Source organism: Aulonocara sp. 'chitande type north' Nkhata Bay, linkage group LG7 (assembly GCF_057382095.1).
Source record: "Aulonocara sp. 'chitande type north' Nkhata Bay isolate Kocher_YH1m ecotype deep benthic linkage group LG7, A_spYH_male_GT1.1, whole genome shotgun sequence".
NCBI classification, from domain to species: domain Eukaryota; kingdom Metazoa; phylum Chordata; class Actinopteri; order Cichliformes; family Cichlidae; genus Aulonocara; species Aulonocara sp. 'chitande type north' Nkhata Bay.
Genome location: NC_141350.1, coordinates 49,386,366 through 49,937,710, shown reverse-complemented (window position 1 = coordinate 49,937,710; position 551,345 = coordinate 49,386,366). Strand labels below are relative to the sequence as shown.

The following is a 551,345-nucleotide window of genomic DNA, read 5'->3' as shown; positions in this document are numbered from 1 at the left end:
ATCACTTTGGGTAATTAGTATTGTTAATGTATTTAGGTTTTGCTGTTTTTTGTTTCGCATCATAATACACACGGTACACCAATCATTCATCCTTAATTTTGATCTAACTGTCTATCGATCTATCCTGTTGAATACTTTTTGTTTTGTTTTTGTTTTATTTTAAAAAGAAAGAATAAAACTCTTCTGGGAATTCTGATATGTTAAGCCTTGAACCAGATGGGCTACAGTACCAGAAGACCACACCAGGTATGGTATCAGCTAAATCAGCTAAACATAAAGATTGAGGCTATAAGTCACACAGGTTCACCAAAATTGGATAATCGAAGACTAGAAAATTGCCTGATAAGTCTCAAATTCACTAAATACCATGAAAGCCTGGATCCATCCTGCCTCATGTCAAAGGTTCAAGACAGGCTTGTTGTGGTGGCGATCGTGGTTCAGGGGGTTGGGAAGCTCATCTTGTAACCGGAAGGTTCCCAGTTCGATCCCCAGCTCTGTCTGTCTTGGTCGTTGTTTCCTTGGGCAAGCCCCAGGGTAGCTGTGGCTACAACTGTAGGTCGCTTCCACCATTGTGTGAATGAATAGTGGAATTTTAATGTAAAGCACTTTGAGGGTCTCAAAAAGTGCTATATAAATGCAATCCATTATGGTGTAATGATCTGGGGAGTATTTTCAACCAACTGAGCTATCATTTAAACACCAGAGCCTAGCTGTATATTGGTGCCCACCATGTTAATCATCCTTTTATAACCACAGTTTACCCATTTTCTGACAGCTGTATGTGTAGCATAACATGTTAATATGGACTAAAATCCCTGAGAAATGTTTCCGGATCTGTTGAATCTGTTCCACGAAGAGTTAAAGCAATTCTAAAGGCAAAAGTAAGCCTACCCTAGCACTACCAAGCTTTACCTAATTAGTGAGTGTACTTCATTTGTGGTCAGCTGTTGGCAGCAGTAAGGTAATAACCGGTCATCTTTTGAGTTGGTGTGCAAACATGCAAACATTTATTTGAATAAAGTAATTTTTCAAACTGTTGCTTATGGATTGATTATAGCATGATTGGTCATTTTTCAGCTCTCATCTTCAACATGAGCATTTTTGTGAGTAATTTTGTCATTTTCTATATAGTACAAAGTACAGCTTAGGTTTAAAGGCATTTTGACAAACAAGAAGAGTAAGCTAACAGCAATGCAAACAAACCACATGATGAGCTCAAACTTTAATTCAGAGTGAAAATAATAAAGGCCCTGTGTTAGAAGAAGTGATGGTGTGGTTTTCTTCCACTGCTCCTCTAGTATGACCCACTACCAGTAGTTAACAGTGAGGAAGGCCACACACACACCAGAGCAATTTTCTGAGCTCACATATAGTCTGTGCTGGCGAAATCCAGACATTACTTTCATTCTTTTTGTTGTCTCACTCCTTATTTTCCAATGGCATACTTAATCTACAGCATTTAAATTCAACACAAGAAAAAAGAAATCATAAAAGAAAAGTGCACCAGAGCAGCAAATAGTAGCTGAAAACCCTGTGAAATTATTTTGCATTTATTGTGTTTTGGAAAGGCCTTCATGGGAAATGGTTTGACTCAATTTAGCCACTTTTAATCAATTATTGGTCTGATATTTCACCACCTGCAGTTAATATCAGATGCATCAAACAACAAATGTGCTACTTTTGTTTATTAACCTGTTAAATTACATTCCCCAGAAGCCAGCACTTAAGTTATTCACTATTTCTCGTTCAATGAAAGAGAAGAAGTCATAATTTCTTTCAAATTATCTCTCAGACATACACCATACACCTTCAGGATGCACTTTGAGATGATGTTAAACATCCTGGTTTCAATGTCACTGACAGTGAGGTCATTAGTTTTTTTCTTTGATTCTTTTCCCATGTGTTTTCTGCTTTTATTGGTATATTCTGTTCATCTGTACTTTGTTTTTTCCCATTTTTTAAAATCTAAAACCTTTATATATCTTCAGCACATGTGCACCCCATACCATCAGTGATGAAGGCTTTTGACAGTTCATGGACAGTTCACTTAACCACAGAACAGTTTTACTTCTCAGTCTATTTAAAATTAGCTCTGGCTCAGAGAAGTCAGCTGTGTTTCTGGTTCACATATGGCTTCTTCCTTGCATCTCATTTCAGTCTTTTCCCTCGGACACAGAGATTTCTCCAAATTCTCTGACTCTTTTGAAATAATTTTGTGTTGAGGAAGATTATTCAGAAATTGTTCCACAATTTGTATACAGTTTTTGAAGATCAGTGGTGAAACTCAGCCCATTTTGGCTTCTGACAAACTGTTGCCTACCTAAGATGCTCTTTTTGTACCCGGTCATGTTACTGACATGTTGGCAGCTGACCTAGTTAGTTACAAATTGTTCATATATCCGTCAATTTTTAATGTCACCTACTTTTCCAGCCTTTTGTTGCCACAGTCTCAGTGTTTTTAAGAGGTTGGTGCCATCAAATTCAAAATCAGCAAGTATTTTCCATCAAATACTGAAATTTCTCACTTTAAACATTTCATATGTTTTCCACGTTCCAGTTTGTGTTGTTTAAAGTTTCAGCAAAGCCTTTCGTTCCTCGTTTGGCTCTTGACAAAGGTGGTCACACTTTTCTCCCTCTCCCTTTCCCTTATCTTTCCTGCTTGGCTTCTCATGTCCTTGTCTATGTATCACAGATTTTTACTGCCCCTAATAATAGTTGTAGTTAACACAATATAACACACCTTTTAGCTATTATTATATTATTATATTTTCAAAATGTTTTTTCAGTACCTGTAATTTAAATGTGTCTGTCTTTAAACCATGAGTCAAATTCTGTTTTAAACATGTTATATAAATAAAACAGACTTCACAGCCAACAAAAAAGTATTCAGAGATTTTTCACAAATGAACTGGAATTATTTCCAATTAATTTCCAAGAAATAAATCAACAAAAATAGATAGCAAAGGAGTATGGAGTATCAGTGTTGGTGTCGATACTATCATATTTTGATCTATTCACCCGCTTTTACCCAACACATTTTACCAGCCAAGGAACAGACATGGAGAGAAATAGGAATGGAGACAAGAGGAGGTCAGGTAACATGAAGTAAGAGTGAAAAAAAGGTTGAGCACCAAGTTACCAACGCACAGCTGACTGGTGAATAGTGAAGAGTTCAGCTGGCTTTTTATCCACAGAAGATAATAACCTAATGAGTACACCTCCTCAGCACCTCGTGGGTGAGGTGTTCCGGACATGTCCCACCGGGAGGAGGTCCTGGGGCAGGCCCAGGACATGCTGGAGAGATTATATCTCTCAGCTGGCCTGGAAATGCCTTGGTTTTCCGCCTGACAAGCTGAAAGGGGGAGGTGGCTGGGGAGAGGGAGGTCTGGGCTTCTCTGCTTAGGCTGCTGCCCCGCGACCCGGCCCCAGATAAGCGGAAGAAGATGGATGATGTCTTATTTAATTCCTTCTGTAATTTAGATCCAACCACTTAAGTGCTGAAACTGTACATTTCATTCCATTTTCCATTGCAGCCAGCAGTTCCAAATTCACAGTGGTCTGTTACTTCAGATTACCAGTATAAACTGCTCTTGCAAACCTAGACTCTGGTCCTAGCTATGTATCTACAATGTCTTCATGTTTCTGGTTTGTTTTTTTAAGACTATGTTCAATTGTTCTTTCATCTATTTAATTTTTTAATCCAAATGTGAATAAAATCTGTGCTTTTCACCAGTCTAAATAATGCATTTCTTTATTGGATGAGTCAAACCAGCAGATCACGACAGATACTATAAAATATATAAATTTTATATATTTATATTTATATATAAATGCCACTTGTTCTGCACATATTCAACTCTGTATATTTTATATATTTTATTATTATTATTATTATTATTTTTTTTTTTTTTTTTTTTTTTTTTTTACTATTTAATTTGTAAAAATGTGTATACACACACACACACACACACACACACACACACACACACACACACACACACACACACGTAGGAAAATATTTAGTATACACATCCAGAAATGCATACACTATTATATATTGTACATATATTTATTAGTTTCAGGTTGGCCATTCTTGTATTTTGCTCGTTTGTGTTGTTGTGTTTGCACATCTCTGTTGCTTGTGGGGCTCGCACACAAGAATTTCACTCGCATGTGCTGTGCCAGTGTGCCTGCACATGTGATGTGACAATAAAAGTGATTTGATTTGATTTGATTTGATTTGAAAATGTAAAACGTAAATATGCCGCCCCACCAACACACACAGCTATTACCCGTTTGCTGCTTTTATTCATAAGATGAATTATTCTTGAATGAAGAGACATTGATTTGACACGAGTAAAAATATGGTTGATTGTGTTTATTGTTAGTCAAGAATAAGTTAAGTGAGGGTGAAAAAAGAAAAGAAAAATGATGAAGAAGGGAGGGGAGAAAGAAAAAATGAAGAGTGATGGAGAGGATGAGGAGAGATGGTAGGAGAGAAGAGGGGAGGTGAAAAGAAAGGGATATAAGGAAGGAAAGAGAAAGGAGGAGAGAAAACCCCAACAATCCCCTCTGAGCAAGCACTCGGCGATGGTGGATAGGAAAAACTCCCTTTAAAGGAAGAAACCTATTGCAGAACCAGGCTCAGGGAGGGTCACCTGCCTTGACTAGTTGGGGGGGTGAGGGGGAAAAAAGAAAAGAAAAAGGATGAAGAAGGGAGGGGAGAAAGAAAAAATGGAGAATGATGGAGAGGCGGAAGGAGAGAAAGGGCAAGAGGGGAGGTATAGGGGTGAGGAGATGAGAAAAGCGGTGGAGGAAGACCAGGCTATGCCGCCTTATGATCCAGTGTCTTTCCCTGCATTTTTTACAGTTGCTCTTTTTCCTGAAGAAGCTCTTGGTTTTTGTTGAAGCTGGTAGCTGTTCTGCTTCTTTTCTATAATCAGTCTTACAATGCGCTGCTTAGCTTGATTAAACATTATTCCCCAGCCCTCATTTATGTTGGGCTGCTTCTGTTGGTTCACCAGCATTTAGTGTCCAGTTGTTTCTTCTCATGAAGCACTTGTGCATTTCTGTGCAGTGCTTCATTAATCTTTATGTTACACCCCGGCCTAGGCAACCGGAGTGCAACACGAAAAAAGTAAAAATAAAGAAAAAAAAAAACCCCACAGAAAAAAACCCACTAAGGCTCTCCACCAAAATCCCAAAACGAAAGTATCGACAAATCTATTTACAACAAACTATTTATTTACAACAAAACACCGAACTATTTACAACACGGGGGAGATCGCAACCATGACACACTGAAACACAGGGTTTAAATACCTAGAGGGAGCAATCAGGAAAATGGACAACAAGAGGGAAACACAGCTGGGGCAACTCAGAACTGACGAGACAGGGAAACGTAAACTGAAAACACTAAGATAACACAGACTTTCAAAGTAAAACAGGAAACACATAACAGTCACGCCAAAAACAACACACTGACAACACCGAAACGTAACATTTATTTGCAAGACATTTTGTTTCTTCATGTTGTGAAGTTTGCATTCCATGTCTTTCTCCTTTATGTCCTGCTGTTTCTTCTCTTGAAGAAGCTCTTGGTTTTTCTCCTGGGCTTCATCAAGCTGTACTTGCATCTCCTGCTTCTTTTTCTCAGCGTCTTGGAGATTCCCATGGAGCTCCTGATTAACAGCTTGTGCTTGTTGAAGCTGGCAGGACATTGTTCTTAACTTATGGCTGTTCTGCTTCTTTTCTGTCATCAGGCTTGCAATGCGCTGCTGAGCTTGATTAAACATTATTTCCCAGCCCTCATTTATGATGTCCACGTTGGGCTGCTTCTGTTGGTTCATGAGACTTTCCTTGTGCCTTTCTTCCAAGTCTTTATTTCGGCCTTCCAGTTCTCTGTATTTAGTGTCCAATTGTTTATTCTCATGAACCATTTCTGCATTTCTGTGCAGTGCTTCATTAAGCTTTACTTGAAAGACATGTTGAATGAATTAGGCTAACTATTCACTTTAGCTAAAGTTATTAAGTTAGCTAAAGAGTTGGGATGCTGTGTAAGACATAAATAAAGCTAAAATACAAAGGTTTGGACACCGTTTTGCATGTTTCCCTACTGTAGGGGTCTCTGCAAGCATACAGAGGGGGTACTCTGAGAGGGTACAAGATGACAACTTTGGAATTCTACTAGAAACAGTCGATCATATTAGGGCTGGGCCATATTATACCGTTCACGGTAATACCGGTATAATGTTAGGCAACGATAGGAAAATGAAATATCGCGATAGAATGGGAGTAAAACGCGCATGCGCAGTGCCTTTGTTTTCATACGCACATGGCCGATTGTTGAGTGAAACAGATGAACCAGAATTGGTTTGTAAAAATGGTGCAACTTCCGTGATGTGGAACTGGTTTGGTGTTTGTCCGTCAGATACACAACAAAGCACATTTTTTTGCAGAACATGCAAGCAGCCGTTGTTATTGTCATATTTGTCGGACTAAGATGCTCTTAAATCTGGGAGTAATCTGGGTCCTAAACTCCGTATGTTTCAGGTCAAACAACACTGCAGCATCACTTAGAGTTAAAAACTGTCTAAATTCTTTCATCTTTAATAAAACGATCAGCATTGCTGCTTTACCAGGTGTAACTATAAAGTTTAACTTCCAGGCATCCATGAAAACAAAAGTTATTACATTTAACGGAGTTAGAAGTTAGCAGGAAGCTAGCGGAAGTTAGCTCGCTAGTTTCGCTAGTTACCTAAGCATGATATTGCATGTTCTGACTGAGAGATTTCTGAAAAAAATCAAACGTACAGCTCTGCTATCACTTCCAACATAAATGAAGACAGGAAACTAAACAGCAGTGACGTTTGTAGGGTTACTGAAGTTGGGCTAGCTGGTATATAATGATGTGCTACGTGATCGCTAGCGACACAGCTATGTTAGCATAACATAAACAGTGAAGCTGGAGGACGAACACTAACACTTTTCCACTTATAAAAGTTAACGTGAAGGTTCTTCATGGTTAGAGACAAATGCAATCGCATGGCAGGATGCTGTAAACGGACCAAACTTCAGTCAGGAGAACAACTGAGATAATCCATCCACAATACGAGGTTAGTCATTAATATACTGCAACAACATGGGAATAGAGCAGCTGCCAGAGAATTCAACATTAATGAATCAATGGTACAGAAGTGGAGGAAGCAAGAAGAATGAGTTTAATAAAGTTTGATTTATCTGACTGCTTTGTTTCGCTTAATGTGCCTTATAATCCCGTGCACCTTATGGTCCGAAAAATGCGTACTGCACACTGCAGTTTAATGTTGCAAAGCACCTCTTTTTAACTTCAGTGGATATTATACATGGTTATGCTCAGGATATGTCAGCCCATTTCTACTGGAAATGCCTTTTGGTTAAACTTTCAGCAAGGAATTTGCATTTGCACTGTTACATTTTTATAAAGCTTTAATGTACATAAAAACCAGCTTCTTGTTTAAGTGAAAATAAATGGAAGGTTGTCTTTTTGCGCTAGTAATGTTGTGGAGTTGTATTTTGTCTCGCATCAATTATATCGTCGGTTATATCGTTATCGCAAATTTTCAAATATATATCGTGATAAATATTTTTGGCCATATCGCCCTGCTCTAGATCATATTTGTTTGTCAAAGCTGAATTCAGGGCAAACTACGCTAAATTAGCGATTTTAGCTAACAGCTACAATAAGCATAAAAGTTACCTTACGGCTATCATTTGTTAACATGACGCTTGGTCTTATACATGTAATACATTTATTACCAACCTGAGAGTTCATCCGCTGGTCATTCGACATGACAAATGACTTCTGAAGTCTTAATTCAGCTCAAGACGCTGTAGATTCCCGTCAGTAACACTTTCGGTCCGCTAGTAAAACGTAGTTCTATTAATCTGCGCTTGAACTGGAACCGGATGTAAGTTCCAAAAAACTGAATTTTGGAACTGAAATTGAATTGTAGAACTGAAACTGAATGGTGAGAAGTGAAACTGAAATTATTCGAGAGCTGAATTTTTAAAGGATAAAATGCAGTTTCAAAGCAAATCAATTCATTTTCAAAATATAAAATTCAATTTCAATTTAGTGATGATCATTTTCAAACCATAAATTCAATTTCAAATTAGACTAATTCAAATTCAGTTTTCAAAAGCATTTATTCAAGTTACAATTCAGATTCAGTCTGAGCAATTCAAATTCAAATTTAACTTATTCAAATTCAGTTTCTGATGGCACAGATTTCTGCCCATACAAAACATCACTAGCACCAGTTGATATTTAGACTAATACTTGATAACTTAGCGCTAGCATGCTAGTTCAGCTGAAAAGCACGGGCAAACTTTTTAAATACTAAAAATGGTCACCTGCGTGTTTTGTAAAAGGATATTGGTCACATTAAGAGGGTGTGTACAGTGTTCTCTCGTTTATCGCGGGAGTTACGTTCTAAAAAATAACCCGCCATAGGTGAAACATAGCCAGCTTTATTTTTTACAATTATTATAGATGTTTTAAGGCTGTAAAACCATTCACTACACACTTTATACACTTTTCTCAGACAAGCATGGACATTTTCACACTTTTCTCTCTTGTTTAAACACCCTCAAAGTTCAAACCTTAGTAGAAAAATAAGTCCAGTATTATAGAATGGTTGTATGCATGTGTTTACAAAAAAGTAAGGAAAAAGTGTAGGAAGCATAAAGCATGTTCCCCAGATGGTATTGATGACATGTATAATCTCACCCTCAGCCCCCAAATGACAGTACAGATTATTAAGAAAACACACATAAAACCATGTTATCTGCTAGTTCAGCCAGTGATATGCCAGAGAATGATGGTCAGTCTTATCTCAGAAACATGTGTCTCTTTTACCTTAAACTGCAAGGACAGCTGCTAATTCCTGCCTCTATTATATAGACTACTTGGATTTGAAGGGGAAAAGGTCTTTCTGGACTACATGACTACAGTTGGTGTCAGCAAAACCAAGACGTTCCTTCAGACTGATGCAAGGCTTAAGAGGATACGGGGACCGCAGAGTGGCTGCTCAGATGAGGTGAAAGAGGTGGTCCTGCTTCTGTTCAGCTACTTTGAAGAGAAGGAGGAGTTTTCCATGTAGAAGATACATGTCTGGCAGATGAGGTGCAACTGGAGCAAGTGTCTCTGATATCCACTATTATTGTCCTTAGTAAGTCTTTTTCATAGCTCTCTCTCTTTTTTTAATTGCACTGTTTATAGAATGTCATGTACTGCAGTGCTTATTAATATAACCTGTTAAATAATTGGTTCACAGGACAGTCCTGCTATTCCTTAAGAAGATACATGCTGAGTCTTGATCGGAACCTCGTCAGCACAAACATATCCTCATTCATTTCTGCATTGTGCATCATGTTCGAGAGCTACTACAATTTTGACATCCATTATCTGAGCTGGCTTTCACTCTGGAGGTTCTTCAAAGGTGGGCAAATATGTCTTTCTTATTTCTCAGACCTGAGAATCTCGCGTTACAACAATTGTGATTGAGACTCTGGGATCTGGAGTCTGGCTCTGAGGTGGCTGGAATCCAGGTCTGGCTCTGACTCTTGGCTGGGTTTGGACCCGGATTAAGACTGTTTTTATAAAATAACAGTCTGAATCTGGGTCCAAGCCTGGCTAAGACTCGGGGCCAGACGAAGACTCAGCTGACGTCTGACTATCTATAACCTTTGCGCTGGATTTTTAAAATGCAAAAGTGTGATTTATCACTGCAAAAAACACTTGTTGTGAAGGGTGCCAATACTTTTGACCATGCAGTGTTCACTTCCCAAAGCATTTTCGTTATATTTTGTCTTGAATTTGGGGAAACCAATTGTTGTTGCAGTTTGGCCATGACTGTGTATGTGTACAGGGAGTGCAGAATTATTAGGCAAATGAGTATTTTGTCCACATCATCCTCTTCATGCATGTTGTCTTACTCCAAGCTGTATAGGCTCGAAAGCCTACTACCAATTAAGCATATTAGGTGATGTGCATCTCTCTAATGAGAAGGGGTGTGGTCTAATGACATCAACACCCTATATCAGGTGTGCATAATTATTAGGCAACGTCCTTTCCTTTGGCAAAATGGGTCAAAAGAAGGACTTGACAGGCTCAGAAAAGTCAAAAATTGTGAGATATCTTGCAGAGGGATGCAGCAGTCTCAAAATTGCAAAGCTTCTGAAGCGTGATCATCGAACAATCAAGCGTTTCATTCAAAATAGTCAACAGGGTCGCAAGAAGCGTGTTGTCACGGTTCTGGGTCAGTTTCGACCCAGTATTTTGAGTTTTGATTGATTAGTTTATTTTTGAATGTTTGTTGTGGTTTTGGGCACTATGAGTATTATTATTATAATGTTTATTACTATTAGAATTCTATGTTTCTGTTTATTCATGTTTAAGGATTTGTTCTCGGTTGTATCTCACGTTTAGTTTAGTTCAGGTTCCATGTGTCATTCTGTCTGTCTCTCAGTGTCAGGTCTGCGTCTTGGTGTAGTGTTCTCATTTCCTGTTTTATTGTGAAGGTCTGCGTCTCATGTGAGTGTGTTCAGTTTTACTTCTGTCTCGTCTTGTTGATTAAGTTTTCTCCTGTTTTTCATGTAGAAAGTTAGGTAAGTGAATTGTCTTTTGTTTGGTTTTCATTTTGTGTAGGACAGCATAGGGACCATTAGGGAGTTTTGTTTGTTATTTTTGGCACTGCTCACTGCTGAAGCAAATAAATGGCTGCTTAGCATTTTAGAAGATACTATTGTTTGGGTTCTTGTTTTGGTGGAGCGGGAGTGGGCCAATTTTTTGTCGCGTTCAAGACACGTCTAGAAAAAGAAAGTAACAGTGTGGAAAAACCAAGGCGCAAAATAACTGCCCATGAACTGAGAAAAGTCAAGCGTGCAGCTGCCAAGATGCCACTTGCCACCAGTTTGGCCATATTTCAGAGCTGCAACATCACTGGAGTGCCCAAAAGCACAAGGTGTGCAATACTCAGAGACATGGCCAAGGTAAGAAAGGCTGAAAGACGACCACCACTGAACAAGACACACAAGCTGAAACGTCAAGACTGGGCCAAGAAATATCTCAAGACTGGTTTTTCTAAGGTTTTATGGACTGATGAAATGAGAGTGAGTCTTGGTGGGCCAGATGGATGGGCCCGTGGCTGGATTGGTAAAGGGCAGAGAGCTCCAGTCCGACTCAGACGCCAGCAAGGTGGAGGTGGAGTACTGGTTTGGGCTGGTATCATCAAAGATGAGCTTGTGGGGCCTTTTCGGGTTGAGGATGGAGTCAAGCTCAACTCCCAGTCCTACTGCCAGTTTCTGGAAGACACCTTCTTCAAGCAGTGGTACAGGAAGAAGTCTGCATCCTTCAAGAAAAACATGATTTTCATGCAGGACAATGCTCCATCACACGCGTATATATTTGTTTTTTGTTAAGTTGCCTAATAATTATGCACAGTAATAGTCACCTGCACACACAGATATCCCCCTAAAATAGCTAAAACTAAAAACAAACTAAAAACTACTTCCAAAAACATTCAGCTTTGATATTAATGAGTTTTTTGAGTTCATTGAGAACATGGTTGTTGTTCAATAATAAAATTATTCCTCAAAAACACAACTTGCCTAATAATTCTGCACTCCCTGTATGTATATGCTTGTACTTATTTTTTAACTGATCAATTAAAATGCTTAATATGCTTTTATATGATTTTATTCTACAGGTGTTTCTTCTCCATAAACCCAGAAAAAGGAACCAAAAAAGAAAACAAAAACTTGAAGCATCTTTCCAACAAGAACCCTCGAGTCCTCACCCTGTTTCAGGATCTCTCCGACCACGAGTGGCGTTAAGCTTGAATATTGACTCTTTGTGGACTGGTAGCTTTTACTTTGTTAAATCCACAATGTGTACTTGAAACTTTTTCTGGTCAAGAGTCCGCCACCTGCTTGTTTCATGAAAATGTTCTTGCTTTGAAGGAATGTTCCACAGTTTTGTTTGTTTGTTTGTTTTTCTATAGTGCTGTTACTGCAGTGTTTATAGGTTTGTTTCCCCACAGGTGGTTTCCTGATGTTTTGCTATGGTAACTACACATGTGTTTTCTATGACCAGGGCCATGGTTGTGACAGCAGAGTGCGTGTTGCGCGGGATGATGATTATGGTAATTTTCGCACTGTGGCCCTTTCTCAATATGCGTACTTGTGCGTACTTGCGTTCTCGTGTACTCGTGATACGTCATCAGTCGGAGACCAAGTACTGTTCCAATCCGAAGTACGCATCAAGCTGAGAACGCAAAAAATTCCCGGATGTGTTCTCACTCCGCCCGTTTTATTGAGCATGCATCGGTGGTGACTTGTGTGGACTTGGTACAGCTAAATATCCCAGAATGCATTTCGCAAGACCTCTGTGAAAATGGCAGAGGAGAAGACGCATAATTGTAAGTTAAATACTACTATTGTTGTAATATGCAGTGCATTTTCAATGCATTTTTATGTGAGAATATAGTTATTTAAATTTCAAATATTTAGTAAATTTAACAGCACAGACCCTAATTAAAAATTTCCTATGCTGTTTTCGAAAGGGGCCTTGCCCGCCAAATAGCGAGCACAACATTTTGTTTTGAAATTTCCGCTTTCTCTAAAGGCTCTGATTTAAATCACTTTGGCAATTTTAATAGCCAGTCGTTCACACAAATCTTGTACTATCCTGTATAATGTTTAAAAACCTTAAGTTATTTTTACGTTTGTATCAACAGTAAGTTTTAATAAAGCACCTGATTGTTTTGCTGTCATTTTTCCCTACTTTTATTTGCTTGGATTGTTAATATATTAATGCAATATTTGATATTTTAATCAAGGGACAAGCGAGGAAACACAGGTTCTCATTGAGTGGCGGAAGGAAAATGACAGTCTTACAGGAAAGAGAAATTCCTGCAAGACTGGATGGGAGTAAGTACTGACTGCTTTTGCTGCTCCCTGTTTTCTAGGGAAGGATTAGAGGAGCAAATCTTATGATAACCAGCTATCGAAGTGACAGTGCAACATTCTTTTCCCTCAGGGACTTTGTTAGCTCTTCAGGCCTGGCCATAACAGTTAAGCAAGCACAAAAGAAATGGAACAATCTGACTTTGCCATTTGATAATAGAGTAATTGTATCTGTGATAATATAGACATTAATACATATTTTCAGGAGCTTAGGGACCCACCCACAGGCAAGGGAGTAGAGGAAGGTAGCCCAACTGCCGCCACCTGGCAGTGGTACAAAATGATGGATGCTGTGCTCCAGGGGCAGCACTCAATAAGTCCACCCCTGGTAGTTGCAGCAAACCTCACATCCACTGCAGGTGGTGCAGTCAGCACTCCAGCCTCGGCCCCTTCTACCGAAGTGTCGAGGAAGAGCCAGAGGAAGAGGCCCAGGGACAGCCAGGCTGTACTTCAGTTTCTAAAAGACCAGGCGGAAAGAACGGAAGAGAGAGAGAGACAGGCGCTGGCTAGGGAGGAAGAGAGAGAGAGGGCAGCTACTGAAAGGGCAGACCGATCACTGCTGTTTGAAAAACTTGTCGAAAAATTTTAAATAAAGCAATTTAAATCTCAATAATGAAGTGAGGTTTTTGCTGCATGTGTAACAGAGAATCTCTTTAGTCAAAGTAAAACAGTTACAATAACTTTTAACATTGAATTCAACCTATACAACCGTGAGCACACAAGCAAATATACAAAAAAGAACACTAACTATTTACAAGCTGAACAAATAAAGATGTATTTTAACTAATTAACTTAACTAACTAACACTAATTTGAAAAAAAAAATATGATTTGAATTTACTTTTTTTTTAACCAACAGGAGGCTTTTTCTTTTGGCCTTAGCTGCCTACATATCTGTTTGAGCATGACTACATCTTACAAATGAAACCTTTACCTAGATGTAGTCATGTTCAAACAGATATGCAGGCAGCTGTTCAGGAGCAGACAGCCGTGCAGCAAGCCTGGCTCGGATACAAGCTCCAGAAAGCTCCCTGTCCACGCCTGTGCATTCTGTTTCAGCTTCTGGTCCTGCTTGTGCCGCCTCCTCCTCGTCTCCTTCTTCTTGGCAGACGTAATCTGTTGCCACACAGATGTTGTGGAGGATGCAGCAAGCTCCCACAACTTTGGGAGCAAACAGAGGCCGGATCTCAAGGGCTCGCAAGAAAATGGATCGCCAGCGTGTTTTGAGGATGCCAAAGGTACGCTCTATGATGTTTCTGGCCTTGGCGTGGTGCCGATTGAACCTTTCTTCAACTTGAGCTTTAAAAGAAAGACAGTACACACTTTTATTCAGTGCTTAGTAGACTTTCAATTAGTGTAGGACATGGGTGTCAAACTCTGGCCCGCGGGCCAAATTTGATATTATGATATTATGATATTATACACAGCAAATGCGACCTTTTCTCTAGATTTAGGAGTACATGCATAGAAACACCAGGATATTGATTGTTTTTTTAAAATGTACCGAGTCGAGAAGGCACGCCATCAAGGCACGTCTCCTCTCCCTCATCTTCATCCTGGCTCTTCTCTCCCAGATCCATCTTCTTAGTTGCGCTGCTTCGGTTTCAGCCTGAAGGTACAGAATGCCGGCAACAACTGCGACAACCACCCGATCCATTTTTCCTTTTTTCTCTTTTCCTTTCCTTATCTTTTTGCTGACCAGATCAACCACTGATACCACAAACTATTCCCGCGATTATTTCCCGCCGGTGGCTCTTTATATAGGCGCACATCTTGCTATAGTGCAGGTAAAGTAGTTAATAAAAATATTTTTCATGTATTATTTTTTCAATGAAAACACAGAGTAACGTTTATATGTAATTTTATTTCATTCTTTATTGGTAGTGGAGCAGCCGATCCAGCCTGGTGATGTTAGCCTGACCTGTGACATCATCAACTACGCTGGTGTTCCAATTGTACAAATCACGAGTCCGTACTCCCGTGCGTTCTCGGCGAGTACCCAAGAACGCGAGTACATACTCGCGTACTTGAGAATTGAGAAAGGGCCAATATGTCATTTTTGTTTTAACAGGTTACTATGTAACTTTTTTTGGTAGAGGGTCTGCCACATGCTTGTTTCATGAAGATGGTTCTTGCTTTGCGGGAATGTTCCACAGTTTTATAGCATTTCGATTGAATTGTGTGACTGTTGTGTAAGTTGGTTTTATTGATGATGGCTGCAAAATAAATTTCCCAAAAGTGATATTTTCCTCACTAGTCTTTTCTGAAGATGTATTTTTGCATGTTAGGTGTAGGCATAGCAGTAAGAAGTTTGCAGGTTTATGATTTAAACTTACACATTGAAACATGAAAATACAGCATAGTAATAGATTTTATGTATCATATGCAGAGCAGCTCCATTTAAAATGCACATTTCACAGTTGTTTTACCAGTTCAAATTAGTTTTTTGTTTGATATTTCCCTGTTAATTTTACAAATTATGGATCCCCAATAAGCAATTATTACATGTAAAAATACAGGAAATATTCTATGAATATACAACAATTGTTGTGTGAATTTATTTATTTATTTATTTTTGTAGATTTAACAGTTGTGAGTTTCCCAGCTGTGTGGTAACCCCAGCTGCCAGCTTTTTCCTGTAAAAACAGCACTTTAAAGAAGAAAAATAATGTTTTATTTCATGTATTTTGCGTTCATTTCATGCTAACTTGTAGCAACTTGTTTTTTGTTTTGTTTTTTAAAGAGGTGATATAGTATAATCTCCACAACAGTAACTTCCATTATTTTCTTTATTGTGATGGTAATATCAGGGTTAGAAAAGCTTTTCAGTAGGCTTATATCACTGGAAATATTGTGTATTAAATGAAACTATTACTGTTAATTTTAATGAAACACTTTTTTCCGGTAATTCACATGTTGCATGTTGCAGTTTGGCTAGAAATGTTCTTTGTTCTTAACTATGAAGGATAAAGACCCGCTTTATCCATAATGTGAAAGCTTGTTGACTCTGCCTAAATATAGCAGAACATACTGTGATTTCTCACGCTCAGAGCAAATACACAGAGAATGAAAGGTCCTTTATACAATGCAGATGGATGCAGCTGGACATGAGGTTTAGACAAGATTTATGGGGATCATTTGAAAAATGCCAATTTTTATTAAAATCCAGGGAACTGCTTTATTGCAATATCATCTGCAATATTTCTTAAAGAGAAAGCAGAGCGGGGAAGAGGAATATTCCTCAAAGGAAAATGATTTATTTGCATTCAGCAGCCATTTAATATATGATTATAGTTTGTTGCTAATTTACTACTCAAGAGTGAACATATTTATACAGTGCAAAACCTTTCACCCAATTGTGTAATATCGCATCCGCTCTTGTATTATTGCCTGGGGATGAAAAATACGACTTTCTCCAAGAAGGTGCGTCAGCAGTTAACAGAGAACAGCAATCTGCACAGTTTCTGAATAGTGTTTTCTTCTTATTCATGCAGGTGCTGTGCTGCAGCCTAAACATCTGTGATTAAAGAGAAGCAGGTCGGAACTCTTTGCAGTCGGTACTTCAGAGTGGATATGCTGCCACTGGAGAGACAGAGTGGGAGAAAAAAACATGTTTTGTTTAATAAATGTCTCCCTCTGGGGTTATCTAACCTTGTCATTGAACACCACACCTACATTCACAATCCAACCACCTGTGTACTAATTAACAACATGCATACACAGCATTGAACCTGAATTCTGTTGTTTTCATGTCAAATAATTGAAACTTAACCTTAGAGCAGCTACACGTCTATTTACCGTACTTGTAATATTGTTATCATGTTACCTTCATTTACCACCTACATTTATTCACATTCACACAGATAAAAATCACTAATCCAAATTTATCAGCTGCATTAGTAGCTAATTACAAATTGCACTTAAGTGATCTCTTGTTGTTATGCAAAATCTCAAACTCAAGCAGGGTTATCTGCGGCACAAAAGTAAAGCTTCAAATAAGGAAAGCCAAAGAGAAATAATGTGAATAAGATCTCTGATTGAGAGTTTGTGCTGCAATCAATGAAAACAAGTCAAAATAAAGAACTTCAAGTTGATGTTGCACTGTACATTCAGGCTATTGCTGCTCCTGGAGAAAGAAACCATGTTTTGTGCAATCTGTACTTTTTGGATTATAATACTCTTTTGCATCCATAACTGAGCTGCTCATCAATGCCATTACAAACCCTAACGAGGCTTTGCAGATTTCCATTTCAGAAAGCATGAAGCACGTGAGCCTGCAGCTGCTGCGGCCATGGATACAGTAATGGAAAGAGGAACCGGCACTTCCAAATTTTGACAGGTGACTCCAACAATAAGAATAAATTATCACCATAGTGCAGTAACCACTGTAACCAATGATTCATGTCTTAATGAAACTGGGTCTGAAAAAGACTTTTGCTTTTTCGTATGCTATGAAGGGGCCACAAACATGATTTTAATAAACAGCCTAATCTGCATTACAGGTCAGGCCAGCAGCGAGCAGAGACATGAATTCTGTTCAGTCACCGGGAGGCTTAAATTTTCAAATGTGTGTTATTTCATCCTTCACTGGGTGGAATACTTACAATGAGCTGCCTCAAGGATTTTCTGTGAATTATGGAGATATCTTGGGATATCTGCGGGGTGTTTCCACATATCATGGTTTAATTACCTCAAAAGAAACATTAAGATTGTTGAATTTGTTTGTGAGACAAATTATTGTAAGGTTCAGTAACACAAATCATCAATTTATCTAATTTTTCTGTTGATTTAAATGGAAATATTTATCGGGGAAAAATACAATCCTGAATGCTGAAGTGCCTTATTTTTGTTTTTAATGATCATGTAATAGACACACCTGGGTGCACTGTTGCCAATAGGGCCATTCTGCTAACAGCAGCTCTTTCGATTTGAAAGACTGAATAGTCTGGCTGCACTTTCTTGAGGAATGTTCATCCAATTATCGCCACAGACCCACACACCTCACACAAAGAGGTAAATAACACTCCCACAGAGCAAAATGTTGTAGATTTGAACTACAGCTCAACAGCAGCTCGGGCATCATCATTTTGTCTTTGTTGTGAACAGACGCAGCATAATAGTGACTTTTGTTCAGGGGCTGGCAAAAATTCTGTGAAAACCGGAGCAGATTTTGCAAAGAACGCCTCCCTGTCAGCCACCCTGCAAGTCAAGACGCTGGAGTTTAGATTCAGCTGATGTGATTATGTGACAGAAGAGTAAGTGATGCTGCAGAGCTCTGCCTCCCTCTGTTGGCTAGCCATTTAAAACAAGTTGTGTTGACAATGTGTTGGATTAACTGTGGAGCAAAACTGCTAATGATTTAGTGCTTTGTCCAGGGAGAAAAACTATAAGAGAATGAACTGTTTCTTGTGTGTGTGTGTGTGTGTGTGTGTGTGTGTCCCTTTACATGTGTTCATGCAGAAAATGATCTCTGCAACACCTCTAGGTGTGCAGGCGAGTTTCAAAGCTCTCTGTCAAGCAGCATGCAGGAGATTTCGAATGTTCGGATTTAATTTTGATGAAACGTTTTTTTTCCTAGAAGCATTTCTGCTAATTCAGAATTTTGATTAAAGATTAGGGAAAAATGTAACCGATATATTGTGTTTGTATCCATTGATAGTCACCAGACTTCCAATTAAGCTATAAAACCCTCCTCGGCCGTGCATTCACTTGAGGATGCTAAGAAAGTCACGTTTCACATTCAACAGCTGGCAACCATTTTTATTCAATACATATAGGAAATTGTCTTCTTTTCTTAGCATTCAAGCACAATTACTTACAGATAAGTGTCAGTAATCCAGTTAATATCTAACTAGACTAAATGGAATTACATTTGCACAATGCAGTTTCTTATTGACATGGATCACTAGAGGTGGAGGCTTGACAGCATACCCTGTTGTTTGGCTGTGTTCAGATGGATTTTAACAGTTTATAGCCAATCTACATGCCTAAAAACACCTTAAAAGCACAGTAGGTTTGAATTGCACAACTATGAAATGTACTGTAATTGATTTTTTAAATTTACAAATAATCCACAAACGATGGTTTCTGGTTCACATAGATAGACAGATAGTTCCAACATTAACATGCAGCGATGTGGCTTTTCAGTATTTGTGTTTCAGGTGTTTTTTTGAAGTACTCCTGTGTGCACAGAGCAAAAATTATCCCACTGTCATTCTGCGGAGATGAAGGGATGACAGCATTTCTGAAAGCGCTGACACCTGCTGACAGATAGATGAGACAACAAGGAAGCGCATCAATCTGAAACAAGAAATGCAGAGAAGGAAGTTCTAATCTGTGCATGTATTTCTTTTCTTTTTTCTTTATTTAGCAGGTTTCAGTTGAGCTTCTTGTTGTTGTTGTTTAGTTATCTCTGATTTGATTATATCCCCACACGCCAATACGTGCATGGGCATAAGCATTTGGACACATGCAGAGAGAGAGGGCAGCGCAGGCCCCTTTAAAGATAGAGTATGCTCAGAGGGCTAAATGTTTTTCACGACCACGTTTGAAGACGAATGATAAGACAAACAGGATACAATGTGCCAAAGTGAAGATTAGGACCTAATCTTCAGATGGTTGAATGTGAGAGTAGTGGGGGGAAAAAGCACATCAAAAAAATATATACTTGATTTATTCAGTGTGTCTATTTTTTGGAGACAGTTTGAGGAATTCCTTTTCCTGTTTCATCAAGCCAGCGCCTCAGCGCTCCAGAAACAGGGTCTGTAAAGAAAAGGCTAAGCTTTGATCTCAAAGCTTGATCTTTTTTCAAACCAATACGATACCGAGACTTGGATCTGAGTACTTGCCGATACAGAGTACAAAAACCGATACTTCTACCACAAACACACAAGTGCATTGAATTGGAAGACAGATCTTATTTTATTCTCTGCCGATAAAAAATAAAATCTTAATAAAAATGACCACAAACAAACAAACAAACTCCTCGTCAGTCCACTGCGCCGTTAAACTGAGGACTGACATCGCGCACACACTGCTTGTCTTTACCTCTTCAGAAAGTTTTAGCACCATTATCTCCCTGATGTATGGCCGGCTGGGAACTTTATATCGCGGCTCGAGTATGCTGAGAAGACGGTGCAATCCTATGTTTTCCACGACCGACAGTGGCTGTCATCCAGAGCAATAAAATGAGTCAGAGCCTCTGTTATTTTAACTGCCCGTGGATTTTTTGTTGCTTTTCCAAAGCCTGAGTTTAAGTTGGCTGTTCTGGTCCACACTGCTGACATTTTGTTTAGCCTAGCTACAGCAGCCTCCAGTTTCTCTTTTTTATCTGGAGCCGCCAGCCTCACTCGCCTAAGTCTGTGCGGTATGTCCCCCTAGTGGCCAATCTAAAAAATTACAACAGAAATGACCAGCCACCCTCTGATAAATGAAATAAGTTGGTATCGGTTCATGGTATCGGTTAACTTTTACGAGTATGAGTACACACACATTTTACAGTATCGACCCCGAAACCAGTATCGGTATCGGTGCATACGTGTCAAGTATGTAATTTATTGGTTCTGCTGTTCCTAAAAAGTACCTGTTGTTTAAAAAAAATAGCATTAGTCTATATTTATTAATACTAGTAATAGCTTATAATATATGCATAAGTAATATATATTAAAATTGAACAAAGAACATTTTTGTTTTCCTTGTTACTTTTATATTAGCTCTTCAAATCTATACTTGCAATTAGTTATATTTCCTGTTTAGCTCTAAAAAAAACAAAAAACAAGTCTATTTCACTGGATTTGAAGTTCCTGTTTGATGTTGCTTCAAACTTAAAACCTATTCTTAGTCTATATTTTAGCTCAACAGTAGAAATCAGGGATCTGTGAGTTTGAGCATGGTGCATGACAAAAGTCGATAAAGGCAAGGATCTTTATTCGTTGCACAAACACACAAATGCAATTACTGCCGCGTGATGGTTACTGTCAACACGGACATTGCACCGAGGAAGACTGAAGGGAGAGGGAGAGCATGTGCAATAAATCTAATAATAGCCAGCAGATGAGTCTATAGGAATGCATTTATCTTATATGTTTAAAATGCTACGTACTTAGTCATTTTCAAGTAAGACCTCCTTATAAATGATAAGGCCTGGATTATGAAAACTTTGGTCACTTAGTGTCAATTTAAGCGGCCAGCACATAAACAAGGGTTGGAGAACAAAACGAAAGCCAAAAAAAAGCAAAAACTACTATTTTAGTGTTTGCGTGTCCGATGAGAGTTGGAATTTTGTGCTAATTTACTGTAACATGATGTCAGAAGTACTGGAAACTGGAGGTTAGAGTTAGAAATGTATTGTTTACCTGCTCTGTCTGTGGCCTGAATTAATGGTATGAAGGGCCATCGATGGACGTTTGCAATGATTTATGATCCCATTAGTTTTGTTTTACAAAATGATCATATGTGCACAAAACAATAGGTTCAGAGTTGGCTTACCTGCATGTTAAGACAGTAATATATTTTTTCCTTGCTGCCGTAAAAGAGATCGGATGCCAAGACAATTCCAGGATGTCGGTGAGTCTGGTTTTCTCTCTGTTTAGATTTCTGTTTGAGAGAGAGGGAGACACATCAACAAATACTAGCACGAGAGAAGGAAACCAAGGATGGACTAGTCGCGGCTCTACGTGACTTCCAGATAATTCCTCCAAAGGTCACTCTGGTTATTTGATCAGAGCTATAAACAACTTATTTATCAGTAAAGTTGTGGCCCAGTATTAACTATGTGCATTATTTGCTAATTATGTTATCTCTTTTTTAGCACTTTATGGCTGTAGTTTGTAAAATCTTTGGGGGAAATCTTGAAGAGACATACACAAGAAGCATTTACAAAATTTAATGCTCAGAGCACAAACTCAACTGTCATTCAGCGTTTTCTGTTTAACGGATACAGATGTGCACATAGCGATAAAAAGGTCCTGAAAGCACAGTGAGCAGCAAAGAAAGCTAATGATTAACATGTATAAATAAAGGGTCACTGTACTGAAATAACACCTGTACTTACTTAAAAAAAAATAAGACAGAACCTGACTTTTTGCAGGCACATCTAGTTTCAGCCATCCACAGCGAAAAACATGAACCCTAATTTAAATGTAAAATTTGTCATAAACATAGGAAATGCACTGTAACTGACAGAAGAAAAGTCACTTTTGGCTACAGCTGTGTATTAAGAAATACAGCTCACACACTGAGTCAGTTGTGTCCTGCTGTGTAAATATGAATTCACAGTGTGTTGGCATTTTAAAAAAGTGAAATAACACACATTTTTATTAATACTGCTAATATTCCTCTAGCAGAGGAGCTTCTGTCTGTGTACAGTCTGTAGACCTTCTAACCTGCATCTATGACTTGAGGCTGAATCAGTAATGTCTTTATCAAATGATGAATTTTTACTTTATCTTAAGAAACTGTTCCTGATGCCAATTCATAGAGTTGCCCGCTGTACCATAATCATTTACTTTAACTTAGTATTTAAAAAAAAAAAAAAATTAAAAGCTGATAAAATGTATAACATTGCTATTCACAAGAAACTGCAGTGCACATTTTTGCCTTTTAGAGAAGAAACAAATACATATACTTTTACGTGAATATTACATATTTTGCACAGAGCTCTGTTCCTGTTAAGTAAATGCGCCTATCTATTGTTTTCATTTGTTTCATCATCTTTGAAGAAATCCCCTGTCTACGACCTTGGCGAAGAGCACAGGATAGGTGTCCCCATCAGTCATGCAACCATATGTTTGTAAGCACTGTCTGGACAACAACTCTCTAAAATAGACTTTTCCATTGAGACATTGTGTTCACTCATTTGGCCTTATTTGGCGGCTTCCACATATAGGCACGTATCAACATCCACAGATTTGTGATAGTTTTATTGCACTGCATTTAATGACATTTGTGTTTGTGTTGTTTTTGTGTTGTTCTTTATGATGTTATTAAAAAAAAACACTCATACTGTGTGTGCTTCCTGAACTAGTACCTGGCAGGCAAGCACAACTCAATAAAAATTTGTTTTTATAATAACAAACTTGCTGTTTAAGATGTGTGTGTGTGTGTGCGTGCGTGCGTGCGTGTGTGCGTGCGTGTGTGTGTGGGTGTGTGTGTGTGTTAGACAACCTGCCCTTCACAGAGAACATGCTAACTTTATTGTTCCTATGATTGCTATTATGTAAGCCGATGGCAGTTCAGATAAAAATCTTTTAGCTTTTAAGCTGTGAAAAAAAACAATTGGTAATAAATCATACAAAGAACATGCTGTAACACACGTTTAATTGGAAATGCAGACAGAATGTAACAATGGTTCCAGCTATTTTGGGGTTCCTCTGTATCATCTCAGCCAAATTGAGGGAAAGGTCATCTGGAGAAATTATCAGTAACTAAATGCAAAGTGATAAATTCAGAAACAAAATACAACATGTGTCAGTGAATGTCATTATTTTTAAAGGGAAACCCCCTCCAACCTTAAATCTCATTTAAAAATGTAACAGGGTATTGCATCAACCTGTTACTCCTTTGTTTGTGTTGGGTGGGGTGTTCTATAGTCCTTCAATACTTCCTACTCTGTATCCTCAAACTGCGCAGAAAAACATTGGGAAATGAGATAAACATGCATGCTATGTCCAAGGACACGATACATCCTGTGCAGTGGATGGTAAGGATCTCAAAGTTGAACGGAGGTGATGCTTGGAAAATTCCTTCGGTTCACTGGAAAAAAAAGGAAAAAATTCAAATTATAAAAGGTGTGAGGCACACATGAAGGGCCACGAGTGAATTTTTCCAAAAAATATGAGGCTCATAAAGTTACCTTTCATATATTACTTTTTTTTTTTTTTTAATCGAAATGGTTCACTGTTAATTTTTTTGGTCAGTACATCTTGACAGGTTCTTGGATAGTAAACTCAAACTACTTGTATGCCAAGATAAATAATGTTAAAATAAACTCTGGATCATTTCACTGACAAAACCTTATTCAGAAAGTGTTGCCTTGAATATATTTTCCTTGAGAAAGTGTCACTGTGTTGGAGTTCTGCCTTAATCAGTACAGGAAGAGCAAGGCCACCAAGTTTTTCTTTCCCCCCAAGACAGACAAAAAATTGATTTCAGATGTTTTGACTGTCCTGTTTGAGATCTTTTCCCAAAGTCGGAACACAATGAGAAGTGACAGCGATGATGTGTGAAAGAGAGAAGGCGCCTTCAGCGGAAAAGGAATTGGAAGAATGAGCATGTTTTATTCATTGTAACCGTGCCACCAAACATACAGGCTTAATCATCCAGAGTACACGGATTGTTTTTCAAACCAATGCAATTTAGATTTTACTCTGGCCTGTTTGATGAGGCTGACTTGTAGTCATAAGAAAATTAAATAACAGCAGGGAGTTTGTGGCAATGTTGTTTCCTGTAATCGTGCCATAGCCAAGATGCATATGATATGCTTTTGGCAGGCTTACATGGCAGCAAGACCTGCAATTACGCATTTGTGATGACCAGTGTTGGTCAAGTTACTTGAAAAAAGTAATCAGTAACTAATTACTGATTACTTCCCCAAAAAAGTAATCCCGCTACTTTACTGATTACTTATTTTAAAAAGTAATTAATTACTTAGTTACTTTTTAAAAACACGATTTACAACCTGAAAAGGTGATAAAGCGATAGATCTTTCAGCCCAATTCTACTCTTTCTACATAATCCATCATAAAATATGTAATCAAATGGAAAAGTCCCATTTTAAAACTTGTTTTATCAGTTTTAATCTTTTAACTTTATGCATCAAGCAAAAATGTAATTATATGCAACATTCTCTGACTGGAAGAAATTTGTTTAATATTTAAATCTATTTTCTGCACATTCCAGCACATAACTTTTTTGTGTGTGTGTTTACACTCACTCTTTCAAATAGATGCAAGTAAAACACAGCAGAAAATAAATAAAATCAAATACTAGCGGTTTGTAAAGACTAGCGTTACAAGTAACGCGTTACTGCCCATCTCTGGTGATGACTGGCGAAGACTCTTTCACATCTTTGTGGAAGAATTTTGGCCCATTCCTCTTTGCAGAAACATTTTAATACAGCCACGCCGGAGGGTTTCAGAGGTTGAACGGCCTGTTTAAGGTCCTGCCAAAGCATCTCAATCAGATTTAAGCCTGGACTTTGGCTAGATCACTCCAAAACCCTAACTTTTATTATTTTAGCCATTCAGAGGTGGACTTAGTGGTGTGTTTCAGATCAGTTATTTTCCACACAGATCGAGGTAGGTTTGGCTAGGCTAAAGCAATATTTTAAAAAAACAGCTACTGCCAGTGCTACTCTTCAGCCCAGCAAACGCACCTACTGTATTCATTTGTAAATCCAACGTCACTCGTTCTAAAGTTATTGAGAAGTAAAATTTGAACTTTGCAGAAACATAAGCAGTAAAAGAATGCTGTGTTAACATCTAAGCTAAAGCACAGCCTGCAATATAACAGTTGTTAGTAATAAAGTCATCAGCAACAAGAAACTCATTACCTCCCCTGACTCACCTTAACATGTAATTGTAATGACTGTATTTTCTGAGAACACGATGGATGCATCGGCATAGCACCTTGATGTTCAGCAGTTCTGTGGGTTTAAATGAACAGGTTTGGGTGCTGTGAGAACGTCAACAAATCTGAGCACACAGCTGGACCTTGAAGTGAAACAATACAAATTCTGGATCAAAGGGGGGGGGGGAGCCATGGCAACTATTTACTGTTGCCTACATTGTAGCTGGGTGACTTTACCAGGTTGCAGTGGTGCAGCGCGGGAAAGGAACATTTAGACAAAGATTTTTTTCACAGTCACAAAACTAACACTGTGCCTTTTTTTGGCTTTTTCATGCCAAAAGAGGCTTTCAGTCCAGCAACCCTATATGTCATGATGAGAGAACCAATCATTTTATCTTTGTTAATTTCTTGCATAAAATACTCTTGGAGTGACAACTGAGCTCAAATTGGTTAGGCTGAGCATGAGTAATTTATGTCCTTTCTTGGAAAGTCATCAGACCAGAGGACCTGGGGGGCCTCAAGGGTATAAGATGACATCTGTCTATTCAAAGCCCTCAGTCATAAATCATAGCTGCTTTTTTGAGATCGTACAATATAATAAGGTGTACTCCTACTTCTCTTAGTAAGAAGGCCTGATATAATTATCAAAACATTATCACAGAGTCTCTGATCCCCCTCACTAACGAGAGCTCTTTAGAGTTGGATATCTCTAAGATCAAAGAGCTGTGCAATGGGAGAGCTGACATCTGGTGCTGCTACCCACCCACTTTTTCAGCTGCTGGGAAAAGGGGGAAAGGTCAGGTTGAGAAGCAGGTGGGAGGAACCGCAGATATCTGGGCACCGGAGTAGAAAGAAATACAGATGTTTGAGCTCTTCTGAGCACACAGACTGTTTGTAGCTAAAGTGGCTTTTGTTCATAAGAGCATGTTAATACAAGAACTAAAAGTCAAACACAATTGAGATTGCTTAACAACTAAATGTTACTCAAGGCCACATTTCCTGCCTTCCAGAAATCCCATTCCTATAAAACTAAATTGCCTTTGCTAATTATACTGCGCTACCATTGTGATCAGAGGCAGCACTTTATTTTGAATGAAGCAGGGTTTACATTTCAAAACAAAATATCAAGAAAACTGCATGACTACAGGCCATCACAAGCTACAGTACACCTAGTAGTGGTTCCAAGGCTGGGTAAAGGGTTGGGCTGCATCAAGAAGGGCATGCGGTGTAAAATCTGTACCAAGTCTGAACACAGATGGATCCATCTGTTATGGCAACCCCATGGGAATTAAGGGAGAAGTTATGCATGTCAGAGGAGGTGGACGGTGTGCCTACAGAGCACTCAATTTTCATATGAACTTTTTAAAAAAATGTTAGCTTCTACAACAAAAAAAGGGGGGTCGCAATCAGTGATGGGAATAACGGCAATAACGACGGCATGTTCTACAAAAAAAATGTGCTTTGGTGGGTATCTGACGGACAAACACCAAACCAGTTCCACATCACTGAAGTGGCACCATTTTTACAAACCTATTCTGGTTCATCCGTTTCACTCAACGATCTGCTTTCTCCCTTCTCATTCTCCGTTACCGCCATGCTTTTTCGGCCATGTGCGTATGAAAACAAAGGCACTGTGCATGCGCCTTTTACCCATATTCTATCACGATATTTCATTTTCTTATCGTTGCCTAACATTGTACCGGTATTACCGTGAACGGCATGATATGGTCCTGCCCTAGTGTTGTGACTAGTTTCGTGTTGTGTGTCAGAACAATGAGGTAACTGCTGTCTCCAGGTAGAAAACATGAGTGATACACCTGCTGCTGTCAGACCTGCAGGCTGTGATGTTCTCCTTTATAGTGGACAGAAATTTTTGGAGTGGCACAAATATTTTGTGCGGAATCTTATTGATGCAGAACAGCTGACTGTTCTGTAAATAGTTTGAAATGGTTATTTAAAAAAGGGGTAAAAGGTAAATGGCTGCAAATAACTTTGTTGTTTGCAAAGCTTGTGCATATGATTTTAAAATTGACAATTTATATTTGCATTTAAAGTTATAAAATATGATTCATTAAACATGTTTGTGGCTGTTACAGTAAAAAAATATAACTTTTTCTACTCGGATTATATGTTTTTTGTCTGATTTAAGATCAATTGTGTTAATACAGTATGTCAAAATGAAAACATAAATGTAAATTCAGACATGTGAGGTTGTGCTGAAAAGAATGATACCAAACAAGGCAAAGTAAATAGTTTTTAAAGGTGAAATATAGAGGTTTAATCAAAAGTAGTTAAAAATGGCCAATTATACCCTGGACCCCAGAGGGTTAAACTTTTTTTTTTAAAGTAATACAATAGTTACTTTTCAAGTAATTAATTACTTTTAGAATCTTGTAACTCAGTTACTAACTCATTTGTTTTTTGAAGAAGTAACTAGTAACTATAATTAATTACTTTTTCAAAGTAACTTGCCCAACACTGGTCGTGATTGAAAATGTAAATGAAAGTGATATGCAATTAATTTGAATTTATAAAAAATGTATTAATTTAATACGTTCATTTATTAAAATCATATATATTCATTCAAACTAGTAAAGAGATTCTCATTTCCTTTAATTGATATGTGAGCTTTTTTAAACCCTTAAAAGTATAAATCTTTTTCAAAAGTTTTGAATTCCTTTCGTAAAAGTAAATAACTTCTCGCAGGGTTTTAGCTAGGAGGCTGAGCACACAATGGACAGCTTCTGTATAGCTTCATGATTAGCGAGCTATGATTGCATTAGTACCCACACGTCCAGCTGCGGCTGTTTCAGAGAGAAAGAATCTGCTTCTTGCATCAGATGATAACAGCTAATTAAATGAATGACTAACACAGAAATTTGCTTGTTTGAGTGGGAGGGATGTTTCTACATTTCTCCAGCCTCTCGCTGTATACATATAGGAAACATGCTGCTTTTTTCATACATTTCTGGGGGGGTTTTTCAACGTCTCCCAGAAGAGAAAAGTAAAGAAAGTCTCAAGCAAAAGTAATTGTTTTCACACTTCCTAAATGCCAATGTGACTAATAAACCGTTAAGTTTCTTCAAACATTGACATGTTTATGTAACTACTGTCTAATAAACTTGACATTGTCTTCCTGTTGTTGTTAAACTGTAAATCTATATATCCTGTTATGTCTGTCAATGTTTCTATGTACAGTGGCATTTCAAAAGGGGGAGCATGCTATTACAGCTGAGGGTTCTGCTGATGCGTTTTCCTGTTATGTGTAACATGCTTGATGTTTAAACATAGCTGGTTCTAAGACTTTCATCACGTTGTAGCCTATACAATGAAAACCACAGGAGGCCAATATAAGACAATGGATATATTTCCTAATGCCTATTTATAAAATTAGGCCAACACATGAAAAGGGCTCTGGATTTGTATTCTTCAATAGGGTTCTCCTTTGAAGTTGTATGTATATTATGACTGTGTTTGCATTTGGACCTGTTTTCCAGGCATGTTATTTGCATTCTCAAAGCGCTTATTCCTGAATGACAACACACCCTGTGGATTTACAAAGTTGCAGACGAATAATGGATAATGGCAAAGGCATGTGCCTTTCAAGGCTAAGCAAAGTGTCTCAGCACAAAAGCAAGATAGTAAGACTGCAGATTTACTTCTGTGAGAGAGAAAACCAGAGCGATGGAAAGGTCTGCAAGAGTCTGTGATAATGAGTTTTCACATTAAAGACATGCAAAGAAGAAGCCACCAGTCAATGTGATCCAGACCAATTCGGTCACCTTCTTTGGTCAAAGCCCATTTAAAATGCAGTGAGGCTAAGTGGAAAATTGTTCTGTGGGCAGACAAATCAGTTTGAATTCTTTGTGGAAAGCACAGATGTTGCAATTTCCAGTATCCTCAGCAGAGAAATCCAGACATCCCTCTTCACAGCCACCTCTTCTAGCTTATTCAGGGGAACACCGAGGTGTTCACAGGCTAGCCAAAAAATATAATCTCTCCAGCTGGTCCTGGATCTACCACAAAGCCTCCTCCTGTGTGGACATGCTCAGAACACCCCACCCAGGAGGTGCCCAGAAAGCATCCTAGACAGATCCACCTCAACTTGCTCCTTTTGATATGGAGGAGCAGCAGCTGTACTCTGAGCCCTTCTCAAACACTATTGAATGGTACAAGCACTTTATTATAACAATGCATCAAGTGATAATATGAAAATAGTTCACAAGGGCAAAAGCAAATTTCAGCTTATAGATGAGCTAAATGCAACTTTATTGTTTAAACTGCCAGGCACAATTTTCAGTATAAAAAAACTATTTCTCATTTCATAATGTGGGAGATCCAGTAAAAGAACAATTGCACAGCAACAAAACTTTTAACATTTACGTTACACCATACTAAATTACACTTACTAAGATGTCTGCAACTTTAATTTCTAGTTATTACAAATTCAAGAAACTGCTTTTATGAATCAATAAACACACAATAAACACAGCCTAAAGACTTCAGCTTAACCGCCCCACCACACACAAAAAAACCTCAAGATGATTCGCCCAGAGAGAGCCTAAAAAGGCAGAATATACATTAAGACTGTAATACTGAGAAGGCTGACTGCACTTCCTAATATAACTTGATTACAGAAGCTTCCTCTGGCACAAAAAATGCATCACATATAAAGTGGTAGGTTAGATCAGTGGAAGTATTTCCATTTTCCTCAAAAGAGCAACTTCAAAGGCTTTTATTGTTATCTACATCCTCTATATGATGTATTTGAACTTCTACACTCAGGGAGGAGATTTGGTATAGTTCCATTTTCCATTTTAAAGGTCTCAGCATGTGGCCCAGGTGAAGTCATTCAGTGAAGTGGAAGCCTCCTTCCAATATCATCAGAATGGGCACAGCATCTTTTCATGGGTTTTATCATTAATAAACCAAATGTGGATGTTCTCATGAAACTGTTATTTACACTCTGATTTACAGTTGATGGAAGTTTTCAAATCTCACAGAGAAACAGAGAGATATACAGTAATCACTGTGTTTCCTCCAGTATCTCTCACCCATGGAGCAACTAAAACAAACATCTGACTTCACATCCAAAATCCATAATCCGAGATCCCCAGAGAAGAGCTGTTGCTGAGAAAAAGTCGTATTTATATGAATTAATGATAATTTTAGGGTGCTTCAACACATCTACTCTGTCCTGTACTTTAGTATATTTGGGGCTAAAGTCTACTGCATTTTTATGAGTATGAACTTGGAGCACTGTTGCAAAGCAGAGTATAACAATGCAGACCTGCATAAAAGCTAATATCTGGTGTAGTTAATGTTAAATGTGAAATGTACTCTAGTTCTCCAAATGCTGACTGGTTGGACAAAAACTTTCAAAATCACCAAGAAATGGGGAAAGAAATATGCAAGTGTGTTGAGTGTCACACCGTGAGGAAATAACTATGCTGCAAAAAGCTTTAGCAATCAGATTAATGTGTCTTAAAAAGTGTGTCTAATGCAGTGGTGCTGCTGTGGCCCACATCAGAAGCAAAAAGAAAAGCTATTGCCCCACATACTACAATTATTATGGAGTATAGGAGTATTATGACTCAGCAACAACCATGAAAATATCTGAATGCATCAGCATGTCACAGCACCAACCATATTACTGATATATAATGGGGATAGGAAGGCTCTAACCTTCCTTGCTATTAAGATCATGATGATCTAACAGGAAACAAGTATGTGTTAGTGTTAGTGTTAGTGGGTGAAATAGCATTTCACCCACTAACAAGTCACTCTATGTGACAAAACATTTTTAGGTTATTACATATTTTGGTATTTAGTATATTACACAGTTTGAAACCATGTCATATTATTTTTGGTTATTTTTGGGTCCTACAGAAACACTAGACACTAGAAACACTACTTCTTGTATCAAAGCGAATGAAGAAGAGAAGTCAAACGTCATCTATCTCTGGTTAACAGGTTAGCACAAGAGCGTTTGCAGGAGAGGCTGTACACGAGAAATACCTGAAGCATTTTAACCAATTTAATGAAAGTAACAGGGATCAAAGCAATACATGTATTGCCTGGAGGTCTGATTTTTTCCAAACACGCTCTGGAATACGATCTGGAAGGAAGCAAGTTACGACAAATACAGGCTTACAGGGTAATTACACCAATGAATTACAGATTAGGCCAAAAAAAACAACAACATATATATATATATGTCTAAGCAACCATTAGATGTATCAGACTGAGAGGGTTACTGATTGACCTTAATATATGCACATGATCAAATCACAAAAACCAGGGAGTGATGAAAAATGACCACTCTTTATCAATATGTAAAGTTACAAGACAGCTCTCAGGACTACTTGACCTTACAATTCATAAGGGGCTGTATCATGTAAACAGACTGCAATAAAGAGCAGTTTGTATTTCAAAGCTGGTTTAATTCAGTATTTGGAAAACATTGTAATTGTGGGGCAGGACACAGAGATCCTATAACCTTAAAGAAGTGCTTAAAAGCCTAAAACTAATGCTTACAGAGGGAATATACTTTCACCCAATAACACAGTGTGTCATGCTTGAGAAATGTCACTGGCGCAAAGGGAATTCACATGATCTCAAAGCGGCAGCACCCACTGCCACCACTAATAGCTGTTACTAGTAAACTACATTCAGTTCTCCATTTGATCAGTCACTATAGTGAGTCCATGTCTAATTTTGCCACTCCAATAACCCCATGACAGGATTACTGCAGAGACTGGGAGTCGTTATGCGTCATGTGATAAATGCTCCTGATTTTAGCTGGATTTATTGTGCCTGTGAGATTTAGTATAAAACAAGTGAACAGCACGGAAATCCTGATGCGTTATCCTGACTTCCATTAGCAGATCACAGATTTCCTAAACCAAACTCAGCGCTCTTGGTGTCTTGCATTCCTACCGCTGCATATGAAAAGCAGAAGAAACCCAAAAAGATTTTGCACAGCATATGTTGTCTGAAAAATCAAAGTATACACAGCAGAGGATGCTTGCATTTGTGAAACTTCGATTTGACCTCACATGAAAACTGTGTTCTCAGGAGTTTCAGGGTCATCCTATAAAAAAACACCTGGCAGGTTTTTTTCACAGATAGATTTCAGCCACTGTGGGAGTGAATGAATACGCTCTCCAAAGGCCTTCTACGGCGGTGTACACATACGGTAATTGAAAAGCAGCAGAATCTGTGTAATATGCAGCAACGTATAGAAAACGCATTTCACATACTGTGATTTCTGCATCTGGGAGAGGACACACCTTCAATTTTCAAGGGATGTTAAACAGATGCCTGTTATGGATGGATATGCACGCTGGCCTGATGTTATTCATAAGGCAGAGCACCGCAGCCAGCAAAACAAATGCCCAAAGGGATAGTGACAGATGATGGACCTCAATTTATATCAGGTGAATTTGAGCTATTGCTAAAGTTGAAAGCAGTCAGACATCAATAATTCATTCCACTGCCCAGCCTCAAATGTGTTGGCAGGAAAACTGCAGTAGCAAAAAAACATCTCTAAAAAGCAAATAGACCAGCTGGTGGTTTGTGTTATTACAGCACTGTGTTTCTAATTTGTTGTTATGTACACAAACATATAGAGCACAACTACCAAGAAAAGAATAGCCGTTTCTGATAAAAGAGGCCTATGCTAGACCGTCTCTAGTAAAAGCAGAGGTATCTCAAACTGATCTCATCACTGCCGGTAAAGGAAACGGGAACATGTGATGATATGTAAAATGGGCTTTGTATACAAAAAGAAAAATCTGGGTTCATGAACACACTGGAACAAATGCTGGAACAGACTCAGATAACCATGAGATTATCATTGAGGAGCATACACCAGAGGACTGTCAGAACTCTGTGAAAGCTTTCAGGGGGAATGTGTGCCTTCTTCAGTAATCGGAATTATTGGATTAAAGTCTCACCATATGGACACAAGGCTGATAAATGGAATAACCTGAGTGTCTGAGCCAGCCTCGAGCCATTCATTGGTTTCCTTGTAATTTTTTTTCCAATATGGCATGGTGTCACTGAGTTTGCATCACTCGTCTGACTGTGAACATCACCTTTACAGAGAATTGGATGAATGATGTGTGGCCCAAAAGACAAAAACTACTCATCCTGATTCATTGTTTCCTCATTATGCTAACTCCATAAGGTTTTTTTCATAAAATTTTAGTTTACTTTTTTTAAATAATGTATATGTATATTTATGTATATATAAATATATATTTACTGCTCAAAAAAAAAAAAAGGAGGCACTTTTTAATTCGAGTGAAGCATAAGTCAGTTAGACATCAGGGATGTTGATGTAGCAGAGTGGGCTGTTAATCACTTTCAGCTGCTTCACCAAATTAGACTGAAGGAACAGTTGGAGCAGATATGGAAGGAAATTTCAATGTGATCCCAGTGGTACAAGGAGCATTAGGACCTTTAACCCCAAAACTGGAAAAGTGGTTTCAGGAAATTCAAAGCACAACATGGTAAATGGTCTGTATTTGTATAGCGCTTTAGTCCCTAAGGACCCCAAAGCGCTTTACACATCCAGTCATCCACCCATTCACACACACACATTCACACACTGTTGATGGCAAGCTACATCACCAACATCAGAGGTCTCAGTCAAGAACAGTGCAGTGCTAATAATGGCTAAGATACTGCGCAGGACCCTCAAACTCCCAGAGCTCGAGGATCATATATATGAAGCTAAATTCCATCTTATTTTTTAACAATTATATTTTTTTGTCAATTTTAGGTTATTCACTAGAATTTGGAATCACAAATGTGTCTTTTTCTAATTTTGACGTTTCATTTGACCTTTGTCTTTTATTAGGTGTTTCTAGGAAGCACTTTGGAACACTGGCTTTGAAAAGTAACGGTTTTTTAAATGGTTTAAACCAGGAAATGTGTCTGATATCACACATATTTCCTGGTTTAAACCATTTAAAAAACATATGCAAGCATATGCATATGCAAGCTTTTATTCTTAACAACTTTTAAGAGCAACCTACTTTGCTCTGTAGGCCAGACAAGTGGAATTCCCCTTTTTGTCAGTGTAAAAAAGTTCAATTACTCATTTAATCCTTGAGATATCGTAACATAAGAAAAAGAAGTCCAAGCAAGCATTGGTTTAAAAAGTCACCTAGATAATGGAAAAAAAAAGCTATCCATTTTAGTTTAATTTTTGCCTCAGCCTGTAGTTAGGCTGTCTTCCCACAACTGTAGTGGAAAGTAAGGCATGTTTATGGAAAGTAGTCCAGCAGCCTTTAGCTCACGGTTTAATTAAATAGAAACAAATTTCTTTGGGTTAACCACTTCCAGCTCACTGCGGAAACTACTATCTTATCTGCCCTTGAGCAAGGTGAAGGGCTTTTGACATAAAGCAGTAGCCGGAAGTGTTGCGCGTGTATATGAGTGAAATGATATCCATCTGGCTCTGAGCTTTTTGAATCAGCACGAGAAAGTGGACGACTTATTGACTCGCCACGTTTTCTGGTGTCACAGATAGCGCTCAGATTACACATAACCACCTTCAGTCACATAGAGTGAAACCGCGTTTCAGTTTTGGAGCAGTTGCGCTAACAGTGATACGTTTAGGGTTGCTCAGCATGTGGTGGTGCGTTCACGGGGCGTACGCCCGCGCACACACCCTTGCTGGCTCGTAAACCGTATCAACCAATCGGCGCTCCCTCGTGAGGAGGGAGGGAGTTTTTACAGCCTGCTACAAATACTCGTGGCACATGTTTTATTTTAAGGTCGCCGCTTCAGACCGACTGAGAGGAATGGGGACCTCGTGGTAGTCAATAAATAAAACTTTCACTATCACCAGCAAGTCACAAAAAACTTCCTCGCAGCTCTCTGTAATTTTGGAAAACTAAACGCTCAGCACCTTTGAGATATAGCCGTGAAGAAACTTTTCTGCAACTTTTTTCAGTAAGCCAAAGAGGGGAAAAAATTCTGTGTCTGCAGTGGGGAAACGTGGGGACATTAAAGTGTCCATCCATCCATCCATCCATTCATCCTTCAAGAGTCCCGCTCGCATCTCTCTCTTCCTGCCACTTGCCAACATGACACGGAGATCGTGTACCATTTACGTGGTTGGGATCACCTGCGCCGTCCTGCTCGCGGTTGGGATTGGCTTGTTTGCAGGGCAAGTTTTCCGCACATTAATGAACAACCGCCTGAAAAAGGTAAAGGGAAAACACACACACCGTTATATTCTTCTACCTTTTAAAGCTCACGTGCATGCATGGCTGCTTGAATGAGTGATGACGTGCATTTCCCCCCCTGTGAATGGGCTAATTGTTTACAAGGAGAGTGTTGAGAATGATGAACACTGAAATGATGCCATTGTCTGTGTGCCTGTGTGTGAGACCCTTACTCATTTGCATACCCTCCAATTCTCTTCACACTTTCCAACATGAGCTGTTTTTTCCTGTTGGTTTTATTGCATTCATTGTTTTATTGGTCATTAAAATAAAGTAATGTTTTATTTATCCACATCAGAAACCTAAGTGGATTGCGCTGAATAGAAACAAGAGTAAAATAGTTGTTCAGCGACTGTTCAAACAGACAGTGATGGGCTATGTGTCTCAGAAGGAGTGGCCGCGTGAGGTGGAGGGGGATGGGCCAAAAATGGGCTGTTATGGGTTAAGTAGCCTGTACTATGCAATCAGCACTTTCTCTTCTCTACAGTTACATAGCCTCAGTCCCAGTTCCATGAGCACACACATGACTATAAATACTTCTTCCTAGGAAATGACTGATCTAAAGAAATTCCTATTGATCTCTTATATTGTGATATGTATATCTTGTCCCAACAAGTCACTCCTCTTGTGCAAACAAGTTACTTTCTTGTCCACACAAGATAAGAAGTCAACTTAAACGTAACAACATAACTTTTCATTGACTTTAAATTAAGTGTAACAAGTTAAGATGCCGCAGCCACTCTAAACTAAAATATTAGCTGTGTAAACTCTGTTTCAACATCCCACACCAGTGCAATGGGTAAGATAGAGCAAGTTTGGATAACTTGCAATTAATATGCTAATATGGAACTGCCATGCAAAGCTAATGGACGTCATGGCGCTAATTCTTCAGAATTAGTTATGTGCTGTGGACTGGCCTACAAAGTTTTACTATCCGCCTTTGTGTGTTTGCCGAGTAAAATCAGTCCCACCTTTGGCCATCAACGACTGTTGCCAGTGATGATTAATGCCCTTAGTGGGGATATTAAAGATTAAATTAGTAATATGTGGAAAAATAATAATGAATACCTTTTGTAGTTCCCGGTATCATTTTTAGCGTTCTGTTTTTAATGTTAAATCTTCCTACTTTGTTTGTCATGGCAGTGACAAATGTGGAATTCATGGAGTTGGTTCTGATATTAGCTAATCTAACTATGCTAACTACAGTTTACGCTGGTCAAAAAAGTTAAAGGAAAATGTTTAAGTCAGAGTATAGCAATCAGTTAAGTAGCAAAGGGGGTTGTTAATCAGTTTCAGCTGCTTTGGTGTTCATGAAATTAACAACAGATGCACTAGAGGGGTAACAATGAGACAACCTCCAAAACAGGAATGGTTTCACACGTGGAGGAAACAGACATTTACCTCCTCATCTTTTCTGACAGTTTTTTCACTACTTTGGCATTTGGCTAGAGTCAGTGTCACTACTGGTAGCTTGAGGTGATATGATGACCCTACAGATGTTGCACAGCTAGTCAAACTCCTCCAGGATGGCACATCAATACGTACCATTGCCAGAAGGTTTGCTGTGTCTCCCAGCACACTCTCAAGAGCATTAGGAGTAGGAGATTCCAGGAGACAGGCTGTTACTGTAGGAGAGAGAGCTTGAATCTAGATAAGCTGGAAGGTCCTTAACCCATCAGCAGGACCAGTATCTGCTCCTTCGTGCAAGGAGGGACAGTTTCAGCACTGCCAGATTACCTACAATATGACCACCAGCAGGCCACTGGTGTGACTGTCTCTGACAAAACAATCAGCAACAGACTTTATGAAGGTGGGTCCTTTTAGTGGGTCCTGTGCTCACCACCTGGCACTGTGGTGCCTGATCATTACCAGAATTGGCAGGTCCATCACTGGTACTGTCTGATTTCCACAGTTGAGAGCAGGTTCACCTTCAGTACATGTGAGAAGGAGGAGAAGCTGCACAGAACATTCAGCATCTCTAGTTTGGTGGTGGGATAGTTATGGTCTGGGGAGACATATCCATGGGGGGAAGTGTTACATAATTAATTTACTTATTTATAGAACTTTCTATAAATCCAGTGTATGTGTTGTCAGTGCTGAGAGGACGTTTTCCACCTGTGTTTGTGGGTTCCTGTGAAGTTTAATAAACTCCTTGCTATCTAAAATATAACGGGACACTGGAGTATATTCTCGAGCATCTCACACTTCTGATAATCAGCTGTCTGCTTGACGTTTATCTGAAAACGTCAGAGCACTTTTGAAAATATGTGGTGTCTTGATAAACTGAGCAGATATTTGAGGCTTACACAGCTACATTCTCGCCTAAAAATATGTTAAAAGTTTATTTTGTGACCCAGAAAGAATAATAAGAGTATTATTAAAACTAACTAGCTGCCGCCATTGGCTGTATCCCAATTCAGGGTCTGCAGCCTTAAAGTACGCATTTCAAGGCCGATTACGTCACAGCAGCGCGCCGAAGGCTATCCCAATTCAAAGGCTGCTCGAAATGCGGCCCTGAAATGCGTCCTTCATTTCCCCGAATTTTAAGGCTGTGGCAGTGTAGACTTCATGGCCCAGAATGCATAGCGCGGCGGTGGGTGTGGATAATTTTGCCGAAAAAAAACGGCGGATGAGGGGCGCCCGAAGAGTAAACTTTAAGTAAGTACTGAATATTATGTCACTTATTTATGTGCAAATGTTTAATAACGACGAACATTAAAACATTACTGTTGGCCACATGTCGGCAAAGTTATGTGACATTAGTGACGTTTGTACTAACTTGGTTTTATAGCCTTTACTTTAAAATATACAGCGTTCAATAGCTGAGCTTAATCTTACAGAGAATGATCAAAGCTCATGTAGAAACAAACAAACAAATGAACAAAAGATTTTCTCCTTCATTTCTGTCAAACAAAGCTGTATGACATGTTTCCAGTTGTTAGTATCATGGTTGCTAGGCAACCTGGACAGCGCAACAGAGGCTAGACCGTCCCATTTCACAAGCCTCGCACTTCCGGCCTTAGCGGTCTTTGAGTACGCGGCCCTTGAGGATCGTTGAGGCTGCATACTTTAAGGCTGCAGACCCTGAATTGGGATACAGCCATTGTTGGAAACTGAGCTGGGCTGCGCTATGAATTCTGGGACAGAGCTACTTCTTCTTCTTCGGGGTTTAAGGGCAGCTGGCATCCTTGTACATGCAGTGCTGCCATCTTCTGTTTCAGTTTGTTATTACACTCTTAAATCCTACTACTCATTCCTGCGTCTTTTGGGATCTTACAAAGCTTCAAACGACGCGTCGACGATTTTGATAGTCGACGTAATCGTGACTAGTCGACTAATCATGGTAGCCCTAATGCTTTTTTACTGTTGCTTATGGGAAACTCATACTTAGAGCAATGTTAACATCAAAATTGTCACCCACACAGACCCCAGTCAAGTCATCCCGTTTCAAGAGTTTTGTGGGTTTAGAGGATTCTCAGATGGATTATCTTGAGAACCAAAGGTGAAAAGGTCAGAGGGACACAACTACAAATAAACACACTGTCAGGGCGTCGTGCATTCAGTGAATTTATGCTTATTCAGTGAATTTATGCTTATTCAGTTGCCAGTCATAGTTCCTAGAAAAGAAAATCAGAATTAGCAGGTCATGCTTTTAAAAATAATCTGTATTGGCCAAGAACAGTGCCATCTGTGCATCTTCAAAAGAAAGTTTGCATTCTCAACATGTAGAATAGCTACTGTTTTCACTTCCTTTAACTCTTGTTTTTTAGCCATTGTGTTTCGTAGTACATTGAACAATGGTCTTTGATTTCTAAATGTTTTAATTAATTAAAGCTAACTGAAGCGCTTAGTCTTGCTGCATAAACTTAAAAATGGGTCAGAAACTTATCAAATTGGACGGGTGCATTGAATGCAACAGTTTTGCGATCAATGTTTGATCCAGCATCTGCCCAACATTGAAAACATTTGTAGTAATGTTCATCATATCTTTAGTCACTGAGGTCCAGACATTTCGATGATTTCCAACATTTCAGATGGTAGAAAGTAGTGGAGCTTTCCCAAAAGGTTCACTTTTCCTTAATAATAGTGCGGACATGAAAGACCCATTGGCCCACAGTCAGTATTCTCATATGGCACACCTTCATGCTTGTTTTCATATCAAGACTTCATAACAGGTATCAGATTATTCTTCGCAGACTTTAGAGGTCGACAACCATATGCAAGACTTTCTATTGATGATGTGAAAATTTTCATTTTCTTTGACCGTTAGGCTTGGTGTGGAAACAGTATGTTTGCACTGAAGCACCGCAGCAATTTCCTAATTTTGTAAACCCGCTCAACATTTGGCAATAAAACCCTTTCTGATTCTGATTCTGAAAATGGAGAAAAAAACAAAAAGGTAATGAGCTGAAGATGAGCTTCTGCAGTTAGTATATTTTGATCACAGATGTCACAGAACTGATTAATGTCATTAAATTATTTTCACACTTGAACAAGAAAGTTGTCAGAATTTTTAGTCGTCTGTAACAGAATAGTCTTTAGTCGCTAAATAACACAATTATGTGACATTTATATTAATCAGTAGCACGTCACTTACAGTGATAAATATACTTTTGACTCAAAGTCTGGAGCCTTAAGAAAATCTCTATGTAAGTGGATTGCACAGTAGCTCTTTCTAAAAGAGGTTTAGGTACTTTAATGCCCATTAGTAAAACTCAAGTACAGTCAGTTTCTAGTCCAGAACAAAACAAGAACATACAGGCCATTAAGTTATTGAGGTCAAGAGACAAGGTGGAGGGTTGGTGGTTACCGTTATTCTGAAGAGGGGGGTCTGGGGGTCCTACTACATGCCTTGTAGTTAGGGCTGCCACAAACGATTATTTTGATAGTCGACTAGTCACCGATTATTTTTGCGATTAGTCGACTAATCAGATCATGCATCCATTGGACTTACAGCATACAGCTTATTGCACCAGCAGCATCTGCTCTTATATAACTATCATTAGCTTACAGCTTTAAGTGTTTAAGGTATGTGGTAACTAAAAATAAAGACAAGATGATAGTTTATTAAATTTTAATGGAATTTGCAGATTGTTTCAGTGAAGTTTAATAAACTCCTTGCTATCTAAAATATAACGGGACACCGGAGTAAATTCTCGAGCATCTCACACTTCTGATAATCAGCTGTCTGCTTGACGTTTATTCAGCTGTGCAAAAACTATAACTTTAATCTCAGCCAAACCAATTTACTCAGGAATAAATAAAATACTAAAAAAAGCCAAACAATAACATTTTTAAGTTATCTAAGTGACTTATATATGTTTAACCTGAGTAGCGAAAGACGGCGGTGGGTTTGAAAACGATTTGCACCGAGTCCGGTGTTCTCACGGCTCTAGTGAGCCTTGCCCCCGGCTCGCTAACGAGCTAGTGGGGTAACAGGCGTCGGAGCGATTTTGATAATATGTGGTGTCCTGATAAACTGAGCAGATATTTGAGGTTTACACAGCTACATTCTCGCCTGAAAATATGTTAAAAGTTTATTTTGTGACCCAGAAAGAATAATAAGAGTATTATTAAAACTAACTAGCTGCTGCCATTGTTGGAAACTGAGCAGGGCTGCGCTATGAATTCTGGGACACAGCTTCTTCTTCTTCTTCGGGGTTTAACGGCAGCTGGCATCCTTGTACATGCAGTGCTGCCATCTTCTGTTTCAGTCCGTTATTACACTCTTAAATCCTACTACTCATTCCTGCGTCTTTTGTGATCTTACAAAGCTTCAAACGACGCATCGACTATTAAATCAGTCGTCGACGATTTTGATAGTCGACGTAATCGTGACTAGTCGACTAATCGTGGCAGCCCTACTTGTAGTGTGTACTATAGTTTAAATATTCTTGTTTTATTGTCAGAGTACAATTTGGGTTACTCCTTTACACAGTGCACAACTCTGCTTGGATCAGCTGAGTTTTGTGATTGTGCTCTATCAAGCATGTTTTCCAAACAGAGAAGTTGCAGAGTATGCTGGTTAACAAGGTACAAGGTCAACACACATAACATAATGTTGCTACTCAGATATTAATTGATACTAAAAACAATTACTGATGCACCAGTCATTTCCAGCAATATTGATGCCAACAGTGTCATCATCACCTCCTTTATCTGACACATAACTTGACAACCACACCCAGACAAGCAGGGGCACAGCCCTCGCTTTCGCTAGCAGATAAATACATGAAGAGCAGCAAAAAAAACTTGGTGAAGCATCATAAACATTAGCTATTATTTATCATTAATATAGCAGCGAGCAGAAATGATGAAAAATAAAACCACTCTATTAAACTGGGAGAGAAGTAGGCAGCAAATGTTAATGGTCCTGTCCGTATATAATATAAATAGTTATTTGTCTTAAATGTGATATCGTTGTCTTAAAGTTCCTGATTAAAGTTAAGAAAACTCTACCAGCAGCCAGATAGAAAGGGTAGAAGTCTACCTTAAAAATATTTAATCTGCAACAAAAATGTGATGCAAATTAACCAGAAGCACATGAGGTAACAGAGGTTATTCCTACAAACATTTGCACAGATCAGTATTCGTTATCAATATCAATACTAAGCTTGAGATGATAGCATTTTGACAACCCTAGTCTTTGGTTACAATCTTTAGAGTTCAGATTAGTTTCCATTTGAAAGACCCGTTTACAACAAGCTTCATCTCTCTGGTTCATGGTTTGTAGCTTCCACTTATATACCCATATTTTAGCCTGCATAAGAAAAAAAGTATTTAGTGAAGTGTGAAGTATTTTTTTCTGTAAAGTAATGTGATATTTTTCTTGTAAACTTGTAAACTTCGCTTGGGTTGGGGTTGTGCATGACCAAACAGTTTCGTCATACCCAAGGACATTTCTCAAGAACAGGAAATCTTTATCGGGGGTATTTTTGGCAGTTTTGGAGCAGTGGCTTCTTCTTTTGGATTAGCCTTTTTGCTTATGTCTGCAATATCTGTTTGTTTGTTTGTTTGACTGTATGCTTTTCATACAAGTTTCACACAAGACAGATACAAACTTAAAGCAAGATTTATATATATATATATAAAAGATGTATCGAGGTGACATAACTCAAGTGAGCTTCTTACCCTCTGGCATTACTGGACTGAAAGTGAAGTAATCTGTCTGTAAAAAGTAGTTGAAAAAATGTCTTTGTGTCTTGCATAAAGTAGATGTCCAAATCAACTATGGTTTGCTAAGATGAAATATGTGTAGAGGTTGGAGCAGTAATTTTTATAACTTATCCGGTTGTTCAGTCTGACGTCACTAGCCGTGTCTGGGCCTGAACTCCGCTGCAGGTCCATATATCAAACGATCACTGTGGCATTACTGAGAGTTGAAAAACAGTCTAAAGTCTTTCATCTTTAATAAAATGATCAGCGTTCTGCTCTACCAGGTGTAACAATTGAGTTTAACATCCAGGCATCCATGAAAACGGAATTTATGACATTTAACGGAGTTATAAGTTAACAGGAAGTTAGCTCGCTAGCTTCTATCTAAATACAATATAGCATGTCCTGACTGCGGGGTTTTGGAAACAAATTAAACAAATTAAAATTAATTAATCCGGTTTTGGACCGGATTGTTTATGTAAACACATGTTCATATGTAAGTGTTCAAGCTCAAAATGAAAATGTTTGCATTTTCCCAGATGAACACTCTGGAATTTACCCAGGAGTTGCTATATATGATCATTGTTGTGGCTTTAATGGTCACATTAATTCATATCAAGTCCTGTTAAAACAAGAAATGAAAGTTTTGCAAAGTACACCATGTTTCATAAAAGAATTCTTCTTCACTTATTCAAGCAAGTAGATAGATGTTTGTTAATAAAATGGCTGGAGAAGATATCAAGTTTCATTTTTAAGTGGAAACTGGAAAGAAGAATGTATCTGTGGGAGTGACACAAGCATTTAACTCACATGGAGACATACTCAGTTATCTGCTAGTTTGGCAATATGATATATTTCAGCTGTGTCAAGTTACTGCCTTTTCCACATTGCACCAGCATGAAGGGTCTCTTCCCATGGATACCCTCCCAGCAGTAGACTCTCTTTGTGTGCTAAGCCTCTTTCAGGTTGAAAGATTTATTGGGAAACTGGCTGGCAGTCTCTCAGCTCATATGTGAGTCAACCAGGGTCAGTATAAGTGACCCACTGGTGAAGTGATAATGAAAAATGACTGATTCCTGAAAGGAAATTTCACCATCATTACCATCTTCACTATAGTTTCTGACTACTGTCTCGTCTCTGGACTTTCTTTTGCTTAGTGGTTTTATTTTGAAAATGTTAACCTGCTTAATAAAGCTGGTGAAGGTGCACAACTTGCAAGTAAAATAAGCTTATTTGTATATTAACTTAGGGAAATGTTGTGGCCAACTTGTTAGTCATGCTCATGTAAACCTCGTCAACCTCTTTGCAGTGTGAGGGGAAAATCTTTCACTTAAGAATTTAAACATAAATATTTAATTCTGCACCACCACGATGCTTCCTTCCACAAGTTTTACATAAAATTTAGAGGTACGTGTTGCACGGTCATCAAAAATGTCTTCAGCTTTACTGGAATGAATTGTCGCCCTTTAAGCTTTACGCCTGTGATCACTGCTTTATTTTGAATTCTTAATTCGATATATTTAGTGTTGAGCCAAACAAAATTCTGTCCCGGATAGAAATATTTGTGAGTATAAAGCTATGTACGTGACACGTGAAACGAATGTAAACGGTGAATGTAACATTGAATTCGCAGTGGGATGATGAAATTAATTAATATATACAAAAATATGATTTAAATTTAATTTATGAATATAAATTTAAAATGCATGGATGTTAGTAATTGCTGTATGTGTGATGATGTCTGTGCAATAGTGATGGGTCGGTAGCGAATGAAATGGCTGTTAGAGCAGCCGGCTCCTTATCACGAGCCGTTTGGTTTTTTTTGTTTTGTTTTTTTTTCTCTCACCCGCTCGCACTTTTTTCCGCTTCACTCTGCACGCGAGCCTTGTGCTTTACGCTGGGAAGAGGGGGGAGGGGCGGTAGTTACACTCAGTAGCACAGGAGCAGGAGCAGTGTTGCCAACTTAGCGACTTTGTCGCTATATTTAGCGAGTTTTCAGACACCTTAGCGACTTTTTAGGTCATACTCATACTTTTTTTTAAAAAAAAGTCGCTAAAAAAAGACGTGAAAACGTGTATCGCTTTTACTCTCAACAAGCAGCGGGTGCTGTAACACAGTCAGTTCTTCTTTTACTCTTTTACTCATATGCTGTTTTGTGGATCACAAGGTTTAAAACTACTTATAAACACACACACACACAAAGTAACTTCACCAGAGTGCTTATTTCGGGTCACTTTTGCCAGTCCAGGCCCGGGTAAAGGAGCAGGGTTGGAATTGTGACATTAAAAAAACAATAATTGCTAAAAGAAATTTAATTTGTAGTTCTAAATAAACTCTAAATGCATTTAGGACGTTTTTTACTCACTTTATGTCTCTTCCACGATGTTATTTCTCTCTCCAACAACATAGGTTACAATTAGATTAGCATGACCAATTATGCAAATTAGGCGATGACGTCATTTAGCGACTTCTAGCGACTTTTAGGACAACCAATAGCGATTTTCCTTACTGAGGAGTTGGCAACACTGAGCAGGAGGGAGCCAGGGATAACAACAGCACATTAGAAAGGTATAGTACTCATCCACAACTATTTTCAGTTGCGGATGATAAAGGATACAGAAAGTTTATTCATGCAAGCCTATATGACAGAGAATGTGCATGTTCTTTTTGTTTTCATATTTTAATTTATATTTAATTGTGTTGTGGTTTGCAGTGTTTTGTGTTGTTTCACTTTAAATTTGTAAAAGGAAAAAGCTGAAAATTTAAATAGTTAAAAGTTGAAATGTGAATAGTTGATTTTTGTATTATATGATTTATTTATTACATTTTATGTGGAGTGAATAAATAAAAGTATATTTACGGTGGCCCCTACAGACAAATCACGTACAAACCCTGAAGCACGTACAAACTCCAAAACACGTAAAAACACGTAAAAACTCCAAAACACGTTGTAGTGGCAATTCCTTTACTTTTGTATGATCAAACGTCCCACAACTTAAAGTCCACAAGCCACTGCTGCACTGAGGTAATATTTCGTACGCAGGCAAAAGAAGTCCATTGTCCAAACCTTTTAGTTGAGAGTTTTGGTTTTGGTTTATTTATCCATTTGGCAAGCAATAACAAGATCCTTCCTACTGCTTCTCCTGCTCTGGTAAAAAACCATAGGCCCACCCCAATGCATGCTGGTCCTATACCAGTCTCTTTATTTATAGAAACAAAATGGCCCTACAGCTCTTACTGACTAATTTAACAAAATAACAACAAACAAAACAAATCAAAATATTAACCGACAAATAAACCCCAAAATATAAGTAAACTAACAACAAACTTTAACTAATTTCAAAAATAAGAACAAAAACAAAAATAAAGAACAAATAGCTCCAACACTCCGGCCCCTAATTGTGCATACAATCACAATTACTTTAAAGTCCCAAAAGGAGGAGCTATTCCCTTAAACAAATCCTTAATTTTCATTGAGGATTTTCTTCACGATGAGGCTTCCAGTAGCAAAATAAGTTTTGTCACTGGCCTTTCCAAAACACTGGTCCTTGTTTGTAGTCTCACAGAACGCACCAAGCCTTTTGCATCCTGGTTTACATTTAAGACTTTCGCCATCATCCATGATCCTCTTGGAGCTGTAGCGTCTGCAATTAAAACAACATCTCCAGGTATAAGACATCTTTTAGTCCTCATCCATTTTTGTCTTTCTTGCATCAAAGGTAGGTACTCAGAAAGCCATCTCTTCCAGAACAACTCTGCCATGTACTGTACCTGTTTCCACCTTTTCCTGACATGCAAATCACTTGGATGAAACAGTCCTGGTGGAAAAACTGGTTTATTTTTCAGCAACAACAAGTGATTGGGTGTCAGTGCTTCAAGATCATTTGAGTCATCTGAAACTTTAGTAATGGGTCTGTCGTTCATTATAGCTTCAACCTCACAGAAGACTGTGTGGAGTCCTTCATCATCCAGAACTTGCTCCTTAAGAACTGAGGCTAAAATATTCTTTACTGAACGAATGAGACGCTCCCACACACCGCCTTGGTGAGAAGCTGCTGGGATGTTGAAGTTCCATTTCATGCCATCCTGAACAAAAGCCTTTTGAATTTTGGCATGGTCCAGCTCAGTCAAACTTTCTTTCAACTCTCGATTCGCCCCAACAAAATTTGTAGCATTATCAGATCTGATGGTCGAAACTGGGCCTCGTCTACAGATGAACCTCCTCACAGCATTTATACAAGAGTCTGTATCAAGTGTACATGCAATCTCCAGATGTACTGCACGACTGGTGAAACAAGTAAAAAGAACTCCATACCTTTTAAGGAGACTTCGTCCTCTTTTAACACTTATAGGTCCAAAATAGTCCACTCCAACATTTGTGAATGGAGCTATGTCTGGCAGGACTCTCTCTTCAGGCAGATCCGCCATCTTTTGTTCAACAAACTTTCCTCTGTTGCGTCTACACGTGACACAACGAGAGATGATTTTCCTGGCAGCAGAATTTGCATTTAGTATCCAGTAATTTTGTCTTAGTTTTGACAGCATGTGTGCTCTTCCTGCATGTCCCAACCTTTGATGGATATGGCGTAAAATCAGTGTTGACACATGCATATCTTTTGTCAAAATTACAGGATGCTTTAATTCCATAGGCATGGCTGCTTTATTCAATCGGCCACCCACTCTGAGGATTCCTGCATCCAACACTGGATCAAGTTTATAGAGACAATTTCCCTTAGAGACTCCTTTGAGGCCATTGCGGATTAAAGCCATTTCAGTCGTAAATTTCTGTTGTTGTGCATATTGAAGAATAGCTTGTTCTGCCTTTGCCAAGTCTTCTGGAGTGAGATTTCCTTTCTTCAAAGTGGTCTTAAATCTTTCCATTCTTATCTCCACTTCTTTCTGACCTTCCGGATCATTCTTATTCAAACCTGCAGCAAGCAACTCTTTCCTCTTCTGTGCCAACAACACCAAGACCTCTTTCATCTTTAAAAGCCAGGCTACAGAGATTTTAAGTTTTGCCCAAGACGAGAAGTAGAGGATAAAATAGCTGGTAGGATTTTGTAATTCTCTCACAATGGCATTCATTGTCAGGTCCCTTTTGACCTCTGGGTCATCTGCAGAAATTACACTGTACTCCACATCCAGTTTAGGCCATTCCTTTTCTGACTCATAGAGAAATTCTGGCCCTTTTATCCATCTCCTACATTTGAGGAGATCCCCAGCTCTCATACCTCTGGATGCGTCATCTGCAGGATTCTCCTTAGAAGAAACGTATCTCCACTGATTCACATCTGTTGCTTCCCGAATAACAGCAATTCTGTTTGCAACAAAAGTATTGAATCTTCTGGTTTCATTGGAGATGTATTTCAGTACTGTTGTGCTATCAGTCCAAAAAACTGATTTTTCCAACCTGACTTGCAGCTCCTTTTGCAGAAGCCTGTCCACCCGAACTGCAAGAACTGCAGCCGTCAATTCCAACCTGGGAATTGTAGTTTGCTTGAGAGGAGCAACTCTAGCCTTTCCCAGGATAAAAGCAACATGCGTGACGTTATTCTTTTCCAACTTTAAATATGACACCGTTCCATACCCATCTTGACTTGCATCAGAAAAATGATGAAGTTGTGCCCTATCTGGTCTTCCAAAGCAATTTGGTTTAATGCAACGTTCCACTTTAAACTTTGAAATCAGCTGGAGATCCTCCAGCCAATCACGCCACCGCTGGGAAAGAGAGTGGGGAATAACTTCATCCCACTTCAAATTTTGTTGGCAAAGCTCTTGTAGCAACAGTTTAGCTGGCATACTGAAGGGAGACAAGATTCCCAAAGGATCATACAGTGAGCTGACCACCGACAAAATTCCCCTTCTGGTTGTTGGATGGTCCTGCAGGGAGGTTCTGAACTGGAACTTGTCTGTTGCTATGCACCACTGTAAACCCAGTGCTCTCTCAACTGGAAGTTGATCTGTGTCCAAATCCAGATCCTTAATTTCCTTTGCTCTTCTTTCCTCTGGGATTGACATGAGCACTGTGCGACTGTTGCTGATCCATTTTGAAAGCTTAAATCCTCCTTTAGCGCAGATATCTGTCAGCCTCTTCACCATGTGCACTGCCTCCTCTTCTGAAGCAACAGATTTCAAACAATCATCCACATAAAAGTTTCTTTTGACTGTATCAACCACTTCAGCTGGAAACTGTTGTGCATTATCATCTGCAGTTCTCTGTAGAGCATAATTTGCACAACTTGGCGAAGATACAGCTCCAAACAAATGCACTTTCATCCTGCATTCCTGTGCAGACCTTGAAGTGTTGCCATGTTGCCACCACAGGAAACGGAGAAAGTTGACATGTTTTTCTGAGACGTGAACTTGGTGAAACATGGAATCAATGTCCGCCATTAATGCAACAGGCTCTTGTCTAAATCTGATCAGAACCCCAACCAGCGAGTTTGTGAGATCAGGTCCCTGTAGAAGCTGACTGTTCAATGATGCTCCTTTATAAGTTGTTCCACAGTCAAATACAACTCTTAATTTGCCCTTTGTGGGATGATACACTCCATGATGAGGGATGTACCACACCTTTCCATCATCTTTGTGCAACTCATCTACAGGCACAAACTCGGCATATCCTCGTTCAAGCATGTTGTTTACACATTTAGTGTATTCATCCTTATAATGAGTATCCTTTTCGAATCTCCGTCTGAGACTCTGGAGACGCTGCTCCGCGACACAGAGGTTATTTGGCAAACTGGAACCTTCTCTCCTGAAAGTCAAATCAATGTGATAATGATTTCCAATAAGCTTTATTGAACTACTAACAATATCCATGAAACACAGATCCTCTCTAGACATTTCAGTCTGCTCCTCTGATGATCTTTCATTAAAATCATGATTGTACTGTTTAATCAACATGTCTTCAAGACGCTCAACAGAAATCCTATTGGCTGTTACAGCAGTGCAGTTGGTTTTATTTCCACTGTTACTTCCAGTGCGCAGGGGACCATTTATGACCCAGCCAACTTTTGTTTTTACAGCATAAGGTCCACCCCCCACACTGTTTATCACCTTCCATGGCTCCAAAACATTGGAAGCATCAGTGCCTATCAGTAGCTCCACATCTGCATTAACGTTGTACAGTTTAACAGGTTTAAGATGAGGCCACTGATCGATGTCGCTTTGCTGGGGAATATTAACTGTAGAAACTGGCATAGTCTTTTGAGTCAAAACATCTGGCAATGGCATGAAATCATTTGCTTCCAAACCAGACACTTCCAAACCAGACAGAACTTGTGTACTAACAATCTTATCTTGACTCATTGTTCTCAAAAAGATATTGGTCTTTTTACCTTTTACATTCAGCCTTTTTGCCAAAGTTTCTGTACAGAATGTACCTGAACTTCCAGGATCCAAAAACGCATAAGTTTGCACAATTTTATTACTCTTTTGGCTCTTAACTTGAACTGGAACTATAGAAAAAATTGCATCAACTTCATGACCAGCCCCAATATACCCACATGTCTGAGTGATTGCAGTCGAAAAGTTGACATTAGAGTTTGTCCTCTGTTGAGTTTGTTCCGAAGACGCACCTGGATCCTTTCGCTCTATATGAAGAACCCCTGGGTGCCTTTGGTGACACACGTCGCAATCCAAACGACTCCTACAGTCTTTGCTTGTGTGACCAACTTTTAAACAACCAAAACAAATTCCCCTTTCCTTGATAAAAGTCAACTTATCCTGATGCGTTTTAGCTTTAAACTGCTTACAATTCTCTAGTAAATGGTTGCTGTGTGAACAAAACAAACAACTATGCAGAACGGCGGAAGTTGTTCTGCTTCCAGTTGATTGAGTTTTGATTCCTGGCACTGTACTGACATTAGTGGCAAAACTACTTCCCTTTTTTCTTTGCTTGGTAGAACTTGAAGCTTTAAAGCTGCTTCCAGATTGTGAGTCTTGTATGTTGCCAAACACTGGATCTGATGCTACTTTTACCTGTTTTATTATAAAGGTAACCAGATCAGTGAATACTGCTCTGTAACCATTTTGTTCCTGCAGTTCATAGGCAACAACTCTCCATTTTTCCCTCAATTTGTATGGAAGTTTCATAACAACCATTCTCATATTTGAGGGCAAATCCAACTCCTTCATATAAACAACTTGCTGCATTAGATTCGAACATCCTTGAAGAAAAAGAGAGAATGACTGTAGACCTTTCACATCCTCACTTTTAATAGGTACCCAACTCACAATCCTCTCCATATATGCAGAGGCAATTTTATTTTCGTTCCCAAAATGTTCTTCAAGAAGATCTTTGGCTGTGGAATAGCCCTGCTCAGGTGGTAAATGCTGACAACTATGCACCAAATCTCTAGGCTGCCCCCTAGTGAACTGCTCTAAAAAATGCAAACAGTCGCTCCAGTTATCAGTTTTAGCTTCCACTCCATTTTCAAAGGCATTCATAAATGATCTGTACTGTAAAGGGTCTCCATCAAACACAGGGATGTTTCTGGCGGGGAGGACAGAAGATAAGTTTTGTTTTACAAGCAAAGTAGTGATGTCATTTTGTTTTTGCATAATATTTACAATCTCCTTCGTGCAGTTCCCAGTCAAAGTAGGAGACTGAGGCTGTGTTTGCTGCGTCACTTGAGCTGAATCATCAACCTGATGTTGGGTTTGACTTTGTCTAGGTACGATTACTTGTGATTCAGATGCAGAATTTATACCAGAGTAATCTCTTGATGTTGGAACAAATGTATCGGCACAAGGATTTAAACTAGGCGCTTCTTGTACGTGCCCTCTTTCAAAATAAGAGTTAATTCCATCAGAATGCTTAGAGCTACAAACTGAATTTATTTTTAAGACACGAAGCTTTGCATTAGTGGCTGCCAGCTCTGTTTCCAAGGATAATGTCTCCTTTTCTTTTCTCAGTTTCTCCTTTTCTTTTCTCAGTTTTTCCTCTTGCGCTTCGATAGAATGTTTTTTCTTTAATGCAGCCAGTCGCTCCATGAGCGCTGCCTTGTCAGCCGCAGCTTTAATGCATGCGGAAGATGTTGATGAAATTCGACTTTGCTGTGACAAGGTTTTTGAAGGTGGTTTTACACTTGAGATATTAGAGACACTGTCTTCAGGTTTTATTTCATCCAAACTTTCAACAGCTTTATCATTGCGAACAGTATTGTTTTGTTCAGTATACGGCTCGCCCGCCTCCTGCAACCAAACCGGTTAGTTATGTCTATAACTTCTGTTCCCTGAAGGAGAGGAACGAGGTACAACACATAAGTATGGGATATCACGCCCTCGCGTGTCCTGGCTGAAGAAACCTTTATTCACGCCTTTACGGCAGATGACGTGTGATGACACGCGCAAGGCCCCGCCCGCACATATAGCCGCTGCCATCACCGTCATCCCTCAGTTCGATAGCCGCTCTTCACCGAGCCAACTGCTCAGTGGGGCCACCCTGTGTTGTACCTCGTTCCTCTCCTTCAGGGAACAGAAGTTATAGACATAACTAACCGTTCCCTTTCAGTCGATTCACTCGGTACAACACATAAGTATGGGACCTATATACACGCCCCGCAGAGCAGCCACCGAACCGGAACGGGACCACCACATCCTTAGTGAGTGGTAGACCCAGCAGAAAGGACAGCATGAGCCACCGAAGGGGCTGTAACGTCCAACCGATAAAACCGCACAAAAGTGTGCGGCGACGCCCAATTAGCCGCTGCACAAATATCAGCCACAGGCACCCCTCTAAAAAGAGCCCATGAGGTCGCCATCCCCCTGGTGGAATGAGCTCCCACCCCGTGGGGCAACGCAAAACCTCCGGTGCTGTATGCCAGCGAGATAGCTTCTACAATCCAGTGGGACAGCCTCTGTCTGGACAGAGCTCTACCTCTATTCGGATTAGCGAAGCAGACAAACAACTGGTCACACAAACGCACATCCCGAGTGCGCTCAATGTAGGTGCGTAGCGCACGCACCGGACAAAGAGAATGCACCCTCCTCTGCTCCTCAGATTCAAAAGGAGGGGAGCAAAAGCTCAGCAACTCAAACTCCATTGAACTATAAGATGCAGGCATGACCTTGGGAAGATAGGCGGCATTCGGACGCAATACGACCTTGCGGCCATCAGGAGAAAACTGTGTGCAGGCAGGATGCACAGACAGCGCATGAAGGTCCCCCACTCGCTTCGCCGAGGCCAAAGCGAGAAGTAATGCGGTCTTATACGAAAGAAGTTTCATATCTACCGACTCAACGGGTTCAAACGGAGGGCCACAAAGGGCCTCCAGCACCAAAGACAAGTCCCAAGCCGGGACACTGGACTTAAGCACGGGCCTCAGCCGGCGAACCCCTTTCAGAAAACGCACGGCGAGGGGATGCGCACCTGGTGTCACCCCGTCAAAACCGATATGACAAGCAGATATAGCCGCTAAATAAACCTTGATCGTCGAAAACGAAAGGCCTTTATCCAACAGCTCCTGCAGGAATGTCAAAACATCCACAATAGAGCACTGAAATGGGAGAGTGTGGCGGTCCTGGCACCATCGCTCGAAGGCTCGCCATTTGTAAGCGTACAAGCCTCTAGTAGACGAGGCCCTGGCGCTCTGAATCGTCGCTACCACACTAGGTGGCAGACCCTTAGCAACCAAGTTTAACCTCTCAGCAGGTAAGCATGAAGGTGCCACAGATCCGGGCGCGGATGAAACACTTCCCCCCCCGCCTGAGAGAGGAGATCCCTGCGGAGAGGAAGCTGCCAAGGACTTGCTGCAAGCAGGCTGATTATTTCTGCATACCACGACTTCGCGGGCCACCAAGGGGCCACCAGGATCAGAGAGAGGGAATGCCGACGCACCCTCTCCAGAATTGGAGATATCATTTCCACTGGGGGAAATGCATACAGGAGCACGTCTGGCCATTGGTGCGCTAGCGCGTCCAAGCCCAAGGGTGCATCGTGGTCGATTATGGAGAAGTACAGGGGGCAGTGAGCATTCACCCTGGAAGCAAAAAGATCTATTTGCGCCTCGCCAAATAGATCCCAAATCTGAGCCACTATTGAAGGGTGTAACCTCCATTCTCTCACCAGAGGACCCCCCCTGGAGAGAAGGTCCGGCCCCAGGTTCAGGTGGCCCGGGACATGGGTGGCTCTTAGAGTCAGAAAATGAACACTGCACCATAACAGCAGAGAGTGAGACAGCTGCAACAGGGGAAGAGAGCGTGTTCCTCCCTGCCTGTTTATATAAGACACCACTGTTGAATTGTCCGTCCTGACTAAGACATGCTGGCCCTGCAGGACTGGACGGAAACGCTTTAGAGCTAAGAACACTGCTAACAGCTCTAAGTGGTTGATGTGCAGCTGGCGCTGAGCCGCGGACCAGATCCCTCTCACTGACGCACCCTCGCACAGCGCTCCCCACCCACTTAGGGAAGCATCTGTGGACACCACCTTGCGAAACAACACCCTCCCAATCCGAGAGCCCTGGTGCAGTAGCCCGGGCTCCCTCCAAGGACGGAGAGCTAGCATGCAAGACGCAGTTACCGGCAGCCTCCTCCGGAGGTGACGCGAAGCACACAAACGGTGAGAGAGAGTCCAGCGTTGAAACGCTCTCATTTTCAACAGCCCAAGCGGCACTACGGCGATCATAGATGCCATCATGCCCAACAAGCGCAATATCGTCTGGAAACGCAGTCTGCGTCCCAGCTGAAATTGAGCGAGGCAGCGATGAAACGCGGCCACTCTGTGCTCTGACAACCGTGCGCGGCTGGAAAGAGAGCATATTTCCAGACCGAGAAAAGCGATCTGTTGACCTGGGATTAGCGAGCTCTTCTGAAAGTTCACAGAGAACCCCAGTGTCTGAATGTGTGACAGAACCCGCGACAGCTGCGTCTCCGCCTGTTCTCTGGAGCAAGCCACGAGAGCCCAGTCGTCCAGGTAGGCCAAGATGCGGATGCCCCTCTTCCTGAGGGGCGCTAGCGCTGCCTCGGCACATTTCGTAAAGGTGCGGGGAGCGAGCGACAGCCCGAACGGCAGCACTAGGTATTCGTAGGCTACGCCCTCGAATGCAAACCTCAGAAACTGCCTGTGTTTCGGGTGTATAGCGACATGAAAATAAGCATCTGTTAGATCGATTGTCTCAAACCAATCTCTCGGGCCGACTGCACTCAGGAGCTGTCTGAGTGTTAGCATCTTGAACCTGTACGTTCGCAGGTACGTGTTCAAGACTCGCAGGTCGAGGATGGGACGAAGCCCTCCCCCTTTCTTCGGAATGACAAAATAACGGCTGTACCAACCTTTGTCCGTCTCCGAAGCGGGGACCACCCGTATTGCTCTCTTCTGTAATAGCGCCTGTATTTCCTCTCTGAGTACCAAGGCTGCCTCGGGGTTGACAATCGTGTTCACGACTCTTTGGAAACGAGGCGGCTTGACCCGGAACTGCAACCGGTAACCCATGGCAACGGTTTGCAGCACCCACGGAGAGGGGGCGCAAGCGCGCCACTGAGGGAAGTGAGCAGCCAGCCGGCTGGCCTGCAGCACTGACGGCGGGGCGCCGTCGCCCCCCAGTGTGTCTGCAGGGGACTGCATCCCCTGCCTGACCTGGCTCATTTCGCCTGCAGGTTGAGCATTTGAGATTGTTTGAGAGTAAACAACACTCTTTATTGATTGCAACATGGGAACATGTACATTTATACATTTTGTTGGGTGCACCTTTTCCGGGGCATAACAATGAAAAACAGCGGGAACACTCGATGTGGTCGCTTGAACATTCAACACATCTGAACCGTGTGCAGGGGTTATGTGCTTGGGAGACCGCGATAGGGAAGTGCAGCGCCTTCTGGGGCTGACAACCTGAACAGAACTTAAGCGGCACCTCTTGTGCGGCAACAGAGGGGTAAGAGCAGCGTCTCCCTGCTGCCGGATCCCTTCCCCACTCGCAATCACAGCTAGGAGGGCTGAGGCTTCTTCCTCCTGGGCGTCGGGTCCCGTCGGGGGCCCGGGGGAGGGCCTTTGCCCCAGGCCGACTGGCGTGGAGCTCGGGCCGGAGTACGTGCTCTCGCCGGCGGCCCTCCCACTCCAGCAGTGGGCGCCGGTCTCTTGCCAGCTGTCAGAGGAGCGGCGGGCCTGTGAGAGCTAGCAGTGGGCTTGGGCTGGGGCTGGCGTCTGGGGATGATGTCGCGCAGAGCTTCCGTCTGCTTCTTCCTCAGATCGAATCTAGCCTGAATGGCTTCAAGTGAATGTCCGAATAACCCAGCCGCAGACACTGGTGCGTCCAGATACACAGCTCTGTCTCTATCAGGGACGTCGGAGAGGGTCAGCCACAGGTGCCTCTGCGCCACCACTGTCGAAGCCATCCCTCTGCCCAGGGAGAGCGCTGCACAGCGAGACGCACGGAGGATGTAATCCGTGGTGACTCTAACCTCGTTAAGAAGAGGTGACAGCGGGCTGTCCTCCGGAACCAGCGATCCAAGCTCCGCCAGGCACATTGCTTGGTACGTCTGGAGCATGGTGACGGAGCTCATGGCTCGAGCGGTGCCGGCCTGAGCCCGATAAATCTTCTCCAGCTGCGAGGCCGAGAATCTGCAGTGCTTGGACGGCAGAGTTGCGGGGCCACCGACACCATGGTTATGGGACGGGGCCAGATAAGCAGCCAGAGACGGCTCCATAGGGGGTGGGTTAGCTAAACCAGCTCCCTCGGCGCCGTCCAATTCCATGTACTGTCCATAGCCGGGCACAGTGACGCGGGTAGACAGAGGTTTGTCCCATGACGCTGTTAGCTCGCAGAGAAAGTCTGGGAACATGGGGAGGCAGTTTTTGGCCGTTGCGGGCTCCGGTGGAAGGAAAAAACCCGCAAACCGCGACGGCTTCCGAGCTGGTGGAGGAGAGGGCCAGTCCACCTGCAGCTTCTCAGCGGCACGGCGAAACAGGGAGAAAAGAGAGGTGTCATCGTGGCCGACCGGCGCAGCAGCGGCGGCATATTGGGTCGACAATGAGCTCTCCTGCTCATCTTCCGACAAACCATGGATGTCCAGGCCGATGTCCAGCACGTCATCGTCTTCCTGGGGAGCGCTGGCGGGCTTCAACCCAGGCTGAAGCCCGTCAGCGCTCCTGCATGGTTCCGGTCCGTCATCGGCTAACCTGTCAACGTATTCCATGTGGTCAGCCCAGCTAATCGCGGGGACATCGACCTGAAAATTTTCGTCTTCGGACTCGGACGAAGCCGGGGCTCCAGACTCGGAAAGAAGAGGGTCATGCCGTGCGACAGCCGAGCGTCCCAGCACTCTTTCCACAAACGTCACCCGTCTTTCCAGGGTCGAGCGTCGGAGCTGGCGACAAAACGCACAAGCTTCGGGCTCCGTCAACGCTCTCCTAGCGTGGACGATCCCCAGGCAGACAGGGCAGGCATCGTGCTGGTCGCTGTCGTGCAAAGAGAAACCACATCCCTGAGGACAGGGGCGAACAGAAGATTTCTGCTTTGCTCGCTTCGGTTTGGAGTCCATTCCCAAAACGCAAAGCGAAACGCTGCACAAGAAAAACTTGAAAATAGCGCTCCGCGGGCAGCCTACGCACCAGCTGGGCGGTGGAGGCTAACACCAACAGGGGCAGTTAAGCTAGGTTCAAGTTGGCAGACAACGGAGCTAACTAGCAGTAGCTAGCTAGCCCAACTCAGCAGAGGTGTTCTCAGCGAGGTGAAGAGCGTAAGAACTGAGGGATGACGGTGATGGCAGCGGCTATATGTGCGGGCGGGGCCTTGCGCGTGTCATCACACGTCATCTGCCGTAAAGGCGTGAATAAAGGTTTCTTCAGCCAGGACACGCGAGGGCGTGATATCCCATACTTATGTGTTGTACCGAGTGAATCGACTGAAAGGGAACTTTACTTTGTCCATAAAAACAGAGAATGCTGTCACCTTCGACTGAAAATGTGCAACTTGCCTTTTCACTTCATCTTCTGGCAGTGGCAAACTTAAAAAGGATTCTTGCAAAGCGTTTGCATCTTGATAGCATTTAATAAACTTCCCAAATTCAGAAGACACTTCCTTAACGTTTTCATGTGAGGTCATTAAAGCGGAAATTTTCCCCATGTACTTAGATGCTTGCTTACACATTGAACTGCGCTTTTCTTGGCATGTCTTTATATACAAATCCAAACCTTTTGGCGTAAATTTAACGCTTCTTTTCTCTGCTTGCATCTCAGTGTCATCCTCTCGTTTACTCTTAATATCCGACATTTTTATTGTCCTCTTGGATTATTTCAAACTTTATAAAGATGCACAGCACACTGAGAGTCCATAGCCTAAAGTAAAAACATGACATCCATTTACCTGCCTTTTGCAGCGGACAAACATTTCCACAGAGGGCGTTGGCATGTTTCAATTAGCGATCCAATTATGCACCAATTTAGTACGTCAAAACTCAGTTCATCAGTCTTTGTAGTGAAATTATGTCTTTAAACTCCAATAGTTTCACCGTTTTCCTTTACGGCTTAAACAATATTATCACTCACCAGCTTTGACGAACGAGTGACATGTTGATCCAGGCTTCAACATCAAATCCGTCTGGATTACTCACCAGACGATCCAATAACTTTTATTCGAGTTCGACGGTGATCCTTGAAATCCTTATATCCATTAATGAAGGATTATTCCTTTGTCCATGGGAAGGTTTTTTACTTTGTGTAGTGGCAATTCCTTTACTTTTGTATGATCAAACGTCCCACAACTTAAAGTCCACAAGCCACTGCTGCACTGAGGTAATATTTCGTACGCAGGCAAAAGAAGTCCATTGTCCAAACCTTTTAGTTGAGAGTTTTGGTTTTGGTTTATTTATCCATTTGGCAAGCAATAACAAGATCCTTCCTACTGCTTCTCCTGCTCTGGTAAAAAACCATAGGCCCACCCCAATGCATGCTGGTCCTATACCAGTCTCTTTATTTATAGAAACAAAATGGCCCTACAGCTCTTACTGACTAATTTAACAAAATAACAACAAACAAAACAAATCATTTAAAACAAAATATTAACCGACAAATAAACCCCAAAATATAAGTAAACTAACAACAAACTTTAACTAATTTCAAAAATAAGAACAAAAACAAAAATAAAGAACAAATAGCTCCAACACACGTAAAAACTCAGAAGCACATAAAAACTAAAACACGTACAAAAGACAACAGAAGTGCTCCAGGATGCTAGGGCACAGTGTTGAGCGTTTGTTACCTAGTGGCTACACAAGCCAGCAAGTACCAACGACCGGATTTGGTGTGTGGTAATAACAGGTAAATGAACTTTTTTTTATTTTTATTATTTGACTATATATGAATGCTTGTGTATAAATACACAAACAATACACATATGCTTTCATGCTTTTAATTGTGTAATTTAAGTGATCTAGGTAGCTCTGTTTTGGAAGTTCAGTTCATGCTAGAAATGTGTTTTGGAGTTTGTATGTGCTTTTTGGAGTTTGTACATGCTTTGTCTCTAGGGGCCACCGCATATATTTATATATAAACATATATAAATAAAACCACTTTCTTTTTTTACATTAGTAATTCCTTTTGTGCATAATTTTATATTATTGTTACTAATAAATTAATTAAAGCAACAAAATAACCTGAAGAGCCGGTTCAGAGCCGAAAGAGCCGGCTCTTTTTAGTGAGCCAAGCCGAAAGAGCCGGTTCTCTAAAAAGAGCTGGAAATCCCATCACTACTGTGCAAAGTTTTGCTCAGATTGGCCCACCCATTCAGAAGAAAATATATAGATATGTATACACACATATACTGAAATCATTATACTAAGATTTAAGTTGCAGGATTGTCCCAAAGTCAAACTTCCATCCTTTGGTTGTGTTTGTGCCAAACCATAATTCTTCACTTCTGCAGTTTGATTGCAAGTGGGTTTTATGGACAATAGAAAACTAAATGGACCTTGATATAGTCTCGATGGTTTAAATAATATCAGGGCTGGTCTACAGTTCTTTGTTTGGCTTTGTTGAATCTTTTAACCACTACTGAGGCAAACCCATTTAGAGCCTACAAAGCCTGTGCACCATGACTGGAGGACTTAATGAATACTGTGGCCTCTTGCTGTGCCCAGTGTTGTTCACATCTATGTATGTGAATGTCTGCACATCAAAGCACTAGCTTTAAGTGTATTTATGTAATCACCTGCTGCATGTGTTTTCATATGGGGAGTGGTGTAAGGAAAGCAGTGGTAGATACTGAGATAAGAGGGTTTTTTCTGTTCCTGTTTTCCATGTATTTTAAGTGCCATGCTGGGAGGTTTACCCTATTGATTGTTCAAAGCATGAAATAAGATCACAGAAAGACCACGCTCTCCCTTCCTCAATCTAAGGTGACAGCTTTATTGTCCTTGGCCACTCAGCTAAACCTTTGTCTCTGATCAAGTAGAGGGGACCGCAGAGGAAGAGGGGGGAGGAGTAAGAGGGGGTGAGTATTCCCCTAAAGCATCGAGCAGTTCTGGACCTATTTCTCCAGCTATTAACTTTAAGATAAATCTGACACAATTAGGCCAGAGTGAGATTTTCTCTTAATGTTCTCTTGAAAGAAATGCTAATCCTCTCAGAGCCTTCAGTTTTTTGCCTCTTTCTTTGCCAGTATCTCAAAATGTATCAAAATGTATCTCAAAATGTTCCTGTCCGCAGGCAATGACGTTTGCTGTGAGAATGAAGCAGGATAGTTGCCTGTGTTCCACCTCCAGGGCCTCATAAGGGCTCAGTACTGAGGAATGTGGCTCAGTTCATTAAGGCTGGAGTTCTGCATAAACAGTGTGCATCCAGCTTTCTGCATCACATGATCGGTTAGCGGCTCTCCCCCAACTGCCTGTTGCCACAGGCAACCGCTAACAATTGGAGCAGTGGAAGGGCCTCCCCTCATACCATTCATGTGTGCAGTCAGTGTTCTTGTTTTTGCCGCTCAGACAGCATCTCCCCTCCACGACCCCCTACGGATGATTTGTTGTTACTATTTGTTTTTACTAGGAGCACATTGTGGAAACTTCATGTTCAAAATGTGTTGGCTGTTGCAAAAGTTTCCACTTTGTGCAGGAAATCACCTGAAAACCACATAAAAAAAAATGATGTCAAACTCCATATTGAATAGAAAAATGTTTTAATGCAGTATGTAAAATGTGCAGTCAGCGTTTTTATATTAATTACTCCCAAAAGATTTGCTTTTCACAACCATATTTGTGAGTTTGAATTATATATGATGATGAGTTTTCAACTAAAAAGTGTTTCTTATGTCTCAACAGGAGATTGTGTTGGTAGAGGGCAGCCGCGTGTTTGACTCATGGAAAAAACCTCCCCCTCCTGTCTACATGCAGTTTTACTTCTTCAATATGACCAATCCAAAAGAGTTTCTTGCAGGGACAAAGCCAGAAGTTAAACAGATTGGACCCTACACGTACAGGTAAGAAGCAGGAGCAGAACTTGTCAACTTCTTGTTGACATGAATGTTAGCAAACAGATGTTTATGGTGAGTGTAAAAAAAAAAAGTCTTCTAAGAAATCACTGAAATCACACAATCTGGTAAATGTGCTCTGGGTAGAGACTGTAAATAAAAGATGGATGTAGCCACGGGGACATGACAAGTACCTTTTTGACTCAGGCTACGTCCACACGTACACGGGTATTTTTGAAAACTGAGATTTTTCGTTAACGGAGATTTTCCGTGTTGTGGCGTTAACGTCATTTCAGATTAACGCTGACAGCACTAGTGGAAACATAATGAATATGACTGCACATTTACGCCGACATCATTCTAGTGCAAAGACAAGTGGAAGCAGACAAAAACAACAAGCACGCATGCTACAAACTTTACCCGAGTTAGACAGCTGTTAGCACGTGATTCTCCTTATGGGGACCTGATATGTTTAATATGCTGCTGAGAGTATACCCCAGAAGAAGCGTATAGTATAGCTTTTAATTTGGAAAGAGCCATTTCTCTGTAATAAACTCTCTTTTCCAAAGATGAGTGATTTCTTGATCAGATAGATTAATTTTTTTTATTACTTTGTTGTTTCAGCAACATTAAATTTAAAAACTGTACTTTTGAGTTAAAATATATATTTATAATTTTAATAAATGACAAATTAAAAAGGCGTAAACATTTTTTTTCTATATCGAAAAAATATCGAACCGTGACACCAAAGTACCTAACCTAACCGTGAATTTTGTGTATCGTTGCACCCCTAGTATTCTGTATTATTCAAAATGATTGTGTGAGTCCGTAACCTTACCATGAAAGTGTTTATAGAGGTTTGTCTTATCTGGGACTGTAAATCTTTTTGCAATTACAGCTATCGCCATCTGGAGGGCTACAGTTTGAATTCAGATTTTTAGGCACTTCTATAAAGGCTTATTTTTTCTGGCTATAAACATGGTTTATTAATGCTGTAAAATTTGGCAATTGTGATAGTATAAAACATATTAAATATATATAATACCACTACTACTGTGTTGCCATATACTGTGCATGTTGAATTTTTGCTTAGGTTTTCTAGGCTGGGCCACAGGTCATAACCCTCAGGCTGTGTCATGTGGCCTTCTGCTTTTCTGCTTCCTCTTTGCGATATATTACTTTCGTCTTGTCTTTTCCTCAGGAGGCCTTTTTAATTTTTTTGTGTGGGTTGCTAGTTTTTAATCACTAGTCATCAAAATCCTGCACTCAATTAAGCCCTAAATGATGATAACTGCTAAAGCACCGGAAACGTTGCAACAGCCAACATTGCGTATCAAGATAATCTATTCCTAGAATGTCATTTTAACAGTTTTGGGTTGGTTAATTTCAATACGATGAATGATAAAACTGTTGCTTCACAGCAAGAAGGTCCTGAGTTTGACTCCCCAAACTGTCTGGAGCCTTTCTATGTGGAGTTTGCATGTTCTCCCTGTATCTGTGTGGGTTCTCTCTGGGTCTCTCTCTCTCTCCCACTGTCTAAAGACATGCACTTAATGTACTTAGGTTAACTGGGGATTCTAAATTGCCCATAGGTGTGAATATAAGTGTTAGTCCTGCGTCGCACTGGCAACCTGTCCAGGGTGTTCCCCGCTTCTCGCCCTATGATAGCTACAATAGGCTCCAGTACCCTCCACGACCCTGATAAGTGGAAGAGAATGGATGCAGGGATGGATGAATGGTTGCAATGTTGTGCTAAAATACAAATGCAGTGCTACGTTTATGTGGTCTGCGTTTGGGGATTTTAAATGACACTCTTTTCCTGCGTTTGCACAGGGAGTACAGGTACAAGGACAACGTAAGTATGGTGGCAAATGGCAAAATGGTCTCCGCGTATAACACGAAAAGCTTTGTGTTCCTGAGGGAGAAATCTGTGGGTGATCCAGCTGAGGATAACATCACCACTGTCAACATCCCTGCCTGGGTGAGTCATGAACTGAAAAAGTAGAGGAAAGTGGAAATCCAAGTGGGTTAAAGAGGACTTTATGTTCTCTTTGTTACTGAACATTGTTTATTGTGTCCTCATTTCCATCTCATTGTCCACCTTATCCCGTATTATTAGTTCAAATTTTTTTTCCTCACAACTGCTTCCGTTCCTGTCTCCAGGCTGTCATGAACAATGTGAAAGATAGTTTCTGGAAGGCCTCCATGGTTTCAATCTGGATGAACTCTCTCAAGAGTGATCTGTTCACTACACGCACTGTGGATGAACTGCTTTGGGGCTACAAAGATCCTCTGCTGGTTCGCGTTGCTGGCACCAAACCTGAGGTGGAGACGGTGTTTGGACTCATGTACAAGGCATGTAACAGCTCTTTACAAGTAATATAAAGCTATGAAAAGAAAGTTGTCAGAGCAGATCCTCCATGAAGTCTTGAAGATTTTTTGTTTCTCCAGAAATAACATTTGAAAAACACGTTTTGAATGTTTGTTTGTTTTTTTATTTAGAAAAATGGAAGCAACGACGGTGAATTTATCTACCACACTGGAGAGCAGAACTACATGGATTATGGCCGGATCGAAACATGGAAAGGCCAAAGGTAGTGCTGATACAGTCTCACGCAAACACACTCTCCCTCTCTGTCTTCATCCAGAGTGATGAAATTTTATTGGGTAACCTTTGTATTAACAAGCCTGTGAAATCCTTTTTTTTCTACTTTTTTTGGCAGTAATAGAGATACTGTCTGCCTGCCTTCATCCTGATCTTTGCCCTTAACACAGAGCACAGAGCAGGATATCCTGATGCCTTAAAAATGGCCTTTACTGAACCTTCTTATCCAGTTTTATTGTCTTAGGTCCCCTGGAGCCTCTAATTACGCTTGTGCTCCTGGGTGTTTTTTTTTTAACTGTGACTTTCAGATAAAAACACATTTGATCATCAAAACGTACCACTGCAATTTATGGTTATTAAGATGAAAACGATAAATTTGTTTTCACTGGACGGGATTATTTTGAAAATGAGATTTGTTTTCTTTTTTCTTTTCTTTTTTTCGATTTTAAATACAAGCCTGCACATTCCAAAAGCCTTTTTTGGTTGTTTTGTAGGGAGTTGACTTTCTGGAGATCTAACTATAGCAACAGCATCGTTGGATCAGATGGAAGTGCTTTCCACCCCCTGCTTGACAAGGATGAGCGCATTCACATCTTTACTCCAGACCTGTGCAGGTACGGTTCATCACCACAGTGCACTCCAGCCCTTTTGGTGGTATGCCAACCACATTTTATCCACTGTGGTGAAGTTTTGTGCACCAGTTTTTATTTTTTCTGTACTAATGTTTAGTTTAGTTTTTAGCTACTATATACATAGCAAAACCCAGACCTTTTTAAAAAAAAATTCCATTCTGTGACCATGTTTTTTTTCCTGTAAAGTTGGTCTTTTTTTATCACAAGTCTGTGGGGAAAAGCTAATTTTTGGAGAGAACCTCAAGTGGCCATTAGAGGAACTGCAGTTTTGACTTTATTTTCCTGCTCTTGGAGCTTGGCTATAGCTAAAAATTACTGTAGCTGGCAAAGGAGGGAAAGGGCATCAGCTTTGACGTTAATTTTATTAGTCATGTGGTAAAAATAAAGTGTTATTTCAATTAAAGAGTTTTTCAGTAAAACACATGTAATGTGGTTACCATGGGGACCTGTGTGCCCCTATCTGTTTACACTTGGTGTCCCATTTAGGACATTTTACATGGGGATTGCATGTTCTATTTCTGGTACATGACAAGCAGACCAGTGTGGAGGCTTTCACATCTAGTATGGAAATAATGTCCACAGCCTGTGGATCACATGGTATGTTATTTTAACATCCTGATCACTTACTAACAGCTCAGTGGGTGACCTCTCTTTGCTGTTGACTTTTCTGCTTAAAGCACGAGGACCGTTTGAAACACTTAAGTGGCATTTTCCAGAAAACACCATGAAAAGGCTTCCTTATTAGGAGAGTTTCCGTCTGGAACATCAGGGACAGGGTGAGAGAGGGAATGCAAGGACAATTGTGGAATAACAGAAAATAAGGAGAGAGAGAGAGAGAGAGAAAGAAAATGCTTTTAATGCTTGATGATTGATGGTAAGTGTTACTTTGTGCTAAGCACAGGACAAGTATTTCCTCTTGGAAGTGTTTGTGAGAAATGTTCTCAACTAATGCTTTTGGGGAAATTTATTATGGTTCCTCCAGGATTTCCAGAATGTCTTTAGAGACAGTTTGACGACTGCTGAGAATTGCAACGAGTACCAAATTTAATCCCAAACCTTGTTTGTTGCAAAACAGACGTGCTGCTTCCCTAGTCTTCATAGCAAGAGTTTGTCCTTTAGAGAGCACAAGCTGTTTCGGACGTCTTCCTCATGTTGTTGAGCGTGGAAACAATCTGGAAAGTCAGAGTGGAATGGTTGCACCTTTGACTTTGATTGGACGTGTGTCAAAAACCCCTGCACCAAATATTTACAAAGCACTTTCACCTACTTGTTCTTGGCCTGGTTGTGTCATTATGGCGTCTGTGTAACTGTGACTAAAGGGAATACGCCCCCTCCCCCCTTTATTGTACTTACTACAATCATTTGAAGTGGAAGTGCTCCATTAATACATGACGACCTTTCACACAGATCCTCAGCCCTATGTATAAGTCACTCGCTTAACATAACTTTGTGTTTAAAACGCATGTTTAGTTAAAAGAGAACACCTGGGACTGCATAGCAGCAGAATTCCCATCTGTGAGCTAAACGGGTGGTGGCCTCTCGGTCCAGAAACTGGCAGCTGAGCTACAAAGAAAAAGAATTGGTAACATGTGTCATTGTTCGAATACCAGCTTCACCATCCTTTTGCTCATCATCATTACTGACTTCATTAGAGGGTTTTATTTCATTTAAAAAATGTTGAAAAAAGAAAGTCAAAAATACACGAATATTAAATGACAGAAATAATAGACTCTCTCATATCATTTTAATTTAACCAGCCCTGTGACACTTTTTCAAAGCCTTCATTCTGTATTTAGTGGTCACTCAAACAAAATTGCATCGCAAATACATTTTGGTGAAGTTACGTACGAGCAAGAACCCTACAGAGCGCTGAGTTTAAAGACACCCTAAAAATGAAAGCAAAGAAATTATGTACAGCTTATGTACAACTACGCAGCAACTCAGAGGTTTACTTAGTAGTAGCCTGACAACATCGGGGCGTGCTCCTAATGAGATGACAGATGGTGCCCTGGGGGATGTCCTCCTAGATCTGAACCTGGGTGTCACTGACCTCCTGTGCAATCTGAGGTGCGTAGGATGGAAACATAATCTCACAGAAGTTTTCTGTGGGATTTAGATCAGGTGAGCTTGGGGTCCAGTCAGTGGTAACAAATTCTTCAACCTTCAAGACCTGCCTCCATAGTCTCTGCACATGAGATCGGACATTGTCTTTCACAAGGAAGAACCCAGGAACCACTGCACCAGAGTGGTGGCTCCAAGGATTCATCCCGACACCTAATGGCATTGCCTGGTCAGTAGATGTTTGTATGTACCTCCATGGATATGCCTCCACCTGCTGTGATCTGTGAAAAGCACAGATCTCCTGTGATAGACCTGCCAATTCTGGTATGCTATGGCAAATGCTAATCAGGCTCCACAATGCTGGGCAATGAACGCAGGGCCTACTAGAGGATTTCAGGCCCTTAGACTGCCCTCATGAAGTCTGTTTCTGATGTTTGGTCAAAGACATTCAAAATCTAGGTCATTTTGTAGCAACCCGTTCCTCTGTGCACAAAGGAGCAGATACTGGTCCTGCTGATGGGTTAAGGACCTTCTACTGCCCTGTCGAGCTCTTCTATGGTAACACTGTAATAGTTCTCATTCCTAGCAGTATAAGGCCAAGGATTTTCACTTGGCTTTTCCCAGGAAGGTCAAGGGAAAGGTCTGTACAGTATTGTTGCACGATTGGTGGGCTGCACCCTCCCAACCAGCTGGCAGACACTGTATAGAGTGCTTTGTTCTCACTAAGACTGGTTGGGATTCCCTCGACAAGACAAAGCTGCAGATATGCAGGGCAAGGATGAACTGCTCTCAGTTCTCTTGGATGTTGGGAAAAAAACCACACACACATTTAAAGATTTCACAGTGTCTTTGCTCCCAGTACTAACAGAAGGTTAACACCACAATATATTATTTGTCTTCCCTGCTCCCCTTACAAGTCTAGATTTACTGATGAAGGAGCCCCAGCAGGATTTTAGCATATTGTTGAAATCAATGTCAGTCATCTGGTTTCCTCTTTGTGTCTCTGCTGAAAGTCAGTCTGCAGTGTTTTTTTTCTTTTACTTAGTTCAAACAGTCTTTCTTAAATAACATAACAGAACATTTCTCATGATCGCATTGCTTGTTATGAAGTTCCTCACCAAAGGTACAGTCCTTAAAAATATTAGTTTGAAGTATTCAGCATTCACACTCGATCATGCTGAGAATTTCCAGCAAAGTTCCAGCAGTCATGTGTCACTATGAAATGCTGTGCTCTGAGTGAAGTTAATTGTTTTTGTGCAATGTGACTGTTCGCTTTATTCTCCAGGACCATCTACATGGAGTTTGAGAAAGACGTCGAGGTGAAAGGGATCCCAGCCTACCGCTTCACACCTCCACCCTCTGTCCTGGCCAGCAAAGAGGAGAACCCGGACAATGAGGGTTTCTGCGTCACCCCAAAGGAGTGCCTGGGAACTGGCGTCCTTAAAGTCAGCCCCTGTCGGAAAGGTAATCGACGCAGCACAGTTTCTCTCAGAAACTTTCCATGCATCGGTCATGATTCAGCACCAACATAACCCATTTTATTCTTTTCTCCAATTTCTTTAATAATGACACAAAAGCTTTGCTTAGACTCAATGTCCAATGTAGTAGCCATTAAATACTAATGGCTACTACACTGATATCAATAAAGTCCTTCTTTTGTTTGTAATGCTAATACCCCCCTAAAATACCCATGTGACACAGCTCTCCCCACACCTCAGGCGTCATCTGACATGACTGACCCAGTAGCAGAGTGGGCGGTAAGCCCTGTCACCTGATTCTGCCCTTGAATATGACCGGGCATTACCTCAGTGTTCATAGCTCAGCTGTGCCTCATCTCTCCATCCTGTAAAATCACAGTACTTGTGGTTTCAACATTTCTTTTACATATTTAAAGTAAAAAATATGGAATTTTTTACATGGTCAATGCAGTTGATGGCCCGTACTGCACCTTTCTGTCACAGCATGCAGCCATTTCTAACTAGTTTCACAGAGTTATTCCAGCAAGTGAACGTCGAGCCCTGTTTTTTCTCACGTCAAGGTTTTATTGTTGTGAAGCGATACATTTGAAAAACTCTGTGCTTTGCTTCAGAATAATGTAACTGTGCCAAAGATTAAAACAGACGTCACAGATTGGCGTTCTCAAAAGGATTTTCGTTGTCCACTAAAACAAATGGAACAACTGCAGTTCACTTCAAAGGTAAAAGTATTTTTGAATGTTGTTTAGCCATAAAGAGAAATTTGATTGCGTGTTTATGGCCCGGAGTTAAAGAACAAGCGCAGTAAATAAAGGCCTCTATAAGTATACCAGTATGTGTGTGTGTTAGCACGCCCGCATTGACCTTGCCAGTTGTCATGTGAACAGCCTCTCAGGTGACTGCGTGTGTCCAATGTTTTTGTCAAACGTCTGTTGCTAAACAGGAGAGCAGGAAAACTCTCACCTCTGCCCCACTTTATCAGCACCTCTAACTGCCCCCCTCCTCTCATAACTGTCTGGCTTTGTCGCGCTGCTGCGGGGACACATGGTTTTTCCACCGTTGGACCATTTGTGTTTGCTTGGGCCACCCACCAAAAATGTATCACTTGACTTTAAGATTGCGAGTTTGACCGAGGTGATGTTGTAGGAACGTGAAGTCCTCCATTGACAATATAAGGAAGGAACTCAGAAAGACTAACAAGAAATTTTATCTGGATATCAGCTGCCGCCTTTAATTGCTCACACAACAGGGGTTATTGTCCATTTGTGATGATTTATTGTTTGTTTTTGTTTTTCTTGGACCCCAAGTAACATGTTGCGTCCCTGTCAGATCGTATCTCACCACCTTCTTCGCCTTTTGATCTGTTTTGTTATTGTTGTCATGCCTTGATTAGATCAGACTTCAAACATGAAGGAAATGGGGCATTAAAATGTTTTCTGTGCTGCCGCTTTAATGGCAACAGTTATGTCATCTTTGTGGCGCTTTGCTTAACGTGTGTAGATTCGCCATAGTCGTGTGAAAGAGGTTCGAAGGTTTTACATAGGAGACATAAAACATGATCTGAACAACAGCACGTGACTTTTCTACTCTGCTCTACAAGCCTCGTATCTATATACCATTGAGACAGTCACGCTCAATTCAGGGTTCAAAATTTTGCCCGAGGATGTCTTGGCATGCAGATGGGAGCTGCCAGGGCTCGAGCCACTAACCTTCCAAGCAGTGGACAACATGATCTAGATCCTGATCTCTCTTCTTTTGAAGAGAAGAGGCTTTCTCCTTTTCTAGATTGGGTCAGTTTAGTGTGAAATGATGGCCTTGCAGCAGAGGCGTGCGGGAGCTCGAGTCTTATTAAACATTTTTCATTTCTTCTCTCAGGTGCGCCAGTGGTTGCCTCCTTTCCTCATTTCTACCTGGCAGATAACAAATATGTGGCTGCCATTGAAGGACTGTCACCTGAAAGGACGCATCACCAAACTTTTCTAGACCTAAACCCGGTAAGTCTTCAGGCTTAGGGTCAAACATTAAGATGTACTGCTACGCCACCTAGTGGTGGAGTTCTGAAGTGTATCTATGTTTATATACATTATTTTCTGACAGACCACTGGAGTGATTGTACGCGCTCACAAAAGAGCGCAGGTGAACATCTTGATGCAGCGAATCCCTGGATTCCCGTGAGTAACACACACTTCTGTTGTTGTTTTAAACGGATGCGTGTAGGTGCTGTTTTTGATTACCAACCATATTTTTTGCTGCACTTTTAACAGGACCACTAGATCCCTGAATGAAACAGTATTTCCTGTAATGTTCCTCAATGAGGTAAGTGATATTACACATGCTGAAACACAGGAAACTCCTAGATCCTTATTATGAGGTGCAATAAAGAAATTAAACAGTATGTCAACATTTTGAAAAAGACACGTGTTACTGAGAGTTAGATGATTATGTCGGTCCAGCTTAGCTTTACTGAGCTGAGTGTGACTTGGAGCAAAGATAGAAAACAGCTGGAAACAAGCGACCTGGCTCTGAACTAATGTAACTGGCACAAGGGTGCGATGAGCAGAGAGTCCAAGTAGTAACTGTCTCCCAGCCAGGAAATAGTCCTGCCCCATAACCTCCCTAAAGACACAGCTTTGTGTTTTTTCACATGGGCCTCACAGCAAGAATGTCCTGTTTTAGAATCCACCAGCCTGCTGGGGCTCTTCTGTGTGGAGTTTGCATGTTTGCTTGCCTGCATGGGTTCCTCCCTCGGGACTCCTCCCCTCACACTGATTGAGCAGTTAGAAAAAGACAGACAGATGGGTTTTGCATTGATTAAGCACTAAACACAGTGCTTAGTAACACAATTAAGTTGTGTTTTTCTGGTGATATTACAGCAACTAGTGCAGATTTCCAGTTAAGATAAGAAGAAGCCCAGCTGATTCAAATTAGGCATTGCCAAGCAAATTTGGTGTTTTCCACTAAACATGTATCTCTCAGCTGTGTATCCAGTCTCAAAAGGATTTCTTTTCAAGAGATTTAGACAAGGCCAACATAATCAAAAGTAGATTTGGTTCCCAAAAGTCAAAGCCTGGCTAGATTTTCCCACATTTTCAGCCTTGATGCATTAGTACTGATTGGTTTCTTCATCTTCTGTATGCTCAGCTGAATTCCCCTCTTCCTCTGATGGATCTTTTACTCTCTCTCTCTCTGAATAAACAGAGCGTGGAAATTGACGATGCGTCTTCAGAGAGATTAAAGAAGCTTCTGCTGATTAGCAATTTGGTGTCCAACTTCCCTCTCGTCATTGTGGGACTGGGTGTTATTCTGCTCATGGTCTTTGTCATCCTCCTGTGCCGGGCTCGCAAACAGAAGGTATGAGACTGCTTCTTGCTGAGTCCTAACAACTTACAATTTGCCTGCTCCTAATAAGTCATAATTTTTGCACAATTCATTGAGTTGCTTAATTGCACACTAATAACACCGAGCTTGTGTTTCTCACTGTGTGTTCCTGGGAAGAATGAAGTTAAGCGCATTGTGTTTACCAAGCCTCTTTATGCTGTAAGTGTTGCTGCTTTATTTTATCTGCTTTATTTATTCATTTGTCTTACTTTGGTTATTATTTATCACCTAAGTGCCTTTTTTCATTTAATCTTTCATTGCACAGCTAGACCAGTTTCACCTGACTTAAAATAACTCTGCTAATGTACACTTAATGCATTGCATATTAATACTGCCTTTTTAATTGTTGTGAGATGGCATGATTAAGGGGAAGCAACCACTTTCCATTACAGGTATAACTTTACAAATTGTAATAAGACCTGATTAGTTTGTAATGCTGCTTTATGTCCTTAATGTCCCTCTACAGTCGTCCGCTGAAGACGACACCGCTTACTCTCCAGTTAATGATAAAGAGAAGGAGGATCCCCAGAATGGAACCTACATTGGTCTGACACCTAAGGCTAACGTGGAAGCTTGAGGATGTGCAAGGGGTCTGTCATAGAGGGCTCAGGTGAAGAGGATATGTTTTTAGTCTCAGATGTCTTGTATTATATGCTCTTAGGTTTCCTTAGAGAGCGCTAAACTCTATTCCCAGACAAACAGTGTTTAGAACACAACAGTGGCTTCTTCTAGCTGCTGCTAATTATGTAAAAATAGTTGTAAACAGTCATCCAGTAAGCAGAGATGACGAGTGTGCTCTGTGGTGGTTCTAAAACAGGGGTCCCCAATCCCAGTCCGCGAGGGCCGGTGTCCCTGCTTTTAGATGTGTCCTTGATTGATCACAGCTGATTTAAATGGATAAATTACCTTCTCAACATGTCCTGAAGTTCTCCAGAGGCCTGGTAATGAACTAATCATGTGATTCAGGTGTGTTGACCCTGGGTGAGATCTAAAACCTGCAGGGACACCGGCCCTCGTGGACTGGGATTGGGGACCCCTGTTCTAAAACAATCACACCCTTTAAATGACGGAGGATCAAAACTGCCAAAATTAAGAAGACATGGAAAAAAATGAGTAAATTAAGGTTAATGGAATTTATTACATTATTTACAATGCATTTGTAAATGATTGTGTTTGCTTTTGTATTATTTACCTTTGTACTATGGCTCCATAGTAGAGTTGTTGTGATTGACACCTCAGTCACACTCGGGCCAGAAACTGGTCAGCGACCCCCTGCCGACCTCCCATATTATTTACATTTGTCATAATTATTCTGTTTATCTACAATCAGATTTAATTTCATCTCTCTGTTGGCATTTTTGTGTTTTTTGAGTGGGTTGGGGTTACATGTAGATTTCCTGTTTTGGTCCCAACTAGCCAAACAACAAAGAACCACTCACTGCTTAAGGAATGGAGAGTGAAAGTGGACATTATATTCTGGTTGTTTTTGTTTTTTAACGAAACATTCATTGTTGCAGCCAAAGAGACTGCTTTTCCCAGACTGTCTTTATTAGACTGTTTTAAGTGTCCTTGTTGTCCGCTGAGTTACTGAGTGTCACTAGTTAGCTAACATAAGCTAATGTAAGTCTATTAGCAGCAACCAGTCCAGTAATGTCATATTCTGTACTGGCGCAATATAGCACTAAGCATGTTATAAAAACACATATTTTTTTAAATCCAGCTTCACACACAGTTTATAGAGGTTCATTTGGAAAAGCAAATATGTTTGGCACAAAAGTGCATTTAAATCATAATTATGATATTTTTTTTTCTTAATTTGGCAGTCTTGGTCCTCCATACATAGTTAACTTCCTTTCATTATGGCTAAACTCATTTGTCTTGCTTTAGACTTCAGATTTTTGGAATGATTACTTGTACAAGCGCACCGAAGTCATTTGGGGAGCAATGTGATGAAATCCTTAAACTAATGATTTTTTGGGGTGTTATATTTCACTCTCAGGGGGTCTCATCTTAGAAGCTGTAAAGCAGTTATTAAAGCAGGAGAAAGCACAATATACCGGATGATAAATCAGTGTTACTATGTCTCATTTGCATTTCATGTTACAAAAAAATGTCACATAATATTTTCTGCTCATCCATGGCGCATAGAGGGTTATCTAACAAAACCAGCATACCTGAGAATCTTCAGAGTATGGCATTTGTTTGTAAATACATACAGTGTAAGAAGTGACGAACTGCTTACATTCCTCTCAGCGTGTGATGGGGATGAGTATCGGACAAAACACTGTATATTTTGGAAATTTTAATTTGTAAAGTAAGACCAACCTTGCTTTATGGTTTTTTGTGTTGTTGTTTTTTAAATGTGTCATTGTAGAAATGTTTGAATTAAAGACATTTCATGTAAGAACTTTATAAATATTTATAAAGCTCTAAAGCCTTAACCACGGCAGATTTCTTTGGTTGAAACCATTGTTACGTCCCTCTGCAGCCTCGAATCTGCTCAGTGTGTTCAGCTGGTGCTAATTGGCCACACCTAATCAGGTGTGGATAAAAGCATACCTGAGGCAAGCTTCCCAGGGAGCTCACTAGTCTTTGCCTTGGTGGCACCAGCAATTTTAGCCAACCTGATAGTCCATTTTAAGATAAACCTCTTTTTACATACACTCTGGTATTCGTCTCCTTTTTTATGTTGCGGCTTTTGAGCCGGGTCGTAACACCATGATTCAGACAGTACAGAATTTATGTGTTGACAGTATTTTGCCCTGTGTAACTGTTTATGACTAAGTGATATACTTAAATGTCTTTTAGATGCTGTAGTAGTGTCTTTAAAGTTACTGGATTTCTTGTTCCTTTTAAAGATTTTTGTTGCGTGAACATAACACTGTGCCATATCAACAAATCTACTCGTGACTTTTTTTCCTTCTTCTTCTTTCAGCTACCAAAAAATAATTAAATAAATAACAAAACCTTTTGATATTTCTAATATCAAACAGTAGGGTCAAACTGCACTTTGAAAACTCTCTGCCTGACTAGCAGGTTGTTGTGCAGGGTCACAGTTTTCTCACTCGATGCTGGTGATGAAAATGTGCCGTCATAATGTGATCTGGAAAATGCTGCAGAATTCCGGCTTTTATTACTGCTCATGTAACATTTTAATTAAAGGCTTATATGCACTGTGATAATCGTAATGACTATATCAGATATTAGTGGATTCATTTGATTTTAGTAAAGTGTTTAACACGTACACTATAATAAGGAAAAAATGATTGCATTTTAGAAACTTTGTGCACAGTGTTTTATATAAGAGTTACAAACTCACAAGGAGATGAAAGACAGGATTCATCTGAATCCCTTTGAAAAATACACAATAAACAGTATAAAAACACAGTTGTGGCTAAAGAGAATAAATTATTTTGCTGTGTCGATAAAACCAAAACACATAAAGCAATGCGTGGACTGTTCGCTGAGCTACGCAGTGCCATACTTTGATTGTAGATGTTTCCTGAAAGTATTGTTACTGCCATAAAACACATACTTGTTTTGAAAATGTTGAATGTTTTTATTCTGTATACAAAAAATAAAAAGTAGTTTCAGTACAGGTCTTGTTGACTGGTGTTTGTCTCTTTTTATTTCCTTTCTTTTTTTGTGAAGAAGTCCGATTCTGCGCCAAGCGACGGGGAGATAGTTGGCAATAAAATATTATCACAATAAGTACATCGCTGACATTCTTTGTTTAAATTACTGGATCTAGTTTTTGGCTTTTGTACAGTGAGCTGTGCCCAGATAGTGATTGAAGGAAATTGCCTTCCCGGGTTTCCTCCGTGGCGTGAGCGATAAGCAGAGTTCTGTCCTTTCCTTCTAAGATTCCTAATTATTTAAAGTAACACTCAGGTATGCCATTCAGCTGGGTTAGTTACGACGTCGGGAGCAGCTTGGGAGAACAAGAAAACAGAGACTGCTTTAGGTTGTCTTCCCAAATCGACTCAAAGGTTTATTTGATACACAGCAGTTTATATAGATGAAAAAAAGGTTCGTGTGTCAGCTTTCCCAGTTCAAACCGGTACAGACCAAATAAGGAAACGTCTTCCTGCCTTGTGAGCCAAGAAGTATCCTGTGTGTAGTTTATCAGTTCAGCTACAATTTATGATCATCCCAGCAAAATACACTCCTAGACATAGAATACAGAGTTCTTTCATCAGTGAATTCTGAAACAAACCACCTAGCCTTTAACGAGCCTTTTCCAGGAGATAAAGAAAAAAGGGAGGATGGGAGTAAGGAAGTGGTCTCATCTCTGTGGTGTTTTCGACCTTGAGGTACCAGCCTGTAAGTCTTACACATTAATTCTTGGGTCACAGAGAAAGAGAAAAACAACTAGTATATGGGCCTTATTGAGTAACAGTTTTCCTGTATGAAACAATATCCTGTAAATGCTTACCGTGGTATCAAAATATCATAACAGTTCTCCCCTTTTATCATGTAATGATAACATAGTATAAAGACAGAATGTAATAACATAATATAAAGATAAATCATAAATGTGAAACAAATCATAAATGTAACTAGTCCTTTGAGGAAGCTTAATATCAAAAATTCCGAGAGCGTATACATGGTATCACACAACAGACAATAATCATCAAAAACATGCTGCAACGGTTACAAAGGCTACAATTAGTTCCTTCCATCTTCCAAACGTGTCCTGTAGCCACTTATGTAGCCACTGACCGTGACCTGTATTGGCAATTAGTTCTATCTGCAATGCTTCAAGTTTATTCCTAGCTTGTGTGAATGAACCGTTAGGAGCGGTATTATTGGGAATGAAAGTACAGCATACATCAACGGTTACTAGACCACAGGTACCGGTCCAATTAACAGGTAAAGCTAATCTAAGGGTATTATTGCACAACCAATAAGCATGTGGGATTGGTCTGGTCAGGCGCGTGACCATGTGTGATTTAACTAACTCCCCCCAGTCAGTGTCATTTAATACACCGTCTGGGGGAACAATGATCGATTCTCTGCTCGAACTTGAACTGTGTGTGTGTTCCTCCAGATATGATACAACTTCAGCCATAGAGACAGCTAGCCATGTCTCATTACAGCGTGCACCTGGGGAGTCAGAGAAGGATGTATAGTTATCCTTTGTATAATCTATGTGTGTGTCTGGGCCAGTTAACTTTAGTCTGCGCAGGCATATCATACTAGTATTAAAATGGAGAGGGATCTGTCCTAAGGGCAGTGAGGGCTTTAACCTATTCTTAGGGCGTTTCATTGGGGCGCAGGTCCCTGCGGTGTCATTAGATAACTTCAATAATTCGCCTAATGGAGTCTCAGGGTTAGTTGGTGTGTGTGTGTGTCTAAGTAAGCAGTCGAGAGGGCTCAGAGTCAACTGTAAAGCGTCTTTAAGGAGAGCATTATCTCCGCCGATTTTCTCTAGTCCCTCAGTGAGGGGGAAACCGGATATGGGGTATCCTACTATTACCTGTTCTGGATTAGCCTTTGAACAGACATAACAGTTACTGTTTCCTAAATCACGAGCGGCTGTTCTGGCATTTTCAAACCAGGCGTTAGCTCCTGTTCTAGAGGGCGCATAAGATGGTTTATTAGTGGCGTCTATGTTGCTATTTACTGATTTTAGGGAACGTGAGGAGTGCATTAAGTAGGTGTCTTGCAAAATGGAGCATGAGGTATAGTCAGCAAAATATGACCTGGAGAAATGTGAACATGGTTGCAGTTTACAATACAAAATAGCAAAGAGAAATCCTAAAGTTAATGCGATAGATATAATAAATAACCTAAATATATAAAAAGGTATATAAGAAAAACAGTTCTTCAGTTGTCTCCTGGCCTGGTCCCAGGTTCGAGAGACATTGAATAAGCGTCGTATGATGACAATGGGCATTTCATTTTCTCCATTATCAGGATGAAATGAGTCTAGCTTTATCAGGTTAGACATCATGTGGTACTTTTGGCTTTCTGTTCCTGCTGGATGTTTGAGTACCTTGTTGTTGTTCTTTCAGGCGTTGTGTGTTAATCAGTGATTGTGTGTGTGTGTAAATTGGATCCTGGCGCTGGCTCGCCGGAGATGTCGTCTGCTTGATCCGACGCCTGGGATGGTCCGATTGGGCTGGTCTTAACCCTGCTGGCATGAATCCACTGAGGTTGTCCGTCTGTGAGGATGCTGGTTCTTCGTCACTGCCAGTAAAGCCTGGGGGCTGGAAAACGCGGCCTCCCAGAGTGTCCTTGGTTTTAGTGGCTTCTCCAACATGCGTCTCCTTGTCTCCACTGGTGGAACTGTGGAGGGGAAAAGCTGAGAGAGACAAACTTTCTGATAGTTATTATTCAGTTTTTCTACCAGGTTGTGAACATCAGTGGACAATGCAATATACATCACCTTCTACTAGCGGTGCCCCTCTGGAAGCTGACCATGGTCTTGGAAATAGTCTTATTTCAAATGGAAATAATTTGGTTACTGCAGATTGAGTCATTCTAATCTCACACAGGACTTGAGTAAGTAATTTGACCCAGGTCATTAAAGTTTTAGCACACTTTTGAATTACTTCTAATGTGAATGAAGATCCTCTATCACTGTTAATCTGGTGAGGTATTCCGAATCTGGGTATTATTTCATTGCTCAACTTTTGATAGACTACTTCTGCAGTTTCTTTTGAGGTTGGATAAGCTTCTACTCATTTACTAAATTGATCCACTATTACCAGTAAGTACTTGATGCTTCCTTGTGCTGGCATATGTGTAAAATCAATTTGTAATGTATGAAATGGAAAATCTGGTTGTGGTAAATGCTGATGTTTTGCTTTTGAGCTACCTACATTAGTTCGCGCACATGTTAGACAGGTTGCTAATATGCTTTTTACTGCGTGTGATGTTTTCTCAATTACAAATCTTGATTTTATTGCCCCTATTACCCCTCCTTGTCCGACATGACTCACACAGTGAAAATGTCGGGCAAGGACTGGCATCAGGGAATATGGGAGGGCAATCAAACGCTTAAGATTTCGTATAAGCCATCTCTGTCATCTAAGGTACAGTCATTATTCTCCCAATAGGTGTAATCAGATGCAGAGGCTTGCTCATGTATGAATTTTAAATCAACATTTGTTCCTAAATAGTCTGGGAGTTTAAGTGGCAGCTGTAGGGGCACAGATAATACTTCCTGCGAAGGTGGGAGCTGTGATGCAGCTGCAGCCTTGGCTGTCACGTCTGCTAAAGCATTACCTGTTGCTTCGTCTGTGTCAGCTGTACTGTGTCCTTTCGTTTTTACAACTGCAACGGCCGATGGCAGCTGTATAGCCTGAAAAAGTCTTTGAACAAAATCAGAATTCAGCAATTTATTTTCCATCAGCAGATCTAAATCCTCTCTGTCTCCACAATGTGCCAAAGTCATGCACAACGCCAAATGCATAGCGGCTGTGTGCGTAAATTGTCACATGCTTATCCAAATGTAGCTCACAGGCGCGTATTAAAGCCATGAGCTCTGCTTTTTGTGCTGAGTGAAATGGTAATGAGTGAGCCTCTAGTATGATGTCAGGCAATGTCACCACTGAATAGCCACAAAGAAATGAGTTGTCATTCGGCCTTGAACAGGACCCGTCCACATAAACCGTGGCTGAGTCTGAGATAGGTGTTTGCTCTAAATCTGGACGTGGTGCTGTGGATTCCTGTATACGTGTCATGCAGTCATGAACGTCAAGCCTGTCTGAGCCATCCTGTCGGTCAGAAGAACACAGCATAGGATCAATAAATGTGCTGGCGAATCAGGTGTGCTGCTCGCTTTTATAGTGAGATTTGCATATGTTGTTTAGTTATGTTTGCTACAATGGTCGTGACCTGGTGATTGGTGTGTAGAATAGTGTCATGTGAGAGTGTGAGCTTCTCGCAGTCCCTTATCATGATAGAGCAAGCTACTACTGCCCTCAGGCAGGCCGGCATTCCTGAACAATTCAGGCAGCACCTTTGAGTGGCGGAGGTCAGCACTCCCTGTAATGCATTGAAAGAGACAGTCATTTCTGTGGATCACAGTATTCGAGGAGGCTTGTCTTTTTTGCAGCATTCACGCAGAATGCGGTCATGAAAAGAACAGTCTGGTATCCACTGTCTGCAATAGTTCACCATGCCTAAGAAGGACAACATGTCCTTCTGTGTAGTGGGACGAGGGACGGAGGTCACAGCTTTGACCCTGTCTGCAGTCATGGAACGTTTTCCGTGAGACAGTGTGAATCCCAAATATTGAACAGAAGTCTGACAGTACTGCATTTTCTTTGCTGATGCTTTGTGGCCAGTCTTTTGGAGGTGCTGGAGAAGCATGTGTGTAGCAGTTTGACATAGTTTTTCACTTTCAGGACAGAGGAGGAGGTCATCCACATGTGGATCGGGGTGCAGCCCTGGAGGAGTGAAGCAGCATAGAGAAAGCAGCAGAGCTGTCTATCATGCCTTGGGGCAAACGAGTCCAAGTGTACTGCTTATTTCTATGTGTGAATGCAAATAACGGCTGTGTGTCACAGGTACTGAGAAAAAGGAGCGGAGCATAAATCCACCACGGTAAAATGTGTATGCAATGCATGTCAATATGCTGTGAACATCTGAAACGAGAGGTGGCAGAGGAATGTTGACTGCATTAATTTGCCTTAAGTCTTGTATGAAACGCCATACGCCAGGTTTGTTAGGCTTTGGCACAGGATTGACAGGAGTGTGGGCTTTATTACTCCTGTAGTCAATAAATCTCCTATCATGACATCTAGGACTGCGGCTTTTTCCATGGAAATGGGATGCTGCGTGACATATACTGCTTGTTGTGTTTTAATAGGTGTACGTGATAAAGTGTACAGTCAATAAATCCTATATCATTCTCACTTTTTGACCACAAGGTCATATTCTGGTATTCAGCTGGCAACGTAAGTGCAGAAATAGTACAGTGGATAGGGTAGGTTAGATCTATGTGACGACATGGTGTAGTTATGTCATAAACTATGTCTGAGTTATGTGACAAAATCACTGTTTGACCTTCACTTGTGTGAGCAGTTATCATGTTGTTGAACAGTGTGAGAGAAACAAAAGTGTGGCTCCCAGTCATGGGATTACCTGTTAGTGGCGTCTGTACACGTTTTTTTTTTTTTTTTTTTTTTTTTTTTTTTGGCACAGTGTGTGACATAGAGTACCGGACAAAAAGGATGTTGAGTTCATTCTCTGCTGAGGGTCCAGCTGACACAGAGGATGTTCCTTCTCCATCATGTCGGTACATAGGGCAGAGAAAACATAAGCTGTTATCAGTGTCAGCAAACATTTCACCCTTTATGTTAAATGAAATACACAAATTCATTTTTGCTTTGGGTGTCTGCGGCTGCTGGCTAAATTTGCACCTCTAGCTTGTCCAACAGTGCATAAAGCGTTTTATGAATACTAGGATAGATTCATCAGGCTTCTGTTTACACATAGTTACTGCATTTAAGTCACTTTTGTCTCTGGACATTATTAGCAGGAATTTCTTTAGATTCTTAAAGAAATCGGCGACTTTGTCATTATTTACCCTCCTTTTGTCCATAGCGGTAACATTTGATGCATCACGTCGCGGCATTCTATCATATATTTTCTACAGGACTTTTTAAGCAGACTACTTTTCTTATCACAAATGATATTCAACATTTCTACTGACCTGTTTTCTGGCGATAATCGTTCGGGATAAGGCTCCGAAAATAAATTAGAATGCATTGAACTTCTTAAGTTGTAAACAAAGTCAGTCACATAAGCACTCCCGCATGTTCTGGATACGTGATCATGGACGTCTTCACCGATTCGCGGACGTAGGTTACACGTAACCGGAAATGGGAGTTATACTGAGCCGTTATTTGAGACTTTATTTTGTATTTTATTAATTTTTGGTTTTACAGGTACTTTAGATTTTTTTATCGGACCTGTCTGTGGTCTTTGAATAATTCTGACCCATGTTCAGTGATTTCCAGAGGGGTTTACACGCTAGGAGGATTTATGTTAGTATTTTCGCTGCGGCACAGCTGAGGTCACTTTAAATTTATTGCTAGCAATTTTTTGTTTGTGTGAGCAACTCTCACTTAGCGAGCAACTTCTCGCTTAACGAGCAACTTCTCGTAAAACAACAGGCAACTTCCTGTGTTCTTTCTGCTTTTAATTTACTGCTTTTAACCCTTGTATGGTAATCGGGTCTGTGAGACCCGTTTTCAGTTTTCTTTCGTTTTTTTTTTTTTTTTTTTTAACAAAATTAAATTTAATTATTTACTAGCTTTCTGTGAGTGAGCAACTTCTCACTTCTTAACGTACGTTTCAAGATAACAGGCAACTCCCTGTGTCACTCTTTGGTGAGCAACTTCTCACTTAACGAGAAGTATTTAAGACAACAGGCAACTTTCTGTGTCACTTTTTCTGAGTGAGCAACTTCTCACTTTTTAACGTACGTTTAATTAAACAATTAATTATTATTATTATTATTATTTTTTAAACAAAATTAAAATATTCAAGACAACAGGCAACTTCCTGTGTCCACCAACACCACACAAGGGTTAATTTACTTTATTCGGGGACTGAGGAAGTCAGTCAGTGTATCTCTCTGGATCACTAAGTGAAACTTCGTCAGCATATCCCGTTTCTTTATTCGGGGACTGAGGAAGTCAGTCAGTGTATCTCTCTGGATCACTAAGTGAAACTTCGTCAGCATATCCCGTTTTTTTATGGTCGATCACTGAGAGAGGTATAATAGGTCTTTATATAAATATGAAAGACACATATTTACCTTCTGTCAGGATCCCACTTCTGACACCAAAATTGAAGGAAATTGCCTTCCCGGGTTTCCTCCGTGGCGTGAGCGATAAGCAGAGTTCTGTCCTTTCCTTCTAAGATTCCTAATTATTTAAAGTAACACTCAGGTATGCCATTCAGCTGGGTTAGTTACGACGTCGGGAGCAGCTTGGGAGAACAAGAAAACAGAGACTGCTTTAGGTTGTCTTCCCAAATCGACTCAAAGGTTTATTTGATACACAGCAGTTTATATAGATGAAAAAAAGGTTCGTGTGTCAGCTTTCCCAGTTCAAACCGGTACAGACCAAATAAGGAAACGTCTTCCTGCCTTGTGAGCCAAGAAGTATCCTGTGTGTAGTTTATCAGTTCAGCTACAATTTATGATCATCCCAGCAAAATACACTCCTAGACATAGAATACAGAGTTCTTTCATCAGTGAATTCTGAAACAAACCACCTAGCCTTTAACGAGCCTTTTCCAGGAGATAAAGAAAAAAGGGAGGATGGGAGTAAGGAAGTGGTCTCATCTCTGTGGTGTTTTCGACCTTGAGGTACCAGCCTGTAAGTCTTACACATTAATTCTTGGGTCACAGAGAAAGAGAAAAACAACTAGTATATGGGCCTTATTGAGTAACAGTTTTCCTGTATGAAACAATATCCTGTAAATGCTTACCGTGGTATCAAAATATCATAACAGTGATGATATAACTCGGTCCCCAGAAAAGCCAGAAAATTGTGCTGCTTCGAATTATGTTTAATTTCACCTTTTCAAATATCAGTTAGCAGATGTTTCAGCTGGCATCCCTGAAGGTAGACATGAAACATGCAGCTTAAAGTTGCAGCTATGCTAAACATATATAGATGAGTTATTGGACTGTAATTGGACGTTTTCCACAAAGAAAAGGTTTGTTTGTTTTTTATGTAAAACCCAAATTGCAGAAAGTTGGGATGTTCTTTAAATTTGAACAAAATGAAAACTAAAAGACTTTCAGATCACATGAGCCAACATTGTATTCACATCAGAGCATAAATAAATGAGCTCGTTTCAAATTTGATGTTTCCTACAGGTCTCAAAATATTTGGGACAGCAACGTGTTCACCCTGATGTAGCATCTCCTTTCCTTTTCAAAACAGTTTGAAGCACGTCTGGGCCTCGAGGTTATGAGATTCTTGAGTTTTGTTGTTGGAATTTGGTCCCATTCTTACCCGATATAGGTTTCCAGCCACTGAAGAGTTTGTGGTCATTTTTCGTTTAATGATGTGCCAAATGTTCTCTATAGGTGAAAGATCTATACTCCAGGCAGGACAATTCAGCACCCAGGCTCTTCTCCAACTAAGCCATGCTTTTGTAATCGCTGCAGTATGTGGTTTTGCATTGTCCTGCAGAAATACACAAGGCCTTCCCTGAAATAGATGTCATCTGGAGGGGAGCACACGTCGCTCTAAAACCTTTATATACAATATTGGCTCTCGTGATTTGAACGTTTTTAAAAAGGCATGTAGAGATGGTCAAGATGACTTGGGAAGAAAGATGATTTAAGTGAATTTGAATGAGGCAGGATTGTTTGTGCCATGTGGGCTGGTCTAAATTTTTCAGAAACTGTTGATCTACTGGGATTTTTCCAACACAAGTATTTTTAGGGTTTACAGAAAAAGGTCTAAAAAATATCCAGTGAGCTGTAAAGGTCAGAGGAGAATGCCCAGACAGCTTTTAGGAGAAGATTATCTCTGAACCCATAACACATCAAACCTTAATGCAGATCTGCAGCAGAAGACCACACCGATGCCACCCCTTCACACAGGCTCACCAAAATTGGACAATAGAAGGTTGGAAAATGTTTGCCAGTCTCAGTTTCTGCTGAAACATTTGAATGGTGCTGTTGTAAACATCCTGACTTGTATCAGCTGGGCAGGCTGTTGGTGGTGCTGGTGTAGTGTTGCAGGGCATATCTTCTTGGTACATTTCGGCACCTCTTAATACCGATTGAGCATTGTTTAAACATGACAGGCTACCTGAGTATTGCTGCTGACCATGTCCATCCCTTCTAACAGTGTACCTATTTTATGATGGTTCCAGCAGAACAATGCATCATCTCACAAATCTCAAATTATTTCAAGCTATTTTTTTTAACATAAAGAGTTTATTGTATTCAAATGGCCTCTACAGTCTCCAGATCTCAATAAATAGAGATGCAATGCGCTAATTTCCATCATGCATGTGTAGAAAATAAATCTGCAGTGTGCCCAAAACTTGATTCCCAGGATTTAAACAGCTGTAAATGACACACTGGTTTAAAATCTGTTGAGAATTTGCCAAACGTATCTGTTCTGGTCATTCTGAGCCAGAAGGAAGATTCCTATTACAATGCAAAAAGCTAAAATAAATTTTTTTTAAAAAAAACCCGATATAATTATATAACATATATTTTATAATGTTGGTACAGTATTGCACAGTAATAATCATACTTGCAAAGCAGGTCATTTCTTTATTTACATATATGGTCATGCAACACAGAGCACCTGTATAAAAAAGCCCAAAGCCGACTGTACTTCCTCAGGAGGCTGAGGTCTTTTAACATCTGCAGGAAGCTCCTGAGGATGTTTTACCAGTCGGTGGTTGCTGGAGTACTTTTCTATGCTGTGGTGTGCTGGGGGAGCAGCACAGCAAAGAAGGACTCATGCAGGCTAGAGAAACTGATCAGGAAGGCTGGCTCTGTGGTCGGCATGAAGCTGGACACTCTGGTGACAGTGGCAGAGAAAAGGACACTAAAGAAACTGCTGGACATTATGAACAATGCTGGGCATCCTCTGCACACGGCCATTAACAACCAGAAGAGTCTGTTCAGTGACAGGTTGCTTCTCCCCAAGACAAGAACTAACAGACTTAAAAACTCCTTTGTCCCACACGCCATCAAACTGTTTAACTCCTCTCTGGAGGGGAGAGGGAGGGGAGACAGGAGGACAAAGGAGGGGGGAACAACTAAGCTGTAGTGCCTCTTCACCTCACTGTACAATACCTTGTGCAATACTTTTTGTAAATAGTCAACAGTGCAATAGACCTCAATACTTGAAATGTGCAATTCACTTGTATTTTTATTTTTATTCCTATTTATTCTATTTATCCCCTTCGTATATTTTATTTATATTTGTCTCTGTATTTATATATGTGTGTGTGTGTGTGTATATATATATATATAATATTCTGTAACTGTAACTTCTGTCAGTGATGTGCTTTTTGGAAATCGAATTTCCCAGAGGAACCCACCTGAGGGATTAATAAAGTTCTATCTTATCTTAAAACCCCTTCATACCCCCCTCTTGATTGCAATCTATTTACCAATATAATCAAATATATTGCACATAGAAAACACACGGAAACATCTCACTTTTTGGCACAACACCGGTCATGTTCCTTTCCACAAATATTTTTCATAAAAGTAACCTACTGTTTTTGTACCGGCGGCTGTTCAATTATTATTTTGGGACAGCAGGTGGCGGTAGTGCACCACCCAGTTGGACCAGAATCAGACGAAGAAGCAGCAGCAGCAGAAGACGAAGAAGAAGGTGTCCGTGGTGACAGCACTCAACATGGCGTTCAATTTTGGCGGTGCCACGAGCAACCCAGCAGCAAGTATGGACATTTTTAGTTAATTATGAAATACTTGTAAGAGCTGGTGATGTGTCACATATTTCGTGTCGAAGCTAAAGCTGTGTTAATGCTTGTACATGAGTAATACATAGAAATGGTCGGCTAATGGTTCACCCTCAGTTGTTACGGTGGGTTCGTCTACCGGCTAACGACAGACATCACGTGAAAACAGAGAGCGCTTTTACACTTGAGTCAGTGCAACTAATGAATTGCAGTCGGATTTGTGTTCGCGTGTTTCGGTGCTAAACTGGGCTCCAGTGAGACCTAGCTCTTGTGGCTAACTGTTTTGGATGCCCGTGTGGAAGCTAATACAAGCTTACCCAGTACTTACAGCGCTCTCTCGTTGTTTGTTTGTTTCTAAAAGGCACGTCCGGGTTTTCATTCGGTTCATTTGGAGCCAAAACTACGCCATCGACAACATTTGGCTTCGGCACCCCAGCCACCACAACCACAGCCTCATCCGGATTCGGTAGTAAGTCCAAAGCTTAGACCCAGATTCACTCCTTACGGGGTTTATCCTGTACATGGGGCATTATCATCACGTAACCGCCACCAATGTGATCAAACCCTTCTTCTCGGAGCATAACTGAGCCCACTAGGTTCCCTCAGTCTAGGGCTCAAAGCTTCTGGGTGTTTTTGTTTTGTTTTGTTAGTAAGTTTGTTTTAAATTGAGCATTTCTTCACCTCTTGATGCACTTTCAACATATCTACCAGTTGGTTTCTTGGGTTTAAATCCTTAACATGGGCAATTTGGATGACGGGGCTCAACCAACTAACTAAGCACTCACTATATGGTGCACCTCACAGATACAGATAGCTGCTAATCAGTCCTAAATAACAAACTAATTAAATACTCAAATGTCACTCATAAACCTGAACTGCTTGGATGGGTAGTATCACACAACAAGCCATATTGTTTGTCAAAAAGTGCTCTAATAGGGTGATATGGTACTATAAGGTCATTAAGATAAGATGGGGCCTGATTATTTAAGACCTTGTATGTGAGGAGCAGGATTTTGAATTCAATTCCGGATTTACCAGGAAGCCAATACAGGAGAAATCTGCTCTCTCTTTCTAGTCCCTGTCAGCACTCTTGCTGCAGCATTTTGGATTAGCTGAAGGCTTTTCAGCAAGTTTTACGGACATCCTGATAATAATGAATTGCAGTACTCCAGCCTGGAAGTAATAAATGCATGAACTAGTTTTTCAGCTTCACTCTGAGACAGGATACTTCTAAATGCTCAAAAAGGCACCAACGCTATAAACATTGTCAGGGTGTCCAGTTCGTGATGAGCTTGATAAAGACCACCACCTGAAAGGTATTGGTCGTTAAGCAAGCATTCCTGGAGCTTCCCCAAGAGGTCTGGTTATTTGGATGGTCTTTAGTCATATAGGCCTAGAGACCGGTTGGCAACCATTCAGCAACCAAATGTGCATTTTCTCACTGTTTAGCGAGTAGTTGTTGGCTGTTGTTGCTGTGAAATTGGTGTCAAAAAAAAAGAATGCAGTGCTGCATTGAAGAGCCTCCTCGTGATTGCTAGCAGATTAGTGGTTGCCTAGTTTGCATGGAAGATACACCAGCTGCTCTCCATGCACTAGTAAAACTGTGAAAAGTGTGACACAAACTGTAAACTGAGAGTGTTCACCTTCAGAGTAAAAGTTGTATGTTTTGAAATATATTGGTTGGAATACTGAAGCATAATTTGTAATTTGATGGCTACAGAACTCCGTTTCTGGTTTGTCGCACTTTTTCCAAATTTCACTACGACTCCGCAAGTAGTTGGTGTTTGCAGACAAGTCATCATCTTCCATAAGATGCAATCATAAAGGAGGCTTTTGATGCAGCATTTTCAACCGATTTCACTCAGTGACAGCCAGCTGTCTTTTGTAACCAATCGCCAACCAGGGAATGTGTTTTTTTTTTTTGTTTTTTTTCCCTTGCAACCAGTGGTTGCCACTTAGTTGCCAGCTAGGCTCAAAGCCTGTGTGACTGCTGTATAACTAGGACCTTACTAGTATTCAGCACAGATAGTTGCATACAGTCCAAAACTGTCTGTACTAGGCTGTTAATGTGGTTTTCATAGCTAAAGTTGAGCATTTTATCATGGGAATGTGGGATTCACTCACATCTGGGAACTGCAATTGTGGGGACTTAAGTAAACGGTCCCTTTGTAAAAGAAAATTCCTTCAGGGGTTGCTACATAGAAGATAAAGACCTTCTTCTTGTGCTTGCTGTTAACGTTTTGTTTTACTAACTAATGCAAAATAAAGCCAATAATGTATTATTTTTGTGTGCTTTGCCTCCATTAGCTCTAACAGCCCCTGGTTTTGGGGCAGCCACCACCACCACTGCTGCACCAGCCACAGGCTTTAGCTTTGGCTCCACCAACACTGGTAAGACGCTCATTGTTCAGACTTTTCTTTTAAGACACTTGAAGACTGTTTTTACAATAAATGAGCCTGTGCTAAATCTGGCGTTGTGTCATTTAATTCCATGTCATTCTCTCTTTCTCGCTGCCTGCCTGCTTTGGCTGCAGGATTTGGGGGGCTGGGAGCTGGAAACACCACGGCTGGTGGGTTTAGTTTTGGGGGGTTCGGTTTAAATGCAAACCCGGCAGCAGTCAGCTTTAATGTGGGGTGCTTTGGTACAGCAACCACCACTGGCACAATTTTCAATTTTGGTAATAGCCTGGCTAGCACAGGTAGATGACCTTTGTGAATCAGTACACTCTGTCTGTAAACTTACATTTCTATCCATTGTTTGATATCTGTGTGGATCAAGGATCGTTTTCTCCTCACCTGGTGATTCATTTCATGAACACAATGCATCGCTGTGATTGCATGAAGAGATAAAATGTTGAATTTTTAGTCATTTCATTTGATTGCTGTCAAGAGTCACTACACTTTCACCTTTGTGTAGAGGTAAATCGCTATATTGTAGTGAAATTCTCATTCTCCTCTTATTAATCGTAGCAGTTGTGATTTCATTCTGTCATTCTCTCACCTGTTTTGTTTTTTGTTTTGCTTTTGGGGGGGTTTGTCACCTCATTGAGCACATTTCTTTTCTCTTCTTCTTAGGCGCGTTCGGTGGCTTCGGAACAACGACGACAACTGTTGCTGCACCAGGGGCAACATTTAGCTTTGCTCCCCCCGCAACAGGTTAGTTATAGAGCTGGTTTGAACCCCCACTCTGCTTTATTACAGTTAACATTTCTGTGCAAGCCAGGAAAGGTACATGAAGATAATGCTAGGTTTTTGAAGAACATCTTGCATTTCTGGCCAAATTGCAATGCACTGGAAGAGAAAAAAATGGGCTTTAATTCATTTCACATTTATTGATATAATGCAACTAAAGACCCTACCATAATAGAGATAAAACCCCAATAATCTAAGAGCAAGCACTTGGCGACAGTGAGAAGGAAAAAAAATTAACAGCACAAAATCTCAGGCAAAAGCAGGGCCAGCCATCTGAGCCTAGGTGGTAAACATCACCTAGGCTACTTTTGTGCTTATTTTTGACTCGTGCTGTGTCGCTCTACGTAATGCTTGTTTCAGTGGATTCAAACTTCAAAGTAGGAAGTGTGTCATGAGTGGCAGTAGCTCACTGGAAAAGGATAGAAAATTTCATTCATTTACTTACACCTAAAAACGCTGCCACACTGCAGATAACAATGAAATGTTCACAATTTTATTTATTTAGATTGTTACCACAAATTTATTTGGAACTATTGTATCACTTTTAAGGCTTCCGTTGTAAAATAACAAATGCTAAAACTGCCAAAAGTCCTTTTATTTTCTGCGGTGTCTCTCCAGCAAAGCTGGAAGCATATTTCCCAAACATTGTTTTCTAAACTGGTTTTTCATGAGCACTCGTACTTCCTCAATCATACTTCCTCCCTGTGTTTGCACGTTGTTTTGTTTTAGGAAGCCTGTTTGGTAACATGCAGAACAAAGGGTTTGGATTCCCGACTGGGCTTAGCACAGGGACTGCTGCAGGAACATCGGGATTTGGAACTGGAACTGGACTAGGAGCAACTAGCCTGGGTGGCTTTGGAGGCTTTAATATCCAGCAGACTCAGCAGCAGCAAGGTAAGAACCTCAATTTCCCTGCAAATAGGGGAAAAATACAAATAAAATGGATATCTGTTGAACAGAGTTAAAGCCAACCACAGCTATTCAGACTGATATTCTGTTAGAAACAAATCTTTTACAAAGTTCAAAACTGGTGCCAATACCTTGTTGTTATAATTATGCAACTTTGGGTATCATGAAATTGGAGACATTTCACTAAATTCCACATGATTTTCTGGCATCTTTCTTTTCTAGTAAAATGTTTTTTGAATACATTTGAAGAATAAGATAAAATGAGCTGTGAAATGTTTTACCTCTGGTTCCCGTGGCCAGGAGGCTTGTTCGGTCAGCAGGCGGGTCAGAATCAGTCCACCCAGCTTTACCAGCAGGTCACCGCTCTGTCAGCTCCCACCTTGTTAGGAGATGAGCGTGACTCCATACTTGCCAAATGGAACCAGCTGCAGGCATACTGGGGCACAGGGAAGGGCTACTACAGCAACAACAACCCACCTGTGGAGTTCAATCAGGAGAACCCATTCTGCAGGTTCAAGGTAAAGACAGAAAGCTCAGCACAGTGTGTTTGGTTTGTTTTGCTTTGAATTTTACATTGTAGTCATGTGTATCTTGTGGTTCCTAGGCGGTGGGGTACAGCTGCATCCCGATGAGTAAGGATGAAGATGGTTTAGTAGTCTTGATTCTTAATAAAAAAGAAGCTGATGTGAGAGCTCAGCAGCAGCAACTGGTCGAGTCCCTCCACAAGATCCTAGGAAGCAACCAGACCCTCACTGTCAATGTAGAGGGTGTCAAAGCCCTGTCGAATGACCAGTAAGTCATAAATATGTGATTATTTTTCTTTTTTTGTTTTTGTTGTAGTAGTAGTAGTAGATCATGTAGAAACACTCTTGTATCTCCTGTCCTTTTTAGAACAGAGGTGATCATTTATTTGGTTGAGCGCTCTCCCAACGGCACCTCCAAGCGAATCCCAGCGAGTACCCTCTTCAACTACCTGGAGCAGGCTAACATAAAGGTCCAGCTCACTCAGATTGGAGTGGTCATGTCAGTGACGCGCACAGAGCTGTCCCCAGCACAGCTCAAACAGCTGCTGCAAAATGCTCCTGCAGGTAAATGTGCTTTGGTGTGTTCTTTTCTTGTGTACAGTGGTCCCTCGTTTATCGCGGGAGTTACGTTCCAAAAATAACCTGCAATAGGTGAAATCCGTGAAGTAGCCAACTTTATTTTTCACAATTATTATAGATGTTTTAAGGCTGTAAAAAGTTTAAACCTTCGTAGAAGAATACGTCCAGTATTATAGAATGAAACCAAAGGCACCCGCGGTTGCCTTTGACGGTGCAAAACGTTTCGTCGACGTTGTTGTTTGTTGGGGAGGAAACTTACAAACATACAGCACAGCACTTCAGAGTCACACTGCTAGCAATCGAAGATTTATGTAAATATGAAAAGCTGAATGCGCTCTGTACTGTACAGGGGAGATGGCACGATATTGATTGACAATGCTCTGCAGCCAATCAGGACGCAGAATATAAAGTGCTGTTTAAAAAAAAAAACAAAAAAACATGCAAAATTGCACACACAAAAAATCCGCAAAACAGCGAGGCCATGAAAGGTGAAACACGTTATAGCGAGAGACCACTGTAATAGAAGAAAGTGTCATTCAAGTTGGTTGTTTTGAATAGTTGCCAATAATGTTTCTTCCTGAACAGGAGTGGATCCTATTATCTGGGAACAGGCCAAGGTGGACAACCCCGATCCAGAGAAGTGAGTTGGTTGTGTTGTTATAAGTTTTTATTATAATTAACGCAAAGTTACCCGAGTTTATAAAAAGCAAGACATCTGGCTAAATAATACAATTTTATTTAACTTAGTTGAACCAATATGGAAAATGACAGATAAACATGAATCGACTCCAAGTGTTCATCAGTCTATAACAAACAGTCTGAATTATTTATCTGTTATGATAAATAATTCAAAACCTAGTCTACTACATGACCCATAGAGGGCGCTAAAGCATAAGCATAAAGTCTGGGCTGACGATAAGATAACTGTTCTATATTGCAAACCATTGAGGGACCAGCAAACACTAATAAACAGCAAGTAAGCAAGCAACATACAAGAATAGAAATAGCACACTAGCATAAACATCCATGACCCCTTTTCACACATTTTTAATAAATTAGTTCATATTAGGAGAAATGTTTTTCTGAAAGCCTGAGTAGGAAAAGCCGAGGCACCAATTCCCCAGATTTGATCTAGTTCCGATAATAAATAGTTTCTAAAGGTTTTTTTGTGAGTTGTTACCGTTAACTACAAGTTCAACAAAAATTCAATAAAAGCTGCTGCTTCATTTTGTGTCCAGGTTGATCCCAGTGCCCATGGTAGGATTTAAGGAGCTGCTCCGCAGGCTGCAGATCCAGGAGCAGATGACTAAACAGCACCAGACCAGAGTGGATGTGAGTGTAGTAGTCACTGTTCCTGCTGTTTGTGGTTTTAATTTTCCAGATTTTTTTTCTTCTTTTTCTTAAAGGATTCAACATGGGTGCAGTGCATGTAAGCACAGGTGTTAGTAATGACATGAAGGTTCAGCTTTAATGTGATTAGAAACACCCGTGTTTACCTGCTATTTCAGGTAGAAATGTTCTGTTAACAACAAAATCAGTTTGGAAGCAAGTATATTTATATTGTAACACTTTGTTACGCTGATCCCAGCACGAGACGCACACAGTTCTCAGTTGCACTTTCAGGGGACGTTTATTTAAACACTGTCCAGATCGCTCAGTTCTGCTTTGGATCTCTCTCCTGCTCAGCCCAGCTCTGCTCCACTGTGCACTCTGTCTGCACTGCTATCCCCAGGCCCCAGCAGCTACTGCAATGGGAGAAAGTGTGATTAGTATGGTGAAAATCAGCTGTGTCGGCCAGCCTCCCTTGGCACGGTCTGCTGATCATTGCTCCACCCCTCCCTGCAGCTGAGCCACAAACCACACCCCACCACACACATATGTATATCATAGGACATTTCAAACTAAACTAGAACATGAGACCTGGTAGCTGTGTGGGTTCTCATCTGCTTTTTTCTACTTTTTAATATTGTCACTTGAGTCCAGTTCTAAGGCTGTTGGTCTTGAACTGTGTGTGTTTCAGCATAATGTTATAAATGTCAAAGTTCTCGTCACTCTGTTAAACGCTGCTTCAAAATGAGTCACAGTATCTGTTGTAGCGAGTGGACCTTTAAGTTGTATAGAGGTATTAGCCACACTGCTTTAATCAGGAAGAGGAAAGAGCAACAGAAACACCTGGATCTTTTTAACCTAAATTTCCTGGCAAAGGCGGTTAGTCAAAGTCACGGCCAAGCACAGGAGAGACGGCTACATAACTCTAAAGAAGTATTACATTTAAGCTACCTTGTGATTTACAGTCAGCTCTAATATCTGTGCAGATTGAGCATCCTTGCCAGATCAGGTTTGGCATTTTTCTCTGTTGTCCATGGCCCCTGCATTCAAATAATAAATAAATTTTGCTCCAGGTGAAACTTTTTCCAAGTCTTTTTGCATTCGGGCATGAAATTTTGGATGTGTGAAGACCTCTAATATCAAACATATGCTTGTTATCAGTTTTAAAAAAGCATAAAGTACTTGCAATCAAAGGAATTCTGGAAATGTCACAAAGGTTCATCCTCACTGTTTTCAACCATGCATGTGTGGACTTGCAGATTATCTCCAATGACATCAGTGAACTGCAAAAGAACCAAGCAACCACAGTGGCAAAGATCGCCCAGTACAAGAGGAAGTTGATGGATCTATCTCACCGAGTGCTGCAGGTTGCTGTCTCACTTTTTTTTTTTTTTTAAATAAGCCATTCAGACATCCCTACATCTCTGTTAAACTTAGAGTAACTGTAGGAGCTCAAAATTCACTGTTTACATAAATAAAAATAATGTGTGGGAATTGAAAAGTAGAACTGTGTTTTGCATGAAATAAACTGTCATATCTGAATGACATCAGTCTAGAGCTTTCCCTTCACTACTTTATAAGTTTTCTTTTTCCCTTCCATATTTATCTCTCCTCCTTTGTTTCCCTTGGAAGGTGTTGATCAAACAGGAGATCCAGCGAAAAAGTGGCTACGCTATCCAAGTGGACGAGGAGCACCTCAGAGTGCAGCTGGATACCATTCAGTCTGAACTCAATGCCCCCACACAGTTCAAGGCAAGTGTGTTGAAACTGTGGCTGCACAGTGCTATGTTCTTTCAAACAATTAGAGTCGCTATGAAATATTTTTGTAATCAGGTATTCTATCAATTCTCCATTGACTAATTGAGTAATCGCATAAATACGTTTGCCTTAATGAGGAAATAGAAATTATTCAAAAAGGGGGGGGAGAGATGGGCACCATCAGCAGGGAAATAACCTGGTGCCTGTCCATGAAGAGCTCTCAAAGAATCTTAAATTGCACTCTGAAATAAACTGGAAGCCAGTGTAGCTGCATCAAGATTGGAGTCGCATGTGAAAACTTGGAGGATTTCGTCAGAAGCCTGGCAACAGCATTTTGAACAATTTGCAACCGTTCTAGGGAGGTTTTGCTAAGACGTGTGTGTGTATAGTGCATTGCTGTATTCCAATCGTGACGAAACAGAAGCATGAATAATCATTTCGAGTTTGGGACATGACACAATGGAGCTTCGTTTGTTAGCTTAGTTTCTCTTAGCTGAGTGCTACAAAGAAACAATGCGAAGACTTTTCATTGAGGATATTTTTGTAATAGTTTTTCGAGTTACTTGATGAATCATTGCAGCCCTAAAATGAATGAACAGTTCGTACAGTTCTTAGCAGCTATTAGACGTCAAACGTGTGTTTGTTTTTTACAGTATTTGTTCTGTCTTTGTCTTACAGGGTCGGTTAAATGAATTAATGTCCCAAATCCGGATGCAGAACCACTTTGGAGCTGTGAGATCAGAAGAGCGCTACAGTGTGGACGCAGACCTCCTCAGAGAAATCAGACAGGTGAGTCGGAACTTTAGCACCTCTGACCTGCAGTTGTTGTGCAGGCATTCACAACATGTGTTCAGTGATTTCTGAAAGTCGGCCCAGGACTTAAAAAACACTAAGAAGGAGAACATTAAAGTAACATTTGAGTCTTCCGATACTAAGTTGCAAAAAGCTGAAAGATTATCATGATGTTAACATCCAGTCAGGGTTCTCACCCAGCTTCCTTCACGCGGGTAATCTCTGAGGTGCTGACAGTGAACGATAGAAGTAATCACTCTTGCACAGGTGCATTTTCCTTATTGCAAATAAGTGTAACATTGTAAAAACATTAGCTTCAAGGTCGGTCTCAGAGCTTCTGTGTTGTTTACTGGTGGCTCTAATCTGAGGAAGACTGCTCTAAACTTGTGGATGAAGGCGGAGACAGCTGAATGTTTAAGTTGTCTTCTCCCGGTAACTGAAACACTGTCTCCTTTTCTCTCTCTTTCAGCACTTAAAACAACAGCAGGAAGGTTTAAGTCATTTGATCAGTGTCATCAAAGATGACTTGGAAGACATCAAACTTATAGAGCACGGGCTGAGCGACAGCGGACACATGAGAGGAGGCATCCTCAGCTGAGTCTGCCCCACCAACCCGCACATGCTCAGACACACAATCCTCCCAAAAAAATGGTGCATCAGCCATTTAATTTAGAGGTAATCTGCACTGTAGTTCCCTGATAACCCCAGTGATATCTGAACCTGTCTGCTCAGATGATCATTTTGACTAGAATGTGCCTTTAAGTCCCCACATGGACAGGTTTATCATTTGCCCCACTTTCTGTACCAGGTAAACACTGACTGGTTAATCTGTGCTTTCTCAACTGACATAGCCCTAATGGAAAAGACTCAACAAAGTCTAATAATAGCTGGGATCCCTTATGTCAAATCAGATTATAATTATAAGACTACAAATGTGACTGGCATGTAAACAAGTTGTGTATGTCACCAGTGAAGACATTGTAAATACATGTTTGTTTTTCTTTTTTATCCTCCTAGAATGTTAATAAATTTCATTTGTTGAAAAAAGCACAGTGACCTTGCATCTCTTGCACACATACTTTAAACAATGGCTAATTTCCCCAATAATCTATTCCTGTGTGGGAAAATGTATTCCTGTAAGTCCACCTATTTTGTGATCTGAGCATTTTCATTGTTTTGGTGCAAATATAGAAACACCCGACGGTCCTTCTTTAGCTCTTCAGGCCAGCCCTTTCCAACATCTCATCAAAGCAGGGCTTGAGTTGATAGGATTTATGTCTCGGATTCACATCCCGGTGGAGATGAAAGACTGATTGGCAGTTGAACTTATTAGGCAGCTTTCATGCAGATTACATCCCCTCATCTAACTTCTACTTCAGTACCTGGCAAAGAGCTAAACATCTGAATTCTCCAGACCCGGCAGCCTTTGCCTCCTTACTTTCGTCTTATTGTAAATATTTAATACCCATTATTTGTTATTATCTGTTCATCTGCCTGTAAATATTTGGGGGAAAAGTCCACATAGACTACGTTGCCAAAACTATGTGAGCTACCTACACATTACACATAACAGCCACAGGAGCTTTTTATGATATCCCATTCTAAATGGAGTTCCCCACCATTGCAGCTATGAAAACCATTCCCATTCTTCTGGGAATTCTTTTTGCAAGATTTTCACCCAGAAGAACATTTGAGGCCGGACACTGAGGGCTTGGATTGCAGTCTCCATTCTACTTTCTCCCAAAGGTGTTCAGTGGGGTTGAAGTCAAAGATCTATGTGGACAAGTCAAATTCTTTCATATCTAATTTTTTTTTTTTTTTTTTTTTTTTTTTTTTTTTTTGTGTGTCCTGTTTGGATCTTTAGCCATCAGAATTGTTGTCTTAAGGCCAAGAAAGATGCCAAGCGGATTTATTTTACCAAGTGGATCATCATGGCCTTGCCATATTGGTCCATTTAATTGACCTTTATTATAATTGTGAATTTATTTTATTTTCAGTTGCTACAAACGGGACAGACATGACTGGGGGATAGGACAGGGAGAAAGAATGAAAGAAAGAGAGGGAGAGAAAGAAAACCAAAGGGGAGAAGAGACGGTGAGAAGGGGGGGAAGAAAAAAAAAAAAAACAAAACACCTGGGTCACCTGTATGGAGAAAAAAAACAGAAGAGAAAGCAAACAACAAAGAGCAACATATTAAAAAAAAAAACAGCACCATCACAATAAACTAGCTAGCAGTAGATATCAGTAGATACTAAATAATAAACGATATTGTGCAGCACGCAAGATAGACAGCGCACAATGTGCTTTGAGGCAGCAGCCAAGAAAGCTGTAGTCCGCGTCTGTGAATACCCGTGTGTACACCTGTGTGCATACCTGTGTGGATCAGCATGCTTGCATTCCAAAGGTTCCTTCATGTAATGATCTGTTAGAGGGTGTGGGGGGGCCACAGCCCCGTCCTCCAGGGCATGAAGCAGGTATGGAGGAGATCAAGACTCCAGACATCCAGAGGCCCCCAGAACACAAGAGACCAAGGAAGACCAACAGAGGGGCAGCCGCGCCACTGTCCCAGTAAGAGCTGAGGAGAGTCCCAGATGAGGGGTCACTCAGCAGCCGCGGAGCAGAAGCCAGGGGGGGTTGCAGTGACGCGCCCGTGAGCTCCGCCGGCAGCCAGCTGTGCCAGAGAGACCGAGCCCCAGGCCGAGAGGCCGGGGGCACCCCACCTCCGAAGTGGCCCGAGCGAGCCCCAGGCTCCAGGCCCCGATAAGCGGCCGCCAAGGAGTGAGCCGGTGTGTACCCGGACGCCCACCCCCAGACACAAAGAACCACCAACACACCGATACCTGAGGGAGTCTGCCACTGGCAGGGGAAGTGGTGGTAGGTGGAGATAGGCCTCCAAACCTTGGAGAGCCTGAGATGTCCCCAGAGAGGTGGCGTCTGATACCCAACCTGACATATAGACACAGACATACAGGCACACACAGACACAAACATCCATTCCCCCCCTCATGCCCTCATATGCACTTACTCCACACTCAACCAACGTGGAGACAGACATAAAGAGACGCTGTACACACGATCACACTCCCCAAGCGTACTCTACAAACCGGATCTAGGTACCCTTGCCCCTGGAGGGGGGAACTGCACCCAGACCCAGGTGGTGTTACCCTTTTCCCTGCGGTGGGGGGAGGCAGACCGCCCCGACTCCGTAGCAGCAGGGAGGCCCCACACTCCAGACCGCAGTCGGACGGCCAACTCCTCCTAGCCCCCCCACACCAGCAGGCCGCAGAGAATTTCATATCTAATTTATCAAACCAGGCCTTTATGGACCTTATTTTGTGCACTGAAGCATAGTCATACCCAAGTCATTCCATGGCTAAGCAGCTGCGAGCTAGTCTTACACTCCAAGAAGTAGCATACAGCTTTTATACTGATGTTAATCCAAGAGGAGATTTGAAATTGTGCAGTTATTGAGTCCATAGAGTGATGGTAGCATTTACACTTGTAGCAATGAGACTGAATTCAGGTGTTTGTTTGTTTTTAAAGATTAAGAGGTGCAATTAAGCAGCTTTCATGCAGGTTACATCCCCACATCTAACTTCTACTTTAGTAACCTGGCAAAGAGCCTGCGTCTGTATGGTGTATCACAGCTATTATCACTAACAGAAACTGAGGTCAAGAAAATCATGACACAAGCTGTGAGCTGCATCTGCAGTATGCCCTCCTACATCCACTCATGCAGCTCACTATGGAACCACGAAAGACATCATACTGTATCTATTTTCCATTAACACTTTATAATACAGACTAAAGGCACAATTCCCCAATGATTAAATGGTGTTTCAGTGTATTTTATTTGAAATTGCAATTAAAATGTATTTACCTACAAATACTTAAATGTATGTACACTAGAAAAAGGGAGTAATAACTAATGTTTTTATTAGTAACAAACAATTATATTGTACAGTACATTGTGAAGTACATTTAATTATGGGGAAATTGTTTTTTTTAATCAGTTGGTAGTAAAATACATTAAAATTAAACTTAACTACAGGGGAGTCACGCCCTTATTCACCAGCTGTATTAAAAAGTGTTACCATTTTCCCCTCTCCTGTAGTCTTGAGGAACTGTGAATAAACTACGATGTGTATCTGTAACAGTATCTGCTCCAAAGATGTTAATAGTGCACTGAGTACAAATAGACAAGCCAGTATTGCACCTGTTTGATGTTTTTATTCACCAACTAAACAGGTGAACTTTCAGTTAGATAAAAACTTTAAAAATACATAGAAAGTTTTTTAAAAAGTGGTGAAAAAGATCTACGTTGCAATGGAAAAATAATCTTTTTAGTTCATGATGTAAAATACTACTAGTACCCCCAACTATTAAACTTTTCATGATTGTGCATCAAGGTAAAACGTAAACACAGCCCTTCCAGCATTTCAGCTGGTGCAGCTCCAGCTCCCGGTCCATCCTCTCAGGAATGTGCAGAGAGGTCCACCAGACGGAAAGCCTCCATGAACTCATTAATATCGATGCTTCCGTCCTTGTTAAAATCGATGCTCTGGGCCAGGTTTGCAATGACATCATCACTGATCTCTGTCTTGAGATGAGAGCTCAGGAGTTTCCAGGTTTGGCGAAATTCCTCGTAAGAGATCAAACCTTTAGGAGGGAGAGGAAAATTCACAAACCTGTGCTATATTGTGTTGGTGACCTTGGAGGTGATCTCAGAAGGTCTTTCACCCATTCACAGAAATAACAGAGCATATAAAAAAAAAAACAGTCAAGCTGAGTAGTAGGACATGGGTCCAACACTGCTTATAAACACTAAAACTGAGAGTTTGGTTGTTAACTAACCTGAGTGATCTGTGTCTATGATCCGAAAGATAGTTTCCAGGTTGGAGTGGTTTTTGTACATCGTCTCCAGTAGGCTGGTATCTGATATCTGTCAGGACAAGATGCATGTTTTGTATTTTGGGGTGCCATACATTTTTCATGGTTTTACAGCTCTGAGCAGAAGGGAAGTAAGTTAAGAACAAATGAGTCACCTCTAGTTTGGGCTCAGTGATGGAGAGCTCCTTCATCCACTCCTGGTAGTCCACCATACCATTCTTGGTGCTGCTTACAAGCTGTGGGCGCAGCACTCTCCAAGGCAAACCCAGCTTCAGCACGCTCTCTGTGGCACTTGCCCAGTGACTTGGAGAGATTATCCCTACGAAAAGATGGGAAGAATGACGAGCCCTCACACTCTCATATGCTGCCGTTATGATGTGTTTTATGTTCTGAAAATTCTGAATGCTATTTAGTGTAAAGCAGTTACAGCTAACCTGTGTTGTTAGGATCAAACTCTCGGAAGGCACTGATGAGATCTGACTTGTGTACGAACAGCTGTCGCCTCAGAGCTTGTAGAGCTGATCTCTCCGTCCAGCCAACACTGCCGAAAAGCCAAGAAGGAAAAGAAAATCCTCAGGGATTTCATATTTATTAAAACAATGTGTACAGCCATCTTCAGCAAAGGTTTTCACTTGATTTTCCACTTTTCTTCCAACTCAAAAGAACTTTTTGTCAGAAAATCTCATGAAAAACTCTTTGAATTGTTAATGTTAAAATAATGCTTGACTATTTCTCTGTGCTCCTTTACCTTTGTCTCAGTGTGAGCTCTCTGCAAGTCCTGCTGGCCTGATACTGAACAAAGTGAGGGACCAGATCAGCTCCCATTCTTATATAGGCTCCTCTATTGCTGCCCACCTCGTAGTAATTTGAAGCCGAAAAAATTGTTAGTACCTGGATACAAGAGAAGAGATGATGGGAAAAATAAAGGTTTCTTCTGTCACTCAGAAACCTGTGCTTTATGTGCTCACCCTGCGGTTGTGGCAGAACTCATAGCCATCCTGTTTGCATTCATGGGAGCGGATGAGGAGCTGCAGGTTGTGTCTTCCGAGAACCTCCTCCGTGACATCTGGGCCCCAGTAGCAGCCTCCCCCTCTCACTTCATTGGGAATGCAGCCATTTTGGGGCATAGGATCACTCCACAACAGGTCTACCATCTGGACAGAGGGTATCAATGAACTGTATGAGCACTCTGAAGAATTGGTCTATGTTTGACGATCCTCACTACCACTTACTTGTTCCCACTCGTGCTCGTAGGTCTCTGTTCCTTCTTCGCACTCTGGGTCTGAGTCAGAGTCTGGCTTCTTCCTTTCTCCATACGACTGGTCAAACCCAGCCAACCTACGTCTTTTCTTCAGCTCGTCATCCACGGACCAGTTCATGTGCTGATGGCTGGTGTGGAGGTTATGCAGTGAACGTCGTGGGAGGCCTTGAGGTGGGGTTGAGCTGTGGTGAGTCAGAGATCGCACCCGACGTCGAAAGTCCACTGGAACGCCGGCGTCTCCGTTCCTTCTGTTCGTTGTCTGGCTGTTGCTGCCGTTCACGGCTAGCTTAGTCATCTTTGGAGGTCTGAGGGTTGACGCATACTGTGCATGTTGAAAAAACAAAACACAGATGAAGTATGCAGACATTTCTGTTTTCTTAGAACAAAATTCAGCTTAAAACACAACGAACTGAAAGTGAAAGGTCGTTCTTACTTTGTGTCTGTCCACTCTGGCTATTACGTTCAGGTCTGTTGTGTCAGAGATCCCTCCATGCGCAATCAGCACCTTGTGATCAATCACAGTAGCCAGAGGTAGCCAGCTGAAGATCTTTTGGAGAAGCTTAAGGATCTTCTTGCCGTGCACCTGCAGATCAAGTCATCTTTATCATACCTTGTATATAGTCACGGTCATTATTATCATAATCCATCCTCTTCTGCAGGGCTAACACAAACATAGATATAGACAAATATTCACTCCTAAGGTAATTTTTTTCTGGCAGTAACTTTTTTTACAGATGTAAAAACAGTAAAATTCAATGCATGTTTAAAAAATACTTGAAAATTCTTTCTTTTTAATATTGTACATTCTAATGTATTTTTATGCATTTAGGTTTTTTTAATATTATTTGTTTATTTGTTTACTGTTTGGGTGTCAAACTGAATGCTAATATTAAAGTAAGTTTAAGCCTTACCCTATATTTTCCCAAAACTTCTTTAGTAAAGCCATATCTGGGAAAACACACAATGAATGACAAAATTAGTAAACACATCACATGTTGGATCGATATAAAAATGATTTCTTTAAGCTAGACTATGACTGCATTCTGACTGAAGATGTAAAACAAAACAACAGAAAGAAAAAATGAGAGCGAGATTGAGAGAAGGAAGAGTTCTGAAGACTGGCTTACCTTAGGTTAACAATGTGGTCCTCATGGTTCCCTCTGTTTAAATGAACATCATTGGGGTAGACTAGCAGGAACCCAAACAGGATGAGCAGAATCTCCAAGGAGTTTTTGCCACGATCCACAAAGTCCCCATTGAACACATACGGTTTCTCAGTAGATGGCAAACCATTCTGGACAGTTTTAAGAGGAAAGTTTGATCAAATTGACCATCTAGGAGTGGCAAGCCTGTTTGAAATGTGTGGATTGTGTAGCCTAGCCTACTTTATAGAATATCAATAGCAGATCTTCTAGCTGCCCATGGAGGTCTCCTGGAAAAGAAAACAGAAAACCTGTTTATTTCATCATATGACTGCTGTGACTACAGTAGACTGAAACTGACAAAAATGATCAAATAAATCATGTGGTAATGATCATATCAACAAAAACAATACAAACTATAAATATGAGGTTTAATTATTTATAAAGCGTTACATAAATCAATATATCTGTAGGTGTTTGCCACCATAATAATTTATCCATCAAATAATTTCACAATTTGTCTTACTTTCCCATTTTATTTTATTTTGTTACACATTTTCTTATATTTCTTCCCAGGGCATATTTATTTGTTTAATTTGTTGCAGAAAGTCACGTCACATTTATTTTTTGTTTCATTGTGCAAAAAAAGACAATACCGGTAACAACAAAGCAAATAGGTAAGTAATTAATTAAATAAAAAATAAAATAACATGGAAAAATAAATGGAACTGAAAAGTAAAACCAATAATAACAAATAATACTTAGTATGTATTATTCTTGATTTTGATTTTGACGGTTTCAGTCCTCCATAGCTGGGTGCATGCTCAAATAGTAGGAAATAAAAAAGGCACAGTTTGGGGATCAAATCTAGGAAAGGCCTGTTGTGTACCACATATTGTAATCTCCTTGGTGTGACAGGAGGAAAGATGACTGATGTTTGGAAGAATTCTTAGAAGTCTCCAAGTCTCCCCAAGAATCTGCAGAACATATCGTGCATGGAGCTGCTACTGGGGGAAAGAAATCATGTATGAATAATCCGAGTGTGGAAGAATAAGGCAAAAAAAGACTATATCTGCCTCCACTGTACCTACTTGCTTGTGCTTAAAAGCCTCGACAAGCTTTGACACTCCGCAGAACGTCATGGGGAAGGTCAAGTGGGGCCCCGTGTAGCTGTCTGGTACATCTATGCTCTTGTAGCAAAAATATCTTTCCCATTCTACATCACGGCAGATTTCGTTCTCACGAAAGATGTGAGAAATTAGATTTCCTTCATTAGAGACAGAGGAGAAAAGAAACGGACGTGGATCAGTGCAGTGAGGAAAAGCTACTTTCGTGCTTCTCAGCAGGGAGCAGGCTGGGTGAGCTCGGATTAGCTCACTGCCTGTAATCTAATGAAACCTATAATACCGCGAATGAAACTGTGTGTGATAAGAGTCACTGTCTTACTTTCACTGCTGGCTGGGGTGAAGTGGTCCATCAAGAAGCCAAAAAAACTGTACAGCTGCAGGAAGTGAAAAAAGTAACCATAAAAATGACAGTTTGTGAAATCATACAACTAGTCCGGTAAAACTGTGCTTAAGCAGAGTGGACACCGGACCCCTTGTCAGTGCAGGTATCATAGTTAGCTGATACTGATGTCATGTTTTCAGATGTCTGTTATTCATATATCAAAGTATAGGACACATTAAAATTATGACCTATGGCTAAAAGAAAAGTGAAAATAAAAATAGCATGGCAGACAATTAGTGTCTGTATTAAATTCAATAGTAGAAAGCGATGTGATGACCTGTCTTATAGTTAAAGCAAATATGTCAGCTTCATAGTGATGCTATCCAAAACGGGCAATACATCCACTAGCTGTGCAGGTATTCCAGTCTCTACCAGAAAATTGCATGACCAACATTATAAAACACCGGAAGATGGCTAAAAATTACTTTCATAATGCATATATGACACCGACTTACATTAATTGCGTGAGCTCACCTTGATCTGATCTTGCTGTCCTGCATATTCAATAGACTGGAAGATGTTCCACGTGCACCTGCGTCTGATCTCCAGCCGGGCAACATACTGCCGATACCAGCGCTGAATCAACAGAGCCGCTCTGATTGCTGAAGATTTGGAGAGAAACAACAAAGCACTCATCTTCCATTACCAGTACTTTTACACTCTTAGTCAGATCCAGGTTGAAACACTTACCAGTGGCAGCTTTACCGCATGCATAAAAGTGGGGTTACATTTACAAAAGTTAAACTTACTGAGAATTTTTCCAGAGAATAGTTTGAACTATACACTATGAAAGGTACAGCTGATGAAGTAAATAAACTTACCTGGGACTGAGAGGCTCACTAAAATGGGAGAAGACACTGAGTTGTAGTTTTACAATTTCAAAAAAGCATTTCTTTAAAGAAGAAAAAAATTGGAAAGTAGCTGCACCTCTGTCACATTTCTTCTGCTGTACTTCTGATTTTCTCAGGCCACAGCCCATGACCTCTTTGCTGTTGTCACTGTCAGAAACAAAGACAAAGATACTTTCACGCAGAAGTCTGAAATTTCTGAGCTTGTGTTTTGCAACCTGGGAATAGTGCAATAATAGATCTCTAGATACAAAATAACATGCTATACTTATTTTTACAGTTTAACTGACACTTGATTTATGAAATGTTCCCAATAAATCCAAAATAGCATTCACAACACAAGTAACGTAAATGTAAATAACTTGGAAAAACAAATTATTCCTTAAAATGACTGAATTCATGATGTTAACCATTAACAGAATAAGAACCTTGGCATTTAATATTAATATAAAAATGAAGAATATACAGCAAAATCCAAACAAAAGCCCACACTGAACATTAATAACTTACCTGGCCACGTCCCCTTCCGTTCATTACCTCCTCTCTTACACCTTGTAAAAAGTAAAAGGAAAAAAGTATAGGTTATAACTTTATGACTATTTTGTTTCCCTTGTGTAGCAGCATGGGAAACCGCACGTCCTCTCTCCACAGCTACAGCACCCCAGTCATCACAACAACACACCAGCAAGTGTCTCAGACAGGCTCCTGCGATTGCTTAAACAAAACAAGATGCAAGTGGATTAGGATTAAACCTTACTACAGCTGGCATCTGCGCTGAATAAACAGATGACAGCTCTAATAAAGGGCAGCAAGTGTTTTGAAAGGAGGCTTAGCTGCAGTAAATACAGATTTATTCATGAATGAAGTTACAAGTACAGCACAGCATGTACTCTAATTTGCTCTCTTTCTGTTCCTTCAGTAAGTTTTTGCTCACACCTCAGTGTTTCCAGGCCTCTCACCCTGAAAGAAAACGTTTTTTAATCTTTAGTTTTGTAACACTATTAATGTCTCTCAGGTGCTTCATAGTATGACTGGCAGCAAGACTATTGGATTGCATAACATTGTTGCACCTTTATTAAGTGCCACCTGCAATGCACTTCACATGTTGTTGCGTTTTGATACAGTTTACTGTACTAATATTTGTCTTTATTAAAATGCTACCACTGAAGTTTCCCCGTCTTGCTGTGTTAAATGCTGCCACACCTCCCGTGCCCTGTTAAGCACCAATGAAAATTGTTCATTGAACTCAGCTTGTTTTCAGCGTCCTCAAGAAAGTCGTCTGTGATGTCTGCTTCTAAACGTTTGTCCGTGTATAAAGTCTCTGTGTGATCCCAGCCAGCAGCACCTGTTGGTGCTGTGACTTTCTACGACGAGGAAGTGGTGGGAGACGTCTGCTACTCAAGGACTCTCATTCATACATAGCTGCAAGCTGTCTAAAGCTGGAGAATCCCACAGTGACACACACACGCCCACCATCAGTGCGCTGGACTTATTACTCACACTTTGGGGAAATGGTTGACTAAATGGTTGAAGGCTAAAACAAGGGCAACTACAGAGCACACTAGTCCGCGAAGACACGGAAAAATCCATTACTGAGAGATGTTACAAAGAAGAACAAAAAGGGGGTGACACACCAGGCACGAGACTGGATGCGCCGCCATGTGGCAATACACTGCGTTACAACAGCAACTGTTACAACACCCACACACAGAGCAACAAGCACACAAAAGAGAGAAAGCAAAGGGGGAGAGAGAGAAATGGCAGAGACCCACAGGAGGACTGGAGCTCCATGACTATTCACCACCCAAAAACCAAAAATGGCTATGTCCATCTTTTATATACAGTCTTCTACACCCCAAAAAACTGCGCGTGTCGTGCAAAATCACTTTTCTCTGTCTTTTGGCTTCCTTCTCATTAATTCGCCTCTTGATGTCTCAAAAGTGTCCTGTGACCATTTGATGAGTCTGATCTCCATGCCAGATACCACTGGATTAAAATCATTCAAGTAAGCTGAATGTAAAAACTAGCATACAAAAATGCTTCTCGTGTATTTTCAGTCTGAAGTTGTTCATATTACAGATTTTCTTTAAAAAAAAAAAAAAAAGCACTACATCAGACTTCATCTGCACAGAAAGTACTTGTTTGCACATGTTTATATTTAATTACTGGTTTGGGGTTTCCAAAGGGTTGGATGACGTTAACAGATTTATATAGAATAGCATTACATAACTATGTTTTGTGTGTGTGCATGCGTGTGTGTGTGTTTGTGTGTGTGTGTGTTTTTGCATGTGGTAACAATATACAAATTAAAGCATTCCAGCCCTGAGAGGCTGATTCATGGAAAATTTAAGACCTGAGGTTAAGATCTTTGCAGTGTTGTTGAGACCCATACAGCATCTTACGCAAGACTATTTTCCATATGTGAATTATGTGGGTTTAAAAGGCTATAAAATATTATTGTAATAATATGAAGCAGTTACATTCTGACAGAAGTATTTGTACTTTTACATAAGCAAAGTAGACCTACAATGTTCATAATTAAACCTTTTCAAAAAATAAGTGTTTAAATAAATTATGTTCACAGACCTTTGGTAACATTGTGTCAATTTGCCCCAACAAATTAAAATACTATATTCTGTAAGCTTATCACATTATTTTGATCACAATATGACTTTCTATTTTGAAATTAAATTTAAGAAAAAAATAGTACAAGATACTGAAGAATAGAGAAGGGGTATCTTTCTGGTAGTACAACCCTGAGTGAATGTATAATATTTTACAAAACTGTGAACTGAGGTAAAAACACATATTTCTTTTCCATATAATACATAGATATTTACATGCATACATACATGTAAATATATTGAACAGACAGCCATTTAACTTTGTGCAGGTCTTTATCTAAGGTGAAAGACAGACTTGTTATATCACCTCCAAAGGAAAGTATTGCAAGCAACAGCTTGCAGCATGAATTCCTTTGGCAGCGTGGAAGAATTCTTGTTTGGTATCCGCAGGCTGCAGATAAGGGAACCAATTTGGCCTCATGAGAAAGTTTGGCTGCTGCAAATTTAGTTGTTAGTTGAGGAATCTGAAGAGACGGAGGTCAGCTAAGGACGCAGAACTTGTAGCTGCCATTCCATACAAGTCTGTGGCCTCGCATGACCCACAGAACTGTGAAAGGTTTTTTTTTTTTTCAGATATTAACATCACCTGCAGCAATCATTGTTGCTTTGTATTACATTTCTTCCCTCAGGATCCTGTCCTTGAAAAACAGCTGCAGAGAAATAATATAGTTTTTTTGTTTATCTGGGGAGATTTCCACCTTTCATGTGATGCCCAAAAATGTGAGGTGTGATACAAACTGATAATCACCCATATGCAGAAATAAATGCTAGTTTGTTGCAGTTTGTTGAAACCAACTGTATTTTTCCCATGATTATAAACTGGGGTCTGTCAATGGGTCATCCGTTGCCGTCTTTCACTGTTCAAACCCAAATGTGTAGTGCAAAAAACCCAAAACACATATATGATATAAATGGTTTATTCAAAGAGTTTTAGTCAGGTTTTGAACCTCATCACAGTACAGAAACAGTGTCAGGAAAGGTTACAAGTGATCTTATGGCCTCGGGCATTACTTATTTCTGGTACTGTCCTACTAGACTTCAGTGCAGCAGTTGATACTGATGACCAAACTATTTTATTACAGACATAAGAGCATGCCTTGGGAATTAAAGTTACTGCAGAGTAGTGGTTTGAAGCATATCTATCAAATAGACTCCCGTTTGTTTATGTAAATGAGGCATCTTCTTCACACACAAATGTTAGTTATGGAGTTCCAGATAAACACACACAACAGTTAAACTGCAGGAATGTCTTAAAGACATAAAGATTGGGATGACGTCTATTTTTAGTTTCTAAATTCAAATGAAAGGTTATTGTACCCACCCCTGAAATTCTTAGAAAAATGACATCCAACCAGAGACTTACTCTGGATGTCATTATCTTGGCCTCCAATCACACTGTGAATAATCATGGAGTAATTTTTGACCAGGATGTCGTTCAGTGAACATATTAAACAAACATGTAGGACCGCTTTCTTGCATTTGTGCAATATCTCTAAAATTGGAAACATCCTGAATGGTGCTTAAAAATGACTTCATGCATTTATTACTTTTATTATCTGCTTTTGTAATATATTATTTTCAGGCTGTCCTCAAAACTCCCCGAAAAGCCATCATTTGATCCAAAATGATGCAGTAACTGTATTATTGTACTGGAAATGGAGAGCATATTTCTCCCATATTGGCTTCTCTTCATCGGTTCCCTGTTAAATTCAGAATTCAATTTAAAATGCTTCTCCTCACATACAAGGTCTTAAATCATCAGCCCCCATCTTATCTGAATAATAATGATCATACACGTCACCCTAAAGGAGCACTTCACTCAGACTGCAGGCTTACCTGTGTTTCCTAGGATATTTAAAAGCAGAATGGGAAGCAGAGCCTTTAGCTTTCAAGCTTTGGGACTAGTTCTCAGTTTGTATTCGGAAGACAGACACCTCTACTTTTATAATTAGGCTTAAACCTTTCCTTTTTTATAAATGTAGAGCTGGAGTTGGGGTGATCCTGAATCCTCCCTGAGTGATGCTGCAATAGCCTAGCCTGCTGGGGGCTTCCCATCATGCACTGAGTGTTTCTTCTTTACTCACCCTTTTCACTAACTTGGTGCTTACGCACCATTCTGCATTTAATGAGTAGTCACTATTTATCTCTGACTCTCTTCCACATACTTTTGTCCTGTCTGTCTTCCCTCACCCCGACTGTTGCCGTTACCCCTCTATGAGTCTGGTTGTTACAGAGATTTCTTCCTGTTAAAAGGGAGGTTTTCCTACCCACTGTTTCCAAGTGCTTGCTCAAAGAGGATCATTTGATTGTTGGGGGTTTCTCACTATTATTGTAGGTTCTTTACCTTACAATATAAAATGCCTTTTGAATGAATTGTGATAAAACATTATAGGGGTGCAGACTGGGGCCTGATTAACTATTAATTAAAATCTGACTTACAGCCATCCCGATCTTCAAGGTAAAAAATTTACTAAACCTTTATAACCTAATATATTGTGTAGAAAGTATTAAAATTTAAAAGATCATGTCACATTTTAAAAGTTATATTAATGGAATATAGAGCTATTTAAAACTGTTTTCTACTTCAATTTGTTTGTACTGACAACATATAGGAAATGATATATGGATATTCCAAGTATGACGCCACTTTGGACCTCTGATCTCTTCTTCAAGGTCAAAAAACTTTCATAAAATTGTGCTTAAAATTCTGCTGCCTTTGTTTTTTTTTTTGCAACATTCAGGATATGACATCACATTATAGTTTGCATCTAAATATCATGATGCCTGATCTCAAATTTTCCTTTTTTAATTTTACTTACTTTCTTTCAAGTTGACTGCAAAGTGCATTAAGACTTTAATGAAAGTATTGTACAGAGAAAGATAAATAACTTCCTAGTTAGTTAGAAATATAGTAGTTTTTATATAATAAGCTCAAGTTATTCTTTTCCAGTTTTTTAAAAATCAGTGCCTATTATTCATTACCTATTGTGATATAATGTTTGTATAATCAAATGAAACATCTGTCACGCAACCCTTACAGGAGTTTCAGTGCACTACAAACTGCTTAAAGTATGTTTTAACAAACAAAGAAAACTAAGTAATTATATAAATGCAATACTGCCCTCAGAGTGAGCTGCCTTGGTGAAGGACAGTCTCAGAGTTCCTCTTGTTACATTAGGTATTTCACTGATAAGGTCATTTAGTCAGGATGTTTAATGGACTGCATTACATCGAGACGTGTTCATAATTTTCCTTCACCTATGGAAATAGCAAAAATACATAAGTAATAATAATAGAAACAACAACTTTAAATATAAATTCAAACTTTTTGTCAAAGTGTTGTGCCCAGGCAGGCATACTATAACATGAGTACATGTTTTTTACAACATATGTGTACCTCTTGTTCCTAAGTTTTTTTTTTGCCTGCATTTGTGACCTCTCTTTCTCCACCCATTAATCTTCGTTCATTTATTCTTTCACACAGAACAGGGGAAAAGTCTACAGTGTTAACTATCTCAAGGCCACGTTGGGGTACAAGCAGATAAAAACCGTGGTTCCCAGACCCTGACAAACAATACCCAGCGCAGCATCCCAGTTTTGTCGCTCCTATCTCCTCCTCCGACCAGACGTTCGAAACCAACCGCAGCCTTTGTCTGCAGCCAGTCTTACGTGTTCATCCACGATGGCCTTTGCATTCATTGTCATGACAATGCTTTTGGGCTCTTCCATGATGATGGCATTTGTCTTGGATCCATCCAGGAAAGAACCTGAAGCTGCTGTCTTAGGTCACAGGTCAGTATCAATACCAAATCAGAACCTCTGCAATAACCACACCACAATTTTGCGTGCCTATGTAGTTTTTGTTAGTACAGCCATCTATTTGTATGATGTTTTAATTATGTTTTGGGAATGTTTCAAGGAAATCTTTCTCTATTGTTCAGAAATCAGAGTGAGCTGTGTGCTGATGCACGTGCGGTGAGGTCACATGGGTTAAATAGTAAATTCAGTGTGTGATTCAGGGTCATGTTGCCCAAATGGTTTTCAGGGAGAGCTGCACAGAGACATAACAGACTGTTCTGTTCAAGCTGCAGTAATGAAATCAGTCACACTTGTCTCACTTCAGCCAAACATCTGCAAACCACTAGTCCACGAGGGTATTTGAGGGTATCTAGAAACCAACTACTTTTTCTTTTAATGCTGTAAAAACAACAAAGATTACTTTCTTTTATTTTTTTCCAACACAACATTGTACGTGATGTTCAGGTGCCGAGGTGAGTCATGGCAGTCCATCAAAAAGAACCTCCTTGGGGTTCTGAACTTGCAGACTGAGCCGCAGCTACCTGCCGGTGCACTGGACAGTGTCAGAGAGCAGTGGAACCGAACCTTCAGCATCATTTCTCACACAGCCAAGCATACTGCAAGTATGTGAAATCAAAAGATACACAGAAAAATGTACCACCCTCAACCTAGCGCTTAGTGGCAGTCAACTCTAAAGTCTTACAGTGCCTCTGTATCTCCTTCCAGCCCCAGCAGTCCCAGGCTACTCTGCATCAGCTGATAATCAAAACAGAGCGAGCCTGAACTGTTGCTCCATTGCCTCAGAGATCTTTATGAAAGGTGTGTAACAATACATTGTTATTTATGTGTAACAATAATACTGGTATGCAGCATTTTTCAGTACAGTAATCAAGTGTTTAATTTCCCAGATCTGGGCTGGGACAGCTGGGTGATCCAGCCCTTGAGTCTTACCTATGTTCAATGCGCAACCTGCAACTCTGCCATGACCACTGTGCAATGCCCACCATCCCAAGTAAATATCCAGGATGCCAACACACAGTTAGTTAACAAAGACATTATTACAAGAGAATAATTCACTGATTTATATGTTTTTGACTCACATTTACATCCATAGATATTTATATGTTGTGCTTTAGTCCCCCAAAAAACAAAACCTGGCATAGGAAATTCTCAGAGGTGTGTGGGAACAGCACGATGCTTAGATTTATGATGTACTTTGTTATTTTCTACTATGCTGCCTAAGAACAGCACGTATCTTACCTTGGTGTGCTCTGGAGGCGAAACAGCTGCATGTAGATAAGCATGTGTACTTCTTCTTCCTGCCAACATAAATGAACTTGACCAAAAACAAGCCAAGGCATTCCACAAAGTTCATCGACCAGAAAAACCGTGACAGCAGGAGAGTATTGTGGAAACAGAACAGTAAATAAAAATCAAAACTAGAAGCTGAAGTGTTTGTTATTTTGTTTAAATCATTTCTATTTAAACAAAATAAAAATGTAAATCATTTCTTGACACCTTGCTTTATTTGGTGTGGAGCAGAGCAAGTCCTGCACACTCTAAATGTTTATGGGGGTTTTTTTTTTCACTGAAATATGACAACAATACAATTTTTAAAATGCTTAAGCGTCAGCTCTATAATCATGAAAATATGCACCGTGTCTGATTCCTGCTCTCTTTATCTTTTCCCAGGACCAGGTGCCATGCTGTCAGCCCATCTCCCATGAAGTGGTGCCCATTGTCTATATGGATGAATCCAGCACCATTGTCATTTCCTCCATGCAGCTGACCCGCAGCTGTGGCTGTGGGCTGGGCAACTCTGAGGATCCTGGCAAGGAGTAGGCTGTCTTGAGTGTGTGGTATGAACCGTTTGGCTTTTATACACACATAAAAAGAACAAAAAATCATATCCACAATTCTGTTCTCATACAAACGCTGCTTTTGTAGGTTGTCTTTCCCTTTTAAAATAGAAAGTGCATTCAGCACTGGCTCCAGAAACCAAAGCAAGTCTGGGCTTTCCATTAAAACAGGAGTTTTGGAAAGCTGGACAATTATTGTTCAACTGATTTAACAGTAATTACACAATCTTTATGTCTTTGTCTGTAAACGTTGAACCAAAGAAAGCTCCAGCCAACACATGTATGGTAAATCCTCACAGTCTGTCTTTAAATAAATCTCATGTGGACAGGCTACTATTAATAGCTGTTAACTATTACTGAGAGGAAATGTTCCCTGAAGAAATGTAAGACTTGAGCCAGACCCTCTCACAAGAGGATCAGGCTCTACTCTTAAAGCAGATCGTCTCTGATATGTCATCTTCACAGATTATGTTTCATGCTCACAAGATAAATTTAGCAATCTATTAATTTCTCTGGGACATGGGCATGACTTTCCATTGGTTATACTCTATATTTTCATGTTTCAACTGAGGAAAAAGAAAAACAATTTTGGCCCACAAACCCAAAAACTGCAACTTTAAAAGTTCATAATTAAACTATTTACTGGTGATATGACTGACATGCTTTAACAGAGGAGAACAAACAATCTTCTGTTCACATTTAATTTTCATTCTGATTTGTCATATGTATATAAATTCTGCCAGTTGCAACAGTTCAAAATTCAGATTCTTATTTTTGAGATTGGCTGCTTCAGTTTTATGTTTTTGTGGCGTAATTTACATTACATTATCTGACTGCTTTTATATACATTTACACGGAAGAATTCTTGTTTTTTTGTTTGTTTGTTTTCAAATGTATGCTTTTTTAATTAAGACTGGTGACAGCTCTTGGTTGTAATTTTATTTTGTTGTATACGGCTTATTTTACAAAATTACCACCATGTTTTAAGTAATGTTTCACAAGTGTAATACTGCTTACAGTGCTATACAATAAAGCAATTTAACATATTTAGATAAACCTTTTTTTTTTACTGTGCTCAAGACATTGTTTTCCCATCTTAATCACTTGTACCATTCAATAAATTCTTGCTTATTCCAATAAAAGATTATAAATGATTGAAATCAGCTAATTTTTTAAATACTTCTCAGTTGCTATTGTGTAAGTATAATTCACAAATTAAACAAAATGCTTCACAATAAAACACAAGAAATACAAGTATAACATATCACAACAATGCATTGTAACAGTCACAATTGTGTGGTGTCTCTTTAAGACCACCCAAGTTAATGTTTAGTGATGTCACAAGTATGCGCCACTGCCCCCTGTAGAGTGTGTGAGAAGCGTGCTGGCACATGAACACATGGACTCAGATGGACCTCATATCTTTACCTCCTTAACTCAAAGTAACGTTACGAGTTGTATGAACACTGCTTGCTTCATGATAAGACAGCAGCCGTTCAACAGGGCCTTGTAAGGTTAGTGAATAGTGTGTTTATTAAAGGACAAGCTCTGTGGAATTCCCAGTACCAGTGTTGTTGTGGGCTGAGTGGTCCTCTCAACCACTGAATACAACCCACGTTACAGTATTCTTTATGTTATTCTCTGAACTGACATTTTTAAATAAAACTTTCCTTATACCAGCCCCTCGTGGCTTACTGCCAGCCACAGACTTGCTGTTAATTCAAGTGGGAGGGAAAAAGTAGATGATGAGGAAAAGTTGGCACAGTACTGTATAAAACTAGGTGTTGGTGTGAGGGAGAGCAACATGTTGCGTACTTCTGAGGAGCCTCTAATGTTTTTTTAGCTGCTGTACATGTAATCCTTTCCTGGCTGCAGTGAAATCCTTACATATAGTTCTAAGTTTAAAGTCTGTGAAGTTTCAGGTCTAGCTCAACATTGGCAGCTGCCTCGGTTTTTGATTAATGCTGGACAGAATGCCAGGACATATCGGCATATGGTTGTCTTTTGGCATACTGTGGCCACTTCTGCTGGCTGTCGGCGCAATTGAATGTTCAGAAAAAGAAACACTGATCAACCCGCTTCCCAGGAGGGTGATACAACCAAGTGACTGTTTAATGGAGTGTACTGGGATGACATACATCAAAAAATTGCAGCTTCAGGACAATCATAATATTCGGCTGTCAGACTCAACTGAAGGTAAGGAGACACAACATGACACCATCAACTCTGGGTTGGAGGCGTGCGGGGTGTTTGTTGCAAAATCAAATCTCAGGCTGTGTTCTGAAAATAATTCCTGAGAGACATCATCGCTAATTAAAGGGGTTCTGCTGCATCTATCTCCACCTGACTGACCTGTTTTATATTGCGCATGTGTATAGGCCTTCACAAACTAGTTTACTTTCCTAGGAGACCTCGGGGAATACTGTTGGCCTACTGACCTCAAGTGCAACATTGGTGAGAGCTTTTTGCATGCCTACGCGGTATTGCCTGTGGATATATCTGCTGTGGGACATGAGCAACTGGAGGTCAAAGCCACTGCTCCAGCTGCCACTACACTACACGCACATAACAGCCCTACAACAATCGCAGAGAGCTGCGGCCTTCGTTACGACGTCACACAGCATTTCAGCACACAGAACGCTGGGACATCGCTCTGCATCCAGGTTTCTACCCAGGAAGATGCTCTGGGGGACACGGTTCTTAAATGTCCTCCATATCTGGTCACCTTCTGGCAAAGAAGTCCAAATCAGCGCCAACAACAAAGTGCTGGATAAAATATCAGAGGTAGAGGTATCCAGATCTTTTAAGTAAAACCACCAATTAGGATATTAAATAATATGAAAGGTCCTGCATTTTTAGACATTTTAATGGAAGTATTAGATGCAAATGTACAGAATGAATAAAAAAAAAGAACAGTCCCTTTGTCAGAAAGGAGATGGAGCTCTCTCTATAACTTATGGTGATTTTCTTTAAAAATTGGCATCGTTTGCTTTTCATTAATTTAAAGCTGCCACATACCCACAGGGGTTAGTATAAAATTGTCACACAGCTTGTTTTTTTTTATCTAGCTAATTTGATCATACCTGGAAGCTGGAAGTGTTACATTCTTATTGCTTATATAAACGCTTTAGACATTTTACTTTATTTGTTCTTTTCATACTTTGTATGTTAAAAGCTTACTTTCTAAGGTATCTAGTAAGTAAACCTTTCAGACTCATAGAATAGAATACAATGTTCACTATTTCCTTGTGAGCTATTTTGAAGCAACAAGTAACAAGTGTGTTTGGAAGTGGTTGTAATTTATACTTAAGTGGCCAACAGCAATAAGGAAAATCTATTGTGGGTCTCCAAGGTCCAATAATAAAATAGGGTATCAGAGATGCTAGTAATGGATGGTTATGCTTGGATTGTAATTCAGGGGTAAGGCTGGGGCAGAAAAGATTAATAACTGTAATTTCTCTATATTCTTAAGCAAGTTTAGATTTATTCTCTAGTGCTCTCAGTGTGCTTTTAAATCCCTTACCTGAGTGAACAGAAAATGACAGTGAGGTCCACAAGTTCACTAAACTTGGAAAGCCATGTGAGTGATAGTAACGATATTATTTACTATTCTGACAAAATGCATTTAATGCACTTGCTATGATCAGTGAAGCTGTATACTACATTCTTTCAGAAATATGTGTTAAGATGATGATCAAGCATATGAGCATGATGACGTGGGTATTATGAACATTATATGGCACATATACTTGTATTATCCACAATAATATTCTTTTGATATATTTTTGGTTTATGTGACTTCAGTTGTAAGGGTGTTTCGTGGCACTTTGGCTAAAAGGAGCAGATGGGGAATGATTTTAGATGTGTCAAGCACTCTGAAACTTTCAGGGCAAACTTGTTGCTCTGCTGACTTACTGAAAGGCAAAAAGCTATGTAAATGTTCTCTCTAAATGAAGAATGCAATGATGTTAATGTTGTGTTATAAGGGTTGATAGTTTAATATTAAACCATTTCATTTTCCTTTCACTCTCACATCTTTATTGAGTTTAACTATTTAAGAAAGCTATGATAAGATGTGATTGTAAACATATTTTTGCTCTTTTTCCCACTTCCATTTTGTCTGTTTGTTTATTTTATTCAGTTGTTATGCATAAAATCCTCACAAACAAATATCTTATTGCATTTCATTACTACACAAGGACATAATATACTGCCACCTCCTGGGTATGGTGTAAACTAATGGAAGTACTGGAATTAAGTCCCGTTTACTGTGCATCCACTGGATGGCAGACTTCTTACAGGGTAGTACTGCACCAGAATTACAATCAGTATAAATAAATAATTTACTGCCATAAAAAAACTACAAGTAGGGTGAAACACCAGTTTCTCTGTGAAATGTTGAGCATTATTCCTGTCTTTTAACAAACACCATATTTCACATATTCCTCCAAAATGTGGACAAGAAAATCCACAAAGGTGCTTCAAGTAGGCTCCTGTTCCATTGCAGTTTTTGTGATCTGTCTCAAAATAATAATCAGTTGTTTAAAATAATTAGTGGAATTATTCCTAATGATCAAAATATATACTAAAAGATCCATTCCAACTGCATGTTTAAATGATAAGCCTAGTATAAAAGAAAATCTGTTTGAATTGACTAATCAATCACAGCGTTAGTTTGGTCATGACAAAAAGTCATCCTAAGCAAACCTTGGCAAATCTCAGTGCCAGAATACATCAGCTGATGGCTGAGCTGATACTCTTTAATACACAAAATTGGAAAATTTCATGTAGTCTGTCTACATTTAATGAACATCTGCAAGTGGTTTTGCAAACCACCCCATCCCAGCTCTCTTCTCTGCATAACATAATCAATGCCATATCTGTTGTTATTGATGTACTGTTTTGTATGGATTGAAGGGGTTTGGGTGGGCAGTGGGGGGAAACCTTTTTTCTGTTACAGTGTAGACACACTATTAAGCCTAAGCACTATTAAGGCTTAAATGAAGGAGGGTTTTTGTTGGTGTGCTCTGCTGGCAGGCGACCAGGGGCAGCATAACATAACCCTCCTATTGGGCCTCCAGACAGACCTTTCTCCGAAATGTCATGAAAGGTGTGACAAAGGTGAAGAGTGAGTCAGGACATTCTGCCTGTCTTAATCACCACCAACAAACAAATCACAAGAAAGTGTGAAAAGAAAAGAAAAAAAGGTATCTTGTGTGTTTAAAAGCCAGTCATACTTGCCTTTAAGCTGTCTGCTTTCTTACTGAGTCATTTTTTAAGTTCAATGGATACATATTGCCAAGAACAATTTATTCACGTGTCCCCTCAAATGATCTTATTTATGAATGGATATTAGTCAAATATATCAAACAGGACCACACAGGACAAAGGGGATGATTTCCCTAAATCAGATTTTTTAAATCTCTCTTTTTCCATTACATATAATCATGAGATCAAATGATTATTTGCTGTAGGGTTTTCAATACTAAAATTATGGCAAGAGCTCACTGTAAATAATAAATATTATAAAATAAAGCATTGTTTTTGTTTATGTACATTTTACATGTTTTGTTATATCATATTATAATAAAATTACTTACTTATTCTCTATCTTTTCTTGTTTTACGTAATCATTCTATTCATTCTATTCTTCAGGTACCGTCAACCAAGTTAAATCACGATGGAGCACGTAACGTAAATATAAACACAGGTGGCTGTACCATGTGTCTCAGGCAGGGGTAATTGTGAAAAGTTTGCGCAAACCCCTCTAAAGGAGAAAAAACGATTAATAATGTTGCCCCTATTGGACTCTTTCGACACATTTATTTTCGATATATACTTAGAAAAGCAAATCGACAGCTTTAGCAATCTTTTTTAACAAATTTGAGTGTATAAAACTGAGGTTGGTCCCCGGATGGCTAAGAAGAGTAGAACAATCCACTAGGCAGACAGAGTGGAAAGCCCAAACACGTAGTGGCAGCAGACAACTATTAAACAACGTCGTCCTGACAGTTTTCAAACTAACAACCCACCTTCACCGGTAAACAATGTGACCAAGTGAGAAGAAGACCTCGGCGAGGACTGTGAGAGACGCATGACAACCAACTTTGGTTGTTGTGAGACGCACCATGACATCTCAGCCGAGGTAGGCAGACACAGCCGACGCTAGCAGCTACTAGCTGAACGCTAGCTTCCCAGTCCGACCCGTCGGAGTAAGTTAATTAGTTGGATAAGGTCAGCCTGCTCGGTGGCAGCGCTCCGAAGGGTTTATCTGAGGCCAGGTTTAGCTTGAAACTTTGTTGAAATGTTAGAGTTAATTGTTATTTTGTTTACAGGTTAAACTAAAAGCCGTGCAGGGTTTTAGCTCTGTAAGCATTTCGAGGAAGAGGTGGAATCAGCTGGAAACTGCAGGGTCGTGTGAGTTTTAGCAGCTGGGTTAACGGGGCTTGTGTGTTTATAGCAGCTGTTTTGTGTTTTCAGACTGCACATTTTACGTTCATGTTTGGAGAAAACGTACCGCTTAATAACTCACGGATTATCAAACCTCAGCCGTCGTTTCTTAAAAACTTGGATTTAGTTGGAAAACAGCTGGAGTCGGAAGTATGTGGGCGTCCAAAGCTCTTAAAAAAACGCCGTGTATATGTGTGTGTGTGTGAGTGTGACTATCTGCCGCGACCAGTTGTGGGTGAGGGGAGGGAGACGAGATAAAAGACACACTATTAAGGAAGAGCTTAATAATAACTGATGGAGTGCAAAATGCAGTGAGAGAATGAAAAGGGGTGAGTCTAGAAGAAATGCTCAGTGAATCATGGTAAGCCCCCAGCAGCCTAGGCCTATTGCAGCAAATCTAAGGGAGGGTCCAGGGTCACCCGATTTGCTCAAACTATAAACTTTATCAAAATGTTAAGTTTTAAACCTAATCTTAAAAGTATTGAGAGACAGGGAGTCTGTCTCCCAAACTCAGAGCTGGTTCCACAGAAGAGGGTCCTGAAAGCTGAAGGATTTGCATCCCATTTTACTTTTAAATATCCTGGGAACTACAAGCAAGTAGTCTATGAAAATGTTTGCTATGCCTTCTAAGGATACTTCCCTAGTGAAGCTTTTATAATGTATGAAAGCACTGGTCCCAGCACAGAACCCTGTGGAACGCCTTTTATATGATTCATTTATATGAACAAACTGTTTGATAGATTTGCTTCGAACCACTGCAGCACAGTACCTTTAATACCTGTGTCATGTTCTTATCTGTATAGTAAAATATTGTGGTCTATGGCAGTGAATGCTGCACTGAGGTCTAGCAGGGCAATCATAGAGAGGAGTCCACTGTTGCCACAAGATGATGAAGTGTAAATCCTGACTGCAACTCTTCAAATAAACCATTCCTCTGCAGATGACCATTTAGCTGGGGTTTTTTCCCCTTTCAATAATTTCTGAAATAAGAGGAATATTGTTGAATAGTCTGTAAATTGGCTGAGACAGCTGGGTTAAGTGAGTATTCAGTATCAGGTTGATGGGTTTTGAAATATATCTGCCCTGCTTGGCAGCTCAAGTTCTCTATATGTCCCAAGTCTCTTTATAGAGGTCATTAATCATTTCAAAACGGCAAGAGAAAGTTGTTCACTAATGTCGCAAGTACTGCCTATTTTGTAGAATAATTGATTTATCTAGAAAATAAAAGCCATGGGTTCATTCTTAAAGACAAAAGTGAAAAGCTAGACTTCTGCAGTGAAGGAATCCTTTGGTTCTGCTGGGGGCACTTCTGTTGGCAACCCCCGTGCCAATAGAAGTGATGTGAATGGCTTTTAAATTCACAAATCTCAAACCACTTATAATGACTTTGACGAAGGAATGATTTTAAAATGGGGAGACCTGTCGGTGACATCTTCCAATTACTTGATTTGTCTCACCAAAATTAAAAAGTGAATATAAAATCAATCTAAGAAATATATAACCATGAGTAGTAATCCTCTTCCCACATTTTTAGACAATACAGTAAGAAATAAGTAATCATTTTTTACCCTTTATTTATTTACCCTTTTTTTTTTTCCAACCCCTCAGTTGTAAAAGGCTGATAAGGTATTGTTAACACACTGCTGGATGGGAGGGCAGGGGGCGGGGACCCTAAGTTTCTAAATGCAATAGGACCATACAGGAGCTCCAAATTCATACCATAGGTCTATCTACTAAAAATCTCAGGCAAGTTTGAGTCTCGGTGATCTTGACATCTAAACTTGAGGTCAAGATGACTTTTTCTGAGAACCTTGTGAATGCTATAAATCTAGAATTAGGCAAAAGTGCTTCAAAGGCAAAGCAGTGTGGTCAGTCATGGCACTGACTGTCAGCCATTTTCAACAAAGTTTCAAGATGTAATTTTACCTCATACTATCTTTGGAAACTTGAGTATCTTTGCCATAGAGGTGGCTCTGCATTCTCTTAAATTTGAGACAGATTAGAAGTATGTGTAACATTTGACAGGATAACTTGATAAAACTGAGTCGCTTTCTAGGTTGGATTGTTGTCTTTCTATATTTATCTGATTTGAGCCCTCAGATTTTGTGACCGCTGTCTCAAATTGATTTGAATTTGTGTTACCACTGACACTGCAAGATCTTTCATCGAACTGTGCATGTGTGCGTGTGCATGCATGTGTGCGTGTGCATGCATGTGTGCGTGTGCATGCATGTGTGCGTGTGCATGCATGTGTGTGTACTGTAGGTGGAATTTGCGTCCTTTTGCCGTTTCAGTATCGGTACTGCTTTCTTGTGGGTAATTATGCAAGGTTGTTATTTTGCTGTTTTGTCCTGCAGTCACCTAGTTTGTGGTATTTTGTCTTCTGTGACTGGCATTTGTATGCTAGAGCTTTCTCATTCTTCTGTCTCCCAAATTCAAAGGAGTCAGCCAGACTCATAGTTGACATGATCCCACAGAGGGTTATCTGTATTTTATTTATTTATTTATTTATTTTCTTTGACCCCCTCCACCCCCCTTGCTGTCAGTATGCTAAGGGACACGTCAAGTTCAGTCACTGCTAAACAGCCCTGGTCCCTCACATCTCTTATTTTCTGCCAGCTGGCTCCCTAGTTAGGTCTTTGTTGTTGTGGCCTTCGGCATCATTCAGCTGCCTGAGTGTCTACTCCCACAGTCTGACAGACTCCAAAACCCCTGTCTTGGACTGAAGACACTGGACATATAAACCTGGACACCGCAGTGTGGAGGGTGGACAGTGGTGCTGTCCTTGCTCCTGTCGCCTCATAACGAGGAGGTTTAGGGTTCAAACCTGCTTGCTGGCTGCAGTCTTTCTGTGTGGAGTCTGCATTCCCCCACCATGTTAGTTGAACTTGTGATTCTAAATCAGCTATAGGCTTGGAATATGCCAATTTATCTCTTCTGTGTTAGCACTGTGACCTGTCTCAGGTGTAACCCACCTGTCACCTTTTGACTGATGGAATATTCTAACTACATTCTCAAATCTAAGCTGGATTAGCAGAAAAGAAAGTGTATAAAAAGACAGTTAATAGAATCTTTTTAATGGTAATTTTTATTGTAGATGTGCTATCAATAAAAATTAAATTCAAGTCTGTGGAAAACAGGCTCTGTTGTCTTTGATTATTCGGTATTTAACATTTCTGTATGCCTTTTACTTTCTATAAGATACTTGGGTTGTTTCACTTGTGCATCATTGTTATCACCATATACAATCTTCAGAACAAAAGCTTTCATGACTGTTTTGAAAGACTAGCCTGTAATTTTAATATAATCAGCTGTATTGTTTACCCCTTACTGTTTCTGAGGAAGAGCCTGTTACTGGTTTGAGCTTTCAGAGGTGTTTGGCCTTATGCATTTGGCTTAGTCCCAAATTTTTGCTGCTCCACTTGTTGCCATGGAGGCATTCCACTGGGGCAGCTCTCAGCGAGGACGATAACACTGTTTTGGGAAGAAAACAGAAATTTCAAAAGGTACATTAAATGCTTAGTTTGCGTGAGTATATCCAAAGTATGTAGCATGTATTGATTTTCCTCGGAAATGCTTCCATTACACTGTTTTTCTACAGTATAATTTATTATTGTAAACAAGCTTTCTGCCAGTGACAGAATATCCAGACTATTAGTTATAATCATCTATTTTATGTCTGAAGAGCTGCATGTTATCTTTGGGGACTAGAAAGAACAGATGTGAATGTTTTTGGTGAATCCTCAGGGCACCTGTGAGTCTAATTACAAATGTCTGTTGATATGACGGATGGCACCTTCTCCCATTAGACCTTGTTGCTCTGCCTCTGGGGTAAATAAGAGTATGATATGATGCCCTAAAATTGCAGTCACTAAATTTTAGGATCTCTTAAGCCAAACCCAGTTTCAGCAATAATGTCAGAAAACAAATAAGGGCTGCATTACAGTCTTAAACCATTTAGTTAACCATGTCTCCATAGTTTGATGGTAAGCTTTCCATTTTATTGTCAATCTCTGTGTCTGGCTATTTTGTTAAGCTAGTATACTTGTAAAAGCAGTTCAGTTAACATCTGTCTTTCTTTGTAATCCTCTGCAGTGCACACGATGGAGAGAGGCACCTCCTTCGCCTCCGAGCATGGCAACAGAGGGTCCAAGAAGCCAGCCAAACCCAAGAACCTAAGCCTGAGAATGTACCCCTTTTTGGGGAGCCATACAAGGTAAAGCATGCACCTGCAAGTTTTAATTCTTGTGGTTATGTATAGCAACGTTTTCTTTTTTTTCTTTTTTCTTTTTTTTTTTTATGTTAATGACTGCAACAGAGTGACATTGTGACAGTATGTGCAGAACAGGTTTAGGCAGTTTTTACATCGTGAATACAATATCTGGAGTATTTGATACGCATTTAAAGAGTCCTGCCAGATATTCCTTCTTTAGTCTTTGCATCCCAGTCTTTACCACTCTGTGGTCTCCTGGAAAGTGAACATTACTGATCATGCTAACTCACTATAAAGAGGATTTAAAAGAGTTTTTTCCATTGCCTTATTTTTAATTGATGGCTAATTGTAGCAACTTTTAGAAAACTATTGAATAAGAATAAAGTTTTGTTTTGTTTTTTTGGTTGTTGTTTTTTTTTTCCGAATGTGAAAAGAGAAGGACTGTATGTAGCCTGATAAAAGCCAAGGCCTTGTGGTCAGCTTTTTATTTATTTATTTTCATTCAAAATACTCCCTCTCCTGTGTGGCTGAAGACTTTTTTTTTTTTGAATATCTATTTGTTAATTTCCCTTTATTGGTTTGTATGTATTTGGGTGTGAGCACCTATGCAGCTTTTCTTAGTCCATTTTAGAGGATATCATATGCCAGGACTTTGGTGCCTGAGGGGTTTTGTGTTTGCTAGAACACAAAACCCCTCACTCTTTCACACTCAGCTGTGTATGGATTATGTTTGTGAACTAGACGCAACCAGACAGACTTTGAGTTTGGGGCAGTTATGTTTGGAAAAATGCTTTATAGGCTGAATATAGGCCTTCTATTAACATGTTGATCCTTTTTGTAGACAAACAAAGGAGATGAACTTTCCAATCGAATCCAGAGGATGCTGGGCAATTATGAAGATGTGGATACTCCCTCACCACTTTCCATTGAGATGATACCCACTCCCGCTTATGCAAACCTCTCACAGTCGGATCAGGGTCAGTTAAACACAGATAAATCAACCAAACCTCCAATTCAGAACCAGGTCCTTTCCATGTCCACACAAAGCCAGAAGGAGCCTTCTAGTAACTCCTTGCACCCCATGAGAGGAGTTACTACCACTTCCCCGACTCACCATGGACATTCATCCACTTTCTCAAAGCCACCTTTAAACCACAGTCAGGGCAGTCAGCTTAACCACTCAGCACATCATCAACAACAACAAAAGAAGAACGAAGTCTTCTCAGACCTCAGGGACCGTGCCAGTCTTTACCACGAAATGTCTGATCAGTCTGACGATGTTAAGCCACTACCCTTCCTACATTCCAGTGACCATAATCACATGGACACGGACACTAAGGACACTGTTGATGAATATCAAGGGTCCACAGACCATGCCTCTGAGTCTTCCAGCAATGTAGATGTTTCCATATTGAAAATTAAACAATCCCCTAAGGATGTATCACTGCCTGAAGCTAACAAAACTAACGCACTACCCTCCCAGACGTTTCCTCTCCTGTTGTCATCTAAGCAGCCCAGTGTGGTCATGACCCAGAAGCCAACAGCATACGTGCGGCCCATGGATGGGCAGGACCAGTTGGTCACAGAGTCACCTGAGCTAAAGCCTTCACCAGAACCATATGCACCACTGCCAGAGTTGATAGGCAAGTCTGACCTGGGTAAAACAAAGAAAGCGCCACAATTTTTGGAGGTGAGTTAATTGTCTTAGATATTACAGCTTAGCAACTGTGAAATGTGCAGGGTTTTTTTGAGTAAAATAACAATGACAAAGTACTTTATTTGAAAAAACACAAATGGAATGCATTTATAGCACTTTATCCAATTTTGCCTCCTATACTCTTGTTACTAACTGCTAGCAGTGGGCTACCATGTTGCTAGCCCAACTGTCAAAACTTTGTTGGGGTTAAGGGTTAACAACACTTCCAGAACAACAATGCCTAAACAAGTTGATGATGGTGCTATGATAAATGCACTTTTCGGGATGCATTATAAATAATAAATAGGTTTGAGTGTATCGAGCCAGGAGAAGGTTAACTTGGCATAGATGCCACACAGCCAGTAAAAGTTAAGCTGCTTTTTTTTTTTGCCTTATCACTTGTACCTGTGTAAAGCAAACAAGATGAAACCTACCAGTTAGCGATAGAAAGAACAAGGTTATTTGTTTTTCACTCTCAATGCCAAGCTAAGATTTCTAGTTCATTCATTCATCATCAAGTGGTAATGTTGCCAGAAAACAAATGTCAAAGTATTAATTTAAAAGAAAAGTCAGAAATGGTAGTAAAAGATGAAAGAAAAAAAAAAAGTCTTACCATTTCAAGGTTAGCTACTGCCACTTAAAGCTATTCATTCTGTCAAGCTTGTGATATTAAGCCCACAACAGTCCAGAGCTGGAGGGAATTTGGTTTTGTTAATAATGTGCATTATTACAAATACAGTTGTATTACTGGCAAATTATCTTTAATGTCTCCACAATTTGCGGTGATTCTACTTGATTGTTCACTACGTTGAAAACATCTTGTTCGTTTTTTTGTTTTTTGAGAATTTGGCAGAACTCCAGCTGAACTCTATTCATCTGTTCTCTATCACACGCACAAACATACACCCAACCCTTGCACCTGCACTGCTCCGCACCTCCCCCTTACCCTCCTGCAGCAGCAAATCTGTGTGAATAAGCTGCTGTATTTGCTGCTGGGACAAATCCAGTGCAAGATAACTTCGCAGTGACTCACTTGGATTTCTTACTAACGCCTCATCTGTATACGGCTATAGATGTCTTATGAACTGTTCTGTTGTTAGAAACACAATGTAATCACTGTTTCATTTTACAATCGGATGAGTTCTACATTATTTATCACAAGAGTATGGAAACTCCTGAAAACGATGCGTCTTGAAAGTTTACTGTGTAAATATTACATAATGTCTTTTGAGCACGTGCTCATGTCTTTCTCAGGTGGACAGTATGATGTTGCAAGCAGTCTGTGTTTTGTGACCTGTGATAAATTCACCCCTAGGCTCAGCAGAACAATAAATGAGCTTTGTCACCAACTTGCATAACTGCTCTGGGGCCCATTCAGTCTGACCTTATCTCAAACACTATCCATTCAGAAGGAAAAACTGGGAGAGACTCCTGAAAACAAACAGAAATGTACCATGTGGACTTATGTGTTTGTAGTATTTATCTAATGTAGCCTGATATAGAGTATTGACAGTTGTTGCTTATTTTAAATGTTTAATCAGAAACACACACCTCAACCTACTGTTTAGTCAAATGTCATACATACAAAATACGATTTTCCACCCTCTTATGCAGAAGTCTTTCTGTATCTAGCACAGAGATGAAATTCTTTTTTTTCTTATTATCTTATAACAATATTAATTACTATTACTTTTGAAAACTATACAATTTTCAGTGCTGATGAGGGACAGCTATTGCATTATCGCTGTCTCTTGGCTATAAATTTTGGAGTTAATGATGTGAGATGTTGAAGACAGATTTGCTGATCTTTATTTTGTTTAAAGATCTTTGGGTACTTTCAGAAATGAATACGTTTTGTTTTTCTCCGTAGACAAAGACAGATGAAGCTCAATGTGTGGAGGACATCTTAAGGGTAAAAATACCTGCTTGCGTTCTTATTTTCAATTCAAAGGCAAAGGATGAAATTAACAAATGTGTTGGGACTCCAGTGAGAGTGTATGCAGCATGCACTACACTACAATAAATATCCCTTTGTTTTTTCTCTCTATAGGAAATGGCTCATGCTTGGCCACCTCTCCTAAAAACTATATGCACACCAAGCACAGATGAGCCCCCCAAGTCCCCTTTCCTAGCCAAGGTAAAAAATCTGATTTTATGTTTCACGTGTCTATATAAGTGCAGGGGTCTTGGTAGCTTCATTATTTCCTTCTGTCAAACTTGAAATTATTGAGCAGAGGTCAGTCACTGTAGGAGACAGAATAAATCTTAATTCTTCTAAGGTGCTATAAAGTATTTTGTATCTTATAGTCTTCAATGAAGTCCAGATTGGCCAAGTTATTTTCTTTTAAACTATAGTCGTGCAAAAGCTCCCTCAAATTTTGACAAATTCACATCAAGTACTGTGGTGTGACTGAGTCACACGCTGGCAATAAGTCCATGCAGCTGTGCAGTGGCCTTAGACATTAGGAGATAATTTACACATCACTTTTATGCTTCCCCAAGGATGGATATTTTTGTCTTTCACTAGTGTCAGCCATAGGTCAACTTCTCAGTTACACAAGTCAAGTTAGATTACATCTGTGATTAAATTAGCTTTGCTTTTGTGTTTCTCAGACTAATCTTTTCATGACCGCTAAAATCAGCACAAGAAAGCTTTAAAAGCTGTAACATAGGTCTTGTTGCTAAAGCGTTTATCAGTTGAGCCTAAACGTGGGCATAAATGTGCAGATATAGATCAAGTACAAGTATGACCTTGATTAACACTAGCATGTTTCTTTATCTGTCTTTACAGGAAGCAAAGCATGCCTCTTCATGTCCAGGACAGAGTGAGTGAAGCGAAGAAGTATTCAGTCATAGATCAAGCAACCTTAGTATAGAATACAGCATTTCTAACTATCTTGAAAAATCGGCAGTGAATGCAAAGCAGGTGCTAGTCTGTTATGTTTGTGGTTGATGGTGGTAGCAGGCGAGTCTGTCATGTGATCTATTAAACAGGCTCTGTTCTGTGGCCACAGATCTGAGAAACCACCCACAGTTTTATTTCATCTTATCTAAATGAGAGAAGTAGTGAATGGTGTTTTACTTCTTAGTTTCCACTTAGTATTGTTTTCACTATGATGCCTTTCATTTAAGCAACAGCTCTGACCTATCAAGGCATGGATGGAGGACCTGTGAGGGTCTACTATTGTGTCTGGCACTTGAACATTGGCATCAAGTCCCTTGGGGTCCGGTGGTTTGAGGTTGCTCAGTTAGAGTGGGATCTGGAGAGCTTGATGACTGCATCATTGCCTTGCACCCTTTGTAATGTTCCTAAAGCGGTTTCTGAGCTGTTTTACAGTGTAGTCTGGCATATGGTAATGCAGGAGTAGGCTCCTGCCTGGAGAGTGCCATGCGCATGTACACCCTGCTTTGAGTAGTTTGTAGATGTCAGTGTATAAATGCTTAAATGGTAGGAATCCCAGGACAACAGGGCATGATCAGTATCATTTATGTAACATTTCTGGATATCAGTGGATTTTTCCATCAACTTTTTTACATGAAATGAATTAAGTACAACTCTGGTGCTCTCTCAAAGATGGAAAAATGTTCTATAGGGAAAGTGAGTGGAGGCAGTGTATTAAGTCTTCCTTTAGCTAGACATATTGGTTAAATGTCACCAACTTTCAGGTCCTACTGGCAAAGGCGGATGTGCAGTTACTCAGTAACTCCCAGTGACTCCCAGCTGTTGAAGTACCTGCCATCAAATATGGGGGGGGGGGGGGGGGGTGCCGTGTTTTACCAACACAAGTTAAAAGTACACACATCCCAACGATCCATATAGTGCATGAATTCCATGATATGAGACATAACCTTTAAAATCCAAACTCTGCCAGTAGATTTCAGTGCAAAGGCTTAAAACCACTTTAAACTTCTGTTGTTTATTTTGTTGTACTAATTCTTGTTTACTTTTTCCAGGAAACCATGACTCCTCACCTCCTGAGTCATCTCATCCCAGCCAACAGATGTCCTCATCGTAAGTGCCGTGGCAGTTAGCTGAAATGTAAATTGCCAGCCAAAGAACCATGCTAAACTCAACAGGAAATCACTGGTTTTCTCCTATTTATTGAATTATTTTTCTAAACAGACTTCACTTGCATCACTCCATATTTAAGTAGTCCTATTTAATTTAAATATTATTATTACTACTACTACAAAGGGGAAAAAGCAGCAAACAAAAATTGTTAATTGCTGAAGTGGTTTATTATCAAAAAAGTAGCAGATTAATTTAAACAACTAATGATTTAATTCAGTCTTTGTGGCTTTAAATTTATTTTAAAATGGTGCACTTATCGAATTGTTTATCTCATCAATTATTTTTCTGGTACATATTTGCCGAATGTATTAACTAGCGAAAAACTGAATATTGATCCGGTGTTTGTGTGTTTTTGATGAAGTTCATTTGAAGGGGCACATTCCAGCGGGGTAGAGTCTATGAGCTCCAGTGAATCGGAGAGTAGCTCGGGATCAGATTCGGAGAGTGAAAACTCTACTGTGGAGCCACCTCAGCCCCCAGCTGGCACCTCAATTAAAACTGTGGTAACCGTTCACTTTTATATGTACATGTACAGAATCTTTATGTTCGTCCTTTTCTGAAATCAACTTGTGTTTGCAGGCTGACGCCCCAGCAGTGAGCCATGAGGACTGGCAGTTGGGAAACTGGATCAGGTCCAGCCAACCAAATTCTGGCAGTGAAAGTCAAAGCGCGGTACTTGTTCCTGAGAACACATCTCATAAAGAACAACAGTTCACTCAAGACTTCAAACACTCCAGCGTTCAAGTGGTTGACTCTACTGGGGAGTCTCAGCCTCAGCTTTCTTCTCACCACACAGACAGCACCGCAGTTTCTCAGCAAAGCAGTGAAAGCTCTCAGGACAACTGTTGTCTGCAAAGTCGCCAAAAATCTCTCTCTGCTAATGTGAACAGCTCAAAGAAATTCTCAAAATCGGTGAAAGGAGGTTGTCCAGACCGCACTGATGCAGCAACCCCTGTGAAATGTGAGGAAGCGGTAACAGCTCAAACAAAATACCCGTGTTTCACAGATAGACCCAAGGTAAAGACGAAAGTAGGACACTGCAAAAAAAGTAAGGAAGGCAGTAATGGTAAAAGAGACATTAAAAGGACTAAACTCAGTTCACAGCATTTTCCTAACTCCTGCCCCGCCCAAAGCCCTGTTCAGCCTGCCCCACCAGTCAGCATCAGTTGTAGCAAATCCAACACAGAGACCATCTCCCAGACGGGCACCAAGATGCCTCACAAAACGACCCACAAGCACTTAAAGAAGCCTGGGCGTATTGCCAAGGCTTCTCTGGACCTCGAGAGGACTCCCAGATCCCTAATGGTGAAGATAGAGCTAAGTCTGCTCTCAAGAGTGCCCCAGACCTCTGGCATTCACCAAGGAATTCCCAGCACTGCAAAACAATCTGCACCGGTCACGGATCCAGATAAAGTAGGCGGTGGTACTTCTGCAACACACAGCCACACTAAAACCAGCAGGAAGAGTAAACCACAAAATGTGAGAAGCACGAGGTCTGGTGCTCTTCTAGTAAACATACATGTGCACGGAAAGTTTTTATTTTATTGCCTGGTTTGTCCTCTTCTCTAGGCTGAGGTAGACAACAAAGGTCTTCCCAGGAAGAAACAGAAGCTGGAAAACAAGAACGCTTCATTGACAAAAGTTTCTGTGAAACTGAAGTAGGTCCCCTAAATTGGTCAGATCTTTATCATTTAACCATCTTACACTGTACCTTGAACCGTCCTCAATGATCTTGTCACCTGTAGGTGTTCAAGCAGTCTAGCAGAGGCCCAGCAGCGGAAGAAGGCCAAGAAAGATTGTCAGCACCCTGAACCATCTGAAGATGCTGCTAAAAAGTCAAAGCTTCACAAGAGCCAGGTGAAAACACAAGAATCGAGTAAGAAAACAGAAAAGAAAAAGGTGTCTCATAAACACAAGAAGAGCAATGGAAAATCCACAGAGCACCCAAAGTCTGAAACGGTAATTATCCTTCTTTTCCTTTAACCAGTAATTTGATTAAGTGATTTCTAATTTAATCAGAAAACTTGGCTCTTAATAAGCAGAATTCAAATTTTAACCAAGATGTGCCCTGCAATCCTAGAATAAGTCCCCAAAGGTCAGCTTTGCTGTAACATCATCATCACAGCCCCTCAGCGAAGCTGTGGCTAACAGATCCTTGCTCAAATTTGAAGAGAAGTAAGATTCATTGCTTGTAATGTCAGCTAATATCCTGCTTATGCATTTTTGGTGCTCCTCTCACACTAGTACATTATCTCACAGACAACATCCAGTGAAACATTACATAAAAGAGGCCAAAAGACTAAAGCATAAAGCAGATGCAGAGGTAGGTTTTCTTTAACTTGATTTTATAAAGTTTTATCCAGTTCAGAGTCATACAACTAACTAATGACCAATATGTACATGTTTCTCTCTCCGTAGTCGGATAAGCTCAGTAAAGCTTTCAACTACCTTGATGCTGCCATGTTCTTTGTTGAGAGTGGCATTGCCATGGAAAAAGATCCACAGACGTTGTTGTCTTCCTACACAATGTTTGCAGAGACTGTGGAACTCCTCAAGTACGAAACTGCATGTATCAGAGCTTGTTTGCACTATTATAACTTTTGTTGTTGTAATGGCAAAGCTACAGAGTAAAAGTGCTCCAGGTTTTGGATACATTTAACAGTTCTGATAAGTTTATTCTGAAATGTTAACATTTTAAATGGAGCCTGTCTGATATAGGAATTTTATCTGATATAGGGTTTGAACAAAGCTGCAACACACGGTCCTGTTGTGGGCAAACTATGTAACAATGTAACTCTTTTTAAAAATTAGATTTATCCACTGTTATAATCAGCTACATAAAACATAGATAAATGACTGATATCAGCCAGTAATGTATGATCACAAGTAAGTTGGACTCTAAATACTTTCAAAGTAAATAATTTTTAATGTGATGCAGAAGCGGTCTATCATAGTGTGATATAAAATTGTAATGTTCCAATGAGAGCCTTATAGAAAAACAAAAGCATCTTATAACGCTGTTTTAGTTAGCACAGTAAAAATTGCCTGTAATAAGCCTGACACCAGGATAGATTCATGAGTGAATTAATAGTGGAAGCAGACGCATGCCTGTAAATCATGTTGCCAAGTACAGAGCAGGGAAAATGTGCCTTTTAACTTTCAAGACACTCAAGCAAGTAATTTATATTTCTCTAGAAGAAGACAAACATTTGTCACAGTGTATCTATGGTATTTGTATTTTGGTTCTGAGTTTGATCCATGACTTGATCTGATTTTCTAATTTCACAGGTTTGTGCTGAAACTTAAAAACTCAGTGGACCTTTCTGCTCCACCCCCAGAGAAAGACTTTCTAGTTTTATGGTAAGGTTTGAATCATGATTAATGTGCTGTTTTCTCCATTTATTACAATGTCTGAGACCCTATTAACCTGTGAAGGTTTGTCTTGATGCCTCCTCATGTAACGTTAGTTCAGGAAGTTAGGCTGTATCACTGGAAACTGACTGATATGTAGCAGCATAAAGTTCTTATTAAACAATTCCTCACATGTCTAAATATGTTGTCAAAGAAAGCGTAAGCAAATAGAAATAAGAAATTAGGAGTTGTAGAATAGATGGATGATAATATTCACTATTATTCTGTTTGTTTGTAGTCATGTGACCTATAAGTAACAGTCATGTGTGTCCTGTAGTTTGAAGTGCCAGTCTCTCCTGCAAATGGCCATGTTTCGACACAAACACAAAGCTGCACTAAAGTATTCAAAGACCCTCACTGAACACTTCAGTGTAAGTATTTAAAGGAGATGGCTTGTAATGGCAGATTGCCTTATTACTTGTAGAAAATGGCATTGATGTATGAGCACAGGAGCTGGTCAATATTTGTTTTGCTGATTAAATTTCTCTTACAGAGCTCTGCTCAGGCAACACACAATCCTCAAACATCTAGGTAAGTCATTTTCTTTCTATATTACAGTAACGAGTACATTGCTCTCAACTGTGTAAAGACATTCTGTATTTTTTTTTTTTTTTTAACAATTCTCCTTTAGAGTGGGAGACAACCTGTCCACCTGCCTGCCATCTCCAGCCACCACCTCAGGTCCTAGCTCTAACCACAGTGCCAGTGGGTTGGTTGTGGGCAGTACTGTGGCAGTTCCTCAAGCCATTGAACAAATGACTTTCACCTATGTCAACATCACATCATTGTTTTTGAGTGCTCATGACATCTGGGAGCAGGCAGAAGAGTTGGCACGTAAAGGCAGCGGTAAGAACAAAGGAAAAGAGACCAAAGGTTAAAGAAGGTTAAAACGACCTGGAAAGCTTAGTGAATGTTTGTAGTGTGGAGGGACTTAAAGACATTGGTTGTGCTTTTCTAACCACATAGGACACTTTAATTATTGTGCTTTAATAATGATGCAAATAGTCACTTGTCGGATGTTCATAAGCAATTAATCTGTTGATTTTATAAACTCCACTAGGTTTACAAGAAACATTTTATCAATCATAATGCGCCATCACCAAAGGCAAAGGATGCAAAGTTGGTCAGCCAGTAAAATTTAGTTGTGTGCAGCTGCAGTGAGAAGGGTTTTCCCCTCATAGCTGGCATCTGCTTGACAAGGATTTAGGACATAACAAAAAATTGTATTTTTTATTTGCAGTTTATGCATAGGAAATTGTGTGCGAAACTAAGGTAATATTGAGAGAAACTGCAAAGTAAAGATGACAAACTAAGGAAATATTGAAAGATCCAGTTGTTTTGCTTGCCCTGTTGCTTTGCTGTTCCTGTGGGCAGCTGACATTCTCAGTATGCATCACTGACTAACTTGTACCGTGCTACATCACATTTATCTTAAAAAAACAAACAAACAAACAAAAAAACGAATTAACAAATTAAAATTGTTTGACTGATTTGTTTTTGGCAGCACGGTGGTTAGCACTGTTGCCGCACAGCAAGAAGGTCCTGAGTTCAATTCCACCATCAGGCCGGGGTCTTTCTGTGTGGAGTTTGCATGTTCTCCCCGTGTTTGCGTGGGTTCCCTCCGGGTACTCCGGCTTCCTCCCACCGTCCAAAGACATGCAGCTTGTGGGGATAGGTTAATTGGATAATCCAAATTGCCACTAGGTGTGAATGTTGGTGCGACTGGTTGTCTGTCCCTGTGTGCTGGCCCTGCGACAGACTGGTGACCTGTCCAGGGTGTACCCCGCCTCTTGCCCTATGACAGCTGGGATAGGCTCCAGCGCCCCCCCGCGACCCTGAAAAGGATGAGCGGAAGCGAATGGATGGATGGACTTGTTTTTGTTTGTGGAGCTTTACCGTGCTTTTGTTTCCATGTGTTTCAGGTATGTTGGCAGAGCTGGACACTGTTATGGGGCCCTTAAACCTGTCTTCAGATATGACCTCCATGGTCCGCTACACAAGACAAGGTGTTTACTGGCTGAGGCTGGACAGCCAAAAGGTATGACACCGAAGGCCTGTGAACCTTCAAGCTGCCTCTCACTGCCTTAAAATCACGTTGGTATGTTTACCCTGATCACAACCTCAGCTTACCCTCAGGCTTGTGCCATTTTTGGCATGGACATTGACTAATCTCGTCAACAGTATCGATGCGGATGCATGCTCTAAAGGCTAGATTTTGGATTCCCCATCAAGAAGACGACACACACTGATGCTCTTGTTCTTCCTGTCGCCTTGTTTTCCTGACACTTTAAAAAACATGGACGTATGCTGAAAACCACACCTTCAGATGATGTCAGAAAATACTTACAAATCGGGGCTTAGTGGCATTTGAATGGAAGCACATCGGATATTTTTGAAAATGGACTTTGGTCCTACTTGGCTGATAAACACAGTTGTGGTGGAAGTACTCACAAAGGTGTTACTTTTTTATGCTGATTATGCCAACTTTTGTTATTGATGTCAGGAAACGCAGCACTTAAATGATATTTAGTCTCAACTTTTCCTGGTTGATTTTATTTCATATCTGTTTCATTCTGAAAGTTAAACTTAGGCTTTTGTATTTTGATTTTTTTTTTCTGCTAAAGACCATGAAGTATGTTGCAGAAGTGCCAGATGGTTACATTAAATTGGCATTTAATTTATTCATTTTAAATCCTCTATATTGGAATCTGTTTTCTGTTGTTTCAAATTGGCTTTGTCAGATTGACAACACAGTGCAGGTGCAATAAGAAGGCTAAATGATGAGCACATGCATTAATCACAATCAGATGAATGAAGGTATGTTGGGGTACAACTAACATATGAACAAAGCTGAGAGGCAGAGTTGGAAAAACCTTTATTTCAGAGGGGCTGTATCTGCACAGGCATTTTCAGAAGCCATTGTGTATCAGGTGCAAGTGTAGTCTTGTTGATTTCAAGCTATAAACATTTCATTTTGTGTCTTACCTTTCTGCTCCTGTGAGGAATGCTGTTTTTGTGTGAATGATGATTGGGAAGTACCTGACTCACTGGTGAATCGTGTTTAATGGTTTTTGGAATAATGGTGAAGTTGTGGTATGAGGTGATCTGGCTGCAGGACCGTTTAATTGTAGTGCCTAATTTGTTAGACCAAAGCAGACTTCATTTTATTCCTGTCATCAAGTCAAAGAAGATTGCACTTTTGGCCTCCTCGTGGAAACTATAGCGTTCAAGTGTCAAATAAAAGCAACGCACACATTGAGTTTCTGGTCCCTGTGATCATTCCTGCTGTCCATGCTGGCTGTGAAAAGGTACACAATTCACAGTGCTCTTCTTGTGTAACCAAATTCTTGCTTGTGACTCTACAGACGTACTGTAGTTGCACATGGTTGGCACAGACAACCAGGTATGAAAATATCTTGCAACCTGATCTCATCTCAATTTGTGCAGTTATGAGGTGCAGCTGGCCAAACATGGTACATCCTCAGGACAAAGGAAGCACAGTGCTACTGTTATACCACTGCTAATGCCTAAAGCTTTTGTTGAGCTTGCTTAAAAGAACAGGAAGGTAGAGTCAGGTGACCTGGCTGAAATCGGTCATTACAAGCCAATACGGTCAGATTCAGTGGACACGTCACTGCTTTTAACTTGTATTTTTCCTTATATGCTCTTGATGCAGATCAAATGTAAACACAGGTCACTGGATCTGCTTCCAGAGATGCAGCTGAACAGAAAAAGGGAATTTTGAATAAAAAGATCAGATTGAGTTTGGCTTGCAAAAGCATTTTTATGCAAAATGAGGACTGTGGATTTTGTCCCCTAACACTTTCATTTTTATTGCTTCATGAACAGAAAGAAACATTTCAATATCCAGTGATCATTTCCATGCATGCAAAATGTGAACCTGGCCTTTAACCAAAGGCGTGTCTTCAAGTCCTTGTGTAAACAAAAGAAAAAGGTCTTTCTTTGGCTGTGATGGTGGATGTAGTGGTTCACTTTGAGCCTGTTTGTCAGTCTGTGTTGCCTTTAAACTAGATTGTTGTAGTCATTAACAAAGGTGATGCTATTTAATGTTTCCTTCAGTTTTTGCACCAGTAAGCTTGATCTGTGTTCCCACACTTTGGTTGGCAAACTTTAACTTAATCAGTGGGAAACTATGGCTTACTAATGAGAGTTTTGAGTATTTTGTACTTAATTTCAGAGCATTATTGTGCAGAAGGGCTGTTTCCAAGACCAACGTGACTGTGTTAGTCGTTATTGTTTACTCCAAGTTTGGCTCTCAGCAATACAGTTTGGGTTGGTAACATTGGTTACACAAGTTTTATTTGGGGGGGGTTTCCTACACAGGGAGGGGGATACAGAAATGATCAGTGAGTAATTATTGAAGCAGAAAAAGAAACTTTGGTTTAGACTAGTGCCATATGTGCCACTGGGTTTTGGAAGTTTCACTTTTTAAATTGGTCGTTTCGGTGTAGTTACAAGATTTAAATAAGGGCTGAAAAACGATCAAAGTATTCTGAATTTTATTTTCTCATAAATAAAATTATTATTCTTTGTACGTAAGGACCACTGGTGCCATGGAATGTGGGATTACATTTTATGTACAGATCCTCAGCAGTTTCTTACCTTGGATGCCTCCATGAATGGAAACTGCAAAATTTGTCATTCAGGATTTATAAATTGTGCAACTTTATCGGTTTTCTGAATTCCTGGGTTCTTGTACTTTCTCATCTGTGGCTTTATTCTCATTATCTTTGGTTGTTGGTGCTTCATTTATGAGTTGCTCCGCAACAGATTTGTCCAAATGATTATTTACTGGAAACATGTCTAAAAAGGGTTTTTGAAGGATGTTTGTTTTTCATTTTGTAAAATATGTTTAAAAATAAAATAAAATTTTTGTGTTGCAGTGTACAGACATGAATAAACACTGGAAATAAAAACACGGTTGTTTGTTTTATTTAAAAAAAAAAAAAAAAAAAGAGAGAATAATTTGGCACTTTGCTATAAAATCTGCAAAACAGCAACTGGCTATATATCAACATCATTACTGCTGCATGTGGAAAAATGGGGAAATGTTATCTCACTATATTTTAATGGTATTAGCGTATCACAACATGTTGACTGGCAGCACTGATGTTTCTGGGTTCAAATCCACCAGCCAACTGAGGCTTTTCTGTGTGGAGTTTGCATGTTCTGTCTTGCCCTTTGAGAGCAGGGATAGTCTGCATTGTATAAAAATAACAAACTATGTTATTGATTTGCAAAAAATATCAGTGTTAATGTGAAAAGCTCGACGATTTATGTGTCCGATTCTCCTACGAAGTTGGGGTTGGTAAAGGCAGGCTGCAACACAAGAATGACATGAGTTTTTAGCACTGACATCAATACATTTGTTTATCCAACCATGACAGGCTAATTAAAAACTTACCACATCAATTCTACTGGTGCTTTTTGCTGGCAAGCTCAAGGTGCTCAGTTTATATCCACGCACACTGAAGACGTAGAACAGTCCAACTATTATGGCGACGACCACAATGACTGCAACGACGATGCCGGCTATCAGCCCTACGTCTGAGACAAACCAGCTCAGGTGAGATATTAACCTGCTAGAATCACTCCAATGTCTTACTTTGCTTATACCTATGCGATTGTATTTCAGTGACGCTTTACACTAAACCCTATTATTAGTATTCTAACATGTTCAATACTTGTGTAATAGTTGTGTCTGGATGTTAAATTGGCAACAAAGACAACATAAGGTTAAGGCAGATGGGGAAATTTTAGAGGAAATAAAACTTTAGTCTGTGTGTGGTACTAAATAAAATAAGTGGATCAGTACACTTGTTAATGATTGTGGCAGGGGACATTATTAACGGTTGCCATGAACAATGACCAACTTAGTAACTGAAATCCACACTTAAACCTGTAAGGCTGCAACAGGTGAAAAGTTGGGGAATTTCCAAAGTAGTTTTTTTTTTTTGTCATCTGGGGACCACAAATGTCCCCAAAGTCTCAGAAATCCAAATGGGCGATTTTGCTCTACAAGGACTAGCTGATTTAGATCTGTTATTGTTGGGGGTTTTTTTGTTTTGTTTTGTTTATTATTAAATGCATGGCTTAATTATTATTTGCTGACATGAAAACCAAGTTATATTGTAAAGCAACCATATTTGTCACTTACTGTTAGCTGGAGCTTCAGTGGGATAAATTGGATTTTTGTTCTCATCTGTTTGATAAACTGAAAGACAGATTTACAAAGAGCCTGTTATTCCACTGCTTATCATTACCAAATTCAATAAGCGTTATTAAAGCTGCAGAAATTGCCTTACATCTGTGCTGCATTAAAATATCTAAAAAGGGAAATGGGAAAAATGCTTACACTGAGGGTGGCGGCAAGCAAAACTTTTCTTCTCCATGCAGTTGTTGTCATTCCAGCGTCCGTCTTTGTACATCTCCACACAGTTCTCGGCCATGTCCCCTGGGTGAAACGCTGAATTGGGCTCATTGGGAGCCCAGTTGAGGAAGCTTACAGAGGTCTCATCTGTCCAGGCCCAGCCAACTGCAGGTTTAAAAGAAAAGTTGATTCATTTTACTGAATTAAGCCCTGGTACAATAGCCCTGTGAAAGCAACGAGTCTCTCTCTTTTTCTTTCCATTTGTAAACTCACAGTTGTTATCCCTGGTAAGGCCAATCCAGAGGTTCATATTTTTGCTGTAGTTGAAGCTCTTGAGGAATTCTACCTCTGCTCTGCTGTGAATGGAGACCAGCTCCATCCTGCCTGCCTGGCAGTAGTGTTCAGAGTCCGGCCAAGAGAAGCCGACATCACCACTGTACACATAGTAACAGTACTTGCCATAGGGTATCGCAAAGCGCTGACACATCCCATCACCAGGGGCGGGAGTGGTTGGAGGTTTCTCTGAGACACAAGTGTTATTATTAAAGGTTATATAAATGAAAGCATATATAATTAGTCAGAAACTGACTAAAAGCAATTAAAAAGAAAGAAAAAAAGTTCAATTCTGATTGAGTTTGTACCTGAGGTTTTCTTGCAGATGTATGGTTTCTCTAGGTCACACTTGGTGTCATTCCAGGTCCCGTGGAACATCCTCGAAGCATGCATACTCACACAGCCCTCATCCTTAATGTTAGTGGGCTCTCCTGGTCCCCACTGAGTGAAAAAAACTGGCCAACCATCTGTCCACATGTAGGAGCCATCATCCTGCATCACAAGGCAACAACATATGATTAAATGTTTAGATTGTCATGGATCACACAGTGCCGTTAGACAAGCATCAAGGAAGTGACTCCAAGAGTGCAGAAAAAAACAAATACCAGTGAGAGAAGACAGAAGGTTTAAATCCACAACTGATTACTCAGTTGTTGTTTTTTTTAGTAGCTCTGGTAGTTTTTATATTAGAGATGTCTGCCTTTGATTCCTAGTTTAATTGAAATGCGTCTACTTTTTTAAAAGTAAATCTTCCTAGTAAAATTTTCTCAATACTTTTTATTAATGTAGGATCTTTACTTGCAATAAGGTGTTTTCACCTTCTATAATTAGTGCCTTTCCTGGAGTATTTTTCTTCTATTTGTAGCATATTTAATGCGAATTCTTCTGAATTCTACTTGGAACTAAACTTTTCTGTTTCTCTCTAAACAGCACCTTGCGCTTCAGTCCAATCCAGGCATCAGCTTTTCCCTGCAGGACCGCTCCAGCCACAAAGGCCTGGTCGTAGCTCATGTCGATGCTGGCCAGATTGCCTCCCTGATCCTTGCAGGCTGCCTGAGCTGCATCCCAGGTCGCTGGCTCCTCCACCAGTTTGTAACAGTTCAGGTACCATGAGATGTAGCCTGCTGGGCAGGGGCTCTTTGTGGGTGGAGGCGGCTGGATACTGCTTGCTAATATTTAGGGAGATTGACAAATACTTAATAAGAAGGTTTAAGCTAGCATGCATTTAAAATGTTTTTTGTAGTCTGTGAAATGCAATTGCATCTGAGCAGGAAGAATTATCTCTGGAGTGTTTACTAACATTTCTTTCTGGAGCAGACGAAGCTGTGATTGTTGTCGCAGTTGTCATCGTTCCATTTGCCAGTTAATAGGGGGCTATGAGTAATCGTCACACAGTTTTCCTGTTGAGCAAACCAAGAATAGTCAAGGCTAAATGTGTCCTTTCCCTGTTTATGAGCCCACAACTTTACAGTACTTTCCCATCTGCTTCACTCGATTAGTGATAATCTGAAGCAAAGTGTCCTCACCACTCCGTTCGCATTGTTGGGCTCTTTGTCATTCCAGTTGGTGTACAGAACTGGACTGACCCCATCACTCCAGGCGTACTGATTCTCCACCAAGAGATCTGACAGACCGATCCATGTGGGGAGCTCCAGGTCCCTCAGGTAACTAGCAACAAAGTCTGTAGGAGAGAACGGAAATGTAAAGAGCCGTCTCTGTGGAGGAAACCTCTGTTCTAATAATGTTTTGTTTAATGGTTATATGCTGAGCTTACCATTCTCATACTGGTCATCAATGACTGCCAAGTCTCCTCCTTGCTCCCTGCACCAACTTCGAGCATATGACCAGTTTCCTTTAATATCATTCTTTTTTCCTTTGAACATGAAGCACTTATTGTTGAAACGCAGCCAACCTACAGGGGAGGAGGAAAATCGTAATGAGTAATAAACAGAGAAAAAATACTCCAGCTGATGTGAAAGAACCAGCAGCATTAGTCAGCCTGTGTGATTTAACCAAATTTGTATTTAAACTGTGTATGTTACCTGCAGGACAGTTGCCCTCCCAGGGCTGTGTTGGTGGAGGCGGAGTGTGAATATCTCCGGGGAACTTCTTACATACGTAACCTGCTGAAGCCCGACCACAGTTGGCATCGTTCCATCCACCTTAGCAAGTCAGAGTATATTGCACGCATCATTATAGTTAAGTCATAAAGACACATTAGTTAAAAAATAGCGTATTTGATCTAAATTGTCAGTTGACAGAAGGTGCAGTACCTTGATGTCTGTTCATCTGCACGCACTGCTCCTCCCCGTTAGCATTGTTGGGCTCACCAGGAGCCCAGTGAGTGTATGTCATAGGGGAGTGGTCGACCCACCTGAGCACATAAAACAGAAATTTTACAGTTTTACATTAAAAGAAAAGATTTTCCTCATCTTCAAATCTGTTAAAGTATGTTGAATGTTTTTAACCAGTAGTAAATTAGTGAATTTGGTCTAAATTTACTAACCAGAGCAATGATAACAATGGTCACATATATGAACTCATAATCATCAGTGCGATATACCGACAGCAAAGCAAATTAGGTCAAACATAAGGGTACTAACAAAAATAACACAGCACAGATTGAATGCAAGTTTTTCTCTTTGTAATCAGTATGGCATTGTAGATAAGTGAGATAAAGATGAATCAACATGTTCCGGTATGAGGGCAAACCTTTCCTTCATAATTTGATTCAAACTGTGGGATCTTTGAGGTTAGGGCAGCTGTTCTCTAAATAAATCAGGCGTTTCACGTGGTGTTCATCTAAGTTCATCTAATCAACGTCAATTGATGTTGATGAAGTTACTCCTGCTGTCCCACACGTGTAAATATGTGCATCATTCTCATTTTTTTTCTGCATACTGTGTGAGGTTGCAAATATTTATTGAAGTCAGATGATATAATCTGACTTATAGTCAGCTGTGGGCAATTTATAGTTTTTCCAATTTTATAGTACATAAAAGGAGAAAAAGTAAAATATATGAAAATCAATTTGTGAATTTGTAGGGCTCTGTGAGTGCCCAGCGCTGAATAAAGACACAAAGATGTTTTCTGTGGCAATTCTCATTGTGGGCTGATTTTTGTGTATAAATGTGACCAAAAAAACTAAAACATAGCAAACCAAAGACGGTAAAACTTTGCTATTTGTAATACAGCCCTGGCTTATGCAAATTTTGTTCTGACATTTTCTCTCCCCCTCCCCTGGACCCTCAGCATGAAGTCCTGATCTGTTACATTAAATATCAGTTTTAAGGACATGAAATATCCCTAAATATTGTGAAATGGAAACTCTGCTGATCAGAACTATGAAAAAAGAAAATGACACAAAAAAGATTTGTTTAACATTTCTTTGCTTTGGTGCAATTGCTTAGAAACATACTTACACGTATTGTCCATCTACTGTGCCAAACATCCTCATGCCAATCCAGGCTGCAGTAACCTTTCCTGTCCCCACCTGAAACAGCAGCAAGACTTATCACTCATTTTTCCACAGTAAATAATCTCTAATGAAGTTAAAGATGAAAAAGCATACCATGCTGTTAACATATGCTTGTTCTTCTCTGTTTAGGATGGACACAAGTCTGGCTTTCTCTGCATAGCACCGTGTGAAAGCTGTGTGGAAGTCCACTATGTCAGTGTCATTGTAGTAATAGCAGATGTTTTTGTTCTTCCTCCAGCCGGGGTTCGAGCCACAATCGGGAGCTGAAGTTTGAAACGTTAGGAAAAAACAAACACTCAGACATTGTGAGGGTTTGTGAGGGTCTGAATTCATATAAAAATTGCTCTATCCTTAAGGGAAGCAAATTCATGACTTGATCCCTCTGTAGAGAAACGACAGGTGCCTTAGTTACCTGGTTCAGGTGATGGGGGCCTAGGGGGAAGGATGGGATCCTTTCCTTTAGTAATCTTGCATATCCAATCCTGATGAGCGTCACAGTTGAGGTCATTCCACAACGAGTAGGTGCCATTCGCGTTGCTCACCATCTCTACACAGTCCTCCCGACCCTCGTGATTGTTTGGCTCCCCGTCACCCCAGTTGGTGTGGGACAGAGGCGTGCCATCGCTCCAAGAATATCCTGCAATAAGGGAGGAGTTGTTTTTAGGTTTATTCTTTATTTGGCTTCCATTTAACCGGGTCCAGTCTGCAATACATATATTTTGCTCACCTCCTTCTATTGGGTTGCTCCTGAGACCAATCCACTTGGTAGTGCCTTTGCTGTACAGAGCAAGAAACTCTTCTTCCTCCTGAGTGTGGATGCTGGCCAGATTACCACCTCTGGCGATACAGTCCTCAAGCGCTGCTTCCCAGCTCTTCTTCAAGGACCAGTCCACGTTGTGGAAGAGCTGCAATAAATCGCCCCTGGAAAATGAATAACTGACCTTCTCTTGCAGATAATCACACTTTTAGATGTTTAACTTTGAGCTGTTATTACCTTATAACAGTGCCTGAAATGGGGTTTGGCTGTCCAGCCAGCAGCACAGCCCTGTGCAGGAGGAACAGTCGGGGCCTTGGTGGGCGGGCTGATGTCAGGTCTGTATTTTTCACATACGAAGGCATATTTGTCCAAGCACTGCTTGTCATCCCAGAAACCACCAACCTGACCCGTTGTCATAGCCACACAAGTACCACCACCGTTATCTAAAAACAGAAAGAGATTTTGGTTTCTTGTGTTTATTATTAATAATAATAACAATAAGAAAAAACTAAACTACACAATTCTGGAGAAATTGGGGTGGGATTGTTGTTACTGGCGGACTCGTTTTGTAGTTTGCCTCTGGTGCAGCAAAAAAGTTGGAGGTAAAAGAGGTTGGCTAACAAAGCTGAAGTGAGATGGCTTATAAACCCATGGCTAGCTTTTTTAATAGGCAAACTGTACTGTACCTCAGATAGCAGCTACTCTGTACCTAATGGAATTGCTCAGTGTTTGGAAGAATTTCAGTCCTACAAGTTTGTTTGTTTGTTTTTCAAAGTGTAGTCACCTTCACCTCAGAGACATTTTATTTTTTTAAAATATTTTTTTGGCTTTATTCAGTAAAAGGACTAGATGTTACAATCCCTGACAATGCATTGCTTTTGATGGAGAAAATCTTGGGGGATGGCTGCTATGAGGAAAAGCAGCCCAGAAACTTTACCAGCGGCACATATTGTTGTGTGCCTCAAGTTTCGTTCTTTTTACCCAAGCTAATTTGCCATTTTTCCTTGGTTAGGTTTAGGGATTAGAGATCTGATCTAAATTATTAAAATTTGGGACACATCATCAGTAGTGGACCTTGGATTCATCGGGCGTTTTGGCCATTATCACTGGACACCCTCATCCAAGGAGGCCCTGCCAGGGCTGATCAGGCCCCAGAGTGTGTCACTGGTTTATGTTAAAATTGTTATTTCGCTTCTTCTTTTACCTGTTTAGTTTTCTACAGTTTATTCTATTTCTTCAAAGGGACAGAAAAGGTGATAGAGAGGAGTAAGAGAAGTAAGTAAGATAAGATTGGAGAGAGCAGAGAGGAGGGCCGGAAGGGGGGCGCCCGATCTGGCTTCCCACACTTCCCCACCAGATTGGGCTGTACTATCTATCAGCCTAACTATCAGCCGTGCAGCATATGGTCGCCTGCTCATCCAACTGAGCTAAACCAGCCCACCTCAGCGACATTTACCTTGTTGTTGTAAAGTTGTCCCTCTGAAATAATTTTGTAAACAGGAAAATGTTTACAGTTTTCTGTCTAAGATGAGGAGAAAAAAATCTGAAATATGTGTTGATGTGTATTACACAATATATACCAAAACAAATCATCGTGAAAAATGTCCCATGCTGTTCTCAAAGCCACAACCTTCAACATACAAAGCAGAGGTGAGAGAAAGCTGGTTCTGCATTCAAAGTCAATGGGACCAAAAAAAGTGAAATATTTCAGAAATGCAGCAGCTAGCCAGCTTTATGTAGGTCAGTGTTAGGTCAGTACCTGGCTGGTTCCTGTCCCAGTGAGTAAAGCTGAGAGATGAACCATCATCCCAAATGTAGTCCACCCCTCCACCTGCCCCCCCATGAGCACGCAGGCCAATCCACCAAAAACCAGTCTTTCCTGACAGCGCCGCTGTAAAATGTGACTGCTCATAGCTGCAGGAAAACGGAACAAAGAGATGATAATGACAAACAGACAATAATGTACAAAAAAGACTATTGGAGTGCACAACCTCAGCTGGAAAAATTGCCCCTATACAAGTGGAGCAATTTAAAAAAAAATCTAAAATTTTGAAATTATTTGGATTCCAGGGGGGGGGGGAATTATGAAATATTCTGTGAATCACAGGGGAGGAAAATTCTTCTTCATGAGTTTTTCAGAGATAAGAGTGTTGTTGAGTGACACTGGATTATAGCACCATAAGTATAGGCTAAGATTTTATGTATCATCCAGATACATAAAATCCAGAATCTGTAGTTTTGCAATAATAAGCATCCTTATATCACCCTCAGACAGACATGTGACTCACATGTCTCCAATATGCAGCAAGACGGCATCCTGCTCCTCACAGAAGGCCTTAGCATCAGACCAGCTCCTAGTCGTCTCCTCCATCCAGTAGCAGGAGTAGCGATATGCTTCCCAGCCCTGACACACACATTAAACACCTTATTACACATCTGGCATTGTCACTTCTGCAGTGTGAGGTTAAACTTGAAAAGGCAGAGAAATGTGACAAGTCGATGTTTGTCGCACCTGAGGACATCCGTACACAGTGGGCTGTACAGAAGGCAGTGGGTAATGTGCTTTGGGCATTTTGCAGATGTATGTATTGAGTTCTGTGCAGGTCACGTCGTTCCATCGGCCAGACTGAAGGAAAATTAGTATGATCAATCAATCAATCAATTAAGATTGATGTCAAAAAGACCACAACTGACTACAAAGATCACTTTATTTGCTTTCACCAGTGAGGGTTTTCAGGTTTCTCACCTGGTGCAACATCTCGACACAGTCCTCACTGAACCCATCATGGTTGTTGGGTTCCCCTGGAGCCCAGTAGGTGAATGTTGTTATGTGTTGATCAGACCATGAGAACAAGCCAGCATAAAACAGGTCATTTAGACCAATCCAGACGTCACTGGTGGCTGTGAAGGACAAATAAATATCAAGTTTAAATCAAGTGTGACTTAAGAATGTAAAAGGCTTTTCTAAACCTTTAACATCTACTTTAGTTTAAACACAGAGAAAATAAGTGTAAATCCATACCCATGTACAGGTAGCCTTCCAGCCAGCTCTGCTCTGTCATGGAGAGGATGGAGACAAGTTCAGCACCCAGAGCCCTGCAGCTGCTCTGAGCATCATGCCACGTCTTTTTGTCTCCAAAAGGTTTGTAGCAGAAGTCCCCAAACTCAAACCAGTCAGGTCCGGAGCATCTCAGCTCTGTGGGAGAGAGTGGAAAGAGAAACGGCAGAATAACAACACAGAACAGATTAACTCATAAAATCATCATTACTTCTTCAAAAAGTGGAAGCTGAAAGAAATTAAGAGGTTCTAACTGCATGTCAACTTACCTCCATCTGCAAAAAAGTAAGACACAGCATAGTTTCCATCATATCTGTTGAAAGTAAAGGCATTGAATCAGCCTCTCGGGACTGCCCCGCTACTAAAAAACAAAACAAGAACTAAGAAACTCATCTACTCACTGCCGTGAGGTAATGCCATTCCTCGTGGATCCAGGGTAGAAGTTCTGTCCGTCAGCTTTTAGCAAAGTGCAGTCTCCTCCAATCTCATTCAGCACCACTCCAGCATGGATAGCTGCTGCACAGATGTTTGAGTCCTGTTTAAGAAAGAAGAGAGAGGTAATGCATGCACAGACACAAACATTCTGGCAATGGTACGTACTGATGTGCCGGCCTGCAGGAGTCGGACTAGTTGTGCAACCTCTGTTGGGTCTAGGTATCAATGGTGATACCGACACTAATTAACAACCTCTGTTACTTAACTGACCATATCAATATCCCAGAAGTTTAAGTGACGTGATGCTATACTCTAATTAAAAAGTGTTCTTTTATTTATTTATTTTTTACGTACCCCTCGATACAATGTAGTGCCATACACTGTGTAACCAGCTTTGGCACAGTCTGCTGGACAGTGGACACTGAAAGACATGAAAATTAGTGTAGAAATGTGTGACTAATAATCCAAAGAACAATGACACAAAGAGCTACAAATTCAACTTTATTACAGTATATTTGTTAAAAAAAAGATGAAAAATATATTTTTACTTACGTCATTTTATCATTAGCAAAGTTGAAGTTGGGCTTGCTGGCACATGTAACTGCATCTGTTGAACAACCGATATTTTATAATGACAAACCATATAAATTTAGATTTGTATTTGAAAAAAGGTTTAATCTGGAGTTAAGTCAGTTTCCTTACAGTCTGGCGTGCATCCTAACACCTCAAACCGAAGGCCTGCCTGACTGCTGAACTCCACTGGAAGGATGCGGATGAACTGAGCTGACACAGGCTTCCCCAGCAGCTGAGTCTCAGCAGTGTTTCTGTCTGTTGCTCCTGGTAAAATCTGGAACTGAATGAGAGAAATAGAAAATTGTTATCATGGATATTTAAACAGATAAACCTGTCCAAGAGCTCCCAAGTGTGGCTTTGAACAGTCTTGATGTCTGGCAGGTGGTAGACCACAAAGTCGCTATGCAGTTTCGTGAAATTCTTACTCACATCCCCATCAGCTGGGTAGTCAGTCCAGGTCAATCCATTCATACTGTGCTGAATCTTAAATTTGGTCACCCAGTGGTCATTCTGTGGGCAACCCTGAATCACAATCCCCGTCACTTTTCTGGTCTCACCAAGGTTTACCTGAATCCAGCTTGAAGCAGCTGTAAGAGGACAGAGACAGGGTAGAAGATAGGACCTTTGTTGTGCCAAAACCCAGAACCCCAACCTCAAGTTTTAACTAACAATTCAAATATTATTACACATGTGTGATCCCTGGGTTGGTGCATACCATTTCCTGATGGCATCCAGCAGGAATTTCCATTCAGACGAGCTTTGTTTGGAGTGAAGGAGCCAATGGAGGAGGAAGCAGAGAGCATGGCATCTGAGATGTTGCCATGTTCAAGACCCAAGCCATGCAGGCACACTGAGCATTCAAAGCACAAAAGCATGAAGCCGGAATTGCACTAACTCAAGATAAATATGTAATACTACAGTAAACATTAGCACTGATTATAAAATGTTTAGAGAAACCGATGGAGAAGTTACCTTTTTGTTCACAGCTGTAGATGAGCTTAAGATATTTGGAAACAGTGGGGCAGGGGTCTGGGTCCACATTGGCATACACAAAGCAGAACGGAAGGTTGTCACACATTTTTCTGTACTTAGGAAGGATGCCGCCTACTGTGCAGTTGCCTAGAATATAGTAATATCAATATTTACTTAATTAATTTGATTTACATTGATACATACCTGCAGATAAAGTTTTCAAAAAATCACTGAATCAAATACACATCATCAATATATGTTGTAACAAATGTGCAGCACCACTTTCTGAGCCATCAAAGTGTGGACAGATGTCGGCATTCTGTCGTCCGTAGAAAGCAGACTGGATGTTAATCACACTTTCCTGTGGACAATGAAGGACAGCACCGGAGCCCTGGCATACCAGTGCAGTCAGAAAGCCTACAATAAAAAGTTGATGCGTTATTCCAGTGCAAAAATAATATATATTATAGATGAGGGTAGAATAATTAGCCTAAACATGAAAATTTCCCAAGTACCTTTAAACAGAGCAAGGAATTTTTAACACAGCTTTTCCAAATATTCTAGTATTAATTTGGAGACTTACAATTTTTTTACTTTGCACATAGAAAAAAAAATTTTCACCAAAGCCAAAAAATTATTAGCCTCCCTTATGCCAATAGTCAGTTTTGCTTTTTTTTTTTTCATTGGATAACAGCCTGCAGTCATTTGTTGTAGTTTTCAGCAGGTCTCACACGTCTCCTGAGTGATTCCAGTCCATTCTCTCAACCTCCCGCAGATTCGATGGTCTTCTTTCATGGCTCTTCAGTTCACCCCACAAATTTCCAAGATGTTCCAAGTCAGGGCTTTGTGAAGGGCAGTCAGTAACGTCCACTTTGGTCTTCTGGAGGTTGTTCTTCACCAGGAGTGATGTACGTTTTGAGTCATTGTCAGTGTTCTTAAGGTTGTAAACCTCTCCCTTCTTTCTCTAAATACAATCAGTGTCTCTGTGGGCAAAGAGCTCTAGTTTCATGTCATCTGACCAAAGGGTATGCGTCCAGTGTGCATAACCTTTCTCCAGGTTGTCTATAGTATACTTCAGTCCAGCTTAAACTTATCTTTTCTGCAGAAGAGGAGTTTTTCTTGGTCTGTAACCTCACAGTCCCTTCCTGTGTAGAGTTCTAGTGATTGTCCTTTTCAAGATTATAATTCCTGACTTGGCTGAGTTATTCATTAGTGTCTTTGCAGTTATTCTGGGGTAGACATATTTCTCATTCTTTGAAATCTTTCACTTTCTACATCTGCCAGGTGTGGCTCTCTTTGATTTTCTTTATACTAGTTCTCACTCCAGTTCTTGAAACTTTAGAAATGCTGTGATAACTATATCCATCTCCTGCTTTGTGAGCAGTGACAATTCTTTTTCTCAAGTCTGAACTGATTTCTTTTTTTTTTCCAGGTGACAACTGAGACAGCAGTTTTTTATATTGTGTGTAAATTGGAAGATAAACCTCAGTTTTTACTTGATTTTACAAACTTTAAGCATTGAAAATTTACAGCACATCATTGCACGGCAGTGGTTTGTGCTATTAGTCAGTAAAGGGGTTAGTTTTTCCACTGCGGTCATTTTTGGTTTTTCTGTAATAATTCTGTTATTATGTGCAAACTGAAATTATTTATGCTTTTTAAAGAAAACTAGTATGTTTAGATCTCAATCTCTTGCTCTGTTAACCAACTGTATCTTTTTATTGTTTCAAATTAACACTGAGGTATCACTGTTACCATCATGAGGTGGAGGTGGCTCAGGTGTTCTTCCTGGAAAAAGTAAACATCTATCAGAAATCTGAAAATTGTCAAATTCTTATTTTCCAAGCATCATCTGGAGCATCATTTCTCACCTCTCCGCTTGCAGATATATCCTCTCTTGTACTCACAGTTGTCATCATTCCAGTAGCCATTGTTTATGAGCATACTCAGACAGTCTTCGCCATAATAGTCATCTGGGTTCCCTGTGAGAAAAGACGAGCATATTTTTCACTTTAGTTTTTGTTTTTAGTCTTTAGTTTTAAGTCTGTAAGTATTTATAAAGCATCAGATTTGGCCTTTAACCTGCATTCCAGTGGATGAATCTGAACGGAGAGCCGTCTGTCCATTCCCAACCACCTTCAGTCATGGAGTCATGACCCCCCATCCACATAGAGATCCCAGTGGGACTCTGCTGGATTAAAGCTGAGAGGATATTTTAAAAAAGCAGCAAATTATAGCAGGTTGAGATTATTAATAGATCTAAAGAAATAAGAAACAGTCAAATGTGAAGATAAAGATAAAACACCAGACTAATGAGCAAAGTTCTAGGCCCTTTTCACTCCTTGGTTGCAGTTATGTGTGCTTTGTTGCACCGGCCACACCCAAAAGTGGGAGTGTACCTGTATACCTAGTCAGTCTTTGAAGATGATTTACAGTATTTAGGGGAGAAAAAGTCTCCAGTGCCCACTAGTGGTAGCATTGAAAAAGACATCACTAGTTACACCGCTCCAAAATTCTACAATACATGAAAGCGACACAATCTCCAAACTGCAAAATTTTTCAAGCATAAATTTCAAGCAAAGATCTGCACATATCAGCTCTGAAACACCTACAAACTGAAAAGTGAGAAGTTGACTGAGAAATTGAGAAAAGCAGTTAAAATATGTCGTCTAAAATAAATAAAAAAAAAATCACATTTAGCATATTATTACACTGAAATATGATTAAAAATGTCATATTTTCATATTTAGGAGCAACAGCACGATTCAATAGAATCCTTTAGCCCTCAAGGTATCAACCTATTTTAGCAACTTATATGAAAGAATGGGATCATTCACAGCCCCTTTTTATTTCATACAGTTACAGTTCATTCAGTTTTTTATCTGTAACATGCGTTCTGTAATCTTCCTATGTAATGTATTGTAATGTATGTAATGTTTTTTAATCGTTTTAAAGCAGTTATGATATGTTAATGATGTATTATAGTATGATATGATTCTAATACCCAAATATTAATGAAGCAGGGCCTCTGTAACACTGTTTAACAACAAATGACCATCTTTTTCATCTGAACAGTGAAATAAAGATGTAAGGATCATACCCTGTATGAAGGTCTGTTCAAAGGGCTCAGTGATACTGAGTAGATCTCCTCCCTGATTGACGCAGTCAGCTCGAGCCTCTGCCCATGTCCTCATCGACAGGTAGTTAAACAGGTAGCAGTAGTCATTGAAAGGATCAGCGGTCCAAGAACCGCATTTATCGTTCCAGCCTGTAACAAACACAGCTGCTCACACATTTGCATATTGAGATAAATGTATTTAATCATCATTTGTCAGTGTAGCTTAAAGCCTGACCTGGTCCAGATGTTGGAGGCTGGGGAGGAGGCCCTTGTCCCTTGGCTACAGAAATACGAAACAAGGAATAACTCTAAATATAAACTCAGTATATAAAATTAATTCAGGAAGAGGCAAAAATGAATGCATTTATCACACCTTTTTTGCAGATATAATCCCTTGTGGCTGTGCAGAAGTCATCATTGAGTTTTCCAGGATCATTGTGAGTCGTTCCTGTGATGTGCATACAGTCTTCATTCATCCAGTTGTCAGGCTGGTCTGCCGCCCATGGGAGAAAATCCTGAGATCAGAAGAAACCGTGAGTATTTTCATGTGTAATATTTTGACACCGTAAAATATTATGAAGGATAGAGGATAGTCTCAAGTTTTTTAGGTTTGTGATGAATGTTTTCACACTTTTACACAGTATAAGAAAATAGGTTAGAAATACAAGTTTTGGTGCCATATAGGTTGCTCTGGCTTTGCCACTTACTGCAGGTGTTCCATCGGTGTATACGAACTGGTTTTCAACATTAATGTCATTCAAACCCACCCAGGCTGCCCCTGGCATGTGAGCTATCAAAATGTCAAGACAAAAGCACATCAGCATTGATAGAGTGTGTTAATGAAATACTTCACTTTAGTCATAGTTTGATTTGTACTCTTAGTAACTCACCAATCAGGAAACTCAGCTCTTCCTCTGTGTGGAAGCTGGCCAAGTGACCCTGCTCTCTGGTACAGTGTGCTTCAGCATCTTGCCAGTTTTTCACCATCTTGGTCTCAAAGTAATAGCAGAAGTCCCCATACAACAAGTATCCAGTGTCACAGTGGGAATCTAAAGCAAATCAACAGTTATCAGTAAAGGTGTGGTCTGACCGCAAGGAAAGAGAGAATGTGAAGTTTGACTGACCAGGAGCTGAAGTTGGTTTCGGGTTCTGTCCCCCGGTCATCTCACAGATGTATCCCAGGCTCTTAAAGCAGTTGGTTGTTTCCCATTTGCCGTCATAATTTCCTGGATAAGAATGTTGAGAACGTTAATCGGTCTTGTAATAGCAGCCTCAATCTAATGACACGCGAAACGATTAGCTTAGGAACAGAGCAACAGAGCACCGATCCTTACCCGTAAAGATCTGTCCACAGTCCCAGAAGTTCTCAGTGTTTCTGGGCCAACCGGCACCATAGTTTGAGAAGGTTATTTCGGTTTTATCCACCCATTTGAAGTGGCCATCCTGGTCCTTATCTGGTAATGTTACATACATAAATAACTTTAGATTTTAGACAGCTTTCTCATTAATCGTGTATAAAATGGCAATGTCTTTTTCACATTTTCACGAGCACGAAATCATAGAGGACCTGATAAACCAATCCACATGTCAGGTATGTCCACTTGATGAAAGTCTGGGAGCTTCCCATTAATGAAATACTGTTCCTCTTGACTACACATGAAGAATGGAACAAACATGGCAAATGAGAATCACTGTGTGTAATCAAATACCTGAACTCACGAAGGCTAAATTCTTAACACAAGACTATGCACCTTATTATTATTTAGGAAGTTGGTAACACTATCATTGGTCAGAATAGTCTCACTTTGATTGGGAAATTTTCTTTTTCTTTACCTGTTTATAATCAGGAGGTGAGCCCCTATATCAGAACACTTTGTAAAAGCCTCGTGCCAGGTGGTCAAGAGATTGATATTACTGACCATCCAGTAACAACTGCCACCAAAGCTCTGCCAGCCAGCAGGGCAGATGGCTGCAGGTGAGAAGGGAAAACAAGAGTCGGAAATAGTGAGAGAAAAAAACAGAAACCAAATAAAATGCTTTCACAATGGTAAACCTTGTGTTTCCAAAACAATCAGTCTTACTATTCAGTGGACGTTTGCACATGTAAGGACGCTCGTGTCTGCAGACGTGGGACCTCCAGTCTCCAAATGAACTGGTTTCATCCTTGATCATTGCAATACAGCTGCCAACCTGAGTGTCACTGTTGGAAAATGCAAGATTTAGTCAATTAATATTGACTTTGAGAGTCTGTTTCAACAGTATGAAACCTTACATTGTGGGTTGACCTTCAGCCCAATTTGTGTAGCCCACTTGTGTAGCATCAGACCAGGCAAGCTGACTGTTCCCCACTTCCACTTGACATGAAATCTTGTTGCATTTCTGGAGAAAAAAAGGTCAAATTATCCATTTAGAAAGAAGTAAGTCTGTTTACTAATCCTACACTATGCCTCTCTTACCAATGTAGAAAGCCCAATCCAGAGGTCAAGATGTGTTTCACCCATGTTTGACGTGACAAACTGGTTTTCTCCTGCTGAAGTAATGGACACCAGGTCTGCTCCATCCGCCACGCAGTCATGCCTAGCTGATGTCCAGCTCTTTCTTGTGTCTGATTTAAACTTGTAGCAGTTGGAGCCGTACGTCATCCACCCGTTAGCTAAGTCACACTGTGGGCTAGGGTTTGCTGAGGAGGAAGGAAGAAAATATGTTTAAGCTGCTATAGCGAAGAATGATTTACGACGTGTCCTTAGGCACAGACCAAGCTCTGGCCACATCACACAGCCAGTGGTATGACATGTTTGGGGTGTTGCGCTCATACTCATAGAATCAGGGTTACATTTAGTAACTACTGTTTTTTCAAGCCAATGGATGTTCAACACTCAGATTTTATTATGGTTACAACATACATGGTGACTAGGGAGATGTGAAGCAATTTTTTATATTGTATCGTTGGCCTGGTGTATAAACAACAATGTTAATACATCACGTAAATTTTGCACCACAATCCATTATATCAAATGATCACTGCATGCGATGTGTGCAAACCTTGTATAAATAAAACTGGATTGAACTGCGTGGCTAAAGAGGTGATCAAACCAATTCCCCCACTGTACTCTTTTCACTTACAGTTGATGTGTTTGCAGATGTATTTCCTCGTGTTATTGCAGTTTTCATCATTCCACTCTCCAAAGTTATAGCCTACCACCTGACCACAATCCTCATTATCATTCCAGTCATCAGGCTGGCCTGACATCCAGTGTCTGAAATAGGAGCGTAATGGATAATTATTATGGATAAAATTAAGAAAGATACCTTACATATCTTTCATTTATTTCTTAATGATCAGGTATTATGCTAATGACTTTCACGGCTTTCTGATATGCCCAACCATGGCGTTGACCCTCAAGTCCGATAAGGAAAAGCTCACCCACAAAGATGAGCACACGTGCAATGGAAGTTGTGTGAAAAAGAACCATGGTTACTAAATAAAATAAATAAGTTGGGCTTCACTAGAGTAGTAAACGCATTACATACGACAGATATTGTATAAAAGGACTCCCATCACTCCACTCCCAGACACCTTCCACGGTGCGGTCATTCAGGCCGAACCAGTAGATCTCTGAGCTGATTTGTGTCCTCACCCATAACTAGAAACAGGACATGAAAATATAAAACCAGAGAGTGAGAAATGATACAACATTATTTATGTAATCTCTGTAATGTCCCCCGTTTTTTGTTTCTCACCCGCTCATGAATGTCCTGAATGCTCATCAGGTTGCTGTTATGCTCCAGACAAAATTGATTTGCCTCCAACCATGACTTTGTATCAGTTGAAAAGAAGTAACATTTGTTCTCATACTCCCTCCAGCCTGACTGGCACTGGCTATGAGCTGAAAATATTGAAAGTTAGCATGTGAGGCAGCACATTTCCAGCCACATAGATATAATATGCTCCTTTTCGGTTTTGATGTAATACTACTTATGGGAGAAAATGATCTCTTCACTATGATCTCTCTCTGCATAGTCTGATGTTTAGATATTTACATTACTTCTCCACTTCAGGTGAATTTCTATAACGGCTTTTATTATAGAGACTGTGACTACTTTGCTGGGTTGATAAGTACACAACTTCCCCAGCTGATGAGCTGAACGCTGAATGCTCATCAATCATAAAAGTCGCATGACAGAGCTACAGTCTAGCCATGTCAGTCAGTTTGCACAAATCTTTGGGTAAATGTTTCACTTTAACAACTTTGCGCGTGATTTCCACGAATCCTTAATTAGTCAAGCAATCATAAAAAAGCACCGAATTCTAACCTAAACCTAACCATCAATTAATAAAGACTAAAAATTAAAAAAATAAATCAAGCTTCTGTGATATCTGCAGTTAAATATACTGCGCTAATGGAAGTAATTATTACATTTAGATTCGTAAGTGTCTTCCTGAGACTTCGGGTCACATGATCTTCTGCGCATCATGTTCTTCCAAAAGCTTTTTTTTAAACCAATGTTGCAAAACGTAATTATTATTCCTGCAGCCAGGTTACATCAGAAAACAGCAGTCCATATTTCTGATGTTTTGCTTTTTAAGATTATTTTAAAAAATCTCTGTTTTTCAAAATAAAAAACTGAATCATTACTTTCTGTGATTGGCTCATTTTTGGGGGTGAAAAGAGGAAAAATAAAAATAAGATTGTCAAACATACAATTTAAAAATGTAATTATAAGAGCCTGACTTACCTCCAGTAAGAACAGCAGCAAAGCTCAACAGCTTCAGAAGCATTCTTTGTCTGTTTGCTTTTTTAATTAATATTTTTGGTGTCTTAAGGAGTGCTTATGCACATCCTACTATTGCAAAGTCGTTTCTCTAACGTCCCCTGAGCCTGGCAGTGTATGTGTGAGTGAGTGATGTGAGTGATGTGCTCTAGCTCCAAGTATTGGCCCCTCTGAGAAGCTTTTCGTTGGTTTTCCTCTTTTCAGCAGTCTTCCAGGGTCCAAAGACTGAAAGTAGTAAAACAGATGTGACGGTCATTTAAAAACTGCAGCAGTCTGCTACTGTGTGTCAATAAAACCCAAGCCAATAAAAATGAATAAAAAATAAAGATGGGATTGATTTCACCATGTGGTATTAACCCCAACAACAACTATCAGTAATAAAAAATGTTTTTCAATTGAAAAACGAGGATTTTTTTTCTAAGCCTATTTTTACATTATTTCATTTCAGACTGTTGTTAACTAAACTTTTTTTCTTGAATATTTTTAAAACATAAAACCCTGATTGCTCTTGTATGAGTAAAATGTCCTTGCTACTCAAATATCAAAAGTTTATCAGCAATTAATTTGATGTAACGGATTTGTGACATTGTCACAAAATAATTGGTCCAAACAGCATGTCAGGTAGGTTTCTCATAGTATATAAAAATGCAAACACATCAGTTTTGAGGTGTTTTTTTGTTTTGTTTTTTTACACAGAAAATCCAAAGTTTAGTGTGTAACCAGTACATTTGGGGAAAGAGTGCATGCTCACATTCCTCTCCAGAATACACAGGTTATAAACAACCACATGTCGACTGTCAATAAACGTATATGTACTGCCAAACCTCTGCCTTGAACTGTTACTTTTTAACATGGTTTATAAGGATGTTACAAAACAATAAACTCAAATTTGCAGTTAAATTCTCATTTATTCTTTCATTGCTACAATTATGTATCATATTTTTAAAAAGTGTTATGAAATGCTAAAAAATAAAAAAGCTGTAACAAAATTTTCTAAGAAGCTGAATTTCCACACTAAACACAATAAATAGAAATGCAATCAGGAATAAAATGGAAACAACATTTGATTTAAAAAAGAAAAAAAGGACACATGTATTTAAAACAAATTCCACAATTATGAAAAAAATAAGTCACACAAAAGTGGGTGAAAATGTCAGGCCACTAAATTAAGAATATTCATTAGTGATCTGCTAGAGAATCTCAAGCAGTGGTGAGGTTCACATAAAGTTAGGGGACCGCAGATACTAGAACTAGACCTTTTATTTAATGAAAGAAAAGGAGTAAATCTTAAAATCAGTTTAGCACAATTTAACAGGTAGCCCGTGAATCTGAACAATTCTGTTGTCCCTAGCCTGCAGCAGCATTACTCATCTGCAGTCTCTAGATGTTTCACATGCTAGAAACTAGAGGGGACATAGATCATAGGAAACAGATTTCTTTTTACATTTTAAATTTTAAATGACCTTTTAAGGAAAAATACAGGGTCATTTTGAGTCTGTAAATATCTGGCAACTGAGGACACCAGTTACTCTGACAGGATTATACATAGTAATTAAAGGAGACCCAAGATAGATCCTTGGGCAATACCACAGATTAAAGAGAGGACACACCAGGTATCAAGCTATATAGCATCACTTCTTCTTGCTACTTGCTGCTAAATATCAACAAGCAAGGCCTATAAACAGCTTCTCCATTTTACCAAAGTCACTGTGTCAGGACTTCTGATAGTGGTGCTCATAAAATGAATGAGTAAAGAGAACAGAACAACCTCATAGGAGGATAGTGGCTGACAGCGGGGGTAAAACAGACAGCTGGTTAACTCAAGTTAACATATCATTAAAATGAATAATAATGATGAACAACACAGTGAATACATTCCAGTTTTTTTATTATTTTTGCTTCTTCAGAAAACCAGATATTGCATCTATTAGAGTGTATCTTGCAGAAGTCTTGTACTGTCTATGAGGTAAATGTACCAACTTTGTAATAGCCACTGTTGTTTCCATGATTGTTGTTTTTGTTTTAACATTTTAAGCCAGAAGACAAACATCAGATTATCCAGAAATAAAGAGGAATCTCACCAAGTAACATTTACATATATCTTTATTGTGCCAACTGATACCATGTAAATAAACCACCAAATGGAAGCAGTGAAAAGGAGGAAGAACACCAAGCTTACACAGCAAAGTTTACAAAAGACTCATTTACTAATAAAGTTGGCTTTAATTTTAGTGTAAAAATGATATCAATAATACCAGAGAGAAATCTGCAATAATATGTATTTTACTCATACAAACATTATCAGAAATAATATTTTCTTTCTTCATATGGCAGAAATAAGCATGTATTGATGAACAACTTGAAACTTTAAATTCTCCATTTCTGACAAAAATATACTCAAGACTTCACATCTAGTCTAGGAAAATAGTGCACAGCAATGGATTAGTCAGTAAAGAATAATGCCAAAGAGACGGCTATATTGGTATACAAAAGTGTTCATATATTAAAATATAACAGAACAACCATCCACAGACACAATCTTTTAAAAATCTGAAAGCACTGACAGTGTTTTCAAAGTCAGCTTCTGTCAGTTCTGACCAGATCTCGATGCAATAATGGAAAAGAACCAAAGAGGTGCACCATATTGCTTTAATGATTTAGTGATGACTATAACAGAGATGAGCAGTGACCTCATCTCTCAGTTATAGTCATCACACTTTTCTCAGCTCTAAAGTCGACGTAAATGAGTCGACTTTCAGCAGATTGTTACACCGGACTGGCATTTACAGTTTTTGTGTGTTTGGCACTTGCAGCAGCGTAATTCACCAGTCAGTCGCTAATCAACGATTTAGATCAGTGAGCTCTAAATGATTATCAAAACACAATAATGGAGAAAAAAATACCTATAAATATTCAAGTAAGCTCTGCCTTACTTCAGCTGTTCTAAACCTTTAAACGTTTGTTTTCACTAATCTGGAAATGCGAGGGCAACAGTCTTGGACATTTCGTGGCGTTTTCACATCACATTTCAGATTCATGGGAATAATTTAAATGAACTGGTGCACAGGCAAGTGTTGAAGCCAGTATGAATACCTTCAAACTACTAATGTGTCACATCTCTCTGAAAGATTACGATGGAGGACAGAGAGACCGATTAGGACTGATGGTTAGAATGCTTTCATACTGGCCAACTAAAACATTCTTGTTCACGATATGAATCAAAGCACCCCTCTCATTCTCATGTGGTCTGTATATGTACATGGCTCAGCTACTATTTTCCCTTAAACAGTCAAAACTCAGTCAAAGCAGGGAAACAAGGAAAAGTACAGTACAAAATACAACATCAATGATTGTACAGAACACCTGCAGGAGTCACAAATGTCTTCAAAGTGTCTTTTTGTCACAGAAGACTTCAGATTTGTCAAATGTGCACTTCAAGTCATTAAAATCTCACTGAAAAAAACTGAACATCGGGTGAAATTTCTCCGATTTTGTGCAGTTATCGGATGTGACGGTGGCCTGGCAGTCAGTCGCCTGATAGTGCGTGGAGTGGAGCTCACATGCAGTTGACCACGTTGCTGGAGCCTTGTCCGACGTCTCTGATCTGGCTGACGTGAGACGAACAGACAGCGACTCCAGCTCCAGCACGGCAGTGAGACACTGAGCCCACCAGCTCCCACCTGAACAGCAAAGATACACAAATCAATAGACAATTAACAACAAGAACACTTTGGACTTTTAGAGGTCATTTTAAAATTCCATTATTTAGAAAACTACTCAAGTCCTTCAAATGTTTTAGGCTAAATATATGGTACATATATAATGTACAAATAATCTATAATTATGGACTTATGAGTGTCTAATGAGTGTAGCTCAAAAAAACCAATCAAATTACAATGATAGATGGTTCAAGTCCCTATATTTTAATATTAATTTTAATTTTCAAATCAAGTGAATGGTTTATCGGTATCCAAGCTAGGAATGATACCAGGAGCCAAATCAGCAGTTGACATAATGTATTCTTGTAAAAAGATGATTAATGATGTTGGATCAATTTGCCCACTGCCAGTAACCCTACTTTCATCAGACTCTTATTAAGAATCATCTAATAAATACCTTGCTTTTTTATGTATATACATATTCTTGAAGAATAATAGTGGGGAAAAAACATTTGAAACAGGAATGCATCCAGAACATTTGCTGCTCAGTTTTACGCCTACTGAAAAAAGTTATTCTCTCACACCTCTGTACATGTAGAAACACAACCCTCATGCTTCTCCTACTGACCTGTTCATTCGTGGCTCAAAAGCCTCCACTGTGTTCAGGTAAATGTTCCCATTGTGTCCCCCGACTGCAAACACTCTTCCCATTACAGTGGCGACCCCGACCCCTCCACGTGGGGTGGTGAGCTCTGACACGTACTCCCAGCGGTGCATTCGTGGGTCAAAGCGCTCTACGGAGCTCAGTGGCGAGTTGTCATCAAAACCACCTTTGGAAAATTATAAGATAAGACAGTCATAAAAATTTTATTTTGGGGGGATTTTTAGGATGTTGTTATAAATGTGAAACTCCCATGCGAAATAAAAAAATGCGTGAAATGCTGAGAATATTAGTAAAACCTCACACTCAGGTTTAACACCTGTTTTTAACACTGTCTCCCATAAAGACGGCATTTAACGACCTCCCCTGTACACTTCATGATGAGGTTTGACACCTCAGTATAGATATCAACACTAGGACGACTATTCGAATACTTTCTTTGGGGATTTCAAGGGTAGCTGCAAATCCTCACTAATTACTCAAACAAATGTAGTTATTTTGTTCTATAAGCAGCTCTACAAGTAGCTATACAACAGCATTACATGTTTTTACCTGAAGCTGGTGAACCTCAAACAACTCTTTAAATTGAGGTGATGCAATAAAATCCTCTTTCTGTGAATCAGTTACCAAATAGCTTTACAAACAATGAACTTTCAGCTTTCTGGATTGAGCATTTGTTTGGTTCACCAAAGAAGCATGCATGAAAGAGGAAGCAAACATTGACAAACTGCATCATATAAATTCCGTGCAGTAAATTCCAACATTATTGGACTATCCAACGAATCAGCCTGTAGAGAAGAATATGACAAGTGTTCTCCTACAATTCCTCTTACCCACTACATAGAGGCAGCCATTGAGTTTGCTGACTCCATTTCCAGCCCGACGCTGTCCCATCTCGCAGACCTCTGTCCACTTGTTGAGATGAGGATTAAACCGTTCCACACTGGACAGTGACGCCACGCCGTCGTTGCCTCCCACAGCATACACAAAATTCTGAAAATGAGAGAGCATAAAGTAGTTAAGTGCTGAGTACATATCGCAGATCAGATAGATGTTTTTGACCTTTCTCTTCAGTTTTACCCCCAGTGCCACGGATCCAACTCCTCCCCTGGGGGTGTTCATCGGCGCCACGGCACTCCAGCAGTCACTTTCAATGTCATAACGCTCCACGTCGTTGAAACAGGAGTTGTCGTCCAGACCTCCAATAGCATATATAGGACCACCAAGGGCTGCCAGGGCTATCCCCCTCCTGAAATACATATGTTCATGAAACTAGCCATACAGTTAATGCTTCACAGAAAGAAACGTACATTCCTTACTATGGAACAGGATCAAAACTTGTAATTTTTTTCTTTCTGTGTGATCATTAAATATTTTTAAATCACTCCAACTTTTCTTCAGGAGTTGCACTGGAGCAAATTTTCGATTGATACCTTTTGGTATTCATCGACGCTTTCATCATCCACTTGTTAGTGAAGGGGTCAAACATCTCCATGTTTCCCAAGTGTTCATTACCATCATGGCCCCCAACAGCATAAACTTTGCCTGAAGAAAACAAATTGTAATTCCCTGTTTGTTTACCATCACATGACCAGAATATGAACTGATACCATTAATATTGACATACTGCACACTAATCAGAAAATCACTGATTGGCCACAATCCTATTAGTATCAAGCATTAGCAGCAGATCCTTAATGTCCAGTTAATTGGAAGGTGCAGCTCTCCTGGATCAGACTCATCTGTTCATTTCTTTCATGGTTATGCTTTCTTTCTCCTCAAGAACACTTGCACCAGTGAACAGCAGCATCCGACTGAGAACCATATTGGTATGAGACAATTTAACTGTGTGATCAGGAGGATCTGGCTCATCTGTGCCCACTTTTGACTTTACTGAGTATGTTGTACTCTACTCCCTCAGCTTCCATAGCTCAACATTTCATCGTTCAGGTGAAAATGTTCTTGTTTACATTCTGTAACGCAATCATACGACATCTTTCTTACCTCCTACAGATATTACGCCCACGTGACGCCGTCTGCTGTTCATTTCAGGGCCAAAAAACCAGCTGTTCTTAGTGATGGAGTAACACTCAATGCTGCGAAACGGGTCACCAGAACCGCCCCGGCCACCCACGCAGAACAAAACTCCTGAAGAAACAATTGGACAGAACAAATGCCTGGCACTCTGAGGTCTTCAGAAAGAAGATGAAAAACACTTTAGCCAACATGGAAAAGTTAATATAAATTACAAGTTATTAAAAGTTTTGAAAGATCTATTTGAGCATGAGATTCAGGGCCCTTATTTTTCATGGCATGGCAGCAACTTTTAAACTCAGTGCAGTGTTTTTGTTACAATCCCAGAGAACAATCCACAGGTGGACAGAGCAACCCACACATATTAAAATTACTCGCCAGAAGCAGGAGAAAGCTATTTGTTAGCATCCGAGTGAAAATTAGGTCTTGAATTTCTTTATTAAGAGAAGTCTGGAAAAATCAAGCAGAGCATTGCTTTCATTTATACACTGTCCTACATTTCTTTTAATAAAAACCAATGCAGTGTGACATCAGTGCATCTTCTAGAAGCAAAATATAAAGTCTTTCACTCCATTCATTGTATCTGACATGACACAAACTTGTAGCAAAATACTTGGAACCCCTGAGACACCCCCGCCTTTTCCCCTGTCATGGTGTGACAGTGTAGGTTTTTTGTCACTTTTGCAAAATAACTGCAGAAAGGCATAACTGATCAGTGGTCTTTGATCAGTGGTCATGAGTATTTGCATAATTATGATTAAGGAACTGACCTCCCAGCCCATTGTTCCTTCACTGGGCTGGTTTCAGTCATTATGCAAATGTACTGTTTATAAGATTTGGGGAAACCTGCAGTCAGCTGAGACTGAAGAAGTCACTTGGATGAGTGACAAAACGTTTCTCCCACAAAACGCTACGTCCAGATGAACAGAATCAACTTTTGGAGAAAGGCATAATATGTTTACCATTTTCCCAAAGCCTTTGTCCATTAAACACTGTGTTACTCACAGTGTTTAATGGACACTCAGCTTTGGCCAAATGGAATAGGACTGCAATTGTGATTTTAGTGTATTTTGGTGAGCTGACACACTCTACAGGCTCACTTTATGGACATTTGAGATTAGCAAACATTGCACTGTTTCTCTTGACCTTCGTGCATGAATTACATTTTAGGTTGAGGTGTTTTCAGGTGGCTGAAGTATAGCCCATTAAATGTCCAGTACCTTCTGTTGTAGCAGATGTCATCTGATTTTTGTTGTACATCTTCCTTTTAACATTAATCCAGGAAACCTCAAGCTGCATGGTACAAGGAACAGCTGTGATTGGCTCATGTAGTCAGGCACTGATTCAAATCTTTCCCTCCTAAACGCCTACTAGGGGTAACCCGAGTTTCTCTTTTCTGAACAGAGTATTTTCTGTCCTATTTCAGGCCTGCTTCAAAAGTTATTGGTGATGGTTTCTGTCTATATAGCTTACTATGGCTACCCTCAGAACAACCTGGAACCTATTCTAAATTGTCATCAAACCTCGTCTTTGTTGATATTTACTGAGGAGTAAAACCTGGTCATTAAGGGTACAGGAGAGGTCATTAAATGTCCTTTTTATATGGGAAGGATTCAAGGAGCCCTTGATTTGCTTTTGTGTGGAGTTCAATTAACAGAGCACGCATTTTCGATATTGCTCAATCATGTGTACATTTAATGAATTCAATTAATTGCGCAACCATACTTTAGACTGCTATAATATGCCTCTGCAGCTCAGCAACGATGTCTCACTGCCACCTTTTCAATTTTATTATGTTTAATTCTTAAAATGCAAGCACAGTTACACGTTACAGTGACTATTTGAAGTGAGGAGCATTAGGAATGAAGAGATAGTTTGGGTTGTTTCAGTGATATTCATCAGCACTGTGCTACTTATCTCTAGCTTGACTATAATTAAAACCCCCAAACCATCTGCCTATAACAGCAGATTTAAGGTACTAATGTAATGTGATGTAAATAGGTCCGTAACTGCACATGAACTTGCAAAAAGCCACTTGGTTTTATGTCTGCAAGTGTGCTTTTATAAAGATAAGAAAATGTGCTGTAATGACTTTCTAAATGCCATAAAACAAAAGACTTGTTACATGCTCACAGCAGAGCACCACCATATAAAGGTACCTGCAGTGTGCTTCCTGGGTATGGTACGGACTGAATACTCAAAGTCTGGAACCACCTTGTTGTTGAGGTGCAGGTGGTAGTTTCTGGCTTCATCCATCAAGTCACGACAGCTCAGGTTACCTTTGATCATCTCGTCTTTTGCCACGGTTCCAGTCAGAAACTCTACTGGTAGTAGGGGCAGGCGCACCTAAAGGAGAGACAAACATACATGCGGGTGTCATGCGGATGCTAAAGTGATTATATAACACTCCTTTTACTCACAGTTATTCCCCTAAACATTCAGGTAATCAGCAAACCAGGTGATAAACTCTGACTTCTGACACACATTCAAGAATACAACACTAATATAAAAAAGAAAAGAAAAAAAAACCTTTCCAGGCCATTCTCAAACCTGAGACATGATCTGGTCCAGCCAGGCCTCGTGATGCTGTGGGTTTGCGTTTAGCCATTTCACTGCTGCATTGTACACCTGTGTCTCCGAGTGAATATTGAGGTCGCTGGAGGACAGTAATGTACGCAAGTGCTGGGGAGACACACATGTGAAGTCCTCACACTCCACTACCTCTGTGAAGTGCTCGCAGGCGTAGCGGTCAGCCATGTCCATCAGGTCCACCCGATTGTGGCTCTCGGCAAAGGTTCGAACTGCCAGGCAGTTGGTGGGGTGAAAGTGTGCCTTCATGTATTCACAGCAGGCTCTCGCCACCAACTCAACCTATTTGAAAGAGGCAATAAATCAACTTCAAAAATTATGAGTTGGATTATATAGTTCAGTGTTTTTCTAGATTAAAACTGTCATTATGCATTAATGTGGTAAATCAAAACTATACTTGAAACGCAGGACACCTCTGTTCATGTTATAATCTGATGCTAGTGCTTGTTGTGCTTGTCTACCTGAAGGATGCAGGCAGCATAAAGCAGTGGCTGGACATTATCCACAGTTAAGGTGAGCTTGGAGGAATAAGCAAAATGCACCAGGTCCTGAATGGCATCACCATCAAAGTCTTTAATTTCTATCAGTTCCTGCTTGGCTTCAGACATCTCTGACAGGAACATGGCCCTGAGGAAATGAAAAAGTCACTTGAACACAAAGATTCAAAACAAGGCACCAACTAATGTTTAAAAATGCAACCATGGTTCACATTACAAGTTGCCAAAAATCGATACTTTGACAGCAGTAACCTTTTAGTCTATGAAAACTGATTTTAGCTGAAAATAAACTTTAAACACTAATAAGAGTTTGGATTTTTAAATAAATTATTGTAATGTAAATATTAAAAAATTTTCAAATACTGTTCATCTGCAGTACAGTGGTCCCTCATTTATTGCGGGTGTTACGTTCCAAAAATAATCCGCAATAGGTGAAATCCGCGAAGTTTATTTCTTACAATTATTATAGATGTTTTAAGGCTGTAAAACCCTTCACTACACACTTTATACATTTTTCTCAGACGGGCATGAACATTTTGACACGTTTCTCTCTTGTTTAAACTCTCTCAAAGTTCAAACCTTCGTAGAAAAACAAGTCCAGTATTATAGAATGAAACCAAAGTCAAACCATGTTTTCAGGTCCAGAACATGGGAATAGAGCAGATGTGAGAGAATTCAACATTAATGAATTAATGGTACGGAAGTGGAGGAAGCAAGAAGAATGAGTTGAGTAAAGTTTGATTGGTTTCACTTAATGCGCCTTATAATCCTTTGACGTCGACACTGTTGTGTTTGTTGTCTTCTGCTAGTGATGATTAATGTAAATTTGACAAGCTGAACGCATTCTGTACTGTACAGGAGACACGGCACGAGATTTATTGAAAATTGTCTACAGCCGATCAGGATGCAGAACACAATGCGCTGTAAAAAAACAAAAAGCCAAACATGCAAAAATTGCACACAAAAAAATCCGCGAAACAGCGAGGCCACGAAAAGTGAACCGCGATATAACGAGGGACCACTGTATGTTTTTTGTTTTTGGGCTTGCCGCTTCTTTTGTCTTTTTTTTGTGAAAACACACTGCACACCATGCTGTTGCAGGTTTTGAGCTGATAGATCTTCGGGAATCATCTTGTTGTTGCAAAAATACCAATTTATGCATTTCTCTGAAAACTGTCAGCTACAAGGACTGAAAATGATTGAAAAAGCAGCCAACATCGTAAATAAAAACTAAAGAAAAAGTAAAACTTAACAAATAAAAGGTGGAAAAGTCACTGGTTTGCCACTTTTGACCATTGTTATCTTATTTATTTGCAAACTGGATATGATGAGGGAGTTGTGGACCGTTCTTAGAACACAATATACAAAATCAAACCATACTGTGTTAGATAAGGCTTAAAACTAACAACTGAGACAATAAACCCGTTAGTAAAACTTTGTGTCCTTAGGTCGTACATTTTTCTGTACATACAGATATCTTTTTTTTTTTTAATCCAAGAAGTCTCCCCCCTATGGCTGTTAGAAAAAAACCCAGGGTTAAGACACCGATACAGGCAAAACATACCTGAAGTAAGGGATAACACAGGCCAGCACCAACTTGTGACAGTGTATCAACCTGCTGCCAACCTAGAAAAAGAAAAACAGAAAATACATGATACAAGCACACTTTGACATCATTAAATTAGGGCTACACGATTAATCAAATTTTAATCTCAATCAAAACTAGTTTCCTTCAGTGATACTGAAAAATTCATGGAGCTTACAAACACTGACTGAAATCACAGACACAACTGTATTCTTTTTGGCTAAAGTGCGTCCACTAAACATGATGAGTAAATGGATGTTTCAGGAAAATAATCAACTTTACTACAAAACATATTTTATCCCCTCATAGTTATGTGTGGCGATAGCTGCACTATATACAAAATGAGGGACCTCACTGCTGTCAAATGCTTTGCTACAAGTTTTATTCACATCATGAAAATCCAATAAATAGAGTGAAACGTTAGCTCCTAGGGGATGCACTTGAGCCAGGTGAATAAACATCTTTCACAATGTAAAAGAGAAAGCAGTGCCTTGTGGATTTATCTTTGTCTTTTCTTTGCATTACAGTTTTCCTGTAAGGGCTGCACCCAAATCAGGTGGATAAGGGGGACCAATTTTATTTCGATACACAGATTTGTGTATTATTAAGAATGTAATATGGATTATATATTATAGTATTATACTTCCATGAAAGAGCAATAAAAATGTCTATTGCCATGGAAATCAATAAATTATCCTGACAAATAATCACGATCTCAATATTGATCAAAAATAACTGTATAGCCCTAATGTACAGGGTGGGCCATTTATATGGATACACCGTAATAACATGGGAATGGTTGGTGATATTAAAGTCCTGTTTGTGGCATATTAGTATATGTGAGGGGGCAAACTCCTCAAGATGGGTGGTGACCATGCTGGCCATTTAGAAGTCGGCCATCTTGGATACAACTTTTGTTTTTCAATAGGAAGAGGGCCATGTGACACATCAAACTTATTGGTAATGTCACAAGAAAAACAATGGTGTGCTTGGTTTCAGCGTAACTTTATTCTTTCATGAGTTATTTACAAGTTTCTCTTTGTTCACAGCCATTGACATGTCGAAGAGGTAAACACGTGAAGAGCGGATTGAAATTGTGTTGATATCTGGTGAACGCAGTAACCGGGTCATTGCAGCAGATTTCAATGCACGACACCCTACAAGACCACCCATCTCCCACGCTACAGTTAGCAAACTGCTTGGTAAGTTTCGTGAAACTGGTTCAGTGTTGGATTTGCCAAAATGTGGACGCAAGAACACTGTCACTAATGAAGAAACATCAGTGGCTGTCCTAGCTTCATTCAGCCAGAGCCCACAGTGTAGCACTCGCCACATATCACTGGAGAGTGGCATTAGTTAGTGGCATTATTATCCCCTTCGGCGGATATTAGCTACTCACAAACGGCACCCTTACAAACTCCAGCGACTGCAGCATCTCAACGAGGATGACCCAGATCGGCGCACAGAATTTGCAGAATGGGCAAAACAAAAATTGGAACAGGACCCTCAGTTCACACAGAAGATTTTGTTCAGTGATGAGGCAAACTTTTATGTGAATGGTGACGTTAAACAAAACCACCGCTATAGGTCTGACACTAACCCACATTGGATGGATCCCTCCAAGACTCTTGGCACAACAAAAGTGATGGTTTGGTGTGGTATATGGGGTACAATGATAGTGGGTCCATTCTTCATCAATGGAAACCTCAAGGCCACTGGATATTTAAAATTGCTACATGATGATGTGTTTCCCTCTTCATGCACTGAAGCTGGCACGTTCCCTGAGTTTTTCCAGCAAGATGGTGCACCACCACATTATGGGTGCCCGGTCCGAGCATTCCTAGATGAACAGTTTCCTGGAAAGTGGATTGGTCGTCGTGGGCCAGTTGAATCGCCCCCAAGGTCTCCCGATCTGACCCCCTTAGACTTTTATCTTTGGGGTCATCTGAAGGCAATTGTCTATGGTGTGAAGATATGAGATGTGCAGCACCTGAAACTACGGATACTGGATGCCTGTGCTGGCATTTCTCCTGCGGTGTTGCTATCAGTGTGTGAAGAGTGGGAGAAGAGGGTTGCATTGACAATCCAACACAATGGGCAGCACATTGAATACATTTTATAAGTGGTCAGAAACTTATAAATAACTCATGAAAGAATAAAGTTACGTTGAAACCAAGCACACCATTGTTTTTCTTGTGACATTACCAATAAGTTTGATGTGTCACATGGCCCTCTTCCTATTGAAAAAACAAAAGTTGTATCCAAGATGGCCGACTTCTAAATGGCCACCATGGTTACCACCCATCTTGAGGAGTTTGCCCTCTCACATATACTAATGCGCCACAAACAGGACTTTAATATCACCAACCATTCCCATGTTATTACGGTGTATCCATATAAATGGCCCACCCTGTATATAAGTTACTCCTTAATGTTCACCATGTGATGTGATTTTGGCATTAGTTCTGAAATTGTGAATAGGCCAATCTAAAAACCAAAAATCAAAAAGTAAAAAGGAACAAATTTTTCTCGAGTCCAGGTGCATAGGCCCACCTTCAGCGTGACGTCACAGAGTTCACCCACTTCATAGAAATGCCGGAGGGAGTTATGGAAGTCCTTCCAGGCTTCATGAGCCTCAAAGACAAAGGACCCGTCAGGTTCACATTCTGATTTCAATGCCCTGCTTGCAGGTCGCTTCTCCTTGGACTTCAGCTGTTTGGCATGGTCTGGCACCACATCCCCCGGTGCCATAGTGGGCTACAGGAAACAACACCTAGATGGTAAAAATAGAAGCCAGTAAATACATAAAATCATATTCTTTCCACTTAGGTATTTTTTGTTTTGCAGTGTTTTAACAATACAGATGCTTTAATTCTATTTAAATCAGGTTATTTTATGTTAAAATAACTGCAAATGTTCACACATAAGTGTCTGCTACAAGGAAAGCAGTGGAATAGCGAATCTCTTCTCCCGTCTCTATATTCATGGCTCATTCATAAGGCTCTATCGCTGTTCATCTTTTCTCAGTTTTATAGTGTAAGACTGTAAAACAACAAAAAACCCAACCCAACAATACTAACAGTCTAATCACAGCCTGTAATCAATAATAAGTGCAATTTTTAAATTCCACTGAATTCAACTGCATCCAACAACTGCAACCGCACAAATAACAGCAACCTTCAAGAGAGGCAACGAAGAGGAAGTGAGGGGTGGGGGACACGACCTGTCAGCTGAGCAAGTTAAGTCAGTATTCCTCCCCGTTTTAGTGTCACTTCTTCACTACTTTAGCAAAACACAGGAAAAGCAGTTCCCTCAAACACACAAATCACACTTTAAAAATGAAAAAACTCAACAATCTAATCCATTAAAAAAACCTACCGATCGATGAATCTGATGAACAATTTCCAAAATTGATACGTCTTTATTTAAGAACAGGAAGTGAGAGTAACAGCTGAAGCTTTAAGCTCCACCTATGCTTTACAGATGATGTACTGTCTCGCTTTTTTTAAGCTATGCCCCTGATACTGAATAGCCTCAGTGTATCGCCCCCTCATCACTAGTCCTCTCAGCTAAAAGAGCAGAAAACATCAAGTCCCATCATATGCACTTATGATCAAAGCCAATCGCCACTTCTCTTCTACTTTGTAGGCTTGTGGATAGGCTTCAACATATGTAGGGATGCAGCAATATCCATTTTATTTAAAAGGCAAAAGCTGGGTTGGCCTAAGCAACCGTTGGAGGTGGTTTTAAGATGCTAAGATGATATACTGTGTTATTTTATTTATAAAGAGGAAGTGGAGTGAGAGAGTCAATAATTTAACGACAGATGCAGTGCACAACTACTGCTCAAAGTGCACACAGAAGGATGATAACAATCACATTTTCTCATGTGACACAAAAATCAAGACTCCCACTGATGAACTAACGGGATCAATGTGAGGCACTTTAGCATACAAAGAGAGTCACGCTCTTCCAAAGACCTACAGTTGTCATGTCAAATTACTTCACCTACTTCCAAGGGAGCACTGCAAGTGCCCTTAATGAGGTCAAATGTTGTTCTTTGTCATTAACTGACTAATAAAACTGACAAGTGAATGCACACTGAGTTAAGGGTCAGGCAGCTCTTGAAAGTGTCTGATAAATGTCAAAGGGCCAATCTGCAATACAGTTATCTGCACAGAGTTTGCATTTACATCATCTTCTCTGCCATGGATAGCATTTAGCACACTTCATCTACACCTATAGATTATTGTCGCATTTATCAGATATTATATCTTGTACAGGTCTCATGCTTTAAGTAGCCCTCAGTGCACTAAATAATCTGCACCAACTTAAATATTGCATCTAGCTGTTCTGCGTAAAGAACATTAAGGACAGGTTTCATCCAAGATTGTTTTACTGCATGTAGGTAGGTTGTTAAACTCGGTCAAAACGGTCAACAAAACAACTGAACTAAAATCTCTGTCGACATACATTCATCCAAAGGTCAACAATTTGTGAATCGAGACGCAATTATGGTTTAGTCTCCACAGTATAGCACCACTAGTTAGTTACACATAGTATGCTCGTTTGTGTCTTAAAAACCAGGGAAATGAAATTACTGCTCTGCATTATAAATCTAGACAGCCATGCTAGCAGCAGATTATTGGCTAGCTTGTTTGCTAAAAGCAGCTACTAGGCAGATTAGCATTCGCATGACAGCTAACGTTGTCTGACAGGAAACGGACAAGATGAGGACACAAATTTAGCCCCCCAAAAAGTTACAGCAGAACTGCGATAAATAAAAAAGTTAATTTTCATAAGCGTTCAAATGAATTATAAAGAAATACCTCATGTCGCAGCGAGAATTAAGATGCCGGCTTCATTGAGAGGAATGCTTTGCTGCTTGGCAGTGGCACGTTTGTTGTGATTCCAGGTGCTTCACGGGTAATGTAGTTTCAAAGTACAGAAAAAGAAGCCGAAGTAACAAAATGTAAGCTAAATAAAGCGGTCTCTGTGACACCCTGAAATATCCCCCACACACCTGCCTCTCGGTTCTGAGATACTGACACTTTAACGTTGATGTCTGACATCTAAGACATTAAATTTGATACCGATAAAAATACCAATATCAAATCTGTTACAGTGTAATGGTGCCAGCTTAAAAGTTAAAGCATCTAAAAAGCAGTACAACAGTACTATGGTGTGTGTGTGTGTATAAATAAAACATAAGAAGCTAAAGAAGTGGGTACAGTAGATAACACTTGGGACAAATAAAGCCCTAAAGTGGGGAGAAATGTGCAAAGTAAGGACATTTAAGATTGTAATTACAATTACACAACTCTATTCTCCAATAAAATCTTACATAAGATCGCACATTAACACCTTTGTACCCTGAGGAGTTCTCTTTACTGAACAGTAGTGTATGGCTGGCATTTCTATAGCACCCTGCAAACAACACTGAAAACAAGTCGTGGAAGTTCATACACAAGCAAACATGGAGAGGCATGGCTTAAAAATATGCAACAGTGTTCCAGCAGATAGTATCAAAACTAAGAGCGCTGTGTTTAATGTAGTTAAATAGAACAGTACAAAAACAGAGAACACTCAGTCAGCGCTTGTATTCTGACATACCAGATATTTACATTTAACTTAATATTAAAAGTATATAGTGAATAAAAATGACAACCAACTCAAGTAAAACACATCACACAATTATCAAAGATCATTTATTTCGGAAAATGAGTAAATTATGCTGTTTATCCACAGAAAAAAAATACATGTTAAAGTGTGTTTTACAGTCCAATTAAAGGATCTACGTTTTTTATTTAGATTTTTTTTAAACACAAAGTTTAGCAAGCAACTACAACACAATGTCCTTTTCTGCTACTTGTACTGCTTCTTCTTCTTCAGGAGAGCCTCTCGTAAAGCAATCTAGATTAAAAGACACATAAAAAACATTTCCAGGTGAAATGCCAAAGTAGTTTCTTGTTTATATACACATTTGTAAAAAGGCATGTGTGACTTACCTGTTTCTCTCTGAAGGAGCGTTTGCCTTTAGTCCTGACGTTCTGACTGTGCCTCATCATCATGAAGTTCTTATTTCTCCTCTTCTCCTTGTTGCTGCTGCTAGCGTGTGGGTTTAGCTTGGTCCGCTTCTTGACAAACTCCTTCCTGTCCGTCCGTCCCGCCTAGAAAATCAAACACATCATTAGGCCAGAATGCTAACAATAAATCAGGCTTACACTTCTGAAATGCACTGAGAGTTTCTTAAACTCCCCAGAGTCAGTGTTTCATATGCATGAACTGATTTTTCATTTAAACAAATGTGCACATTTCCATCACAATTTATTCACCATTGCTGTTGCCAGTCGTGTTTCCTTGTCCGCTTTTGGTTTCTTGTGCAGTCTCTCAATATCTCTCAACGTCAGCAGCTCTCCTCTGGGAAAAAAATAAATAAGATGACCGTCATTCTCAACAAGCTAATCAGCACAAAGGCCCACATGCTAAATTCAAGAGACCGTGAACCTGAGAGTAAAACTGTTTTGCACAAACTATTAAGATTTCAATAAAATACATTTCATTTTATGAATGTTTAAGGTTCATTTCATGCCCTTACTTGTCTCGCTCGTCATCACTGTCCACATTTTTCCTCTTCTTGCCTGGTGCAGCATTGACCTCTTTGGCCATCTGGACCAGACTGATCTTCTTGAAGTCATCTTGGGTGAGGAGCCTGCTGGCGCTGACCGCCGCTGCCTTGGCTTTTCTTTCCTCAGCTGTCATGCTTTGAAGCTTCTCTGCCTGATTAACAACAAAAAACAAACATGAAAAACCAGAACAGTTTTATAAATATATACCTTTTTTTCCTACCATGAAATAGTATGAATAATGAGGTTTTAGCAATCTGTCAAGCTATGTTTGTTCATTTTTTTAAACTCACCACTTCTCCTGTATCTTCATCAGATGAGTGGTGAACGTCCACCCACTCCCCATCTTCATCATCATCACTAATACTGGCACTCTCCCAGCCGTCTGTTATATAAAACAATACAAATATATTATTCACACATTCTGTACGTACGCAGAGAGCGCGCAGGCGGATGTTACAACAGTGGCCGACCTTCATCGTCCTCTCCCTCTTTGTTCTCCTCCTCCACCTCCAGGACCTCGGCTCCGGGGATATAGTCTTTAGCCTCCAGCTGTCCGTAGTCTTTGATCTTGGCCTCTGCCGATGCCTCAGTGGGTCTCCCCTGAATGACGAGTAGGGTTTATACTTACAGACGTGTAGCTTCAACTATTCTAGGAACTGGAAAACATTTATATTGACCCAGGTAACAAGAATGGGCTGATCTCCATCTTTTATCTCCTTTGTACTTCTTGAACGTTCAGAACAATTTTATGGTTTATTAACATTCATTTTACATTAGATTTTCAAATGTGCTGCCACTACTTGACTACTTAAGAAAACATAGCACCCCACAATTCACTCAAATGTTCATAAAATAGATTTTTTTCCTCATTTTACTGCAAATCGGAAGGCAAATCATCATTTTTGAAAATGTTTTGAAGTTCATATAGAGTTCTATGAAGCTCACCCTATCCTTTCTGTGCAGCATCTGTGGATTAAGACTCCTGAACAACTGGATAAGTCCTCTGGCAGACATCATTACATCTGAAAATGAAGGCAGTGTACATCATGTGAACATGAATACAGACTTCAACACAATCACAAAAACCTGAAATAGACCAATTACTTACTCTTGTCTTTGTGGGTCTTGTATTGGGACAGGTCCTGCAGAAGGTCCTCGTTGATGGCGAGCGGACAGCGTGCTGCCACCTCCCTGATGGCATTGAGACTGAAACATAAACGAAAAAGTCAGTTTTATTATAAAAGTATAGAGTAAAACTAAAGAGGTAGCTACAAAAACCCTGTATGAACACTTGCTGGGCACCTAACAGACTTCTCATTGATGAAAATATCTAATCAACCGATCACATGTCTGCAACTCAACTCATTTAAGCACATCGTCATGACAATGAGTTCACTGTATTGAAATGGCACCAGATCTCATTCCAACAGAGCACCTTTGGAGTGTGGCGGAACAGGAGATTTGCTTAACTGATGTGCAGCTGATAAATCTGCAGCAACCATTTGACGCTGTCGTGTCAGGTAGGAAAATCTAGAGCTCCTTCCTGAATCTGTGCCACGATTACACAGAGGTGTACCTAATAAAATGGCTGGTCGGTGTATGTTATAGGTTTAGCTTGACTCATTTTTCAATTCACCACATCTTTTGAGTATCGTATAAAGACCTACTTACCCCACAGTCATGACCTCTCCAGAGTTTCTCTCTGTCACAAAGTTGTTGGCGATTGTCATGATCACAGGTTCAATGATCTGCAGCAGAACAGTGTTAAACAGGAAGAGCAGTGTGAAACTACTGTGTTAAACCAGCTTAAAACGACTGAGTAAATAGGAGTAAATGTACCTCAGGGGGAACGAGCTGGTGGGAGGCCTGAGCAGCACAGAGAAGAATCTTTGTCACATCTGCAAAGATGCTGGTTAGAAAAGTCTCATGGACAAATGATTTCTCATGAAAATTCTAATTTAAATGTAAATAATAATAATAGCTTAGTTAGTACTGCTATGTATCAATTTAGATTGTTTTGAGGTGGGTTGCTGAGTTTTGGAGATATCAGGAATGTTTTTTTTTAAAACTAAACTACACCACCACACCAGAAGGACCCAGTTAAGAAAGTTCCACTAAGAAAGGACACTGATGTTTATATCCCATCTAGCTGGTGGACACTGGGAGATGAACTTTTTGCTCTCAGGTAACACAGTACAAAGAGACACTGCTGATGAGGTATCACTCACTAAAACAAGAGCCAATTATTTCCATTTTATTCAAGAGAAGGCAGCAGACATCCCCAAAACTGGGTCTAGATGAATAAACAGCAGTACAGGACAGAAAAGAGCATCTGTTTCTTTAGCTGTGAGTTCTTTTTACCTCTCTGGTGAGGCTGAAGAAACCTCTGGATGAAAGGGTAGAAATTAAAGAGGAAGAGCTGTAAAAGAAAAAGAACACCAAGTGTTTACTCGCCAGAAGAAGAAGAAAGAAGAAAAAACAATGCATACGTCACTCATGCCTCAACAGCTGCGATTTAAATGTGGAGTTCAATAAAAGCCAGTACATGTTTTACCAGACCCGACACACAGGACTGAAGGGTGCATTTAAAACTGCGTTAATCTGACTTGAATAAACTCATTTACGAAAGAACAAAAAAACCCCCAAAAAACAGATGAGTCACCGACCTCGTGGATTCCAACCAGTTGGGATATGAGCTCCATCATCATGATCTTAACCTCGAAGCGCTCCTTTGAGTCTTCCAGCTGCTTTAAGAGCTTCTCTGAGAAATCTAAAGAAAAAAAATAGATTTTATACAGTTCTATGAACGGAAGCCTAAATGACCTCGAGGCAAATTCTGTGTGTTCCATTTGCTGCAGTGATGCTGAACAATTAGATACCTTGAGGGTCGTGAATAAGGTGAACTGCAGAGAAATTAAAAACTTCTGCTTTCTTCTTCTTTTTATGTTTCTAAGAGAAAATGCGAGGATAAAGAGTTAAAACAATTCATCCTAGCACAGCAGTAAATCATCTCTCAGTACTGTCCTGTTAACCATCTTAAAGTTACACAATTGGAATTAGAAACAGTCCCTTCAGGTAAAACAGTGGCACCTTGAGGACTTTCATAGCCTTTTCCAGCTTCTTCTTGTTCTTGGAGGTTTTCTTGCCAGTGGAGAATTTCGCCATCAAGTCTCTCGCTGATGGCCCTTCATTCTTCACACACACACACACACACACACACACACACACACACACACACACACACACACACACACACTTACTGAATACTGCACAACAAATCTAAACCATATTTGTCTGTTTCAAATGCATTCTACCTTAGCATGAAAGAAAAAAAATTTCTATATTGTATCATAACATATCATACATCAAACTGTCCATCTTTGATGCTTACCTCTGATTCTGAGTCACTCTCATTTTTCTCATTTTCATCTGTTCCCAGGAAGAATTTAAGGCCTGCAACAAGGATCTAAACAAGAAGATTGCCTGGTCATAAGCACTAATGTTTCCACTTAATCAATATCATAAGCAACGTATGAAACCCCACAATGACAATAAAAGCTCTAGGTCTAAGTCTTAATACCCCCAAAATATACCTTTGTCACTTTGGAGAAGCACGTAGTTGTGATAACATTAACTGTTTTGGGATCATTCCTGCAACAAAACAAAAAAAGAAAAGATGTTCAAACAAAATAATTATACATTGGCTGTAAAATAGCCGCTTTAACGTTTCCATTTCACTTTGAACCCACCATATGTTCCTTTTGTACAGCTCCACCATCACATCTAATGAGATCTTTGCTGCTATCGGATTACTGTCTCTCAGCATGGTGTACATGAAGTTCTGTAACATCTGTAACAAATGACAGCACAACGCTGTGAGTGCACACCATTTTACAAAGACTATCAAACAATATCAGGGTGCACAACAGCTGTGTACTTACTGTGTTGACCTTGTTGTTTTTATGTTTTGCGTTGATGTTTTTGATGTCTGCTACAATGTGTGTGTACAAAGTCTGAAGAGAGAAAAACATTGTTTACATGAAAGCAAAACAAACAAACAAAAATAAACAGAAGCAATCAGAAGACTGTCCCATTGGTAGGTCTGCAGAAGCTCTAACAGCAGAAAACCAGGTCCACAGATCAAAGTTATTAACTCATCACTACATAAGGCATTCACCAGTTAGCAAAATTAAACTCACTGGCCACTTCGTTAGGTACACCGAGTGAATAGCAAGACTGCTTTAGGCAACAGGAGCTCAAATAACCACTCAGTACAACCAAGGTCTGCAGAAGAGCATCACTGACTGCAGAGTACATCAAATCTTAGTACCAAATGAGTATCACAGCAGGATAACACACCATTTCACAAAACTAAAATCATCGCAAACTGGTTCCTCAAACATGACAAGTTCAGTTCACTGTACTCAAATATCATGTACAGCCACCAAATCTCAATCCAACAGAATGCAGGCTTTTTTACATTTTAAATTCCTAAGTTTTAAAAGCTTAAAACCAACTAAAGCTATCAACAGAACATGAACAAGCAGCTTTATGACTAAAACAGCTGTACTGGATTGAGTCAACCAGCCAAGTCATTCAAAATCACACTCATGTTTACAACAGCAACCTGTGGAAAATTATGAGGTCGATATTTTATTTTTATTATTGCTCTAGCATATTGTACGAATATATATGTGTATATATAGAATAACGAATCTTGGCCAACAAATGGATAAGATGCCCCAGATGGCATGTTGGCTCTCGAAATTCTTAATGTCAAGAGTTTCACTTCCTGCTTAAATCTTAAGAAAAAAAACCCCCAGCAACATAAAATAATTTCTATTATCCATATATCACGAATGGTCCTCATGCTCGGTATTGATCTAGTTTTTGGGCAAACTGTCTACATGTTTACACAGACAAAACTTTTGTTTATCTTTATAAATATCTAAACAACAGCTTCCCAGATTGCTCTCTCAAAATACTGGGAAAAAACTGTAATGTCCCTTAATTACGCTGCTGTTTGGGGAAAGAGCTTAGTCTTACCTTCCTAAGCAGCTTGTCATGACATCGCAGCAGCTCAAAGAAGAGCTCTAGGAGGCCTGAGGCATCAATCAAGTCTTTATTCCTCAGAAGGATCAGAGCTTTGCAGAAGGTCTGACAAAGACAGCAGAAATGCATATAAACCATTCAAGTCTTTAGCAAAACTAAAGTGACGGGTTCACATGAATCCTGGTGTATGAACCCAACCTCACCATTCGTAGGTCCGGCTCCAGGACTGTGTGGTAACTAAGTAATAACTCAGACAACTCTTTAGGAAACGTGGAGAGCTGCTGGGGGAAGCAGTGACCAACCTGAAGGGCAAAGAATAATTGTATTGAGACAACTTCTAAGATTCAGGACTATTCACTACACCAAAAACACACCGGGTTACCTGAGCGAGAAACATAACGAGGTCTGCAAGCTCCTTGCTCGGTTTGTCAGGCTGCAGCTTAAAGATCTGCACATTGGACTGATAGTGTCGGTACTGTTGCAGAAACTGCGGACGAAAACGAGAGGATTACATGAGCAAAAGAAGGCTCACACTTCCAAAACAACTCTACCAGCTAATGCGTTTAGCAGTCTTAGCTAACAACACTCACCTCCTCGACGTACGACTGCGGATCTCTTTTTATGAGATTCTGAAGTTGAGGCAGATTGTTTGGTAGTTTGTTGTTCTGTCGACCGGACATGGTTTAAGATTATATTATGTATGTGTTACAGAATAATGAAAAGCAGCACTTCTTACAGGGCAAGCATGGCCAATGTGTACGCTGCCATTTAATTTGAGGGGATCCAAACGTCACATCCGGCCACACTGTCGTCACTTCTGTTTTCGTCTTCGAAGAAACGCTCGTGTACAAAAGTTAAAGGGGAGAAAAATCGTTGAATTCAAAGAATGTAAAACAATGCAGAGTTTTTGTGTGATAATATTTTGATTTTATATTCATAAGCGCTCTTTATATTTTGCACCAACTTTTCTTGCATTTAAAAATCATGTAAAAAATGTTTGTATACTTGAAGACAGTTCAATAATAATAAATAAATAAATAAATAAATAACGGTATGATGAAGAGAAATGTGTCCAGTAAAGTCAGAAAGCTTTCCAACGAGTTTTATATGGTGGCCCTGAGAGGCCAAACGGACTGCAACTTAAGCAAACACCAGCAATAAGAAAAATGCTGCAAAAGCACACAAAATACAACGGAAATGGGAAAAAAGAAAACAGAAATAAGAAAAACGAAAACAGAAATAGGTAAAAACAGATTTCCATAGCACAAGGGAAGTGCTTCTGGGGAGACAAGAACCAGATGGACCAGTTGCGGGAACCAAAATATGCTAAGAATTGCGGTGGGAGACACTTAAAAGAAGTGGAGGATCTATCCGTTTTGTGAAGGAAAAAAAGATGAGAGGTAAGTGTTAGCCTAACTATTAGCCTAAAAATCCATCATCAGTATTATATGAATCATGATAAAACACACCTACCATGTTTTGGGTTCCTGCAACTGGTCCTCCAGGTTTATGATGTACTTTCATTTATCTTTACTTAGTTGATTATTTCTTACCAGAATATGAATTCTAACAGTTGTCAAATGGGGCTGTAGGCTGTGGACCAAACTTCTTTTCTTTTCTTTTCTTTTTTTGCCTGTCCCGATCAGAATTGGCAGTCTGAAGGCCAAGAAAGATGCCAAATGGATTTATTTTTCCAAGTGGGTCATTATGGCTTTGTCATATTGGTCCACTTGATTGATCTTTATTATCATTATTATTATTATTTATTTTATTTTAAGTTATTACAGACTGGACAGCCATGAGTGGGGGATAGGAAAGAAAGAAAGAAAGAAAGAAAGAAAGTAAGAAAGGGAAAGAAAAACAAAGGGGAAGAGGGACAGGAAGATATAGTGTGTGTCTGTGAACACACTTGTAATCATGTAACTATCTGCTAGAAGGTGTGGGGAGCCATAGCCCTGCCCCTCAGGGCCTGAAGCAGGTATGGAGGAGATTCAGGCCCCAGACATCCAACAGTGGCTTGTGTGTTCTTAACGGGGTCCGACCAATGACTTAATTTTAATATTTTTAAATAGCTGCCACATAAGTATGAATCTAAAATATACATGTGTATTATAGAAAAAAAGCAAAAACGGTTGTGCTGTTTGTTCATAATAAATGGGTAGGGGTGCATAGTCAGTAAAAGTCACCAAGGCTCTGCAGAGCTCCAAACCTCCTCTGCCACAGACAGAAGCATAACAAATGTGCACTGGGAGCTTCATGGCATGGAGTTCTACAGCCAGTAAATCTATATGTATGTGGCCAAGAACCTTAGTCCATGTAATGTATCTTAGCACAGTTTACTTGTGGCAGTTAGGTCAGCTAGTGGGATGGCAGAGAGGGTAACCTTTACATTATTTTATTGTAGAGTGACAGGAACTGCCTATGAGCTTCTAATCAAGCATAAATATTGACAGAAAATGTATCAAAGGAAATACATTGATGAAAATCAAAGAAGAGAAATATTTATGTGACGTTCCATTTTCCTGAGAACTGACTGGCTGTGATGCCTTCTTCAAGTACTACATGCTACTTCGTCCTGCTAGTTAAACCTGCTGTCTGTTGTCAGGTCTCCTCCTGTTTCACTGGCATGTATCCATCACCAGAGGGCTCCACTGACCTGCCTGTAGACATCAGAGCAAATCGTAGTGGCTGGAGTTGCAAAGCTGGACTCAGACCTGGCCAGGCCAGGCAAGTTCAAAGGCAGTTGTGGTAAGAGAGAGCAGGGAGTATAGTAAAGCACTGCTGCTCCTCTTCTCCACCGCTGGATCCACCTGAATCCAAGCTGGGAGGCTCCAGGCGGTTAGCCTGCTGCTTCATAATCAGAACAAACCTGAATAAACTTCCCAAACACACCTCTGCTCCTTCCAAACAGCCTCTGAAAAACTGCCTTTTGTTTATTTTCTCCCTCATTCTCGTCCTTGCCCTCAGGCTTTTCATCATGCCTATCAGTCATGTTGATGCTGTCTCCATGCTCTCTTTACTGGCCTCTTCACAACTGCACATGCCTGAATCTAGATTCGGGAGCCTAAATTGATCAGTGTTGAGCTTCTCAGATTTCACACTACCCTGGCTCACTGTAGCTGCTGCCTTTGAGAAGAAACTTTAACATCACTTTTTCTTTCTCCCTCGCTTCAGTCCCATCTTTACTTATTTACCCTTCATTTAATTATTAACGTCTGAATTCAAATCTTTTGCATATGACTGTCTGAGGTCTGGACCCCACTAAATGTCTTTCCTTTGCTCCAGCCTCTGCCCTGGCAAATAAATTAAATCACTTCTGAAAACTTCTCCTGTAGCTGTGATTTATTTGAATATTTAGGATAGGATTTAGAATTCAACTTTATTGTCATTACACATGTATACATACAGGGTAACGAAATAAAGTTTGCATCTAATCAGAAGTGCAAGAGCAGTAAGTGCAAAACAAGAGAAGACTGTATACAAGTAAGTTAAGTAGAGAGCAAATATACAGATGTACTGATATATACAGATACATGTAGTATAAATGGTGGAATAGTTATGAACAGATTATGTACAGAGAGACCAACAATACAGCTGAACTACAGACAAATGTACAGCATACAGATGTTCTATATTGCTATACAGACGGGGCAGATATAGAGGTTTACTATGAACAAATATACAGATGTGCTACATATATACAGATGTAGCGTGTGGATAAACAGATCTACAGAGCACTATGAATATATCTACAGTAGTGGAAGCGTAGCTCTCTGAACAGACTATAATAGTGAACAGTGTACGTACGCAGTATAAAGGAGACTATACTATGTCAGTGTCCTAAAACTATAGCATTAACCAATGTGAGCATACAGTGAATGTTGAGAATGAAATGATCATGGTCCCTGGGAGGAGGAGTGTAGAAGGGTTAAGTGAGTGTGGATGGAAAGGTTCAGCAGGAGACTGAGCTCAGTAGGGTGACAGCTGTGGGGAAGAAGCTGTTTCTAAACCTGCTGGTTTTAGTCTGAAGGGTCCTGTAGCACCTTCTGGAGGGGAGAAGCTGGAAGCGTTTATTGACAGGATGAGAGGAGTCCCTGAGAATGACATATCTTCTTATGGACCTCCGCAATGGCAGGAAGTGGAGTCCCTATGATGCATTGGGCGGTTTTCACCACCCACTGCAGTGCCTTGTGGTCAGCAACAGAGCAATTCCCATACCAGACTGTGACACAGTTGGTCAGGATGCTCTCTATTGCACAGCGGTAGAAGTTACTCAGTATGTCAGTATGTGGTTCTTCTTCAGTGCTCTCAAGAAAAAGAGGTGCTGATGGACCCTCTTGACTAGGCTGGAGATGTTAGTTGACCAGGTCAGATTCTCAGAGATGTGGGTCCCCAAGAACTTGAAGCTGGAGACCCGTCAACAGCTGTGCCATTTATGTAGATTTAGATGCCATTTATCTTCTCTCTCGTGAAGTCCTCAATGAGCTCTTTGGTTTTGCTGGTACTCAGAAGCAGGTTAATGTCAGCACCAAGCAGCTAGGTGCTTTACCTCTTCCCTCTAGCCCTGTGGAGTGCCAGTGTTGAGTGTGATGGTGGTAAAGCAGTTATGGCCTGACCTAACATGCTGGGGTCTGTTGGTCAGAAAGTCCATGATCCAGTTACAGATGGAGGTGCTGATTCCAAGATCCACAAGTTTGGTGATCGGCTTGGAGGGAATAGCTGTACTGAATGCTGAGCTGAAGTCAACAAACAGCATTCTTGCGTAAGTATTGTATAAATATTCTCAGATCACATCCAGTGGGTGATGGAAAATTTGCAACGATTCTACAAAAAGGTTCTACATGGTTAGTTTTTTTTTTCTCTCTTCCTACTGGTGATAATCCAGTGGGGCTCCAGTCACTCCAGGCTCCCTGGTAGTTCCACAAAACGGACTGCAAACAAACTGGTGCATCCATGACTGATCCTGCTGCTTCCACTGCACTTCACTTCTGTATGAATTGATCTTTTCACGACTGTTCACTTTGGACAAAAAGGAAACAGAGGTGACACTGACTTCTGGCTTCGCAGGATGATTCCTCTTAACAACAAGAGCACGCACACAGTTTGTTTTAGGCCACCATGAATAGCTCACATTGTAAATCACAGAGCCAGTATTTTATGCTGAAGCTTACACTCACTGTGACAGGATGGCTCATAGGAGGTCATTACACTCTGCTTCATTTGGGTCCAGTTCAGATTAAGGGACAACACATGGAAAGACAGAAACTGGAAACAAATGTTTGAAAAATATTTACTGGTAGAAAACATTCAGTGAAAATAATATTCATTTTTCTGTTTGGCAAACTTCAAATCTGAGTCACCAAAAGCCAATCAGACAAGAGAGTTGGTATAAACAGAGAGAGGAGATGAAGCTTCTTTTAGACAGAGGAATGAAAATATTTAGATTCACTTTAAAGGACAATTCTCTATTTTTAGCACATTCCAGTTTCACTTTCTTGCCATTAGTAGGAAACTGTACAGAAGGTACAATTAGCTTAAAATACATTAACACAGAAAAGTAAGAGTGTGATTCTGGTAAAAGATAAAACCGAAAATTTAGCATTTTTAAAGGTCCCTGCTCACAGACCTCTCTGCCTCTTTTCTTAACTGCAGTATATATGCTTGATTATTTGCACTACATTGCAGTGTACAGTTAGACTATGATTGTATCCATGGGGCTTGAGAACAATTACATTTGTTCACACACTCACAGTGTATTCATTTTCAAAGATCAGTGAGCACTTCTTTAAGGCTGGTCTGGAGACATTAAACTGCTCTAGGTGACAGAAAGTGTTGTAACGACTAAGAAGACAGTATTAATCCCTAATTTTGGTACACATTATGACAGCTGTGATTTATGTATTGTGTATATTATATGTTGAGGTTTTCTCTTTGTGACCGAGGTCCTTACTGGCAGTGAGATTTGTATTGAGCATGCACATATGTGCTGTTCCAGAAACGTGATGTTTTTATTGTAGTCACTGTAGCAAGTGAGATCAGGGAGAAATAAAACAGGAGAGATGGAGTGAAAAGATCAAACAACTGATCTTAAAGTCAATTATATCATATAAATTAAGAGAACAAAAGGCTAACTCTGTGGAAGGCTGAGATACTCATCACTTCTGCAGATGAGCAGCAGAGACAGCAGAATAAACAGAGAAAGTGTTTTCTTGTTGTCAAAGGAGCTTGCAAAGAAAAGCGTCTGGACTTCTTTAAGTTGCTTGAAGACGTTTCACCTCTCATCCGAGAAGCTTCTTCAGTTCTAAGGTCAAATGGTGGAGAGTCCCAGATATAAACCTAGTGGGAGAGACGCCCCACAGAGGGACAAAAGGACCCCCTGATGATCCTCTAATCGCCTGAGCCAAGGTGTGAAACTGGGCGTGGGTCCCAATCAGCCAGAGTTTCGGGTGAGCTCATTGTGAAACCTGGCCCCACCTTATCATGCGAATTCCTGAGGTCAGATGGCCCAGGATGTGAGTTCAATAGATACAACAGCAGTAATGCTAAACATATAGCACCATTAGTAAAGACTAGGTCAACCTATTCGACTACAAAAACAATGACCCTAATAAAGGACCAAGGTAATTGTAAAAACAAAATAACAAAAAAAACAGAGAACTCCTCATTAAGACCAGGATAACTGGTGGGCTTAAGGGTACAAATCCAATATGCCTCTGTTCGTGTTACGCATGTGATTCCCCCACGTCTGGTATCAACATAGTACTCTCAATACCAGACACTCTTTCAGTCACTCCCATGATGTGCTGCCATGTAGTATTTGGCTATATAATCGCCAGTGTGAATGGCTTACCTACATTTATTAAGCCTGTCCTTGATTCATTTCATCAGATCTACAGAGAAACAAAAACACCTCTAGTGCATCTGAGATGGTATATGGGGTGAGTTATGACAAATGGGCAACTTCTGGTAAACGCCTGTGTACAACAACGACATACAATGAAACTACAGAAAATAAAATGTTGAAAACAAGTTAAATGTTTTGTTCTTGAAATATACAAAAGGGCAAAAAAGTAAAAGAATTTAACGCCTAAGTATTATTGTAATGCTTATAATCCCGCTCCCAAAGCAGCTGGTTAGTGTGCTCATGCGCAGGCTGGCTCTGATTTGCATAATTCACAATTGAGTAACCTTATCTTTCTTACACTGGGTATTGGTGGAGTTCCCTCAGTTCATACTCTGAAACAAGCCACTCTAGGTCATCTTCCTGGCTGGCTGCTCCTTGCAAACATAAGGTTTGAATACCAGGTGGGTGAGGGTTGTGTGCTCACACCCAGAGGACTCTAACAACATTATACTCTGCAGCTAGATGTGACACACTGGTCTGTCAGAGTTTACAAAATGAGCAGCAGAAGTAAAGTCGAAAGCTCTGGAACTCAACTTTGGTGATAGAGGATGAAGCTGTGTCTGAAGATGAAGGCCATAATGATATTAATTCTGAATCTGATGATTATATACCAAATGAGGGAACTGGAATTTCTCCATTAAACATAATAAAGACAGCGTCAGGGCCCACTAGAATGTCAGTGACTCGTTTGCTAAATATCAAGTCAGGTTTTGACTAATTTAGAATTAGATCGTCATTGAACCATGATCTGTGAGAGGTAAATAACACCACTGCACTTAATATTGACTGAAATAGTAACGGCATTAACAATGAGATATAAACAATATTTATTGGACACTTTTGGATAATTGCCCTGGGTCAACAACACAATGGGAAGCCTCTCTTTTACAGAATTACATGTGCCAATGAAACATTTTAACAGTATGCCTATAAGAAAAACCAGCCTTGAGGCAACCATAAAAATGCTGTCCAGTATGTATTGGGCAATATAAGCTTTATTTTGCATATCTGGGTAACTAAACAGCCATTTAAAACAATCATGAATATGTTTGAACACATAGCAATATTTCCAGAATTGTTTTACAATTATAAAACACTGAATTTTGGCACCACACGGTGGTTAAAAACTGGTAAAAGACAAGCCATCTCTGCTCCAATACCTCCTGCTTGAGCTGGATGTAGGCAAGTAGATTAAATCAGGGCATTTTAGATGAATCACTACATAAAGAGTATGGGCATACATTACATGAGAACCTGTAAGACAAACATTGCAATGGAGTCATCAGACAGTTAACACAATGTAAGGGCTCGAATGTGTAATCTCTGTTGAAGACCACTGAACTGTTGACTTATACGGTTGATTTTGGAATCACAGTTTAAAGAGGTCTGCTCTCTGATCTCAAACTACAGCTTTAATTATCTCTTGAAAAGTCAATAGCCTCCATAGAGATTCAACATCAAGATCCTTATTATTCCGTAATTGTGCAGGAACTGTGTGGAGCGCAGATGTAGTCGTTCTAGTAACCCACAGTTATACAAGCTGTAATCTCTCCCTCCAGTGGTGTTTATTAATAAGCAAATAAGGAAAAGTCACGTTAGGTTAATGCTTCTACGGGTGATGTTTAGTATGTGATGGCATCTTTTTATAGACAGAACAAAATGCACACATTTAGGCTGACAAATATTCTCAAAAGTATGCTAAAATGATTTATGTACTTTAAAAAAAAAAAAAAAAAAAAAAGACAAAGTAAAATATTTCATTTTTTTACCCCCAAAAAAGAAATATTCCTCTACATGTTATTTAAAACGTATCCAGTTTAATTTTTCAGGAGATGAATATGTACACTTTTAATTTCATCATTTGCCTCAGGAAGTGAGCAGTTTACTGTATAATAGATTTACATAGCAAATACTGACATAGTATTCTGTCAAGGCATGTTCCAGCATCAAAATAGGCTTCAAAGTACATAATATTGTTCCACATAAAATAGAAAATCGCTGATCATATTATAATTATTTTAGGGTATCCAAAAATCTGAACACCCCCCCGCCCACATCAATGTACTCTCGTGCGTGATAATTACAATGACAATCAGCAGTTCTTATAGATGCACTAAAAGGAAATAGCAGCCAGAGGGGGAGGGGAGGGCGGACAGGTAAAAAATATACTTCTTCTAAAGGATTTACTCTTGAGCTATCAAATAGATTAAGGCAATAAAAAACAAAAGAAAAACAAAACTTGTAGTGTAATTTGGCAATTCTCATTTTTTATTTTGCTTTCATCAAAGAGTCATCCAGCCTCCACATGACAGCGATTCAGGGTTTCTACTATCCTGAGATGTTTTCTTCTGCTTGAAGGCATCGGAGGACATAGAGGATCACTTGATAGCAGAAAATATACTGCTCCTGAAAAAGGAAAAGAAAAAAAAAAAAGAGAGGGAAATGTAAGGGAAAGCTTGGGAGCTACTAAGATGTGTAAATGCTACTAAGCTTAAAACCAAGTCACCTCTGTTTGAACCATTCCTTGTCTCTGAAGCCTCATGTTCCTGACAACGTCTGAAATATCAAACTACCAAAAGAAAAAGAAAAAAGGAGATTAGAAGTGATACTGAAAAAAGTTATTATTAAATTTATAAGATGAAAAATACTGACATCTGCATCTTTACTGATGAGACCCAGAACCACATCAATGCAGATGAGGGTCCCTGAACGACCAATGCCTGCACTGCAGTGTGTGATTATAGGCCCCGACTGATGAACGTGCCGCATGTAGGATATGAACGTGAGCAGCTGCTCAGGTTGTGAAGGTGTCCCATGGTCGGGCCATCCAGTGTAGTTTAGATGAGTAACAATCTGGTTTTCATTAGTCTGGAAAGAAGGAAACTCATATGTCAATGTGGACAATTCAAGTAGAAACATCTTAAATTAGGGATGTCAAACATAAGGCCAGAGGGTGAGAAACAGTCCAGCAAAGAGTCCAATCCGGCCCACTGGTCTGCTTTGGAAAATTAAGAGTGTGTAGATTTTGGACTTTATCAATAGCGAAAGCTGTAAAACATAAGACCCATCACCCCTAATTAGCATTCATATTACACCACAGTAATAGTCTGATATTAATAAAACTAAAAAATTAAACTTGATGTGAAAAAACAGTTTAACTAAAATAAACCTACAAACTAAACTGCGATGTAAAGTTTGACATCCCCGTCTTAAATTATCTGCACAATCGATCTATACACCGATATACATGATACATATTTACCTGGACATCTTTGACCTCGATGACACGGATGACGAAGTTGTCCAGGTGCTGGTCTTTGATAAGTGTTATCTGTAATCTGTCATCCACCATCTCTGCCGTCCTCGGCGTGTCTGGCCAGTACCGCTGACATTTGACTTTCCCCCCCTCAACCTCCTGGGTCATCATTGCAATCACATTGGACTTCTGCTCCCACACCATCTGCCAGAAGTCCCCCAGAGTAGTGGGTAAGGGTCCTTGACAGGCAATGTACATGAAGTTCTCGTCCTTCACCGACATATTAATGAAGTTGGCGTTGATGTAGCCTCCGTCTTTGCCGAGGACAACACGAGTTGTGTCAACTAGAAGAGACGTCATGAAAAGTTTCAGGATTAAAATTTGAATTCAGAGAAAAAAGTACTAAAAAAAGCCATTAAAGTACAGTAGATGTACTGTAATAAAAGAGGATGTAGCCTCAGACCATGAGAAGAGACACAAGTGCTGTGGTTGGAGCATGAGGGGACAGTAAACATTTTATGGACAACTTTGTGGTTTCAGTTGTCAGTCTTATTTAATAGAGAAAGTTTATTTTAAGATGGGACTACTTTGCATATGACAAGTCTCTACATCTTAAAAGTGTGGAGTGTCTAGGTGTGGGGAAGAGGGAACTGATAAAGCATAGTATCATAATAATATATTTTCTTCCGCTTATCTGGGGCTGGGTCGCAGGGGCAGCAGCCCAAGCAGAGAAGCCCAGACCTCCCTCTCCCCAGCCACCTCCTCCAGTTTATCTGGGGGAACACCAAGACGTTCCTAAACCAGCCGAGAGATATAATCTCTCTAGTGTGTCCTGGGTCTGCCCGGGCCATCCTCCCGGTGGGACATGCCCGAAAATCTCGCCCAGGGGGCATCGTTGTCAGATGCCCAAACCACCTCAACTGGCTCCTTTCGATGTGGAGGAGCAGCGGCTCAGAGTAGAGCAATCCGTCTGTCGATCTCCTGCTTCCTTCTCCCATCGCTCTGAACAAGACCCCGAGATACTTAAACTCCTCCACTTGTATCGATATAGGGACACCAAATATTAGGATCTTATTATATAAAATGTCAATAAAATTATAACTCTTTAGTACTAGTATAATAAATCAATTACTTTTTCAATCCAAAATAGCATTCAGCATGCGGGACGAAGTTGGTAAAACTATAATGGAGGTATCAAAGAAAGAAATCAGGAAAGTGCTGTCTATATCTGAATATGGACCTATTTTGGAATTTCCTAAAAAAAGAACCAAAACAAAAAAAACAAAAAGGTTGGAATATTTAAAATGAGGTCCAGATCAAAGTAAAATACTCTTGAGATAATACGAGTATAAGGGCTCATGTCACAAACTGCCAAAGCCTGCTGAGAATAGCGAGGTAATCAGCTCAACCGAAAAACCAACCAACACTGGGCACACTTAGTTTGACAAATCTAGGTTCCAATTTAGAGGAAGTCAAGAAATCACCTATTTTATGTGAAAATATCTGCATCCACACAACACTGAGAAAAAAAATGAATAGGGAACTGCATGTTAAAAAAAAATAGGAAGCCAAGTGTGCGACACTTCTCTACAGTGAAGTCAAGGGTGACGTTGAAGAAGGTTTGTGAAAGGGTTGCAATATTGCAATATATGCTATTGTAATGTGACAATATATTTGAAATTCAATACTATATGTTGGGTTAGTATCATTATCTGATTCCAATTACTCTGACAGGGACTTTGCTTTCAGATCCACACTTCGTTTGTCACACATGGACCAAGACAGGAACCGCTAAAATGCTCAAGCTGACATTTCACAACAGTAGTCTACAAACCAGTGGGTGATGTCACAGTGGCTACAACCATCGTTCATATACAGTTCATAGTCCATGTTATTAATAGTAATCACATAGGGAACTGCTAGTTTTTCTTACAGGGGACAATATTCTTATAGCGATTCTTCTTCTTGTTCTCCTTCGTCTGACCGATCAAACAGTCGTCCAGCGGCTGGAGATTCTGAAGATTCTGCCAGAACGGAAAATGGATATTCAGAAAAATCTAATGAAAACTATTGTGATTTATTCTTTGGCAATGAAATTCAAAGAGTCATACTTCAAACTCCTGTAGAGGCACTTTCTGTTCCAAAAGTCCCCTCATCATGCGAACCACACTGTTGAGCTTTTGTCCCGTGTACTGGCCTTCAGGGACCACTCTGACAAGGGGCAAAGAGGTCAGCTCGTCCTCTGTGATGATTGGCCCGTCTGTGCGAAGACATAAACGAGGGAATTAAAAGTTTTGTAAGTAACTTATGACAATTATTTACATGTATTGTCTGAGACACTGACTCCTACCATCTTTTGACTTTGAGTTCATGTTTTCAATTGGCAGTTCATCGCTTCCCCACGTGATTTCATCATCGTCTGGCTGCCCAGCACTCATCTGCAGGTAGCTGTTGGTTCAACACAAACAGCCAAGAGGTCTTAATATAAATGATGTACAACCTTAAATCTGATGAGTGCACATCTAAAAAGTAAAATCGTACTTTTCATTGTGTGGATTGTCAACACTTTCCTCATTCCATCTCACCTTTCGGGAGTTCTGCAGTAAAAAAAACAAACAAACAAACAAAAATCAAATGACACAAACAAAACAACATCAGAAAAAGCAGACGGTTGTTTCTGTGGTTTCTCAAATGGCGAGTTTGATTTGTACCTCAGGAGAATCTTCTGGTAAAGAAGAGCCATCGCCGTCCGTGTCCTCCGAAAGCTCTGTGCCCTGCTCTGTCTCTCTCCTCTCTCCTAGTTCATCATCATAGTCTGTGAAATATGGGAATGTAGTTTATGTTGTTTTGTTGTTTTTTTTTACACATTTATAACTTTCCAGTTCATTCTGCAGCCTGTGTGTGCTATACCTATAGGTGGTATGACAGGACACAGCTTAGTCTTCATGCTACTGTCGCCACTCAGACCTGAAATAAACACGAGCAGGTTGCTTTAGAAAATATTCAGAAAGAAAAATACACTCATGAGACAAAAGTTTAAAAAAATACAAGTGCATGATTTTACCAGTATTTCCATTGCACTTGTCGGAGTTGATGGGTAGAGAGGCCAGGTATGTGTTTGGGTTCTGGTCTGGTGGTCTGGATACAATAAGATGCACCAGGCCTTTAGTTTTACGGATGGTGGTGACAGCTTTGGTATGGGACACACCTGTCATTAGCTCTTCATTCACCTACAAGACAGAGAGCCAGTCAGTCAGGGCTGTATACAGTCTCAGAAAATCCACAGAAAATACTTTCTTTACTTTGTAGCCAATTATTTACAAAATATTCACAAAAAGAAAATGCTTTTTTAAATTATTTTAAATTCTGTGTTATTACAACACAGAATTTAAGAGATTCATGTTAAAAACAACAACAAAAAAAATAAATCTACAAGTAAATCACAATGTAATGTGTTTTGTTTAACAAAGCACATTCCAAGTCCAAAAACACTCACTTTAAGCAGCCTGTCTCCTACTTGCAGCTTGCCTGAGGACTCTGCTACTCCTCCTGGTGTGATGGATTTAACAAAGATCCCTCTCTCCCCTCCAATTACGGAAAACCCCAGACCTCCTGACGGCGGCTTCTCCAGATCTACCTTTATGATCTCTTCCTGCGTTTTCAGCAAACAAATGTGGAGTCACCTTTGATTTGTCATTCAACACTTCAGCAAGTTACTTTTTTTGTTGGTTGGGTAACTGTCTGCGTTCCATTAACAATAACACCTGATGAACTCCACCGACATATTTCATAGCTGTTTGCTTGGCAAAACATAACCAACACAAGAACATGTTTTCACCCCCAGGCACCAACATAATTAAAAAAACAAACAAAAAAAACTCACCTCTAAAGGACAAAGTGCTGCGAGACCTTCTGTATCTCTTAATTCTTCCCCTTTAAGGAACCCTTAAACAGAAAACAAAAGTTGCAGTTACGCTTATCCCATTATTACTTTGGTTTATCGAGTTTTTATTATCATCCCCTTTTTAAAATAAAGTTTTCACACCATCTTTAAATATTTGGCAAGTAAGAAACTTGATATGAGTAAATCTATTCTTATTTAGATCGATTTATCAGAGCACCTGTAAGTCACATTTCTTTAGATTATAAAGCATACCATTCATGGTGGATGAAACCGTCGTGCTAACATTGTTGTTGAGAAAAGAAAGCCTTTTCTGCATAGGACAAACTGGCTTTCCATCCCTGTTAGAGTAAATAAAAGAAAATAAAAGTTACCGAGATTATTGTTAAGATCTTGTATTTTCTGTAATGTGCAATGCTATTAAGACAAAAAACATAAAAACAAGCACCAAAAAAAAAATTCACAAAGGATAGATGTTATTCTTTTTTAGTGTAGACTACCTTGTGGCTTTTAGCGTGAGTTCACTGGGGGAGTGCTCCAATAGCCTAGTGCTCTCACTGAGAGTCAGGTCCTGGGTAGGGGCCCCATTGATGTAGTGGATTAGGTCAAGTGGCATTAAGCTTCCTTCTTTAGAGGCTAATGAACCCGGAAGAATATCTTTCACATATAAGATCCCGTACAAACTGTCACTACCACCATCCAGTACCAAACCTGGGGAATGAATAAAGAATAAAAATATTAAGATTTGATTCTTAAGAACTAATTTCTGATGCAACCTTTGGGAAGATTTTCAAGACTTTAGTGGCTTAATGTGAGACACACCAGTGATATTTTCTTTTCTTAATCAAGGTCGTTTCTTACCCAGTGGTTCTTGGTTCATCTTGAAGTAAATGTCAGGCAGCAGATGAGCTTCTATGGTGGGTTTAGGAACCTCCAAGACCCTTCCTACCACCAAGTCAACCACCCGAGGGGCAGCACGCACAAGATTGACCACCTCGGTGTGGCCCATATCGCTCACATCAGTGTTATTCACCTGTAGACAAAAAACATTCATTCAATGTATAATGGTTTGGGAAACACAAAGGAACAGAGAGCCAGACTGTTTCCAGTTTGTACTTGATAACCGCCTCTATATGTCTGTGTAGGTTCTCAGTCATCCAGGTCATAATAATCGAAGGAGCTTGGAAAGAAAAGCAACTGGACTTCTTTAAGTTTCCATAGTGTCCATTGATGTAGTTTCACTCTTTAGTTGCATACCTACAACTGAGGCAGTGGAGACTGTCAGAAAATCAACTACAGCAAGACAGCTTCTTAGAAAACAGAACTAGTTTTACCCCGATCAGATTTGCACACTATTAGACCTCTGCCTTAGCACCACATAATTTAAATACATTTAAATACAACAAGGGTTTCTGCAGACAAAAACATGGATGTGCCATGGCCTACCCAGTGTCTTCCAATGTAGCCAATCTTTACATGGAGCTAGTAGAAAGTAAAGTTCTTGGCTCTTTCAAAGGGACAGCACCTAGCCACTGGTACTGATACATGGTGCAGGCTGTTCACATCAACTCAGTGGAAACAAAGTCACCAGGGGAGACAAAGGATAACAGTTTGCCATTTCTGGGCCATGCTGTGCACATTGAGGAGAATGGAAACCTCAACATTAAAGTTTAGCCCCCACACAGAGACAAGTACCTGCTTTTTGACTCCCACAACCCTCTGGAACACAAACTTGGAGTAAACAGGACTCTGCAACACCGGGCAGAATACATTCCTTCTAAGCCAGATGGAAAAGAAAGGAACGCACACATGTAGAGAAAACTCTTAAAACATGCGGTTATCCCAACTGGGCTTTCATCAAATCAGCAAAGATGCACAGTAAAGAAGGTCACCAACTAGGGAGAAACAGGACAAACGGACAATCCCTTATGTAGCAGGTTTGTCAGAGAAGCTCAGGAAAATTATCTTCGAGCACGAAAACCCAGCCACACACTCAGACAAAAACTGGCTCATGCCAAGGACAAAACTCCCAAACACATACTAAACAACAGGAAAACCAAACAGCCACCTCATAAACACATGGCACAAGATAGAAGAGCCACCTCAACAGGACAAGACTCTGCATCTAAAAGAAAAAAGGTCAATCTTTCAATGATGCTAATGTACACATTTTAGACAGAAAAGGCAGATAGATGGCTTTTTTCACTCCTCTTGCAAACTATGTCCATGTGAATGACCATCCTTGAACAGAGGGGGTGGCCTGCGACACCAGCTGTCTGCCATCTATAATCCAGTTTTGAAATCCCTTCCCAGGTGTGTTAATGCCCTCTTACATCTTGCGTCAGCTGATCTCAATACGTCACACAATAGGGTGAGGCAAGGTCTCACAATGATTTCACCTGAAACCTCTGCTGATAATGATAATCCACACGCTTTTCACACCTTGGCACATAGTGAATAATGGGAATTTATACCGTGATCATTCGGTCCCCGGGCCTGAGCCTTCCATCTCCTTTGGCTGGATCCTGGATGATGTCATGGATGTAACATCCATGATCATTGCCTTCAGTGAGGGTGAAGCCAAGGCTGCCCTTTTCTGACTTCACCAAAGAGACCTGTAGCTCTACTTCCTAGCAACAACAAAAACACATAACCTCAGTAACAGGAATAACATCTTGATCCACATTTTAGTGGAAACCCTAAAATGATTAGATTATGATTCCCTTCCTCAGTTCTTACTGGGACGAATTCATCTCCATCCTGTCCATTGCCAGGTGCAGTGAGGTTCAAGGGCAGAGGTAGTGGAGGAGGCAGGGGATCTGGGCTTGGGGAAGACAGGGAGGACACCTTCGGAAAAGTGGATGACTCCAGATCAGTTCCCACTGGGGATGAAAGTCCCCTGACCAAACATCCACAGAGCCAAAATTTAGCAAAAACACTAATAATCACATTTATAACTGATAATGCTAATCGAGTATTTAACATTAGATGAATTACCGGTTGCTGAGGTCTGATCTTGTCATTGATAGATTTGAGGAATAAAAAGCTGAGTGCATGTCATCCAGATGACCACTGCTGTCGTAGCGTCCCAGTCCCGGGTTGCTACCGGAGGTCTGGTAAACACTCCGCTCCCAGTTCTGCCTGCTGTTCTCCACAGAGCCTGCGCTGAAAGCTTCTTCCACCTCCTCATCCCCATCGGTGCTGTCGCTGTAGCTGTTGCGTCGGCCAGGGGTTCTGTGTAGCAGCCTCTCCAGGGCGTCTTCCACAGGGCCCTGTTTCTTACTCCCTGGAGCAGACGTGAGCCTTTCTAAGTTCAAGCTGGGCTCTCCAAATGTCCCTGGTGTCTTTCTAGGCGATGGCTTAGGTGTCTAGGAAGAAATTTGGTTCAATTTAAGTTTTCAACTAATGCTTGAAAGACTCTCAGTGATGAGGAAAATATTAAGTGACTCACCAAAGCTGCAGTGTCCATCTCAGGAAGAATGCCATGCTCAGGTCTACAGAGAAGCAAAGTCACCTCTTGACCAGTTCCTCTCAGAGCGGATATCACCTCCTACACAAAATGTAAAGGAACCACAATTTCAAACACATTATGACATCAAATAACTTTGATGTGATTCTTGAATGGGAACTGAGACAAAGTGTATTACATACATGTTGCGAGAGTCCTTTGAGTGGGGTTTGATTGACACGCAAGATGACATCACCAACTTTGATACGACCGCTTTCTGCGGCTGGCTGGCCAGGAAACAGTTTTTTAACCCTCACCATGCTGGAGCCAGGGGGTTCGTTGGGGATGTTCTCCTCTCGGCTAAAACTGAAACCCAGCCCTGATGTGTTTTTCAGCAGGCACACCTCAAACATATTATCTGTGAAACAGAACACATGAATTTGCAGTTATTGCCATAGATGGTCGATGAATGGTCACACAGAATAAGATAAAATATAAAACCAGAATGAATTATAGCTTATTATAATAACAGCCATATAATACACTAACAACCTGTAGACTGTGTACCCAACCTCTTAAAATTACATGCAAATAAATATAAGGAAAGGATGTTCTTTTGGGGGTGTGGGGGGCTCAAAACTGGATTTTATAGTCTGATTTGGTAAAACATTTAGTATATTGTATATTAGGAACCTGACTAAAAACATACAACTTCAGGACACGCCTGATACACAAAACAAAAAGTGCATTCCCAACTTGTATTTATAACCAGTTAGGGAGAGCACAAAACTAAAGGATAGTCCAGCTCTTGTTGCAGAAGAGCAATTTATGTAGATTCTGCCCATCTACTCAGCTCTAATACAACAGCAGTGTGCAAACGATGGGTTGTACACACATGCTCATTTGATCTTGATGTAAGTCTTGGTGTAACACTGCGAAAAAAAAAAAATACATTGTATGACCAAATTTGATTGTTTACAGGTGGACACAAGTATCAAAAAGAAATGGTGCATATATCTTAAAAAGTCTGTTAGCCTTTTTAAAACTCAAGATGGCTGTTGGCAAAAGAAGACAATATAATTTGTTATTCAGAGTAACTATAAAGTAAATGTCAAATCACATATGTTCAATAATGTAGAAATTTACTTTAGAAGTCTGAAACTACTCTTTTTTTTCTTTTTAAATCATTTGCAAACAGTCTCCAGTAGTACAGGAATTACTATTCATTTCCATTACATCTGCTGGATGGACCCTTACATTCTCACCTGCAGAAAAGCAAACTCGTATTGCTTATGGTTGCAAAAGAGTTAGAGGAGGTTGTCTACTATTCCTAAGATCAGTGGCTTGATCTACTGCGTCCGTATGTGGAAGCATCCTTGGACAAAATACTGTAAAACGCCTCTTAAGCATCTATCTGGGCTTTAAAAAGTGGCTGCAGGTTGCAGTATAAAAGTAATTCGTGTGCTAGGTGAGGGTAAAAAAAAACAACAGAAAAACCGCATTATAGAAACTACAGTCGTTTTACAATGACTAAACTAGGAGAGGGTGGAACATTAACCTACTAACCTAACTTACTTGATGGTGCAGTTAGATTAGTTATGCAGGTAAGTTAATACATCAAAGAGCTGGGCAGCGGAGTGGGGCATGTGTTGCCTTGGAGCAAGAAGGTATGAACCTGCGAAAAGACCTGCCTGTCAGGTTATTCTAAAGTCCCTTTTTGGTGCCATAGTAAGTGGTTATCTGTCTCTCTGCAACTGCCTGTTGAAAAGATAAGTGGCTATTTAAAAAAAAAAAAAAAAAAAAACCTTAAAATTAAAATAATAGCATGGTGTGCCCTGAGAGCCTGGGTAAAAGAGTCTTTATGCATTTAACACGTGAAATTCACTGAATTGCACAGGAAAAAAAAAAAAGGCACCTAATGAATATTAAATGTCTGAACCTAGCTTTGTTGCAGTGCTACGAAAGAGGTCAAAGGATAATCCCTCAACCTGCACTTTGCTGTGCATTTTCAATGATAATTAGACCACTGAAATTAGACCACAGAAAACAGGAAAACGCATTACAGGGTGCGTTAAAATGGATCTCCAATCCCAAAATAAACCACACCACATCCTTTACCTTGTGTGATGAAGCTGTACTCTGGTTTTTCTTTGGCTTCGAGTGTCTGCTCCTTGTTCTTGGTCGGACTTCTGTCGTAGCCAGTGCTGGCAGATGGTGGAGTGTTCTTAGGTGTGAGGGGAGCGTGGATGCTGTTTGCAGGTACGTGACCCCTCTCCAGCAACAAGTGCACTGTCTGAGCCACGCAGGAAGTAAAACTAAGTGTTAAGATGCCAGCTAGGCAGCAACATAATTTAAAGATACTGCTCACATGGTGGCTCATGGGAACTGTCATCCCCTCACCTGTCCGGTGTCTCTGAGAGCCTCTACCGCTTGCTGATGAGTGGCCCCCTCCAGGCTCTTTCCATTGACAGCCACCACACGATCACCTAAGCCGCAGACAGACAGGTATTGCCCAAAGACGAAAGAGTCTAAATTTCATCCAATTTCATTTTTTCCTTTGTGCTACATATTTGTTACACTAGTGTCTACCTTTCTGTATCCTTCCATCAAGCTCTGCAGCACCTTTTGGTATAAGACCTTTCACATAGATGCCTCCATGTCGGACAGCAGTGCCAGCTCCTCCCTAAGATAATGACAGAACTCTTAGTGAAATGAGCCAAAGAGAAAATGCATAATTCTTTATTTGTCTGTGGGGGTTGATGGCAGGGTTGGATGTGTTTTATATGATAACTGCTTTATCTTTATTGTGGCTTCAGAACTGTGAAGAGAATATCAAACTGTACAAGAGAAGTATTTTAAAGTAATTTTAACAGAAAATTCAAGACCAGAAGTTTATATTTCAGTTTTTTTGGACCGGGGGTTGAATGAAGCTTATACTTTGGTGCATAAGAACTGTCACAGGTGGAGTAGATGATGATTTTGAAGTTTAGCAAGTTTTGTCAAAGACCAAGTTAAAACTTGGTTTTAGACACTATGAATCATGACCATATGACACAAGCTCCTTTTCCTCTTGTTCAAATGACCTTTTAGGTGGATTTTGTGATTCTGGAGTTTGCTTAGGTATTAAACAAAGCTCTTATTATTTTTAAATCTTCTAAAAATTTAAAAAGACCAACAACACAAGTTCATGTGTGACAGCAGTCTGAAGACATAATAAAGTGATTTGTTAAAATGGTTTAGTGGTTTAATTAACCCAAGTCAATCATATTCAAAATTCCAGAGAGACTAATTAGAGCAGTGATTACTCACATCATTTAAAGTCCCTACTGTAAGAGATACTGTGACATTTCTTTCTTTCAAATCCTTCTTGATTAAAAAAATAAAGTTGACATGCATGAGGGTTAGTATTACCACAAGAACGTCCAACACACGGCAATAAGAAATGAAACCAAACCAAACAACATGTGAACTGGATGAGTCGGGGGGGGGGAAAAAAGGTGCAAAACAAAGAAAAGGGTGAAAACCTTGCCGAACAGTACCGTGACACTTAAGCCCAGGCTGCTGTCTTTTTTGGACAGCTCAATGTCATATAGTTCTCCTGGATGGAGACTATTGACCCCTGAGGCATTACCATTTAAATTTTCCATGATGTTTTCCTGCAAACAGAGAATAGGGCATTACAGTGAATTATCACAAGCCTGAACATGCAGAAAGAAATCAAGGTGAGTGAGTAGACTGACTAAACAAGCCGATACAGTGAAAAAACACAAGGAATATCATGCAGCATACAGTTGCAATGCAGCCTTTCATTGACAGTGTAAATGCAATGACAGGCAAATGTTATAAAGAACAGGCAGTTAGTTGTGCCAAGCATCAGGTTATATGTAATGCTTGTGTATAGAAAACAAACAATCATATTCTGTTCCATTAACGTAAGAAAATTTCTACTAGAAGACACAATTCTGTGTATTATACTTAACGGAGCTCCTAATTGAGAGCCTAGGGCAATGTATAAAAGCAGGGAATCCATTAAAATGAGTCCATTTAAAAATAAACAAACCTTTTTGACCTTTTGTTTCTCTTGACTACTTGAATAAGTTTCCTCGTCCATGTCTGAATCTCCACGGTCAGAATGCTCAGAGACTTTGGGAGCTTCCAGCACTTTAGATTTTCTAGTTTTGGGAGGTAGAGCTGGTGGTGTAGGATCAGGACCTACATTTGGATGTTGGGCAGTGGGTGCAGCACTCCTTTCTAGGTATTGCTGAACTCCACCAGGGGCTTGGTTGGTTTTAGCCACAATGCTCGTCTTAGAGTCTTGAGAACTGAGGGCAGTGTCCTGTTGAGCTGGTGATGAGTTAGATGACTGTATGCCAGCACTTTGCTGTAGAGGGCTGGGGCTTCTTGTTCCTGCATGCTCTTCTGAGGAGGTATCAAAGTCCAGTTCTTGTTTCTGAGCAGAGTTAAGGGACTTAAATGAAGACCCGTGCTGGTAGGGTGAATATCCTCCAGGAGATTCTGTTGGAACAAAAAAGGTTTTGGATAAAAGTCAGGATCAATCCTGACAAGGTGCACATGAAAACAAAAATTATACCTGTAACCCTGATTTTACCTTTGTAGAGCCTCTCTTTGGGCTGTGATACGACGAGAGTAACGTCATCAGGAGAATTCTGAAGTATATCAACCACGGTCGTGTGAGAAAGTCCTTCTAGGCTTTTCTCATTTACAGAGATCAGCCGGTCACCTGAATCAACAAGACCACCGTTGCTCACACAGACAACAACTACTCATATTCACAGCAAGAATGAAACAACCTTAAGAGCTAACCATCAGCACAAGCAGACAACAAGAACACCATCATCTGAATACGGAAGGTAGAAAGTGGCAACAAAAAAGTAGCATACCGGGTTTGAGGCAGCCATTGATATCAGCGGGACCACCGGGAGTGACGGAGCTAATGATGGTGCCAAGGTCTGCACGGCCAGAGTTCTCTCCTGCTACAACTTGAAACCCTACAGGACAAACACACACTGCAAATGTATGAACCCAAAACTATAAACTGTTGCATGCAAATGTAGAGGCAGCCTCTGGCAAACACCATTTTTGTTTATTCAGCTGAAAGATTTGCATACAGCAAAATTACTGGTTATCCAAGTCCTTAAAATAGAAAAGCAACAGGTTGCCTAAGGGGGAGTTATTCACTTCTTTTAACTCAGAAATCTGTCAAGTATACAGCATGTCCAGGGTCCCCCCAGCATTTCAAGCAGTTTAAAGCAGTTGTCAAAACAGCAGAGACTGTGTAAAATAAAACTAATTTTATGAATATATTCATTCACTCTTACCGAGTCCGTATTTCACATCTTTCTTCAAGTTTACAGTTGTGATCTCTCTCTCTGGAGATGGTAACGCATTAACCTTTTTCTTTAGGGAATCTGTCCAAAGAAAAAACATATTAAATACATGACATCTTCTGTAACACAGTTACGTCCTTTTTGAGTTTGGTAAGCAGGGAAGAAAACGCAGCCCACTCTGAAAGCACTACACTGTAACTACTAATCAGTTCAAGAGGACATACAGTGTAGCTGAAGGGCTCCCTCTTTAGTAGAATTGAATAACAAGCCTGAAAAGCTTGGCTAAGCTGGGATGAAAGTTGAGTTCAGTGCCAAGAATTAAGCTATTAAATGGTGGGAGCGGGGCCAAAGCCAAGGTCCACAGGCATCGAGCACTGAGAGAAAAGAGACTGGACTATTTTTTTGTATATATTCATGGTTTGCTAAATCTCAGAGAGATATTGGTGAACAGACTAGAGTTGTAGAGACAGAATGCTAAAAATGAGTAATAATTGGTATCTGTGGGAACAAGAATCACATTTCCTTACGTACCATTCACAGATGCTGGGGTTGAAGGTGGTCCAGAGGAATTGTGCATGCTAACACCTGTGAAAGAATGCAACGCATTAATAAGAGCATTCTTTCAGTATTTCAGGCATGACCTCTACACCTCTGATGCTCCGCTCTTCACAGGTCAGCATTCTTACCTACTACATATGCTTGGCCGGTATCCTCTATGGAAGAGGAGTCAGATTCTTTTTTGGACATGCTGGTGCTCCAGGCTGCGCTGCTGAGGGGTGGTATGCCAAATGATCTGAGAAAGCAAAACACAGATGAGAAAAATTAGGTGTCTTCTACAACGCTGAAGACACTCTCTTAATAACATTAGGCCCCTGAAATTTCTAAGCTAAAAATCACAGGTCATCTGTGAAGCTGACACAAGGGGGAGCAGCTGACACAAAACAGACTTGTTGCTTACTAAAAAAGGCACAATGACACAAACACACACTAAGGCGCATGTACACCCACACACAGACCCCCGGGGGTCAATTACAGGCTGGAGGTAGAGTTTTATATGTCTCTGTAGTGCAGAGTAGTCTCAGCAACAGATCCTCAGTAACTTTAGTCTGCCCTGAAGAGACTGACAGTGAAACCTAAACACATGTACAGGACCCCATACTGGAGGAAAAAGGCATTGAATAAAAAGATGAGAAACACAGTTTTCTTATTTATTTTTCTTATTTCTTATTATAAAGTTAAATTCAGCATTTGCTCATAATTTCCTTTCATTACGTTTCATTAAGCTTATGGGAAATAATCCGGGTCTTGCTTTTGACATGTTTTGCTTTTCTCAACTCACTTGTCCTGTTGGTGTAGGATGGAGTCTGTGTCTGAGCTGGCTCGCTGATGTTGCTGGAAGTGAGAGGCCAGTTGGTTGGCTTGTGGCTGACTAAGTCCGCTGTGCGACTGACCACGATACAACTCTGCCAGCCTGTCCTCCGGAGACTCTGGCATTTGCCCGAGGTTGTGGTGGGAACGACTCATTGCTCGGGGATTGGAAAGGACCGTGGAGGCCGCTGGATTGAACCCTGGAAAGTGAAGCTCATCTTGGACTAATACTGAGCCAGACAGTGCCTTATTGAGGGCTGCCTCTGAGTATGAGATTCTCTTCAGTTGGTCTGGGTTGGAGCGTGTCGATAAACTTGGGGCCAGGCTGCCCGAACTCGCTCTCATACCAACGGCATCTCCACTCCGAGAGTCGAGGGAGTACTGCAAACTGTTTTCTGGTGAGCGGGAACATGAAAGACATAAAAGTCTGTCATTCTATAGTAATAATAATCATTAGTGCTTATTAACATGAGGCAGGTAATTCCAAAGAGCTGATTCGTTGATTTATTCCAATTAGTGTTGCCTGTGACAGATGCATCAAGTTAACCCTCATCTCTATAAAAAAAAAACAAACAAACCTAGGTCTTGCTGCTCCTGGTTGTTTTGGCGAGCCTTCATCTGCAGGTGGAACTTATGCTGATCTGAACACAGCTGTAGCAAATACTGACATGTCTTGTTGCTGTCTGTCTGAAACAGGTGCTTAATGCCATCTGATGTGTTCTGAAGGCAAATCTTCTTTTTCTGGAGGATTACAGACAAAAAAGAAACAAAAAAATGATAATATTAATAAACAAAGTTAAAATGGCCATCAATTGGATTACACTATAGTGGAAAACAAATACTGGTATACTGTAATACAGGTTTATTTCGAATAATAAGAGTCAAGCGCATACCGCAAAGGAAATCTTCTTTGTCTCCCTCCAGGGGAACCTTAGCACTGGGGTACGATTTCCATTAAGGACTTCAAAAATGAGCACCCCCTTGGAGTAAACACCCAGCATGATCCCTGTCTGAGATCTCTTCTCAGGAAGCACTCGATGGAAGTGGACTCCATATTCTGTCAGCTTCTGGCTCATCTTTAAAGACAAGAGAGATGGTACTAAGATACTCAAATAATAATCAAATTAACATAGAAAACAGGAACTTTCCAAATGAGAACCAGGGGTTAGTTTTTTGGGGTTTTTTTTCAAATTAAGGTTGATGAGGAAGCAAACATCCGTTTTTGTAGTCTCCAATGAGACAAAAAATACAACAAAATGAAATTTAAACAGACATTTTGCTCTTGTTACGGTACTTATTTTTTGTCAAACATACACTGCATGTCAGTCCTTCTGCCGAAGTAAACTGTTTGGTATAAAATAATCATTTACATCACAAAATAAAAACCTTGAGTTGCAATTTATTACTGAAAAAAATAACTTCAGCCATAACTGAATATATTTTTGATATCGACATGAAAACTGAATTTAAACGCAGTCTACTTTATTATTGCCAACCTTAAGGAACTCAAACTCCGCCTCAGATTCTGTTGCTCCGTAGTAGTTGCTGTGAAGCTTTGGCAGATCCTCCCTGATGGTGGTCTGGCCCACTTTGTCCAAGACAGACATCGAGAGATAGTGCTCCATTCGGAAATAAGTCTTCCCATGGAGCTGCAGGATCGGGATTAATGAGATTATTTTTAAGATACTTTTATTGTTTTATATATACAAGAGTCAAATGAAATACTTTTTTTTAAAAGTCATAGGAGAAAAGAAACTTTTAGTTGACTGATAACAAACAGATAAACAGCTGAGTGGGTACCTCAGGTTGATAGTCACCAAATTCAGCCTGCAATGCCAGAGAAGCCAGCAGCATGGCATCTTCTGTGCCGCAGCGCACTCTTTCCTCCAAGATGTCCTTCCTCAGCTGTAGGTAGTACTGATGTTTGGTCAATGCGTGCCTATAATCCACAGAAAATCACTTTAAGTGGTTAATATGCCAACATGAACACACTGTTATTTTTTTATGTAACGACAGCACACATTTGGCTTTTCCAGCTAATTGTGTGCAAAATGTGCACTTACTGTATTAAGTTGATATCTTCAAGGAAGAATTTGATGCGGAAAAAAAGGTTAAAAAGCATGTCAGATCTCCTTTTCTTGGACTCCTCCTTCCATCCCTCTGGGGCCACTTTGGATAATTTGGCATCAAGATCAACGAAGAAAAACTCATTTTCTGTGTGTGATTTTCAGGATGAAAGGGTTAGAAAGTCAAGTTAGGCTGTCTTAAGCTTTGCATCTTTACAGGAAATTGATCAAAATGAACAACTAAAACCAACCAAACCGATATTTGTTTATGTGCATTTATACACTTTTAAACTTTCCACTTCAAAAATGAAAACATTTATTTCGAATACAATTTGAGTTAATTTTAAAGAACTTTTAAAATGCTTTTTTCTTATGTGAGAATTAAGACCTCTGGGGGCAACTACTAAAGACTAAACAAACAAAGAACAACTGTGAAACACTTATCAAAATAACACAAGATCACATCCATTCTCTCACACACACACACACACCTCAAACCACAAACACACAATACCTTTGAGGTATGCGAGGCCGAAGAGATGATGCTCCACAAGTCCAGTGTGAGCAACCACCATGTCAAAAACGTCTTTACACACTGCCTTGATGTCACAGCTCAGCTCCAGCTTTTGGCCATTGAGCAGTACCACACCCACCTTCCTCTGCACTTCTTCCACCTTCCCACGTTTCTTGAGTTAAAGAATACAAAGCATGGAGTAATGGTTTACAAACAGATATAAAAATATGAATTCTTTGGCTTCAAGATGGCATAACTTTACATTCTCACCATTATTGACGAGGGAACAGATAAGGGCACGCAGGGCTCGCTGGCCATCTTCACAAACTCGGGTCCGTGAAAGTTCTACCACATAATAAAAAAGTCACTGTTAGACTTAAGTTTTATTTTACCAGCACACTAAAGGGTCTTTTGAAAATTACAACTGCCCTCTCACCCATGATATAAAATATGCATAACACAAATACTTCACACTAAGCTGCCACTTTATTAGGTATACCTACTCAGTTGCTTGTTAATGCAAATATCTAATCAGCCAGTAATTTGGCAACAACCCAGTGCATTTAGGCATGGAGACATGGTGTAAACGACCTGCTTAAGTTCAAGCTGAAAATCAGAATGGGGAAAGAAAGGAGGATTAATGTCACTCTGAATGTGGCACGGTTGTTGGTGCCAGATGTGCTGGACTGAATATTTCAGAACAGGAAACGAAGGCCAAAATTCACACAGGCTCACTATAAAAATTGAACAACAGAAGATTGGAAAACATTCCCTGGTTCAGTGATTCTTGATTTCTTCTGAGAGACTCAGATGGAAGGGTCAGAATTTGGCCTTAACAACATGAAAGGATGCATCCATCCCACCTTGTATCAAGGCAACTGGTAATGTTGTAATAATGTGGGAGATATTTTTTCTGGAAAACCTTGGGCCTCTTAGTACCAAACAACATAACCACCTTCAGTATTGCTGCTAATTACGTTTATCCCTTTATGACCACAGTATGCCCATCTTGTGACGGTTACTTCCAGCAGGATAGCATGCCACAAAGCTCAGATCATCTCAAACTGGTTTCCTGAACATGACAATGAGCTCACTGTACTCAAATGGTCTGCACAGTGACCAGATCACAATCTAATGGAGCCCCTTTGGGATGTGGTGGAATGGCAGATAGGCATCATGGATGTGCAGTTGAGCAATCTGAAGCAACTCTCTGATGCCATCGTGTTAATATCCACCAAAATCTCTGAATAATGTTTCCAGCACCTTGTTGAATCTGTGACACAAAGAATTAAGATACTCTGAAAGCAGAACGGGTACAACCAGGTTCTAAAAAAGGTATAACTCAAAGTGACCAAAGTGACGTAGTTTAAAAGCTCTCAGCAGAGCATTATGCACTCATTTGCAGGTCAGAGAGAGATATGAATATATGCTTTATAGTGTTGTACACATTTCCTTGTTGATTTTTTTGTTTTGTGTTTTTGCTATAATTGAATCTCACATGAGTCAGAAGAGCAGGACTCCTCTTCCTTAACTCACATGCTGTAGGTTTTTCCAACTGGAAACCTTTATTTCCTAAATTCCACCAATTATAATCAACCACAAACACACTAAAAAGTCTAGTCCTAGCAAGGGTGCTTAATTTATTGGCAATATAATATTCTATAGTATTTAGGGTATACTGGGAACAGCAACACAATTGTTACCATGCTTACCAACTGTGTTGATAAGCATGGTAACTACTATTTGGTATTTGGTAAATACTGCCAAATTAGACCATCCCACAAGGGGAAAAAAAGGGAGGGGAAAAAATCCACACGTCCCACAATCCTACATACTTTTAATTACTATAAGGAGGCTGAAATGAATTATGTACTCCAGTCAGCAGTTCATCTTTAGAGCATCAACAAGTTTGCTGCCAATGAGCTCATGTGAGTCTAAATTATACATCCATCATCAAATATTGCAATGCAAACACGCTTCAAGGCCACAAATGCTCAGAACTTGGATGCCGTTCTAGAGTTAGTGTGCTCCATAGTGATTAAAGAGCCTTTCTATTTAAATAAGAATGTCTTTGTAAAGAAAAAAAAAAGGCCAAAACTGCAAGAAAGATCATAATTAACAGAACATCAGTAATACTGCTACATGTGCAAACCTTGAGTTTGCGTGGAGGTACAGAAGAGGTATAGAGAGACTCTTGAAGGGCCAAGGGGTCATCTGTGGGGTAGAGGTTGGCCCTGGACAGCCTGTGGGCCATGTGGGCCTGAAGCCGCTGTACTTCCTCCTCCTGCCTCTGCAGCAGCAACTCTGCTCCAACCAGAGTGTCTTCAGCTCCCCCCTCATTGTGCCTGCAGGGAAGAGAAGAGGATGGGTGTCAGAAGAGTCTGGTGCTGTCTATAAGCAGAAAGGAAGCTATTCTCTCTGTGTGAGTGTGTGGTGGGGTTTATGTGAAGATACGTCTTCTATTTGGACACTTTGTTTCATTTTTTATGTAATGGACAAGTTTAAAGCTAGCAGCAAAATGGCTTTTTGTGTACAGCTGATGTTTTCGCTTTAGCATTCTGGGGAAAAAGGGAAGAAAAAGGGGCTCTGCTGTGGGACAAATTGTTGAGCAGGCTGAACAACAGCAGGCAGTTCTGATCTATAATGCCAGAGATTAGAGAGAGACAGAGAATGTTGAATGTGGATGTCACATTAGATGACCTCACTAGTGAAGCATGGAGCTGACCCTGCCAAGCCACACCAGCTGTATGTTTGTGGCTTAGAGTACCAAACAGGATAGCTTCCACATTCACTAGGATATTTGTGATGTGGGGGTGGGATGGGTGAGGGGCACGTGAGGGGGGTGGGAGAGACTGGGCATTACCTGTGTCTGTTTGCATTGTGGCTTGCCAGCGCCAACGCGTCATGTTCGGTTAGAAGTGCCAGCTGGGAGCCATACCTGCCAATTTCACCAGGTTTCTTAGCTAGAAAAGACAGCAGAATGTCAGTACAATAAACAAAAACAAAGGAAAATACACATCAATTAACATGAATACTTAGGTCCATCATGTAAGTATGCCAAAATTAGCTATACAGGCTAATTTTCCTCTGCAGTCACCAGTAGGCTAGTGGCATTTTTTTTTTTTTTTTTTTTTTTTAAAACATAAAGAGAACCCCCCCCCAAAAAAAAGATGCAAAAGCATCCAAGCATAGAGGTGCACAAAAAAGCCAAAGGGCTAAATGCTGTTTTTACATTTTTATAGTAAAACAGACACGCACACATGGTGCTGCAAATACCTGTCAAAGGTGCAATTATAGAAGAGTAAAATCAGCACAACAAATGGCATCTCTGTTGCCTTGCAATAAAGTGTGCTGCATTACAGCAACGGTAGGTGTAATAAAGTAATGACATACAGCTTTTCTGTCTTATAAGTTATTACTGAATGCATGTTTAAAAACAGGTTTGGATTTAGTAACACAAACTATGTTAGAGATGCTTTAGAATTCCACTACATTCTAGTGAATAATATAGATCCACAAGTTTCTTTTTCAGTGTTAAACTTTGGTGCAGGGTTACATTAGAATGGGCTTCAAGTCTTTTTGGCCTTTAACTAAATTTTGCAGCAGGGATTTGTTTTTAGTGATATGGATGGAAAAAGTTAGCCAGTTAATGTCTTAACCTTTAGGCTGATCTTAACTGAACTCCTCATTGACTAGCTCAGCCTTCTGTTGTGTTGACAATTTTAAGTGAATTAATCTTGAGTAGTCCTAGTGTGGAAATGGTAAATGGTCTGTATTTATATAGCGCTTTACTAGTCCCCAAGGACCCCAAAGCGCTTTACATATCCAGTCATCCACCCATTCACACACACATTCACACACTGGTGATGGCAGCTACATTGTAGCCACAGCCACCCTGGGGCGCACTGACAGAGGCGAGGCTGCTGGACACTGGCGCCACCGGGCCCTCTGACCACCACCAGTAGGCAACGGGTGAAGTGTCTTGCCCAAGGACACAACGACCGAGACTGTCCAAGCCGGAGCTCGAACCGGCAACCTTCGATTACAAGGCGAACTCCCAGCTCTTGAGCCACGATCGCCCTTACATTATGCACACTACTACTACAATAACAATAAGCTGCATTGCACAATTTCATTTTTCACTGACAGTGGAAAGGAATTCTTACCTTATGCAATCTTACATAGTGAAAGGCAACATGCAATTTGTTTAGCGGCATCAGACAATCAAATAACAGCAGTTGATTGGAAGTTACCTCAACATGGGAAACTGCCAGGTCTGCTGCTGTGCTTCTAAATCAAGCAAAAGCAGCGGCACTTCGCTTTAAGCCTAAAAAGTGCACTATGAAGTCACCGTAAGCCACTGCGGAAACTGAGTATTAGCAGAACAGCCACAGCTCAGTATGGCTCTCTCATGTTATTATTAAGTGACTGATTTATTCTCTTGCATGCACATAGCCAAGATGAGTTACATGTGTGCGGCACCTATCACCTGTTAGTTACATTTCATAGTATGCTATGTGTGGGTGGGATCGCCATTAAAAGTGTAATAGCAGTAAAGGATTTGTCAGTGGCGTCTTTTACCTTGCCTGTAATCTGGATCAGAGGAGGCGAGTGAGGGGCTTTCACTGGATGAACTGTAATCACTGTGGTACCTGTGGTGGGTGTGGACTGGATCTGGCAACAGAGAAATTCATTTGAAAATTATGTATTATACAAACCACACAGTAGTATAGTAATAACAATAATAACATCAATAACAACAAAAGGGATAACTTCATGCACTTAATACAAATTAAGGTGTTAAGGTGAAGCCGTGTATTTGTCAATGTTACATAAAACAGAGGTTTACAATAAGTTGTATGAGACTTTATGGGGCTAGGACAACATATGAATTGATGGGCGCATGTTTTCATTTACTCCACAATCTACTGAAACCAAACGGTGACACTAAGCCTGTAAAATAATACACACAAAGCAGGATTTAGTCATGCTGTGGGTAAACACTCCTAATGAAAGGCATATGTACCTACAAGGAAAAGCAGATTTAGCAAGTGTATGCAGGCATGCCTCCAGTCAGGTTAGAATGCTTTTTTTTTTTTTTAATTTAAGGCGTAAACTTTTGTCTTGCTAGACTGGGTGAACCACAGCAAGTACAGACCAGTTCCCCACACTTAAATGTTTCTCAAAGCAAAGCCCAATTAACTTAATAATAACCTAAAAATCTGTGGTAACTGAGAAAAAACAAACAAACAATATGATTCAATCTGAAACCTACCCTAATGTATCATGTGCTCTTTGCATTGTACACAGAACTTGAAAATCCTGCTCCTCAGTACCAACTACATAGCTTGAATGAATGGGATTCCCAAGTCACTGCTAAGGCATTTTATTTTACAGTTTCACAAAACAACAGAGTTCAACTTGTACTGATCTCTGTCTTTCGTAAACATGTTAAGCAAAAAAGCATTGTGGCCCGACAGCCACTATAATGTTACTTAGAGGAAGGAGGACTGGTTGGACTATCACCCAAAATAGTTTTCCATCTTCCAGTGGACGGTGACTCATTTCCTTTAACACAAAAAGGTGCACAGAGGAGCAGTCTTGTGTAATTTACAGTAAGTTACCCATGCAGTCACAATGACTTACATTTCTGCTTCAAAGCCCTCACTGAGACATACATACGTGCAGTCACCTGCCTTTATACTTAGGTGAGTTTTAGAAACACTGAGGTGAAGAATACAATGCAGAGAAAAATTATCATCATGAAAAAGCTTTTTCAAAGAAGAGGAGCTTACAACAGCTAATAAAAAAAAAAACATATTTATCAATATGGATTACTTAACAACACTTTACTGAGCTTCACAGAAAGGAGGAAACATGATAAAAAGCAATAAAGCATTTGATTTTAAAGGAATCTACTTCTACTATTTCAACTACGATGTTTTGCTATAAGTCAGAATGATACTGGAGGTTATTTCAGTTTTATCAACCTTGTCAAGGAAGGAAAAAAAAATAAAAAAAGAATTGTAACCCCACTGTTAAAAAAAACAACAAAAAAACAACAACAAAACAACCCCTACCCTGACTCCCTAAGTCTGGTGAGGTCCTGGAGGTGCTAAAAATAACAGAAAAAAAGCTTGGAGCCTATCCCAGATAAATTTCATCCAGGGCGGGGCACCCATTTTGACAGGTCGTTGGTCAATCCCGACAACCACACTTACGAGTTTCCTCCTCATCTAACCCGATTGTCTTTGGACTATGGAAGCAACCGAAGCACCTGGAAAAACCCATGCAGAAAAGTTTGAGCCCAGCTGTGAGATTACCACACTGTGCTGACCCACGCAAAATATAAATATATTTTTATGAATGTGGCAACCTGAATCTGGATACAGATTTAAGATGATTCATGTGCCACACACTCTTTTTGGTCATGGAAACAGCACTAAATGAGTTAGTTGTAACAAAGACAAGAAAAAACAAATCACCCCCAAAAAAACCCAAAAAACAAATAATCCCTAGGACCAGTGTGTCAGTCGGTGCTTTTAGGTAATTTCAAAAAGTAACAGAGATGATAACAGCTGAGTGGAGAGTGAGATTTCCCTCATAATGTAAATGTTTATAAGTAAGCAAGGGAACAGAAGGGTTAGAAAAATGCAGAGTTCAAAAAAGATGTAGTGCAAAGCTCATTCTCAGTGCCACCAATTATACCAGCTTCATTCACAGGAAAATATAAAGGAAACCGTAAAGGTAAATAAATAATGCAATAAAATCCTTCTTTTTCTTAAAGATTGTAATGACAGAAAAAAAGATGAGTACTTCTGTTGTTCGTATGTTTTGTTTTCTGGAAATACTTTGCAGGAGAGAGAGCACTCCACACAAACTTGCTGGAAAAGCAGCCTCTACATAACAGTCTCTACATACTTTAAGGCAAAGAGCATCAATTCTAGGAAAGAATTATCAAAGCATGCATTCACCACCAAGCTTTCTCCAGGCTGCACTTCATCTTTCATTTGTCCTCACATACATGTTTATCTCCATGATCTGACTTTATGTAGGTGACACCTCTGCATGTACTACAAGTGTCTACAGTCCTTCAGTCTTTAAGTATTTTACACTGAGAAAAAGACCCTACTCTGACTGTGCTCTGAGGTTATTTAGTCCCTCGGAGCACTAAATAATTGGACATTGGACATTATTCATAATGTGAAGAGGAAATAAGTTAGGTAGCTCAAATGGTTTAGAAATAACAAACAGTCAACAGCTTTCCACAAAAAAAAACAAACACTCAGCAATCTCATCTCCTGCTGACTCAAATAGAATAATTAAGACAATTTCAAAAGGCTGTGATTTACAGACACACCTCCCCTTCCTCTGGAGCAGCAGCGTTCTGTACCGCTGTCCAACATGGACCCACCCCGGCAGAAACCCACATAATCTGCTGCCAAGTGCCGGAAAAGTCCAATAATGTTAGGAATTCCCTCATCTGCTACGCATGACTCCTATTACAGCCTCCAGTTCGACAAGGAAAGCTTTGACTTATTTAAGACTGACACCAAAAATGGTGTGTGGGGGTTGTTTGAGACAGAAGAGCCCAGGTACAGACATGCCCATGCACACAAAGGCATGCACACAAGCACACAAACGTGAGCGTTGCAATACATTTAGACAAGACTTGTAAATGCACGCACACACAGAAGGGCAGTCAAGGGCTGTTTAACCCTGTAAAACCTGAGACCACTGACCACTGCTGTGCCATCACTTTCCTGCAGAAAAGAACAGAAAGAAGTGAGAGAGAGGAAAAAAAAAAGAAAAGGAAAAGAGGTCTCTGCCAAGAAACACATCCAACAAGGCCCCCTCCAAATGGTTTGTACTCAATTAGGCCCATTCATGGTGTAGCCAAAGAACAGTTGGCTCACCCTTTGCAGACACCCTCAGTCACTTCTGACGGCAGTAAACAAAGCTTCTCTCCAGGATGCTTTGTAATATCCATCATTTAATATTAATGAATAGTTCAACCCACTCAGTCTTCGTTGCACATTCACAAGCAATCACAAACACAACAGTAATGCCATTTTTCCCCACAATTCCTTGCTAAAAATCTCATTTTTAAAAAAATATTTACCACAGTGTTAAAGCCTGCAGCGTGTGGCAGTCATCCCAAAGCTTTAGTTTAAGTTTCTTTCAGTTTGTGGATCTTAAATTGGAAATATCTGCTGGACTTTTTTTAGTGACTCTTTAAATCTGGACCTTGTTTTTGTGTCATCTTAGCAGTTATATGAAGGTGTTGCTCATGCTACCCATAAGGTGTGAAGTGACAAAGTCTTGCACTTTCATGAGATGAAGAAATAAAAAAAAAAACCAAACAAACCCTTAAATCCTCTAAATTACAATCGATACAAAGCAAAGGGGAGTGAAAGAAAAGAAGGCAAGAAGGTACTTGCTGGGGGATGAAAAGCCACAGTCGAGGAAAAGAATGCTTGGTTGGTGGTTCAGTCAGCATCAAAAATAGCTGCGAGAAAAGCAGGGAGGCTGAAGGCTGGACGGAGCACAGAGTGGGGATGTTGCAAGAACAGCAAGAGAGCAAGAGGTAGAAGACAGTGGTTTATTGTATGAAATCGTTCAAGCCTCATGCGCCTTAAACGGCTCTCAGCTGGCCAAGAGACATGTGACTCACTGCATAAACTTACTTTACTAAGAATTTCATAATCTCCAACAGGAAACTTAAAGCTCTTATAACAGATGACTGACGTGTTAAACAGTTCTGCTTGATGTCCTTGATTTAAGCATTGTGCTATTATTTTAAGACTATTTTCCTTTCAGTCTGTACACACTGAAAGTATGTAACTAGTTCGCATCTATCCTTTATATGCATGTTTATAGCCATGATAATTTTTTTTTTTTTTTAAAGGGATTTTGTATATAACATCTCTGACAGTCAGCAGCAGGCTAGAATTAAGCCAACCTATAATTACTGGTCACTGTAGCAATGAGTCATTCTGTCTAAACCTTGCTGCCCAGCCACCACCAAGCCAGCACCCGGTTCCCCATACTTCACAACACTTAGGTGGTAGTTACTACAGATGGATACGCAACTTGTAACTAGTCCAACTGTCTTGGTTGCTCACTTGATCCCGTTGCTTTCACTTTATTTTTGTCTTTCAGATCAGGTCAGCTGATGACTCCATGCTGTGCCTGATAAATCCATGCACTACAGAGTCTGACACTTAACTTACATCAAGTGACCCTGAACTGGTCTGTTTTACTTAAGACTTCCTTCCTTGCCACAGTTGCAGACTAAACCCAAGAAATTTGTTGTGGCCAACCACACACATAACAGCAATCTTACATTTTTACACACTATAGGCGACATGTTGTATGCTCCGACAAAGGACTCCTAAGCACACATGACCAAAAGCAACCAGGTGCTTGTTGTTTGTGATGTGTTGAAATAAGGAAAGGCTTACATTGAAAAAACATCCCATGGAATGAAAACAACAGCTTGTTAGTCATTCTGTTTATATTAAATCAGCGCCAGCTTCCAAGAAAAGGCCAAAATTGCCATGATGGTTTTTTTTCCTAAAAGTGAAAATCATTCACAACACGTTGTCCACAGTAGGCGTCACAACCACAACGTGATACCACTTTGAATTACATGATTCTGGTTCGTATTTTGTTTTGAAAATTTGTCAAGGAATTTAACAAACACACAACAACACAAACTTAACCCTGAAAACATTCATTTGTACAAATTCTCTATTAAATTAAACCCCTAGCTTCAGCATACTCACCATCCACTGCTTGTCTTAGCGCCTGAAGTTTCCTCTGTTTTTCCTTGATCTTGTCATAGGCACCGGTGATGCCCGAGCCTACAGACAAGGCTGAGTGGTGATGAGGCTTCCGACTGTTCAGCCCACCAAACTCAAGGTATTGAGAATCCCTTTCTCTTAAAGCTTGCAAAGGTGATTTGCGCCTGCCACTGGAGTGTGTACTTAAGGCACTACTGCCTCTTCTTGCATCCTCCAAAGCCCCAAAGCGAAGAGCCTCTGGGTCAATGCAAGCCAAGTCCACAGAGGAAGCCCAGGTCTTCCTGGGCTGACTTAGCTTCAGTTCCCCACTGGAGAAAGGCAGAGATCTACGGTCCAGTTCCACAGGCCGGCCTTTTTGCTGGGGGTGAAAGGGGTGCAGATAGGGATAAGAACGCTGGGAATGGAGCGAGGGGGGCTTTGGGTAGAGTTCACTGGGTAAGTCAGAATTGGTGTGATAATCAGACAGGGAATACTGTAAAGCTGCCCCGTCATCCCCCTTCAAAAGATCCTGGATTGGCAGTGAGCCCATGGAACGACTAAGGCCTCGGTTTAGAGAGGTTTGTTCCTGAGTCTTCGCTCTGTAGCGCTCCAGAACCCGAGGGGCAGCACTCCTCCCTAAGAGCAGGGGAGAACCAAAATTTTAAACACCAAGCAGATACAGAGGCTGACAAGTGTTAAAATAGCTGCTTTGTGTCCAATAGTATATGACTGTTACACTTTTGCATGTAAAACAAACAACAGCAGCCCAAGGAATAAAAAGCTAATATTACTACAGTTCCTCAGTTTGTTGAGAAACTATTTTTCCATTGTTTTAAAAGGAAACCAAATTGTGGCCCAATAACTAACAATTTCTGCCACAAGCATCTTACAATCTAGCACTGCCTTTCCCCGAATAAGAACTTTTGCTTTCACCATCCATAAATTTTAAGTTTGCCTTTCCAGGCATATAAACAATACTAGTAAAGTCTATTTTTTTAGTGAGAAATAAACCAGTGAAGTATGCAGGAACAAAACAAAGGGAAGAAATACAGAAACAAGAGGGTAAACGGGCAGATGTTGAGGCCTGTAAAAAAATAAAAATCCTGCATGTGGGTTGGTTTTAATCTAGAAAGCATATGTTTGGAAATGCATTAAAGATAGCCAGATTCCAGTCTTCCAGGAACTCAGGAGGAAACTTGAAAAAACTTGACTGAGTAAAACTGGAATAAAAAAAAAAATTTATGCTGCATGTCTTTGATTTGTCAAAGAGGTGAGTTACACTCCCAGACACGCTGCCAGTCGATCACAATGATGACATGCACAGCATGTGTAAAAGGAACAAAGACAATATCTAAATTCCCTAAGCAGCAATAAGAACTTGGAGCCACTGGGTTAAGGGTGACACAGAGAGAGAGAGCTGGTCCTTTCAGAGGAAAGATGCTTAAGAACTGAGTAATACTCTTTGCATGTACTTTCCCTAGGGCTGGCTGGGGATCAACCAGGGAAACAAAGCACTGATACAAACAGGAGACCAGCAGCTACACTGATGACTCCAAAATATGCATCTGTAATCAATGCCATGCCGTGCTTACATAATGGAGATGGAAGCCATGTTTGTGCTCTGCTCTCCTCTTCATGGCCTGGAAAAATGCCCGAGTTCTCTCAGAAACCACTGGGAAGATTTGTTCATATTTTCCTGAATTAAATCAGTCTCGAGGTTGTAACTTGGTGTTCCTCTCTCTGACTACTTTCACTTCTTTCCCACAGACTGCAGACTGAGTATGTCACTGATAAATGGTTAGAAAACAAGGTGAGCAATTTACATTTGATACTTTCTTCATTAAAATATATTTTTAATAAACATGTGGGCAACCAGCATAAACTGTTAAGCCCTCACAGCTTAAAGATTAGGGGTGAGTAAAACCACCAGGCCAGCATATTACGATGACCCCATGAGCTGCCGTTCTTTCGTGTTTTGCCAAACATTTTAACCGACTTATGGACCTCTGAAGGTGTCCCGTGGTTTCTGGCACCACAGAAGGAGCTCAGTAAGTTGTGAGAACCCCTAACACCCTTTCGCAATTTGATTGTTTTTCTTTCCATGAATAACTTTATACCGACAACAACAAGCACCCTGCATAGTTGGCTGTTTCAGAGATGAAGACTTGGCTACTGTCAATATAATCTTCAACACAATGGCAATTCACTATTCATCCAACATATACCAGATTGTTATTTAATCTTCCATGTCACAATGTTATTCTCTGTATCTATCAGTGGACACATGTTTTGGGTCATCTCTGGACTCGCTTGACAAATTGAATTTCAAAGTGTTCCCAAACGTTCTAAACAAAGCCTGCTTATCTAAGATCTGGTGATTTGTTTTAGAGAGAGGCTGAACTTGTGACCCTCATATGAAGATTACACAGAATGTAGGTAAACAAAACATTTAAGTGCAACGGACTAATATTTGCTGAGTTCGACACTAAAAATAAATAAAAACCTTATCGCGTTGGCAGCCTTTTATCCGCCTGCAGCCAATAGATACGACTCAGTGTGGAAATTAATGATTTTGAGCACACCACTGCAACGTTACTGTGTGTCACTTAGGTGCAGCTCATCTTACCTGAGGGCAACCCTTTGCCCCTCAGCCTCTCCCGAATCTCTTTGCTCCGCTCCGGAAGAGATTCTCTGTCAGTCAGCAAACCGTCCAGCTGTGAAAAAGACAGAAAATGAAAAACAAAGAGTGAGGGTGAAAGAAGGAAGACGTCCTGAAACATGTTCTATCAGCATGACCACATCACCTGTTGTATAATTCAAACCTAGCGTGCTTTTGGAAGAGCTTGTTATAGGTCTTTAACATACACTTAGCTAAGAAGCATTCTTCCTATAAAGGCTTCCTGACAGTTTCGCAAATATGGACTCTTAGACAGGAATGCTGGAATTTCATTATATATACACATCATCACATGTTATACCTGAGAAAGGCTGCCCAGCACTGTCCTGACGAGTCTTCTGATATAACTGAAAGGAGGGTCACAGCTGGAGTTTCGGATGTGTTTGCTGGAGATGTCCAGGACTGTGCGCAGTGATATTCGACTCAATGTAATGTCATCACACATGTTGAGGAGTAAACTGTTTATGTGTTCTCCCAGCTCCATAGGCTGCATAGGGGTGGGGGTGTGGGGGGAAATAACACAGTTAAGATACAAACAGTGAAAAGAGCGTCTTGTTCTCAAGCATCCTGGCAAAAGGTTGGTCTAGATTTTAATTAGCGTCACAGTCACTACATGACATCAAATTAAACTTTATTAAATAATATCAGAATTCATCTCTCTGTTAAACGGAGAAAAGTTTGGCTGCTTTTGGACCGAACACTTTAGCAGTTGGGAGGGCTCAGCAGATACATTACAAGCAGTTGTTTTGATCAACAGTAGATGCACATTCACAAACAGGAACTGAAGCAAGGCTAGGACACCACCTAATGTTTTCATTCTTTAGTTTCTGTTAATCCTGTTTTCAGCTTCTTCATTTTCTCTGTTTTTAAAAATGGGAAATTTTGGTGGTGGATTCCTGTGTTTAATCAAACAAGGTACACTTTCATCTGCACATATCTTAAAACCTTTGTCTTATGATAAGAAAGTACCCAGTCTATGATGGAAGCTTAAAACAAAAAGACCCTAAAAACAGATTTCTGAGAGATGTGATGGTCCCCAATTCAGTGGTTTGTAGAAGTAAAAACACGTATACTACCTCCAACAGGTATTACATTATGAAAATAGTTTCTGTTATCCAAAAGTGCCTTCTTTACATGCATTTCTGTTCATTCTTCATGTTTTTCAACAAGTCGGATCATTTTACATCATGCAGGTGTATTGCCGGGGTATCACAGAAGTACTGTGTTGAGTTTTAGGTCACTTGGATGAAAAATTTTCCTACTTTAGATAAAGAATTGGGTAATTGATAAGATTTTAATGATATCAACTCCAGTACTGACTGTGCTTGTATCCCTGATTCTTTATCGATTTTCTGGGTAGTTTAAGAAAAAGAAAAATAAGACGACTCTGGTATGCCAAAGCAGTACTATTGTGATTTTTGCCTTGTTTTGCAATACATGACTGTCAGAAAAACATACCAGCAGCGATAACAGGTACTGATAAGACTGTTGGCATGTTGGAAGCTTTTCTTAGTGCCCATCACCAGTACAAAATATTTTTTATGCACTCGATCATCTTTTATTTTTTCATATTTTTTGGTACTGTAGCATTTGGCTGTGGGCAGTGAGCTAGCAACTGATTTCCAACATTTACCTTATCTTAGAAATAAAGGGGAGTTTTTCAACAGAGCGAATGTTGCAATCCACCCATTCCACAGACAAAATGCTTTGATTTTGTTTTTTCCTCCATATATCATGTGATTTTTCAAAATACGGGATGAACAAAGTATTTCTTTATCTATTCTACTGGAGAGTTGAGTAGAATGACATAGCGTTATGTGTTTTAAGTGCGCGCAGCAGCACTTTTAAGGGTGACAGGAAAGGCTGATGAGATGTGGATGGATGAGAGTGGATGGAGCCTCAGCCTTTCAGTGAAGCCGAGCAGATGGCAAACTTGAGTGTGAGATGCCTCTAAACTGTGGGTGGTATTTTCTCACAATAGTGAGCACGCTGTGCAGATTATCTTTTATACCTGACTGACTCTGGTCGAGATATGAGCATGTCTTCAAACCATCTCTGTAAATTCCAGAGTGCCTTTACCTTTTCTTCCATTTCTTATCTAGATGTGAAGATCATAGTTTGGAAAAAGCCAGATATGCCTGAAACCTCATTGGTACAGGTATCTGTGGAAGTATTTGGTACAACAATAGAGGGACATGCGCTACTTTCTCCTACTCCACTGTTCTCCACCATTTCGGCAGCATGCCTGTGCAGGTTTGACAGCTGAATTTTAAGTAATTCCACAATGCTCAACATGATAGATACTATTAAACCTTGACAAACACAGGTGTGTCTCTTCCAGTAAAACCCGTTCAACACTTGCTGTATTTGCCAAGTGTGCCATTTAAACACCTGATGTCATATCTTTAGTCCAGTCTCACACAGGCAACAATGTATCACTTCTACACTTTAAAATGTGCTGCTATCTAAACTAAGATTTTTTTTAATGTATATTCACTTCACTGAATATAAATATATATATACTTTTAGTTTATAAGACTTTGTTAAAGTGTACACAGAATTCCACATCCAAAGCTGTCCAGGTGGCCGGATTGGAGCCTTTGGTGGGCCATTCTGGACCCCCAGGCCATATGTTTGACACCCTTGCTCTGCACATTTGGAAGGAAGCATCTGTGTTAAAGATTTACCTGACTATGGGGGATCTCATAGTCCGCCCCCCAGAATAAGGTCATCCCCAGAGAGTACATGTGCATCTGTGAAAAATAACACCACATTATATTTCATTCACTCAAGACAAAATGCATGCAACAGTAAATAATAATAACAATATATGTATAAAGATGAGGCACAAAACCTGAAAGCAAGTGAAAGATAAATGGACTAAGGCTCAACAACTGCTAAGAGTTTTTAGGGGAGGCGGGGGAGGGAAAAAAAGGACAGGGGCTCTCAACCTAAATCCAGAAACATTTTTCCATTTTCCCCTCCTTACTCCTCTCCGCTCGTTGCGTGGAAGAGAAATTACTTCCCCTGAATGTTGGGCTTGGTAGAGGAAAGAATAATTCAGCGCCTGCCAAAGAATGCAACGTTGCCTTCAAGGTCTTTTAGGAACACATCACAGAGTACAAATTTAAAGAAACACTAACACTTTCAGAAAACGTGTAACCTTAGACGTTGTCGATTAAAAGTGACAATATGACCTCTATATGTCAAAAAAGCAAGAGGAAAACTTGCACATGACGTATGTTTATCCCCAGTATGATTATGAAGGAAACAGATCATATTCTCTACACTGAAATAACTGAGCTGGGGAGACAGGCCCAGGGTTGGAAAACTGACTCAGCAAAAAACCATGTTGAGGTCTGTGGGTCTGTGCCAGAGACGGGAATCCAGTCATGCAAGGTTTTTGCTCTTCACCAGAGAGGCAGAGTTAAAATGAGGGGGTGTGGGTGTGCTGTGATCGCTCACAACTTCAAATCTGAATCATCTACATGCTGTCTCTGCTTTTTCAGTGAAGAAATGCTCTAACCATACACACTGACTAATAGTATCATCTATACCCAACATTTAACACGAAACGTTGCAAAACAGACTAAATGTACTAAATACAGAAAATGTACAAAACTTTAAAAACGCAAGACATCTAAAAAAAACAAAGACAAAAAACCGTGATCGACAATACAGACAGAACAAAAATAGCTCCGCCTTATTTGTTCGTTTTCCATTGAGCATGTCATTTGCGTGTCTTTTGAAACTTTGGATACTAAGGAAAACAATGACTAGCATCAGCAAAATGACGTAAGCAGGATCTTAAAGAAACAGAAAAAGAAAGCACGACACACAGCTATGCACGTAAGGAAGATCTGTCTGCCAGTAAAGACGCAAAGTATATGTAAACCTTTCACAGTAATGTGACCTTTTCACAGCATTTCTAACCATTTAATGAACAATTATTCATCATGCTTGAGTACGTGAAACCGATAAACAAAGCAAGTTATAAACATTTTTCTTACAATCATGGTGATTTTCTTTTGGATTCTGCTAAAACATCTTTGGGAAAGATAATTTAAAAATTCCTTTGTGCAGGAAACCCCCCGATGAGCACACAGGTGTTGACACATATTTCTCTAGCCACTGTCAGGCTATTAAACTAATGGTTTTGTGCCAACAAACCACCAAAAGGCAGAAAAGTTAAGCATGTCTGACAAAAAAAAAAAAAAAAATCTCCATTTAAGGGAGAAAATGCACCTATGTCATTAGTTAGGATACAACCGACATGACTTGGTAAGAAAGAGCGAATGTAAACATGGCTATGTTTAGAACAAGGGGTACTCAACAGTCACTGACTGGTTAGATGACACCAAGTGATGGTTCGAAATGAATGTTTAGTTTAAACACAAGATTTCACTTAAAAATATGGGCAACAACAAAAGATTAGAGCACAGACACACGTAGACTAAACAATTTGGCAGATGCTGACGCCACGTGGTGTATTATCATGGTTTATACCTTTTCTATGTCAGAAACAGAAGTCAAGGAGTTCCCCTTCAGGACCTCTGGTGCTGTGAAGGCCCTTAAGTCCTGCTGGGTGACATACTCGTCTGTGAATGAGATGTTGCCAGATGGCATGAGCAGGAGGGACCAGGGAGATATAATGAAGCCCATGGCTGAAGGGTCTGGAAATGGAAATAACATTTCAATGATTAGTTTGCCATCACGGTTGAACAGCAGAAAAAAATAAAAATAAATCATAGTTTCTTCACATAAATTCTTAGCCATTCCCACATATTCACACAAGGACAGCGTTAAAGTCAAGATCTGTGTTTTTAAGCTTCATACTAGCATCAAATTTTGTCTAAGCATTTACAGCCTGGATCCAGTGACTACACATATCCAACCACAGTGGATGTTTCTCGCTATGGCTTTGGCGTTTATGGAAATTCAAGATTATTGAAGTAAACAAAAACACATGTTGCTTTCTTAGTCGGCAAGAAAATAACAGTTGGGGCATGGTTGCAGAAAGGAATGGCCACACAGCGTAATTCTCTTTTCCTAAAAAACCACAGCCAGTGCGATGGTGGGAGAAGGTTTTAAAAATACACAAAGGAATGTTTAAGCAGCGCTGCAAAATTCTTTTCTTTGACTGATAGTTAACTCTGAGAGGAGCAGGGAGATGAACACAGGAATTTGATTTGAGGCAAAGCTGGTTTTTACTAAGTAAATACAAGTTTCCTGTTTAAAAACTCATGTGACCAAGATCTTACTCAAAAGTAACTGGTTTAGTAGTAAGTCTATCCCATGCGAAGCTTTTGCTGACCAGACTGACTCAGCCTGAGCACATGCATTTCATGACAAATTTTAATACATTGCAGATATATGCAGAAATCATGCTAGAAGGATAGTGCTTGTCAAGCCAACAGAACACCATGCAATGCAACATCACATAACCTACCATCTTCAAATGTACGTTTTTAGCCTTTTGAACTGCTAACTAAGCTTAAGGAACAGGAAATAATTTTAAACAGCTATATTTATAGCCCATTCAGCTAGGAATGAGAACTAAGCAACTTATCCAGTTGAGAGCTGGTACCAAATTATCCAATTCATCAGAATCGTATGCCTCTAAGCTAAACAATGCCTTTTTATCAGAGCTGGCATGTTTTTTTGACAAGCAAGCATTACAAAATGAGACTCATGGTAGGTGATATTTTGAACACACATGTGCAAGCTTTTTTCCCCTTAACCATTCCTACAATGAGTCCAGAGATGAAGAAGAACTGCTTTTGAAGATACAGCGACTGGAATTTTCTTGGCCATCTGAGTGTCCATCCTGATTTTTTCTGAATCCAATTTTGTTTCTAGGAACTGAAATTGATAGCATGTGCTCTCATTCATTTATTTCTTCTTTAATAGAAAACTGAATTTGTGTTCTTAATAAGAACACTGACCACTTAACTTTTTCCCCCAAAGAGGCCCCAGGTCCTCAAGTCACTCTTACTCAAATAAAATCTCAAAGTGAAGTGTTTTACATAGTAGTAAAAGAAAATTAATGAAAATTAACTGGAGTATAAACTACTTTCTCTGATATGCATTATATGTCTGTGTAAATCTGCAATTACTTATCCGAAAAACTTGGCCATTGGGTACTTTGCAACATGACTTTAGCTGTACTACAAACACTGCTTACTCAGCTGAGCTCACAACTTTGCAGTTGGAGGTAGTACTTTGACTAAAATAAAATAAATAATAATTTATATTTTGTTACCACCTAGCCCTATATAAAAAAAGGAAATGGCAGATTACTGGTTACATTTTGGGTAGTAATCAGCCAATCACGTGGCAGTAACTCGGTGCATTTACGCATGCAGATATGGTCAAGACCCATAGGAGATCATCAGAATATGTAAGAAAGGTGAGTGACTCTGAATGTTACATGGTTGTTGGTGCCACACAGGATGGTCTGAGGATGTCAGAAACTGCTGATCTACTGGGATTTTCCCCACACAGCCATCTCTATGCTTCACAGAGAAAGGTTCAAGAAAGAGAAAATATCCAGTGAGAAGTACAGGTCAGACAAAAATGCTCCCCTACATATTAGCTGAGCATCATTTGGTTCTCACAGCCTATTTTTAGTATTACTGAACGGCTGATCTGGTGACTCAATCTATCACCGTTGATTGAGTCACCAGAACTCAATCCATGGTGGTGGAACGAGAGACTCGCATCAGAGATGTGCAGCAGAGAAATCGACAGCAACTGTGTTATGCTATCATGTTATATCAGACCAAATCTCTGAGGCACTCCTCTAATATATAAATGGGACCGTGAAGAGAAATTCCTACAACAAATTAGAAACACTCACCCAGCACGTATTCAAACAAATCATTCTTATACAAATATACAAAGCACTACTGTTTACACAAGAGAAAAAAAAAACCTGTGCTAGTGGTGTTTGACCACATTAGCACACTCAGAGTGGTGGAAAATCTTCACCCTACATTTAACCACAAAGACAATGACAAATCTGGTGCAAAAAGCACATATCCAACACACTTCACCAAAAAAACCAAACCAAAACCTATTGTTTTCTCTTTGTTTAAAGTGTTTCTAGTCATAAATGGCCAACTTCATCTAAGAGAACATCCAACACAAATATTAAAGTTAAATGGTTACTAATATTAATCCACTCTGTCATAAACTGTCTTACATAGCTTTTAACTATATAACAGCTGGCTTCAACATTTGCTAGTTAAATTGTAGCTTCTCTATGCAGTCTAAAACTATCCAACTAAAAATATACTCAGCATAGCAACACAACTACACAATAGCAAAACAAAAATTATGGTGCATTCATATCATTATTCTCCTACAAGTCTTGCCACCTAGCTAGTTCACCTTTTGAACTATTATATAAATTAACCACAATTTCAGTGGTCATGAGACAGAAACTACATGTATAGAGTCACAAGTCAGCTTTGATAGAACTGGTTAAAAGGTATGTTGACATGCCCCAAATGTTCTTCCCACGGGAAGAGATGCTTCCATCAGGACTTCTGAAAGAAAAGACTTTAAACCAGGATTCACTCTGTGTCTCTCCTAAAATGTCTCTGATTAGAAGAGAATATCATAAATAACTGGTACATCAATGCCATGTCAAGACTACTTTTATCGAAAATATTCCAAATATCAGTCTTTCATTCCTGTCCTTAATATCTTCAGAGCTTTATCTCATAAGACAATACATTTCTGTATAAGAGTATTTGAGCATAGATTGCTTGTAATTAATGTTAAATATTTGCAGGCTAGGCTGATAAGAGAGGGTTATTACAGCATTACCAGTACTGTCTGGAAATGAAACCAATCAGAAAAACTAGAAGTTGAACTCAAGCTGGTTCATGCAGACTGTAGAAATGCACAAAGTCAGTGGTTGACAGTTTATTTGACACAGTCCTGCCCTATGTAATCAGGTGCAATGAAATTTTGTCTTAACACCCAGGGACTGCAATGTCTGCTGACTCACTTCCTCTGACTCATATGTTGTTTCAATTTTTCTTAAGTTACAAACTGATATGATTGCATAGTAATGCATGATGATGACAGAATAAGTCCTCTACCTTTGATTCCATGTTCACCTACCTTTGTGAAAAAGTTCTTGGAGGCTCTCTGCACTCTGACTCAGCACTGCCCAGACCTCCTCTTCCTGGAGAGGACCTCCTCGAACCTCCAAGGCTTCTGCCAGAGACACATGCATGTTCCCTGCAGAAATACAGCAAGACGAACATTAAAAATTTAATTTACACAAAAAGACCTTCTGAAATCTAAAGAAATACGTATTTATGCCAGAATTAAGATTGCTGTCTTGAAATTTTAATGCTTCCATCCAAGTTTTATTTATTTTTTGAAACGACTGCAAAAACTTTAAATATTGTTTTCTGCAAACTTCCCCCATAAAGACAACATTGAAGCCTGCCCGTACCCTTTAATTTAATTGTTTTGACACCTCAGTAAATATCAATAAACATGTTTTTAACACCAATTACAATAGTTTCTGCGTTTTTCCAAGGGTAGTTGCATAAACAGAGATCATCCTCACTAACTTCTAATGCACACTATAAGTAGGCCTGAAATACGACATGATTTGCTCAGGTCAGAAAAGAGCTTCAAGAGTTACTCCTAGTAGTCTTTCAGATGGTGAAGTATAAAATATAGCAGACCTTTAATTCAGTCCATTCCATCAAATTTACTGATTACCCATCCACTGATGTTGGACGAGAATGCCTAGCTTGCAGTCTCCGCTCTAATTCATCCCAAAGGTGTAGAGGTCAGGACTCTGTGGAGGCCAGTCAAGTTCTTCCACACCAAACTCGCTCATCCATGTCTATATGGGCGTTGTGTTGTGTCCTGGTGCGCAGTTATGTTGGAACAGGACAGGGCCATTCCGAACATGTTCCCATAAAATACTCCAAAATGTTTTGGTATGCTGAATATTAAGAGTTCCTTTCACTGGAAGTAAAGGGTCAAGCCCAGCTCCTGTAAAACACAATACTACACCACAATTCCCGCCCAAACTTTACTTGGCACAATGCAATCAGACAATTACCGTTTTCCTGGCAACCGCCAAACCCATACTCATCTAGTCTAGTGGAGAGGTGTAAATTGTCGCTCCAGAGAACACGTCTCCACTGCCATAGGGTCCAGTGGTGGCCTGTTTTACACAACACCATGCAATAATTTGCATTTCGCTAGGTGATGTAAGGCTTGGATTTAGCTGCACAGCCATGGAAACCCACCCCATGAAGCTCTCTACGGACTGTCCTTGAGCTAATCTCAATGCCACATGAAGTTTGGAGGTCTGTAGTTATTGACACTGCAGAAAGTTGGTGACCTTTGTGCACTATGATTTTACATCTTCAAGTGCTTGATTTTATACACCTGTGACTATGGAAGTGATTAAACAGCAGAATTCAGAATGGGTGAGTGAATACTCAGCAAACAGAGATTTCTTGATTAGAAAAAAAAAAAAAAACCCAATCAGGCTCATGAGTGCAGACATTAATTCAATTGTCAAGCTTTGCAATGCAACAAGAATATTTTAATATCTCCATTTAACACATTCCTGGAGCATGACTACTTCATGACAAATGCATGATTGCGCTGAGTTTTGTTTTAGGCCAAGTATTTGACTAAATCAGACTTAAAATTATACAGATATGTTTCTGTCTGGTGACAGCACTTAAAATCAACTCCCCTCCTGCATGGAAATCACTTTCAATTAATTCTAGGGCCATACACACAAAAAAATGCATTTTTTTAAATGTAAACTTTTAATTGGCTGGGATTTCAATACTTGCTTTATTAAACCACAAACACCTACAATAGCGCCTGACAAAATACTCTCAAAATGCTTTCAGAGGCACAGAAGTCATTTCACAAAAAATGCTAAGTATTTTTAGGTTAAACCCACACAGGAAGTCAACACAACAGGTAAGACAGGATAATAAAGAAGGAGCCTGCACAAATCCACAAGATGACACATATAGTTCAATCTAATTCATCTAAAATGGATTTGGTGCTCTCAAATTCAACGTTATCAAAACTCAGTGACTAAATACATGAGTAACTAAATAATCTACCTTAAAGGCAAGTCCCATAGTGAGACATTTCACTCATGCTACTCTGAGAGCTGATGTTATGCAAGAACCAAAGGTTACAAAACAAGGACACTTTCTATACTTCTAACAAAACAAAAATCCTAAATGTTGCAAATGAGCATCTTAGTTTGCCACCAATCTACTTTAGGAAGTCTTTCACAGTCAACTGGACGGTCTATGGTCCCTGTGTGTATGTTTTATTCCTTTATTCCTTTTCCTTTGTGTCAACAAGTGTGTGCCTTAAGATGTTTTTCTGCACGGTATGCAGAGGGGGAATGTGCATTTTAGCAGTTCCTCTGGCTTTTTATAATGAGCCAGCTAATACTTGCTAACACAACTAAACCATGAAAAGTACTTTGTGTATACACTACTCAAAACACCAACTACTAAGTGCACTGGCCTGGCTTCTCTGTGTGTGTAAAAAAAAAAAATCAAAAAAAAAATCTGTTTGTATTTGATTACAAATACTACTAAAAGTCAGAAATCATTTTTATTCATGCACTAAAACTTCACTAGATTCCCTGTCATATAAAAATCACCTACAAAGACTATTTTAAATAGGAAAATAAAAAAATATTTGCTGGAAGATCACATTTTAACCACTTATTATTATTTATGTTTTTTACTGTCTCCACTGTGCAGCTGTTTACTGTTTTTGGACTGTTTTGGTTTTATGTACTGTAATGTGATTCTAACCTTTGTTCTAAGCTGTACAACAGGGGCTTGTTGTGAACCAGTATTAACTTAGGTGGGACAATTAAATGTATTTAATGTTGCATTTTATTTTTCCTGCATCATAAAAGGAATCAGTCATCTGTTTTACAAGAGCATCCGCCATAAGTTTTTGTTACTCCATATTTCTGCCAATGCAAGACAAAAGACAACTTGCATTTCTTGCAAGTCAGCAGCTTCCAGAAAAGTCATTTTTCACATTCCCAGAGGACGACTTCATGTTCCAACAATTTAAAGACTTCAAGGACCTTTTAATACATTTTTAATAAATTTAAGATGTAACTGTTGTAACTTAAATACGTTTGGGTTTTTGACTGTTTACCCAGCTATAATAATTCTTAAAATGTTAATCGGAGCTCTTTTACCTGAAGATTAAAATTTGTTATCATTTGCTAGATTTTAGAAAATTATTTCAAAAGACTAACCTACATATTGTCAAGATCATAAGCTGAGAACGGACTGAAACAATCGATAGATTATGTAAACATACAGAATAATTAGACTTTTACTCACCTGTTGAGACTTCACACCACAGTATCTCACACACTATACAACAACATACAGGCTGGTACAAGGTGCATAGTTAGCCATCTTGTTAGATGACCTTAAACACTGACCACCAAAATTCTAATCAGTTCAGCCTTGTGTCCAAGTGAGTTTTGCGTCACATTTAAATATATTTCCTCAAAGCTTTCAAGAGATATAACATGAACATAATAGGATGTGCAGACATGCTATCAAACTGTAGCGGCATCCATATCTGCCCAGTGTTGGCGGATGTCTGCGTGTCAGCAAAAAGATTACAGTTAGTGATGTCACTGGCTGACGTTATCATGTCAATTTTCTAAATTTAAAAATATAAATAAATAAAACAGTGCACTTATTTTTTTTTTAACAATTTAAATGCCAAAGAAAATCTAAGAAATGCTAAATAAACAAAGAGAACAATTATTTGCACTGACACTGACTATTCACCATGTTGGTATTATAAAACATTGGTATTAACCCAGAATTTCACATCTATATAGCACACAGACTAAATAAATAAATACTAATAGAGCTTAACAATAAATGTGGAAAAAGGGGGAACATATTTCCCACTTATGATATACAATAGGAATAATATACGGTCAAATCAGCCCATGAAACAGAGCATCTGAAAATTACACTTTCTGTTTTAGTCAAAGCTATATTTACCTTAGACTTTTAGCTTCCCAACCCAATTACTGAGTCATTAATCAAACATATTGCTTCAAAGTGAAATAATGCTTTAATTTATTTAAGAATTATAGTCCTACATTTATTCATGTAAGAAATGCACAGATTTGTTCTCCTTGCTGACCGGACACAGAAAGAAAGCAAATATTTACAAACACGAAATATTACAACAATACAAGACAATGTATTTAACCACTGTATTTACCCCTGCTTAAACCTGCGTACATGATTTACATTAAATCTACCCTACACACCAATGAATGAGAAAATGGCACAAGGAATATCTTCTTTTATCTGTAGTTTTTCTTTGTTTGATTTTTCTCTCCAGCTACTGTGCTGCACTGACAACTCTAGCTAATCTTCCCAATCGAGTGATGGAATGATACCAATGTAAGCAAAACAGGAAGCTCCAGTTTTACAGACTAATTTACCCTGAGCAGAAACTGTGAACTCATTTCACTTAGTTCAAACATAAACAACCATATTTGCAACTTCGTGCGCATGTGTGTCACATATAAATGGCTCTGTTGTGTTGGTTTGTAGTGCAATTTCTCCAGGATATAAAAATGTCACTGTAAAGCTGTAAAGCATTGTTGCTTTACAGCATATTTCCTGATATGCAAATATCGAGGGCAAAGCAACAGATTCAGGTGTGGCAGGTGTACTTGGTTAAAGATATGCATTACTGTGTTGCATTTATATAATAATAATGTGCATTTGTAGTGAGGATTTAAAGATGTAAAATTCAGATAACAAAAAAAAAAGGGGGGGGGGGGCTTTCACACAGAGGGCACAACAGCAAGAAGGAATAACCTGCCAATATCAAGCATCAGCCTTAATGCACACTATGCCTGTTACCTTGTTCTGGCATCAATGTACAACTAGCATTTAAATATGCAGCAAATGTAAAACCTTGTGTAAAGTAGCCCATGTCCTTTCTCACAAAACTGAAAAAAGTCCACACTAAAAACAGGACAACTATACACTCAGCCAGTTCAGCCAGTGTGGTAAAGACAACCTGATAAAATCTTATCATTTCAGAAACTGCACAGATTCTCCCACACAACCATCTCCACAACCCACAGAGAATGGTGTGAGAAACAGAAAATAATCCAGTGAGCAGCAGTTCTCTGGAAGAAAATGCCTTGTTGATGTCAGAGGCGAATGCACAGATTGCTTTGAGCAGATAGTAAGGCTTGGTCTGATGAGTCTTGAACTCTATTGCAACACTGAGAAATTCGGGTTAGAATTTGGCATAAACAACATGGATCTCAAGACAAAGGGTGTCCAGCTCAGTACCAATCAGTGTACCTAATGAAGTGGAAGTGAGTGAATGTATGTAGATGTGCTTGATCACAGCTTTGAGACAAGATTTCATTAATCAGAACTCAACACAAAAGTCCCACCAAAAAAGTCAAGAAATGAAATCCAAACAGGAAAACAAGCATAACTGCAATAAAAGATCAACCAAACAGCAGCCACTTAAAACATGTACTAGACTGTGTAATGTCACATTAAATTAATTTTCATCTTCTGTTGAAAAACTGTACTTAAAACATTTTTCCAAAGAGCTTAAAATCTTTCATATTTGGATCAGATATCGGTCTGACACGGACTCAAAGAAGTAGCTCGGGTATCTGTGGAAGCACTGAGCACTGGTAGCGATCTGTTCAGTTCCATATTGTTCTGAATTTATTTTGCACTCGTTGCTCAAAGGACAACTCAGCATACCACTGATTGTGTGAGAGGAGAGGTCTTTAAGGCAATCATAAATTCAGGCACAGTTAAGCCAATCACAATGAACTAAAATGAAATGGAAGCAAATAAATCAGGTAAACAACGTAAACAGGTGAACAAAAAGTTTATCTTATATATCTTGGCCCTGTTAAGTATTTATTTTTTTAACCAAACAATGCCAATATAAAACAAATGTAGACTTTCAACCAGTTCCAGGTATTAGCATACAACCAAAACGTATCTGTATCAGAACCGCCAGCCGAGATAGTGTCCCTGCCTCGTAAGTTGGCAGCCAATCAGATGTGGCAAAGACACAAAAAGGAGCTTAACAGCAACCATGTCCACACCTAATGTTTCATTTGAAATTTGACTGCATTACATGATATTACTGCTCTGAAATGTTGCCAGCACCAAGCACCTGTGTTTTCCTCTTTCCCTTGGACCACACCTTTGGCCTCATTTGGTCTAATGACACTCAGTTCTTTTGTAAATTGCAAATTTCACAACTGAGAAAAAAGAAAGAAAAAAAAAAAATCACAAGAACATGATAGGAAATATCCAAATATCAGTACTGGTGACTGGCAAAAACATGGCATTTACCAGGGTCACTGGCTGATATATCATATTACATAATATCATCAGTAGCAGAAAGCATCTGAAAATCCATTTTCCCACCTTTTTGTCACCAGGAAACTGAGAGACCTTGGACTAAAACTTTCATGACAACTGAGGGAGTGTTGTTGGGTGACTATGTGTGAGGATGAGAGAGAGTAAAAAGGGTTTTACTTAATCTCTTAGGTCAGCTGGAGAAATGTCAAAGACCATCGGTCTAAAATCGCACCAAATTGTGAGCAAATCCCATTTAAGTGGATAATATGAAAAATCCAACATGCTTGTGGTTCTATGAAACTCTCTGGGGATAGAAGTGTTACAGAACCCATTACCATCCCCTAAGAAGATATCACAAAAGAAAAGCCATGTACCAGTGTTGTTATGTCTGGCACTATGAACTCATATGCTATAAACTGGGTCACCAGCCTGTTCTAGCGCTGTATTTTATTTCTGAAAATAATACGTGAAACAGTTTCCTTTCAGTGAATCTTAGCCTGGAGAAGAGGGTTAATGAGTAAGCAGGCCAAAATTCTTATGCAGGAATGCAGGTTAACCATTCTAGCCATCAGGAGGCGTGAAGTTGGAGGCGAAGTGGGATACTACCCATCTTGCTCGTTACCCATGAGAATGGGGAGAGTGGGTGCTGTGAAGCCCGATTGTTTTGTGGCCCTTGTTATTTTAACAGAGACCTACAGTGGAATGTTTTTTATCCTCACTCAGGCTACTGTGCAGGCCAGCTCCTCTCTCTCATTGGACTATGGTCCTGCTCATTATTGAGGGTGCTTAGAAGGCAGCGGGCCAAATCAGCGAGAGCAGACAGCCTTCACCACTTCAGCGCCCCATTCTCTGTTTTCCAAAGTGTAGAAATGTTTGTTCCCAGAAATTCCTCTGAATTCCCATACCATAGCTAGAAAAAAAGGGGGAAACTAAACAAAGATTAGTCTGCTGCTTTTCGTGTTTAAAAGCCTAGGCTACAGTCACAAGGATTTTAAAGAAAATAATCCTGGAAACGTGATAATGTTCTTTACTCTGCACTTTTCCTTTCCTCCCACCTTCCTCTGTCACGGCTACCAGTCCACAAAATGGATTTGAAAACAATCACCTGCAGCTAAATAACAGAAGCACACATAATTCCAGTTTCTCCTGCTGTCTTCCAAGTTTATCCCTCAGCAATAAACAAAAATCTAACCCTGCTCAAAATCATCTGAAAACAAGCCTAGCCACACTTTGGGGGCAATGTGGCATAAAAGCACCAGATTCCACTCTTGCGTCCAAAAGCACAAACTAATAAAGATATGAGAAGGAATGTGTTCATATCCTCCAAACATCAGACCTGTGGTCTCAGCTGGCAAGCACATCTGGAACAGAAGCTGGTAAGAGGTGGTGGGGAGGGGAGAGGGGTTACCCTGCGCCAGGACTGAGGTGAAAATCGTCCTGAAGGTTTTGCGTGCCAGGAAAATTCAGTACCAAACTCTGAGTGAACCTCTATTCCCCGAATCTTACTGTACAGTGCAGCCTGCAAGCACATGATTCAAATTTAAAAAACACACCCGTGTGTGTGTGTGTCTTGAATTTGAAGAAAGGCTTGATCAAGATATCTTTCGCGAACACGCCTTATGACACAAGCAATGAGAATTCATACATAGCTAACTAGGCTGCACACTACTGAGGTGATAAAATGCAACTTTAAGCCAGAATTATGGTTTGAAAACCTCAACCTTCACTACCTGTTAAAGTAGCTGATGTGGTGCTCCTTACTGCGAAAATTAATCTGCTGTTGTATTCACAGCTGTGTCCCGCTCATGCTTGCTTATGAAAGAAACTGAGCAGAGCAGGAGTGACTCAACTAAATAAAATGGGAAAACCCAGTGGTGAGTTTTCATTATTTTTGACTGACGTACAATCAGTAGACATGCTTTTCCACATTACTTATGAATGTCTAAACAGGGATGCTTATAATTACAGCAATGGGACCAGTACCTTCCAAGTACGTCCCGTTAATCATCTCTTAGCGTTGGTGTTTGTCTTGTTTTTTGGTTGTTTTTGTTTTGAACAAAGCTTGGGTAGGAACCAGAAAAGAGAGCTTAGACTATTTTGTTGAATATCAGCCCAGCTCTGGACCAACAGCCCTCACTTCTCATTTTGGTCTCTACCTCATCCGTTCCATTTCTGTTAATCACAGGGTTGCTGTGAGTACAGTGACATGCAGAGCTTGGTTTTGCAAAAAAACCTCACTCCAGCTCCCCCCCACCTCTTCCCAGCACACACACACACAAACCCAACCCACTGTCTATATTCCTATTTTTTCCTCTTTTTCTTGACGGTGCCCCATTACAGCCACTTTAAACCTGGTCAGGCACACAGCCTAACCTGATCGTTATATTGTCTGCAAATTGACCTCTGACCTTAGGTTAATTACCACAGAAAAGCGGTGAAGTTAAGGGGGAGGGGGGCCAAGCTGCCTTTCCCGATAACACTATACCGCTTCACCTTTTGTTAGGGTTTGGAAGGAGCGTATATGCTAAAATGTTATTCGGATTTCTCATAATTATCCAAAAATTTCCAGGTAGAATCACTTGAAATGAGTCAGTCTGCCAGTCTTGTGCTATTCTTGAGGTGGTGTTTCCACCCTCGCAAGATTACAATACGATGTGATTAGCTTAGAGATGCCCCATTTGTCATGGGTTCTGGACTAAGTTAACAAGACATGACGCATAACTTTTAAGGTCGAGACGTATTAGTTAAATATCAACAGTGCAGCCTGCTATTAGTTCTGACGATGTTAGTTTTGTTATTAGTTTAAAAAAAAAGGTGGAAAAGACATAAAACCTCCGGTATTTGAGGCTCCTCACGAGTTACTCAATCCCTCGGTTATCCCGGTTTGGCTAAAGTTAGCTAGGACACTATAAAGTTTGTTTACATCACTTTCTGAGCGGTTCATAAAAAAGCTTACCGGCCGAGACGAGCTACAAAATCAGCTGTGAGGGAAATGTTGGTGCTCGGACGAGGTTATGAGTGGGCATACAAACGGCACCAGACGCCATCCCATCCACAAAGCAACATCTTGGATCGTAACTGTCGGCGAGGCAGGCAGGCAGGCGGAGAGGCAACAGGTTTACCTTTCCGCGGAGCAGTCACCTATAAAAATCCACTTCCACTGAAGCTGGCCACAGCGAATGAAAAAAAAAAAGTAAAACTGTTCTTCTGAAACTCCTCAGAAGCTGCGCTTGTTGGCCACTAAACAGTACTGCTCTCACCACCAGAGAAGCCAAGTTACCATTACTGCTGAGGAGTGGAACAGCCCCTCCCTTTGCGCGTGGGCTGACTGGAAGTAACCAGACACCTTACTGTGGCTGTCTATTGGCTCTCCGCGAGGGGACTGTCATTTAGCCGTTCCTATAGTAACACAGTACCAAGTCATGGAAGCAGAGTATGTATCCAGATCGCCGACGTTTCTTAAAAAAAATGCTCTTATAAAATTAAATATTGTCCACTGAGTTACATTTAATAGTTGTATAAGAACGAAGTTTTTTTTTTTTATTACTTTAAGATAAATTTCTCTGAAATACACCACTTCCATAGGGTTATGTATGGTATGTGTGTGAATCTGTGTATTTTAATATAACTGAAAGGCTGTTTTTAAAGAGTTCTTAAACCATGGGAAATTATGACGGACCCGACCTGTTTCCTGTTTAAAATAATTCCAAAATTAACCATGATTTCTGTATATCCCATAACATCAAAATGAGTCAACTAAGCAGTCAGGAAGCAATTCACTGCTGAGTACTTCCTTCCTATAGGTGCTCTTGTCTTGATGAGCTATTTTTGTGGTTTACTTTGCGCCATCTTGTGACATTTATTCCTCATTACAACCCTTAGTAGCCAGATTGTGGCCAAGGGTTATCTCTGCCTGCCTGTGCCTGTTAGTGCTAAAAGACATGATTATTATCACCAGCCATTGCCTGCAGTGATAAGGCTTGATTACTTGACACTGATTTTCCACTTAGATTGAAACCAGTATTATCATTTCAGCAGATGATGCCATTGCATATAAACCATTTCATTTTTTGCGTGGGCATGTCTCTGTAGGTGCATATTTAGTCTATTTCTGAATGCAATAAGACAAATATTTTTGCCATGCCTTATATTTTTAGTCTTATCTGTAGGAATTGTTATACTTTTATACGTATAACAGTCTGTTGGTGGGGATCTTACAACATCAGCACTAGATCACCAAGCACAACAACTCAGTAACAGAGACAAATATGTTGTGAAAAAATAAATAAATAAAGGAGAACAAGAACAACGAAACCAGTACAAGAATCATTAATACATGATATGCCTATCCATTATGGCTAACTATTATGATGCGCTCAATAATCTGATAGGCCCATCAAAGAATATGTGACAGAAGATAAGATTGCCTCTTTATTTTCAATTCAAAGCATTTCTGAGGATGCTCAGAATCATACTCAATCATTTGTTAGCTAGTTAGTTATAGCTTTCCTTCTAAAACATGTAATATTTTCCACTTTTGTTACATTGTTATGATAAACCGTTACAGCTGTTGGAATGTCCTGTTGTGTACCTGTTGTCTCCTTTGACTGACTAGCCTTTAATCACTCTACATTACCTGGAGCAGAGAGGCCTCATCTGGGGACAGAGTCTTAGCAAGTCCTTGCTAAGCCTTAGTAAGGAGTTCTGAATTTTAGATTTCTTCTTCCTGCTATTCTATCCTTAATACCTCCTTATTGGTACTGGCCTGAGCCCTCGAGGCAATTTGCAGTAAAACCCTGAAAGACTGGATATGCCTGTCATGACAATCTTGAATGTGGGGCACCTGGAACTGTTGGCTGTGTGTGTGTGTGTGTGTGTGTGTGTGTGTGTGTGTGTGTGTGTGTGTGTGTGTGTGTGTGTGTGTGTGTGTGTTAGGGTGGTGGTTTTCCAGTAAGTTTAGCCTTTGGTTCCAGCTGGAAAGCATTAAAAAATCTGACCCTCCTTTGCACTTACTTTGAAATTGGGTCCTCTATCTGTGTCAAGTTAAAATAAAACCTTGGCAATAAATTGTCTCAGACACTTCAGAAGTCAATGTATACAGACTGGTGTTTTGAAGCTCTGCATGTAAATCCCCCTATTGTCCCCAATATTGTGTCAAATCCCTTTTAACTTATGGAACCTGGCCTCGGTACTTGACAGTGATGAATTCTCACTCACTGAAATTCACTAAGAGGCATCAGAGCAGATTATGCTGATATTTTTCTAGTTTGTGATTACAGTAAGTTAATTCAGTGGTTTCACAAGCCTGGGAACAAAACAAAACAGCAACCACTGCCTCTGAGTTTCCGTGAAGCTGGTGCATTTATCAGCTTGGTTCAGGGGGGATTTGTGACAAATTATGACAGAAAAAGATTTTTTGTTTTTCTTTTTGGTTGCTTGGTTGGTTTTTACAAGAAAAGACATTCTATCAGCGTTTAAGAAAGCAAACCAGTGTCAGAGGCAGACTATTTTTCCAAGGTTGGTCTGGCTGAGACTATTACATTGATGTGATTATCTCCTTATCTTCTTTTTTTTTTTTACTTCTTGGCTGGTAAATCTCACTTAGGCTAAATATTCAATGTTTTGGTCCCTCTCCCATTTGATTTACATATGCAGGTTTCCATGCAGAAGTCTCTGTGTGGAAACCTGCTGACAAAGCGCTCAAAACAGTTTAAATGGCTGCTTTGTTTAATCAGAATCAGAAAGGGGTTTATTCCAAATGTTGAGCAGGTTTACAACATTAGGAAATTGCTGCGGTGCTTCAGTGCAAACATAGTGTCATAAATAGCACTTAAATAGACATGAAAAAATAAAAGTAGGGATAAGAATTAAAAGTGCTACGTAGAAAGATATGTGCATGAGCTATACATGAGATATATACATGAGAATAAGAATTAAGAGTGCTACGTAGAAAGATATATACATGAGTGCAGGTGGTGATCAGTGCCAAACATGGAATGATGCAGTGACACAGCGTAGGGTCATGTGTTAGTGGTGGGAACAGTCATATGGTTATTGTTTATGTGTCCAACAGCAGAGGGGAAGAAACTGTTCTTATGGCAAGAGGTTCTGGTGCGAATGGACCGGAGCCTCCTGCCTGAGGGCAGCAGGTCAAACAGACTGTGTCCAGGGTGAGAAGGGTCAGCTGAGATCCGAGCTGCACGCCGCAATGTCCTGGAGGTGTACAGGTCCTGCAGAGATGGGAGTCTGCAGCCAATCACCTTCTCAGCAGAGCGCACAACACGCTGCAGTCTCTGTTTGTCCCTGATAGTGGCTCCAGCGTACCACACGGTGATGGAGGAGGTGAGGATGGACTCGATGATTGCAGTGTAGAATTGCATCATCGTCCGTGTTGGCAGGTTGAATTTCTTCAGCTGCCTCAGGAAGTACATCCTCTGCTGGGCTTTCTTGATGACGGAGGTGATGGTGGGCTCCCACTTCAGGTCCTGGGTGATGGTGGTACCCAGGAAGCGGAATGAGTCCACAGAGGTGATGGGGGTGTCAGTCAGGATGATGGGGGGGAGTGGGGCTGTGTGCTTCCTGAAGTCCACAATAATCTCCACTGTCTTCTGGGCATTCAGCACCAGGTTGTTGTGGCTGCACCAGGACACCAGATGTGTTTGGGTGTGTAAAACTATCCCTTTAAAAAAATAACACTGTACTGGTAGTATCTGTAGTACCTTGCATATACTCTTAGAACTGGCTGTAGTTTGTTTGAAGTGGTCAGATGAGTGGAGTAGTCGGGGCTGGCAGCAGCCACCGATTGCCAAGAAAGGGTGCTACGATGTTTATTTCAAATACTGATGGAGAAGTATAGAGAAGGACACCACCATATTTTTGTGGATCTAGAGAAAGGATAGGATAGGTGCCAAGAGAAGAACTGTTGTACAGTATGAGGAAGTCAGAAGTGTGAAGAAGTTTGTGAGGGTGATGCAGGACATGTATAAGGACCGTAGGATAGTGGTGAGGGCAAGGAGTGACAATGGATTCAAGGTGGGGGTGATATTATATCAGGGATTGGCGCTGAGCGCTTTCTTGTTTGCAGTGCTGATGGACAAACTAACAGATGAGGTCAGGCAGGAGTCTCCATGGACTATGACCTGTAGTGAGAGTAGGGAGCAGGTGGATGAGAGCCTGGAGAGGTGGAGGTATGCACTGGGGAGAAGAGGAATAGTGTAACAGTGAAGACGGAAGACAAAGTAGTAGGTGATGAACACAGTGCACAAGAGAGGTGACAAAGAGAGTGCGGACAGGGTGGAGGAGGTGAAGGTGAAGTGTCAAGGATGATAGAAGGGTAGCAGCAAGAGAGAAAGGGATAATTTACAAGACGGCAGGGAGACCTGTTATGAAGTATGGTTTGAAGAGGTTGGCACTAGCAAAAAGCTGGAGGCAGCAGATTTGAAGATGCTAAGGTTTTTATAAGGAGTGAAAACAGACAAGATTGGAAAAATTAAAAATGAGTATCTCAGAGAGACACCTCACATTAAGCAATCTGGAGACAAAGTTAGCAAGACAAGGCTGAGATGGTTTGGATATGTGCAGAAGAGGAGCGATAGGTTTACAGAAGATGCTGAATATGGAGCTGCCAGGCAAAATGAGAAGACAAAGGCCTCAGAGGAGAATCATGCGAAGGGAAAGATGCAAAGGGCTGATGTGGCCAAGGAGGATGCTGATGTGAGATGGATGCAGACGACCAAACATAATGAAAGGGAACAGCTGAAGGAAGAAGTAGAAGCGTGTAATAATGTGTACGTGATTTTAATTATGTCTCTTCTGCTGGGTTATCTATGAGACCAACACAATATCGGCAAAATAATTTTTTATCTTCAAAGTAAGACGTAAATAAAGTCGAGAACAAAAAACAAATAAAAAACCCAAAACAACAACAACAATAAATGCAAAAACATTATTTGCATAGACACGCCCCTGGAAACCTGAGAAATAACAGAGCCTCATATCCTCAATGTTCTGCGTGACCGCACCAGCGGGACGGTACAGGATGGGATGAGAAGATGCTCTAACACGCCCCTCCCATCCGGGGGGACAGCTTCCATGTGATCTCTCCCTCTCCCCTCTCTGTCCTGGCTTTGACGTCAGACGTGCTCCTGTTCGATTGCCATGGCAACATCGCCCCCCATCGCCCCTCCTCTTCCCTCCCTCTCCTCTCTCTCTCTCTGCTCTGGTGAGGTCCACAATGGTACAGCCAGCATCTTGCAGCACAATGGTTGCAAGGTGGTGAGCTGAGGGAGAGTGATTCAGCATCAGCAAACCTCGGTTCGGTCCACCTCTGCTTCTTTTTCCCCTTTCTCTCTCGTCTTCTTTTTCGGACCCCTTTTTCCCTCTCACTCCTTCGTCACATCAATGATTTTTTTCATGAAGCCTTCAGCAATGGTCTCCGCAGTGTTTCCCGTCGGGATGTTTTGAAAAGGACAGGCACTGGACTGGGATCGTCATCAACTGGCACGGAATGGTAAGGCCGGACGGATTTGTTTTATTTCAGTGTGGACGCGATGCTTGGATCTCGTGCCTGGCCGGAGGGTGGAGTGATGAATATTGATCGAAAGGGAAGGTTAATGAAGTACACTAGTGATGCCTCAGTGAGGGGGGGAAAGGGACAGCGATTGATAAATAAATAAATAAATAATCAACCCCATCTTGTGTCATTCACAGCCGCGTGTGTTGTTCTATAACTCACTAGCAGCGCTGTGAGGGATTTCATAACGACGCGAGCCCTGGCCTGACAAAATATCTCGCATCTTGCATTGCCTTGAACGCACATCATCGGTAATAACATCATCCAAATCGGGTGAGAGAGAAGGGGTGCGCGTGTGTGTGTGTGTGTGTGTGGGGGGGGGGGGGGGTATCCAGGCTACCTCCCTTTCCATACATCCATACAGTCTGATTAGTCGGTGTTAGAGCGCTTTATGTATGTTTGATTGGCGGCTGAAACTGGATGTTGGCTGAGTGATGCTCTTCATATCTCTTCATAGCCTTACACAGGATACATATTGGAGGCCTACATGCAGGGCTTGTCCCTCCTCCTCCCCCTCACAAGTCAACTGCGCACCTTGTGCATTATGCAGACCATCAGTACTTCACAGAGATGATGGGTGGGGGGGCTTGCCTCATATCTTTCATAAATGCTGCAAAACTGTGTCCTCGTGCAAACAGCCTGTGCTATAGTGGTGATTTATTGGCCCATATGGGTGTTTCTAAGAGTCACGGTTTTGCTGCTGTGATTGTTTATAGTGTATATGAAGAGAAACAGTTGAAGTAATTTCTGGGCTGTTTGTCATGAAAGATGAACTTCAAATAATCCTAATCCTGCAGACAGAGAGAGAGAGAGAGAGAGGTGCTGTTCAGCCCTAATGTGGGCTGCATGCTGTGTAGTGGATTAAATGAGATGAAGCTGCAGAGGAAGGTAATTTCTCTAAATCAGCTTTGTCCTGAGTGCTCGATCATTGGGAAGGCATGGTAAACCCACCTGACCCACTGCACTTATTGCTCAGGTATGCAGGCGTGAGCAGGGCTCTCTGTTCTATTACTATTTCTTGTTTTTGTGCAGGCCCATAGTCATGGACTAATTCCTGGCTTTATGCTGTGCAGTGGAGTCAATAGATGTTTGAAGGGATCACAACAAACTCTTCATGTTCACGACAGGAGGAAAATAGAGTTTTCTTTTTTCTTTTTTTTGTGCCGTGACCTTGGGTGCTGAATTATTCAGGAGCAGGCTTCCATGTTTGTGAAAGTGCTGCAGGGAACAGGCTTAACAGTTAAACAAAGCTTTTTTTATGGGTGTCTCTGCAGCAGCTGAAGAGTTGCTTTTTTATCTCTTTTTTATTGGATAAATAGGCTAAAGGTTCTACCCTTTCTCCTCCTTGTCATCTTTAGCTGCCAAAAAGGAACTTTTTTCCCCCAAAACACCTCAGGTGAATTTCAAAAGTAGCTCTAGCATTATATACATTTATATTTTAAAAAAACAACAACAGTCTGTTTGATTTGATGTGATATTGACTGGCAGTGAAGCAGCTTGTTTATATAACGGAGCATCATCAATAGAAATGGTCACCAGTAGACTAATATTATGCTGCACCACTGCACTCATTTTTTTCCACCATTCTGTTTTTGTTTTGCTGAGTCTGGAGCATCAGTGCAATAATCCTTTGTTATGTAATAAAATAAGGCAATGCATTAAGTTGAGATAATGGAGGGATTTCAGGCTTTATTAATCAGCAAAGTAGGGAATGTTATCTTCTAGCTATTATTTGATTGGTCACTCCAGTCAGTTTCACACAGTCTGTGGTAATGTCTTCAAATGTCCCGTTTTACCCAAATAGCGCTCCTAGTCTTAAATATATTCAGCTAGCAATGCTATATAACAGCAAAGTCATTACAAATGAAACCACAGGGAGGAGAGGAATGAATAAACAACAAAAAATAATCATTGAAATTACTGTCCAGTTCAAGGTAGCTAGTCTGAAGCTGAAAAAAACCCCCATCTTCCTCCTGATAATCAGTTACTTAAATATCCACATCAGTCATCTGAGGGCCTGTCTGTCATTGCTCTCTTTTATGGAAGGTCAAACTTATCATTAGATGAGGATGGAACGCTGATTTAGTCTGCCATCACCCATTGACCCCAGCTGAGCATTGTTCCTAGCTGTGGATTGGTGCTAATAATCCATATTACAATGCCAGCTCAGTTATTAACTTGGATGAATTCAATTCAACAGTTGTCTCACGATGGATAATTAAACAAGAAAGGAAAAAAATATGGAAAACGCTGGCTGTGAAAAAATGTAAGCAAGTAAGGGAGAGAAGATTTATTTAGCCAGCCTGAAGTAGATTAAGAAGTGCTTGGTAAGTGGTCACACTTAAAATCACATAACTATTAGTAATGTACTAGATATAACTGCTTAGAAAGCTGACAAATGTGCTCCATGGACATCTTTCATAGCATGCTCTTATTTATTTTAGTTTTAAAAAATGAAATTCTCGCTTTGCGCCAGTTTATTCCCCCCCTGAGTTGCAGTATTGCTTACAACTACAGACAAACAGTGACAATATGCCTGCAGCATGGGAAATGCAGTTATGTAATTGGATTTGATCTGACAAATATGCAGCTTTTATTTGCCTTTACAGATAGCTGCGTGCAAGACTTTGAGCTGTTTTAGATTTGATCTCAATCTTCTCACACTGCATATGAAGATAATTAGGAGACAACAAAGGTCACCGTGGAAACCTTTGTTGGACCTGAGGGTGGAGGTTTTACATAAATTCATCAACACAGGGAGGTCGATTTTTGTTGTTTTGCTCAAACTGAGGCGTTTACAAGTATAAAAGTTCAGAAAGTATGCCACAGTTGAAACAGAGCAATAGAAATGTTCACAGTTCACATGACAGTGCTGAAAACGTCTCTGTCATTATGGCAAAATAAAAGTTAAAAGTGTTCAGGATGCCATTTTTGCAGGATGCGCGGTGTGGTCCAGCTGTGGCTCTTCTTCTCCTTCTACTGAATGTGTGTCAGGTCTTGCAAGAAAAGCTGTAAATCAGATGACTGCACTCAGCACTTGCCAAAGGTGTACATGTCGTTACTATGCAGCCTATCAGAAAACTGCAGCGTCAGCGTGGTTTTTCGGCCAGCGTGCCTGCTGTTTACCTAAAGCAAATCAGAGGATGCGAGCAAGACTACGTACGAGAGCAGAGACAGAGGAGGTGAGCAGATTTTCAGCTGCGAAGAAACAAATCGATGGGTGTCAGCGAGCGTTCGGATTCTGACACCCCTTAGATGGGTCAGTCCAAGTCTTGTTCTCCTGCCTGGGCCCTGCAGTTACTTCTCTGTTTTCCCCGAGCCCAAAAGGGGGAGGCTGTGCTGCGTTTAGCTCAGGCTGCACAAGGAAAAGACGAGGCATTCGCTGCATACTGCAGGAGAGGCTGAGGCTGCTGAACCAAGCACTCACAATGGAGCTCCGAGGGAGGGGGAGGGGAGACAATTACAGGCAGGCTGGGAGCCTGGGAGTGGGAATGGTGGGAGCGAGGGAGGGACAAAAGACAGGAAGGGTAGGGAAAAATGCAGGCTCTCATCAGTGCGGACGATGGAGGGAGGAATAAAGAAACAAGGGGGATATGGGCAATGTTGTGGTGCGAACTGGGTGACATCAACAAAAGGAGCGGAGTGGGAAGAAAGAAAAGATGGATATGAGAGCAAACATTGGTATCTGTGGACATTTTGACTGGCACATGACTGGCTTTATTGTGCTTTATCATTACTTTTTAGTAGTCAATCAGCCTGACAGCACAGACAGTGCCTGTGCTGAACAAAGGATGCGGTGGGGAGAACCATAGAAGCACAATAATGCCATCCTGTAGCAATGTGCCTGAGTTCAACCCAAAAACAGGCATAAAATGCCTGCTGAAAGCAGGTGAGACATAGCTACCACACAAAGACGAGCATCATTATTACCTGTTTCCAACACCTGCACCTTTAACACTGTTCCCTCCGGTGCTTATTATTACACTGTACCATTGGCTAAAATACTTTTTTTCTCTGTCTCTGAGGCCGCTATGTCTATCATTTGTGTCTATGAATATTTTCAAAAGTAGAAATGGCAGACATAGTCAAACACACCTTTCGATCCTGAGAGACTCTTGGTAGATATTGGCATGGCGCCCCTTGGCTGCAATTCTGCAGCTAGTAATGAAATGGACCTCCGTGACACACAAAATATATCTCATAACAGATCCTTTAATAATAGTCTGTGGGCTTTTAAACTTACCACACTTGAAAGGTCAGAGTCAGAAGAACTTGACGGTACCCCAAAGCCTCTTAGCTTTACTGCAAAGGTTTTGTACTGGTTATTAGTTTGGATAACTAATTTTAGTATTGGTGTTGACCACTTTATTAATACACACAGCCCACAAAAAAAAAACACCAGCAAAATCAGTTTTTGAAGATTACTTTTGTGTTACCTCAAACTAAGGTTTGCCTTTCCTTTGACCTGGGAGACAACTAACACTGTATCAGGACCGTGTATTACAGTAGACCACCTCCAGTTCAGACCATATTAAAAGGAATAACTATTTCACTGTATCCATACACTGTATCTGTGATTAGGTGAGTGCAGCCTTGCTAGCACTTCTTAAAAATGAATGGGTGCAAAACTGTCTACTTGTTCAGCTGGCTGGGCTTTGCACTGAACTCCTTTGTTGAGTTTGTAACTAAACACTAGCATGTTAAACTTAAAAGAGAGGAAAGACACGGTAGGAGGAGTCAAAGATGGAATAATAACCATATTCGGTCACAGCTTCACCTGTCTTAGCCATGCAGAGCAGGTGCATCTGTTGCCCCAGCTAGCAGCCTCACAACATGAGCACTGAGCACCAGATACACTGTAGAGCATCCAAGCTCTCCTTTCTGTAGCATCTGCAGATACTTTTTTTTAAATGGCCTGGATCAATACACTAAGTGTTCATACAGGGTAGAAGGGATTTACCACGAAAGTTACTGCAGGCCGCGCTCAAAACTAACTTACAGAGCGTGGTGGTCAGTTTTCTCTTTTAATCAGTTGCTCTAGTGTTTCTGCTGATCATGCACAATTTTGATAACCTGGCGTGGTAAAATATGATCTGCATTTTACTGTAGAGCTACTGTAGTTTGCCTCACCTATAGTGATAATGTGACTGGTTTGGTTTATCAAGAAAAAGCCTTCACCATTTACATTTAAATCTTTGTATATATTATAGCTGAAAATCACTGTCATACATTTAGTGTTTTATGTGTTACACACACAGATAAATACACCAATACTCTCTTTGGAATAGTTCTATGTAAAAGACTATTTGAATGAACACTATATAATATAAACCTTTCTGCCAGGTATGTGCAAAAAAGAAGCATCAGAAAATCTTAAACCTCCTACAGTTGATTGGACAAGAATTAGGAACTAATGCTGTATTTTAGGATCATGCCTCCTAACTAAAGTGATCACTAGTTGCCTGAGGTACAGTTGTACCCACAGGGGTGGATGTAACACAATGCCCAGGATCCAAATAACAAGGATCAGCTACAAATGCAGGCAAATGCATGTAAACAGCCACTCCAATTAATCCTGAGATGTACCATACATCATCTACATTAGCCCATTTTAGATAATTAAAACCTTTCTGGATTTCCATGCTGTCTTTTTCATTGTGCCGTTCTTGAGTTTCTCTAGTTGTCTCTTAATGGCAGTTGGTCACCTTTTTTGTAATCATACAATAGATTCATTTCTGTAAATGCAATGCTGCATCTGAGACAGTTTATTTACGGCCTATGTGAAATAGCCTGAATTTGTTTGCACTGCGTGATTTCTCCTCTTTTTATATGTCTCCTATTTTTTTGTGGATGACTGTTAGCAATTTAAAAAAAAGATGACTGAAGGTGACGCTTACATAAAAACCAGAGCCAATACTTGTAAAACTCTTTATTTTACTTTTTAAAATGTATTTAGAAACATTTTTAATCTGTTTTCTTTCTTTCTTTCTTTTATTTGTTAATGATTCCATTTCTACAGCCTGCTTCCCCATCTAATAATTTGGGACTTTGGACATGCATAAAATATAAAGTTATTGTTTCAGTTATCTATGTCTCTTGTTTAGTTTAAGAAAAAAGAAAGAATCAGAGCTAAATCAATGTGTTGCTGCTTTTGTGTTAAAAAAAAATCTGTATTAGTAATGATCCTTTTTTGGGAACAGTAAAGTGACTTTGTTTGTCTGTGCGCTTTGTCGTTCACTAGTTTGCTGTAAAATTGCACATCACCCACACGTCCATAACAGTTATTCAAATATGTTAAAGCAATTACATGGTCTGGAACTGGGACTGATGGAAGTTCGCTCACTTGGCTTAACTGGTCCTGCATTTAATAACTTTGACACAGGCTCACAGTTGTCATTTTCAAACTAGGAAAACAAAACAAAACAAAAATGTCAGGCATGTGTCAGTGCTACTAAAGTCCTACCGACTGCTGCGGTTTATAGTTTACAATGCAAAGACTCCTCAACATCCTATAAGGCTGTTGCTTTCTTAAGTGTGATGCAATGTAGAGTAATACTTCGGAGACAGTTCTCACCTTCATAGAGTCAATCCAGTTTTAAAAAGCACAGAGCTGGAAAGTGAACTTCCTGAAAATGAAAACTTTGTTCTCTGAGCTCCTGAAGCAAGATATTAGCACCATGCAAGGCGATTGTGGCTCAAGAGTTGGGAGTTCACCTTGTAATTGGAAGGTTGCCGGTTCGAGCACCGGCTCAGACAGTCTCGGTCGTTGTGTCCTTGGGCAAGACACTTCACCCGTTGCCTACTGGTGGTGGTCATAGGGCCCGGTGGCGCCAGTGTCCGGCAGCCTCGCCTCTGTCAGTGCACCCCAGGGTGGCTGTGGCTACAATGTAGCTTGCCATCACCAGTGTGTGAATGTGTGTGTGGATGACAGGTTGTGTAAAGCACTTTGGGGTCCTTAGGGACTAGAAAAGCGCTATACAAATACAGGCCATTTATCAAGGCATTTATGCTGCCATTAGCAAAGTTAGCTTTCTTATAAAGGCAATGAATCTGACATGAGACATTGTACTGTTGGAAACGGTATCTGCACTGCTCACTCTAAGCTGTTTTCTACACAGTTTTGTCTGATGCTGCGCTTTCCACACTCCTGATAGAAACCCCTGCAACCATATTAAACATGCCCTATACATCACAGTCTTCTGCAGAGCAAGGCTGAAGGTGAAAGGCATTTTAAAGCAGAGTAAGTCATGCTTGTAACTGCTGTAGTGTTATAAAATCCTCACTGGAATTTAAGGTCCATTCATAATAATGTAGGCAGGTCTGAAAACTCTTCACAATCTTTGAATGAGCTGAAAATCATCCTTATCCTTACTTTTTGCTTATTCAACCTCTCAATCAGCTGATGCCGGCTTGTACTGAGGAGATGTATTGCAGTCAGGATGATAAATGGGCAGTTTAAGGAGTGGTGCTGAGCATAATTGTAGGTGCAAGCAGCATTTCGGCCATAAGGACAATCAACAGAATGTAGTCACAGGGTTAAACAAACAAAGCACAAAATCTGGTGGGTTTTTTGTGTTTGTTTTGTGTGTGTGTGTTTTTAGCTGTGGGCTAACGTGGGAGGGAAGAAACTGTTGTGGTGCGATTTGTTTTGGTCTGTCGTTTTCATTGCTTTTTCGTGAATAACTTTTCCTGATAATTACCCAATCTTTCTTGTTTTTAACGACGCGCCAGACAGCCATCATTTTAAAACTGTAATCTCCAAAAAATGTTGGCTCCCAGGTAAATTGTTTATGGTCTGTACTCAGTCTCTCCTTCATCTTTCATTCGTTCTGATGAAAGTGTATTCACCATCTGCTGTTAAAAGTCTTATGGAAACGTGTTGCATTAGAAATGAAAGTGAACTGTTTATTTATATGTTTTTTAAAGCAAAGAAAGCATAATTAAAACATGTTTTACTAGTTTTTTTCTAAGGCTGCAATATTTTTAAATGAACATCTGCATGTAAATATGCTGTCAGGTTTGACAGGACTGTAGTGTGCAGGATCCCGCCACCATCTAGGTGTTGTTTACCAGCGTATACTGCTGGAAGACAAACAGTTTGGCCTGTGAGGGGCCGATGGCGCGATATGGCAGCCTCGCTTCTGTCAGTCTGCCCCAGGGCAGCTGTGGCTACAATTGTAGCTTGCCTCCACCAGTGTGTGAATGTGAGAGTGAATGAATAGTGGAATTGTAAAGCGCTTTGAGGTTCTCGAAAAGTGCTATATAAATGCAATCCATTATTATTATTATTATTATTAATAGCTTATGTACTCAGACAGGTAAAGATTAGAGCAGCACAGATACAGCTAGCCCCACGCCAGGGCTGATTCAGTGTTGACCTGTTAGAGTAACAGCAAATATTATGCTACTTAATGTGGTGACCGGGATGCTAGTCAAACATGCACATGTGGAATGACATTACTATAGTGGTTTGACGTGTTGGAGACTGTGGGCTCAAAAATCGCACATCTTTCTCGTCTCATTGCCCTTCCCTTTTCTTTGTTTCAAAACAGATTTGAAAAAATCAGTTTATGAATGATTATTAATTAATTTCTCCTAATTTAATAGCACAAATTCCTAACACACCCAACAGTGAAATTCACCCATTTACTTGAACACTTTTTCAAGTGAAATAAGCTGAACCAGAAATCTCCCACCTTCGAGTCCCTTATCTCTTTTCTAAAAGCTGCTTTGCTCCCTTTGGATTCAGCACACATATTAAAGTGGGAACTGTGACAGTATTAGAGGACAGCTAGAGTTAAAAGAGACATTTATGTCCATTTGCTCCTCGGAGAAAATTGCAGAGTCGGATCCTTTCAATGCTTTGCGAGAGACGAGGACGTCCTCCAAACTGTTTGGTGACATTTGTGTAGTTTTACAACCACATGTGAACTCCCGAACTACCGAAAAAGGTCTTTTTACCCCCCCTCCTTCTCTATTTTTAGTAGCATCATTAACATCATGTATGAACTTATTCGAAAGACGTGGTCTTTAGCCCTCTGGGACTTTCATTACCTGAAAACCCCTCAAAGATAGAGTGATTGTGGGCGAGCTCTCCCTCCAGCTTAATGTGGGAGCTACTGTCATTCAGAGCTTTCTTTCCTCTTTGCTTCACTCTGGCAATGAAAAAAAAAAAAAGCTAAAGAAAATTGGCAAATCTCCAGTTAAACCAAATTTACCCATTAGCTGCTGTTTCACAGTGAAAGCCTCGAAGCTTTACCAAAATTCACTGCACTGCTTTTATGCAAATGCAGTCTTTGATGGTACTGGCTTTTGAAAAAGCTTTTTCACCTGTGATGGTAGTGTTAAATATATTCCGCTTGTGTAATCCTCTTAGTTTCCAAACTGATATGTTCCTGTAGGTTGAAAAGGTTAACAAGTTTAGTGTTCTAGTGTTAAAATAGGAGGTTGGATAAATGCATACAGTGTCAACAGGAAAACGGTTGACATCACTTTTTTTATTTGCATTTGTGGCACTAAGATTGAAAAATCAGCAAAACATGTAGTTGCACAACATATATGTCACGGATTGATTTCTGTGACATGTCATTGTATATTGAGATCAACTATCAATGCATAAGCACACGGAGATGTTTAGCCTTAATATAAAACCTTACAGTCTTGGTAGCTGGGGATCGGTCCGCCAGGGCCTCCGCTCCCGGCTGCCGCCCAACTCACATTGCACCCGATCCCTACGGTGCCTCCTGCGGGTGGTGGGCCTGCAGGGAGATGGGCCCATGTCCCTTTTTTGGGCTGTGCCCAGCCGGGCCCCATGGACTAAGGCCCGGCCACCAGACGCTCGCCCCCAGGCACCCTCCCCGGGCCTGGCTCCAGGGCGTGGCCCCGGTAACCCTATCCCGGGCAGGGTGAATTGTTGCCTCGATGGTCTTTTCATAGGGGTCTGCTGAATCGCTCTTTGTCTGGTCACACCCTACCAGGGGGCAAAAGCCCCCAGACAACATAGCCCCTGGGATCCCTGGGACACACAAACTCCTCCACCACGATAAGGTAGCGATTCACGGAGAAATTCATCTGACAAGGATGCCCCCTGTGCGCCTCCTGAGCAAGGTTTTCTGGGCATGTCCCACCGGGAGGAGGCCCCGGGGCAGACCCAGGACTTGCTGGGGAGATTATATTTCTCGGCTGGCCTGGGAACGCCTTGGTGTTCCCCCAGATAAGCTGAAGGAGGTGGCTGGGGAGAGGGAGGTCTGGGCTTCTCTGCTTGGGCTGCTGCCCCCACGACCTGGCCAGACAAGCAGAAGAAAATGGATGGATGGATGGATGGATGGATAGATAAAACCTTACATTTGGCAAAAAACAAACACAGCATATCAGCACAAATACCTCATACCAGCTGTCAAGCATGGCAGTGGAGTGATTTGGGCTTGTTTTGCAACTGCAGGACTTAGATGGCTTACAGTCATTGGATGGACCATAAACTCCTTTTACATACCAAAGTATTTCAATTTCAAACGTGAGGCCATCTGTCCAACAGCTAAAGCTTGGCAAGAATTGGGTAATGCAACAGAACAATGATCCCAAGCAGCAAATCTACAACTGGATGAGTGAAAAAGAAAAGAATTGAGGTGTTGCAGTTGTCCGGTCCAAGTCCAGACCTCAGCAGTGCATAAATGTTTGTATGTAAACCCCAGTGAAGAGAAGATATGTAAACAAGAGTGGGCCAAAATTCTTCCACAATGATATAAAAGACTGAAAAAGTCACACAGAAAAAAGTTGAAGTGGTTTTAGAAGCTAATGAATGGGGGTACTAGTTTTTAAGGGTGCTGATCAGTAATTATTTTTTAAACTTTGGGCAGCTATTTCTTTGTCTCTCCTGTCTTCAAGCTAAGCTATCTAAAATTTAACGAACCAGATCTCACACAAAGGGCAAAAGAAAGCACGTTTAAAAAAAAATATAGATTATACTGTTAGCTTTAAATTTACATTCACACAAAACCTGTTTTAATCCATTTTAAAAGGGAAAACTTGCTTTCAGCTGTTTTGGAATTCATCAGCAAATATCTTCTCATCGTCTTTCACTCATCAATGGGACCACCTCCTCATGTCTTATTTTCAACACGCATTGATCACTGCAACCACACTGCAATGTGCTCTGATGAAGAATCGATAACTGGTCAGTTCATATTTATCGAGGACTGGGAGGTGACGAATTGTTGTTTTTCTCATTTTTATTGAGAATGATGGGAACAGAGTAGAGAGGACACAAGTGAATTTTCCTGGTGGGTTTCAGTCCCCACACGGGGAGAGGTGTGAGTGTTGTTTTGCAGAAATACAATAATAAATCTTTGTTTTGCCATTGTATATGTGACAAATTGCCACTACCCACACCCACACCTACATGTGCTCACTCTCTGCTTCTCCTCTGTTTGTGTCTTTCAGGTATTTATGAGCAGACATTTCTTATATAACTGCAGCCAACCAGTCCTGGATGTAAAGATAGCCTTTTGTCAGGTGTGTGTTCCTTACAGGTAAAAAAGGTACAGTATTCATTCACTTCCATTCCCTCTATTCTTACTCTGTATGGGTTTTTTTCCCCCCTGTGTATGCAAAATGAGCTCTTAAGCAGTTGTGTGCTCAAAAAATAATTTGAAATGTTTAATTAAGAAAAACAACACAATGTGTGCAAAATGGTTTGATTAAGAGGTTTGACGCAAATGTCCTTGAGGAGCCTTTATCAGAAGTTGACGTGTTTTCAGCCTTTTGTTGATAATTCATTATGTATATCAAAACAATTCAGCTAGCCTTGATTTTCTACTTTTGTTCAACACCTCCACTATTCCTCTTTAACTGAGGTCTATACCAAAAAGAATGCAGTATAATCTGCTCATTACTGAAGCTTAATTGTTGTCTCCACAGTGTAAATACAGAACTCAGCTGGGGTTGTGATTCCATAAGCTAAAAAGTCTTTATTTTGACTCTTTTTACATACGTTGTGTTGCTTGTTATAAGGAAAAAACACAGACAATTCAGTTGGAGCTCAGATAGATTGGGATGTTTGCACTGCACACGAGATTCTAGCTGAATGTTTAATAGCTGCTAAAGATACCAGATATATAGGAATAATCTGATCATAAGTTTGGAGGACATCGACCTTCAGCGCCTTAAAGCAGATTTATCAATCTTCCATTGTGCACAAAGAAGATGGTTCAACCATAGCAGTGCATATGCAGTAACTTTGCTTGTTTTGTGAGCTGTGTTATAATTACCAAGTCTCTAATTACCTGATATGCTTTGTTGTGGCGCCATTTGGTTGCCTGCTTTGCCCAAGTAATTACAGCCTGATTGCCGGGTGAAATGTAGTCAAGTAAGGACTAAAGCTAATGTCGTTAGAGGGGCTTTTACAGAGATTATATTTCTGCATTGAATTCGTTCAGCTGTAAACTCGGCTAAACCTTATGTCCTGTCTTGTTTATTCTACTTTACCATTTTTACCAAATATACCTTAATGTATGCTTTTTTTTTGCCTTTACAGCAGTTAAATGCATGTTATGATGTGATGCTCTTCTTAGATATTAATGATGGTTATTATGGCTATATATCATATAACGTATAACAATGATTCGATATTGATTTTAAAATGAGTAGCCTGATAAAAACAAATGTGCAGCCTAGATGTGTTACATATGCATTTTATGTCATCCCTTTGCAGGGTTTTGGAAAACAAGTGGATGTGTCATATATTGCCAAGCATTACAACATGAGCAAAAGCAAAGTGGACAACCAGTTCTACAGTGTGGAAGTGGGAGACTCTACCTTCACAGTTTTAAAACGCTACCAGAATTTAAAGCCCATTGGTTCTGGAGCTCAGGGAATTGTCTGGTAAGTGCTCAATGGTACATTTCTCTAATGTCTTATTTTATATCATATCAAGTTGTTTGATGGGCTTTGGTGTAATCTTTAATGCTCAGTTAACTCATTGCTAGCTGATTTTCTAACGTTTGTTTTTAATGTTGGAGTGAATTTGTGAGGTTTTCTGAATAATTTTGCTAATTAATATATATTAAAGTCATATTTTTTATTCTTCTGAAAAGCCTGGAGAGATTTCTTCTTCTTTGTTCATTTGCACAAATGTTTGGTTTAAACTTAATCGAGGCAAGCAGGTGCAGTGATTTTAATTGTTTGAATTATCTGTGTCTGCTGATAAATGTTAATATCTTTAATGTTAGGGAAAAAAATAATCATTAAATGATGTTTTATGTTGACATTGGGAACATAGGCTGTATATAAAAGATGGAATTTAACTTTTTTGCTTGTAGAACTGATTTAATTCGTCATGGCATAGGTTCAGTAATGTGTTGAAAACAGACATTTTGGTCCATGGTGACCTGATAGCCACACAGTTGCTACAGATTTTTCAGCGGCACATACATTATGGGAATCTTCCATTCCAATCCAATAGAGCATTCCAAAGGTGTTCTACTAGACTGAGTCACATTTGAAATGATCCTGCTGGAGGCAGCCATCAGAGGATGGGCTCACTGTGATCATAAAGGGATGGACATGGTCAGCAACAATAATCAGTAAGGCTGTGGTGGCTAAATGATGCTAAGTTAGTACCAAGTTGTCCAAAGTGTGCTAAAGGATTTTCCCACACCGCTACACCACCAACAGCCTGAGCTGTTGATATAAAGCAGGACTTGAATGCAACATTGTTTCATGTTGTATGCAGCGAATTCAGCTCAATGGCATCTGAATATTCAGCAGAAATCCCAGACTAATTGGACCAGCCAACATTTTTCCAATCTTCTATACAATTTTAGTAAGGCTGTGTGAACTATAGTTTGCTCTTCTTAGTTGACAGGAGTGGCACCCAGTGTGGTCTTATGCTGTTGTAGCCCATCTGTTTTAAGTTTCAGCATGTGTTCAGAAATGCTCTTCTGCGTGCTTTGTTTTTAACAAGTGGTTATTTGGGGATGGTTGTGCAGGAAAATCCTAGTAGATCAGCAATTTCTAAAATACTCAGACCAGCCAAACAACTGCTGCCACGATACTTAAGTCACCTTCATTCTTATGTCCGGTGTGAACTTCAGCAGGTTGTCTTGACCATGTCCATCCATCCTTTTCCACTTATAAAATTCAAGGTCATGATGGTGTTGTTTCTAAAGGCAAGAAATATGTTACAACTTGGAGAGGTGAACAGCCATTTGCATTCACACCTACAGCCAATTTGGAATCATCAGATAATGTAACCCCACGCATGTCTTTGGAGTGTGCGAGGAAATCAGAGAGAACACATGCAGACTTTTTTGCTGTGACAATGCTAACCACTGTGCCACCATGCTAGCCCTGATCCTGTCAGCATGCTAAAATACACTGAGTTACTGATTGGTCAATTAGATGTTTGCATTGACAGGGAGTTAAGCAGGCATACCTACTAAAATCCGTGTAGCTTGAGAGGCTGAAAAATAAAGCCAAAGTGCCCTAAACCTAATTCAGGCAACCAGCAGGGGGGCTTCCTTATTAGCTGCCTGTAAGAAAGATGCACTGGTGCAGAAGTCTGTGGGAAAACAACCCTTCTTCTCAGTTGATCTGTTACCTCAATAAACACTTTCCTGATGAGTTTCCAATCTTAATTGCTTGTTTTAAGCCACATTTGGACTAGAATTGATAGCAAATACCTAAAAAAGCCAAAAAGACTGTTAAATTGTTGCTACTTTAAAAGAGTAGCAACAGTAATAATACCTTGTGATAATAGTATGAATTGTAGTTGTGGTGTTTCTGAATAGACTTTCCTGAAAAAATTACACTCATCAAATATCAGAATTTTTTTTCTCTTAATGTTTTCCACAGATGTGAAGGGTGTAGTCTTATATCCTTCCCGGTGTGCTCCAGTGAGCTGGTGACATATCGTTTATTTTGAATATGGATGTATGAGCCATAAGAGCCTTACAGGGTGGGCATTAAGTGGACCCTTAATCCAGATTGCAGAGGAAGCTTGTATTCATTACAAGTCAACTCACGCACGCCCTGTCAGAATGCAGAGGAATGTCTGCCAAGCCTCCACTTAAAGGAATGCATCTTACAGTCTTTGTGAAATGACCAGACAGAACTATAAGTTATATTTATGTTAATGTTGTGTCACTGAGGGTGATATTCTCATGCCACAAACTCTCCCAGAGATGACTTGAGCTGACATGTTTTACTACAGTGTATATTGTGTCATTTTGAAGATTCACTAGCTCTCAACTCTCCTGCCCTTCACTTGACCTCTCTCATTGTCCTTCCTTTGCTTCCCATGTCCTCAGTCCCACTCTCCTTCCGCTCCAAAGCAATTTCGTGCATTTGCAAAAGAGCTTGGGCAGGCTGTAACTGCTAATGCTGGGATTGTGCCCATTTTAAGGATATTGTAGAGATGGATGGCAGGGAGTGCAAATCTAATTGAACCTGCTCTGCTGTGTGCTGCTTGGCTGTGTCCACAGCTGTCATCTGGTGTCATATGGTGCTAGCATTAAAGCAACCAAACCACATAAAACCACAGAGAATGATATAAATATCCTTGACCATATCCTGATCATAGAGATGAAATTGGTTAAACTATAAGGCCTGGTTTAGATGTTCACAAATACATAAAAACATAATAAATGACTTTGGCATGTGTTTTTATAAAGATAAAACAGGTGACTTGCTGTGTCTTAACTTCAGCATAATCCCTGACTGGGTGACATAATCATATTTACATAAACATCTGTCTGATGGTTTGCACAGATGGTTAAATGCTTACACATTTTATAACATACATGGGCTTTCACTGCAAGCAAATAATATGCATACGAGCAGACAGAGATCCAGAAGCTTGTCTGGAAAAAATCAGCAGTGACTAAGTACACATTCTGCTTCTCTTATGCAATCAGTAGAGTCTTGTCCCAGTAAAGCCTGAGAACATGCTAATGAGGTAAAACTTGTTCTTGCTTGTCTTTGCCACAGTTAAGAGTCACTCTGCTAATGTGGTCGCCCACAAAAATCCCAATGTGTGCACATCTCTGACCTTATGAGTTGGTCAGAATGAGCTTTCCCAAGCATCTTAGGAGGGATGAAGGCTTTAAGTAGTTTAGCTGGTTATGACATCATCTTTCACTCAGCTACAAATGTGATGACTGACTCCAAATCCCTACTGGATCAATGCTTTTATGAAGGCTCCACTGTTTCCATGGCCACACATCATCTCTGGCCTGCAGTCTCCACACAGTCATGGCAAACCACAGCATATCCCACCCAGCCGTACACAGTCAGATGCTTGGAAACTCAATTTTATAGCATCTTGTCAGAAAAGGCACATTTTGAAGTTGAGCCGAGACAGTGAGATGACATTTTTATGGCAGCTTTTTCTGTATTACCGTTCAGCGAAGGCCAACATAAACTGCCACAAACAGCTAAAATACCCGAGGCTTTCAGAAATTGGGATTGTGTTGAGCCAGCAAAGCACCCACTCTGCTGTAATGGTCATCAAACTGGTGGAAGGAAAGGGCATCTACATATAACACACATTCTGCTGTGTGGTTTAGTTTCATTGGTAACACTTTAGATAGATAGATAGATAGATAGATAGATAGATAGATAGATAGATAGATAGATAGATAGATAGATAGATAGATAGATAGATAGATAGATAGATAGATAGATAGATAGATAGATAGATGAAACTAAATACTCTTACTTTCCCCACACTAATTAAGAGGGTAAGTTGTAACCACTTAGCAGTTTTAGCAGTTTATTGTTTTTGTTTGGTATTCAGGTGCGTATTAACACAACACTAAGAAAGAAAGACATCATCAATGATCTTTTCTCAAACTGAGAAAGAAAGGAATCGGGGTGTTGCACTGGGCCAATCAAAGTCCTGACTTCAACCTGACTGAAATGCTGCAGCGGGACTCTAACAGAGCTGTGAATAAATGAATGCCAGCAAACCTCACTGTAAAGGAGACTGGTCCAAATTTGCTCCATGATGATGTGAGAGACTGGTAAAAGTCACAGAGAAAACACTTACTTGACTCTGTTGCTGTTAAAAGTAGTACAACAAGCTGCATGTTGCCTTAATTTATGTTAAATAAATAATTTCTTTTTACCATGACTGTGAATACAAAATGCAGAAATAAATACAATAATAATTATTAATAAAAAAATTAATTAATTGAATATAAGATTAGATAAAAAATTCAAATAATAGTAATAATAATAATACGATATGAGAGTAAACTCATTAAATTAAAAAATAATGTATACATTTATGTTTAATCACAGTGTGTCATGGATTTAATGGGCTACTTATTGATTTTAGTTTTATTAAGTATATAACTTACTATTACTGTAATACACAGTTTTCACACAGCTAGCAAGTTATAATTGAGCCCTATAATCTTCATGTATTAATAAGTTCTGATTTATATTATTTTTACAGAGAGCCTTTCATCTATTTTATCCTTTTGTGTCAGTGACTATTGACATTAAGCCATGGATTGTTGCAAGAGGAATACTGATCTCTGTGGTTTGTTTTCTGCAGTGCGGGCTATGACGCTGTCCTGGACAGAAATGTAGCCATCAAGAAGCTGAGCAGACCCTTCCAGAACCAGACCCATGCCAAGAGGGCATACCGGGAGTTGGTGCTCATGAAATGCGTCAATCACAAAAATGTAAGCGATTCAAACGAGAGGTAACAAAGGACCAAAGGAAAATGTATCCCGACTTGAATGAGATGCAGTTTAAAACTGCACCCCAGTCTGAGTCTATTTCTGGCTCCTGCTAAATCCCTTTGCTACAAAAGCAGACAAGTCGCAGCGACGTTATGACCGTGCTAAATTCCATGCCTCCAGAAATGTACTAAACTGGCAAGAGACTGAAACAGAGAGTGCTTCAAGGCATGGATGTAATCACCAGTGCCGCAGTTTGTGCTCTTCTGCCTCTTTTTTCCATCCTCCACATTTATCCCCACTTTGTTTCGTTTCGCCTCTCTGGTTTACTCTGTCTCTCACTCAGCGGTGTCCTTCAAGAGGGTCATTACTAACTTGTGCCCACAGTCCCTTGCTTTAATGTCTTTTCTTGTATTTTTACTGCTCATTGTTGACCCTGTTCATGCTGTTCTCTTTTTCAGATTATCAGTTTATTAAATGTCTTCACACCACAGAAATCATTAGAGGAATTCCAGGATGTGTAAGTATACTCAGGAAAAAACTTAGCAAGAAAACGAAACATGTGTTCATTTAAAATGCCAGACAAAATACAGGGAGTCTATTTACACTACATTAGGTGCTTATTACTCCTTTGCACCTCATTCGTTTTTGACAACTATTCGAGTGGAATCAGTGAACGTACTGTAGGTGTAATGTGAGGCAGCCGGAGGTGTCCTGTTTCCATAATGAATGATAAATGAGAGTGAATTCACTTTTAGAACAATATCTGTGTAAATAGTACCAGAGTGAGAGTTATCGGCCCACGTGGAGGCTTTCAGTTTCTCAGCAGTAACTCGTGGGCCACACATCTCACACGTGTGTCAACCATGCATAAATTAAACTTTTTTTGTTTTTGTTTTTTAGGTATCTAGTGATGGAACTAATGGATGCCAACTTGTGCCAGGTGATTCAGATGGAGCTTGACCATGAGAGAATGTCCTACCTGCTCTACCAGATGCTGTGTGGTATCAAACATCTGCACTCAGCCGGCATTATTCACAGGGTAGGAGAGCAAGCCTGCTCTGTCTTCTTCTTCCACTGCTGGATTTGGTTTGTGTCGTGTGCTTTTAAATCTTCAGCAATGTCAATATATTGCACACGTTTTGTGCCATCACCTCAATCGCTTTAGTGAGAAAACGCTACAGAGACCAGGGCTGAGAAGCGGGAACAAGTGCGCACTGGACTCTGCAGGTTTTGCGTGCCACATGCATGAAGGCAGACAGCATTTGCATTTGTAGAAAGCGCCTTCCCTATGTCAACAATAATTTAGTCCCGACATTGCTGCAGTTCAGAATTACCTCCTGTAAAATAGCAAATTGTTGTTCTAACACCCCGAGTTGTGTGAGGATCAAACAAAGAAAATATGTGTTGATAGAATTTTAGAGTTGCTGGAAGGTTTGTTATCATCAGAGCGAGGCAGTCTAGTTCATCCTCGTTCTTTCATTTCCCTTATTTTCCACGTTTTTGTTCTATTCCCTTAAATGAAAAACTGAAGTATTATACTAAAGAGTCTCTTACATGAATCATTAACAAACAATAATTGTTAATAGACTTTCTGTGAATAACAGCAGGAAATAATCCTTAATATACATTTTTTCTCATTTCCTATTGCTTTTGCCAGGATCTCAAACCAAGCAATATAGTGGTGAAATCAGACTGTACCCTGAAAATCCTGGATTTCGGTCTGGCTAGGACTGCAGGCACCAGTTTCATGATGACCCCGTATGTGGTGACCCGATACTACAGAGCCCCAGAGGTCATACTAGGAATGGGATACAAGGAGAATGGTGAGATTAAATAGAGTCATGGTATTTAATTTTTATTAGTATTAGTATTTGTTTTTAGATCCAAGTACAACTGTAACTGTACACTGCAAATTGTAAATAAAAACAGAATGTGATGATTTGCAAATCTCATTAATCCATATTTTATTCACAGTAGTACACAGAAAACATATCAAATGTTTACACTGTGAAAATGTGCTATCAAAAAAAATCAAAAACGCTCAAGCTAAACAAATGGCAGGAAAAGTGGTACAAAAAATGGTAATAAAGTGGTAATAAAAAATTTTCTAATATGATTATATCATCAATTACACTTTGTAGTTTATTGGCACTTTTTTGCACTTGGTTATGTTCTTGCTGTGGCAGTGAGCCAACATAAAACTGATGTGGGGGAAAGAAGCCTTTGAAATGTTTACATTTTAAGAAGCTAATTACGGTTCTATGTGTTTTTAAACCATCTACGATCTGAATAATCAAACTGCTCACATGTGCAGATGATCGTTTGATGATGATTCCAAATTAAAGTGTCATATCATTAACTTTAAAACCTTATCAACAATTCTGGTCAAGTGACTTAAAGTGCTGGAGTTATGAGTCACTGATTAAAAGCCCCCAGAACACGTGACTGAGTGCCAGCCTCAGTGACTCATTAGCCATATATCTCTGAAGAAGGGAAGCCTGAAAGCTCCAGGGCTTTGAATTTCCTGCCACTAGTTAGTCTATCTAAGGCGCTGCTTCACTGTACTTCACTCTGCTCTGTCTATCTCTGTATTCCATTCTGATTTGAATCCTGAAACATGCCTCTCACTAATTATTCCTCTCTCAATTAAAACCAGTTAGCATCTGATCACTAATGCCAGTCTATGAGCTGTCTGTGGACAACACTAACCTTTGCTTTCCCTCCTTGTGTTTTGCTCCCTCTGTGTCTCATCCTCACCTCTATGCGTGCAGTGGATATTTGGTCGGTGGGGTGCATTATGGGAGAAATGGTGCGCCACAAAATCCTTTTCCCTGGCCGGGACTGTATCCTTGTTAATAAAAACAGATCAATTCTTTGACTGTGGCTTTTTACATGTTGTAGTTTTGCTCATAAAAGTCAAGTGACACTCACACTGAAAATAGTTTTTTTTAGTTTAAAGTATAAGCAACCATGTTCAGTTTTGATTGATTGTGATGCTCTCTGAAAGCACCTGAGAGTATCTGGAAGTGCTATGCCAGCTAAGGAAAAAGAAGCTGCCGCCATGCAAGCAGGTAAAGATCTTAGAAATATAACTTTTAAATGGTGTTTTGGTCAAGCAGATACTGAGCCTGATGTTTGCTGTATGTTACTGAGGTGAACTAAACCACACTCACATCTGGCTGGCTTGTAACACAGATTTATAGCAACAACAACTTATCTTCTTTAACGCTTTTCACTTAACCTAGTAACATCATAAAATGCTCTTTTCAATGCTTTTTTTCAATGGGAAGAGGAAATTCTTTCTTACCTTATTTCTGAATATTTAAATGTGTGCTCTTAGAGTGCTACCTGGTGTTTTCTCTTGCAGTGATCGGGGTGTGCTGCATCCCTGAGAAGACTTCCTTTAGTAGGGAGGATTTGTAAAAATAGTCCCTGTGCTGGAGTTGAGGACATATGGGATGAGCACATCTACATGTATGAGTCAGGAATGCTAATTAAATATTCAGTAATGAGTGAATAATATTGAGTATTCCCTTTGAGCATGTGAACTCAATTAGCAGTAGAAAGTTCAAAGGTTGAAAGTGTAGTCGATTAGCACATAGTAATTCCCCTGTAATTAAATGAAGTTATTTGAAATTACAATGTAATTATATTCACCCACAAATACTTAAAGACAGATACGCAATTAGGGGTGTCAAACAAATGCTAAAATGCTTAAGTAAAAATTAATTTTAAGTGCAGACATCAAACATTTTCCCATCTTACATCGTAAACACACTGTACTTTTCAGGCCAGAGGTCTTATTATGGATTGGATTAATGTTGCCTTTTGATATCTTTATTTAATATTTATAAAGTTGATGTGCATGATGGATGTTCTATTATTCAACTGTCCTTTTATTCTACCAATATATATGTGATAAGGACTGTTCCCACTCACCAACTTATGAGAAAACATAAATACCATCAAAACTTGTAGGTGTGTGACCTTATATTGATGGAGCCAAGTCGAACTTGATTCATTTTCTTTCACAGTCACTATTCAAAAATAACTTTCAATTTTAAATTTTAAAGTTAAGGCTACTCCAAAATACAAAAGCACAACATGCTTACAATGTAAGATTGGCACATTTTGTTTACTTTTCTACAAAATTATGTAGAAGTTAGTAGTTAGTGCTTGCAGTACAATTTGTGTTTCATGTCTAAAAAAATCCTCAGAATTCTGGCACTACGTAAAGTAACTCATGCTGTAATTAAAATTACTTACAGACTACTTGAATTCACTTACAGTATATTCTTTTCTATGTTTTGTGTAAAATCCTGACTTGTCATTCCTTATTTTAGTGTACCTACCTTTACGTATTTTTAAGTAAATATAATGACACTGTAATTTCAAAGAAATACAATGAAATGCCATTTATTTACAGGGGAATTAGTAAAGAGCCATATTATAATCTGTTACCTTAGCAAGTAATTAAGATGAAGAATAAAGTGCTATAGGTGGGATAACCTATATTTTACCAGTATCAAATCACACATGCCTTTTAAAGACTGAACCCAAAGAGCACCATAAATTCAGACACGCAGATTGGCTACAACCTACTGCTGTAAGGCTTGTGTCTCATCCCCAGTTGAAAACAGTTTCTAACAAATACACAATTTAATTTGGAATTAGAGGTAAAAGATTCCAACCCTTTGCCTGAATTCAGGGGGAACAAATGGCAGTGAAAGCGAAGCCATTTTCATACGTTTTGTCGTTGTCACAAGTCTGAAGCAAACCATCTCCTGTTGTGTTTTCACGTGTCGCACACAACAGAAGATTGCGTCAAAGTTGTTCTCACCAGTATAAATACTCAATTGATTTAGGCGGGGGTGCTGCCTGAATACAGAGTACTGGGTGCAGGAGACGCAATGCCCTATTGTTTGTTGTGAATCCATTAAACAGTTATCTGTGCTATTCCCCGTGAGGTAAAGACCATTTAATGTCTGACAGCACTTAGGCGCTTGAAGGGATTTCTTTGCACTTTGCATGCAGATCCAGTGCCTACCTGTTCAAATATGAAACATGAAGCTCACAGGACTGTTTGCAGATTCTTGTAATTGATTCACTTTTTGTTGTTTAGGAACCTCGAGCAAATTCTGTTTGAGGGTCAATATTCAGATAATTAACACATTTATTAGGACCAGAAAACAAACAAAAAGTAGCACATATATCATACAGTGGTAGTACCACTAACTGTGCTCTCTTTTCATGTAGCTGCTAGCGTTTTTGACAGTGAACTGAGATTGATCACAGCCACACATGGCAATGGTAAAGGTAATACTCTGCTGTCTGCAGCCCTGAGCACTGGGTCCCTGAAAGATTAATGTTCTGGAAAGCTAGAGAAACCCAGCAATGAGTCAAGCAATATCTTTCTCCGCTGTCTCTGCTCCCAAAATGACCTAAAAATTCGTATCATTTCATCACTCCATACCTTTTGCTTTAGATCAATAAAGTAGAGTCATGCACACTTTTGTTAATCTTCTGCTTATAGATCAGTTCTGGACTGGTACCCTGTTGTCGCAAATCTTAATGTATTTCATTGATTTTTCAACTTCTACACGTCCCAGAGTGTCTGTCAAATGATACAGAGTAGGTAAGAGACTACCGGTAAAAGCCCAGTGGGCTACAGGGTTACTGGTTGTTCTGTGATGGATGAGTGGAGCAGTGTGTTTATTAATAAGTTATATTGGAGGTCTTGGAGGAACCAAAGGTGGATTTTACTGTGGTCAATAAGCTTGAAAATATATTCTCTCTAGAGAAGGTGAAATGATTTTAACATTTCCTTCTGTACAGAGGTCTTTTTTCTACTTAGTAATCATACAGCCACCATTACCTCCTTTGCTCTTCAAGTTTTAAAATGTGGTTGACTTTTGTTTTAAAGTACCTCTCTGCAGAAATGATTAAGCACTGATAGTTCGGATAGCATTGCTGACTGGTGTTGGCCTATTACAGATGCACTGTATGGACACAAGTATTGGGTCACGCTGCTTAATCTTTGAACTTGGGTGGAATTTTGTTTTTGTTTTGTTGCCAACTTTGTTGCCACAGGGGTATAAAACCAAGAAAGAATGGGTGGTTCTGAAGAGCTCACTGAATTTGAGTGTGGTACTGTAATAGGATGCCAGCGTTGCAATAAGTCAATTTGTTCCCTCCCAGATATTCCACAATCAGCTTCCACAATCTTCCACTCCCCCATGAAGTGGCAGACCATGGTTGCCAAGTGCTGAGGCACATAGTTTGGCACTCCAGACCTCCTTTGGCATTAACATCAGCACAAAAACTGTGTGTTTGGAGGTTGGGGAGGCATTGGTTTCCAAGGCCAAGCAGCTGCATGCAAGCACTATATCACTAAGTGCAAATCCAAGTATCGGATGAAGTGAGTAAATCACTGGGTTCTGGAAGAAACTTGTTCTGTGGATGGGCGAATCATGGTTTTCTATCTGGCAATCTGAAGCATGAGTGCATTGCATTATGCCAACTGTAGAGTTTGATGGAGGAGGGATGAACTACAACAGAGTCTGTGAGCCAGGCCCTTTTGTCCAACAGCACTCTGTGACCTTCACAAAAGGTCTTCTGGATGAATGGGCAAAATTCCCACAGGCACACTTAAAAATCTTGTAAAAAGACTTCCCAGAAGAGTGGAACCTGTTACAGCTGCAAAGGAGGGACCAACTCCATGGCTTTAGAATGGGATGTCAGAAAATCTCCCGTGGGTGTAGTCAAATAGGTAGCCTAAAACCTTTGTGTATACAGCACATATTGGTATTTCATTAATGTATATGTTATGATATACTATAGCAAATTAGGCTCGAACAACCCAAAATAGCTTGTTGTCCAAACAGGGCTTAAGGTTGTAGTATAGCTCAAACTGTTCCAGGGTGTTTAAGCATTATGTGCTAACTCTTTTGTCACACCTAATAAACAGCATTTGTTTCTTTTCCTTTTCTATTTTCCTAAAAAATAAGTTAAATATATTACACAGCATTAGTGTGTTATTTGATTTTCTTCTGAAGTAATAATGGTACGTTTGCAGGTACTCTATTTCTGGTTGAAATTCTCAGTATTTCTAAATGGGGACTTTAAATTGGAGGCCAATGTGTTTGTGTCACTGGTCTGCTTATAATGTGCCTTAGAGTATCTTCACCCTGACAAAAAAACCCTCCCTGACCATTTTTAAAAAATGTAAACACTTTGCTATTTGAAAAAACGGAGAAGGAGAAATTTTCATTTAAAGAAACACGCAACACATTTGTGCCAAGTAAGGAGACACAGTTTAACAATTACCAGTGTGTTCTGTATTTAATTGTATTAAATGGATCAAATTACAAAGTGACTGGGTTGGCTCCTAGAGAATTGTTGTTGGGGTGTACACCCTCTCTGCAGCTTTACAGAGCTTCATAGTGTTTTTTTAAACACGGTTGAGCTGTCTAGCCCCAGTGCATTGCTTTAGCTGTTAGCCGGGGGCCTGTTTTCTACAAAAAAAGAACAAAAAACAGCTGTGATGACTCACTGTAAGCAACCTGCCCTAAGGACAGATGCAGTTAGCAGATAGCTGGTGAACATCTGGTCGCTAAAGAGTCACATATTCCTCTCAGCAAATGTTTGTGTTTGTGTGTTTATGTGGGTGCGTGTGACCTTAGTGGACATGTGGTCAGTCGGCTGCATCTTTGGAGAGTTGATAAGAGGGACAGTGCTGTTCCCTGGGACGGACCGTATCCTTCCTCCCTCTGTTAGAAATGTAAACCTGAAGGCAGCAGGAACCCTGCAGCGTTTTTTCGAGGGCAGTTGCGAATGACTCTGAGTCTATCGAGTGTCATGCGTTTTGGCACTGACATGCTGAGAAAAAACAAAAAAAATCACCTCGAGGTGTCAGAGCGAATCCAACTGCTTGCTGAAGAGCCGTGGATAAGAGTCTTAGTGGATTAAAAAACCCCGCTTTACTAGGCACTGGGTGGATCATGGCCAGTGTGCAATAGAGACAAAACGGAGATGGAAGCGTGAGACGTTCCAGCAAAATGAAGTAATAGGGATCTATAGTGGCCTCTGGCAGCTCTCTGCCCTAACTGGCACTCGGTGTGAGAACATTAGGAGGAGAAGGTTTGGAGTGTGTCGAAGGCTAAGAGAGGAAATATTTGTTGTAAGGAAGGAAGTGAAAGAGAAGCTGATACAACTGGACACACGGCTACATTTATACCGTACACGTGTCTTTTAATCCAATCAGTCATGTTTTCATCAAAAGGTTTATTATTATTTTTTTATTTTTAGAAACACTTAACAATGGCTGGAGACAAAGAAAAACAAAAAGAATAAAAGGATTATATTAAAATAGAAATCTTGTGTTTTTCACCATTTAGAAGTCAGCTGGGGTTTTTTCCCTAATCCTAATGAATACTTCTTTTGGTGGTTAAGTGGGAAACAGCTGATTTGAGATTAAAAATTATTAATTTATCTTGGTCACAGCACTTTGTAGCACTCCTTTTTGTGCTTTTAAATGGAAAATGAAGCCAGAATTGTATTGTAGTGTGATACCTGAGGGTACACTGAGCTTTGCAGGGTGACAGGATGCTCTGTATTCCATGTGTGTTTCCCTTAATCTTGGCCTTCCACACCAGATATTGATCAGTGGAACAAAGTGATCGAGCAGCTGGGCACGCCCTCGCCAGAATTCATGAAGAAACTTCAACCCACAGTGAGGAACTATGTCGAGAACCGGCCAAAGTACGCAGGCCTCACCTTCCCCAAACTCTTCCCCGACTGCCTTTTCCCTGCTGACTCTGAGCACAACAAACTCAAAGGTGAGAACCTGTAATTATACACAGGGAACCTGTGAACTTAGGCTATTGCACTTTAGCCATTTCATTAGCTTCCAGTATGAGTCTTTGAAGGTCTTTTATTGAACCTTAAGGTGTATGATGTGTGTCGATTAAACAGAGAGTCTTCTTTAGGACATCATAGCACTTATCACTCTGACAGGCAGTCATTCTGCATGTGTTTTTAATTTGTGTAATATACTAGGATATTAATAATTAGAGCTATTTGTATGTATTTTGCTTTATTTTGTATCTTTGTAGTATATTGTCTTATTTAATATAGCTGTTTTGGAGCAACTGCGACTATATAATTTTCTCAGGGATTAATAAAGTATTTCTGAATCTAAATCTGACATTACAGGTGACTTTGCTTCTGACTTTCCATTTAGTTCATTAGGTTTATATCTTTGTTTATAACTTCCACAATTTATGACATTTAAATGTTATTTGCATGTTAACTCTGTAAATATGCTATTCTTATTCTCAGCATCTTAGCTGCTCTGTGAGTACATATCACCTAGCAGCTAAGATGGCTATACATTTTGTTCATTTCATGTATGCTGTAGTATGTCAAAAACTAAGTATAGCCTGCTTCTATAGAATATGAGAGGGTAAGTAGTAGCCAGGTGCTGCAAATTAAATGTACTTGATTAATTTGTCATCAGCAAGTGTGAGAACCCCTATAGAAACCGAAGATTTTAACAGTTTGTTGATCTTGCTGGGACTGGGCATCTCAGCAAATTAACCCCAATGTTAAACAGTGACCATGAACTGTGTACCAAAGTATTTTAGAATCACATGCAAGGCCATCTGTCTGACAGCTAAAGCTTTGGGTGATGCAACAGACAACAATCCCAAGCACAGCAGCAAATCTACACTCTACGCCCCAAAAGTCTCAAATTCAATTCAATTAAGTTATTGCTGCTAAAGGTGGATGCACAAGCTACTGAATCGTCAGGTGTATTTAGTTTTTTAACAGGACTGTACTTTTACATTTTATCTTTGGTCATCCTCCGAGCATCAGTAAACTGCAGTATGTTAATCCTGTACCGTGTGAGCCGATTTCAATCGACTTCTTATGCAGAGTGTTAACTGAGATGTTGTTTCTTCTGTCTCAGCTGAGAATTGAAGGCATCAAAAACATTTCCAGTGAGCTATAAAAAAAATATGCTTTTAAAAAAACATTTTGCTCTCCCGCTCCCACATCAAAGCTCTCGAATGTTGAAATTCTAATGAATCGCTTTTGTATTCAAGCTGCTCCCCGCTGGAGTGACACTGTTAAAGGAATACACCGAAAGAGACAGACAGAGTGAGAGGGTGTGAGACCAAGATGAAGTGTTTTGTGTGTTTTGTTTTGTGACAGGTAGGAAGTGAGTCAGACATGAGAGAAACATCCTTTGGGTTTTATTTATTTTAAACCTTAGGGGGAAGACAAGTCACAGTACTGTAGGACAGAGGGAATGAAAGAGAGGTAGGTAAGGAATAAGGAAAGGTGAAAGGAGAGAGATAGAGGAGCTATTTTTTCACGTTTATCATCTTTTTGATGCTGTGGTGATGCTCAAAGGGTACGCCCAGCTCATCTGTCCGTACTTGCTTCAGCTTCTTCGTTCCTCTGCTCCTGGAGATTTATTTATAGTGAAGGTCAAGTGTGTAGGAGAGGAAGTGTCGTGTGGTTTTAGGGTTTCAATTTCAGATCAGTTCAAAATGGCCAGAGGGTAGAGAGTCTGTGTACTGGTAATGCTTATTGAAATTTTTGCTGATAGATGTCCAATTTACTGCAAACTGCAAACGAACAAGTTGACTGGCAACATCTGCAACAAACAGGCCTAATGCTTCATTAAAAAATACATATGGGACAAACTGAGGAGATATCTGGATGGTTGATTATTAAAGAATTATCTAGCAATAATTCAGATTTCAACTAGTCTGTAGATTAAATACTTAAAACCCAATAAGCCCTATGCACATTCAGAGTGAATTACAATAATCAAGATACAAGAAAAACTATAGCGTGCAATAAAAGTTTGAGATTATTGGCCGACTGTATAGCAGATGGTCTGATACTGCTGTTTTAGAGGACTAGTTTGACATATGTCCTCCTTAGAGAAGCTGTCAGGGCCAAACATGAGAACCTCAGTTTTGTCACTATTGAGCTGGAGGAAATTTGGTTAAGGAAAACAAAAGAAATAAACTGGAAAATAAACAAAAATAAGAAATAAACAGACCTTTCTATTCTCAGGTTGTGAGATTACTGTACTCATCCTCCAGAGGTCACCATTAATGCATCTTTGACTATTAAAGACTATTATTATTATTATTATTATTAGTAGTAGTATTAATATTATTATTATTATTATTATTATTATTATTGTTATTACAATGCTAATTCATTGAATCTTGGATCTTTATTTAATTTTTTGACCATTGATTACCTCTAATAACCACACTGCATGCTTGTATATATTTTAGATGTTACACATATCACAAGCTCCTGTTAATTATTCTCTTTAATCCCTGACATTTCCCGGTCTCTCTCTCTCTCCTCCCTCTTCCATTACCTGTGCTGTTTGACATGTAATATTTTCTTGTTTCATCAAAACATCTAAATATCGGGGGGGGGGGGGGTTTCTTTTTAAAAAAAATTTTCAAACTACAGCAAGCCAGGCTAGAGACCTGCTGTCTAAGATGCTGATTATCGACCCTGCTAAGCGGATGTCAGTGGATGAGGCCTTACAGCACCCCTACATCAACGTGTGGTATGATCCGGCTGAGGTGGAGGCGGTGAGTAGGACTTCAGCAGAGCTGCGTATCGATTACCATCCCAAGCTAAATCCTCCTCACCCGCCCCTCCCATGTTTTAATTTGTACGCACTGATAGTGATTTATAGCATGACTAAACTGCATTGTTTTAACCGCTTGCTATTTTGACAACTTTTGTTCACATCTAATTTGCATTTTTTTTCTCCCTCACTTATATTTTTAGTCTTTAGTGCAGAACCAAACGTTTTTGTAGATTTCTGTAAAATAACCCAAAGTCTTTGCTGGTAAATTTTCATGCTACACTGAAAGATTTATATAGTGGGTTGTTGGGTCTTGTAACATGAGAGGGGTGGTGTTGCTGGTTGATTTGGTGAAATCTGGCGTCTTCATCAGCGCCTCATTAGTATGAGGTGACAGTGAGATTGGGTAAAAAGCCATCTGCAACCCGAAAATTTTTTACAGCAGTACAAGTAATGAGAGCATGACCAGCTGATGAATGTCAGTGCTGCTGTTCTACTACGTGAAATATCCTGTTGCCTAACACACTCACTGTATAGTAGTTTTTCCTCCTTTATAGAAGATTTCATGACTATGGCCTTGTCTTGTCATCTGGTGTCTGATGGTTTTTAAAGATGACTTTGTTGCTTCTGTTGATGTATAACATGGCTGTGAATGGCATTTCAACACGTTTTCTGCTGTTTTCCCCCCCTTCTCTAATGTCACCTCATCCTGATGAAGGCCAGAGATAACATCCAAATATCCATGGTAAATAACAAACTCCCTACATCAAAGAATGCACTGCAATTGGACTTCTTCGACTAAAGAGTGTAAATGAAAGAAGATTTTTTGGACACATGTGGTTCAGTGCTTCTGCCATATTTGAAGATATTTAAAATCAAGAGAAAAGAGACTGTGTAATGCAAAGAGAGGAGCAGAAAATGCCAATCAAATGAAACATCCAGAATATGTGGATATTGCAGTAATCACAGACTGTATATAAAAGATGGAAGTAACTTCTGGGTCTGAGAAGTGAAGCCAGTGCAGAAATGACCCTACTGTTCTCTTGATCTATGATGTATATGTTTATTTAAAAGAGATAATGCATATAAATTACCACATTAAATTCATCATGTTAATATGCCAGATTTAGCCACATGGGCTAATTTTTATGTGTGGCTCGTGCCAGGTTGAATGAATCAACAAAACAATGATTGTGAGCATAATTAAACAGACACAAAAACATGTAAAATAAAACACCAATCTAATATATAATATAAAACTAATATTATTCTTAACTAAAAGTAGCACAGTGCTATTCAGTAAATACTGTACTGACTTTATGGTAACTGTCAGGAGTTTAAAGTCTTTTTAGTACATCAACATGTTATTTTTGTAAATGATGGTTGAAATTAAAGTAAAATAGATGATAAAGTGAGTGCTTTATTGTGCAATTACCTAGTGACTAACTCGTTGGTACTATAAGAGTACACAGTGTCCTGGTTTATTAGTCATTTTCACTCCATGCTTTTCATTTTGTAAATCAAAATGCAGCAGACTTCAAAACAGATATCCACCAACTAATGGGTCACATCAGGGTGGTTATGTCCATCTTTTGTATACAGACCGTGTGCTGTTTTCAGTGGAGCTCAAAGTAACTGTCACATATAAGCAGTCATTGTCAAACTGCACATGCTTCACTCTGCACATAGACCAAAACTCGTATGTCACAGGAAACCTAATCTATTCATTAAAAAAAAAAATCGTAATAGAATACAAGGTTTTAATATTTACTGTAAGAATTTGTTTTGAAGAGAGCTCCTTAGCTACTTCCACAGCTCCACAGCGTTAACATCTACAAACAGTTGGTTTGTCCTGCTGTGGCCGCTCAGTGCTGACCCATAACAGTCCCCTCAGGGTTACACCAGAGAGGTTCCTTGGTGGTCGTGTCACCCACACTGACAAAGATGGGCAGGATTACGATGTCGGAGTCTGGGGAATGAGTGAATGAGTAGTTAGATGGGCTGACTCGATGCCAGTCAGCGTATTCTTGACCTAGTAGACGAGATGACAAGTCCCGTGAGGGAGGGTGTGGGGGGAGAGCACTGCTGCCAGATGTTTTCTTATCTCACTATCCTGTCAGGTATTTAGTCCTGATTATAAAGAATGACCTATTTTGAGACATTTTTTGTTTATAAATGGCAGACAATGAACTTATAATGCATTTTATGGAAGTAATACACTACTGCTTAATTTTTATTTAAATTTAATTCATAATCAACATGTGCCGAACTTTTAGACCCGGCATGCTGTTTGTTTTTTTCCTTCCATTTGCACATTTGAAAGATGCATATTTATAACGTGATCTTGTAAAATCTTGAGCTGCTTTCTGTAGGTATTGCACTTGGGAGTAATGCTAGGCCGTTAGCTGAAATGTTACTAAACTGGAATTGTGTTCTCTCTCTCTCTCTCTCTCTTCTTTAGCCTCCACCTCAGATCTACGACAAGCAGCTGGATGAAAGAGAACACTCCATTGATGAATGGAAAGGTGAGTGCTGCTCATCCGGGCTAAAAATAAAAACTCAACAAAGCACACATATGGTAGAACGATAAAAAGCTGTATATTATATGTGCAGTAATGCACTCGATTGCTGTAATTTTTTAGTGTTACCATGCATTCGAATGATCTTGTTTTTTAGTAGTTAATGGTAATATGAACACTGTCTGCATAGATGGGTGCAGATTGCACATATTTTTGTCACTTAGTGTGTTCTACTACCTTTTTTCGCACCCCTTGCAGAACTTATCTACAAAGAGGTGATGAACTTTGAGGAGAGAACGAAGAATGGCGTTGTGAAGGGACAACCTTCACCTTCAGGTACTCTCAGTGCATAAGCCTAACCGCTCTGTAAGTGAATTTAATATAACCTTACTGGAGTTATCCCTTGTAATTAGAAAAACCCATTGTGCTGTTGACCACATGTCTCTGTCCCTTACATCTCAAGTTAAATGTTGTTCAATTCAGTGATGTCACTTTGTGCCTGATGATTTGTAAAGATTGCTATTCTGTGATTGCTAAAATTGCTTCGTAGTACAGGTTAATTCAAATGCCTTTATGATTGTATGTTTATATGTATTACATTGCTGTGTCTTAAGCTTTGGGTTTTGAGGGGTCTGTCTCAGGAAATGTCAGTCTTAGACTTGGCTATAAATGCCCTCAGAGGACAAAAACTGCTATTCTTATGATGTGCCACAGGATGGCAGTATAGAGTTACTTTGAGCATACTAACCAGCCCAGTCAGCATTTGCCGAGATCCATCTGAAAAAAAAAAAAGAAAGCTGCACTGCTTGTTTGAAACCACAACCACACTGCATGAAAACAGTAAGAAGACTGAAAACACAAGGAGAAGAAATTAAACGGAAACAGACGGCTCAGATCAGAGAACACCTTTCTGGGTGTCCTCTTTCAGTTTATTGTACAAAAGCGAGTGGGATTTTCCCTCTTAGAAAACTTATAAATCATCTCTCACCATAAGCCGGGCAACAAATATCCTTAGTGCCAAATATAGTTAAATAACATGGTGCTCGTTTTTGCTCTGTCTCTCTCGGCCCGTCTCTAGAAAATCCACGAGCTTCATCTTTCTTCTTCTTTCTATCTACTTGTAATTAAGCAGATGGGCCGCTGTATAGCATCTGACGCAGTGCAGGAGCTGCAGACGACAGTGTCTCATTGCAGCATGAAGAGAAGACCTGCAATAACACACAGTCAGACCCACTTTGTGTGTTTAGATTATGATATTTTTAATGATGTTAACAGAAGATTTTTCAGCCCAGTGCTGCAGTATTTATTTGCACGACACCGTGCATTATCTCATTATCTCCAAGAATATGAAGAAATGAGCAACAGTTTAGTGAGTGTGGAAGATATGCGTGTGGGCGTGACGCTGTGATGTGATTCAGACTTTAATCACATATTACTGCTTTTGCCACAGTTTCTGTAAAGGTTAATAATATGAGGTAATGACTTAAACTCCCATCTTATATATCGCCGTGTAACTAGTGTGGATTATTGCACGGTACAGTACTTTATGCTGTGCTCCTCTCACACATGAAGCTTTAACTGTCACTTCTGATTAGTTACCCTATAAAACCGATGCGCGCTATTAATCTTGCTTTATTTAAACAGTTACTCCCAACAGGAAACAGACAAAAACAGCAGACTCACAGCGTGCAAGTCCTCTGCACAAATTACTGCATTTGGTCTGTTTCCTGCATCTGCTTTAAAGTCTTTTTTTAAAGGCTGACAAAGCAGGAACCAACTTCACAGAGGTATAAATTGGTCACTGCGTGCTAATAGACAGAGCATGTAGTCACACACACAGTTCCAATTAGGCTTCTGAGGATGTTGGAAACAATGTAATTTTTTTTATGCATAATATCATTATGTATATTATTTATTAGATCATTAATGTTCAAAAGCAGCAGATTGCTTTTGGGGAAGTACCCCAAGTTCCCTAATATGCATACCTCTGACTTTAAAACAAGGTGATTATAAGATTATTAATATTAGATTATTAGTCTACCCTGTAACCAGCTATATAAAACAAGGACCTGGCCACCATCTCTTCACCCACCAGGTTTTGGACCATGGGTCTTGAAGTTTCAGCATTACTGTGTCCAGATGAATACTCTAGTTATGGATGGATACCCCACCTCATACCCCTAGAATCTATCCATAGAGGGAAAAATCTCTTTTGTAATGGGCTGTAAATATGCTTTATAACATTGGGCATCTATGGGGACTAACTCACTTTGGGAGCCAGGTTAAAGGAATTGGCACTTTTGTGTTGGCTTTATTTTCAGCTCCAGAGGTTGCCATTTGTTACACACACAGACACACAGACCTGTATGAAGACATAAATCATTTTAAGGTATATAATTAAAAGGAAATCATTAAATAGCAGCTTGTTGGCATATAAATGACAACAACAAGCCACGCTTATGAACTGCTGAAACACTGAAAGCCTTTAATGATATTTCCCGTGGAGCCTCCCGGACCCAAAGCTTAATTATCTTTGTCTCATTACAGATGCACTGTGATTGTGATGCCCCACAGATGTTGTAAATGTTGTTGACATCTCTATCTCATGGAACAGCTAATCATGAATCAGCATTTATCTCACTCTAACCTGTGTGTGCACTTGTATATCTCCTGCGACTGTTTCTCTGCTCGCGTCTTGGCCAGGACTCTTTTACGTTGTAACCCCCCGCTGCTGTTGATTCCCTTAGCACAGGTGCAGCCGTGAACAGCAGCGAGAGCCTCCCTCCCTCCTCCTCAATCAACGACATCTCCTCCATGTCCACCGACCAGACCCTGGCCTCAGACACTGACAGCAGCCTGGAGACCTCTGCAGGACCCTTGGGGTGTTGCAGGTGACTAGCCGCCTGCCTACGCAACCCCATGTTCTTCCGAAGGTGAAGAACCCAACAAAAACGACCGCCGGAAAATACAAAGGCAAAAGAAAAAGACAAAAAAAAAAAAGAGTAAAGATCAAAATTAATATATTAAGAACAAAAATATGAGATATAGGAATCTGAATTTATGAAATCTAAAGCCTGTGCATTGTCACTGAAAAACAGCAGCGGTATTCAAGTAAATGAGCTCAGATATATGTTAATGATCCTCTAGTTGCTTTGCTTATATTACCCCTCATATTCTTGTATATGGCATCAGATCAAAATGACCAAGCGCTTAGACTTGCATCTCCTGTAAAGTGCATATTGGCTGGCAGCTGGTCTCCCAATTCCTTACAGACAAAAAAAAAGCAACCAAAAGAAAAGCATTTATGCTCCGATCATTGTGGCAAGGTGGGCTGCCATTTTTGCTCATCACTACTGTTAAATGGGGACTTTCCTCTCTTTCCTCCCCCAGCCCCTCTCCCCTATTCAGCTCTTATTTAATTACACTGCTGTATTTTAACATTGTGTGAGACACCGCCACCTGACCCCCCCCCCCCCCAAAAAAAAGGCTTCCTGATGTGTTTTCATGTGGTAACTCTGCAGGGACACGTTCCTGCTGTTACCAGGAGTGACCCCCCCTCCCCCCTACCGTGGTAATTTGTAAATATTGTAATTCTGTACAGCTGAAGGGCACACAGAGTGGGACTGACGGCCAGTAAACTGGGATTTTTTTCCTTCTATTTTTCCGACTAGCACACCTTGCCACATCACCGCTTTCCACCTCAGTTGCCCCTGCCTATTGCTGTAGTCCTGCATGATTAGATTTAAACAATGCTAATCTCACTGTATGCTAACGAGTCTATATAGAGACTTTTGTTTATATACAATGTAAACTAACTGGGCACAGTAGGACGTGTGAGTGTGTGTGTGTTGGTGGACCACAGGCAAGCCAATAAGACACTGATAAAAGTGGGGGCTGTTTAGGACGTAAAGGGCCAGTACACACAGAAATAAGTTATTCTGATTGTGCTCAGACTTCACGAGACAGCCTTCAAGAAGTCTAATTTGTGTGTAATGTCCCTTTTTATTTCCCCTGGCAGTGTATGATCGGTCCTTTAACCACAGCCCTGCATGTCATTGTTTATCATTAACCCCTCACAGGCACAGGAGTTGGATCGGTTTCACTGTGGAATAACCACAAAGAACCTTTTCCCCTTTTTGTTTGACTCTTTAAAACATAGCAGAAGTGATACAGTGCTGAGTTTTTAAGACAGGTGATGAGTGTTAACCTTGTAGCTATGGCTCGTCTTCTCATCTGCTTTATATCACCGCACACCACACAAAAATGTCGCGACACGAGAAAGCACCCATTAAACGATTTCATAGGCGAAAGATTCTTTAATTTATTGATTTATATATTTTTGATAGATGGAATCTGAACATGGCAAGTGCCTTTTGGAATGAAGCATTGCAGGTGCAGAAATGATATATTTTTGTTTCCCTCTGTTTTTTCTGGTTCTGCCTTAAAACTGTCTGAGCCCCAAAGCTTAACTGTTTTCCTTTCCTCGGTGTTTCCATTAAAAAAAAACATCCCACAAATTTTTCTTTTTACATTTTAATTTGACCTCTTTGTTTTGTTTTTTTAAATTTCTCCTACAAATTAGCTATATCTTCTCTAGCTGGGGTGCAACGCTCAAATATTCACATGCAAAATGCATTTGCACTTTGCAAAGGCTTGGCAGCTGTACTGCTCTAATCTCAAGTCACATCTCACATTTATCTGTGCAAACTCAGTGTTCTTAAATGAAACAAGAATATAAAACAGTTTTTGGCAGACTGAAATAAACTGAGCTCCACTATGGCAGAGTTTATTTCACCCACTGTGAACCTGCATGGGCAAGTTAGGGTAATTTGGCGTAGTAAGACCTTGGAGCTGGATTTATATGGACAAAACATACATAATTCCCTACTTTAGGCATATTTTGTTTCAAAAGGTGTTTTGCGATGATCCGGTAAATGACAGCAATTAGGTCAGATGAAGAACACGAATGCTCACACTGACTTATTGGAGCCTCCGCATGTATGAAATAGATTCAGTCGCTGCCATGACTTTAAGGAGATGTGGAGACATCGTTGCCACATATTTATTTCAGTGATAGTACAAGTCTGTAACTTTCAGTTCAGCTGCTGCTGTACAATGACTCTTTTTTGGAGTTGTTTTGTGTACAATCGCTCACAGTCCTCCACGTTATGGAGATAACTTCAAAAAGCTACTTTGTTAACACTCTTACTCCCTGTGGCTTGTGTATAGTGAACCACACACAGACTAACAGACTAACCTTCGCAGAGCTCAGAGGGTAACTGAGGTTGGCGTCTCCAGAATAAGCTATGGCTAGCTTGGCTTTTTGTTCAGGGTCTGGCCAGGGCAATCTTTTAAAACAGGGTGCAACTTTGATGAAATCTTTTGTGTTTAAAAAAAATGTTTTGATGAATTTCTCACAAAAGGGGCGCAGAGTCGACCTCTACACCACAAACACACAAGGTACTGTTGCAGTTTTTTCTACAGGGCATTTCTAACCATCCGAACACACTCTTCTTTCTGTATCTTTATACGTTCTGGTCACGGAGAACAAACACTAACATTGCTAATGTGTTTTTTCCCCCCCAGTTTTTCTGAATGTGAACTGTTTGATCTTTTTATAAGACATCCCTCCAGACAATTCTGTTGTGATAAAAGGAGCTTTAGTTCGGGTAAATAAAGAAGGAGATTGAGCTGGATTGTCAGCAGTGAATGTAAAAATGAACGGTTTAACAATCACGCACATCATTGATGCTCTGCTCATCAGTGTGTGTGTGTGTGAGAGAGAGAGATTAAATCAACCAGCATTCAACACAAGCTGCGAGTCTGAGTTGAAAGGTGTGATGTGACGTCTGGAGAAATGATTTTGCAACACATGTCTTCATTTTTTTTTAGAATTTTAATACGAGATCATGACTTTTGTGCAATTATTTTGAAGAATGTCAATGGCGAGTAAGCACAGTTGTGTGTTTAGTAGTAGTTCATGTGTGTATTCATGTTCTGTCACTTTGAATTGAATTAGAAAACCACTGTCATTCCAGCTTCTAATTTTTGGGAGGGGGTCTTAAAATGACCTCTTATGGATTCATACACTATGAAAAATGATTACATGTCACACGTTGTCACACAGCTGTGCCAACTTAAAAAAAACAATCTTTGGATCTCCAGCTTGGCAATTTTCACCTTTTTCTTTTAACTTCTATTGTAAATAATAACAGTTCAACAATGCAATAAACACTTTATTGCACTCAGACAGGGAGGCAAGCTACTGCAAGGGGTCGGATGCTAAAATGTTTAGAGTCTTAAATGTGGAACTCTACAATGACGAAACCCTGTATAGCTCATCTGAGTCAGGTGATGTTGTTATTCAGTTCTTTTCTGATTCCTTCTCTCTTGTTTCTTTTACTCCGTGCTGTTTTAATGAATCATTCCTTTGACATTGTCAGGTTTAAAACAAAAAAAATTCAAAAAGAAACAAACAAAAAAAAAAAGAAATGGTATTGTTTCAGGCTGATCTCGAAGCTTCAGGCTATAGCGTTTCAAGTAAAGTCAAAAACAAATGCAAAAGAAAAAGAAAAAACTTACTGAAAGCTGTTACTGTAAACACATTTTAAAGGAACTGTGTATGTAAAAAATATTATGTATTATGTATGTGGTTGAAAATAAACAAAACCTTTGACCTTGGGCGTTCGTGGACCTTTTCTTTTTACCTGGAGACTAATTTAAATGCACTGCAGATTTGTTTCAGGCCTTGCTGTCGATAGGAACCATTTATCCAATCTGTCACTGTGACTCCTACACAGAATCTAATGTGCTTTCAGGCACTTTCAGGTGGATACACAATCTTAAAGCAGAGCCATTAACTAGTTCTCTGACAGAGAAAAATAATGTAGCATGAGAGTGCAGCATGAGAACAAGTGCACTGACCTTTCTCAGAGTATACCAATGAAATGAAACGCACTCGATGGCCACTTTATTAGGTCTACCTGTTTAATAACGCAAATCACTGATCAGCCAGTCAGTGGGGCAGGATGTCAGTGCATTTAGGCATGTAGATATGTTTTACATTACTACCTTAAATTTAAACTATGCATCAGAATGGGGGTGAAGGTTCATTTAAAGTGATTGAAAATGTGGCTTTGTTGTCGGTGCCAAACCACGTTGCAAAACCATTTTTAGAGTTTACAGAGAATGGTGCAAAAAAGAGAAAATATCGAGCGAGTGGCAGTTCCCTGAGCAAAAATGCCTTTTTGATACCAGAGGTCGGAGGAATATAGTCAGACTCCTTAACATGCAGGCAAGCGCAACTAAAGAAAAACATTCATTACAACTAAGGGATGCAGAAGAACATCTCTGAATGCACAACATATTAAACCTTGAAGCAGATGAGCTACACCTGTTGACACACCTTTAAACCTTAAACGGGAAACAGAGGCCAAAATTGAACAAGGGGACACTGGAAAATGTTGCCTCCTCTAATGAATCTTGCTTTTTGCTGCGATATGCAGATTATAGGGTCACAATTTAGGATAAGCAGCATGAAAGCATAGATGCATCCTGCCTTGTGTTGACGGTTCAGGCTGCTGCTGGTGGTGTAAAGGACCTGAGCGTTGTTTAAACACCACCTGACTATTGTTGCTGACCCTGTCCATTCCTTGGACCAAAGTGCGTGTTTCTTGAAAAAGAGTGCACTGTACAAATGGCCAGATCTCAATCAGAACGAGGAGCCAACAAATATGCAACAACTGTGTGATGTTATCATGTCAACATGGACCAAAATCTCAGAAATGTTTCTAGAAATTATTCGATGCCACAAAGAATTAAAGCAGTTCTGAAATCAAAAAAAGTAAAAGGTGTGTAGTGAGTGCAGATATAATTTCTAACCTAGCCGTGCCTTTTGTGGTAAGACAGTAGGCAGCATCGCTGGGCATGACTACTTTTGGCAATTTAATTTTTTGCATCAGCTAATACTAATACTGATTTCTCATGTACTTTGTTAGCAGCAGAAGAGATCAGACACTTGAAATTAGCAGCACAGGAGGCCTCGAGGATGTGGTTTTTTTATTTTAGTAATAAGTCTTATAAATCTTTACAATTCTAGTTTTTTAAAAGTGAATATTTTCCACTTTTCTCCAAGTTAAATGACTCAAAAATGTTTTTCCCTCTAAACAAAAATAACAACAAATAAAAACAGCCCTGACTGTCCGCCCACTAATTGTGTTAACGTGAGGCCAATCAGATGTTCTGCCTCGTCTTCAAACATTAGTTGGACATTTGAAAAGGAAAAATGACAACAGAGACTTGCATTAAAATCCATCTTTATTCATATTAAGTCATTTTTAAAGTTCCTTTGTGTATCAAGTATTGTCATGAAAACATTCCACTATCCCCGTCCACTCCGTCTGGCCCTCCATCCATAATCCGCCCTTTTGTGTGGAATTCACAGAACGAGGTGACACTGTCAGCTTGGCTTAAGCCCATTATTTCCCGGTGAAGGCTGTGAAATGAGAAGCGCAGGCTCCCCTCTCCCTCCTTCACTTGTTCAGGCACTTTTTTCTTCTTCTTTTTGACTCCATATGCACATTCCAGATGTCCTGCAATGACCAGCAGCAGGTTTAAAAAGAAGCCGAGCACCAGGTCCGCGCACACGTGTACGCACCAACTCCTCTCTGACGCAGGTCCATTCCTGGTCTGATCTATCAGAGGTGTCCCGTTTTGTAATCATTCGCAAATCCACATCATGTGCAGACATTTGGTTTCGGGCTACATAAATACACTTCATCCATATACAGTCACTTTACAAATATTCAGTTAGTGTATGCCGACCCTCGTAGACTCATGCAACCATCATGCACATACCACTTATTACTGAATTTTGCTGCCAGGCTGATAATGTCATCAAATTAGAGGCTTTAAAATCCCAACTATTTCACAGTTATGACCCACAAACGTGTGCTGGCCTCGAAAAATCAGTAAATTGTATCTTTAAAAGCGGCATGCCATACAGTTTCTTATCTGAAATTCTGAATTCAAGACTTAAAAGATTTATGCCAATAACCCACTGTGCAACACCTTGAACTGTACTCTAACAAACTACAAATCATTCTTCAGTATCAACTCAATTCATGCCATATCCATCTGAATATCAGTAAACCACAATGCAAACTATCTAATCTAGTCACGTCTGCATTTATCTATACAATATTTACAGTACAGGCTCTTTTTCTTTTGGTCATGGGTAAATATAACAGCACAGAAGCACAGGCACACGCATCGACACATAGACCGACAGAACATCCAGTACCAACTTGCAGAGACTAAACAAACATTTAAGTGCAAAAGAAAAAGAAAAAAAAACTGATAGAAAATAGCACACGTTTATAGCTTTGCTTAAATATCACAAAAACAATGAAGTGTCAGTTTTACTTCTCTTTACAACATATGACATCTTTGACATGAGCAGATGCAGAAATATATTGAACACTAAGGTGTGTTTTGGTTAGATGGTAAAAATGAATAAAAAGGAGGAGTTCGGTGTGGTCTTTTCTGCATTTTCAGGTCCAAGGTTGGTGTTGGTATTGTTCTTTTTTTTTTTTAATTTTTTTTAACATTTTGTCTTCCCTTCTATCTTGGAGCTAACATAAAATGGTAGTACCATATGTCCTCATAGGCTGTTGTGTACTGTCCCTTTGCTCCATTTCCCAGCCAGACAACTGAACAAACCCCAACCACTTCTGGGAGACTGGAGTGTGTCCATGAGCGTCTGTTTAAATAAGGCTATATACAGATAATGTCACTCTGGCATCACTCCAGGTGATGTTTACATTTATAAAGGCGGCTTACATCAGCCCTATATCTCCTATTTCTTAAATTAAAACGTGCCGTTACCCTTTGCAGTGTGTTTTCCCTCCTTCGATCAGCAGCCAAATCTTGTTTAGAGTCTCTCTAAAGTTCACGTCATTATAATAACCCAGTTCCTGTCTTGGCTGCCATCTTTTTTCAGCCTTCCTTCACTGTATCCAGATGGTGTTGTTTCGCTCTGGTCGGCGGGGATCGGTGGCTGCGGCGTTGCCAGTTGCGGTGAGGTCACTAAATGTGGAGAAAAACTGTTCCATCTCTTTCTGTAGCATCTGGTTTCGCCGCTCGGCGTCATCCTTGGCGCGCTCAGCGTTGCGCAGCTTGATCTCCGCCATGGTGTACTTCTTCCTCTCCTGGTCCAGCTCCTCGTGTAGGTTCACCATTTCAGTCTCCAGCTCCAAATTACGCTGCTCCAAACTGCAAATGAGGCATACACGGGATTAGGAAAAGATTAGCAGTGCCGTAGTGAACAGAGGATTTGCTCATCTCAGAGCACAAGGGCAGCTGCAGATCTTTTTAATTTTCTTAATGACCTAATGAATTACATGCAACCACAATCTCTGGGGCTGTGGAAGTCTTAGAGGCCCAAAAATAAAATAAAAAAGGCAAATGGCAAACTGATACAGCTCCATAGTTTTCCATGTTAATATAGCCAACTTTAAGATGAACTATAGCTCAAAGAAAAAAACCCCAAAATAATTCTTTGGCAAATTTCCTCTTCCTTGACGGCTGTATGGGGGCATTTTTCTCAAACTTGATGTTCAAACAGTCTGAAAGCTTAAATAAGTTACGGATTATTCAGGAAAGGGCTATTTTGAGTGACTTCTAGGTACCTTTTCGTCCTGTTCAGTGTTCAGGTTAGATTGGAGATATCAAACTTTCGCCTATGTGAAGTGCCACCAGTGAAACTCTTCTTTTTGTCAGTATAAACAACTACACATTTAATGCCTGCTACATTGTTACATAAAAAAGAGGTGTAGTTTCAACCATATGTCTCAGTTTTGTTTTGCATTTGCAGCAGCAAATGAAAAACATCTGTCAGCTTGACTCGTAAGTAGAAAGAAATAATTGTATAAAACTACTTACTACTTTTTTCTTTTATTACTTTGGTACAGGATGAATGTAGCAAAAGCTGTAAAACTTAACAAAACACAATTTATGCCCACTTTGACATTTTCCAAAGCCATGCAGTGGGCTGAATTGGAGTCACTTGTCCCCCACTGGAACCCGAGCCTCATGCTTGACAACTTTACAAGCTTGTAGCTAAAGGAACAGAGTGAAAAAGACAGCTTCTGATTGGCTATTTGATCCTCACTGGAGAGTTTGCCCGTTTTGTTGCTTTCCCATTATACGACAAAGCCATGTGGTTGCCAAAGACTAAGGCAGCTGTTCAGACTTGTGTACACTCCTGCTCATTAATGGGAATGCCCATTAATAAGATTTTGATTGGTGGTTTCAGTTTTATTTCATCTGCAGCCATCAACTTAGATGATCTGCCAAAAGGCCACGGTGACCTTTGGATAGTAATGAGCCAACAAAGGGCAGCTGGTGAAGCTGGCAGGAGGTTACAAGGGCTAATGAGATAATGATGGAATCAGGTGAGGGGCATAAAAAAAGAAAAGATGTGGGCAGACACAGAGGAGGGTGCAGTCACTGCCAGTGAACTTGAACTCTGCGTTTTAATGAAGTGGTGAGATGTTGATTTATAGAGTGGATCCTGATGCTCTAGAAAAGTTTATTCACTGGCTTCTTGTGAAATGGAGGGAATGGTGGACGTAGTAAAAAAGGAAAGAAGACACAGAGCTGGGTGGAGGATGTTGTGTTTTATCACTCATGTACCGGTATGTTTCTGTCAACCTGACTAACGCATGAAGCCTGCTGCACTAAAAGAAAACAGTGGTCTCTTAGAGCCACCCATGCAAAACAACATTTTACAGCAGGTTTATAGTTGGGACACATTTTTTTCCTGTTCACTGCTGGCATAATACAGAACAAAGTAAGGCTTTGAAGAGCTGTAGCATCTGACTAACGTGTGCCAGCTTTTCATATCCACAGGAAGGAAAAATTCAAAATAGGGACTTGGTTTTTTTTAAGTGCTAGATTAAGAGAGGTAGCCTGCACCTAACCTCATTTTAAGATTTGAAATTTCCTTTTTTCTCTTTTGATGTGACTGATCTCTACTGGTCTAAACCTTTGAAGATGACAGTAAGGTACACAAGAAAACCTCACTGGTTTACATGCCTGATCACCTGAGAAAAAAGATGGATAGTTTGCAAAAAAGGCCAAAGTAAAGATTAAGCGCTTGTATTGATTCAAGCCCTTCACACATGGAGCCGTACCTTTTTATCCTGGCCTCATACTCGGCCTTCTGCTTGTGCATTTCCTGCTTAAGACTGGCCACTAGACTGTGCAGAGCACTGTGGTTGCCGGGTCCGTTACCAACAGGAAAACCGTCGCTGTTATCACTGCTGCTCGTGCCCCGACTGCTCCTCCCAACCTCTCCACTTCCTTCTCTGTCGCCATTTCTGCCCTCTCCTCCTTCGCCAGACTGGGGATGCACGCAGTCTTGTGCTGGTCCATCCAAGTCTTCGTAGTGCCCTCCATAGAAGTCCTGCTCTGGGCAGGTGGTTGTGGAGGAGCGACAGGAAGTGGAGTTGTCAGGGAGGGAGATTTCACAGGAAGAAGTGGACCAGGTGGCACTGTCCACACTCTGCTTGTCCTCGCAGCTGGTATTCAGACACGTGTTGGCGATCTGGTTCTGCTGCTGCAGGTTGTGATGGTTTAGCTGCACGTTATCGTATGTGGACAGACGATTCTGATTGGTTGTCTGATCTCCGCCGTGGCAGTCACGAGCTTTGCTGTTCTCCCGTAACATTACACAGCCATTCGGCTGCCAGAGGCTGTTGCGGCTGTTCGGACTCCCTGTGACAGCGTCAGTCCCATGAACGCCCATGCGTACAACTCCAGTCCCATTCCCTGTAGCGCTGTTTCCACTCGTGACGCCGCTGGTGCCCATTTTTGTCCCCGAGCCTTTGAGTGTGCCACTGCGACGCACCGGTAAGCTGCCACCTCCACTCTGGCTCTTTTCCACAGTGGGATCTGAAGAGGGTGAGGAGCTGAAGGACCCATTGGTAACAATGCCACTGCCTTTACTAAAAGCTGGATTCTTTTTAACGGTCAGCGGTGGACTGCGGGTGACGTCGAAGCGTCCCATGACTCCATTGCGGGGACTTGCCGATCGTGGGGAGCCACTGTTGTCTGCGTGCTGACGGTGTGAAGGAGACTCGTTGGCTTCCCAAACACACTGCCGCACAACATGTGTGTTGTTGTTCTCAGCATTCTGAGACACTGTAGTGATGGCTGAGGTAGATGTAGTGGTTTGTCGCCGTGGCTGTTCAATATTGTTGTTGACGAGCTCGAGGGCAGTAGGGCTGTCTTCATCTCGGGGGAAAAGCACGTCGTGGTGACCAATCAAAACAGCCATGAGCTGCTGGACCAGAACAGTACCTAAAAAGAAACCGAACATCATCATCATCTTTCTTTTAAAACCAACATTCATCTTATTTAAGATTTAAAACTAAATATTAAGAAAGTAAGACACGTATACCTGACATTCTTCAACACTCACCTTCCATAATTGCTACTGGATCCTCAATTTTTGGCCTCAAGATATTTGGCCCAAAGACTGTGGCCAAGTTTTGGACACTCATTTTATTCACCCCTGAATATGACTGGACTTCATCAAGAAACCTAGGGAAATGGAAAATATCAGCTTCTCATGGTTCAACAATGTAAAACTGTATCCAAAGTTAATTATCAGTACCTGCAGATGTATTTTAGGAGGTTGTAGTTCACTGGAGGTAGACTTTCCACGAGCCTTCTCAATTCCTTCATACCCTGCAGATAATAAACAGTTTTAAAGTAACAGTAACTCAGCAAAATAATCATTCATAGAAACTTTTGCAACAGATTGTCTGTAAAGCCCGTGATTGATCACAGTGTGTATAATGAAACAATCACACCCAGGATCCAGTGGGAAATGAATCAGTGGAAAAGAGGGGGGTTTATGTAAATATATGCTCACTGGTCACTTCATTAGGTACACTTATTTAACAAACATCTGAACAATCAATTCTGTGGGAAGAAACTCGAAGCATTCAGGTGTTTAGATACTGTCAAGACTGTTTTGAGCTGACGGGAAAGCAACGGTAACTCAAATGACAACTTTTTACAAACGAGGAATGCAGACGAGCATCTCTGAATGCGCAGTACAGTGAACGCTGAAGCAGATGGGCAACAGCAGCAGAAGTCACTGTGTGCCCCTCCTTAACTGAGAAAAGGAAACTGGGGCTACAATTTGCATGAACTCGCCAAAATTAGACAATAAGATATTGGAAAAATCTTGCCTAGTCTGCTGAATCTTGTTTTCTGCAGCAACTCTCACATGAAAAGGTCTGAATTTGGCAGGATGAAAGCATGGATCCATGCTGCCTTGTATCAGCTGTTCATGTTGCTGCTGGTAGTTTAATGGCATAGGGAATATTTTCTTGACACATTTTGTATCACCCTTAGAAAAACCCAAGTATTCCAGCTTTATATTTAATGAAAATCCTTTTTGCTCTCGATACAAAACTGTGACTAGAAAAAGCAAACCAGATATAAGAGGATTTATCATTATACCCATTTATAAACTATCTATATGGATGTGCCACTGAATCAGAAGTAGTCTCAGTTAGGTTACTGAGAATAAAGGATATGTGGAAACGCTCTGAGGCCTTTTCACATAAAAAAAAAAAAAAAAAATAGTGAACTCTTTTCCATCCATCTCCTTTCAACTTCAAAGTCCCAGGAGGGTTAAAAAGTGAGGAAACTCATCCACACTTTACCATATGTCTTCTCATACCCATCTGTAGCACGCGCACACACACACACACACACACACACACACACACACACACACACACACACACACACACACACACACACACACACACACCACAAACTTAGGTTCAGGAATGCTGAAAAGCCTTCAGCTAATCCAAAATGCTGCAGCAAGAGTCCTGACAGGGACTAGAAAGAGAGAGCATATTTCTCCTGTTTTGGCTTCCCTTCATTGGCTTCCTGTTAAATCCAGAATTGAATTCAAAATCCTGCTCCTCACATACAAGGTCTTAAATAATCAGGCCCCATCTTATCTCAATGACCTTGTAGTACCATATCACCCTATTAGAGCACTTCGCTCTCGCTCTGCAGGCCTACTTGTTGTTCCTAGAGTATTTAAAAGTAGAATGGGAGGGAGAGCCTTCAGTTTTCAGGCCCCTCTTCTGTGGAACCAGCTTCCAGTTTGGATTCGGGAGACAGACACTATCTCTACTTTTAAGATTAGGCTTAAAACTTTCCTTTTTTCTAAAGCATATAGTTAGGGCTGGACCAGGTGACCCTGAATCCTCCCTTTGTTATGCTGCAATAGATGTAGGCTGCCGGGGGATTCCCATGATGCATTGAGTTTTTCCTTTCCAGTCACCTTTCTCACTCACTATGTATTAATAGACCTCTCTGCATTGAATCATATCTGTTATTAACCTCTGTCTCTCTTCCACAGCATGTCTTTATCCTGTCTTCCTTCTCTCACCCCAACCGGTCGCAGCAGATGGCCGCCCCTCCCTGAGCCTGGTTCTGCCGGAGGTTTCTTCCTGTTAAAAGGGAGTTTTTCCTTCCCACTGTCGCCAAAGTGCTTGCTCATAGGGGGTCATATGATTGTTGGGTTTTTCTCTGTATCTATGAAGCGCCTTGAGGCGACTTTTGTTGTGATTTGGCGCTATATAAATAAAATTGAATTGAATTGAATTGAAGAGGGGAAAGACACTGAGGGAGCAAAAGGCTAACCCCAGCCATGCTGCCGACCGTGCCTCATGGTGTGAGCGAAATCCTATTTAGATGTTAAAAGTCAAAACGGACTCAACAAAGTCATTGTGTGTGAAACACAGGGCTGAGCGTGGATGACTGGGCGGCAAAAGAGCAGATTAAAAGCCAAAGAATAAGACTTCTGTGAGGGCTTTTCAGTACCAACGTTTATTGTTATAAAGGTTGAAACTTTAAAAAAAAAAAAAAATCCGTATGTGTGCGAAAGCTAATTTGCCAGTAGATGTGGTTACAAAGAAAGCAATCATCGCATGTTTCTTACCATTTCATCATCTTTGCCCAGGAGCTTGGCGCAGGACAGGAACTCATCGTACTTCTGGAAGGGGATGACGGGCTCGGGCAGCTCTCTGAGATACAGTTTCAGCAGAGAAGCTACTGTGTGCACATCTGTGTTACTGTTGAGAGACAAGACACCGGTAAAAAGTTAGGGCCATCATTTATCCTGAACCGCATGGAGACAAACAGCAATCACCATGAGGCCAACTCCAACTTTAGGTTTCACACTGTTGGAGAAAAATGTCAAGCTGTAATAGTGTAGCTGTAGTGTATGTAGAGCTGGGCGATAGAACGATAACGATATGTATCGCGATATAACTTTTACTCGATAGAGAAATTAAGCTATCGCGATAGACCTCGCCGCTCTTGTCCTCTTAAAAAAAAAAAAAAAAAAAAAAAAAAAAAAAAGGTCAGCCAATCCAAATTAAGTAGCGCAGAGCCGAACCAATCACAGCCGCAGCGTCACGTCGCGTGACTTGTTACGTACAGCACAAGTGCCAAGCCGCACGTGTGTTTGTTTGGGAAGCAGCCAGCGGGTAATGGAGCCAGCACGTAATGGAGGAAATGAGTGTGCCGACTAGAAAAATCAACCGAGCGTGACCGAAGAGAAAACAGATGATGGTTCCAATGCCGGAGAAATTGTCGAACGGAAGAGCCAAAGAAGTTCCGTAGTGTGAAGGTATTTCGGCTATTTCAAGTCTGACAAAAAACAGAGTAGCGTGCACTGTAAATTGTGCCGAAAGCAAGTCTGGAAATACAATAAACTGGTGCATGCGTCACACTGTGCGCCACGTTATTGTTTCAGTGAAATGAATTTCTACAATACTGTTACTGTTAATTCTACTCTCTGCAGTGTTTAAATGCTTACATATACACACAGTTACTGTCCCTCCACACATACGACTCGGTTCTGCTTCTATGCCCCAGCTTTGTTTACTTTTTCCCACCGAGGCTTCTAGACTTCTGATTGGCCAACATTTCTGCACGGTTAGGAATCTAGCGCCACCTGCTGCTTTGGCATGTTCATAGCAGCGTTTTCCTTCATTTCTGCCTTTACGTGTGGACGGGATTATTTTTTTAAAACGAAAACGGAAAATCTCCGTTTTCAAAAATACCCGTGTATGTGTGGACGTAGCCTCAGTCTCTGACTGGAAGCGCTAATACGTCATTCGGCTTTTGTCAGACTAAAGTAACTGTTAAAACTGTTTGAAAAGCTCAGCTATACAACAAGGAGAGATTGAGAATTTCCTTTTAGTTCTCAGTTTATTTGATACTGACAAAAGTTAGTCAGTTTTGTCTGTTCTTCTGTAAAACAAACTAAGATTTATTTTTAGAATTAATATTTTGTTTCTAAGTGGAATTGACAATTTAGTCTGTTTCGTTTGTTCTATTTTGAAACTTAAACGCTTTAGCGGCTGCCTTTTGTGTAGTTTGCAATATTTGCCTTTATTTATCTGAAAAAGTCTCATGTTCCTTAAGTACATCTACCCTGTTGAACTTATTATGGGAAATAAATATTTAAATAAAAACAAGCTGCTGATTATTTCACATTTTACTTGTGAGCAACGGCACATTTAAATCTTACAAATATAGTTATTTGGCTTATATCGTGATAGATATCGTTATCGCCTGAAATGAAAAAAACATATCGTGATATGAAAAAATCTCATATCGCCCAGCTCTAAGTGTATGCATACAACTGACATTACTGACCAACTACTGACTGCTAATGCAGGTGGTACCATCATTTTCCAGTTTTTATTTTCTCTGTTTCCAATCGGCACTTTCTGATTTATTTAATACGCCAGCACCAGCCTAAACGTCTGCCAAGAGGCCACTGCAGCCTCTGGAGCAGCTGGCGAGGCAGGCAGGAGGTCGCAAGGCAGGAGGTCACTAATGAGGGAATTCGCAAGATGAGGGACATCAAAATCAGACACAGGCAGGTACACGGGAGGCTGTAGTTTCTACCACAGCAAAGCACAAACAGGAGGGCAGAAATGTGTTACTGTGCAGAGGACGTGATGGACGCACTCGTCAGTGTGAATTTGAATTTCGGGAAGTGGTGAGATGTTGATTTATAGAGTCGATCCTGACAGTTTCATCCAGGTTTTATTTATGTTATTGGTTGGAGTGGCACAATGCTGTGAAAAAAGCGATCCATAGCTTGGCTCAGTATGTTTCATTACTCAAGTATGCTCTAGATGAAGGCTGCTGCATTAAACAATCAGTGCTTAGTCTCCTACAGCCACCTACACACAGCATAATATAACAGCAGGTGTATAATTGGGAAGTATGATTGTTCCTTTTTACTGTTGGCAAAATACTGAACAAAGAGATGCCTCGGAAAGTTTGTGTGGCTGGCTACCACGTCCCTGCCAAAGGAAAGAAAAGCACGAAATAAGGGTTTTTTTTTCTCCCAGTCCATTAATCCTGGACATCACTGAGCTGAATTTACCGTGAAGAGGGTGATTCTCACAGTTTACTGATCTTTATTGGTCTAAAATATTACCTGTGGAGATAACGGATATAAATGAGAGCTTGGCTGCCTTACAAGGCTTATCAAGTGGATAAGTAGTTAAGAAAATGGATGGACGGGCTTCAAGTGCTTTTGAAAAAGACCAGAGCAAACCAGTGATGGGACTAACGGCGTTACTTACGGCGTTACTTTTTTCAGTAACGAGTAATCTAACTAATTACTATTTCTATCGTTACAACGCCGTTACCGTTACTAACAAGAAAATGTGGTCCGTTACTATTTTTCAAAAAACAGATGGTTGAAGCTGTGTCCAGTTTATATCAGTTGCACGGAAGTAGCTGTAAGTAATCTGGTCGCTACAGCTTTAAGCAACTGTGCACTCCCGCGGACGGCAATCGCTTTCTGGCAGACGAACACTTTTTGGCACAACACCTGAAGCTGCTAAGGGGGTAAAACAATCACATGAGTGCTGCTGTTTGACTGAGGAAGAATAAAGTACCGTGGTCGTGGTAAGCCAATCACATGACAACAACAACAACAACAAGCAGCAACAAGGTGATATATACAAGTTTTTAAATTGTGTTAATAGGCCACGTAAAACCAGAGTCATGATAAACAATATATGCGTGTTTTTTCCTGAATACTTTCGTCACGTTGTCTAAGGACAGCGCTAGCAAGCACCCTCTGCTTATGAGCAAAAAAAAAAAAAAAAAAAAAAGGACAAAACCCCCCCCACCCCTTTCGTGTTGGTGGAAAAATGCACCATGTCGACCAATCAATAATGATATGGCACCAAGACATTTGGTTGTTTAGAAAGAGGGGGAAGTTTTAGGAGTGATGGCGAGAGAGAGAGCGAGTTTTGAGATGTGAGAGATTTGTGACGTTTAGCGTGTTTGGAGTGTGTAGTTAATGTGTTGTCTTGTGTAGTTAGTGTGTAGTGTTGTGGATAGTTTTGTGTTGTGTGTCAGAACAATGAGGCGACTGCTGTCTCCAGGTAAAAAACAGGAGGAGTGATACACCTGCTGCTGTCAGACCTGCAGGTATCAGGCTGTGATGTTCTCCTTTATAATGGACAGAAATTATTTTTTTGGAGTGGCACAAATAGTTTGTGCGGCATCTTATTGATGCAGAACAGCTGATTGTTCTGTAAATAGTTTGAAATGGTTATTTAAAAAAGGGGTAAAAGGTAAATGACTGCAAACAACTTTGTTTGCAAAACCTGTGCATAGGATTTTAAATTGACAATTTATAGTTGCATTTAAAGTTATGAAATATGATTCATTAAACATGTTTGTGGATGTTACAGTAAAAAAACTTTTCTACTTGGAATTTATGTTTTTTGTCTGATTTATGATCAATTGTGTTAATGCAGTATGTCAAAATGAAAACATAACTGTAAATTCAGACACGTGAGGTTGTGCTGAAAAGAATGACACCAAACAAGGCAAAGTAAATAGTTTTTAAAGGTGAAATGTAGAGGTTTAATCAAAAGTAGTGAAAAATGGCCAATTATACCCTGGACCCCAGAGGGTTACATTTTTTAAAAAAGTAACGCAATAGTTACTTTTCAAGTAATTAATTACTTTTAGACTGATATTTAACATTTTACAATAACAAACACAACCTGCAATTCCAACTTCCATATTTCTGTTGTTTTTATATATCCTCAAATGTTAGAGCACGCATTTGTCCATTTTGCAACATTGTTTTAACTTCCCAAAATCTGAGTTCAAGTCCACACATACTTTCAGTTGTACAAATAGGAAATAAGTTGATTATCTTGGATATTTGTACCTTGTGTTGTGAAACTGGTGTCTACAGCACTTTTTTTTTTCTGGTTAGAGCCCTTCCGAGATCTGTAGAACCGATCTACATTTAAATACAAAAATTTGGACAAAGTGGCGGTTCTTGTTTTGTTTTAGATACCCTGTGCAGCATACGTACTGAGGCTGCTGTTACTCTGGAACCAGATGGGGGCAGTTTACATTTACACAAGTTTAAGATACAGATTGCCATTAAGTTTGAGACAGTTTTGCTGTTGTACAATCAACTATTTTCAATACGCTAAATGGACGGCATTGGCTAACTTCCATCCATCCGTTCATGACTCCATCGGTTAACATGAAATGCTTTAAAATAAGCTCATATTATACCTCGTACTGTCACTTGGCTACTCTGCAAACACTTCTTTAGCAAACACATTTCTGATATTGTGACATCCCTACTTCTATGTTAAGTTTTCCTGCCCTACTTGGGATTTTTCAAGGGGCTCAAACCTTTAACTGGTGATTGTAAACTGGGAATGAATATTGCGACTGGTTGTCTGCCTTTCTGTGTTAACACTGTGCTGGACTGTCAATCTTGTCCAGGGCACACCCCTTTTTTCCCTGACAAAGTGGTGCTATCTCACAAACTAACATATCATGAAAGTTTCCATCCACCTATATGTCCTGTTAAGTGCTTATCCAATGCAGGATAATGGGAGGTTGGCACCTGTACCAGCTGTCACTGGGTGAGAGGCAGGGTTGAGTCGAAATCTTTTTTTCTGTGAGGTGGCAGTGCTAATGTCATCACCACTGTACTGCTCAGACTCTTATTTTTGTCTATTATTGCTCCGTAATGATGGTTAGGAGCAAACTGTTGCATTCTTGTTTTCATCATACTGGACAGAATAATTTGTCTTTGATTTAGATTTAGCAGAAATTTGGTGGAATTCAGTAAGCTCCAATCAAGATGATGACTTTGGTCTGATGGGACACAGAAAAACTCATTTGTGCACAAAAATGTTCCTCTGAGCAGACACGTCAATGAACTGAGCTGTGCCGCTTTCTGTGCTCTCCACACACCCACTCAGTCCAGAGGTCTAATTCAGCAACAGAAAATACCTGTTAAGGAGGTCAAGGGGCATATGGGTCCTTAAAACTTATTATATAATAAGGTAACTGCCTGCATTTGTTTATTATCTGTGTGGTTGTGCTCAAAAATGCAAAACCGGTTCAGTTTTGATTATTTGAAATCCGAATAATGTGTGGCAAAATGCAACACACAAATAACCAACAACAGAGTTGTGTTTTCTCTAATGTAATGAGGCGATATTCAAGCTGTTGTGTTCAGAGGGACAAAATGAAAACTGGCAAGTTAAACACCCATGTTTGATAACGATGACAGCTTCATCTCACAAGCTAACATTCCACCAGAATGACCTGAGACTGACCTCCAAGTGGTAACCATAAAACTGACAAATTGGACATTAGCCATGCAGAAGAAGACAGCCAAAGGAGGCCAAGTGCTAATATGAATTATGACAGAATTTGGGAGACCTGCAGAACTCCCACAGTAAAGATGGTTGAACAATGAGGCTGTGTTTTAAATATAAGACATGAAAAGAGCTGAGGAAATTTGTTCTGATACATCATCGTGTGCAAGAGACATCTCACCAGGTCAGGTATGAATATGGTGCCTGCAACAGATAGTGGACAGATAGTGTGCAAATATGAGGATGACCTCTCCCTGCATGGAGGGGAGTTATCATACATTTTAACTATCATGGATTTACCACATCGGTCTTTGTGATAGCGCTGTTCAAGCAGCTTGATACTTATTCAGGTACTTATCCTCAGTTTAATAAATCATAACAATAATGTTTTTGCCAAGCTTCAATTATCACATTGCTTAGACTTAAGATACATATTAAATATTCCTAAATTAAATAATTATGTCTTTCATAATTGATACAGGTTTCGAGCAGCTGTATCACTCAAGTTTCTCTAAGCAGATACAACTGAACCCTGTACTAACCCGCCCACTTTTTTTGCATTTCAACTCCCCGAGCCGAACGTATCAAGTCGACATTAAAACGCACTGAGGAAATCTAAACCAGCCTGTACGGGCACATTTCTGCTTACCAATCAAAAGAGGGCTTCTCTCCACAGTCAAAGGCATCCTGCAGCTCTTTGACCAGGTTGGCCTGTCCTGGCAGCCTGAAAAGGCCCTCTTCCTGAAGACCCCTCTGCCGAATGAAATCCACGCACTGCTCTACCAGCATAGGGGCGAGCTTGTTCCCAAACCGGCGTTCATACCGCACGGTCTCTTCCAGCTTCTGACCAAAGATCCCTGAAACAGACACACACAAAAAGTTTGCTAATGCTATAAAGGTGATAAATGTCAACTCTTCAGTTCAGTTCCTTTTTATTTCAAACATGTACATTCACAATCATTACAAAATATCATTCCATTTTTTTGTTTGAAAAAGGAGTAGGCAGAAGTATACACTTATACTCTATTTATGCTGTTTACATTTTGTTATGCAGCCAAGCTTATAATTTAATACAGTGTGTAGGGCTGCTCAATTAATCGAATTTTAATCACGATTACGATCTGGGCTTTCAACGATCATTAAAAATGACTGAGCCGATTATTAGCCCCTCCCTCATTTATCCGCGACACCTTAAAGGCCGGTCCGTGAAAATATTGTCGGGCATAAACCGGTCCGTGGCGCAAAAAAGGTTGGAGACCGCTGATTAAGAGGACCCGAGGGAAGCTCGGAAAGCTAAGCAGAAGTTATTTGGAGAGTGACTGCCGTTGGTTGAAAAGAGAGTTAAAAAAAAAAAAAAAAAAAACTTCAGTGGTGTTGCACACTATTTTATATTATTTTTTTAAAGTCATTGTTAACCCTTTAAAGCCGGTCAGAGCAGCACGCTCCGTTTTGCGTAACTATTTTTAAATCCCTGTAGAACCTGAACCGCGTAAGCTAGCGCAATAATTTGTTTTGCATATGAAACCGGAGGAGTTGTACTTACATCTGATGCCATCAGCTTGTCCTCGGTCACGGTTTCGTTCCACATATAGCTTTGCAAAAATTGCATAAAAAGCGCTTGCAGGAACAAAAACATAATATTCCAGAAACACGCTTTGCCGTTCCTATCAGCTGTTCGTAACACTTCCCACAGTGAAATGATGCACATGCTGTTTTCTTTGCAAATTTGCATCATAGGATTGTTTTTTGTTTTTCCTGCAGTATATAAAAATTGCTGTATCTCCAAAATAAAACTATGAAGACACTCAAAATAAATTTCCTGTTGTTGTAAACTATTTTTTGCAACTTTATTGTATTTAAAGTTTTGAGGGATAAACCTCTTAAATTTCTCCAAGTAGAAATATATGTAAACAAAACAAAAGCGATTTTCAATTTTTTTTGTAGTTTATTGCACTTTTTTGCAATTTATGTAATTACTATGGACTTAATGCATACATATTATTAAAATATGGGCTATAACAGTTGTATTGATGTATAGCAACTTGAAATGCTCCCACAAATGGCACTACAGCATGTAAAAAAATAATATAAGCTCTGGTGGACTTGGTTCTATAGTAGGTCTTAAAGGGTTAAATAAATATCGTCAAATAATCGTGATCTCAATTTCAGTGAAAATAATCGTGATTATCATTTTTGCCATAATCGAGCAGCCCTAACAGTGTGTACAAGATATTTATTCATATATATATATATATATATATATATATTTTTATTTTTTTTTATCTAGAGAAATCAATGCTGTTTAATATGTTGAACTCCCTGACATTTCTCAAAGAATTGCAGAGGCCATTAGCATACCATCTACAGCTCAAGTAACATCAAAGAGAGCAGTTAAATCAATTGAAAGGAATTTATGATAAGGTTTTCCTGACAATCCAAGCAAATAAAATGTAAAATATTCTCTCTTACACACACACACGCACGCACGCACGCACGCACGCACGCACTTAGTCTGATGATCAAATCTCTAACTTCCTGAGCACCTCTCGCCTTTTGTCCGAGGCAGACGCTGTAGAAAAAAAACCAGCCTGATTTCCATTTACAGCCATCTCATGTGGATGCAACACAAGAGGGGATTAAAGCTGCCTTCCTGAGAGATTTGGATCTGCATACTTTTCCAGTCTCCAGATACAGAGAGAGGCTACTCACACACATACACACACGTGGTACAACATGGTACAATCAGACGCCGGAAACAGATTCAGCCTACCAGCATCCTCCTTAACACAGCAAGAAACGGCTTCAAATAGCCAGGGTCTGAAATAGACACTAAAAAACTAGAAGCTTAAGATTTTCAACAGGTGTATTGAGACTTTTCCCACAAACTGCTGCAAAGGCTTCAAAACATTTCTCATTAGAAGCGAATGTGATTACTCACCCCTCTTAAAAATGACGCAACTTTTAAGTTTCCAGAAAAAAGGCCTATTAATAAATTTGTGATAAGAAAACATACCAGAGGTGCAAATTTTCAAGTGCGTGCACACAAGCATTTTCCCAAAACCAGCCCTAATCTTTGCAGAAATGACAGAGAACAAAACAAAAGCAGTGGAATAGACTGGATGCATCAGTTTGACAGCGGGTCGGCCAAACTGTTCTCATTTCCATCTCTCAGAAAGCTGTCTTTGCTTGATGAGAAGAAGCTCCTCAGAAGTCTGGAGTCGCTCTGGGATTTTGCCACTTCGATCTTCACAGCAACCCCAATATGACAAAACAGTGAAATATCTGAAGCTGTGGGTCCACTTTTCCAAATATTAGACAGACCAGAGTAAAATACAGAAGAGCTCAGCTTCACTTTAGTAAAGAATGATTAATATCCGCGTGTATCGAAAAGAGAAGAAAGGGAAAAAAAATGAGTGAAAATGAGGTCATTCCTCCAGACGTTCTGGTCATGAGTCTAGGAATGTTTTCCTGGGTCACATGTAAATGTGTGTGTGTGTGTGTGTGTGTGTGTGTGTGTGTGTGTGTGTGTGTTTGTGTGTGTGTGTGCACCAGCTTATGCAGAGTGTGAGCAAGTGTTATATGAATATTTGGCGCTCCCAATAGTGCTGGATACGGGACAAACCACAAGACCAAAGCGTGCACATGAGTGACATCTCTGCAAAAAATCTTAGTATCTGCCAGTTGCACAGAATCTCTCTCTCTCTCTCACTCACACACACAAGTATAAAAGTGATTTTAGTTCATGGACAACATACAACCTGTTTTATCAAATACAAACCAATAAGACATTTCATGATAATCCACATAAAAAACCTCGAATTGCTTCTCTGACCTTTAGTGTAAAGGTAAAACATGCAAACGTGTAAAACATTTGCATTTAATGAACTGCCAATTTACAAAACTGACGAGGCCGGTCTGGATTGTCGTTAAGGAAATAAAGTTTAGATTCAACAATACGCCTCCAGACAGAAACATGCTGATGCAGCTCTGTTTGTTTTACCATCGCTCGGTGTGCCGTGGCAGGACTTAGGTAATGCTTTCGTTATTAAGATGGTTTAAAACGTAACGATGATTCAGAGATTTGGTATGGATGAAATTAACAGTTAGGACAACTACTCTCGGAGTGTGATCTGTATTTATGATTAGAAGAATGAACATAATTTAAAATTTGCCACTTAATTAGACACAATATGGTTAAAAACATTTGTTCCCTCCTACTGATAGTCTATAAATACTACTTAAAGCTCAGAAGCATAATATAAAGGCAAATGATGGCTGATCTCACATCCCGACTGACATTTAAAAACAAACTTTCTCCAGCTTTTATGGAGTTGAGATCAAAGGAAGTTTAGAAGAGGACACTGCAATCCAAAGCCAGAAGACAGATAAATGTACTTAACTGTGTGCTGCTTATCTGTGGGGTCACATTTAAAAGCAATTTTTTTTACTGTAAGTTATGACAGTTTTGGAAGCCACATTGAAGCTGAAAGTGCACAAGTGCGCAGGAGGTGAGGAGCTGAATTAATAGATGAAAATTGTTATGACCACCACTATTACTGAAAGTCAGTGCGGCACAGGGATCAGACAAAACTGGACAGAAATGGCACAGCAGTCTGGAATAGCTGACATTTACCACAGGGAACATGGCTTGGAAATGAGGCATTTTGAAAATATTAAAAGAAGCTCTTTTCAAATTCAAGCACTTCCCCAAACTACGAAAAGACAACTGACATTTACCATGACACAGATCTCCAAAGATCCAGACGGAAAAGCCGCAGCTGCACATCTCACACTCTTTCCTGCTTAAGTGTTTGTTGCGGTTAATGCCACATCGCAGCGAGTGGCATCACAGCATGACGGTAAAGGTTTCAAGGGGGGCTCATTCATTCTGGCAGCCGCCTTCCTGTCACTTACTGAACAGAGTTTCACCACACTTCAGGATCACTCGTCAGCCAATCCGTGCTCAGCTAGCTTCTGCTGCTACTGCAAAATGTGAAAAGCTGGAATATGTGTGTGTGGTGTGTGCGCGCATGTGTCTGGGCTCTGTATATGTGTGCATGACAGAGACAAAGACAGCCTGGCTCTGGTCCAGCATGGAGCCACCTTTCGTGTGGTATCTTTGACGAATGGCTCATCCTTTTGAAGAGCAGTCAGCTGCAATAGACATCAAGCTGCCTGCACTGAAAACAGAGGGGCCAGCTCTGCCTCCTCTATTCATTTTGTTACTGAGAGCTGCCTGAACTGGCTGTCCAGTTACAAATGCTGCACTTGTGCCCTGTTCTTACACAAAGTAGGCCGGTGTCTGCCAAGGCGGTGGATAACGAAACCACGGCGGCGCAGCGGGAGGCTCGGTAATCAGCACGCTAATTCCAAAGTCAGGAACAACTTCATGAGAACAATTACAGCATCATGCACTTGAGCGATGACTCACAGCTTATTTTATGATTAGATTTCAGCTCACTTGACACATGTAACCGCTATAGAATGCATTTGTGTTCCTTTATTACATGACATGACCAGGCTGGGTAGAAATGAAAAACAAAAATGCTATGTGGAGATTCAAGAAGCACAGACTTGGATTTGATACTTCAAAAGACACTGAAAACATTATTATGTCAAGTAATGGCCAAGTACTGTGATAATGCCACCCGGAACACATGCCATGATGCCACAAGGGGAAAAAAGGTTTTAAATGCCAGCACACTCTTATTTTATACTCAGTGGACTTTACCAGCTCTTTGTGCCATAGACTGCTGCTTGAAACATCCACATTACACAGTTGCTGCAGATTTGTCCCGTTCCACCACATGCCAGAGGTGATGGATTTAAGATCTGCTGACTGTGGAGGCTATTTCGTTACAGTGAACTCACTCCGAGTTCAAGAAGCCACTTTGAGATTATTTGAGCTTTGTAAAATAGCATGTCTTTCTAATGGAAGCTTCCATCAGTAGGGTACACAGTGATGATGAAGGGATGGACATGGTGTCCAAGTGTCCCAGAAAATACCCGACACCATTGCATCACCACCAGCAGCCTGATCATTTGATACAAGTAATCTATGCTTTCATGCTGTTTACACCAAATTCTGCATGTTGCAGAAATCAAGACTCATCTGATGAGGAAATGCTTTATTGTTTTTTTAAATCTTCTGTTTTCCTATTTTAAAGAGTAGGTGTGAATTGCAGCCTCAGTTTCCTGTTCTCAGCTGGAAGGAGTGGCAGTCAGTGTGGTCTTTTGCTGCTACAGTTCATGTGCTTCAAGTTCAATGTGTTGTCCATTTAGAAATGCTCTTTTGCATCACTGTTCAGCAGACTGGTCGTTCTCCTCTGACCTCTAGAACAAACATGACACTTCCTGCCAGAGAACTGTCGCTCACTTGAGGTTTACTCTTTTTCTCTGTAAACCATAAGGACGGTTGTGTTGGACAACAACCATGGCCAGAGATGGGCGCGTTACTGCAATCTGATTACTTTTTTCAAGTAACGAGTAAAGTAAGGGATTACTATTGCAAAAACGGTAATTAGATTACCGTTACTTTCCCGTAGGAACGCTGCGTTACTGCGTTACTAAAACCGTGATTTTTTGCGAGAATGTCTCATGACAGTGACGTAAGCGAGTGCGCCGTTAGTGACAACAGCTGTGTGCAGATCAACAATGGACCACATATCGATTGTGGGAGAGAGTATGAGCGTGCAGCGTTTAAAGCGTGGAAGTACTGACCTTACTTTGAGTTTGATTCCGTAAAAAGTGACAAAAACATTAGCGTCCATCGTGCATGGGAAGAAAACTTATTTTTACAGCGAAAAAAATCCCTAAACTTCCAAGCAAGCACCGAGAGCGCAACGACATAATGGGAAACTCACAGAGAAACTCGTGGATTCTTCAACTGACCGCGGCACACCTGCACCAGGGTAAACTTCCGCCTACCACAGTCCTGCTTTACGGTGAAAATAGAGCAACAGGACCGCTAGTCTTTGACTTTATTTATTTTCTGCTGTGTTTTACTTGCATCTATTTGATGCAAGTAAAACAGAGTGAGTGTAAACACTAAAAATATTTTATTTTATGGGCTGGAATGTGCAGAAAATAGGTTTAAATCTTAAACTAATTTATTCAAGTCAGAGAATGTTGCATATAATTACATTTTTTTGCTTGATGCATAAAGTTAAAAGATTAAAACTGATAAAACAAGTTAAAAAAAAAAAGAGACTTTTCCATTTGATTACATTGTGTATGATGGATTATGCAGAAAAAGTAGAATTGGGCTGAAAGATCTATCGCTTTATCACCTCTTCAGGTTGTAAATCGTGTTTTTAAAAAGTAACTAAGTAACTAATTAATTACTTTTGAAAATAAGTAATCAGTAAAGTAACGGGATTACTTTTTGGGGGAAGTAATCAGTAATTAGTTACTGATTACTTTTTTCAAGTAACTTGACCAACACTGACCATGGCACATTCAACGTCGCTTAAATCACCTTTCGTCCCCCTTCTACAGCTGTGTTTGAACTTCTGCAGGTTGTCTTGCTGATGTCTACACATTCAAACAGTTAAAAACAGAATAATTCAAATAAATGTTACCACTAATACGCTGTGTGTTCAGATGTACATATCTTGGACATGCAGAAGAGCATATCCAAAATATGCAACTAGTAGTTATTTTAATTACTTTGCTTTCCTATGAACTTGAAGTAGTCTGGTATTGTCTTCTGCGGTATCAACAATTCATTTTTACCCAGAGAATCTGGGGTAGTTTCAGTTTTTCAGACCATTCTCTGTAAACCCTAGAGACAACTATGTGGGAAAATCCCAGTAAATCAATGGTTTCTGAAATACTGAGACCAGTCTGTCTGGCATTAATAACCATTCCACTTTCAAAGTCACTTAAATCTCTTTTCTCCTCCATTCTGATCTTCAGTGCGAGATTCAGCAGGTCATCTCAACTATATCTACATTGTATAAATATATTCATCTGTGTTTTTGCATCACAATCGTTTGTTACTTCTGATATAATTCAAATGACAATAAAGCAGGTAAACTTTGAATGCACGTTCCACAGGTATGCACATTGTATAAATATATTCATATATTAAGACTTTTACTTGTCCAAAATGGGTTTTGCTGACCAAACACAGAGTGAGTTTATACGTTCAGGTAGGGGCTAGAGCACAATGCTGTGAAGAGAAGATGTGGGCTGGATTTACTGGAGACAAAACATCTTCAACGTCTTCGTTTCACAACTGTTGGAAACCAAAATAGTATGTACTAACCTCCACCAAAAGGCGCCCAGATGACTCTTCGGATTGTCTTCACCCAGTCTTCCATGTCATTCTGGGTGCTGGCCATAAGAAGGTAGGTCTCATGGTTGGCTGTCATCCGCTCTCTTTCTCCACCTGTATAAATAAATGGGAGGAAAAATTTAAATGATGCAAGATCCAAAACTGCACGCTCTCCAGCAAGAACTAAAATAACATGAATCGAGAATAACGTTTTTCAGCACGACAAGAAATCACCAGCTGGCTGCAAAACACATTTCTGAACGGACAGAGACTAATGACAAGATAAGACCTTCTGGTAACCAAGGTTGCCATTAAATGTCTTTGTTTGACATAAATTACTTGAACTCCATTTCACAACTATACGTCTTCTGAAACACGCGCACCACAGTCAAAGGCAAATGCTTGTCTCTCAGCATGTTCCATTAGAGGCAGGCTCTGTATCTTGATTTAACCTGTGGATAATGGCCACAAGCACTCTCCTGTCATGTCATACCAGACAGACTGAAGTGGAGACTGTACCTGTTTCACATAACCAATCTGGCTGCAGTGATCACTATGACAACAGAGCCTTTACATCAGCTTCATCGAGATAAACAAAACAACTTGCTGCATTTCACAGGGATGCAGCGGGCCTGCTGCAGAAGAGACGAGCTCTTAAGAAGACAAATGAGGCGTCAGACTAGCAGTTTAATTATTTATGACTCTGACCACCAGGGATCCTGCCACAGTGATCGCATCAGATGGATGAAATCTGCATGTTGCATATGAAAACTATTAATAGACTAGAACACAACATGACAGGTCAGCAGGGGGGGGGGGGGGGGGGGCAAGGTTTACTCCTAATGAAGTGATACAAAGAAAGAGATAAAAAGAGATGCCTAAACTGTTTGCTGGCTCACACAGAGAGTCATGCATGTGTTTAATGTGAATGTTGCATAAATAGTGCTTTCAACACCTGAGCTGTCAGTTTGGTGCAATAGTTAAAAATGCAAGGCTAGTATCGCGTTACGAAGTGTGTAAATTTAAAAGCGCCTTCTGTTACCTGTAGGCTTCTCAAAATCCCATGACTAACAGCACAGACATCACAGCATGTGTCAGCATGTATCAATTTAGTGGGGTGGGGTTCTCTGTGTCCTGAAGAATAGGTAAAAAAAGGAAATTTGTCTTCCTAGCTAAGGACAATACATTTGCTGTACTTTTGCATGACCTCAAGGTTACGGGTACATTACCAGCACTCCCCAACTGTGCTAATCAGTTTGATACAGTTGAAATAAGCAGAGTAGAGGTTCCTGGCACAACTTCATCACTTCCAATTTGCATGGAGAAGAGGAAAAAAATTGGAAGAGGCCCAAACTCCAAGAACACTTGAAACGTATGTGTTTTGGCTGGTAGACTTCACCAAGTTGCTACAATTTTGACCTTTTTATACAGTAAAGATTACACAAAAATCTAACTAAAATACCCAGCAATGTTTTACAAGCAAAAAATACAATACAGCAAATACATTTTGCCAAATTTGACAGTATTCAGACTTTGAAGACACCTCAATCATTAAGTTAAATTAAATTTACCTCATCATTAACAGTCAAGGATGACAATTAAGGTTACATGTTCCATAAAACACAAACTAATCCAATAGGGGGCTACCTTTAGTTAGCAACTATTAGATTCTATATAAAAATCATAAAAGTAGTTATGTTTGAAGCCACTCTTTAAACCATTTTATTAATAAAATAAAAGATCTGGCGGGTTGCTAATGTTCATATGGTTCCTAAATATCATTACAGCAGTACGTGTAGCTGTTTAACCTATTGATAATCAATCTAAGCATCCGTTAATCACCGTTAGAGTAAAAGTTCCTGATCAATGCTTGCAAAGGTTTGCAATTCGGCTCTCACATTAAAGTCGTTTAAGTTTTGATCCATTTTTCGATCGGTATCCAGAAACTAAGAGTCATTCTCACAGTAGTCTAATGCGCTCTCTCGCTTTCCTAATCCAGTGATTAGTCACGACCCGCTATCGATCGTTCGCAGAGTTCCCATTAATTAATTACACTTTGCGCGAAGCGGATACGATTCATTAACCTTGCCACGCCCACATATTTACCTTTGAAGACACTTGACGTTTGTGTTTATGCGTGCAGAAAACTTATTCGGTCGTTCCAGTAAATGTTTGAACGTGGCCATTCACGAGGAAAACAAAAACAAAGCGGCAGCTTTAGCTCACCTCCCAACCGCACAAATCACAACCGCAGCGTCATTTTACCTTCCCTCGACCTGCGACACGCAGTCGGTCAGTCATTCAGTGAGGCTGTTTGTCAACGAAAACAGAACCAAAACGGTGACTAACCGGTAACCGAGGCGCTCACTCGTGCTCGCACATGGGAGTGTTTCTTTGGCCACCGGCGTAAAAGCTCCGTCGCTCCAAAACACTTCTCGCTTGCGAGACCGCGCCTCCGCTTTTAATCCAGCACGGAGTCCTCCGTGTAGCAAACTCGAGAAAGCGGGGGATAAATATTAGCTTTAATTCAAAGAGCGGGTGAGAGCGCCACATCGATGGGTTTGAGTGTGCCTACTGTTTCCGACACACCGTGTGAGACTGTGGCGACCAGGGCCGTGCAAAGCCCTTTCGGGTTCCAGGGCGAATGATTTACTCCTTATGGTCCAACTTCCCCTGTTGTCAGTACTGAACTCACTTGTTCCTGCTGAAGGCATAGGTCATTCCAAATGGCTCACTACAATTTCAATTCATTTTTAACGTCATATATCCAATGTTACATTCTCCATTTACATTTATTTCACGTGTCACATTCAACATAGTAACTTAACGCTCACCAAATGTTTTCTGTATATGCCGTGGAATCTTGTCACCGTGTAAATATGAAATGAAGAATTTGAAAAAGTGGCAGAGGCTAGTTTGTATAATATTAGATGTAAAACAGACATAAGCAACCAATTAAACAACAACACAAATATAATGTATTTTATTTTTGCAACTATGAGGTAACATATCAAAGTTGAAGGATTGTTAATAAATTATGCTATAAAATCAAACATTTTTAGAAATAAATGCACATTATTCAAATTTTTGTTGCAGTTGACTATCAGTGTTACATTTTGACATTAATATGATATAATTTAAAATGTAAAGCAGACCTAAGCAGCAAATTGAAGAACATTGTAAATGGAATGCATTTTATTTGTGTAATTATGTGGTGACATATCAAGGTCAAAGCATTGTTAATATATTATACCCTCAAATATAACACTAAAGAAACAAATGGGATATTTTGTAACTGTGTAACAGCCTTACATTCGTTTTTACTCTTGTATCACAGTCACCTCAAACACCTTGAGACGACTGTTGTGAATTGGTAGTGTATAAATAAAATTGAATTGAATTGATTTGAATGATATCATTTTAAACTTAAAGCAGACAATACAGATGCGAATACTGCAGCCATTCCCCAACTCTCTGTGAATGGTTCTCATGGCCATTGATCAATGGGCTTTGATCAGTGGTTGGTGATCAATAGTTATGACAATTTGCATATTAATGATCAAGGAACTCACCTCAAAGCCCAGTGTTCATTCAGCGGGCTAGTTTCAGTCACTGTGCAAATGTACTGTTTGGGGAAACCTGCAGTCAGCTGAGACTGAACAAGTCACTTGGATGAGTGACGAAACATTTCTCCCAGTGAAAACGCTACATCCAGATGAACAGAAGACCTGTATGATTGAGCATGCATCAAGACGACTTACTGTGCAGAGTTATTTGTGAAACACTAAGCCACAGTGCCTACAGATGCATTCTTTCTAATGGCCTGCAGGGGGCAATGGATCCAAAAACAAGTAGGATTATATAAAGGCGAATAAGAAAATCACCCAACTGGTAATGAGCTGATGAAGTTTTGATCTGAATCGCTAGTTTTAGCATTTAGCATCAGGTACATTTTGTAAATTTAGTTCACTATGGAGTAAAATCAATACTAAAGAAGTGACTACTGTATGAGCAGGCACTTCAACCCCTTGCTTGTGATACCTAAGATGACTAGACATCCAGTCTATGAGTGTAGTTCACTGATGTATTTCTTTTATAAGCTGCCTATAATGCATACTAGTTAACAATTAAATCTTCTTAATTTTGGTCTTTTCATGTGGTACACGACCTTTGAACAAGGCAAAGAAAAAAAAAGTTGGGTTTTTTTGCCTTGTATTACAAGCTGATTTGATTCGTATAACTTTACACTGCATATTTCAAAAAGAGAACCCAATCTTAAGAAACTAAAATGAATCCATATATGCACATTAAAGCACAAATGATGAATCGGTTTACTATGCAGCAGCAGGTCCAGTGTAACAGCAATAATTAATTAGGTTGTAGCATCAAGGAAATGACGCATGCGTAACGCTTTATACAAACTGCCTCAACAAGGTCAACCTGACATATTTCTCAACCTGAGCATGTGATTATTCTTAACCACTGCTTTGAGTCATTACCCACAGTTACACCAATCACTCCCACTGGCCAGAAAGGTTTCTGACTCAGAGGCATCTCCACCCTGCCAGCATTGTTTGCGTTAATTGTCATGCAAAGTAACTGCAATTCCCTGGTGTCCCTTTGAGTTCCTCTGTCCACATTTAAAACCAATCAGCCTTCCATTACTTGCATGGACAGACAGAGCATTTCCTCTCGGAAACAACAGTTGTGAAGCCGTTAAACAAGCGTGCAACAGGATTAAACAGCATACCATGGGCATTACAGCACACTGCTCTTCCTCCTGTCATTTCCTGTTGATGATCCGCTTTCTTCCATAGCGGCCTAAGTTGGCCTCAGTTTATAAGGTTGGGTGAGATGTCACACTCACTTAGCACATGGAGAATATAAACTATTTAGGGCTCAAGTGGTAAGTGTTTGGAGAATCTTACTATTTAGAAGCACAGAGCATTCAGATAATCCCATCGTCTCCCAGCATGCAAAGGTCAATCACTGATTTATGCCCTAAAACTATTCTTATCTACTTTCAGTGGCATGGAAATGGTGGTAAATAATTAATAATATTAACTTCAGAAAGAAATTAACATTTAGCTCACAAATCATGAGCCACCGGTTAAATTCTGACTATAATAAATTAAGATAATTTTTGACTGATTCTTTTACGGACAAAGTATTTCTCTCATACAATTCTTGGGCTGATACTATGTTAAAAAAACAGAAACACTTTTATGACTTTATAAATGAGATCAACCTCAGTAGGTGTTCATATGCAGAGACGGTCTTCATGTATAACACGACTTTACCTGAAGAGACAACCGTGGCAGCTTTCACAATTTGCCTGATTTGCCATGCTTTGGCAAACTGCTCCAAAGTTTTACAAAAAAAAAGAAAAAAGAAAGAAAACCTCAGCTTTCAGACCTTTACTTCAGAAGCAGCTTCCATTCAGTGAGACATAGACATTAAGATTCCCTGTTCACACTGAGACTTCATAGAAGAAACGTTAAGGAGAAGGGAAAACACCATATTTTTCATGTTTTAGCAGTAACTCTACTGGTGATATTCTCTGCAGTGGAGCACGTACCAAAAGTTAGTTTAGGCTTTCATCTGCTACTTCAAGATCAGCATTACCAGACAGAGGATTAATACAATCAACCCCAAAACCTGATACAGCAACAAACACAGGAAAGACACAGCTAAACTGAACTGCATGCAGCTGCAAGGAGAATTGGCAACCAGACAGCTTTGCAATAAACTCCTTTTCTTTTGAGAACAGCGTTCTGTGAACAGATGAGGCAAATGTTCAACTTTCTGACAGAATGTGAAACACTGTGTTTAAATAAGTATGGTATTGCACACACACCAAAACCTCAAATATAAAGCCTGGTGGAGCAAGTTTTGTCTTCATGTTCAACATCTTGACCTATAATACTGGTGAGAATATATGCAGACTGTATACATGTGCCCTCTGTGAGGACAATGGTAAAGCTTCAGACTACTTTAAACATTCAGTTTCAGATGCTTTTTTTCCTCCTCTAGGATCTGTATAATGTCACAGAGATGGGATAATAACACAGTCAGCTCCAGCACACAACTCTGGTAGGGAGCGCTGCAGCTCCTTTAAACTTCACACACTGTTCTGCAATAACATAGACAACTTTCAGTGGATTTTCAGTTCAGTCAGACTGTTCGTCCATATGAGTTGGACAAAAAAAATCCAAACGGATCACAAACTTTTCTTGCAGCTGTGCATAAACTACATTAACAACTTGAGAGCACATCTGCAAACAAAACTATAGCCTCTCACTGACAACCTGGGATCAGGTTCAGTTACCTTTACATGTGAATGGCAGGCCATCTTAGATGGGCTCAGTGCAAACGGCTAACAACTGTTCATTCCAGCTGTAACCACTGGCTTTAATAAGTGGCCAAACCAGCTGCACATAGTCTTTAACTAATGGCTCAAAACAGGTGGGAGACAACAAAGGATCCCACTGTGCTGTAATTGCTCACAAATACCTGGATCCCCCGTGCACTTCACTTTGACTTGCATGTCTTCACTGAGCCCTCTAGGAGCCACAGTGGAGTGCATCTGTGTAGAGCGCCACAGTGTGGATAAAGACCATACAATATATGGTTATGTTTTGTGCCGATAAACAGTAATATGTTACCAGGCATGAATGGCCCAGGATACTCACACCCTGTAGTTACATCAAGTATTATGATAGGTTACATGAATAGTAAACATATAATATAAGTGGATGTGAAGAGCCTGTCTTTTGGCTTCAGTTATATATTTCGGAAAGTTCCAGTTACTATAAGATTGACGTCTTTCTCATATAAATATATTTTACATCAAATATGATGACCGCTAGCTTAGCAGAATGATTTTGTCTGGCACATAAACTCATGTAAAAACACAACTTGATTTAAAGTTTATATGCTTTTGAGTTGTTGGCAGGCAGATTTGTCAAAATGAGTTTTTTTCCCCCTAAATACCTTCAGACAGCCCATCTGTTTCCCCGCCTCCAGGCTTTGTGCAAAGCTAAAAAGCTACCTAGCAGTTGTAGCCTCACATGTGGAGAAAAGATCTGAAAACAGCATATCGGTTTTCTTGCACATATGTCGAAAAATAAGATACTTATTATTAAAAATGCTAAAATATTAATGTAATGTGGTTCTAAAGTATAGAACGCAAACCTTAACAGTATGACATTTCCATATCTTCAAAGCAGTTTTAGTCCATTGAATTGATAATTGCAAACCTCAGTCCTGCGGTATAACCACATAGAAAAAAAAATTAAGGCAAAGGGAGCACAGTAGGTGTTAAAAAAGGGGCCAAAATGAGCTAAATATTCCGTACACACAAACATGGGATAGATTTTTGTCTGCAGACTTGTTGTGAAATGTTAAGCTCTTCCAGACCCTGACTGCACATCTTGCCAAGTGGAGGAAGCAGCTGCTGCTGGCAGAGAAAACAATGCAGACACTGTAACTACCTTGTTTAGTGATAAATGACAAAAATATGTGTCATAGTTCTCCCAGCCTGTGTGTGTCCATGTTGAGATTAAAAGGAGCACATCAGCGTCTCCTCTCTTTTGTCTTCTGCAGTCGTCTTGTTTGTGTGCAAGCAGGGGCAAGTTGAGATTCAATAATAGGTCTAATGATAGTCTTCTCCGAGGTCCGCGCATCATAAATGACTCTAACATCACAGGAAGTCGGTCACTGGCTGGCGAGCTACGCTACACGGCAAAGCGAATTGTCCATTCATACGGAATGATGAGTATTAAGAGCGGAAACAAAAAGAAAAAAAACCACTGCTCCCATTTTCTTTTTCATCTTTTGTTTATGACTGTTGGTACCCTTATCTACAGGGTCCATTTCACTCATGAGTAATATCATCTCCAGATGGTCTAAACATGCAGCTGTAACAAAGAAGCCTGTAGTAAACAAGTTAAGGAAATACTTAAGCAGTAGCAGGACAGAGGCTGTGCATAGAAAAGCTTTCAAAAGGCTCAAATAATAAACTCATTACTGTTACCTTGATGGGATGACAATAAATTAGTTAATCCATACAGGGGTAAGCTATGAATCGACTGATGAACCACCTCCATCCCTCGTTCGTTATCTCCAGCAAACCCAGGGTTGGAGGAGGGGGGGAATAAAGAGGCGTCCTGAATGAGTTACAAAGTCCTGGCTGTCTGAGTCAATGTGAGGACGGGAGTTTCTGACTGGAGGAGCTGCTCTGCCAGTTTTTGGCCCGGCTCAGAATGAGTGAGTGAGCACAGCTGAGAGGGTGTGAAAGAGAAATGGGAGGGAGGGGGTGGGAAGGGGGGATTTGGAAAAGCAGGGGGAGGTTGGTGAGCACACACACACACACACACACACACACACACACACACACACACACACACACACATCCACAAACTTCTGCAGAGCACTGTAATGGGAACAATAGGTAGAGCTCTCTGAAGGCTTAGGCTTAACAGAGGCCAGGGTTCTCCAGAGGGCATGACCCCCATGTGCAAACATGGAATCTCCCATTCCCACCACAATGCTTTTTTAACATTAAGACTATAATGATGTAATCATATTGACCTTTTAAATGTGCAATCAGGCATTAATGACAAAATAAACAACATTTAGAGTTTGTGTACGAGACTAAAACTTCTGCTTTTTTACTCCACTTTATATCAGTCGATGCAATTGATTTATCAAAACTAAAAACCTTAAATCTTTGGTGTACTAGTGGAAAAACATCAGCAGAAGGTTGAATGAACACTCGGCTACAAAGTATGCTGGAGATTAAGCTGTTTAATTTGCCTTAGTTTGCATGGCTGATTTACTAAATGAGAAAAAAATATACACTAGCTTTTGGCTGTCTCTCTATCTTGGTTTTATGCTTAAACTAAGAGTCATCCTCTTTTAAGATAACAACATAAATGTATTTGCAAAATGAGTCATCATCAGCAAAAATGGCAAAGGTCAGCGCATGCTTAAATCTTCTCAAATGTGAGGATTTGCTACTTTTTTCTGAACATATAGATCATCGACTCAAAAAGGTCACCTGAGGAGCTTAGGCTAACCTTTTTCATTTCTTGTGACATTTTATACAATCAAAAATAATTCCTAAACTTACATTATAATAAGGTTATATATTTTCTGTCTGTGTTTTTAAAACGTTAAATCGTCCTTCAAAGTATTTTCAAAACAGCTATACTCTCATTACAAGTCTGCCACGCTGCTGGTGATACAGCTCCCCTCTCTGCAGTTATATCTTCCCACGTATTTCTAATGGGTGTCCCGTTTCACCACCCCCCCACCCCCATCACCACCACAGCAAGGTATCGACGGCTAATTCTCACCCTGGTGACATGGTGGTCCTTGCCTGTCAATAGATGTAGTCTGAAGACAGACATCACAACATTAGCCTGAATCCCTAAAGACCTTGTCTAGCAGAGAACACAGACTCCATAGATGTTTCTATGGCTATCCATTACCATCTGATGCCGAATGAGTAACATAGTGAATAGGAGTGGGGAGGTCAAAGGGGACAAGGATTGTTTGGCTCTACTGTCTCTTTTACAGGCGCCTGTAGGAAAGTGGATAACCCTGGCATCAAAAAGAAGGAAAAAAGAAAGGAGACTAACAGCCACATCTCAAAAATCGCTGTATTATTTACTTTTCAAAGGCTAACATGATACCGTGTCTAGTTGAACCCACAAGAATATGCATAGTCGAAGTCAAGGTTGTCATGTTTTAAGGTGTAGTTGCATTAAAAAAAAAAAAAAAAAAAAAAAAAATCAAACAAGTTATTATCAAGTTATTCTGCAAATACACATTCACCTCTGTCGTCACAGGATATGAAAAGAAATCAAGTGAAATTGCAGCTGTTGGGTAGAAAAAGTGAGTTGAGTTTCAATGAGCTGTCATGAGCACAAGCAGGGAAGCAATGGGTCAGTCCGTTCAGGGAGGTCACAGGACTGTCAAAGAGCCAAGTGTCTCTGTTCTGATTTCATGCCAACTAAATAAAGAGCTATGTCTGTGTGTTCTGCCAAGGCTGCTGTAAATATACCATTATGTAAGGGGAATCAATTTCAACTTCTGAAGGAAGGAAGTGCGGCTCAAGCAGGCCTTGAAGCCCAGAGCTTGTAACGTAAGCTGGCATGATAATCATAAAGGCTAGACACTAAAGCAGAGGTGCAGTAAGGGGGGGGGGGGGGGTGTCACACAGTCAGATTTAAACATACCAGCATTTTATTTTTTTAGGTTTTATTATTAGTGTGTGATTTAATGTAATATAAGCTTTTTTCAAAGAATGTATTAATATTCTTCTTCTAGAAAAAGAACAAAAGGATAACACTGGTATATCCACGCCTTCCTCCAATGGAAACTGTTGGCTGCCCTCAGGGTGGGGAAATTTGAATCAAACAGTCTAAAATAAGCTATGTTTTGCTTTGAAAAGCTGCTGCAGGGGTGTAAAGCATAGGCGATACGCAGTGAACGTGCTAATGGATGGGAAAAGACCAGAAGAATCCTTTAATATGCGACTTGTTTTTTTAAAAGAAGGGTCCAAAGCCACAAAAGAAAACTGTAAACATTCCCAAATGATATTCATGTAGGTTCTCCGGTGTCGTTAAGAAACCACAATCATTCTGTTCAACCTATTTATTGCCGTGGCAGCATAAAGCAGACTTCGAACACATTTAAGTTGTTCATGATAACAATTTAAGTTTGTTAAAATACCAAAATCGTTACGAGTGAACCTTTTGGAGCACTGACAGCTTTAGTGGCTACTAGCTGCTGGATTGATATCTCATTTAAATGTTAGGGAGCACTGAGTTTTGGTGAGGGCTAGCAGCTGTTGTCACTTGAACACTTGCACACAACGCTGTGAGGTTAAAACATTACATTAGCGATACAGGCATAATGATGCTGGAGGGAAACTTCTGGAAAGGTGCAGAACACGCAGATCCAAGAGAAAAACCTCAAATGGCCTCACAGAAGTCAACCCTCCCACAGATACAGCGTGCTTTTAGTCTGGTATCGTCATCACCACACTGTCTGAGAATTTGTTTTGTGTATAGCCAGAGACACTTTGAACAGCTAAGCTCTCTGTGGGGCTGGATTGTATCTGACAGGATGAGTGGTATACTGTATTTTTTAAGTGAATGCATTCAGTCTGTGTGGAAGGAATACGTTGTCACGGTTATGTAAACACACTGGATCACACTATAACCGATTTGACAAACGTGTCGTGCACCCCTGGCTTGGGAGACTGTAAATCTGTGTGGGAGTCATTGCCAAAGAATTCAGTGATGTGAACTCTGCACTACCAAAATGTTTGTCCGACATCTAAAACGTTTTTCATTTACATACAGGAAGCTGTCAGGGGTAATTCCCACACAAACAGTGTAATATCGGATTCCACCCATCAAAGGACTTTTGTGGTAAAAAAGCAAAAACAAAAAAAAGAGGAAAAAGAAAAATAAAGACATGTCATCAGCCTCAAATATCCTCATTGTTAACAAGGATATTTTTAGATGATGCAGTTTGCTACTTGATTACTAAAATCAATTACAATATTGTTGATGGAGCCACTGGGAGACAAACTTCTTGGCGCTTGAAGATTGCAGTGAGCTTTTCCTTTATCCTCACCAGAGAAAAGAACAAGGAGTGGACTTGACAAAGTACCTGTTGCCCCACTCAGTAATACCTTCTAATATCAGCTTTCAGCACTGATGAGGGCCTCAGGGTAGATGCACACCTGCAGTCCCTGCAGTCAAAATAAGTAGTCTGAGTCAGCCTGGCCTTTGGGAAGCCCTTTGAACCTTTCACACAGGGCTGTGGAGACGTGACTTCTGGTATATTTTGAATAATGGAGGCAGAATAGACGGTTGAATCTATTTTCCCCACGAGAACCCATAGACTTAAAAATATATATGCATGCAAGCTTTTCCCTAGCTCAGCTCTTGTGAAGAATAGAAATTCTGAAAACACAAATTATCTTTTCCTTTAATTTCATTCACCTTGTAAAATGAAGTCGTTTTGGACACTTCCATGAGAAGTATAAATCAGTATTTTCATTTCCTAGATTGCTGTAGCGATGTAGAGAGATTGAGGAGCTTGTCGGGGCAACGTTATTTTGATAGAGATAAATCTCACTGGCAGTCATCATTTATCATGCTGGACGTGAGATTCCCACCAATGCATTTTCTACTTGGTGGCTATGGCTATAAAACAAGAAACATGAATATGGATAACTATTAAGAAATGTGTTTCCAAGTTACACTGTGCACTTCTATAATAATCTGCTTAATAGGGTCAGGTGACTGGGTGAATATACTGGCTCTAAGGTCAAAGTTTCACAATTTTGAGGAGATTTTTTACCAGTTTATTGAGTTTTAGTTCTATATTCACACATCTGAAGGATGGCTTTGTATTCATTTTTTAAGATGTTGCTGAAATTGCTTGTGGAGATCTCTGCAACCCTTACCCATGCTGCACAAAGACCTCCTCAAATACACTGATTGTCATCTTTCTCGAAAACCCCTTTGTGCACCATAAAACACTCAGGTATGAAAATATCTGCAATCTGGACATTCAGTGCTTAGTGTGAGCTTCAGTAAGATGGACGAACAAGTGAGTCTACATATTGATCACTGCAGCATTGCTAGCACTATTTTTTTCCCCCCTGACAAAGTTGGCTAAAACACTGCACTGTCTGCTAGAAAGTGATGCATTGGAGAGACAAAGAAATGCAGATGATGATGAAGACTCTCAGTGTTGACCTTCTGCTGAGGTTTTTCCACTAGTACAGCAAAGACTTATCATAAGGTGAGAGGCTATGACTGCAGTGATAGGTTGCCAATATGTTGCAATGTTGCAGATGGACAGCTATCCACACTCCGCGCCAATTTAGAATCCCCAGTTAATTTAAAAACACGGACGTCTTTGTACTGTGGAAGGAAGCCAGCGTAGCTGGAGAGAACCCACACACGCCTGTGGAGAATATGCAGACTCTACAAAGCTGATATTATTAGTTGGTCTAGCATCATTACTTGCCACCTCCCCACCAGTTAAGTAATCAAAGAGACATGTTGGTTTCATTCAACACTTTTCACCTTTTTGGTTTAAATGTGACAGGTTTCAGGATGTCTCAGCTAAAGTCAGGAGAGTCAGTTTGCACTCTTGGCTTCTAACACATCACTTTTATTGAAATACTCATTACAACTTCCCAGACTGCTTTAATTCACTGTTCCCACCTTTGCTCTCCTCACTGCCATCATTCAGCTTTTTCTCATGTGTAGCCAAACATTATGTACAATACAGTATTTCTTTTGTCTAGTTTCTCTCCTCATTTGTTGCCTTGGATTTTCACATGAGAATGTCTTAACTAGGATGGATTTACAAGCAGGCGGGGAGCTGTGAGTTCAGGACTCTGTTCTGTTATCTCCCCCAAGCAGCCAAGCAAAGTGAAATTTGAACCGGCTAGGAGAATGTTCTCCACCAAGCATGATTTTTCTTCCTCTGGCAAGATTTATTTTAAAGCTACATATATGCATAGTGCAACCAAATTGAGTCACACTTACATATATTGCGTATGGTTTATGGATGTTATTCCTTTGAAAGACTTTAAATTGTAATTTTGAAATGACATGGTAAAGATAGAGAGTAGGGTTTAGTGATGGGATTTCCGGCTCTTTTTAGAGAACCGGCTCTTTCGGCTCGGCTCACTAAAAAGAGCCGGCTCTTTCGGCTCCGAACCGGCTCTTCAGGTTGTTTTGTTGCTTTAATTAATTTATTATTACCTAGAATATAAAATTATGCACAAAATGAACTACTAATGTAAAAAAAAAGGTGGTTTTATTTATATATGTTTATATATAAATATATGTGGTGGCCCCTAGAGACAAAGCACGTACAAACTCCAAAACATATTCCTAGAGTTAACTGAACTTCCAAAACAGAGCTACCTAGATCACTTAAATAACACAATTGAAAGCATGTGTGTATTATTTGTGTATTTATACACAAGCACTCATATATATTCAAATAATTTAAAAAAAAAAAGTTCATTTACCTGTTACTACCACACACCAAATCCGGTCGTTGGTACTTGCTAACTTGTGTAGCCACTAGGTAACAAAAGCTCAACACTGTGCCCTAGCATCCTGGAGCACTTCTGTTGTGTTTTGTACATGTTTTGGAGTTTTTACGTGTTTTGGAGTTTGCACGTGTTTTGGAGTTTGCACGTGCTTTGTCTGTAGGGGCCACCGTAAATATACTTTTATTTATTCACTCCACATAAAATGTAATAAATAAATCATATAATACAAAAACCAACTGGTCACAGTTCAACTTTTAACTATTTAAATTTTCAGCTTTTTCCTTTTAAACAAATTTTAAGTGAAACAACACAAAACTCTGCAAACCACAACACAATTAAATATAAATTAAAATATGAAAACAAAAAGAACATGCACATTCTCTGTCATATGGGCCTGCATGAATAAACTTTCTGAATCCTTTATCATCCGCAACTGAAAATAGTTGTGGATGAGTACTATACCTTTCTAATGTGATGTTGTTGTCCCTGGCTCTCTTTCTCTCTCTCCTCCTGTGCAACTGCAAGTGTAACTACCACCCCTCCTCCCTCTTCCCAGTGCAAAGCACAAGGCTCGCATGCAGAGTGAAGCGGAAAAAAAGTGTGAGAGAGAGGGTGAGAGAAAGGGGGGGAAAAACCCCCCACAGCTTTCGATAAGGAGCCGGATCGCGTCTTTCATGTCAAAGACCCGGCTCTAAGAGCCAATTCGTTCACGACCGACACATCACTAGTAGGGTTGCCAAATGCTGACTTAATAACTGCAGACCTCCGAACCTACTCTGGCATTAACATCAGTATAAACTGCACTAAAGCTTCACAGCCTGTTATCCATGATTGAGCAGCTCCTGTAGGTGTAAAAAATAAAAAACAAAACAAAGAAAGAAACCCCCACACTAATAATGCCTTACAAAGATCTAGCATAGACAAAGATGAAATAATAGTTTAAAAATTAACTGAACTCAAATATTCTGGATGATCAAAGTTATTTCTAATTGTGAAATCAACCCAAACAAGCTTTTTTTTTGTGGCTCAAAGTCTATGTAATAAGACCAAACAAGCTAGTTTTGACTCCTAAAATATTTCTAATTCAATGAAAAAGAAAAATGGCATCAAACCCTGACATCAAAAACCACGAGCATCAGACTGTAGATTCTCATCTGATGTGAGCAGCAATCAGAAATGGGTGGCAAGTTAACTGAAATCGTGTGAGGACAGGTTGAGCTGTTTGGTTCAACTAGAGAAAGACAGGGAAACAAGGCTAGGGCTTAGAGAAAACTAAGTAAAATCACGGAAATTAGCTGTACTTTGTAAAAATATGCCACAGTTACTTGTTTTGAGCTATCAGTTGTAGTCCTCCTATAGCAGGGACGACAATACAATGAGTAGCTGGTAAAACCACCAGTAGAAGCACATAATTCTCAAAAAAAGAAAAAAAAAAGGTTATTTCATGTACTTAGTCACAACCTCCATTATTAAAAGCTTCTTTTAAATTATTTAAAACATAATATTTTGTCAAAAGGACACAAGGTATAATGTTTTAGTTAGCTAAAGCTAACGTATATTACTTTATGTTAGCTTCAGCGTTCATATAATGTTAGCTACTGCAAACATTTTAGCCTATGAAACACCACAGGCTATACCAACTGTCTCAAAGAAAAAGGTAATTTGGGATAACCTCAAGTCTTACTGCCTGACAAGTCAGGTTGCAGCTAACGCTGCACATATATTACACAAACAGCATCTGTAGGCATATGCTGCCCCCATCAGTTTTGAAAGAATTGCAGCCTTGGTACATATACCGCCAATGGTACCTAAGTGCCCCCCCAGTACTGATGTGTTTTAAGAATTCTGGTATCAAATGGTGTTGGAAGTATTGTTTGTATGACATCCCTAACAGTTAGTGTACCATTAGCCATGAATATTTACAGGTTTCCATCTGGTCAAACACATTCTGTATGAAATATTAATGCCTAGTTTACTATATATGTTATTAATTATTTTGTCAGAAATAGTTCAATGATCACAAAGCATATTTACAAAAATGATACCAATGGAAGGAAAATTAATAACTTCTTTCTTCTCAAAATCAATCACAGCTGCAAAAACTGTAAACCATAAAGTGGAACTTATAAAACACCCATCTGCTCACATTCTGCTTTATGTATGTATGTATATATATATATATATATATATATATATATATATATATATATATATATATATATATATATATATATATATATATATATATTTATATCCCAGAAAAACAGAAATTTGCAACTGAACTACAAGCAGCTTTGTGCCTGACGTCAGATCCTTCACTTTGAATTAAGTCCAAAAAGCATCTCATAATGACACTGTCTAAATCAAATACAGACATATTGGTTTTCATTATTGGTATGCAAAAAGACACACCTGGGTTATAGTTTAGATCCATGGGATGCAGATGAAGACGTGCCCCCTCTCAGGTGAAGGCTGAGGTAGCGAAAGCCACGCTCTTGCTGCTTACTGCTGACCCCCACGTGCCACTTCTTCATCTGTTCTTGTTGTGCACCACTAGCAGCTCTATCACCCTATTTTTCTGCTGAAACACAGTCCGCTGCACTTCATATTCTCCCCCACCTTTCTTTGCTTATCCTCCACGTCATATAAGTCTTCTACAACTTCATTTTGCTAAGTCAAACGCAGGTCAATGTGACACATCGATCAGTGGCAGTTAGGCGAGGTCAGGCCAAGGCTAGCGTGTCTGCATACCTCTCAGGAAGCCTTTTTCTCAATATACAGTATACTTCTGTCAAAGGAGCTGAAAGAGCGGAGGAAGCACATTTTTGAGACACACGCGAAACGACTGCAGGACAGAAAGCGATGAGTGAAACGGCAAACCGGAGGCAAGATGGTGTGTCTGCTCTTCTCTGAAGAGCCCCTGAAGGAAGTGAGTGGGGTGGGGTGGGAGCTAGTGGTGGAGGGAGGTGGGTTGCATCATAAATCAGGCGTCCCTCCCTGGAGTGGGACCTGTAAATCTGGTGAACGAAGAATGGGCACTCAGCCGAATGAGTCATCCACAGTGCTCTATAAATACTGCTGTACAGGGTCGGCAAGGCTGTTGCTACTGGTGGCCAAGAAACCCAGAGACACTGGGGTTTCTCCCTCTGAACGGAAGGTCTTTAATAACCCTCTTATCTTTTTCAGTCCAAGCCAGACTTGTAGGTGAACTACACATTACTTGCTTCCTTTAAGTGGGAGAGAAGCTGGCAGAAAAGGTATTTAACATTTAACACCAACACTACCTGTTGGGAGTCAAACACAGGAAAACATGAAAAAAAAAAAGACGTGGGAAGAGATCTAAATATTTACCCAGAGGAAAAATCAGTTTACATACCATTGGTCTGGACATTCATATGAACTGGCCCCGACAGACAAACACAGTATAACAGTCCAGCTGAAACTTACTTCAGTGGAGGCCCAAATGTGTACTCACTGAAACCTGGCCTATCAGATACACGGTGGGGGGCAGGGGTTGTGGAAAGACATTGGAGTGGGAGTCTGATAATGGACATTGGTATGCAAGTTTCAAATACCAAGCCCCCCTCCCAGAATAAGGCTGTTATGTAAGCATCTGTGCTTCCTGTCCTGCTTCTCTCTCTGGCTTAAACTGTTTTTTGCATTTTCTCGAGAGGATCGAGAGGCATGGATTCTCACAAACGGGGATGTTGTGATGCATGGATACAAGAAAGGAGGAAGTCTGGAATCCTGGAGCCTAAATGAGAGTCAGGAGGACATCTCAAACATCTACTACATACAAAAGGCATGCAGCATATTGTCTGGAAATGCCGGCCTCCCTTTTCCTGCTTTTTGTCAAGTCTGTTCGATCCAGATGTAACATTACAATTATGGCGTGTTTAGCTTTATACCACTTATTGTCCTTCACAGATCGAATGCAAAGTAGTTTGCTTGCATAAGCTTGTGATTTATCATCTTTTGACTGAATGACAGCTAATGGAGGACATCATTAAGTGAAACGCCTCTTTTGTAAAGTATGAAAATGTAGCAGGCGACATTTCATATCCATTCATCCAGTATTTTATCCTCTAGGGCTGTTTTTGCAAATGCCTTTTCCCATTTACCAGCTGATCAATCATGACTTCATGAAAAATGGCCCTAGTCAACACAGGGTACAGTCTGAGCTATTATGTGGATTCTCATGGGTTTTAGTTCCACCACTAAAACACACAAACTACACATTGTGTTGTTATAGAGAAATGCAAGTGGGCTGAAGCCACTAATCAAACTGCTGCTAACATATAAAACCAAAAACTATATTTATGTTGCGTTTTGCGTAGGAAGTTGCCTTCCTGCGCGGGAAAAAAAAGTATTTTGTTAACTGTCAAACCATCAAATTCAATGTGCAGTGGTTTGCTGTTGATATTACAATCCCTCCTAACAATCATTTAACTTAAATTTGTTGAATCAAATCATTTTTATGCTCCTTAGATATTAGTTTCAATCCTCAGTCAGTTAGCATACTCTAGCGTAACAAAGGAAACAATGTGTATGACAGACTCTTCCAAACCAAAGATGACCAAAATGAAGTAAGTGTGGCAAAACATCAGGCTCTTATTTCTACAGTGAGAGGCTCAAATGGCTGTTGTTGGTTGGATTTTGTTAAGCCTCAGTCACACAGGCCTAGGGATTAGCTCCTAAACCCCTGCAACTACCGGTAGCTAATGAAGTTAGTTAGACTACGTCCACACTAGCCCGGATAGATTTGAAAACGGCGCTTTCAGTTGTTTTCAAAGAGTTGCGTGTCCACACTAAAACGGCAGAAAACGCTGACGCTGCAGTTCCGCGCATACGCAAAAGCGAGTGAGAATTAAAGAATTTAAAGAAAAGCTATCTGGAGCGTGTACAAACTAATATTAATCTTTTTTAGGGCTGTCAAAATTGAGAGCAGTCAAAACAACTGCTGTATAATGCCCTCCGCTATCTTTGTTTAATTGGGCACATGACTGCATCACATGACTAAAATGCGTCATCGTTTTAGAAAGTCTGCGTTTTCGAGTGTCCACACTGCGATGGGACAGCTCTGTTTTGAAATGTATGCGTTTTCGAGAGCGTTTCCAAAAGGCTGCGTTTTTCCTTGGGGAAAGCGCCGTCTCAGTGTGGACGGGAGGGTAAAACAGAGAGAAAATCAATGTAGACTGATAAGAAAAAAACAACAACAAAAAAACAGAATAAACCCACACAATAGCTGGAGATAAAATATTCAAAATGTAATGTTTTGGATTCCACACCGAAAAAAAAAAATAAAGTTGTGTCTGCAAAGCCTCGTTTGTATAAAATTTCCTTGAGCTATAATCAAGATTACGCCAAAGAAGAAGCGCATAGAAATAAACAGAAAAGCCTACCAATCAGGAATGGGCATCATCGCTCTGTCTAGGTACATCACACTTTATGTCATACCCAGATTTGTTTTATCTGCACAGTTTGGTTTGCAATAATTGTTAAAATGACAGTCTGTAGGCTGTGAACAGTTCCCAATTTAATGGTTGCAACACAATTTATACCCTTTTTTTTCCAATTACAATGAAAAACATTAGTGAAAGTAACAAGTCTCTAAGAGTGCAATGTGTGTGTGCGTGTGAGATTCTCTGCTCTCTGAATTATAGTTGACAGACAGATGTGCGCTGTCATGTGGAGGAGGATGAGTCGCACATTTCAGCTGGTAGTTTGAGTTCCTTTCAAAATGTGCAGCTTCTTGTGTTTCACAGTCCACTAAGAGTCACAGAAGCAGCTCTCTGTCATTTATGTGAAACTGCAGCACAAAATGACAACAACAACAAAAAACTCAATCATTTACTTTTTTTGGCAGGCGTATGACTCCTGTATCCTTCATTTGGGGTAAAAAACCAGAATAGTGCACATGCTCTGGTTTTACAGTTGCCAGATGCAGTCTTGGCTCTGGCTATTTTTTTTTTTAGCATTGTTTGCTAGCACAAGAAGACAGGTCACATAGCAGTCTTCTGTCTCTGCTCTGAATAAATCCATCCACGGCACACTTAAGAAAGATGTCACTGCAAAGTGGATCTGCATTGTTAGCACAGGAATATATTTCACAAATTTCAGATACCTCCTTAATCCTTGTCAAAGAGACATGTAGCTCAGTTTTTCTCTTTAATAAACCAAATAATAGCAGGCAAGCACTTTTTTCATTCTATGGATGATTAAGCAGCTTGGGCTCCAGCTCCAACAGCCCAAACTCCTGTGAGTGTGGGACACCTTGGGGAACTTAGTGACATTTTTCTACAAAGCCACATGAAATCAAGAGCAATTCCTACTACCCTTACAGCTACCTTTGAGGAGGAAAAAAAGATTATCCTTGTGCTTTGAGAGCCAGCAAAAATTTCTACTCTTCAAATCAATTTGCCAGTCAGTCAGAGTTTCTTTTCCAGCACCCTGTCAGATGCTTTCAGGGAAAGGGAGCTGTAATCGGTTTGAACAAACCCTTCAGACTTCATAATGCTATACTACCACCATTCACCCATACAGGGGAAGTGATCCTAAACATGGCTGACACCGAAGAGTCTTTTAAATCACAGCAAGCCAACGTTATCCAAACATTTTTTTCACTGATAGTAATGCGTTTTCTAGCTATTTCAGCAAACTGCAGAGGAAGTTTACAGACGGTGTTGAAAATCTTTTGAACTAAAAACGTGATTTGAGCTAATGCGATGGTGCCACATACATACATAATATAGTAGTAGCCAAAAACATAGGATAAATTAGATCCCCTCCTCTAAACACACTTTCTCACTGGCAGCAAGACTTTACCTACTATTGCCAGCCTTCAGTTAGCCATTTCCACAGCTAGAAGAAGGATAGTGAAGACAGATTTTAGTTGGACGCCCACTTCTGGTTAAAGATGAATGATTTGGACAAATGTGCATTTATTCTACTGGCCACTGCCATAACAACTTTGTTCTCTTCTAACGCAAAATTTAAGATAATGCTTGACTTTGTCATGGTGCTAGTGAACCTTGAGCTAAATGCTAACGTCAGTATGCTAACAAACGCATGTCAAAAAATATCAATGCTGTTATTTTGTTAATAATTCATACACTTAATTCTTTTATTATCAATATTTTAAATGTATATTTGATTTAATTTATCTATATTTTAATGATATATTATCAAATTTTAATAAGAATTTGAATATTGCAGTGATGAAGTGACAAAACCAGAGCAATGACCTGTGTTTAGGAATGCCGTTCAGTTAATGACTTCCAGTTAGCACTATATGGTTGTCCAGCCTGCAGTCTTATTGCTTTGGCACACTCAGTGCTCTCATAACATTGGTTTCTGCCAAAGCAGACAGCTGTTTCAGGTTAAAGCACTCAAACAGCTGGTGAACACAGGGTAGCATTTAGCTGCTAAATAAATCGTAAAAACAAAACAAAACAAAAAAAAGGCCAGATAATATCAGATTTATATTTATATTTTGGGCAGACAGATCCCAAAATTAATGGTAATGTGGCTGTATTACTATTACTTCTTGATATTTAAATAGGCAAGCATAAACTATAATTTATGAGGTGATTAGGCCTACTGACCAATGTCAACATTGTCACAACTTATTTCTGCTGCCCTCAAGTGGTCAAAAAGAGGCAGGGCACAATCTGGACAGGTTAGTCGTCTATAACAACTGAGCCTTAAATTACACATTTTGGCTAAGTGATAAAGTGACTGTGAAGAAAAATGTAAAAGTGTTGCATACAGAAATGCTTACTCATAACTGTATAGAAAGCTGTTTCCTTGAAAATGAAAAGTTAAAAACACCATCAAACTTACTTAAATTGTTCAGAGCAGAAAATACAACAAGCACCAATTTCAGTAGCTTTTTATAGTTTACTTTGTATAGCATTTCATAGCAATCATTTCAGCTTGTGTTGGATATTTTAGATTAGGCCAAAACGACGGACTGATCTAACAGATAACTACTGGGATAACTGTATAAAAAGAAAAAACAAAGCATCCCAGTGTTAATACGATGTATTTGGTCTGTTATTTCAATAACCCTCATATCAGATGCTTCATCTTTTCAGACTTTGTGCCTCAGCGCTCAGTTCTAAACACCGTCTGAAAAACAAACATCCTCCCCCGAAGTCCTTCCTGGGGAAAAATGTCACTAATGAGGCACTGTGGGGTTTTGGAAAACACCATTCTTGATGTTGGATGTTACATTAGAGGGAACTACTCCGTAATTGAATTGTGGATCTAGAACATTAAGGAGCATTTAGTTTACAGATGCCATGAATAGGTCAATACAAAAAGGTTATGGGAAGAAACTGCCATCGTGACTATTGCCACGTTTGTTTTTTACACACACACACACACACACACACACACACACACACACACACACACACACACACACACACACACACACACACACACACAAAACAAACCAATCTAGTGGCTATTACTTTTTTAATAATATTAAATCATCATCAGACACACCCACTTAAAGCTGAGCATTGATCCACGATGTGTGTCTGAAGGTGGCCTTCTGTCTCGGTGTGATCGCGAGCATAAATTCAAGATGTAAAGAGAGCAACAACAACGAGATATGTGACCCACAGAAGCTCCAAGGCCATATGCTGGTGTGGAACAGACACCAGGTTATTGAATTCATGTGCACACTGGGAAGATACAGTAGATACATGCACACCAACACGCTGATAGACAAGCACAAGAGCAAGAGGAATGAGTTCAGTTTGTGACCTTTTTCAAAATGTCATCGAAACAAATTCTTAAGAGGAAAAAAAGTGCACTGAAAAACATCCCACAGGCTCTGACAAGACAAGCTAATGGGAGATGTACAGTGAGGGATAGTTGACAGCTTCATATGCAAAAATCAAACCCTTAGTTCTACAGGCAACATCATTTTGCCACAAAAATATCAATAAAATCCATTACACTTATAATGCACGTACCGATAAAGTTGCTCACATTGCTCCTAGATTTCTGGAGCATTAGATGCTGTGTGGGCACTACGCGTCCGAATGACGATTAAATCATCATATCAGAACATGGAGTCTGAAACACAGAAAGCATGCTCATCTCTGTCTGTTTAATTTGACCTAATGTATGTGCGGATTGACTCATATTCAGTGAAGTGGGTGTAGGAGGTGGTGTCAGGTGGGGAAATTATTTGATTTTCACAAGCTTTTTCCATTTATGTAGCAGGGAGCTCCCTCACTGTGTATGCTGTTTGGTAGCTGGGTTTGCTGCACATTAATGGAGATGCAGACAAGCACCTCTGTTTTACCTTTTACAGCCTAAAAAGAGATAATGTGTGTAAATAAGCTATGACCAGGAGTCCCACATAGTTGCATTTTACTTAAATGAACAAAAGTTTTCTCAATCTGAACCTTCAGGTAACGGTTAGGAAAATCAAATAGTTTTTGATGTGTGTAAGTTATGATATTTATTGATTTGCCCCCTTTCAAAAGCTAAAAAAATAGAAATAAATTGCATGTTGGAGCAGAGGTTTAAGGCTTGGCATGGGATTAAATAACAAAAATAAAAATACATACAAGCTTAAAATATTACCAACAAGGTATAAAATTGTGTTTTTTTTTACCTTTTGCATTGCAAATTAATGCAAAGGAATAAGGAGGAAATGTGCGCTCGGAACATTTGCTTCTCTTTGGATAGCGGCTTGAAATAGAAGTGCGGATGGAAGTCGTGAGCATATTATGGGGTTAAAATAGCACCTGGTATTTAGAGACTTCATAAACACGAGGCCACGGTAGCACTACAGATGGATGCATACGCACATGATATCATGAGGAACTGATTGGGTCTGTCAGCCCTGTGAAATAATCACAACTACAGTAAAAAGACAGTGGGCTAAAGTTTAAAGCTGCATCGACTACCTTCAGTCTGTGCCAGTATAGAAGAAGCTATCTGTGACTAATAGGACATGAGAGCCTTTATGAAAACCACCTCCGTGTGTCCTGACACTGAAATGTCAGCACAGCAGATTCATAAGTGTTCTTAATGACTCTACAGGGGCTTCTTCAACCTTAAACACTGCTGCCTGTGGGCTTATATTATCACTCTGTCATATTTCTTAGCCACGTTTTTTTATTTGAAAACTTCCATCCATCACTCACTCATCAGCTTTGAGTGCTTTTAATTTAGCCCACACTTTCTCATGAAAGACGGCACAGTGGTCCATGGTCTTGAAATTGCATGTCTGTCTTCAGCCTCCAATAGTTATCAGTACTATTAGCCCGACATTCAGTCATTACTAGTTCAAGTTATTTAATAAGAAGGCCGACGCAAAGTATTAGGGATTCCTTTAGTATTATGCAGCATGGCCAGTTTGCACGTCATTCACTCAAACAAAAACAATGATACGAATAGTCTCAGTTTCAAGTTTCGAGCTCTCTGGGACTCTTAGCTTCCTAACGCATGTGAATACAATTACATCAGCATGATTATCGGAGCAAGCGTCCACCTCAGTGACAGATGATACCCACGGGTCTTCAAGGTGCCCTCCCCAGAGCTGTTGATCAGACACAGATGGGAAGCAATCACAAGAGCAGGATTCAATTATAATCCCCACTAGCTCTAAAATGAAAATTAATTATTTACATGAAATATATTAAATAATTATCACTGAGGATAATTTAACACAAGCATCTGGACTTTTTTTTAGAAGCTCTTCTCTACCAAGTTACTTTTAGTTGCAGAGTGTTGGCAAATACTATACGAAAAAAGTACATTAAAATATGCTTCCCACTAAAAGAAGATATGTAAAACTAAGGCAAAGGTTAAATAAAAGTCATATTTGCACTAAACTTGCACATTATTTCAAACAATATTTGAAAAGGACAAGAGGTCATCTTAACTCGCAGCACAAAGGCTAAAAACGTCTGGAGCTGATTTTTTTTTTTTTTTATATTTGCAAATTTTCTGTGTTATAATGAAACCAAAAAGTCTAATTTTTATAGTTTCACAGATTTTAAAAGTTCATTTGACATTTTACTGGCATTGCAATGTCTAAGAAAACCACACGAGGGCGCTATACCCTTTCTTTAAAAACAAAAAGGCCCCAAAGCTGTAGATTTACTCAAACCCAGAAAAACATTAAAACACATTCACTGTGAGAAAATGCTGAGAGATTAATTGCTTATTAACTTATGCAACAGTTTGTCAGCTTTTCAGTTGACTCAGTCAGTAGCATTTAAGCTCGAGGCTGTCCACAACAACGTGAGGAGTTTCTCTCATGAATGAAGGAGTGGCAGTCTCTGTAAACGAGCAGGGCACTGTTCCCTTAATTAAAAAGCAGCGGTTTGCTCGGTGACAGAGCCGAAGACTGAGCCTGGGGGCAAACGCAGACAAAGTGACACACTCTGAACTCTTGCTGGAGCTTTGTGCGTTTTGGAAGCTGCATGCGTTTTCTCCATGAAAACCACAGCAGGCAGTCTTTCCTGCTCAGATAATTAATCACAGTTGGGTGACAGGGAAGTGACATTTAGCAGCAGCTTAGATGTGTAGAATGAACGAGCAGCGGATGCCTTTTTTGTTAAGATAGTCGTAATTTGCTGCTCTGCTTGCTCACTGCATTGTTCTGAGCTCTGTCATGCCATGCAGAAATATTATGATGATGATATCTGACATTCTTGAGAGGATTTAAGAGCACTGCGGGAAATAGAACTGCAGAGCGATCCTTGTCACCGGGACGTTCTGATATGCGTTTCCGATGTATGGCCTACATATCTAGACAACACTTTCTGTCTATGAGAGCTATAGCACCTCCAAGATGCTCCAGTTGGGAGGAGGATCCACAGGCACACATCTGTCACAACATTATTCATACAGTTTAAAAGTGTCCAGCACATTCACTTTGTTGTTACTCTTCTTCTCCCTAGCTTGGGCCCGTGAGAGTTTGCACATGTTGTGACGTGTCAGCGCCGTGGCTGGTGTTTAAAGTTTGGAAAACAAAAGGTCCGCTGTGTCTGTACCTGCGTTTCCCTGTCAAACAGCTGAAAATGAAGACAGTCTAAATATTGGTTTCAATTTGGTGCACTCACCTCGTAAGCCCCCTCCCCTTCTCCTTTCTTTCTCACCTCTTCAAGTTTAGCACACACACACACATCAGCCAGATGTGGAGGGAAAGCTAAGAGCTGAAAAACATCACAGAGTGCTCAGCACAGGTGAATAAAAGTCTGAGATTTTTTTTTCCTGAACTGTTTTGCAACTTTTTTCCCAGTTCCTCCGAGACAGAGTAACTAAGTAAAACTTTCCAGAAAAGCTAAAAATACAGAGAGCCTCCCCTCCCTGTATTGATGCGGGATGCTTCTGTTCAAGCCCCTTGTTGTCACACTGCTCAAATTTAAACCTCATCACCACGCTTACAGACAACAAGCATCTCTGTAGAGCTCTGACTTTCACCTCATTTTGAATACACCCCTCTCATCACTTCCTGTCTGTCTGCCAAATTCTGTCTGTATGCTGTGTTCAAACTGCAGGGCCGCATTTAGACCAGTGGAATAAATGTGTTGTTTTTCCCCTTTCATTTGCTCTTTCTGCTTCTCTGAGACTTCTTTATTGGCTTCCTCATAACAAGCCATGTTCTTGTTTTCCATCAGTACGAGGCTTCAGTGGATGACGCCGGATGGGAAAAACTGTTTTGTAGTAGAATGCCGAAAACCCTCTGCCAGGCGGTTGCATCCAAATTGAAAGACCCTTATTGTGAGCAAGTAAAGTCACAATTTAATCCGCATGTTCTGGTCTGGTCTGGTCTACCAAAGGTTCCTAGTGTGGGTCTCAGGCCTGTGCGATGGAGGCTTAAGCCTAATTATACAGATTACATTAAGAACAGAATTCACAATAAGAGTCTGACATTTTGAGAAATATGCTTGTTTGTTGAGGAGATTTAGGTAAAAAGATTTATGCGACTCTTATTTATCTATATGGTGGCTACTTTAGCTTATCCTGGAAAAAGGGTTGTTCATTGTTTTGTAAAAGGTTGAATTCCTACATACATTGCTATAAATATCTCAATTTCACAGCTGTCCAGAAAACCTAGCAGGCTTTTTAGCTACTGATGGAAATGTTAGCTACAACAGGAGATACTGCTGTATGAGTAACAGAGGTGAGTGAGAGGTGAGCACATTTAAAAAACAGAAGTTGAAAGTCATAGTCAGAGATTTCAGCAACACTGTCCCTGTATGTATCAGATCAATAGCAAAATTTGCAGTATTGCACACCACTAGGTGACATTACTTAGTCTTTTCACTTCCCACTTTTGTATTTGTGCTGGCAGCACACTTTAGAGATACAGCACAATGAAGTTAGTACTTAAATTAACAACCCTTGAATTTACAGTTGAACACAATTTAAGTTTATCTTGCCTCTCACACTTTAATCTATCACAACAATGACGATCAGCACGTTCTTTTGTACAGTACTGTACAATCACTGCCAGATACATAATGAAAATACACTTGAGCTCACTGCTACCTTTTCACTGATGTAGTTGGCTGTAAAACCTTTAATACGTACTGTAAACACTGGAACCTTTTCCCTGCAGTCTTTAAGTCATTCCAGCAGTACTGAAACAATCAACATCGTATCAAGACTGAAACTCGGCGAGCCCTGAAAGATATCGAAACGCATTTCTCATCACTTAGCACCACAAATGAAACAAACAGCTTTATAAAAGCCTCACTTCCCAACAGAAGTAAACGATATGTAGCTTATGATGATTTAGTATTACATGGCAGCTGTACAAGTAGAGAGAATACACACTGGAATTAAAAAAAATCCTTTTCCTTCTTCCAGAAGTTGTAAAGATTGTATTAAGGTGTACTCCCATTGGAAAAAATAACCGTAGAGGTAAAGACTGGAAGAAATGTACCACATATTTTCTAAAAAGAAAATTATATGTTTAAACGCATAACCAGTAACTGTTCTTCTTCTTAACGGTGCCTAAAATGAAAACAATAAAATACGGCAGCTTTGGCCCGCGTGGACTTAAAAGTTGTCGAAGCAATCGAATTGGTTTCTGATTTTTAGCAGTTCTCGGCTAGAAGTGACAATAAGCTAATTTGTCTAATGCTGAAAACCGGTGTCGAACCAGCAATAGTGAAGTGTGATACACAAAACTTTCATTTCACATTTTTTCACAGCTGAAATGCACCCCGGATTTAGAAAGACAGGTTTATGTTTTTAACTGAAGCCGATGCTAAAGCTGTTTTTAAGAGACTTGAACTTGTGTGTCCAGAAGAAAAGAAAGATAATCATTTTTTTGATAATTGTAGCATTATCAAAAAAAAAGAAAAAAAGAAAATGAATCTTGCACCAGCCCTTTATGCACACTTTCAGTTCTTCATCTGTTTGACACCATGCTGCTGAAGTCACCCACACTTAAGACGACCTCTGCTTGTTTGCCTCTCGCCTGGCTTTTACAATCAAAACCCTTCCCATGCAGGGAGTGTAAGCCCCATATTCTCATGCCTGATGATCAGATAGGAAATTTGTGCTGAGGTAAGATGTAAGACTTCCCTTACATGTCTCACTGAGTCACTGTGCCCTCCTCCAAGCCCAGTTTCAGTTAGCCTTTTGCAGAAGTTTGAAAAGTCTCACGCTAGCTGCTGTGTGAATTACCGGCTTAAGTCCACTCTCAGTGTGCCTCAACAAGTCTCCCAGCTTATATCTGCGTGCTCGCTGAATGCAAATAGCATCAAATTACATTGTGAGCAAACTTTTAGATGCTCACTGTGGCTTTATATTGAGAAATCCTTTTTGTTTCACTCCTGTTGCATCATACTATTCAAGAAACAGCAAATACAACGTGAAACGCAGAATCAAATGAAATTGTTGCACGGTTGCAAAACAGTAGTATTATTCAAAAGTTCACTTCTCCAACTGAAATGTGAATACTGAATGAAAGAGTAGCAAATGAGCTGATCTCTGCAGGGAGCGCTTAATCCTCGTCTGACGTTGAAAGTGTTAGACAGCCAGCAATGAAACGACAAGAACACCATCGAGATTTTTTCAAACACCCTGTAACACACACATATTGACCCCTATTACCCCAATACTTGTACCACTATCTGCTTGGTTTGCGTGTGTGTTCAGTGAGAAAAAAAGTCTTGGCAATTATACTTTGGTTTCCTCTGAGGGACACTCAACTGGATACACACCAGGGAAAAGACTAACACAAATAAAGTATGAGTGCTTATAGCATACATCCGGTGTTTTCTACTGGGTTTTTAAGATCAACTGGGGCTGTTGATGCACTCTGCGTATCTTTTAACAGCTGCGTCTGTTTTCCCCCTGTGAACGTGCCTTTTAAATATCTATTCCATAAGCTCACATTCCAGCCTGGGAAAATATCCCACATTTCCTTCATGCTGTGCTTAACCACGTTTTCACATGTTGTACGAGTTTGAATTGTAACGATATGTGTAAATGACTGTCATCTAGATAAGAAAAAAAAATAGTTATATAGGAAAACATACAAAACGTCACATTTATTCCTGTTATTGTTCTACTGGGCATCCTCGGCACATACAGCATTAACAGTCTAATAATCCATGGTTGTTGCCTTTTTTTTAAAATGCTCTCTTTTGTTGCATTCAAGCCAAAATAAAGAAAAAAAATAAAATGGAAATCTGTATATTAAAAAAGCTTAACAGTAAAAACGGATCATGAAGTAAAGCCCATAATGTTATGTAAAAACAGACAGACGAGGTACAGACCTCACTGTGATCCCTTAACAAATCCCCAGTAGAAGGCAAGCAAACAGTTAACCTCATGGTTTTGTTCCTTCTGCTGCCAAGTAAAGATTGCTTTCACCATTCTGTCCTCAGTAAAAACAGCAGTGATTAAATTGCTGTAATCTCATCCTACCTGGAATGACCTCGAAAAGAAATTTTCCCCCTTCGTCGCCGCTGCTTGGATGCTCTGTAACTTTGTTTCCACGTAAAAAAATGGCTCCCTGTGGAAAATAAAGAACAGAAGCAATTTTTAGACCACACAAAACAACATTTACTGCTTTTGGTTTATAAATGTTAGTTATTTTTTAGCAGGTAATGTTTTTTGACACAGTCCAGATGAATGCTCAAAGCTTTTTTTGTGAAATCTGTTGATCAGTATTAGTGCTTAATGATGATATCAGTTCACTTCCCTGCCCAGACTACACAAATTAGTCAGCTGTTCTAGTCATAGACTGTATATAAAGGATGGATGTAGTCACTATGACACACAGGCTGGCCATTAGAGGATCTGTATGTGTCTTTCTTCCTTTGAGAATGAGTTGAATTATCCCACTAAAAAACCCCAAAACAACAACAACAACAACAACAAAGGGTTATTTGCCCTCCTAAACATGAAACAATCATTTTGAGTAAAATGCCGCTGAAAAATTTCAAGTTTATTCACTCAAATAATTAATCATAAAATATGCTTGGTGTAAACTAAATGTATACCAATCAATTAAATTTCATTTGACCAGATTACAAATGTAATGTTTTATAGTATATAAGTACCTGTGTGGTACTTTAATATACCCATTCACTTATTGAAAAGGTGAAAATCCAACACATTTACAGTAATTATTCCAGAGTTACAGATTTTAGTTTGCAGATGAAAATTGCATATAATATCATCTAAACTTCAGTGTAAACAATCTGACAATATTCAATTTCATGTCTACAGCACATTTCAGATAGGTTTTAATGTTCTCTTCAGCTCTGCTGGGCATTTAAGGGCTCCTTGACTTTTTTCTGAACTAGCAGAAATGACTAATAATACATTTATTATTCAATTAAAATACCAGCAAAAAACAGATTTCCACTGTAAACTATAAAGGGCTTTGGTTATTAGACTCTTGTAGTTTTACCATTTATATATCATTTCTTCTCATTTTTAGTGTCATAGGTTATGTTGTGAGACGGCCCAAATGGACGGAGGCAGGAAGCAAGCTCCCATAAGAAAAGGTTACTCGGAGACATGAAAGCAGACACAAAGTGCTTACCATAAACACCATGGCAGAGCACAGCTGAAGACTGAGCTGTTTAATCATAGACTGATTACAGATGGGAAACAGGAGAGAGGAACACAGGTGAGCACACTTAAAAAAAACAAAACAAGGACTATCACAAGGTAGAACTAACGCAAACCATAATGGAAAACCAGACTTCAAAGTCTAACAGGAAGTAACAAAAGGAGACTAATCCTAACCCAATCATCTGCATCTGACAACACAGAACTTTGGAGTGGTAGAGCAGGTCATCTGCTAATTGGAAGGTTGATGGTTTGACACTTAGACCCCCGGAGAGCAGTCATTTTGGTTTTCTACCTTAGACCCCCGCGGAGTCATCATTTTGCGTTTCTACCTTTAAAAGCCGGAGAGCAGTCAGTCAAATGCTGGAGTCATTCATATGTATATTAGGTCGTTACCTAGGAATTCTGGAGGGAGGGGAGTGGGGGTGAGTGATTGAGGGGGTTTGGGAGTGGAGTGTTTCAGTTTGCCATCTTAGGGAGAAATCAACACGTCCTTTGTATGTCCTTTGTTGCTGACATTTATTGATGAAAACAGTACAAAAAACCAACCATTTGTACACATATTTACAAATAATGATAAAAAGTGAGTGAGTACATTTCAACATTTTCAGCAATCACTCACAATCCTGGCACTGCCACGGTATCTGTCGTCTGCATTTACCACATGTGAACCTGTAGCAGTGAACACATCGCACAGTGGCCTGATTTTTCTTGCATTTGTGTTTGACCTGACACATGGCTCTTTTTCCAGGGCTAGGTGTGGAGGGTTCTGCCCGAAGCAACTGATCTTTTCTTGCCTTCTTCGCAGCTACATGAGAGTGAGCCAACTCTGTTGCAAGCGCCACCAGGAAGTCCACCCGTCTTTCCTTCGTCCCGGTGCATGCTTGATACAGCACATGTGCATTCAGTGCTGCCATGTCAATCATGTTATAAAACACGGCGACTGGCCAGCGCCGTGTTCCTTTGCGGACAGTGTACTCCCGAACCATCTGGTCCATCACATCCACGCCACACTTTGTTTTGTTGTAAAGGGTGACAGTGTTTGGCTTCCTTTTGGTGGTGTTATCAGTCTGAACCACGCTGTGCATGCTGCTAAGAATATAGACTGTCTTCTTCCGTTTGGCCGCATACGCCGTCAGCGTGGCAGCAGAGGTTGAAAACACCTAAGAAATAAGATAAATTGTTATTTTCATAGCCCTTTTACACACAATGAAACACATAAACATAGAACCACAAAAGACCTGCAACATACCTGAGTGGTGAATACATTGCGATCTGTCTGTCTAGTGGATTGAGGAATTTCCCTGCGAATCCTGTTGACTGTGCCGAGGATGGTGGTTTTCCGTCTAAGAAGTTTTTGTGCCAGTGAAAGCGATGTGAAAAAATTGTCCGTGGTAACATTTCTGCCCTTGTCTAGGAATGGTTCCATCAGCCTCATTACTACATTTTCAGAAAGTCTCTCCCGAGTGGGACGATTGGGGTCCTTGCCAAGATATGGGAAGACATTGCAAATGTACTTGGATTTTAGGTCGCAAGCCACCCAAAACTTGATCCCAAACTTGTCAGGTTTACTTGCAATATACTGCAGGAAACAGCACCGAGTCTTTGATGGGAAAAGCTGTTCATCAATGGTGATATGTAGACCAGGGTTGTAGCACGTGATGCAGTTGGTGACAAATGATCCCCACACACTGGAAATTGCAGCAAACTTGTCAGTCTTTGCTCGATCACAGCGGGTGGACTTGTCATCAAAGCGTAGGTGTTGCATGATGTCTTGGAAGCGGTTTCGTGCCATAGTTCCAATTATCTGTGGGTTCCAATTATCCATCCAGCAGTCATTTACAGATGGAACCCTGTAAACCCCCCGCAAGATGACAATTGCAATAAATGCCATTAGTTCAGGGAGGTCCATGAACCAATGAACATGCTCCGTTTGCTGTGCATGTTGAATAGTCCATTCTTGAATGCTACGAAGCATGTCAAGAGTGATGAAACACAGGAAGCTCTGAAGGCGACTCGAGATACTTCTCCTGGCCTTAGCCGTTGGCTCTCCATCTGCAGCGTACGCTTCTATTGGGGTGAAAGGGAGACAGGTCCCCACATGTTCTTCACGCCACACTGTGCCATCTTTCGCTGTCTCAGTCCCCAAACAAGCTCTCTTTTTCGGTGGAGAAGCAGTCTCCTCATCTGCAGTGTGAACAAATTCAAATTGTGAGCAAAATGGGAAGGTCAAACAAAATCACAAATGCATGCATAGATACTAATTATAATTCCAGTATCTCCTCCTCTGTATCAGAATAATGTCTGAAATATCTTACTTACTAACTACATCCACTTACTTGTTTGAAATGAAAAAGGAAATAACATGAAATGAAACTAACCGGAAGACTGATCAGACAGCTCTGAGTCCGAATCCGGCTGAACTGCTAGGTCTTCTCCATCCGAGTCACAAGGGTCGACTTCCGTCAGGATCATTTCCAAGGCCTGCTGAGTGGTGAGTCTTCTCTGCATTTTCTTTCCTTGGAGAGGAGGTCCGTACACCAGAGGATTCTTCAGGGCGATGAATTTTCTTTCCTTGGAGAGGAGGTCCGGTTGCTCGATTTGCTCCATTGTGGCATCAATCAGACCACTGGTATAATGTTGAAATGTACTCACTCACTTTTTATTATTATTTGTAAATATGTGTACAAATGGTTGGTTTTTTTGTACTGTTTTTATCAATAAATCTCAGCAACAAAGGAAATACACCCATGTGTGTTGATTTCTCCCTAAGATGGCAAACTGAAACACTCCAAGTTGGTGACTTTTGGAGATTTATTTCCCTGGATGATTGAGAATGCATCAAGATGAAACACAAAAGGAAGTTCACAGCTTTTAGCAGCTCCCCCACCCCCTCAATCACACACCCCACTCCCCTCCCTCCAGAATTCCTACTTAACAGCCTAATATACATATGAATGACTAGCCAATTTAGCTTCCACTTCCACCATTTGACTGCTCTCCGGGTTTTATAGGTAGAAAGGTAGAAGCCTGGGGATGCTAGTGTTGATCCCTGACACTCTGCATGCCAAATATCCTTGGGGAAGATACTAACCCTAAGTTGCTCTGTGTGTGAATCTTAAGCATAGAAAAAAAAGTACTTGTGTGAATGTTGTATGTTGTATAAAGCACTATGAGTGTTTCAGTGGAGTAGAAAAACACTTTATAAGAACTGTTCCATTTACCATAATTAGGAAACACAACGGAACAAGGCATAAACTCCGAACAAGCCAGAGGGAGGAACTGAGAAGGAAACACTGAAGCAACTTAGCACAGATAGCTTTAACAAAGTGGAAGTTGAAGCTAAATTGGGACAGAAGTATTAAAACTAAGACTAGAAGGGAAAAAGTATATCAATATAAAACAGGGAAGAAACATGACTTGAACTGCAAAGAGGAAACTGAATGTGAAAATACTAACATGGGTAAACTAACTTAAATTACACCACCTGGCTAATATGTGTTGGTCCCCCTTTTGCTGCCAAAACAGCCCTGACCCATCGAGGAATCAACTCCAGTATCTGGCACCACGATGTTTCAGACAGATCCTTTGTCCTGCAAGTTTTAACTTTTTGGCAGGGCACGCTATCCTGCTGAAAGAGGCCACAGCCATCAAAGAATACAGTCTCCAATGAAATGGTGCCCATGGTGTGAAACCATGATTAGGTAGGTGGTACGTGTCAAAGTGACATCCACATGGATGACAGGATCCCAGCATAACAGTCCCCAAAGCATCACACTGCCTCCATCGGCTTTCTTCCCATAGCACATCCTGGTGCTAGGTGTTCCCCGGCTAAAAGAGGCACCTGACCGTCCACATGATGTGAAACAAACGTGAGTCATCAGACCAGGCCATCTTCTTCCATTGCTCTTTGGTGCCCATTGTTAGTGCATATGGCAGTAAACAGAAGTCAGCATGAGCACCCTGACAGGTCTTTGGCTTTGTGTATTCTGACGCCTTTCCATCAGAACCAGCACGACCTGTTTCAGCAATTTGAGCTACAGTAACTCATCTTCTGGATCAGACCACACATGCTAGCCTCTGCTCCCGCTGTGGATCATTGAGCCTTGACCACCTATGACTGTATCGCTGGTTCGCGACTGTTCCTTCCTTGGACAACTTTTGATCCACTACAGATTGGGAACACCCTGCGAAAGCTCAGATTTGGTGATGCTCTGACCCAGTTCTCTAGCTATCATGATTTGGCCCTTGTCAGACACTCAAATCCTTATCCTTGCCCTTTTCCCTGCTTCTAACACATCAATTCTAAGGACAAAATGTTCACTCGGTCCTTAATATATACCATCTGCTAACATGTCCTATGACAAAGAGATAATCAGTGTTCTTCAATTCATCTGTCAGTTGTCAGAATGGTATGCCTGATCAGTGTAACAAGACACATAATGCATCTCTCAGGTCCTGTGTCAGGTCTTTGCTGATTTTGCTTTCTTATTTCTTAAGGACATGACTTTCAGATACTGTTCATCTGCTGCAGATAGTTTTTAAAGCCTAACACTTCGTTTTTCCTCTACTTGTTCAATTTCCTAAAATTTATAATGACACCATGCTGATATATTACAGGTTTTCAGATAATAGTGTTTTAAAAATCACTTTCTCGGTGCAGATAAACTGTTTCATGCCTGTCAAATTGTGTTATATTTGGCATTTTTTTGTAGATTCACCTAAAGAAATTGAAACAAAGTATGTGTTTTTGCAACAGAAGGCAGAATTTACTTTGCTTCTTTGTCACGTTGACTGTTATGTGTAGACACAACACTGGTGAATCTCTTGAATTAGGTGGCAGTTTTATGCTTGTATGATTCATAGGTCAGTGTTAAATATTTCAACAAGAGAACATTTGGTGAACTATTGCTCAAGACCGCTTAAAAAAAAGAAAGAAAAGAAAAAAAAGTCTGATTTCCTGGCAGCGAAATGTAAAGAAACAAGGCGTGGCTCAAGACCTTTGCAGAGTACTATATCAGAACTCAACAAATAACAAACACCAGCAGTAAGAGACTTGAGAAGAGGCAAATAAATAAATATATAACTCAATCAGAAAACCTAAGAACAATGAAAACCAACAGAACACACTAAGTAGTAAAGAAATCCAAAAACTCAAAACTCTGGATCCAAGCCCCAGGACCATGACACTGGCTTCACAAATGATACTGCACCATAAATTCATGCAGTTTAGTAAACTTACCAACTAGCAGCCAGGTGCTTAAATAAGGTATTTCTTACAGAATGACAGATTAGTGCCAGTAATTATTATGTGGTTGAATATTCTTTTCAGATTACCTCGTCCTTTCCAACTGATTCAGTGACTTCTTGTGTTCATTAACAAGTTGGACATCAATGGCACAGTGCAGCATCTGACAGTCATTAAAGTGACCCCTTTGTGGGTTAATGCTAACGCAGACAAGATGTGCAGAAGTGACAACGTCAGTACTCAGGACTTGTGCACATTAACATGATCAGAGAGAGAGTCAGTTTCCTTCCTGCTCGCAGAGAGAAAAGGGGACTTTTTAATGAGCCATAACTGTGACAATCAGGAAGTTGAAACCCTACCTGAGGCCCCAGATGAAGCGCTTTGAAGGAGGCTATAAAGATGTTCAAAAGAGAGGGAAATAAAGGAATGGACTCGACTGATGTGGCTGTCAGCAAGACAATATGACTAGCTTCAATATATCAGGATTAAAAGGTTTTTCAAGAGGTTCCTTTCGTAAACATTGTTTTAGTTTGAGGGAAATGAGAGACGATTTAGATAAACAGTGTGCATTTGAGGAGAGATTTTTAAAAAAAAATGCGTGTCACATTTAAAAAAACCCAGAAAAAAAGACAAGGGCCTGTTAAGCCTTTCTATAACGTAAAACCACAACACCACATACTCCTCTCCTCCATTTTAAGCCGCAGCCACACTTTCCATGCATCCTCCCTGGTGGCCTGTTGTTTGCTGCAGACAAACCCAACCGCAGGCAGAGTAATATTTACCCAGCAAAGAGCACGTTTGCCAGGCCCAACCCAGCGCGAGACAAAAACCCAACCTATTTCGGGGTGTTTTGTGCATTTTTACATTGTTGTTAAGTGGAATGAGGTCACTTTTGGAATCGGTGCAATGACACAAAACCAATTATCTTTTATTCCCAAACAAAAAGCCACGCACACACATATGGGACAAAAGTGACTCCGAGAAATCCATATGAGCAAAGCAACAGCAGGAGGCTCAGGCTTGTAAGCAGCAGCTCAGCCTCCAGGAGGCTTTTTCTGAGGCTGCGTCCAACAGTGTCCTCCAACTGAAATCTAATTTCATGTGTTTTCTGAGACTGCAAGCAAATACAAGAACACTGACTGCGGCCTTTTTTCCATTTAATGGAAGAGAGTACAGAAATTTCAGTTGGTCCTGCTGGTCAGATCAGCCTGTAAAAACTGCAGCTATTACCTTCCACATGTGACATTGATTTGTTGGTCATAAACCCAACAGCTTACTCCTGCTGATGTGCCATGTTTGTTTTTATTGAGGTTATAGGGTGAATGTCCTCTCTGTGCCCCTTACCATTGGCTGTCTCATTAATTACCTCTGGCTTCTTCAGTAAATTAAAAGGAGCGAGCAAATATCTGTGACTTTACCAGCCTAATAATCACCACACAAGTGCTATCATAGTACCAGTCTTTTAGGATTCGTACTAGGTAAGGTGCAGTGAGATTTCTTTTTCTGAAAACAGCTACATTGTCTCAATTTTTAATGGCATGGATTCAACAAGGTGCAACAATGTGGTCTTCTGCTTCCCGATTCAGTGCCTTCTCAGAGATGCTCTCCTGCATACCTCTTCAGTAGTCGGGCCATTCTCCTCCAACCTCTAGCACCAGCAAGGCATTTTCACCCAGAGAACTGCTGCTTACTGGATATTTTCTCTGTTTTGAACCATTCTCTGTAAATCCTAAAGATTGTTGTGCTGGAAAATCCCAGTAGATCACCAGTTTCTGAAATATGCAGAGCCTTCTGTACATATAACCTGCTCACATCACCAACAACACCACCATGTTCAGAGTCACTTAAATTACCCATCCTAATGCCCAGTTTGAACTTCACCAGGTCGTCTTGACCACATCTACATAGCTAAATGCAATGACATAGTTGAATTTGTTATAATTAAGTGTCAGATGAGGGTATGATATAAAAGCTTTGAGGATGAAATAAAATAGGAAAAAAATAATATTTCAAACTTAATATAAACAAAATATTTAAAATCTAAATACTACTACTGATAATAATATCAATACCACTACTACGGTAATAAAATATTGAAATACTTTCTCAGAATCACTGCATAACACGAAGGAATCATTCAAAGCTGGTGAGAAGAATCAACTGCTTCAGATAAAAGCTTAAGAGTGAAGTCAAGCTGCCATCTGTTTTTGGTGCAACAGGTAATTCATTATTTGTCCTGTTGTTCAACTGACTTTGTAGACAATAATTAGTGTTCTCCAGCCTGGCTAACCTTTTACAGCAAATCAAACTCAGCTGGAGCTTAGCTGGAGACCTACAACGGGTCTGCCTTTCTAGAGTACCATATGTATCCATTAATTTGACCTTATGTATTTATTCTTCACCATTTCTGGTTCTAGTTTTTTTAAGGGGCAAAGAGTTACTAATGTTTTTCCTGCTGCAAGGTTCAATAATGCAATAAATGTCACTATTCCACTGTTACACAACAGGTATTTCTTGCACTGTCCCACATTCAAAAGCAACTATATAATAAAAACCACCAACTGTGACTGCATAACCCTCATAAATATTAATATGCCAGTTAACTAGAGGGAAATGGGAAACTTCTTCATTAATTTTTATTTACTTGTCAAATTAACGTTGGGTGAGTAATATGAGAAATTAGACAGGATAAATGATAGACTGAAATTACCACAAGGAACCTAAATTGGTGAATTACAAAGCAAGGGCGATTTAATGGTTAAAAAACAACCGTATGTTAGATGCAATGCATCCGATTGCTGGAAAAGTTACCTACGGATTTTAAGCTATTATCTTTAATAATAGTATAAAATTAGTCTGAAAATGTATAAACACTGTAGTTTTTGTTAGAACTGAGATATCAATCACAGGTTTTAATAAAGTATAGAACGGAGCTATAGGGGTGGAAAATATGGACGAGCAGGGACAGTAGCATGTCTGCTTACCACAAGCTCAGGGCCATTTAAAAACATGTCATGCCACTAACAGTAAATTCCCACAAAGGCATACACTACGCCCTGCCATTTAATTTTAAGAATACCTGTCACTGCTGTTGCTGCTGAATACCTTTTATCATATCCATAGAGCTTACAACACATAACCAAAGTTATATAGAGTAAAGTATTTTCTGCCTAAAGTAACAATACTTTTAGGAAAAGCAGTAACTGCAAATTACATTATCATCACTTCCAGGGAACATAAGGAAATACTGAAAAGCAAACAGTACACACAAGTTACATTTTACGGGTGTACTCCATCAACTATGGTAAAACTATGGTAAAATAAAGTAAAGTAAAAAAATACTTTTTATAGGCTACATACACAGTTCTCTTTGCACAAGATCATATCTAATAACTATTTGCATCACAAAATCATTTCCAGGATCCACAAAACAACTCTAACAACTGTTTTCCTCCACAGTGTAGGCTGTCTGTCAGTGACATTACTTAACCTCATTAAAGCAGCAATTTCATTATGTAACCCTATTAAAGTCAGACAACAGCATTAGTTTATGCGTTTATCTTTTGCAAAGACCTAAAAATACGCCCACATTGCAAGAACATGCTGCTGAAGTCAAACTTGTCCTCCATCTTCATAAGCTGAAGAAAAATCACAAGAAGTTGGCAAAGGAGATTCTATCAAAGGAGCCTCTTTGTATCGTTAATTGCAGTTCATATACAAAAAGAGCAAGCATTAACATCATTTATGACAGCTACCTTGTATTAAGTTACAGGGTCTAATTTAAGGTAATTAGTCATACACCTGTCTTTGCATCATGTTGCTAAAACAAGCCAAGGCATTAGAATGAGATAATGCACAATAATACCAGCGAATAATAGGACAAAGATTGTATCTTATATTTCATTTACATGTTGCCACTGAAGTCTATTTCAGTCCATTCAGGTCTGCCTTAACATCCTGTATCTATACCTTTAACACTAGAACACAGGTGCAGGAGATATTTGGCTTGCAAAGTCTACAAACCACAAAGGCAGAAGGTATTTTCCTGTTCAACCATTTTCCTGTGAAATTACTTTGCAGCTATAGCCCTCAATATAGTCCTTGTACTGCAGCGCATTATATATTCCACTGTTAAGTAGAGAGAAAGAAAAAAACAGAATACAGCTGCACCAACCACAGAGAAGACATATCCCTGCTCATCAGCTATGCTTGTACTACAGTTTGGATGTCTCCTACGTGTGATCTGTTACCAATATCCTTCTCTGGATGCCCCGACAGCAGGAAAATCAAAAGCTGTCTACAGCCCACAAATCAAGCTTCACTATCACAGCTTTGTTCTATTAAACAAATGAGACAAGCAGATGCGTAAAGGTTTCAGACAGCTCAAAGCAGACTACCAGAATTCTTACAAGATGGCCTTTCCCAGGACTTGAAGATAAGTGGATACTATGAAGGACCTATAAAGCCTTTAGAGTGTATCATAGAAGATAAACTGATAACATATGTGGTTTGGAGTACCACAGGAAATGAATGAGGCAGATGGAAATGAGGTCAGCGGCACGTTGCCCATACTGATTTTATCCTCTATACAGATCATATTTGTCAGATCAATAGATAAAAAAGTCAAACTATGACAACTGAAAGACATAACATGGCATACTGAGAAAACAGAGTAACATACGGTTCCAGAGATATGTGAATGATATATGTACAAGTACGAACATGCTCAAGACTAAAAATGACATAGCTGTGCATAATTTTAAACACCACTGAGATAGCTTCATTTTTTTTTTTTTTAAAGAAGAAGTTAGCACTTTTTAGTATTATTTCTCAATGCAAATGTAATACAGATTGGCAGTGCTGTGAGCTGAGCTGTATGTAAAATGTTCATGAGTGTGACTTCATATATTTCAGCTCTCAAAAACAGAAGAAAGTAACAATGAAGGCAGAGAGAACAGCCCCTGAAAAAGTGACATGCGTGACAGGAGTCGGCTTGACTTCAAAGTTGTGTCAGCAAGGTCAGATTTAAAGTTAAAGCAATTCAAGCGGCTGACTGTTAAGCTCTAAAGTTGATGGCATTAATTATCTGACTGAAACTTGATTCGGTTTTTAGGCCAAAGCCACCAAAGCATGGTTTTGATTTATTTGACACTGCAAGCTTCACTAGGCAGATGTGAAGATGATGAACTCGATGTATAAACTGCAAAAGAATGCAGAGAAAATGGGATGGCATTTCTGCTTAATAAAGGAGAACGGCAGAGGAAGCAGAAAGAAGCAAGAGTTTCGATATTGGTTACAAGTATTTTGATTTAAAATCTCCCAGCAAAGCAAAGTTAAAATGAGCAAATACCAATTAAACCTATTAAGGTGAAAGGCAGAAAGAAAGTCTTTAAACCATCCACAGGTGAAGACTAGTTTTCAGTATATCTGATATCCGATTCTGCCCTCAAATCTCCTTTGGGGGTCTTAGAGGAGACAGGTGGGAGGAATATGTTATAACCTGATATTGTTGATATGGATTTTTGTCCAGCAGGTCCTTGCTCTGACTGAACAATGACCTTCACACAAAGCGCGTGTGGTTAGCATATGTAAAATGTGTGTTAGCTTGTCCACATGTTTGCTTACCCATTCATTATTATTCATTCATGGGAAACCAGATCAATGAGAGTTCTCTAAATTATACAGAACATCAGCTAATCAACATTCATTAATGTAAACAGGTGCTAAAACAGTTAAAAACTTTATAAAATCAGTTTTTGCACATTTATTTTAATAATTTACTGAGGGGGAATATTTGTGTATCTCGCCCCATTAAGTTATGTCTCAGTCACACAGGCAAATCTTATTTCCCAAGTAGTAGTTTCTGTTGTTATGAAATCCATTTCTAAACCACCAGCCATTAGGGAAAGTTTGTGTTCCCCAGCTGGTTGGCAGGTGGTTGCTAGTAGTTCCCCTTTCCTTGTGGTTACTTTGATTGCTAGCAGGTTGCTACAGTTGCTCGTAGTTTGCTCATTTTGAAATGTTGATTGATTGTGGTGCTAATGCTCAACTTTTATTTGGAAGACCAATTTTTCCGTTAGTGGTTTGCATTGACCTTCCTCAAGTTTCACTGCACCTCATTCATTAAAACGGCAAATGTTTGCAGACAAGTCATCATGCAAACTACAGAATACTGCTGCAGTCTAGAACTGAATGTAAACCATCGACTCCTTATTTTGGACAAAATAACAATGTATCACTAGGAGTATCAATGTGAATCACACCTTTTATCTACAAATTCATTGTTAAGATACAGCTATAAATGAAATATAATGAGTCAACAGATGTGAGCCAGTGCTTACTGTACTGTGTTATGACCAATGAAAAGTGAAGCATTCTAAGACAGACAGAACAAGAAGCTCTGCAGTTCAGTTTTTTAGTGAGTTGGGATTCGACGTGAGTAAATATTCCATACAGCTGCTTTGCTCCAGCAATACAAATACCACTACATCTGCACACACCTTAAATTCGCTGTTTTACCCTCTTGCACCATCAGGTATTAGAAATAGAAAAAGTCCTTAGGCTACAAAACTTACAGGAACTTGTTGCAAGTCCAGTGAGACTTAATCGACTTCTTCATCCATCACTGCAGAGCTTATTAGACATGCAGTCACCCTTCAGGAGTTAAAGGAAATAACTTCTATGCAGTATATGCAGCCTAGGAATACTAATGGACGGGGCTGCCTTCTATTAATGATAAACTTTTTTCATGCTTTAATATATTTAGGCTAAAGGAAATGTCTTTGCCTTAATATTATTGCCCATCTGTAATTTTAAAGAGACGCCCATGCATGCAAACTTATTGAACCACTTTAATGGAAATTTTTTGTCTATTACCAGAGGATGATGTCAGCAATGCTTTTCAATTTGTTCACACAAGGGTGTCTTGATAATGTCCACTTCTTGGTTCACATGCCTCATACATTCAAATATAATGCAAATCAGATCTGCTCTGGTTCTGACGTGACTGGCTGGAACCCTGCCTGCTATAAAAAGCTTTTATTACTTTGTGATGCCTCAAAAACATCTTTGTCAATGTCAAACGAGGGCTACAGAGTTACTATTGTCATCAAATCAGCAGTAACACAGTGTTGCAGAATGAAAAATTACTGAACTGCAGTGGCGTTTTATTTACTCCAGTTAAATGCAAAGGTCAAATGGTTTTCAGCTTAAGCAGGGAAAACAAAAGGACTTTTAGTACACAACTGCACTGCTGCATTATTGATATGATGCAATTTCTTATTAAATCCAGCTACTTCTCATTTCGTCTGCCTCCAGAAGTGCCCCCTACATGCTATGAATATTAACTAACTTGTAAGACGTGCAGCAGCTAAAATCATAATAAACTTATGAAATTTTAATGTCTTTCATTTCTTAAAACATTAAATCATTTCAACGTATTAATTCACAATTCTCTCATTCATTCACAATGCTACTTTCCTTACATCCCTGGCATATAGATACAAGGCTGAGTGGTTTGAATTACAATAACCATACAATCTCACCCACCGCATGAATAGCGTCTTTGTTTATGGCTCAGCCAGATGAAATCCGAGTAATGTATGTGTGCATCTAAGAATGCGAGTGTGTACATGCGGGCTTGTGCGTGTGTATTCCTTCATAGACGAGTAAGTGCAGGCAGATGGCATATCGACACTAATCCTACACGTGCTGTACCCTGTACCCATGCTTTTCCGTGACCCTTCACCTCCATCTGACGCCCATTCTTCGGATTCCTCCTGTTACTCAGAGAGGTTCGGCCTAACTGTATAGCATCAACATGTTTGCCTACATCAGCAGTAATTTTTCAGATAATGTTACAGTATCTAAAAACATCAGAATTCTTATGAGTTGCAGTATTGGAAATCAAACAAATGTTATAAAATGTTCACTGCATGAAAACAAAACAATGGTATGTCAGGTATAAAGTCCTAGTGCATCACACATGACGACATGTTACAGCCATTCTGAGGAAATCCCATTTTTTTGTTTTTTTTATTTATTACTTGATGTTTTTTCTACAGCTTTCTGACTTCATAATTGAAAAGATTATTCCAAGTTTAGCTATTTAAGCTTTGACTTTCAGAATTGAATCTCAAAAGACCCAACTACTCCATCGAGATCTGCAAAAACAGGTTGCATGGCGGACACCGAGTTGGCTGCAAAGACAGGTGCTTGCAGAGCAGCAGAGAAGCTATGAAGAGAGCGACTTAAACCCGAATCGGGGAATCTTCACTTCCAAAGTAAAAGTTGTGCTTTACCACTGAAACCAACCTGTTTCAAAGAGTACAGATTTTTACTTTGAAGGCAAATTGTTCTCACAGTTTCACTACCACTTAGTGAGTAGCTAGTGAGTATTTGGAGACAAGTCAGCAAAGTAAGGGTTACCATGGCAATCTGCTAGCCGCCAAAGCCATCTCAAGGAGGTTTTTGGTGCAGCATAGTTTACCTCTTTGCTACCAGTTTCACGTAGCAACAGCAAACAACCTCCAGCAACCGCTTGCCAACCGGTTGGGTATTACACATTTTTTCCCCCCAGCGTCACTGACCGCTCGACAGTGTGACTAGGAGTTTAGCAGTCATTTTCATGGTTACTGCCAGCAACAGCCAGCTACGACTTACAACCAGTCAGGTAATGCTAGTTTAACTGGTGGCATTATGGTTCTAACTTGACTCTAGTGGTCCCAAGAGCCAAACCCCCCCCAATGTTCTTGCAGGATTAAGGACTGATATGACAACTCGAGCTGTTTGGTTAGAGTAACAACAGGATTAGAGGCACTAATCATAAATACTGTTAGGCTTTCAGTATCAAAAATAGACACTGAAACCTAGCACTCTGCCTAAGATAGACAGAAAAGTCATACTGTGATTAGTTACATAATTACAAGCAATCACTTGCCAACTTTTCTGGTAAGTCTCCGTGTTAAAACCTCCCCATAATTCTTCATAATATTAGCAACTAATATTTACTGCTTAAGAGTGCAGTGCTAGCGCATTGTGTCCACTGTAAGTAAAGATAAAGCAGTCAGTCCATTGTGTCTAAATGCTGCTATTTTCCAAACTTGTCCCCCCGCCTTTTTTTTAAACTGTGTGTACTTTAAATTCATTTATTGTGAGACTTTATATTTATATGTGAATAGCATAATGAATGCTTTTTGTTTTCATAAAATGTAGATTCAGTTTGTGCCAGAAGCTAGTTAAATATGTAATTTGTATGTAATATTTTCCTGTCTAATCGTTCAACAAATTGTTAGCCAACAGAAAGTAGCACATGTTCATGTGTCCTCTGAGGTAGCAGCAATTAGGCTAATGTGATGGGTAATGGAGAGATCACAGCATGTCAGAGAATTAATCAGTTGCGTCTCTGTTGGATGTGGCTAATAGGTTAGCGTGGGTAGATATTACTCCACCACATATAGTCTAAGTAAAGTGGAGGATCTTAGTGCACCTTGTGTGTTTGTGTTTTTGCCCTGATCTTAAACATCAGCGTTCGAGGCACAAAAAGCAAAACCAAACCTGTTTCTGACAGTTTTCTGTCTCCTCTCTGTCCCGCTGGTATTCCTCCTTTTTGGGATGTTGGAAACGCTACACTGGTTATCTTGTATTCTGTTCGGTACGCTGTCTTTTTGGAGTGTTCTGTTTGTGCTCTTACATGCTTCTCTGCTTTGGAGGTCATGGAGATTTGAGGACTTTGAGCACACTCCTCTGTACCTGACCTAGTTTGACTAGAAATTTCCCATTCTCTGCAAAAAAAAAAAAGTAGCTGAAATTTATTACAGCTTTAGAAGTAGGGCAAGAATGGAAAGTTGCTAACCAAAGAAGAGTATTCCACAGGTAGATGGAGTTGTAGGGACATTACAAATAAGTTCTCTGAGAACATGATGATAAATATAATTATCAAGTTGTTTCAGGAAAACTGTTTTCTCTCTTTTTTTTTGACACAGCTTCAAAACCTGGCCTTCCCAGAAAAAAAGAAAGAAAATCTCTTCTCCCCCTGTATCTGGCCTGTGGCCCACCTTCAGGTCTGGAGCTTTAACCTTTAGAGACTTCTGCTGCTGCTGTTTCTTGGGTTTGGCTGAGGCTCAGTTTCCTGGAAAATTGGCCAGGCAAAGAAGTGTGGGTAGATGAGCAGAATAAAGATTTCAATTGTGCACAAGTGATCAAGTTTCCACAGGAAAAAAAGGAGATATTGTTTGGTAGGGATAAATATTACAAAAGGATGTGGTCTTTTGTGTATTTGCCAAATAGGAGTAAGCTCTGGTGTAAAATAACTGCAAAGAGGAAAAAAACAAAACACGAAACATCTGCTAACTGATATAAAGATTAAAGGCATGATAGGAATATGACGTGACAAGCTACTCATAAAACACACTCTTAGAGTATTTATGAACTAGTATTTAATAACAAGTTGCTATCCAGCATCATTGTATTTGACAACCAAGAAAAGACTATTGACTCTTTCATCAAATTCAAGAAATTAAACAAGTTTCTTAATGAACTCAACTTGTGGAATCAATGTTCGCTCTCTTTCACTGTATTTTGGCAGCTTCTTTTTCCAGTCTGCACATGCTAAGTGAGAGGGAGTTCCTTGTTACAGTAATGTTAGAGATAGCCATAAAACTCGTGTTACTCATTGTCTCTTCTCATTTCAGGATAGCCATTTGTGTGTGTGTGTGTGTGTGTGTGTGTGTGTGTGTGTGTGCGTGTGTGTGTGTGTGTGTGTGTGTGTGTGTGTTTCCATAAAGACAAACTGAAAACAGTTTGGTTTGAGAGTCAAAACAACCTCATTTGAACCATAGCTCGATGTTATCATCTCACCTGGCTATACTGTAGCATGTATCTACAAGAAATATGGTGGTGCTGTGAGTAAATACAGCAAATACAGAAAGCACAAACAGACACTTCACCACAGCAGGGCTTAGAGTACATATTTAGATTCATATCTGATCGTAATGTTAAAGTGAGCAAAACATCTCCAGCACATTTCCCACTGTTGAATGGCTGACTTCATAGCGACGCACTGTATGCCAGCCATCATTTTATATTGAGGCTGGCCCATTAGATTGAGTAAGAAAAGTAATATCACCACTTGTGACGGCTCTAGAGGGTTGGCTTCAATTTCACCGAGGCTTAGAATTATCATTAGTGGCAGTTGCAAGCTGCTTTGAGTAAATGCTTTTATTGTATTTGTATCTTACTTAGGAACTATCAGCATGTATCCATCTGTGTGAAACACCCATACGCTTCCTTTTTCACAAGACTTTATGCAGTCCTGTTAAACAAAAAACAAAACTGCTTCTATTGGTGTCAAGAAGGTAAGTAACAGCCAGGTGCTGCTAATCAAATGCACTTGATCTTTTGATCATGAAATGTAACCACTGCTATAAAACAGAATGTTTGACAGTTTGCTGGTCTGGAGCTTTAAGTTGTGGCAAGGAGAAAAGGCATCGGCAGTAATCTTAGAGAAACAACTGTTGCTGCCCATCAATCTGGGAAGGACTATACGACCATTTCCAAATAATTTAAAGTCCATCCAAAGACTCATCACAAGTAGAAAACATTCAAGACAGCTGCCAATCTTGGATGTGGATTGTCCCTGAACATTCACTCCAAGGTCAAACCCTTGCAAAGCTGAGAGAAAACCCAATAGCTACATCTCAGACTATAGGCCTCAGTTAGTGTGTTAAATGTTAAACACCATAATAGTACAATTAGAAGAAAACTGACCAAGTAGGCCTTATTTGGAAGTGCTGCTAAGAGAAAGCTTTTTCTTCTGTAAAAAGAACATGGGAGTATACTGTAGCTTATGTTTGCAAAGTTGGATCTGAACAAATCACAAAACCTCTGCAACAACCTCTGTGGACGGAACAAACCAAAGATGTCTGGTCATATAACTCAGTGCCACGTTTAGTGAAAACCAAACAGCATATTAGCACAAACACCTCAACTAACTATCAAGCGTGGCGGTAGATTGGTGATGATTTGGGCATGCAGCCACAGGATCTGGGTACCTTGCAGTCACTGAATTGACCATCCTCTGTGTACCAGAGTCACATGTGAGGCCATCTGTCTGATAGCTAAAGCTTTGCTAAAACTGGATCGAGCACATGCAAGCACAGCATCAAGTCTGCAATAGAATGGCTGAAAAATAAAAGAATTAAAGTGCTGCAATGACACAGTCAAAGTCCAGAGCTCAACCTGATTGAAATGCTGTGGTGGAACCATAAGAGTGTTGTGTATAAACAAATGTCTGCAAACTTCAAAGAACTGAAGCGATGCTGTAAATTAGAGTAAATAAGAGTGGGCGAAAATTCCTCCACAATGATGTGGGAGACTGATAGTCATATAGAAAAGTATTACTTTTTAGTTTTTCACAGGACTGCATAGAGTCTTGTGAAAAACTCACATTTTTCATATGACTGTAGGAACGCACCTTGCTAACAAACCATGCTTACAGTAGCTAATGACTTATGACCCTAGGTGCATAGGTTAAGGTTTCAGAGCCCATAAAACAAACTTCACAGATGCTACACCCATCTTTTACATACAGTCTGGTCATAAGCCAAAGAGCTGTCTGATCCAAAAAAAACTCAATCATCATACAGTGAGAACTATCATCTGCATATGTGTGGGTGCATGCCACAATTTTTATGTTAGTTCATCTTCTAGTACATTCACAGTCTTACCAGAGCTTTAGTCTCCTCCTCATCTTTGTAATAGTAGAGTTGATCCCCTTTCAGCACAAACCAGCGACTGTGCCACGTTTTGACAAAACCTCCTTGCTTCCGGAGCCACCCACACCTGATGACATTCAACTTTTGACCCTCAGTACTGACATGACCTCCGCTGCGATGAGGACTGCCATGAGACACACACTGGTCATCCATCACAGCTACTCCAACCTGCAAACAAGCAAAAGAGTTCCAGATTGATTAAACTCACAGAAGCTGCAAGTTCGACACAAACCAAACAGCACCAGTATTTTTGCAAGATGTCAATCATCATTAGAAGGATATGGAAGTTTTAATATATTTTGTCGGGGGGGGGGGGGGGGGGGGGGTGTTGTGATTTATATTAACCTATAAGCTTATCGTACAGACCTCTGCATTGCTGGATGTGAAGCTTAAGGCACTCAGACAGAGTTGAGTGTCCACAGACCAAACCTCAAATCTCTTTTATCTTATTCAGTGTGTCACCCACCTACACATGTTGGCCTGCTAGGTCTGATCTTGTCCCAGTTTTATATTTTATCTCTCCTACGTTTAGTGCCTCAATCTGTTGAAGTTGCAATTGGCAAGATGCATTGCCATTTTGCTGATGCCTTTTAAAGGTCTTCATAGCCAGATGCCTCTCTATAACAGTGAACTGACCTGACCACAGACCTACATGTGGAGGCTTGCTTTTATTTTAGTTTGATCCATTTGTACAATTTGAGTTGTTGAACCTTATTTATAATGTGAAGCACTTCACTTTAAGTAGGTTTAAATAGAGAATACTTTCGGCCATTTAGTGCTTATTGACTAGCATTGGTAGCAAGCTAAACTAAGATGATAAAAAAAAAAACGGTAAATGGTTTGTCATAATAACCGCATTAGCATGTCGCTGTTGGTGTTCAAAAACTGAAGGCTTACAGACCTGCTGACATGGCTTTAGACTTTTTATTAAGGTGCAGCTAGGCAATTAAAATCACTTTGTACAAAGTCAAAGGTTTGTGTACAATTCTCATTTTTGTGATTTATTTAGACAACAACAAGTCAACAAGATTACAATATGTTAAAAGATAGGCAAATGAAAACATGTAGTTAGCGGTACCTAAAAGATCAAACTGGTCACAAGCATTTTGCTGCTGGTATACTTTCACCTGTGCGTTAACAAACCATTTTCATCTCTTTCATCCCATTTTTTTTAAAAGTTATGATTTTCCCAGAATTGGACGGCTAGAATGACTGGGCAGAAACAGTGATGCATTTTAGCCTTTAAGAAATAAGTTTACTGTCCACAAAATGCAGCCAAAGTGAAAGAAGGTGTTTTTGTTGGTCCTGAAATCTGTGAACTAATGCTAAAGCCATCTGAATCAGCAGCAATGGGAAACATTTGTGCACAGAATTGTCTTGGCAATATCAGAGCAGAGAATCTTGCTGAGCTTGTGGATAACATGCTGAAAGCACATCAACTAATGAGTGCCAGAATGTCACTGAAATTGCACTTTTTACATTCTCATCTTGACATTTTCCCACCAAATCTGAGTGATGTCACCAAGGTATAAAAGTATTGGAAAACCGACACCAGGAAAAATTGAATCAGAGGATGATGACCCGCTACTGTTTGTTCTTGCAAAGAGAGACGGGTGTGCAGTGCATGCGCAAAAGCAAGTGCCTCAAACATGTTTGTGGATTTATTTTGAGCTAAATTGACAGAAATATGCTTTGGAGAGATCCTGAGATCGTCTTCTCTTGTTTTTGTCCAGAATAAACACATTAAAACAATTTTTGGAAACTTCTAGCCATAGTGTTGATACATTATATTGAGATACACATCATTCACGTCAAACATCAATGATGTGTATCTCAAAAATGTTACGTGCAAGCTTAAATCAGATTTCATGTCTGCAAACATGTCTGCAAAACAAAAAGATAAATAGCCCACCTGAAGTCCTCAGAAGCAAATTTTATTTATCAAAATATATTGATTTGTACATCTGTGTAATACAGGTCAGTGCAGTCTGCATATTAATGTACCCTATAACTACTATAAATATACACACCTGCATCATCATTGACATATGCTAAGACTGCTGCTGTCAGCTATAAGCACTGCCATGTTATCAGTGGCTCTGGTTGTGCTTGGCTTGGTGAATGTCCAACCATCCCACATGGACCAGATGTGGACCAGATGTGGACCAGAAGCAGCTCTGCAGTTTTCCAGGCAGCAGTGGAGCAAGTGCAGCCAGGCTGCTGGCGAATTCAAAACTCTCTCTGGTTCGGTCCAGGTAAGAATGTCACCAGTGCACGTTCATGCACGAGCATACTCGCGCCTTTGCACTCCTCGAAGAAAATAGCTGTTTTCCCATTGCAGTGCGTTGACTACAACCTACTTATTATCTTTTATCCATCTCAAGTTCGTCTTTGTTCCACTTTCATGCTAGATGAATACATGGAAAGCATGAGTAGGGCTTTTCTGTCAACAAAGAGATCAGTTCATTCAGAGAAAAATGATGGTGTGGGCTCATCTAACACTAATATTGGTGGGAATAATCTCTGTTTCCCTGCATGCATTTATTCGTCATCATGTTGGCCAGTCTGCAAGCACACAAATAAACAGAAAAACCAGTAATATCAAAAGTCACTCCAGATTCACTGATATGCTCATAGAGTCACCTGCTGTATTAGGAGTATGAAGCCATAGCCCCACATTTTTATGCCTCCTGCATGGGGCACAGCTAACAGCACTGCTGGGACCAACCAATGGTAAAACTTTGAATTGAAACTGTAAATAACTCAGCCCTTTCTTAATGTGAATATCTTGGATCTGGCTGACAGTAGAAATACCATTTAGATTTACATTACACTGTGGCCCAGTCCAGGGGTAATAAATTGCCGTACAAATGCATAGCCATTACTAAATCTATAAATTACCTGACAAATGGAATAGAAGCAGAAGAAAAGTTAGTGTTTTTATCGGCCCATGCAGGAACTGCATGATGAATGGTGACCTTTGCAAAGTTACTCATTTTAATTGTTGTGGTCTCACTAAAAGCACATTCATATTTGTGGGTGACATAAACAAGTCTAATAGACTCAATAGAAAAGAACAGCAATAAACTGATGAACAAAGTACAGTATATGTATATGATCATCAGGTTCTTCATTTAGCAGTTTTCAAAAGCAGTGAAACACATGATGCTTTATCACTTATGCACATCACATTCCTGAGTTTTAATTGATAGAAACCCAATGAAGCAGACAACCATTTCCTCAAAAGCTTGCATACATATCACAAATAAGAAATCATAACAGCAGCGGATGGTTTATGTGGCCATCAAGCAACAACAACCCAAACAAGTGCTAAGGTAAGCTCAATGACCCGTTTTCCAAACCAGCCATTCGTTGTGGAAGACACCTCCCCAGTACGTGCTTATAGTTGTGGCTGTAAGCATATTTATGAAGCACCAGCAAAGTCTCTTCAGAGCACATCACTGTTATATCGATTCAGCATTTTGAAAACCACCTCCAAGAGCTGTATACTGTGTCCCAGTAAAACACCTGTGTGTACAGATGCATGTGTGCAGCAGCGTATCAGTCCCTTGAGCCACAGTCTCAAAATAAACAGCGGCACACTGGAACAGTAATATTAATGACTTTTTGGTCTCCCAGCATAACCCCACTGTTAGGAAAGGGAGGAAACTAGTGACACACGAAGACAAGAAAGCTTTCAGATTCAGTCTGCTTTAAACTTTAAGGTGCTTTCTTTTACATACAACCATACAGGTAGAGTACATTTCAAATGAAGACAGTAATGTAATCAATGTTGTTTAAGTTAGAGGTTGACATGAACCCTTGTTTTTTAGTAAGGTGATCAGATCAAGCATGATATAGAATTTGGCATTTAATTTTCAAAGCAATATTTATCATTTAAAACCAGAAAAAGCAATTGTTTATGAGCTTTTCAGCAATGTGTATTTCTGACCTAGTTGGCAACACTGTGCAAAGACACGTTCTTGACTGTGTACCACCATCTGCTCGGCTGTGATGCTGCTCTTATGCATGTGCTGCAGACTGAGCTGAGATCATTCTAAACAATACAAAGAAGCCACATGCACTCACTGGCTGCTTTCTCAGATTCACCTGTTCAGCTGCTTATTAATGTAATTATCTCATCAGCCAATCACGTGGCAGTAAGTCAATGCATTTAGGCATGTACATATGGTCAAATCAGCTGAAGGTCAAAAATAGCTGAAGTTCAAACTTTCATATGGGAGAGAAAGGCAATTTTATGAATGCTGCACGGTTGTTGTTGTGAGATGGGCTGGGAGTATTTCTGAAACTGCTGATCTACTGGGATTTTCCCACACAACCATCTTTAAGGTTTACAGAGAACGTTCTGAAAAAGAGACGATATCCAGCCGCCACAGTCTAGCTGGGTATTGTTGCTGACTATATCGGTCCCTTTTATGACCACAGTGATGGTTGCTTCCAGCACGATAGCACACCACAAAGCTCAAAACATCACAAACAGGTTTCTTGAACATGAAAATAAGTCTACTGCAGTCAAATGACCTCCAAATCACCAGATCTCAATCCAACAGAGCACCTTTGGGATGTGGTGGATCATCATGGATGTGCAGCTGACAAACCTGGAACAGCTGCAGCACCTAGTTGGAGCTACGGCATGAAGAATGAAGGTAGTTGTTATATATATATATATATATATATATATATATATATATATATATATATATATATATATATATATATATATATATATATATAACATTCGAAAGAAGGGACTGCTCTCACAGCTAGAGATTGACGAGGTACAACACAAATGCTACGGCAAGGAGGAGTCAGGACGCCAGGTCAGGAGGGCGATATCATCACCCCCACCCGAGATTGGGTACATAGCCCCAAGTGCGATAGGAGAAGGATCGTTGAGTGCGAGAGGAACTGACCTGAAAAATAGGATCATGGCCAAGCTTGAAACCTGGATCCCCCGTAGCCGGTTACCAAGATTACGTGAAGTACCCTCAGAAGGTCTGCTAGATGATGTTAATGCAGCACTACGGGCAATACCTACAACCACGATTACCGACACTAACAAGCTGATCTACAATACGGCAGGAGTGATCAGTGAGATGTTTGGCTACAAGTTGAACAGCGACAAGGGGCATTACCCTCCATGGAGAAGGAGGCTAGAGGGCAAGATCAAAGTAGCACGGAGGGAGGTTAGCCAACTAACGGAGTTGCAGAAAGGTGCGACAAATAAGGTGCCTAAGAAATACAGCAAGCTGTCCATACCTGAGGCCTTGGAAACTGCCAAGCAAAGACTCACAGCCTTGGCCAGCCGCTTGAGGAGGTACACCAGAGAGATAGAAGGCAGGAGAATAAACCAGCTGTTCTCCACAGAACCAGCAAAGGTGTACTCTCAGTGGCAAGGGAACAATAAGAGAACAGCACCACCAAGGCTGGAGACGGAGCAATACTGGAAGAGCATATGGGAGAAGGATGCAACCCATAACGGCAATGCTCAGTGGCTAGAGGATCTGAGGGCAGACCACAGCGACCTCCCTGAACAGGGTCCAGTAACCATCACAGTGGCAGATATCCAAGAAAGGGTCTCCAGTATGAAGAGTTGGACAGCACCAGGGCCCGACATGGTTCACGCCTACTGGCTGAAGAAGCTGACTGCACTCCACGAGCGTCTGGCAGCACAAATGAACCAGCTGCTAGTTAACGAGAGACACCCGGAATGGCTAACTGAAGGCCGGACGGTCCTGATCCCCAAGGACCCCAAGAAGGGACCGGTCCCTTCCAACTACCGACCAATAACCTGCCTCAGTACTACATGGAAGCTCCTGTCAGGCATCATATCGGCTAAGATGAACAGGCACATGGGTCAATACATGAGCGGGACACAGAAAGGAATTGGCAAGAATACCAGAGGCGCAAAACACCAGCTACTGGTAGACAGAACAATCAGCCGAGACTGCAAGACCAGACTGACCAACCTGTGCACTGCCTGGATTGATTACAAGAAGGCCTATGACTCAATGCCCCCCAGCTGGATACTGGAATGCCTAGAATTGTACAAGATCAATGGGACCCTAAGAGCCTTCATCAGGAACTCAATGGGGATGTGGCGTACAACACTAGAGGCCAACTCCAAGCCCATAGCACAAGTCACCATCAAGTGCGGGATCTACCAAGGAGATGCTCTGTCCCCACTGCTGTTCTGCATAGGCCTGAACCCCCTCAGTGAGATCATTAACAAGACTGGCTACGGATACCGACTATGGAACGGAGCAGTTGTCAGCCACCTCCTGTACATGGATGACATCAAGCTGTATGCCAAGAGTGAACAAGACATCGATTCACTGATCCACACTACCAGGCTATACAGCAATGACATTGGAATGTCGTTCGGACTGGAGAAGTGTAGTCGGATGGTAACAAAGAGAGGGAAGGTAGTCAGAACTGAGGGGATTGAACTACCAGAAGGCAACATTGCAGACATAGAGGACAGTTACAAGTACCTGGGGATCCCGCAGGCAAATGGGAACCATGAAGAGGCCGCTAGAAAGGCTGCAACCACCAAGTACCTGCAGAGGGTCAGGCAAGTCCTGAGGAGTCAGCTGAATGGTAAGAACAAGATCCGGGCCATCAACACGTACGCCCTGCCCGTGATCAGGTACCCTGCTGGGGTAATAGGCTGGCCAAAGGAGGAGATAGAAGCCACTGACATAAAGACAAGAAAGCTCCTTACCATGCATGGAGGGTTTCACCCCAAGTCCAGCACCCTGAGGCTGTACGCTAAGCGGAAGGAAGGGGGCCGGGGACTGGTGAGTGTCAGCACCACAGTCCAGGATGAGACAAGGAACATCCAAGAATACATTGGGAAGATGGCCCCAACTGACCGAGTGCTCAGTGAATACCTCAGGCAGCAGAAACCCAAGAAAGAGGAGGGAGACGAGGAACCATCATGGAAGGACAGGCCCCTGCACGGTATGTACCACCGGCAGATAGAGGAGGTGGCTGATATCCAGAAATCCTACCAGTGGCTGGATAAAGCTGGACTGAAAGACAGCACAGAGGCACTAATCATGGCAGCACAAGAACAAGCTCTGAGCACAAGATCCATAGAGGCTGGGGTCTATCACACCAGGCAAGACCCCAGGTGCAGGCTGTGTAAAGATGCCCCAGAGACAATCCAGCACATAACAGCAGGGTGCAAGATGCTAGCAGGCAAGGCATACATGGAACGCCATAACCAAGTGGCCGGCATAGTGTACAGGAACATCTGTGCCGAGTATAACCTGGAAGTCCCGAGGTCAAAATGGGAGATGCCCCCAAGGGTGGTGGAGAATGACCGAGCTAAGATCCTGTGGGACTTCCAGATACAGACGGACAAAATGGTGGTGGCTAACCAACCGGACATAGTGGTGGTAGACAAACAGAAGAAGACGGCCGTAGTGATCGATGTAGCGGTTCCGAATGACAGCAATATCAGGAAGAAGGAACACGAGAAGCTGGAGAAATACCAAGGGCTCAGAGAAGAGCTCGAGAGGATGTGGAGGGTGAAGGTAACGGTGGTCCCCGTGGTAATCGGAGCACTAGGTGCGGTGACTCCCAAGCTAGGCAAGTGGCTCCAGCAGATCCCGGGAACAACATCGGAGATCTCTGTCCAGAAGAGCGCAGTCCTGGGAACAGCTAAGATACTGCGCAGGACCCTCAAGCTCCCAGGCCTCTGGTAGAGGACCCGAGCTTGAAGGATAAACCGCCCGCATGGGCGTGCTGGGTGTGTGTGTGTTTATATATATATATACACACTCAACAAAAATATAAACGCAACACTTTTGTTACTGCTCCCATTCCCCATGGGATGGACATAGAGACCTAAAATTCATTCCAGATACACAATATAACCATCCCTCCCAAACAGTGGTCACAAATCAGTCCAAATGTATGGTAGTGGGCACATCTGCCATATTGAGATAATCCATCCCACCTCACAGGTGTGCCACATCAGGATGCTGATCTGACATCATGAGTAGTGCACAGGTGTACCTCAGACTGCCCACAACAAAAGGCCACCCTGGAATGTGCAGTTTTTGCGCTATTGGGGGTCTGGGGACCCAGAACCGGTCAGTATCTGGTGTGACCACCATTTGCCTCATGCAGTGCAACACATCGTTGCATGGAGTCTATCAGATTGTCAATTGTGGCCTGTGGAATGTTGGTCCACTCCACTTCAATGGCTGTGCGAGGTTGTTGGATATTCGTGGGAACTGGTACACGCTGTCGTATACGTCGGTCAAGCACATCCCGAACATGCTCAATGGGTGACATGTCCGGTGAGTATGCTGGCCATGCAAGAACTGGGACATTCTCAGCTGCCATCTGCCCTGAACAATGTGAACCATGATTCATCCGTGAAGCGCACACCTCTCCAACGTGCCAGACGCCATCGAATGTGAGCATTTGCCCACACAAGTCTGTTACGGCGACGAGCTGGAGTCAGGTCAAGACCCCGATGAGGACGACGGGCATGCAGTTGAGCGTCCCTGAGATGGTTTCTGACAGTTTGTGCGGAAATTGTTTGGTTGTGCAAACCAATTGTTCCAGCAGCTGTCTGGGTGGCTGGTCTCAGACGATCTTGGAGGTGAACCTGGATGTCGAGGTCCTGGGCTGGTGTGGTTACACGAGGTCTGCGGTTGTGAGGCCGGTTGGATGTGCTGCCATATTCTCTGAAATGCCTGTGGAGACGGCTTATGGTTGAGAAATGAACATTCAATGCACGGGCGACAGATCTGGTTGACATTCCTGCTGTCAGCATGCCAATTGCACGCTCCCTCATTGCTTGTGGCATCTGTGGCATTTTGCTGTGAGACAAAACTGCACATTCCAGGGTGGCCTTTTGTTGTGGGCAGTCTGAGGTACACCTGTGCACTACTCATGATGTCAGATCAGCATCCTGATGTGGCACACCTGTGAGGTGGGATGGATTATCTCAATATGGCAGATGTGCCCACTACCACACATTTGGACTGATTTGTGACCACTGTTTGGGAGGGATGGTTATATTGTGTATCTGGAATGAATTTTAGGTCTCTACGTCCATCCCATGGGGAATGGGAGCAAAAACAGTGTTGCGTTTATATTTTTGTTCAGTGTATATATATATATACAGTGGGGCAAAAAAGTATTTAGTCAGCCACCGATTGTGCAAGTTCCCCCACTTAAAATGATGACAGAGGTCAGTAATTTGCACCAGAGGTACACTTCAACTGTGAGAGACAGAATGTGAAAAAAAAATCCATGAATTCACATGGTAGGATTTGTAAAGAATTTATTCGTAAAATAGGGTGGAAAATAAGTATTTGGTCACCTCAAACAAGGAAAATCTCTGGCTCTCACAGACCTGTAACGTCTTCTGTAAGAAGCTTTTCTGTCCCCCACTCGTTACCTGTATGAATGGCACCTGTTTGAACTCATCATCTGTATAAAAGACACCTGTCCACAGCCTCAAACAGTCAGACTCCAAACTCCGCCATGGCCAAGACCAAAGAGCTTTCGAAGGACACCAGGAAAAGTATTGTAGACCTGCACCAGACTGGGAAGAGTGAATCTACAATAGGCAAGCAGCTTGGTGTGAAAAAATCAACTGTGGGAGCAATCATCAGAAAATGGAAGACATACAAGACCACTGATAATCTCCCTCGATCTGGGGCTCCACGCAAGATCTCATCCCGTGGGGTCAAAATGATCATGAGAACGGTGAGCAAAGATCCCAGAACCACACGGGGGGACCTGGTGAATGACCTGCAGAGAGCTGGGACCAAAGTAACAAAGGTCACCATCAGTAACACACTACAACGGCAGGGAATCAAATCCCGCAGTGCCAGACGTGTTCCGCTGCTGAAGCCAGTGCATGTCCAGGCCCGTCTGAAGTTTGCCAGAGAGCACATGGATGATACAGCAGAGGATTGGGAGAATGTCATGTGGTCAGATGAAACCAAAGTAGAACTTTTTGGTATAAACTCAACTCGTCGTGTTTGGAGGAAGAAGAATACTGAGTTGCATCCCAAGAACACCATACCTACTGTGAAGCATGGGGGTGGGAACATCATGCTATGGGGCTGTTTTTCTGCCAAGGGGACAGGACGACTGATCCGTGTTAAGGACAGAATGAATGGGGCCATGTATCGTGAGATTTTGAGCCAAAACCTCCTTCCATCAGTGAGAACTTTGAAGATGAAACGAGGCTGGGTCTTCCAACATGACAATGATCCACAACACACCGCCCGGGCAACAAAGGAGTGACTCCGTAAGAAGCATTTGAAAGTCCTGGAGTGGCCTAGCCAGTCTCCAGACCTCAACCCCATAGAAAATCTGTGGCGGGAGTTGAAAGTCCGTGTTGCTCGGCGACAGCCCCAAAACATCACTGCTCTCGAGAAGATCTGCATGGAGTAATGGGCAAAAAATACCAGCTACTGTGTGTGCAAACCTGGTAAAGACCTATAGTAAACGTTTGACCTCTGTTATTGCCAACAAAGGTTATGTTACAAAGTATTGAGTTGTATTTTTGTTATTGACCAAATACTTATTTTCCACCCTGATTTACGAATAAATTCTTTACAAATCCTACCATGTGGATTCATGGATTTTTTTTTTTCACATTCTGTCTCTCACAGTTGAAGTGTACCTCTGGTGCAAATTACTGACCTCTGTCATCATTTTAGGTGGGGGAACTTGCACAATCGGTGGCTGACTAAATACTTTTTTGCCCCACTGTGTATATATATATATATATATATATATATATATATATATATATATATATATATTTGTCCACATCATCCTCTTCATGTATGTTGTCTTACTCCAAGCTGTATAGGCTCGAAAGCCTACTACCAATTAAGCATATTAGGTGATGTGCATCTCTGTAATGAGAAGGGGTGTGGTCTAATGACATCAACACCCTATATCAGGTGTGCATAATTATTAGGCAACGTCCTTTCCTTTGGCAAAATGGGTCAAAAGAAGGACTTGACAGGCTCAGAAAAGTCAAAAATAGTGAGATATCTTGCAGAGGGATGCAGCAGTCTCAAAATTGCAAAGCTTCTGAAGCGTGATCATCGAACAATCAAGCGTTTCATTCAAAATAGTCAACAGGGTCACAAGAAGCGTGTGGAAAAACCAAGGCGCAAAATAACTGCCCATGAACTGAGAAAAGTCAAGCGTGCAGCTGCCAAGATGCCACTTGCCACCAGTTTGGCCATATTTCAGAGCTGCAACATCACTGGAGAGCCCAAAAGCACAAGGTGTGCAATACTCAGAGACATGGCCAAGGTAAGAAAGGCTGAAAGACGACCACCACTGAACAAGACACACAAGCTGAAACGTCAAGACTGGGCCAAGAAATATCTCAAGACTGGTTTTTCTAAGGTTTTATGGACTGATGAAATGAGAGTGAGTCTTGATGGGCCAGATGGATGGGCCCGTGGCTGGATTGGTAAAGGGCAGAGAGCTCCAGTCTGACTCAGACGCCAGCAAGGTGGAGGTGGAGTACTGGTTTGGGCTGGTATCATCAAAGATGAGCTTGTGGGGCCTTTTCGGGTTGAGGATGGAGTCAAGCTCAACTCCCAGTCCTACTGCCAGTTTCTGGAAGACACCTTCTTCAAGCAGTGGTACAGGAAGAAGTCTGCATCCTTCAAGAAAAACATGATTTTCATGCAGGACAATGCTCCATCACACGTGTCCAAGTACTCCACAGCGTGGCTGGCAAGAAAGGGTATAAAAGAAGAAAAACTAATGACATGGCCTCCTTGTTCACCTGATCTGAACCCCATTGAGAACCTGTGGTCCATCATCAAATGTGAGATTTACAAGGAGGGAAAACAGTACACCTCTCTGAACAGTGTCTGGGAGGCTGTGGTTGCTGCTGCACGCAATGTTGATGGTGAACAGATCAAAACACTGACAGAATCCATGGATGGCAGGCTTTTGAGTGTCCTTGCAAAGAAAGGTGGCTATATTGGTCGCTGATTTGTTTTTGTTTTGTTTTTGAATGTCAGAAATGTATATTTGTGAATGTGGAGATGTTATATTGGTTTCACTGGTAAAAATAAATAATTGAAATGGGTATATATTTGTTTTTTGTTAAGTTGCCTAATAATTATGCACAGTAATAGTCACCTGCACACACAGATATCCCCCTAAAATAGCTAAAACTAAAACAAACTAAAAACTACTTCCAAAAACATTCAGCTTTGATATTAATGAGTTTTTTGGGTTCATTGAGAACATGGTTGTTGTTCAATATTAAAATTATTCCTCAAAAATACAACTTGCCTAATAATTCTGCACTCCCTGTATATATATATATATATATATTCATTCTAGTATCTACTAGATGTATGTCAATTTTTCAGTTTCAACAGCTAATTATGGTCAAACAATATATCAGTGAGGCTTTAATCCAAACTACCATCTGTCATGCCTACTAGATTGTATTTCATTGCTAACATTACTTCTGTTTCATCCAACAGGGAACATTCAAGGTGCCTTGTACTTAACACGATGCTAGAATTTTCTCATAACATGCCTGAGAACTTTGCCCATGATGAAGAAAAAACACCCTGACCTTCACTGTAAACATCAGCTTTGTATATATTTCACACGCATGCACACACACACAGACACACCCGCACACTCAGAGTGCTGAGTTGTAGATATCTTCGTGCTGTCCTTCTAAGGTTGTGCAGCATGCACTATAATTTCTTAGCAGGGTGCAACATATCTGTGGTTCTCAGGCAGTCCGATAAAAATGAATGAACTGAGAGCACACAACTCAAGCAGAAAAAAAAGCAGAGACTGATTTCTCTGTGTTGAAGTGAGAAGAAGTCTTTCAAAACACCATCAGTGCTGGTCCCTTATTGAGCACAGACGTATTAATAGGCAGTCTTTGTCCATGGGAAACTGAGCCAGGTTGCATCAGCTTCATGGACTTTGTTGATTTAAAAATATACATCTGTCAATGAAATAATAAAAATACAGGCAGCAGATGTATCATAAGTGATGACAGCTATTTTCTGAAGCAGGCAGAAAGGTACCAAGTGGTACAATAAAGCATTGTTTCATAGTACATAACCATGTGATAAAAACAAAAAGGGGCTCTATGTTTAGCTTGCCGCTAAGGCTTCAACATATACAGCCATAAATAAAGTTATGGCAACTTTTACACATTAGCTGGCCAAGTTTTAAGTGATGTCATATGTACCATATGTTGGATAACAGTATAGCCATGCGCTATGAAATAAAGATATCTAAGAGGTCGAAAGGAAGGTGACCAAGGCTGTAAAGTCTCTGAAATGTGACACCAGAGACCTTCCTGTCTACACAGGACTGGTCTCACAGCATCAGGAGGTTGCTAGTTTTCACTGCTTACACACACTGTTTGTTCCCCATATGGGAAACTACTGAAGCTAAGAGCACACAAAAAAGCCTTAGCTGCTGTTTGACATGTCTTTATTTGAACTGAACTAGTTTGGAAGAAAGGAAGATTGAGGCCTTGCTGCACTGTGTGGCTCTTCCTTTGGGAAATTAAAGTTCTGCTTTTCTTGCAGATAAAGACTACAAAAGAGCTAGCAAAAGATATATTTGGGCTGTAGAAAACAAGGATATTCCACCCTCTGCTTATTGGAACTATAGAGATAATTGCATAAATGGTTGAACTTTTTGGTCTTGGCAGAAAATTCTGCCACATGGGCCACCACAGGAAGTGACTGGTCACAACAGCAGCCCAGAGCACTGCTGAGAGGTAATTGGATTCAACAAAGTTAGAACTACTGACTTTCCCACTCTGCGGCTGCCACAAAGCATGAGGATGAAATGTTAATGTTTAAGCACATCTACTAACACTGAAATCTGTGCAGTGATATCAGGCAAATTACCAACCATGTACTTTTGCAGTCAAGCTTTAGTTGTTGCAGGACACATAAGGGACAGTTCCTGTGTAGTCAAGCATCCAAACCCAGCTAACCCTACATCTAGAACTCGTCCTGCTTCTGTACTTGTGCTCGTCATGTGCTTAGTTTTTAAAATAGGCGTCTCAAGCATAATGCCCAGGGCCCAGAAGCGGCCCAGCACAGACTACAAACCGGTCCACCGGAAGGTTTTGGAAAATGTGCATAGATCTGAACTATTGATGAAGATTTCCCCCACTGCCATTGATACTACAAAGTATTAAGAAAAAGATAAACTAGTACAAACATATCAAGGGTCCTGTTTTTCACTGTCACCTATAGACATTTCACAAAAAAAAGACATTTTCTATGAATTAAATGACAAGACAAATAATAATAGAAATAATAAGCTCCTCAGGTTTCTAAGAAAATCACATTTTTCAAAACCTTTCAAAACCTGTTGTGACTTATTTGTTCATATAAAACAGACTCAAATACAAAGTGGGCCAAAATTGAAAACTGGAACAAAATCGTGGGCTAACATTGATATTTATTGGAAAAAAAACCTTCCTCCAGATATAAGAATGAATCTTTTCTTATGGACTGAATATGGAACAAGCAAAGCTTAATACTAAACAATATATATATTAGCTGTATAATACCAGTAGGCCAGCTCTAATAGTAATTTGGTATGGCCAAATGTAATTACGCTGCGGGCCAAATTTGGCCCGCGGGCCAGAGTTTGACACCTATGATATAAAAGGTCACTGACAGTCTCAGCTAAGTAAATATTCCCCAGCTTGAAGTATTAATGATTCACTGATAAACAGAAGAGATAAATTCTTCATTGGTGTCATTGCACATTGCAGCAAGCACTGCCATTACCATCAGTCTGTCACCAGTCCTCAGTTCTGCATTTTCAGCAGCTGTAACCTACTTTGAACCTGGTGCTTGCCAGTAAAACCAGAGCCAACTTTCCTTGGGTCATGTAAATCAGTAGTCCAAGAACAAAAATATAAAGCAGCAATGGCTCATCTCCCTTTCTCTGTCTTCACCATGATTGACAGGTGAGCGACTCCACCCTGAACTGACAGACTGTGTGTCATGAAGCTACATTTAGATTTTTTTGTTCACATGAATATGTACTAACTGTGCTAACAGCACAAAAGACCACAAAACACGCAAGATGAAACATGAACTTGCATTACCAGTCAGTGCCATCAACTCTTTAAATATCTCTAACCACCCTCACCCCCTCTCTCGAAACGCAGAGGGCCTCTGTGACCAGCATGTGTTAAAGACAAATATAACCCTCGGCTGCCAAAGCTGCTACCTCGAGAGCAGTCTGTTTCTATTAGACTTCTGTTATAAAGTCACAGAGGTGAGAGGACGGCATGCTGCTTGCTGCGCTGTTGCTGTGCTAATCACCGGAAAGGATGTGAAAGAGGAAGGGCTTCAGAGCAGTCACAGATGGAAGTACTCGCACACATGTGAAAAAAATAAATAAGGATAATAATCCATTGCTCCATCCAACACTCACACAATTTAGGCCTACGGTGATTTAACGTGGGACGGGGTTACAGGGAGTTCAGGATCTGAGGAGCTGTCTTTCATTATAGGGTAAGAAACATCAATGATTGCTTACTACCCACACAAGTCATTGTGAGTCATGCAGAAAGATGGATGGATGGATGGAAGCGAGACGAGAAGCAAGGAGGCGAGGTGAGCAGTGTAATATATCACAAACACTAAGGGTCAGTTCTTGAAGAGGAATTTCTTGGAGTTCCCAATAAACTGGCTTTATTTTATGAATCAGTGTGACGAGTCAGCATCTGTTTTGTCTACACAACAATTTAGACACGATGTGTGCCCCTCGTTCTCCACTATGCTGGCTTTGTGGTATGATACACTCATTTCATTAGCATACCCCCCACCCACCCACACACATACATACACACACACTCGTTTCCCTCCATGCCATGTGTCACAGTATGTCTGGGAACAGAGCAGCAACCATGTGGAGAGATGAAGGTGAAGACTTCACATTGACCCCTGACTCATCTCACACGTTTTTGACACTGTGACAACTGAATGACAATACTGTTAATTTGGCTGTCTCTACAGTATATGAAGAGGATATTTTCCTGATGGGGAAAAAAAGGACGCCATGCAAGATCATACGCTGCCAGGTGAGAGGGGCAAAGTGAAAACAGCGCCCAGTGACCACAGTCATTTTCACTAGTGATGTTTGCTGGAAGGAGTTTATGCTGACTCTGCATTATAACCTCCATAAATGTCACACAAGATGCTGTGCCTGGCAACAAAACAAAAATAGCAAATTGTCAGTTTGAATATAAAGATTAGCCGTGTCTACTTGATTTAATCTTTTTTTTCCAAAACATGAAGAAAATTAAACAAAAACAAACAAACAAAAAAACACCTTTAGCTATAGGACTTCCAATCTGAACTCTAGATTTGCTGCAGTTCAGTCCTTCTGGTCCCCACACCCTCTTCAGTAAACAGACATTACATGGCTAGACCTGGGAACAGTCCCGCACAGCAGCTGACACGGGGAACCTGATCCCTGAGCTTTCCAGCAGCACAGCTTGTGAGCTGTAGCCATTCCTGACACACGGGAGTCATCATCCTTCCTTCTACTGGTTTGCTCTCATGTATTTCTTTTCCATTCACACTTCTGTTTTACCGATGTTCTGCCATGATCCCTTTAACTCTTTCTTTTCTCCACCACGTTCCTCTCTTTGTTGACTACTTTTTCCATTTTAGTAAGCTGGAATGAGTGACATTCTCTCTCTCTCTCTCTCTCTCTCTCTCTCTCTCACACACACACACACACACACACACACACACACACCAGTTCAAAAATGTTTCCAAACAGTACTGACTATCTTGTGATCAAATCGTACCAGCCAAGATGCCAAGGTGTTCTTGGTCCAGAATATTTGAAAAGAATATAGGATTTAGGATAAAAAGAAATATAACAATTGGTTATTTTCATATGAGAAGTTAATTATACAAAAATGAAAACTAATGTGGGACAAGGGCTTAAAATGTGTATGGGAATGCAGACCCTACTCCCCTTTGTCCCTGTACTCCTGGCACACTTCACTCAATAATGTAAAACCACATCAATCTTTGAAATCAGGCAAACATGTAAGATGTGTTTTTACCATAAATCAAATCCATCCACAGATAGACAAACTTCTACGTGCTACAGTCAAAAGTACTCAGAACTGAGGTCATAAGCAACAGTCTTACCATTTTAAAGATTATTCTATTGGTTTAACTGTACGGCATAACAAAACCTGACACTTACTAATTTTTCCCGAAAGTTTAATGCTGAAGTTTAATGCTTCCCGGCCTTCCAACAACAATTGCCACACATGCTCCTAATTTCATATTTCAGCCACACATGTGTAGCTTTTAGACAATAACGGAGCTAATGGAAAAAGACTACAGCTTAAAGAAAGTTTTACGCGTTAATGCACAGATTCACAGCAGCTCAGAAGTCGTGCATTTGACGTTTCCGTTGCTCAACATGGCAGTCACCGCAGGTGTAACTACTTCACACAATAAATCACTTTAATGAGCCATTAACCCAGCGATGCCGCTTTAAAAATGTGCCAAAGCAAAACCACATGCCATATTTACTGTGCTGTAGTCTAAGGTGAAGAATGCCTGTTATGACTGAAATATAAATACATAGTAACAAAGTGTCCGTTTTGCTTACAGCATTTTCATAATCATAACAAAGAGTCAACAGATTTACTGAACGGACTCACCTTTCAAACGAGCAGCCCTGTTGAATCTCACAGCTCGGATGTGTGGTGATGCCCAGACACCGTATCCTCTTCAGCGACAGGTCAATCAATCAACTACAAGACAAATCCCGCTCACACACAAGCTCAAGTTGTCCTCATGCTCAGCTGCTGCTGCTGTTGTTGTTGCTCCCCTCCTGGACTGGCACAATGTATGAGTGTGTGTGCAGTGTGGATTGAGTTAGCCGAGACTCAGTCGAGCTGTTAGAAACTTTTCCCCTGACTGCTCACACCATCTGCACGCTGAGAAAGTCTCTGCTGTTGGACAGGATGACTGTTGCGGTCAGCACAGTCACACACACACGGGGCACCATTACAGCTGGAGTCCGCCCAGGCACGTGCACACGCACACAAACGCGCTCACGCCGTCTTTCTCAGCACCGCAGTATCTGCAGTCCCAGCTCCTCCAGTCATCCCGGCTGCTGAGGCGCTCACGCTCGGTGTAAGACAGCAGTGTGTGTTGGTACAGAGAGGTGGAGGAGGAGGAGGCAGGGAGGGGAGGAGTGTGTGTGTGTGTGTGTGTGTGTGTGTGTGTGTGTGTGTGTGTGTGTGTGTGTGTGTGTGTGTGTGTGTGTGTGTGTGTGTGTGTGTGTGATACAGAGAGAGAAATCATGTTTGAGGAAGTCTCAAAGAACGAGGGAGAGCTCCGACTGAGCAGTGCCTCAGTTGACTTTCTCTTTTATTTCAGCATACAGAGCAAAGTAACCAGCAGTTTTGAAACTTGTGCTGCTCATCTTAAAATTTCAACAGCCAGGAAATTTCCCACAGCAGGCTTATAATGCAGAATAAACAGAAAAAATCTCGACTTTTCCACACACCATCTGTGACTAATCCAGCGTGCATACACACCCAGAGTTTTACGGGGTCTTCAACATGACATGTACAAACGACTGCGTGCAGGCAGCTCAGCAAACATTTATTCAGTCACTCTGTCCTCACTTTGGTCCCAGCCCAGCTGTATACATAGCCCCTGGAAAGTGTTGCTTTTTTGGGGGGTGGTCAAAAAGTTGTTGATGTTTTTTTTTTTCCTAAATTCATAGTGCTGCATTAGCTAATTCTGGTGAGGAGGCGTTTTTCATTCTGTAATTTACAAATAAAGTAGTGCCTGGGATGAGATCGCATGAGCTGTCACAGTCTGAATCACTGTATCTGTGCTCCTGCAGGCAGAACGTCTGAGTTGTGTGGTAATTTCCCATCATTATGCTTCTTATTCAGCATATTTTACAATAAAGAGCAACACAGCTTGCTAACAAGGCTGGTTATGATCACACTAAGCCACTTTTTTAGGTTACATGAACAAATATTGCTGCTCATCTGTTTGTTTATGTTATTTACTTTTTTCTACTTGGAGGGAAGGCTATCTTCAATGAGCTTACCATTTGTATCACTATTTGTAAAATAGCTTCCGTACTTAAATGATTTGTTTGCATGGTCTGTGCAATATGTGATGACTGAATGAATCAATAAATATCAAACATTTAATTTAAAATTGGTGATAAAAAAAAATGCACTGGCTATTTCATACCCCATAGCATAATAGCACAAAGGAATAGATTAATTTTTTGCATTTGAAAGAAAAAAAAAATTTCAAGCTCAAATGCATAATTTACAGAACTGGTCATGCAAACTACATTATTTGTTATCACCACAGGACCAGCATTTATGAATTCCCAATTTATCCCCTGAGCCTGCAAAAGGTGCTCATTACCAACGGAGAGACGCAAATTCCAGTCTGTGTAGGAGGTAGCTGGTGTGCCCACAATAATTACTTCCTCAAAATCAAATCATCTGCATGATGATGAGTTTGTTTGCAAACTCACAGGTAATAAGATGCGGGCAAATTTGACCTGTTGTGGTGGTGCAGTCCTGCGGAGGAGCTGGTTGAGTGAGGTGACGGAGAACTTTAAATGAAGTGCTGACAACTGTGGAGGAGATAATATCAACAAGCAAGGTCCCAGCTGGGTTCCTGACATAGTAGAGGGTCAAGTGAAGGCTCAGGCCTTTCTTTATTATCTATTAGCTGGCTGTGGGCAAGAGAGAGAGAGAGATCCACGACCTGTTTAGCACCAATCATTAAATTGTGATCATAATTCTCTGGTCATTAGCCATCCGGGCCGCAAGGCTCCACTTATGGGAACATTAGCTTGTCCTCTGCTTCACTTTGGAGTGAAATATCTCAACAGAACTGCAAATGCTTTGTAATAAAATTTCAGTCCCCAGAGGTTGAAATTCACTTATATTTCCTTTCTGGGTTGTAATGAAGTTGACACTTTTAGAGCCAGTTAAAGTCAAGTAAATTGCATCGCTGTGATTTTTTTCTACAGATGTTCATGTTGTGATCATCACTGTTACTGATGGTTTTAGTCAAACTTCTAAGTCAAGGCGACTTTGCTCATTTTAAACTTCACATCTATAGTTTTGTATTCTGCTAGAGTAGCTTTGCATGGCTCACGGTTGTGAAAATAAGTCTTATTTATCAGTTGCTATCTGAAAGAAGCCCTTTTAACTACCCTCACCCTCTCTTTCTTCGAAGTGGCCATCCCTCACAAAACACAAGGTGTGAACAGCAGGTGGGTGGGGCTTCTGCACACACCAAGGTTGGGGGCACCCACTCTTACTGATAAACAGCAGCGTGTTAAAATGCTGACATCAGTGTTGACACTAGAGCACCATTTTTAAGAAGCATTTTCTCACAAATTGCTAATCAGATGACTAAAGACTGTTGGCACAGCAATCATTTAGCTTTATTTTTAAAGCTCTTGTCCATCTAATTCAGTAATAATAAAAAAACAAAGCTTTTTAATATCTGGCAATCAAAAATAAACAGAATTCCTGCTTTGTAATAAAATCTAATCACTTTACAAAAATTAAGCATCCTTATGAGAAATCTCACTAAATAAAATGGAACAAACAACAGCAGGCTCGGAGCCATCTGTCCTCGGCCATCCCTCGGCGTGTTTAATTATATTTGCAGGACGAGGAATGCTGAACATGAAACAGTGTGACCTTGTGACGTAGGAAGTGGCCATCTGTAAACAAGCTGGAGCTGCATCTACTCCCATGAGATATTCTGGGAGACCTCATCTGATAGACAACTTATGAGATTAGTATGGATGAATCTTCACAGAGGAAGCCTCTGGGAATGAGTTTTTCTCAGTGTGTTCTCATGGCCTTGCAGTCAGAGGTTTTGGACTGGTGGCTTCTGGACAGACAGCAGGAATCTCTGTTGAGAAGAACCTACTCGCTGTGAATGGGAATAATGCTTTTGTTATTTGTTTTTCAGCTTTTCAGCTTCATTTCTCCATTTGTAAGTTTCTTATTCACTTATGTCCCCTTGTGTAAATTCCCAAAGAATGAAAGCAGTAGCTGAGTGATCTTCAACTTCTGCCAGTCAGTGTGTCGCGACAGTAAGTGGGTAGATGACCACAGTGGGCAGGTGTCTGGGAGCACTTCCCTTTTAGCATCATAATGAGGTTTAGTTTGGCAAAATCTAGAGAGCCTCTACAGAAAGGTAGAAAGGCTTACGTGTTAGACTCAAAAGCAGATAAGCAGCCAGTAAACCGTCTCATTTTACAGAAATAAATGCCAGCTCACTAACTAAGGATGCAAGATGCTCCATATAGCTTCAGTGGCTATAATCAGTACCCCACAAAGCCACAAAGCAGACACACAGAGGTTGTAACTGGTTGGCAAACGGTCCTGACAGAGAGGAAAAAACAAAAATACACAAGGCAGATGCAAAAATGACTTAAATAAATGGCAAGTGTTGAATAATGTTGGTGCTTTTTTGACTCTGAGTGAAACTCTTTGAGCCACTTTTGAAGGATGTCTGTGTTTACAGCTTGTTCACACTGCCCCCCAATGGTAAAGATCAGTTATTGCTTGATTTCTATCCAAAAATCACACAATCAATGACAGTGTCGATTAGAACAAGAAGGGAAAAATACTATAATGAGATGTCTTTGTCAGAACAGCTGTACAGCATAGTATTAAACCATAGCAAAGTTACCTCCCTGTTTGTATTTGTATGGCATATAGAAACCAAAGTATGACATGATAAATTATATCTGCTCATCTGTTAGTCTGTTTGATCTGTGTCACTCATTCATCCTTGTGAAACCAGGTTAATGGCTACATATCTGACTGATGCCATTGCTGAGGTTATGTTCAAACAAGCCAAATTAACTGTTTTTTCAGTTTACTACCTTGTTTTTTGCCTAGTTAACTTAAATGTATGAGAAAAAATAGCTTAGTTTACGTGCTGTATCTGCACAGCTGTGCCTGAGCACTGTCTCTGATGACAGGGAGCTGAATGCACAAAGCTCTATCAAGGACAAAAACATTTGAGAAGGAGACATATTTATAGAAGAAAATGAAAATGGAACACGATGTGAAGATCTGAGTGCAACAAACTTACCAATGAATTTTGCAAAAACAAAAAACACATTTTAGCCCGCAGGTATGACTGGCTACAAAAGAATGCACACATGCTTGTGCTGGCAGGGTTGAGCTTTGGACAAAAATAAAGTGAAAGTGTTTAAATTCAAGTATTGGAAATAATATTCTAATATTTAGGTAACTGCATTTTTTATGTTTGTGCCAGTGATTATTTGGGTGTTGTTGGTTATTTATGACATAAGCTTGGGATTGCTGCTGCTTCCTTTCACTTCATCTCCTTCACTCAGCAGTTTTTGGTCCATATTTTGTGTATTTTACTGTGAATATGTGAGATTGTGATGCTACTATTCAGTGATGTCATTGAGATGTCAGAAATGTGTCCGTTGAACTTAACAAGCAGATGGGTGGACAGATAAGATGTTAAAATGTGTATGAAAATTTTGATCTGAATTTTGACATTTTCACTCATTTTTTCCCCCCACACACTTGTGTTTTAAATTTACATCACCTTCATACGGATACCACCTTCAGTTAAGATAAAATTCATCTTCCTCCAACCTTCCTCTATTGCCAGCTAATTTAAACCCCCCAGTTAAACATGCACAGTAAACAAGTGGTGCCATTCAGAAGCCTTAATTCGAGGTGCATTCATTCCTTATAAAGTCATTTGGCACATTCTGTAATATACTGAGTGCTGGTGTTTTGAAAGGAAGTTTTAAAAAAAAAAATGGACACACAAACACACCCACTCACAAAAAGACATGTTCATTCCACTGCAAGAGTTTGCTCACACGCTTCTTGCAGCGTATTTATCTAACTACAGGAAACATTTCTTTTCCTTCTTTCTCTTGAACTACAAAAATCCAGTTGACCTTAAGTTCCATGAAGTGCACATGTCTACATATGCTAAGGTACCTGAAATATCTAATAGCACCTGGGTAAAAGTAATGATTATGTATCCGAAATCAGTGGTGTAAGGTTACCATTCTCTTTGTATACAATAGTGCTCTCTGCTGGCGGTCTCTAAAACATTTGAAATAGGAACTTCAGCAAGCGTGTTTATGTTTCTCTTTTTATTTTGGTCCGACAGTGCAAAAAGAAGCCACCAGAGGTCCATGTGTCTCTCCAAAAATGGATAATCACGAATCTATGTATTTCAAAACTCTGTTCACGTTCACTAAAATTAAAAGCTTTTTAATGGGCATTTAAAAAAATTCTCATTTGTAGCTTTTTAAAAAATTTAATTACATTTTTTTTATCATAATGGGGACTGTGGGAGGAAGTGGGAGTACCTGGTGAGAACCCACATAAAAACAGGGAGAACAAGTGAACTCTCAAAGTGAACTTTGTCTGTTTTTGGATCCACTGTAAAAAAATAAATACATAGGATATTTGCTTTGAATTAAGAAAAACCTTATGTTTTATAATTAAAAGACAGTCTTGGCAATGAGTTACAAGAACTTGTGTCTGTGATTTAACATATTTAAGCCTTACAATTTCGGCCCAAAGAGTGGTGCTCACAAATTTCTTTCATTTACTACAGCAACATTTCTTCATTATGAAGAAAACAACTGAGGCGTACTGTTGAAATTTCACTTCTTTGTCTTATATCAAGCTACAGTATGTCAAGGATTAAATGTGTCATTCAACTTATTTTCACTGAAAAAAGGGGAGTTTCACTTGTCCAGTCCACTTAAGCTCAAACTGGACTGCATGTGGCCCACAATGTAAAATGAGTTTAAAATCCTTGATATAGAGTAAATACCTTAGCAGTAGATTAGAAAGGCGATTAAGTCAAATTCAACTTCTATTCTGCCTGCAACCATTAAATATCTGCGAGCCGCTTAGCAACCCACTTCCTTTTACGTTTACAAACCCCTAACCCTAATCAGTGTCCCTGATATGTGTTCTGCTCAGTGTCTTGCTGCTGCTCTCACTACATCCTTTACAAAAGCACATGCAAGGAGGGAGGTCCCGATCTACAGCCATGCTGTTAAAAACCAGTTAACGGAAAATGTATCTTGTCAACTTTAGTGGTCAACATTTCTTGTGAAAGATACATTTGTGACTCATTTGTTCTGATAGTGTTTAGTGCACATAACTGAGAGTAAAGGAAATAGAATAGAATACAATAGAATACAATAGAATTAAACTTTGATTAAAAGAACCAAAATGTACTGATGGTAAATATTTCTGACTTCTGCAAAAAAAAAGGACGTTCGCCAGGAGAACATTTTTCTAATGCCAGAAAATTCCTTACTGTTTCCAAATTAATAATAATAAAAAAAATGTATCCCCATTCTTTAGGTAACAGAATAGGTCCTTAAAGCAAAGAGTTACATGAATAAATATATCAAGCAATTATGAAAAAAAGGTCATTTATTTCTTTGTGTTGTTTGTTGGCTACTAAAAGTAAGTCTCCATATTCTGGAGGTGTGATGATAACGCTGCTTGGGAATGTTCCTCCTCACGTCACGTCATGATGGAAAAGACAATCCCTCCAGGGGTCAGAAATCTGTCAGGTCGCTAAGGTCAAGGATCTGACCTGTTGTTTTGCTGCTATCAGTTTACTACGTGAGGTTTCTGAGAACCGTTAAAAAAAGAAAAAGCGAGTGAAACCATTGATTAAAAGAACCAAAAGAGTTGATTAATCCGACCGAATTTACGTCATTTGAACAGACCAGGATGGTCACGACGCGCTTGTTGTTGCTTAGTTTTGATTACCTGCAATCAGTGTAATCAAACTCATCACTTAATTTCCTTGTTTGCAGTGTTTGTCAGTCCACTGCTACAATAAACAACCTGTTGAGGCAGAGCCAAAGTATAAATACCAGAACATCTATTTGCAGTAAATCAGTGTTATTTACTACTCCATTCACGCACCTTTGTTTCTGCAGAGGCGGCAGTGACGTGTTCAGGGAGTCAGATAAAGGGTATTTCTCACCAACTCTTTCCTGTTATTTTCCAGGGTCCTTTGTTTGGTTGCGGGACCTCAGCCGGTCGGTTCTCAGGGGAATGACAGGAACATTTGAGCCTAAGCACTTGAATGTGTGAATGCTCACTGCCTTCACACACAGACTGTCCCATACCTATATGTATGTGTGTGTTTGTGTGTGTCACCTTGTCCTTGGACTGACAACCAACACACATGCAGTGTAATTTGTGTCTTTTTCAGGAAACTTCATCCTTTCTGCTTTATATGGCTATTGGTCAAGGAAATGTGAGGATTGGGAAATCATGAATGTTCCTGTAAATAATAATAATACAGATATGCTGATACACCCCTGTTCATCATATTTATGATTTAGAAACAAATTCAGACTGGCCACATTTTAATTCTGTCGTAGTGTTTAGAGGTGAAGTGTTGATTGAAACGATACGAAGCATTCTCTAACTAGCTCCCAAAACAAGGACAGGGCATGTGCAGTTGTGTGTCACGTATAAATTCCAGAGCTTTCGGAGTGTCACTTGAAAAACCCCATGCTTTTAAATTCCTGTCTTGGGCAGACACAACAACAACAGGAAGAAGGACCATTTTCACAGGTGTCAGGAAGCACAGGAAATAAACAAGCTGAATACTGGAAAACATTTTTGTACCAGTAAGAGTCAGAGGTGAGGCTAATAAGAGTTATTTTTAGCTCGGCCAGTATTTTCTTGAAATCTTTTTATTGTCCTGGATGTCGTGTAGTTATTTTTTTTAAATCTCCAGCAGAGTTAATGCTGCTTTATGGAGGATTACATATGATAAGTATCTAATCAAGTGCCACATATAATGAATGATCATTAATGCCATGAGGATTCCTTACGATTTTAAAGAGAATTAATTTAAATTTTCATTGAACTGTCATAAGTGTTATTAAAAACATGTATATATATATAAATTTATATATATATGTATATGACTACTTTGACATTTATCTCCGAGTATTACATTATTGTTTTCAAATGCTATCGTGAACTCATATAGTTAAAAAATGTACACAAATGTTGAGCCACCCCTCATTTCTAAATATTTTGCTATAGACAAAGGTGCAGCAATATAATAGAACACATGTAAACATGCACAGGAAGACAGTATATAAGGCTAAAACAGGGTTTGAACAAGTCTTGAAAATCAATATTTGGTATGACCACCGCTTCAGTAATGTTGAGGTCGGGGCTCTGGGGAGGACAATCCACACCTCATAGTGTTCAGTTGTATGTTTTTCTATCCAGGTAAGTTTGTACTGCACTGGCAGCGTGTTTGGAAACATTATTGTGGTGGAAAAAGAAGATGTTGCCAATCTGATGCTTTCCAGATGGTATTGTATGATGGATCAAAATCCATTTTTCTGTTCTCAGTTCCATGAATTCTGATGAGATCGCTAAACCTCTGGCTGAAATACAGCCCCAAACCGTGACAAGGCCTCCACCGTGTTGGTTTCACAAATTTTGTCCCTCTGTCCTGATCCCCTCTGTACATAATGATAATGATTTGAATTCAAAATTTCAGACTTGTTGCCAGTGATTTGTCAGTATAATTTGGCATACCACAGCTTTTTTCCTTTGTTTTCTTGACATCCACCCTTCCACTGAGACTATTTCTAATGAACAGTAGATGATCAAATAAAGGGCTAAATGCATCTCTCAGGTTCTTTCTTCTTTTTTTCTTTTCTTTTTTTAAGGACAGACTGCCCACACTGGAGACATATGCTAAGTTTGTTGCTAATACCTCAGTGGGAATCATATTATTTATGCAAACATCACTATTTTATGCCTGTCAAATTGGGTTATTTTTAACATTCATTATGGATTCAGCTAAAAAATGGAAACAAATGAAATGTTTTGTGATAGGCTGCTAATAAAAGCAGCCTGTCTCCACTTGGGAGCAAAAAATAAAGAAATGAGGGGTGGCTAGTACTTTTACACAACACTGTTTGAAGTGCTTTGTATAATCTGCACAGAATTTGTTCCACTGTTTTTCTGTATAATTTTAGGATTTAAATAAAATTGTTAAATCTAAAGTTAGATACCATTTTCTGAAAAGGGTGTATTCTTAATGACGCTCGCTGAATTAAAATTTGTGTCTATCTTCTCTGGTGTTTAAAGAAGCCGATGGGTGAAGTGGAGAAGAAAATCCAGTAAATAAACAATATTATAATGTTTGCTTTTCTTGTTTTTGTTACAAAACTAAAAGTCTGTGTCCTTCATTACATAGACTGAGAAACCTTCCTTCTTTGAATCCTCTCTCTTTCCTCCTCCAGTTTTTCTTTTGCGTTTTTGGATTAAAATGTTTTTCACTGATTGAGAGTTGTGTTCTGCATGGGAAAAAAGCATATTTTCCCATTTTTGAGAGCTAAGAAACTAGGGCACCCAAAAAATGTGAAGTCAAAGATGTCTGTAAAAAGTCTCAGCAATAAAATCCATTTTTGCTCCTGTGTTTGGATACATCATGTCACATCATCATGGGAAACCACACTGGCAGGAATTACTTCTGCTCAAAATATGCACTTCTCATCAGACTTCTTGATATTTTTGCACTGCTCAAAAGACCCCTTTCCCTCCCTTAAATAAATGCCAAGGTTTCTATATGCGTGACACTTTGGTCCAAATTTACAACCATATCTGGACAGTAAATTTTCTACACACAAACATACTCTGGGAATAAGGAGAATGCTCATCTGAGATTAAAAAAAATGATGTCTTGGTTTGTGGAGTTTTTTTTTTCTGGTGGAACCCAGCCTACTGCAAAAAGAGAAAAACCCAGAGGTATATGAAGAAATGGCAGAGCTCCCTGCTGCAGTAATGTGGCGATAAAGCACACAGCCAAGCAAAGCCTGGAGAGGCTCCTGGCTTACAGTGATTAATCTGCTGTGTCCAAACAACTCTGTCGCCTTGCACAATGTACTTACAGTTAACAACATGAATGGATTCCACTTATTTATGGGCTTATTTGTCCTTTATATTTAATTAGTTTAATCTACAACTGCACAATATGTTAATTACCATGCAATAATTAATGCTTTTACAACATACCCACTCAGTGTTTCATGTCTGGCTCAATTTAACAACCAAGGCAAAATATGTATTGCTAAATTAGGCAATTAAATGATAACCTTAAGTGACAACTTTGGTTTAATTGCAAATGCATTCTCTACCACACCCAGTGTTGTATATGATAATGCCCATTTTGGATCATTGTACAGGTCAACTTTGACAAACAAAGGCACTCTAAGTGACACTGAAGCTAATGGGAAGAGACTGCAGGGTCATTTTCATTAATTTATTGAGGAACAAAGAAAGATCTGGAAAGAATAACATAGTCTGCATATTTCATTAGAAAAGATAATGGTGTCAAACAAAAACCAAGCAAACCAACTAAAAACTCCAAAAGCTGTAACAAAGTGTTTTTTTCTTTCTTTCTTTCTTTTTTTTTTAAATTTGTTATCTGGCGTATTCTAATAAAATATATCTTTCAGTTAATTTATAAGTTAATGCTACATTTACACTGAATAGATTCAGTCTTGTCAGCACTTGTCAGCGAGGGTTGAGCCGCTTTGGAGCAGTGGATCTGTTTGTGTTCTGATCTGTGTTCTGCACAGCGTTCACTTCTCCCGAGCCCACCTCAGTCCCTGAGAATACAAGTAAAGGAGACCATTAGCCTTTCAGTTCATGCAAATGATACATCATATTCAGAATTTTAATTTAGTCCACTTGGCAAGACATTCAGCTTCTACTAGCCCATAGAGAAGTTATTACTAATTACACAAAGGCTTCAAACCTTCAACTTTAAATGAAAATAATATTTCTCCTTTACCTGCTTGTGGTTCATTCTTAAGCTTGCGGGCGATTTTGGCAAAGAAGGTGAGGGTGAGACAAGCTCCGGTTTCTCTGTCACATATGCCTCCCTTGCAGTTGCAGGTCTTACGGCACTCAACCCCATAGGTTCCATAGAGACAGTCTGTAAAGAAAGAAAACATTTATTATTTAGTGGATATTGCTACATCATAAACTGCAAGTCTCAGATTATACAAGGTATGATCATCAAGTTAAATATTCAGCAAGGATGTCCGCATCTGCACATGCTCACAGATGTGTGCCGTTATTTGGGAGAATTTCTAAAACCTTGGGTAAAGGCTGTAATAACATAAATGGATACTGGGTTTGGTGCAGTAACATCAGTGTTACCAAACTGCAGCATGCACAAACAGCTCCCAGATTTTGTAAGGTTATTTAATGAGAAAATACCTTTGCAAATTCCATATTCGTCTCCATAGTCGTCTTCATCCTTGTAGAACTCGCAGAATAATCCCGGTCCGCACTTCACTCCGTGCATCCCCGACACTGTGCGGTAGCAGTGCTCCCCTCTGCCGGCTGCACAGACCTGGCAACAGCCGCAGTCATCCAGGACCGTCCGAGAGCACCGCTGCGTCCCGCCACACCGCTCCGCCGTGCATCTGTCGGGGCAGTTCACCGCGTACTTCACACTGGCGCTCCATGCCTCAGCATCATGCACCACGAGTGAACACGACACTGTGATAAGCAGAAAAAACATCACTGCACGGGAAGAAGCGGAATGAGCAGAAAGCTTGAAAGGGGTGATGCTGTCTTTTGGATGAGTGTCCTGGTGAGACTAGAGAAGCTGAGCACCCCTGCGAGACTTAAGCGGAGTGACCTGTGGTTCATCAGGTTGCATGGTTATCTGCAATGAACAACTTTGTTTTGCACATGGCTTGCTCTCGTCAATTTCCTCATTCCGGTGTTGTTGTCCCCCCCTTTTTTGTCAGTCAGTTTTGTCAGTCCCTTTTTTTAGAAATCCGGCTTGGAAGTGGGATTAACTCTGGACCGCCATCCAGGAATTGAAATTCGTGTGAACTGATGTCACAAGTTTAGTTTGGTTTGTTTTTGTCTGAGTGGGAACCCCCAGAGGTCCGATTGCATTAGGTTTGTCGCCACTGATTCAACTTTAGTTTTGTGCTAGTTACTGGGCCTGTAGCTGTGTGAGAACTCTCATTCGTTAACATGTTACACAATTGGAGATACGTCTTTTTAGCCCCCACAACACACGCAAATTAGTTCCTTGAATTCAGATTGCAATGAATTTTATGTGCACCTGAAATCACAGAGGAAATGCTTTCAAAAATAAATTCATATAAATTTACTATAATGTTTAGCTCCTTGTTAAATTTACTGCATTAATATTGTTGAGTTTTATAGTAAGAAAAGGGGAAATTGAAACGATTCTGATGACAAATCTTTGCTCCCTTGTTATTTTTTTAAGTTAAAAAGAGCTCCTTACGTTTCTATTTTCGTTTAACCTAAAAAGTAAGGCTGGAAAAATACTATTATTGGACATCAAGAGTAGCAATCATTACAAGATACTAGACATAAGCGACTCAGGAGAACAGAAATGAAACGTGAGAAGGAATTAACCTGGTTCCTAGCCCCAGGGTCTATACAGATCCTACATTTCCCATAATGCAACAAAGTTTCAGAGGATCATTCGTCTGTGTTTCTTGTTAATTTTCATTTTGCCTAATTAATACTATTAAGTGCATATTTCCCGTCAGTATTGTATCTTTATAAAACTTCTATAATTTATAATAAGATTTTTTTAAGAGCGGTTTAATGGGGTATAATCATTTTTTCTACAACTGTGGTTTAGGGAATTCAATGTGGCTACAGTTTATTCACTTTGACTTTTTCTCTGGCCATGCAGATTTTTTTATTTTATTTTTTTTAACAAAAACTCAAAGGTGTTAGTGACGTTAACGAGCTTCGCTCCGAGACACACGGTGGCGGTAACGCGTCGACCAAACACCGACTGCCATCGGGGATTAAAAGTCGTCCGAAGAAGAAGAGGGGGAGCGAGGAGAAGGGTGATGATGATATTTGCGTCCAAGGGAGACCTCACTGGGACACAGCAGGTAACGCAAAACATTCACTGGCGGTGTTTTTACTGTCAATGTGTCTTATATGTCTTTTCATTTTAAAATTACCTTTACGACGTTAGCGACCCACGCGGGGGTTTATTTTACCGGGAGCTGACAGGCACCAAGTGGAGGGGCTTGGTCGGGTTTTGACAGCCATGGAGCAGACTAGCAACTGCACTGCAGCCAGCGTTAGCTCAGCTGTCACCGCAGACGCAGAATAATGTTACCGGTGTTTGTGAATGACACGGCGGAATCTGCGCTTCACGTTTGTCGGTGTTTTTATTGGTGCAGGTCGGTAGCTACTATGTAACAATAAACCAGAGAGCCACGTAGCAGTAACGGTACTAAATGTTGATATAAGCTTTAAAGTGAGAAGCCAGGACTGTGTCATGCTGTTAATTTAAATACTAAATGTCCTACCGGGTTGTCATAAGCGTGGGTGCCCAAGTCATTTATGCTAGAATTATTATTATTAAATTGTATTCTTCATCATCATCATCATCATCATCATCATCATTATTATTATTATCATTATTATTATTATTATTATCATTATTATTATTATTATCATTATTATTATTATTATTGTTGTTGTTGTTGTTGTTAATAAATTTAATGTATTTTTAACCGGTAGCTTGTATTATGGTGAACAAATTCTCTTTGTTATCCAGTCCTGGTTTTGGTTAACTGTCATTCAAGTATTCATTATGCTTTTAGTGATGGGGTTGTCCTGGCAACAGCAGCCCAAACGTCCCTTAATTGGGTCGGCAACTTCCTCCAGCTCATTCTCGAAAACTTCCAAACCCCATCGTGCCGAAAGGGCGTCCTAGTGTCAGCTCACCTCATCCAGCAGTCAGTATGAAGGAGGTTGCGTTTAAAGTCTTGATTATTTTCTTGTGGATTTATGCTCAGCTACCGTGCACAAAAATGTAGTCTTAAAGTAAAAATTAAAGAATAAAATAATAATAATAATAATTAAGAAAAATGTACAGATTACATTAAAAAAGATTTTTATGTCGGGAAAGTTGTATTGTTTTATGTGAAAAGCATTTGTTTGTTCCATAGAAAACACATTTAGTGAAATTGAAATTGTCAGATTTTTATCATCCTGGTCCAAAGATTTTGGTTCTTTTTGGAAAATATCACTGCCATGCATGGGAGTTACTGATATACTGCTGCCCCCCCCCCCCCCCCCCCCCCCCCCCAATTGCTTGATCCCACCTATGGCAGTGGCAATTTTATTTGTATAGCACATTTCTATATACTTAAATTCATTGCATTTAATGCAGAAAAAATCAGAAAAAACAAAACCAACAAACTATGTAGGTTTATTGAGCCTTTGTTTTCATTTTAACCAGTTGGGACCTTTGGCCCAAACTAGTATCTGTTCTAAACAATCAGGAATGGAAGAAGTGTTTTGTGTGTATACTCTAGATACTCTAGATAATGTAGATTGACATTTGCTGACTGAAGTCTGAAATGAGCTGCTTGAAATGAGAACAGAGAACTAAATTCACAACGTGTCCTGAATGTTGATATCCTTAAATACCAGACGGTCTGCAGTGTGTGATGGTTGCGTCTTACACTGCTGGCAGTTTCTTGTTGTCGTCTGACCATGGAGCTCACTACTATATCAATGCCTGCTGTTATTTTTGGCCAAAGTGGAAACTATATAGCCCCATGGGCCTCAGGGACAGCAAGAGAAATGAGAGTCTGTGACAGGACTATGGATAAATTTGTGGGCTCACATGTTGAGCAACCGTTAGTTTGGTACAGTTAGAACCTGTAGGGTCATCCGATAATCAACATAATGGTAATCAAGATGGCTAATATCACTGTTTTGTTCACCATTAACTAGAAGTATTAGTTCATGTATGTTTAAAATGATTAAAAAATAATACAGTAAATGTACGAGTGGGTATCAGGTCTACTGGTTAACCTGCTTTAGAATATTTAAGATGAGTGTGCATAAGCAGTGTTTCAGGGGAATGTCATGCCTACTAGTGCTATGAATATGACCTTCGTATTGTGACCGTTACAAGGACTGTTGTGGCTTAGCTTCTGTTATGAATGTAATGACTTTCAAGGGGGTGGATGCAGTTAACCAGCTGGTGTCTGATTATCTGCAAAATATTATGAGTAAAATCATTATTTTCCCCACTAGCTGGAAAGCTGCTTGGCTGGAGATGCATCATTTCCAGGCGACAGAAACAGACACGCTCTTATTTTGGTTGGAAAGCCAACAAAAATGCAGCAGATCACTAGGTGAGGATGTGGGGTTAGGGAACCAACTTTAAATGAATGAATTATGAATTTAAATTTGACATGTGCTATTTTGTATTGCATCCCTTTGTGCTTTGTGGCGTAATAACTTGTAAGACAAACACACCCTCCTCATTAGTGTGGGTGTGCTAGTTAGCTGCCATCATAGGGTGCGCTGACCTATTTCAGTGATACCCACCGGGCCTATGGCAATATCCTGGATGTAGTGTATGTTGGACAAGTGCCGACGCTAAGGAGAAACCCGACACCTTCACACTGAATGCACTTGGCAGGAAAACGCATCAGAACACTGGCTTTCTGCAGCAAATGTTGCCTGTAAATTTGTGATGAAGAGAGATGTGCAATTCTTTGTGTTAATCTGTACTGGAGTGGATATGTGTGAATTTTCTATATTAGACTTTCTTTAAGCCTCATCCTCTCTTTTGATATGTTTTTTTTTTTTAGGTATACATCAGAGTATAGATAATGCTCAGACATGGTGCCTTGTCAGACCCATGTGTTGCTGAAGTGGCAGGAGCACTTCAATAGCTCCTGGGCGGCAGAGGACAGCCTGCAGACAGCCAGGAGGCATGGTGCTGCCGCGCTCTACGATAAGCTCCTTCACAACAAGGAAGTGGTGACCCTCGCCCAACCTGTTCAAGAACTCGCAGGCCCACGCCTTCCGGACTTCGAATGTGAGTCCAGTGCATCTGCGGAGAAGGAAGAGTACCTGTCCTCCCTGCTTCGTAGCCAGCGATGGCTGGCTCACCGCGTGCTGACGCAAACCTCCTACACCGTGGATCTCCACCACAGGCTGGTAGTTCTACAGAGGATCTACTATGCACTTCACAGCAAATACCATGACAAATTCCGTGTGCAGCTGCCCTCCCACTCCAAAGACAGCGGAACTGAATGTGGGCAAATTGAGCCGGCCTCAGAGCCTTTCCTACCAGGGGGAGCATCCAAAATCAAGTCGGGTACAGATGTTCTAATAGAAATGGGTGTCAGGACTGGCTTGAGTCTGCTCTTCTCGCTACTGCAGCAGAACTGGAGATACGCAGCTTCTATTCATCCAGAGTCTGTGCTTTGCAACGATGTGCTCAACACAGCGTCCTCTGTCCTGACTTCGCTGCCACCACTCTCTCTGGCTAATGAGAATAAGATCCCGTCAGTGGGTCTGGACTGTCTGGCACAGGTGGCTGACTTCCTGAAGAAGACATCGGTCAGCAGCGGGAACGGTGGCGCAGACCCGATTGGTCGGAGGCTGGCGCTGGAGCTGCTGCTCGGCCTGGCCATGCAGAGAGGCTCCCTGAAGTTTCTGCTAGAGTGGGTGGAGGTAGCCTTGGCTGCTTCCATGTCCTCTTCCACCCCTACACTGTCTTCCTCTTCCTCCTCCTCCTCCTCCTCACTGAGCTCCCAGCAGTCAGCCGGTGTGGGCTTTGATGTCATCCATCAAACTCTTCTCCAAATGAGGCAATATTCGGTATGCGACTTGTTTTCATATCAGTCTTTGGAGTAATCGTACTTTTTTAATGTTACACTCGGTCACTGATGGTATTTCTTTAATTGCCTGAGATAGATTTGTCCTGCAATCATGTGATATATTGGACATATTAGTTTACAGAAGTTTAAGTACAATCAGTTCACATGCTGTGGCTCTGTTCCACTTTCAGAGTGATTTGAATTAGAGCCACGGTTGCTTCATGCGTTTATTTTTGGTAACTTTCACAGCCTTTCATGAACATACTGATAAAAGCCCCATTGTCTCTAAAGTAGGAAAATGGCTTTTCACATTCATGCTTCTGTAGGCTGTCCTTTTCAGAAATGAAGTGTGTCATTGAAGCTTGTAGATGGGTTAATGTGCAGATAAGGATTAGGATTGAGTCAGCCTTGCTGTCCTCTATAGATATGCACATTGAGTCATCCTTTAGCAGGTTAATCAGCTTTGTAATATTTCTGTACAAATGGCAACCAGAGATGGCCGTTGCCAATGACTTCATTATATTGCACATTATTTATCACGTAGAGGTGGTCAAATTCAGTCTAAGTATTGGAGTCATAGCTGGTGCAGCTAGGCTGAATTACATTTAATTGGCCTTATCTAACAAAGTGGCTGGTGAGTGTAAAAGATGAAGATTGCTCATTTGTTTCTAGTGAGACAAATACAAGTTGAATACAGCCTGCTGCTTTCTCCACTCACTAGTGTGCCTACAAAGAGCTATGTTGTTGCCTGCTTGTCTTCTGTCTCTGTTTGATCATGCTGTGGCATGTCGCTGTTCTTAAGGAGAGAAATGTTTTTCCTTCTGATACATCAGGTTTTGAAATATTTGGTACCGAAAACAACAGACTGCAAATACAAGTTCATTTTGTTATAAATCCAAATCTGCATGCAACATTTACATACACTGAATGTCAGGTCAAAGTGAAAACGTACTATGCTGAAGGATCAACAACAACTATTTATTTCTAGGGTTTTCGTGGCGATCCCGTCAATACTCAGGTGCTTAAGAAGGATGCAGATGGACATTGTCGACTCTCCCAGGCAGCTCTCTGCTTATTTGAAGAGGTGAGTGAAGTCTTATTGACATGCATATCGACACTATTAAGAATTCATGGCCGTTTACAGTAACTGACCTGAAAGGCTTCTCTCTACGCCGACAGATTTGTAACCTAGCGTCCTACTGCCTGTGCTCGTGTAGCACGGATGCAGCTGCTCCCGGCACTGAGAGCAATACAGTCATGGTGTATGTGTGGGGCAGCAACAGCAGCCATCAGCTGGCAGAGGGGACACTGGAGAAAATCCTGCTGCCAAAACTGACACAGGGCTTCAGTGATGCCCAAATGGTATGACAAGCCACAAGGGTAGGGCTTAAACTAATTCAATGAAATGATTAATGTTCCTATTATTTATTGAAGTTTTTACACTTGATAATCTCTAATTTTGTGGTGGTATTAATAGATTTTCCACATGCCTCACACTTGAGGTGGGTTTTGTCTTTTTAAAAAATGGTTACAGATGTTAAAAATCCCAACTGTGCTAACAAACCAAAAATTCCAAATAAAACAGGTGAAAATGCGGTCTTTGATTTGAGTGCTGTATTGAATGTGTTGTTGTGAGTTTATAAAATTGAAAGCACACCAGAACTACATTAATAAATCATTAGAATTATCTTAGCGTGCCAGTTTACATTTCCTATGCTGTCCACTTTAATCTTCTGTTAGATTGAAGCAGGCCAGTACTGCACCTTCTCTGTGTCTGCGGATGGCTCAGTGAAAGCATGTGGGAAGGGCAGCTATGGCCGTCTGGGCTTGGGGGACTCCAACAACCAGTCTATGCCCAAGAAGCTTGTACTTGAACCACACAGGAACATTAAGAAAGTGTCCTCCTCCAAGGGCTCCGATGGTCACACTTTGGCCATCACTGTCGAGGGAGAGGTAAGAAGTTAGAATGACTATTAGTAAATATTTTAAAGGTTTGCATGCGGGATTTGTGACACTACAACTGCCATATAATATGTATACACTCACTGGAGATTTTATTAGGTACATCTTTCTGGTACCAGGTTGGACTTTTGTCTAGAAACTTGCTTTAACTCTTCATGGCACAGATTCAGCAAGGTGCTGGAAATATTTATCAGAAATATTGTCCATATTACCACCATAGCATCACACATGCATTAATGAGCAGTTGAACAGGTATACCTGATAACATTGTGAAAAAGTGATGGAGCTTTCCCGCTTTTCAAAGGCCAGTTTGGTAATATTTTAAACTTCACACATTTCACACCCACTCAAACATCCGCATGTGTGGGTGATGATTTATACTTGTTGTAATTCACTGTCTTCCACTACCACTGCATTTTAATTAAACCGATTAATAAGGTGTAAATTGTCAAATATTTCTTTCAGGTCTTCAGCTGGGGTGATGGAGAATATGGGAAACTGGGCCATGGCAACAGTGCTACACAAAAGTATCCCAAAATCATACAAGGACCGCTGCTGGGCAAAGTAAGCAGGAAATGGCAGCTTGTAGGGAAAAAAAATGTTGGTAAAATGTTATAAGCCAATTGATTTTAGCATAATTATAAATAAATAGTGGTGTTTTTTGTTGTTGTTGTTGTTTTTATTTTATTTTATTTTTTACACAGGTTGTTGTTTGTGTGTCTGCTGGCTACAGACACAGTGCTGCTGTGACTAATGATGGAGAGCTTTATACATGGGGCGAAGGGGACTTTGGCAGACTTGGTACACAGCTTATTTTTCAAATTGCTCGATCTTGTCTCAGCCACTTCAAAGTGATGTCATTCCTCTGGTAGCATAGCAACAACCTCTGATGTCCTGTGTCCAGGTCAAAGTGACAGCCAAAGTCGGAACATGCCCACACTAGTGAAGGATATCAGTGGTGTCGGGCAGGTGGCCTGTGGCAGCTCCCACACCATCGCTGTGGCTCAGGATGGGCGTACTGTGTGGTCCTTTGGAGGAGGGGATAACGGTGAGTGGATGGTATACTGTTCGATTTTAACACAGTTAGTGTAATTTAAGTACTTTCAAAGCAAGATTTCATGTGTGTGACAGTGCCACAGCAGTATATGTTGTGCCCTATCATGCTCAGATATGACTCATCCTTGCAGGTAAACTGGGTCACGGAGACACCAATCGTGTGTATCGGCCCAAGGTCGTAGAATCCCTGCATGGATTCATCATCAGGAAAGTGTGTGCTGGTAGCCAGTCATCTCTGGCCCTAACCTCTGCAGGACAGGTGAGATGAAGTGTTTTTGGTTAGATTTTAATTAATTAAACCACCTATTGTGTGTGAAGTCTTTGAAAAAACACATGATCTAAAACTAATTTGTAGACAAAAAAGAAAAAAACTATTTGGTGAAGGCTTTTATTTTAAAGGGATACACCAAAGTCTTATTAACAAATGTTGCTTTCATTCTCTATTAGCACTTCTTTAGTATAAAGTTGTAGTTCTGACCATTAATTCATTAGTGTTTACCACATAATTACTACAGACAAATATTCTGTAGATGAATCCGTCAGTAATTCATAGATTTAAAAACAAAACATTTTCTTTCTTTAGGTGTTTGCGTGGGGCTGTGGCTCATGTTTAGGATGCGGGTCCTCTGAAACAACAGCTCTGAGGCCCCGGTTGATAGAAGACCTGAGCATCACCAAGATTATTGATATCTCATGTGGAGACAGCCACTGTTTGGCCCTGTCCCACGGTAAGACATCATCAGCAGCTCACATTCCCTTAACAGATGATTATTACACTTACAATAAAAGAAATGTGCTCCAGCTGCAACGTACCTGGTTTTCTTTTCATCAGAGAACGAAGTGTATGCATGGGGAAATAACACCATGGGCCAGTGTGGGCAGGGTCACACTTCTACACCTATTTCCAAACCCAAGAAAGTGCTTGGTTTAGAGGGCATTTCGATACAGCAAATTACAGCTGGCACTTCTCACAGTCTGGCTTGGACCGCAGTTCCAACTGACAGGTAATCCCTTAGCTAATCATTAAACCAAAGTACAGTGTACCTCTGTTGCTCTGTGCTGTCCACCCGTATGATTTTAATACAGTTTGAAGCAGAATGTAAAGAAATTGGTGGAGAACCAACACTTTTAAACAGAACCGTGTTTCATATTAGTTATTAAATATTTGTGCTTCTGCTTTCAGGCAGCTTGTGGCGTGGCACAGGCCCTTCTGTGTGGACTTGGAGGAGAGTACGTTCACTTATTTACGCAACTTCCTGGAAAGCTATTGTGATGGAATTAGTAACGACACCCCACCAGCTCCCTTCGTTTGTAAAAGGTGTGATATTTACATTCAGTTGGCAAAAACATACTCATCTACCTCAAGGAAATTTCATTCAAACTAAAATTATATGAATTTCTCTGTGCCTCAGGGACCACCATCATTTTATTTTGCTGTGCATGAAGCTGCTGTCCATCCACTTGTCCCTGGCCCACGCTGGAGGCACTGGTGCTATGGTTCTGGGTGCTCAGGGCAGGCCCCTGAGAAACCTACTCTTCAGGCTAATAGACACTGACATGCCAGACTCCATACAACAAGTAAGCGGACTATTTTTTTTGAAGTATTCCTACAGTGACAGCAGGTTTAATACAGCAGTAGGGTTGTGCTGGTGCTGGCTTATAAACCAAAACATTATGGAGCTCACCAAGAACCCTATTAATCTGAGATTTTCAAGCTTCCTGGTTGAATTTAACCACAAGTCCGTTTCATGAAATATTTTGGCATGGATATTTATTCCGTGCCAGGAGCAGGGGCTGCACTCCAAGACCAGGCTTATATTCTTACCAGTTCCTTTTTCAAGTAATTCAGTTCTTATATATATTTTACTTTATTTTTGTTAACCTGCATTAAAAAAAGAAACACACCGGTACATATTTCCATTCAGTCAAGTACTTTTACTAAACAATTCATTTCAGTTTTATTTCTCTAGCACCAAATCACAGCAACAGTCCATTCATAGTGCTTTATATTGTAAGGTAAAGACCTAAAACATAGAGAGAAAACTCTGTTACCATTATTTTTTTTCTAACTCTTCAAGGGGTATTAAGGACCTTATTATATATTTTGTCTTGTTCTGTGTGTCTGTGTTATATGTGTTATTGCAGGTTTGCAGATGATTGTATATGGCTGTTAAATTGACATCAGTGGTTAGGGCACTATATAAATTCCAGTATACATGTATATAAACTTCATTGGAGAAAAAGTTTTACAAGCTTCCATTCTGTGTAATCAGACATGTGGCCAACGTGTTTATTTATTGAAAGAAGCACTAACTGTTGATCTCATGTATTTTGATGATGATGATGATTGTTACCCTTCCTATCAATCCTCAGGCAGTTTTGAACACGCTGTCTATTGGTGCGGCCCTGCTGTTGCCTCCACTTCGGGAGAGAACGGAGCTGCTCCTCTCACTCCTTCCTCAGGGCCCTCAGAGTTTGAATGTTCTTTCCAAAGGACAGGTATGAAGGTTCTGTTTTAGCAGCGCTGCAGTGACAGGATGTGTATTTTCCACATTTGTGTCTTAGCTCATTAGAAATAGTCTGCTTTGAATTTTTAACCACTGTTTATTTTGTGTATTTAAACTGTTTTAAATAAGAATTCATCCATCACTGCTAGTTTTTCCTGGTTTTAGTAATGACAGTGAACTGGATAGCTAACAAATGGATGGATATTTGGAGCCAGATAACAGTGTCTGCTAAATTGATGTGCTTAGTTGGAGTGTTGCTTGGCAATGTGTTGAAGACTGCTGGAACGCTGTGAAAACAAGTGATAGTGAAATTGTTAAGACTTCTCTGCAGCAATGTTTCTGATAAATTCACATTTAAATTATGAAGAGCTAGACCATCTGTTCTTCTTCACTCTGTGTCTTTTAAAGCGTCTTCAGTTAGACATGGTCCTCAGCAGCCTTCAGGACCAGAGCCACGTAGCCTCTCTTCTAGGTTACAGCAATTTTGGAGAAGTGACAGCCCTGGGGCCTCCAGTGACTCCTTTGTCAGTCCGACAACCCTCTTCATCCAGCTCTGTTGACGCCTGTGACCCTCTGCACTTAGCAGAGGTGCTGCTGAGAACCCTGCTGCTTAGCATAGGATTTTACACGGTAGGAAATAGAGGCATTTGTGTGTGTGTGACTTGTCTGTGAGTTAAATGGGGAAAGATTTCACTTTAGGTTGAATTAGTGCTTTCAGGGTTAATTTTGAACTTTTCTTTCCCATGTCAAATTTTGTTTTCCTAAATTTTGTATTTATGTTTTTTAACTCGGTTACGGATGTTTGTACTGAACTGTTGAGGTAAAGGGAGCATAGCTGAAAGCTTTGAATTTACTAGGCCACCTATATCCCAACCCTCACCTATGGTCATGAAATCTGGGTAAAGATCAAAAGAGTAGGATCACAAATACAAGCGTTTGAAATGAGTGCCCTCTGTAAGGTGGCTGGGCTCAGCCATAGAGAGGAAGGTACTGTAAGAAGCATCCACAGAGATCTTGGAGTACTGCCCCTGCTCCCGTATGTCAAAAGGACACAGATGGTTTAAGAATCTTAGGTTTAGGATTAGTCCTGGGTGCCTCCCTTTGGAGGTGTTCCAGGCACACTCAATCAGGAAGAGACCCCTGGGTAGACCCAGATTATGGATGGATGTTTTAATAAATAAAGACTTTAATCAATAGTGTGTCAGTGGGGTTTGATAAGTAGTTTTGTTTAAAGTTTTAGCAGGTTTTCTGAATATTGTGCACATTTTTACTGTTCAGTCAGACTGTTCCATCCATCCATTTTCTTCCGCTTTTCCGGGGCTGGGTTTAGGGGGCAGCAGCCCAAGCAGAGAAGCCCAGACCTCCCTCTCCCCAGCCACCTCCTCCAGCTTATCCGGGGGAACACCAAGACGTTCCCAGGCCAGCCGACAGATATAATCTCTCCAGCGTGTCCTGGATCTGCCCCGGGGCCTCCTCCTGGTGGGACATGCCCGGAAAACCTCGCCCAGGAGGCGCCCAGGGGCATCCTTGTCAGATGCCCGAACCACCTCAACTGGCTCCTTTCGATGTGGAGGAGCAGCAGCTCTACTCTAAGCCCCTTCCGAATGGCCAAACTTCTCACCCTATCTGTAAAAGAGACGCCAGCCACCCTTCTGAGGAACCCCATTTTCTGGCGCTTGTATTCGTGATCTCGTTCTTTAGGTCACTACCCACAGCTCGTGACCATAGGTGAGGGTAGGGGTGTAGATCGACCGGTAGATTGAGAGCTTCGCTTTTATACTCAGCTCTCTCTTCACCAATCCGTCTGTCGATCTCCTGCTCCCTTCTCCCATCACTTGTGAACAAGACCCCGAGATACTTAAACTCCTCCACTTGGGGCAGGGTCTCATCCCTGACTCGGAGTAGGCACTCCACCCTTTTCCGGCTGAGGACCATCGCCTCAGATTTGGAGGTGCTGATTCTCATTCCCACCGCTTCACACTAGGGCTGCCACAAATGATTATTTTGATAGCAGACTAGTCACTGATTATTTTTGCAATTAGTCGACTAATCAGATCATGCATCCATTGGACTTACAGCATACAGCTTATTGCACCAGCAACATCTGCTCTTATATAACTATCATTAGCTTACAGCTTTAAGTGTTTCAGGTCTGTGGTAACTAAAAATAAAGACAAGATGATAGTTTATTAAATTTTAATGAAATTTGCAGATTGTTTCGGTGAAGTTTAATAAACTCCTTGCTATCTAAAATATAACAGGACACCGGAGTATATTGTGAGCATTTCACACTTCTGATAATCAGTTGTCTGCTTGACTTTTATTCAGCTGTGTAAAAACTATAACTTTGATCTCAGCCAAACCAATTTACTCAGGAACAAATAAAATACAAAAAAAAAGCCAAATAATATCATTTTTAAGTTATCTAAGTGACTTATATATGTTTAACCTGAGTAGCGAAAGACGGCGGTGGGTTTGAAAACGATTTGCCGGGAGTCCGGTGTTCTCACGGGCTCCAGTGAGCCTTGCCCCCGGCTAACTATCGAGCTAGTGGGTAACAGACGTCTCCGAAATCATCTGAGCGATTTTGAAAATATGTGGTGTCCTGATAAACTGAGCAGATATTTGAGGTTTACACAGCTACATTCTCACCTGAAAATATGTTAAACATTTATTTTGTGACCCAGAAAGAATAATAAGAGTAATATTAAAACGAAGTAGCTGCCGTTGGAAACTGAGCAGGGCTGCGCTATGAATTCTGGGACACAGCTTCTTCTTCTTCGGGGTTTAACGGCAGCTGGCATCCTTGTACATGCAGTGCTGCCATCTTCTGTTTCAGTCCGTTATTACACTCTTAAATCCTACTACTTATTCCTGCGTCTTTTGGGATCTAACAAAGCTTCAAACGACGCGCCGACTATTAAATTAGTCGTTGACGATTTTAATAGTCGACGTAATCGTGACTAGTCGACTTCACACCTAGAAATTCTGTCCATAAAAATTATGAACAGAATCGGTGACAAAGGGCAGCCCTGGCGGAGCCCATCACCCACCAGGAACAAGTCCGACTTATTGCCGGCTATGCAGACCAAACTCTTGCAACGGTTGTATAAGGACTGAATGGCCCGTAGCAATGGGCCAGTCACCTCATACTCCCATACTCTGATCTCCACGCACCATTGCAGAGACATGTCAACCCAGATAGCCCTACAACATCCAGAGCCTTCAGGAACTCGGGGCGGACCGCTTGGCCTGTCGGTACCTATCAGCTGCCTCCGGAGTCCCACAGGCTAACCAAGCCCGGTAGGACTCTTTCTTCAGCTTGGTGGCTCCCCTCACCTCTGGTGTCCACAATTTGGTTCGGGGATTACCACCACGACAGGCACAAACTACCTTGCGGCCGCAGCTCAGTGCAGCGGCTTCGGCAATGGAGGTGCTAAACATGGTCCATTCGGACTCAATGTCCCCAGTCTCTCTTGGAATGCTATTGAAGCTCTGCCAGAGGTGTGCGTTGAAGATCTCACGGGGGCAACTCCAGACTGAGACAGAGTCCAGCCCCTCTCCAGGAGACTGGTTCCAGAGCCCAGGCCATGCGTTGAGGTGAGCCCGACTATATCTAGCCGGTACCTCTCAACCTCACACACTAGCTCAGGCTCCTTCCCCACCAGAGAGGTGACATTCCATGTCCCAATTGCCAGTCTTTGTAGCCAGGAATCGGTCCGCCAGGACCTCCGCTCCTGGCCGCCGCCCGACTCATATATATATTTTTCTATGTTTACATTTCATTTCAAATCATCTATTTTTGTATTTAGCTATCTCACACACTGATCCTTTGTTCCCGTTCTTCCTAATGCTTTCTGTTGGTCTTTATCTTCATACAGGAGCAGCAATTTGGGGAACTGGAAAAAAACAGCGACAAGCAGCTTGTTGGCGATAGTCAGGGACAAATGGATCCTCCTTCTCACTTTCACCAGCTGCTTTCTGGACTTCACAAACACCTGCTTGCTCATTGCTACATCAGTTCCAGCCCCGAGGTAAACAAGGAACTCTGCCAAATGTGAAGGAAAATGAGTGGTACCTCATCAGAAATGAGCACTTCAATAGAAAGCGAATGACACATTTCTAAATGTTTCAGGGTACAATGTGCTGGCATACCAAACCTTAGTATTGCAGTTGCATTTAAGTTTGCATTTTTGGCTCTGTAGGATGACAGCAGTGTAGCACTGCTTCGTGAGCATCTGTACCTGCTGCTTCCCTGCGCTACTGAGACCCTCAGGAGATCAACCAAATTGTTAAAGGAGATTGCCCCAGACAAACAAATCATCAAAAAGCTGCAAGGTAAGAAAAATGGCTTTAGTGTTTGGCAAGTGTGCGCTATTTTCACCTAGCTACACCACTTAAAAAGGGATTTTCTGCTGCTCTTTTATTTACAAAAAACACAAAATCACTTCCCTTCTAATCATTTATATATCTGAAAAGTAATTTTTAATCTCTACTTGGCTGCTATATTTATTGTTTATATTTATCATCACTTCAATTAGTTTAATCCCTTTACTCCTCTCACCTCTTGTCCCAGTGGTGTTATACAATTCAGTGTCTGGCAGCCTGCTGTGCCAAGTAATGTACTCCTTGCTCCTGCTGCCCCTGGGCACAGTTCAACCTTTGCTGAGCCATCTACTGGGCTTGCTGGAGCAGCTCAATGACTTCAACAGGTTGCTGCCAGAGACTGTCTTGCTGGAGGAACAAGAACTAGGAGTGAAAGATCAGAAAACCTGCTCAGGTAAGCTCAATGCCCCTTAGATTTATGCTGGACATTTATTTCTTTAGCATTGTTTGCTGCATTGTTACACTAGACCAATCTAACAATCTCAAGTGATATTTCTTATAGATAAAAGTGAAGAAAACACAAGCATTGGGCCGCAGGAGGAGGAGGAGTGCAGATGGGCCTGGCTGTTGGACCTGGAAAGGTCTGTAGCGCTGGCAGTTGGCCGCTGCCTCGGTGGTATGCTGCAAGGCTCGCCGCTGTCCCTCCAGGAGAAAGTGTCAGAGGTCTGGCTATCAAATGTCCTCTTCAGGAATGGCCTGGAGATGGACTTTGAACAGCTGGGTAGGAAAACATGCTGCTGGCTCTTCAGGTTTTCACATGTGCAAATGCTTCGTAAATCCTTAATGCAAGATTTATTTTGCACCATATTACCATGATCGGTTTGGTAATAATAAAAGCCTTCATTTAGCTGTGCCAAATGGCATTAGTTATTTTTAATAGCTCCAGGCCAAGAGGATATTACAGTCACGGCAATTGTTTTAGTTTTAGGCTACGTTCACACTGCAGGTCTTAATGCTCAATTCCGATTTTTTGATCAAATCCGATTTTTTTGTCTGCTCGTTCACACTACAATTAAAATGCGACAGCAGAACGCGCTCTAGTGTGAACGCTCAAAGCAGCCCGCATGCGCAAAAGAAGACGTCACACACAACGCGCTCTGTTTAGACCCAGAGCAAACAATATTGTTTGACTGACGGCCCTTAATATAAAGACTTCGGATTTTACGTTTCCCAATTTTTGCTTTAAGTTATTTTGTTATTTACATAATAATGTAAATAACCTAATAATTATCCTTATTGCTGTTTTAGAGGAGCGGTGCTTCAAAGGATAGTTGCAGATTTCTGTCAGAATCTGCAGATTATACAGTACAAATAAAATGTTCACGTTGTCTTCCCAACAGTTTCACTAACATCTACACTGGATGGCCAGGAAGCGTTCGTGATGTCTTCTCGGGCGCTGATAATTGGCGTCTGTCTTGTGTCGGTGACGTAAAAGACGGATTTAATGCGACTTGACCGTTCAAACAGCAGTCGCTTTCTAAAACATTGGATATGTATCGGATTCAGTACCACATACGAAAGTGACCCAGATCGGATTTGAAAATATCGGATTTGTGCCGTTCAAACTGTCATACCATGATCGGATATGGGTCGCATAGGGTCAAAAAAATCGGATTTGATGCGCTTCCGCCTGCAGTGTGAACGTAGCCTTATTCACGATAAAAATATATACATTTAAGATACTGTGCCACACAGAAGCCTGACCTTTTTAAATGAAAGGTATCATTATCGTTATTCTTAAAGAACAAAGAAAATAGTCTGAGTTAATCCTGAGCAGTTTTCATTAACATTCTACATGTTGCTTTAATCTGTAGACTCAAGCATGACATGGCTGACCGAGGTAGTGCTGCTGGGCAGTACTGATGCCAGACTCACTGAGCTGAGCTTGACTGAAGAAACCCGGACTTTACTGGAACTGGCACTGGGCTCATCCAGAGGACTTGCAGGTGGCATATGGCAGAAGATGGAGGATTATGCTCACGGCAAAGGTACTAGTGCTTGTTTATGTCTATAATTTTGAAAGTGTATATTGTTAATAATACAGCTTATATTGAACTAACTTCCTATTTTGAGAATCTTGTTTTTAAGATGTATTTAAATTTTGGTTAAATGTGGAAAGTTTTTCTTTGTGTCTTTTTAAAATTGATCTGTATTGATTGCTTTGATAGCAGAATGGGAGAATGGAGGCTCTTCAGGTGATTGTTTGCTGCAAATTGTGTGCCGCTGCTGTCTGGCTGCTCTCCTGAAACACACGGGCCTGCAGAGTGAGGCCTGTTGGCAGGACAGGTCAGTTTACTGAAGCAGTCAAAGATCTATTGGACAACACTGAAGGGGTTTCTAGTATGTCAAACTTTTTCTTCCTGCCTCAGTGTATATTATTGTATAACCTGTTCCACTGTGTTTATCTACTCTGCTGAGACAGCCATGAGCCCTGTGAGATGCTGTTGTATATCTATGAAACAGTTTATAAAATCAGAAGTGCTCTGATGACCCTCAAAAGCAGTTCAAGGATGACACAAGTAGAAGCATCTACTAAACAGGTACCATTACAGTATAATTAAATATATGTAATCCTGATTTCATTTAACAAATTTGTAAACACTTTATCTAAAATGTATGTTTTTGTAAATACTGCTGCATGATTGTGATTAGCTTCATTTCTGTCCATTAATTGATTTTTAACTTATAGTAATCTGATCATTTTTATCAGGTAAAATTACAGATATGTATTTAAAGCATTTACTTAAACTGCAGATCTCTCAGTCTCCTCAAAGTCCTGATGTGGAAAGGCAAGAGCCATGTACCTCAGTGGAGCAGGTGGGGAAGGATAATGAGCAGCAATCAGTAGGACACTGTAGCCGGGAGGTGCAGGTGCCCCCGTCACCCGCAGCAAACCACAACCAGGAAGAGGTTGCAGACGATGACAGATTTGGCAGTCGTGTTTACCTGTCAGGTTAGAAATGCAAACTGTATTTGTTCTTATTCTAATAAACAGCACAGCCACACACACAGAAAGAAATATGACACATCTTATTTTCACACATCTTTCGATGTCCCTGCAGAAGTCCTAGAATCATTCATGGCCACTCGGGAAGCCATGCAAGTGCAGCAGAATGTGACAGTCTACGAGTCATTCGGCACTTCCACCCTTCAGAGCAGCGTGGAGAGCCCAGTCAGCCCTGAGGGAGAGCCTGATTCCAAGCAGCAGTGGGAGAAGAATGGGGAATCTGAGGAAAGCTTGTCTTTCCCTGCTGTCTGCCATCTGGTGGTGTCCCGATGCCTCTTCCTTCTGCTGGGGGTCAGGCCTGCTTGGGTGGAACCCAGCGAAAGGGAGAACGTTCAGGCTGTGAACACTGGAGGGAGGTAAAGACTGTGGTATGCTGTGTGTGTTTGTTTTAGTGTATTTGTGTTCTGTGTTAGCAGTTTTTGCACTAACTGTCCACAACATCTTTCAGGAAATTGTCGGCAGAATCCCTTACAGTCACTGTCAGTGGAAGAAAACAGGTCAATATTGTACTATCAAAATCTTCTAACAGAATTTGGCTTTACAGCTCTTCATCAGTATTAATGTACTACTCTTATGTCTCATTTAGTCTGATCAGTCCAAAAACACCTCTGGATCTGCAAGGAATAAAATGGGTAGGTGGAAAGTTCAGATCATCTACTGATTATGTTATAACCTACATTTTCAGGCAGTTCTTTTGTACGCTGTCGTTAAGAGATTGTATAGACACTGATTGTTCTACTAAAAACACAAACCCAGACAGCTCAAGTCTGGGTTTGTCAGGTAAATTATTGTCAGGTAACCCTTGGGAAACAAGACCCAAGTGCTCTTTTGCACAAAATGGGACTTGGAGATTTGTATTTTATCATTTTCTTTAAAAATAACATAAGAATTTGTAGCAGGCAGAATAAATAAAGACTGATCACATTAGGCAAAACATTTTGATCAATATGACAGCCTGACTGTTTTAACTGTTCTGCATAATCTAATAATATTGAATAATTTAATAGCTTGTTGCCTGTCAAGTCAAGATAATATCCAGAAAAAGATGTTAAGAGAATGAATGAGATGTTTTATAGTCCTTCATACAAGAAGCCTCTCTTTGCTCTAGGTTTACCTCTGTGTTCTTTGGGGATAATGAAAGATGCTTGGGATCGCCTGCGACAGTGCATCAGCCCATCCAGCACCATGTCCCACTACAGCAACAACACTTTGCCTATTCTTAACCAGATGTTTCATTTTGTCTATGGAAGCCTGCCCCATTTATCGCCCTCCTCAACAGTGTTTTCCCCTGGTCAGAGTTGTAGTCAGGCAGATCCAAAGTCTATTACTTTTGCCATTATGCAGCAGCAACAGCGGGCTGAGGTAATTCAAATCTTTCTTTTATATGACAAATTGATGCTGTTTGTTGTGGGCCCGAAATGGTGTTCTGTAAGGAACTTGAAAGTCTCTTATGATCTACAAACTCTGTCTGTTTTGATCAGATGCGGCTGGAGGCCTTGTGTCAGATGTCAGCCTTTCTGTCTAAGATGGAAGAAAAGAGCTGTGAATCCACAGCATCCAACCAGTTTCCTGCTTTGCTGCAGTCTGTGCAGCTGCAGTTCCTGTCTGGATGCTTTGCCTTAGGAACACAAATCATTGGCTCCCACTCTGCTAATTATGAGACTCAGCACTACATGGTACATCTTATAGCTATATGGAAAGACGTTTAGAAGTAATGAATATGCTTTCTAATCTGGATGGAGAAGAGAAAGACACTGAAAATTGTAACCATGCTTCATTTGGCTGTCTTTTTCCCCCCTCTTTTCTCAATGCAGTGTGGCACACATTCAGCTTCTTTGGATACACAGAGAGACTTACAGTCTGCAGCCCACACCTTCTACCAGCAGGTGGTGCGTGTTCTTAAACAGAGAGTCCTGTTTGAAAGAAAACATCCAGGTAGGTTTTTTCTTACACAGTGTTGCAGTGTTTAGGTTTTAATATATATTTGATATTTATATTTAACATATTGTCTCTGTCACACTCAGGTTCTTGCCAGCACCTTCTTCTTGCCACAATGTTTGCACTGAATTTCCGTTACCAGCCTGTGGATCTGGTGCTAGTCATCAAATGTGGCATCCTGGAAATTCTTTCCACGCTGACCAACAACAGCTGTGTGCTGATCAACCAGGGCTGGTTTGCAGCTACAGCGTCTGGATCTATGCTATTGGGTGGAGCCGTGAGGCTCGCTTGTGCCCGCCTGCTTCAGATATTGACTGTAGCTGCAAGGTGAGAATGAAGAGGTTATAAAAACATAAATAAATAAATAAACAAAGTATATATAAATTACTAATTATTTTCTTTTCTTTACCCTTGTCTAAAATTTTCATAAAAATTTAACCTGTGCTTATAGCTCGTGTGAGGATTTGCTGCCTATCGATGTATCCCAGGCCCTTATGGAGGTGATGTGTGAGCAGCTCCAGAACATCTTGTACAATTTCCACCAGCAACAGATAGCAGAGATGGGAACAGCCGAGAAAACCGATGTGGAGTCCTACACAAATCTAGTCGGTGGGGCAAATTTAGAAATAATAAAGGGCGGATATGGCATTTGTAAAACCATTAAATCAAGTCACCCCTCTGAGCATGTTCTTCCTTCTCTTTATGTTGTTTTAGGAGCAGAAAACAGCAAAGTAGTTGAATCCCAGCTTGCAGATTTCTTGGTGTTTCTGAGGCGTGTACTGTCATTAAGAGTAATGAAAAGACTTTCTACATTTATAAGATGGATCGATCCACTCATGGCCATTATTTCACACAAGTGCTCTTTAGGTAAGGCATATTTAAAAAAACAAACAAAAAAATCTGTGTTAATACTGTTAAGACTGCACTTTGCTTTTAAAATTAATATCACAAAACTCTACTCTTCAGGATCTCCACGCTTCCAGAACCTCCGCACTAAGCTTCTGACCTTCCACGTTTTAGAACGACTGTTACCTGCTTGTTCTGAGCCCGTTCACATTGAACAGGTATGATGTAAACATGTAAATATAGTAAATGCAACAATTGAACAAAATAGGTCAAGAATACTTGAGTGTTCTGAACAGTACCAAGTTGGCATGACATGTTAAAGGTGATGAATGCAGGATTACCCACTTGTATTTTTCCCTGTTTTCTTGTAGATTGTTAAACAACTCTTTCAGCTCTTGTCTGTTTATATGTGGGAGGAGCCTCTAAGTCAGAGCAACCATGAAGAAATGCCTGAAAAAGACAAAGGGGTAAGACATTATGAACACCATGTACTGCATTACATATTAATAAAGCAGCAGCTTCTTATCGGCTCATCTTAAGCATGTGCACTTCTCTGTATGTCTCACTTATGTTTTATTATTTGTGTTTTTACTGTGATCTGAAGTGATAGGAGTCATTTTTTGTTTTTTTAACTGTCCTTTCCCTGCACTGTAGACTGATAACCTTTTGAGAGAAACGGTTACACAAAATAATACTACACACCCTTAAACTTGTGTGTTTTTATTTGCTCGTGTTTTATACTGTCTTGATTTGCAGAAAAGAAATCATGTCTGTTGCATAAACAATCCTCATCTTTGTATTTAAAACATTAGATCACATTTGAGTATTTTTGCAGTCTATTAAATTTTTCATCCAGCCAAACAAAAGCCACATAAAAATGTCAAAAAGTGCCTTCACTTTTTCTCTGTTGAAAATAGCCAAGGATAGCAGTAATCCACGAGGAAATGCTGTTTACGGCAAAATGAAATGCTTTCCTGGCAGCAATGAAACTGAAAACAGTGGGGCCACTCGATGGAACAGATGGGCCTGTTCTCTGTGGTAGGCTGAGATGAAAAGTGTCAGAGGATAGAAATGTACAAGTAGGATTAATTATCAAAATTATTACATCAGGATTGTGAAATGAATTTTAATAATTCAAATAAAACTAAACTCTATAATGTTTTATTATTGTATTTATTATTTCATGAAAATGGGATTTTCCTGTCTTTGTTTATTTTCAGTTTAACTTTCAGTCATGTACTTCTAGTTTTTTTTCAAAATTATATTTTATTTTATTTTTTTAGAATTAATGTGAGATTTCTGATTTGCCTTAGTGTGTTGTCCACAGCAGTTACCACCCTCTGTATGCAGAAACACTTCATCGTTAACATCTTTTCATTGACACACATTATTTTGCAATATTTGCTTAAGATTACTTTTGCAGAGGAGGTTATGTTTTTAGTAGAGTTTGCGCCTGTGCGTGTCACTCTATGAACACAATAGCTCGAAAACTTTGGAATTCATTCTGATAAAGCTGCAGGGGTGTAGAGGGGTCATGTTAACAGTCCATTGAAACTTCACCTCTTGGTAGAAACGTTTTTTAAAACTTCCATTCTTCCAAGTGTGATGTGTATTGTCAACATACAGAAAGTACTGTTTAAAGATTTAAAATATCATGTCGCATTTGACTTCTGCGCTCTCCTTGTTGAGGTCAGTGGCTTAATCCGAAGGTCAAAGTTATAATAATGCTATGTAACGTTATATATAAACATTAATTTGGACCTCTGACCTCTTCTTCAAGGTCTGTCTTTAAAGTCTGTGGATCTTTAAGACTATCCGTCAGATTTTACTGCCTCTCTTTGTACTGGCAATGTTTAGGAAATGATACTGGAGTATGTGGTTTCCAAATACCACATTGTAGTTTGCACCACAACAAAAAGATTTGACCTCTGATCTTACTTTTACATTTCACATCTGCCTGTATTTCAAGTTGATCCCAAAATGATTTTTTTTTACTCCACAACAAACTTCTGTAAGTGCAAATAAGAAGAACAAAGAAAACAACATTAATATATAAATTAAGTGTTTAATACATAACATACATGTTTAATATTTTATCAAATGTTTAATTATGTATCAAATCCATTGTTTCGTAGAATCCTGGCAGCAATGATGAATGTATTCCCATTGGAGATTTTTCCTTTGACCCACACAAACTAATGTGCTGTTCTCTGGAGAGCGGGAACATCCTCTCACATGGTTCTGGAGGGAAAGGCTACGGTTTGGCAACCACTGCCATTAACTCTGGCTGTTTTATATGGAAGGTGAGTACTAGTTTACTCTGTACATGGACCACAATTACACAGTTCAAAGTTTGTTATATTAATTGTAGTTTATAAATTAGAATTTACCACACTATGCCGCTTCTCTCCACAGTTCTACATTACCAAAGAGAATAGAGGCAACGAGGGAACGTGTGTTGGTGTTTCTCGCTGGCCAGTTAGAGATCACAACCACCATACAACTACAGATATGTGGCTGTATCGTGCTTATAGTGGCAACCTTTACCATGGAGGGGAACTGGTGCGCACACTTCCCTCCTTTACACAGGGTGACACCATCACCTGCATCCTGGACATGGAGGCTCATACTGTATCATTTGCTAAGAATGACAAGGTTTGGTCAAATATTTACTGTCAGTATTCCTCAGATTGAGTCCTGTGCTCTTGTTTAATCTTTGTCTGCCTGTTTTCTTTTTCTTTTAGGAGCCAAAGTTGGCATTTGAAAGTGTGGTCGCTAATGAACTATATCCTTGTGTGTTATTCTACAGCAGTAACCCTGGAGAGAAGGTACTCGGTGTACTGCACAGATTTATTAGATTTATTATTTATTTGAATCAGATTTATAATAAGCATGGGCAACGTTAAATATCTGGAAACACAAGCAGCTACGCATACAGGCTTTGCCCTAACATCATATTACTGGATAATTGCTGCACTGGGCTATACATGGAAAAAACTTGTGTTGTTTCACATACTGCACAATATGTTTCAAAAATATTTTGTACTGCAAAACCCCCCAAACACGTGAAATTCTGTACTCGTCACAGGTGGCTCTGAGTGATCTCCAGATGAGAGGCATGCCCAGCAGTCTGCTTCCTGGAGACCCTCTCTGCAGCCCCCGGGCTACTGTGCTACTCGAGTCAACAGTGCATCTGCTGCGTCGGCTCCACCAGTGTGACCAGTGGTCCCCGCACATAAACCAGTATATTCATACCCACCTGGAGCTCATTGGTCCCCTGCTGAGAGAGGATAACTCAGGAAACTTCAGTACAGGTCATTTACCCCCTTAAATAGTGATTCTGCCTCTGTTTTCTTTTAGGTTTTTAATCTTTTATTATGATAGGACAGTGGGGAGAAGACAGCGTGCCCAGCGGTCACATGTTTAACTTGCTCGCTTTTAAACACACCTAACTTAGGTTTTCTTTAAAAAGTTAAGTAACACTTTGCTAGTATAGAAAACTCTATTCATCTGTCTGTATTTATCTGTAAGGAGAAAGACTGATGGGCATTAATTCAGATATTACAGTGGTCCCTTATCGCGGGAGTAACGTTCCAAAAATAATGCGCGATAGGTGAAATCCACGAAGTAGCCAACTTTATTTTTTTACAATTATTATAGATGTTTTAAGGCTGTAAAACCCCTCACTACACACTTTATACACTTTTCTCAGACAGGCATGAATATGTTCACACTTTTCTCTCTTGTTTAAACAGTCTCAAAGTTCAAACCGTAGAAAAATAAGTCCAGTATTATAGAATGAAACCAAAGGAACCCGCAGGGACAAAACATTTCGTGGACATTGTTGTGTTTGTTGGGTAGAAAACTTACAAACATACAGTACAGCACTTCAGAGTCACACTGCTAGCAATCGAAGATTGTAAATTTGACAAGTTGAACGCATTCTGTACTGTACAAGAGACACAGCACGAGATTGGCTGTAGACCATTGTCAATCAATCAAGACGCAGAACACAGTGCGCTGGAAAAACCCCAAAAAATAAAAAATAACCATGGAAAAGTCCATACAAAAAAATCCGAGAAACAGCGAGGCCGCAAAAGGTGAACCGCATTATAGCAAGGGACCACTGAATCTGTATACAAATGTAGTGATGTACACCAACTGCAGTATTAATTAATCTTTAAACAAGCTGCTTTCCCCACACTGGTCTATTTATTTATTTCAAAATAATACTAACCCCTTATATTTATGCTTTATTTGTAACTTTTTTGTCCTTATTATCAATATTCACTTGAAGTCCATTTCACTTGTTTAGGATTTTATTTAGGTTTAAGGATTCATGATCAACTTGCAGTGGGATACCAGGAGTGTGTGGCACTTGTTTGCCAAATGGATGTTACGCTTTGTTTTACTGTCAGTGTCTTATGTTCCTCTGCAGGCCTCAGTGCGTCACACAATGAGAAGGAAGAGAACGACAAGGACCTGACTGGTGATCACACAAAGGACGTGCTGTCACACTGTCGGTGTCTGTCTGAGGCCAAGCTGGCTGCTCTTTGCACTGAAGTGTGGCCGGTATTTGCTCTGATTGGAGGAGTCGATGGCGGTCTCCGTGCTGGAGGCCTCTGCCTGCACAAACCCAGTGGGCGTCGAGCTATTCTTCTCGGCATTCTAAAGGAAGGAAGCTCTCTCGCCAAGCTACAGTGGGAAGAAGCAGACCTCTCTGTCAGGTATTACAAAATGAGATCATATTCCCACTTACTTCTGATGAATTTATTTCTCTTTTTCGTAAATGACGATTCTCATTAACCTCCATGAAATGATTCTTATATTTTCTTGTCTTGGTCCTTTCAGCATGTGTATGATTCTACTCTTTCCCTTTCTGTTAGTTTGTTTTTCACTCTCTCTACAGTCTAACATTTTTACTTTATTTTCATCATTTAGCCTGCTGATCTTACTTTTTTTTTTTTCTTGCTTCTTCCTCTTCATTCTTAAATCCATTAATCCCTGTTGAATCCGTCCTGGTATCACTCCATGCTGTATCTGTGGGTTCTTCCCATCCTTCCCAATAACTAAGCTCCATGAATTCTTGGTCACCCAGCGACACGCCGATCATCTCACTGGATCCCTGTGACATATCCTGCTGTGATGTCACCCGCCTGGGAGGCCTCAAACCAACAGTGTTGTTAGATCTGATTTATTTGATGGGGCTACTGGAGGAACAGGGTTGGCTAGGTGCTCACGTGCCCCCGAGAAGGAAGTACTCTGGGGAGAACATCAAAGAATACCTGGATAAAGACATACAAGATGATGTCACGTGGCTGACAGAAAATGAAAGGAAAAGGGAGCAAAAAGATGAGAGTGTCTCGTCACCATCCTCAACCAAAGATGCAGCAAAGATCACTGACCTGCAGGAGTTGACCTCTCAAGCTCAGCCTCTGCAGACATTCCAGACTTCCAGAATGGATGCCTTTGCACTTGAACTTAGGGCACTCAGAGTGTCATACCTTCTCACTGGAGGTTTGAAATCCCTGACTGTCATTTTTAGCTGTGAGAAACTGTCAGATCTGCTTCTAGTGCCAAAACATGAGCCCCCCAACTCCTCGGGGAGTTCCCTGTCCAGTCCAAACTGTGACCAAGCTAAAGCCGGCAGTAAACAGTGGGATGAAAGTGCTGAGCTGAGATCGGTGCTGCAGTATGTGGTGCAGAGCATGGTGAAGTGGGCAGTCAGACACTGCCCCATCAAACAGACTGTGTCTCTTGCTGATTTGGAGAGAGTTCAAGTCATGATATACAAGGGAGCTGTTAAAGGACTGCAGGAGGACAAAGACAACAAGGGTATGTCAATGTTTATATTCACCAGACAGAAAACACTTCATAGAAAATATATAATGCAAAACCTACATGCTATAAATATTTAATCATTAAGCCTTAATAAAAGACCATAGTTACTATGTTAAACAGACTATAGCTACAAGGTAAAAAACTATTGTAGTATGTTAATGATCACTGTTCAGACCTAATATATATTTGTATCTTAACTTTGAATTTTTCTTATGATGAACTTGACCCGGTTCTACTGTTAGACTTGAAGTTTACCCGTGCTTGTCACCACTAATTTGAAAAAATAAATAAATAGAAACATTTGTATAGTAAGAAACTTGGAGTCATAAAAACCTTCACGGTTTCTTTTCCTGCAGAATCAGGCCACCACTTGTCTTCTCAGCCCATCTCCAAGTCCTCGAGCTCTGTGTCCTTGTACAGCGTGGGCTCCGAAGGCACTGCTGTCTTTGGCCAGTCAAACAGAGCCTCTGCCTCATCCTCTAACACAGATTTGGCATCCTCTCTTCCAATAAATCTTCAGGCTGACAGCCTTGATAATTTTAACCCTTTCCTTCCCATCAGCCTCCTCCAGTGAGTATAAATTGTGACAAATATGTTATTTTAACTAGGGATGGGTATCGTTTAGGTTTTATCCGATACCAGTACCAAACCGGTACTTTTGAAACGGTGCCGGTGCTTAAAGAATGGAGAACACAAACTTTGTCCAAAAACCTACCATGTTCAGCTGTATTTTTGTAAAAAGATAACAATGTTAGCCTTTTCTGCAGCTATGGAGCATATATGGCATCACTCTTGGCTGGAAGCAGTGCTTAAACAATGGAAAAAACACAAACTTGATCCAAAAACTTCTCATGTTTAGCTGTTTTCCACTTTTTCATTTTAGCCTTTTTGGCCAGGGTGAAGGGAGTATCTGCCATCAAACAAGAAGACAGCCGCATGTAGCTATGATGATGTTTGCTAGTTCACCTTACATGCATTAATGTAATAACGTGGTTAGCCTACTCAACGTAAATTACACACGAACAACATTAAGCTACTCACGCAGAGAAGAATGGCTGCTGCTGCCATCATCATCCGTCATCATTTCTGCTACACTGGCAGGGCTAGGGGCCAGGACTCTCCTCTTCGTGTTTTTGGGGGATGTTGCTCCAGGTCCGATAACAGGCACCACACCCACAGTAGTAGTGCACGGTGTGAGGTCTCGCAGCAAGCTATCAAATACGGTGCATTTCTCGGCTTTTATCAAAATGCTATACGTCGCCAGGTGTTTCATCAGATTCGAGGTGTTACCTCCTTTGCACAGTATCACCTTAAAGCACTTGTTGCAGGCTGCTGAGTTTGCATCTTTTGCTGTGAAGTACAGCCAGACTTTTGACCGCTTCGCCTTGGGCATTTTTAATCTGTAGCTCTGCTCTAAAAGAACATGCGTACCTGGGCCCGCCTACTATGCTTGCAAAGGTAAAATGATTGGCTAGAATCCAAAGTGTGTGACATCTCAGGAAAAAAAGCACCGAAATAAAGCACCGAAATGTGCACTGCTTTTCGGTCTGGTTACTATCGTTTATGTCAGAACTGGTGCCATAATGGCACCGGATACCGGTACCCATCCCTAATTTTAACTTGATTTAAAGTGATTGTGTAATCCACATGAAACACCAGGTCTGGTAACTTCTCTGACAAATATCACAATAATTAGTCTTATTGTCAGTAGGGCTGCCACGATTTGTCGACTAGTCACGATTACGTCGACTATCAAAATCGTCGACGACTGATTTAATAGTCGACGTGTCGTTTGAAGCTTTGTAAGATCACAAAAGACGCAGGAATAATAGCAGGATTTAAGAGTGTAATAACGGACTGAAACAGAAGATGGCAGCACAGCATGTACAAGGATGCCAGCTGCCGTTAAACCCCGAAGAAGAAGAAGCAGCTGTGTCCCAGAATTCATAGCGCGGCCCAGCTTAGTTTCCAACAATGGCGGTAGTTAGTTTTAATATTACTCTTATTATTCTTTCTGGGTCACAAAATAAACGTTTAACATATTTTCAGGCGAGAATGTAGCTGTGTAAACCTCAAATATCTGCTCAGTTTATCAGGACACCACATATTTTCAAAAGCGCTCCGACGTTTTCGGAGACGTCTGTTACCCACTAGCTCGATAGCGAGCCGGGAGCTAGGCTCACTAGCGCCGTGAGAACACCGGACTCCCGGCAAATTGTTTTCAAACCCACCGCCGTCTTTTGCGACTCAGGTTAAATATATATGAGTCACTTAGATAAATTAAAAATGTTATTGTTTGGCTTTTTTTTTAGTATTTTATTTGTTCCTGAGTAAATCGGTTTGGCTGAGATTAAAGTTATAGTTTTTACACAGCTGAATAAATGTCAAGCAGACAGCTGATTATCAGAAGTGTGAGATGCTGGAGAATATACTCCGGTGTCCTGTTATATTTTAGATAGCAAGGAGTTTATTAAACTTTACCGAAACAATCTGCAAATTTCATTAAAATTGAATAAACTATCATCTTGTCTTTATTTTTAGTTAGCACCTTAAAAGCTTAAAGCTGTAAGCTAATGATAGTTATATAAGAGCAGATGCTGCTGGTGCAATAAGCTGTAGTTTTACGTCCAGTGGATGATGATCTGATTAGTCGACTAATCGCATAAATAATCGGTGACTAGTCGACTATCAAAATAATCGTTTGTGGCAGCCCTAATTGTCAGTCCTCATGTTGTTGCTGATTGCTGCAGACCTGTGTCTTTTGGCAGCAACAGCTATTCTGAAGTCCAGGGAATGGGTGAGTTAGGATGTGTATGGAAAACTGAGTGAGAGATTTTGCCTGCACTCTCTTTAACCAAGGCTGCAGCTCTGCCTGCTTGTTCTTCTTCTAACTCAACCAGCTGACCGTAGTGTCAGTGTTACGTCTGCTTTCAAGAAGCAAACAGAAACACAGCTCTAGTCACATGTGTTAAAACTGCAGATAACATTTAAAGCCCTCACTTTTGCTTGTTTTAACAAGAAGAAGGAGAAGATTTTGACCAAAGACTTCAGAATGATATAGGTTAATATAGATGAATACATAATTAGTTTTACTGTGACTTTCATATATATATAGCAGTGAATCAGAATGAATAAAGCTCAACTGATCCTTTCATTTACTTAATATGTTAAATGTCTATTGAAAATGTAACCCTACTGGTGCAGCGCTGCTTCTGCTTTGTCATTACTCTACATGCTGTATCCTCACTTCCTCTAGGCACATGGTGCTAACTCGGTTCCCTACGCTTACGGGACTGGTTAGCACTCCCCCTGTGTTGCACCCTTGCTTCAGCCTTGCCAGCTCTGCTTCTTGTGATGCCTTCACAGAACAGCAGACTAGCTTCATGGAACCCGGTCCCTGCAGCACACAGGCCAGAAGCAGCCTGGGTAAGAATGAGCACAGAGACAAAAACCCACGAGAAAAAAAGTCATCTAATTTAAGAAAAAGATCACATTTTAAGGATTCTGATCAATAATGGAGTGTGTAAAAGAAAATGTCTTAGTGTCTCAGAGGTTTATTCAAAGGAACACAGTAGATCAGTAGTAACTGAGTTGGAATCGTCTGTCTTATGCATGGTTATAAATGTTTAGCCTTTGGTCACAGCAGACTTGCTGCTCAAAACAGCATGTGTTTTGCTCTGCTGTTAGTCAGATATTAATACTATCAAATGCATGCACTCACATGCTTGAATGGCACCTTTGTTTTTCATTGTCATTTATGTTGGTGGCATTCTGAGCTAGGTCCTTTAGACTAAAGGTCTCCTCTGTGTTTCATATCATGGGATAGAGTTGGATTAAAGGGCTAGTTGACTTGCAACTTTAATCATTTATTTTTACAAGCCTGCAAGAAAGTGGAGTTCTTTACATAAGATGAGGAGGCCTTTCATAATCTAAACTTGTAAGAGGCAGCATAAACAAATAAAAACAATTGCTAAATTACACATATACTTCCCGAAATGGAGCTGTGGGCTTGTTTTTGTTTTCTGTTCTTTTGTGCACTTTTTCTTATCTCCTCAATCACCAGAACGGACACAAATGTTTGTCACCAGTCGGTTGCTAGAAATGGGATTCTCTATGAGACATATCTACTGGGCCATGGAGGCAGCAGGTACTGCTTTGTGTAGTGTGTCTGATGCCACAACATTTTTGCTTCATGTGCTTTATCTTCTTAATAGCTGTCCTTTTACTGCATGTTTCAACCTTCCTGTAGTATCTAAAATAGGATAAGTGTCGTTTTGATTGAGAAAATTCTTTTTTCTTTGATAAGAAGTTCAGTTTTCTAGTTTTGGGATTTTCGTGTTGCTGTTCATTGGTGGACATCAACTGAGACTTTCCAGTTTTTCAACTGGGTTTTTGTGAACAACCCACACCTCAGTGGCTCCCCACCTTAGCATTACAATTTACTCATCGGTTTAAGATTCTCTTCACCACTTGTGGAAAAGTTTTTGCACAGTTCACTTTCTTTAATTTGCAGTATTTCATAAAAATCTCATCTTCACAGAAGATTTGCTTTCATAAAAATGGACCAATTCACAATATATTGTTCTCATATGGTACACATACATTATGAGCATGTAAGCAACTTAAAGTATACGAATATTGTCACATTTTTGGCACCACCTTTTTTTTCATCTAAATTTTAGACCTTCACCCTTTATATCACAGATTTCACTCTCTTGTCACACTTGCGTGTGTCAGATGTGCCTGGTGATCTCAGACTATAAACAGTAGTGGTCGCATGGTGATATCTGACATGAATTAGCAATGCAGCACTCTGCGATGCATCTTTTCCTTTTGAACTGACAGTTCAACTTCCCTGTGGTTCCCCCAGATGTAGCAGGTGACTTGGACTCACAAACCATTGAGGTGTTGGCCAGCTGGATGCTAGAGCACCCTCTGACTGAGGAGCAGCAAGTAGCTGAGTCACCAAGACCAGAGGGGGCTCCTGAGACTCCGTCCCCAGATGGGCCAGAGACAGTTCAGTGCCCCGAGCGCCCCACCAGTCACACCACTGAAAGGTGAGGGATCCAATGAACATACACTCAGTACATTCAGTACATTTAATGAGTACACTGACAGCCTCAGTTATTTCATTTACAGCCTGTTGCCCGGGCTCGACTGGATTGAAAGGGAGAACTTCTTGGATGTCCACCTCACTAGGAACAGACCTCCTCCGGCCCGGCGGCAACGCTCAGGCCCCACTCAGAGGACCTCGTTCCGAAGGGCAGGTCAGACACAGAGGAAAATCAAAATGAAATGCAAAACATTTAAACTATGTTCAAAGATCAGCTGCGGACAACAGTTCCTTTTAATATATTGTATTTTCAATTCTAACAAAACCTTTTATTTTCAGACTTGCCATCACCCAGCCCCCTGCCCCAGTTGTATCAACAGCACACAGCTGTCAGTGATTGGCCGGAGCAGGTAGAGTTTCACCCTTACTCTGCTGAGGAAGAGTCAGAGCTTGGCTACATGGATGATCCATACCATGAAGAAAGTTACGAGGACCTCCTCACCCCTTCATTCTTCAGCTTGGAGAGAGACACACTGCAGATAGTGGAGGTGACACATAAGCACTTAATGTGCATGAAAAAATATCATTTTAATCTATCTCAGTCTCTTTAAAGACTTTAATAAATATAAGTGACTGAATTGATATGCAGTTAGTCCAGTTAAACAAAGATTTGACTTTAATGCTTTTTGACAGTCCAAGTCCACATGCATAACTTTTTAGGCTCTTCTCTTACTGTCCTTACATGCATTTTACTATGCCCCTTTTAGGCTGGAGAGGAACACAGTCAGATGGTTAAATGTGAGCTGTGCAACACCCTCACCTTGCAGTTTAACAATCACATAAAGCGACGACACCCAGGCTGTGGGCAGAGTGCTGCACGTAAGGGCTATGACAGCACTGGGGCCTACGTGGATGTTTGGTTCAAAGGGGAATGTGGCTCCAACTTCCCCTTCTACCTCCTCTGCAGCACCTGCAGGGAAAAGTACCTGGCTGCAAATCCAAGCAATCCAAACTCCAAATATGAAAGGTACAGGAGATAATGTACAGATGGGAAATGGTAGACTCATGGAACATGCTCCACATGTATTTTGGATTTACTCTTTTTCTCACTTTTCATCATTGTTGTGTCCTACTTTTTGCTTTAGGGTTAAAGGCCTGACATCAGATTTAATTGGCCAGATGGACAGCACATCTGATGGTATGGAAGGTATTTTTTATCTAGCGTGAGGTACAACAGAACAATTATCTTTGACTTTATAATGAATATACAATATGAATGGTCCTTCTGCTTGTGTAGATGACTGGGAGATGAGCCACCAAGATGAGTATGACACAGAGAAACTGACAGGACTGGAAGATTTTGGGCTCCTGCTCAGACCACTCGGTTTGACTGAGAAGAAGTTGGTACCAGACCCCATTGCCTTTACAGAGCCAGATCCACTTGGAGCGCTAGTTTACAGTTCAGCTTGTCCTTCAAGAGCACCTGTTCCCAAAGGTATTATTTCATTTTGTTTTGTTATACAAAGAACCAAGTGCTGTAGTTTTTTAAGTTAAAACAGAATTACAGAACCTTGATGCATAAAATGATGTCTTTTAACAGGTACAGAACTGAAAAACAAAATGATAAAAAACAAAAACGTGTCTGCAGACTTGTACATAAACTGCCAGGCATTCACAAAGAATCAAGCCATAAAGACTCAGAAGCTTACTGTCCACTGTTTTTTATATTTTGGTGAATGGTTTGCTAAGTTTTTCGACTTGTAACACACGCCCACATTCCTTCTGTGCATGTTGGCAGCAAGACCCCAGGATCAAAACCTAGTTTTATTCACTGCTGGGTGGTGATTCATCGCTCACTTATCATAGCGCGACATCTGAAACACAAACAGTACTTCCAGCTGTCTGTTTGGATCTAGGATTGTGAATATCTTGCACACCCACACTACATAAGTGTTCTTAGGTTTTACCGTTCCATTCAAAATCATGTTTTTCCTTTTAATTAAAATGTTTTTACGTATTTCTTCCCAATAGGGAATGCCCTTGTCGAGCAGAAGACCTCTTTGAGCCTCGGACAGCAGGCAGTATCACTGAGGGACTCTCATGATAGACTGAAAGCATTAAGGAGAGTCACATCCACAGCCCAGATTCTGCTTGCTTACAGCATCGTGATGAGAGCGCTGTCCCAGACTGCCTCAAGGTTAGTATGATTATAAAATCAACAACATTTTCTGTATTCTTTTTTTAAATTTATTCTTTTGCTGAGTAGTTTCAAGAGTCCTTTCCTATTGTCATCTTCAGTGCATCAGTGAGTAGCCAGTCTAATGGACTTGAGTCCTTGGGTCTGGCAGACATCCGTATTCTGGTGCGTTTGATGACTTTAGCGGCAGGTGGCAGGGCTCACACCTGGGTGGACGGTCGGTCCAGTATGAGAGGACTGGCGACAGATGGCAGCAACTCCACCTGCCTCACTTTTCTTACCTCAGCCATTGGCAGCGTGGTGTCCCACAGTCCTACTGCTTACAGAGAGCTGGTGGAGATATGCACTCAGGTTAGTTTTCTCCTGTCAGTCTGCTGATTATAGATAATTCAGGTTTCTGAGTTCTAAAAGCTTGATAAAGTCATGTGATCTTGTTTAAAATCAGGTTCAGTTGAGTCTTATGTGCAATTTTGGTGTGTAGAAGGTTTAAGTAATTATAGCCTCCATGGACATCCAGTAAAGGATGTCCTCTTTAAATCTTTATTGATGATCTAGCTGAGTGTTGTCTATAGATAAAGATAACTCAAGTTATACGAGAAAAGTAAAAAATTAGTGTCCCAGTATTTTGCATGAGTCACCAAAAAACGGAAAACAAATACAAATGCTAATAAACTTAATCCTATTTTTTTATTTCATAACTACAACACTTTACTCTTGTTTGACTGAACACAAACATCAAAACAATATTTGTTTATTAATATGGTTTGCCTGAACTTCAAGTAATTCTAAAAACGTGAACGTATGTTTAACGTTATTTCTGTTAGGACCTGATGGCAGCAGCTACAGGGGTTAATATTGGAGCCATCAGTGACCCACAGCAAAGAGCATGCCTGAATGCCAGCTTAACAGCTGCAAACCCGGGAGCCCAGCAGCAGAGGGACTATCATGACCAGACGCCGCCAACGTTCCTGGTCACACAAAGTCTGGTGTCCCTGCTCACTGAAAAGAGCCATCACTGTTACACCCCAGACAAAGCTGAACACGAGACTAATGGTGAGAGAGAGCCTGTTTGTTGTACTGGATGCACTGCGTGTAATGATTTAATGCACTGTTACTAAAATAGCTCTCCTCTGGCTCAGATGCAGGAAACCAGGGGGGCTCTTCCTCTTTGACTCCCTCCTCTTTGCCACACCTCAGTGCCAAAGTTGGCCCTCTGGAGCTGGCAAATGCATTGGCAGCATGTGTCCTCTCTGCTCGGCTAACCAGTAAACACCGCCAGTGGGCAGCACAACAGCTGGTGCAGGCTTTGGCTGCCACAGGAAGGGACAGTTCTCATCGACCTCAAACATACAGCGACTTGGCTGGTGACCTGCGGAAATGCCCCCTTAAGAGACTGGAAGGACATTATAACAAGGTGAGTCATATGTGCATCCTTTTTTTGTTGTTGTTGTTTTTTGTGTGTTGTGTAAGATGTGTTTTGTGGTTTGTTTTGCTGGAAAGATTGAGTTTTAATCTTCTCTATTACCATAGGCCTGTTGCTAAAAAAAAAAAACCACCACTTAGAATATAAATGATTACACTCACAGCTGTAACTATGACTTTATAATACCTTACACTGCTTGGGATCTTGCATTTCCCAGGTAAATGTGAAGTATATAGTAAAATGAGTTTGCATGTTCTCCCTCTGCCTGTGTGGGTTCACTTCCAGGTACCCACATCAAAGACATGCTCAGTGGTTGATTAGTAATTCTGTCTCTGTGTGTTAACCCTGTGATGAACCTGCCTCTCGCCCTGTGATAGCAGGGATAGAGTCGATCCTCTTGTGGCCCTGAATTAGATAAGCAGTTAAGAAGATAGATGGATGAGTGGATGTAAATCAAAAGTACATTTACACTGTTTCTCTTCTGTTTAGGTGGCCAGCTGTTCCTGGAGCAGTGAGCAGAGTTTGTTGGCTACATGTTCTCAGGACAAAGTGGTACAGCTATGGAGCATTAGCCACAACACCGTGGAGCTACAGACCACCTTCTCCTGTATTACCAGGTTATACTTTTTTGTAGTTTTGCATTTTATACACAGATTTCTCATTTTAACTACCAAATCTAACAAAGCCTTAATTTACATTTCAAAGTCTAATATACTTGCTCATAAAGTTTTAATTATACTGAATGGACTGGTGTTGCTGTAACGTGTCCTTTTTCCCGTTGATACTTGCAGTAAGACAGACCGATCAAGCAGTGAGAGGGCTGGCAGATGTCATCTCATGTCTCCTGTGTACTGGAGTACAGGGGGGAACTTTTTGGCTGCCCCCGAGAACAAACACATCAACATCATGAACATTAGAGGTAGTTTCTACAAGTCTTTTGTTTTTCAGATTTTACAGTTACTTGCAGCTAATAATAAAAACGTAAAATTTATATTTATGTTCTGTAATAATGTCAGATTAATGAAGAACTCTTTCTTTCAGTACTCTGCATTTTATATTAAAATTAAAAGGATAAAATAACTATATCATAATAATAAAAAAAATTAAGAATTAAATTAATAGAGAAAATGTAGAGAAAATTCTCACTTTCTGCAGATGAATATGACACGACTGACAATATCAAGGTACATTATTCTGTGACCTGTCAAACAAAAACACAGACTTTAGCCCATGTGACTGTGTTTCTGCTGCTTTTTAGGATCGCTCTGTCACGTGGAGAACCAGGGTTCTCGGGTCACTGCTCTTTGCTGGGCTCAGGCCTTCAGTTTGTGGGTGCTTGACCAGTCTGCAGCCTGTAAGAATAGACCCGCTGAGAGCCTGTTGGTGGGACGGCTGGATGGCTCACTGTGCTGGCTGCAGGTCACAATGCAGGAAACAGACCTGCTTGTGAGGAGCACTGAACTCACTGCCTGCCACAGGAACGAGGGTAAGGAGAGTCTTACACGCAACTGTTGCTGCTTAAAAACAAAGCTGGTGACCAAAATTGAATCAATATATTAACAGGTGTTGAATCTGAGACACAGCTAAACTGTTCCTGCTTTAATGCTATGCTAACTGCCTGCTTGCTCTAAATTCACAAATATAAATTATGAAGACTTACAGACTTAAGAGTGATATCTATCAAATATTCTTAGTAAACTCTCATCATGCAGAGACGTGCAATAACCTCATATGTCTTCTAGCTCCCCAGTGTGTAGCCTGGCACAGTGAGGACAAAGCGTTTGCAGCGGGCTATCCCAGTGGGAAGATCCTGTTGTCCACAACAGAAACTTATGAGAACGAGCAGCCTGTAGTGCTGTCTCTCTTCCAGGTTTGCCATCCACACTCACTCTAACTGCGATGTATTAGTGAGCACTGCAGAAAATTTGGTCTCGATATTGTGGCAGTTTTATGGGGGGGGGGGGTTCTCTTTTAAAAAAATATAAAATAATCTGTCATGTTTTTTCTCTTTTGCTGTGCCACATGATTTCACTTTCCTAACATGAGATGCTTACTGACTGCTCATCTGCCCTGCTCTTTACGATATAGGACAGCGTGTGCTCCTTAAAGTGGGACCCCACAGGACACTTGCTGCTCTGTTTGGGGAGGTCAGAGGTAGTAAAGGTACTGGGACGCTCTGGGAGCTCCTGGGTGACCCTCCACAATCTCTTCCACACCAGTACTGTTAACATTGCCGAATGGTGTCCACTCCCTGGAAGAGCACCTGATCCCAGACTAATGCTGGCCGCGTATGTTTAATACAGTTTTGTAACATTTTAGAGAAGAAGAAGAAGAAGAAAAATTCAGGTAGGTTTCATGCTGATCATTGATTTCTGTCTTCCTTCTGTGTGGTTCGACAGAGGTTGTCAGAATGGCTCTGTGTATGTCTGGACACTACCACAGGGGGGCACTGTTGTATCGTTGCCCAGCATGTTGAACAGCCAGGAGAGAGACACTGAGACCAAGGTGAGTTTGGATCTGCTGCTAAAGCTCTTTGGTGCTGTTAATTTTATTTCATTGCTTTCATAAAGTCACCTGTTTGTGTAACCAATTTTATCTTATGAAATCATCTTTCTTCTTCTCTTTACAGCAGGATAGTGCAAAGTGTGCATTTGTACTTCATGGCCACATTATGGCTGTGAAGTCCCTTTCATTTTGTTCCAGTGGATTAGCTCTAGTGTCTGGCGGGATAGGGGGTCTACTCAACATCTGGTCCTTACAGGTCAGAAAAAAAGATTATTTCTGTTTGCCCCTTAAATTAGTGCCAACATCCCTAATTATTAAGTCCATCTGCTTTGTGTGGTAACGAAGGAACTGCTTGCTGTGATTCACTGCAAAATTGTAATCCATGTGTTTCTTTCTGCTTGTTACAGGATGGTTCGGTGCTACAAACTGTTACCGGTTTGGGTTCAGCTGTCAGCACTACGTGGATACCAAACATGGGGGTTGCTGCCTGTTTTGGAAGGTCAAAGGTAATATGAATCCCTCAAAGCCCTAATGTGTGGCTAGTATATCTCATTTATTTCTATATTTATAATAACGTTAACATCTATAATCATTTTAATTCCCTCAGTACTGCTTGGGTAAAAATATCTGTTCTGTCATTTCCCAGGATGTTTTGTTGATCTGCTGCACCCCTGACTGGATCAACCAAAATCACGTGCTAGCTTCCTGTCGTATGGTCCTCAGAAGCCAAAACGTTTCGGGTCTAAATCGGGCACCTTGTTTGGCTGTCTTCCTGGAGAGGCTGCCCCTGCTGCTGCAGCAGCAGTACAACTATGAGCGGGTAATTTATTTAAACTGCATGTTGAAGCTATATTGGAGCTGTTTCATGTTCTGCAACTGAGACATGACTTCGAATGTCTTCTCTGCAGACCCATGTGGGAGCTGGCGACCAGCTCGTCCACAGTGCCTTCTTGCAGAGCCTGGCCTCCTTGACAGTTGGGTTGTACTTGGAGAAACACCTGTGCTGTTACCCACACCCGCCACACCACACTTACCCCGATGCTCACTCCTGCCCTCCAGAGTGGACCTGGCTAGTCACTTACGCCACCACAGTGCGCAGCGCTGAGGCTATAGCCAGTGGCACTGCCTTCCCTGAAGCCTTCATTGTTTCAGCATTTCAGGATGTGCAGGACAATAAAATTGCCAAGGCACTGGTGAGCAGGGACATTCTGTTTGATGCTGTTGCTTTGTCTCTATTATATTATAGTCTCTCTTGTATTGACTTCTTGCAACTTTATGCTCTCCTTTGTCCTTTAGGACAATAACAAGTGGAGTTTCAGGATGGATGAGCAGCTGATGTCGTGGGCCACCAGTAGACCGGAGGTAATAGTTGTGCCATTCTTAAAAACAATTCAGGTGTGAAGGAAACGAAAAAGACAAACATTAGGCTGTTCGATTGACTGAAAGTGCTGTGTGCCCTCCTGTGTCTCTAAGGATTGGCAACATGGGGGAAAGACTGAGGTGTATCTGTGGGGCAATGGACGTTTCGGGCAGCTGGCTGGAATGGGAACCAATCTTATGATGCCTACACTGGCACCCTCTCTGTTACAGACACAGCAGGTACTGTTTCACTCAGGGTGCAGTCTTTGTTCCTGATTGCTGCTCTTTTATAATGCTACTTCACTTTTTTGGGCGATTCAACTGTCTTTCAGGTTGTGTGTGGTCAGAACTGTACCTTTCTGCTCCAGTCCAATGGGACTGTACTGGCTGTAGGAGAAGGACAATATGGCAGACTGGGCCAAGGGAATTCTGATGATCTCTATGTTCCAACTATTATCTCTGTTTTTCAAGGTAAAGTATTCCCAAAGGGGGTAAGAACCAGTCGGCGCTGGTCTGCTTTTGAATCTCTCAGTGTTTTGGTTTTTTGTTCGGGGTTTTTTGTCCTCAAGAGATTGGAAGGAAAACTAGTTTCCTTGTAGTACTGCAGTTGGATGTATTCGCTTGTAATTAGGCTTAACTGTTAATTTCCTCTAATTTGTATCAGTCTAATTTACACTTGTCTGTGGGCAGGGTACGTGGTGACACAGCTGGCGACATCTTGTGGGTCAGACGGACACTCGATGGCCCTGACTGAGACTGGGGAGGTATTCAGCTGGGGAGACGGAGATTTTGGAAAACTGGGTCATGGCAGCAGTGAAAGACAGAGGAGACCCAAACAGATAGAGGCGTTGCAAGGAGAAGAGGTCGTTCAGGTATCGAGGAAGTCTTTGCACCAAACTTGTCATGTGATATTTTAATGTTTTTTTCAATAAAGCTAATCATGAGTTTATTGTATTTTATTAAATGCAGCCACTGTTTGATTGCAGTGCTTCTTACTTTGTAGCTTTAAAAAAATGAATATTTTCAAAGTTCACTGACTGAGTGAATTTAAACACAAATATTTGTTGTCATAGATGAATTAAACACAGCTTTGCTTTGTTAGCTCGCTTGTGGCTTCAAGCATTCTGCTGTGGTTACAGCAGATGGGAAGTTGTTCACCTTCGGTAGTGGTGAATCTGGCCGTCTGGGTCAAAGGTCGACATCTAACAAAATGCTACCTGAAAGGGTGGCTGCACTAGAGGGATATCATGTTGGACAGGTAAATCATGGACAGCATTGGCTTTGAATGTAAAAGACTTTAAATGTCAATTTTTATACTGAAAAAAATCTAACTTTGGTTACGTTTCTCAGGTGTCATGTGGTCTCAGTCACACTTTGGTGGTGTCTCTTGATGGCATGGTTGTGTGGGCATTTGGAGATGGAGATCATGGTAAATTGGGAACTGGTTCTTCCACAGCAAAATACTACCCTCAGGTAGGTCAGCGCTACCAAAGATTCACTTTTAGGAATCCTGGAAGGACAAAAAGTTTATGTTTGTGTTATTTTTTTTCCTGTTTGTAGAAAGTTGAGCAACTTTGCAATAAGAGAATTAAGAAGGTCTGTTGTGGAACTCAGTTCTCTGTGGCCTTGGCCTGTGATGGACATGTCTACACATTTGGTCAAGGTACATTTTACTGTCAAATTCAAACATGTTATGTAAACCCAACAGTGTTTGCATTATTGGTTGAAATATTCTTTGCAAGCTTCCCTAAATCCCCAAAAGTTGATTCTGTGCATCTGGATGTTTTCAGTGGGAGACTGAAAATGCTTCCTTACCTGAATGATTGAGCGTACATCAAAAAAAATTTAAACTTCCTGCTACCAAGGAAACGAAAACTTACAAAAAAAAATTGCATTACTTTTTTCAGAGCGTGCGATTGGCCTGCCGGACTCCATGCTAAAGAACAAATCCTGCCCCCAGGTGGTGCCGTCCCTGGAAGGACTGTTTATAGAAGACATTGCTGTGGGCTCTGACCATGTGCTCGCCATGTCCTCCACTGGAGACGTCTATGCCTGGGGCTGCAACAGCAATGGACAGGTAATCGGCGTGCTCTGAAAATGACAGGCTGTGCTTACATTGCAGATTTTAACATCTTGCCATGTTGTGTTTTAATGCGTGTGTTCCAGCTTGGCCTCGGGCACACCAACTCAGTGAAAGAGCCCACGCTTGTCGCAGCCCTCCAGGGTAAAAACATCAGGCAGATCTCTGCTGGCCGCTGCCACAGTTCGGCGTGGACCACCCCCTCTACCTCGATGAAGAACTCAGGTACAGACACATACGGCGTTACATTGCACACACTATGATGGATGAATGGAAACACACCTGGTACTGCATGTTTTACTTTTATCTCCAGGTGGCTCTGGAAATTTCCAGTTAGGCTTTCCACAGTCAGTCCCTCCCCAGTACACCACTCTGAAAGACTGTAGCCCTGATGTTCTCAGCATGCGCCTCAGGGTACTCTACCACTTTTCTGATCTCATGTACAAATCCTGGAGGCTGCTCAACCTGGACACCAAAAATCCGGTACCTGTAATCCCCTTTTTTGCTCTTTTTTAATGTGTTAAAAGAGTAATAAATACTTCCTGGCAATAATTGTGCATCTGTTCCTTTTTATTGTCCCTTCCATCCTTATATGCAGGTGTCCACTTCGCGCTATAATTCAGGAACAACAGCCATTATACGAGGGGAGCTCAGAGGCCTTCTATCACCCAAGGTCAACACTCTGCCTCTTGTGCGCTCGATTGGCAGAACAATGACCCAGGGCAAAACATATGGGCCTCAGATCACTGTAAAACGGCTTTCCACAAGGTAAGAATGACCATGACATTCAGCGTGTTGGCAGCATGTGAATGTCTTCAGGAGCCAGCTGGTGGAAAAACAGGACTTGGCCAGAACAGCTTGCTGTGTTTCCAATTGGCCGGCCAGGATTAATAATGGAATTTCAGGGCTTTTGTTTGGCACCTTTGTTGTTTTGACCTGTTACTTGTTCTGTGTGCCCATTAAAACGTCATATTCCCTCACTCTTACTCCTCTGCAGAGGGCGTTCGAGCAAACCCATCTTTGTGCAGATCGCAAAACAAGTGGTGAGCCTGAATCCTCTGGAGCTGCGGCTGCCGTCACGAGCCTGGAAGGTCAAGCTGGTAGGAGAGGGAGCTGACGATGCTGGCGGAGTGTTTGATGATACCATCACCGAGATGTGCCAGGTGGGGATGAAAGCCGCACATTAACATCAGCGATTGCTAATAATGCAGGCTGGAACGTTCTTTACTTTAACTGATAAATGGTAATGTGTTTACACCAGGAGCTGGAGTCTGGTGTGGTGGATCTTCTGATTCATACTCCCAATAGCTTTGCAGATGTGGGCAGTAACACTGACAGGTGCACATTTAAAATAAAAAAAATAAAAACATTTCTGAGTGTTTTAGAAGTGTAACAGAACACACAGCCTCTTGTACTAACTGAGTATCTTCACAGGTTCCTGCTTAATCCAGCGGCGCACTCGGATGATCACATGGTCCAGTTTCGCTTCTTGGGTATCTTGATGGCAGTGGCCATGCGCACTAAGAAACCTCTGGACCTTCATCTGGCTCCTTGGGTGTGGAAGCAGCTTTGCTCGATGCCACTCGGGGGAGCTGACTTGGAGGAGGTGGACCTGCTCACCTACCGCAACCTCCAAGGCATCCTTCACCTCGAAAACAGTGAAATCACTGAGGACAATTTCCATGTGGTAAGATATTGTGTGAACTGGGTTATTGCAGAATGAATTAATATTAATGTTTCCTTTACGCCTTCCTCCTGAGCTTTGTGTTTTTTTTCCAAGTCCTTTATTTCTCAACCCTTCACCTTATTCCCATTATTATTCCTCTGTGTTATCTCCCTCTGAAGATGATCCCACTGGATTCATTCATGGCCCACAGTGCAGATGGAAGGCTGGTACCTGTAGTTCCCGGAGGTCAAAACATCTCTCTGACCTTTGGCAACCGGACTGAATATGTGGAGAGAGCTCTGGAATACAGACTGCATGAGATGGATTCCCAGGTTTGAAGTGTTGTGGGATGATTTGGCTGTGACTGGCAAAAATGTAGTCAAGTGTTAACATGAAAAAAATGTATCTGAGCATGCAGCCTGCAATCATACTGATCAGGTCGCTTATTTTATGCCTATAGTTAAGAGTAAATGTTTCATGTTACAAAAACTTTTGAGTAGAGTTTTGTATTTCATTTATTTAGTACATTTTTGTTTCAGTTCAGTTTATTTGTGTTTGCTTGTTTCATTTTAGTTTAATTCTGCTTCATTTTTTGTGCCCCGGTCTGCCCGCCAGCTTCCATTAGTGCTCGCTGCTCACCCTGTTTGTTGTTCTTGTTGTTCTCGTCCCTCAGAAGTATCAAAGCTGAGCTTGTTCTGTTATGTCCAGGTGGCAGCAGTGAGAGAGGGCATGTCTACCATCATCCCGTTGCCCCTCGTCTCCCTGCTGACGGCACAGCAGCTCGAGCAGCTGGTCTGCGGCCTGCCAGAAGTCTCCGTCGAGATGCTAAAGAAGCTGGTGCGTTACCGCGATATCACCGAGAGCCACCAGCTCATTTGCTGGCTCTGGCAGAGCTTGGAGGAGTTCACGAATGAGGAGCGGGTGCTTTTCCTACGCTTCGTCTCTGGCAGGTCCAGGCTGCCCTCCAACCTGACTGATATCCCGCAGAAGTTCCAGATCATCAAGGTGGATAGGGTAAGGAGATCACAACCAGGTGACGAAGCTGGTTACATGAACAAATACCAAGAGTAAGATTATTAAGGTTTGCTTTTTTTTTTCTCTCTGCTGCTCATATTTAGCCCATCAACGGACTTCCAACCGCTCAGACCTGTTTCTTCCTTCTTCGCCTGCCCCCTTACACGAGCCAGGCCATCCTCGCCGAGCGCCTGCGTTACTCCCTTCACAACTGCCCCTCCATTGACATGGACAACTACATGCTGACTCACAACACCGACCCAGCAGACAGCTCTGACACCGAGGACTGAAGCAGAAAGCTCCAGACTCCAACGGGGTGGTGAATGTTTTTCTCCGATGCCATGCACATTATGCACTGAACACAGATTTTTATTCACCAGACTTATACGGTTGTGATGTTTATATGTTGGTTAATTTAAAGATATGCGTAGATTTGAGTTTCTTTTCCAGCTGTGACAGATGTTGTAATTATTGCAGTGCTTATTCTGAATCAAAACTACTACAGGGAAAACAGTAAGATTTTTTTTAAAAATCTACGTGAATAAGCCACAGTTAAGGAGTTAAGGTGCCTGTTGTTCGAAAATGTGTAATAATTTATTGACCTCTGAAACATACTGTAATCAGTAAAACTGTAAAATAAAGAGTGTTTAAATAAGGAATATGTTGTCTAAATAACATTTTCAAGTTGAAGTAATGTAGGAATAAAAAACAAAAGATCAAATGTACAGATTCAGATTTTGAAATGCACATATGATGTATTAATTAAGTGAAAACAAACTGGTTTATCTTTGTTGTCTTTAAATGCACTTTAAAAAGTTTGGAGATCAGTACAAATGTTAAATGTAGATGCAAAATATAATGTGATGTGTAGAATTGACATATACCATTTGCGATAGAATTTTAAAAATAGTTTTAAAGATAAAAAGACATTTTCTGAAAGTTTGATCTTTAAGAGAAAATCAGAGGTCCAGAGTAAAGTGGTATTTAGAATCCCCATATATTCCCTGTAAAAAGCTCTATATGGGAATATTATCACTTTGAGCTTCAGATCAATTTATTGACGTTGAAGAAAAGGTCAGAGGTCAAATGTGAGATGATATTTTAAATCTTTAAACAGTACTTTCTATATGTTGACAATACCCACCAAACTTTAAGTTATAAGGCTTTTTTGGGTAAATTTTTAATCAATAAATAATTTAACTGACATTGAACGTTTGTGGATGCAAGTCGAATTTTAATAGCTTTAAATCCCTACAGGTTTACGTTTTATCACAATTCATCCAAAACCTTTGGAGCTGTTTACAGGCAGAGTGTTACGCATGCACGCGAATGCCACCAAAAACCAAACCTCTTTGGTAGCAGTAAATATCTACATATGCCAATGCAATATAAATCAAGTACAAATAAATAAATGGATACAAATACATACATGCATGATTGTGATTGTGAGTTATGTAACCTATTCCAAGGTAACTGACTGACAGCTCTGCTAAACTGCACTGAGACCGATGTGTTTAATCAGATTAGATTATTAGATTAGGATAACAAACTTCATTTTTTAAACAGAATTGAGAAACAATTTCCACCGCCCGTTACAAGAAGAACTCCAAAGCTCTGAATAAAGCTACACATTTGTAACAGAATCTAGCTGAAAACACAGTTTCAAGTGTAGTCAGTCAACTTTCTCTAAAACAAACAAATCCTGTGAAGAATTATGGGGCATTAAAAAAGTACAATAAGAAACAAAAAGTAGTTCCAGTGAGGGTTTCTGCTGAAAATGATGCACCTAAAAATATTTTTATAAAAATCTTCTTTAACTGTTTATCACACAGAAAAATTTTTTTCTGTGTAAGGCCCAAATATCAATGGCATCAAACTGGTTCGGTCATTACAACAAGACAAGAGTCCAGACAAGTTAGTGACTTAAACTGTGTTTTCAGCTAGATTCTCACAATACTAACTGTAAGCACGCTGATCTCTGGCCATTTGTAATAAATAGTGAGAAAAACAGTGCCACTATAGAGGATGGTGCATCTGTGTCTGCGTGATGGACCAGTTTTTCTTAGGACAGAATAATCTCTGGGATAAAGATGATGTGAAGTAAACAATAAATGCCAATGGGGGGAGCTAGAATACTAAAATGTGTGCTATTTCCTGCAGTCATTTCTATTGCAAGCTAAAACACAAGTAACTCAAAAGAAACACAAAATTACTGATTGCTCTCACATTTACTGGTGCGCTAGCGGATGGTCATATTAAACCCGCCCACAGTTTCAAACAATTGAGCTCAACATGCCCGAACCTCTTTATTTTTCAATTTTTAAATGTTTGGTCCGTATGATGTCAGTGAGAGTAGATATCCCTAATTTGGTCATCACAGGCACACAGCCTTGGCTGTGAACACAGACAGTTGGTTGATTGAGCAGCATCACCAAAGCTGCTTCATTAAAAAGTCCAAGAATTAAAAACAAACAAACAGCTGGGAATGAAAGTGTAATGGTTCCTTTTAAAAGTGTTGGCAAGGTTTATGGACAAAGCACACCACAGCCCAGGTATGGTAGGTCCAGGTATTGTTTGTTGCATGTTTACTAGGCTGAGTCAGTCTGCTTCTTCAAGCAAACTGGCCACAGTGCCCTGAAACAAGTCCAAAATTTGGACAGGTAGGTATTAGATTGATGTAGACAGGATAGATATTAGACTGCAAGACATAACAGAGACAAGTCACTATAGGTCAGATTGGAGATGGATGAATAACTCAAGGGGAAGCAGACTTCATGACTCTCAGAATTCAAAAGTAAAAAAGCAGAAAATAGCTGACAGATGTGCGTGATCTGAATTCTTCCACCTTTGCAGAAAATAATGCGTTAATGTGGGACTGCATACGAGAATAAAACACAGATTGAAAAAATATGGTCATTTCTTTCATTTTCATTTGCATTAACCTCTACTTGAGAAAAAAAATAACAGAGAAAGCAACAGCTTCCCGATTGTACAAAAAAAAGAGATCTTAATCCGGTTCCCTTGGGTCTAATGTTGTCCTGAGTCAGCACAGCTGGTGCGTCTGCAATCTGTCTGTGCTGGTGTGAGGTACGTCTGCTCTGACCTTATTACCCATCTGTTTTCCCTGTGTGCTGTGTGGCCAATAAGGCACAATTCAAGTCAGCAGCCCTGCAGCTGAGAGGGGGAGCGTTTCTCATGAGAAGCCTCGCCAGATATAAATAAAAGCGCCATCTATCAACATAACAGGTCCGCAAATTTGAGAAGGCAGGGCAGGAAAAAAACAAAAACCAAAAAAGCACCAAGGACTTGTTTCACAGATTTGCTGCAGTTGTAGTACTCTAATGGATATTCCTGTGTGGAGGTAGATGTCATTTCAGGTATTTTGTATTTAATTCTCTTTGCAGATGGTTGTAGAGGCCGGGGTCATTTAGGGAAACCCAAAAGGACATTAGACAAGTAATCACAAATGAACATATCCTGTCTGGAATTACAAGCTGGAACAATGTAATCTTAGCCAAAAGGGGATTATCTGGATATGAAAGGTACTCTGAACTCTGTGCCGAAAGAAACAATTTATCTTACTATATGTTATAAACCAAAAAACTAAAACATGAGAACTACTGGCAGGTGATGTGACATAATTGGAAACTGGTTCCTTGCTTAGATAACCCGGCTAAACTTTGCAAATGCAGGACAGTGTTCCCCCATCCACTTCATATAAATTGCTTCTGATATCTTTTAGGTATGATAAGGTGGAGCAACACAAGATTGGAAAGGTGGTTTTAGTGGTTGTCGTGTTTTTTCTAAATGTTCTTAATCAAACATTGTAGACATGCAGTACTGCCTATCACCACTGGAGGGCAGTCTGATTGTTGCACTTCCCACTGCATCTACCAAGTTCAAGAAATCAATTCGAATCAGGGGAGATCATTAACACACACACACTAACACAGATCCTGCATAGCTGATGATGCATTATCACTGTTAGCTAATATCTGTCACTGTGTTTCTGCTAATTTGATCAGTACAAATAGATGACAACCTGGATGAGCTAAAATGACTCCAGTGACAGACCTTTTCAAACCTGAGCAACAGTAGCACACAGAGCTCTGTGGATTCATGCACTTCTAGTTATGGTCAAACCTTTTTTTCCCTACTAGCCATAAGTGCAGATGGATTTAGTCTGCATCATGAAATTATTTAAAAAGAAAGAACCGCTTGCATGTCACCGCTCTAATTAGGTCACCTACATTTGTTTCCGCCCAGGTGCAAACAAAACATGTACGCCGAGTTTCAAAAGGAACCCTTGGATATCTCCCAATTTAGCCACATTTTTCATCCATCGCAAATCACAAAAGGGAAGCCAAGACTGTTTTTTTTTTTTCTTTTACTCTGCCAACTCTGTCATCCACAAATCGATTGTTTGATTTCAAATCCACACTGGTGGTGCACAGAGGCAAAACTACAGTTTAAAAAACTGCATTATGAAAATAGCAATTTGGAAACAGAGAGATTTGTCTTGCATTTCTCCCTTTACTGTCACTGCCGCCAACCATGCACTTCATATGCCTTAAAAATAGAAGCCATTTGCTTAAACCAGTGCACCACCACAGATTAGCTGTTGTGTGGATATTTGACCCTTTAAACTACTTTAAACAAACAGTTCAGCAATTTTACAGACTGTGCTGAGGTTTTTCTATCTGTTTGCTTCCCAGGAACCAGACCTTGTAATTTTTAAAGTGTTCTTGAGTAATAGTTCTCCTGGGTTTCTGAAGATCTTTTTGAATTTTTCTTTGGACTTTGGCTGCTTTTTCACTCACTCTCAGTCTAATCTAGAGATAGGTACAACAGTGAGTGTTTACAACCAACTGTAAAACCCGGTAGAGACTGTGTCACGGTTTGGGACTGCATTTTAGCTAGTGGTGTTTGGGATATGGTGGATTTTATGAATGCAAAAAAGCACCATTACATTGTGAAACACCTGGAAAGCACCCGATTGGCAACTGGCAACTACATTTTTCAGCACGATCCCAAACACTTCACCAGTGTGCACACCTTGGATAGACAGAGTCTGCACCTCAACATTACTGAAGCAGTTCATATTTACAGGGAATGAACAAGAGGCAGCCAACATCAAAAAAAGAGCTTTGAATGTCCTCCAGGAAGCCTGGAGAAGTATTATTGAAGTCTACTCAAAGGAATTACAAGGAAGCTAGCAGCGTTCATGGTGGGTGGCTTAAGACAAAATTAATATACTAAAATCATTATTTTTCTTTGTTTTCTTTTTTACAAAATAGTTGATGTACAAAAGACATCAGAGGACCACCAAAACTGGGAGGTAACTTTATCATTACCTTTTTATGTGTCTTTTCACAGTGTTTTTAGTGCAAGTGTGTGAGACACGTTAACAGTAATTTTGAAGCTTAACCAAGTTATGTGTACACATCATATTTTCTGCTCTGTTAGACTGAGGTGGCAAAGGATGTTTAATAGATTTTATTTTCATTTATAATAAAAAAAATCATGCCTCTGGAGAACAGAGCAGGTACCCATCCTGAATTTTTAATTAGTCAAAGGCTGGTGTGACCTATATAGTCTCACTGAAGCAAAACAGGAGTGACTGGTCATCTGATCCTCCACCCACTAACACCCCCTCCTGTTCCCCTCCAAAATCAGAGAAGCCCATTTCATCTCGGTAGTGAATGAATGGAGGGCTGCTTTGAAAACAAGGGCACTTGGGTGCGGGTCAATGAATCGCTGAGTTAATGTGCTGATGTGACGTGTGCCTGGGCTTGTTTGAGTGTACAGGCTGACACCCTCTCTTCTCTCATTACAGGACAGGACAGACAAGGTGTGACCCGTGTCCCTCTGAGATACTTAAGACTCTGGTACGGTTTCAATCAGTGATGTCATGTGTGTGTACTTGTCTGGTTGCCAAATTACAGTCGGGATGTTGTGATATGTGCCAAATAGGTGACAGGAAGGAACTGAACACATGCACAAAGGTGTTATCTGTCATTTCAGACCCATGATTTGATAAATACTGCATCTGTGCAGTAGCTGTGTATTTTGCAAATACACCTATTACCTGGACCATTCTTAGTTAGACAAATAATGCTGCTCCTGACCTTTGTCATAAAGTTACAGCCAGCATGAGCTGGTGTAGTTTAGCCTAAAGATGGGAAACAAACTTCACCAAAAGCATGGAAAGATATGCGCTTGTGTGTAAATAGTTTAGGGGATGTAAAGTCAGTCAAATACACACTCTGATTTATAGAAACAGAACAACTCAACAACATGACACAGTCCAAAGTGCTGACCTTTTATCAAAAGCCCAGTGCCGTTGAGAACCTGCAGGAGACACAAGACCAGATCTAAGGGCCCACCCACTTATCCTGATAAATTGTAGCATTCGTTGAATTGGCATGGGTTAATTTGCAGCTTGTCATCTTTAACATTTGTCTGTAAACATATTGGACACGTTATGAAGTTTGCATTAAATGCGATAACATGCTCAACAATGTTTCCCAAACTTGTTGTGTCCCAAAAACTGCAGTTATTTAGCCAATTGAGGCAGCATCCATGCTAAACTGCCAAATTTACTGTGGACCAAAGGTTTAGAGTCTTTACAGTCTGATAGCAAAATATATGTGGTCTCGAGAGATAATTTATCCAGGGTGGTGGGTTTGTTTTATAGAAAACCCTTTTAAATTTAAGGAATAGAGGAGTAGAGTGAAACATTATTTGGGGTGTAGCCACTTTGGCTAACAGGTAGGAATCAACTAGGCTGCTAGCTTAATTCAGCTAATCAACTAGCTAATATTTACTGCTGTCGACTGAGGAGTTGGTGCTCTCATGAAAACGCCCTTTTTATGGCAGTTTCCCTCGAATGGCCTGCGGAGTGACAAGCCAAGGTGTGTCAGGGAACTTAAGGAGGATTTAAGTGACACAAGGTGGGAACCTGGTGAGACTGCTCCGATTAATAATTCAACAGTGTCTGAAGGGGCAACACAATCTCCTCGTACTACTGAACCTTTCTGGAATGAACCAAAATACGACTCTAAAACAGGTATCAAGTGTAGCTGTTTAATTCATTGGGTTAAGTAGATTTTAAATGGCTATTTTTAAAGTGCTGGTTTGGTGTGAATAGCAGTATCATTCTATCAGTCCAGCACTTTGGTCTTGCCTAACAGATGCTGAAAAGCAAATTCAATGAAACTTTATGTTCTCAGGCTTTTTCAGCCTTTTCTGCATCTCGTCCTTTAGTGACACAGAGGAAATAGTCGACTAAGACGATGATTCTGGCACGCCACATCTTCACCACCATCGGTCCTTTGATTTTTTTCCCCTAATAACCTTGAGTGCGTCTGCTCTTACACTGCGAACCTCTCAACATTTCTCAGTACCACTACGCTGGCTTCAATCTAATTTCCCCATGAGCGTCATCAGACAAATAATCTCATCTGAAAATGAGACTGCCCCACCACTTTGGCCAACAGCTGCAGTGACAGCAGATCTCATTTCAAATACATTAAGTATTACCTCCAGGCTTTTAAAAGTGACTTGATCTTTTTTAAAATATAATTTTACCTCCTATTGAAAATGGAGTTTTCTCATATAGAAATAACATTTTAGAGGACAGCGTTGCCTGAAGCCAAACACCACCAGGACATGAGCAATTATGGATGTAGAACTAAAGGATAGAGGATATAAAACTGCGAATAGTGCCTCCTGTTGTGTCTTTCTGAATAAAGTGCTATGAATTATATGAATTAAGCAGTGTAAATAATCAAGTTATTTACCTTTTTATTTTCACAAAGGTGCCTAAAAAACTCCCCCCACACAACTTACTCATTTCATTGTGACTGCAGTTTGACATCCTCATCCCTATCACAAAAGGGAGATCCTGCATGTAACTGACACAAAATACCCTCTGAGGCTCAGTGTATCCTCTTTCATTTAAATCCATGTTATGATACGTCAGCGCTGCTAAATGTCTGTGTAGCTGCAGCTAGTTGTCTAATATCTCTGGCTTACAAACATTGCGCAGCGGAGAGTCCATCCATCCTTTGGCTCACAGACAGTTCATCAACGATGGCTGGGGCTTTACCTCCTGTGGGCATCAGCCTGGCTTCATACAGCCAAAGCTGGCTGGCTGCTTCCAGAGGTTGGAAGCCAATACTAAACAACAGAGCTTTCATTTTCAATGAGTTATTACGCAACAACATCTGGGCAAGAGACCTTTGCAGGAACAGAAATTTCTTTCAACCCCTCGCCCTCCCTTTTATTTGCTAATGATGTTGAAATCGGGAATCATTTTGTATTCTCAGTAATCATGAACATCTGGTGTTTGCCATCTGGCTAAGTTGCTATCGGAAGGGCTTGACCATGATTATTAGACAAAAAAAAAGAGATATACAAATGTACAGGCTGCTTTAAGCTGGGCTATTTTTGTAAAGTTTATGTAAACATACTTCCACATGTACAAGCGGTGGGATGAAATACAAGTAATCCATTTTTGTGCTTTTGTTTAGTTATCTGGATACTTTAACAAAATTGAAGTTTTAATTGCAAATCAATTGTAATTTTTTAAACCAGGCATTACACATATATATGTGTTTCTGGGACAACATAACCTCATTAAATCTCCACCACAACCACACAGGAGTATATACAATGTTTGCATGCTGTAGAATTGGGACAGAAAAATGATGACACAGGACAAAAAGGACCAAGTTACGTTCCCCGTGAGCTCAAAATACCAAAGAAAGTAGGTCTGTATCATACAGTGTAAACGTGGCACCTGCTATAATGCACATTTATCACAGACCCACAGCCAGCATGCCACACACTAACAGGCATGCATTCGTGTGCGTATATACTGGGCTGTGTGGCAGCCTACACCAGCCACCAGACAGTGTCTGCAGGGTAATCACGCAGACAAAAATAGCTGTGTGACAGCCTTTCTTGTGATTCATAGTCCTTTAAAATCTGCACCACCAGAGATGCTTTCCTTCTTCAGTCAATGTAAACATGCTGCCTGCTCCAAAAAACACACACGAAACACTGATTTGACATGTTGGTCCTGTCCCTTTATATGCAAGTGTAACTAAAGCAATGATGTACAAGGTCCAATTTCACCCAAAATATGAATCTCTGCTATCTTTAACCAGAAAACAGCTAAATAAAACTTTAAAACTGTCCCGTATGTGACTTAATGTCCAGCATAAGCTCTATTAGTCTAATCGTGATGACAAGCTGAGGAAGGTTGCTGAGACTTGTTGCTCTCCAGTGAATATTGCTAGATGTTGCTAGACGGACCCGATGACATCCATGTGTGGCCTTCCGATCGATTGCTGACAGCTTTTTTTTTTTTAAAAAGTCGCTGCTAAATAATTCAGTGTTGTCACTCCAGGTATCATCCACCTTCCTCTGATCTTATACTGTACGTTACATATTCATGAAGCTACAGTTTATGAACCTGACCTACATAAAAGTCTTTGTATACATTTGTGCTGACATCAAAGGCATGAAGATTATATTTTAAGCAGGGCCTGTGATTTATCTCCAGCTACTTGGTTAAACTGCAATATTAATCATGCAACAAACTGCAAATACAACTAAGTCTCTCTGTGCCAGAGATATTCTTCTTTATAAAGAGAGATAAAGAACAAACAAATACTGATTTTATTAGTTTGCTGTGTGCGAGAATCAAATTTTTCAAGGCACATTACCAATCACGTGTGAATAAGGGAGTCATGCAAGTATGATGCATAAAGCACTGGTTTGTTAGTGGAAATAATCCCAGAGATTTAGTCTCAGCTCAGGTGGATTGTCCTCTCTTTGCACTTGAGGTGTCTGTGATCAAATCTTATCCTACAGTGCTGGTGCGAGTGTTGTACACACTGCTCTTGTGTTACACACAAAGTGTCAGATGCCTGGTGCGTGCACTTGTAAACACATCCCGGTTTGCAGACAGAAAGAGGTGTTGCTGGTAAACTCGAGCGCTTCTGACTACCTTTCCAGAAGAATCACGAACAACTCCGCTTCACACCCAGACTGCACTCTGCTGGTTTGATGGGACATGGGTTAGCACTGTTATAACAAAGCAAAAATGCGGATTTAAAGAGTGATGTGGTTTCCTCATGTATTAACATCCTTAACATATAAGGAGGACACAGCTGAGCCCATAGGTAGCAGCAAAGGATCTCTCATTCATCATTAAAGTGATTTACAATTCTGCACATCTGAAGCAATAAGTTCCAAAAAAGATGAAATGCCTACATGATTTCTGATTCTTTGCGAATGCAGTGCATGTTCTGATTCATAATTCTGACCATACATGAACCATCATATATGTCTGTTTATCAGTTTATATTTTTATCTTTAACTAATAAATGTAACCCTTTGTATTTTAATATATAATTCCAGCTTCATATAAAATCCATGGAGAGGCTTTTGAAGAAGATTTGTTCTTTGGCACCCGCTGCATTGATGGCAGACATTAAAAAACGGAAGCGTCAGATGTGACATCTGTGTTGGGTAAAAACCCAGAATCACTGTAAAGTATATTTATAGCAATGAAAAAAAATAATAAAAAAGACAGAATTGCGTAATGAGATGAATCGAGGGAAATGCACAGGGATGACCTCCTGGAGGAAGGATGGTGCCAGGAGAACGGGGGTGGACCGGGAGCAGTACCAGCTGTTTGCCACGTGTTATGCTGCCTATGTTGTTAATATGATAGTCAGATTATGCTGTAGATAGGCTTTTAGTGTTGCTGTAGAAAGGATTTTTTCAAAAGGCAACATGTAAAAAACCAACCAAAGAACAAAACAGCAGACCAACAGTGAAACAAACAAAGAAATTACAAAAGAAATTGTGTGCATGTAAGACTTGTCGCGTATAGTGTTTATTTTTATTCATATGAGTCTGTGCATGTGCGTATGTTTGTGTCAAGCCAATGTGCCTAGCTGGAATAGCGTTTTCAATTAAGGCGATGTTTGGGCAGATCAATCACCATATAGCTCGCTCTCTGTGTGGTGGACTCTTAGTCACATGTTCCGCACTGCTGTTGCTGCTGCACTCGGCGGATTTGATCATCGCAGCGTTTCTGCTTGGGGTCCTTTCGTATGGCTGGAAAAGCACACAGAAAACAGTCTGAGGCACGTGTCTCTTGTACCTTTGTCGATTAGTGACACTTTAGAATTACCTTCTAAGAAACCGTTGAGAGTACCAAGGGCGAAAAAAGGAGATTTTCAGCATTTCACCTTATGGTTTGATGTCCATAAAAGGGAAAACACTGAGATCAGCTCAGTGACTGTATGCTCTAGCTGTAAAGCCTCATTTTCTTGAAAGCTCCCTTATGGCCTGGGTGCTGCCAGCTTCCTGTAACTGCTTACTGTAATATACAGTGACAGTTTGTGTCCTCTCAGCTGGAGCCTTTATGTAGTAACTGATAGCTTTTTGTCAAAGCTCTTTCACATGTGATGCATGGCTATGTGGTATAGTGGGTGGACTGGCTTAGAAGTCTGACCCTGCAAAGCAGATTTATTACAAGCTTGTAAATGAAAGCAATGTATAATAATATAAAAAAAAAAGAACATCTGCTACCCTACGTACGATCCACCAGCCACAAAAGGGTGACAACTAAGCTCTGTTTTGATAGTGCAAGAACTAAATGGTCAGATTCTTTAGAATAGAAGCCACAATAGTTTCCCAGTGATGCAAGTGTCTGCATATTTGTAGAGTAGGTAATTATATTTACTAAAGGTTTGGTCCAAACCCTGCAGGCTTGTGTATGATCAGCCCTAACGAGGGCAACAGAGACAGATATTCATTAGTGAGTTTAGGCGTAGACTTTCCCTCTAAAGCCAGGGAGATTAATTATCAAAATGGCAATAGTTTTATACCAGTGAAAAGATTAAAGCAATTTTCATAACCCACCCAGTGTTGCAAACGTAGACTGACAGCTTTGTTGCCATGCTAAAGAATGACCCCATAGGTCATTTGTCCAAGCAGCTTATTACAGGGTTGGTGCTAGATTGGATCAGCTGCAGGGATGCCCTATTCTGCTGTGATTGGTTATTTCTCTGTCAAGCAACTGGTGACCTTCTGGGCTTTCAGGAAGATCATGCTTCAGCTTAATGGGTCAGTTCTGTCCTTGGCTAAGTAGCTTGTTTAACATTTTGTGTAACTGTTTTGCAGCTCACAGATAGTCCAGGAAATGGGATTTTACAAGACTTGATTAAAAGCACAAATGGTTTCACAAACTTTCAAACAGGCCAAACATACAAATTATTAAAAATACTAAAAGAAACAAAATGAAATTACATAACGTTGGTATTTTTGCAAGCATTACAGTTTCACTCCTCTAAAAAAATGTGTTTTATATATAGAAGGATTGCATCATATCCCAAATACATTTTGCATGTCAAAGTCATAATATGGAGGAATAAGTAGTGACTAAAGATGCCAAATAAATGTAGTAACATAAATTACAGTTACACACACTGAAATCCTGAGTCTTATTGCCATGAATATAAAATTATCTACATGGTGAAGTGTGTAAACTGTACTTACATGGGCTGTTTCAGACTTTAGAAGCAAATTACTGATATAATTGTCTTCGTCGAAATGTTTACATGGCAGATTATCTTAGAAAATGCGGGTGGAGCAAAACAACTTAAACTGCGCAGCCTCAAATGAGGAGTGGAGATGGAGCTCTTCTTTCAAATGCAATGTCAGTATTTGTGGACCAAGTAGTTCCGGTTTTGTGAGCAACTCCTGAAAAACAGCATCCGAGTGTTTTGCCTGATCCGGCACTCTGATGTCTGTACCCAGCATTTATTTATGCCGACTTTATGCTCAGGTAGTGGAAAATCATCTTGAATGTACTTGAGGGCCTAGAGTTCGAGGCCACAGTTAAAAACCAACATTTATACAAGAACTGTTATTTGCTGGGTGGAGTGTCTCTAGATCTAGAATAGTATCATTTGGTTTCTGCCTTTGTTAATTATTGATAATATTGTCACACATAGTAATCAATCTCAGTAGGCCTGAAGCAGGAAGTAATGTGGTTTTCTGGATTACTGCGGTATACTTACAGCTGATTTCATTATTACTGGCGACGTCCTATGAAATGCAATTTTCATAATCACATAAAATGATATTAGTTCAAGTTCAACTACTGAAAATGTATAAAATTATCATTCTTGAAGTTCTTCTGTTAAAAGTAGTATTTTAGTGGTTATTAGTGCAACAGAAAGGAAAATGAAATAATAACCAGTCTGATTGAAGAGCAGAACGAGAAACTCCAAGTAACCGAGGTACCAAGGTACTGGCCCACCACCTCCCAGTTTGGTGTTTTGGTGCTGATGGTGGAGAGCACTATCTCCATAGATGTTCCATTGGGTTAAAAGCTACTGACTGAAGGCATTAGGATATGGTCGCCTTGGTCATTTTGCTCCACGTCATCTTGCGCAGAGGCTCAGGTCATTCTAAAGTTGGAAGAGATAATGACGCCTTTTTTATCAAGTAATAAATGTGATCCATGCAATTTGCATAATCCTGCCTCTGACGGGACAAGAGGACCACAAGCAATGGCAGCAGAATACTCTAACATAAAAGTCCTTAAGATTCACCTGTTATTTTTTTGTCATGGAAATTTATACTAAATCTGAGCAAACAAGCACAATCGCATGCACATCTAATGAGGACAATCGGTGCTGATAGTAAATTATCAGCACCGATTATCTAGCCTGGATTTCTGTGTTGTTTTATGTTTTTATTAGAGATGGCACGATACCACTTTTTTATGTCCGATACCGATATCATAAATTTGGATATCTGCCGATACCGATATGAATCCGATATAGTGTTTTTTAATCAACAAAACTGTTTTTTAAATATCTTGCTGCATTTTGTATAAGTTCATACTCAAGTTTAAAACAACAACTACACTAAAGCTATTCTGTTATACCTGTATGCAAAAAAAAAATATTTCATAGTTCAGCAATACTGATCAATCTAATAAACTTAAACCTACACCATCCTCCCTATTCTGGTATTTTAAAGAGTACTTAGCATAAATATTAAGCAACCTAACTAATAGGGTTCCAACTCCCAGCAACAACAAAAATAAATAAATAAAAAATAGGGAACCACCCCTCACGCTCCACCTCATGATGCTTAATCGACGTAATCAACCTTAATTTGATGCAGTGTGAAAAAAAATGCACAGAAATCAATTATTTTTCAAGAAATATTAAATAGATTCAACATCTTTCTTCAACAAAATTGCAGACTGCACAGATGGTACCTTCCCAAAGGAAAAAGTACTATAGCTTACTAGGGTATATTAGACTTAACAGTTACTATATACAGTAATGGACTTCTATACATTTTACATCAGATTAAAACTTTGGGTGTAAGATTCAGATAAATATTAAATAATTAAAAGCGAGACATTTTAAATGAGAATAAGAAAGAAAAGTATGTCTTTGTGCCCCCTTTTCCCTGTTAATGCCCTATCGGCCCCCCTGGCTAAACTTTGCTAGATCCGCCCCTGCACAGTTACCAGCGTCAGCTACGTAGAAAAAGATCCTCGAGTAGAAAGTAATATTAAATACATTCTAACAACAGCTGATCAAGCTTAAACGTGCTGCTGTTGTTCAGCTGCTGGTTTCCTCTTTCTGGTGCAAAGTGGGCCAAAAGCAAACAAGAGACACGGACTCGCGACAGAAAAGCCGATCAGCTGATCATTAAGCAGTTTCATGATTGAAGTAGCAGCCGGAGAGCGAGAGGCAGTCGCTCGTTAAGCTTAACGCAGGAATGCTTTACAAACATTCAGAGATGGACTTACACACTTGCTTTACTTCTCTCGGGGATAACTTTGTCGGAGATGAAATGCCGGGTTGCTAGCAAAACTCCACATGCTATCCAGGACAGGTCCCGCATGCCACAGCCTCTCTATCACGTGATGCATACTACTCCGACGTGCTAACGTTCTGAGGTGAGTTACGGCGTGTTGCAAGTTTTGTGAGGTGCTTTCGTGATATTTAATGGATCGGATTACATTTTTTATTTTTCTCCGATATCCGATCCAGTAATTTAGGTCAGTATCGGACCGATACCGATACGTAATATCGGATCGGTCCATCTCTAGTTTTTATTAGGGGTGCAACGATATTCGTATCGATATTGAACCGTTCGATACAGTGCTTTCGGTTCGGTACGCATATGTATGAACAATACAACATTTGTAATTTATTTTATCAACTTTCCTTCTGACGATGCTGTCTGTGTGGAGCGCTCAGTGAATCTGCGTTCGACTACTCCGCCTAGGCTGCACTGTCGAGCGCAGATCCACTGAGCGCTCCACACAGACAGCATAGTCAGAAGGAAGAGCGCAGGGCAAGCTAGCGAGACAGAAGTTAAGCTCTCCTTGCAACATGGCAAATTAAACCTCCCCCACCCTCATTCAGATCTGGCGTTTGGAATTACCGTAATTGTCGGGCCATAAGCCGCTACTTTTTGCACCAACTTTGAACCCTGCGGCTTTTAGTCAGGTGCGGCTTTTCTATAGATTGTCCATGATTTTTGTCATATCGTAAGACGATTTGTTTTGTTTGTTCCGCTGTTGTACGGCACTACGTTGCCTGGCGGAAGGATCGGGGTTCAAGAGTGGTATGTTGGTCACATGTCCATCCGCCAGGCAACATAGTGCCCTACAAGTAGCGCGAAAAACAAACTTCAAAGTAGCGCTACGCGTTCAGCGGCAGTCGTGGATGACGAGCGGCGATAAACTTGCGAAAAGCAAGTTGTGCTCAACTCCACCGGTGGATTCTGACAGCGTGGAAAAGTGTGAAAACATCCACGATCACCAACGGATTTCGAAGGGCTGGACTGCTGCATGATGGAGAGGAGGACACCGCCACGGCCCTTCAGAGGGTGTTCGACTCCGACACTGACAATGACAATGAGGATTTCTTTGGTTTTGAAAGTGACAACGAAGGAAAGAAGCTGAGAGTGGATGACGAAGCCATCCTGAGCCTGTTCGTTTCCGACACTGGAGAAGAGGACTTTGGTGGTTTTAGTGCGCAGGAAGATGGTGGTGAATGACTGACTTTTCTTCTTGTTAAAGCCGTGTCACTGCACCTGAGCCTAAAAGGTAGTCCGAATCTATTTTTCTGGTGTGCTGTAGGTTACTGTTATGTACTACATTTGTTACTCATTTATGAAGCACAGCACATGTGCAAATATGTACCCATAACTTGTTTTTCAAAATATTAATAAAAGGGATGTCTCCAAACAGCCATCTCTTTCCTGACAATTCGCTTTGTGCATATTCTCTTACATATGATAAGTCAACATTGAAACACCTGCGGCTTTTGGTCAGGTGCGGCTAATGTATGTACAAAACAGGATTTTCCCCTGATTTTAGCTTGTGCGGCTAATATTCAGGTGCGCTTTGTAGTCCGGGAAATACGGTATTTTGGTTTTCATGTGACGTATGACCCTGAAGGTAAGCGCTCATGGACTAAAGTAAAACAGTATGTTGGATGTACCACGCAATGCTCAATTACATGGGTGGGAGCTAGCGTGTTAGCGCAGTTAGCTCGTTAATGTGTTGGCTGTCTAGCCCCATGCACGGGGCTATCAGGGGTAGCTCGTTAACGGAGATTTGCCGTGTTGTGGCGTTAAGGTCATTTTAACGAGATTAACCTGAAAGCACTAGTAGGAACACAACGAATATGACTGCACATTTACGCCGACATCATCCTAGTGCAAAGACAAAAACAACAAGCATGCTACTAACTTTAGCTGAGTCATTTAGACAGCTGTTAGCACAGGATTCGCCTTATGGGGACCTGATATGTTTAATATGCTGCTGAGAATATACCCCAGAAGAAGCGGATAGTATAGCTTTTATTTTGGAAAGAGACATTTCTCTGTAATAAACTCTCTTTTCCAAAGATGAGTGATTCCTCAAATAGATACAGGGCTCGCAAAATCGCTAGCCCGACGTCCTGGGGCTAGAGATTTTTCCAGTCGGGCTACCAAAATCTATCTCTTCCCTGCCCGTCGGGCTATTGTAGGAAGGAAAAATATATGTCAATGCTTTTGCATTCTTTCGGAAATGTAGCTGGGTAATTATGTCATTGGCATCGGTGAGCCACTGTCAATATGTGACATATTGAAATCGCGTTTGAATTTGCGCTTGTTTTTTGCTTTCACTTTGCAATCGCGCGAACTGTGTATAGAGAGCTACAGCACTGATTGGTGAGTAATGATAATTTGCGCACCAATTCCTCTGACATTGTGTTATTAATCGTTAGCTTACTATGCAAACATGACAAGTGAAATCTCCCGCAGCAAGCTTAAACATGTGAGAGGTTGATCGCGCAGAGAATCGCTGAGCTTATGTGAGTGCACGTGTAAAAGCAGCAGTATATATATTTTAGTTCTGCTGAGCCAAATAAGACAGGTCAGGGTGAAGAAGTGACAGCCAAAGAAAAGCTTACCACAAAACGGAAAAGTTATGACAAATGAGACTATAAGGCAAAAAGAAAGTGCAGCTTTATGGTTTCATGGACAAAATAATTTCTGTGGCTGCGATATGATGAGCTAAATAACCAGGGATGCACATAAGTGGTCCGCAGGTGCGCATTCGCTGTCAAAATAAAAAACACGCACAAGGGTTAGGGTTAAATTTAAAAACTGTACTTTTGAGTTAAAATATATATTTATAATTTTAATAAATGACAAATTAAAAAGGCATGAACATTTTATTTTGTATCGAAAAAATATCGAACCGTGACACCAAAGTATCGAACCGAACCGAACCGTGAATTTTGTGTATCGTTGCACCCCTAGTTTTTATTTAGATTTAAACATTGTATCCCAGATCTGACAGGAGGATGTTATAGTAATGGATTTTATATTAATGCCCCCTTTTCTGTGCATGGTTTAAGCTTACTCTAGTGGTACTTACACCTCTGACACTTGGCATTTTCAGTAAGAGTGGTCGATTCAATGTGGAGTGGAGTGAACACATTGGTTTTACTGAACTTGCATTTTTCCTTGGTTTTTTGAGATTTTTAACTTTGTTTTTGTTTTTTTAATTTCTGTAGACTCTTAAAATAAGTTTACAGATTGAACTTTGAAACCTATCTAACTTTGGAAGCCAATGTGTCTTTCTTCAGCTAGGGTTAAATTGGGATTTAGCAGGTCAGGGAACCCTGAGATAAAGTGTTGCAATGCAGCTTGGGAAAAAACATAGAAATAAGTCAGAATAATTTGTGTTGTGAGGTCCAGTTTTTGATGTTTCTTCATGTGAGGATGCGATCAGTTGATCTGTGCTTCTTCTGCTGTGAGATTCACTGCTCTTTGTGGATTTCACCGACTCAATTTGACAAGATCTGAGCAGATGTTTGTGAGTAACTGCTCATTACTCTTGTGAAGCGCTGGCGGGATGCTGAATTTCCACGACCACAGTTTTATTTACACCATGAGTGCATCACAGGGATAAGAAGGAAATATGTGGTGAGGGTGTAAGCAGAACCGTGGGATGTCATTATTTCCTTTTTACTCCATGCTGTCAGCTGGAAGCAACGCTAGGTGACAGCACATGAAAAATGAACTCATCCAACAGTTTCATGTAATCGTCCACAGATCAGATTTAAAGGCATATTTGATGAAGGTTCTGGAGTATCCACTTTAACCCCCAAGCATGAATAAACTCAAACACTTCTGGACATAAGTAAAAACCATGTGTGTGACTCATCTTTACACCATCTCGAAACCTCACTCTGTATTTCACTACAGGAAGTGTCTTTTGGCGTGACCAATTACCGAAGCTCCAATACCACCATGTCTGACATGAGGTCCCCTATAGTGCCACCCTCACCTTTGACATTTTAAAGCAAATTAGTCTTTGTTCATTAAAAATAGACATATTTCCCATAACTACCTATTGTTCCTAAGATAACCATATGTCCTAACACTGCACTTAAATTTGGAAATTATTGGGATTTTTAAAGTAAAAGACTTACTTGCTGCTTCAGTAATTTCAGTGACTCACAATACTCACATGAATTACGTGCTGGGTAAAACAAAGACACTGATAAGAAATACTTTAAAAACACAGACAAAAAGCCACTAAAATAAGACCGGCAATTACCACCAGTCAAATTACACTCCTCTAAGAGTGAGAAATACAACAATCAGTTAAATCCACCCAAAGAGAGCGGGGATTAAAATGCAGTAAAAACATATCAATCTAACCCTAGGTCTGCTATTAGTCAGTTCCTTGAATAACACAAGCAGTTACAACAACAGACTAATAACTGTGCTTTGCCTGTCACATGCTCTGGAGAAATGCGAGTCGCAGTAGACGAGACAAGAAAAAAAGGAGTTTTGACACCTAAAACTAACACTTCAATCCAACAGAGTCGTGCTAAAGTGTTGCTGGGTAGATGTCAGGTCTGCTCATGTCAAGTCTGGGGAGCTAAGTGAGTCATTAGTGATAGATTCATTAGCTTGGGATCGAATTGGGGCACCTTGCCATTGTGGGCTTTTTAATTATTCATAAGGATGAGCTCAAAGGACTTAAACATAGATTTAAAGCTCTGACCTGGGCCTCTTTTTTCGTCCCAATGATCCTAATGATAAATGAAAAAACAGAACACAGCTGTTATGCACCTTTACAAAAAAGAACATATTTAATATGCGTGTTATTCTCCTTCCTTGTTTTTACTGCATATAAATGTTTTTATCTCTTCTTCCGTAACGTGGACGTACCTTAAGTGTATGAGTGTCTTCCATGATGACAGTGGGTACTCAAGCAAGAAAATCTTTGTCTTGCTGCTCCTACAAATCAGAATCACAGCCCTGTGGTCATTCATCAGCACGCTACAGAAAATTGATCATCACAAAAAAACTCAGATAAAAGAGTCTCAAAGAAAACAAAGGTTTAATCAGGGTGGCTGTTTGAACAGGGACTACACGCAGTTTAAAAACCTGATTCCTGATGGTCAATTAAACATCAGGGCTTTAATACACTAGGCTGTGGCCAGGAGGCTCTTATCTCACTTTCTGGTAGACAGACAACAGAGTAAATAATTAACTGGTTTCGATAGCTGTGGTAATTCAAGGCATTTAAATGCACCAGCATTACACGTTATACCATGGTAGGTAAAACATAAGCATACTTTAAAAACTACACATCACACTGGATCAATTTGTGCTTCTGCAGACCTAAATATTACTATTTTCCCCAGCAAACAAAATCCACAAATAAAATGAGCGGCAGGGAAATTTTGCCTTCAGTATTATTGTTTTTATACGGCTGGGTCAAGAAGAAACTGAACACAGGGCTCCAGATGTTGCTTGTTTGGTTACTGGTGGAGTTCCTCAGAAATAGAAGGTGAGGAAAGACATTTTGGCAAATTGTTGAAGTGGACTCGATCAAATCTGTAATTTACTTTCCATTAAAGTTTTAAATATAGGTCAATTACTGCAAAGTATGGTCTCTGTATTAATGGGATGGGACACTGAAGGTGAATAACACAAACATGTCACAAACTGTTCTTACAGTGAAACATTCCCTGTCGATTACTTACATTAAGACAGTTTTTAGTGTGGTACTGATAAATTTATGTGATGGTGAAGTGTCAATCATCCATGTCCACACAAATCACTGAACCTACAATATTGGCCATATTTTAGTGGAAAGTGCACACAGTGATCAATTTACAAATTGAGATTAAAGACACTGATTGTTAGGTGTGGCTGTGTGCAGATAGGAATAGGACCCAAGGTGCAGACTCCGGGGACAGTCGTGAACTCAAAAAGGCTTTAATTTGGTACTCAAAATATAACATAACTGAAAAAACTCAAAACAAACTTAAACTGGAGGAATGACAGAACACACAGCTAGGAAACCGGTAGATCGCGACACGGACACAGAGAAACACAGGGCTTAAATACACAGAAGGAGCAATCAGGGAATGAATAACAGGAGGGAAACACAGCTGGGGCAAATCAGAACTGACGAGACAAAAGGAAGCGTAAACTGAACACACTGAGATAAGACAGAGACCTTCAAAGTAAAACAGGAAACACATAACACATACTCACATGCAGGCACTACAGAGGGAACAGAGACGTGGGACCAGGGCAGACACAAACACTGACTGAACACGGGGATATAGGAACTAAGGATACACAGAGACGCGAACTAGACAAGGGGATACAGGTGATAGGGGAGACAGAGCAACTAAAGAAGACAGAGACATAAACCATAAGACAGAACTCAAAGAAACCAAAGACTAAAAAGTATAAATAATATAATAAACTCAAATACCCTGGGTCAACGACCCAGGCATCCTAACACTGATTTGTCTTGGAGATAGAGTAACTGTTTGCACGCCTCATTGAAGTCTCTGACGATTTTGTGCAGGATGGCCAATCAGTGACAATAAAACATAACTTTTATCCTGTACATTATAATAACCTGTGATTTGTGGTAAATTACTAACATTCTGATTTGTATGAGAACTTTCTAAAATTTTATATTCAAATATGCAAATGCGGTGTTTTTTAAGTATATATCAGTCTGCATTCTTGGTCAGACCTGAAATATAAACACTAGATGAATTAAATATTTTATCTTCTTGAACTATTAGAGCTCATTTTAGGAATATATGCTTAAATAATAAATCAGAACATACAGATCCAGAAAAAGAAGAATGATGTTTAATATATTAACAGAACACTGTAAAAAAATACTTGCATAAAAATAAACTGGAAAGTGATGGGTATAAATGCCACTAAAGTGGAAAAAACAAAATTAAAAAAACAGTTGTTTAATTGTAAAATTCCTTATGATTGGAGAATTTTTGTGTTAAAAAACAGACACCACCATTAAACTGACAGAGAACATTTTTTGTTTTGAATTACAAGGTCTGTGAAACTATATTTAACATGCTTGTAGAATTTGAATAAGTATGAAGTAAAGTGAATGATAACTCAACAAAATGTAGCAAAACACAAACATCAAAAATGATATTTTTACAGTATTTTTTAGTATCATCTGGTTTCATGGAAGTAAAATAGCCCAATCTGTAAAGGTGAGAATGTTTTCATTGATTTATATTGAGTAGCACTGATGCATATTTGTTAAAAAAAAACAAAAAGCCCCCAAACACATTTCTCTGTTGCTACACGAATGCTGATGAATCACTATTTAAACTGATTATTTATTCAAACTGTGCTTAAATCTGGATTTAAAGCCTTGACCTAGACCTATTTTTGGTGTATGCGCTATTGATTTGTTGCTAATACAACATATCAGTGAGCCTGCTCCAGCGTGCTGATACAGGAAAGGCATTGGAAATCAATTATGCTGTACACAGTCAGCTAGCCACATGAGACACTCAAATCAATTTTTCCCTCTCATAATTCAGCACGAAAATTCTGAAGTGACTTTTAATTATCTTTGAGGATTTCCCGTCTCTGTTTCTGTCAGTACCTCTTAATACTGCACGTGTTCTCATGTTTAATAGACCTTTCTTACAATGGCCCTTTTGACGTGTCAGAGCAGGAAGAAGCACAGGTAACAGTAATGACCAAACTGATGCGCCCTGCACACACGGCAGCACTGCCTTGGAACTGGCTCAGCCACAGTAACTGATGTTATTAATGTTTACTCGGGTTTTAACCAAATCTGATAAGCATTTTAAAAGCAAACTGAAACAAACACGTAAACTGTAGGATTTCCACAAGATTAGAGAAGCATGTTAAAACTTGGAAACATTGCACTTTAAGAATACCTCCAGCTATTTAGTCTTGATTTAACAAAGTACTAGAAAATGATAACACCAGTCAAAATGATTGCCTATTTGCTTTACAAGCTTAGCATACATCCAATTTGCATGTGGTCATGCATGAGATCATCAGCTATGAAATCATCACCCAGGAGTAATCAAGTCTCCAAAAAGGAAGGTCTAAATTTTTCTAACAGAATCTGAAGTCTTTGTGTATGCCTGATGTTTAATAAGAAGTAGGCTAAATTTGATGAATATCCAAGTGCTTGAAGTGCGTATACATTTATTCATTGCCGTTGATATTCAACTATCACACAGCAATTTTCATCCCACGTAACGGATTTATTTGGAGCGACTGTGTTCTGCTTTCAGGCTGCGTTTACACACTTGATATTTTTCTGTATTTTTTTTCGTCCTCTGTAAATAACAGCTCCCCATACATCTTTTTTTTTTTTTTACTAAGAAGGTGATTCATGTCTTACCGGGACATATCACCATGGTAACTTGTGCTGTGAACTTACCCTGCTCCAGAGTAGATTAAGTTGCAGATTAGAGATTTGCAGGTATGAAATCACCGCCTGCTAACCAATCAATGACCGTGGGCACTGACCAATCAATTCTCTGGATAATAGTGTCACCACTCCTGGAAGATCCCTTGAACTTCTGCAGAGGGAAGAAGGTCTAAAGAGTTATGGACCCTCCTTTGTGTTTCCCTGAGGAGCACCAGTAATAAATATACACTGATTAGACTTAACATTACAGCCACCTGCTAAATATTGTGTTGTTCTGCCTCTTACAGCCAAAACAGCCTTGAACCACTGAAGCATGGACTACACTAGAGTCCACGTGGTACCAGGTGCCAAAATGTTAGCAACAGATCCTTTAAGTCCCGGAAGTTGCAAGTTTGGGCCTCCTGGGATCCGATTTCTTTGTCTAGCACATCGCACAGATACTCAATTGGAATAAGATCTGGAGAATCTGGAGGTCAAATCAAGACCTTGAACTTGTCATTATGCCATTTCTGAACCAGTTTTGCTTTGTCACATGGTGAGTTATCCTGCTGAAAGATACCACAGCAATCAAGTAATACTTTTTTAATGAAAGGGTGCAACAATGCTTGGTAGCCTTTTTTAATAGAACATTCACATGGATGGCAGCACCCAAAGTTTCCCAGCATAACATTGTCCAAAGCATCACACTGCTTCCGCTGGCTTGCCTTCTTGCTACAGTCTGTTGTGATGCCAGGTGTTGCACAGGTAAGTGACGCACCGGGTCGTCCATGTGATGTTAAAGAAAACTTGATTCCTCAGACCATACCACCTTCTTCCATTGCTCCATGGTCTAGTTTTGATACTCATGTGCCCATTGGTGATGGTTGATAACCAGTTCTGTGTGACCATTTATTCCAGTTGCCAATATTAGGATAAATGAATCCAGATAATGGAAAGATACCCTGGGTATTCTGAACTCTCTTTGTTGTAAAGTAAAACAAACAATAATCTCAAAAACCACAAAGGTAGCACATGAGGAACATAACAGACAGCAACCACACACAGGAGAAGACAGTCAGGACAATCAGCTGGAAGCAGGAAAAAAAACTAACACAAGATATAAAAGTAAAGAAGACAACAAACAAACAAGCAAAACAGGAAATAACCATTTAAGACTAGCGCCGACATCAATACTAACAGGGAGTGCAAGATGTGGAAACCTCCAAGCATGTGGTTTATTACTAAAGCCAGGAAAAATGACAAAAATGAAGTCCAGGACAGGAACGCCGGCTCCAAAGCCCAGTAATGTTCAGACTCCTTAGCAATTTACCAGCAGATTTTTTAAATAAGCGCTGTGTACGTTTTCATTTTAAAAATAATACAGCAGGATAGAAATTGATAAGAATCCTATTATCTATTGGGCTTATATGTCTTTAGAAAAGTTGGCCTTCTTAGGTTAGCATTGTAACTGTTTTGTTATCTCTGAGTCTGAACAGAAGCAGAGTAGAAGAAAAAGGCTTGACTCATGTGTGGAAAAGCTACAGCATCAAGAGTTTGACGTCACTGTTTTGTAATGTGCCACAGTCAGAAAAATAGCTGAAAAAAGGCACCGATGATCTTGGAGGTACAAGATAGAGTGGACGACTTAGAATCTCTGACGATAGGGCTGGTGACATATCTCAAAACTGTGATCAGGAACTGTCACAGTGGTGGTACACCTTAGATAAACATAAATGTTATTTGGATATGTGATCATTTGATTTTTACAGTTTGCTGGGGACACGTTGAGATTATCAAATTTCAGAGATTAAGAGATTTTTGCCTCTGTGACACGAGTTCAACTCTTTTTGTCCATCTGCAGCAAGATTCTCCACGCTAAAAATGATACTTTCATGTTAGCAAGTGTGAGGGGCTTTTGCACTCCTGACACATTCTTGTGTTGATTTTACACTGAAATTCTGACCACACAAAGACATTTGCTATATTGCTTTTTGTTTACCCTTTTTGTATGTGAACCATTTAATCAACCCTGAACCCAGCAACTCTCAAGGTGAGCGCACTGTATGTGGTAACGAGCAGAGCCGCGGGGACCCTCTTTCTTCTGGGAGATTTAACCTTGCTGTTCTGCTGAAGCAGCACGCCAAAACACCAGGAAGCCTCATAACCATTTCAGAATGGGAAAACTGAGAGAACTGAGTGAGATATATAGGGGTTTGGGGCGGTCTGATAAAGAGGAAATAGGAGGATCAAAAATGCAGAAATAAGTGAGGGCTATCGTCACTTGTAGGGAGGTGGGGAGGCGCAGTGTTTAAACAGGAAAAATGAGGGATAAGGTGAAGGATGGATGAGGGAAGTAATGACGTCACAGGTTACGTATTGCTATGCTCTGCAGGGTAACCCTTCACTTCATTTCCCGAGCCCGGGACCAGGAATACATCGTATCCTCTTACCCTAAAACGTTCTGAATTCATCTAAAGTAATTCCCTCCTCTTGTTCCTGCCCTAAATGCAGACAGACACACAAGCGTGCACACACACAGACGCACATTTGTCTGTCTGCAGCTGGCTATGGTCTGCGCTGTCTGGTAGCTGGAGCACTTCAGATCATCATGGATTACTATGAGCTTTTCCCAACAGCCTCTAAAATCTCTGGCTTTCAACATTTAGGCGATTTGACTTTTTGGAGCCATAATTAACATTTAGATTCCTCTCATACTCAGGCAGCTAGCACTCATCCATTGTTTTACTCTGTGGTTTCTGCACAACTGACACGTGTACACACATTTCTGATGATACGAGGTTCTAAAACTGGAGAAGATTATTTATTCATCTGAAAAGAACATTCTATTAATATACAGTCCATCTGTTACTGTTAAGGATGTTTGTCTTCAAGTGTCTACACATGGTGCACAAGAAAAATGCATGAAATCAAAGCTAATGACAGAGACAGTTAGGAAAAAAAATAAATCGAATAGACACTTTAAATTCTGTTGAATATTTCCAGAATTTGCTCTGCGTGGTAAACTCAATGCATCCGACAGGTGCTGCAGAGAGAAACGAGAGGCACATATAGAACACATATTCACCCTCACTAATGGAGCAGATAATAAAAGCTCTGAGGCAGACAGGCAGAGAGACAGTGATAAGATGCTTCTTATATTAACATATAAAACAGCAGTAAAGACACTTTCAATCCGAAATGCTGCCAACATAAAAGTTTTTGTTTTATTTTTTTGTTCTCTAAGACAAAGTTGTCTCCAAAGATTCAGAGGGATGAAGACCCTGAGTTGTTCTGTTTTATTTCTTGGAACAGAAACGTGTGTTTAGCAGAAGCACTTTGCAGACACTTTTGTCTTGAAATGTATACGTGAAGGTCAATGTATACATTTTTCGAGGATTATTTTTTAAATGTAACAAACCTGTTGTAATAGTGTAGTAATTACCAACTTCTGTTGTGAAGGAATAAACTGGTTAGTGTGATGAGATATCTATCAGATCACATTAAGCTAGCAGAGAGAAAAAAATTGTCACTTTCTGTAATTCACAGGGAAAAAATGATTCAATTTCTCACTTGTTCAAGCACTTTGGCTGGCTGTACAAAAAGTCCAAACACACACACACTCACACAGCACACACAGATGTGGTTAATGTTAAACACTTTACTCAGCAAGGCTTGGTGGCTCACTTCATAACTGTTGTGAAAGACGCCACCCATCAAGGGATCAACGGACGTCAGTAAATCCATTACTAAAAATACTTGCCAATCCTTGGGATTACTACGCTTAGCAAGTGGACACTGTGCATGCCACAAATCTGGAATTAGGCAGAGAAAGGCTGTCAATGGTGCATCAACACCTGATCCACTGTCTAGGCATATGCGTGCCCGGGGCAAAGGTGTCGTTAAGTGTGTCACTTCAACTGACCTGCACCATATGGTACGCTGGACTTTGTCCACTTTCTTGAAAAAGGTTGGCAAGAATTAAACTAGTGGGAATGCCACTTAAAAGCTGTGATTTTAAAAAAAAAGTGTGCTTTAAAAAGACTTTTGCAGTTATGTGCTACAAATACAGTATGACTGAACAAAATAGGCATGTATGAAAATAAAGCTTTGTAAAAATGGAATGCATGCAACAGAAATACAACAGAAAGAATACTGTCACTACTGTTTGAGTTGTTCTTGGGAGCGTTGTTTCCCACTGAAATAAGGTAGATAAAAAATGAGGATCAGCTTGGGTTTCTATAAGAGCTTGGATAAGCACGTTAGGCAGCGAGCTCAGGGTGGCCTGTTGTCTGCTGTGTCTTAATTCTGTGCTTGCTTATTTAATAGCACGTGCTGTAAATGTTCATGCTATTTTGGAATAAGAAATAAATGTGGAGAAAAAGGACATTTGACTATGACCACCAATCGACTGCAGTATTACACCATTTAAACTTGACAAAGTGAATTCATTCTATTTTCTATTTTACTGAAAACGCACAACCTGCTTAGAAGTTGAATGTTGTAAAGAACGAAAAAACAATAAAACCACTTGAACCTACAATCAATCCATGGCAGGCAGAAATTTCTAGTGCTTAATAATGTGGTCATGTGATAATGATAATTAATCATTTGAATTAAGCAGAAAGAATAAATTATTGACAAAAGAGTTGCAGGCTAAAGCTTCAGCTTGTCTGTGAAGGTTCTCAGTCATCCAGGTCATCGTAGTCAAAGGAGCTTGCAAAGAAAAGTGTCTGGACTTCTTTAACACTTAGAGTCCCCCGAGAGCAGCAGTGCCCAGCCTTCTACCTTTCTACCTTTAAAACCCGCCTTCCAGCCAAATGGCTGGTAGGCTTTTAGCTAGGCTTTAGCTTCAGCCAAGTGGAAGCTAAATTGTCTAGTCATTCATATGTAAATTAGGTTGTTATCTGGGAATTTTGGAGGGGAGTGGGGGTGTGTGAATGAGGGGGTGGGGGAGCTGCTAAAAGCTGTGAACTTCCTTTTGTGTTCGTCTTGATGCATTTTCAATCATCCAGGGAAATAAATCTCCAAAAGTCACCAACTTGGAGTGTTTCAGTTTGCCATCTTAGGGAGAAATCAACACACATGGGTGTATTTCCTTTGTTGCTGAGATTTATTGATAAAAACAGTACAAAAAACCAACCATTTGTACACATATTTACAAATAATAATAAAAAGTGAGTGAGTACATTTCAACATTTTCAGCAATCACTCACAATCCTGGCACTGCCATGGTATCTGTAGTCTGCATTTACCACATGTGTATCTGTAGCAGTGAACACATCGCACAGTGGCATGATTGTTCTTGCATTTGTGTTTGACCTGACACATGGCTCTTTTTCCAGGGCTAGGTGTGGAGGGTTGTGTCCAAAGCAACTGTTCTTTTCTTGCCTTCTTCCCAGCTACATGAGAGTGAGCCAACTCTCTTGCAAGCTCCACCAGGAAGTCCACCCGTCTTTCCTTCGTCCCGGTGCATGCTTGATACAGCACATGTGCATTCAGTGCTGCCATGTCAATCATGTTGTAAAACACGGCAACTGGCCAGCGCCGTGTTCCTCTGCAGACAGTGTACTCCCGAACCATCTGGTCCATCACATCCACGCCACACTTTGTTTTGTTGTAAAGGGTGACAGTGTTTGGCTTCCTTTTGGTAGTGTTGGGAAGCTGGGAAGAAGGCAAGAAAAGAACAGTTGCTTTGGACACAACCCTCCAAGGATAAAGGATAAAGGACACTCTTTCGAGGATGCCAATGTTCACATTTTGGACAGAGAGGACAGATGGTTTGAAAGAGGAGTGAAAGAAGCCATCTATGTCCACTGTGAGCGACCATCTAAGAACAGAGGCGATGGTTTACGACACCAACTCTCTGCCATCTATAATCCAGCTTTGAGATCCCTCCCCAGACGCCTTAACGCCCACTCACATCCTGGGCCATCTGACCTCAGGAATTCGCATGATAAGGTGGGGCCAGGTTTCACAATGAACTCACCCGAAACTCTGGCTGATTGGGACCCACACCCAGTTTCACACCTTGGCTCAGGGGATTAGAGGATCATCAGGGGGTCCTTTTGTCCCTCTGTGGGGGGTCACTCCCACTAGGTTTATATCTGGGACTCTCCACCATTTGACCTTAGAACTGAAGAAGCTTCTCGGATGAGAGGTGAAACGTCTTCAAGCAACTTAAAGAAGTCCAGACGCTTTTCTTTGCAAGCTCCTTTGAAAAGCTTCAGCTTGTTTTATTCTTTTGTTTTTACGAGGTACATTTTAAGTGAGAGTGTCGGTGTAACTACACTCACCAAATGAAATGCCAAATAAAACAGAAATTTCTTGAAGAAATTAAGAAATAAATTATTATTATTATTATTTTTTTAAATTATCATAGTGATTTTGCATGATCGATTTATATTCTTATAACATATAAAGTTTTTAGTTCAGAACATGTGGAGCTGCTTTCTTGATGTTTAAGTTATGCCAGATAAATAGTAGTGTGTGTTGCATAAAGCATGTCATTTCCATATTCTGCTGGATATTCGACATCAGACTAATACAGATATTTATTTGATATGATATGCAATATAGTTTCAATTATAAATATATATTATATTCATGCTACAGAGGCATCACAAGTAAAAACATACTGGACCAAATGCACAAAGCAATTAAAACTGTAAGTATAGGCAGAGATAACAGAGAAAGGGAAAAATAAAATCGAAGCCATCTGAGTATGCTGGATTGCTAGAGCTGAGTGCACTACAGCAGTCTGACACAGAGTGGATCTGGATGGCTGGTACACATACCTGTAGGCCTTATGAGGAGAGTAGGAACAAGTAACCAAGGTAGAGTAGTTCAGGTAATTAACTGAAATGACCAGAGCAGTAAATATATAGAAATAAGAATGTCTTATAAAGACATAACTGTGCATTCAGTTTCTGAATGAAATCCTGCATACTTACAAATTATATTCACTGCAACAGGTGATTGTGGCAGAAGGTGCAAACATAACAAAATAATATTAATAGGTAAAAATGCTGATAATTAACTAATTTTGTTGCATTTATATGCACTAAATGATTATTAATTCATGTTGTATGTTTAAAGGTTGCATATTGTCAAGAGCTCAGTGATGTAAATGTAACTAAGCTGCAGTAACAGACATTTCAGCATTACAGCATTTATCCCACTATGAAAGATGAAGTCACACCCCACCTATGGCATACTGCTGCACTACATCAAGCTAATGCATAATGATAATAATGATCCTGCAATTATTTCAATTTTAATTCTTTTCTACAATTTTATTATTTATAGATTTTTTTCATAGTAAGAATATTTTAAAAATGGTGGTTGACATGTTGGTTTATAGCTCACAATTAAAAAGTAAGTAAGTGTAGCTTCTTTTGGACATTAGAATTGTCCATTGCTTTTTGACATTCCACAAATTGGCCAGCTCATTCTGATGATTGTAAACCAATAACCGATCATTTTTTTTTATCACATTCATCTTGCTGATTGAGCTTCCTAATGCTCTCATTTGTTTGTACAAGTCAGTTCGCTGATTAAGTCAACCTTGGCCTCGGCTGGTCCCTTTCCAATGCCTCAGTCTCATCCCGGAGGTCCATGATACCCTGATAGTCTCAGCTGGAGACAGACCAAAGCTTTCAATCTTATTACAACACTACCATCTTCCCAGCCCCAATCACGGTTTAATTAAAGTAGTCAGCCATGGGACAAGCATCCAACGAGGACAAGTGAATTAGTACTCACGTCTGGCCCAAGAGGTGGAAGATTTGTGTTTTTTTTAATTTGTGTTAGTTATTAAGCTTGGTCTCTCAGATGTTTCAGTGAGACTACAATAGGTGATTTACAGCATTTACATCCACAGGTTATTATTCAGTGGACAAGAATTTGAATACAATGGAAATGGTAAGACTAGAGTTCATGTATTCCTATGTGACAGGTGTCTGCTAAACCTTAAAACAAAATGATTTGAGCAGAAACAATTCCTGTTTGTAGGAAATCTGGTTTTACATATAATACAGGTCCAAGGAGGAACACAGTTTCACTATCCTGCAGAGGGGTGATGCTGTTGTTGGCAAAAGCAATGACTGACAGTGCAGGGGTATGTAAGGTTTCATATCTATCAGTGTAAAACTGGATGTAATCTTAGACACACAATGCAATTTCAAAAAGGCCACTGAGACAATCAGAAGAATCACAAACACATTTTACAATGTAGGAAGCGGGATATTAAGTACACAATTCTCTGGGTATTCATCATAATATTATAAAGCTGGATTAGATCCCACTAGGATCAGATTAAACTCGCAGCTTAAACTGCAACATACTGTATGTTAAAGTGTTTAAAACAAATTTCCATACGAGGATGGAAATCTTACTATTGATCTGTTCATATTCAATATGTGTGACTTTTTTTTTTTTTACCTAAACATGATTAGATGTGTAAAGAAGAGTCAAATAAAATCTCAGAATAATTCGTTTTTACCCCGCTCACCAATTCTCCTCTGGCTGAATTATCGGACAGATTTGGAGGCAGGATGATGCCGTGAATTAATCATGAGGTTTGGACAAACCCAAACAAAGGTTTACTCCCAGATGAATGTGTTCCTCCATGATCCACAGTCTCCACCCGCTAAAGTTATTTGTGTTGTATTTATTCTCTGACATGTGAATGTGCCATCTGTGATTTCCACTTGTTCAATATCAGTATTACTTTAAGCCATAAATCTTATGCAACATTTTTCTCTAGCAGTACCCCTCCCTGTCCCATTAACTGTGTAGTTACACAAGCGTTGTGTAGTAGAAACAGTTGGCATGCCAGCTAATCCAATCCAACACTAACCCAGCTGAGAGAGAAAATGAACAAAAAATTAAGGGATGTCTGTTTCAATTATGATAACATTTGGATCATTGCATAATAATCCACTACCAAACATGCAAAATATCTGAGCTATTGTCCTCTAGTGATATACACAGCCAGCTGTGAGATTTAGTGTTTTGTTTTTTTGTATTGACAGGAAAGGACTGGCTGCGTGGGTTCAGCTTGGGTATACAATGCCACGTTGTGTAAAAAAGTACAGTTTCAGGTGATACGAAATTCTTCTGACAACCACACTTAATTGGACAGCAGTGGCTCAGGCAGTAGAGCAAGAGGTCTGTCACTTGGAGGGTTGTTGGTTCAAGCCCTGGCTCCTCTAGTCTATGTGCCAAAATGGCTCATAGCACAAAGTATTGTGTGCTTGTAGAAAGCGTAGTTAGAGTGCTATCTAAGTAACTGTCCAATAAATTCTTTAAAAATATCAAGCAAGTTTATTTAGAATTAAAAAAAGGTTAAAAATGTATTTTTCCTTCAGCAAAACAAACATTTTTTCATTAGAGTATATTCTGTTCAGAAAATGTTTGCATTCAAAATCTTAATTACACCCAATCAAATCAAAAGTAACAGAGGATGGGTACACAGTGTTCATAAAGAGATGGACATGGTCAGCAACAATACTCAGGTAGGCTAAAGGAGTTTTAAGAATGCTCATTTGGTAAGGTACCCAAAAAGTGCCAAGAAAATATAGCCTGCACCATAATTTGAGCACCCTGAACCTGGATGGATCCACGGATTCATGTTGTTTACACCAAATTCTGACTCTACCATCTGAATGTCATTAGAAATTTAGACTGCTTAAATCAAGTAACATTTTTCCAAACTTCTTTTGTATGAATTGGTGACCCTTTAGTGGTGTTCTGCTGCTGTAGCCCACCTGCTTCAAGATTTGATGTGTTGTTCTTAGAGAGCTGCTCTTCCTGTTTATTGACTTGAATCAACCATTCTCCTCTGACCTCTGGCTCCAACAAGACATGTTTGCCCAGAGAACAGGTGCTCACTGTGTGTATTTTGGGTTATTAATATAAGCACCTTCATGTATAAGTCCAGTTTTTCTAGTTTGTTTTTTAAAGTTAGAGGTACTTTAATTGATTTATATTCTTTTGGGTAGTCAACAGGGGCTTTGTTTAGGCTACTGGGTTAACATGCTCAAGTGCAGGACTGAGCAGCAGCAGGTTGAAAACTATATCTAAAGCCAAGTCCAAGAGAGAATCCCGAGTAGGAAGAACAAATCAAAAGCCGAAAAGCGAATCAGAGAAAGTAAAGAACACAAGGAGATTAAAACAGATGGAAAGGACTATTCGTACACACAGGGTAATCACGGAAGTGGAGACAACTTGGGGATATGAGACACAGGTACAGGCCAAAAAACCCCCCCAAAAAACAAACAAACAATATTTAAGTTAGATACTGGAGCCAAATTTCAAAGTAAAACAGAAAATACCAACAAAAAACATCCCCCAAAAAATAGAAAGACAAGAGAACGTACACTGAATGCAACACAGAGGCACGCTGCCTTGATAACCTTCTAATGTGACCATTTCTGAACAGTAACAGTAGCAGTTTAGTAACTTTAACCTAAACCATGATTTCTCATGAATCTAATAAAACTGTATTACCAGTTAATACCATCAGAAGCCTGTTTTATATTATGTTCATGGTAATTAATGATCCTGGTATAGTGAACAATGCAATTGGGGACTGGAGCCATGTGAAAATAGCTTTAATGCATTTATAGCATGACCAGTGTATAATGGCCAGTGTCTCATAACCAGTCATTCTTATACTTACAGGAGTACCTTTTTTTCCTAACAGTTCTGCACCCGGTCAAAAATGTACATAAATGGACACACACACACACGTACACATATGTACACAGTACCTGAGTATAAATATGAAAATAAATGGATGTATTTGTTTGCCCATCTGTATGTGTGTGTTTATTCTGAAATATCTCTCATTCTTAGACCTATTGATAGTGTGGAAATTAAGAAAATCTCATTTCATGCTGTGAGTCTGACATGAAAATCACAGCACTAGATTTTCCCATGCATAAGGCAAAATTTCATCCTTCACAAAATATCCTGACTCTTAGCAGTAATGTCTAAATAGCGTTTCCATGGCAGATGGTTTGTGTGACAGGCTGACCTGCAATTATGCCATTAAGGGGGAAGCCACTCCCTGTGCTCTCTCACTCTTTCTGCTTCTCTTCATCCACACTCCCAAGCGAGCAACCTATAAAACCACAACTACTCACTATTTCCTTTTATTAATGAATAACCCAAATATTCTTTTGATCAATTATTTAATGATTCGGTCTTAACAATGTCAGAAAAAGTGACAAAACATGAACATTTTCCAAACTTGATAGCTTGCTTTGCAAATAATAAAGAAATGTATCATAAATTTGGATGTAAAAACAAACAAACAAACAAACAAAACCTAATTCCGATTAGAGTACGATTAGCTGATCAGAATTCCTTTTAATTGGTTGGCTGCTTCTGTAGTTTCTGTATTGCTCCATCTACTGGCTACAGCCTCCAGTCTTTACAATCCTTCACAAAAATTATTTCTGCACTTTATTCTATTATTTTCCCACTGCAATGTAATTCCAGAACTCAGACTCACATCCTTTCTTTGGTCCATCTTCTTTCTTGTCTATTCCTCATCCCATCTTTACCTTCAATCCTTGAGATTTATTCTGGATAGAGACCTAATTCTAGGAGAGCGAACCACGGTTCGCATAATTAGAGAAAACACCTTTTGGAAACAGCATGAGTGGAACAGTTGGTCATCCCTTAATTTGCACAATATGTCAGAATGCGCTCATTAATTCAGACGTTACCTAATTCACTACAGAATTCTCCTACATAGAGCAGATCATCTCTTTGTGGAGCATATAAAAGCTCTGGTTTCCACGCAGCCTGTACGTCAAGTTTTTAAATAAAGCAAACTGCAGCAGGTAGTTACAGGAAATGTTGGATCAAGTTCTGCAACACCTTAAAAACTGCGATATCCACAAGATGTTTAACTTGTATTTTAATGTGGCCGGTGGCACCTACTTTACAATCTGTTTCATCCAGTTGGCTTCTACTGTAACTTCTCAGCAGGAAGCAAACCAGGTGCCAGGCGAACCACAGGAAGCACCTAATCTATATCGGTTTATTAAGAAATAAAATAATAAAACCAGCCCTCATTAACTTGTCATACGTGTGTTTTTTCTTCTACAGCAGCGGCTTCCCCCTGCCGTGTGTGAAACTGTTGGCAAAGGAGGGGACTGGAGACGGAGGTGGGGGGTATCGTCAGCCACATTATGTAAATAAGGTGCAAGAGCATGTGCCAGTTAAACCGCAGTGTCGTGCGAAGTGAGATGAGGCACAGGCTTTGGACGGCAGAAGCCGGGGGCCGTCGGTAGATGGCGGTAACCCAAGAAACCTGATCCACCGGGTTCTCGGCCACTCTGTCTCAGTTTGCAGCACTCGCGTTGAAGGCAGAGGAGCCGAACAGTTTGAAGGACATCAAAAGAAACAGGAGAGCTCGCGGCGCGTCCTCTCGCTCCCCCCCCCCCCTCCCTCTCTCTCTCTCGAGCCGGAGAGGGAACGCGTAGTCTCAGAGAGAAAACAGAAGAAAACCCCCCAGAAAACGGGAAAACTAAGAGCGCCATGGAAGACAAATCGAATTCGTTCTCCAGCAACAAGGAGGAGAAGGCGGATGGGAATAATGTTTTTCAGAGGCAAGACTCGATACAGAAAAATAACACGGGGAGCCAGAACATGAAGGACCATGGCAACTCAGTGGGCTTCAAGGGGGAGCGGGAAGAGACCATGGTTGGTTTTGATGATCTGGAGGGGGCGTCCAGGCAACATGGTTTTATGCAGAGGCAATTTGGGGCCATGATGCAGCCCGGAGTCAATAAGTTCTCCTTGCGTATGTTCGGCAGCCAGAAAGCTGTGGAGAAAGAGCAAGAAAGGGTTCAGACGGCCGGATACTGGATCATTCATCCATATAGCGATTTTAGGTAAGGGCTGGAATAGACACCTGCTCAAACCCCCCTCCCCCTCCCCTTTATTTTATCCACCCTCACTGTCACCCTAAGGTCTGCAAGCTATAGCCTCCACTTGTTATCGCCACTCTCTCACACACAACCTGGCCCAAAGCGCATACGCTAATCTACCTCTGTATTTAGGCAATCAGGCTTCCGCTGTAGGGGAGGGGAGGAGGGCTTCTGTCAAAATGTGCTCAGTGATTGTGTGTGTGTGTGTGTCTGTGTGTTTCATTGCGGCATTTTTAGTGTTATTATTATTATAAGAGAAAAGGGAGGGACGCATTAAGGCTAAAGGTGTATCAGTGAAACGTCCTTGGATAAAGGATGGTGAATGTCATGATTGGAGAACACACACAGAGCTCAGCCCTCCTGACTGCTTCACACCAGCGGCGCAGTGGCAGCTTCTCATTGCGACACATTCCCTGCTCGTATAGGGGCGACCGTACCTGGACACAACGTGACAGTGCCATTGCACCATCGGCGGTTGTAAACATTTCTTTGTAGGCGGATGTGAGCCGATGGGCCTGCGTGCATAAAGGGAAAAAATGCACAGAATGCGGTAAAATCGTGCAGGGAGACGATTAAGGAGAAGATGGCCGTGTTTTGAATTAATTAGTAACAAAAAAATCTGATCTTCGAGTCTTATCAGAGAGTTTTTACATGCATTTTTTAAAAACTGACTTGAATGAGGAAATGTGATGGAATGTGTTTGTTTCAAAGGAACCGCAGAAGGATCGTGCCACACTTCCTTCCTCGGCACCCACTAAATGTCATAGTGGTTGATAATTTGGATTTGGTCTTTGGTTTGTGTAATTTATTTATTTTTCCTCTCAGCTGCACCAGCTCTCTGGCTTTATTGCAGCAGAGAGTTTGAGTTTCAGACCAGCTGCCTCCAATTTGCTTACATTTCCATACACAGTAAACAAATGAATCCAGGTAAAGGCGGTACGTGCTCACCCCCCCCCCTCTCTCTCTCTCTCTCACACACACACACACACACACACACACACACACACACACACACACACACACACACACACACACACACACACGAGCTGCGTGTTTACAGTTTACCTCTTCACCAATTAAGCATCTCATTTGGTCCACCCTCTGCACCAGTGTCACCTGGCACAGCTTGGTGGTGAATATCATCCCCGTTTTCCGTTGTCGCAACACGTAACGTGTCGGGGCACGTTGTCGTCCCCCCCTCGGCTCCCAGTGCCTTGAGCTTAGAGCTGTCCATGGTCCTGAACTTAGAGCAGGCTGCAAAAATGCAGCGCTCCCTTTTTCTGCAAGGCTTTCTTTTGCTGCTGATTTTTTTTTACATACATTTGTTGTGATTAATGAGATACCACATGGTACTCACGGTAGCGCTAAACTCTATAAATCTTCATGCCCCACCCCTTGCAAGATCCCCCCCCGCCCTTCCATGCATAAGAATAAAGATAACTAGGCTATCATAGCCTCAGCCACACAAAGACACTGGTATGCGTTTGCCCCTCTGCAGACACAGATGGACAATGATGGTAGGCAAGGATTAGCACAACACAACAGTCAACGAGCTTAACAGACTCAATTATGTAAGAAGATTGACCCCCTCCAAAAGATAGCCAAAGGGTATGACCAGAGCAGTTCAGTGAAATGGATACCTGTTCCACAGCTGTTAGTGAGTCAAGAGATTAATTAGTGGTCCCAAAGTGAATGGGCTGCATTTGTTATATTTGAGGAATTTCAAAAAATACAGTGGGGATTACAATGAAAATCAGCAGGAAAAAAAGGCTCTGTAATGAGAACATATGTGTGATTGCTCAAGCAGACTGGGCCTTCTTCTTTCTGCACTATTAGAAAATGTTTGTCTCACTCACGCTGGCAGAGGCCCCCTAAGGTTACTTCCTCATGACATTTTCCAGAGGGCTGTTTTTCAGAAGACGCTCTTGTCCTCCAGACAGTGCAATGAAACGACCCCCTTCTAGGCCGCTGAGACCGCCTCCTGGCTTGAAAGTGCTACCTTGAGGTTTTCTGCCCAGTTTGTGGTGGAAGAGACAAGGCTGCTTCTTTGTTGCACGTGGCTCCATGTACTATTTCTTGGAAGCAAATCTTCCTCTCTCATTTTTTTCTTCTTTTTGCTAAGAAGTCTTCGTCACTTGTTCGTTAATCTTATACTGTTACATACTCTCATCTTAATGTTATGTGAGCAAAAACAAAAGACACAAAACACTATCTTTAATGAAAAGCATTACGTAAGTACAGACCATGAATGACACCAAGCATTCACACGGGCTTTATATTGCTTTGTCGAGGGTTGAAACTCAATATTCAACATATTCTTTGTACACAGTAGCTGCTTAAAGATTTATGGCAGGTTAGTAATATTCATTATTAATAGATTTTTGAGAGGGCCCATGCACGGCCTCGCGCACCTCTGGTTTTGCTAAAGGTGGCTTTGTCATGCTCCATATGCTGTTGTTCAAAGACGTTGTGCAGGTTTTAAGCCTTTTCAAAGTAAATTCTCATGTTGCAGTTCTTTTAATTAACAGAATGAATTGTAGAGTCAACTGTGTTTCTTTCAGATAGTCTATACTCTAAAACCTGCATTCTTCTGAGTGGTTAGAGGCAGAAATTTTACAGTGTAGCTTTACTACCCCTAATTTATTTATTCCTAATTTAACAGCCTTATTAAAAAGAAGAAAGAGGCGAGTAAAGCTAGTTTAGAGTATTTAATCAAGCTTGAACAAATCTTTTCCCACATGTTCTGTTTTACTCATCTGGACATTCGTAGATGACTCTGACATCCTTTTTTTTTAACCCAAAGTCTTTGTTTTTCTCTCTGTCTGAGGATGTGCCATGCTGTAGCACAGTGTACCTGCTACACTGTAGACTGGTTGTGCTGAGTAGGATCATGTGGACTTCATTGTGTTGCTTGGCAGGAGTGGGTCTGGCATTGATCATGATGGATCACTTGTTGTAAGAAGGAAACCTACAAGACAAAATGTGCTGGCTTGATTCGAGGAAGATTTTTTTAACTTTCTTGTGATTAATCTGCCTCAGCTGAATTATTAGAGGCTCACTGCTTCCCCCTTTGGGGTTCTGTAGCTTCCAGCTCTTGTTATAAGTGGAACATATTGTCTCAAAGTATTTTTTCAGCGATACACTCAAATCGCATACGCTTTTTTGCTAGTTCATGCTGCGTGAGTGACCAGAGCGCCACAGTTTCTCCGTTGCTGCAGATCTTACAGTGTTTGGGAAATGTCTCCCATTTTAAACAGTCACAACAGCAGCGTGTTATAGCATTCAGACCAAGCTTTTTAAAATTGATTGTAAACTCGGGATAAAAGATGATTAGCAGAGTACACATTTCATCTGGATGTGAATCCATAGCTGGGACGGGACTTGAGTGCTGAAATGGGCTGGAAGGGGAGGCTGTACTCCGACAGCACCGGGTGAATGTGGAAGTAGAGTACTTTAGCTGGAATCCATTGCTAGTGTTGGTGCCGCAGTTACAGTTAAGTGCACTGCACTCCCTTACTGGTTTAGTTGCGGTGCTTTCTTAGAAGTGGCACATTAGACCAAAAGCTTAAGCTTAATGCAGTATCAGAGCTGCCTCTGTGACTAGGTCAGTAAAACCAAAAGGAGCACACCTGCGTTGGTGTTACCATAAATAAAAAAAATGTTTTTAGCATTTAAACTTCCAAATTAGTATTTTCATTATTTCAGTCTGATAACTTAACTTAAAACGAGTACTTTATTACAGAAGCAGAATACAGTTAGACTATGGTACCTTTGAAGTTACATACTCTGTTGTTTTTGACTTTGGTATGTGATGAGTTACATGTAAACTCTAGTAGCATTGGGGTTTCACTCCCTTTGACAGATTTCTTGTATTCTTCTGATGACGAATATTTCAAGGTTGCTTAATGCTTCTTTTATTTGAGAAGTGAAGCACAATGTTTAATTCAACAGATATGTGGGTGTCTTAGAGGTCATGTACAGTATAAATACCACCCACAAAAGTCACAATAGAAATATAAATATGTTAGAGATGTGGGAACTCTGTCAACATGAGTGGAAAACATCCAAATTCAAAAAGTGATTCAACTTAAATTCTGATATTAAAATCTGTTTGCTGAAAGCAGGAAAATAAAACATCTTAGTTCACAGGGACTAGTTTTTTTAATCTCCAAATTAACAGACTGTACATCTTGAACTCACATTTTTGTGTATTATTTATTATTTAACTATTTTTGCTCTACCGTTGTTCTCTCTTTTTTTTTTTTTTAGCTATAAATGTTTGTGTTCATTGATATTATACAATCCTTGATCCCCTTAGATTAAAGTTGAAAAAGATTAGTCATGGCAGCCTCTTCTTTAACACTGAAATACAGTAGGGCTGAACGATTATGGAAAATAATCGAATTGCGATTTTTTGCCCCAATATTGCGATTGCGATGCGATATGCGATTATTTTTTAAGGTCTTTGTCTTCTGTATTATTAAACAAAGACAAGCAATACATCATATAGTATGGCCAATACTATATTACATTAATTTTAAACTGTTCTTTCCTGGAAGACAGACCTCTGTTATGATGACATGAGGTGATGCATGAATTGATGACTGACATTTTTATTTAACTTCTTCAATCACAACAGTATATTTGAACATACACAATAGTTTATTTTTAGCTTACAAACATCTGAGCATAAAGTGCTGACAAGGAACCCTGGTGTAAACATTAAAATGAAAGTCAGTACAATGTGCAGATTGCAGAAATATACATAAACAAAATCAGTGGCTTTACCACACTCAGTTTTTCGACATCTGTGAACTACTAGACAGTCATTCAATTAAAAAATAATATTAAATAAATAAAACTAATAAATAAAAAATACACACATCTTGCTGATCTCTGCAGTCAGTAACATTACACATAAAGTGCAAACATAATAGCAATTGTATAAACACACACACAAACACGCCTTTAAAGTTTAAAGGCGTGAAATTGGACGGTCTAGCCTTCTGAATCAGAAGGCTAGTTCTGATTAGCGTCACCGCTGTCTCGGTGGAGTTTAATAAACTCGGCCGTCTGCTTCTTGCTATCTAAAATATAACCAGACACTGGTGTAAATTCTCGACTGTCTCATACTTCTGTTTAATAAGTTTTCTGTTTGACGTTTAGTCAGCTGTGTGAAAACCAAGGAGGAACCCACCCGGGGGATTAATAAAGTTTTATTTTATCTAATCTAATAACTTTAATCTCAGCCAAACCGATTTACTCACGAACAAACAAAACACTGAAAAAAGCCCAACAATAACATTTTTAGGTTGTCTAAGTGACTTATATATTACGTTTAACCCGAGCAGCGAAACTCCGCGGTGATCTGAAAATGATGTGCCGGGAGTTGTGCCGTTCTCGGCCGCATCAGTAACCCTCGAGCTCCCGGCTAGCTGTCGAGCTGGTGGGTAGCAGACGCCTCTGAAAACGTCGAAGCACTTTTGCAAATATGGGATATCTTGATAAACCGAGCAGATATTTGATGTTTACACAACTACTTTCTCGCCTGAAAATATTTTAAAAGTTTATTTTGTGACCCAGAAAGATTAGTATGAGTAATTTTAAAACTTAGTAGCGGCCGCCATTGTTGGAAACTGGAGTTTGGCTGGGCCGCGCTATGAATTCTGGGATATGGTAGTAATTTGGACAGCCTTCGGCGCGTCGCTGTGACGTAATCGGTCTACAAATGCGGCCTCAGGAGGATGCAGCCCATGAATTTGGACATGTCCAGAGTATAATCGCAGCCTTTGCGGTTAGAAAATTGCACTTGATCATGTCGCGATATTACCGCAAATGCGATATATCGTTCAGCCCTAAAATACAGTATAAACAATTACAAGAAAAAAAAGTCACACACAACATGACGTATCAGGTCAATAAGCATCAGCTTATTGAAAGGTTGATACAATGACACACGTGCTAAAAAGCGTATAAAAGCACAGCTTTCGTATGTTTTTTTTAAATGCTCTTATTACTCATAATGCTATAGCTCGGTTCTAGTGCGCATTGTACTTGTTGCGTAACTTTGTTGTTATTGTGCTGACCTGAGAGGACTCAGTTTGCATCATGGTTTAGCATGAACTCAACGAGCTCAGCAGTTCAATATCTGCTGGGGTAAAAATACCTATTGTGGACCTTATCAGCCACCTCAATGTTTAGTTGAAGTGAAGACAGTTATCAGACATGTGATCTGTGGGTATTTATAAAGCCAAGGCCTCGGCTTAATTTATTGAAACAGATCCATTACTGGGTGGCAAGTCTGCCAGACAGGCATCCGGCCAGCCAGTTCATTTCTACCTTCAACAACAACGTGATGGTCAGCAAGGCAGAGCAGAGGCAGGCAGGCACGGAGCGGGGATAACGTCAGCGGAGAGTTTTTAGAGTGAGATAGGATTGCTGAAAGCATCTATTTTCATTCATGGTTGTCTGGCCTTTACTCAGGGCCCAGAACACTTTGTGAAAAGAGCAGGGTGCTGATGAATTACTTCTGGCTCTGTTCATCGAAAGGCAGAGGGCAGGGACATTAACACAGCCAGGAAGGATGGAGAGGGTCTCAGTCTAAAGGGCCCTGAATACATATAGTAAGTGATAGCAGTACATTACTGGATGTCCTTGAATCGTAATTAACTTTGAGCCCGAGAGTTTTGGTACGAACTCAAGTATATACTTCTCGGAGCGAGATCTTAAGCTTGCATGTATGAGCCTTTCCAGATCTGAGCTGAAAGATTATCTAATATTGTCGGCTGTTTAGATGTTGCATGTTATCTGCTGATAGCAGAAGTGGCAACGTAAGATCTTTCAGGCTGTGTACCTTTGCAGGCTGAAGCACTGGATAGGCTGCAGTGAAGAGTTTCATAGGCAGTGACTGATGTCAGAAGGTGACTACTACTGACTTTTATAATCCCCTTACCTCTCTGCTTCCCACATGAAGTTGGAGTTGGAGCAAACTGGCGTTATAGCTATCGTAATGAAACTTGTTTCACACTTTCCCTCAGAGTGAATTGAGTTATCGCTGATACGTAACCTTTTAAATGTTCTAATAAAAGAACGGGATGTAGCTTCGTGCTCTTGAAGCGTATCTTATTTGTAGGCAGCAGAGTATTTGAGCAAGTTCAGATTGAATAAGAGGCCCAGCTAATGTTAGAAAGTCATGTGACCTGACACGGTAAATACCGTATTTAAATGTCAGAAGAGAGCAGAGTGATCGGGCATTTTTTTAAGCAGAGCTTTATAAATCAACATTGTGCAGTGCTCCTCTTTTCTGGGACTGTTCTTCCTTTTCATAAGACATGTAGTGACAGAGTGAACAGTCACCTCTGACCGTATGCAGTGCACTGGGATAAACAGAATTATACATATAAACAATATCAGCAGAATAAGCAGAAAAGAAGCATGATTTCTTTTCCCCTGTGGACTTCAGTTTTGTGGCTACAGCATGTTTTATCGCTTGCATTACTCATTTGTTTCGGTTTTTCCACAGGTTCTACTGGGACTTGATAATGCTCATCATGATGATGGGGAATCTAATCATCATTCCTGTGGGAATAACCTTCTTCTCAGAGCAGACTACCACCACCTGGCTGGTCTTCAACGTGGCTTCGGACACCATCTTCCTGGTGGACCTGGTCATGAACTTCAGAACGGGGATCGTCAATGAGGAGAGCTCAGAGATCATCCTAGATCCCAAAGTCATCAAGATGAATTACCTGAAGAGCTGGTTCGTCGTGGACTTCCTTTCCTCCATTCCAGTGGATTATATATTTTTGATAGTGGAGAAAGGCTTTGACTCAGAGGTATATAAAACAGCTCGCGCCCTGCGAATCGTCCGCTTCACCAAGATCCTCAGTCTTCTGCGTCTGCTAAGACTGTCCCGACTCATCAGATACATACATCAGTGGGAGGAGGTGCGTATATATTTGTCTTTGTCACATAAATTAACAAAGTTGTGTGGTCTCTTACTGTGATTCTCCTAAGGACTAAGTAATTACACGTCATCGTGACCCTGTCATTTCAGCTAGTGGATCCAGTTTAGATATCACGGCCAAAGTCATTACTGTGTGTACGATTTCGTAGTTAAAATGTAAATAGGTGAACATAACGCTGTCATTTTTAATCAGCTTGACTCCCTCTTATTTTAAATGTCCTTGCAGCAAAGCGTCAGGGACACGTTCCTCCCTTATTGTTACACGTGCTGTTAGCCATGCTGTTTTAGATTGTTTGATATGCACGGAGTGTATTAAAAATATATCAGCAGCAAGAGGAGTGCAACAAGGCATAATGTGCTATGTGCATGGACTGTATGTAAAAGATGGATGCAGCCTCCAGGTTTGAAAAGTGGAGTAAATTTGTATGAAGGTATACGGGAAGGTTGTAGAGAGCAGATGACGCTGCTTGTTCATGTGTCATTTAACAGTTCGGTAAGCACATTCTTAATTAATCTAGTGTCTCATTTGCTAGCTTCAGCCCATCTTTATTACACAATATTGTATATAAGAAAGTGAAAAGGAACTTTTGTGTTATTAATTACTTTGGTGTAGTATCTATATCCATGGGGGAGGTCTTTATCTGAGGGAAAGCTGTAAAACTAATGAATGAATACAGTTAGAAGTCCAAAATTGATCCTGCCCTTCACATTTCCAAAGCTTTCCAGTGGGCCGGATTAGAGTCTTTGCGCGTCCAATTCTGGCCCGCAGGCTATATATTTTACACCCCTGCTATAAACCAATCGATGACATCACGGTGGCCACATCTGGTTTTTATATAAAAGCTGCTGTTGTGCCCGTGTAAACATAAGCTCCAGTCAGAACTGTGCCTGATTCCTGGTACCCATACTACGGATCAGTGAACTTTTATAATACAGAAAAAGATCATCTTTCTGCTTAAGTACCAGCGAGGCAGCTGACTTTTAAAGTGTTTATGGTAGCTTATAGCTTTCTGTCAGTGTGTGCTTTAAACATTTTTTATTATCCTTACTGTGCAATGTGGCATTTGAAAAACAAAACCATTATTCATGCTTCAGTAAAGCATTATTAAAGCTTTGCTGAATATGGTCTCTGGTTCAGGATTCTCACACACACATACGAGCACACATACGTCACACAACACACTCTGAAAGTGAGCGCACTATAGATGGTGGTTGCTTGGTGTTATTATCTTGGTATGTACACTATGTGGGAAGCTGATTGTGAGGTTCAGCGTAGTTTGCAGACTTGTATACATTGGGAGGATGAGACAACGTTGGACCAGGACAGAAGCATAAATATTCAGTGCTGCAAGGTTAATGAGAATCTGCAGTGAGGATGCAGGCAGCCAGTGCAGTACAAAGTACACAGGGATGTGTCATAATGCCTGGCTGCAACAGCACAGCTTACAGGCCTGCGCTACTCTCAGTTCATCTCTCTCACGTCATTCGTCTTTGCCTCCAATCGTTTCGCTGCTTATCAAACTCCGTGGCTCCTTCTTTCCCTCTGGTTCGCCCCCTTCCCCCCAGTTGCATGCCTTTTCTCACCCTCTCCCTCGCACGGCATGTCCTCCTTCGGCATGTTGTCTTTCTTTAAGACATGTCCAACCCCTGTGCACTTAAGAAGATAGTTTAGTATATGAAGCTTGCATCAATTTACTTATTTCGCTGTAACCATATTAAACGAGCACACCGAATAATAAAACAACGGCGAAACAAACACATCCACTGGAGATGCGAGAGGGGAAGAAAAGGCACTCGGTGGAAACATTCCAAGCTGTCGTAACATGTTAGGTGTGGGATGCAGGATTAGAGCTTTAATGGAGGGACGAATGTAGTCTCCTGCCATTGCAAAGATTTTCAAGCTGTGAACGTTCGTTACGTCAGCCGTGGGATGGACCCAACTAGTTATTCAGTCAGTTTCTACAATAAGTCATCCTCCAAACTGTATGTCCATCCGTCATTCCTTCATCTGGTCTTTGCTCCCTCCCGCCCTCTTCACTCTGTCACCATCTTCTCCCTCCATCTGTGGAGTAAAGGAGGCTGTTATTTCACCAGTGCTGGCTGGCCATTCAGTCTTTTTTCACTTTTCCATCACTGCTAATGTCCTAGTCACGGTCTCTATCAGAGAAAACCTATTCTTATTCTTTAGGGTTGTTACCCTCCTAAAATCTTCATTTTTAGTTCAGAGCGGAATTTTCCCATTTAGCGTGATCGATACTGAAACTGTATCTAATATATAAAAAATGAGTCTTTGGAGTCACCTGCAGGTATGTCTGAATGATTTAGCTGTGTAATTTGTCAGTAAATACTCCACTTTCCTTTATTAAAAGTGCTTGTGGCAAGAAGGATCCTGATACAGGCAGTTTTGGTGGATATCGGGTATTATGGTTGCAGTAAAACAGTTGAACAGCTACAGTATTAGGACCCAGTCAGGACCTGACGTGTCTTATTTAACAACTCGCACAACTGCCAGTCATTAGAAAGACATTATAAACTCCACTTCGATGACTCTGCCTGTGCCAGTTTGGAAATGTAATAAAGATGGAAGAAAATTAATAAAAAATAGTAAAAAAAAAATACCATTACTAGTGTTTCATGGCAACAGATATTAAGACTTGGTAGCTGAAAAGACGTCTACTTGTTCAAGAGTGCATGCTGCTGTTTGTACTGTATCCAGTTGTCTGGTTCTCTGTGTGTTTTCTAAATCATTCATCATGTGCATGTGCAAACATAATTATTACAATGTGCAGTACTTAGGGAAATTGCAGTGTACAGCGTGAAGGTCACGTAGAGCAGTAAATTCTGTGTGCTCAAACAATCTGAGTGGGGACCAACCAAAGGGAAGCTTGTGCACTTTTTACACATGTGAAAGTAACTACTGATCTTTCATACATTCACATCAGCAGTGTTGGTCAAGTTACTTGAAATAGGAATTAGTTACTAATTACTTTTCTAAGAAAGTAATCCCATTACTTTACTGATTACTTATTTTCAAAATGAATTAGTTAATTTATTACTTTGTTACATTCCTGTGGCAGCGTGCTCGGTGCTTGCTAAGATTTGAAGATTAATCTCTCCTGCACTCCATATTGTCCACTCGTACATCCTTGTCATGAGACACTCTCATAAAATCACGGTTTAGTAACGCAGTAACGCGGCATGCTTACTGGAAAGTAACAGTAATCGAATTACTTTTTTGCAATATTAATCCCTTACTTTACTTGTTACTTGGAAAAAGTAATCGGATTACAGTAACGCGTTACTGCCCATCTCTGCACATAAGTGCTAAAAAGTGCAGAGCTAAAAATGTAACTTTCTGCTCTGCTTTTGTCCACGTGCCTAAATGCACTGAGGCGCTGCCACGTGATTGGTTGATTCAGCACTGTGCCATTCATGATGTTAAGAAATCCTACAGGTCGTTATTTCCCATAAACAGAGGATTGGGAAAACTACAAGTCATCTAGCTTACCTCTCAACTATAGTGCCTCATTAGGGAATTACGTGTAATTATTAACAATTTAACAACTGAGAAATGAGAAGAGTTATCTGGTTATTTTACACCTAATTTCACATGATTTTTTTGTTTTGTTTTAACTTTCAAGGGCATTTTGCCCCCTGCTCCTATTCATTTCTAACCCTGCTTCTCTTATGTTTCTCTTATTACTTCATGCCCTCACAGACACAGAGCTAATTATCCCAATGACCTTAAAGTCACAGTAGTGGGTTTTTTTTTTGTTTTTTGCTCTCTCAGAATGTTGGCACCTTTGGATATGTGCTAATGTCAGACAGATCTTAATGACGTGTATTACAGGGAAATGATTTATATACTATCCTATTCAATGCTGGTTTTAGTTTGTTTTATTTAATGAAAATGCAAAAGGAGACTAAAAGGATAACATTTTTAAACTGCTGTAGAAAATCCCCAGAGCTCCCAGTGCCACATCTGGCTTATCACAGTCACCAGGCCTCCCGCCAGATCCCAGCTCAAGCAGGAGGGCTCAGGTTGGGCTTGTGGCAACATACCATCCCCCAAGGGGAACTGTACCCTTTTTGAGGGTACCAGACAAAAACAAAAACAAAAAAAACCCCCAAACATCTGTCATACAATATTTATTGTTTATTGTACATTTAAAATAGAATAAAAAACTGTTGTTGGTTGCTGTTATGTGACCTAAGATATTAAATAACCATTACATCTGTGGTTAAATAGGCTTCAGTTTTAGCACAAACCCCCCAACTTGTATGTGTTGTATTTGTCGTACCTTTTGCTGCCCTCTTTGGCCAGGTCTCTCTTGGAAAAGAGATTTTAATCTCAGTGATACTTTTTACCTGGATAAGTAAAGGATGGGTCGTGGTGTACGGTACAGTGGAGACTATATAGTAGTATCTATGTTTTCAGTACTTGCTAGTAATGCATCTGGATTGCTGCTGTTGACACGTGTGTGCTGAGCATCCACATATGTCATGACCAGCGTTGACTTTGCTGCCCTGAGCTGCCTTCAAGCCTCTCCCTCTCCTCTTCTGTTACTTTGATCTGTTGGCTGATGGCGTCCAAGTGCTGAGACACTAACCAGCTGCTTGTAGGAAGCGTCAGCTCCCATGTGCACCTTCACTTTGTCGTCACTGTAGTCACAGACTAATAGTACAACCTGTTTCTGTGAGTATCCGTGTTACTGAATAAGTCAAATTGTCCTTTTATTTGCCTTCTAAAAACATTTAACCTGGTATTATTAATAATGCACTTTATCTGCAAACACTGCTGGTTCAGGCTTTTTAGTTGCATACTTTAAAAACAAAAACAGTAGTATCTGCTACAGATGACTGCAGAACGTGATGCAAGTGATCTGATTAATTAGAATCTGCCTGTAGGGATAGAGATGTCGTCCTAAGCAAAGGTGCTTAATTCACTGTCGGTAAATTGATCTGAAATGGGAGAAAATGTGAGCCAACTGACCCGAGTATCCAGTTCACTGAAGAAGAGGCTTTAACTACATTTCCCTGGCTATATTTGGTCTCCACTGAAATATCCCATGCTATTTGTATGACAGCCTGACAGCATGCCCTTTTATACCCTGCCATCGTCAGACAAAATATGTGAACGCACTGATGTTTGTCAGTTTGTGTTTACATCAGTGGCTTATGTTTCAGTTTGATCGGTATGCTAAATTAAAGCCAGAGCAGATCATCGGACCTCTGTCTGTAGCTCACTTCAAATAATGCACAGTAAATTAAACACAGGCTCACAAACAAACAGCCATGCCAAGTATTAAGTCAGAAAACAGCTTAACTTTCAAAAATTAAATATTAGCCAATTTATTTGATTAAATGTGTTTAATATCTCCAAATAAACATATGAAACATAAAAAAAGAAGGCATCTTTGCTAGATAAAGGATTCTTTATAAACAGCTGAATATTGAACTAAGTGCTACAGGCACTGAAAATTAAGATATAACCTTCTTAGTGATGAATAGAAACTGACACGAGGTACTGAAACAGTAAGGTGAAAAAGGCCGTAGTGTTCTGTGAGCCATTGTGTACTGTAGTCTGCCACGATAGCAACAAATAGTTTGGTGCCAAAGCAGATTAGTGGGACTGTGTTTGCAGAGTCCCGTGGACCCGATTCACCTGTCTCAGAATAGGCAATGCCAAGTATTCGGTGCCTTAAGGGCTCTGCCCTGGTGTCATGCAGGGACACAGGTGCATAATCGCACGCACACACACTGAAAGTGTGCTGAATCATAAAGCGCTGACTCATTTGTGAGGTTAAAAGAGAGATCATAAAGAGAAAAAGAGAGGAAACAAATAGAGGAAAGCACCGGGGGTGGGGCGGTGGGGGTTATAGCTTTCCATTCTAATACTTTGTCCGCTTGTTTATAAGATAAGATAAGATAACCTTTACTAGTCCCACACGTGGGAAATTTGTTTTGTCACAGCAGAAAATGGACAGTGCAAAGTTATATAGCAAAAATGAGAGAACACTGGAATACAATAAGGATAAGATACTGTAAACAACTGTACACAATAGAATAGCATAAAATAAAATACTATATACAATAGAATAAAATAAAATAATATATACAATAGGATAAAAATAGAATACAAATGCTATATACAACAATTATTGTACTGACCCTGTTTTTTTCTGTAGTTACAGATGAACGATTATGCAAGGTGAACGAGAAATTAAACTGGATGCAGTAATGTGTTTTTTAGTACTTCTGATAAGATACATCGTCTGCCAGTTTGTCAGCAACTATCTTAAATAAAGACAACATGAATCTATAAAGAAGATATACAATCCTTTTATGACAGTGTTTACTGGAGGAAAATTAAAAGGAGCGTATCCTCATTACATCCTCTTAGTTACAGGACGCGCAGGCAATAGTGGCGAGGGACAGCTGCGGTTCTCTCCTCTGTGAAAGAGCAAAGGTACTGGCTGATGACGATGTACAAGTGCTTGATGTGATGTGAGAGTCTGGGAATTGTTGTGAGATTGTGTCATATCTACCAAATGTGTTCATTTTTATATGTGTATTTCATACCTGTGAAGGATTCTGATGTATGGATGCTGTACTAACTATTGCTACAGTGTACAGTATTTTTATAATACTTAATGCTGATGAACCAATAGCATGGATAGGATCACTGCAAATAAAAAATAGGAAAACGTGCACAATAGTATTGTTTATAGAGATGAATTTAACAGCATTAAAGCTTTAAAAGTGACAGCACCACTGAAAGTTGAGGCGGCGGAAGTTGAACCGTGAACATGTTCCAACTGTGGCGCAGGTGTGAGCTAGCCCAGATTTTCTGTTGGGCTAACTCAAGAAGCAAACATTGCCAAGGCTGCACAGCTGGTTGTTTATATTTAATGTCCCAAGATGAACAGGGGGCATTGATTTTCAAAGCACAAAAACACTCTGCTCTTGCTTATAGGTTCGGTCGAGGACACTGCAGGACAGGAAGACTTTGACAGCATACTTTATATGGTGCATCATAGTTTTCTGTGCATGTCATTTATCAAACTGAGCCAGCAGCTAAGAAACAGCTTGTGTGTGAAGTAAAGGAGGAGATGTGCTGTGAGGCTAGTTGATCAGGCCCCTGAAGATATTGATGAATGCATTAGCTTAACAGACATTTGAAAACAGAAGATTCACGTATTGCAGCTTTGATAAAACTGATGCTCATTGTGACTGCACCATTGGACTGCACCATGACATTTTGACTGGACATTTCTAGTCTGCATTAGGATATTGTTACATGAGAGTCTAGGGACTGCTTGGATCTAGGGTTCGGCCTCTTGAAACATATGCTTTAATGCTTTCTCTTTTCTTAACAGTGGCTCTTTTAGCTCAATCTTCTGTTATGCATTTTCCATGGTCAGAATAAAGTCATGTTGCCGATGGACTCTGCAGACTTTGGCTAAATTGATGACTAATTACATAAAAATGGCAGTGCTATTGTTTTTATGAATTGAATTAAAAACATAGACCAGAAAGCATTTGCAGCATTAATGCAAATGAAGAAAGGCAACATAAACATGAAATAGCTACATCCTGTAAATCCAAATGCTGTGTTTATGAGGGGTGGGTAACTCATTTGGGAAACTTAGATTGTGGAGTAAGGTACCAGTGAGATTAATTCAGTTCTGCTCAATATCAATTTTATCTCTTTATAAACTGCCACTGGTAAGAAAAGATGCTACATTTAAGTGACTGAAATGTGAAATCAGCGGAGCAAGTGCGCCAACATTTTATCACTAGCCCCAGCAAACATGCTGTTAACTCCATGAACTCCCTCTCGTAGTCTCTTTCACGGCATGCATTGCTTCCAGCTCCTTAATAAACTCTTTGGTTATCCCACGTACAAAGAGGAGTCACTGAGCTGTCATGGAAACCCCAGATCTCATCCAGAGCCAAGTAGAAAAAGGTAAAATTGAAGCTGAAGGATTTTAAATTTAAGCTAACGCTGGTACAATGCTTCAAGTGGCAACATCTATGTTAATATTGTACACGGTCCCTTTTCAAATAAAATCAAGAATTTTTTAAAAACATTTTTAAAAAGAGACTGATATCCTAGAGCCACGTTGTTATGATTCGCCTGGAGAGGGGCAGGTTCTCAAATGCTTCTTTTTTTGCGGGGTATGTTAGCGCATTACACTTTGGAAAACTCCCCATCAGTGAAATGCTTACTGCTTATTGTTGTTATGGGAAATCACAGAGCTGGTCTTGACTGCTGCGTCCCTGGATGTGTGAAACTTGGTAAAAAGTCCTTGTTGCAGCTTTGCTAGTAAAGGTTTAACTGTACGTTCTTGCTCTGCATTAGCCAAGTTTTAACTCTGCTCTGCATGTTTAGTCCCAAGAGTGATTTAAATTGTCATCCACAAACTAAGCACACTGCTTTATCTCAGTCTTCAGTCTATATCTTATTAAAAACTTCTGCATTCTGCATTAAATGAATAACAACCTTCACGGTTAGCAAACCGAGATATCTCATTAAAGTTTGTGCTAATTCAAATACAGTGAAGCTGCATCCGCTTGCACAAACCTGCTTTTATTTAAAATATTACTTCTTACTTTCAAAACTATTAATAAATTAGCGCCAAGTTATCTTAGTGAACTTCTCAAACCACATACTCCTGCTAGAACACTCAGATCTGCCACTCAACTACTTCTGACCCAACCCAGATCTCGACTGAAGTCTCGGGGTGACCGTGCGTTTGCTCTGGCTGCCCCGGTACTGTGGAACACCCTTCCTCTCGACCTCCGCGCATCTGATTCCATTGCACTGTTCAAATCACGATTAAAAACCCACTTATTCAATCTTGCCTTTCCCTCTAGTTAATATTTCTTTTATGATTTTATATCACGCACTTTTATGCTCATTTAAATTCTTGTTTGCTCTGTACCTGTTGCTTTCCTATGTATTAGTGACAGTTATCTGCTTGCATATTTAGTACTTGCTTTGGTCCTATTTCTATTATCCTCCTCATATACTCTATTTTACTTGTTAAGCACCTTGGCATACCCTTGGTTTTTAAGTGTGCTTTATAAATAAAGTTTATTATTATTATTATTATTTTATAATTGATTAAAAAAAGAGCATTTCCCTTTGAAAGAACCCAAATAGTAACCCATTCTGTGAGGAGGAGTTATCAAAGAGGGTTTGCTGGCTGAAATGAGAAAACTACACTTATTATGTTTAATTGCCATTGACCTCATGCAGGCCGGTCAGGGATAACCAAATGGACCAGATGTAGCTCGGGGCCATACAATTCCCAAGTCTGGTTATAATAAAGCTAGCTAAATTAAGTGCTTGAACAAACAATATTGGATACGACTCTAAACCATGTGCATATTTTCGGTCCAGTGTTGATAACCATTTAGCCAGAGAACACTCTTCTCAGTCTTCTATGAATTCTTGCCTACAGTGTTTTCACATGCTTATTTGGACTATCCAAATCAAACCGTGTTCCATAGCATGTGGATGGGTGTCTTGCTATTGAAGGATCCACACATTTTGTTTTTCACTGGCATAAACACACAAGTGAACTCCACCTTGTACTGCAGAGCATGCTAGGTTTCTGGAGGCGAAGCAGACTTGTTTTGTGTTGTGTGTGGGTGTCGTAGGCTGCAGGCTGCAAAAGAGCTCTGTCACGTGTTTTCATGTGTGACAATGTGCCTGTCACACGTTTCATATTTTGTGTGCAGAGGGCCTTCTACTCGCTTAAATGAGAGCTTGAGCCCTTCAGACATTAAACATGTTAAATGATCTTCCCTTGCACAGACAGGGATCTTCTTAGCTTCGTCTCTTTCTTCCCATTTTCTCACACACAAATACACACACAAACAAGCAAGTCAAGTCCCACACAATAGCCTAATGGACTCCTCCAGTCCAATTTTGTCAAGCAAACAAAAATGAAGGACAGTGCTTCTTCCCCCTCCATGCTGTCTGTGTTCTTGTCCTCTCTGTTTTAAGACAAAGCTCTGACGTTGAATGTAATGTGCCTTGAACTGTGTTCTTGCTCAGCTCACAGAGGGAAGCTCGCTCTTGGCCCATAGGGTGGAAAATCCCAGATTGCACCGCTTGAAAGAACGTTTTCCTCCTTGTTCCCTGCAGATTTAACCAATTTCCCCTTTGCCAAGTCTCTCATTACTCCTTCTGTTGTTAGTTGGTCTTGTTAACTGTAGTAGACTGTTTCCAGTAAATTGCTAGACCATATGGTTTAGAGTACAGAGTTAATTGTCAGGCTCAATGATTTGAAAGCAGACAAATGTATAGTGCTCTGCGGCAGAGCTAAGATTCATTGAATCAGTCAGAGGTTTGGTTAGAATACAATATGCTGCAACATACATAACATATATAACATATTTAACAGCATACATATAAAAACAGAGGGATTATGGCAAATATGTGGTTTCAACACATGGGTTCTGTAAATAAAAAATACACAAGGTGTCATTCCTGCATATGGGTGGGTATTGATAAGGTTTTCACGATTCCGATTCCATTTTCGATCCTGTGACAGACTGGCGACCTGTCCAGGGTGTACCCTGCCTCTCGCCCTATGACAGCTGGGATAGGCTCCAGCGCCCCCCGCGACCCTGAAAAGGATAAGCGGAAGCGAATGGATGGGATGGATGGATTCCGATTCCATTTTCGATTCTGTTTAACGATTCGATTCTTTATCGATTCTCTTATCAATTCTTTTTAAAAAAAGAGAACACTAAGGTCGATTAGCTTAGAACTTTGTTTTATATCTTCTCTCCGCAATGCGGTGACGTCATTCAGGGCGACTGGAATCGATAAGGGAATCGTTTGCAAAAATGGCAAACAATTCCAAGGAATTGAAACTGTGGGAACCGGTTCTCAACAAGAACCGGGTTTCGATAGCCATCCCTATTCCTGCAGTATCAAATAATGAATTTGTGCAGCTCATAAACAGAACAGCAGGAGGGAGAGGGGGCCTAGGAAGCAGTGAAGTTAGATGAGTTGCAAATAGGGCAGAAAACTGAATCAAAATAATGAACCATCACACTGAAAATTTAATTCAGTTTTATTTATAGAGCACCAAATTACAAAACAGTCACCTCGAGGTGCTTTATATTGTAAGGTAAAGAGAAAGACAGAGAAAAACCACAGTTATCGACAACACATTCTGAACAAGTAATTGGCGACATTGGGAAGGAAAAACTCCCTTTTAACAGGAAGAACTCTGGCAGAACCAGATCCAGGGAGGGACACTGTGTGCTGTGCTGTGACCAGTTGGGATTGCAGGGATGGAAACAGGAAAAAAAGACACACTGCACATGTTTTGCTTTCAGGATCTGTAGCATTTTGTAATGTGTAAAACTAATAATGTGCTGCAATTACTGCAATACCACAGATGAATATTAGTTAAAAGGCACAATATGGGCCGTTAATAGCCCCTACAGATATTTGACTGATACTTAACAGCGACGTGTGTTGGTGTTAGTTTTCCAAGTGTTGTAATAAAATCTACTTTTGTGTGAATTGTAATATTATATACTTTCTGTTATGGCTATTTTGTAGCTGAATGACCTTTTTGGTTGTCGCAATTTAAGGAATGCCTGATAGATGCAGGCCCAGACGAGCCTTCTGGAGCATGATGACCTTTGTGTCTTCTGTTTGGTGTCCTTCATTTTGCTCCTCCAAAGGCTCAAGGACAGCCTGTCTGGGTGCTGATAGTGCACAAGCTCGCTTATCTCACTGGGGTATAAGACAAACTGAAAATGGGGATGACCATACGTGTTGAATCTGGAATATCCATAATAAATGTATCTGTATTTCATACTGCACGTCAACATCTCTTAACCAACAACTGCTGGCTGGTTTTACAGGTCGCTTTGTATCGTGGTGTCATTGTAAACTGTGCACGATGTTCAAAATGTTTTATACTGCTCCGTCGGGAGTACTTCTGCTTATTGCATACTCTGACTCTTTTCATCTCTTACTGTTGCTGCCAGTCCGTCTCTCAGCTCAGCCTTTTATTTGATATAAGATATGAACGGACATGTCTGCACAGTAAAGACGGCAAGACTGAAAGCGACAGGAAACAGAATCACGTGTGTATTATTTTCAAACTACCAGCTGTTTCTGGTTATAATTCATAGTAATTAATACTTCCAATCACCTTAAACACCATACTCTTCTTATAATAGTTACAGCAGCACCAGAGCAGTGAAATAGAGATGCTTTTTATCCCAACAACTGTGGCTTATTTTTATCATAATTTTGTTTTTGAAAACACATCGTATTTCAGTATTTAGCAAAAAAGAAGTCCTGATTTCTGTTACCCCTCTCTAGAGTTCTGAGTAGAAAAAAGCTGTCAGCGAAAGCAGCTTTGATCTTCTGTCCTTTCCCATGGGATATCCCCTCATGGAGACTAGTTTCCCTCTGCAGTGTGCGCACAGTACAGAAAGTTGTCACATGACACATCAAGAATCCTCCAAATGATCTATGCTGGTTGATTGTCTCTGCAGTCTAACGCACTTCATGTGCTGTAAGCCATACTACAGTGTCTCCAGTGTTTCTATAAGGGCAACAAAGTCCATTTTTTCAGGCACAGGTGCAAGGGTTCAAGGTTTGTATGTGAACAGTTACGTTTTTCTTGTCACTCGTTGTTTTGTTTCATTTTCACTTGCTTTTTTCATATGTTCAGACATAAACACTACTTAAGAACAGAAAAAGATCCTGGTGGCTGTTGAAAAACACACATGTTAGCTCCATTTTCTTGGTTTGCAATTAATGTATAGGTTTGTATTTTTACTGGAATACTGTAACAGAGGCGCAAGTGATCGGTGTAAGGAATACAGTAGAATACTTTGAGTACTGGTTGGTAGTGTTGTAGCTGTGCATGTAGGAAGTATCTTGGTGACATATCCAGGGTCACAGTGAAAGACGAGATGCCTGGTACGTAATGCTATAGTCACACACTGGAAAACAGTGGCTGGAGACGGTGCTATGACCAAGTGTGACCGCGTGCAATCAACTTGTGCTTCTTGTGGTTGTTTCAAACATGGGGACCAAGAAGTGATCACAAAACGGAAAAGTTATGACAAATCAGACTATAAGGCAAAAAGAAAGTGCAGCTTTATGGTTTCATGGACAAAAGAATTTCTGTGGCTGCAATATGACGAGCTAAATAACCAGGGGTGCACATAAGTGGTCCGCAGGTGCGCATTCGCTGTCAAAATAAAAAACACGCACAAGATAAGAAGTTAATATTATATCATTATACAATGTTATACTTTAATGTATAATATTGTAAAGGAAACAAAACAGCAATCAAAAAATTGCTCTCTTTTTTATTCGGGCTACTTAAATTTATTTTGGGCTACCAAAAACTGAAGAGTCCCTGCCCGAAGGGCTACCAGGGATTTTGAAATTTTGCGAGCCCTGAGATATATATATATTTTTTATTACTTTTTTGTTTCAGCAACATATATACACACACATATATATATATATATACTAGGGGTGCAACAATACACAAAATTCACGGTTCGGTTCGATACTTTGGTGTCACGGTTCGATATTTTTTCGATACAAAAAAAATGTTCATGCCTTTTTAATTTGTCATTTATTAAAATTATAAATATATATTTTAACTCAAAAGTACAGTTTTTAAATTTAATGTTGCTGAAACAACAAAGTAATAAAAAAAATCTATCTGATCGAGAAATCACTCATCTTTGGAAAAGAGAGTTTATTACAGAGAAATGGCTCTTTCCAAAATAAAGCTATACTATACGCTTCTTCTGGGCTATATTCTCAGCAGCATATTAAACATATCAGGTCCCCATAAGGAGAATCCTGTGCTAACAGCTGTCTAAATGACTCTGGTAAAGTTTGTAGCATGCCTGCTTGTTGTTTTTGTCTGCTTCCACTTGTCTTTGCCCATCGGTGATTTTGGAGTAAATGTGCAGTCATATTCATTGTGTTCCCACTAGTGCTGTCAGCGTTAATCTCGTTGAAATGACGTTAACACCACAACACGGCAAGTTAACGAGCCCCGTGCATGGGGCTGGACCGCCAACACGTTAACGAGCTAACTGCGCTAACACACTAGTTCCCACCAATGTAATTGAGCATTGCGTGGCACATCCAACATACTGTTTTACTTTAGTCCATGACGCGCTTACCTTCAGGGTCATACGTCACATGAAAACCAAAATAGTTCCAAACGCCAGATCTGAATGAGGGTGGGGGAGGTTCAATTTGCCATGTTGCAAGGAGCTTAGCTTCTGTCTGGCTAGCTTGCCCTGCGCTTAGTGAATCTGCGTTCGACTACTCCGCCTAGGCTGCACTGTCGAGCGCAGATCCACTGAGCGCTCAACACAGACAGCATCGTCAGAAGGAAAGTTGATAAAATAAATTAAAAATTTGTATTGTTCGATACATATACGTACCGAACCGAAAGCACTGTATCGAACGGTTCAATATCAATACGAGTATCGTTGCACCCCTAATATATATATATATATATATATATATATATATATATATATATATATATATACACACACACACTGATATTGCAAGCGTTGCATCGGCAAGAGGAAGAGTGTCATTAGCTGCAGTTGTTTGGGTTTTTTACGATCCACTCGACTGCAAAAATGTTCATTTTATTTGATGCTCTTTTGAGAATTTTCTCCAGAAACAAAAGTAACAAAAAGAAAAATTCCTGTTCTGTGATCTAAGCCTTCATGACTAAAAATAAAACAAAACCTGAACCATCAAAGGTTCAGCTTGAAAAATAAGTGGTTGATTGACAAAATGGTTTGAGAATATTCGTCCTTATCAACCAACTTATTGAATAATTGACCAATCACTATAAACCTGTTTGTTATTGACTGATTCTGCATGAGGAGCGTAACGATCCCTTGATTGTTTAAAGGCAAGCACCGACACTCATTGCAGACATCCTGTAATGATGCTTTGTGTGCAAATTAATTGATTACTAACTACTGAGGCATTAGGGTTTCACTTCCCAAGAGCTAATGTTGCGGTGGATCAACTTAGCGAAGCACCCTTCATCCATCTGTCATGATGACGTGCTCATGTGCTGAAATCCAGCTGTTTATGTGAATCTAAGCACATACATGGAGGAACCACTATGGCGGTAAACAAATCCATGGCTACAGTATGGACAGGACTATATGTAGCATGTCAGCTGTAGTCATGCAGTCAAGAGATATGTGGAACTAGTTAGTATGATGCTGCTCCACTGCTAGTCAGATGAGTAATTATAACATCAGACTGCCCTCAAGGGTGTATGCATTCACTCTTCCATTTCCTGATTTCCTCTTTTATGTTTTTCTCTTCCTAAAACAATCATCCCGAAAAGACACACACTGTTAATGCCATCATATTTTTTTAACCAAGCTTCAGCTGCAACTTTGATTATGACGATTAAAAAGAAATATATAAAAATCAGTCTAAAATTGCATCACCAGGCAATCTCCACCCCTCCATCCCCAAGTGTATCGGGACGGGTGTGACCTCGATGCACACTGTGATACCGTCCATCTTGCTGATATTTACATGAGCACAGCGGGTCACCCTGTGCAATCCAGTCAAATCCCTCCTGCTCTCACATGAGCACTAATCTTCCCTGACTACCTTCTTAGTACAACCACAACTCAGACTACAGCACTCTCTCTGTCTCTCTTTCACTGCGCTGCTGTGACATTTGCACAAAGGAAAAACTTGCAGTCCTCTTTCTTTCTTTCTTTTTCAGTCTAGCCTTTATTAATGCAGATCTACGGAGATGCTCAGATTGTCTTGACTAAATTAGATTTTTTCTTAAAAGTTTGATCTGTCAATTCAGATATTTCTATTTTCACTGCTTTCAGGAACTATATTTGACTGCACAATCATTTTGTAGTTTCTCCTTTAAAAAAAGTTTATTTTTTCTGAAGCAATAAAACAATTTAATAAAATTAAGCCCGCCCACGTTCTTGTATAACAGTGTTAAAAAAACCATAAATGAATCGCAGTAAACCCTACTTTATGCTGTGCACATACATACAGAGGATATGAGGTTTAAATGCTCCTCTACTGAGCTTCTTCTTTCATTGCTGCATTGTGCGCTTTCATTTCTGGAGAGTTGCTCCTTGGGATAATTTGAATGAGAAAAAGTCCTGGTCAATGTCAAAACAGAGTAATACTATGTCAGCATTAGTATTTTCTTCTTTTATTTCTGGCCTGGGATTGTTGTGTGAAAGATGCACGCTTCTCTGTCAGCTCATTGTCCGCTCACAGCTCGTTTTTCTTTTTCTTTTTTCCTTCTTCCCTCCCTCAGCCTTACTTCGTAATGATGATTCCTATAATGATGCAGTGAAACTGTCAACAGACTTGCATAACCGAACAGATGACGTTAAAAATGGGTCATGTGGGAAAACGGTTATTCTTGAGGGCACTAACATGTTTTGGACAATATGTCCACACATGCCTCTTTCACTTCCCAGCAATTTTCTCATTGCACCGAGTGCACTGAGTTATAAATGCACTGGTGCTGCTGTCCGAGCTATAAGTACTGCTTGTGTTTGTGTACATGATTTATTAGACCTGAGCTGATGTTATTTTGTTACCACTGCTCAGGTTACAGGTACAAATCAATAGAACATTCATCCATAAATACATTTACTTGTTGTCCTAATGCACCATACCTGTCCTGCGCAGAGCAGGCTAATATAAGCCCTGCAGGAAATTTCTAGAAGAATGCGCATGCATTAACTGCATACGTGAATCCCTACAGACTCTGGGACTGATGTCTATATAATTACAGTAAAAAAAAGGCTTAGCACACAGAGTGGATCACCAATGCTGTCCACGCAGAGAAGATCATAAATTTGATCCCTGCGGGTCTGTGAGCTTCTGCCCCGGAGGACGCTGCCTCTGCCAATGCATCTGTGAATGGTAGAGCGCAGATTAAGGCAGAACAGAAGTGTTAAGGTTATCACGCTCACACGACCAAAATAGACGCAGAGCGGGTGAGACAGCGGGCAAAGTAGCTCGGCTTGCGGTGAAGTGTGATGTGCTTAGTGGAAGAACAAGAGAATAATGCTGACGGACACAGAAACGCTGGAAAGCAGAGCAGATGATCAGCAGCGTTCCCGTGAGGAAGATCTCCTTGGACTGAAAGATGTGATCGACAAGTTCCGAGGGGAAGAGTTGTCTAGTTAAATGTGTCCACTGATTGGCTGGTAGTTAAGCTGCGAGGTGAGGAAGAGCATCAGGATCTTCTGCGATATCACACATCCAGTTTGAGCCCTTCGCTTTCACACATTCGCTGGTGATATTTGAGGCACGTTAGCAGTTGTATTTGATGCTCAGAAATTTGCATCTGCTGAGGTCATGAGGGTACATTCAAGCATTGGTAGATGAAATATGTTGCAGAAATCATATCAGAGTGGGTGCACAGGAATAAAAAGAGAACATTTGTGATTCCAGAAGAGGAAAAAATATCAGTGGCCTGTTCAAATTGGAGACAATTCTGATTCACGGTGTCACTGTTTTAGCTGCAAACGTCTGCGTGTGCAGTTATTACTGCAGTTCTGCTCTAAAATCATACAGTTCAATATGATTCTTGAGACTTGTTTTTATGTGAAACACTTCGGCTTCTCTAAGTGTGTCAGGGCCTGTGTGGGATGAGTCCGTATGGTGAAAATATTTTGTTTTCATAACAACTAAATCGATATCTGGAAGAGTAACTGAGGCTGTGATTTTTTTTTAATAATCTTTTGTCTATTGTCTTTACTGATAGCTTAGAGATGAACTGCATGCATCAGTTGGAAATAACAACTACTTAAACAACCTACCAGGTTATTTGGTGAATTTCTATTTAATGCTACTTTTTACCTTGAACAGTTTATATAAATTTTACTGATAATGCTGCTATTTTTTTAGTTTTAAATGCATGCATGAGAGCCTGCGATGAAGAAGCAATGATGGTTTAGGGGGTCCTTTACTATATTAATAGATCATCGCTTGTTTTCTGCCTGTGTTAAGATCCTATTGATCACTATGTGGCTCTTAATTAAGTCTCTGTCTCCTAATTACTGCTGGGCCTCATTACCTAAATGTTCCTCTGCATTGAGATTCAGAGCTTTTTATGCAGCCTATGTACTTGCACGCATGATTTGGCAAGAACCAAGTTACAAGCACAACATTGCTAGAAAGGCTTTTCCTCTCCTCTTACACAGTATTCCAGTCTGTATGATAAGCAGATCTGCTGACTGATTAGCGTCCCAGCACATACAGTATGTTGCCTGAAGCTCTGAAATAATGCCAGCTCTGTTTATATTTATTTATTGCTGAACTATACTTATACCAATGTGATTACACATTGCACATTTCAGTGATGGGATTTATGATTACTTCCAGCAGGCTGCTTTTCTTTCAGAAAGAGACAGACCGGCATTGAAATGTTTTTTTGCCATAGAAAATATAGAATGTTGCTCATTTAGCCTTACATGCTGTTGCCTTTTTTTAAGTAGACCAAGTACAGCGGGCAAAAGCTTTTTAGCCTTCAGAGGAGGAAAGGCAGTAAAAGAAAACAGGAAACTTGCAAATTCCCAGTGAATTCTCATTACGTCCCGGTATGATTTTTTAGAATCCAAGTTCAACTGTAATTTTGTGATTAAGCAAAACCAAAAGAGAGCCAGCAGGAGATTTACAAGATGATGCTAAGCAGGAGAATTCCAGATTTTCCTGGAAGCAGTTTTGTTATCCTTCAATCTAATAGCCAGTGGTGGATTTAATCTCCTCAAATTAGTCCCATGCTAATCCTCGCTAACCTCAAACAGAGGTCACTCATGTCCAATTTGAAGATGCATAAAGAACAGTTTGTAATTGCGTGTTTCAGGCCCACAGCTTGATGCTTGGTGATGAGTAATTCTCTTGCATGCTCTCTTCTCTGTGCATAGGATTCAAAATGTCTGCCTACAGTGCATACATCCACCAGACAGCTCGCAGTTGTATAAGCAAAAACTCTTCGTGCCATACCTTGTGGGCAACATTGATTTGAATTTTAATCCCTGCAGTATTATGTATCAGCATGCTGCTTTACATAAAAATATACCTGCAAAGTTTCAAAATGTTCTCTGCTCTGTTCTAACAACCCATCAAAAGGATGCGGAAAGACCAAGTGCATGAGCGACCTACTGGCTTGACAGAGCTAGCGTGTGACTTTCTATCACTATCATATCAAATCTTGGCTGTTTTTCTCCAATGTATTACAGGATTATGCTGACCTATGCCCTAATTCCCAGTCAAATTTGAGCTTGATGCATTTAATTCCAAGCCTATATTTTGCCAAAGCCAAACAAGAGCATTGGATATGCTTTTGGCTCTGTGTCAGCTCTACCTTTCCTGTGCACGAGGTTTATGAAAACGTTATAGTTGCTCAAAATGAACTCGGATCTGTCATATGACAGATTTGAGTCTAAATTTGGTTTCAAATGTTTATCTCAGAGCGATTCACTGCCACCGAACTGCAAAAACTGTCTTAAACCACAGAATAAACTTTATATTAATGTTGCTATTGGAGCAACATTTTTCAAACATTTTACATTCAGTTAAATTTTATTTATATAGTGCCAAATCAGAACTTTAGATTGTAAGGTAAAGACCCTACAATAATGGAGGGAAAACATGAACAATCAGAGGACACCTTATGAGCAGCCACTTGGCGGAAGTGGGAAAAAAAAACCTCTCTTTTAACAGGAAAAAACCTCTAGCAGGGCAAGACACAAACAAAATAGAAATAAATGGCCAGTACTGAAAACAAACCTACACTATAGGCTTCGAGTCTTTGTGAAAACAGACTTATCTCTTAAATGGCAGACACTGAGCCTTGAGCTAACAATCTGTAACCACTCTGCACTGGCTGATTTATCAAAATTAAGAAGAAATTTAGACTTTTTAAATGCTGGTCTGACAAAAGTTGAAGCATTTTTAAAGAGTTTAGTAAAAGGATCAATTTGCTTCTTGCCACAATGATAAACGATTGCATAGTACATTTTATAACTCGTGCCATACAGTAAAGTCCTCAGCAGTAGTCACTTTTTTATTTATTTGACCAGCTGTTCAGCTGTTGTCAGAACTCTGTTGCTTTTATTTTTAGATCTGGATTGATTTCCCTTACAGTAAACGTTGAACAGAACACAGGCATATATTAATCATTCCTCTCCATCAGCGGGATGCTCAGACACACTGCTGACTGCACGAAACAGAACGTTGCTGATGGGTGATCGAGTACGTGCATATTAGCAAATTGAAGCGCATGGTTCTTAGTTGTGACACATATCCTGAGCAAGGGGCCGGCTGTGTGCTACATGAAAGCTTTGCAAGTTGTGTGTTTTCTTTGTCTGCTTGAGTCAAATAGATGTAAATTCGGACCTACACTCTCCGCATTCCTTCCTTTGCCCAATTTGATACAATTCATGTTTTCTTAGAAGCCTTACAGTGAGATAAAACAACAGATTACCACAAAAAAAAGAAAGAAAGAGGCTGTCCAACACAGTTAATTCTCAAAAGAGAAGTTGGATGATCGAGTATGTGCAAATGCTTTCTTTTAATTATGAGAAACACTCTGTAAAGGCAATATGGAGACATTGTGTTTGTATTAGCAGAGTGCGCTTCAGTGAACCATCTCACACAGTTCAAATTTATCCTTACATATCTGCACATCACAGTGAAGGTTATCCTTTGTAATCTGGTGACCTGACCAGCGATCTACACCTGCAGCCTCTTCTTTAAAACCCTATTTGAAAAAAACAAAACAAAAAAACCCCACTCCTGCCTTGTGGCTACCTCCTGCTGCTTGCAGGCTTTTCAAAGTGATGCCGCTGCAATGCAAACCCAAATAAACTCCACATTGTGTTAATGAGCATCTACATCATTTCCTCTCTAGCCTCTCTGACTCAGCGTGACCCAAAGGTCACAGAGGCTTCCCAGCAAAGTGAGACTGTCCCTGGGAATTTGTGAGACCTCCCTGTAACCCTCGCGCGTCATAGAAATGTACCCAAAAAACTTCATCCTTATTTTTCACTCTTTTGCTTATGTATTAACTGAAAAAAGAAAGTGGAGACAGAGTGATCAGCCTTTTCCTATTTCTGCCTATGAGTCATTTGCAATTCAAACAGGGCCCACTACTTCCTGTTTTCTAGTCTTGTTGCAATCCTTCAGGAGCATGCACCTCCAGAAATAGATACCTTTATCACTTCACGGCTACCTTATGCTCTGTCGCTTTCCTTATTATGTCATCAGGCTATATGTAAATATGCATGCGCACATAACAGAGGGAGAGCGAATTCTGCTAAAATAAGAGTACAGATATAGGCAGCAGAAGAGACACTGGGTGCACTGAGACAGCCGTCCTGTAAGCTAGTGGCTAATTTTAGCCTTTCATGGCAGTGCACTATATCTCCCCATGGATGAGTTGAACCATAGAGGGATCTGAGCACCAGCTCAGCCTCTTGTTCTCTCCTCTGTTCTATGTGCGGACACTGTCCTTTATTCAGAAAGGTTACAGGGCAGTCACAATAGACCGGGGTGGAGAGAGGAAGATTAAAAGAGCCTCTAAAACACCTGGGGTTTGGTGGTGGTGGGGGTTTAACAGATGATTTTGCATACAAATGGCAAAACTAGTTCATATCAGCACAGCCTGAAGTCCATGCTCTTGCAGATCTTATTTGGGCTTATTTGGAACTAAATTATATGCAGTAGTAGTAGTGTTTTTGTTAGTGTTTAGGTGCACACAAGGACAGAAAAAGACCATAAATGACCAAGGTTTTAGATATAGAGATAAAGATACTGGTGTGTGTTGTACATATATGTTTACTTACCTGAAAATCCTTGATTTCTTGTATTATATACAAATGTAAACATTTGTCAGTAAAAGGAAACCCCCGAAACAAAAAGTTCATCAGTTCTCATTTAAAAAACAAGCGAAGCGACTATATGTATAATAGGTAGAACAGGTAATGTATGGGGAATGGAAAGACATGAACTTAAAATAGATGGTAATTACCTGAAATGTCTCAATTCAACAAACTGGCGAATGGGGCAGGTTTATTATGCAAAACGAACCAGGGGGCTGGCGGGAGGAGAGATTGAGCTTCGGTGTGAGGAAGATTATGGAATAACTAACCTGGAAATAAGTAATGGGTTTCTGATGCTAATGAGAAACTCTGAATTAAAGCCACAGCCAACCAGGCGTGAGTCAATTCTCTTCGGCCAGATCCGACGTAAATGAAACCGCTTTGCGCCGCAGACATGCTTACTCACCCCGCTGATGACTTTCTATTCTGAAACTTTCGGGCTCTGATTAAACAGCCACACCAGCACCGACACCTTTTCCAGCTCACAGCATTGAAACACACTTACGGGCTAATTATTCCAGAAGTTTGCACTTCCCCTCATCATTCACTTCACTTGCTCTGTGCTACCTACTCTAGCTCTATGTGTCTCCTCTATTGGTCAGGTTATTTTTTTTGGAAAGCAGCCGTGTTCAGTTATGAGCAGCTCAACATCTGTGAGTGCAGAGATACATGCGCACACACGCGTGCAGGCACACACAGACGCTGAGGCACCCAAACACTTTGGAGGACAGACAGGCACACTGTGCCCTCAGCTTCGAAGGTGACTTTGTACTTTTGTGAGCGTTTTAAGTGTTTTTAATCTTTTTTTTTAATCTTTTTGTGTCCCTGAAATACCAGTGCATCCAACGTTTGAGACTCTTACAGATCTAAATCTGGGCCGCTGTGTCTGTGTTGCTTACTGAAGTTTATATTTCTTCATAATGCCGTGCTTGCATTTGGCTTACGAATGTCAGAATTTGAATAAATGCTTTCGCACAACCAAGCAGATGCTGATGAGGTCTCTATCTCTCCTTTCTTCTGTCTTTCTCTTTGGCAGATTTTCCATATGACCTATGACCTGGCTAGTGCAGTGGTAAGAATATTTAATTTGATAGGTATGATGCTGCTTCTGTGTCACTGGGATGGCTGTCTGCAGTATCTGGTGCCTCTGCTCCAAGACTTCCCCCCTGACTGCTGGGTGTCCCTAAACGGTATGGTTGTAAGTATTACACACTCTTCTCTTTTGTTTGTTATTTTTGGATTTTTACTGTATAAAAGCTGTACAGCAGACTCGCTTTTTAACACCTGCCACATGTCAAGCCTATGGAAACAATCTCATTCCTATACAGCAGTTTTCTAAATCTTATTTTTTAATCAAAACCATAAATGAACAGATGTGATCAGATGTAGCCAGCTAACAATTTAAAAGTGCAGGGGTTTGTTGAAAGGGCCTTTTCTCGTAGCACTGAAATGTGTCCACCTTGTTTTCCCCCGTTAAAATACACTTGCTACATCATGCTAATACCACACCTGTACATGGCCCACAAAAATAGATAGCACTCTGTTTTATTATGTATGTAAACAACATGAGGACAGAGACACAAATATATTTTTGCAGATTTTTGTAGCACAGCTCTAGTTAGTCCTAAAATTACATTAGATTGTAACAGAGAGAGATTATAGAAATAAAGCAAAACATTGTTAAAAAAATGGGCAGCAAAGCGAAACATTAGTCTTTTTTGACAGTGATTTGGCCTCTTTGGTATTTCTTTAAATTACCACCCATAGACTTTATAAACAGTCATGTGAAAAATAAAGTTTTCACAGTCCTGTGAAAACCTCAGCACACCTTTACTGCTTCACTAGGTAAGTAAACTCCACAGGCCTCAGTTAGCATGGTAAAAGTTGCCAGGAGGAAGCTTCTTGTCTCTAAAAAGAACACGGCAGTATGGCTTAGGTTTGCAAAGCTTCATCTTATCAAGACAAGGTGAAAGATGTTTGATAATGCACAGCGCCATATTTGTTGTAAAGCCAAACACAGCACATCAGCTCAAACACCTCATACCAATTGTCAGGCACGGTGCTGAAAGGGTGATGGTTTGGGCTTGTTTTGCAGCTACAGGACCTGGGTATCCTCCAGTCACTGAGTTGACTGTGAAGTCCTTTGTATACCAAAAGTATTCTAGAGTCAGATGTGATGCCATCTGTCCATGCAAAGCACCAACTACAACAGAATGGCTGAAAAAGAAAGGATTCAAGGTATTGCAATAGCTTGAAGTCTAGACTTCAAGCTATTGCAATACCTTGAATAAGGTGTTTTTTTTAAGTCCACCCTTAAAACTCACCTGTTTAAAATTGCTTATGTTTAAACCTCTGCATGCTTTTAACTTTTATCTGTTACTCTTATTATTGTGTATATTGTGTATTTGTTGTACAGTGTCCTTGGGTGCTCTGAAAGGTGCTATTTTTAAATGAAATGTATTATTATTATTAGTAGTAGTAGTATTATTAATCGTCAGCTGGTGGTCTTTTCACAATGTCTGGTCATGTTATAGTTCCAAAATAGGTTCAAAGTGAAAGTTGCAGCAGTGGCATCTGTCACCTCAACATCATTGTTAGCCCTCCTAGTAATAGAAAGTTTCTCTTTGAGAATTAATATAACTATTATCCTATCACAAAAACACAAAATATCTCATCTTAAGTGTCACTCAAACCCGCTTCCTCTTCCTTTTAAGTCTTTCTTATTAAGACCTATCCTACCCAGCTATTCAGCTTCAGATGAAAAGATGAGAATTTCTGTATTTGTCAGACTAATATCAGAGATAGGACAGGGACACTATATGTCATTGTAAGAGTCCTATGTGTTAAGATTACCATCCCACATATGAAATAGAAATTGGATGTACAAAACAGTAAATAACTAAAAAAGGTTGCTGTTTTTTTTGTTTGTTTGCTTTTTAAATATCCCCAGTAATACTTGTCTCTGTATGTGGAAAATACTTTGTGTTCACTAACACGTGTTAAACATATTAGTTGTCATTGTTAAAAAACAAACGAATAAAAAAAGACACATGTATTTCATTTCTTCTTTGCAACGATCTGATCTGTATTTCTCACAGTCTGGTTATTGCCGTCATACTGCAACCAGTTTAAACCAGGGACAGGGAATACAGCAAGCATGGTTGCTGTATTTGTTTATGTTGCATAAACAAATACATGCAAACCTCAATGAACTGAAACAACGTCATTAAGGAGCATGGGCCAAATATCCTCCACAGCGATGCGAGAGACTAACAAAGCCATACGGAAACAATCACTTCAAGTTATTGCTGCACTTCAAGTGATTTTCGCAGCAATGAAAGCTTTCCTTTTCACGACTGTAAAAATGTAGCATAATGTTACACGTTACTTTGTGTATTACTGTTTTTTGTATTACTGATTGTGACTGTAAATGTAACAGTAGAGTGAGTGGTGATTGTGGAGTGTCTTGCGGCCCTAGGTGAAAATTCACAATATACACGCTGACGTAATCTTTCTAGTTACGTGTATCAGTGTATGAAAAATGTAAGCCAGTGTGTCCCCTGTGTACAGTAGAAAGCTGGACAACTGGACAGTGTCAACACAGCTTATGTTTGATTTCTTTGGGGACTGTCCCCTCGTTTGGACTTTTTCTGTATCTTTCATCTTCCCTCTTCTCCTCTTGAGTTGAGGTCAAGCGGACTGTGCTTGCCCGTTTTGGACTGCTGTGAGCGCGTGCAGACCTCCTGGGTAATGCTGATTGTAAATACTCCCCCGCGGAGCTCTTTTGCCGTCTCCTCTCCCTCTTTCTGTGACAAACATTTCTGTGCTGCACGAGCGCACGAACTGTTTAGAGGCATCATACCGGAGGTGCAAATGTCAGCTTTTATAAACGTCACAGCTCTCATCTTTACTTGGAGGCAACGAGTTGCCCAAGTGCGTTTGATACCAGCTAGCATGTGTTATTCATCCAAACAGACATTATCCATCTCTGTTCGCACCAAAGGAATTTGCACTGATGTAATTTCCCACAGAACTGTCACAATTCATCCTTGTTAATGGTAACTACGGGCGAACATCTCCTCAGTAACCCAGATTCTTAAACTTCCTTTTAAACAGCAACACTCTGGGTTCATAATTACTTGTCGCTGTAAAACTTAATGATAAACATCTCCTTGCATGCACGCTGCGTGTTGCTGATCTTACTGAGAATAAAGCTGGTACATCCTCCTTCTATGCAAATCAATATCAAAGGGAGATGGTGTACAAGCCTAATTTGGTGCCCCCCGTGTGGCTATAGCTGCAGCCTGCAAAAATTGCCTCTAAAACAAATAAGGCATAAATCAGTGCTAGAAGCCTGTGGGTGAGCTGTTATGACACGAAACCCTTTCTCCAAGCTGTATTCACTTGTATGTAGCTAAAACATTGCAAAGATGGCTTTGTATGTTTGTTTTACACTTTCTCTGATGGGTTAGCTACTTGCTGGTGAATTGACACATCCTAAACTCTCTCAGGCAGCTTTCTTGATATTTCTTCAGGAATAGATATCCAGGCTTCTTGAAGCTCTTCTTTGGATATTAACTACCTTTTTGTTCTGTTCTCTGTTATGATGATCCCACACTGCTTCAGTAATGTCTGAGCTCTAGGGAGACCAATCCATCTTGTGTTTTCCCATCCTGATATGCTTTTATACTGTATCAGCACCGTGTTTGGGATCATTGTCTTTCTATAAATGAAGCCACTGTCAATCAGATGCTTTATGCATGATATTGCAAACAAGCTCAAAATCTGATGGTACTTTTCTGCATTAATTCCATCGCTTCCATCAGATCTCCAACACCACTGTTGTACCTCTCTCCTGACCTCCTCTTGCAGTCAGTCTCAGATGGCTTAACAAACAGAACAAATGGAAAAATCGCTTTAAAATGGCCATGCACAAATACTCAGGGAAAAAGCAGTTTTGGAGACAATAGGTCTCCAAAGCGTGGAGACCTATTGTCGAAGAGCACTTTTAAAGAAACAAATTATAAAGAAATAAAGGGGTCGTCTGAATTCTGCACAGTGCTGTATATTATTTACAAATATTCATACAAATTTGCAAATCTAGTTTGGGTCATCAAATATGTATTTGTCTGTAAGTAATGAGGGCAATTTTTATCCCGCTGAGCCGCTTACAGCTGAACCAAATTCATCTTGCCCTTTAAAAAAACATTAAGGAGCATATGAGTTCATCAGTGAGTGCCAGTATTATGTTTGCTTTTACATTTAACCAAAAGCAGGTGTCCTACACATGATAATTGTTACTCTTTGTCAAATTTCTAAACGACAAGGCTAAGAATGCTGAAATCTTAGAAGAGAAGGCTATGCACACTCCAATGACAGAAAGCCACAAAGAACGTGAAACTGTGGAAGTATATTTGGATTTAAGTTCAAAATTCATAATTTTCTGGATAGCTTTAAGATTTTTTTCTTCTCTGTTTTATGAGGGGGCGATCCTAAAAATAACTCACAAAGAAAACCACGAGGCATTTTAGAGGTAAAATCTGTTTAAGCCAGTGGTACTGTAGATATCTGCACATGAGCATAGTGTTACTGATGGTGATGTGGCAGAATGGGCAATTTGCAGAATCTCTTCCCTGTGGATCTGTGCAGAAGTGCAAGCCTGTGCACTGACTGCTGTCTGGCAAATCCAAAGTGATAAGGCCAGCTCGCATATGGGATTCCTCTTCTCACACCATCGCAATGCATTAGCATTCACAAGTTGAAAATCAGGATAAGGTATCTTTTCCTCCGTTTGCTGTGTTTGCTGCAGGTATAAATAAACAATACAGTTAAACGTTGTCATCAAGAGGTTTGTCTTTGTCTCTGTCCAAAAAAGGAGAGCTTTAAAGCCATATATTGCATCATATTTTTTTCTGTTGTTGGCTCCGTGCTTTCAGTCTCCAGCTGTGAGTAGAAGAGTGAGGGCAGCAAGGGCTGCAGATACTGCTGAGTGGTGCTGTGCACAGTCTAGGCCTGTTATCTTCCTGACTAATGGTCTGAGAGTAGCTTCTTACTCTTTAGAGGCTGCATTTACTTAATCACCAAACAAGATAATGCTGCTGTCACTATGTTGGCTCATGTTGGAAGGTGGTGGGCTGTGGTATTGGATAGGCTGTTGTACAGCTTAAAGATGCATGTGGTGGAGCATTTGTGAGTGTATGTGTGTGCCTACTGTTCCTGGCCAAGCTCATATCAAGAGAGAGACAGCAGTAGCCCTGCTGAGGGCTCCTGTCTCAGAGAGAGCTAGAGGCCAGAAGACAGGTGGATATACTGTAGGTAGACACAAGGGGGAAAAGGGAAAAAAGGACAGAAACGCCTGGCTAACCATGCACAACTGCCCTTCAGTATCAGTCACCCTTCCTGGCTCCTTTTATCCATGGACCACCCACTTCATTTCCTTCCATTTCTTCTCAATCTCCCTGAATGAGTCACTTTCAAAAGGCGGGCTCAGTCCTGAATTTATGAATTAATCAGATGTGTCACCCTCTTCCCTTCTTTCACATCACACTTCCCCTCAACATACACATTGGGCTTATGGAAGGAAAATGCAAGACTGCTTCAGTCCCTATGCGAACAGCTTGTTTTTGGATTCTTTTTTTGGCTCTCGTTGGTAATCATTTTTTGTTAGCTGAAAGAATTGTGTGCTATTTGTCAACTGATACAGTAGGATGGTTTAATCAAGCTTGTGTGAGGGTATTTGGACCACAGCTGCTGAGCTTTCAGAGGCTGTTGTGGGATCTTAAAAAATAAAGTTCTGTTGTGAGGAGAGCCTTGTGAGAAGACAAAGAAAAATCACCGTACCTCATTCATCGTAAAGATTGGGTGGAAAATCGCAAAAGCAAACATTTATAAATTGGAACTATCTTGATAATTGGTTAATAGTTCCCAGTTTAAGCAAGAATGCCAAATATTGCCAAGTTTCAGATATCCAAAGGCTTTTTTGTCTGTAACCTCTGAGAAGACTTCTGCCACGAAAATGTTAAAAAAGAAAGAAGAAAAGAAATGGCACGTGTACCACTGCCAGTCAGTAAAGTTGCACTTTAGATCCATGATTGTCCAGAATTGATCTTTGACCTATTAGATATAATAATCTGCTGCCTCTTCTTTCAGCTGCTGCCTCTAGGGGTCGCCACAGCAGACCCTCTCAGCTTATCACTTCATAATTTCATACTATTTGACTGTTATATACAATATGGTCATGATTAGCATTTGAATTGTGGCTTCACGGTTAAAAACATGTTTTTTTTCTTGCCACAGTGACCTTGACCCTTGACTACCACATATCTGATTGGTTGAGCTGAAGTTAAAGTTTGCCAAAATGCCAAAATATGAGGAAATTCCCTCAAACCTTTGAAGTGATTGTGCGTTTACAAGAAAGGAGCAAACAGAGTTACACACAGATGAATCTGAAGATATGTCTCGGGCCACATTACTGGTGCCAGTGCATAAAAAAACTTCTGTAGAGAGATGAAGTCCATTAGTACTGCTACAGGTGATGAACATAAAAGCTCACGAGACAATGACAACGCACACAGTGAGATACATCACTGGGCGCGCTTTTTTTGGTGTCGATGCAGGCCTGCACATCCCTTTACTCTGTCATCTGTGTTTAAAGGCCGCCGTGCCTTCTGTGCGCTCCCAGGGAGAACAGCTTGCAGTTTGATTATGCAATTGAAAAATGAATATTGCGCATTGCTTCTTTTTTTTTTTGCCATTCAAGGACTGTTTGTTGGGTTTAGGGAGTTAATCAGTGATTAAATTAATCAGTTGAGGCAAATTTGCTCATTCACTTATTTTCTCTGCAGACACGCACAGGCGCAAACAAAAAAAATAAAATGTTAAATAAAACTAAAACATATTTACAGGGCAACCAGATCTTGCTACACACTCTATTGAGTATAATTTGTGCTGCAGTGAAACTAAGTATCAGTGCAAATCTTTGGGAGTCCAGATGAAAAATAAGTTTAATTGCTGTCATTTGTCCTCGGACTGTTCTCTTTTTTTGCAAAATTGTGTTCTTTGCAGCAAGGCATTACATCCTGTTAGTCTCATAGTTTGTCAGTATCAACAACAACCAAAGCCTCTGGGTCGCACTGAACACGAGGATAATGGTGAATCATCAGCCGCCTTCCTGGTTTCATCTTGAGAGAGAGGACTGCTGATTCTGTGACTAATTAATTAAAATGCAAGCAAGTGGTTAAAATGCACGAGCGTGCTGTCAAAACAACGAGCACAGTTAAATTATAGATACTTTGAAGTTGCTGGTGCTTAAACAATAGTGCGGAATTGGGATCGCTTTAATGTGTGTGGTAATGAAGTCTGAACCTGCGCTGCTGTTCTTACGGGGCTGCTGAAAGATGAATATGCAGTGTCTGATGTGTTTTCCTGCTAAAAAACAGAGCTTAATTATATTTAGAATAATGTTAGAGGAAATGAATACATTTGTTGTGTTGGCAAAATCTATATCAAGGGGGCTGTACATTGTGAACTATAGGAAAGCAACTAGAAACTGCTTTTTCTGCACTGAGAGTGAAATGACTCACTCTTCCCAAAGGAAGGCTGTACAGAACCAGCCCTGGAGATTTCTAGTTCTCATCACTCTTTATGCATTAGATAAAAGTGTGCATGTATCTGTCCTTTTGTGACCAACCTAATCAGACAAAAAAATGGGTGCTGAGCATGAGTGCCTGCTGTAATCATAGCGCACTGCCCCAGAGCTGTGACTCACATGCCGTGATGGCAGTCAAAATGCAAATTTAAGCAATCACACTGAGGAACAGCAGTGAGTGAAGAACAGCGAAGTGAAAAGCGGTGATGCTGTTGGTTTTGTTATGTTCGATAAAAAGCTCCTGTAAAGTCCACTTTGCAGACATCATTACCACAGTATCACTTCAGTGAGACAGCTCATGTTTGATATTATTTATCACAGCAGCAGAACATAATAGAGTTTGGCGTCTGGGATCCGAGCTCATCACTTCCCGTAAATATGTCACGTATAGAAACGGGGGGCAGCTTACAAGGTGGTTGCTGGGATGCTGGGGTAATGGAGGGGTTGAGACAGCAGACAGCGATGCAGGGCTGCAGCAGCACTGACGTGTCAGAGGGAAAGATGGGAAATTTTGCAGCTTAGATAGACCAGCAAATTGGCAGGTTGTGTTTGGTGTACGACACGAGGAGAACGAGGAGTGTGTATGACGCAGTTCGGCTAAAGCCTGACTGCCTGAACTAACTTGTGGGCTTTGCTCCATTTGTTAGGAGAGAATTTTCTCTCTGCCTCTGCCTGGTAAAGCCGCCTTTGGATATTTTGCTTCTGTGTCTCCCAGATGTCAAATCGTAACAATGGGCAGCTGGAAACGATCGTGATGATCAGTTCCACATTTGGAGGACTCACAATAATCCTTCATAACAAGCTCCATAACCTGCAGTGCCCCAAGCACGCAGCTATTATCCCCACTGCTTTAATGTTACAGTGAAATGTCAACTCAGAACTGAGCTACTTCTGAACAATTCAGTCTCTATCAGTCTGTTTAAGATAAAGAAAGAGTGAAAATTTGGCTTAAGGAATCACTAAAGTTGGTCATGTGATCCATGCTTCTTTTTTTTTTTATTAAAGATTCACTGACACTGCACTGTCAGAGCCAACTTACCAATGTTATCAGTATATTCCACAAAGCAGCTGTGGAATAAATTTAATGCCACGTTTGACTGCCTGAGTTATTTGCTCATTATTATATGTCTTTGGACATGGGAGAAGGAAATATTCGCAGTTATTATACCTCGTGATATAATAAATGTGAGCTCAGCTGGTCAGTTTGCCTCATATGAAGAAACATTTTTATTCATTTTACAAATTGTCTACAGGTCATTCATGATTGTTTGACTCCTAATTAATTGTGCGTTACAAGTGATAGACCACTGTTTCAATCTGATTAGGTAGGCGGATTAATGTAAGCAAGAGGATGATAAAGCTAATTCTGCTATTTTGGAGAGGTTTATGTACAAACATTGATGGGAAATAAGGATGGACAGCGAAGTTGAACAGACAGAAACTGTGAGGTTAGTCCCCAGGCCCTTAATGCCCAAAGCACTGCAGAGATTTCTTTGTTGGAGCAGTTTACATGCAGAGAAAAACAGCAAAAGGTGCAGTGAGTCATTTCGGACTTTGTGATATCATCTGGCAAAACCATGCCTCTGTTTTTCCATGCATACAAATATGTCAACACAAACACAGCCCGTCGTTGCTGAATAAACACTCACCCACCATGTGAAATATACACGTGTGAAAGAACATCTAGGACCCAAACTGCATTAGTTCCAGGTATATGGTTGGGTGACTTTGTTCTCTGTGTGGAAATACATTATTGTGTGTATGTGTTGTGTGCTACAGTGGACGGGTGCTTGTGCTGAAATGCTAGCTGCAGATATTTCCAGTACAATGAAAGCCACGATCCCTGTCATGGACTGCTGACCTGCCAGAGCTTTCGCAGCTGGGATGGCACCAGCTTCCTACATCCCTAAGTGGGATAAGGAGTTAGGTGGATGGATGGATGGATGAATGGATGGATAGAATATTTGACCCTAAAGGTAATATTTCAATGGTTTAACACACACACACACACACACACACACACACACACACACACACACACACACACACACACACACACACACACACACACACACACACACCATATTTTATTGATTATCCTGTTGAGTATCATGTTATAAAAATTGAACACGCTGTAATTTATAACAAATCCTGTAATCGGTTCTGGAAGAAACAACTAATCTGTGTTGACATAAGAACTGATGAGTCATCCAGGGCTAATGATTTGCTATAAATGTGCATCTGTCATCAAATTCAAGTGGGATTCACTAATTCCCACTTGAATAACTGAGTGGACTCAAGCAGATCAGGCAATGGCATGGCAAAGGGGACAAAATGGGCATGATGGCATGTGACACATGGATCTGAGGCAAATGGGGAAAAAAAGAGACTATCTAAGTTTCCTATTTCTATCACTAGCTGTTCTGCTGTGTGTGATAGGTATTCTGCATGGAGTGCTTCCTCAGCACTTCATCTTTGCAGGAGGTGAAGCTTTTCGGGGTGTCAGCAAAATGTCTGTGAGCACAAGCTTTGTACCAGGCAGTCTGTCACATTTGTCTCTAGATAGTGGATTACTGAGTTTCACAGACATGCAGTAACTGCAATGGGCTCGCTTAGTTGCCCACTAGAGATTTTGCCCATCTCCAGAGGGAAAAGGCATACTTTCACATTAGACATGCTGAGACTAAAAAAAAAAGCAGGAAAAACAGAAATGAGGGAAATCTGAAATGCAAATGAAAGGCCTTTCAAGCCATGTCCTTGCATTGTGCTACTACCTGATAATGTGGATTACTAAAATTTAAGAGGCTCTGCATAAATCTCTGTTGAAAGCGACTCCTGATAAGATTTCATACTAAAAAAAAGACTTTTAAAAGAAATAGTCAGTGACTATCCTAACACTGCCAGTTAGGTTGGCTCTTTATTTACAAGTTTTAAAGAAAGAAAGAAAGCACTCAATTAATCAGTCAATCAATAGCTGATGTCCATCTTTTGCTCTGCATATAGACTGGTTACCTGCATGATATTAAAGCATATTTTCTAAAACTAACGATGACCATTTAAAGTTCTGCTTCCATGCATTTAAACTTTTATCACCAGTCTTCATCCACCAAGCAAGTTCTTTCCAAACTACTTAGTCTGAATTATGTGGCTCCTCAAAAACCCTTCTGGACACATTATCGGATAACAGTGGACCCATGAACCCAAGTTGCACTATATGGACAAAAATACTGGGCCAAATCTCTTAATCTTTGACTTCAGGTGTTTTTACTCCTATTGCCATGGGGGTATAAAATCAAGTAGATTCAGTGCGGTCTGCCGTCACATTTGTGAAGGAATGAGTCATTTAAAGAGGTCACTGAATTTGGGTGAGGTAATACAAACAGGATGCCACCATCGCAACAAGTCAGTTTGTGAAATTTCTTCCCTTGTAGAAATTCCACAGCCAACTGCACGTGGTATTTTTGCAAAGTGGAAGTGTTTAGAAACCACAGCAGGGTTAATCTTCTGGCATTAACATCAGCACAAAAGTGCACCAGGAGCTTCATGAGAAGCATTTCTATGGCAGGGCAGCTCCTTTGGGTGTAATGTGTAAGTGACCCAGTACTTTTGTCCGTATAGTCTGGATACTGGATACATAGTTTAGAAGCTGTTTTTTTTTACCTTTGCAAAGCTGAACCGCTTCTCACCCTTTGATAATCTGTAAAATGAATAAAGTAGATGCAAACAGAGAGAGAAGGTAAAAAGGTAGAAAGTTCATTCATTCAGTAAACCCATAAGGTTCAGAAGCATGAAGATTATGTTGGCTGAGTGTTAGTGATCCATCAAAGGAAAGTCTGTTGTTCCATTTTTATCTGCCGCGGAGCCTTTCTTCCTTGTCTTGCTTGGCAGTAACTCCCCCCAAACCTCCTCTGTCTCTCCTTCCCTTTTTCTTCCCCTCTGGTTCTTTCAGAACGTTTCTTGGGGTAAGCAGTACTCCTATGCCCTCTTCAAAGCCATGAGCCACATGCTGTGCATCGGTTATGGTGCCCGGGCACCCGTCAGCATGTCTGACCTTTGGGTCACCATGCTGAGTATGATTGTAGGAGCCACGTGCTACGCCATGTTTGTTGGCCATGCTACAGCTCTAATCCAATCACTGGATTCCTCACGGAGGCAGTACCAAGAGAAGGTAAGAGTCCTGCAGTGGCACACACAATATTAAATTCCTGAGATTTAAAAGAACACTGGGTATGATACATGGTATGATGTATGCGTACACATCTTTAATGGTTTGTTGTTTAAAGGTAAGTTAAGCTAAGTACTACTGAGATGGTCTCAAAGTATTAATGTGATTTTTTTCTTTTTTTGTGACTCTGTAAAGTCCTGCTCATTGGAGCTGGATTTAAATAAATTAGCCCTCAATTACACTGTGGACCAATAGGTTGAGCTCCCACAATATAAATATAAATATATCCGCGGCGATGACTAGGAAAGAGGATTTCCTACCTACCCCCAAGCAGATCTCTTAAGGTCAACAGGGTGATGAGGTCTATGACATAAGCAGCCACCTCACTGTCTGTATGCTGCCAGTGGACACATTTTATTTTTCCCTTTTCCTTCAGTTCCTATTACATCATTATATCTTCTTTCTTTTTTTTCACGTAGAGGATGATTATCCAGCATTTCAACTGAGCCACCATCTGTGATCCCGCTGTGGGGCCTGGGCAATTCCCAGAACACCCAGCCATGACTGATGCGCTTTGTGTTTGCACGCAAGAAGCAGAGTTTAACTCCCAAACTTTGCCTGTGCTTATGCTGCAGAACGCATTGTACATACCACACTATTGGGCGTGGGGATTAGTCCTCTATGGTATGTCTTCATCCACAAACAAGTTTAGGATTAAGATAACTTAATCTTTAACTTACAGGATGATGTAAGAACAGTTACATCAGGTCACACTGATTTTGTAAGACACTCCTTTTCTTCCCAAAGGAAATAGTTTTTTTTTCCAAATATGATATAAAGACAGTGAGTCAGCTGAAATGCGATTAACAGAAAGCGCTAATTATCTTGTCTTAGTACATTCTTATTTACTATGACATGCTGTGTGTGTGAGAGCTGAAACAATTACTCAGAAATTAAGTCTTTAACAGTGTTTAATGCAGGGTTTATTCTTCAAGCCATTTTTCACCCAGTAATGGAGTCTAATTCCTGCATTTCAGTATATTTTTTATTTTAAGCATTTGCTACTTTTCCGTGTCAAGAGATATCAGAAGTGGCAATAATTAAATAACTAAAGACAATAAATCTTCATATACAAGTTGTTCAGTTTGTTATTTAAGACAATTTTTCAGTATTTGTCTATGATTTCAGAAAAATTATTTAGATATTATTTAAATAGAAAGCAATTAAACAGATTAATTTAGAATATAAGAAATAAAACTGATGTTTTCCCTTTAAGTTTTCATCATTTTTTAAAATTATATTATGAAAATGGGTTATAATGGGTCAGGAAGTTAAAAATATTATTACCAATTACTTTGATTTTTCCCGCCATGTAATTATTCATCTTTTAATAATCTATAAAAAATTTCATGTGGTTTAACAGCACACTTTTTGACTTCCTGAATTCAATGAATGTTGATCATATCCATCCACTAAGCGAGCCCTCCAGCAGCTTACATCCCTATTGAGTTTATCAGAACATATCCACACAAACGCACACACAGAGGCACGACTGGACAGAGGTACAAAGCACACATTATTTATCCTTCCAGAGATGTAGTCATAATTCTTATCAGAGCATTGGTAAAGTCACCTTGGCTATTACAGGACGTGCTAAAATACCTCTTCGTTAATTTACACCTTGCTTATAAAATCATTTAGCCATTGTCGGTTTATTCAAGTGTGATGGCCCGACCTTGCCAGCTGTCCTCATGGTCAGTCCAATCTAGAGGAACATCCCCCTCGGTGCGTTTTGGCACCACATTGCAATCTTACATGTCACCTAAAACTTGAAATTAAAACTGCAGTTTCTATTGTCTTTGCAAAAGTGTTATCACAAATCCGCACAAATTAGTAAAATGCACATTTATCATTATCAATACAAAGTGTTGTTTGACACATAAATCAGATCAGATGAAACAGATTCGAAGAACAAGACAGCAAATAAAAGGGCTATAATAAAAAAAATTAATGGTATGCTGACTGATCATTAATATGCAGATATAATTATGAGTTATATTCACAGCATAGCAAAAAATTTTTTAAAAATCATGACGGCAGGTTGCCCTCAGCAAACAAGCGAGCCGTGCCAAGTCACTGTTTGAATTAGTGGCACATCTCCAGCTCAGTTGCTCCAAAGCAGATGTACATCACACACTATTTTTAATCTACATCCCTTTCTGTCCCTCTAACGTCACCCCAGGAATCGAACTGACAGCTTCGGGGCCGCGAATGCCATGTTCATGGTAACGGAGCTCCAGTGTGGAGCCAGGTTCAGCAGGGGCTGATTTGCTGCATGGCTGTGCATATCAGTGGAGCAGGCTACAGAGCAGCAGGGATGGGTTCAGGGTGCTGAGCCTCTAGCCATTACATCTATCACTGCCACAGCTGGAGGGTTGGAAACATGGATGGAGAGATGGATGGGGATGCGAGGTTATAAGTTATCTGAGGCCGGAGGATGTTTATGACAAGAACATGATGAGCAGTAAGAAAGTAAAGTGATTGTTGTTGATAGGTTCTACTTAATTTCCAAAAACTCAAAAACTAATTTTATCCAGACTAGGAGAAAAGAAAAAACAGACCAAGCAAAAGCTATAGAGAAGAGAGGAAACAGAGATAGTGGGAGGAGAGGGAAGGAAATGAGGGTTTAAAGTATGTATGATATAGAGACATGTCTGCTGTCAAGCCCTGGTGCTGCCACAGTGCAGCTGAGTTGCTCTTTAAGATATGTCCAAGATGTCCCACATTTCATATTTCGGTCTGAGGTTCATTGCAAAGCTAATGTAACTACCTCCCTCCTCTGAAATATTGCAAAGATAATTAAATAGTTTCAAAACAAGTTTCTGAAACATAAATGATTCTGTAAAGGAATACTGTGACCGTGCACCCATCAGATGTCAAACACAGCATCTTGCAATTACATTTATGTCATGCAAGCACTACAAATGGGGTTGCAATTAAATGCATCGTCCTCTGCGTGACACAGACGGGTATCAGATCAATTCCTGCTCAATAAAAGAAGCGTTGAGCACATACAAAGTGGATGAAGCATTTCAAGTCTTTGCACTAATTGCCTGCCCTCTTTAAACTGTCCTTCACGTCTTAGGACACATTCTGCAACAGAGGAGGTTTCATCATTTTACATAATGCTGCTAAACATATATTTATGGGTGATGTTTAACTTTGCAAATTGCAGTGCGCCTGGGTTAAATTAGATCCACAGGAATGCCCCAGGAGTGCCATCAGCCAGGAAAGAAGTGGGTTCTGCCAAGTGGCACATCCCAGTGTGGGTGTTAGTCTGACTGGGCCCTGACTATTTCTAGAGAGACAACGAGAGTGAGAGAGAGAGGGGGGATAAAGAGAGAAATGGATGAGGTGGGATAATGAGGAATGTAGTCAGCATTTATCTAAATTGCTCCTTTAGAAAGTAATTAACCAATAAAATTACACATCTGAATTAATATGAGAATGGAAATTAGTCATAATGAAAAGATAATGTGACGTTAAAGCTGAAGGCCCCATATCGAGCCTAAAATGTGCCCCCATTGCCTTACTCTGTGCCCCACCCTGACCACCCGAGTCGAAATGGACCGGTTGAGCCCCTGCAGACACCTTCTGACTTCGGCTGTGTGAACTCAAAATAAATCAATTTCCCGCAAACAAAGCTCTGGTCCCTTATCACCTTTCTGCAGCCGGGTGAGAAATCAATGAGGGAGGCACTGGGACTCGAGTGGCTCCTCTCGCTAACAAATATCGTTTTATGGGGCTGCCTGCGTCACATTGGTCAAAGCCTCTCAAACTGAACTGTCCTACCAGCCTCGCAGCTGCTGCTGGCTCTCACCTCTATTCTCTTTGTTGAGGTTCATTTTCAGGTGTTGGGGCTTTGGCCGTGCTCGCCGACTACTCTAAATAAATGAGCCAAAGTTTTTTCTGTGTTCTTGTGGGTCAGTACTTGCCTGCAGGATAATGCAGCTGGACGTTACACTCCTGCTAATTTTTAGTTAATTACTGGAAACAGGATGTAGAAACAAGAAAAAAACAAAGACAGGAAAGGAAAGAGGATAGCAATAAATCACAACACCTGTCACCTCACGATGCTCTATATTATAAGGTAAAGACCCTATGATGATATATAACGCGGTCAAAAGGAGAATTCTTCTTTGAAAATTACCCAATATCCTCTTATGCTCCTGGATACTAGGTATGCCTCGCTTGTTCACATTGCAGCATAGCTCGGTTGCCTATTAGCACTGGGCTTCCTGCATCGGTGAGATAATCTGCTGCTACCTTGGTCTGACATAGCCCCGGGCCTGTACTCGTTCCTACTTTCTTCACCACCTGCCTCTCTTGTTCTGCCTCTCCCTCCCCACACGCAGAACCAGGACATGGCACTGTGACTGTGTGAGAGCACGCCTTGTCCTCAATACAGAGACACAAATATGCACTCTGTGTAGACCACATTTTTGTTGCTTTGCTGTTTATTAAAGGTGCGATTTCCAAATAAATATAAAACTCAAGACTTTACTGGGGCTGCTTTAAGATATCTGATTTTTTTTTTTTTTACATGTTAAGCTGTTAAGTGATGACTGTTTTTCTTTGTCTCTTCTAGTATAAGCAAGTGGAGCAATACATGTCCTTCCACAAGCTTCCAGCAGACATGAGACAGAAAATCCATGACTACTATGAGCACCGCTACCAAGGGAAAATCTTTGATGAGGAAAACATCCTGAGTGAACTCAACGACCCCCTCAAAGAGGTGACACAACATTTTAGAAGCTCTCTTCTTGAGAAATCTGCAGATTTTTCCTTTCGAACGCTCTGATTTTATTTTTGGAACCTTAATAAAAAAAATAGACACTGAAAGGTAGGTGTCACAATGTCTTAGTTTTGGAACATAAGTTAGATCTATTATTAACGGAGTCTCCCCAGGTGAAACTTGACTGGCTGAAAGTCAAAATAGGGAAACATTTCCTTCTGAGACAGAGCAATAAAGGTTACTGTGACGTCAAGCACCAGTTTTGGTCCTTGGACGACCTCCCCCATAAGCACATTACATGTGTAATTATGCAAAGGGATATTAGGGAGCAGCGGAGTAAGAAGTGAATGTAGGATAAATGTAGTGTAGGAATCCTGACCAGCTCTCATAAAGCCCCATTAAGTCACCTTGCAAAGTTATATGCTCAAGAGATGAATGCTACGGTGTGCAGAGTTGCTGCATAGTCCCAAGCACTTACAAGAAAGGTGCAGGGATTTAAAGGGACAGTAAAACATGGGCTTAGTTCAATATGTGCACTAAGCAAAGGTTAAATCCAGCTTAAACTGAGAGAGATCGATAATAGCAAACATGGTCACATCAGAGCAATTTCAGTAAGTCTTACATTTTGTTGTAATTTTATGTACAGTGTTAAAAAAAATAGTTAGACCACCTGTTATACAATCAAGAAATAATACACATATATCTTAGAAAAATATTAAAATATTTGAGAAATCTGCCAAAATTCACATTTTTATGCCTAGATTGAGTACAGATTCTTCATCATCAAAAACCATGAAGCAATTATTTTGAACAAGGTTTATTTCTTTAATTAATGAATTATTAATTGGTATAAACTGAATGAGTACCAGTCGAGTAAATTTAATTTAACCAGATTGAATAAATTATTTTTAGCTTCGTTTGACAAAATGTAACATTTAGTGTTGTACTATATAACAAACTACGTGGAAAACATTTTTGTACATATTTAAACTTCTTTTTGTAATTAATCAGTTATAACACTGAATCACCAAAACTCATTTTCCTGTTCAGGGATGTAAGTAAATGATTGTAATTTGGCATCTCAAAAATAATAAAGGGCTTTACTACTTTTTTTTTTTTTATCTTTTTTTGTGAAACATTATATATTACAATTTCAAATAAATAGCTGCATCTACTGGTTGATGAACCATTACAGAAGCTAACAAAATGATATGTGTGATTACTAGTACTGTTCATTTAAGGCACTCATGGCATATGCCTCAATCTGAGTGTCGGTCTAATAAATTTGATAATTACTGGAGATTTTTTAATATGAAAACCTAATTAGACACCAAAACTTGACTAAGCTTTATTACATTACAAGACAGTGTTCGTCTGATTCGTCATCTGTAATTTGGCAGCTTTGACTTAGTGTCAGCTGACTGCACTTCTGTTCTAATCAGTCTATCCAACAACTGAGGCGCCGTGGTTTCCCCCATGTCAGGTGTGCAGCCTGTTTCCTCTCTGTTTCTAAAAGTATGCGCTTTATTTGATCTCCCATCACCAAAGTAGGTCACTTTACTGCTGGTAGAGTAATATAACCCTTTATTACTTTAATAGACACTTAAACAAATACCACGCTATAAGAAAAACAATAATTAAGCTTACCTACATCTTTATCACAATAATCACTAGGTCTGCTGGGCACCGCACAGTTTAAGCTGTTGTGCACCTCATCTGTGTGCATTTGTCAGAGCAACAGTACAATTATGTTTTGCTGTTCAGCTGTAATAAACCAGATGATTAAGTATTTTGTGGGAGGGAGCAAACTTCTCCCATAGATTTCCATTCCACTGAGTGCTCTGATGAACTGCTGAAGGCCACTACATTGGCATGCTTGGATGACGTAAAAACTGGTGAAATAATCGGAATGACTTAGTTTGATTAATCTCTTTCTGTGAGCTGTTTTTTTTAGCCGAAAGTACCTGAATGTCCCTTTCACTCAGGATCTTCTGACCAGCAGATTATAGCTCTTACTAAGTTTGGGGTTTTTTGTTTGTTTCTTTTTTCTCAGCATATTTTGAATAAATTTCCAGTCTAAAAATAGAAAGGTCTAGTCATATCAACTATTGTCCTGTTTGTCATTGTGGTATGACCACTGCCTTCTTCTGTTTAAAATACGGTATAGTATATTTTACCCAGAGTGAACAGCTCGGTAGGAGATTGGGTAAATTGCTGAGGTTAAATTTGGGGAGATAAAGAGCAACAATGTAGAGCTTTTCCACAGCTCATTTAACGAAAATCAATTAATGTGGCTGTAAACCTGACCATCATCAGTAAAGCCAGGACACTTTCAGACAGACTGAAACCTAAGTGGTTCTGATTGTATGGACAATCTGTGGGGTCCTGACTTAGAGGTCAATTTGGGAACTGAATTAGCTCCACTTCGCACCACTCAGGCTAGGTAAGAATGCCAAATCAGTTAAAGCATACTTATAACTGATTGTGGCAAGCCAGTTATCACAAGTCTGCAAAACAATTATGCTGCTACTGCTGCTGTAGGCTTAAACGATCTCCAGATTTTGTACGGACTTCACTTGGGTTACAAAAACAAAAGATGTATATCCTATGTAAGATGATTCCACCACTATATACATTTTTACATTTATGTCAGAATATTTCTACATCTGCAGAGCTTTTCCAAATTTCCCTGCTGGTTTTAACTTATTCATTTGGTGAACTGTAAAGATCATCCTAAGACAGGCGATCCATCAACATATTGAGCAGTTTGTTGCCACGGGCAGACTTCGCTTTAAAGAAAAAAAAATGTGTTGCATTCAAGGACACTGCAACATCCAATAATTGATTGTGAGCTCCTAAAAACAGTATTACATTGATTATCTCTGGTAGCTGACAACCTGATGTACAATGTAGACGAGCAAAGATGAACACGAAGGAAAACAAGGACAAAGTAACCTTGACAAAAATAATATTAAAAGAAGAAGAAAAAACACGTTGTGATCAACGTTTTTCTAAGGTGACTTTCAGACTGTCGTAAAACAAGAACATCTGAAGCATGTATAGGGATTCAATACAGTTGAACTAGATGAAGTTTGAAGCTAAAATATGCTAAACCAGAGTCCACACAGCCTAATAGCCAGACTGTTTTGCTGCTCTGTCTCTCCCCCCTGCTCCCTTCCTCGCCTCTGTCTCACTGCCTTTTATTCTCTGCCATATGACAAATCTTTAAATAGGCATAGCCAAACATTGTTTTCCCATGAGGAATCCTGACTGTGCATGAAAAGTGCTTACTATCGTATTCATTAGTTCTGGTGCTTGATTGAGGTCGGAGCCGTGGCTTTACCTGACACCGGCTTCTGAAGCTTAGTTAACATATTTTTTGCCCTCGTGGAGCCAGCAAGCATTTCAGAGATTGGTTATCTTTCTGTTAATGTCCTGTTGTCAGTGGAGGGGAGTTATCCCTCATGTGGGGTCAACAACACATCGCTGCAGATGCCAAGTGCCCCAGCTTTCCATCTGCACAGCAACAGAGATGTGTGGGTAAACAGACAACAAGCTCCTAATCTGCTGCTGGGTCTGAGGGGACAGGATGGGCCAGAGAGATGGCCTGCAGCCGGCACCAGAGGGCAAACTCATCAGGATATGAATTGCGTGCCAAAAAGTTTCTTCGCAGGAGAAATGGAAAGTGCTTTAGGAGCATTAGGGATAAAGCAGCAATATGCATTCCAATTCATTTATGTTTGCAGATACTGTGAAGGCGGCAGAGATGAAAGATTTGAGGTGGTGTTCTGTGTCAGGCTGCCGAACTGAAGCTCATTTTTCACTTTTGGGTTGAAATAACTGAATTATTGATGGCATGATCTCATCTGTTAAATCAACACTTTTCTCTTTTCTTTTTTTCCCCCCTCCACCAGGAAATTGTCAACTTCAACTGCCGCAAGCTTGTGGCCACCATGCCTCTGTTTGCCAATGCGGACCCCAACTTTGTGACGGGGATGCTGAGCAAGTTGAAGTTTGAAGTTTTCCAGCCCAACGATTACATTATCAGGGAAGGCACAGTGGGGAAAAAGATGTACTTTATTCAACATGGCGTTGCAAGTGTCATCACCAAGTTCAACAAGGAGATGAAGCTGACTGATGGATCCTATTTTGGAGGTAAGAAATGTAACTATAAACACTGGAAATTGAACTTCAGTTGCTTATTTTGATTTGTTTTCACATTAAAATCCAAATGTTAGCTACATATTCCACTGTGCTTCTTACATCAATGCACACTGTGTTCTTAGAGTTATACCATATATACGAGACTAGCCTGAGGCCTTTAATGCTTTTTGAAATTAAGTTATTGTAAATGTAGATTCTCATTAACCACTGTTGGATGTTAGTCAGCTTTCGCTGTTACGTAACCTCTCATCTGGTTGCTGGAGTGGGCCAAGGCGTGGATCAGGCATCCCTTAGGACACACAGAGGTCCCTCCCTCATCCTCACACACACACACACACACACACACACACACACACACACACACACACACACACACACACACACACACTTAGGCGCACATACATGAGCATGAACTCCTCTCACCCTATCTATATGTTCCCGCTGCATTCACTTGCCACGGTGTAAAATAAGGAGCAGTTTCCCAGTTCTGTCCTCTGCTGTGCTCTGCTTCTTCCTCTCTCTTTCTCTCGGCACGGTTCCCACTCCCCATCCAAAGCGTTCCAGATATCATTAATTTTTTAAATGTCAAATGTAATTTCATTGCACTTTGTTTACTCCGACAAAATCCGCAGGCAGACATTGTCGTATCTCTGAGAAAGCAAAGCAAAGTTTCCTATTTTAGAGGTTCTTGCATATTTTATCTCCTGAGTTCATCCCCACTATGGAAGGAGGCTGACGAGTCTAAGAATACCTTCACTTTGGTGTGTCTGTTCCATGCAGTTCACGTCTCAGAGGCGAGCCATGGAATGAAGCGAATCAAAAAAAAAAGAAAAGAAAAGAAAGAAATGCATCGACTTTTTTTTCCTCCCCTTGCTTGTTCAAAACACAGGAGTACTGACATACATCAGTTAGAAAAGATACCTGCTTCAGATATGTAGTTTCACATATGGGTGGCTTTAAACTCTGCATTAAGTAATGTGGTGATTTGCTGGAAGTGCATATGTGTCATATTCAGGCTTTGTATCCTCTGAGGCTGTAACTCAGAGACATTTTGCTCAGTGACACAGAGCAAGCAGATCATGTTTATGAAACTAAGGTGAAATGTCAGGATAACGCCTTTGGCCAACTAGGCTCTAATAAAAGGATGTTAATAGGATGTATTTTTTTTTCTACACCCTAGAGCCTAGCGTTGTGCTACAGTCAGCACAAACACCTAAGAAAATATTAATTTTCAAAAAAGAAAAAACATTAATTGAAAATTAAGAAAACAAATTAGGAAGCTGGAAACAGATTGTGATTAGCATTTTTAATTAATGATAATGCTACATAGTTGTGTGAGTAACCATTTGAGCTTTCGCCTAAAGTACAATAGAAATAAGTAGCAAATAGCAAACTGTTCAGTCAGTATTAAGATGAAGCAGTTCTTATGAAGACTGACCTCGTACGATCATCAGATTGCCCACCCACAAGTTTAGTTAGTATTTCAAAAAGATGGAGGGTTCACAGTGAACGATCAGCATCTAATATAAGCCTAATTATAAAAATGAAAATATTAATTAAGAAAATACACTAACATTTAATGAGTCATGTAATAAATTAAATTAGGGATGCACTGTAAATTGTTCACCCAATAAAAAGGGGTGAACAGCCCCACCAGAGCTGCTGCCTTCTGCCCTGTTGGTATTTTTATTTCGTATTTGTTTGGCATTAGCCTTGCGTTGGGAGCAGCTGGCTATGCCCGGCATCTCACTCTACCCCCTTTTCTCAGATGATTTACACTCCCCTTACAACCAGGCCAGATCGTGGCCAGAATGAAAAATCAGCGAGGGGGACTGAGACAGCTTCAGAGATGGAGAGAGCGAGTTACAAAACTGAGCCCAGACACAGGAAACTATTACCATAGTAATGAGTAGGACATCTTTGAGAACAGTAGGTCACAAAGCACCTCTGACAATGGTCAGTGACTCACCTGCATGCTAAAGAGATATCATAGTAATCACAGGTGAGCGTGGTGAATGAGCGTACACATTGGCGTCACACAGCTCTGTGAGGCCGAGGTACTAAAGAGACCACAGTGCAGGGACAATGACCGACAGGAGATTTAAATCCAGATTCGGCTTTAATGTCTTTAATGTCATATGAGACATTTCCACAGCACCCGCCGTAAGTAGAGACGAGGGAAGAAGAGCTCGTTGCCTCGAGTGTGTGACACAAAAAGTGTTGACAAATTATCCGCAATGCCCCAGGGTTCAACAGTGATGCTTTGTGACAAGGCAACAGACACGTGTCAAACCGCATCACTGGAAGTGTTAACAGGGCTCTAACTTACACACACACAAAAAACATACCTAGGAATGCCACGTGTGCACGCTGAGGCTCCAGAAAATGGTATTAAACTTACAACTGTGCTGTGGGGGGCTGAGGATGTTAATGGAGACAAAGTTTGTTCAGAAAAGACAGGCTCATGTGTGCCTAATGTCAAACAACATTTAAAAAACTATAGCAGCTTACACAATACTGTCAACATACTAGTATGGAAGTTTAGTATGAAGCCATGAGAAAAGAGAAAGAGAGATGGCAGATGAAAGCCAATCATAACTGATTTACATTGTGATGGAAAAGCTGAGAGGCAGAAAATGAAGAAATGGTAAATATTTATATAGCGCTTTACTAGTCCCTAAGGACCCCAAAGCGCTTTACATATCCAGTCATCCATCCATTCACACACTGGTGATGGCAAGCTACATTGTAGCCACAGCCTCCCTGGGGTGCACTGACAGAGGCGAAGCTGCCGGACACTGGCACCACCAGTAGGCAACGGGTGAAGTGTCTTGCCCAAGGACACAACGACCGAGACTGTCTGAGCCGGTGCTCGAACCAGCAACCTTCCAATTACAAGGCGAACTCCCAACTCTTGAGCCACGATCGCCCAAGAAGAAGAAGAGGTCTGAAGCAGGTTATGGTTTCACATAGCACACTCTGGGTCCAGGTGTCTCCAGCTGACTCCACCCACCTGCTGCAGTGTAGAAATAGAAAATGCAGACAGCTAAGCAGTGTCTTATCTGAGTAACTGTGTTTCTGGCCTGCATCTTAGCATAGATAAGTCACAGAAACCCAGAGCACTGTACATATGCATATGCACATATAATCAGAAACTCCTAAGTCCTCTTACAGATGTCCCTAACTGTACTTAGACATATGTTAGACATATGATGCTAGGCCAAAAAAAGAGCGTTACCTTTATACTGGAGGAGAAGCTACAGGTAACTAGACTCAGGTCAATTAAAAAAAAGAGGGAAAAAAAGCTCAGAACCAACTTTTTTTTTTTGTCCCGTTTGGCTCTTTTGCCATCAGAATTATTGTCTAAAGGTGAAGAAAGATGCCCAACGGATTTACTTTACCAAATGGACCAACCCAGCCTTGCCGTAATGGTCCATTTGATTCACCTTTTATTCTTTATTTTATTTTATTTTCACTTGCTAAATACGGGACAGACTTGACTGGGGAAAAGAAAGGGGAGAAAGAAAGAGGGAAAGAAAAACAGCGGGGAAGAGGGACGGGGATAAAGGGCAAAAAACAAAAACCAACAAAATAAGCAGACATAAAATACATAAATCAATCACCTGGATCACCTGTTGAGAAAGAAAAAAGAGAAAACAAGCAGAAGAAAAATAAACAACATCACGATGATATATGGGAATATAACAGTAAATACTAAATATTAAACATTATTGTGCAGCACGTAAGATCGACAGCGCACAGTGTGCTTTGAGGTAGGAGCCAAAAAGGGTGTAGTTTGTGTGTGTGAGCACCCGTGTGTACACCTGTGAGCATGGACGCGCTTGTATAAAAAGGTTCCTTCATGTAATGATCTGCTAGAGGGTGTGGGGAGCCACAGCCCCGTCCTCCAGGGCATGAAGCAGGTATGGAGGAGATCAAAAGTCCAGACATCCAGACGCCCCCAGAACACAAGAGACCAAGGAAGACCAACAGAGGGGCAGCCGCGCCACTGTCCCAGTAAGAGCTGAGGAGAGCCCCAGATGAGGGGTCACTCAGCAGCCGCGGAGCAGAAGCCAGGAGGGGTTGCAGTGACGTGCCCGTGAGCTCCGCCGGCAGCCAGCTGTGCCAGAGAGACCGAGCCCCAGGCCGAGAGGCCGAGGGCACCCCACCCCTGAAGTGGCCCGAGCGAGCCCCAGGCTCCAGGCCCCAACAAGCAGCTACCAGGAGTGAGCCGGTGTGTACCTGGACGCCCACCCCCGGACACAAAGAACCACCAACGCACCGATGTCTGAGGGCGTCTGCCACTGGCAGGGGAAGTGGTGGTGGGGGGAGATAGACCTCCAAACCTTGGAGTCCCAACATTTTTACAAGCTTTTGAATTTAGTGAAGACTCTATGATATCGTTCTCATTCAGTGCCATAGCAGGTCAAACTTTGGAGAGTATAAGTTATTTTCAGTTCGCCCACTCAGCTGATTAACTCACCTTTGTTTTTAACTGAGTCACTGGCTGCTACGTGTCAAGCATGCACATTAGTCTCTAGATGTCTCCAGTTTACTGGTATACCAGAGCGTTTTCTTAAAGATAAACCAACCACTCTTTGTACTTCACTCTACTTGTGTTTGTTTATCCCCTTGAACATGACGCAGGTTTTTCTCTCTGTGTGCGTCTGCTTGCATTAGTGGATGTACCAGTGAAAGTGAATCTTTTTCCATTAAAACAGCACTAACACCTTATTCGCACGCACAGCTTGAGAGTGTTGCTCACACATCTTGCACTCTCTGTGCTCTATTTTCATGACAGCTCCTGGCAGAGCCCAGAAAGATCACACCATAACAAGTTAACATTTAACGATTTAATGAAGATGGAAGTCGTGCAGTGGACTGGACAAATGTGGGTGTGGGTTCAGCGGTGTTAAAGATTCAGGGAAAGAAAATTAAGGGAAGGATTGTTCACATTCAACTTCTGGATGAGCTCAGACACTGTATATGTCAGATTTTACAGTCATATACACTGTTAAGCACTGTAAGCTTCCTGGTGGGTACCAAAAGCATCGGGTTGACTTCCTACTTCCAAATGGAAATTTAACCAAATACCCTGTACTGTGTACTTTTGACCCACTAATAATTAGAGAAAATCTGTTCTTGTATTTCAAAGCATTAAAGACGTATGCAGTACAATCAAGCTACCTGGGAAAAAGAAATAAATAGAAGCCCCAGCACGACATTCATGCCCATGATACGAACCTGTACACTCTGACCTCAGCTGCACCTTTGAGCATTCACAGTGCCTTCTCAGATGTCCATATACCCAATTTCATAGGCACTAATGGACCTCTGTATCAACAAAGATGTGTGCTAATAACAAGCTCCCTCTCCTCTTAAGTTCAGAGGATGTGGCATCCATCTTTTCAAAAAAAGTATTTCAAATTTCACTTCATCTGATCACAGAACAGTTTTACACTTCGCCTCAGTTTTGGCCCAGGAAAGACAGCAGTGTGTCTGGATCTGTTTCTTCTCCCAAGATGAAATGAGCTCATATTTTTTCACAAAAGACTAAAAATGTAGTGCATTTGTTGTCCGTGTTAACTGTAAATAAAATATGGGTGTATAAGTACTCTTTCCACACTGATGACAAGAACACAAAACAAGAAAAATGCTATAGCTACAGTATACTACTGCTAATAATAAAATGTAATTACTATTAATAATGATGATCTGAGTAATTTTAGTGTATATGGTACTCTTGTGTTTAATTTCACACATAAAGACAAGCATGCTGTGTTATCTAATGTGAAGAAGACTGCAAAGTTAATTATGATCCAATGCTGATGAATTCTTCTGTTCTAGTCACATCTTGTCATGTCAGTAAGAAATATTTCGGTCTCGTCCTCTTAACGCGGTGCATTGAGCCCGCCCTGTTTTTTCTTAATAAAGCTTGGTACTGCATCATATTATTGCACTATTATATCTCCGCAGCATGATGAATTATCTTAGCGTAATGCAAGTGACAGCACTGCTGATGGGCTTCACATTCTATTTGCATTCACATTAGCTTCTTCTCCTGTACCTTTTGTACTCAAGGCTCATTTATATGAGAATACTGTATGTACTGTAATTACTAGGATGATTCCTTCCTGTACATTTCACTCCTGTTACAGTTTCATCATGTGTCCTCTTTGTTTTCCTTTACCTGCCCTATAGAGATCTGTCTGCTCACCAAGGGCAGACGAACGGCGAGTGTGCGTGCAGACACCTATTGTCGACTCTTCTCCCTCTCTGTTGACCATTTCAATGAGGTGCTAGAAGAGTACCCAATGATGCGACGCGCTTTTGAAACGGTCGCCATTGACCGATTGGACCGCATTGGTAAGACCTACGAGCCTCATTTCTCTCTGATTGTTTGGATCTCTTGCCTGTCATAGTGCCTTGTTGTCTTGTCTTTATCAGTATTTGTTTGCCTTCTTTCCTCATAAAAGCATTGTGTCTGCCATCTTGTGCTGCATGACCTGTATGCTCTCTATTGATTTCTTTTTTTCTCGTGTCTCTTTCTTTACCTTAAAAAAAATATTACATATTAAAGAAAATTTTGATGTTACCAGCATTAATCCTTCTAAAGAAACAAAGTAGCGTTTTGTGGTTGGATTAACTGGAAGGCAGTGCATGTCGCTGTCCGGGAGGGAGTCAGGTCGCCCCCTCGTTGGTTTGGTGTTGACCCCCCCACTGGATGTCAGCGAGTGGATCGAAGCTAACCTCACATGCATGTGTGTCTGGCCCTCTTTCCACTCATCTGCACTCCTGGGTATGAGCAGCACCCCGCCCCATGTTAGAGTTCTCAAAATCCCCATAAAAAGAAACAAAGAGCTGGGTCAGGTAACAAGAGAGCCCCCACATTCACCGGGTCCAGTCGAGGACCTTGTGGAGCTTAATTCAGTCATCACATTATTTTTACTGTCTAGTAGAGAAATGTTTCAAGAGAAATTCAATCATGACAGATGATAGTTCAATACGTGATCACAATTCAGACACAGAGTCTTGTTAAAAAAAGGGGCACATGTATGTAACGCAAACAGGGCAGTAATTGGTTGCACTGATCCTAATGTCGCACATTCTCCAACTTCGTTAAGTTCTTACGTCTGCTCTAACATTTTCTATAAGATTCCATTATGAATGACTTGAAAGTAATAACTCAGCATGCTTCATGTATAAGTTAGGCACACTGTTACATTACTTTCCACTTGTGTCACAGTGGAGCAGGAAAGATATTTAACGAATATACTGCAGATTATTTTACTATACTTTTTATACGATGTGGTATCTATGTAGTCTGATCCAACCGCTGGGCTGGGTAATCTCATTAGTTACTCTAAGAATATCTGAATTAATGTAGTGATCTTGTTATCCAATGTCTATCTAGGTAGAAGAATTTCAATTTTACTGCACTGTAAAGTCTCTAAAGCCTAGCAGGAATGTTCTTACTCCTTATATAATGCTCTAGGATTATCAAGCTAGAAATGACATGATATCTAGACAGTAATATCTCTGAAGAGTACAATTCTATTTTCTTTAAAAACACAATGCATTTAGAGCTTTTCCAGCATGTGCTAGGTTTGCCCACAGATTTAATCAGGGCACCATACACCTTTTTTCAACGCAGCCATTTTGACGTTACGCAGTAGGTAAACACAGGTGTTTCTCATCACTATAATTAAGGCTTGCACATAAATACCACAGAACCCTAATTAATGTCACTAGAAACACCTGTATTTGAATACTATGGTGTGTCTAAATGACTGCTCTGAAAAGAAGGTGGTTTATTAAGTTAATTAATCAGGTGCAGCCTATTTGTCAAAAAAAACCTGGGCGATGTTCCCCATATGAAGACTGTTAAATGTTTTACCTTTTTGAAGCAACACTGCTTCTTTGCTTTTATTGTACCACATATGCAAAAAAAACAAAAAAAAAGCCAAATCCTCTCACTCTGTATCTCTACTGGCTCTACTAATAAAGCCACCTTCTTGTCTTGTCCAATTTTTTTATGTCTGTGGATCGATTACTAAAAGAGGCCGTAATGTTGTTAGTGATTTGTTTAACGTGGAAACAGTTTCACCTAAAAACAGGGGGAAAAAGTAACTAAATAAAAATTCTTGAATTTGCAACTTCACAGTTTTCCTGTGTTGTCTCATGTTAGTTTTGCAGTAACTACATTTCTGTCAGATATTGCTGTTTTTTCCTTGTCATGTCTTTCTATCTGTGGTTTAGTTTTGCCTGAGACAGGCACATTAATAATTGCAAATTGCTTTGTAACCCAAATGTTGACTCAAAATTGGAATCCCGTAGTGTTGAAATCAATCAAACTCCAACAAGTGATGTATCTCATCGTCATGGCACGTGCTCCTCAGAATTATGTTCATATTCAACTATAAGCTGGTGGGTGGGCAGAGGGGGTAATGTTGACTGATGACTGGATTATTCTAAAATTCCTGACAAAACACACAACACACGTGTGTCAAAAAGAAGATCGACTATCGTTTTGAAGTTTTGAGTTTAGCATTTTGTTTTTTTCCATTTGTAGTTAGTTAAACTTAGAGATCACAAGCAAGACGTAGATGTGACTGTGAACTTGAAAGCACTGCACCCCCATACTATGGATATCACAGTACCAGAAATTTAGTAGCTGGCACCAATACCAATAGAATTACGCGATTCTAGGTATTCAGTTTGATTAAGAAAAAGAGAAATTACCCAGTGTACATAAACACAAGCTGCTTTATGAAAAAAAATTAATACGACAAGAATGTTAGCTCTGTAAATAAAAGCAACAGTGGAGAACAGAACAGAGACTGAAATGTGAGGATGGTTGCTGAGCAGCCTTTGAGGTATGGTGTTAGTTAGGGGGTTGTGTGTTATCTTGAGCACTTTAGGTAATGTTATGTTTATGGATTTTACATCAGACAAGGGGCTGTATTTCTATCCAGTCAGCCCTCAACAGAAAGACTTTACATTACCCTGCTCCCTGCAATAAAGCACTAATAACCAATTGTGATTCAGTTGTATATGAGCATAATTTGCAGGAGACAAAGTTGTGTTATTTTGACTACCATATTTTTTCAAAAGTCTTACAGTCTTCTTTGATAAAATGTGTTAATTTTGCATTGCTGAGGCTTTCACGACATACTGAGTGCCCTTTGACCTCAATAAGGCCTAATTTACATTTGCCCTTTTTATAATAACTACCAATAACTAAATGTTGGAAACTCAAAGTTAACCACTCTGACTGACACCTCTCAGAGTGATATAGATTCGATCCATCCTTTCAGACTAGCCATGAAGGGGGTTTTGTCTCATACGAGGGAAGACACTTTGTCATGATCTGTGCTGGTTGTATCGTTTCTATATCTGAACTGCATTTGGTTACATGCCTGTCTTGCTCTAAAAAGGAAAGAAAAAGAAGTAACCATGCTTTGAAACCAATAACGTGTTGTACATTTGACATTATCTTTTATCTATCTAAAAATTATTTGACCAGGAGTCCGTCTTGAGACGAGCTCATCTCGTTTTCAAGAGTGTCCTGGCCGACGAGTAGGCAACAGGTAAACACTTTATTCCAATTCCAGTATTCGAACAGGAGCAAACTGACCTATTAAAGCTTGCTAAATGGATCCAGTCTCAAATTCATCCTCCAAGAACTTTTACTCAAAGTCACATTGACTGTTTAACTCCAGCATCAGTGACACATAACTCAATTCACCCACACTAAAGCTGAAAACCTTTTGATGAAACGCATCATGTCAATGTCAGTAAATAAGACAATCAAGGAAACAAAAGATATCATATTCAGCGTTACATGTCATCTTTGATTTGCAACAGATTTTTCGCAGAATAATCAACTGGATTATTAACTCAGCTCAGACATTTTTAATAAATCTTTGAATGCTTCGTTCAAAGTGTATTCACAAATGAAATCATGTCTGCCGATTAGTAAAACCTTTACTAATGCAATGGCACATACAATCTTTGTTACATGCCGAGATCCCATTTCATTATTTATTCATATATCATCGACAGAAAAGATTTGTTTCTGATTGTCTGGCTTGAAGTATGTGGGTTTTTAATAATTTTCAAAACTGACACTGATCATAAGAAAGTCAGTGTTATCTTTTGGCTTAAACTTTAAAACATGTTACTTTCTAAAATCAAAGACGTTTCTTTTTCACAGAGGGCAGCTGCGAAATAGTCCACAATGGTCCTGTTGTAAATCCATTAAGCCACTTTACAGTCTTCTTTGACCAATATTCAGGCCTGTAAATATAAGTATGTAATATAACATAGTAATGCAATCCATTTGTGTATAACCTTAAAGTTATGCATGACATTTTTAAATACATCCGGGTGGTAGCTAGTAACAACAACCAAAATTTACAATGAGCCTTGCACTTGTACCGAAAAATAATGAATACTAATCTTGCAACTGCAGTTTCTGTCTGTATGTTGGTATTGGATTTGTTGGTCCACATTTTCTGCAGGAATTCTGCATTCCCCTGCCTCTGGCTTGGCAAATGATTAAAATAACTGGGGAAAGATTTATATCCTAGCGTAAAAAATTAGCTTAACTAGTGACAATGCTAACAACAGCTGCCACTTCTTGCCACCACTTGGGTTCCGCCCACAAAACATGTCATCAACTTTTGTAAACACTTGAAATGTCTATCCGGTCTTTAAGTGATGACGTGTGAACCCTGTTTCCGGGTCCAGACTACTCTGCGTTTATTAAGGCTGTTGTGTTTTTAACATGTTTTGATGCTTTGTATCTTGTTCTCTTTAATCTGAACAAGCCCCTAAAAAAGGCAGTGATCACTGCCGGCCTCTTGGTTTTTATTATCACTGTTCATTTTAAAGCTCGCTTTTTAAAACCTGCCCATGCAGCAGTAAATTAATCACTAACCTTGTATTGTGGGTCAGTTATCTCAGTTGTTCTCCATTCTCCAGCTTCATTGTGCTAATATGTTTATATTATGCTAACCACAGCTGTGCAGCTAGCCATCACATAGCACATCATTATATACCAGCTAGCCCAACTTCAGTAACCCCACAAACATCAGTAATATTTAGTTTCATGTCTTCATTTATTTCGGAAGTGATAGCAGAGCTGTACATTTGAATTTTTCAGAAATCCCTCAGTCAAAACATAGTATATTATGTTTACGTGGAAACTAGCGAGCTAACTTCCCGCTAACTTCTAACTCCATTAAATGTCATAAATTCTGTTTTCATGGATGTCTGGATGTTAAACTTAATTGTTACACCTGGTAGAGCAGCCACATTGATCATTTTATTTCAGATAAAAGAATTTAGACAGTTTTTAACTCTCAGTGATGCCACGGTGTTCCTTTGACTTTGGGACCTAAAGCGGAGTTTGGACCTGGAAACGGCTAATGACGTCAGGCTAAAAGACCGGGTATAAGACAATAAATTTTATACTAGTTTTCAGTCGCTGTAAAAGGCCAAATCCCACTAACATAAAATTCATAGAATGTTAGCTGTAGACCCTTTCTTAGCTTTTGTCATTTGATATTTGAGCTCCTGCTGACCACCAAAGTCTGCTAGAATATATAGTTTGTAGTATGCACATTTTATTATTTAACATTTTATAGGCAAAATTTGGTTTCTTATAGATATAACAAAACAAATTATAATTAGTAAAGAGAAAAAAAAGTGAACTGGTACAGCAAAATCTGTATTTTTTCTTATTTCAATTGTGACATATAATAAATTCCATATTTCCAAAACTAAAATAAAGGCTTTTCTAGCATATGTAAGTCATTTTTGTAACTGTTAGCTGAAGCTAACTGTTTAGCTGTTCATTGAGGACTATCTCATGTGTGCCCTCTTGGTTTCAGTGTAATGGCATTACAGGAAGTACATCAAGTGAATGAGTTCCCTGTAGATTGACTCAACACAGTAATTTTTTCACACATAGATATCTATCTGTAAAAACATGAATGCATCTGGAGTTATCTTTCAAAGATATGCATTTTTTAATACAGTCTTCATTGTCTATTATATATGATGTCTGTAAACATTATATTGTGTTCTGTGTTTTGTTTTTTATTGGTTGATGTTTGTTGGCTATCAAGCTGTTTTATGTTTAGTGTATTGAATGTAAATAGTGGGAATTGGGGACTTATCTGATATTTTTACTATTATCTATTTTAATTTTGTCAAAGCTGAGTGGTTTTTACTTTTACTTTTTATTTTTTCTTTAAAGCATATTGTTTCCAAAGCCTTTCTATTCAAGTTTAGAAATGGGCTACTGTTCTAGTAGTAATATGCCCAAAGTGCCTTGCTGAAACAGAAAGGGAGAAATGGATTCCTACCAAGTTGTATTTATTAGCCCGGAAAGTATTAGTGGAAAATATACACAATATGTCAGGTTTTGCCGAGCTTATACAATATGTCTGCCTCTCAATCCTCTCAATGTATTTGTTTTTTGGGGTAAGTTTAATTCTGTGATCAAAGCGAGACAGTAATTCTGTAAATGTGCAACATGAAGTAAATAAAGTTATTTAGGTACAAATAAAGAGTGTAAATAATATATAAGCTGAACGAACTATTGATGCAATGTAGATTCAGCCTGGTCTGGGCAGCTGAACCAAGTTAGCTCACAACAAATGTTTATTGTTAAAATTTTCATCATTCTGCATACCTACAAATTGTATTATTCAATAGGATCAACTGTAAAGCAAATATATGAATGTATGGGAATTTCACGTGCTGTAGCCATGATGCACCATGGAAAATAACAGCTCCCCACGTAATGAACGGAAATCATTTGTTTCTAACAAAATAACCTAAATGTTGCTGCATATGTGTAGCTCAAAATGCTATATTGGCATTTTTTGAAACTGTCTGTATGACAGATATAATAAAATGAAAGTAAGTGCTTTTAGCTTGTATAGTATCAATATGCAGTAAACATACTGTACAGTAAACTAAGTTTGCCTGACTTTAACTCTATTTAACTGTGCACAAAACACTGATAATGAGATACTTTTCTTTTCAGAGGTATACAGAAGAATCCCTGTTTCCCTGAAACCCAGTTATTGCCCCTGTCTCTAACTTGTTGGTGTGTTCAGATGTTTCTGTCAGAGTGACAAGCACACCAAACAATGAACATGTGTTGTCCTTCCAATCTACAGAGTTTAATCCTGTCACCTTTAAATATGCAATGAAAACAGACGTGTAAGTTAACGATAGTCTTATAATTAGTGTGTGGTGCTTGTTTTAGCTACCCGACCCTGTAGAGATTGCTGCAGTCGAGGAGAAAAACATCAAACTGAGGGCTTTATCCTGAGAAAAATGCATTAAAATATTACAGCAATCTATTTTCAGCTGCTACAGCAGCAAAAGTCCTGTCTTATAGTTGAATGCATGACTTACCAGCAGCCTTGAGAGGTGAAAGCCATCCAGCATATGCTGCCAAATGGTGAACTCAGTGGAAAAATCTTCTGCCAGTCAAGGACAGGGCTGAATGATTGATTGACTGTGGCTAAAGCCCTGAGCACACTAAAAGTCCACTTTGTCTTCTTTACCGGCAATGCGTTGCTGCTTGTCACGATCAGTAGTAATGACAGGAAACACTTCCCATGAAGACGTTTGGACACTATCACTCAAAGTAAATATGTTTATTAGGTCTTTAGATTTGGCAATTCCTTCTAAGACAGGCTCGTTTGAAGATGTCTTTATATGCCCATTTACAACAGCTTCTTCTTTTTACTCAAACTCCCAAAGCCACAAAAGTGGCTGGTGTTTAAAAAGCCATCTGCCAAGCCTTTTATTATTACGGTTCAAGACCTGTGACATGCTAGGAAAGACTTTCATGTGGGCTCAAAATGCCCTTTATAGTGCATATGACTGGAGTACTTTTTAAAAGCAGTTTGTTTACAGTATTAAAGGAATACTGTGTTTTGTTTAAATATGCAGACAAACTGCTTTGCACTAGTCAATATAAAATATAACTTGAAGAGAATCCCATTCATTGTGTGGTTAGATGATTAATATTAAGTTAGATTTTATACATTATGTATATGATACATAATGTATAAAATAAGATATATTCTCTTCTTATTTGACTTTGTTTCCACACTATAGATGTTACGCAGAATGCCCTTGTGATGTGTTATGGCTTTGATGTCAATGTGACCATGTAGCTAGACCGTGGCTTTAAATTAAGCCTTAGACCCTTTTCTTCTAAAATATCTAAAATCAGTCATGTCATGTGTGGGTACAACTCATCAGTATTCTTCTGTGTTTCACTGCCACTTCACAGTCTGTGCTATCAAGTCACACTTTCAGTAATCTTTGTCTCCTTACGTGTCCTTCACCCCTTCAAACTGTATATTTCCCACAGTCATTTCCATTTAATGTCTTTCAAAGGTTTATTCACTGTAACAGCCTTTAGTGAATGTGTAAAGATGCAGTTTGTGTGGTTAAAAGTAGCCCATTTATGAATGAATGTGGAATGAATACAGTGAAATGCCTCTGTTAAAGAATTGGCCTTGATCAAAGGAAGAAGCTAATGTGTGATTAAAACCCACAAGCTGCGTCTTTACTGACCCGTATCCTGTTTATTCCTGTGGTGCAGTATAGTTTATCCAAAGTTTACCGTGGCTGTGTGTATTCACGTGTCCTGACTGCACCCCAACAGGGAAGAAGAACTCGTTGCTGCTGCAGAAGTTCCAGAAGGATCTGAACGCCGGGGTTTTCAACACACAGGAGAACGAGCTGCTGAAGCAGATTATCCGTCAGGACAGGGAGATGGTAATGATGGTGGACCGCAAGCAGTCGGTAACCGGGATGAACTCAACACCAATGTCAGGAAATTCCATTATTAACTCACCAGCCCAGCCGCCCTTCTCCACTGCTTTTGGCACCACTCAGCTGCAGCAGTCCTCTGTACCCCTGACCTACAGCGCTTCAGCTATTGCTAATGCCTCCGCTGCCCGCATGATGCCAGCCGCTGCCGTTGCTGCTGCTGCAGCACAGGGGCTTTACCAAACTCAAAGTGGCACCCTAAATTTGTCACAGACCCCACTACAGCAAGGCACAATCATGTCTCCCTGCTCCTTCACAGCTGCCATGTGTAGCCCGCCTGTGCAGACCCCTTTGGCTAACCGGAGCTTCCAGTATGGCTCCCCCACAGCCTCCCAGCTGTCCCTTATCCAGCAACCCATTCCCCAGCCATCTCTGTCTACGCAACAGCTTGCTCAGCAGCCTGCTGCGCCAACTGCAGCCACATCCTCTGCAGCGCAGCAACAGCAGCAGCAGGCGTCACCTCAGCAGCAGCAGGTCCCTTCACCTCAGCGGGGGGACATCCACAAGAGCACGCAGGCTCTACAATCAGGCAGCTTGAGTCGAGACATCCGACACTTATCAGCCTCCCAACCATCACTACCACATGACACATCTCTGGGGCCCAGAGTGCATCCCACCTCAGGAGACTCCCTGGCCTCCATCGTGCCACCCACAGCAGCGGTGATCCAGGGAATGAATCTACAGAGTGGCATCCGCACCACTGTGCCCCAGCGGGTCAATTTATTCCGCCAGATGTCGTCAGGAGCCTTGCCTCCCGTGCGCTCAGCTGCAGCAGCGGCAGCTGCAGCAGCAGTGGCAGCAGCGTCCTCATCCTCAACCCAGCACAGGGATTCTCCCGGATCTAGAAGAGATTCAGTGCTCAGCAGTACAGAAACTGAGCAAGACAAAATGCGTTTTGCATCAAATTTATGATCCCATTTTACCCTCCCTCTCTTTTTTTAAACAGAAATATGTTTCAAATCATTTTTAATGGAGCTAGAACAAAAGAGGTCAAAATGAGGAACTTTGGCATTGTTTTCTTTCTCTCCAATTTTCTTCTAAAGTAACCTCATAGAAATGCTGTATATATAACCCATGTATTATATTTTAGACAATTTTGTCTCCCTAAACTTAAGAATGTATATTATACAGATACACGCCCTTTCTTTGATCATATCTATATATACATATATAGATGTGTATATATAGATGTGAAAGCGTGTGTGCACGTGTGTGCACGGGGATGTGTGTGTTTGTGTGCATGGGACCATGTCAAAAAAAACACCAACAACATTGGCAATGGCAATTTCAATCTGTAGTATAAACATGAGTCTTCCTTTCTGAGAAATGTAAAAAATTATATATCTATATCTATAGATATATATAGATATATATATATAAATTAAGTTTTTTTATTTTTCATTGAATTTTTTTGTTTGTTTTTGCTCTTGATTTTTTTAAAAAACTTGTTTGCATTGTGGACTCTCACAATGACTTTTTCATTTTCTACTAAAAGAAGAGCAAACTTATCTTCTCCTATTAAGCAGCTTTAGCACCACTGTGGAAGAATAAATGCAAATAATGCCGACCAATAATCTTAACAAGCACACAATCGGTCTCAAACCATTTTCCTGGAAACTCACCTAAGAACAAAATAACAATACTGTAACTATTCCGTTGCTGTCTGCGATGAAAAATACAGTCTGATAAACCACTACATCCCCACAGAGGCGCACACACACACAAACCATGGCAGTGTTATGGGTCCAAAGGGAATAGATATTAGAAATGCTGCTTTCTTTGTTTATTTTGGAGGAAAATGAAGTGTGTGCACAGATATGGATGGATGTTATTGTTTTCTATTTCTGATTTCTGATGGCTGAGATGTTACTTAATGTTGCTTAAAACTTCTGTGTATATTTATAGTATTTATAAACTAAAGATTATCACCATTATGCAATAGACTGTGACATAAAAATTAACTATATGTGTCCTGTAAATAGTTTTGTAGATCTAGTATTTACAGATACTGTGTGGTGCATTCTCTATCATAACAATGTCTTACTTCTATCAGGAACCTGGATATCATTTATGAGAGATAAACAAACCTTAATGCAATAGCTAGCACTACTTGATTGAAGGACATTTATAAATCTTATCTTCTCTCTTTCTGTCTCTCTGTATACTACCCTTAGTCCTAGCGTAGTTTCTGATTTAACATCGAGTGGACATACAGTATTTACCTACAATACACAACTTCGTTTCAGTGTCATCCTATTAAAAGCAAATGCTTCTTTTCTATAACGTAACTCCAAAGTACTGCCAGGGATTATTTACCACACAGCTGGTATGAACATGTATGGCTTAGGTGTGAAAATTAGACTTTCTTTTTCCTTTATTACCCATTATATTTCCTTTTCTTTTATATATAAACCACAATTTAGATTTTGAGCTAACCAGCTCCTGGTGTACATTTGTACTGTACTGCTGTCATATCAGTTGAAGCACAACATTTCTAGTACCTATGTTTTAGTTTCAAGACATCAAGTATTCAGTCACTCAGTTGTGCAGGAGGACATTTACACTGAAAGCTGTTTATAAACCGCTGTTAGTGACAGAAAAAACAAAATGCTGGTTTGCATTAAGGTTTCTGTCTCATGTAAATCCAGTATGTGGGCTTAGCTACTCTAAACTGACCAGGACTTTGAGGCATGGACGCAAGGTCGAGCAAGCAATATTTTAATATCTGTCAAAGGGAATATTTTGAATATTTAAATCTACACGAAATCTCAGGACGACCAGTCGTTTTCCTGCTTATAGAAGACGGCCGTGCTTATGCGGTCTTCTTGATCAAACGTCTCGGCCATGCAGAATTTCTACTCAGAGTCAGAGTCACCATGGCACCCGTGTCCCATCAGGTTAAAGTGACTAAGCCCTCACAGCAACCATGTTAAAAGATGGCTCTTCACTACAGGTTGTGCCGATAGTGTACCAATACAGTCAACCCCATCACGAAAGCATGCGCTGTCACAAATACTTAAAAAGATACTATCTCAAAAATGTTGACGTTAAATGTAATGTTAGATTATGTTTTTGTTCATTGTCTGTCTGCCTAGATGTTATCTGTGTGTGAACAGAAGCATTGACTTTTCACATGGACATTCTAAAGTATTTGTGCCTAAACTATAGCCATGTTCCATCCTTTGTTATGAGTGTGAGCTTGGTGCATATTGGGGTGGGTGGGACGGGGTGGGGTGTGGTCCGGGGCACTTCTGCACACTACTACGCAATCATCCTTACTATACTCTATGTGTTCTATGTCTCAGTGTTTTTAGACGAGAAAGGAGTAAGCAATGAAGATGGCCAAATGTCTCCGTTTATCCAATTGGTATCTTTACTTCCGGTACGAACTTTTAGAGGCAGGTGTTTCTAACATTCTAAGTCAAGCTATATAGATATTCAGTGAGGTTTATGTACAGTTTAAAAATAAATAAATAGAGAAGAAGTGCAATCTTTAGACTTGCAGTGACACCAGTGAGACATTGTACAAATTTGAGCACCTTTATACCACTGACGTTTGGGTTGAATATCGACGCGTGGAAGGAAACTGGCCAAAGCAAAACATTTTAAGTCATTGTCTTTGTTTTGAATTGCACTTTCTGACTTACTAATAACAACATGTAGATTCTTTCAGCTAGGTTAGATGTCGCAGTGAGGGAGCAATATCTCCGGGTATTTGGGTGGAGATGTTCTATTTACAACGAAGAGCGCTTAATCGTGAATACGCCATAGTGTATAGGAACTAGTTCACAGTCGAGATGGACAGCGGCACTGTTGGTTTGTGCTGTTTTTGATACTTGCCTTTGGAGGGAGAGCTTCCCAACTATGTGCTTTTTTTTCACTATACCAATCGCAACTAACATACTGGAATGGGCATTAATGGTGATGTATAACACAAACTAATGAGCTTACATATTAGCAGTATAGAGACTCTCAACAAACCAGCACATATATTTGTATATTTTTGTTTCTTGTTTTGTTGGTTTGGAGAAGAAAAAAAACAAGAGATGCAAAAAGAACTGACAATGCCCAGAGAGGACGAGCCAAATCTTTGATTTGGTTTTGACGACCACAGGTTTCATATGTTTACTGATGATATGCGTAGTGGAAGGAGGGGCGGGAGCGACGGTGAGCTGCTCGGTCCTCTTAAACCCCACTCACATGATCACTGTTCAGCTCATTCATGTAATCCAAGGCTTAGAGTAAAAAGAACTGTCAGTTGGTTACTTAATACGGACGAAAGAAAGATAAATGTAAACTTTCTTACAAGAATATGCAGACAAACAGTGTTTGTCAAAAAATCTTTTTGATTTTTTTTTTTTTGTTTATTTTGTTTGTAAATAATAAACCTTGAAAATATAGAAAATAAACAACATATTGTCATTTAAACTGAGTGCGTGTCGTTGTGTTTTCACAGCGATTGAGCTTTTGCCCATTCGCAGGTTTTAACAAGTGTTAGATAATGTGGAAAATGGAGAAATATTCAGAAGGGATGAAGCAGTGATGGAGAGGCTCTGAGAGCATCAGGGAATACATTTCTGTCAACACATTTTGTGTCATTACCAACAAATAAAACTACTGGTCATCTAATCATAATACAAAGGTAGATTTCTCAGTATCTATTCATAGGGGAAGAGTTACTAAATACATGCTCATGTAAGATGGGATTTATTAGTTCCACATTATTACAGCAGCAGACTGGACAGAGCAGGAATAAGCAGATGCAGCATGTGTCTGTAAAGTGTTTAATGCAGGCTAAATAACATTTTATTAAAACTGTAGTATATCTAGTAGAACAAACAAAAGCTAATCTGCAGTGATCCTGGTATTTAATGAATTATTTTTCTCTGTTTTAGAGCAATAACCTATCCATTCGTCGACTTACTTCCACTTATCCAGTTCAGGGTCACGGTAACAGGGGATGTGCAGTGAGTTTTTACCAAGGGGTTGCATGAAAAACTGGGTCTTCTATGGAGGATCACATCAATAAACTTACAAAAGATACAATTCTAATTGAGCAGAATTGAGTTTAGCTTGTTTGGCCGCCGTCTACAACAGTCCCACACACAAGTTTAATTGAGCTGATTTGTTTAGTTCCAAATCACGACAGCTCCCTGAAGGCGCTTCTCATGTAATCTCCAAGACCACCACTGCTGCTGAAGTCAGTCATTGTCAGTATGCATGTTTAAATAGCTCGTGCTGTCACTGTGGACAAATGTGTAAACAGAACAATACCTGGGGCACTATCCAAGAACAGGTGGTATAAACTTATGATTATGGGAGCCGAGTTGTTGTCACTGTCAAACACAAAGAGACAAACAAGTGCGCACTCTCCGAACCACACCGTGGGCCAAATAACATGACATGACTTTTCAATTAAGAAATAAGAAGACTACACCCATGACAACAACACGTGTCCTATTTACATCAGACTCAATATGAGGACCAAATTCCATAACAATTTTCTTATTTATTTATTTGCCTTATAGGTTAGCTGCAGCACAAAGCAGGAAGATTAACATGAAGGGTGCAAATAAGTCAGGCATCAAACCAGGGACTGACTAGTTGATGGTATGGCGTGCCCCTCATCACTTACTCACAGGTCATGCTCTGAATCTCCTATCTGCAAACACTGGTCTCAGCATTGTTGTGTTTTGAAAGCGGCATGGGATTTGAGGAGTTGCTCAGAAGGATTCATGAATGACACGAGCTGCTTAATCCCACCCCTGAGGAGGAGAAGGGGGAAGAGAAGGAAACACAACAGGGCGAGTGACATCCATATAAATGACAGATGCCCGTAGTTTCAGCATTACACGGGGAGAACATGTGCCTTAACCTTGGTATGACCGTGACTTGATTGAATTTATTTACAGGGGAATTAAATATCAAAGTCTTTGGTTTAACCAATAGCAAGCGAGTCCACGGCCATGTCAGTTAAACTACATTATTAAACTCTACCAAGGGCACAACAGCATGAAGCACAGAGTGCTGTAGCGAACAGCCTGACTGAGTCCCCGACAGATATTAAGCTCAACCAGTGCTGTCCTGTTTTCATACAGAATATAATGCAAAGGAGCTGCATAATGCTTGGGGTCATTTAGAGATGCTTTTTAGATTACTTTGTATGCTGTCTGCATCACATCTATCGGAGTAGACGCTCACAACAGCTACAATGATGATGGTTTGGAGTTTGGAGCAGTTTGGAGTACGCTGCTGGAAATTTTAAAAACAATGACAATGACCCCATCATTTTCCACAATTCACTGCAAAATGACCCTCTGATTCCCGAAGTACACATGACTAAAAAAAAACAAAGTGACCCAATATTTATGGGAACGAAGTTAAGAAATGTCAGCTTTGACTCTGTATGATGTCGCTAGTCTCAACTTACGTACCTGTCAAGTACAAACTGTGGAGCTAGTCAGCATCTCAGTACATGTTTGTTTAAGTATGGCCATGCTGTGTCTTCTTATGTTGACATTCTGATTGCTATGTTTGCGCATGCCGCCATGCAAAGGTCAAATATGTGTTTTTGCCATCCAGGCGAATGCTGAGCATGCCTTCACAGAAGTCAGAATAAACAAACAAAAAAGAGGGGACAGCGCCGGTGAAGAGCGGTTCAAAGTCACCGCAGAACGGTCATCGCTGTCCTGTGGTCTACCCTTTCTTTCACATCTGATATTTCTCCTGTGTTCTGAGCGGGGCTCATTTCGCTCAGTCAGCCCGTGTATGTCTGTGTGTATGTTTGTGCTTACTCAGTATTTGTGCAAGCACTGATTAGATGCACAGTGTTCTGGACTGCTGGATGAAAGCTTCCTGGGAGCCAAAACAGTGGACACGATTGGAATGCAAGTGCTGCCCTGCTGCTGTTTTGTCTCTGTTTGCATCTGCTATTTAGCTACAGATTACACACACACACACACCAGATGGTCGCTTTATTTTAATTGTAATTGCTTTTATTTTTTTTCTTCTTATTATTTATAACCATGAATTTAAAGTAGCTGTGCAGCAAAACTACATGACCTGCATAATATTACGGGACCAATTTGGTGCCATATTCTCCAGCAAAACTGAGGAACTGGACTCACCACTCTGCTGTCCCGGTGTCCAGGTTTGACCTCAAATTCTGATTCTAGGTTATTACACAGAAACAATCATACATTTCCAGCTAATTATCACTCTTCTTAAAGATTGTTTTAGTAGCTTGTTTACATGGACCTAGATAGAAACAGCTATTTTATTATTTTATTCTATTTTGCATTTTTCAGCCCTGATTCAAGGTTATTACACAAAGACTACCACGTATGGCTCTAGGTAATAAGCCAAAACATTAGCCATGGTATTTGTTTCAATTGCTAGCCTGTTGTTAACTAGTTGCATATGTTTCATGTTACTCAGTTTTAACCACTTTTGATGCAAGTAATTACTTGGATTACTTTGTTAACTAAGTGGTAATAACTTTCCATATCATCACATTCTTGTTTCCATCCATTATTACCAAGCTGTAATAGAAATTACTACTGCTTTTGTTTTGGCCTCATAGAAAGAATCCACACAAACACACACACACTAATTTTCATATCTTAGTGATGGCATCTGATTGACATGAAGCTTACCCTAGTGGCTTACCCTGGGCCCTAACCATCAAAAATGAATGTATAGTCCTAACCCTCAGCCTAAACCTAACCATAACCTAATAGTAACTCTGACACTAAAGCCACATTTTAAGCCTTCAGACTCATGGGAACAGGCATTTTGTCCCCATGAGTGATGATGGTCAACACAAGTACAGGGAGTGCAGAATTATTAGGCAAATGAGTATTTTGTCCACATCATCCTCTTCATGCATGTTGTCTTACTCCAAGCTGTATAGGCTCGAAAGCCTACTACCAATTAAGCATATTAGGTGATGTGCATCTCTGTAATGAGAAGGGGTGTGGTCTAATGACATCAACACCCTATATCAGGTGTGCATAATTATTAGGCAACGTCCTTTCCTTTGGCAAAATGGGTCAAAAGAAGGACTTGACAGGCTCAGAAAAGTCAAAAATAGTGAGCTATCTTGCAGAGGGATGCAGCAGTCTCAAAATTGCAAAGCTTCTGAAGCGTGATCATCGAACAATCAAGCGTTTCATTCAAAATAGTCAACAGGGTCGCAAGAAGCGTGTGGAAAAACCAAGGCGCAAAATAACTGCCCATGAACTGAGAAAAGTCAAGCGTGCAGCTGCCAAGATGCCACTTGCCACCAGTTTGGCCATATTACAGAGCTGCAACATCACTGGAGTGCCCAAAAGCACAAGGTGTGCAATACTCAGAGACATGGCCAAGGTAAGAAAGGCTGAAAGACGACCACCACTGAACAAGACACACAAGCTGAAACATCAAGACTGGGCCAAGAAATATCTCAAGACTGGTTTTTCTAAGGTTTTATGGACTGATGAAATGAGAGTGAGTCTTGATGGGCCAGATGGATGGGCCCGTGGCTGGATTGGTAAAGGGCAGAGAGCTCCAGTCCGACTCAGACGCCAGCAAGGTGGAGGTGGAGTACTGGTTTGGGCTGGTATCATCAAAGATGAGCTTGTGGGGCCTTTTTGAGGATGGAGTCAAGCTCAACTCCCAGTCCTACTGCCAGTTTCTGGAAGACACCTTCTTCAAGCAGTGGTACAGGAAGAAGTCTGCATCCTTCAAGAAAAACATGATTTCCATGCAGGACAATGCTCCATCACATGCGTCCAAGTACTCCACAGCGTGGCTGGCAAGAAAGGGTATAAAAGAAGAAAAACTAATGACATGGCCTCCTTGTTCACCTGATCTGAACCCCATTGAGAACCTGTGGTCCATCATCAAATGTGAGATTTACAAGGAGGGAAAACAGTACACCTCTCTGAACAGTGTCTGGGAGGCTGTGGTTGCTGCTGCACGCAATGTTGATGGTGAACAGATCAAAACACTGACAGAATCCATGGATGGCAGGCTTTTGAGTGTCCTTGCAAAGAAAGGTGGCTATATTGGTCGCTGATTTGTTTTTGTTTTGTTTTTGAATGTCAGAAATGTATATTTGTGAATGTGGAGATGTTATATTGGTTTCACTGGTAAAAATAAATAATTGAAATGGGTATATATTTGTTTTTTGTTAAGTTGCCTAATAATTATGCACAGTAATAGTCACCTGCACACACAGATATCCCCCTAAAATAGCTAAAACTAAAAACAAACTAAAAACTACTTCCAAAAACATTCAGCTTTGATATTAATGAGTTTTTTGGGTTCATTGAGAACATGGTTGTTGTTCAATAATAAAATTATTCCTCAAAAACACAACTTGCCTAATAATTCTGCGCTCCCTGTATAGTGGGATGCCGATTTTCTGTCCTCACAAAGATGTCTAAACATGTACACACACATTGCATTTTTCAGTTTTCTACCATCAAGCAAGAAAATGAATGCAAACGTTGAGATGTGCATGCGAAATTTATAGCGTGACAGTCGGCACAGTAAAAACTTAACAATATACCCTGAACAGCACTGCAGTCCCATTCCAACCTAATAAATAAATTTAAAAATAAAATTTCACCAAAGTACTGGGCGATGAATGATGCAGTTTACTTTGTTCATTTTTTGGATTTTTGCCTGAGCCTTTTAACTAAAAGAAAAATTATCCCAACTTTTTACATGTAATGTTATTAAAACAAGATTTGCAAGCCCTATTTGCTAGCACTGTGGCAAGCATGAGATTTTCAAGTGCTGAGTTCAACAAAAGCTAATATTTCAGAGGCTTGCTTTAAGTTTAAAGCCCGATCATTAACACTCCCATCCTTGTTTTATGTTCCATTGCTGATGCAAACGTCAGTATAAGGAAAAGGAGATAAAACATGAACGTTTTGCACAATTACAAAAAAGGGCACTGTTGCCTTACAGTAAAAAGGTTACTGTTCTGCCCCTGTCTCATTTTGTTCTTTGCTCTTTTCTGCTACATCACATCCAGAGTCAGTGTCAGAAACACCAGTTAATGTGCTGTGGACTGTGGGAGGAAATCAAAGTCACAGAGGGAGAACATGCAACCTCTAAAAGGGAAAGCAGGCAAGTTTCAAACCCCAAACCTGCTGTGAAGCACAGTGCTAACCACTGCACCACTGTGCTGTGATGATGCTCCACGTCTGTAGGCAAATAAATAAACTATGGAGATATGAAACTGGCTCAAAAAGGTTCAGATGAAGTTTAAAAGAAAAGAGCACTTGTCTAAATTTAGGGAAAAACATTTTGTTTCCTCTTATATAATCCAATATAGAGAAAATAAAAGTCGGTGGCTGTTGTTCACTAAAGTGGGAATTGAGTCATTATATTACGAATGTTTTTCAAAGACAATGCAGTGATTTGAAATCAACAATAAAGGATGTAGCAAAAGAAAAGCCAAACGGCCACAGTGTGGAGTCTGTCTGTGTTTCAAATGGGACAAAAAAGTCTTGGTGTGAGTTTGTGTAAAATGCTGAAATTGCAGACATATAATTAATGTTATACTAGACACCGTCTACTACAAGACAACATCATTGCCCTTCTGCAACTTAATGTGACAGCAGTAATCAGTGGTAAAACCACAATGTTAACCTCTGTTTATTTCCCCTCTCAGTTTATTTTATTCTGAGACCAGTGAGACTATAAGCACTTGTAATCTTACCTTGTTCCCAAAATCAGCTTTTATTCAGGGAAGGCTTTCCTAAGCTTGGCTTTTAGCTCTACCACTTGTTCAGGCTCCCTGCTTGACAGAAAAGCACACAATGGAACACTATCAGTCATGGATTGGCCTCCCCAGAGCTCAAACATCAACATTACTGAAACCGTGTAGGATCATCTTGTAAAGCAACAAGAAGTCTTGCCTAAGAGAGTTAAGGCTGTGCAGCTGTGAAGAATAAAGGGGCTTATACCCAATTTTGACTTTCAAGCTCATTAGATTTAACAAATACTGTACTTCCATGTATGTTTGCACGTTTCAATAAATCACTGCACTTATTTTCTAAGCAAAATATAAATGGGTGGCTCAAGACCTTTGTACAGTATTGTATAAACCGCTCTGTTTTACTTCTCTCTGGTACCCAGATGTGCTGTGAGTCACTTCAGCCTTTCACAAGAACCTTTGCTTCACATGCATTTAACCTCAAATCTGACTGCTGGACATTTGTGCTGACCTTAAGGTAGAGGTTAGAGGTTTCTTGTAAGTCACCCATGCACTCTTACACACGCACACACACACACAAGCAGAAACAAACACACATATCCCGTTTCTCCCTGGATGGATCCCTTAATACGCAGCATTAGCGATTGAATGATGAATGACAGATAAAGCCTTTTGAATGCTCTCTTACCCACAAACTGATTCCTTAACAAAGACAGAAGAGATAAATAAGAACGCAGGGGGAAGCCCTGTGGTAAAATTACCTCGGATTTATTTTTATGAAAGCTTTCTACGTTGCTGATGTTGCCTAGAATGTAGCACTCAAAGGCCTATTGATGAACTGTAAGCAGATGGTGTTTGCCATCTCCTTCACGCAACACATCTCTCCATCAGTTACACATGGAGAATTATTTTCCTAAGCCAATTTCAGTGCAGCCTTGTTTTCCATTTTTGTCCTCGTAACACAGAGGAAAACTGAGGAAATATGCAAGCTTATGCAAAGTTAAGAAGTTGAGAAGTTTTACAGTCAGTGGGACTGAGTTATTCATTTATTTATGTGTTTGTTTATTTATTTTTCATTATGGAATTTACAGAAAAAAGTGGTAAAATTACAGTGGAGGTAGAAAAAAAGGACTTTTCCAGCCATTTTTATTATGCAACACCTACAGCAACATTCGAATTTCTAATACCAGCACAAATTGAACCATCAACATGTTCAATTGAAAAGACAAATACTTTGAAAGCTACTGAGCACATAGGCTTTTATAGTCTAACTGTGCTTCGCAAACTACACATATTAGTCTGCTGACTAATTGCATGGAAAATTGCTCCAAAAAATTAAAAGAACACTGCAATCATGCATCGAATCTTGATGAGCCAATTATTGCAGATGGATATCTTTACAGATATACTGTGTGATTTGTCAAGAAAAAAAAGCTATAACAGCAATCAGTAAAAACAAAATTATCCAAAACTTTGAGGGCTGAAAATCACAAAGCGAAACTAAAAATTGAAATCATACATGGATTAAATTTTGTCTTATAATGATGCTCAGTAGTGTGTATGCCCCCATGTGACCATAAGCACCTCTGAAACAGGGGCATGCTTCCGATGAGATGGTGAATGAATGGCGTCCTGATGGATCTCCTCTCAGTCTGTGGCACCACTAGGGTGACGTGCATCAATAGTCACATATTACTGCTGGCTACCATTCAAACCTGCTCTGACCTATGAAAAGGACAGTGGATCTGCTGGTTCTGGTGTTCTCTGGAGAATACCATTCAACCTGTGAGCTGTGAGCACAGCACTCATGAAGCCTGGCAATGATGGTTTGGTCACTAACATGCGCATTACTATCCTACTTTTGTGAGGTTCTGTTACTCCTTGTGCGCATCGGCTGGCTTTTCCTCCACACTCTCAAGATTGTTGATTGCAAGACCCAACAAACCTATGAACGTGCCATCCTAAGCTGGGCTAACCCTGCAACCTAAATGCACTGCAGGTACCGTCTCGTGCTACCAGCGGTGATGAGGACGTTGACAAAAAGCAAAGGCAGAATCACATAGTAGGATAAAGAGAGAGCAATTGTCTGTGGCCAACATCTGCCAAACTGCTGCCTTTAGGGAGCTGTATCTTCTTATGGTCTGTCCGTGCACCTGTTGTCACTTTTGTTTGCTTTAAGTGTTGCCCTAATTTTTGAGTAATGTTGTGGCACCCTGAGTATTTTGAGCATTAAGAACAAGTCTCAGATGTGTTCCTTATGTGTTCGTGCCCACCCCCCCCCCCCATCATCTTTTTTTGCTATTTGTTGTGACAATAGTTTGCATCATAACACAGAGCGAAAAGCTCATTTGCTCCCACCTGATGTGATGTTAGGGCGATATTTAGTTTCGCCAGTAGGTGGCAGTGGCGGCTCAGCCAAACGGGTAACTGGCAAAATAATCCTTCACAAAAGTAACGCAGGCCAGTTATTACAATGGAAGCCGCCAGTAACACTGAATTGTTTTGCTGTGTTTCAGGTGAGAGCAATATACGAGAACTACATACATTTATGTAAAGTCGATGCTTATTTAACATGTTTGGAGTGTAATTCTTGTTTATATGGTGTTTAATGTGAGCGAATAAGGGAGTTGTTTCACGTTATCTGTGGGTAATGCTAGTAACATTTGTGCGCTAGCTAAGTCGTGTTAGCCTCCTGCATTAATCTCTGTAACCGTGTTGTTCCATCAGTAAGGTGAAAGGAAACTGTTAGCTGGTTTTAGTTAAAGTTATAGGAAATAGACCAGCCAGTACATGTTATGTTGTCTATTGTTTACTGGTCATTTTCTCTGTGTGTTAAGGGCTGATTAATACATGGCCATTACACGTAATGCTACAAAAGTAACGCAGGCCAGTTATTACAATGGAAGCTGCCAGTAACACTGAATTGTTTTGCTGTGTTTCAGCGCAATAAATCTTCATGTGCACCTGAATGAACCCTGTCGTCCTTCAGTGTGTAACAATGTGTATCTGAGAAGTGACTTCCTTCCTGTGATCTTGCATCTTTTGTAGTAATCAATGTCTGACATTTTAATGAGAACTAACCATAGATCTTTATCCAAACACTGTCTTTTGGTTTAATTTATGATGCCAAATGCCTGTCATATTCTTTAGTCATCTCTCTGTAGTCACCTTTTGAGTCTTCTCTTAAGCACTCTCAATCAGATCATTATCTTACAATTGCTTCAAGGACAACATTCAATATCCCTTCACCAGACAGTAGGGCTGCCACGATTTGTCGACTAGTCACGATTACGTCGACTATCAAAATCGTCGACGACTGATTTAATAGTCGACGCGTCGTTTGAAGCTTTGTAAGATCCCAAAAGACGCAGGAATAAGTAGTAGGATTTAAGAGTGTAATAACGGACTGAAACAGAAGATGGCAGCACTGCATGTACAAGGATGCCAGCTACCGTTAAACCCCGAAGAAGAAGAAGAAGAAGAAGAAGAAGAAGAAGCAGCTGTGTCCCAGAATTCATAGCGCGGCCCAGCGCAGTTTCCAACAATGGCGGCAGCTAGTTAGTTTTAATGTTACTCTTATTATTCTTTCTGGGTCACAAAATAAACGTTTAACATATTTTCAGGCGAGAATGTAGCTGTGTAAACCTCAAATATCTGCTCAGTTTATCAGGACACCACATATTTTCAAAAGCGCTCCGACGTTTTCGGAGACGTCTGTTACCCACTAGCTCGTTAGCGAGCCGGGGGCTAGGCTCACTAGCACCGTGAGAACACCGGACTCCCCGCAAATCGTTGTCAAACCCACCGCTGTCTTTCGCTACTCAGGTTAAATATATATGAGTCACTTAGATAACTTAAAATGTTATTGTTTGGCTTTTTTTTTTTAGTATTTTATTTGTTCCTGAGTAAATCAGTTTGTCTGAGATTAAAGTTATAGTTTTTGCACAGCTGAATAAACGTCAAGCAGACAGCTGATTATCAGAAGTGTGAGATGCTCCAGAATATACTCCAGTGTCCTGTTATATTTTAGATGGCAAGGAGTTTATTAAACTTCACCGAAACAATTGCAAATTTCATTAAAATTTAATAAACTATCATCTTGTCTTTATTTTTAGTTAGCACAGACCTTAAACACTTAAAGCTGTAAGCTAATGATAGTTATATAAGAGCAGATGCTGCTGGTGCAATAAGCTGTAGTTTTACGTCTAATGGATGATGATCTGATTAGTCGACTAATCGCAAAAATAATCGGTGACTAGTCGACTATCAAAATAATCGTTTGTGGCAGCCCTACCAGACAGCAATAACCTGCAAAATGTATAAGCAAATGCAGACTCCCAGGCAGACAAACGTAAACAAAGAAACAAACCTTTAAAATGACGGGGTTCAGATTTACGAAGTCCATGAAATGAAACAGAAAAGTAAAACCACAAGAATCCATGAACAGCAGACAAGCACGCAAGGATGAACACTGAACACAGGAATGACAGAAATATACTCACACACTGAGAGCTAATGGTGATTACAAATGAGACACAGATCCACACAATTAAGACAATCACAGGTGAGGAAGTACAGCTGAATACAAGACATGGACGACAACTATGTAAAACTAAGTAAGCAACAATAACTAAACAGAAAATTGCATACACAAAGCTGACAAGAAAACTTATAATTACATGACAGTTTGGGCAATCAGAACCTTTAGACATTTATTTCTTACAGTTTAAAAAATATTGAGTTGTGCCATCAAATTTCATCTACTACAACATCATTTCTTTATTTTAGACAAATTGTACAGTTAAAATTCTTGACACAGACAGAGAGTTTCACCAGTCAGGAATCTTGATGTCATCTGTAATTTTGAGGTATAATAAAGTCCCATTTAACTCTAGAGAGAATAAGTGTAGTGATTAATTTCGGTTGTTCGCATTAGAGTGAGTGAGTGGAGTACCACACACACACATTGAATTACTGACAATTTCAAAAGATGAACGGTTCTTATTGAATTGCAAAAGTGGTAATCAACTTTGGAAACCTAACATACTGCATTTCTGGACTGTTTTACATTATACAGTTATTGAGCAGGCTTAGCTAATTAGAAAATAAGATCATGTGTGAAGACAGTCACACACACACAAACACACATACTTGCATGCAGTGATTTGGCCCTTCTTGCAATGAAAAGACCCATAGCATGACTTTTAGTAACACAGCAGACCAAGGTGAGCTTGAGTTTGAAAGCATGAAAATTGGGTTCATTTGTGAAATTAATTAAGTTTAAAACATGATGTCTGTCTGCAAAGCAGTTTCCTTGACTCTTGTTTTTTAATCCAGTGTCCACTAAAAACATGCTTCTTCAAAGCAGGTGGAACTGCTAAGTCATTTGTTGGAGGAGGCATGGAGTGTATCAGCAACAGCACACAGCTGATTCAGGCTGCCAAGATATAACTGAAATGAGTAAGAGTCCAGATGTGAGTGTGTCACTACAGTAAACAGAACTAATACTTGGCGGCTCAGCACTTACTATATACTCCAAAGGAATCTTCACTTTTTCATGCTTTGCTGTCACTGCGGTAATAAAGGGGCCGTACTGTAAAGGATAGTCACAGTTAATGGCAGCTGTCCAAAACAACTTCGCAGTAGGGGTATAATAAGTTTGGGTTCAGTCTGGGTTTAATATGAAATGAAGTCAGCGAATGTGCTACTGAATACACATTCACATAAATGGGCATTCTTAAAGTCAGCAAAGAGGCACAGAAAAGAAGACCAGACACCAGCGAGGGAGGATAAGAAGGACAGACGCAACAACATTGCCATCCCCTATGTAGCCGGTGTATCAGAAAAACTCAGGAGAGTTTTCTCCAAGCATGACATCCCGGTGCATTTCAGACCCAGCAACACACTCAGACAAAAACTGGCTCACCCGAAAGACAAAACTCCAAAACACAGACTTAACAATGTGGTGTATGCTGTACAGTGCAGCGAGGAATGCCCAGACCTCTACATTGGAGAGACCAAACAGCCACTTCACAAGCGCATGGCACAACATAGAAGAGCCACCTCCACAGGACAAGACTCAGCAGTCCATCTGCATCTTAAGGATAAAGGACACTCTTTCGAGGATGCCAATGTTCACATTTTGGACAGAGAGGACAGATGGTTTGAAAGAGGAGTGAAAGAAGCCATCTATGTCCACTGTGAGCGACCATCTTTGAACAGAGGCGGTGGTTTACGACACCAACTCTCTGCCATCTATAATCCAGCTTTGAGATCCCTCCCCAGACGCCTTAACGCCCACTCACATCCTTGGCCATCTGATCTCAGGAATTCGCATGATAAGGTGGGGCCAGGTTTCACAATGAGCTCACCCGAAACCCTGGCTGATTGGGACCCACACCCAGTTTCACACCTTGGCTCAGGCGATTAGAGGATCATCAGGGGGTCCTTTTGTCCCTCTGTGGGGGGATACTCCCACTAGGTTTAAATCTGGGACTCCCCAGCATTTGACCTTAGAACTGAAGAAGCTTCTCGGATGAGAGGTGAAACGTCTTCAAGCAACTTAAAGAAGTCCAGACGCTTTTCTTTGCAAGCTCCTTTGAACACATTCACATACAGACACACACACACATATGGAAAGGCTCAGTTCACAGCACACTGAACATGCCAGAGGGATATTTTCTACAAAGATGCCATCGCACATCATCCATTAGCCGTTTAAGAAGGAGGGCCCTGTGGTCACTGAGGGTCACCATTGTGGTCACTGAGGGTCACCAAAATTTAAGATACTGCTGCTAGTGTAACTGCTGTATTGACTGTTTGCAAATTTAGTTCCTATCAGCTTCAAAATCATGCCTGCACTTCCTCTGGTTGCCAGCAATCCACAGCCTGAATTTGCAGACTGTATGAAAAGCTTTCTTTGGATAATTGGATACTTCATTGCTCAAAATGCAAACAGTCTGAAAGGTCTCAGGTCGCCTAAAGATTCAGATACTGTATAACTGCTTTAAAGGCCCTGCCTTACTCACATCTTTCCAAAATGCCGACTTTGAAACTAAACTGGTCCTTTGAGAAGAGTTTATATGACAATAGCAGTAAAAACTGCACTAAGCAGAAAATCAACCCCTTTGTTATTTTGTCACACCTGCTTGCACTCAATTATGTGTCAGTGACACATAATTGAGTGCGAGTTATTGTTGAATTTGTGATCGACACTAACACACAATCATTTAAGGATGTGGCATCAGTCACTGGCTGATCAAACAAATCTAGTAACTGTTACATAATTACTGGATTTGTTTGCATCACACCCAGCAAATTAAACCGAACTGAATGTCCCTGATTAAACATTGAGTGTTTTTCAGAAGCAGTGATGCAAAACTGTTGTAGTGTGCTGTCATTTGAACAGGGCAGCATTGACAAGAGAAAAATCACTGCACTTCATCTGTCTTTTTTCTCCTTACATTTAAGTGCACTCTTCTGTGGCTTAACATGGCCAAACATAAGCGTCAGCACTAAAAGCTCCAGCTACTGATCAAGGCCGAGGTGATTGATCACCCTTTCTCTGTACTCACAGCAATACTGAACATTTTTTCTTGTCTTTAGGCCAACTATTAATCCAAACTGATGGAAATAAAGTTTTGTGAGGCTGAAGAATAAGAGAGAAAAGACTGTTGCTTATATTGTTATTGTTATTGTGCACTGGATGTTTCTTTAAGTGGCATGCATTTTTATGCATTTTCAAAGGCATGTGGAAGTAATATGTAAAAAAGACCCTCAGCTCAAAGTCTGTTAGAGAGTAGTAGATGTGGCTATATTGAAACAAAGTCTAAGCAGCCCACAGTTGTACTTGAATAAATGTAAGCCATAGACTCAGAATAGCAGCAGATCTCACACTTCATAAGATGGAAGCAAAGAAAGCTGGCAAAAGTTCTTAGTTTATAGAAATACCTATTGTGGTACTGTAGTATAGTACTCAAAATCTCTATTTGCTTGCCTATGAACAAACAATCAAGAGTCGAGGTACTGTAAATAAATACCATAAAGTGGCGTTAGTACTTTGAAAACATAGTACAGTACTTGGTCATTCTTTCATAAGAATACCAACCAACATAAATAAATAAATAAAGGTTTATCCATATGGTGTTTACCCAGGCAGCGTGTCATGTGATTATATTACATATGACTGCGTAACTACACCACGCACCATGACATTATGTGTTATATCACCAGTTTACATATGAACACAGCAGCCAGTAGGCAGTAGGCCTTTTTTTCAGAGAACTACTCATAACGATTAATAACTACAGCGCAATGCTGTTGGATTATATCTGATCTGAGGAAATTACGTCTGCATTGTGTTCAAGCATGAATGAACTGAATCTGGTCTTAAAATCTGGCACATGTGAGGGCATCCAATTTTAATACAGTGTACTGATGAAAGGTCATTTCAGTTTTTGCTCATTTGCAAAGTGAAAATATTTAGGGCTGCGTGTATGCTCATCAATCTTGCCACATGATCATCATTCACCCTCTTTCCTGGTGAAGCATTTGTCTGTCATGGCAGTTGTGTTGTGTCTAAAGCATTCTTCCAAATAAAAGGACTTTTCCATTCATCAACAAACAAAATGATGCTATTTTTTGAAATTGTCAGCATTTTGTACAAATGCATTATCTAAACATGGGTGCTTAGGTTTGCAGGAAAGTCGCATGTATGCATTTTCTTACAAAGTGTACACAGATGAACTCAAATCCCCGCTCATTCTGTATCAGTTATTCATCGCTGAAGCAAAATGTAATCTGGTCAGCTGGAGGGCACATGGATGTCAGAGGTTTCCCTCTGATATAGAGTCCTATCCATATACTCCGTGCAGACATGTGACACCTAAAGCCTCCTGCGTAACAGTAAATAATCCTACCATCGTTAAAGCCATCCAGATTAAAGAAAATCCCTCATGAATTGACTTTTTGTTGTAGTTTCCATAACCATACTAATGACGATATTGTGATTCTCCGCACGCTTTCTCATCAGGACAAGAATTCAAATAGACCACAAAATGTTGTGGTTGTTACACATAGAGCAGACTCAGCTGCACATCCATCACACTGTAGTAAAACTGCTATGGGCGATGTCAGCCTGAGTTCCAGCCATAAAAACAAATCCATAAAAAAATATGTATTTGTAATTTTGTGGATTAAGGAGCGAATGACCTCTGCAGCCTGTTAAGTCTAAGCTGTGGAATCCCGACCCATCTGTTAGACAACATAAGCTTTTATTTTATTTTTTTCCTCCCCATAATAAAAAATGAAAGGGATCAGATGTAATTCTATTATGGTCCTGCTACTACCGCTAGTTCCCCCAGTGGTGCTATTACTAGTGCACCCGACTCCGTTAATATGGTTAATATGGTGAAACTGCTGTAACTGAGACGGTATGTTAATTGTAATGCAGTATTTTTTTTTTTTATAGTGATTTATTAGGTGTTTTCTTAAGTCCTTAGGTTTTAGTTCCCCCAGCTGTTTTTCTTTTTGGCACCATTTACTTTTCCAGCATTTTGCTGCCCTGATCCCAACTTTTTTGAAACATGATACTGACATCAAAGTCAAAATTACTTTATTTTTTCTTAAAATATTATCAGTTCATCAATTTAAACATTTTTGAAATGTTTTTTAAATTTCCTATTGGGAATAAAATATTCGCTTATGGGATTTCCAAGAGTCCACAATCCAGTTTCAGTTAGTTCTCCTTTTTAATCTAGTTCTTATTTTATATGTTAGCTAAAAGAATCATTTAAACCAAGTTTAATTCCCATAAATACTTTGGTACTGACCCTGCAACAGTGGCAGGTGACATATGAGCAACACTGCTGATGAAAGGGATATACAAATAATATCATATAATATAATAATAAATTATTTTTTCCTTCTCAACTTTAATACCTCCTGATTCTGTTCATCTGGACGTAGCGTTTTCAGTGGGAGAAACATTTCGTCACTCATTCAAGTGACGTCTTCAGTCTCAGCTGACTGCAGGTTTCCCCAATCTTATAAACGATACATTTGCACAATGACTGAAACCAGCTCACTGAACTTTAAGTAACAAGTTTGAGTTTTTACTTTTTCCATGTGCTGCTTTTAAAACTCAGTTACGCTGACTTTACAATGTACATTAAAAATCATACACTGAAACAGTAATATGCATTTGTATATATTTATATATGTATTTATTATATTATTATAACTTTTTCTTCAAGAAGCAGGAAAGCTGGACAGTACTATCTTCATTCACTACCAAGCTATAGTATGCCAAACATACAAACACAATTCTAAACCTCTTCCTTTATTCTAAAGTCAACAGAATCATGTGACAGCCACGTACTTTGCATGACAGACGTGTGATGCAATCCTGATATAATCTGGCTTTAAGTTGGACCACTAGAGCCTTTTCTTTTTCAACTATTAATATCATCATTATCATTGTAAGAAGCACATCTTTGTGGCCTATTTTGCACACAAGCTCGGCAGGTTTTGAGAAGTAATGTTGCAGTGCAGATTTGCATCCTTCCTCAGAGCCTATATTGAATTGCTGTCAGGGGCAATTAAGTGTTTACATTAAAGGGCCATACCATAGGTTTATGGATTCTTTTTCCTCATATGTGAATATTTTCACATGCAGTAAAGTACTGGGTCACATATTTGTAAATTTTAAAAAAGATAGAATAAATATTTTGTTTTGCAAAGTGATGCCGCACTCTGCTGCAATCTTGTTTACGTTCCAAAAAGCTTTATTTCTGTTTTCATAACATTTCTAAATATATATTTATCCAAATCAAACAGACTAAACTAAAGACGAGGGAAGAGTAAAGGAAAGCAACGTTGCACAGATAAAAGTATCTTGCCATTTTGTGCATAAATAAGTCTAAGATTTACTCGGGAACAGTAAGCTGAAAAGTTCAGAGAAAAATATCTGTTTGCCCTCATGATCCAAGGCCTGCCCTTCAGACTCTGTCAGAAGCCATGTGATAATCAGATGGTTTCCAGTCTCATTAGAGGAAAGTATTACATCACAGAATGAACCGACACGTACAGATGTACAGATTTAAATGTACTCAACCAGAAATTAAGGATCAAGAGTGCTCTACACACTGGATAGCCACGTGGCTTTTAAAGCCACATCAACAAAGGTGCTTTTCTTTGTGAAAACGAAAGCTAATAGCTTGACTAATGGTCTCTTTACTTTTTCTACATTGCAAAATGCAGTTCAGAGTTTTCAGTTCTTATGTTATTTATGAAAGTGCATAAGTATTAGGTCCTCAGTTCAGTTCTTGGGTTATTTTATT

At 40.3% G+C, this 551,345-nt stretch overlaps 15 protein-coding genes, 1 long non-coding RNA gene and 1 pseudogene across 47 annotated transcripts; 9 read left to right on the top strand and 8 right to left on the bottom strand.

The window, feature by feature from the left end:
* Positions 1-6,210: 6,210 nt before the first annotated feature.
* On the top strand, positions 6,211-12,798 carry LOC147326098 (uncharacterized). The gene is made up of 4 exons (XR_015130594.1): positions 6,211-7,115; positions 8,945-9,212; positions 9,318-9,482; positions 11,751-12,798. It is a non-coding gene; the product is annotated as an uncharacterized LOC147326098 (long non-coding RNA).
* A 22,547-nt stretch (positions 12,799-35,345) lies between these two features.
* LOC147326097 (lysosome membrane protein 2-like) lies at positions 35,346-75,126 on the top strand. 2 transcript variants are annotated; one of them, XM_086301047.1, is made up of 13 exons: positions 35,346-35,797; positions 61,226-61,383; positions 63,208-63,355; positions 63,538-63,729; positions 63,877-63,968; positions 64,474-64,593; positions 67,958-68,136; positions 70,023-70,141; positions 70,245-70,318; positions 70,412-70,463; positions 71,346-71,498; positions 71,643-71,684; positions 71,992-75,126. In XM_086301047.1, exons 1-13 carry the CDS (start codon positions 35,675-35,677, stop codon positions 72,100-72,102), a joined length of 1,563 nt encoding a protein of 520 aa, XP_086157173.1. In that variant the 5' UTR covers positions 35,346-35,674; the 3' UTR covers positions 72,103-75,126. The 2 variants fall into 2 exon arrangements, with proteins under 2 accessions (XP_086157173.1, XP_086157174.1); XM_086301048.1 differs by lacking the exon at positions 71,643-71,684 and having other exon boundaries at positions 35,347-35,797.
* Positions 75,127-85,778: 10,652 nt separating this feature from the next.
* On the top strand, positions 85,779-96,091 carry nup54 (nucleoporin 54). Of its 5 annotated transcripts, none has more exons than XM_086301043.1 (15): positions 85,779-85,937; positions 86,320-86,427; positions 88,266-88,349; positions 88,493-88,528; positions 89,034-89,114; positions 89,880-90,044; positions 90,360-90,577; positions 90,664-90,851; positions 90,951-91,147; positions 91,748-91,802; positions 92,401-92,494; positions 93,751-93,858; positions 94,124-94,243; positions 94,928-95,038; positions 95,511-96,091. In XM_086301043.1, the coding sequence occupies exons 1-15, from the start codon at positions 85,895-85,897 to the stop codon at positions 95,637-95,639; spliced, it is 1,737 nt and encodes a 578-aa protein (XP_086157169.1). In that variant the 5' UTR covers positions 85,779-85,894; the 3' UTR covers positions 95,640-96,091. The 5 variants fall into 5 exon arrangements, with proteins under 5 accessions (XP_086157169.1, XP_086157168.1, XP_086157170.1 ...); XM_086301042.1 differs by having other exon boundaries at positions 88,493-88,657; XM_086301044.1 differs by lacking the exon at positions 88,493-88,528 and having other exon boundaries at positions 85,780-85,937.
* Positions 96,092-99,256: 3,165 nt separating this feature from the next.
* Positions 99,257-105,401, bottom strand: ppef2b (protein phosphatase with EF-hand domain 2b). 2 transcript variants are annotated; one of them, XM_086301040.1, is made up of 19 exons: positions 105,202-105,401; positions 104,771-104,841; positions 104,665-104,682; positions 104,534-104,542; positions 104,318-104,445; positions 103,781-103,835; positions 103,426-103,601; positions 103,224-103,338; positions 102,578-102,624; positions 102,320-102,486; positions 102,104-102,140; positions 101,626-101,775; positions 101,164-101,514; positions 100,900-101,085; positions 100,680-100,822; positions 100,366-100,472; positions 100,087-100,250; positions 99,896-99,983; positions 99,257-99,700 (listed from the first exon to the last, which is right to left on the bottom strand). In XM_086301040.1, the coding sequence occupies exons 2-19, from the start codon at positions 104,820-104,822 to the stop codon at positions 99,516-99,518; spliced, it is 2,178 nt and encodes a 725-aa protein (XP_086157166.1). In that variant the 5' UTR covers positions 104,823-104,841; positions 105,202-105,401; the 3' UTR covers positions 99,257-99,515. The 2 variants fall into 2 exon arrangements, with proteins under 2 accessions (XP_086157166.1, XP_086157167.1); XM_086301041.1 differs by lacking the exon at positions 104,534-104,542.
* A 5,469-nt stretch (positions 105,402-110,870) lies between these two features.
* LOC147326094 (uncharacterized) lies at positions 110,871-114,143 on the top strand. Its single transcript, XM_086301037.1, has 5 exons — positions 110,871-111,107; positions 111,579-111,736; positions 111,840-111,932; positions 112,022-112,125; positions 112,806-114,143. Exons 1-5 carry the CDS (start codon positions 110,998-111,000, stop codon positions 112,953-112,955), a joined length of 615 nt encoding a protein of 204 aa, XP_086157163.1. The 5' UTR covers positions 110,871-110,997; the 3' UTR covers positions 112,956-114,143.
* A 169-nt stretch (positions 114,144-114,312) lies between these two features.
* Positions 114,313-118,534, top strand: LOC147326093 (uncharacterized). The gene is made up of 2 exons (XM_086301038.1): positions 114,313-115,168; positions 115,379-118,534. Exons 1-2 carry the CDS (start codon positions 114,934-114,936, stop codon positions 115,744-115,746), a joined length of 603 nt encoding a protein of 200 aa, XP_086157164.1. The 5' UTR covers positions 114,313-114,933; the 3' UTR covers positions 115,747-118,534.
* Positions 118,535-118,762: 228 nt separating this feature from the next.
* On the top strand, positions 118,763-138,162 carry aff1 (AF4/FMR2 family, member 1). Of its 2 annotated transcripts, none has more exons than XM_086301035.1 (19): positions 118,763-119,117; positions 123,518-123,638; positions 124,477-125,325; positions 127,202-127,243; positions 127,382-127,468; positions 128,123-128,156; positions 129,286-129,343; positions 129,765-129,906; positions 129,983-130,882; positions 130,973-131,061; positions 131,149-131,362; positions 131,484-131,578; positions 131,663-131,726; positions 131,822-131,958; positions 132,692-132,763; positions 133,092-133,185; positions 133,308-133,345; positions 133,446-133,660; positions 134,737-138,162. In XM_086301035.1, exons 1-19 carry the CDS (start codon positions 119,101-119,103, stop codon positions 134,856-134,858), a joined length of 3,390 nt encoding a protein of 1,129 aa, XP_086157161.1. In that variant the 5' UTR covers positions 118,763-119,100; the 3' UTR covers positions 134,859-138,162. The 2 variants fall into 2 exon arrangements, with proteins under 2 accessions (XP_086157161.1, XP_086157162.1); XM_086301036.1 differs by lacking the exon at positions 118,763-119,117 and adding an exon at positions 119,192-119,389.
* Positions 135,438-156,859, bottom strand: LOC147326091 (uncharacterized). The gene is made up of 50 exons (XM_086301034.1): positions 156,667-156,859; positions 155,671-155,816; positions 155,461-155,573; positions 155,053-155,186; positions 154,386-154,609; positions 154,202-154,308; positions 154,011-154,129; positions 153,763-153,898; positions 153,497-153,579; positions 153,264-153,383; positions 153,054-153,155; positions 152,820-152,978; positions 152,637-152,719; positions 152,303-152,444; positions 152,165-152,209; positions 151,912-152,079; positions 150,894-151,013; positions 150,683-150,793; positions 150,567-150,599; positions 149,091-149,228; positions 148,812-148,958; positions 148,555-148,689; positions 148,269-148,426; positions 147,969-148,119; positions 147,819-147,873; positions 147,621-147,687; positions 147,233-147,366; positions 147,101-147,144; positions 146,796-146,969; positions 146,520-146,674; positions 146,286-146,399; positions 146,062-146,177; positions 145,533-145,687; positions 144,011-144,216; positions 143,744-143,921; positions 143,429-143,653; positions 143,110-143,279; positions 142,961-143,031; positions 141,812-141,912; positions 141,581-141,700; positions 141,313-141,450; positions 141,065-141,219; positions 140,839-140,938; positions 140,472-140,707; positions 139,847-140,030; positions 139,479-139,727; positions 139,191-139,370; positions 138,993-139,049; positions 138,240-138,382; positions 135,438-138,154 (listed from the first exon to the last, which is right to left on the bottom strand). Exons 1-50 carry the CDS (start codon positions 156,707-156,709, stop codon positions 138,110-138,112), a joined length of 6,489 nt encoding a protein of 2,162 aa, XP_086157160.1. The 5' UTR covers positions 156,710-156,859; the 3' UTR covers positions 135,438-138,109.
* Positions 156,860-158,571: 1,712 nt separating this feature from the next.
* klhl8 (kelch-like family member 8) lies at positions 158,572-172,703 on the bottom strand. Of its 2 annotated transcripts, none has more exons than XM_086301033.1 (12): positions 172,557-172,703; positions 170,281-170,500; positions 167,707-167,768; positions 166,107-166,272; positions 165,778-165,927; positions 165,216-165,402; positions 163,027-163,170; positions 162,456-162,567; positions 162,103-162,271; positions 161,856-162,015; positions 160,990-161,191; positions 158,572-160,382 (listed from the first exon to the last, which is right to left on the bottom strand). In XM_086301033.1, the coding sequence occupies exons 2-12, from the start codon at positions 170,476-170,478 to the stop codon at positions 160,259-160,261; spliced, it is 1,674 nt and encodes a 557-aa protein (XP_086157159.1). In that variant the 5' UTR covers positions 170,479-170,500; positions 172,557-172,703; the 3' UTR covers positions 158,572-160,258. The 2 variants fall into 2 exon arrangements, with proteins under 2 accessions (XP_086157159.1, XP_086157158.1); XM_086301032.1 differs by having other exon boundaries at positions 158,573-160,382; positions 165,607-165,927.
* Positions 172,704-173,421: 718 nt separating this feature from the next.
* sdad1 (SDA1 domain containing 1) lies at positions 173,422-180,213 on the bottom strand. Its single transcript, XM_086301031.1, has 22 exons — positions 179,999-180,213; positions 179,791-179,895; positions 179,612-179,710; positions 179,403-179,513; positions 178,298-178,369; positions 178,106-178,206; positions 177,950-178,007; positions 177,748-177,822; positions 177,447-177,548; positions 177,236-177,305; positions 177,023-177,126; positions 176,718-176,775; positions 176,196-176,254; positions 176,028-176,104; positions 175,465-175,562; positions 175,302-175,378; positions 174,827-174,956; positions 174,647-174,738; positions 174,326-174,507; positions 174,063-174,147; positions 173,736-173,897; positions 173,422-173,640 (listed from the first exon to the last, which is right to left on the bottom strand). Exons 1-22 carry the CDS (start codon positions 180,086-180,088, stop codon positions 173,593-173,595), a joined length of 2,055 nt encoding a protein of 684 aa, XP_086157157.1. The 5' UTR covers positions 180,089-180,213; the 3' UTR covers positions 173,422-173,592.
* Positions 180,214-182,009: 1,796 nt separating this feature from the next.
* On the bottom strand, positions 182,010-186,205 carry LOC147326088 (uncharacterized; annotated as a pseudogene).
* Positions 186,206-187,158: 953 nt separating this feature from the next.
* On the bottom strand, positions 187,159-236,479 carry ptpn13 (protein tyrosine phosphatase non-receptor type 13). Of its 5 annotated transcripts, none has more exons than XM_086301025.1 (49): positions 236,076-236,479; positions 226,809-226,928; positions 223,182-223,348; positions 221,363-221,428; positions 218,977-219,162; positions 218,625-218,712; positions 216,002-216,634; positions 210,795-210,887; positions 209,077-209,176; positions 208,366-208,558; positions 206,484-206,558; positions 206,214-206,385; positions 205,697-205,847; positions 205,434-205,572; positions 205,130-205,282; positions 204,527-204,709; positions 204,212-204,374; positions 203,605-204,028; positions 202,952-203,058; positions 202,797-202,850; positions 202,257-202,346; positions 201,819-201,926; positions 201,527-201,658; positions 200,978-201,432; positions 200,442-200,573; positions 199,507-199,600; positions 199,318-199,403; positions 199,036-199,210; positions 197,121-197,335; positions 196,921-197,019; positions 196,467-196,837; positions 196,209-196,368; positions 195,944-196,099; positions 194,331-194,502; positions 193,970-194,180; positions 193,725-193,810; positions 193,452-193,513; positions 193,065-193,220; positions 192,633-192,798; positions 192,479-192,535; positions 192,280-192,383; positions 192,110-192,165; positions 191,919-192,016; positions 191,680-191,828; positions 191,502-191,592; positions 189,575-189,912; positions 188,965-189,180; positions 188,819-188,881; positions 187,159-188,718 (listed from the first exon to the last, which is right to left on the bottom strand). In XM_086301025.1, exons 2-49 carry the CDS (start codon positions 226,921-226,923, stop codon positions 188,641-188,643), a joined length of 7,638 nt encoding a protein of 2,545 aa, XP_086157151.1. In that variant the 5' UTR covers positions 226,924-226,928; positions 236,076-236,479; the 3' UTR covers positions 187,159-188,640. The 5 variants fall into 5 exon arrangements, with proteins under 5 accessions (XP_086157151.1, XP_086157154.1, XP_086157153.1 ...); XM_086301028.1 differs by having other exon boundaries at positions 200,457-200,573; XM_086301027.1 differs by having other exon boundaries at positions 200,987-201,432.
* A 4,898-nt stretch (positions 236,480-241,377) lies between these two features.
* On the top strand, positions 241,378-280,210 carry mapk10 (mitogen-activated protein kinase 10). Of its 7 annotated transcripts, none has more exons than XM_086301018.1 (14): positions 241,378-241,628; positions 253,131-253,202; positions 254,401-254,570; positions 259,249-259,378; positions 259,837-259,895; positions 260,279-260,417; positions 261,036-261,201; positions 262,150-262,221; positions 268,033-268,215; positions 270,887-271,011; positions 271,729-271,755; positions 273,472-273,535; positions 273,788-273,865; positions 276,282-280,210. In XM_086301018.1, exons 1-14 carry the CDS (start codon positions 241,626-241,628, stop codon positions 276,422-276,424), a joined length of 1,431 nt encoding a protein of 476 aa, XP_086157144.1. In that variant the 5' UTR covers positions 241,378-241,625; the 3' UTR covers positions 276,425-280,210. The 7 variants fall into 7 exon arrangements, with proteins under 7 accessions (XP_086157144.1, XP_086157148.1, XP_086157147.1 ...); XM_086301022.1 differs by having other exon boundaries at positions 276,277-280,210; XM_086301021.1 differs by having other exon boundaries at positions 253,131-253,219.
* A 2,628-nt stretch (positions 280,211-282,838) lies between these two features.
* arhgap24 (Rho GTPase activating protein 24) lies at positions 282,839-370,895 on the bottom strand. Of its 9 annotated transcripts, XM_086301007.1 has the most exons (10): positions 370,543-370,895; positions 352,749-352,964; positions 333,621-333,708; positions 303,584-303,706; positions 295,964-296,171; positions 289,569-289,701; positions 287,208-287,281; positions 287,013-287,134; positions 285,724-286,891; positions 282,839-283,801 (listed from the first exon to the last, which is right to left on the bottom strand). In XM_086301007.1, the coding sequence occupies exons 2-10, from the start codon at positions 352,947-352,949 to the stop codon at positions 283,537-283,539; spliced, it is 2,382 nt and encodes a 793-aa protein (XP_086157133.1). In that variant the 5' UTR covers positions 352,950-352,964; positions 370,543-370,895; the 3' UTR covers positions 282,839-283,536. The 9 variants fall into 9 exon arrangements, with proteins under 9 accessions (XP_086157133.1, XP_086157139.1, XP_086157140.1 ...); XM_086301013.1 differs by lacking the exons at positions 333,621-333,708; positions 352,749-352,964; positions 370,543-370,895 and adding exons at positions 304,635-304,726; positions 305,942-306,211; XM_086301014.1 differs by lacking the exons at positions 333,621-333,708; positions 352,749-352,964; positions 370,543-370,895 and adding exons at positions 304,635-304,726; positions 304,822-304,848.
* Positions 370,896-381,164: 10,269 nt separating this feature from the next.
* esm1 (endothelial cell-specific molecule 1) lies at positions 381,165-382,661 on the bottom strand. The gene is made up of 3 exons (XM_086302570.1): positions 382,204-382,661; positions 381,773-381,916; positions 381,165-381,587 (listed from the first exon to the last, which is right to left on the bottom strand). Exons 1-3 carry the CDS (start codon positions 382,508-382,510, stop codon positions 381,493-381,495), a joined length of 546 nt encoding a protein of 181 aa, XP_086158696.1. The 5' UTR covers positions 382,511-382,661; the 3' UTR covers positions 381,165-381,492.
* A 1,089-nt stretch (positions 382,662-383,750) lies between these two features.
* On the top strand, positions 383,751-427,131 carry LOC147326083 (putative E3 ubiquitin-protein ligase HERC1). Of its 6 annotated transcripts, none has more exons than XM_086301006.1 (80): positions 383,751-383,882; positions 386,616-387,633; positions 388,621-388,716; positions 388,812-388,994; positions 389,373-389,585; positions 390,060-390,158; positions 390,299-390,395; positions 390,499-390,642; positions 390,782-390,909; positions 391,234-391,378; positions 391,483-391,654; positions 391,834-391,968; positions 392,063-392,228; positions 393,024-393,149; positions 393,566-393,787; positions 397,039-397,191; positions 397,363-397,495; positions 397,734-397,937; positions 398,046-398,264; positions 399,358-399,531; positions 399,715-399,829; positions 399,966-400,083; positions 400,298-400,496; positions 400,606-400,906; positions 400,999-401,047; positions 401,137-401,182; positions 401,659-401,912; positions 402,032-402,226; positions 402,365-402,485; positions 402,575-402,815; positions 402,940-403,097; positions 403,203-403,355; positions 403,455-403,552; positions 403,706-403,801; positions 405,470-405,637; positions 405,750-405,989; positions 406,079-406,162; positions 406,423-406,648; positions 407,773-408,061; positions 408,433-409,169; positions 409,532-409,745; positions 412,432-412,601; positions 413,239-413,322; positions 414,046-414,232; positions 414,315-414,442; positions 414,568-414,776; positions 414,996-415,255; positions 415,374-415,426; positions 415,526-415,723; positions 416,260-416,425; positions 416,527-416,776; positions 417,250-417,478; positions 417,565-417,839; positions 418,338-418,465; positions 418,640-418,767; positions 419,107-419,334; positions 419,591-419,718; positions 419,937-420,136; positions 420,248-420,353; positions 420,478-420,609; positions 420,761-420,859; positions 421,000-421,173; positions 421,262-421,546; positions 421,650-421,715; positions 421,827-421,952; positions 422,045-422,183; positions 422,403-422,584; positions 422,815-422,970; positions 423,063-423,185; positions 423,273-423,375; positions 423,620-423,789; positions 423,879-424,017; positions 424,106-424,275; positions 424,391-424,560; positions 424,790-424,955; positions 425,054-425,130; positions 425,227-425,479; positions 425,638-425,790; positions 426,167-426,472; positions 426,577-427,131. In XM_086301006.1, exons 2-80 carry the CDS (start codon positions 386,647-386,649, stop codon positions 426,760-426,762), a joined length of 14,400 nt encoding a protein of 4,799 aa, XP_086157132.1. In that variant the 5' UTR covers positions 383,751-383,882; positions 386,616-386,646; the 3' UTR covers positions 426,763-427,131. The 6 variants fall into 6 exon arrangements, with proteins under 6 accessions (XP_086157132.1, XP_086157129.1, XP_086157131.1 ...); XM_086301003.1 differs by having other exon boundaries at positions 408,409-409,169; XM_086301005.1 differs by having other exon boundaries at positions 399,712-399,829.
* Positions 427,132-462,059: 34,928 nt separating this feature from the next.
* hcn1 (hyperpolarization activated cyclic nucleotide-gated potassium channel 1) lies at positions 462,060-532,457 on the top strand. The gene is made up of 8 exons (XM_086301000.1): positions 462,060-462,700; positions 470,259-470,682; positions 493,690-493,851; positions 505,250-505,468; positions 510,114-510,260; positions 514,175-514,415; positions 520,626-520,790; positions 529,129-532,457. The coding sequence occupies exons 1-8, from the start codon at positions 462,345-462,347 to the stop codon at positions 530,205-530,207; spliced, it is 2,793 nt and encodes a 930-aa protein (XP_086157126.1). The 5' UTR covers positions 462,060-462,344; the 3' UTR covers positions 530,208-532,457.
* Positions 532,458-551,345: the final 18,888 nt, after the last annotated feature.

Coding starts and splice junctions, on each gene's coding strand:
- ppef2b (XM_086301040.1), bottom strand. CDS start 104,822: ATGGGCTGTGGCCTGAGAAAATCAGAAGTACAGCAGAAGAAATGTGAC. Junction 101,776..102,103: donor AAGTTTTGGGAAAATATAGG/GTAAGGCTTAAA, acceptor CTTGATCTGCAG/GTGCACGGCAAGAAGATCCT. Junction 100,473..100,679: donor GAGCTCACACTGAGACAAAG/GTAAAGGAGCAC, acceptor GCTTTTCGGCAG/TGTTGGCTGGACGGAGAGAT.
- sdad1 (XM_086301031.1), bottom strand. CDS start 180,088: ATGTCCGGTCGACAGAACAACAAACTACCAAACAATCTGCCTCAACTT. Junction 177,127..177,235: donor CCTTATTCACGACCCTCAAG/GTATCTAATTGT, acceptor TTTTTTCTTTAG/ATTTCTCAGAGAAGCTCTTA. Junction 173,898..174,062: donor CACGACTGGCAACAGCAATG/GTGAATAAATTG, acceptor TTGATTTTCTAG/GCGGGACGGACGGACAGGAA.
- nup54 (XM_086301042.1), top strand. CDS start 85,895: ATGGCGTTCAATTTTGGCGGTGCCACGAGCAACCCAGCAGCAA. Junction 91,148..91,747: donor GCTGCAAAATGCTCCTGCAG/GTAAATGTGCTT, acceptor CTTCCTGAACAG/GAGTGGATCCTATTATCTGG. Junction 95,039..95,510: donor TCCTCAGAGAAATCAGACAG/GTGAGTCGGAAC, acceptor TCTCTCTTTCAG/CACTTAAAACAACAGCAGGA.
- aff1 (XM_086301035.1), top strand. Junction 129,907..129,982: donor GCACCTCAATTAAAACTGTG/GTAACCGTTCAC, acceptor TTGTGTTTGCAG/GCTGACGCCCCAGCAGTGAG. Junction 133,186..133,307: donor CCCTCACTGAACACTTCAGT/GTAAGTATTTAA, acceptor TTTCTCTTACAG/AGCTCTGCTCAGGCAACACA.
- hcn1 (XM_086301000.1), top strand. CDS start 462,345: ATGGAAGACAAATCGAATTCGTTCTCCAGCAACAAGGAGGAGAAGGCG. Junction 493,852..505,249: donor TGTCCCTAAACGGTATGGTT/GTAAGTATTACA, acceptor TGGTTCTTTCAG/AACGTTTCTTGGGGTAAGCA. Junction 514,416..520,625: donor TGATGGATCCTATTTTGGAG/GTAAGAAATGTA, acceptor CCTGCCCTATAG/AGATCTGTCTGCTCACCAAG.
- arhgap24 (XM_086301007.1), bottom strand. CDS start 352,949: ATGGATGACCAGTGTGTGTCTCATGGCAGTCCTCATCGCAGCGGAGGT. Junction 287,282..289,568: donor TGGGCAAAGATGATGAAATG/GTAAGAAACATG, acceptor TATTATCTGCAG/GGTATGAAGGAATTGAGAAG. Junction 283,802..285,723: donor TATGAGGCCAGGATAAAAAG/GTACGGCTCCAT, acceptor CCTCATTTGCAG/TTTGGAGCAGCGTAATTTGG.
- LOC147326094 (XM_086301037.1), top strand. CDS start 110,998: ATGGCCTTTGCATTCATTGTCATGACAATGCTTTTGGGCTCTTCCATG. Junction 111,108..111,578: donor GCTGCTGTCTTAGGTCACAG/GTCAGTATCAAT, acceptor CGTGATGTTCAG/GTGCCGAGGTGAGTCATGGC. Junction 112,126..112,805: donor TGCAATGCCCACCATCCCAA/GTAAATATCCAG, acceptor ATCTTTTCCCAG/GACCAGGTGCCATGCTGTCA.
- LOC147326091 (XM_086301034.1), bottom strand. CDS start 156,709: ATGCTTCTGAAGCTGTTGAGCTTTGCTGCTGTTCTTACTGGAG. Junction 153,156..153,263: donor CTGTGGACAGATCTTTACGG/GTAAGGATCGGT, acceptor ATTCTTATCCAG/GAAATTATGACGGCAAATGG. Junction 148,959..149,090: donor CTTTGATGGCTCAGAAAGTG/GTGCTGCACATT, acceptor ACTATATTCTAG/GCAACTGCACAGTAGGCGGC.
- klhl8 (XM_086301032.1), bottom strand. CDS start 170,478: ATGGCACCGGGGGATGTGGTGCCAGACCATGCCAAACAGCTGAAGTCC. Junction 166,273..167,706: donor TGTGTTATCCCTTACTTCAG/GTATGTTTTGCC, acceptor TCATTTCCTCAG/GGCCATGTTCCTGTCAGAGA. Junction 165,928..166,106: donor ATGCTGCCTGCATCCTTCAG/GTAGACAAGCAC, acceptor TCTTTCAAATAG/GTTGAGTTGGTGGCGAGAGC.
- ptpn13 (XM_086301025.1), bottom strand. CDS start 226,923: ATGCATGTGTCTCTGGCAGAAGCCTTGGAGGTTCGAGGAGGTCCTCTC. Junction 201,927..202,256: donor AGATGTGAAATACGGACTCG/GTAAGAGTGAAT, acceptor TTTGTCCTGTAG/GGTTTCAAGTTGTAGCAGGA. Junction 197,020..197,120: donor TCAAAGGACTCTCGCAACAT/GTATGTAATACA, acceptor CATTTTGTGTAG/GAGGTGATATCCGCTCTGAG.
- LOC147326093 (XM_086301038.1), top strand. CDS start 114,934: ATGCTGGACAGAATGCCAGGACATATCGGCATATGGTTGTCTTTTGGC. Junction 115,169..115,378: donor GCTGTCAGACTCAACTGAAG/GTAAGGAGACAC, acceptor TTACTTTCCTAG/GAGACCTCGGGGAATACTGT.
- mapk10 (XM_086301018.1), top strand. Junction 253,203..254,400: donor TAAAGATAGCCTTTTGTCAG/GTGTGTGTTCCT, acceptor ATCCCTTTGCAG/GGTTTTGGAAAACAAGTGGA. Junction 271,756..273,471: donor ATAACATCCAAATATCCATG/GTAAATAACAAA, acceptor TCTCTTCTTTAG/CCTCCACCTCAGATCTACGA.
- esm1 (XM_086302570.1), bottom strand. CDS start 382,510: ATGTTTTTTCTGCTTATCACAGTGTCGTGTTCACTCGTGGTGCATGAT. Junction 381,917..382,203: donor CGAATATGGAATTTGCAAAG/GTATTTTCTCAT, acceptor CTTTCTTTACAG/ACTGTCTCTATGGAACCTAT. Junction 381,588..381,772: donor TAAGAATGAACCACAAGCAG/GTAAAGGAGAAA, acceptor TTGTATTCTCAG/GGACTGAGGTGGGCTCGGGA.
- LOC147326083 (XM_086301001.1), top strand. CDS start 386,647: ATGGTGCCTTGTCAGACCCATGTGTTGCTGAAGTGGCAGGAGCACTTC. Junction 402,486..402,574: donor GTTTGAAAGAAAACATCCAG/GTAGGTTTTTTC, acceptor TGTCACACTCAG/GTTCTTGCCAGCACCTTCTT. Junction 413,323..414,045: donor CTGGGCCATGGAGGCAGCAG/GTACTGCTTTGT, acceptor TGGTTCCCCCAG/ATGTAGCAGGTGACTTGGAC.
- LOC147326097 (XM_086301047.1), top strand. CDS start 35,675: ATGACACGGAGATCGTGTACCATTTACGTGGTTGGGATCACCTGCGCC. Junction 63,356..63,537: donor CTGTCAACATCCCTGCCTGG/GTGAGTCATGAA, acceptor TCCTGTCTCCAG/GCTGTCATGAACAATGTGAA. Junction 63,969..64,473: donor GAAACATGGAAAGGCCAAAG/GTAGTGCTGATA, acceptor GTTGTTTTGTAG/GGAGTTGACTTTCTGGAGAT.